Source organism: Monodelphis domestica, chromosome 3 (assembly GCF_027887165.1).
Source record: "Monodelphis domestica isolate mMonDom1 chromosome 3, mMonDom1.pri, whole genome shotgun sequence".
Taxonomy (NCBI): Eukaryota; Metazoa; Chordata; class Mammalia; order Didelphimorphia; family Didelphidae; genus Monodelphis; species Monodelphis domestica.
In genome coordinates this window covers 259,693,527-260,270,242 of record NC_077229.1, presented here as the reverse complement: position 1 = coordinate 260,270,242, position 576,716 = coordinate 259,693,527, and the positions used below count along the sequence as shown (strand labels likewise).

Sequence of the window (576,716 nt, the reverse complement as noted above, 5' to 3'; positions counted from 1 at the left end):
AGCTTTTGGTGAGAGACAGTCCAGGTAGATGAGGCCTGTTCTGCCAGATGATTCAGGAAGGGAAAACATTATTATTTAAACCATAGATATGATGGATAGCATGGACATGGTGGTATATTTTCTCAGCTAAAAACCTTTACAACATTTTGATAAATAGGACCCCAAAGGCTATGTTAAAGTAGTATTACTCAGAAGTCCAAACTTGAAGGGAAAACATTTGAATTGGTCATGTTTGAATCTTTTTTCTTCCAAACCCATATCCATAGCATCAGAGGATAGTCTAATACCATTCCAGGCCCCAAGGGTCCATTCCTGTTTAGAGTGAACCTGACAAAGAAAGAAGATGCCCACTTACTATGAATTGTGGCACATGAATGTGACAATGCCATCAGAAATGTCATCAGAAATATGAAAGAGAAATCCAAACTATCAATAAGCACATGAAAAAGTGCTCTAAATCTCTTATAATTAGAGAAATGCACATCGAAACAACTCTGAGGTACCACCTCACACCTAGCAGACTAGTTAATATGTCAGCAAAGGAAAGTAATAAATGTTGGAGGGGATGTGACAAAATTGTGACACTAATGAATTGCAGGTGGAGTTGGGAATTGATCCAACCATTCTGGAAGGCAATTTGGAATTATGCCCTGTAAAAATAATAATTAATAAATTGATTATAGATATAAACTGATTTGATACTGTGCTTATAATAATTGAAGTGAAGCTTATAAGGGAACTTTACTTCAGGACACTAAGGAGACTCTTGTTATACAAAAAAATAAACTATTTATTGAGAATATAAGGATATAAAAAGATTTCTAACTCTAAGGGATTCTAACTCCACCCAAATAAAACTCCCTGGTTCTACAAGGAACTGCTTCTCCTGTTTCTGCAGGCTACACTGATCCTTCCTGATCTGACTAACTCAAATTTTCCCTGTTCTACAATAAACTAACACTATTATCCTTATAAGAAGAATATAATTCTTAATTTTGTCACCAAGTTATAAAAATAACAAAGGACAGCTGGCTGAGGCTCAGCAAAAATCCAGTTAGGATTCTGAGCCTTAGGAGACTCAGGTATTTCTTTGGTGTTCTAAAAGATAAAACAATTTATGAAACAGCAATAGACAGTCACCAGTGTTTCCCAAATTGGAAAAGGAAATCACTTAGCTCCTTCAGGCTTTTCCCTCATTTCCTTCTGTGATAATTAAAATGTTTTAGGAGCAAGGGAAATATATAACAATTATGACCTCTTGAAATATGTTTTCTACTGTGTCTTGGTTTTATATAAATATAAGATGGTCTCCAGGGAATATATTCCCAATTTATGAATATGCCCAAGCCAACTGGGTTTTATAGAGAAATTTAATTTATAATACACTGATTAATCAATAGAAAAAGAGAGAAAGTAAGAAAGGAATAAGAATGAATAAATCAGTCAATTGGTTTTATCACTCACCCAAGATCTCTCTAGGTAAGGCTTCTCATGCCAACCTCAGGCTCCACCTTCAAGAGAGCCTCCTTTCAAGAAATGTTCCAGAGAATTCTCCTCCTGACTCCTCCTGAGTTTTCCTTCCACAGCCTCCTTCAAGGCCTCTCCAGGAGCTCTCCTCCTCTCTCCTCAGACCCCACTATCTTTAAGGACAACCATCTAAGTTTCCTCCCCTCAGTTCTCACATCTACCAATCACTGTCGATGTCTCCCCTGTGCCAATGGTGGCTCTAGTTTAACCCAGGACCGCCCAGAGGTCTGTGGCTTTGCACATGTCTGTTGAAGGTCATATTCTCAAATAATTAAATCTTGATCTTTGCTGCAGCCCTTCCTAAATCCTGTTACTCTAAGTAGGGTGGAGATTGTATTTTCCAAGACCTGGTTCTGTCATTCCAAGTATCTCTATTGTATCAATTCTAAAATCAATCATGACTCAAAGAACTTCCTGTTCTATGCTTAAGCATAGGTCAAAACCCTTTCCATTGTTTAGCAAAAGGTTTCTGTCCTAAAGTAGTCTTAAGTAGGGAGGAGAAGGACTCTCCCATGCCATGGGTTTTCACATTCCAATAAAGTTCTTACTATCAGTAGGAAATTTTTTCCAAGTATGAAATTTCCCAATGGTGAAATTTCCAACATTCATAAGTCTAAGAAATTTTAAGGTTTACACTTCTTCCTCAGATAATGAGGAGAGAGAAAAGATGTCACCTGCTCCCTGCACTCCAAGAGAGCCCAACTGCTAACTCCCTTTGAGCAACAGCCGCACCCAAAGAGAGTAATTGCCACAGAAAAACCATTCCATCTCCCCCATATACTGTTGTCAACATCTGAAACTGATACTCTGTCTCAGATCTGTTTCAAACTCCAATTCTTTCTCAAGCCAGTTTCTCTACTTCTTATCTATAAACTAATGTAATAAGACTTCATTTCCAATACCATCCTTATAGCCCAAATGACATTAAATGACTGCCTGCCCTTTGATCCATACCACTCCTGGGTTTGTAACCCAAAAAGATAAGGAAAAAGACTTATGCAAAAATATTCATAGCTGCGCTCTTTGTGGTGGCAAAAAATTAAAAACTGAGGGGATGCCCTTCAATTGGGGAATGGCTAAACAAATTGTGGTATCTATTGGTGATGGAATACTAATGTGCTCAAAGGAATAATGAACTGGAGAAATTCCATGGGGACTGGAACAACCTCCAGGAAGTGATGCAGAGTGAGAGGAGAAGAACCAGGAGAACATTGTACACAGAGACTGAACATAATGGACATCTCTACTAGTAGCAATGCAATGATCCAGGACAATTCTAAGGGATTTATGAGAAAGAGCACTAATCAAACCCAGAGAAAGAACTGTGGGAGTAGAAATGCAGAAGAAAAGCATTTCCTTGATCACATGGTTCAATGGGGATATACTGGGCATGTAGACTCTAAACAATCACCCTAGTGCAAATATCAGTAATATGGAAATAAGTCTTGATCAATGATACATGTAAAACCCAGTGGAATTGCTCATTAGCTATGGGAGGTGGGCAGGAGGAGGGAAGGAAAAGAACATGAATCATGTAACCATTAAAAAATATTCAAAATTAATTAATTAAATAGATAATTTTTTTAAAATATGAAAGATATCAGCTCCTTGAGGGCAGTGACAATTTTGCTTTTTACCTTTGTATCTCCAGTGCCTAACATCATGCCAATAAGCACCTAATAAATACTTGTTGCTTAGTTGATTAGCTGAATCCAAGAACTTGGAAAAAAATATTTGAACTGATGCAGAGTGAGGTGAGCAAATAAGGAAAAAGAGTTTGTTCCATTACCACATTAATTTAGAAAACAATTTTTTAAACCCTTACCTTCCATCTTAGAATAAATACTGGGTATTGATGGTAAGTGACTTGCCAAGATCACTCAGCCAGAGTGTTTCTAAACCATGACATGAACCTCCATCTTTGTGACTCTGAGGATAGCTCGATACCACTATGTTAGTTTATTTTTAGTGTGAGATAGAATAGGGTAAGGTAACTAGTTTTGCACTCCTTAGGTAGATGTAATTACTCAACAAAGAAGAGAGAAGAGGGTTGGATTGAATGGAAGAGAGGATTCCTGTTTAAGAATGGAGTTGGAAGTTGGATTAGATGGCCTCTGAGGTGTTTTCCAACTCCAAACTTCCTCGATGCTTGATTTTCTGCTTAGTTCTGTGTACCTTCTCATTTCCACTTTGAAGCAAAATATCATCAGTGTTAGAATACAACCAGGCTGGGGCTGCTCAGCCCTATAGGAAGATGGTCCTCTAATGACTATGGAAAGCTGAATCATATCTACCATTTAGATGGGTTGAGGGTGGTGGTAACACCATGTTGTTGGTCAATCATTTTTGCAGCCACATTTGACTCTTTGTGACTCCATTTGGGGTTTCTTGGCAGAGATACTGGAGTGGTTTGCAATTTCCTTCTCTGGCTCATTTTATAGATGAGTAAACTGATACAAACAGAGTAAAGTAACTTATCCAGGATCATATAGCTACTAATTGTCTGTGGTTGAATTTGAACTCAGAGAGATGATGAATCTTCCTGATTCTAGGTGGGGTACTTTATCGAGTGGGCCACCTAGTTGCCCTATACTATCCATCCCACAAAAGTCACGGGGAGAAAGAGAGGGAATAAGGTGGTTTTTTCCCCCCTTCTTCTTAAGATTCTTACCTTCCATCTTAGAATCAACACCATGTATTGGTTTCAAGGCAGTAAAGCAGTAGGGGTTAGGCAATGGTGGTTAAGTGACTTGCACAGGGTGACATTGCTAGGAAATGTCTGAGGTCAGATTTGAACCCAGGACCTCCAGTCTCTGGGTCTGACTCTCAATCCACTGAGCCTCCCAGCTGCCCCATAGAAAACAACTTTGAAAGACTTTAGATCACTAATCAATGACCAGTCATGAGTTTAAAAGACAAAAAATAAAGCATGTCCCTGAGGTCTGAGCAGAGAGAGACGATGTGAAAGAGAAGGAGAAAGGAATAAACATTTATATAGCACCTACAACGTACCAGGCGCTTTTAAGTGCAATGCAAATATCATCTTGTATGATCCTCACAATAACCCTGTGAAAGAGATGCTGATGTCATTATCCCCATCTTACAATTGAGGAAATTAAGATAGACAGGGGTTAAGTGATGTACTCAAGGTCACACAGCTAGGAAGTGATGGGCCTGTCTGTTAAGTGAGGTTAATAATAGCTTCACAGGACTCTTTCGAGAATCAAGGGGAAGAACATAAATAAAGCACTTTGCTATCCTTAAGGCAATAAATAAATGGTAACTATTTTGTTATTGTTATTATTAATCATTATTATCAGAGGTACAAAATGCAACATAAATTTTCAGACTTGGCCCCTGTCTTGATTTTGTGTTGCTTGAGTACACTTTTTAATTAGTTTATACTTGAAGAAGACCAAAACGGCAACACTTCGTCAGGGTGGGTGTACGGTGTGCCCAACAGTGGCCGATCAGACCAATACAAACTCAGAAGACTCTACCACAGCCCATATGAACATTTAGGGTGAAAATATTGCTAAATTTGTACATCTCATATTTCATTTGAGCCACTACAATTCTGCTTTATTTATAGAACCCAGAGCCTTCTTTAATGCTGGTGTGCCATGCTGGATAGTCCTGTGCTAGCTTCTCTCATGTCTCACAATCAATGCTAACGTTCCTTTAGAGTGTCTTTGTATCACTTCTTCTGACCTACATGTGAGTGCTTGCCTCATATGAGTTCTCCATAATACAATTATCTCTTCCACATCTTGGGGGTTAAGGGTGAGGCACTCCCACCCTACTACTAAGACAAGAAATATTTTGACTCTCACTTTGTACCAGAGAAGTCTGAATTTTTTCTTTTTCTTTTATGGGGTTTTTATAATACCTTACTATAAAATTTGGGTCAAGGGGGGATTTGGGTAGCTCAGTGGATTGAGAGCCAGGTCTAGAGATGGGAGGTCCTGGGTTCAAGTCTGGCCTCAGACACTTTGCAGCTGTGTGACCCTGGGCAAGTCACTTTTTAGCCCCCATTCCCTAGCCCTTACCACTCTTCTGCCTTGGAACCAATTCCAACACGGAAGTTAAGGGAAGGAAGGACAGAAGGACGGAAGGACGGGAGGGAGGGAGGGAGGGAGAGAGGGAGGAAGGAAGGAAGGAAGGAAGGAAGGAAGGAAGGAAGGAAGGAAGGAAGGAAGGAAGGAAGGAAGGAAGGAAGGAAGGAAGGAAGGAAGGAAGGAAGGAAGGAAGGAAGGAAGGAAGGAAGGAAGGAAGGAAGGAAGGAAGGAAGGAAGGAAGGAAGGAAGGAAGGGAAGAAGGGAGGGAGGGAGGGAGGGAGGGAGGGAGGGAGGAAGGGAGGAAGAGAGGAAGGAAGAGAAAGAGAGAGAGAGAGAGAGAGAGAGAGAGAGAGAGAGAGAGAGAGAGAGAGAGAGAGAGAGAGAGAGAGAGAGAGAGAGAGAGAAGGAAATTTGGGTTAAGTATTTGTTTCATATGTTGACATGATATAATACTATACATATATTTTACCCATTTCTGAGGGATTTTTTCTGAGAACATTTTTTCTGTGTTGTCTGCTGGTCTTCCCGTATCATTTGTGGCTTCTGAAAAACTCCCCCAAAATTCTCATTTAATTTCTTATGCCAACCTGAGATATATCAAAACCATGATGACAAAAGTCATTATGTGGACAGGATATCTGTATTTTTTTAAATAAACATTCATTTGGCATTTGAACAATGAGGCGAGTCTGCCAGAGTCGTGGTCTCTGCAGTAGAAACTGAATGCTTGGCAGTTCAACCTGAGAAAGGACCTTATCTTGCCAGGTGATCTTCAGAATCTTCCCAAGACAATTCAAATGAAAGCAATTTAGTTTCCTGCCATGGTGCTGGTAGACTGTCCAGGTTTCAGAGGCATACAACTTTTTCATTACAGGGTCTATTGAGGATGGATGGGTTTGTGAACAGTGAAAGAGATGGGGGTGGGGAGAAAAGAAAAAAAAAGAATATTAGACAGAGTGAATCTGTAAGTTGTAGTCTGAAATGATCTCCTAAAATCTTTATTCTAGGACCCTAAATCAGTCCCGGTGCTGTCCTGTATTGACTTCATGCTATGGCATTCCTAAGGGTAGGGTGAGGTAGAGGAAGGGAAGAGCTTTACTTATCATCAATAGAGTGGCTGAAACTCACAGAAAAGGAAGGACCTCCATCCATGTCACTTTTTTTTCCCCAGTGTCCTCCAAAATATGTGGCCTGGTGCTATTCACATAGCAAGCCTCATTTAGTGATTGTTGATTTTTTTTTTAACTAGGAGAAAGAGGTAGGAAGAATCATATCATAAATATAGAATTGTAAGGAACCTTATCCGTTATTAAGTTCAGCCCCCTCATTTTCAGAGTTTAAGTGATTTGCTCAGAATCACATCATCTATAGTATCTGAGGCAATATTTGAACCTGAGTCTTCTTGAAGTGTTCTATTTACTACACCCAATTATGTAAAGCATCCATAGCCCCTGCCTCAGTGATTCCCACTCTGAGGTCCCCCAAAATAAACCTTCTCTATAAAAGAAGCCCTTTTTCAGTTGCTACTCCTGAACATCAAGACATTCTATCTTGCTTTTTTCCCCTCCACATCATCCCCAATCCATCTTATACATTGCTGCCATATTGGTCTTGTGAATACTGTTGTTGATTGATCCTATGTCTCAAGTTTGGAATTGGAATGAAATTAAATACTCACTAACCATCTAACAGTTAACTAAAGATTTCTTCAACCAGAAAGGACACCCATCTAGGATATAGCATTGATTCATCTAAGTAGAGATGCTCCATCTCTTGGCTATCCACTCTGTCCTGCTGGTCAAGCCTTAGGGAAAGCCATTTTGCCTCCTCATTAGTTGGTTTTTGTGCTTACACAACGAGAAAGTTATATCAATGGCCATTGTCTCCTGATCTAAGTAAGTCTCAAGGCCTGGCCTAACTGCTATCATAGTTATTGCTCCTGTCATATGTATGATATCATCCTTCTACCACCAAAAATCCTTTAGTAACTCCCTTTTATATCAAACTCCTCAGATAAAGAAATTAAAGCTGTCTTTAGTCATATGAAAAAATACTCTGAATCATTATTAAAATTAGAGAAATGCAAATCAAAATAATTCTGAGGTACCACTTCAAATCCACTAGACTAACATAGCAGAAAAGGAAAATGAAAAATGTTGGAGGAGAGGTGGGAAAAGTGGAACACTAACACACTATTGGTAGAGCTGTAAACTGATAAAAACTACTCTGGAAAGCAATCTTAAACATTCCCAAAGGGCCATAAAACTGCACACCTTTTGATCCAGCAATACTACTAATAGGTCTATATCCCAAAGAAATTAAAGATGGGGGGAAAAGAACCTACCCATACAAAAATATTTATAGAGCTCTTTCTCTGTTAGCAAAGAACTGGAAACTGAAGGAATATCCATCATTTGGGAGATGGCTAAACAAGTTGTGGTATATGGTTGTAATGGAACACTATTGTGCCACAAGAAATGACAAACAAGATGATCACAAAAAATCCTGGAAAGACCTATATGAAGTAATGAAAAGTGAAGTGAGCAGAACCAGGAGAATGGTGTACACAGTAATAGCAATAATGCATGATGATCAACTCAGAATGACAACCATTTTTAGCAATGCAAGGATCCAGGTCAACTCCAAGGGACTCTTGAGGAAAAAAGACTATTCACTGCCATAAAAGGAATAGATGGAGTCCAAGTGCAGATTGAATCATACTATTCTTCTCTTTTGTTCCTTCCAGAATTTTCTCTAATGTAAGCATTTATGTGTCTTGTTTCACAACATAATGAACAATGAAATGTATATTATATAATAATATATGTATAAACTATATCATACTTCCTGCCTTGTTGGGGAGGGGAAGAGGTGGAAGGGAAGGAGAGAACATGGATTGCAAAATGTCAGAAAATGAATATTACTAATTATATCAACACATAATATAGAAAAATTAAAATTAAAAATCAAAAAGTAATAATCTAAGAAATAATAAAAATATCAAGCTCTTTTGCCTAGTATTCAGGGCTTTCTACATACTTTCTATATATATTTTATATTCTATCATATTTAAAACAAAGAACTAAAGGGCAAAAGAATGTTTATCACTTTCTCTTTTGAGTTCCAGTGCTAATATTCCTCCCTCTCCGTCCCCAGGTTTCCTTTGTTTTCCCCAGAACGTGATGCCCCCAGACGTTTTGTTAATCCTTCTATCTTTATTAGATTATGATAATGCCAAAAGATTAAATGTTGCAATTTGGGCTAATTAAACTGTGTTTTCCCAGACCATTTCTTTACTAGGTTGACAAAATGCAATGATTTTTACAGAATGTTCCCAAACTTATTACTTATAAACTGAAACGAGATAATATGATGAGAGCTCCATAGAGAACAGTTGGAAATTAAAATTCAAAAGGACTTCATTCTGAGCACAAAATATATTCACATATAATAGCTTCTGAGCTTCCTTTAAGAGAGTCTGGATTTAACAAAGTTATTGGGAGGATTCTACTGGCCAAGGCTTTGTCCTAACCTCTATGGGCAGCCTAGCACATATCCCTCATGGCACAGCTGGGAGAAGGGTTGAACGTTATCTGTGTGGTCTTGGTAGTAAATTGTTGTAGAATCTTTGTATAAAAAACATCATGATTCAAAGTTCAGGTACACTTTAGGAGACTTCTTCATTCTTCTAGCTAATGGGCTCCATCAGAAAACCTTAGACAACCTACACATAGTGTGCCCAGTCTGATTCCCTGACTATTGGGATACCACTCACAATAGTACAGATTTGGAAAGCCTTTTGAAGTGGTAAAGTGTGTTCTAAATCTCTCATAATCAGAGAGATGCAAATCAAAACAACTCTGAGGAATCACCTCACAAGTAGCAGATTGGCTAACATAACAGCAAAGGAAAGTAATGAATGCTGGAGGGGATGTGGCAAAGTGGGAACACTAATTCATTGCTGGTGGAGTTGTGAGTTGATCCAACCATTCTGGAGGGCAATTTGGAACTATGCCCAAAGGGTGACAAAAGAATATCTACCATTTGATCCAGCCATGGCACTGCTGGGTCTGTACCCCAAAGAGATAATAAGGAAAAAGACTCTAAACGATCACCCTAATGAAATTATTAATAATATAGAAATAGGTCTTGATCAATGATACATGTAAAATGATACATGTAAAACATGTAAAAACATGTAAAAATGATACGCGTAAAAACATGTAAAAATGATACATGTTTTCTTTCTTAGATATACATGACTATGTTTCCCCTTTTGTTAAATTTCACTTGTGAAGTTTTTGTTCTATCTATCTGATGTATTTTTACTTATTTTGTTAAATACTTTCAAATTACATTTTAATCTTGTTAAGAGAGTTTTTATTCATTTCTACTTTTTATATTTAAGAGGAAAAGGAGTAATAAGTTTTTCCATTAGGAGACCCCCTGCTGTGCAGGTTGGCAGTTGGTGACCCCCTGCTGTGACACTTTGGCAGTTGGTGACAGTTAAAAGGGTGTGGCTGAATGTGGTTTGTAAGTTGCAGACCCTTCAAAAGGATTTTTTGGTCTAGGAGTCCCCTGGGGAGATGAGCAGCAGTTACTGACTCTCTCTCTCTCTGAAACTGGGAATTTTTTTTCTAAGGCCTTAACAACCTTATTGATTATTTATTATTAATAATGTGGGTAGATAAGGTAGATAGATATTGGCTATATGATTAGATAGCCAGAGTAGGAGAGTAGACGAGGGCTTCAGCCTAGCAAAAGATACTGCCCTCTGAAGCAGATAGATGTAGAATTGGGATCTGGGGTATAGTTATAATCTATTATAAGATTACTTTCACTTTCCTCCTTCCTATTTCCTATCTGTATTTTCTAATAATAAAATAAGTGTTTTGCATTTAATAAACTGCACAGTAGATTTTGTTCAAACTCCTACCCCCAAAATTTAACCCTTCACAATCTGATTGGGAGTGTTGCAGGCTACAACTTTACTGAAAGCCACATATTTGACACCTCTGACTTAACGGAAAGAGATTTGGCCTCAGAGTCAAGAAGACATAGATCCAAATCCCATCTCTGTTATATACTGCTTATGTAACACTGTTCAAGTTAACCTCTCAGTACCCCCATAAAATGCTTTAAGATCATTAATTTATAGAGCCATCAGGCTACAGTGGCAGAATGAGATTCTTATGCCAATGAAATACGGGGTGAAGTTAAAAAACAAAATCTAGATTAAAAAGAGAGGATAAAATAAAAATCTTTGATTGAGAGACCATTAGTCCTATAAACTGATGTAAATCTCCAATGATATCCTCCCCCTCCCAGGAGTATGAGGGCTTCTTATATAGATATCCAACCCTAGAAAAACTATCTGGTCCTATTGCTTCCTAGCCCTTAAAATGGGAAAGGTTGGATCATTGGATAAATTTTAAATTTTCCTTTTTTTTTACTATTTATTATTTACTGTTTTACTATATTACTATTACTATTTACTATTGACAAAGCACTGGGCAATATGCTAGCAATAAAAAAATAGGGAAAAATGGAAATAACATCTGCTCACAAGGAGCTCATATTTTAATGGAGGAGGGAACATCTAAAGGAAGTTTAATCTGCAACTCTGCTAGAAAAGTCTTAGGGTCCTTTTTGTTGTTATTCAGTTGTTTCAGTAGTGTCCAACTCTTTGTGACCCCTTTTAGGGTTTTCTTGGCAAAGTTGCTAGGATGATCTTGCCATTTCCTTCTCCAACTCATCTTATGAATGAGGAAACTAGGGTAAACAGGATTAAGTGCCTTCTCCAGGCATACACATTATTAAGTGCCTGAGGCCATATTTGAACTCATGAAAATGGATCTCCCAGACTCCAGGCCCAAAACTCTATCCACTGGGCTGCTTAGCTGCTTCTTTATAATCCTTAGAGTACAGTAACAAAGTAGCTGGTAATGCATCTTCTTTAATATTGCTTCCTCTGATTTAAAAAAATCTCCATTTCTGGTATTGAGCCATTTGACAGTGCCAAGGACTTTTTTGACAAGAAATTTCTATTAGCTTTACTGGGGAGGCAGGGGCTGAAGCATCAGCAGAACCAATTAATTAGCAGGTCATGTCTTCCATAAAAGTTGGTTCCTTGATTATGGCTCTGGGGGCCAGGCTCAAAGCCAGGCCAGTGGTCTGGGGGCAGCGGCCCTTCCTAGTGCTCTTAGGCCTACCAGCCCATTGGTGGCAATTAGTCAATAGTTGATGGTGGGCCCTTTTTCTACAAGGATTACTTTCTTCAATTATGTATTCAGTGGCCAGACTAGACACAGGGCTAGGGGTAAGGTGGCCAGAGGGGAAGCAATGGTGTTCCTAAAGCCTTGGGCTTTTGACCTCTCTGCATCAGGTCTGATTTACTTAGCATATACTGCTTATTGTTTCTCCTTCATGGTGCCTTCCTACTTCAATAGATTTAAATTTACAATCATAGATTTAACTGGAAGAGCCCTAAGAGGGCACAGAATCCAATTGTCTTATTTGCAGATAATGAAAGTGAGGCCCAGTGATTTTCTTAGTCACTCAGCTAGTAAAAGTCTGAGTTGGGATTTGAATCTAGGACTTCCTAACTCTTAATCTGTTGCCTTATTCATTACATTGTGTTGCCTATTTCTCTTTCTCTCTTTCTAATTTCCTGCCAATCTTCATGGCTCTTTGAAAGTAGAACCTTTTACTTTATAGCATCACATCCCCACCACTTAGCACATTGGTGGTGGTTGTTCAGCTGTTTTCAGTGGGGATTGATTCTTCATGAGCCCATTTGCAGTTTGCCATTTTCTTCTCCAGCTCTTTTTATGCATGAGAAAACTAAGGTAAACAGGGTAAACTGATTTGTACAGGGTTACACATTTAGCAAGTGTCTGAAGAAATATTTTAACTCAGAAAGATGAGAATTCCTGGCTCTAGGTCCAATATGCTATCAACTGCATCACTTTAGCTACCCTTCTTCATAGTACACTATCTGGAATTTAATAAATGTTTACTCACTGATTGATTCTATCACTTTATAATTCCCATTTAACATATACTTAAATTTTTCAACAACCTACTAGTTTTCCAGCAGTGTGACCCTGGACAAGTCACTTAACCCCCATTGCCTAGTCCTTACCACTCTTCTGCCTTGGAACCAATACATATTGATTCTAAGATGGAAAGTAACTTACTCACCTTTGAGATTACAGCATAAAGAAAGAATCATAGAATTTTAGAGAGAGAAGAGATCTGAGGAATTATCAGATGAAGAAATGGAAGCCTAAGAAGGTTTAATGACTTGCTTAAGATCAAACAGTGAATTGATGGTAATAATAATTCAAAATTTTTATTTCAACCTAAAGTTTCTTTCCATGAAGCAACACAGTAAGAGATGCAATAAAGGCATTCTAGTCCCCCATCTTGCAGATGAGGAAATAAACTCAAAGAAATTGAATAGCTTGATTACGATCATGGAGGTAATAGACTTCAGGCTAAGACTCAGCTCTTCTGATTGCAAACTGGAAGATCAAAGAGAACAAGAAAAGTTCCACAAGGCTGGAAAAGAGAAAATATTGTCCCTATTAAAAACAAAACAAAACAGGAGAGGACAATATGCAAACAATAAGCTTGTGAATTTAACTTCAATTCCTGAGGAAATTCTAGAATGTAATCTTAAAGAAATGGTTAATGAACATGCAAAAAGAAAATCAATGATGTGTAAGAGAGGAAACCCAGACTCAATCTGCCAGAAGAACAAAATCAATCGGGGAAGGGCAAGAAAGACAGAGAATTCCAGAGAAGGAACTGAAGAGCTGAGAGAATCCAAGCAGTTAACTCACTTCTCTTTGGGGAGCCCTCCAGAAAGGTTGGTCTGAGAGAACCTCTGAGTGTTGATCATCCTTCTGTGAATCCAGACCCCCTGAATCCAGTGGAAGACAACAGGAGTCGATAGGACTTTGTCATAAAGTTATCCATCCCAGGAAGGTTTCCTCTCCATCCCTCTAAAGCAGTTCTTGAACTTCATATAACTAGGACAGTTAGAAGTCAGGGCAGCTCTCACAACTGACCCAAGAGGGGTCAGGCAGTCAGCCTGATCCTTCAGGATTTAGGAAGAAGGAGTTCGGTTGTTAATTATTAGGGACTTCCTATTCCCACTTTCCTGTTACCTTATCCCACAATTTTACTTACCCTACCTTGTGTGTGTTCCTCAAAAATAAATAGCTGTTTTATCAGATCAAGTGCCTGCTTTATAATATCTAAGAAGAGAGACCTGAAGCCTGGGGAGGAAAGCTACACCTTCTCCTCAGGGAGGGAGAAGCAGTTCAAGTCCTAGATTTACTTCAACCCAGTCTCTGAAGAAATATAGGTTGTGGCTCTGAAATTAACTTGTGTGGGTTTTACTAGGCAAAGAGAGGGGAGAAACAATCTATCCCCCCACCTCTACCTTTTAGCTCCATTCCATCTCTACCACATTCTAGTCCTGAATTAAGTAGTGAGGGACTCCATTTCTCCCCCTCAATTACAGATGGCTTCATTAAAATTGGTTATGACCAGTGGAATTGCTTGTCAACTCTGGAAGGAGGAAGGGAAGAGAGAAGGGAGACAACATGAAACATGAAACTCTAGAAAACTTATGTGTAAATTTGTTATTAGAATAAAATTAAGATAAAAATTTTTTTAAGAATAATTATGAGAGGTAAATAGGTGGCTCAGTAGACAGAGAGTCAGGCCTGGTGATGATAGATCATAGGTTCAAATCTAGTCTTAGATACTTCCTAGCTACATGACCCTGAGCAAGTCACTTAACCCCAACTGCTCAGCCTTTACCTCTCTTATCCCTTTAAACCAACATCCAGAATTGAGTCTATGACAGAAAGCAAGGGTTTTAAAAAAGAATAATGGTCATGAGAGGTAGCTAGATGACTCAATAGATAGAGAGCCAGGCCTAGAGGTAGGAGGTCCTGGGTTCAAATCTGTCCTCAGATGCTTCCTAGCTGTGTGAGCCTGGGCAAATCACTTAATCCCAATTGCCTAGCCTTTACCATTCTTTTGTCTTGGATCAGTTCCAAGACAGAAGATAAAAGGAAAAAAAAAAACAGGTCATGGTAGAGAGGGAAAGAATTTGAAACTCAAAATATGAGAAAATAAATGTTAAAAATTGCTTCATCGTTACATGTCAGACCTTTGGGAGGGGAAAGGCTTTAAAACCAAGCAAGATATAGAAAGAATCACAAAATGTAAAATAAATAATTTTGACTACATCAAACTAAAAAGCTTTTGTACAAACAAAACCAATATAACTAAAATCAGAAGGGAAACAACAAATTGGGAAAAAATCTTCATAGAAACCTCTGACAAAGGTTTAATTACTCATATTTATAATGAGCTAAATCAATTGTACAAAAAATCAAGCCATTCTCCAATTGATAAATGGGCAAGGGACATGGATAGGCAGTTCTCAGATAAAGAAATCAAAACTATTAACAAGCACATGAAGAAGTGTTCCACATCTCTTATAATCAGAGAGATGCAAATCAAAACAACTCTGAGGTATCACCTCACACCTAGCAGATTGGCTAACATAACAGCAGAGGAAAGTAATGAATGCTGGAGGGGATGTGGCAAAGTAGGGACATTAATTCATTGCTGGTGGAGTTGTGAACTGATCCAACCATTCTGGAGGGCAATTTGGAACTATGCCCAAAGGGCGACAAAAGAATATCTACCCTTTGACCCAGCCATAGCACTGCTGGGTCTGTATCCCAAAGAGATAATGGACACAAAGACTTGTACAAAAATATTCATAGCTGCGCTCTTTGTGGTGGCCCAAAACTGGAAAACGAGGGGATGCCCATCAATTGGGGAATGGCTGAACAAACTGTGGTATATGTTGGTAATGGAATACTATTGTGCTCAAAGGAATAATAAAGTGGAGAAGTTCCATGGAGACTGGAACAACCTCCAGGAAGTGATGCAGAGCGAGAGGAGCAGAACCAGGAGAACATTGTACACAGAGACTAATACACTGTGGTATAATCGAACGTAATGGACTTCTCCATTAGGGGCGGTGTAATGTCCCTGAACAACTTTCAGGGATCCAGGAGAAAAAAAAAACACCATTCATAAGCAAAGGATAAACTATGGGAGTGGAAACACCGAGAAAAAGCAACTGCCTGAATACAGAGGTTGAGGGGACATGACAGAGGATAGACTTTAAATGAACACTCTAATGCAAATACTATCAACAAAGCAATGGGTTCAAATCAAGAAAACATCTAATGCCCAGTGGACTTACGCGTCGGCTATGGGGGGTGGGGGGGAGGAAAAGAAAATGATCTATGTCTTTAACGAATAATGCTTGGAAATGATCAAATAAAATATATTAAAAAAAAATTGCTTCATCGTGTAATTGGGGAAAAAAATAAAATGTTGCTGAAAGGAAAAAAGGTTCTCCCACCAAAAAATAAAAGAATGTGTCATAGTAGATCTCATTTCTTTTTTTGACACAAATATCCTAGCAAATGACAGAATGCTATGGATACAGCTCACCTAAATTTTTAGCAACACTATTCTTGTTGAGAACTTAGAGAAATGTGAACCAGACAATAATACAATAATTATGATTCATAACTGGCTGATGTCAGGATTCAAAGGATAGTTGTTAATGATTCACAGAAAGACTTTAGTGGAGATGTGAGTACTTTATATTTTTGTTAGTGGCTTAGATAAAGGCAATAGTTGGCAAATTCATCAAATTTGTAAAGCTAGGAGGGATAACTAGCATATAAGATGACAGTCAGCATCCAAAAATGCTTTAACAAGTTAGACCTCTAAGCTAAACTTATTAAGATGAAATTCAATAGAGAAATATATAAAGTCTTACACTTGGTTACAAAAAATCAACATTACCAATTGTAAGAATTTAAAATTTAGGTTTTATGCTAAATATGAAAATTCTTAAGTAATATTGCAGTTGCCAATTTAAAGATATTATAACTAAAGTCAAAATTACTTTTAGTAGCTTTATTTACAAAGAGGTGGAAAGAGTAAAAGTGGGAAAATGTAAGAAGAAGGAAGAGAATTATCTAGTCTCTTAATCACCCTAAGTGCTGCTCTGGTATGGAGCTCAGCCCCATAATCTTCAGCTAGAGGACCAGGTGGTGTCTTCAGCAAGGGTTCCACCAACTCAGTCTCTTCCAGGAAAGGAAGGCCTCTCCAGAAGCCAGGAAAGGAAAGGCAGCTACTCACCCAGCTTCCTGACACAGGCTCCAGGGAGAAATCCAAAAGAGAAGGTCTCAAGGCCAAAGTCTCAGGAGCAGTCCAAAGAAGAAGATCCAAGCCCAAGATCCAAGCTGAAAATCCCCTGGACAGGAAGTCCAGGACTTTTTATAGTCCCTTTTTCATGTCATTTCCTGTCCCTTCCTCCACTTTACGGGAACCAATTGCAGTATTTCAATTTGCCTAGTACTGCCCAACAAGTGGTCAATGGCCTCTGGAGTGGTCACCCACCCTGGCAAGTGACTTATGAACTCTCCTACTTAGTGACTGGTAAGGGTACTTTAAGTTCTTGATTGATTAATTTAAAAGTTGCTGATTGATAGACAAAGTTTGACTCACTCTTCATACACACACACACAAGATGGGGAGACATGGATAGATGGTAGTTGTTCTAAGAAAAATTATACAGGGATTTTAGAGTACCACAAGGTCCTTATGAGTCAGCAGAGTGACAGAGTGGCCAACAAGGTAATGGCATCTTGGCTACATTCAGAGAGGCAGAGGGAGAACATTGTACTCACTTATAGCAATACTGGATGATGATTATCTACAAAATCTTGGCTGCTCTCAGCAATGCAATGATCTGGGACAATTCTGAAAGACTTATGACAGGGAATGCTATCCACCCCCAGAAAAAGAACTGTTGGAGTCATCTTCCACATCAGTGTAATTATGGTTTTATTTGGGGGTTTTGGTTATGTATGACTTTGTTCTTACAACAGTGACCAATGTGGAAGTGTGTTTGGCATGACAATAGAAATAATTTTTTTTTAAAGAGAAAGATAAAGGCAGGGATTTTAGGGAAAGGGGGAAAGAGTTTTAGAAAAGAGAGAACACACAAGTCAAAAAATATATGTTTATTAACAAGGGGGGGGGCAGCTGGGTAGCTCAGTGGATTGAGAGCTAGCCCTAGAGACGGGAGGTCCTAGGTTCAAATCTGGCCTCAGACACTTCCTAGCTGTCACTTGACCCCCATTGCCTAGCCCTTACCACTCTTCTGCCTTGGAGCCAATACACAGTATTGACTCCAAGATGGAAGGTAAAGGTTTAAAAAAATTAAATTAAAAAAAACAAAGAGGGATGGGGAAGGAAAGATGATAATGGACCGGCTTACTAATTAACCCCAGATCCTTAACCCACTTTAGTTATTTTCTAAGCTTGTCTAAACTAAACTACACTAAAGCTAGCTAAGGATAAGTGCACTCAAAAAGCCCAGATTCTCACAGAGTCCTTAGTGGGGTCAGGCAGCAGAGATCCAGTTGCAGAGTTCTTAGAAGCTCCAGAGAGAGAAATTCCCTTCCAAATCTCTCTGTCCACCAGAATGGTTCACCTTTGCTTGATGTTATTATTAGGCAGGCAGCTTGATAGATGGGTTTGCCCAGAAAGAGTCCAGATCCACACCTTCAGGCTTGAACTCCACACTCCAGAATGACTGAGAGTCAGTTGAAAAACTGCTTTCTCTAACCCTTTAGATTTCTGACCCAGTCAGCTCTTGTAGAATCCTTGGATTGAGGGCTGTCAATCAATTCTTTGCAACTTCCTTTGCTACACAAGCATAGGTAGATGATAGTCCCACTGTACTGTGCCTTTGTCAGACCTCATCTGCAGTATGTGTTTAGTTCTGGGAACCACAATTTAAGATATTCATGCTAAACTGGAAAATGTGCAGAGGAGGGCAACCAGGACAGTGAAGGGTCTCCCAAACGATATATCTATATTAAACTCCTCTTTAATCTAAAACCTTTGGAATGCAGTTCTGCCCCCTTATCTTTTTTTCCATAGCATCATATTCAGAAATTACAAATGTAAGAAATAACTCAGTTATCATCTGAAGAATCTTAGGGGCCAAACCATAGACAAGGCAAATTACAGGTGTGCAAGGTATTTTTAGAGTCCAGCTTTGTCCAGCTTAGGAGATAAATCAGCAGTGACCTCCTAATCATTAAATCCAATTTTTTTCTTTGTCTTCATCCTCCTTGACCTCTCCAAAACTTTGAACATTGTTAGCAAATTTCTTCCCCTGAGAGTTTAGCTGTTCCTTCTTTGTCTTCTAATCTTACTTCTTCTTTCTATCACCTATTGATTTATTTTCCAACCCTTCATCCTTGGTCCTCTTCTTTATTTCTTTCTACCATCCCTTGGTGGTCTCATTGGTTGCAATACCTTTTGACTTTTACCTCTACATAAATAATTCCCATGGCAATATCACTAGCTCTTCCTTCTCTCCTCAACTCCAGAGTAGCATTTCTAACTGCCTACTTTCAGGGCAGCTAGGTAGTAAAGTTCCAGACCTAGAGTCAAGGAGACTCTTCTTCCTGAGTACAATTCTGGCCTCAGATTCTTACTAGCTACATAATGCTGGGCAAGTAATTTCTCTCTGGTTGACTCAGTTTCCTCATCTGCAAAATGAGCAAAAGGAAATGGCAAACTACTCTGGCATTTTTGCCAAGAACACCCCAAAATGGGGTCATGAAAAATCAAACATAACTGAAAAGAACAACCACAAACTGGACATTTCCACTTGAATAACCAATTGTATCTCAAACTATACAAGTTTAAAACTAAATTCACCTTTTTCTCCCCAGAATCTCATTCTCCTTCCAGATTTTTCTAACTCTGCACCATTATTCTCCCAGACATAACCCTCTATATTTGACTTTTTCTTCAACATCCTACAAATCCAATTACACCTCATGTCTATTAATTTGATTTCTGCAATCTCTCTCATATCTGACCCTTCCTTTACCTTCCTTCTGACACAAAATGAGTTCAAACCCTCATTAGCTGCTATGCTATTTGAATTATTGCAATAGCCTCCTCCTAAACCTCTCTTCTCCTTTCAATCCATCCTACCTACATCTGCCAGACTGGTGATAGGGATGCACAAATAACATTTCCCTCACTCCAGTGCTCAAACCCTTCAGGAGACCTATTACTGACTGAATAAATATAAAACACATTAGTCTAGCTTTCAAGAACTTCTCCGTACCTTTTCAACTTTTTTAGCACTCTATTCTCTCTCAGATATTTTTCATTCCAGTTAAACTAAATTATTCCTAGTGATGTAGGTAAGGGGAAACTAAGGTCTCATCTGAAGAATTGACAGCACAAACTGACACCATGCTGAGGGAACAAGCTTTATTATGAGAGAATAGAGTAACAGAGTAACTAGGGAAAAAAGAAGTGAGGAGATAGGTAAGGTAAGGTAAAGTACAATAAGGAGGGTGGGTAAGGGATTTTCAGGAATGCTTTTTATCTTGATTAGTTACTGAGGAAGAGGGCATTTGTTTGAGTGCTTGTTGCCTTGTTGTTTCCAAGGAACTCATGTCACTATACCCATTGGTCTGCATGGCTTTACTCATGATTCCCTCTGCTTGCCCTTGGAGGGAACAAACTGAAATGTAAATAAGATGCTATTGAAATGTTAAATGCCTCAGGGCAACCTTCAGTCAAATTTTGCTCTTTTCAGGACAGACTCTAAGGAAGATAGTAATTGTGGAGATTGAGCATTGTTTGAACCTGGTCCCTCTGACTGGAAGTCTGAACCCCCCTTTACCAAGGACTTGGGTTATGTGATATAAGGCATTTTCTCATAATTGTAAATCTAAGCAACCCATATGTCTTATCTGAAAACTTATCTAGTTATTCTTTGGATTGCTTATAGATATTTGACAGGGTTTGTGGGACATTTTAGTCCATATCAATAGTTTCTGGAATTTAGTTTACCATTTCCTACCTCTGAGTCTGCTCCTACTGATTCTTCTTCCAGAAATTTCTTCTCATCACCATCATCATCCCCTTGAGGGAATTGTTTGGACAGTGCAGAGCCAAGGTGAAGGTGAGATGCTGACCCACCAGTCTAAAAAAATACAAAATGTCTCATATTTAATATTTTATGTATCAGCCTCTTAGGAGAGTACTAGGAGTTTTAAGTTACTGCCTCATATTTAAGTCTCTGTCAAAGCATACTAGGCGTCTTTTTTTGTTGTTGTTGTTTTAAGTGTTTCTTTTGCATTGTGGGAAATAAATGGCTGTCCTATACGTGGTCTACATTGTATATAAGGGTACCTTTTCAATGCCTTCTTTTGGGAAGAATAGTAGTAGTCTCTCGGTAACCGAGGATGACGATTGTCTTTGTGCGTTTTCATCTATGGTGTATAGATGAGTGTGCACAAAGATACTTGTGCGTGAAGGAGATTTAAGTGGAAAAGTCGGTGCACAGAGACAGTTCCACTCTCTCGGCGTTGGAAGCCTGGGTCCAGTGGCATGAAAAGTCGTTACACCTGGAGACTTCCTCAGCTGCATTGGATGGCCGTGTTGCCTTTTGTGCTCCAACATGCCCTGAGCACTCCACAGTGCTTTGCTGCGTCGCCCTCTCAGCCGTTGAACCTTCTTATTGGTTTCTTCCATCTGTTCCGCCGAAGCAGTCTTCACATGCTGGGTGAGCAAAGCCCTGGTTCACCAGGGGTCCACGGTGACCCGATGGCTACCCTCACAAGGTTTAGCCGGCCTGTCGAAGCCTTTGCCCGGGGTGTGGCCGCTGCCGCATGCTAGCAGCTACTGGGAGCCACAAGTGAGAGCTGGGTGTCAGGTGGGGGTCAGAGGCTGGAGAGCTGCCATAGGAGGGCATGACAAGCCCTCCATACCAGAGATATTACTCCTCCCTGAGCACCCCACACACCCCTTTGGGAAGAATAGATATTAGCCAAATCTAAGCTTTAAGTGATTTTCCCCAGGAATGGGGAGATGTAAAGAGCTAGAGTTAGAAAAAAAGAGCTTCACCACTCTATCAGGACTGAATCCAGTCCACACAAATCAGTCAAAGACTAGGGACCCCTTATGATAGAAAGAGTGAATACTCAGTACCTTAGGCCTGGAGAAGGTTCTGTGTTGTTATGTATGTATTGCATTACGTAATCTGGTTTACTAATTTCTCTGTGTGTGTGTATATATATTATGTATGTAATTTATGTACAAACACATATGCTGAATGAAAAATGAACATTTGTTTATTAAGCTCTCATGGTCTATGATCTCCTAAGTATTATGTTAGACATTGGGGACACAGAGAGGGGAAAAAAAAGACAGTCACTACTGGCAAAGAGCTCACACTCCAATTAGGAGAGACAATACAGTTCAGCTAGAAGGCAAACAAAAAGGCTCACAAGTCTCAAGGCTACTGCAGCAGGGCAGATGTCAAGATCCAAGGGACCTTGAGGATGCTTTGGCAAGTCAGATGGCAATATCCATGAGCTCCAGGGGTTATAGAGGCAAAGCAGATGGCAGGGGCCAGAGGACCTTAGGACACAGAGGCAGGGAAGATAGTAAATCCAAATGGTCCTCCCCTTTTCTGGAAGGATTATCGTTGGGAACTCCTCGATCATCCAAGCAGTATGAGTAGCCATGTCATTTGTCTTGCCCAGTCCCATGGGGTTAGAAGAAATGGAAAGGGAAGAGCACTGCAGCTGGCAGCTTCAATCACCCTGGATGGAATCTAGGCTAATATAGATTTCTTTCACATAGCACAGTAATAATGGCCTAGCATTTGTATACGGTGCTTTAAAGTTTACAGAGTATTTTACATATGCCATCCAGTTTGATTCTCATCACCCTATAAGGTAGGTCCTATTATTTTAACAAATGAGAAAACTTAAACAAAGAAAGCTTAGTAAACAAATCTGCTTAGGGTCACACAACTAGTAAGTGGCTATGAAGAGTTTAAACTCAGATCTGATCTTACTGATTCTGAATCCAGCATTCTCTCTTTGACACCACCTCACTGTATAATTCACTTAAATTTATATACAATTACTAGCTGATTGTACTTAAAAAAAAAAAAAACCTCCTATCAATTCTAAGCCAGAAGACAGCAAGGGCTAGGCAACTGGGGTTAAGTGACTTGCCCAGGGTCACTCGGCCAGGAAGTATCTGATTCCAGATTTGAACCCAGGACCTCCCAACTCTAAGTTTGGCTCTCAAGGTACTGAGCCCAGGGTCACACAGCTAGGAAGTGTCTGAGGCCAAATTTGAACCTAGGACCTCCCATCTCTAGGCCTGGCTCTCAATCCACTGAGCCACCCAGCTGCCAAGGGGGGATATCTTAACTTGAGCATGAATTGGATTTAAGTGAAGCAGAATTGCACAAAACTGCTAGCATCACTCTTTTTTTTCAAACTCTTACCTTCCACCTAAGAATCCATACTATGTATTTATTCCAGTGTATAAGAGAGGTAAAGTCTCAATAATGGAGGTTAAGTGATTTGGCCAGGGTCACATAGCTAAGATGTATCTGAGGTCAAATTTGAACCCAGGACTTCCTATGTCTAGGCTGTGTTCTGTTGCTGTTAATATTAGAATTTATTTAGGTTCTTCTTAAGAATTATTGTTAATATAATCTTATAATATAATAATAAATATTATAATAATAAATATTTACAATAAATATAATAAATAATATTATTATATATTTAATGACATTATTGAATATGATAGATAATAATATATTATTAAATATGTGATATTTAATAATATATTATTAAGAATTATTCTTAAGAAGAACCTAAATAAATTCATATCCTCACAGTTCTCAAACTGTTCTCAAACCACTGGGCCACCCTCATACTCTCTTCCAGAGTTCATCCCAGTCCAGTGACAAGGCAGAAGTCAGGATGACTGGAGATGGCCTGGGATCCAGCAGATGACCTTAGCATCTTCAATATCTGTCCAAGCTCTAAGCACTCTACAGAGCCTGCTTCAGGCACCTTCATGGTCTTTGGAACAAACTTGTTCTTAACTGCCCATTCCACCAGGGGAAGTCTTCACATGCTTAGGGTAGACATCTCCCCCCAACTCACCAATGAGTTTGAGGCCTGTCAGTTTCCCCCAAGCCTGGTGAAGACTCTCTACCAAGACGGTTTGAATGGATAGTAGCTACTATGAATGCTACCACTTCTTGGAGCCATGGGGGAGAGCCGGACAAAAGGTAGACACAACAGGTAGGTTAGCTGGCTTCCAAAGGGCTTGACAAATGCTCCCAGCAGAGCTGTTGGCCCTCCCTCCCTGCATACTACAGTGAGAAAATAGAAATGAGAGGGTAAGGGGCCAGGCAGGGAAGCAGGGAGAAAACATTCATTAAGTGCCTACTGGATGCCAGACACCGCACGAAGTGCTTTACAAATATAATCTCATTAAGGGTATGAAGGGTTGATAGCTCCGAATTCTGAAAGTTATTCTAGTTGTTTCCTTTTCCAGTATGACTCAGCCCTGCTTCCTGATTCTCTGAAATGTCCGTATATTATGAGTTTTGAGCTTTCAGACAGCTAAATACCTGTGTCCTTTTCATTGAACTGCTGTCTAGACACATTTCTCAATCAGGCCCTTGTCATGTATTAACAGAAGTAAATAGTGTACAGAATGAGGGAGATGAGAATCTACTGTACTTTGTCTTCACCAGAGTGGTCAACTTCAGACATGTCTTTATTTTATTTTTTTTTGTTAAACCCTTATCTTCTGTCCTTAAAATTGACACTAAGTTCCACAAGGGAGGAGTGATAAGAGCTAGGCAATTGCAATCAAAGGACTTGCCCAGAGTCACCAGCTAGGAAATGTCTGAGGCCAGATTTAAACTCAGGACTTCCCATCTCCAGCCCTGGCTATCTGCTGAACCAGCTGACTGCCCTCAGGCATTGAATTTTAGGAAGGATGTCCATATACTGGAGCGGAGGAAGGCAACAAGGAAGGCTGCTCTTGAGGAAGAAAGCCACTAGTTAAGAATCTCAATGAGGGAGTCTAAAGTCATCATTCCTGGGAGCCAGCCTGCTCCAGTCTCTGCCAGTATGTTCTGTTGTGCCCCTACAAATTAGGATAAGACAGAGTGCCAAGAGACTACACAAAGACCACTGTAAAAATAGCCTAATAGTTACATGTCCCTTGGCCTGTGTTCTTAATTGATCTATATGGAACATTCAAAATGCACTCTATTTTGTTTTCAGGCTTTTCAATGAGGTGATGACATTTACAGACACTAATGCACTATGTGTACCATATGCCAAGTCTGTGGAGTACTCAGTACTTAATGGGTTGAATCTAGTCATTTGCATGTTGCTACCCACTTAGCGATCTATTAGGTTGGCTTTATTAAATCTAGGCATGCATTTTACAACATCAAGGAATGGCACTTATCCGGAGTTTACAGGCAGGAACACACAGAGGAGAAATCATGATTCTGTTGGCATTATCTCTAAATTTAACTTAGAAAGAAAAGTCTTCATTATTCTGTATTTCTGGGCCTAAAGTGATAATCATTGTGTACAGATTTTACTCAAAAGGATTTTGCTTTAGTGCTAGGAAATAATAAATTATACAATAATGTTTATTTTAAACCAAAACAATATGGTTTTACCTAAAACTTGAACACCACCTGTGACAGGGATCTTACTATACTACTAGGGCTCAGGTTTTATTTCCTGGAGAGCTCTAATTTTTTTTAATTAAAAATTTTTCCCATTACATGTAGCAACAATTTTTGACAATTATTTTCCTGACATTTTGTGATTTATATTCTCTCCTTCCTCCCTTTTCTCCTCCCTAAGGTAGTAAATAGTCTGATATGGGTTATATCAGTGCTTTCATGCAATATTTATTTCCACATTCCCCATGTCACTACTGAAGACATATTATTACATACACAATTAAAAACTCATGAAGTAAATAAGATGATATACTTTGATCTGCAATCATATTCTAATAGTTCCTTCTTTGACTGTGGATAGTGGTTTTTTTATCATGAGTCCCTTGGAACCTTGTTTTGCTGATAAGAGTTTAGTCCTTCATAGTTGATCATCATAAAATATTTCTTTGACTCTATGAGCTATTCTGCTAGTTCTGCTCACTTCACTTTGCATCAGTTCATATAAACCTTTTCAGGTTTTTCTGAATTCATTCTATTCATCACATCTTATGGTGCAATAGGTTTCCATTATAACCATATACCACAGCTTGTTCAGCCATTCCCCAATCACCGGACATCTCTTCAGTTTCCAATTCTTTGCCACTACAAAAAGAGCTACTAAAAATATTTTTATACAAGCAGGTCCTTTCCTCCTATCTCTGATCTCTTTGAGATACAGACCCATTAATAGTATTTCTAGAGCAAAACATAAGCACAGTTTTACAGCCCTTTGAGCATGGTTCCATATTGCTCTCCAGAATGGTTATATCATTCCACAGTCCTACCAACAGTGAATTAGTGTACAAATTTTTATACATCTCTTCCAAGTTTTATCATTTTTCTTTTTGGGTCATATTAGCTACTCTGATAGGTACAAAGTGGTATCTCTGAGTTGTTTTGATTAGTATTTCTCTAATTTATTGTGATTTGGAGCATTTTCTTGGAACACAAAATTTTAGATAGTTTTTTATTTCTTCATCTAAGAATTGCCTGTTCATATACTTTGGCCATGTATCAAATTAGAGAATGCTTTATATAATTATAAATTTGATTCAGTTCTCTATATCTTTGAGAAATGAGGCCTTTGCCAGAGAAATTTGCAACAAAAAATTTCCCCCAATTTCCTTCTAGTGTTGGTTGTATTGTACAGAAACATTATAATTAATGTAATCAACATTATCCATTTCATTTTTCATAATGTTTTCTATGTCTTGTTTGGTCATAAAGTCTTCCCTTATCTGTAAGTCTGACATAACTTTTCCATGTTCCCCTAATTAGTTTATGGCATTATCCCTTATTTCTGGGTCAAATATCTATTTTTACTTTATCTTATGGTATGGTATGTGATGCTGGTCCATGCCTATTTCTGCTATATTGTTTTGTAGTTTTTCTAGCAATATTTGTCAAATAGTGAATTCTTCCCCAATAGCTTAGATCTTTGAGTTTTATAGAATACTAGGTTTACGATTGTCATTAACTACTTAGTGTGTTAATTTTCTAACCTATTCCCTTGGTCCCCTGTTGTATTTATTAGCCAGTACCAGATTGGCTTGATGATTACTGCTTTATGGTATGGTTTGAGATCTGGTACAATCGGGTCTGCTAACATTTTTTTTCATTAATGTCTTTGGTATTCTTGACCTGTTGTTTTTCCAAATGAACTCTGTTATTATTTTTTCTAGGAAATCATTTTTGGGTAGCTTGATAGGCATGGCACTGAATAGGTAAATAAATTTAGGTAGGATTGTCATTTTTATTCAATTGGCTCAGTCTATCCATGAACAATTAATATTTTTCCAATTATTTAGGTCTGACTTTATTTGTGTGAAAAGTGTTTTATAACTGGATTCTTATAATTACAGATAGCTCTCATTTTGAGGAATTTCTACTTTATAGTGAATCATAATTTACTTTTCTATAATTTATACCCACTCGTCCCTAGCTTTGTCTTCATGAATCAATCCGCAAGTGTTTATTAAACAACTTCTTTGTGAGAAGCACTATGCTAGAAGTTGGAGGTATAAGAACTAAGAATGAAACAGTTCCTATTGGTAATGAGCTTATATTCTAAGGAAGGAGACAAGATACAAATATATATCACTTAAAGATAAAACTAATAAATACAAATATATAAAAAGTGAAGCTAATTTAACAGAGAAATCATTAGTAATTGAAAAGATCAAGAATAGCTTCATAAAGAAGATGCTGAGATACCTTAACTGCATCTTAAAAGAAGAGAGTGCATGAGGTAGAGATGAGGGAGGGAATTCCAGTTATGAGGGGAAGCTAGTGGAAAGGTTCAATAATGGGAAATTACGTTTTGTGTATGAGGAACAGAAAGGAGACCAATATGGCTTGATCATAGTTTATGGGAGAGAGAAACCACACAGAACAAATCTAACACTGTCTTTCATGGGTTCAGTTGTCTCAGTCATATTTGACTACTTCTGACCCCATTTTGGGGTTTTCTGGGCAAAGTTACTTAATGGTTTGTCATTTCCTTCTCCAGATCATTTTGCAAATGAGGAACTTAGAGAGACAGGGTTAAGTGACTTGTCCAGTATCACACTGTCTGAAGCTAGATTTGAGCTCAGGAAAATGAATCTCCCTGACTAGAGAGCCAGCACTTTATCCACTGTGCTACCTAGCTACCCTCTTCCAAAGGATAGCCCTTCAGATAGTCTATGGAGATTTATGAAAAGATGTGGACAGGAACTGTATGGATAAAAATAATAGTAGTGATGATAATTATTATTATATCTTACATTTATATAGCACTTTGAGTTTTTCCAAGTGCTTTCTATCCTTTATCTCATGGCGTTTTGAGCCGAGAGTGCCTACATCAAAGAGTTGATGGATTCATAAAGCAACAAATGAATTTTATTATGGATTTTTAAATGATTGTGCAGATAGGATGGCTGCTAGAGTGAGACTTAAAAGGAACACTCCACCATTCCAAAATCTGTATCTTTTCAGAGAGTATACAAGCTCTCAGCCCTAAGGTCAACAAGTTTTCTAGCTCTGTTGAAGTATAAACAAAACAGAATTCAAAATTCATTTTCCAGGAAGAATACACTATGTATTTTTCAACTGAAATAAATTGCCTGAATAGTTAGACATGAGGATGGGAGACTGAAGTCAATTAATAATACTTTAGCAAAAGCAAAACTAAGGATACTATTCTAAGAATCTTAGAATATGGTAGTTTTCACTAGTTAGAGGGAGATTTCAGGACTTCCAAACCACTTGAGACATCAGTCTCCCAGAGAATAGAGAGACTGACTTTTTCATAGATCTTATTGTCTTTATTTCTTTCTTTGGTTGTAAAGATTCAGGGATACATCAGAGTATTTTTAAAGTATTTTTAAGAAGGTAAGTATTTAGACTTCTGAAAAACAACACTTTGAGCTTAAATGTCCCTCTTTGTGACTCACAAAGCATAGTCTTACAAAAATAATTCTTCCTACAAAAATTCTATGAGGCATGTAGAAAGGGAGTCACTGAAGAGTAATGACCCTTCCAGACACCAAACCCAAACAATGTCTCCAGTGGATTAGGGAAATTGAGACATCTTCAAATCATAGGACTAGAAGAGGGTTTAAAGAACATTCATCCCAAACCCCTTACTTTGCAGGAAAGGGAGATGAGAGACTCCTCAGTGCTCAGAGGTCTTAATACTTAATGTTATTTCTTTTTGTTTTTTATTTTAAATTTGTTTGTTTATTACATTAAAATTGACAGGTAACTCTCTCCCTTCTTCCTTCCTTTCCTCCCCTCCCTGCATTAGAGAAAGCATTATTTGACAACCATACATTGTTTGTTTCTGTTTATCAGTTCTTCCTCTGAAGGTGGGCATTCACAAGTAATTCTACAAACAAAGTACATAATGTTCTCTTAGTTCTGCTTGTTTCACTCTTCATAATTTCATGTAGATCTTTCTATGTTCTTTTTTTATTAACCTGCCCATCGTTTCTTAAGGGGCAGGACTATTCCATTACAATAATATGCCACAATTTGTTTAGCCATCCCCGAATTGATGGGCATCCTCTCAATTTCCAATTCTTTGCCACCACAAACAGAGCTGCTATAAATATTATAGAACATAAAGGGTTTTTCCCCCCTTTTTTCTTGATAATCTTAGGAAATAAACCTAATAGTGGTGTTGATGGATCAAAAGGCATACACAGTTTTATGGTTTTGTGCATAATTCCAGATTATTCTACAAAACATGTGAATCAGTTCACAGTTCCACCAACAACATATTAGTGGCCTTGTTTTCTCTTTCCAACATGGTACACTGTCAAGCTTGAGGGCTTATCAAGATTTAAGTTTTTCATAGAATGATGAGGGCACTGTATTTGGTTTCAGCAAGCAATCAGCAAGCATTATATTAAATGCCTATTGATATACCAGTCACTGCAACAAGACTTGGGTTCAAGGCCTCTCTCCACCAAAGATTAGGCAAATCATTCCATCTCTTTGGGTTTCCATTACCTCATCTATAAAATGACTCTTCTAGATGACCCCTCAGATTCTTTCCAGTTCTAAGTCTATGATCCTCACATTTTACTGATAAAGTAACTTGTCCATTGTCACATAGCTAGTTAATAGCAAAGCCAAGGATTGATTCTTATCAGATCTTATCTTAAATGATGAGCTGGGAAAAACTTTAGAGTTCATTAAAGCCACCCTTCTCATTCTTCAAGGCAGGGAAATTGATGCTGAGCTAAATTAAGTGACTTGCCCAGAGTCACATAACCAGTGTCTGAGGTGGAATTCAAATCCAAATCTTTCTCATTCCAATTCAAGGATTCTCTTCACTATGTTGCATCCCATTATTACCTTTATTTTATAGAATTGTTAAAAAAAAATTTGAATCCTGTTCTTCCTGACACAATATCCAATATTTTATTCCACTCCTTTCTGTGTTAAAAAATTGACTGATTTTTCAGTGTATAAATTAAGATTTTAAACCCTAAACTTCATTCCCTAGAAGTCCTTGGTATTTCCCAGAATTTCCTATAATCTTTCCTGTGGCTCCATGTTGGCAGATCACGTAACTGGCAGTAATGCCACCCACACAGTCTCTCTTCCTTTGCAATGTAAGGTGGGGATGGCTGAAATGGCTAACCAGCCATGGGCACATTATTTTTTGTATCCTCTTTATTCCTTGATTTCTAATGATACTTAATAAACCTCATAAAATATAATATTTTATTATTAGAGATATAATTTAATTTTTACACAGTAAGACCAGCTAGGGGCAACTAGGTAACCCAGTAGAAAGAGTGCTTAGCCTGGAGTCAAGAAGTTCTTCTTGAGTTCAAATTTTACCTCAGATACTTACTAGCTGTGTGACCCTGGGCAAGTCACTTAACCTTGTTTGCATCAGTTTCTTCATCTATAAAATGAGCCAGAGAAGGAAATGACAAACCACTCTAACATCTTTGCCAAAAAAAAAAAAACAAAAAAAAACACACACACCAAATGGGGTCACAAAGAGTCAGACACAATTGAAACCACTCAACAACAACAATACCATCTACCTACTCTTGGATTGGTTCAGAAGGAATACTGACCTCCTAAAGCTTGGGTTTTCTCCTTTCATAGATAGACTTTAGAGATGTCAATTTTATGCACTAATCTTTACAAAAAATAAAGCAATAAGAATGCTAAAGAGCCCTTAGGACAGACTTTTACTTAAAGCAGCATCTAACAAATGTATTGAATCATGGAATTTTTCTATAAAATCATTTGTAGCCTATTATTTGCCCGGAGCCTCCCCATTCTGAACATGTACGTGCCATATTCAAAGATCCTATAGAGTCTGGTCCTTAGGGAATAGGCTAGTTTACTAGCTCTGACCTAGTCAGATTATTCTCCAATATCCATTCTGCATAAGAAAGAACAGGTTCTACTGAAGAGAACCCAAGTTATGGAGAGTATTTTAAAAGTAGAGGTAATGGTGACAGTGTGGCCATCTGGGTGAAGATTATAATTTTAGAAAGAAAATGGAAGTTAACTAAAGAATGGTGTTTGCTCAGTGTACAAATCTGAGCAAAGAGAAAGGGGGATCACATTTCTCAATATCTAAATGCACACTGACATCAACAAATGACCTGGAAAACCAGTCATGACCTCCAAAGCTTGGGCTCAGACATATGGCTTTTCTTCATTCCCTTTGGTTTCCTATCTACTGCCTTCTCCCTTAGAAATCAACGGTACAGTGAGTTTGGATCTTAGTATCCCCACTGTTTTGGTCTTATCCTTTTTTGGAGTGAACTTATAGAAAAACCTGGGCAAAAAAATCACCTTGCTTAGGGAAAGGTTTCTAGTGTTTTTCATGGGGTAGCACCAGAAGAGAATAAGAATTTCTAATAGACCACCCAGTCCTGTCTCACAATTCCAAGAGCAGTCACTAGAGGTAAGTTGAGAAATAGATATAGTATTTGGAGCCCCAGGGCAGAGTCAGATCTAAAAGATTAAATGTAATGCACACTGAAGATTCAATTTAATTCTTTTCTGCAGTGAAACCAAATATACTTAATGCGTTGGATGGAATAAGAAATAATCCAGGTTTCCTACCTTCTGTAACTCAGGAAAGAGTCTTGAGAATATTATCACAAAGATTGATGTTTCTCATCTTTCCCAGAGAAAGAAGAGCTTTGAAAAACTTTGAACTCAGAGGTATCATGGCTTGGAGGGATAGCCGTGGTCAGTTAATAAATAAACATTTATGCATCTGCTATATTATATTATACAAACACTGTGCTAAATATTGTAGTTACAGAGAAAGGGTTTTTTTAATTGCCTCTGCTCTCAAGGAGCTCATAGTCTGATGAAGGAGACACCATTCAAACTATTTGCAAATAAGATCTATGTAGAAAAAATTGGGAGTATCAAAAGAAAGGCCCTAAAAAAGAACTATATGAACAACTTGAGTTCAAGTCTTTCTGTCACAAACTGTCTTTGTGACTCCTGGGCAAGTCACCTCTCTGCACCCTAAGCAATTCTCCAAAGCCATGTTGCAGAATACTTGCCAGTCTGTATTGATAGAAGGAATTTCCTCACCAGGAATTCCCTGTCATGAAAGAAAGAAGGAAGGAAGGAAGAAAATCCTGGGAGCTCACAATAAAAATTCACTAAAATATATGATATTCTGGGCCTGTGAGTTATAGCCTGCCATTAGTGTCTGTCATAATCCCTCAGCAGAAATGGGCCCTTCTTTATTTTTTATTTTTTTAACCCTTTAACTTCTGCCTTAGAACCAATACATAGCATTGGTGGTATAATACATAGCATTGTGGAAGATTTTTATAGGAGGGATTGATTATATCTGACCCTAGATAGCAGAACTAGCAGCAATGAGTAAATGTTAGAGAGACAGTCGACTCCATATAAGGAGACTTCCTAAAAATTACAGCTCTCTGACAGTAGAGTGGGCTGCTGTGAGAGATCCTAGATTTTCCTCTCATTTGAAAACCTCAGGCTGGATAATGATTTGTCAGGTCTATTGTTTAAGAGGACTTTTCTTCAAGTATGTGTCAGACTAGTTGACCCCTAAGATATTTTCTAACTCTGAGATTCTTTGATTCTGATTTCACACAACAGTCCACTCAACACTTAAAGATAGCTTTCGTGGCCCAACTCTTTTCTTCTCCAGGCTAAACATACTCATTTCTTTAAACCGATTCTCCTATGGCATGGTCTCTTGTCCTCTCATATCATACTGGTGGTACATCTTCAATGCCTTCCAATTTGATGTGTCTTTCCAAAAATGTATCCAGAACTGAACTCAATATTCCAGATGGAGTCTGAGAAGGAGAGAATACCTTGGCTAAAACTGGCTCTCCTGGTGGACTCTTAATCACTAAGTGCAGCCTAATATTGTTGTAGCTACTTAACCTTGAAAAACCTCCTCCACAAAGCCCTTCGTAGTTTCAACAACTAGAATTAATCCTGCCCTATTCTAATCTTTTATACCATATTTTTTATACTTCTCCTTTACACCTACCATATTCTATTTTGAATTTTAATTATTTGTATGTCATATTCTACACACACAAACACATTTACTTATACACACATTAAGCTGAAAGTTCCTTGACGTCAAGAACAGAATCCTATTCATTTCTATGTCTTCCAATATCTAGCAGTGTCCAGCATATAGTGAGCACTTTTTTATTAAACTATTATTTTTTTATTAAACTAATTAAAAAATTAAAAGTTTATTTTTATTTTATTTATTTATTTTTTAATTTATTAAACTAATTAAAAAATTAAAAGTTGAGGGGTAATTTAATGAATTGTATAAATATAAGGAGCTGCCCTTTTTGCATTTGTACAATGTTATCTGCAGAAAAGGGGTGGGGAGAAGCAGACAATTATGAGAGAATGTGAGAGAAAGCAAAGCAGTCTCATATAAAAGTATTAAGAGGATCTCAGGGAAATCAGCCCCTCAGGGGAGAAAGTACTTAATGAAGTCAAAGATAGGAATCTTTGGCCATAAAACAGTATCTCATTTTTAGCAACTAATTTACATGTAGCAATTGTACGGATATGAGAAAATTGTGCATTACCTGTTTGTGCTGTGACTAAAATGTGAAATTTAGTCTCCTACCCTTAGATTGAGGTCAGTCACTTGATAGAAATAGACCACGCTTTGAGGCAGGAGTCGGTGACTAAAAAAAAAAAAATTCTAACAGAAACCAGAACTGAAAAGTATGAACTAAGACTTCCCATTGCTCCCTGAAAGAAGTCAATTCCATTGAGGAAGACTAAGATAAAGAGTGAGGATAAACAGAAGAAAATAAGGTGGAGGGAAAAGACCATTAGTCACCAAAACTGTGAATGTGAATGGGAGGATAATAAACTCACCCATAAAGTAGAAGTGGATAACAGAATGGACCAAAAACTAATAATATTCAATAGTATGTTATTCACAAGAGACACACTTGAAGCAGAAAGGCACATACAGAGCTAAAATAAAGAGCTGGAGCAAAATCTATTGTGTCAGCCAAAGTTAAAAAATCAACAAAACAAAAGCCAAAAACAAATCTGATTAAAAGAGATAATCAATGAAACTACATTTTGCTAAACATTAGACAATGAAATAATATTTTTTTAAATGTACAGCAAGTTTCTCTGATAAAGGTCTCATTCAAGATGTCTTGGTGAAATGAAGAGGACACTGCACTCAGAGTCAGGAAACAGAACAGATAGATTCTGGTCCTACCACTTACCATGACCATTTAGTGCAGTCATTGACAAGTCACTTAAGTCCTTTGAGATTCAAATTCCTCTTCATTAAAATAGGGTCAATGATATTTGCAGTGCCCACCTCGTAAGACTGTTGTGAGGAAAGCATTTTGTGAATTTTTAAGCACTATTGAATTGTAGATTGTTAAGAACAAAGAGGTTTGTCCACTGTTTACAAACGTGCCTTTCTGTGAATGAAGCACTTTAACAATTACTTGAATCTTCTAACTATATGAAAAAACAAATGTGCAAAGCATGAAATTCCAGTAAGCATTTCTCAAGATACTTTAATGATGAAGAAATACTATGATTCCCCAGGTGGTGCTAATGGTCCATAATGGTGTCTGAGTGGCTCATCTTCTATAATGGAAATAGATTACTGAGGTGAAAGGCAAATCAAATTCAAATACAAAGAATAGAACAAAATGCTTAACCTGGAGTTGAAACCCAAGTTAAATGAAAAGATAATAGGACAGCACCTAACTTCCTTTAGTAATAATAGGGCCTGAAAAAACAACACCTCAAGATTCTGAAAGAACTAAAGGATATGCTTTGTGAATTGCTATCAATCAAAGTTCTTTGAAAGCTTATATAGATGGACCTCTGGTTTAAAAAAAAAGCCACAAAGGTAATAGAAGACAAAATCTCCATCACACATATTCCAGCAAAGATCCAGAAGGGGAATTAGATTATATAATAATGATCCAAGACAATCCCAGAGACTCATGATGAAAAATGCCATCAGTCCTATAAGAAAGGATTGATGGAGTCTGAATGCAGACTAAAACATACCATATTTCACTTTCTTTCTACTTTTTCCCCCCATTCGGGATCTCTTTCACAAAATGACTAATATGGAAAAATGTTTTACATGTCTGTACATGTAAAAAAATCTCTCCATCTATATCTATCTATCTATCTATATTATCTCTCTCTCTCTCTCTCTCTCTCTCTCTCTCTCTATATATATATATATATATATATATATATATATATATATATATATATATATAATTGCTTACCATCTCAGGGATGGGGAAAGATGAGAGGGAATGAGAGTGGAGTAGAAAGGAAAGAGAGAATTTCAAACTCAAAACTTTTTTTAAATGAATGTTAAAAAATAATAATAGTATTCCTTTAAAAAAAAATAGTGCTCTAAATCCAGACATACAAAGAGTAGAAGAATTCAGGAAAAGAACAGGAAACAAAAATCAGGACAAAAAAGAACCTGCCTGCCCCCATATACAATTATCAGAAAGGGAGTATCCAGGCCCTGACTAAAAGTTCTAAATTAAGAACTGATGTTAGAATTATAAGGAAACAGAAGAAGACATTAAACATAATGAAAAAAATTATATGAGTCAGGAGGCATGTAAAAGGTAAACCTAAAAGAAGTGGCCTTCACAACAAATACAATCAGAGCCCCAGAGGAAGAATAAACAGCTTGTTCTCAAGTATTACAAAATACCTACACGAAATGAATTGTAAAATGAAATAGGAAGAGTAGAGGAAATTATTGTAAGAGTAAACAGCTTCAAATAGAAGGAAATTCTACTCAAACAATGGGCTTCCTGAAAACTATAATGAAGTACTCATTGATTCCAGGAGTCAGCAAGAGACATGAGAACAAAACGAATGTGGTTTTTTTTTTTTAATTTGAGAAAAAAACATAAGCTATATACTATAAATAACAAACCATAAGCAGGCTGAAGAGAAATAATTTAAGAATTATCATACCACCTGAAATCCATAATCAAACAAAAATCTAGATATCTTAAGAAACCATAAATGAAAACTGCCTATATCTATTAGGATGAGATGGCAAAGTAAGAATAACTTCCTGAAAGAAGCCCCAAATTGAAAACTTCTGAAAATATCACAGTCAAAATCTAAGCTCCTAAGAAATAACCAGAAAAAAAAGAAGAATAATTCAATGTCCAGGAAATAATCACACAAGATTTGGCAGCAAATACTTTAAAATATGGAAAGCCTTGGGATAAAATATTCCAAAAGATAATAAAGGATCAAAATCAAGAATAACTTATCTAAAAATGGTGCATAATTATATAAGGAGAGAGGGACAGGCCTGGAATAATATAAAGAACTTTCTGGTATTTCTAATGAAAATACCAAAACGATAGAAATTTTGACATACAAAAGTAGAAGTCAAAAATTTTTGAAAATACATTTGAGTAATTAGGAGCTAAATGATATTGAAATATTTTCATTCAAACAAAAACATTTACCTTCAAAAGAAAAAGTAAATATTCCTTTGGAATCCTAATGTCTTCAAGGATCACAGAGGGAGTTAAATAAGACAGATATAGTACCTGGGATAGTTTTTTTTTATTTATATGGTCTTATGAGGGGGAAAGAAAAGTGAAAGAAAAATAAATACACTAGGAAAGAGATAAGGAAGGAAAGAAGCAATCAAGCTTCTTTATCAAGTGCCTACTTTGTGCCAAGCACTATGTTAACTACCTTATTAATTTTATTTTATTTTATCCTCACAATAACTCTGGGAAGTGGATGTATTTAATTATCCCTATTTTAGGAATGAGGAACTTGAGGAAACAAAGATTTCAGTAACTTGCCCAACATCCAACAGCTGTCTGAGATGAAATTTGATTTCACGTTTTCCTGACTTCAAGCATAGGGTTCTATCCATTATGCCACCTAACTGCCTCAGGTGGAAAGAAGAGGGGAAGGAATTGACTATTTCTCATATTTCATTTCATAAGAAAAGTATAAAATCATGTAATAAAAGGTGGGGATATTCAGGCCTCATGATCTTCACTCTTATCTACACCAGACAAAGTAGGATTGAAGACAGAGAGAGAGAGAGAGAGAGAGAGACAGAGAGAGAGAGAGAGAAATTTTGTCATGGAAATACATTAAATTCAACAGAAAAACAAGTGGAGTTTAGGGAAAGTGTAATAAGAAAATTTAGGAGTCAGGGAGGGCATAACTCCAAGAAAACCCCTAAGTAAAACAAGTTTCAACTTTAAAGGGAGGAATAAAACGGAGAATTTAAAAAAAAATGTGAGAACCATTGATTAAGTTGTGGAAAAGGGGAAAAGAAGGACAGTTGAGTAAAAGGTGATGGCAAGTGTGGTTCAGGGAAAAGAGCACTGAATTTAGAATCAAGTACCTGGGTTTATCTTAAGGCTGTGTCCTCTCTCCAGTACTATTCAACCTATACTTCACCCAAGTATTACAACATGCTGTGATGGATCTAGACCTGGGCGTCTACATCAAATACCGACTGGATGGCTCACTATTCGACCTTCACCGCCTGACTGCAAAAACAAAGACAACAGAGAGACTCATCCTGACAGCTCTCTTTGCAGATGACTGTGCTCTCATGGCCCACCAAGAAAATCATCTCCAAACCATTGTGGCCTAGATACAACTTCACCTACATTATGAAAAAAGCCAGACCTGCCCCAAAACGGAAGTCCAAGAGTCAAGAGACACTCAAAAGCACTCCACAGTGCTTTGCTGCATCGCCATCTCAGCCATTGAACCTTCTTATTGGTTTCTTCTGCCTGTTCGCTGAAGCAGTCTTCACATGCTGGGTAAGAAAAGCCCTGGTTCACCAGGGGTCCACAACGACCCGATGGCTACCCTCACAAGGTTTGGCCAGACTGTGGAAGCCGTTGCCCGGGGTGTGGCCGCTGCCACATGCTAGCAGCTACTGAGAGCCACAAGTGAGAGCTGGGTGTCAGGTGAGGGTCAGAGGCTGGAGAGCTGCCCTAGGAGGGCACGACAAGCCCTCCATACCAGAGATACTACCCCTCCCTGAACATTTAGTTAATATAAATATAAAAGCACCAAATAATGTATATGTAAGCACTTAGTGGAAAAGTTAAATTATAGAGAGAAATAAATGGCAAAACTGGAGTCTTCAATGTGCCCATTAAGAAAAATCTAATGGGGGGCAGCTGAGTAGCTTAGTGGATTGAGAGCCAGACCCAGAAATAAGAGGTCTGGGTTTAAATTTGACCTCAGATACTTCCTAACTGTGTGACCCTGGCCAAGTCACTTGACCTCCGTTGACTGACTCTTACCACTCTTCTACCTTGGAACCAATACATAGTATTGATTCCAAGACAGAAGGTAAGGATTCTTTAAAAAAATCTAACAAGAAGATAAAAAAGTTAATGACCTGAACAGAAGTTTAGAAAAGCTATATATACAACACATTTGTGGTAATCACTGGGTGGGAATAGAAAGAGATATTAATATTTCCCAACTGAGCGAGGCACTTACAAAACAGACCATGTTCTAGTGCATAAAACTTCATACAGAAATAAAGAAAAGCATAAATATTAAATAAATCCTTTAATGAATGTGACATTAATTAATAAAAAGTTTTTGGAGAAAAATTCAAACATAAATGGAGATTAAATTAAATCCCAAAGAGTCAAAGAACAAATCTTATAAAAATAATTTCATCAAATAAAATGACAATAATGCACCAGCATAAAAATGGTTTATAGGCAAAACAATATTTGGAGAAAATATACATCTCTAAGTACTTTCATAAACAGATTAAAACAAAAGAATATAAAAATGAATTATATGTGCAACTGAAAAAACCTAGAAAAGAAACAAACCAATCACAACTCTAGCCATAAGATTGTAAACTTGTAACGGACAAATTCTTTTGTAGTAAAGAACTAAAAATTAAGGAGTTCCCATCAATTGAGAAAAATTACCATATGTCTACAAATATAGTGGAATGTAATTGGTCTGCATGAAATGAAGAAAAGAATGGATTCAGAGAAAACTAGGAAGACTTATGTGAACTAATGACAGAAAGAAGAGAATAGAACCAGGAGAACAATTAAAAGATCAGAGGAGATCAAATAGAAAATTTTAATTATATAAAAGAGAACTGAACTAAATTGAACTTTACCTAAAATTGAATTGGACTAAATTACCTAAAATTGTCCACTGATTTTGAGATTAGAAGTCCTGATTTTGATTGCTAGCTCAGACCCCTACTAGCTATGTGACCAAGGATGAGTCACAAATTCTGAGATTTAAACCTCACAAAATTATATCGTTATTATTATCACTCAATTTCCTCATCTATAAAATAAGAGTATTGACTTAGATAATTTCCATGAATGGTTTGTTATTGTTTTTCTGGGATTGCCTTGAATCACTGCATTGATTAGAGTTCTCAAATTTTTCAGTATTATTTTTATTTACAGTACTGTAGACCCCAGAGTTCCTTCCAAGACAAACTATATGTTCTTCCCCATAATATCATAACTCCTATTTTAGTTCCAAGTCACAATTTTTCACAAAGTGGAAAAGGATGCATGAGAATATCTCTTGCATGTGGTTTGAGACAGCTAAACATGAGATAGTACTATGAGTGGTCAAGGTCAAGTGTGGAAAAGTTAAAAAGGGGAAAGGCATGTACTAGATAGACACAAAGTATGAGGGAGTGAAGGACAAAGACTGCAACAGCTGGAAGATTTAGTGGCAAGCAGAGGAGAAGATTTAGATTCAAGAGATGAATGAAAGCAAAGAACTAATAAGTAAAGTAAGAAGAAACCCATGAAAAAAATGCATGACACCCAGTCATGGCCAAAGGAGAAACTGGCTGTAAGCATTTGAGGAACTCTAAATGTGGCCAAAATACTGTTTCTATGTACTGGTCAGGATACAGTAATAATTTGCCATACAAATGTAGGGGTTTCCCTGGACATAGATTACCTCTCCAGCTGCTTCAGTACTCTTGTTCTAATCTCTATGGCCAGAGAACCAGCTGCCTGCTTGGGTTGTAGCCCAGTGTAATGTGACTTGGGCTGTAATCTAATCTCAGCTATCTTCTTTCTGCCCTCTGATCTCTTCCCAAAGGCCACAGGTGGTTATAGTCCACATGCCTTAGAAAAAATTAAGCTTTTACCAATGGAATTAGACCACAACTGAACTGTATTCCACTGTGGATTGCTATGCTTTATGAAGGATATTGAAAAGCTGGTTCAGGTCCAGAAAGGAACAGCTAGTATGAAAAAGGGACCTGAAATCATAATTCAAAAGGAACTTTTGGAGAAAATAGGACTGCTTAACCTGGAGAAGAGAAAGGTTTGTGGGTAGAGGCATGGAGAAAAAATAGCAGAGAGCAGGACTTGGAAAATTGAATAAAAGAAAGTGCTGCTAGCAATTAGAATTGTGCAAACACAGAATGAATTGCCTAGGGAATGATGAGCTCCTCTTCAGCGTAGGTGTTAAAGCAAAGGTGGCATATTGGAATATTAGAATTGGAATGACTAAAATATTAAAAAAGGGTTTCCTAAGGTTCAGTGAAATGACTTCTAAGGTGCCTTACTGCTCTGAGTTTTTATAAATTGGCAGAAATAATAACCTCAAGTGTCTACCGATCATAAAATTTCAAGCCCACCTTTCATTAGAGAGTCAATGAAGAATTCCTGACTTCCCACACTGCCACAAGAGATAGCTAGTCAGCATAGAAGATAGACTACTTGGCTTAGAGTCAGGAAGATCTGTGTTCAAATCTGGCTTCAGACATTTACGAGCTATGTTATCTGAGTACATCATGAAATGATGTCTTTACATGCGAGTGAACTGGATTTAAGTGAGGCAGAATTGCACAATGTGTCAGCCTCACTCTCTCCTAAAGTCTTCCAAGTCCAGAGTCAAGACAAAGTCGGGACAAACTGGCAATGGCCCAAGATGCAGAGGACGGCCTCCACATCGTTGATGTCTCACCAAACTCTAGGTATTCCATAGCACTTGCTTCTACCACCATAATGGTCATTGGAACAAATTGTTCTCATTCACCCATTCCAAAGGGGGAAGTCTTCACATGCTTGGGGTAGTCACCTCCCTAAGTCACTTATGGATCTGAGGTCTATTGGCTGCCCTCAATTTGGTTTAGCCTATCTGTCCTCTTACAGGGGTGTGACTGCTGCCCACACTACCGCTTCTTGGAGACACAGGTGAGAACTGGGTGAAAGGTGGATACGCAGCCCTCAAAAGGGCTTGGCAAGCCCTCACTAGAGGTGCTGGTCCTCCCTGAACCCTCCATATATCCCTGACACCTTACGGAAGCTTAATAAATGATTATTCCCTTCTCTTCCTCCACACTGACAACCCAGCATTCATTTCCTTTGTGGAGCAGGTTCTGTTTCATCAGTTATTAATTTTTTCAGATTCTGTGATGTTGAAAGAATACCATCATTCTTCGGAGTCCTCCAAATGTACCCACAATGTCTTTCCTAATATTTTTCTAGGTTTCTAATTATTATCTTAGCACTTAGGGAGCATATTTTACATTACAGTCTTGCTTTGGGCCATCCAAAATTATTTCCATGTTCCAGTATGGGTTTGGCTCTCACTAATTGTGAAGTGCTATTTTTAATGTTCCCTCTACTTGTTTCACTCTTCAAGTCTGCCCTATTTAGAGGCTCTCAGAAATAATGTAGGGGGAGAGGAGAGGAAGGCAAATTAGAAAGTTTAAATCATTTGGTTATGACAGATACTTAAAGACTTTTTTTCAAACCTTTCCTTCCATCTTAGAATAAGTACTGTGTATTGGTTCTAAGACAGAAGAGAGGTAAGGGCTAGGCAATGAAGGTAAGTGACTTGCCCAGGGTCACACAGCTGGAAAGTGTCTGAGGTTGGATTTGAATCCAGGGCTTCCCATCTCTAGATCTGGCTCTCTATTCACTGAGCTACCTACCTGCCTCTCCCAAAATACACTTGAGGAATACTTGTAGCATTCAAGGGGCACTCAGATTAATGACCAGGTAAGTCCAGAATTCTAGATTCTATTCCTTGTTCTGAATCTCTTTAATGCCAGTTTCACTCACTGAATTGAAAAAATCTATCTTATTTTGTTTTCTGGGGCCTGAAGATGATGATGACAGGCATGTGGTACCCATAGTTGTTCAGTTGTTTCTCAGTTATGTCCAACTCTTTGTGACCTGTAATGGGGGTAATGGGGGGGGAGGGAGTAGACTCAGATGGGAGATCAATGGATAATTTGGGGCCAGTATCAGGGTTTCCAAGTGTAGGTTGAAGGGTCTAACAGTTAGCCCTGACCAGGCCAGAGCCTGATCTGGGACCAGCACCCAGATTTACTCAGTCACAATAAATAGAAGGTGTAATTTATTTCCAGAGAGAGAGAGGGCTGAAGCGTAAGGGGAATCCCTGTCACTAATTTACTAGCTACAAAATCCAGATCTAAACCTCCTCGAGGAGGGTCTTCAGAGACTTAATAGCCTACACTCATCACCCTCTCCTCTAATCTATAAACCCAGTTCCTGCTCCAAACCCCTCTCTTGGTTATTACTAGAGGTCATGGTCTGTGACAGATTTGGCAGGGCCCAGGGGAGGTCCCAGGTCCAGATGGACCCAGTCTTCTGCTTAGTACTCAGTACAGATAGCTGGTACAGGCTAACGTCAGGATCTCAGGGTTCTTCTCCCAAGGAAACACAGCAAGGACAGCAAGTAAGATAGGATCAGCAACCTCAGGACAGGCAGCCACTCTCCCCAGGTTACATCCAGAGACAGAATCCACTGTCTCTCAGTTCCAGCTTCACCCTTCCTTCCAGAATTCCAGAATCTTTCTCTGCAGGTCTCATACATCTGTCCTCCACCAATGTATCTCTTCCTCATAGCAGACCCCATTGGGGATTTTCTTGACAGAGATAGGCAATTGCCTTTTCCTCTTCTCATTTTATAGATGAGGAAACTGAGGCAAACAGGGGTAAGTGACTTGCTCAGAGTCACAGAATTAAGTGTCTGAAGCCAGATTGAACTCAGATCTTCCTTACTCCAGATGGTGCTCCATCCACTGCACCACCTACCTACCCTGGGCAAGTCACTTAGCCCTGTCTGTTCTTCATCTGTAAAATGAACTAGAGAATGAAATGGCAAACTACTCTAGCATCTCTGCCAAACTAATAATGAATTCATACCTTTCCTGTCTTGAAGGTGAAGAACATTCATCCACTTATTCATTCAAGAAACATTTAAGTGTTTGCTGTGTGCAGAGTCTTGAATGGGGGGGGGGGGGGCATTTAGATCAGATACACTACCTTGTCCTCATGGATCTTACTGCCTAAGAGAGGAAGACACCAACACATGAAAGGAAAATATAATATTACGTGATATATACATGTATTAAAGGTCATATATTTTATGTGAAATCTAAAGGGAAAGTTCATTACTATTCAATAGGGGAAAACAATGTGGAAGGAGTTTTAGTTGGATTTTTTAGATAGAGGGAATTTAAAAAGCTAAGAGAGAACATTCTAGGCATAAAGAAAAGTATGAGCAAAGAAATAGGGTAGAAAAGTTAAGAGAAAAGGGTAACCTAGTTTGGCTGGAGCACAAAGTTGAGGTCAGTGATATGAAATAAAACTAGAAAGGTAGGTGGAGCTAGGTTGTGAAGGGCCTTGAATGTTTGACCAAAGAGTTTGGCTTTTACTCAGTATGTGATAAGGAAACATTAAAGAGTTTGGAACACAGGAATAGCGTGAACAGAACTATATATAAAAATATTTTTAATAGTGTAATATATCAGCAGAAGGAGGTCACACACACACACTGGGGAACTGGAGAGAGAGGGTGAGAGAACTGAAGAATGGAGAGAGGGAACAGATCCTGAGGGGTTCAGGCTGTCTTCCTGACCCTTCTTTTTGGTTAATTGTTAGGTTTGTCTTTCCTCCTAAACTAATCTGGCTATGAGTTGAAGTTCAGGACAATTTGGGGAAAGAGAGATCTTCTCAGTAGATAGCTTTCTATGAAGTACCAGTCTACTTTTGTCCTCAGCTAGAACCAGAGAGATTTAGGGGTTCACTGGAAGGTAGTCAGTGTCCAGAGGGATCCTCCATCTCAGAGGTCCTCCTCTCAGACCGTCCACTCCAGAACAGAGCTGACCAGAAGTAAGCTGGCAATTTTGAATTCTCCCAGCTCATCTGTTCCTTCCTGGAATCTTGTCTTCCTTGCCCTGCCCCCACTTGGGCTGTTCCTTTGCATTGGTGAATCTGATTTTTTCTCTTCTTTTGTAACTTCTCTCTTATAACAGGCATATAAAGGATGTTGTATAGTGGGGAGAAAACATATTTAAGAGAATCAACTAAAATAATATTGTAATAATAATAATTTTTTTAATGAATGATGAGTAATATGTTAATGAAACCAATAGGGCCTGGTGACTGATTAGATATGAGGTATGAGAGCAATGGAAGAACATACAATAACACCATAGATATGAACAAGTAATAGGTAAATGAGAGAGACAGACAGATAGACAAACAGAGAGACAGAGAGAAAGACAGAGAGACAGAGACAGAGAAAGAGACAGAAAGACAGAGACAGAGAGAGAGAGAGACAGACAGAGAGAGACAGAGAAAAAAATTGGAAACTAACAGGATATCTATAAACTAGGGAATGGCTGAAAAAGTTGTGATATATGATTGTAATGGAATACTACTGTGCTGTAAGAAATGATGAGGATGATTTAAGAAAAACCTGGAAAGACCTGCATAAACTGATACAGAGTGAAGTGAGCAGAAGCAGCAACAGCAATATTATTATTATATGACAAGTATTATGAATGACTTGGCTATTCTTATCCATACAGTGATCCAAGACAATTCTCAAGAAGTCAGCATAAAAAAATACTATTCACCCCCAGAGAAAGAAATGATAGAATCTGAATGCAGATGAAGACATACTATACTTCACTTTATTTCTTCACTTTTCTTTTGTTTTAGTTCTATTTCATAAAATGATTAATATGGAAAGATGTTTTATACTAACACACATGAAAAATCTGTTGCAGACTGCTTTCCATGGGGAAGTGGGCAGGGAGGTTAGGGGAGGAAAAGAGGGAAGGTGAGAATTTGGCTCAAATTTTAAATAAAAGGTTAAATATTGTTTTTTCATGTAATTGAGGAAAAAATGAAATATTAATTTTACAAAACAATGTTTCTCTTTTCCCTATCTTCATTCCAGGGGATTTCAATACAACTACTCCCTCAGACACACTAACCTCCCAGTTTCCCAACTTACCTATTTCCTATGACCTCCTACTCTGACCCACCTCAGCTACACAAAGAGAGGATCATATTCTTTTTTTCTTTTTAAGTTTTTCTTTTTAATTTTTAAATTCTTGTTTTTCACATTATTATATATAGAATCCCTCCTCTTCGCAAGAAAACCATCCCATGTAATAAAACATATTTCTAGAAATACTGACTCCTTTACCAAGGATAAATACTGTTTTCTTAATCAATATAATTTTTTAAAACACTTTCCTTTGTCAATTTGATTACTATGGCTTGGATTACAAAAAGTTAATACTGATATTGCCTATAGTTTAGGATTTAAGTGAGGCAGAGTTGCCCAGTCATCAGCAACTCTGATACAGATCCAGGGGTATTACGCAATTTTATGGCCCTTTGGGCACAGTTTCTAATTGCTCTACATAATGGTTGGATCAGTTCACAACTCCACCAACAATGAATTAGTGTCTCAATTTTGCTACATTCCCTCCAACATTTATCACTTTCTTTATTGTCATATTGGCTGATCTGAGAGGTGTGAAGTTGTACCTCAGTATTATTTCAATTTATTTTTCTCTAATCAAGAGTGATTTAGAATATTTTTTTCATATGATTATTGATAGTTTTGATTTCTTCATCTGAAAGCTACTTATATCCTATGTTTATCAACTGGGGAATGACTGTATTCTTATAAATTTGACTAAGTTCAAGTGGAGATCATATCACAGATAATTTGTAATGTTGCATGAATATCCCCAGTGTGTACCTAAGTACTTATTTCTTCCTTGCTTTTTCAAAGGGAAAATTTAAAATTAAATCAGCATTACTTGCAATTCTATTCATATAATAAAGTTTTATTTTAAATGAATCCAAACATAAAATGATACAGTGTCTAGTGATTTTAGTTGCTATTTTGGAATGGAAAAGTACTCGAAATTCTTGAAAATAAAGTGCATCTGTATTGTTACATCATTTCCAATAATAATGTCCTATGGCACTATGGGACAGGACAATTTCCTGCTTTGTTATACAGTATTGTGTTAGTAGGATATGAGGCAATAGTGAGAAATACAAAATAATAATTCATAGACTTCCTTATGATAGCATGAGAAATAAGATGATTCCCTAATACCTTATCCTCTTATCCATTTTATTAATTTTAATTGCAATAAAGAGTAAAATATTTTGTCTAATCTCTACTTCCTTCAGCTTTCATTTGTTTGCTTTTAGGAAATCTTTATTTTCTTGAAAGGTATTAATGCTCTGTGGTTTGTGTAAAGGTATTGGTGACATTGTGCTTTTACCCATATAATAAAATATTTATAATATTCTAGCAATAAAAGGGCAGGCATGCTGCAAAAAAAAATATTTATATTGTGACAAAGTTACAGTGATATTTAGTTTCTTTAGACAAAGTCTCCTTTATCTAGACTTGAAAACATGCCATGTAATCAAGTCAGGATATTGTGAAGAATGTGGTGATTTTTAGAACTCCATCAAGTAGACTTCCAAGTCAGGAGACGAGCAATATGGAGGACCATGTATTTTTCTTTGACTCTCATGATATCTCACACCTCTTCAAACAAATCACATTCTTCAAATAAGCAACTTCATTTGACTCCATGATCTAGGACACTTTTGATGATTCTCTTGAGTTCTGTGCTTGTACATCAAATTTTCTGTTCAGGTCTGGTCTTTTCTTTATGAATTCTTGAAATTCTTCTATTTTGTTGAATGACCATACTTTCCCCTGTAAGAATATAGTCAGTTTTGCTGGGTAGTTGATTCTTGGTTGTAGACCTAGTTCCCTTGCTTTCCGGAATATCGTATTCCATGCCTTTCTTTTTTTCAGTGTGGATGCAGCCAGATCCTGAGTTATCCTCACTGTGGTTCCTTGGTATCTGAATGACTTCTTCTTGGCAGCTTGTAATATCTTTTCTTTGGTCTAATAGTTCTTAAATTTGGCTATAACTTTCCTGGGTGTTGTCAGTTGGGGATTAAATACAGGAGGTGATCTGTGGATTCTATCAATCTCCACTTTTCCCTCTTGTTCAAGGATTTCGGGGCAGTTTTCTTTAATAATTTCCTATAATATAATGTCCAGGCTTTTTCTTTTGTCATGGTCTTCTGGTAGGCCAATAATTCTTAAATTGTCTCTCCTTGAACAATTTTCTAAATCCTCTGTTTTGTGAATGAGATGCTTCATATTTTCCTAAATTTTTTCATTCTTTTGGTTTTGTTTTACAGTGTCCTGCTGCCTTGTGAGGTCACTTGATTCTAGTTGTTGTATTCTGGTTCTTAAAGACTGGATTTCATCCTTAGTTTTTTGGTCGTCCTTTTCCTTTTGGTCGAATTTTCTTTGGAGGTCATCTTTCATCTTCTTCACCTCATCTTTCATCTGCTTTGCCTCATCTTTCATCTCCTTTGCCTCATTTTCCAGCTGGTTGATTTTGGCTTTCAAGACACTATTTTCTGTTTCCAGATGACTTATCTTAGTTTTTAAGTTCTTTTCCCAATTGTCTTCAGCCTCTCTTAATTGTGTTTTAAATTGCATTTTGAGTTCTTCCAAAGCCTGTAGCCAATTCGCTGGGATTTCTCATTTTTCCTTTGCTGATCCCTCCCCCTCTGTTTCATTCGCTCTTTGCTCATTACCTGTGCAGAAGCAGTCTATTGTAATCTTTTTCTTCTTTTTCTGTTGTTTGCTCGAGTTTATCCCTTCTTTGCTCCTCGTATTTGGCTGTGCTCTTGCTCCTCTCATTTTGTTTTGGTTTTGGGGCTGTCAGTCTCCCCTCTTGGAGCTTTGTCAGATCTCTTGGTACAGTCTCTAGGGGAGGAATGTTAGCTTCCCTGTCCTCTGGAGGCTTTTGATTGGATTGAGTTCAACTGGGTTGGGCTGTATGTGGTATGAAGCTCTGAGGCTCTGAATACTCCTGGAAGACTGGGCCACCCAGGCTCTCTCCCGTTCTCTCCAGCTGGTTCTCTGCTGTCCACAAGTGCCTTTGCCAGCCTCCCTAAACTCTGAAGAGTTCTGATGGAATTAGGTTCAACTGGATTGGTCTGGCTGTGCCCCAAGACAACAGTGAGACTGGAGCCCGATGGAGGGACCCAGCCATGGCCCCATCTCTCCCTGGCTTCCTCCCCGCTGTCCAAGCTGGATGCACTGAGCCCAGAGCCCCACTGCTCACAAGGTAGTCCCTGCAAACCAGCACCTTTGCCCACTCAGAGGTTCCAGCTGCTGCTGGGGGATTAGCCCTCTGGGTTGTGGGGGAGGGGTCCTGGGACCTTCACTCTGCCTTTCCCCTTAGCCCTGAGTATTCTCGGATTCCGGCTTTTGGGGGATGTACCTTTTGATTTGAGTCCAAAAGGAGGGTTCCCTGCTTTTGTCCTGTTGTTCAGCTTGAATTTCGGTGCCCTAGGAGCATTCAGTCTTTATCGGTTAAGTAAGGGTCTTCCACGAGGTCTGAACTTTTGCTGCTTGTTAAGCTGCCATCTTGACTTCTCCCTCGAGAGGATCATATTCTTAATCTTGCCACTACTCAAAAATACATCACTTTCATTCTTATGGACTCTGAAATTCCCTTATCCAATTGCAAAATGTCCTCTCATCTTTCTGTGCAACTTCAAACTCTGTTCATCATAATTATGATCTTCAATCCCTCCACCAATCAGTTCTTTCCCAGGTTATTATCCTTTAATCTGGTACATTCTCCCATCCCCTCAACATCTTTATGCTAATTTAGTGAACCTGTTCAACTCTATACTGTTTCTTCTCTAGAATCCTTTTGCCCTCTTATCCTAACATTGATATTACCCTGCCAAGATTTGCCTTCAATTACTCCCAACATCTGTTATCTTCACTCCTGCTCACAGCTGCTTAAAAAAAAAAACCTAGCAAAAAATCACAAAAATATATCTCAACTGAGCCCTCCCCCCAAGGCAATTTCTTTTTACAAATTCATAATTACACACACCACAGAAGTTTTTCCAAACCTTTTTATTTCTCCTCAAATTCCCTTTGTGTCTGCCTCCACCTTCCCTCTCCACTGAGAATGTTACTTCATATTTCACTAGGGAAAAAAAGTAAAGCTATTCATCAAAATCTCCCTCTTTCTCCCTCTTCCTCATTTCACATCACTCCAAGGCTTTTTGCCACTATCCCCTCCTTTATTACTGTCTCACATGAAGAGGTGGCCCTTTTTGTTGCTAAGGCAAGCAGAAGTGACAACTATAATAATAGCATTTATATAGTGCCTTATGGTTTGCAAAGAACTTTAGAAATATTATTTTACCCTCACAACCCTAAGAGATGAGTGCTATTATTACCCCCATTTTACAGATGAGAAAACTGAAGTAGACAAAGATTAAGTGAATTGTCCAGGATCACAAACATGGATGCTAGATTTTAATTCAGGCTCTTCCAACAAAGACCCAGCTCTATTCACTGCTCAACTAGCTGCCACTACAAACAACGTTCTTTCTTCCCTCATCCTCATAAAATCCCAACCTGATCCATCGATCCTCAATAGTGTTTCTTTTATTTCTCTTTTTTATAGCTAAATTCCTTGAGAGGACCATCTACAATTGGTGCTTCCTATTTCCTCTCCTTTCACTTTCTCTGCAGTCTGTCTTCCAACCTCATCATTCAACTGAAACAGCTCTCTCTAAAACTTACCAATGATCCCTTCATTGCCAAATATAATCACCTTTTCTCATTCCTCATCCTAGTTGACTTCTCTGAAGCCCCTGACACTATCAATTACCCTGTTCACCTTGATGCCAACTCTCTTCTCTTTAAGTTTTCATAATTCTCTTCTTTTCTGGTTCTCTTTGCCTGCCTGACCTCCCATTCATTCTCCTTTCCTAGATCTTCATTCAGATTGTACCCACTACATGATTATCCCTCAAGGTTCTGTTCTAGACCCTCTTTTCTCCTCCCTCTATACTACTTTGCCTGTAATCTCATCTACCCATGGTTTCAATTATCATCTCTATAAGATAATATTCTGATGATTCTCAGATCTTCTTGTCCATCTTTTTTTTAAACCATTAGCTTCCATCTTAGAATTGACACTAAGTATTGATTCTAAGGCAGAAGAGTGCCAAGGGCTAGGTAGTTGGGGTTAAGTGATAGTATATTCAAAACTGAATTCATTTTCCTTTCCCCAAAACTTTCCCCTAGTTTCTAGCTCAACTTCTCTCTTTCACTCTACCCCCATGTCCAATCAGTTGCCAAAGGCGTCATTAGATATTGTTACAAGGGAATCACTTTAAAAGACTGATATATATTAATTTAAGGTCGCCAAGGAATTCAGCTATGTAATTCCTAAATGAAAACTCAAGTTTGCAGTCAATCTTTTATGGAGTTTAATTACAATAGGAGGAAGAAAGGAATTAGAGAGAGAGAGAGAGAAAAAGGGAGAGAAAGGAATAGGGCTTAAATACCCCTTCTCTTTAGGCTGGGCCAAAAGGCCCAAGCCCTTAGCTAGCTGGGGCAAAGAAAGGAGATCAGTCCCTATTACTCACGTGACCAAAATGGAGAAACAGTCTCAGAGGCCCCCACCTTCAGCTTCCTTCAGAGCAAGCTTCTCAGAGTACACTGCCACCACTCTGATTAATTCCTCAACCACCACGAGTCTTCAGACCCCCCTGATCTTTAAGGAAACCATCCAAGTTGCCTCCCCTCAGTTCTCACATCTACCAATCACTGTCCATCAATTTCCCTGTGCCAATGGAGGCTCTAGCTTAACCCAGGACCGCCCAGAGGCTTTGCACATGTCTGTTGAAGGTCATATTTTCAAATGATTAAATCTTTGCTCCTTTGCTACAGCCCTTTCTAAATCCTGTTAACCTGAGTAGGGTAGAGATTGGAATAATTAAATTTTGATCTAGGCTGCAGCCCTTACTCAATCCTGTTAGGACTGAATAGGGTGGAGATTGATTCCAAGTATCTCCATTGTATCAATTCTAAAATCAATCATGACTCAAAGAAATTCCTGTTCTATGCTTAAGCATAGGTCAAAGTCCTTTCCATTGTTCAGCAAAAGGTTTCTGTCCTAAAGTAATCTTAAGAAGGGAAGAGAAGGAACCTCCCATGCCAATGGGGTTCCCATTCCAATAGACTATCAGTAAGAAATTTTCCAAGTATGAAATATCCCAATGGTGAAATTTCCAACATTTATAAGTCTAAGGAATTTTGAGGTTTACAATATCTAGAAGTCAGTTGAAGATGAGAGACTAGAGGTCAAGAAAAAGGTTAAGGATAAACAAATAAAAGGAGCAGCTGGGTAGCACAATGGATAGAGCACCAGGCCCAGTGTCAGGAAGACCTGGGTTCAAATCTGGTCTCAGACACTTTTTAGCTGTGTGATCCTGTCACTTAATAATATCTCTTATATACCTCCCTTTCTCTTCTCTTACGCTGCTGGTCTTCATCATGCCTGGAGTGATGAAATAGACAGCTGGTTGCTTGCCATAAATCTCTCTACTACTAGTAGTTCATCTACTACTCATCTACTACTCAGATCAATCTTCCTAAAGCATAGATCCAAACATGCCACCCTCCCTATTTAATAAATTCCGGTGGCTCTCTATCACCTCCAGAAGTCATTATAAAATAATCTATTTGGCATTTAAAACTTTTCCTAACCTAGCCCCCTCCTATGTTTATTTCTAGTCTTTACACTTTACTCCCCATAATATATTCTTTAATTCTATGACACTGGTACCCTTGCTGTTCTTTACCCAAGATACTTTATTGCTCCACTTTGGGCATTTTCACCCTAATACCTGGAATGTTCTCCATTTTCATCCCTTCTTCCTGATTTCCTTGACTTCCTTCAAGTCCCAACTAAAATCCCACTTTCTACAGAAAAATTTTCCTTGTTTCTCCTTAAAAGGAGTGTCTTCCTTCCACAAACAAGAAGCAACAGTTAGAACCGAATGTAGAGCAATTAATTAGTTTAAGATCAGAAAAGAAATAAGACAAGGTTGTATATTGTTACCTTATTAATTTAGCTTATACACAGAGTGTGTCATGCAAAATACTAGCCTGGAAAAATTAAAAGACAGAAGTGAGATTTCCAGGGAAAATATTAGTAATCTCAGATATGCAGATGATACCACTCTGATGGAAGAAAGTGACGAATTAAGAAGCCACTTGATGAGGATAAAAGAAGAAAGTATAAATGCTAGCTTAACATAAAAAAAGAAGTCTAAGATTCTGGCAACTGGACTCATCACTTTCTGGCAAATAGAGGGAGAAGAAATGGAAGCAATGTCAGATTTTATATTCTTGGACTCAAGAGTTCACTGCAGATAGATGGTAATTGCAGCCATGAAATTAAAAGATAGCTTTCCTTGGAAAAAATGCTATAGAAAATCTGGACAGCATACTAAAGAGCAGAAACATCAGCTTATTGACAAAGGTCCATATAGTCAAAGCTATGGTTTGGTGTTTTTTTGTTTTTGTTTTTCCAGTTGCAATGTATGCCTGCAAGAGTCAACTTATAAGGAAAGCGGAGAACCTCATAATCGACTCTTTCAAATTGTGATGCTAGAGAAGACTTTCAAGAGTCCCTGGAACAACAAGGAGATCAAATCAGTCAATCAATAAAGAAATTAATTTAGACTCTTCATAGAAAGGTCAGATACTGTAACTGAAGCTTAAATACTTCAGCCTCATTATGAGAAGACAGGCTTTATTAGAGAAGACTTTATGTTGGGAAAGATTGAAGTCAAAAAGAGAAGACAATAGCAGAGGATGGGATGTATAAATGATATCATAAAAATAACAAATTTGAAATTATACAGACTTTGAGAGATACTGGAGGATAGAAAGGCCTGGGATGCTATGGTCCCGGGGATCACAAAGAGTCAGACATAACAACGACTGAACAACAACAAACATCCTTTTGTTATTTATCCCCAGTTTGCATGTATATGGGTATATATATACAATATATATTACATATAAACATGTCTTGTATATATATAGTTACCTGCATATTTTCTCCCCCATTAGGCTTGGAGCTCCTTGAGAACGTGGAATTTTTTTTTGCCTTTCTTTGAATTTCCAGAGCCTATCACAGTGGCTGACTCAGTGAGCACTTAAAACTTTGTTGTTATAGTGGTTGTAGTGGTTGTTGTCATATTGATAACAGATGTCATAAGTCAATCTAGTCCAACAATAAGTGGCAATAAAAAACCATTAAAGATCTTTGAGTAGAGGAGTAAAATGGTTAACTCTTTTTTAGGAAAATTAGTTTAGCAGCTGTGTGGTAGGAGGAGTGGAGATGCAAACAGGGAGACCATTCAAAATTGGGTAGTCCTGGTGAGAGGTGATATATTACTGAACCAGTGGACAGGCTGTGTGAGGGAAGAGAAATGGATGGCTATGAGAAATGTTGCATCTAGATGGGAAAACTGATTAGATTTAAGAGCTGAATGAGAATGAAGACATATATAACTCAAGTTTATAAATATGGGTGACTTAAAGGACAAAGGGGAAATTTGAAGAAAAGAGAGGTTTGAAAGAAATATGAATGTTTGGAACAGATTGAATGGTAAACAAGCTATCCAGGTAGAGATGTCTTGCGATGGATATTAATACAGGACCCAAGTTCATTTCCAATTTGCCTCAAGGTTGGGGCTAGAGATATAAATTTGAGAGCCACCTGCAGAAAGGTGTCAGTTGAAGGAATAAATGTGTCTGAGGGAAGAAAGGAGAAAAGGTCAAGGACAAACATTGGGGCTCCCATCAGTATTATTTGTGTAGTTGAACAAGATGGGGGCATTGAGTATATTTAGGACATTATGAACCCTAAAAAAAAAAACATATGTAACTGACTTTAAAAAATGACCCATTTCTTACCTGTCGTAGTTTCTTCTTTGTTTGGTACTCTCTTTCTGACTTCATATGGCCAATCATTAACCATGTAGCCCTCAGAATAAAGGTAAGGAAGAGAATAAAGATAAAACCAGTTCTGCTTTATCCCTAGGACAAGAGCCTGGAGAGGAAGGAAACAGTTGGCATTTACAAAGGGATATAAATTCCATAGCCTAAAAAAATATTTTTTTCCTTCTAGAACTCCCTCTTATTACAATCCTCTTCCAGTTAACTAATTCATAAAAGAAACAATTCCTCAGAAGTTAAATCTTTTTTTTTTTCCATTTCAGGCTTAGTTTCCAGTTTTACTGGCTATGGTTTATTGCTGTTTAATTCACAGGGCCCAAGGCATTGGCCCAAAAGGTAGTGGGTTATTTTTTTCTTTTCAATAAATTATTCTTTATAGCTCAAATCTGAGCTATAAAAGAAATAAATTCATAATAACTATGTTGACAAAATCTGCAGCTGAGCAGTGCAACAGTACTCTTCTGTATCTGCATTGCAGGATCCTCTTGGCTCAGGAAAGCAAGTCCCCAGATGAACATGACTAAAAACCCGTGGCACTGAAAATGCCATTGCCCTCAACCTGGGACAGACTCTGAGGGGGCCTTGCAGGAATGGTTAAAGGCAAAATTTTCTTCTAGCACTGCCACCCCACCCACATCTCCTCAATCAAGGTCTCCTTCCTCCCTCTTTCTCTCTCTCTCTTCCTCCCTAGGCTAGCATCAACAACCCATTCATGCTTAGTCTTGCAAAGAGTTTCTCTGGTGAATAAAATATTATGTGACACAGGGGCTTTAAACTGTGGGCCTTCCTTCACAGAGGGATTTGAACTCTAATTGGAGACTTCTGCAGACAAAATGTTTTAGGACTCCACAGAGTTAAACTATAATGATGAAAATGGCAGGTGGTGGGGTTAATATTCTGGGTCTCTTTTTGGTTTCCCTTAGGATTATACCAGCCTTCCCTAAAGCACTCAAAAAGCCAGCCCTGGTCCCTTGCTTCCCTCTCAGAATCAAAGCACACTCCTCTTTCTTTGTTACTTGATTTGAGCTCTTTGAGGGCCAAGACTATCTTTTGCCTTTCTAGATATCCTGGCACATAACTAAGTATTTAATAAATGTGTTGGGGGTTTTTTTGGTAGTTGTTGTTTGGTCATTTCAATTGTATCTGACTCTTGGTGACTCCATTTGGAGTTTCTTGGCAAAGATACTACAGTGGTTTGCCATTTCCTTCTCCAGATCATTTTATAGATAGGGAAACTGAGGCAAACAAGGTTAAGTGACTTGACCCAGGTCACACAGCTTGCTGATTGACTATCACTCTCTAATGTAAAGGACTAGAGAGTTATCTCTATAAAAGACTAGGAACTCTTCAAATCCAGGAAAGGACCTGGGTCTAGTAGGTAATTGATCTTATGGAATGAACACCAGACACGAAGTCAGGAAGACCTGAGCATACACACACACACACACACACACACACACACACACACACACACACACACAGAGTTCTATAAAAAAAATAAAAATAAAGTTCTATAAACCAGCAATTCATTGCACCTCAGGTTCCTCACCTATAAAATGGGGATAATAGTATCACCTACCTTATAGGAATGGGACAAAGTATAAGATAATATATTTAAAGTGCTTAATAAACTTTAAATCACCATATAAATGTTAGCTATTACTATTTGCTATTAGTCTCCAATGAGAATACTGCCCCATCGCTCTCATTCCCACAGTTCTGGACAGATTTCACTCATAAGCCCCCAGAACCCACTTTACCGTAGAGATATTAACACAATATGTGTATTACCTGAAGGAACTACAGAGAGAGGTAGCTAAATTTGCCACGAAGCCATAGAAATTTACACATGAGTCAGAAATTTAGGCTCCCAGATATCTGCATGTGGTGCATTAGTATAACAAGCCTGAGACCACTCGCTCCTCTTCCTCAAGTACAGACTGCCATGCCATCTATACTCTGCCTCAGAGAGGACCATCTGGCTACCTGCAACATCACCAGCCACCTCCTCCTGGGAGCCTAAGCTAAATATTCTGCAGTGATAATCACCAGTTATCTACAGCATCTAGAGTCAGGAAAATTCATCCCCACCTGAGTTCAAATCTGGTCTCAGATACTTACTAGCTGTGTGACCCTGGGCAAGTCATTTAACCCAGTTTGCCTCAGTTTCCCCATCTATAAAATGAACTGGGAAAGGAAATGGCAAACCATTCCAGTATCTTTGCCAAGAAAACTCCAAAATAGGGTGGCAAAGAGTCAGACATGTCTGAAAAATGACTGAACACCAAAGTGATAATTACCTCCCTCTCCAAAGGCTAAAATTTCCCCACATATACTTTCACTGATTATCAACATTCCTTGTGACTATGTAATATTCTCCGGCTTTTCAATGTTATACCAGAGGGTGATTACTTGCTGCTGATTCATGACCTGACTGTATAGAAGTTCTTATCCTTAATGTTGAATACTTTCAGCAGAAAATCTGGATTGACACTGCTGAAAGCCCAGGAACAAAGATCAAATTTCTCATTAAAAGAATATCTGTGATTTTGAGACTTTACAAAAATGCTAAATCTGATAGAGGTTTTAAACCTCTATTACTACTCTAAAAGAGTTTTAAGCTTTAATAGCTTAAAACCTCGCTAATACTTTTAGCACACCCTATATGCCCTTTACCGACACAATAAGATACTGTTCCAGAAAGCACTATTGTAGACATTCAATGAGTTTCTAGGCTTATTGAACTCTGAACTCAATTCCCATTTTAATTCTTTATGTGCTTTAAGAAAACAGTGTGGAGTAATGAGGTAAGAAAAGCATTTTCCTAGGAATTGGGAACTCTAGGTTTTAGTTTCTGCTTTATCCTTAATTGGGTAGACCTGAGCATGTTATTTAATCTCTGTGCATCAGTAAAATAAAAGCACTGAACTACATGATCTCTAAGATCCCTAATGTTCTAGGATTCTTTTTTCCATTTTAAGAATTTTTACTTCCTGTCCTAGTAATAAGTCTAGGACAGAGGCTAGGCAAATGAGGTTTAGTGACTTACCACAGCTCGGAAGTATCCAGATGTGAACTCAGGTCCTCTCAACTCCTGAACTGGTTCTGTATCCCCTGTGGCACCCAGCTGCCCTGGTTTTAGGGTTCTAATTTACTTTACCTTCCAACCCATTCTCAATGATATAATGCAGATCAGCTCCCTGGTCTTAACTCAATACTCTAAGCTTCTCTGATTTCACCAGTGTATACACTCCTGAAACAGATTACAACTTCTTTCTACACTTCAGTAAAAAAATAATAACTAGAATTTGCATAGGGGCTAAAGGCTTTCAAAAAGTTTCATCTCATTTTATCCTTACAACAGACCTAGAATGATTATTATCCCCACTTAACAAATGAAGAAACTGAGGCTGAGGGAAGTAAAGTGACTTATCTAGGCTCAAACAGCCAATTAATCCCTAAGGTTGTAATTCAATATATTTCTCCCTAACTTCAGATCAAGGCCTCTATTTGCTTTCCCAATTTGCCCAAGTAGTAGTAGATGATCTTTCTATGATTGCTCTGAATGAAAAACACATCACCCTATGGCCATACTGATGATAGATCTATTCACTTGATTGGCCTTCACGCAACATAAAGCCCATCATCTGGGCAGCTAGGTGGCTCAGTGGATAGAGAGCAAGGCTTAGATACTTTCTATCTTAATTGAGCAAGTCACTTAACCCCAATTGCTTAGTCATTGCTGTTCTTTTGCCTTAGAACTAGCATGTAGTGTTGATTCTAAGGCAGAAGGTTAAGGTTTACAAATAAATAAAAATTAAAAAATAAAGTCCATCCCTGAGCCAGTACTCAAAAACCTTTCATTTTGGCAGAACCTGCTAGATCTCACCCTCCACTGGCAGGGCCCAGGAACACTCTGATTCCATGATCTAACTTTGTAGTATGACTCTAGTGACTCTATACCAGCACTCTGTTGTTCCCAAGAAAAGTCATGCTCTTAATTCAAGTAAAATACAGCCTTTATTAGCACATGGTTAGCACTAGGCACTCTGCTAAGTGCCCTGGATTACAAATGCAAATAAACAAAAGACAATCCCTGCCCTTAGTCACTAGTCAACTAGTATTTGTTAAGAAGGTTATATATGTCCATATGGGTCCATCTAGAAGGAATCACTGAGAGGACAGAATAAATACATATCTCTAGAATCTCCTCTACTCACCCTTCTCCAAGGAAAGCCTTGTTTCCTTCCAGGAGAGAAAGCAGAAAATTGAGAGCAAAGGTTGGTGAGTTTATCATGCTCACAGAAAGGCTAGAATTATAGCTATCCACTTTCCCTAAATATTGCTAGTCTGGAGAAACTATTTTTAGGTTGAAGCTGAGGTCCTGATTACTATCCCCTGTAGAAGGAAAGAAGGGTGATAGCTAGCAGAGATAGGTAGATTTTTTTTTTTAAGATGGAGGAGACATCATGTTTCTGGATGGTAAAGAAGCAGATAGCAGAAGATAAAAGATAATGGATAGTGGGGATGATAAAGGACTGGAAAGGCAGGGGTAAGATGGGGAAGGAGTTTAGGGATTTATGGGCTGAGTCATGTTTAATGGTAGCAGAGCTGATGTGGTTACTATCTAAAACTGAGGTTGTGGGGAGGAAACTGTAAGAGTGGTTTAAGTGAAAAGCTTATCAATGAATTCTCTCTAAAAGTCAAAGAAAGATCTCAGAAATGTTTAGTCAGAGGGGCAGCTAATACAAATCATTTGTTGCTATTTTTCAGTCATGTCCTACTCTTTGGGACACCATTGGGCGTCTTCTTGGCAAAGATAATGGAATTGTTTGCCCTTTCTTTCTCCTATTCATTTTGCAGATGAGGAACTAAGGCAAACAGGTTTAAGTGGTACAGGGTAATACAACAAGTAAATGTTTTGGACCAGATTTGAACTCAAGAAGATGTCTCCCTGACTGTAGGCTAGCCCTCTATCCACTGAGCACATAGCTAGCTGAAATACAAACTATAGTTACATTAATATTAGACAAATTTTTCTATCTCTAAAATAAGACAAATGGCTAAATCAGTGGTACTTAAAATTTTTGTGTGTCATGAACCCTTTGAGCAGTCTGGTAAAAGCTATGGACTCTACTCAAAATATTTTTTAATTCTTAAAGTAAAATAAATGAGATTATAAAAGAAACCAATTACATTTATATAAATATGTCATTATTTTCCCATCTGAACAAGGGATACACACAAAATATTGTTATGAATCATAGTATAGTATCTGACATAGTAGGCACTTAATGTTTACTGACTGATGAATAATTTTTAAAAACTTTAAAATGGGAAAAAATATTTGTCTCCCAAGTATCAATAATAAACCTCTGATATGAAAGAGATATAGGCAGCCAACATAAACATATAACACCAAGAGCCAGGGCCCAATAGCTAAATAAGGAGTCAAAGGATAATATCAGTTTTCAAAAGAATTGCAAACTATAAATTACCACATGAAAACAAGTTTTAAGACTCTAATAGTAAGAGAAATATAAATCAAAACAACTCTAAGGCTTCAATTTACACCCTTGGAAAGTGGTAAGGCTGACAAAACTGAAAAGGGTATTGACAAGGGTTTATGAAGATAGGAACACTACCATCTTCTTGGTGGAACTTTGAATTGGTACAACTCTTAAATACATATTTGGAATTATGCAAGCAAAATGACTAAACTGTCTGTACCTTTTATCCAATGACCTCTCTTCTGGGCTTATACTCCAAGTTAATCAAAAGTAAGTACAAATTGGGGAAGGAGTAGGTAGGTAGGTGGCTCAGTGGGCTGTGTAAAAGGGAATTCTTTATTCCCTTTATTTTTGAGTTAACACTTTGGTTAACAATAACTTAAGTACCCCCTACTTAGTCCCTCACCAGATTGTGAAGCAGGATTAAGTCTCCTTTGTCTACTTTTGAATTGAATCAACAAAAGCTTGAACACCCTACTTAGCACTAGGTGGAGGAGCTCTGCCTTAGCTTTCAACTCAATCAGTCAGGAAATGAGAATTCACATCTCAATCAGCCAGGAATCTGTGAACCCTTCTCATTAGTATTCACCTCCCCAGAAGGTGAGAAGTAGTTACCACAAACACTTCCCACTGAGTAATGCTGGGCAATTTGGAAGCTATGACTGGCCCTTGTGAAGAGGGGAAGGGACAAGAAGCCAATATAAAAGGCCCTGAATTTCTGGGGCTAGGAAAATCGACCTCAAGAAGGAAGTCAGCTTTAAGAAGGAGTTTGGCTCAAAGAAGAAAGTCAACCTCAGGAGTCTCCTTCAGCTCAAGTCATCATCTTGACCTGCCTCTTAGAGGTGAGTGGATAGCTGGCTTTCCCTTCCTGTCTTCTGGAGAGAGTTTAATTCTAGTTGAAAGTCAAAAAGTCCTGATTGAGTCAAGCACTGAAGCAATATTTAGTTAGATAGGTTAATGTCTTCTCTACCCTTTTGTATTTCTCTGCTTTCACTCTTTCCACCTATTTTGTAAATAAAAGCTATTAAAGTCATTTCAACTTTGAGCAATAATACTTTGAATTGGTGACCACAATTATTATTTATAATTTTCATATATTTTAGTCAGACCATTAAAATATAATTCTTATAATTGAGAGCCAGGCCTTAGAGGGGAGGTCTGGGTTCAAATATGGCCTCAGATACTTCCTAGCTGTGAGACCCTGGGCAAGTCACTTAACCCCAGTTGTCTAGCCCTTACCATTTTTCTGCATTGGAACCAATACTTAGTATTGATTCTAAAATGAGCTAGGTAGCTCAGTGAATAGAAATCCAGGGCTAGGGACAGGAGGTCCTGGGTTCAAATCTGACCTCAAACACTCCCTAGCTGTGAGATCCTGGGTAAATTAATAACTAATAGTGTGTGTTGATTCTAAGACAGAACTTAAATGTTTTTAAAAGTAAATAGAAGGGGGGCAGCTGGGTAGCTCAGTGGATTGAGAGCTAACCCTAGAGATGGGAGGTCCTAGGTTCAAATCTGGCCTCAGACACTTCCCAGCTGTGTGACCCTGGGCAAGTCACTTGACCCCCATTGCCTAGCCCTTACCACTCTTCTGCCTTGAGGCCAATACACAGTATTGACTCCAAGACGGAAGGTAAGGGTTTTAAAAAAAAAAGTAAATAGAAGGGTTCAATGTATGTCAAAATATTCATAGCAATATTCTTTATGATATTAAAATATATAAATAAAATGGTGGCCATCAACTTGGAAGTGATGGGAAAAAAAGTGAGCTGTGTGAATATAATGGAATGCTATTGTACAATTAGAAATAACTCTCAGGAATCCAAAGAAATAAGCTTTGCATGAACTGATACAGAGGTCATTAGAACCAAAAATAAATGAATACATGATTGAAAATATATAAATTTTAAAATCACTAAATGGGAGTCAAATTCTGAGAAAATGAACAAATGTAAACCCATTTATTAATCACTTTCTATATTAAAAGCTACTGTGCTAAGTCATAAGGATATAAGTACCAAAGCAAAGCAGTCCTACCCAACAAGAAGCTTACATTGTAATAAGGAAAACAACACAAATACATGAAAGGTGGCCAAGAATGGGTGCTTCAGTCTAGGAAGTAACAGGGGATAACCATTTATAAATTGTGGTAGTGGATGGAACAATTAAACACTTGATTTTGAAAACAGTGACAGAGCTAATTTGATTTCAATTCCCAAACAAGAAAGGAGATAAGAGGGAGTAAGGGAGAGAGTGGGAATTGTACGACAGCAGGACAAAAAAAAATGGTGGACTATGTAAAGAAGGTTAGAGTTAGGGAGTTCCATAGAGCTAGGTAATTTAGCCCCATTACAGCAGAGTCTGTAGAGAATCCATTTATGGTAATAGTCTGAGGAAGAACCCAGGTGAAGAAATATCCAAAGAGTTCAGAGTTGAGAAACTGGAAAACCACTGAAAGTCCCCAGAATAGAGTGAAACATACTTTCTCCTTCATAGCAGAGAGCTACTAAAACAGCGGTTCTCAACCTGTGGGTTGTGACCCCAGCAGGGGTTGAACGACCAAAACACAGGGGTAGCCTAAAGCCATCGGAATATACATATTTCTGATGGCTTTAGCTGCTGAGAAATCACGCTACTTTACAGCAAGATCTCAGAAAGAATGGGGACCCTGCTGCCCGCACATTGTACTAATATTAGTTACCTATCAGCAGTCCCTATGAGGGGCGATGGATTTAGGGCTGCTTATTTTTTTTCTCCAACACTAACAAATAAAGAAAAAATACATCAACAAAAAGTTTTCCCATTTGTTTGTTTGTTTTAAAAAAGGGAACAAGGAGGGAAAGGAAGGAAAGGACTGGAATAGTCATAAGAAGACTTGGGATCAAGGACTGCTTATTTCTACCACTTGCCCTTTCAGAGACTCATTTCATTGACTCGTACAATGAAGTGTTGGCTTCATTGACCTTCAAGATTGTACCTGGCCCTAATTTGTAATCCTATGAAGAACCTTTACTGTATGTGCAGTTTTAAGAAGTATGCATCAGCCTCTCCTTGTTAGGTCTTCTTTCCTGTCTTACATATTTGTCCCTCCTTGGCTGACTGTTTAACTTAAAAAGAAATGACAAAATGAATGCCATGAAACTGCTTGCTCCTAGAATTAGGATGGAAAAGTAGTGGATGAAATAAATAGTTTAAAATTATTTTTTAAAGAAAAGAGATGGATGGGTGCCATCATTTGCAGCAGTCTCTCCATCCGTACTGCCTAAAAATACTTTCCCACATACCAAGGGAATTAGGCATATTTTTCCCTTTCAAGGGAGACAGAGAATTATTTGGCATGCAATGGCTTTGCAATCAGAGTGATGCTAGCTGCTTCTCTACTTATGAGCAAATCTCTTCATCTCTCTAGGTTTCAGTTTGCTCATCTATAAAATAAGGAAATTGGACAAAATGGTATCTGAGATCCACTCTGGCTCAACTCAAAATTCTATTATCAATTTTTAAATTTTTATTATTTATTTATTTTTAGTTTTTAAAAAATTTTTTGAATTTCAAATTCTCTCCCTCCCCCACCTATTAAGAAGGCAGGGCACTTGTAGACAATATTTTATTTCAAAAATAATTCCTATTAATTTTAAATTTTATTTTTAAGTCAATTTTAATTAATTTTTAAAAAATTAAAAGTCTTATCACAGATCAATCTCAGGACCTTGGCTAGAACCCAAGGATCTGAAGATTCAAAGCTCAGAGCCCTACCTTTGAACAATTCCGTTTCTAACCTCTTAATGAGTACTCTTCAATATGGCAAATGTGCAAGTTTCTGTGGAATCTGTTTATTTTGTTCCTTTTTGGTTCTTGTTTCTGAAATTTTCCCCTTAGATTGGATTGTATATAATCAACTGAGGAATTCCACGAGACTCTTGAAAAGACAAGAAAATGGACCCAGAGAGGCTAAGTAATTTTGGTCAAGGTGACATGGAAACTTGGTGACAGGACTGGGACTTCTGTCCTTGTTACTAATCATCAAAAGCATTTGTCAAATCTCTTGGGTTCATGGCACTATGATGGGAGCCTGTACAAATGGGCATCTTCATGTGATGACTAAATCCAATATGACAAAACAGTCACTTTTCCCATCTATTTCATGGGAAGCGCTATGGACCAAGGATAAAGACTGAGAATAAAGGACTCTCTCAGAATCACTGTCCCTTATTTGTATCCTAGTTCATCGGATTCATTTTCAGTCTACTAATATGGAAATTCTAAAAGGTGGCAAGATTATTTTGGGGCAGTGGCTTTTCTTCTAGATAGAAAGATCAAATTATTGTCTGAAACAAATGAATTTTTATATAGGCTGTTTTTGTTTTCTTGTTCAGTCATTTTCAATTCTCCATAACCTTTGGGGGGACTTTCTTGACAAAGATTCTGGAGTGATTTGCCATTTCCATCTCCAGCTCAGTTTACAGATGAGAAAACTGAGGCCAACAGAGCTAAGTGACTTGACCAGGATCCCATAGCTTAGAAGTATCTGAGACCAAATTTGAACTCAAAAAGATGAGTCTTCCTGATTCTTCACTGTTCTCTCCATTATACTACCTAGCTGTCTATTTAGGCTATAGAGTATTGTTTAAGCATTAGTTTCTATGACTGTAGGATTTAGAACCAAAACAGACTTATTGGTCATCTAATCTGAGCCCCTCTTTTTACAGATAAATAAACTAAATCCCAGAAAGGTCCCAGGATCATAGACCTAGACTTGTAAGCAAGGATGTGCTGATAGATGGTTAACAAGTGGGAGGGGAAACATGTGTGTGTGTGTGTGTGTGTGTGTGTACAATATACTTTTAAGTTTCATCTGTATTAACATTTCTTCCATCTCCTTCTTAAGTCTAGACAATCAACAAAGCAATAAACCAAGCCCAGATCTGCCGTTGCTATTTTCTGAAAAGATAATTGAATCTCATGAGCTAGTGCAAGCTGACTCCAGCACATAGTCTGGCTGGAAGGGACCTCAGAGACTGTCTGGTACAAATGTATAATTTAACAGATGAGGAAACCAAGGCTTAGAAAGGTGAAGCGATTAGTCCTGTGTCACACAGGTAGCAAATGAGAAGGTTAGAAAGAACCCTGAATCAGTAAAGAAATAGTCTGGTGAAGCAGTCACTTGGAAGGCAATTACATCACCTGCTAATGAAGCTCCCTCCTGTTCACATTTCCTCTTCTGTCTCTGCTGACCTTCAGCAAACTCTCCAGGGGAGCTCCAGACTGACTCTAGCAATTAACTGAGAAGATGGAAAAGCTGCTTCCAAGTGGGATGCTCATAAGAGATCCTTTGTAGCAGATGCACAATAATAACGATAACCAAGCAACAATTTTAAAGTTGCCGGATTTCTGAGATCTATTTTCAGCATCTCTAGTGGAGTTGCTCTAATGAGAAAATGGACTCCATGTACTTTGAAGGTCCACTGCTAATTTCAAGTTAGTTGTGAGGAAATCCATTTTGGTTCTCTTATAATTGCTTCCGTGTATATGCCCTGTGTTTAAACAATTCCTGATGAGGAAAAAGAAATTGAACGTTTGCCCCTAAATCTAGAGAGGAAGGAAAGCAGGGGTACCCAGGACAGTATAAAGTATTGAGAATTGGAAGACCTGTGTTCATAGGATCAGGAAATTTAGCTGGAAAAGATCTTATTCATCACCTCCACCATGGTTCAATAAAGGGAAAGGACAGGACTTGGAGTCTGGGAATCTGGGTTCCAATTTCTATTTTTTACTCTTTTTTATTCATTCACTCCTATTCCTCATTTTTAGAGGAAACTGAAGCTCAAAGTCACCCATTGGGGGATACAGGACCTCTGGATCCAAGCCCAGCACTATGTCACGAGCCTGTCACTGGATTTAGATACTTATATGGATCTAGGATCTCACCACTGTGGGTATTATTTCCATTGGTGCAAGAAGAAATTTCTCTCTGTTTTTCTACCCTGTACAATTCTGTTTCCATATATCCTCCATGGAGAATCTAATTATCATTCTAGAGGTCTTCCTCCATTTCTTTTAAAACCCTAAACTTCCAGTGGAGTAGTTAGACTACTCATCTTATTAACTGATCAGCTTACCTCCCTCTCTTGACATATGTGTCCTTGAAAGCATTTTTTATATTGTTTCTTGTAGTTATTGAGGGGCTTGATTCAAATCCTGCCTCTAACATTTAGTAGCTATATGATTATGGACAGGTCTTTTAATCTCCCTGTGCCCCAGTTTCTTCAACAGTAAACTGGAGAAGGAAATGGCAAAAAATTTCAGTTTATTTGCCAAGAAAACTCCAAATAGGGGAACAGCTGGGTGGTACAGTGGCTAGAGTAGCAGGACTAGAGTCAGGAAAACTCTTCTTGAGTTCAAATCTGACCTCAGATATTTACTAGCTGTGTGACCCTAGATGAGGCACTTAACTCTGCTTGCCTCCATTTCTTCATCCATACAATGAGCTGGAGAAGGAAATGGCAAATCACTCCAGCATCTCTGCCAAAAAAAAAACAAAACAAAACCAAATGAGATCATGAAGAGTCAGACACAACTGAAAAGGCACTAAACAATAGCAAGATGGAGAGAACACTAATAGTTTCTACCTCATTCTATTATTGTGAGAATCACATGAGATAATGTGTGTAAAGGACTTTGCAAACTTTAAAGTGCTATACAAATGCCAGTTAGTAGTAGTATCATTAATAAAAGGCTTCCACACACTTAAATTCTCTATAACTCTTAACATGGTCCTTCTGGACAACTCAGGGCCAAAATAATAGTATTATTCTATGATTCACTATCATATGGCATCATTGGAAAGATAATGAAGTCAAAAGGATTACTTTTGGAGCTCTGAACAGATCAAGATCATTGAAAGCACTCCAAGGTTTCCCAACTGTGATGTAGGTCAATCTCCCCTCCTATTAAACTCTGGGTCCAACTCACTGCTCATTGATAGCATTTCTCACACTGTAAACAAAAAAGAAAACCTAGTCTCTAGCTAGTCTTAAGTTTAACCAAGAAAGCCTTTCAATAACTCTGTCTCTCTCTCTCTCTTTATATACATATATAAATATATATACACATTTATATGAATAAATTTATTTATATCTATTTAATTTGTTTGCCACATTAAAGTTCCTAGGTTTCTCCCTCACTGCACTAGAGAAGAATTCATTTGACAAAAAGATAAATGTATATATAAAACTATGTCTTGCTTGTTATGTATATATAAAACTATGTCTTGCTTGTTTCCATTTATCAGTTCTTTCTCTGGAAGTGAACATACACAACTTATCCTTCAAATAATATTTATAATATTTCTATTGATATATATAGTCTGCCCTTTTCACTTTTCATAATTTCATGTAGCTCTTTCCATGTTTTTTTTCCAAAATTAACTTGCTTATCATTTCTTACAGTACAGTAGTAGTATTCCATCACAATCATATGTCACAAATTGTTTAGCCATTCTCTAATTGATAGCCCTCAATTTCCAGTTCTATGGTGCCACAAAGAGAATTACTATAATATTTTAGAGCATATCAGTTCTTTATCTTTTTCTCTGATCTCTTGGGAAACAAACCTAATATTTGTATTACTGGATCAAAGGACATATACACTTTTATAACTCCTTGAGCACAATTCTAGATTGTTCTCCAAAATGCTTGGATCAGCTCACAGTTCTACCAACAATGTATTCGTGTCCCCATTTTTCTACATCCTACTTCATTTTGCCCTTTTATCAGGACAATCTGATTGGTATGAGATAATTGAGAGTTGTTTTTTTTTATTTTGCTTTTCTCTAAGCAATAATTATTTAGATCATTTATTCAGATGATTATATATAAATTTGATTTCTTAATCCAAAAACCATTTATTCATTTCTATTGACCATTTATCTAATATTTGCATAAATTTGACAAAATTATCTCTATATTTTAGATATGTGACTTCTATCTGCTTATAAATTTTTTTTTCAGTTTTCTACTTTCCTTTTAATCTTGGCTACACTACTTTAATTTGTACAAAAACTTCCTAGTGTAATTAAAATTATGCATTTTACATCTCACTGCTTTCTATATCTTATATATTCATAAAATCTTCTCCTGTCCTTAAATCTAAAAGATATTCTGTTCCCTGTTTTTCTCATTTGTTTATGACATTTCCCTTTATGGTCATGCATCCATTTTTATCTTTTGATATATAGTATAAAATAATGGTCTATATCTAACCATACATATTTAAAATATTTTCAAATTAAACTTTACAGTCCTCATCTCAATCAATTGATATTGCCTCCTTTGAGTTAAAAGTGGCTCAAATCTGGACAATATTTGGATCCAAGCCAGATTTATGTGAATTATTTTTCACCATTATAAACTGGACCTACTTTCAACCCTTGGATTATCCTGGGATATTTGCGAAAAGAATAAAATGTAAGTTTGAATAGAGAATAAATGGAAAGTTAATGCAATAACCTTGGATTATTTCAGGAATTCTCTCTTCCCCCCTCCCTCTCTCCATATATCTATATCTACATATATATATACCACAAGCATGAATAAAAGTTGTATATTTGGACAAGTGAGAAAAATAAATTCAAATTGACAAAAAAAATGATGTGTCTACCATGTACAAGGCATTATAATAGATATTGGAGGAAGGGGAATTTCATATGGAAAGAAAATACAGTTACCCCTTTACCCACATTCTGAAGAATACCAAAGAAAATGCCAAGAATTTTTCTTTGGTTTGAATTGCAACCTAAAAGCAATTGGTTCTGGCATCTGGACTCAGAGCTTTCATGCTCTATTTCAAACCAGTAGCCAGTCAGCAAACTCAAGGTTGTAAGAGGAAGCTTATATCAAATTGATATGTACTTTAAGAAGCTAGTTGGATGTAGGATCAGAAGACACTGGCTGACCCAGCACTGATTCTGTGGGCCAGATGCTCCTGTCATCATTACCGCACTGCAGATCTCCAAAATTTGGGTATGTGTCAGCTGTGAGCAGGACAGGAGAGTGGGAGGGCTCCATGGGATTAATTAAGAATGTGCCCCATCTCCTTAAAAAGAGACAAACAGAAAGAGGAGTTGGGGAATAGCATGTAAACTCTCTCAATCTACTCTTCAGTTGATAAAATAACACTGCTTAAAGAGGAGTCCATCAGGTCAGAACCAAACATTTTTTCCAAAACTGTCTCCAAAAACACAGGAAATGAGCTGAAAGAATGAGTAAAGGAAACACAACTCTACTTTAAGAAGTTTTTATGATGATAAACCCAGAAGAAGAGAATGACTCCAAAATATCTACAAGCAAACTTTCAAAGGAAAACACTGCTTAAGCACAAGTTCAACTAGAATTCTTCGAAGAGATTAAGCAAGAATGGTTTGTTTGTTTTTTTAAACCCTTATCTTCCATCTAAGAGCAGTAAGAGCTACTAGGCAATGGAGTTTAAGTGGCTTGCCTAGGGTCAAATAGCTAGGAAATGTCTGAGTTCACATTTGAACCCAGGACTTCCCAACTTTGGGCCTAGCTCTCAGTCCACTGAGATACCAAGCTGCCCCCAATAATTTTTTTTAAAAGAAGAGTTTGGGGATAAAATGAGAGTGCTAGAGGGAAAAAAATGGAAAAGAAATGAGAGTTTTAGAAGAATTGGAAAAAGCAATAAAAGCTTGGCACAAGAGGTACAAAACTTTTCCCAAGCACCAAATTCTCTGAAAATTAGAAACAATTAAAAGCTAATAATTCTATGAAACAAAAAATACTAATAACAAATTAAAATGACATCAAATAATAAAAGAGAAGTGGAAGAAATAGAAATAAAAGAAAATTTAAGGTATCTTATAGCAAAAAAACAACAACGACAAAACCTAGAAATAGAGAGGAGAAATAAAGCATTGGTCTACCTAAATGTCATGTTAAAAAAAAAAAACCTAGACATCACATATAAAGAAATCTTAAAGAAAATTTTTCAGGTGTCATAGTACCAAAAGGTAAAGTGGAATAAAATTACCACTGGTCATTTTCTGAAACTCCAAAATGAAAACTCCCAGGAATGTTATAGCCAAAATCCAGAACTTCCAGGTGGGAAAAAATCCTATAAACAATCAGAAAGAAAAAAATTCAAGTACCAAGGAGCCAAAGTCAAGTCACACACAATTTAACCATCACCCCTATAATAAAGTAGAGAGTTTGAAATGCAATATTCCACGAGGCTCACAAAAATAATAACTTACCCAGAAAAACTGAGTATTATATTACCAGGGAGAATATGAATTTTTAATGAAATAAAGGACTTCCAAGCATTCTTGGTTAAAAAAAAAAAAGACCAGAACTTCATAGAAACAAAGAACAAGCAAGATTCAAGAGAAGCCAATAACGGAACAATCATATAGAACTAAATTAAAATGGGCTCCATTCTAAAATGGAGAGATGATACATGTGTCTGTAAAGTTGATTATGGATTACACATTATTGATTTGTACTTAAGAGTTTTGTTAATCATAATACTGTGAAGATTGGATTTAGCTATCTCCTGATTGTAACAATGAAGACACTCTTTTTAACAAAATCAGGAATATCTACACCCATACTTAAGAATTAAACATTCAGGAGGATGGCCTTTAACAGACATGTCCAGAAACAGATGGCAGACCCCTGAGCTGTCCTAACTAAAGCTAAGCTATCATTGGTACAAATGAGATGCAGGAAAATGATGTAAAACTGTCCATATATTTCACATCACTTCCTCTCTGTGGCCTCTTTCCCCAGAGATGTTGCTCTGGCTGGCAGCATGCTAAGAGTTCCAACATCTTGGTGTGATGGCAGCTATTTGTCTGGGTTTTGCCAATGAGTTTGCCCTTGAGCTAATTTGGGTTCAGGCATCTTAGCTGAGCCCTCTTGGAGTTCAGGCTGATTCCTTCCTCCTTTACTCTCCAAACTTTATCTTCCTAGAAGCCTCTAATCTTCCTCCAGGAGAAATCCTACACCTTTTCCCTCTCCCTTCTCCTTAATTTCTTTCCTGTATATTAATTAAAATCACCATAAATTTCCAACTGTCTTGGGTATTTTATTTGGGATATCCCATGGCAACCAATAATTAATATAGTTTAGGTCACAACACTAAAATTATTCTTTACAATACTAACCATTTTAATCAAACATTATTGTACAGATCTGACATCCCAAGATTTATCCCTTTGCTTTATTATATCTGCTTCCAGTGATAAGTTTGATGACAATCAAGTACATTGTTGGGACACATCTTCTTCATTAATAGACGTGTTGTTGTGGATTTTCAGTGGTTCGTTTCACTTCCTGATAATATAATCCTCCCTCCTTCAGTTTGCCTTCATATTCTATAATGTCTTGTCAACATGTCATCAGATTGACAAAGGCTAGCAGTCTGAAATTTCATAAAGAGGCTGTTTCTCCTCCTCCCATCATTCCAACTCCCCAAGAAGCACATCCTGAAATTACTTTTTCTGCTTTATTTCTCCATTGATTGTGGCCATATATAATAACATTTCTTGGTGTGATTTAACTTTCTCTTACTTAGTCAAGACCCCCACAGCAAAAGAACTCAGAAAAAGAAATAATTGTGTTTCAGTTTCTCCAAAGCTACCATATTTCCCTTCCTGTGCCTCATGTAGGCTCTGTAGTACCCAGTTCCCACTCCTGAGTCACTTGTTTTATTTAGAGCAGTACAATTTATCCAACCCACTTTCCCAACTTGGCACCATTTTTCTCCAGAGTCCAGCCAGAATGATGGCTCTAGATATTTGTTTTGAGACAAGGAGTTTCACCTTGATTCTGAAACAATCTCGAGGTAAATGATTTTTTTTTTCTTTCCTAGTAGGCCTTTCAGCAATGCCTAGAATAATGTTATTCTTCGGGGGACTTTCAGCTCTAGTGTTTTTAACCCAAAGATACTTTCCACAACTTTCTTTGGCCTTAAAATTCTTTAGAACTTTGTTTACTGTCCAAGGACGTGGGTTAGAAAAAGAGGAAAGCTTGCCATCGAAGCAATAGACATTCTTTCTGAATATTAAAGAGCTATATATATATATATATATATATATATATATATATATATATATATATATAAAGGGCTATATATATAAAAAGCTTAGCTACTTTTATTTTTTTAATTTATTTTTTTAAAACAATATTAACTTCTTTCTTCCCCCTGAATCCTATATATCCACGTTGAGGAAAAAAATCTGGGGAAGCCTGCTATTATCTCTTAAACATGAGCTTGCATGCAGCTTCCACACCAACTCCGTGGAGCTCATTTTGCTTCAGTGCTCATTTCTAGCCTGTCCTGTCTTTCTCAGATTTGCTCTATAGCAATCACTTCAGCTGGGCATATGTGGCACCTACCAAGACCAACGTTTGAATTCAGGGCATCAAAAGATCTGGAAGGGACCTCAGAAGCCATTTAATAAAATTCATTCAGTTGAAAGAGGAGGAAATTGTGACTGAGGGAGGTTAAATGACTTGTCTGAGGTCACATAGGTAGTAAGCAACAAAGGGAGATTAAGAACCCAGGTCTTCCAACCCCAGAGCTAGTGCTCTTTCCATTGGATCATACTACCTACCACACTGTTACCATTTCCACCATCCACCTGATTCTTATCTTAATAACTATATTTATTCATTAAGAGATTAGTTTTTAAAAAGAGCATCAGCCATGGAGTCAGTAAGACTCATCTTTCTGTATTCAAATATGGTCTTAGACACTTACTAGCTGTATAACCTTGGGCAAGTCACTTAATCCTGTTTTCCTCAGTTCCTCATCTGTAAAATGGAGACATGCTAGAGAAGGAAATGGCAAATCGCTCCAATATCTTTGCCAAGAAAACCCTAAATGGGATCACAAAGAGTCAGACACAACTGAAAAAACAACTGAACAACAATTGCTAAAAATAGAATACATATATTTAGGTTTTTAAAAAAGAACAGTAACTTTTAAATCTAAATTTTTTTCTTCAATTCCCAATAAGGGCTATACATTTGCTTTTTAGTATAAAAGGTACTTTTTTCCTAGCTAGGTATGGGAAAGAATTTCTCTGACATTCTCTGTGCAGTGCTCCACTTTGGATCTTCATATCTTTCTCTGATATTCATTTTTCATTTAACTATCTCTGTGATCTTGGACACATCACTTAAATGTCTGTTTCCTCATCTGAAAAAGGAAGATAATAAAGTACCTTCCTCCCAGGATTGTTGTGATCAAATGAGGTAATAATTATAAAGTGTAAGCCAAGTCACTTAGCTTCATGAAACATCAGTTTTCCCACCTCAGTTATCATGAAGAAAGTATTATGAAAAACTTCAAATGCTATAAAAATGTGAGTTATTGTTATAATAATAATAACTGTTGCTCCCATGAAGATGTTCCATTGGCCCTGACATCACCTTCCCGACAGTTACAGGAAATAATGATCTGTCTGTGAAAGAAACAGAAATATGCCCTCTCTTCCATAATCAACTTTCCAGAGTTGGACAGACCAGTGGAGTTTTGTATTCATTCGACTGTATTTGCTCTGTAAATAACATAAGGAGAATTATGTTTATTTGATTTACTCTAATCAAAACAGAACCTATTGAACATAACAGACTCCTCAAAAGTAAGATATGTTTTTCTTTTTTTTGTCTTTGAATCTCTAGGTGACTTTAAGTAATATGATATTGTAGACAGAGCCTTAGATTTGGAGTCAGGAGGGCCTGGGTTTGAATCCTTCCTCAGATATTTAATTGTCATGTTGCCCTGATCAAATCATTTTGCCTCTCTTGGCTTCAGTTTCCCCATCTGTAAAATGAGGAAGTTTTAACTTATTTACTTCCAAGATCCCTTCCAGGTCTAAATCTATTTCTTCCACAAAATAAAAGCTAAACTCAGTTTAGATCTTCCAGCATTAAATTTAAATGATTGTAAATAGCACTTGATAAATACTTGAATTTAATTAAATTTATCTATGAGAAATCAACTACAAAAATGGACTGTTTTATTTTTCTTACTTAAATACTGCAATTCAGAAAATAGTGAGCTTTTCCTGTAGACTCTCATGGACATGTGGCATTCTAAATATGACCTGGATTGATATTCTCTCATTAATATTATTTGGCCCAAGTATGCTCACACCCAACACTTTCCTTTCCAATATCTCTCTCCAGAGAGCAGCTGATCAAGGATAGTACCCCCAGGAATTCACTGAGAACTCTGCTTGGCACCAGAACTCTCAGCCCTGCCATCTGCCCATATAATAGATCATGCCTACTCACTGAGAAGGCTTATTCTGATATTTCTGTGGACCTATGATCTCTCTTTATCAGGGACTTTCTTCCCAACAGTACAGATTGCAATCTACTCATTCCTTGTTATGTCCTATATTATTTCTCCATATCCTCACTTAAATCCTCCATGGAGGAACCATCCAACAAGCTAAGCACCTTCTTCTTGGTCTTTTGACATCATGTGGCTAACAGTAGAACACACAGGCTGGTCATTCCTGACTCTTGCCATAAAATCATCCTGTCACCTTTTTTATTTTAATAAAAATAGTTTTTGGATAATATTGTTTATGCCACTTTTGTTGTTCACTATTATATTGATTGTATTCCATAGTCTACTCATGCCCAATGTCCTTTGGTAACCTGAAAGTTTAATTCTTCAGAAACTATTATTCTATATTTTGAAACTAAATAGAATCTCCAAGAAAACATCATTAAAAAAGATATATTTTTACACTAATACCCAATTTGTAGATCTGTGAATTGGTCCAATCATTTAGACCTAGAGATCCCATTGTTCAGCCTATATTCCAAAGAAAGGATCCACCTATACTAAAATACTTATAGCAGTTCTTTTTGTAGTAGGAAAGAACTGGGAATAAAGCATATCCCCCTCAACTGGGGAGTGGTTAAACAAGTTGTAGCATATATATATATAAAATAGACTATTGCTGCACTGAATGAAACAGTAAATATTATAAATGCAGAGAATTATTGAAAGAGCTATATAAACTGATACAGAGAGAAGTAAGCATAATCCAAAAACCAATAGACACACAATGGCTACAATACTGTAAATGAAAAGAACAATTACAACTGTAACCAAGGAAATGAAACTGAGTGCTATAAAAGTGTAATGATCAACAGCCTGTGTAATTGGAAATCTGTTACCCTAAAAAAGAACTACATTTCCTGGGAGCCCACTGACTTCCTGTCATTATGTACTACCTGTAGTCAGGGGATATTCGGCAGTGACATGGAGAGCCTCTTTACGTACTGTCACAAGCATGGTGGTGTTAAGTGGGGTTTTAACAGTCATGGTCACGTGGTTTTTATTTTGTATCCCTTGTAGTAGGTATGCCAAACTACTGGGATTAGCGAAATCAAAATCTTCTTTTTCCTCCTCTGTGGGACAACTTGTCTGGGCATTGTCCTTTCTGGTCTTTTCAATGAATTGTCTGTGCTCATGGGGGCTAAATAATTTTAATAAAAGAAAATCTGAATCCTGAAAATCTGGGTCAAAAATTTTAAAGGCCCTTTTTAGCTCCTTGAGTGCTTGGTAAGGTTCATTTAAAAATTTTGGAAATCTGTGTTTTATTAAATCCAATTCCTGGGTGGAAAATGGTTTGTGATTTTGGAATGAACCACACCAGCTGAGTCTGAAATCTTTGCAATATCCCTAAGAGGCAGGAAATTTGGTTTCTGTATCTTCCTTAGTTTTTCCCTCTGCTCCTTTCTTATTCTGGTCCTTTGATTTCTTGTCTTTGTCTTTGTTTTCTTTATCTACCAGCACTGTTGTCTTTTTCCCATTCCCATCTTGAACCTGTCCTTTTTCTTGCTTGACTAGATATTCCACACACATCTTCCTGACCAGTTTTTCTAAGTTGTTTTCTACTACTAGAATCTGGGCTGCCTTCTTAGGTGTCACAAATTTGAGGATATTCCTGATGTATGTTAGTGTCTGGATTGCTGCCATGGCAAATACATAAGCTTGTTTGATTATTTGCCATACCACTGTGTTATTTGTAAATGGCATGGTTATTATGAATGCAGTTGAGTTAGCTATCATTCCTATAGTGTCGATCACCACACCAGTAACTGCACTGTATAAAATATTGTAAATCCAGTAGCAGGAAAAAGCAGTCAATAGCATAATTCCACACACTATTTGCAGCAGCATCTTTTCACTTTAATCTATATCCCTTAGCCTGTGGTGGGTCAGACTTTTCTTGGGGTGCCAAATTGTAGTAGATATGTATATTAGAGGAATTATGGTAATGGGGAAATGTTAGAGAGGTAACACCTGGAAAAAAGCCAGGGATCTTGAGCCCCTCCCCCTACCCTACTTCCTATTCCCTTTCAGTTGTCTTGGAAATATTCTCCTCACTGATGGTAAATTTGAAGATTTCCCCTAATAACCAAATCTCACAATCATATCCTTCAATTAAAAGGTCTTTTATTCTTTGGGTAGAGGAGGGAAAGAGAAGGAAGGGGTGAGAGGAAAATTGGTCTCCCTAAATTTTCTAAGTTATTCTGTTGATTAAAGAATTCAAGATATATTCAAATTCAGGAAACAAAATTATCTTTCCTAAGAGGAGATATTGACAGCAAATGCTGACAGGTTTCTTTTCAGCTAAAACCCAAAAGTCTTTTCAGCACACAGTCTAATGGATAAGGCAATAGCTAGAGAGTAATCAATCTTCCGCCTTCTGGTCCAATAGCCAGAGAAGAAATTCCTCTCAGCCAGCTCCAAGTCTCCCCATCTCAGTTGATTGGGGCTTCACAAAGTTCTGAGCTCCTTTTCTTTTTGTAGATGCATTTATCACTTCTCAAAATCTTAATTTACACCCTTTTATTCTTTTATTTCTAATGATCATTAATAAATCTCCTAAAATATATATTTTTCACATTAATTTTAATTTTTACAAGCCCCAAATAAGAGATATATGATTACACCACCTTCCTTTCTTTGCAAGATGTTTGAGAACTGTGGGTGTGAAACTCTGCTTATAACATTAGGCCTAGTTGATGTATTTGTTACTTTTGCTGAGCTGTTTTTATTTTTTTCTTTGCAACAAGCTTAGAAATAGTTCTTCCACATGTATCCTATAGGGACTAGGAGGTTGGTATATGCTGTGCATCCATTAATTGATAATCATAACAGCATTTTCCTTCCTCTAATTACCCCTGGTTCATTTCCTTATTAATTTGAAATTATAGAATATGATTATTCATAAGACTATAAACTAAGGCAATCAGAATAATCATTGGTATTCTCTTATAAATTAATAGAAGTTACACTCTCTCCTCATCACTTAATCAATTCTCCCTAAGCCCCTCCCCTAGTTTATAAATAAATTAGAGAAATCTCTTTTCCCACAAGTTTTCTCTCTACTTTCTCTTTCGGCCCCTCTCCCAAACTTCCTAGTTTCATAGGCTTAAATTAACATAAATTTAGCTGGATAAATAATTTATTAATAATGTATCAAATAATGTAACAATATATTTAGATTTCCCACCAAAGTATCATCAGTGAAAAGATCATAATAAATTACCTCTAACTAAGAAATGCAATGCTATCTTTACAGACTTTGGAATCATGATCTCATCATTTATCACTCTTGTGAATTTCAAAACTACTCAACCCTGTTCAAACCATTCTTTAGAAGATGGGATTTGGCTATTTCCTGATCAATAACAATGGAGATACTTGGAATGACAGAATCAGGTCTTGGAAACTACAATCTCCACCCTACTCAGGATAACAGGATTTAGGAAGGGCTACAGCAAAGCTCAAGATTTAATTATTTGAGAATATGACCTTCAACAGACATGTGCAAAGGGGACAGACCTCTGAGTGGTCCTGGGTTAAGCTAGAGCCACCATTGGCACAAGGGAGACACAGGAAGTGAGGTAGAGGACAGCTGAGGAGTCTGGGGACTTCCTGTGTGGAGGAAGGAGGTTGTTGGAGGCTGGTGGCTTGGAGTGGAGGCCCTGAGACTGGCTATCCAAGGCCTTGGGCCTTGGGCCCAACCTAAGCAGAGGGGTATTTAAGCCCTATTCCCTTCTCTCCCCTTTCTTTCTTTCTCTCTCTCTCTCTCTCATACCTTTCTTCCTCCTGTTAGTAATAAAAAAAAAAATTCCATAAAAGGTTGACTGCTGACTTGAGTTTTCATTTAGGAATTACATAGCTGAATTCCTTGGTGACCTTAAATTAATATATATCAGTCTTTTAAAGTGATTTCCATATCACACCTTAAGACTGACAGTCAAAGTTTCTCAAGATTTTTTTTTTTCAGGATCCTCAGGACTTTCTCGTTAGAATAAAGAGGGAGTATGACATATTGAATAGTGTGAAGGACTTTGAGTCAGGAAGATTTGGTTCAAATCCTGGCTCTAATACTTGGGACCTATGTGAAATTGGACACATCGTTTGATCTGATTTCTGATTTTCAGTTCCTTCATCAATTAAAAAAGGAATTGTACAAAATGGCTTCTAAGGTCTCTTCCTGCTCTAAATCTATGATATTCTCCATATCAGATATTGACATGGTAAAAGTTAAAATCAGTTCTATAAAAATGTCTCCAGTCTCAGTTTCTCAGGAAAGAAATTCTCTTAATCCTTGTTGCATATTTCATCTAACTCATTATGATAGTTAATCCTCTCCAGGATGATAGTTTTAAAAAAGCTCCCTGAGATTTTATTCTTTTTCTCTTAAAGATAAGAGGGCAGCTGGGTCGTTCAGTGAATTAAGAGTCATGCCTAGAGATGGGAGGTCCTTGGTTCAAATTTGACTTCAGATACTTCCTAGCTATCTGGGCAAGTCACTTAAGCCACATTGCTTAGCTCTTACCACTCTTCTGCCTTGGAACAGTACTCCAGGGTTTGGTACAATCTGCACCAAGTCATGTGAAAACAGGAGCATATGAAGGAATTCACTCTTCCACCTTGGCCACCTTCATGACAGTGAAAAATACTCTGAAAAAAAAATATGCCTTCCTGTTTTAGACCTTGCTTGATATGAATAATCAAATTGTCATATAACAAAGTTCTTTCAAGGAATCATGTGTAATTTTGACATATTATCTGGGAAATACTTGCTAGAGAAGAAGTCATAATGGGAACATTCTGCTCTGCTGAATCAAGTTCCTTTTACATATTGTAAAGATTAAAATTAGGGGAGACTGAGGCAGGTAGAAATTAGTTACTCTCTGCAAGGAGTATTATATTTTTAGAGATTTATTAAAGGTTAACGATGAAAGAAAATACAGAATAAGAAACACGTGCCTAGGCCAGAGAGGCCTCGACAAGACCCCACCTACATTATGGAAAGAGCCACTTCTGCTCCAAAACGGAAGTCCAAAAAGAGACCACAAAAGCCTTTGCAATCAGGTTAAATCCCTTCTCGATCTCGGCCCACCTGAGAATTCAGTGAGATTAGAGACCATTCTGGGAGCTAGCAAGGATTCCTGGGGAATGGAGTCCAGAGTTCAAATCTCAATTTTACAATATTCAACAAATATGAGCTCATTGGGATGTTACTTTATTTATTAGTCAATTGTGGGACTATGAAGTTGTTTACTTATAGAATATTATTTGCAAAAATGTCTTTCCTTTTTTCTATCTTAATCAAAAATGTTTTCAAAAAATAAGTTAAACCCACAAAGATTTTTGTAGAGATGAGAAAATAAGTATTCAGGCCAAGAGTTACTGGTTTTTTCTTAAATGCCTGTTCTTTCTTGCTCTCAACGTCTTTATTTCTCCAAATGTTTGATATCCTCATCTTTTTCAAGTATCTTAAAAACTGAAATTTTAACTCCCTCAAAATTATGTCATCTCCAGTAGGGAACCTTCTCTATGTGTATAATTGATCTACCATACCTCCTTTTCTTATACTTTTCTTTAGTACCACTTCAACTTCTTCATACAGAACACTGGAAATTGTGATGCTAGAGTCCAGATTTAGTGGCTTTATCATCATTATTTTAGATAATAATTTATTACAGATATCTATTTTTAATTACTGAAGTTGCATGCTGGGAGCAAAGATGGTGGAGTAAAGGGTGGTTTGCTCCCTTCACCCTTCCCTCCCTTCGCCTCTCCCTACCCCCCATACACAAGCAAAAGAAAATAATTACTTCACAACAAAGGAGAGTTGGAGGAATTCATCTCACTGGGGTACAAGGGAGCAAAGAGGGGATCTGGAATTACAAAAACCTACTCACTCCCAAGTGGCAGCAGAGCGCCTAAGGCACCAAAGCTTGAGTCAGGGACCTGTCCAGCCTAGGCCACTACACCAAGGCAAGGAAGCAGCAAAGCAGGGACCAGACAATGCAGCAAAACAGCAGAGGAAGTAGTAGCACAGGGTGCTGAATATAGCCAAACAAAACCTGCAAACATCCCCAGAACAAGCCAATAGGCCCATCTCCTCAAAAGACACATGTGTCCAACCCCAAGTACCAGAGAAGAGTACTCTACCAGGTTGGGGTGCTATAACATCAACCCTAGGAACAGAGAAGAACCCCAACAGATAGATAACAGGAAAAAATACTAGAAAAATGAGCAAATTACTCCCACTTTAGTGACCTGAAATTTCTTATCACATAACATAAGAATTTAACTTTTTGTGAGGTTATTCAATGTTTTCCCATGTTCATTACTTTTTTACTCTCTTCCCAAAGAAATATTTATGACATAAATCTATGAAAATAATGAGTCTATAAGTCTTTGTCTCTAATTTCTTACTCTTGAGCCCTATTTTCATTTTTTTTGCCATTTTCCCTTTGTCCACCTTTGTATTAAAGTCACCAAGAAGTAAAGTATATCTTAATTTAATTTGGAAGGTATAAATAGTTTTTCATGAAATTTATTCATAAAATCTCTTCATCTATCTATCTTCAGCAATAGATGTCAGTGCATGAAATATAATTTTTTTAAACCCTTACCTTCCACATATACAACACTATGTATTACCACATGTAATAACACAGAAGAGTGGGACAGGCTAGGTAATGGAGGTTAAGTGACTTGCCCAGGGTCACACAGCTGGTAAGTATCTGAGGCCATATTAGAACCCAGGACTTCCCATCTATAAGCCTGGCTCTCAATCCACTGAGTCACCTAGCTGCCTCTCTTTTTTGAGATATAGTTTTAGTTATAATTTTGAGATATAATTATTTTAATGATCTTTTAAAAAACTCTCATCATGGAGGCAGCTGGGTGGCTTAGTAGATTGAGAGCCACACCTAGAGATGGGAGGCCCTAGGTTCAAATCTGGTCTCAGACACTTCCCAGCTGTGTGACCCTGGGCAAGTCACTTGACCCCATTGCCTAGTCCTTACCACTCTTCTGCCTTGGAACCAATACAGAGTATTGATTCCAAGTCAGAAGGTAAGGGTTTTTTTAAAAAATTCTCATCATGAGTGTTGCAAGAGAAATGATAAAATTTCCCATGAAATGTTGTCTCTCATTTTGGGACACATGGAAAAAACAATGTGAACTGTCTCCCATATAGCCACAATTTCCTTTAATCCTCTGATTGTACTTATAGCAAGAATTTCAATATTGATTTCATTCATTTCCCTTAGTGAAGTTTCCATTCTGTCATTGGATAAGAATCTCACATTTAAAAACCTAATAGTAATAGATATTTATAGTTGATCTAAAAACTGTAGAGTTCTTAATTTCTTCTGTCCTCTTTTCCATCACTCTTCCTGTTACTATAGAATCAGAAGGTGGCAACCCAGTTCTGAGGGTCATTTTGTATTTTTTGTTTCATAGGTTTTTAGGACTAAATAATTCATTACTAAAGATACCTACTAGTTCTACTGCCTACCAGAGCCTTTTCACACTTAGCCAAGATGGTCCTCAGAAAGCAGATTTGGGAAGCCTAGAGCAATAGACTTTCTTTTGGACTGCCTGAAATTCCCTACTAGCAGGATGTCTGTGACACTAAACACAGATGTTGGTGATATTAAAACACAAGTCTTCTTTGAGCAGACACCCAAGTCATGTGAAAATTTCTTGTTTCTTTGTGCTAGTAATTACAACTAGAGGAGTATATTTCACAGAAATAGCAGTCATTTCATGGTTCCAACAGGAGAGAGATCTAATAGGTTCTGGGAAAGGAGGCAACAGCATCAGGGGCAGGAAATTTGAATATGAATACAGGAACTACCTTACAGGAGGAGTTACAACCATAGCTAATCATGACCCAAATACCAATGGATCACAGTTCTTCATTACTTATGGCAAGCAGCTTCATTTGGATACAAAGTACGCAGTGTTTGAAAAGGTAGTAGATGATCTAGAGGCTTTGGATGAACTACAGAAGATCCCAGTAAATGAAAAAAATATTTTAGTCTCTTAATAATGTACACATTAAAGATATTACCATTCATGCCAGCCCATTTGCTCCATAGTTATAATGTACCGGGACAAAATTTTGTCAAGCTGAATACAGAAAACGCCTCAGTCTTGTTCATTCTGTCTTCATTATGCCACAGACTATATCTTTATTTGTTTACCAGTGAGGTCTTAGTTTGGTTGTACCCAAGGGTAGCATTATGGACCTTTCACACCAACTCCGCAAAACCTGTCCACTGTGAAACAATAGAAGGAAAAAAAAAAGCTGATCCAGAACAGTACAGCACACCATGACCCCAAGCTTATTACTTTTCTATCACTAGCAAATATTTATGAGAACAATTCCATGCTTCCTTCATGACAGTATGTGAAAAAAGTCTCATTTTCAGAAGTTATATACCACAGAAAAATATCTCCAGTGTCATAATATAGTGTGATAGTGGATTTGTTGCTTTAAAAAAAAAACCAATAAAGCAAATCTATATAACTTGGGGGGAAGGGAGAAAGCATATTTGGACTAATGCTAAAACTATACTTGAAATCTTCTAGTTTGATAGAACCTACCTGAACCTGTATAACTTTCAAGAACCCAGGATCTACATGCCACAGTGAAGTAGCAGACTACAACTTTATGGAGGAGAAAGCTAGGAGCGAAAATACCCAAAATGTCCAACACTAAAAATCTATTTGATTTTTAATAGAATATTTGGAAGAAAATAACAAAATATTTGGGAGAAAAAGGGGATATGTCCTTTATTTTCCTTTATTTTATAAGTGGAGATGATACTACCAACCCATGGCCCAGGTATGAGTTTTGAATTATTTTTCCAGGAGGAGGAGTGTTAGAGTGATGGATGAATGAATGAATGAATGAAATAGAATTTATTAACAATTACTATGTATCAAGCACTGTGCTAAGCACCAGGGCCACAAATTTTTAAAAGCTAGCCATCCTCTCAATAGATCTCCCTTGTGACTAATGATATGTAGTTATAAGATGAGTTGGAAATCCAGGACAGCTCTGAGGGACTTATGACAACGAATGGTCTCTACTTCCAGAGAAAGAACTATTGGAGTCAGAATGCAGATGAAAGCATATGATTTTTCACTTGTTTATTTGAGTGTATGTTTTGGGGTTTGGGTTTTATATGATTATTCGCTTACAAAAATTAACAATATGGAAATATGTTATGCATATTGATACATTGCTTGCCACTATCAGGATGGGAAAAGCAAGGGAGGGGAGGGAGACAAATTCAATCATATAATTTTGGAAAACCTACATGAAAATTTGTTAATACATGTAATTGGTAAATAGATTAATAAGAATAAAAATAATTAAAATAAATAAAAATAAGATGAGCTGGAGGCTTTGTTTTTGGTTGTCTACATATGCAAAGTATTTTAAAAATTTGCAAAGCAGTGTATCTGATTTGAGGGGTTAGAGATGGGATCTGTGATCAGGGAAGAGAAGGAAACTAACTGATCCACAAAGAGCCCTTGCTCTGGGCTTTAATCAAGCATCCTGACTCACTAAACAAAATGAAAGCCAGCTCCTTTTGTCACAGATCTTTTCTGTGTCCCTGCCCTTTGGGACAATGTGGATTTCTTCTACACAAAACAGCTCACTGCTCCTTGAATCAGGATCTCATTGAAAGTCATGCCAAAGACTCCCATGAGCAAACTGCTCTAATATTTCAATTCAAATCTGAGAGAAGAAGGAAGTGGATATAACTACAAACTAATGGATGTGGTGCAGTCTCAGCAACAGCAACAATGAATTGCTGAGTTCCTGTAATCAAATCACGTCTATGTTTCATATTTAAAATCCTGTGCAGGAATATGTTTCCAGAGGAGAAAAACAAGAAATCTCCATTTTCTCCTGGCTTTCTGTCTAAATTCTAACTCCAGAGGAGCATAGTATTAATAAGACTGCAGTCCCATCCTCTCCGCTGCAGCACATAAAAGCTGCCATTGCGTTGATTGGTTATTCTCTTGAGGCTGTAGCCGACCCTAGTCCACCCCCACCACCTCTTGGGGTTTACAGCTAACTGCAGACACTGGTGCCTTCTCAAGAAATGTCTTTCCCATTTTTATTCTCACAGTTCAGTGCTTGTGGTCAGTGGAAAAGACATGGAGGAGGTTCATGCGCAAGGCAGACACAGTTCATCCCTAATGGCAAGCTCTTAAGCACATCTTGGAACATTCAGCCAATATTCTAAAGCCAATTCCATTTGATGGATAGCCACGATGCAAGACAGTCTTACATAAAGGCTTTAACATCCGCAATTTGCCAGGAAAGTGACGCTCAGAAGAAAAGCGTCACGATGATCCCCTCTGCTAGGGAGGAGGGATGAAGCTTAGTCATGGATGATTAGCTATGGAGCTCCCAGGGGAAATATGGGGACTGTCATCATTGCTGAGGTCTTCTTACGTACACTCGGTGTCTAAGGACCCTAAGCATCACGGAGCTAAACCAGAGACCATACAAAATCCCAAGGGAATGGGGAGGGTGGGGGACTCAGAAATGTCGCACAGCTCCTGATCGCCTTCCTCAGAGGTGCGGGATTCAGAACCACACACAGGAACATAGAGAATAAGGGGAGAGAAAGCAGACCTCCACAGCCAATACGGACAAGCTTCTCAGAGCCCTCCTTGACTATTCGCTCCCATTCTCTTCCACGCACGGCACTGAGAACCTTGAAAAGATAAACTTGTCTGACACAAGCCAGTATCCCAGCCCTGAACACAACACTAATTTATTATCAGTACCTGTTGTTTCCATTAACAGCTTACTAGATAGTGGATAGGCATAGTGGATAGAGCCCTGGACCTAGAATCAGTTCAAATCCAGCCATAGACACTAAGTTTTGCTGCTCTGGATATCATTTAACTTCTATCTGCCCCTCTTGCAAAATGGGGCTAATAAAAGCCTCTTACCACTAAGGGATTTTGTGAAGATAAAATGAGATATCTGTAAAGCGCTTTGCAAACATGAAAGCACTATATAATTATTATTATTATGTCGGGGGTCCCTGAAATTCATCTCTGGTATTGGAAACGAGCTGAATTCATTGCTAACAATAAGTCAGCATTCTATGTTTATGTTCTTGTTATGACATGGTGGTATAGATAGAATACTAGACTTGGAATTGGGAAGATTTGAGTTCAAATCCAGCCTCAGACACCTAATCACTGAGTGACCCTGGGCAAATCACTTAAATTCTGTTTACTTCAGTTTCCTCAGCTATAAAATGAGTATAATAATAGTACTCACCTTCCAGGATTTTTGTGAAGCTCCAATGAGATATTTGTAAAGTGCTTAGCACAGGGCATGGCCTATGGTAGGAGCTTAATAAATGCTTGTTTCCTGCCCCCCTCCCATTATTTATTATTGTTATTCTTACAGTACTATTTATGAAGTCACCATACCTAATAATTTATGTCAGTTTTTCTACAACCAGAAATCCAGATCTCAGGTTGTCTCAAGTCCCTGACCCCCCTGTATAAGGAAGACCACAATGGTTTCCTTCAACCCCTCTTCTCTCCATCAACACGACATCAGACTTTTAGGTGATTTTAAAAGGGAATTTACTATGGAGAATTATGAAAGAAAATAAAGTGGGAGATAACAGCTAGAAAAGTTAATAGTTTACAAAAATAGTCCAAAGTAGATACAAGTCAATTACCTATTTTCTTTATCTCTTTTTGACCTAACTTTCTTCTTCTTAATTTCAACTTTGATATTAATTCAGTCCTTTTCCAGTGCTAAGAAATTGGCTAGTCTCAGCTATATTCTATGACCCTTGAAAATCTGTTTTTACCAGAAAAGAAGTCTAGAAAGAAACACAAATTAATAAAACATTACTATTACATTACATCGGTTTACACTTTTAATGAATATCCATATATAATCTCATTTATCCCTTGCATATCAGAATGTGTTTTTGATGGTTAAATTCATAATAGAGAAAAATTAATTAAAAATTTGTTTTTCCAGTGTCTAATATAGCGTGCAAGATTCTAAAGTTTTAGCAAGAGATTCTTTTCTTCAATAACTAGCCCCCTATATCTCTAACATCTTATCTCTGTGGTTGTTTAAGCAATGGCCAGGGAAGTCCTTTCTTTCCCCTTCACTTCCCAAACTGCCATTGAGAAAGACCTCTTCTTTAATTACCAATTATAGATCACAATTATATATTTCAATATTCTGTAAGTGCATGATAATATTGATAAATATTCCCTATACCAGGAGTCACCATCCATCTGTATTTTTTCATTCTATAAAAGTATTGTCTATGTTTTCCCATTAGAGGATCTATACCTCTAAATGAGCCTCCCTCACAAAAATTACCATGTTCCCATGTTGCTTTGGAACTAGAGAGTCTTTCCCACTGGGGAAAACTTCCTATCTTAGGAAATCATGACCATGGAATGTAAAGATGTCTCTGAGTGCAGAAGCTTTTAAAAAAGATAATAATAATAGCTAACATTTATATAGACTTTACTACATACGAGACACTGTGCTAAGCATTGTAAAATTATCTTAATTGATTCTCACAAAAACTCTAGAACGTAGGTACTATTATTATCCTTATTTTGCAGATGAAGAAACTAAAGCAACTAAACTAAAGAAACAAAAGTGACTTGCCTAGCTAGTATCTTAAGCCAGCTTTGAACTCAAGTCTTCCTGATTTCTGGGAAAAGTTAGCAGCTAGAGAGTTAGAGAGATAAGGAAAAATGGTCCTGGGCTGAAGACAGAGTCTTTCCCAAGATACCAGGGAAAGGGGTGTCAAAACCAAGAAAAGAGAAAAAAGGAAATGCAGGATGAGTCTTTGGTAAAAGCAATCACAGGAGTCTTGACCCATAGTTGTGTGTTGATCATACTTATGCTAGTGGGTCCCTGATAGAAGTGACAATAGGTTTTCACCTTTGAGAGGCTTTCCATTCAGCTTTAATTCCTTCTAAAGAAGTTACCTGTGCAGTGGTCCAAAGCTAATCAATATCTGTTGTAAGGGTTCCTACGTCCTTCCATGACTAACTGAACTATCTCCTCTTGCAATGAGTTGGGAAGTGTTGAGACTGCCTGTAAACTGGAACAATCATTTTTCCCATTATGCAAAAAAGGCAAGGAGAAGAGAGCAGAACTGTATTTGCACCCAAGAACCAAAAGAAACTTTCCAGATTAATGGTGGGAGTTTTTATTGCTTAATGTATTTTCCAATTATTCAGCTTTTGTTTCTCTCTTAATTGTCTCTTTTCATCCTGAAGCTTAATTTCAGTTCTGGAATTTGCACATTGGAAATACTCTTAAACTCTGGGGTCCCTTCCTTTGATTCAACTTACCTAGAAAAACTGAGTATAACTCTGTGGGATTGGGGGATAAACTTTTCATGAAATAAAGGACTTTTAAGCATCCATGATGAAAAGACTTGAGCTACTTAGAATCTTTGAAAGATAAACACAAGATTAAGAAACATACAACAACAAAAATGAATGAACAGTTAGTTGTAAAGGACTAAAGAAGGACGTACTGTTTACATTTTAATGTGGGAAGATGATACATGTGTCCTTTCTGAGTCCTATCATCATTAGGGGGACACAGAGGGAATATAATTTGACAAGACTTGGAATTCGTTATATATTGTCTTAATGATATTAAAAGAAGAATGGAAAGTGAGGAAAAGAGGAGCATACAAAGGGAGCAAGAAAGGAAAGGAAGGTTAGGGAAAATTGTCTCCTATAATGGGAGTATTCTAGTAGACATGTTTATAAACAAGGATGAAGGAATGGAGTAATGAAGAGTGGCTGACACTTGAACTTCACTCTCATCTGAACTAGTCAAATGACAGAGGAACACTAACACAGATTTGGATAGAGAAATGCATCTCATTCAACAGAAAAATGGGGGAGAAAGAGAAAAAAGACAATCCTGAGCAAGCCAAACTCTAAGTATGTACAAAAATATGTAGAGCTCTTTTTTTAAATGATAAAGGATAGGAATCTGAGAAAGTGCCCATAAATTGGGAAATGACTCAACGTGTTATGGTATATGAATGTGAAGGAATACTATTGTGAGGTAAGAAATTATGAAGCTGGTGACCTCAATGAGACCTAAGAAGATTTGTATGAACTGATGTTGAGAAAACTAAACAAGGCCAAGAAAACAATTTATACAGTGACAATATGGTAAAGACACAACTTTGCAAGAACTAGACTCTGATCTGATTATTATGACCAGCTACAATTCTGGAGGATTAATTATGAAATAAGGTACTCATTTCCTCATAGAAAGAGGACTCAGAGTGTTGAATGAAACATATATGTATCTATACATACATACATATATATATATGACAAAGCCAATATAGAAAGTTATTTTACTGGAGTAGACATATCTATAACAGTATTTTTGTTTTTCTTTCTTTCTTAACAGGACAGGGAGTGAAAGTAAATTTATGTTGACCTAAAAACAAAGTATAAGTTTTAAAAAATGATCCTAGTAACCATCTGAATCTGCTTTCTCTCTCTTTTTGGGGGGAAAATTTTATTTATGGTTGAGTCAATTTAGAACATTATTCCTTCATTACTTGGTTCCCCAGTCTCTGTGTACAATGTTTGAATCAACTTTCCGAAGACTAGACTTTCTGAAGATTGACCACTAAGCAATTGGTTTTTTGGCCATGGCAATTTGTGAAATAAAGTAAAATGCAAAATGACTTCAGGTTCCATAAGGCCTCCATCTTCTTTTACAATGACACTAGCAGAGTTGACAGAAAGTGGGCTAGAATATAATTTTTTTTCACATTTGGAACTATTTTTGGAGCTATTTGGAGCACATTTTAGACGATAAATTTTAATTTGGTGGTTGGTTCTCTAAATGTAAGATCTTTTACTGATGACCAGTGAATGAATATATTCCTAAAGAAACTGACATTAATTTTTGTATTCTTACTGTAAATGAAATGAGAAGGAATAGGTCAGCTAGGTGGTTCACTGGAAAGTGCCAGCCCTAGTGTCAAGAAGACTCATCTTCCTGCGTTCAAAGCTAGTCTCAGATACTTAGTAGCTGGTTGAACCTAGGCAAGTCACTTAACCTGTTTACCTTAGTTTCGCTGATCTGTAAGATGAACTGGAGAAGAGAATGGAAATACAATCCAGTATCTTTTCCAAGAAAACCCAAAATGGGGTCATGAAAAGTTACACACAACTGAAAAGAAGCTGCAACTAAAAGGAAGGATGATTTACACTGAAGAGGCCAAGAAAGATCTGCTGGAGTCGATTTTATTTTATGACCAAAGGAAACACGAAACATTATTTCATGAGATATCTGATCATCCTGTATTGCAGTAATGAGGATAAGTAGCTACAAAAAGACCAATATGCAAATAATCACAGTTGCTAAGACTGAAAAGGTTGGAAAATTCTACAAAATACATGATGAGACTAAATTAAATCAACATACATTCTGATACTCAGTAAATTCAATGCATAGATGGGAAAAGGTGAGGATAATGAGAAATACATGGGAAGATATGATATAGAGATAAGAATGAGAGAAGTCAAAGACTAGAAGTATCATACCTTTCTGTCATAAACATTTTCTTCAAGAAAAAAATCATTAGTCACTGGATATGGTGTACTCAAATATCACCAAAAAATGGAAAATTCTATTTTAAGAGATGGGAAAAGACTTATTATTGATGTGGGAGTTATCTCTGAATCAGCTATCTATGTATAGTTATATCACTGACTAGTCAAAAAATAGAATTAATTTTCATAAAAAGGAGAAAAAGATACAGTATATGATTAAAACAACTCAATCCTGAATTATTTATGCAAGAATTTGAAAATGAGAAATGGATAGTATTGATTTTAACAATTTTATATAGTTTAACCAATGCAAATCTATTGTTGCAATGAAAAAATCAAGAGTTCAGAAGATACATTCACTTGCCAGAGAGAAATGGTGGCCAAAAGCACCACTAAATGAAAATATAGATTCATTTGTAAAATCTTATTTGGAAGGATAGTTGACAACTATGAGCTGTATCATCTCATAAAGTTGAGAGAGAGACAGCAAAGTGTAAAGCTAGTTTAAAGAAAGTTTAGAAAAAAGATACAAATAGGCAAATTTTCCTTGTTACTTTTATTCAGTCATTCAGTCATGTCATGTCCAACTCTTACTGATCCCATGCACACCAGGACTCTTTATCTTCCACTATCTCTCAAAGAGGCAAATTCTTCACAAGGGCATTTAAAAACAAAAATGGAAAGAAGGCAACAACAAACCAAAATAATTCCTCTCATAATTTTACAGTTTTTAAATTTACAAAGAACTTCCAACAACAGTTGTCCAACAACCCCATATGTGAATTTAATATAAATTATATGTCTTATTCCATTTGAAAACCCATTTTGGTCAGTGTCAACCCCACTCTTTGATAGGATAAACATGCTTGGACTATGGGAAGATGCTAAAGACCTTGAGGCTCCCTGACATCTAAGAGGATGGCCCCTAGTCCCACGTGACCCTTGGCCTCCAAAGACTGGGCTCTGACCCAGGTTGAGGTCAATTATGTCCAAACAGAGATACTCCAGAGGAGTGTCAACACTAGAGACACATTAAGTGAGAGGTGGAAGGAAGTATCCCTCTCTCTTGGAGTTGGAGACACTTGCTGGTGTGGCATCCTTTGGCCAGTGAACAGAGACAAATGGGACAACTCATATTAATTGGGTATGATCAGGTGATCATATGATTCGCTCTTTCTTTCTAACTTTTACTAATAAATAATTATAAATTAATATACAGTCTCCAGAGAATCTTAATCTTAACATCCAGGAGGTAGTTAATACAAATGTTCGTAAAGCTTATTTTCCCATTTAGAAAACTAAGGCTCAAGTATGATAAAGTGACTTGTCTGACATAAGTATTCAATGTCAGAAATAGTATTTGAACCCAGATCTCTTTATTTCAAGTCTAGCACTCTTTCCACTATATCATGCTCTCCTATCTGGCTCCCCAGGTTACCTGATCATCTTCTTCTTTGGTGTTTGATACCTTGGCATGACTCTCTACCAATCTGGATGTCTCCATACTTTGACTCCTCTAGAAATTACTCACCTTCTCCCTTCACCCTGTCTATTTTTTCTGTTTGGTCTTCTAATGAAAATTCCATCAGCAGAACTTTGACCAGTACTATCCTAAATTTTAAAAATCACCTCCCTAACCTATACCATGCAAGTCCCAGTTCTTGTGGCCTCGACTGACAAGACTTCCCTGAATTTGTGTACCCATGATCCTCCCAACAGAAGTGAAGACAAAATGGCTCTGGAATTATAATGTAGAATTATAATTGGGAAAGAAGGTTCAAATTACAAAAAAAAATCCATTTTCACATAACTTTTCAGTAATATTTCCAACGCTAAAAATCAAGGTTCAGCTACAGAAATGATACAAAAAATTTTGAAGTATTTCAGGCTTTTCCAAAGAAGGGTACCACATGAGTCTAAGGAAACTCTCCTGTCACTGCTGTTGGTAAATCCTCTATCACAACAACAAAGCTTATTATTTACCTTTGCTTCCTCTTCAGAATGCCCTCTGCACTCCTGTCTTATGGGAAAGGACAACAAGCACAACTTAAATCCTGTTCTATGTTTAAAGCACTTGCTTTGAATCTGTGGAAATATCTAGAAAATAGCACAGCCCTGGGAGAACACCAGGAAACAGCAGAAAGCAATCAGCTTAGCTTTGATAATGTAGTTTTGCTTTCCTCAGGTTGTGACCAGAGGGAAAGGTTATTCCTCTTGCAGCAGTGAGCTTGATATTTCAGCTTTGATAGCATGTGGAGGATCGGTCCTATCCAAGGAATTATCAGAGAGCAAGACATCCTAGCAGATTTTATCTGTCAGGAACCATTTTGCTTCTCTGTAACCATAATGAATTTTAATCCAAAGACAAGGTATAATAAACTACCATAATACCACCTACCAGGGTATGTCATTTTGCAGACACATATGTGAAGAATTGGTTTCTTCTCCAAAACAACGAAATAAAGAGAGCAAAGACAGAAAAAAGTCTCACTCATATTGCTTCTAGTCTGCTAAAAATGACTCATTTCAGCCAGATGTCACTATTTGGAAAGAAGTACTGTATATCTGAAATGGAACTGAGGGCCCACGTTACTTTGATTGTGTTCTTTCCTCTTTGGGCATCCTAGATGGAACTCCAGAAAGTAACATACCAGAATTTTATATTTAAAATAATAGTGTCTCTCTCTGACCTATAGTTTCCATACAAATATAGTTAACATTGAACCTGTGCCTGCATATCGATAGCCAAAATCCCACCCACTGGAAGGTTTTCCTAGTTTCTCTTAATGCCAGGACTTCCTGTTGACTATTTCTCATTTACCCTTCATATAGCCTGGTTGTTACATAACTATTTTGCACATGTTTCTTTCTTTTTCCTCATATCAATTGAGTATGATTAAACGTTCACTGTGTGCCAAGCACTGTGCATTTGATGGTTACAAATGTACATATTTCTGTTGAGGATATTTAAGAGTATGGAGGGAAAATGACCTTTTCTTAAAATGATTAAAAAGTATTCATTTAAAATCAAATTATTATTATAAGAAATGAAGACGTGCTAGAGGCTTTTCTGATCAGATCAGTAGTAAAGCAAGGATGTCCTTTATCATCATTATTATTTAATATAGTTCTATGCTATCTATAGTTATGCTATGTGCTATAGGGCATATGGAGATGAGCTCCCTTTCCTTTTAGAGAGAAAAAAAGGCATTGCTCCTGATCATAAACAGTCATCTCTAGCTTTTGATCTCCTTTCAGGGATCATGACTAAGAAGATATATTCTTTTATTTTTTTTTTTAAACTCTTACCTTCTGTCTTGGAGTCAATACTGTGTATTGGCTCCAAGGCAGAAGAGTGGTAAGGGCTAGGCAATGAGGGTCAAGTGACTTGCCCAGGGTCACACAGCTGGGGAGTGTCTGAGGCCAGATTTGAACTTAGGACCTCCCATTTCTAGGCCTGGCTCTCAATCCTCTGAACTACCCAGCTGCCCCCAAGAAGATATATTCTTAAAACTTTTCTCATTTTGCTATCTAATAGGGCTCTGTAACATTGTATTTTCCCAAGCCTTTTTCCTCATTCCTTTGTCCAGATAATCCTGGGAATTCCTTCACATTCCCTGTCCCAGACACTTCTAAAATTGGAATAAGATTGAGAATATAAACTCCATCTAGCCTAGCAAATAAAAATATCCTTGTCTTTTCCTATTGGGATGAATAAATGAAAGTTGACCTTGGCCAGGACTAACTTGATGTCTCTATCTTGATTAGCAAGGATATTGGAAGCCTGTGATCAGCCCTGGGACTTCCCTGTCTCCTCGGGAGAGGAATCAGACACCTGAAAAACATTAACTCCTCATTATGTGTCTACTAATTAAAAGTGTCTTGGACTGTGTGGGGAAAGACCGAAAAATGAGTTTCCTATCTCTGATCCTTCCTCCACACAATTGACAATTATCTTTCTAAACCATTGATCTGGCCAGGCCAGTCTCTTTGTCAAAAAGTTGTCATGGTTATCTGTGGCCTTTAACATAAAATATAAACTTTCAGCTTGATATTTAAAGCCTGTCTCAGTCTGATCCAGCCCGTCTTTTTTTTTTCCATATTACTCTTCTTCATACACTCTACATTCCAGCCAAATTGGACTAATTGTGCTTCCCAAAGCTAGCATTCCATTACCTCCCACCTAGTATTTGCTGGCACATTTTACTGGAATTCATTGCTTCCTCACCTTCACTTCTCAGAATCCTTAATTTCCTTAAAGGTTCATTTCCAAAGTTGCCTCCTGTAGAAAGCTTTGTTTGAGTCACCTCTTCCCAATTTATATGTTATTTACTTCTTTGTGTAAATGTTGCCTTCCTCTTAGTAGAATCTAATCTCCTTTAATGCAGGAATTATTTTTTTCACTTTGCCCTTTGTATCTCCAATACCTAGCACAGATCCTTAAAGGCAGCAAGCACTTAAGTGCTTGTTAAATTGAACTGAGTTGCATTGATCTGGTTGTATTCATTCTTTTTTTTTTAAACCCTTACCTTCCATCTAAGAGTCAAAACTGTGTATTGGTTCCATGGCAGAAGAGCAGTAAGGGCTAGGTAATAGACGTTAGGTGACTTGCCTAGGATCACACAACTAGGTAGTGTCTGAGATCAGATTTGAATCTAGGATCTCTCATCTCTAAGCTTGGCTCTTAATCCACTGAGTCACCCAGCTGCCCCCTATTCATTCTTTTTTTTTTTATTTAAACCTAGGAATGTAACTGCCAAAATAGGTCCATGAACTATACAAACATAATTATAAGGCACTTTTTACACAAATAAGAAAAATATTCATTGTTCATGGATGGGCAGAGTCAATATGATTAAAATGACAATCCTGTCTAGTCTACTTATTCAATGCCATCCCAATCAAATTACTATATATATATATATATATAATTAAACTAGAAAAAATAATAACAAAATTCATTTGGAAGAATAAAAGATCAAAAATAATAAGAGAATTTAAAAAATATATAAAAGAAAGAAATCTAGTAGTACCAAATTTTAAACTATATTATTAAAGCTGGATTTACCAAAACTATGTGGTATTAACAAACAGAAAATTGGATCAATAGAAAAGAGGAGACATACAACAAATAATAGTAAAAGATTATAATAGTCTTTGTATTTGACAAAAATACAGATCCATTGTAAGATGTAAAATGGAGAATTTTGATCATTTTAAATTGAAAAAGTTTTGTTCAAATAAAACAAATGTTGCCAAGATTAAAAGAAAAGTAGAAAATTGGAGGGAAATTTTCATAGTCTCACATTTGAAAACATATAGAAAATTCTGTCAAATTTATGGGGAAAATAGACATCCCCCAATTGGTAAACTATAAAAAGATATGAATAAATAACTCTGGATGAAGAAATCAAAGCCATATATAGGTACAAGAAAAAAATGCTCTAAATCACTACTGATTAGAGAAATGTCAACCAAAGCAATTCTGAGATATAATCTCATACCCATTAGATTGGCTAAAATGATAAAAGAACAAAATGATAAATTATGGAGGGGATATAGAAAAGCAGCAACACTAATACACCGTTAGTGAAACTGTGAGCTAATCCAACCATTTTGGAGAGCATAATTTTGAAAACATGCTGAGAGAGCTATAAAATTGTGTATATCCCATATGGATAGGAAACATGGATCACTAAACAAACAAAAAAAAAAACTTCAATAGATTAAAGCATCAGAAATGTCTACCACTTAAAGTTAGAGATAGAAACACGATTAAGAATTAGCTCCTAAAAAGACATTTGGGAGCACATGGTTATAGATTTTAAACTAAAAAGGGTTTCATGGGTTACTCCAATTCCTTCACTGTACAGATGAGGAAACTGGGGCCCAAAGAGGTTAAATAAAAGTGGCCTACCTGAGATAAAATCCAGGTCCTCTAAATTAAAATCCAATATGATTGGCATGATGGCCTTTTTAATTTTTTTGTTAGTTTGAAGGAACAAGCCTCAAAGGTTTATTTTCCCTGGAAAGTCCCAGTATTAGCCCAACTTTCATTTTGGATGAAGTAAAATAGCCATTGAATATAGGTGTTCTTCTTGGACCAACAGATTGGCATGATGAATGAGTTCTGCTTTTAGAGTCAGAAGAACTGCATTGAAATCTTAGCTTTGTTATTGTTATTTATGTGACCTTGGAATAACCATTTAATCTCTGAGCCTCTGACCTCATCAATAAAATGAGAGAGGGCTGATGAGATTATTGCTAAGTCCCCTTCTAGCTCTAAACCCAGAATTTTATAATATACCTAGCAGAGAAAAAAAAAAGGAGTTTCCCCTATATTTTAAAACTTTATTGTTCCCTCTTCCTTAGTTTTTAGAATATTCTTTTAATTGCTAAATAAGTAAAATGTCAGTTTGATTTTGTGAAGACATAAGTACCAACTTGAGAATGATCTTGCCAGGAAAAAAAAAAAAACAAAACCAACATGCTCTTTTAGTGAATGGGCAAAAATGGAAAAAGGAAAATTTCCATAGTGACTGAGATGTGTAGTGATTTCTGAAACTGATTTTATATCTATGAAATTGTAGTTAAGAGAAGATTTATAATTCTGGCTCATCTCTGTTCTCACTGGGATAAGAATTGTTCACTTTCTTTGTGGTGCCAAAGACTCCTTGAGACCTCAGTATCCTTAACTCTTTGTTCTGGTCTGCTCTGTGCTTTCTCTGGACCTGGACAAAAATAAGTTCCTTCTTCTAGAGAATAATGGGAGTAAATGATGATGTCACCATAAATGGTTGTCACACATTAAGGGAGGAGCCCCTGTGGGCCAAATCTGATCTTAGGCAGAATTTCTAAAAGATGAGAATGTTATTCCATCCAAGAATATCTATGTCTCTGATTCCCTTTTTCCATGTGCATAAACCTCTTAATGAGAGGCGGTTTGCTATCATGGTTATAAAGCTGTCCTCAGAGGAGGCTGACCCAGATTCAAGTTCTATCTCTGACACTGGCTAGTGTGTAATTACAAATCTGTTGCCCTAAAAACTACATTTCCCAAAGGCCACTGACTTCCTGTCATTATTTACCTCCTGTAGATAGGAGGATATATTGAGTGGGGTTCCTGGTCTTGGTCTTTTTTTGCTTCCTGTCAATGACTATGATGGAACATGGGGTTTTTGAATAGATAGATTAGCCATGGGCACATAGTTTTTATTTTGTTACCATTTTATTCCTTTATTTCTAATGATCATTAATAAATCTCTTAAAATATAATATTTTAAGTATTATATATTAATTTTAATTTTTACAGTAATCACTTAACCTCTGCTTGCTCTAAATTTCTCTTAAATCATTAAGGCAAGGGCATAAGCATTTATTAAGCTCATATTATGTGCTGGGCACCAAGGTAAGTACTATAGATACAAATATAAACAAAGAAGATAGATCCTGCCTTCAACAAACTTATAATCTAATAAAGAAAAACACATAAAATCAAGCTAAAAAAAAAATCAGAAACCAGGATCCCTTAGAGAAGAAAGTAGAATTAGGGGAATGTATCTACATAAGGCCATAGTGTTGAAATCTAGATAATTGGATTCAGTACTGGAAAGGAATGAAGGTGGTCCAGTCTGAGTCCCTTCACAAGATAGAGGCATGAGAAGGATATCACCAATCAGGGGGAGGTCTGCATAGCAGAGAGATGTTCCAGGGTAAGATAGAAGCTGAAGCAAAATGACGAAGTCCAAAATGTCAGGAAAAGAGCCACAAGGGGAATGATTAAGTGGCTTGGGATCTTCAACCAAATGGAGAACCCAGGAGGAATTCACCAATGGGAGAAGGTCTCTAAGAGACTAAGTCTCTAAGACAATAAGTGTAACTAGGGTGCCAACCAGCTTTAGAAGGGGGAATTTTTCTCACCAGAGAGTTCTCTATGCCAATCAAATCATCCCTATCCTCTTACTGCTGCCCTTCCCCACCCCATATTACCCTCAATTTGTTTTTTCACTGGCTTTTGCTTCTTTGTGGTCACACATGAAGTCTGCTGAGTTGGGAATATACTCTCTCCTTATCTACAACTAGTGCTCTATCCTCTGCACTACCTAGCCGATCATTAACTTTTAGAATCCTTATTTCAAGGCTGAGTTCAGGTAAATCTCCTGATTACTCCAATAAGTGATCTTTCTCTGAAATTACACTATACTTACCCATCTCTGTATATAGGATCATAGATTTAGAACTGGGAGGAGCCTTAGATATCATCCAGTCCAACCCCTTCATTTTACAAATGGGAAAGTGAAAACTAGAGAGATGAAGTGACTTGGTCAAGCTAATATGGGTATTAAGTGGAACATCTGGAATTTGAACCCAGGTCTTTTAATTCCAGATCTGCTGTCCTTATTACTATATCATGCTGTCTCATATTATCTCTTGGTATAGCAGTTTTCCAGCTTTCTGATCTTTGGTCTTTTATACTCTTATAAATTATTGAAGTCCTCATAGAGTTTTTCTTGAGATGAGTAATATCTATCCATATTTACTATCTTAGAAGTTTAAAAGGATTCATTTTGAAAATATGAATGTAATAAAAATAACAATATATTACATGTTAGTATAAATAACATTTTTGTGAAAAAGTCATTTTCTCAAACAAAAAAAAATTAGTGAGAAGAATGGCATTGTTTGATATATTTTTTATAATTCTCCTTAATTTCTGGCTTAATAGAGACAGCTGTATTCTCATATCTGCTTCTGTATACAATCTGTTGCAATATGTTGTTTTGGTTGAAGAATATGAGGAAAATCTGGCTTCACAAAGAATATAGTTGAAACTAGGAAGAATATTTTAACTGGCAAATTATATCTTAATATTGTTATGAAAATAGAATTGACTTCAGGGATGCCCTGAAAGGGTTTCATGGACCTACAGAGAAAAAGGAGAACTGTTACTTTAGTAGACGTGTTAAGTTCTGTAAGGGCAGGGACTGTTTCATTTTTCTTGCTTCATCCCTAATGCCTGGCAGAGCACCTTACATGTAGTATATGCTTTACAAAAGTTTTATTTATATACATATATACACATTTATATACACACATACATATACACACAAAAATGCAGACACATACCCTGGAGGCTATCAACCCAGCTCCCATTTTTACTGGCAGGTTGGGTGTCTGGTACAAAGGTCTTGCTTCTCTCTTCAGGGGCATAATGGATCTTGAGAGGTGGTAAAAGTGAGGTATCTCAATTCTAGATCTCACAAACTCTTCTTATATGGTATATTTCCCCTTGATTTTTGATGCCTCCCCAATACAAGTCAACCATTACTTATTGTCTCAGTTATCTTTTTGATATAAAAGATAAACAGTTAATATCATTTGGCTTTAATAAGTGGATATTTATTGAGAAGATATTGCAAGAACCCAAAATAAAAAACTCTGGAACTGAAAGCCCACTCTCAGCTACCACTTCAGTCCTCAGGAAGAGTGGCTCAAGCTTAAAGCTCTTGCTAAGATATTTCTCCAACCAAATTCACTTTTTTAACAAAGTGGGTACAGTATAGCTGATGAATAAATTTCTCCCTTGCTTACAGGGCATGGTGTCTCACCAGCTGGATCATTGGGCTGGGGCAGAGAGTTCCTAAGCACTGCCTTTTCACTAGACTGGCTGTGAATTTTTGAGCAAATTCTGCAGTGAACTCCAGTTCTGGACCTCTGATGACTCTTCCAACTTTTTGAAGCTTACAAGGTCAGAACCTTTTCTCTTCCATCTCAAATACCCATTCCCCTAAGATCAGGAAAGAAATACATGAGAGACAAAAACAATGCCAGGCATTCAGAGCCACCTGGCAGCTGGGTGGGGAGATAAGGCAGCCAGTACTGTCTCCTCATTCCCTACCTGGAGGCTTACAGGAGTTCTTACTCTTCACTTGAAAACTACTGGGGGAGAAGAGCTTTCCTCTGTTCTTGCTTTTTTATGCATACCACATACTGACTCTATCTAATTAAAGGGTTTATACCATCAACATTCAGTAAACTGAAATATATACATATGGATAGAATTGTAAGAATGCATTTGGAATATCTAGATTGCTATCTAGAGAAATGAGAGGTTAAGTGACTTGCCCAGGGTCACATAGCAAATAAATGTCAGAGGTGGAGCTTAAATTCTGGTCATCCTCTTCTAAGACCAACTTTCTAACCATTATAGTAAACTGTGTCTCATAAAGAGGTACATGCACACAGAAAAAGAACAATCAAGATACATGAATAATTCTGTAGACTGTAATGATAATCAGCTAAAAGACTATTGTATGAATGCATATTGGGGACAAATTTCTTTCATTATGCTTCTCCAGGTTCCTAAATCTCCATGTGAATATGCAACAAATAGAAAACAATATACCTGTTCCAAGGACTGATCTCCCACTTGCAATCCCATTGCATAAATGTTTATTGAATTTTATTGAATAGGCTATAAAATAATGTAGCATATTTTATATTATATTTATTGAGTTGTTGCCTATGACAACGTTATATACAGCTAAACAGGTTTTCTTTTTTTAAATAAACTTGGATAGACATATATTTGTATTGGTTAGCAGTTTTTCTTTTTTTCTTTACTCTAAATTCATTTTTTAATGGATATGCCCTTTAATTTACCCCCTCTACCCCATAAACCAGCAACCTTTGATTAGAGAAAGTTTTTCCATCCCTTTTTAAAGGGTTTAAAGGGGCTGGATAAGGTAGAATTTGAAAGGTTAAGGAACAGAATTCAGGTTTTGTACAGGCGAAGGATATAATATCCAGAACACCTAAGGAAAGATCTGGACATGTCTCCATCATGGTATGAGGAATAAGACCTTTTATTGCTTGCCCACACCCTTGGAAGGACTCAATTAGCTCTTAGAGCACAATTAGAGGTTGCTAGGGCAGATTTCAGAACAGCTCTTTTCTGTGAGTGCTTTAATATTTAAATGGGACAAAATATCCTAGTCAAAATGTGCAAAACAGAGATGCAGAGGGCTAGAATTCATAAGCAATTTTTTTCCTTGTGAAACAATGTGAATCAGAGATTAAAAAAATAAAAAATCCCCAACAGGGAAAAATGACACATCTCAGAGATTAGAGTACATAACTTTATAGCATGACTACTGTCTCTAGTGCCTACACTTCAGATTCAACTCTTGTAGAGAATTAATTATGTATGTTGTATATTGAGTTTTTCCCTGCTTGCAATTCAAGACTGAGATTTTTCCATGCAGATGGAATAAAAAAGCCAAGGGCATGTTGTGGTATTTAAGTTAGGACACCGCGTACCAGGAAGTAGTTTGTGCTTGTCAATTTCCACTCCTTTTAGTATGAATTATTGTGCTATTGACCATCTCCATTTGGTGTAAATAACTGCGTCAAAGAAGGGGGGAGGGAGGGTAAGCGTAGATGTGCTGAGAGCTCTGAAGAGGAAAAAAACAAACGCCACACTTTTAAAAGATGGCACCTATGTTCTGTTGCCATGGGAACAGTGCTGCAAGATACGCGTGTAGCCTATAACGCAAGCCAGAAGCTGAGCGAATGTGTAAAGAATTGCTTTTCTGTAGAAAAATATTTAAAATTACTTTGAAATCGTCCCACTTGGTTGCCATTTCGTGAAGCAAAATGCAAATACAAATACACATCCTTGTCCCTCAAATAGTTCTTGATTTGTGTGTTCTTGCGGATCAGGGCAATTGCACGCAACTTGATATTGCAAAACCATGCAGTGAGATGTGGTGAAACAGATACATTCCCTAATGAATCAGGAACGGGGCTTCTTTCTGCTTGTTTATAGACCTTTCTTGACATTGAATGTGATTGCACCTTATAGTCACCTCGGAGGGAAAATTGCTATTTAGCTCCATTGTTCGAATAGAGTATTAACCTAGGAAATCCATTCTTGAACATTACAGGCTTGGCTGTATCTGTCACAAAACAACATGCGTTTTTCAGAAAAAGTACTTTCTCCACATTTTTTTCACTTTGCGCATATAATCTAGCCACTCTGAGTATCTTGTGGAAAGGTTTACCTGTCTGACTTGTAATTATCTCATTAAGATGAAGCTGCAACTTATCTATGATAGTGGAAAAATTACCAAATGTATCAGGCAAAGGTAATAGTCCTGGCTTTTCCCTTAACAGATTTGGAAGATATCTACATCAGTGTAAGTCACTGAAATACCAGTTTGGATTCCACTCTTTTGGGAAGTGGATGCATTTAAAGGCCTTCATAGTTTGTCTTTTTCCGGTATTTCTAGCCTGATTTCATTTGTGACCCCTCCCCCCAATCCATTTTACAAAGCAGCCAAATTAGCCTACTTGAAACTGATCACAAAGAGCATCTATTCATCTTCCATCTTTCTCCTTGGCACAAACTATCCTCCATGCCTAGAAAACACTCTCTCCTCAATTCTAATGCTTGAAATCCTTAGCTCCTTTTTAGGCTCTTCTTAAGTGTCAACTCTTACATGGAAAGCTTCCTGATATTTCTAGCTGCTAGTGCTCTCCTCCACTTCCCAAAATTATTCTAAATATTTTGTTGTGTTTGCCTGTTTTACAGATCAATTAAATATGTCAAACAACCAATATTTATTAAATGCCTACAGGCACTCACCTACGATGTAGAGATACAAATAAAACAATATACAATCTCTGCCTTCAAGGAGTTTACAATCTAATGTATGAAATGTAATGAAGAAAATAATATACAAATTAAGCAAGCCATAAGCAGAATAAATAAAAAATCATTAAAAGATTTCCTAGAAGTGAGGCACTAGAATAGAGGGATTAAAGAAATATTCTTTTATTTTCTTTATTAAAATTTTAATTTATAAATAAAGGCTTCCTTAAGATGTTGGGATTTTAGCTGGGACTTAAAGAAAGGCAAAGCAGTCAGTCAGAGTAAAGGAAGGAGAGAGTTCCAAGTGTTTATTTAGCACCTACTTTAGGTCAAACATTAGGCTAAAAGAACAAAGAATGAAATAATCCCTAGTCTCAAAGAGCTTTCATTCTTACTTTTGATCTCAGGGGAATGTAAGCTCTGTATAAGCAAGGACATTTATTTTTCTTTTTGAATTCCTGAAATATTCCTAAATATTTGAATTTAATTTCCTTCCTTATAAAATAAGGAGTATCTGCCCAATTTGCTTCACAGTTATAAGGCTGAAATGAATTCATAAATTACAATTCTTTTAAAGAAGAAAAAAGAATCATAGATTGTTTGATGATCTTATTTCTGTGTCACCTCTGCCTTTATGTCAATGTCCTGCAATTCAATTCTTTGTAAAAAGACATAACTTGAATCTCTTTTACTCTTTCTCCCTGCTAACAAGTTATCACAGCAAAGTTTATCTCTGAATTACACAGTAAGTTTCTTTCAATGTCGAGTCATTTGACATTTCATTTTTTAAAACATAGCTTAGACAAAGCTTGATTATTTGATTTGTCTAATCAGAATAGTTTCATCATTTTAGAGTCCTACCATGAAGAACAAAGCATGAGTTCAACATCCAATTCTCATTTTATAAACCTAGTCATAGTTCCATTAAAAAAAATATTGGCCCTAAAATGTATTCTTTTCCTTCAAAAGTATGTTAATCATACTAGGTATGGTAGTTCGGTGAATAGAGAGCCAGGCCAAGAGAGGGGAGATCCTAGGTTCAAATCTGGCCTCAGAGACTTCCTAGCTATGTGACCTCGGGCAAGTCACTTGACCTCCATTGCCCATCTTCTGCCTTGGAAATGATACTTAATTCTAAGACAGATGGTAAGAGGTTTTTTGTTGGTTTGTTGTAGTTGTTGTTGTTTTTAAGTCTGCTGATTTAAAAAGCCAAAATGATATTCTCTATGGGTATCTTTTCCATGAAAAAAAGAAAACTGGATGCCACTTTGGAATGAACAGTCATGTGACTTTTGGGGAAATACTATGTATTCCAGGCTCCCCCTGCTGGAACATAATAGAAAACAAGGTTCTATTTAGTTCTGGCTGTAAATGGGCAAAGCAATGGCTAATGGTCCACAAGTATTTAAGTGCCTCCTATGTGCCAGGCACTGTGTGCTAGATAGGTACATATTTTTAAAAAATAGAAAAAAGTGAAAATAGACCATAAAGATATCAGTTGCACAAAGAAAAAAATGAAAAATCTGTCCTCAAGAATCTTACATATTGTCAATACACAACACAAGTAAATATATGCACATATATATGTGTGCATACATATGTAATTATATACAGAATAAATTCAAAATAGTTCAAAAATACAAGGTACTTGGGGAGGGAAGGCAGCTAGGGTAATGAGAAAAAAATCCAAATAGAAGGTGATATTTGATCTGCTTCATAAAGAAAAGGAAAAATGACAGTTTGAAGGGATGGAAGGAGCAAGTGAAGGTTTATTTTTTTAAAAAAAAGATGTATAAATTTAAGTATGTTAATATTTAACAATGGAAGATTTAATTATAAAGCAATATGGATGTAAAATCTCATTGATGCATATTTGTATTTAACAATGAAAGAAACAATTATAAAACAGCATTAATGTAACATCCCAGCATAATACAGGTGATTTTACCATGTAGGATAACGTTATCCATATTTTTTCTCCCTCTGCCCTCCTGAATAGGAGCAGGGCTGAATCTTTCCCACTCCTTTCCTATCTCTTCCCAAGACAGAGTTTTACAATTATATCTTTTCTCCAGGTACCACTATCTCTCCCAAATTGTGTCTGTCCTTCTAATATATTCTGGGCATGACTGAAGTCCACCTTTCAGATAAAAGATTATAATTGTCTAAAATTTTTCTCAACATTTCTCATTTTGTAGTACAAATCCTAACATGTCAGACAGTTCCAAAACCTTTTTACGCCAGAATCACAAAATGCCAGTGTCAAAAAATTCATTAGACCACTTACTAAAACCCACCCTGGAACAACAATCCTCTCTACATCATGTAGACAGATAGTCATGTGGTAAACACTGGCATAAAAAAAAAAGTATATTTAATTTGTTCCCAGATAGTTAACTAATCCAATGTAAAAAAATAAATAAATAAACTAAACAGAAATTTAGCTAATGCTGGGTGGGAAATAGTAATTAACACATGTAAATAAACTAGCTTCATTTGGCTGAAGAGCAAAATAAAATCTAATTATATGCTTATTTGAGGAAATTTTCAGTAATTGTGCTAAAATTTATAAAATTATATTTACCTAATTATTAGACACAAGTCATACAGAACACTTTTCAAAATTCTAAGCAAATTGCAGACTTTCCTATTAAAATCTGTTTCTTACATTTGTTTACTAAGAAAAATCAAGACAAGAGTTTTAGCTTTATTACACACCAAAATGGAGAAGCGAATTTTGAATATTCTTTTAAAATCTTATTATGCATTACATACTTATGAGCACATATAAATATGTTTAGATAAAAAGATTTTATAATATACACACATAAGAAGAGTGTCCTTTTCGGTGATGTCTATAGTGGATGGCTGCTGCAGCTGTTACCATAGCAACAGAATCTCTAACATCATTGCAGTAACACTGTTTAGCATGGAGGACAGCAGCTACATTATTATTCTGCCGTCATCTGTGTTTGTCTGATTAAAAATGTCCTCCAACATGTTTCTGAAACATCAACTTCAATTTCAGCAAATCTTCATTCTTTCATTACTGCTCCTCCCTGTCTTCTTCCTACCACCACCATTTTGGATGGTTAAAAAAGACAATTGAGTTCTGTTATTTTACCCATGGAGAAGAGAGTATTTTATCATGAATATCCAGTTCGATGTTAGAAGTTAAGCTGAAGAGCTAGAGTGAAATTAAAATTCTTCACTCCTTATCTATTCTCTGCAAGCTTTCTCCTTGATAGTATGAAGACCTTCTTCCTCTCTTTTCTTACATAGTGGGATTCTGTAGTCCTACCAGAATGAAATTTGCTACATCTCCCCCTTAGTAATCTAAAGGTACCCATGAGAAGCAGTGGGGCTTTCTCTTATGAGGTCAACTTCAGCCCCCATACTAGTATGTTCCCTCCATTGTTAATTACCAATGGCTAGTGCCTTAGTTCCATTGAAACAATTGGCATCAATTAGTTTTCACAAAAGGTTATTTAATTCAAAGATACAGTAAGAACAGAAGTAAAAACAACACATTCTTTTATACCACCTCCTTCTCTGGGAAGAATGGCCTCAAACTTAACATAGTTACTACATAGCATCTGCTATCACCAACTTCACCTCCAGTTGTAGAATGGCCAATAGATTCCCTGCTTCCCTGCTACTACTATATTGGTTTGAGAAGTCTACTCAGGATTTTGCCCTTCTCCATCAGGCTTCCAGTTAATCTCAGCATGAACCCCAAATTCCAGGCTCCCAGTGACTCACTCTTCTGACCCCTCAAAGCTCACAGGGTGAAAACCCTCTCTAGGATGCTTCACCTAAAAGATGGAAAGAATAGACACAACAGGTTAAAACAACAAGGTCATATGACCTTGACATTATGCTAGTATACAATTGTATGAGTGAGGGATGATTTAGGTTATGTGTGCCCACATGTGTCTAATTAGTTGTATCTTGCTGGTAGGCAAGAACAGACAACTCTAGAATTTTATTCCCCATCCCTTCTTCAAGGTAAGTTTTTATTCCTGTCAGGAAGGGAAATAAAAAGTTAGGGCCAGGAGATAGTCATTCTGCTCACCTTAGAGAAAGAGGCAAGAATCATATCTTTCTGTCTCTTAAATGTTGTTCATCTTAGAGAAGTAATTTTTTAGGTTCAAGTTAAGCTTCTGACTGCTATTCTTTTAATAGGAAAGAAAGAACCCCAACTGTGAGCCACGAGTCTGATTGGATAAATCTACATGCCCTAAACCTTTACACCACTGAAACCAGCACTGTCACCAATGAAAAGAAGGAGTCAGAGAGGCAGAGTCTACAACCATTGGACATGAGTGTATTTTGTCTATATTACTGAACAGGATCAGGCAAATGGCCAGCAGCACCTCCTGGTGGTTAAAGATTCCTAGAATGTTAGCACCAGAAGGAAACTTAGAGGTCATTTAATCCAATATCTTCATTTTGTAGACAATGAAAACTAAGAGGAAAGTTAAGTGATTTACTGAGATTTACATAGCAAGTGGGCACCAGCTCTGATCTATGACCAAAAATATTAATGTGTATAATAGGTAATGCTTAAGTCACATATGGGACAAAAAATAAGAAGAGCTAGAGGACACTATTCTTTTTTATCTATCAGAACATAAATAGGAAGCAATCTTACAAAAAGGAAAAGCAGGAAAAAATCAAGCCTATTGTGATTCATGTACTATATGTATTTGGAGGTAACATTGGTAAAGCAATACTGGTATGATCAGCATCAAAAAGGCTAGGACCATCAGGCAGGAGCCATGATAATAAAAGCCATGGTAGCCATTCAGGCAGGCAAGTTAAAAAAAATTTAATTTTGCTAATTGTTAAATTTTGTTAATAATGTTTAATTTTGCAATTGTTGAATGTTATAACGACTCAAAGGTCAACAAGGTAAGTAATTGGGACAATAATACACAGAGCCCTAGGTCAGAAACAGACTACTACAGAAGAATCCAGGGATTCTGAAGACTCAGATTAGTTTCAGAGGTCATGAAGAACATCTACCTATATCTATCTACCAATATTACATAGCAATGAAGACATGGAAACAAAAATGGAACAGTCACATTTTTCCTCAAAAATGGGAAGCCCTCAAGAAACTTATATTCTATTCAGGGAAACAACATTAAGCATAGTGGTAGTCTTTTATTGGTAGTCTCTCAGTGACCGAGAATGACTATTGTCTTTGTGCGTTTTCATCTACGGTGTACCCTCAGGTGGCTTTGGAGTCCAAAGGCTGAGGCGCACAGTTTGTGGCACATGGGGCCTGGGACGCCAGTTGTTACGGGAGGTGTAGTTGTGGCCTGGTGTTGGCGTTCACACACAGCGGCAAGACGTCGACGTCGCTCATCTTCAAAGGTGGCGGCGGCATGGTTAATGTGGGTTCTCCAGCTGCTTCTGTCAGAGGCAGCGAGTTCTAGTTGCTTTGGTGTCATGCCAGCCCACTTCAAGTTGGACTTTAGCTGATCCTTGAATCTTTTCTTTGGTCGGCCTTGTTTCCTGAGTCCAGCTGACAGTTCACCATAGAATACCTGTCTTGGTATTCGCTGTGGGTCCATGCGGATGACGTGTCCAGACCGTCGTAGCTGGGCTTTGAGGACCAGGACTTCGATGCTGGTGGAGTTGGCTCTGTCGAGGACTTCCTGGTTGGTGATTCGGTCCTGCCATCGGATCCTCATGACTGGCCAGAGGGAGCGTTGGTGGAATTGCTCCAGCTGTTTCATGTGCTTCTGGTACAGTGTCCATGTTTCACAACCGTACAGGAGCGAGCTGAGGACCGCTGCGTTGTACACTTTGAGCTTCGTCGCAGTGCTTATACCGCTGTGTTGGAGGACTTTGGAGCGCAGCCGCCTGAGTGCCTGGCTGGCCTTTTGGATCCTGGCATTGATCTCGTGGTCTAGGGACCCGTCGTTGGCGATGGTGCTGCCCAGGTACTTGAAAGTGTTGGCTTTAGAAAGCTGCGTGCCGTCGATTGTAATGCACGGCTGGTTCGTTGGCCTCCCTGGTGCAGGTTGGAACAGCACCCCTGTTTTGCTGAGGCTGATAGTCAGGCCAAACAGTTTTGTTGCGGTGGAGAACCTGTCCACAATGGTTTGGAGATGATTTTCTTGGTGGGCCATGAGAGCACAGTCATCTGCGAAGAGAGCTTCCAGGATGAGTCTCTCTGTTGTCTTTGTTTTTGCAGTCAGGCAGCGAATAGTGAGCCATCCAGTCGGTATTTGATGTAGACGCCCAGGTCTAGATCCATCACAGTATGTCGTCATACTTGGGTGAAAAATAGGTTGAATAGTACCGGAGCGAGGACACAGCCTTGTTTCATGCCATTGGAGATGTTGAAGCAATCGGAAGTCTCTCCACCAGATAGGACTTCCCCTGTCATGTCGACAGGAAAGAGCTGGATCAGTTTGACAAATTTTGCTGGGCAACCGAGCTTGCTGAGGATCACTCACAATGCATCCCTGTTCACTGTGTTGAACGCCTTTGTCAGATCTATGAAGACAATGTAGAGACTCAGATTCTGCTCAAGGCATTTTTCCTGCATTTGCCTCACCGTGAAGACCATGTCGATGGTGCTGCGATCTGGTCGGAAGCCACATTGTGATTCAGGCAGGTTCTGCTCTGAAACAGATGACAAGAGTCTGTTGAGCATAACACGGGCGAGGATCTTTCAGGCAGTGGAGAGTAGTGAGATGCCTGTGTAGTTGTCACAGGCTGCTCGTGAGCCTTTGTTCTTGTATAGGGCTATTATGGAGGCATCTCTGAGTTCTGGGGGCATGTCTTCCTCTTCCCATATGCTGGTCAGCACTATGTGGAATGCCTGGAGCACCTTTCCATTTAAGGCCTTGTACACCTCGGTTGGGATCCCGTCTTTACTGGGTGCCTTGCCTGCACTCATTTGTTTAATGGCTTTTTGGACTTCCTCTGTTGAAGGAGGGACGTCAAGTTGTTCAATGGTGCAGTTTTGAGGGATCTGGTCAAGGGCGCTTTGGTCGACTGAAGAGGGTCGATTGAGAAGCTGACTGAAGTGTTCTTTCCACGTGTTGCTGATGCCTTTTTTATCTTTTATGAGAGTGTCACTGTCAGAGGATAGCAAGGGAGTGGTGGTGGGTTTTAATGGCCCATACACAGTCTTGAGGGCACTGAAAAATTGTTTGTAGTTTTTCACATCAGCAAAACGCTGGATTTCTTCTGCCTTTTTTTCCCACCATCGGTCTTGCATCTTCCTGATTTCACGCTGCGCCGTGGCTTGGAGAGACTTGAATCTGTCCTTTTTAGGAGCAGAGTTTGGGTTATTTTGCCACTCCATAAAGGCTTTGTTCTTTTTGCTCAATAGGTCTTCAATAGCAGTGTTGTTCTCGTCAAATCAGTCCTGGTGGTTGCATTATTTCGGGCCTAGGACTGCCTTTGATGTTTCCTTCACTGCATCTCTGAACTGGTTCCATTTCTCGGTTGAGCTTCCAGCATATACGTGAATATAATATCCAAACAAAGTAAATACAAAATAATTGCAAGTCACTCTAGCAATTAGGAAAACCAGGAGAAACCTCACATAGGTCCTAAATTTTGAAGGAGACCAAGAATTCAAAGAAGAAGGAAGGTAGGAAGGGCATTCTCCATATTGGAGATACCCACTACTAAATGCAGAGATAGGAGACAGAATGTGTTGTACTAGGAACAGCAAGTAGGACAGTTTGGCTGGAATATATTAAAGTGAGTCAAAGACTCCAGCAGGGAGAAGGTAAATGTTCTCTGATCTAGGTCCTCCAATATATTCTCAATGCCAAGGCAGGATATGTCTTCAAAAATGTAGGTCACATTAAGAGTAATATTATAAGTAAGTTAGGGGAACATAGAATAGTTTACCTGTCAGATCTATGGAGAAGGAAAGGATTTATGACCAAACAAAAGATAGAGAACATTATAAGATGCAAAATGAATAATTTTGATTATATTGAACTTAAAAGTTTTTGTGCAAACAAAATCAATGCAACCAAGATTCTCAGGGAAGCAATAAACTGAGAAAAAATTTAGAACAAATTTCTCTGATAAAGGCCTCAATTCTCAAATATATAAAGTACAAGGTCAAATTTATAAGAATCCGGGTCATTTCCAATTGATAAATGGTCAAAAGATATGAATTGGAGGTTTTCAGATGAAGAAATCAAAGCTATCAAATAATCATATGAAAAAAATGTTCTAAATCCCTCTTGATGAGAGAAATGCAAATTAAAACAACTCTGAGGTACTACCTCGCTCCTATCAGATTGGCCAATATGACAGTAAAGGAAAATGATAAATGTTGGAGAAGATATGGCAAAATTGGGACTCATACATTGCTGTTAGAGTTGTTAACTGATCCAATAATTCTGGAGGACAATTTGGAATTATGCCCAAAAGGCTATAAAAGAATTTGATCCAGTGATACCACTACTAGTTCTGTATCCCAAAGAAATAAAAAATAATTAGGGAAGGTCCTATTAGAACAAAAAGATTTATAGCTGCTCTCTTTGTGGTGGCAAAGAATTGGAAATTAAAGAAATGTCCCTCAATTGGGGAATGGCTTAACAAACTGTGGCATATGATGGTGATGGAATACTGTTGTACTGTAAGGAATGATAAACAGAATAATTTTAGAAAGAGCTGGAAAGACCTCCATGAACTGATGCAGATTGAAATAAGCAGAACCAAGAGAACATTATACATGGTAACTGAAATATTGTGGAATGATCAAATGATCCAGGACAATTCTGAGAGGTTTATGAAAAAGAATGCTATCCACTTACAGAGAAAAACTGTTAGAGTAAGAATACAGATGGGAGAATATAATTTATCACTTGTTTATTTGGGTATATGTTTTAGAGTTTGGGTTTTATAAGATTATTCACTTACAAAAATAAATAATATGAAAACATGTTTTGCATGCTAATGCTTGTATAACCCAGATTGAATTGCTTGCCAGCTCCAGGAGTGGGGAGAGAGAAAGGAAGGGAGGCCTTTTGGATTATATTATTTTGGAAAATTCATGTGGAAATTTGTTATTAAAACAAAAGTATAAGTGGACCTGAGAGATGCTTGCCAGGACAAGTAGCTATGCCTAACTGGAGAAAAATGATAAAAATGTGATTTCAAAATTAAGAAAAACTAATAGAAATAGCTACAGAGAAGCTCTACCATATTCTTAATACGTTATACACATAGAAAAGAAAACTCCTGCCCTTTTTAACCCTGGAAACAACATGGTTCTAGCTGGAATTGTGGCAAAAAGCAAGCAGTTACCAGCAAGGACTAGGGATGTGATAGGATCAAGACAAGGCATGTCACAGCCACCTGACTGACCACAGGCTAAGCTAGGACTAGGGGTCAATGCTTGTGGTGCAGGTGGAGGAAGGTACCTGACCAGATCATTTCGACTCAGACATCAGAGGTCATACGTAACTGAGAGATGTTAACTGGACATAGGGGACAGCTGAGCTGTCATGAATGCAAGGCAAACCTTGGAATAAAAGAAGAGGCAAAGCCAGAACCAAGGTCAGGGGTCACCTTCAGGGTCTCACAGTGAGTCTCTATTCCACAAAATGTTTCCAGTTTGTTATATTTTGCTTTCTTCAGTTGTGTGCATATTTTTACTGCTGGCTTGTAGATGCTGGCCCACTTTTCAATTTCCTCTAAATTAGCTACAGCCAGATAGCTCCTGCTGCTGCCCACATTACTCTCCAGAAACAGCAGATGCCAGGCAGAACCGACTCCAAAGTTTCCACAAAACTCAAGTTGGTTCGAGCATGAAGCTCCCTAACATGCCTGTCTACATGCTTTCCAAATGTGGACCAACTTCTTGAAGGATTGATGAAAAAGAAAAATATGTGATGGGATGAATAATTCAGCATCTCTAATAGTCAACATCTTCATATGATCCAGAAGGGTCTGCACATTAGGAATAAGCCCTAAGTATTCAAGTGAATTTTTTTTAATCTGACTACAATAGAGTAGTTTAGGACATTTTATCCCCTACATAGTAAAAGGTAAGAAGAGGGTCAAATATCTGAGAGATTAATTCTCAGTCCACAGCTGTCAGGATGACATGTCTCAAACTTCAATAAATCTTTCCCAAAGATGTGGTTTCAAAAGCTACAGATGAGAGGGGGAGGGGGGGAGAAGGGAGGGAGGGAGGGAAAGAGGGAAAGGGTGAAAGGGAAGGAGGGAGGAAAGGAGAGAAGAGGGAAGGAGACAGAGAGGGGAGAGAAAGAGGGAGAGACAGGAGGGAGGGAGAAAGAAGCAGGGAAGGAGGGAGGGAGGGGAGGGAGGAAGAGAGAGAGGAGCAAGGAGGGAGGGAGGAAAAGTGGGAATGGGTGAGGAAGGGAGGAAGAGAAAAGCAGGGAGGGAGAGGGGGGAGAGAGAAGGGGAGGGAGGGAGAAAGAAGCAGGAAAGGAGACAGAAGCAGGGAGGGAGAGAGGGAGAGGGATGGAAGAGAGAGAGAGAGATTCTCAGAGCTGAAAACAAGTGAGTTCTCCATTAGTTTAAGTAAAAATTCATTTTTTAAGATTTCATACCAGACATTCTGCTTCTCTCCTGTTGAGCTTATGTGAAGGATTTGTCAACAAATAATATCTGAACAAAGAAATATGAGAAAGAAATTTGCTTTTGTGCCATTAATATTCAAGAAAGCCTTGTTATAAATGAATTGATCAGATAAAAGGGCAGGCAAGTGGTACCATGTTTTTTTAAATATACTTGTATGGAAATTCATGTACCTGATTATAGAGGGAAGTATGATGGGGAGGATGTGGGCAAGGATGGAAGAAGATGAAACATAACAGCATACATGCATATAATGTACATAATGTATATATGTATACTTTAAAATCTACAAATAATTTTTTCATTCATTTTCTCATCTGATCATCACAATAACCCTGAGAGGAGAGAAGGTAGTGCAGACATTATTATCCCCATTTTATAGAAGAGGATCTGAGGCTTAGATAGAGGAAGTAATTTGCCCATAGTCATATAACTATAAGTGTCAGAGGCAGTATTTAAACTAAGGTCTTCTGATTCTAAGTAGTCTTTCCACTACACCATCCTTCCCTTAACACATAGATTGTTAGGACACATAAAATATAAAAGCTTAAAACCCAGAACATGGACACTTAGTGCTAGAAAAAATCTTGGATGAAAAAAAAAGAAGTCACACAACACACACACATTCTCTCTCTCTCTCTCTCTCTCTCTCTCTCTCTCTCTCTCTCTCTCTCTCTCTCTCTCTCTCTCTCTCTCTCTCTCTTTCTCTCTCTCTCTCTCTCTCTTCTCTCTCTCTCTCTCTCTCTCTCTCTCTCTCTCTCTCTCTGTCTCTGTCTGTCTGTCTGTCTGTCTGTCTCTAACTTTTTTGTGTGTCATAGATCCCTTTTGCCAAAGGGAAGTCTAATACTGTTGTAGTTTGCTACCTATAATCATAATAAAGTGAATGCTAAATTTTAATTAGAAATTAGTGGAAATAAAGCTGCAATTCCCCTCTTCTCAAGTTCACAGACCTTACAAAAACCTATATTTATAGGTCTGTGTAGCCCAGATTAAGAACCTCTGATATAGTCTAACCCACATTTTGCAAATGAGGAAATATCTTGCCTTCTCAAAGCTTGATTATTACTTTTTCCAACAAGACTGTTATCTCTTAAGGTCAAGGTGTTGAAGAGATATTTTATCAATTAAAAAAAAGTATGACAGGGATAGCTGGGTGGCTCAGTGGGTTTAGAGCCAACCCACTTGCTAGCACATGCTGGTCATAGGCCATCCTCCCCTACACTAAATCCTTAAGTGGGGGTGTATACATTCCTGGTTGCTAGAATTCTAAAGACTAAGCAGGGTGGAGTAAAACTAAAATTCACATAGGTTCAAATCTGGCCTCAGACACTTCCTAGCTATGTGACTCTAGGCAAGTCACTTAAACTTCATTTTTTATCCTTTATCACTCTTCTGTCTTAGAACCAATACAAAGTAGTATTCTAAGATGGAAAGTAAAAGTTTAAAAAATAAAATTTAAAAAAAAGATGAAAACTGCATATTTATACTCTTTGAATCTCCCCACTTCTCCTAAAGCAAACAAGCAATATTACATTAACACCACGGGATGAGAAGGAATGGGCCAGGTGAGGTAGGGCAGACCTCCAGTTAAGATGGCAGTCTGAAAATATTTAGAAGGACTCACCTGTCTCACATACACTGCAACAATGATCTAAGAAAGACAAGAAATTGAATAATAATCAAAAAACTTTAAAAAATCAGTAAGTACTGCATACCTTCTGAAAGAAGCCTTTCCTTAGTGTGTTTAACTACTGGAGGCTTCCCCTTTGAGATTACCTTCCCTCTCTTCTGAATACATATTTGACTTACCTAATTATTTATAGGTTATCTTATACATTTGAATGTGAGTCCATGAGAGCATGGATGACTTTTGACTTTTTTGTATACTCTGCACTTAACACAGTGCCTGGCAATTGGTAACCACTTAATAAAAACTTGTTGGGGATGATGGTGGTAAAAAGACAGCCAAAAGCCACAAGTGGAGAACTGGAAGAAGCATCCTGCCAGGAAACCCAGCATGGGCTCAGGTGAACAGGCTGTAAACCACAGTGGGGAAGGCAGAGAGACAGAAGTCCTCAGCAGTGCACAGACTGGAGACAGTCAACCACAGAGCTTGGACCAGGGACACCAAAGCCTTGCCATGCCAGCATTCACCTATACTGCAGCCAAACAGGACTAATTGTTCTTCTCCAAAGGCATTTTTGCACCTTTGTGACTTTGCTCATTCTGTTACCTTCACCTGGAATGCCCTCTCCTCTGAGCTCCATTTGCCAAAATTCCACCCATCTCTCAAAGCCTACCTTAAATGCAACTTCTTCTATGATCACTCCAGAATGGGTCTCTCCCTCCTCTAAATGCTATCGGATTTGGCTTGTACCTTTTTCAAACTTCTCACAAACTCCTTGGTACTTTAGTATTTTATTCCATGATCCATCTTTCCTATTGGACTCAAAAGCAAGGATAGAACTGTATTAAAAAGACAGAACAACGTAGGGCAGGAGGGAAAACACTGTTTTTAGAGTCAAAAAATCCTGAATTAAAGTCCAATCTCTGATACTTGCTAATTGTACAACCATTCATTAAGAATTTAAACTCACTGAGTCTCATTTTATCAACTGAAAAATGGGATAATAATACACAATTTGCCACACAAAGTTATTGTGAAGAAAGTGCTTTATAAGCATTAAGATTCCAATAATAGAAGCAGCTAGTAATATAGCAGATAGAACACGGGGTCTGGAGTCAGGAAGACCTCAGTTTAAATCCAGCCTCCAGTTGCTGACCTTGAGCAACATTTAACCAGTGTTTGCCTCAGTTTCTTCAACTATAAAATGGAGATAATAATAGTACCTACCTCCCATGGCTGTTGTGAAGATCAAATGAGATGATATTTGTTAAAAGTGCTTAGATCTGTGCCTGGCACATAATAGTTACTATATAAATGCTTATTCCCTTGCTCTTCCCTTTCCTAAATATTTGTTGTCCAGGCATTTCAGCCATGCCTGATTCTTCCTGACCCAATTTGAAGGGTTTTTTTGGCAAAGAAGTAGTTTGGAGTAGTTTGCCATTTTCTTCTCTAGCTCATATTACAGATAAGGAAACTGAGGCAGGCAAGGTTAAGTGATTTGCTCTGGGTCACACATCTAGTATCTCAGGCCAGATTTATATACAGGTCTTCCTGACTTTAGGCCCAGTGCTCTATCCACTGGATTATGTAGTCACCTTTTCCAAATAAAAATATAAATTATTCATCTACTTTCCCACCAACACTAACTACTCCATTGCTTAGCACAGTGCTTTTTTCAATAAATAATCACTATACAAATAAGCAAATGTCATTCCTCCTTTCCTCCTTCCAATACTGAATGGTACAACATATATAATACCTAATTAAGGTGATGCTGTGGAAGCAGGAAGGCCCAGGAGGCAGCTGTCACAGCCTGTTTCCTTAGTTAGTTTTGCTACTTCCAAGATCTTCACATCTTCTCTTAGGGGAAGGCTGGCTCTGACCAGCCACATAGCCATGAAGGGTTTCAAAGATGCCAGATAGATTGAAGAATTAACCCGGGCAGTTTACCCAAAGGTGTTAAACCAGTTTAATTTCAAAGCATGTCATAGCTTGAAATTAAGTTCCACTATTTGCACCAGGCAATTCATCTCAAATATCCCCAAGGATCACACAAATACAATCTTGTCCTGCAGCTAAACAAGACTTCTTGCCTCTCCTTTAGTTGATCTTTGGTTTGTTTCACTCAAGCCCCACAAGATGTCATCTCACTTCTAAATTGGTCATAGAACTCTCTACCTCTAGTACTTCTTCATGTTCATGCCCTTCGTGTCACTTCACAGACATATCCTATGCTTAAGTTCAGCTCCCTTTCACAGAGGCCAATTCAATTCAGCAAATAATTAGTAAGCACCTGCTATGTGCAAAATGCTGAGCAAGTGTTGGATAAATCTAACACAGGGACTGGTCTCAAAGAATTTGCAATCTAATTAGGGCAGGGAAGGAAACATGCAAAAAATAAGTGATAGAAGGGAGATGAGAAAGACAAAAGCACAAAAGTCTGGAGATATCCAGACAAATTGTTATGAAAAAAAATTGAATGAGAAGAAATCAGCCAGGGAGAAGATGGAGAGTAAGTCAAGTAAAGCTTCTTGGAGGAGATGGCACAAAAGTTGTGCCTTGAAGAAAAGGAGGAACAGCATGAAAATCCAGACATGGCAGTCAGCTTGAGCAAAGACAAAGGCAGGAGAGAACAAACAAGAAAAGGAAACAGAATACAGTCCAGTTTGGCTATTACATACATATATGAAAGAGAGTAATATAAGTTAAGACTGCGAAGGAATTTTGGATGTAGATTGTGAAGGAACTCAAATACTGGGAACCAGATTTTATGCTTTATTTAATAGGAAATGAGAATTACCAAAGAATTTTTAGTAGAAGAATTGCTCAGGCAAAAATGTAAATAGAGAAAGCATAGACTAAAGGGAGGAAGAGCAGTTAAGAGGCTATTATGATAGAAGGAAATGAAGACTTAATCTATAGTGTTTGCATTGGGAGCAGAGAGAACAGGGGAGGCAGATGTGAAACATAAGTCAAGGTAGAATTGATGGGATTTTGCACCTGATTGAATCCAGGTGTGAGAAAAAGGAAAGAGTCAATGATCATTCTGAATTTACCATCCTACATGAATAGAAGGATGGTGGTATTATCACAAGAAATAAAGAATTTAGGAGGTTGGTCATGTTTTGGCAGGAAAATGAAATGAATTTATATGACATTGAGTTTGAGATTCTGGAATCTGGGTAGAGCTCTCCATCAAACATTCAGAAAGAGAAGTTAAAGATATAGATTTGAGAGCTGCCTATATAGAAACATAACTGAAGTCATGGGAGTGGGTGTGACCATCAAGAGAGAATATTGAGAGGGAAGAAATAAGAATCAACGATAGAAGGGTGAAACTTCATATTTAAGAGTAGAAGAAAGATGAGGAGCCAGCCAAAGCAACAAAGAAAGTTAAAGGAAAATCATGAGAGACAGAGTCATGGAAACCAAGGAAGAAAGGGTATTAATGAAAGCAAAGATGGCCCAGAGTATCAAATGCCACAGAAAGGAAAAGGAGAATGAAGATACAAAGAGGGACTTAGGGTAAAGGAGGTGATTAGCAACCTTGGAGAGGGTTGCTTCAGTAGAATCAGGATGCAACCCCATTTACTAGGGTTTGAGGAGTAAATTGATTGCAAAGAAGTAGAAGTAGTTAAGTATGGATCACATTTTCTATGAAGTTGATAGCAAAGAAGAGGAGAGATATGTGAAATAGCCAATGACTAGCCTATTTATTTATACCTTAACTCTCATCACAGTTTCACCCTTAAAATCTTAAACTGATTGCTGCCTTTTTCTGACCATTTCTGTAACTTGTCCCTACCACTCCCCTATACCTAATGAAAATACCCCTCTTCCTAACTGAGCTTTCTAATAGTTATTTTAAATATATTTCAGTCCTTTGGCAAAAGCTCTATTATGTTTCATTGAAACATAAAAGCAACTCTGGTCAAACAACCCAAACCAAAAAAAAAAAATTGGATGAAGAATTCCTTACCTAGGTGCACATCTTGGACAGGCATTATAGATGTATAAGTTGTATTCGTAATCAAATAGGAGGAAGAGAGTGGGCTGGACTTCCTTTAAGAACTTTAAAAGTACTTTTAATAATACCAAGTTGTTTGTTCTCTCTCTGTGTCTCTCTGTCTCTCTGACTGTCTCTCTCTGTCTCTCTCTCACTGTGTGTTTCTCTCTTCATGTTTTTACCCTAAAATTCTCAGTGATAGTTGAAAATCATACACTGTAATCTCCAAAGAATCAAAATTGATTCAAAAGGCAATGAAAAGGTACATGAAGGTCATAAGAAGACAATAGCACATTACTGATGATGGCTTGTGTAAGATATTGTTCATATGTAATGGAAAAGAGATAAACGAGTAATATTATGAAACAAAAGGATTACAGAGTATTACATTGGTACCAAACAATGCTAAAATACCCAGAAGACCTCCAATACTGAGTAGATCCTTTTTGCAAGATATATGGGAAATCATGAACAAAGATTATAAAAGATAAGGAGGCATGGATATGCTTTGATCTGCAATGTCAGAGAAGGTACCCGCATCAATAAATGCAAAAACCTATTCAACTATTAAGAATGCCTCTGTACAGCTCTTGAAAGATGATAATATTAACAGGCAGGACTCAAAACCCAGATTCTCATCCCCAAGGACATTTGCAGGCTCCTCTGTACCTCACTATTCATCTAGTCAAGATAATGCTGCCAGAAAATTCTGATTTTGAAAAAAAAATCTTGTCATAGACTAGAAGAAACCTTTTAAATAAGTAGGAATTGGGGGCAGCTAGGTGGCTTGGTGGATTGAGAGCTAGGCCTGGAGATGAGAGGTCCTTGGTTCAAATTTGGCCTTAGACAATTCCCAGCTGGGTGACCTTGGACAAGTCACTTAGTCCTGTTGACTAGCCCTTAACACTCTTCTGCCTTAGAACCACAGTATTAATATAAGAGGTAATGCAAAGGTTTTAATTAATAAATAATTATATAAGAATAGGCTCTGCCATTTAAGTAGGCCTAAATAATTATAACTTTTCAGGCAGCAGAAATTGCCAAAAGAATCATTTTGAAAGAAATCCTTCCATTTACCTTTGTTAGTGGATACCACCTCAGATTCTTGAAAATGACACTGCATTAATACTTCATTGCCCCTTTCTGTCACCATATTGTAGATTAACCTGACTCTACCTTACTTTGCCACACTAAAGACTATTTCTATCACTCTAACCCCATTTTCTAACTTCATAGTAACTAATAGTTTGGTCCACCCATATTCTTGAAACCTGCAAGACCTTCGAGCTTGAAATCCAGAACAGCAACCATGAAACTCTGTAACTTGATGCTAGAACCAAACAAACAAAAAAACAACCTCAAATTGAATAATACATTCATAAGATCACAGATGTAGATCTGGAAGGGATCTCAGACATCGTCTAATCCAACCTCCTCATTTTACAGATGATAAAAATGAGGCCAGAGGATGTTAAATGACTTGCCCAGGATCTCTCATGTAGTGAGTGCATGAGACAGGGTTTGAATCTAGATCCTCTGATTCCAGAGCCTGTATCTACTGTTTCCACTGTACCATATGGCCTCTCCATGGTTCAAAATAGCCTAATCTCTTTGAGTCAAGTTGCTGATGGATGCTGAATGATTTACATGGCAGAGGGGGTGGGGGATTTCTGGTGAGAAGGTACGAATGGAGAGCTAGTTAAGTCAACAAGTCATTTAAGCACCTTTTATGTGTCAGGCACTTTGCTTAGGTCTAAGGATACAAAAGAAATGGGGGCAAAGGGCAAATTAGAAGCAGCTACAAGAGCTCTTCAGTGAATAGAGTATCACGCATGGAGATGGGAAGTCCTGGGTTCAAATATGGCCTTAGATAATGTGTGACTCTGGGCAAGTCACTTAACCCTAATTGCCTAGCCTTTAGCACTCTTCTGCCTTAGAATCGGTACTTAATATTGATTCTAAGAGAGAAGGTGAGAGTAAAAAAAAAAACCCACGAATAAGACAGGATGCCATTTCTCTTTGATTCCTCAGAACATAGCAATACAGTAGATGCTTAATATTTGCTGAGTGAATGGGCCTCCTCTATAAAAGACAGATTAGTGACTCAGAGGAAGTATCCCTTGAAGAATAGAAGAGGGCTTAGTGCTCCAGGATGGTCATTCCAGGAGGCAGCAAGTTGTTTCCACAAATTTGAGAAGACTCTGCTCTTGAAATTAAGACTAAAAAGCTTGAAAGAATCAGAACAGAGGAAGCCAAGACACTATGACTCTTAGTAACTTAGCATGTAGCAAAATAGCATTAATATGGTATTTAAACTCTGAGACTTAATGGGCTGAGAGAAAGCCAAAAGTAAAATGATGCATCAGCATAATTGTGATTGTCCCAGAGGGCAATGAAAAGACACAGGATGTGCATAAGTAGGCTGTAGCCTAAGAAGAAGCACAGCATCAGTCTCTGGTACTTAAAATCATGGAATTTTAGAGATGAATGGGCATTTAAGGATAACCTGATCCTCCAACACAGCTCAGCAGCAAGAACTAGAAAGAGAAATCCCATTCAAAATCACCTTAGACAAAATAAAATACCTAGGAATCTATCTCCCAAGACAAACACAGGAACTATATGAACACAACTACAAAACACTCGCCACACAACTAAAACTAGACTTGAACAATTGGAAAAACATTAACTGCTCATGGATAGGACGAGCCAATATAATAAAAATGACCATCCTACCCAAACTTATTTATCTATTTAGTGCCATACCCATTGAACTACCAAAATACTTCTTCACTGATTTAGAAAAAACCATAACAAAGTTCATTTGGAAGAACAAAAGATCAAGGATATCCAGGGAATTAATGAAAAAAAACACATATGATGGGGGCCTTGCAGTCCCTGACCTAAAACTATATTACAAAGCAGCAGTCATCAAAACAATTTGGTACTGGCTAAGAAACAGAAAGGAAGATCAGTGGAATAGACTGGGGGAAAACGACCTCAGCAAGACAGTATACGATAAACCCAAAGATCCCAGCTTTTGGGACAAAAATCCACTATTCGATAAAAACTGCTGGGAAAATTGGAAGACAGTGTGGGAGAGACTAGGAATAGATCAACACCTCACACCCTACACCAAGATAAATTCAAAATGGGTGAGTGACTTAAACATAAAGAAGGGAACCATAAGTAAATTGGGTAAACACAGAATAGTATACATGTCAGACCTTTGGGAGGGGAAAGGCTTTAAAACCAAGCAAGATATAGAAAGAATCACAAAATGTAAAATAAATAATTTTGACTACATCAAACTAAAAAGCTTTTGTACAAACAAAACCAATATAACTAAAATCAGAAGGGAAACAACAAATTGGGAAAAAATCTTCATAGAAACCTCTGACAAAGGTTTAATTACTCATATTTATAATGAGCTAAATCAATTGTACAAAAAATCAAGCCATTCTCCAATTGATAAATGGGCAAGGGAAATGGATAGGCAGTTCTCAGATAAAGAAATCAAAACTATTAACAAGCACATGAAGAAGTGTTCTACATCTCTTATAATCAGAGAGATGCAAATCAAAACAACTCTGAGGTATCACCTCACACCTAGCAGATTGGCTAACATAACAGCAAAGGAAAGTAATGAATGCTGGAGGGGATGTGGCAAAGTAGGGACATTAATTCATTGCTGGTGGAGTTGTGAACTGATTCAACCATTCTGGAGGGCAATTTGGAACTATGCCCAAAGGGCGACAAAAGAATATCTACCCTTTGACCCAGCCATAGCACTGCTGGGTCTGTACCCCAAAGAGATAATGGACACAAAGACTTGTACAAAAATATTCATAGCTGCGCTCTTTGTGGTGGCCCAAAACTGGAAAACGAGGGGATGCCCATCAATTGGGGAATGGCTGAACAAACTGTGGTATATGTTGGTGATGGAATACTATTGTGCTCAAAGGAATAATAAAGTGGAGAAGTTCCATGGAGACTGGAACAACCTCCAGGAAGTGATGCAGAGCGAGAGGAGCAGAACCAGGAGAACATTGTACACAGAGACTAATACACTGTGGTATAATCGAACGTAATGGACTTCTCCATTAGGGGCGGTGTAATGTCCCTGAACAACTTTCAGGGATCCAGGAGAAAAAAAACACCATTCATAAGCAAAGGATAAACTATGGGAGTGGAAACACCGAGAAAAAGCAACTGCCTGAATACAGAGGTTGAGGGGACATGACAGAGGATAGACTTTAAATGAACACTCTAATGCAAATACTATCAACAAAGCAATGGGTTCAAATCAAGAAAACATCTAATGCCCAGTGGACTTACGCGTCGGCTATGGGGGGTGGGGGGGAGGAAAAGAAAATGATCTATGTCTTTAACGAATAATGCTTGGAAATGATCAAATAAAATATATTTAAAAAAAAAAAAAAAAGAACTGATGTCCTCTGGAGGACAGTCTTTCCATCCATGCTGTCCTCATGGGGAACAGCCTTTCCATTCATGCTGTCCTCCCAAGAAACTGCTCCCCATCTTGCTGTTCCACCTTGCTCTCCTCCTGGCCATTCTCAACATTACTTTTTAAATTAATAAATTTCTCTTTTTGTTTGTAAAAAAAAAAAAAAGGATAACCTGATCAAACCCTCTCACTTAATATTTTACAATATCGGGAGCTAAGGAACAGAGGGGTTGTAATTTACTCAGCTGGATAATGCCAAAGCCAGGTCTGGAAATTGAGCTAATTCAGAATTCCTTTAACTATATTATACTGCTTTCTGTTTAGGGCTTGTTGGTTTGTTTGTTTTCCCTTGTTCCATTTGCCTTGATTTGATTTATCTATTTGTTACATAAATGGCTTAACTAATTTATGTTTTGATAGAAGTAGGCTGTGGCCTATTACCGAGGATGATTTGTTCTCCAATGAGGCATACATAAATATTAGTCATCAAGGACATTTATGAGTGGGAAAGGAAGTGGAGAGTCATATACGGCGAGAAGAGTGGTCAACAAATGGTCAACCCAAGGGCTACACTGGTATCTGAGAATTTTTTTTATCTCTTTGGAATACAAACCTAGTAGTGGTATTGCTGCATCAAGGGGAAGAATTTTTTTAATGAAAGGAAGTGTTCCAGCATACTAGGTAGCTTTTCTATTTGTTGAAAAATAGAGACAATATTCACACAGGAATGAAGAGATAATAATGGTCTGTGGCCAACACTGATGGAGGCAGTGATAACAGAGATGAACTGAGGGACCTACAGCAATATTACATCAAAGTGTTTTGTTGTTATGATTATATGTTTATCTTTTTAAAAGTACAAACTCTTAAAAGTATGACTATCTGTGAAAAGAGGGAAGGGATGTATTAGAAAAGGAAGATAAGGGAAATACAAAAGATGTCAACAAAAATGAAAATAGATCCACAAAAAATAAAACCAAAAAAATATGAATACTGGTGTTATTTTCCAAAATTTCTTTAGTTGTGCCATCTAAATTTGTCAATGTGTTGTTTTTTTAGTCATTTCAGTCCTGTCCAACTCTTCGTGATCCTATTTGGGGTTTTCTTAGCAGAGATACTGTAGTGGTTTGCCATTTCCTTCTCCCACTCACTTTATAGATGAGAAAACAGAAGCCAACAGTTTGCCCAGATTTGCCTGGGCAAATCTTCCTGATTCCAAACCCAGTACTCTATCTACTGTGCCACCTAGCAGCCCTTAAGTCTGTAAAAATTAAACAAGTTGTCATAATTGTTCTGCTATTCAAATTTAGAACCACTTAACTAACAAAAACAACCCACGTAAACCTGAGATAATTATCAGAAGGTCACAGTTTGCACATTATATACCTATGTATCTTGGAAATGGTGGAAGGAAAAGGAGAAAAGCAAGCCAACAATCAGCATTTAGTTTTTGCTCTGTTTCTTGGCCCATCTGAAGCCCAGAGTGCTATAAAAAAATCATAGGTTTCTAATTCCTCCCAAAAGGCTCTAGGTTGAGTTCACAGACTGGACAGGGCCAGAGAAGAAAGAGATGAAGAATTCCTCTGGCCTGGAATAAGCACAAGCAAATATGGAGACTGGTACAATAGACTGCTATAAAATCAAGTATAAGAAAGCATTCATTGAATAAATAAATGGCAGCAATTGCTCAGCCCTAAGGCATCACTTGTTCATCTTGGGCCACAGAACACGCACTAATGATGGCATTGCTTTTATTTCCCACATCTGTGCTATCATACCTTCTATGTTGGCAGGAGCAGGCTAAAAATGGTGGTCTGCTAGACTGTACTGGGAAACTTAACCAAGCCCTCACCTCTGAGCATAGTGGGGTGGAAAAGAGATCTAGCGTGTTCTTTTTATTTACTTCCTCAATATTCTCTCTTGCCCCTATGACTTTGCACAGCCTATACTGCACTGCCTCCCTATCTTTGCCTCTTAAAATGCTTGGCATTCTTCAAAATTCAGCTTAAAAACATGCCATTGCCATTTAGCCTTTCCTGAGGCCCTCCTCTCAAAATTACCTATATTTACTTTGGACATACAGATTCTTATTTACTTAATATATTCAGATTTACATGTGTATTTGTATATAGATAGAAGCTCCTTCAGGGCAAGGACTCTTTCACTGTATAGTAGGATCTCATTTTACACAAACTCAACACATGTGAATTCAGGTATACACAATTAGGAATCAAAAAATAATAATAAAGGCAGAAAAAATACATAAAATCTTTTAATTACACATTAAATCTACGCCATTTTCCCAAACAGTGTAAAGTCTCACCGTTCTTCCCATCACACTCTGAGAAGCAGTTAATATGAGTCATTACATTGTTTTTCACCAAACATTAGCTCCCCCATCAGTCTTTGACCAGAGGTCTTGCCTGTAACAAGTGTGTCTGCAGCAGAGCGGTGTTTCTCTTTGTTTCATTAAAGCTTCTTAGTTGTTAATACTGGCCCTAAAGTACAAGATATCGATGCTGGTAGCTCTGATAAGCCAAGTTGGAAAGTGCCCAAGTACAGTTGTATAAAAAATACTATTAAACAATGGAGTTCACTATCATATGAGATTTTCAACTTACACAAAGGGTTTGGAACATATTGGTCATATCAAACAATGTCCTCTATTTCCATAACTAATACTTGGAGTAGAAAATAATACTTGCTTATCTTTAAAAAAGTACAAACATGTAGTACTGATCCCAAAGCCAGGCAGGTCAAAAACAGAGAAAGCAAACTATAGACCAATCTCCCTAATGAATATAGATGCAAAAATCTTAAATAGGATACTAGCAAAAAGACTCCAGCAAGTCATCACAAGGGTTAGCCACTATGACCAGGTACGATTCATATCAGGAATAAGAGAACAGTTCAATATTAGGAAAACCATCCACATAATTGACCATATTAACAAGCAAAATGACAAAAATCACATGATTATCTCAATAGATGCAGAAAAAACATTTGATAAAATACAACACCCATTCCTGTTGAAAACACTAGAAAGCATAGGAATAGAAAGGTCTTTCCTAAAAATAATAAACAGTATATATCTAAAACCATCAGCAAACATCATCTGCAATGGGGATAAACTAGAAGCCTCCCCAATAAGTTCAGGAATGAAACAAGGATGCCCCTTATCACCTCTATTATTTAACATTGTACTAGAAACACTAGCAGTAGCAATTAGAGAAGAAAAAGAAATTGAAGGTATTAAAATTGGCAATGAGGAGACCAAGTTGTCACTCTTTGCAGATGATATGACAGTTTACTTAAGGAATCCTAGAGAATCAACTAAAAAGCTAGTGGAAATAATCAACAACTTTAGTAAAGTTGCAGGATACAAAATAAACCCGCATAAGTCATCAGCATTTCTATATATTCCCAATAAATACATCCCAGCAGCAAGAGTTAGAAAGAAAAATTCCATTTAAAATCACCCTAGACAATATAAAATACTTAGGAATCTATCTGCTGAGACAAACAGGAACTATATGAACACAACTACAAAACACTCTCCACACAACTAAAATTAGATCTAAACAATTGGAAAAACATCGATTGCTCATGTGTAGGACAAGCTAACATAATAAATATGACAATCCTACCTAAATTAATTTATTTAGTGCCATACCCATCAAAATACCAAAAAAAACTTTTTTTATTGAATTAGAAAAAACCATAAAAAGTTCATTTGGAAGAACAAAAGATCAAGGATATCCAGAGAAATAAAAAAAAAGTATAAATGCTTAAGAATATGACTCTCTTGCTGTGAGATGTATTAGGAAAGGAAGGTGAGCTAAAAACAAAAGATGTCAACAAAAATGAAAACAAACTACAAAAAAATAATATGAACACTGATAATATTTTCTCTACTTCTAGCACAATGCCTAGCACAAAGCAGGCATTTAAAAATGCACTTGCAAATTATATACAAATTATATATGAATGTTTACAGATCACCTGTTTATTGTTTAGATGTGGTCTTCCTGGAAAATTGTAAGGAGGGATAAGATTCATGGAAAATTGCCAAGAGCCATTCAATCTTTTAAGTGTGATCAGTAGTTGGTCACTTTTAATTCCCAGATTAAATTGTAAAAAGCTTTTCTCTATTTTTTTCCTGTTGGGGACAACAGATTTAAGGAAAAAAGGCAGGGAGGGGGAGAAGTATTAAAGCTAAAAGGAAAGAATCCCAGAGAAAGCAGTGTTAGCTTGAAGGGTTGGAGAAAATTAAATGTCAAGCAAAGCAGACTTGGAACATAATCCTAATAATAGCTAGTATTTATATAACAAGCATTTAAAGGTTGGCAAAGCCCATTGTATATGCAATTTTATTTGATCCTCAGAACAATCCTATAAAATAGATGCTATTATTATCCTCTTTTTATAGAAGGAGAAACTGAGGCTAAGAGACTAAATGACTTATATAAGGTTATACAGCTAATGTTTGAGAATTTTCTGTCCAGACTCCATGACCTGTTTTCTGTGTATTATAAATAGAATCATATTATTTACTTCTAACTCACAAACAGAAACACTTTTAGTCAATTGATTAAAAGTAGTCACCTGTGTCTTAAGTGATCCAAGAGTCACTAGGTGGTGCAATGGAAAGAGTGTTGGGCCTTGAGTCAGCAAGATCTGAATTTAAATCTGACCTCAGAGACTTACTAATTAAGTCACTTAACCCCATTTCTCTCAATTCCTTGTCTGCCCTTACTTCCATCTTCTGTAAATACCCTTTTAAAAGCCTAAAAGGTTGGAATTATATGAACACAACTACAAAATTCTTTTCACACAATTAAAACTAGATCTAAATAATTGGAAAAATGTTAATTGCTCATGGGTAGGACAAGCTAATATTAAAAAAATGACCATCCTACCCAAACTTATTTACTTATTTAGTGCCATACCCATCGAACTACCAAAAGACATTTTTATAGAATTAGAAAAAATTATAACAAAGTTCATATGAAAGAACAAAAGATTAAGAATATCAAGGGAAATAATTTTTAAAAAGTGTGAAGGATGGGGGCCTAGCAGTACCAGATCTTAAACTGTACTATAAAGCTGTGATCATTAAAACAATATGGTACTGGCCAAGAGGCAGAAGGGTGGATCAATGGAAAACAGTAGGGGTAAATTACCTCAGCAATTCAGTGTTTGATAAACCCAAAGATCCCAGCTTTTGGGATAAGAACTCACTATTTGACAAAAACTGCTGGGAAAATTGGAAAACAGTATGGGAAAAATTAGGTTTAGATCAACATCTTACACCTATACCAAGATAAATTCAAAATGGGTAAATGATTTAAATGTAAAGAGTGAAATCATAAATAAATTAGGTAAACATAGAATAGTATACCTGTCAGATCTGTGGGAAAGGAAGGAATTTAAGACCAAGCAAGATATAGAGAACATTACAAAATGTAAAATCAATTACTATGATTACATCAAATTAAAAATGTTTTATACCAAAAAAAAAAATGCAACCAGAATTAGAAAGAAAGCAACAAACTGGGGAAACATTTTTATAACAAAATTCTCTGACAAAGGTTTAATTTCCCATTAATATATAAGGAACTCCCCAAAGAGATTATAAGGAAAAAGACTTGTACAAGAATATTCATAGCTGCACTCTTTGTGGTGGCCAAAAATTGGAAAACGAGGGAATGCCCATCAATTGGGGAATGGCTGAACAAATTGTGGTATATGTTGGTGATGGAATACTATTGTGCTAAAAGGAATAATAAAGTAGAGGAATTCCATGGAGACTGGAACAACCTCCAGGAAGTGATGCAGAGCGAGAGGAGCAGAACCAGGAAATCATTGTACACAGAGACTGATACACTGTGGTACAATCAAAGGTAATGGACTTCTCCATTAGTGGCAATGCAATGTCCCTGAACAATCTGCAGGGATCTAAAAAATACTATCCACAAGCAGAGGATAAACTGTGGGAGTAAAAATAACGAGGAAAAGCAACTGCTTGATGACAGGGGTTGAAGGGATATGACTGAGGAGAGACTCTAAATGAACACTCTAATGCAAATACCAACAACATGGAAATGGGTTAGAAACAGGAACACATGTGATAACCAGTGGAATCGTGCATCAGCTATGGGAGAGGGAAGGGTGGGGGGAGGGAGGAAAAAAAATGATCTTTGTTTCCAGTGAATAATGTTTGGAAATGACCAAATAAAAAAATGTTTAAATATATATCTATATATATATGGAACTAAGTCAAATTTACAAAAAAATCAAACAATTCCCCAATCAATAAATGGTCAAGGGACATGAATAGGCAGTTTTCACATGAAGAAATCAAAACTATTAATAAGTACATGAAAAAGTATTTGAAATCTCTCCTAATTAAAGAAATGCAAATTAAAACAACTCTGAGGTACCACCTTATACCTATCAGACTGGCCAATATGGCAGCAAAGGAAAGTGATAAATGTTGGAGTGAATGTGGCAAAATTGGGACACTAATACACTGCTGGTAGAGTTGTGAATTAGTCCAACCATTCAGGAGGGCAATTTGGAATTATGCCCAAAGGACTTTAAAAGACTGCCTACCTTTTGATCCAGCCATACTACTGCTGGTTTATACCCCAAACAGATAATAAGGAAAAAGATGTATTCAAAAATATTTATAGCCACACTCTTTGTGGTGGCAAAAAAATTGGAAAATGAGGGAGTATCCATCAATTGAGGAATGGCCGAACAAATTGTGGTATCTGTTGGTGATGGAATACCATTGTGCTAAAAGGAATGATGAACTGGAGGAATTTCAAGTGAACTGAAACAACCTACAGGAGCTGATGCAGAGTGAAAGGAGCAGAACCAGGAGAACATTGTACACAGAGACTGATACATTATGGTACAATTGAATGTAGTAGACTTTTTTACTAACAGCAATGCAATGACCCAGGACAATCCAAAGGAACCTATGAGAAAGAGCACTATCCACATCCAGAGAAAGAACTGTGGGAGCAGAAACACAGAAGAAAAACATATGACTGATCACATGGTTCAATGGGAATATGATTGAGGTTTGGGTGTTAAAGGATCACTCTACTGCAAATATGAATAACATGGAAATAGATTTTGAACAATGATACATGTATAACCCAGGGGAATTGCTTGTCAATTCTGGGAGGGGTAGGAAAAATCATAAATCATATAACCATGGAAAAATATTCTAAATAAATTTTTAAAATAAAGCCTACATAAGTCTCTCTAGATAGCTCTTCCTTCTCCTCATTAAACTTTCTCTTTCTATTTATAGAGCTTCATTCTGGAATACCCAAGATGTTTCCTTAGCTGACTTCTAAGAAATTTTCATCCTGCCTTTTCTGTGAACTCTTTAAAATATGTTCTTTCAAAATATAATAAGGCTCATGTCAAATTATCTTTAGTTTTCCTTTCCTTCTCTACCACTAATTCTAGGCAAAAAAGATAAAGTACTTAGAATGGAAATTCAAATTTTGCCTCAGATACTCTCTAGCTGTGTGACCCTGGGCAATTTACTTTCAGCCTCAGTTTCCTAGAGGAAAGGGATGGACTCAATGGCTCTAAGATTCATTCCAACCTAAACATATGAATCTGTGACCACTTCCCACACAGATTATTCTCTATATAAACTGACCTACCCATAATTCTCTATATATGCTTCACACATAACCAATATTTTTGCCCTTGTTATAACACTCAATCTAGAATGTCTCCCTATTCCAGGTTAAATCCTCCTTATTCTTCCAAGGTCATGCCAAGTTCCACCTCCTTCATGAAGATTTCTCTGACCACTCTGGTGCACAGTTATCCCTTTCCTCTGCATTTCTGTAAAATTTGTTTTTATATTATTCATTGGCACTTAATTATATAATGTCTCATCTTGTTATCTTCTTAAAATTTCTATATGCTTTCTCTATCCAAGATTATATCATGTGATGGTGGATAATATATTAAATTCAAAGTTAGAAAGGCATGGATTAATATCTTATTTCTTATATTTACTAGCTTTCTCACCTGTAAAATGTGATGATACCCATAATACCTCAAAGGGTTGTAAGACTCAAAAGAAATCATATGTGCAAAGTTCTTTGCAAACAATAAAGGTCTATGTAAATGTCACTATTATTATTATTATGACTATGACTATGACGTCTACTTCCTCATACCTCCCATTCTGTCTTAAACATGATAGGTACTCAAATATTTGTTGGATATATTCTAAATGATCTGCTCCAAAAAACAGACAAGTGAGATACTTTCAGGTTCCAAAAAGGACAGAAAAAAAATAGGAAAAAAGAGGAATAAAGGTGAGCACACATTTTGATGGTAGAGTCACTAACTTCATGAAAAGACATACACAGCTCTTTGAGGAGAAGGACTCCTTTTACCTTTCTTTGTGTCTTCAATACTGAAAAGAGTACCTGGCACAAAGTAAGTGTTTTAATAAATGCTTTTAGAAGGGCAACTAGGTGTTTCAGTGGATAAAGCACCAAGCCTAGAGTCAGAAGATCCTGGGTTTAAATCTAGCCTCAGATACTTCCTAGCTATGTGACTGACCCTGGGCAAGTCACTTAATATCTATGCTTGTAAACATCTTCATCTATGCTTGTAAATCCAGAGTTTCGCCTCATCTAATCTCACTTACCTCTCAGTTTTTCTGCCCCTACAACAAGGACATGAATCAGTGTCTAACACATCCAAAGTTCCCATGCTTGGAGAGGTGAAGCAAGCAGGAAAAGAAGGGTTAGGTAGTTGCTAGAGACCACCTACAAGAAAGGGGGTTTTGGTCTAGAAAGTTTGAAAATGACTGGCCCTTATTGCATGGAAACATGCTACTGCGTAGAGTTCATAAAGTTTTCATGGAAACCTGAAATGATCCTACTATTTATGTAACTACCTTGAGTTGCCAGATAGACAAAGAAAATCAATTTATGAATGACAAATTAACATTTTAGAAAGAACTTGGTTCCTATGATTGATTGTGGTTTAGATAACAGAACATGAAACACAATCAAATAATAATAACTTAATCAAATTCCAGGACTTGGCAGTGTTGCAAGAATAATTTTTTCACATAAATAAAGGATTTTTTTCCATGTACCCAATGACTAATATTAACATATGCCTATTCCTCTTACCTTGGAGCCAAATGAAGAATATGCCAGAATTGATTGCACTGTATGTGTAGAGTCCATCTCAAGGGGAGAGAAATACTTTTGATTTTGAAAAGAGCCAAATTAGCTCCAAATACTCTCCTTGATCTGTCTCTAGGAGTTTTGTCTTGGAACAATGATATTTAGGAGTCTAAATCAATCCTCATGAAGAGACTTCAGATTTTGGCAATGACGGATGAAGGGGAAACAGTGCTGCAGCTTAGAGATAACAGCTGGCAGGATTAAACATGTTCAAAGACTAAGGTACAGAATATTTATAGAATCACATTCTACTCTTACTCTTTTTCCAGTGAACAAACAACAACAGTACTGAATAATATAGCTGTCATTTCATTAGAGAATCATCTAATGTTTAAGCCAGATAGGACTTTAGAGATTAAGGAGAAGTGGAGGTGCTTTTAGTGCCTAAGACATGAAATTATAGCTATTAATGGAGCAAGCCAGTGCCTTTTAAGTTCAAATTATGTACAGGATATGCTAGGTCATTTTTAATTAATCGAGGACTTTGAGTGAAATGAACTGAAGCAATACACAGCATTGCCATACTAATTAGAGTCTGTCCTAGATGAGAAAATACTTCTTCACTGGCCAGTGGTATTACTAGGGATGAGATGATCAGTTGCACATTTCAAATGGTAGAGGCAGAGTTTGAATCTCTAATATATATATACATATATGTATATATATATATATATGTAGATTTTTGCATGCCATCTCCCTCATTTAGAATGTTTGCTCCTTGTAGGCAGGATCTGTGTTTTTGCCTTTCTTTGCAATCTCAGTGCTTGGCAAGGACATGGCACATAGGAAAAGGTTAATAAATGCTTGCTGACTGCACAGAGATTGGATGAATTTAAAGAAAGCAGTCCAAAAGAGGGAAGTATTCCTATTGACTTTAGTAAATTCACTGGCAGTTCTGCTCCATTGACCATTTGGGCCGTCTAGACATCCAATCAACAATCTGGTGCCAATGATTTGGTTTCTGCATGTTTCTTACTACTATCAGAGAGGCAGGGCAACTGGGCTGTGACAGCAAAAAAGGCACTCCTTTTGACAATATCCACAACCAAAGCATCAGCTTCTCTTCTAAGTCTGCCTATTGCTCTAAAAACAAGGAAACCACAAGCTTCTGGTTGGTCTTTCTTAAACTGTCCTTTATGCTATAGCTTTGGAGTCAAGTGTGTTGACAAGAAGGAAAACAAGAAAGCCAACAACACAGTGCAGCTCTCTACTTGTGGCTTTCCCTGTTTGTCGGCATTTTTGCTTCCTTTTGGTGTTTGTATGTTTAGAGAAAGTGTTATGCATTGGATTAACCATAGGTTGTCTGGGGTCCTTCTGCATAAAATATGCCAAAAGGAAAGCCTTTGACAACTGCCATGAAGTCAGTAAAAGCCACACTTTGAACAATGCCTTCTAAGGCATTGAACGAATTTGCTAAAAAAATTTTCACGTCAACATTTTAAATGTATAGAAATGAATATAGTCAATGATTCAGAATGGCATGGTAGAAAGAACACTGTTTTCTGAGAAGACCTGGGTTTGAGGACTGACACTACTCCTTGTTATACAATTTCCTAGATTTGGAATCAGAGCGTTTGAGTTCAATTCCCAGCTTGGCCTCTTGCCACCTGCTTGGAATTAGATTATCATTGTCTGGAACTCAGCTTCTTCAGCTGTGGAATGAGAACACTAGATAACATCTAGGGTTCTTTTCAGCTTTAAATGTGAGGCCTGTTTTCTCATACAAAAAATGAAGAGATCCAGATCATTTCTAAAGTGCCTGCCAGGGCTGTGATTGGCCAAATGTTATCAGAATGAGTCTAGAAAAGTAAGGGGTATAGTGGATAGAGCACTGGACTGGAATCATCTTCCTGAGCTGAAATCTGGCCTCAGACACTGGCTGTGTGACCCTGGGCAAGTCCATTAATTCTTTTTACCTTTGTTCCTCATATAGAGAAGGAAATGGTAAACCACTCCCTTATCTTTGTCAAGAAAACAAAAAGTGAATGATACAGAGCATCTACTTAAAACCATCAGCAAGTATTATTTGTAATACAAATAAGCCAGAGGCTTTCTCAATAAGATTAGGAGTATAACAAGGATACCTATTATCACCAATATTATTTAACATAGTATTAGAAATTCTAGTGATAGCAACAAGAGAAAAAAAAGAAAAAAAATTGAAAGAATCAAAATGGGCAAAGAGGTAATAAAACTATCTCTGTTTTCAGATGGCATGATGGTATGCATGAAAATACTAGAGTTTTAACTAAAAAGTTAGTTAAAACTATCAATAATTTTAGTTAAAACAAAGTCTTGCAAGAAGAGATAGAAAGAGATATTCCATTTAAAATAATCACAGATAACCTGTGGGGATATGGATTTTTGTGTATTAGAATCTACAATTCTGGACTTTTCTTGGACTGTCTTGCTTTTTGTTTGTTCCCTTCTCTTTGGGGTTTGGAGAATCAGTGAAAGGTTTGGTTTTGGTCAAGTATCATTGTGATGTTGGATTTGACTGAAAGACTTGTTATGAACCCCTATGTTCTTTATTTCCAATCCAAATTTGCAGATTAGGAAATTTTCTAGGTATTTCTTAATTTACTCCTTATCCTTCCCATTGCTCTCTTCTATGCCCCTATATGATTCAAATATCTTGTTCTTCATGTCTAATATGTCTTTTGTAACTCCTCTCCATCTTTTCTATTTCTCTCTGTTTTAAGTTTTTGTTTTCTCTGTCTCCCTCTCCAGACTCTATTTCTCCCACCAACAATTATTTTATTGTCCTCCCTGGTGTGACAGCCCCTGTTTTCCATTCCTGTACTCTTTTTGCATTAAATGTGGCTCCTCTATGGCTTCATGTGGTATATTGGGAATTCCCTTTAGACAGTACAGCTGAATATTTGGATTTAGTCCCCTCGCTGATCAGTCTTTGCATTGTTTTTAGATCTGGAACACTTTGGTTTTTTAATTCACAGTGATCACAGCACTTTGGCTTGCCTGGATTATAATATGCTTGTTCTCTGTTATTATTTCTGTATCCCTTATTTTGATTGTATGACCGGCTATTGTATTGCGATCCCTTGTTGTTTCCCTGCTCATAGCATGATTTCATTAGACAAAATTTGACTATGTGTCCAATCCTGTGGCATAGGAAGCATTTCCTAATGTCCCCTTGCACTCTTTGTTGGCATTGTGGTCTTTGTTGTGTGAAAGTCCTAATGGTTGCTAAATTCTTGACCTCCTCTATTTCCTTTTGTCTCAATGTTTCTTTTGTCTCTTCTAGTTTTTGTTTTAGGTCTTCCTTCTCTTTCTGTTGTTCTGTGTATGTCATGCAGATATATGGCTCAGTCCCATAATTCCTTTAGTGATAGTAACTCAAATTGTAGACAGAAGTACTTATAGAAGTTTTTAAGTGTAGCACTACATCCCCTTAGGAACTGTCTTTTAACATGTGGAATGACATGCTCACTTCCTGTGGGAACCCTAAAATTGCTTCTGCATTCTCCATTAACCTGTCCAGGTAAACCGAGGGATGCTGTTTTTTGTTCCTGCCAAATCCTCTCAAATTTCCCCAGTGCATTTGGGCAAATGCAGAATGATTTTATCACTTCGAGGAGGTCCTTGTGACCTTTTCTATGATTAGTCAAGTTTTGTGTCTGGGAAAATTCCACCTCCACATAAAATTCCAGCCAGCTGGTCAAATTCTCATCTTCTCTCATCTTTCTTAGGAATTGGGCCTGTTCCTTGGGGCTAAAAAGTTCACTAAGCAAAATTTCTACATCCTCAAAGCTCAGCTCAAAAAGTGGTGATGCCCGGTTCAACTCACACAAACACTTGTAAGGTTCTGTGCAAAATTAAGGCATTCTTTTTTTCAGGGTTTATAGTCTTGTGCTATGAAAGATTTATGCACCTTAATATGTAAAACTCCTGAATCTTGTGTGAACTTAGCAAAGTCTCTAAGTGGCATGATTTTTTTGTGCCTTTACAAGTCCCTTAGTTTGCATTGCTTCTGTGTTTGTCTGCTTGTCCACCATTATCTTTTCAGTACAAATTCCTACAGTCAGAGCTATTGTTGTTATTGTCAGTGTCCTTGTTCTTCTTGTTGTCATTGTTACTGTTAGTCTCTGTCATAGGATCTTTCCCCATTCTCAGTTCCTCCATTTTTGTCTTGAAGTCCTGGTACATATCTGTAATGGCTGCCATCTATGAGAACCCTTTGTCAAGTCAGTTATCCAAGTTGTGTTAGATTTAAATTAGTTTTGAGCGTTAAATAGTTGTAGATAAGAGAGTGGGAGCCATAAACTGTGATAATTAAAATGTTTGGGAGCAAGGGAAATATATAACAATTATGACTGCTGAAATATGTTTTCTACTGTGTCTTGGGTTTATATAAATATAAGATGGTCGCCAGGGAATATATTCCCAATTTATGAATATGCCCAAGCCAACTGGGTTTTATAGAGAAATTTAATTTATAATACACTGATTAATCAATAGAAAAAGAGAGAAAGTAAGAAAGGAATAAGAATGAATAAATCAGTCAGTTGTTTTTTTCACTCACCCAAGATCTCTCTAGGTAAGGCTTCTCATGCCAACCTCAGGCTCCACCTTCAAGAGAGCCTCCTTTCAAGAAATGTTTTCAGAGAATTCTCCTCCTGACTCCTCCTGAGTTCTCCTTCCACAGCCTCCTTCAAGACCTCTCCAGGACTCTCCCTCCAGGACCTCTCTTCTCTCAGACCTCCTTCAGAGCATCAACTTCCCTCAGAGCCTCAACCCCTCCCTTCAGTCCTCAGACCCTGCTATCTTTAAGCCAAAAAATCTAAGTTCCCTCCCCTCAGTTCTCACATCTACCAATCACTGTCCATGTCTCCCCTGTGCCAATGGTGGCTCTGGCTTAACCCAGGAGTATTGGGATCAAATTAAACTGGAGATATCAACTTTGTGGCCTATGTTCCCAGAAATATATGGATCTGTCATGATGGTTTGGCAATTTTATACAATTAGAAAAGGGCTTAAAGTAATCTTGGGCAAGGGTGACATTAACAACTGCTCCCACAGTTCTTTCTCTGGATGTGGATAGTGCTCTTTCTCATAAGTTCCTCAGAATTGTCCTGGATCGTTGCATTGCCATTAGTAGAGAAGTCCATTATGTTTGATTGTGCCACAGTGTATCAGTCTCTGTACAATGTTCTCCTGGTTTTGCGCCTTTCACTCTGCATCAATTCCTGAAGGTCATTCCAGTTGACATGGAATTCCTCCAGTTCATCATTCCCTTCAGCACAATAATATTCCATCACCATCAGATACTACAATTTGTTCAGTCATGCCCCAATCAATGAACATGCCCTCATTTTCCAATTTTTTGCCACCACAAAGAACATGACTATGAATATTCTTGTACAAGTATTTTTCCTTATTATCTTTTTGGGGTACAAACCCAGCAGTGGGATAGCTGGATCAAAGGGCAGGCAGTCTTTGAAAGTCCTTTGCACATAGTCCCAAATTGCCCTACAGAATAGTTGGATAGTATATGATTGTGATGAAATACTATTGTGCCAAAAGAAATAATGAGCAAACTGACTTTTTGAAAAATTGGAAAGAACTACATGAGATAATGAAGAGTGAAATGTGTTAGAAACAATGACAGATTTAATATTTGAAGAATAACTTATGAATCTTCACCTCTAGAGAATGAATTGAGAAATGGAAACACAAAAGACAAAATCTATATATTTTGTCAGATGATGCCTTCTGTGGTGTGGGGAGGAGAGAGAAGGGTTGTATTTTTTTTTATTTTAAAGAAGGAATAAAAGAACCCCAAATGAAGTAATGAAGAGTCAGATACAACCAAAACAACTCAACAACAAATTATAGTGAATCCATTCCCTTCTTAATGGAAACACTTTAATAAAGACATTTTTCCACATTGCAGAATAATTCTAGAACCTCCAGATAAAGAACTGTTGGAATGGAAATGCAGATGAAAACATATGATTTATCACTCATTTATTTGGGTAAATGTTTTGGGGTTTTGGTTCTATAAGATTATTTGCTTACAAAAATGAATAATATGGAAATGTTTTGTGTGATAATACATATATATAAAGCCCAGAAAAAAATAAAGGAGTTAGAATATGCTTTGGATTTTTAGAATAATGCTCTGGGTTGAATACCGGAAAAAATGGAGGGAAATAAAAAGGGCTCTGCTAGCTAGTTGGCCTAGTGATGAAAAGATGAAGAGAGAACACTGCCACCTTGTGGTCATGGACTCAGATATCATTTTAAGATGCTATTCAGCATCCAGGTCTCAAATGTGTACAGCATTCTTCTGATGTCTCTCTGTGATCAAACCCCAAAACAATTGTCTACGTCACTATAAAGTCAAAGATGTCTTTTATCTGATGATAGATCACAATGTGAAATCTAAAACACGAGCCATTGAATCCTTCCAACCTTAAGCCAGATAGCACTTCACAGGTTCTCAGATGATGGACATTTCTTTAGATTTAATTTATACTTTTGTGATGAGAAAAGACTGAGAGTTGGATTAAAGGGGCCCTCATTTCCATTAGGTACTTATAATTAGTATATAATATTATATCATATGCTATATATACTATATAATTATATACTAAAATGTATGCTATGATTATAGTATATAATTAGTATATATACTGGTGTGTGTGTGTGTAGTTAGTTAGTTGGTACTCCTTTTATCAAGAAGCTAGAGATGGGCAGGAATCTGGGCAAGAATCCTTAGTATGTTCTTACTCAAGGACTATAAGGACTGACTGTCTGGAAGTATTTCCCTTTGCTATCATCCTCAAAGAGAAATCACTTAATTTTTTTAATATCTGGAAATTACTCATCTGTAAATGCAGAAGAGCCCTTGTGGACTGTGGAAGAGGCATGAAGGAAGAGAGAATTTCATGCATACAAAACAAAAGACTTCAGATGTCAATCAAGAAAGAACATTCCAAATAGAATGTTCCCAGGAAAGTCAGTTGGAGAGTCAAGCCAGGCTGAAGAGGGAAGAAGCTGGGAACAGGTCCCCTGTTAGCTTCTGTCCTAGACTGAAGTCTCTTGGTTATTACAAACCAGAAATAGCTCTACAGATTATATATTTCTAATACAGGACTGAGAAGGTCTCACTTGGATGAGATTCCTTTCATTTCTTAGAAGTTGCTGATTAAATACTTCATTGCTGATAAGTCAATGGATAGACAATGGATAATTAGGGCATTTTAGAACTGAATTCATATCAAAGAGTAGACATTAATAAGTTGATGACACATTAGAAGGAGATCTATAGTGTGTGTCACAGGAATCTGCTTAACATTTTTATCAGTGATCAGGACATAAATGACATACTATTCAAAAGTGCAAATGACTCAAAGCCAGGAGAAAGAGAGAATGTGTTCCATGGAGAGGGCACAAAAAGATTTCCATATGCTAGAAGGATGTGTTCAATTTAATACAATGAAATCTAGTAGGAATAAATATAAAGCTTTATTCTTGGATTAGTAAAATAATTTCAAAATTCAATATGGTTAGATAACAGAGCTGAAATAGATCTGAGAGTTTTAGTGGACCTCAAGCTCAATTTGAGTTGACATTATGACACTACAACCCAAAATTTTTACATAAATTTTTATTCTCAAAAAACAAACCAGAAAACCCAAACCAGGACAAAGAGAGACATTCACTTTTTCAGATGTTATTCATAAGATATTGCTTCCTCCTCTAAACATCAGTGAAGACACAAATTTTTTAACAAATTAGCAAGTTTATTGGGAGTTCATTACACCCAATTAAGCAATAACTTAGCATAAAAATAGCCTATGGTCAATATATCTCTGAACAACTCCAAGTCATGGATCTCTTCATTTTTAGAGACAAAGATTCAAGATGGAATTTCTTAGTGAAAATCTAGAACTTTGGCTTACAAAAGGAAAAACATATCAGGTCTAACAAGGTTATAACCTTTTACTTCAAATTTGCATCTGTGCCACATGCTTGATAACTGCTGAGCTAGGATCCCTATATAGTTTGGTGAGCTGGCAAATACATAGTACCTAATAATTGATTGATTTATTCACCCAGTATCTCTCATAGCAACCCTGCAAAATATGTGTTATCCCCATTTTACTGTGGAGGAAAATGAAGCAAACAGAGGTAAAGCAACTATCTCAAAGTCACATGGCTGGTAAGTATCTAAGGGCAAATTTGAATCCAGGTCTTTCTGATTTTAGGACCAGTGCTCTATCCACCACACCACCTAGTCCCTTCTAGCTCTAACTCTATGACCCCAGTAGAACAATCTGTCCAACTCAGACACTGCACCCAGGGAAATATTGTGAGGCTATAACAAAGTGAAAAAATAATAGGGTCCTGCAGTGCCTGAGATATGAGTTGTCTCCCTTGTGTATGCCTCTCTACTACTCTACTCTTTATATGTGTCCACTCCTACCATTGATGCTATTTGGATATGTGGAGAAATCTACCCCAGATTTATTTTTTTTCTTGTGTTTAATTTCCCTCATTTGTTTTTAAATTTTTTTCTCATGGTTACATGCTTCATGTTGTCTCCCTCCCCTCTTCTGTCTCCCCTCCTGGAGTTAACAAGCAATTCTGCTACATTATACATGTATTATCACTCAAAATCTATTTCCATAATATTCACTTTTGTAAGAGTAATCTTTTAAAACCAAAACCCCAAATAATATACCCACATAAACAAGCCATAAATCATATGTTTTCTTCTGCATTTCTACTCTCATAGTTCTTTCCCTAGATGTGGGCAGCATTCTTTTACATAAATTCCACGAGATTATTTTGATCATTGCATTGCTATTAGTAGCAAAGTCTATTACATTTGATCATTCCACAATGTTTCACTTTCTGTGTATAATGTTCTCCTGGTTCTGCTTATGTCACTCTGCATCAGTTCATGTCTTCCCAGTCCTTAAAGAAACCAATTGGTTCATCATTCCTAATAGCACAATAGTATTCCATCACCATCATATACCACAATGTGTTCAGCCATTCCCCAGTCAAGGGACATCCTCTCATTTTCTAATTTTTTGCCACCACAAAAAGCACAGCTGAGTATTTTTGTACAAACAATTTTTGTCTCTTTGGGGTATAGCTAGATCAAAGGGCATACCCATCTTTGGGCTTATCAAACACTAGACTTCTGAAGTCATTTACCCTTATTCTATTCCATTGTCTACTCTTCTATCTCTTAGACAGTAACAGATTGTTCTGATAATCACTGCTTTATGGTACAGTTTAAGATCTGGTCCTGCCAAGCCACCATCTACCACATTTTTTTTTATTAGTTCTGTCTTAAAAAAGATAAAAAAAAAAGGGGGGGGCAGCTGGGTAGCTCAGTGGATTAAGAGCCAGGCCTAGAGACGGGAGGTCTTAGGTTCAAATCTGGCCTCAGACACTTCCCAGCTGTGTGACCCTGGGCAAGTCACTTGACCCCCATTGCCTAGCCCTTACCACTCTTCTGCCTTGGAGCCAATACACAGTATTGGCTCCAAGACAGAAGGTAAGGGTTTAAAAAAAAAGATAAAAAAGAGGGAAGTTTGTATCCCAAGGGAAGCTTGGACTTTTGGTATGGAGAGGGGAAAAGAGAGGAGAACCCCCTTATTGAAGTGGGGTTCAGGGAGAGAGCAGATGTAATGGGTTGGCTCAGAGAGAGGAGAGGGGGTTTGAAGATTTTCCCCCTTCTGCCTTCCCTCTTTAGCTAAAGCTACTCTTCCCAATTCGCTCTTGTCCCTCTTGTCCCCCCTCCACTACTCAAGACCAAAAGGTCAGCCTTGATCCATTCACTCACACTCAGCTTGGAGAACAGATAACTTTTAATGTCAATTCAATCAGATAATACAAAAGGAATAATGGGCAGGGAAGAATGGGAAAAGGAAAGTGGGGAAAGGGTGTCCCTGTCTCTTATCTAAACCCTTTCCCCTCCCTCCTTGAGTTTGGGGGGCACTCGGGCCTTGGCAGCCTGAGCCCCCTGAGAGAAAGTCAGGTGGACTCACCCCTGGGCAACAGGAGCTGAGGTAAAGTCTGCTCAGATTTCTCTTCAGAAAGTCCCTTCAATTGGGAAGTGTTGTGGGGAAGGATTTCCAGTCACCAGCAGGATAAATGGGTAACCCTCAGGAGAAAGTCTTTTTCTCACCTTCTCTCTTCCACATCTCAGGACCAAGAGACTCACTGCTCTCCAAGCCAGAGTCTCCTCTTCCTCCCAATCCACTGCCCCTCCCCCATCAAGGTGATCAATTTCAAATACTCTTCAGCTTGGCACTTTTTCTCTAGTGCCAGCCTGTCACAGTTCCCTTGATATTCTTGATCTTTTATTCTTCCAAATGAATTTTGTTATTATTTTTCTAGTTCTATAAAATAGTGTTTTGGTAGTTTACTAGGTATTTAGGTAGGATTGTCATTTTTATTATATTAGCTCATCCTACCCAGGAGCAATTAATGTTTTTCCAATAGTTTTGATCTAGTTTTATTTGAAAAGTGTTTTGTAGTTGTATTCATATAATTTCTGTTTGCCTGGGCAAATAGATTCCAAAATATTTTATAGTGTCTACTGTGATTTTTTTTTTAAATCCTTACCTTCCATCTTAGAATCAACACTATGTAAGGGCTAGGCAATGGGGGTGAAGTGACTTGCCCAGGGACACACAGCTAGAAAATGTCTGAGACCAGATTTGAACCCAGGGTCTCCCATCTCTAGGTCTCACTCTCAATCCACTGAAACATCCAGCTGCTCCCTCTAGAGTAATTTTAAATGGAGTTTCTCTTTCTAACTCTTGCTGATGATTTTTGTTAGAAATATATGGAAATGCAAATGATTTATGTGGGTTTATTTTGAGTCCTGCAACTTTGCTAAAGTTATTAGATTATTTACACTAGCTTTTTAGTTGATTTTCAAGGATTCTCTAAGTAGACCATCATTCATCTACAAAGAGTGATAGTTTAGTTCCTCATTGCCTACTTTAATTCCTTCAATTCCTTTTTCTTCTCTAATTGCTACAGCTAGTATTTCTAGTACGATATTAAATAATGATGGTGATAATGCTACCCCAGATTTATTGAGGGAAATATTTTGTTACTATTCTTTACATATACTTGGATAAATACTTTTACTTTGAGCTAATTGTGCTGCCTGTCTGACTATTAAAAATTAAAGTATTGGGGGGGGCGGAGTTAAGATGGCAGCTTAGCAAGCAGCAAAAGTTCAGACCTCGTGGAAGACCCTTCCTTACCAATACAGACTGAATGCTCCTAGGGCACCAAAATTCAATCTGAACAACAGGACAGAAGTGGGGAACCCTCCTTTTGGACTCAAATCAAAAGGTACGCCCCTCCAAAAGCCGGAATCTGAGAATACTCAGGGCTAAGGGGAAAGCATAGCGTAGGTCTCAGGACCCCTCCCCCACAACCCAGAGGGCTGAGCCCCCAGCATTAGCAGGAATCTCTGAGCGGGCAAAGGTGCTGGTTTGCAGGGTCTACCTTGTGAGCAGTGGGGCTCCGGACTCGGAGCATCCAGCTAGGACATCGGGGAGGAAGCCAGGGAGAGACTGGGCCGTGGCTGGGTCCCTCCATCAGACTCCAGTCTCACCCTTGCCTCGGGCACATCCAGACCAATCCAGTTGAACTAATCCCATCAGAACTCCTTAGAGTTTAGGGAGGCAGGCAAAGGTACTTGCAGACAGCGGAGAAGCAGCTGGAGAGAACTGGAGAGAGCCTGGGCAGCCCAGTCTTCCAGGAGTCTTCAGAGCCTCAGTGCTTCATACCACATACAGCCCAACCCAATTGAACTCAATCCAATCAAAAGCCTCCAGAATACAGGGAAGCTAACATTCCTCCTCTAGAGACTGTACCAAGAGATATGATAAAGCTCCAAGAGGGGAGACTGACAGCCCCAAAACCAAAACAAAATGAGAGGAGCAAGAGCACAGCCAAATACGGGGAGCAAAGAAGGTATAAACTCGAGCAAACAACAGAAAAAGAAGAAAGAAATTACAATAGACAGCTTCTGCACAGGTAATGAGCAAGGAGCGGATGAAACAGAGGGGGAGGGATCAGCAAAGGAAAAATGAGAAATCCCAGCGAATTGGCTACAGGCTTTGGAAGAACTCAAAATGCAATTCAAAACACAATTAAGGGAGGCTGAAGACAATTGGGAAAAGAACTTAAAAACTAAGATAAGTCATCTGGAAACAGAAAATAGTGTCTTGAAAGCCAAAATCAACCAGCTGGAAAATGAGGCAAAGGAGATGAAAGATGAGGCAAAGCAGATGAAAGATGAGGTGAAGAAGATGAAAGATGACCTCCAAAGAAAATCCGACCAAAAGGAAAAGGACGACCAAAAAACTAAGGATGAAATCTAGTCTTTAAGAACCAGAATGCAACAACTTGAATCGAGCGACCTCACAAGGCAGCAAGACACTATAAAACAAAACCAAAAGAATGAAAAAATTGAGGAAAATATGAAGCATCTCATTCACAAAACAGAGGATTTAGAAAATCGTTCAAGGAGAGACAATTTAAGAATTATTGGCCTACCAGAAGACCATGACAAAAGAAAATGCCTGGACATTATATTACAGGAAATTATTAAAGAAAACTACCCCGAAATCCTTGAACAAGAGGGAAAAGTGGAGATTGATAGAATCCACAGATCACCTCCTGTACTTAATCCCCAACTGACAACACCCAGGAATGTTATAGCCAAATTCAAGAACTATCAGACCAAAGAAAATATATTACAAGCTGCCAAGAAGTCATTCAGATACCAAGGAACCACAATGAAGATAACTCAGGATCTGGCTGCATCCACACTGAAAAAAAGAAAGGCATGGAATACAATATTCCAGAAAGCAAGGGAACTAGGTCTACAACCAAGAATCAACTACCCAGCAAAACTGACTATATTCTTACAGGGGAAAGTATGGTCATTCAACAAAATAGAAGAATTTCAAGAATTCGAAAAGAAAAGGCCAGACCTGAACAGAAAATTTGATGTCCAATCACAGAACTCAAGAGAATCATCAAAAGGTAATTAAAAAAGAGGGGGAAAAAAACAAAAAAAATTTTTTTAAGAGACTCAATAAGTTAAAATGATATGTATCCCTATAAGAAAAGAGGTCATTGGTAACTCTTAAAAACTGTTGTTATTAGCTGGGCAGCAATAAGAAGTATACTTAGAGGGAACAGCAATAAACTGTATAGGATGAAAGGACAAGACATAAATAGGTATATAGATAAATGCATGCAAAAATACATACGCATGAGTATGCATATATATATATGTATATATATATATATATAACTAGAGCTTAAAAATAGGTTAATATTAAAAGAAATGGGAAAAAGAAACAAATGGGGGTAAATTTATATGTCATAAAGAAGCTCATGGTGGGAGGGGGGAGAACATCAATACACTGGAAGGATAAAGAGGTCAGAGACAGGAAATACTCAACTTTTACGTGCTTTGAAAGTGACTCAAACAGGGAAAAACAATCCAATCCATTGGGGGCAGAGAATAGATTTGCACCCTATAGGGGAGTAGAAGGGTAACAAATGGTCTGGTGGGGAGGGAAGCAGTACAAGAGAGGGAGGGAGCAGAGGGTTGATTTTAGAAAGACTACAGGGAAAATAAGGGGGGGGATAAATAGGGAGGGGGTAGAAAGGGAAGTAAAATAAGGGTGGGAACAAGGGGGACTGTTCAAAAGCAAACATTGGTGTAGAAGGAAATAGTGAAAGAAGAAAAGGCAGGTAAAGGAGCAGAAATCAAAATGCTGGGAAATACACAGCTAGTAATCATAACTCTGAATGTGAATGGAATGAACTCACCCATAAAACGCAAGTGAATAGCAGAGTGGATTAGAGTCCAAAACCCTACCATATGCTGTCTACAAGAAACACATATGAGAAAGATAGATACACATAGGGTGAAAGTAAGAGGGTGGAGCCAAATCTATTGGGCATCAACTGACAAAAAGAAGGCAAGAGTCGCAATCATAATATCCAACAAAGCCAAAGTAAAAATAAATCTAGTTAAAAGAGATAGGGAAGGTAATTACATCCTGATAAAAGGCAGTATAGACAGTGAGGAAATATCTGTACTCAACATGTATGCACCAAATGGCATAGCATCCAAATTTCTAAAGGAGAAACTAAAGGAACTCAAGGACAAAATAGATAGAAAAACTATACTAGTGGGAGATCTGAACCTTCCGAACTAGATAAATCAAACCAAAAAAAAAATAAGAAAGAGGTAAGAGAAGTGAATGAAATCTTAGAAAAATTAGAGTTAGTAGACATGTGGAGAAAAATAAATAGGGACAAAAAGGAATATACCTTCTTTTCTGCAGCACATGGTACATTTACAAAAATTGACCATGTATTAGGACATAAAAACATTGCAAACAAGTGCAAAAGAGCAGAAATAATGAATGCAACTTTCTCAGATCACAATGCAATGAAAATAATAATCAATAAGGGAACATGGAGAGGTAAATAGAAAATTAATTGGAACTCAAATAATACAATTCTCCAAAACCAGTTAGTTAAAGAACAAATCATAGAAATAATTAATAACTTCATTGAAGAAAATGACAATGATGAGACATCCTTTCAAAACCTATGGGATAAAGCCAAAGCAGTGCTCAGGGGGAAATTTATATCCTTGAGTTCATATATTATTAACAAATTAAGAAGGGCAGAGGTCAATGAATTGGGCATGCAGATTAAAAAATTAGAAAGTGAACAAATTAAAAATCCTCAGATGAAGACTAAATTAGAGATCCTAAAACTCAAAGGAGAAATTAATAAAATTGAAAGTCAAAGAACTATTGATTTAATAAATAAGACTAGAAGCTGGTACTTTGAAAAAACAAATAAAATAGACAAAGTACTAGTCAGTCTAATTAAAAAAAGGAAAGAAATAAACCAAATTGACAGTATCCAAGATGAAAAAGGAGACCTCACCTCTAATGAAGAGGAAATTAAGGCAATCATTAAAAACTACTATGCCCAATTATATGGCAACAAATATGGCAATATATGTGATATGGATGAATACTTACAAAAATATAAATTGCCTAGACTAAAAGAGGAAGAAATAAATTACCTTAACAACCCCATTTCAGAAAAAGAAATTGAACAAGCCATCAAAGAACTCCCTAAGAAAAAATCCCCAGGTCCAGATGGATTCACAAATGAATTCTATCAAACATTCAAAGAACAACTAATCCCAATATTAAACAAACTATTTGACAGAATAGGCCAAGAAGGAGTTCTACCAAATTCATTCTACGACACAAACATGGTACAGATCCCAAAGCCAGGCAGGTCAAAAACAGAGAAAGAAAACTATAGACCAATCTCCCTAATGAATATAGATGCAAAAATCCTAAATAGGATACTAGCAAAAAAGACTCCAGCAAATCATCACAAGGGTCATCCTCTATGACTAGGCAGGATTCATACCAGGAATGCAAGGATGGTTCAATATTAGGAAAAGCATCCACATAATTGACCATATTAACAAGCAAACTGACAAAAATCACATGATTATCTCAATAGATGCAGAAAAAGCCTTTGACAAAATACAACACTCATTCCTATTGAAAACACTAGAAAGTATAGGAATAGAAGGGCCTTTCCTAAAAATAATAAACAGTATATATCTAAAACCATCAGCAAACATCATCTTCAATGGGGATAAACTAGAAGCCTTTCCAATAAGATCAGGAGTAAAACAAGGATGCCCCTTATCACCTCTATTATTTAACATTGTACTAGAAACACTAGCAGTAGCAATTAGAGAAGAAAAAGAAATTGAAGGTATTAAAATTGGCAATGAGGAGACCAAACTATCACTCTTTGCAGATGATATGACAGTTTACTTAAGGAATCCTAGAGAATCAACCAAAAAGTTACTCGAAATAATCAACAACTTTAGCAAAGTTGCAGGATACAAAATAAACCCGCATAAGTCATCAGCATTTCTATATATCTCTAACCCATTTCAGCAGCAAGAATTAGAAAGCGAAATACCATTCAAAATCACCCTAGACAATATAAAATACTTAGGAATCTATCTCCCGAGACAAACACAGGAACTATATGAACACAACTACAAAACACTTTCCACACAGCTAAAACTAGATCTAAACAATTGGAAAAACATTGATTGCTCATGGGTGGGACGAGCTAACATAATAAAAATGACAATCCTACCCAAATTAATTTACTTATTTAGCGCCATACCCATTGAACTACCAAAAAACTTCTTTACTGGATTAGAAAAAACCATAACTAAGTTCATTTGGAAGACCAAAAGATCAAGGATATCCAGGGAAATCATGAAAAAAAATGCAAAGGAAGGAGGACTTGCAGTCCCAGATCTCAAACTATACAGTAAAGCAGTGGTTATCAAAACAATCTGGTACTGGCTAAGAGACAGAAAGGAGGATCAGTGGAATAGACTTGGCGTAAATGATCTCAGCAAGACGGTTTATGACAAACCCAAAGACCCCAGCTTTTGGGACAAAAATCCACTATTTGATAAAAACTGCTGGGAAAATTGGAAGATAGTGTGGGAGAGATTAGGTTTGGATCAACACCTCACACCCTACACCAAGATAAATTCAAAATGGGTGAATGACTTGAACATAAAGAAGGAAACTATAAGTAAATTAGGTGAACACAGAATAGTATACCTGTTAGACCTTTGGGAAGGGAAAGATTTTCAAACCAAGCAAGACTTAGAAAGAGTCACAAAATGTAAAATAAATAATTTTGACTACATCAAATTAAAAAGGTTTTGTACAAACAAAACCAATATAACTCAAATCAGAAGGGTAGCAACAAATTTGGAAACAATCTTCATAAAAACCTCTGACAAAGGTTTAATTACTCAAATTTACAAAGAGCTAAATCAATTGTACAAAAAATCAAGCCATTCTCCAATTGATAAATGGGCAAGGGACATGAACAGGCAGTTCTCAGCCAAGGAAATCAAAACTATTAATAAGCACATGAAAAAGTGTTCTAAATCTCTGATAATCAGAGAGATGCAAATCAAAACAACTCTGAGGTATCACCTCACACCTAGCAGATTGGCTAACATAACAGCTATGGAAAGTAATGAATGCTGGAGGGGATGCGGCAAAGTAGGGACACTAATTCATTGCTGGTAGAGTTGTGAATTAATCCAACCATTCTGGAGGGCAATTTGGAACTATGCCCAAAGGGCGATAAAAGACTGTCTGCCCTTTGATCCAGCCATAGCACTACTGGGCTTGTACCCCAAAGAGATAATAAGGAAAAAGACTTGTACAAGAATATTCATAGCTGCACTCTTTGTGGTTACCAAAAATTGGAAAATGAGGGGATGCCCTTCAATTGGGGAATGGCTGAACAAATTGTGGTATATGTTGGTGATGGAATACTATTGTGCTAAAAGGAATAATAAAGTGGAGGAATTCCATGGAGACTGGAACAACCTCCAGGAATTGATGCAGAGCGAAAGGAGCAGAACCAGGAAAACATTGTACACAGAGACTGATACATTGTGGTACAATCGAAGGTGATGGACTTCTCCATTAGTGGCAATGCAGTGTCCCTGAACAATCTGCAGGGATCTAAAAAACACTATCCACAAGCAGAAGATAAACTGTGGGAGTAAAAATACCGATGAAAAGCAACTGCTTAACTACAGGGGTTGAAGGGATATGACTGAGGAGAGACTCTAAATGAACACTCTAATGCAAATACCAACAACATGGAAATAGGTTTGAATCAAGAACACATGTGATACCCAGTGGAATTGCACATAGGCTAGGGGAAAGGTGGTGGGAGGGAGGGGAGGGAAGAAAAGAAAATGATCTTTGTTTCCAATGAATAATATTTGGAAATGACCAAATAAAATTAAAAAATAAAATAAATTTTAAAAATTAAAGTATTGGCTTGTGAGCTATAGTTTTAGGAATAATCACACAGAAGACCTTTAATATGGGATATTTTCTTCTTGGTTAATTTAATGCTTTCCAAAAGTACAGTGCGTAGGAGTAAGGGATAATAGTTTCATTTTACTATAACTTAGTCAAACCATTATGGAATGTTGAGTTCAGTTTTATATAAGACATTTCTAGGTAAGGACACTGACAAGCTGGAGATGTCCAGAGGAAAGTGATCAAAATGATAATGCGCCTTAAGACTTGGTGAAGATCAACTAAAAAAAGAAGTATTTAACTACTAGATGGAATTCTTATACATGTGTTAACTAAACTAGATAACCTTAGAGATATTTTGCAACTCTAAGATTCTATGATTTTCATAGGATCTATTGATGTTAGAGAACAAGTTCATAGGTTTCAGAAACCCTGTGACTGAGGTAAAAATTCCTAGGGCAAATGCTGCTTTATCTTGCCAATACAACTCTGACCAGAAGATGGGACAAAAGGATTCCTTCCTTTCCCCAGTACTGACACTGCTTCCTAATAATACCTAAAGTGTTTCTCTCCCTATCATGACCATTCCCCCAGGATCAAAGTAATTATTTCTCTGTCTTTAGACTCAGACAGATTCTGATTAGCCACAAAGTCACTTCCATAGTAGCAAGAAGTATTTGTATCAGTGCTCTTCATTTTTTTTAATTATGGAGAAATTTCCACTAATTCACCCAGTGAAGGAAAAGTGATTTGGAGAATTTAGAATTAATGGATTTACTTTTGTCTGACATGGTAGGAAAAGAGAATAAAAATATTTAGAATCTAAATTATGGCATCACTTATTGCTGATATATATTTCAACTTGTGATTTTGCATATATTTTTATATGCAAATGTATATAATAATGGAGCAATATGCTGGGTAGGATGGCACAGAGGATAAATTTGCATATGGGAGAAAAGAATCATAACTTCTGGTTTTGCTCAGATACAATAATGATGTATAAAAGAAGTAGTAATAATATGCTTTCTACAGTTCTTTTTCCCCATGAAGTAGCTTTCTACAAGTGGGTGGAACAGTGGATAAAGCACTAGATCTAAAAGTAGGAAAACCTGAGTTCAAATCCAGCCTCAGAAACTTACTAACTGGGAGGCTCTGGGCATTCAACTTCTGCTAGCCTCTGTTTCCTCAACTATAAAATGGAGATGATAATAGTACCTACACCATCCCCAGATTAATAAGGATCAATAAATATTTGTAAAGTTCTTAGAACAAGACTTGGACCAAAGTAGGTGATTAATAAATGATTATTTCCTTCTGATTTAGGATTATAGTTTTAGAGCTGAAAGGTACCTCAGGAGTCATATAGTCCTACCACAAAAGGAATGTGAATGGATAAAGAAGGGAACTTTTTAAAGAATCTGGAGGTGAAAATTTTCAGCCTTTTCAGACTCCATTGTTTTATGAAAGTCTCTGTATTTTATTGTATTTTGCTGATTGTCTGCTTTAAGATTTAATTCTGTTGTTTTAAGTTCATATAGTATTCAATACTATTCTGTTATACTGAATCAGTTTAATCTACTGTGTTTTAACTATTAGATATATTCTGTTACTTCCCCCTATAACTACAGAACAAAATATTGTAAAATATTGTAAAAGCCCATAGACAGCTTTATTTTTTCCATTTTACATTTGTTAATTATCACATAGATGATAGATGGACTCAACCTGGCTAATAACCTTTGAAAATTTTAGTGAGCTAAGGATTTAAATGGTAATTCTAAGGGGTCTTCAGAAATAATTTTAATTAACTAGTGGTTTCTGAATGGATGACTTTTTTACATTTATATTATAAAGAATTTTGTATTAAAGGTAGAGAAACAAAGAAATGTTCCTACCAAGGTGTTTCTATGAAGCAGGAAGTAAAAAAGAGCTCCTGTAAAACTCTTCAGTTTAATTTACTTCCACCAGAACAATCTAGATTTCTTGGTGATGTCCTAGACCCAAATAAGTTTTACTTTGTTTAAAAATATATTTGCCAAGGTTGAAATATTTTCTACATCTGTAAAAATTGTGACAAAATATCCATCAGTTCTTAGGAATTTTTTTTGTCATACAGCAACTTATATGAAATATGATAGTGGGCTTGTTTGCTATTGTAATTAACTGAGCTATTGGGAATTTGGGGGACTTTGATACTTCTTTGAATGTACATTATCTACTGTATTACTGTTTTATTCTGAAAATTGTTTGTACTCACATAGTGGTTAGGTGAAAAAGGAAATGGATCTCATTTTCTTGGTGAGAAACCTTTGTTTCTCTACCTCTCCTTGGCTGACAGAATGTGTCACTGATTGTAAGCTATATATATATATTTTTTTAAACTCTTTTTTATTATTTTTTTCTTGCATGTGCAATATAGTATCTGAGGGGTTTTTTTTTCTCCTTTTGTATTTGAAGCACATGTCAACAGTATTGAGAAGATTTTTCTTTAATTTTTTTTTAGTTTGCAGTAATATAAGTTTAAAATACATTTGTTCTAATATTAATGCATACCCAAAAAGCTTTAGACTATAAAAATGATGCCATTGATGGTTTTAAAAAATTATGGGATTTTGCTTAATGATTCTGTCTGATTCCAGGAGATGAGAATACAAAAAGAGCCATTGCACAGTGCCAAAGAAGCACAAAGCTACTTGCATAGTGCCAATCGAGCACAAAGTCAAAGAGACCAAACCAGTCCCATGTAGATTGATGACATTCTGCACAAAGAACACAAGGACTTGATCATGTGTGAGACTCAAGATTGCAACTGTTTAACATGTGTTAAATACAGGACTTCCTTGAACCACACACTCTATATCAAATACATGACATCAATTATTCTGGCTCCCATTTGCTCCTATAATCTAGTCCCTTTTCTCTCATAGTATGGCAACTTCCTATAGTCTTGGTTGCAAATGGGTAAGTGAAATATTACTGCATTTTGTCCTACAGACTTATGAGATAGAAATCACTTTAATTGGGCCCTGATTCAAGGATTTGTTTTAGGTTTATTTTCCTTTACTTAGAATTTTTTCACATAAGACTTTGATAGTCTATATTTCATCCAGAAGTTATCTTTTCTCTTCTATTTGGATTTTTTATGTTTTTTATTTCTCTTGCCAATTGATTCATATACCTCATAACTCAGCCATGCATCCCTAAGTGATCCCTGTGTTTTTCAACACCCTCTTCAGGGGGGAATGTATTATTATTCTAACATGCAAAGTTTAAATTCTTTTTGAGAGTAATTTTAGGATAAGAAACATGCTACCTCTCCAAATCCAGAAAATGAACTGTTTGGAGAAGGCACCATGAAGATGCCTCCACAGACCACACACTGCACCAGAAGATCCAGAGTGAACTTTGGGATGTGGTGATTTGAACTATGTGGGGTTGAATTCATTTGTTTTGTATGTATACTCTTATGCCGAAGGGGACTGCCCCCTAACTGACTTTTTGTCAATGCTCCTAGCAATTATTGGTTTTGTTCTCTTTTCCTTTTATCCCCAAATTATTGTCATTTCAAACTTGGTTATGTTTACAAGATCCATTGGAGAGACTAGTCTTCCACGGATCTCAGGGTTGAATGTAAAATTGAAAATCTGTTTCCCTAAAAAGGAACTACACTTCCTGGGAGCCCACTGATTTCCTGTTGTTATGTACTTCTTATAAACAGAGGATATTAGGTGGGGATGTGGAGGGTCCCACCCTCTTTGGCATGAGGACAGGGAGCTTGGTGGTGGTAAGTTGGGCATTTTGAAATGGCTGATCAGCCATGGGCATGTAGTCTTCATTTTTGAATCCTATAATTCCTTTATTTCTAATGATCATTAATACATCCCCTTAAAATATAACTTTTTTATTATCGACATCTAATTTTAATTTTTACAATCTCCATTAGGTAATTCTGAAAACTTCTGCATTTCGGTAAGTCAGTTTTTTTTTTTTAAGTTCATCATTCCATCAGTAGGGACAAAACTTCCAGGTTCACTGAAGTTTTAAAACAATCAAAATCATTTTGGGGTGGATCTTTTATAATCTGATCAAGATCTTAATGGGCTCAACAGGACTTCTTATGGCAATGGTTTTGTTATATATTTGAATGAAAATGTGAGTGTTATCAGTAAAGTTTTTACCATATTCAGTACTCTACACATTGTGTTGATTTGTGTGAAATTAGAATCTATAACCCTAAAAACTATGATCCCCAGAAAAACTACAGTTCCCAGAACCCCACTCACTTCCTGTTGTTATATGCAGACATAGACAGGATATAAATTGGGTGGAGGTCCATCTCTCTGGCTCTTTTCCTTCCTTTTTTTTTGTCCTCTAGCTTTAGTGGAGCAGAATTTTTGAGCAGGTAGAAAATCTTAATCACATGTTTCTGTTTTGTTAGATAATAAACTTTATAAAAAATAATACTTGAAATAATGGAGATTAATTTTAAAATCCTACATTTATGGTGACCAGAAGTGGGGTTCAAAATCCTTAATTCTCTATGAGTAGATTAGTTTGAAAAAAAACCATGTTTCTCCTGCCACTGCTTTTTGCCTCCCCCTCCAGGCAACTCTCTTTGGAGCTGCCTCCTACTGCTAACTCCCTGGGTGCTCCCAGCTGCCTGCCTCCCTGCCTGGGTGGTCCTTGCTGAGCCATTGCTGCTGCTGCTACCGCTGCTGCCACTGCCACTGCCGCTGCCACTGCCGCCACTGCTTAAAGCTGCTCTCTGGAGGCTTGGAAAGTATAAATCCCTCTTTTCCTTACATTGCCAACAGCTGAGTGCTTGTTTGCTGCTTGCCTTGGAAGCCCAGATGTGTTTCCCTTGGGCAATAATTACTCTTTTAATTCCCTGTCCATGTGGCAGGGAAAGCAAGCTGCTCCCTGGCATTTTACCCCCAAGGGGAAGGGGAAGGAAGGTTACTCTTGCAAACAGGAAGTAGAATTGCAAGCATCACTCACTCTATAAAAGAGCAGTACATTACCTTTCTCAAACAGCTCCCAGTTGTAGGATGTCTTTTCTTCCTACTGTTCCTGGGCACACTGGCCCTTGCGATTAGCTTGAATGATCCTACAATTCAGGGGAGAAATTCATCTCCTTAAACCCCTTTGCCATTCTGGCCTGCCCAGTCTCTACAATACATCCAATATGGGATTCCTCCACATTATGTTCAGTGTGAAATTCTCCCTCACTATGGGAAATCAAAAGGAACCTAAATGGATGATGGTACTGGGAAGGGGATGGAACTTTAAAGAGTCTGGAGGTAGATGTTAAGCCTTTTCAGACTCCATTGTTTTATGAAAAATCTTTTTATGTTTTATGTTTTTTAATGTTTTATAAAAAAATGAAAAATTGGAATTAGAAAAAAGGACTCTTGAATTCAGTGCCTGTATCCTGTCACATATATTGTATTTGCTGATTGCTTGTTTTAAGATTTTATTTTGTTTGTTAAGTTCTGTTACACTATGTCACTTTGAGTTACTATATTTTGACAATTAGCTATATGTGCTATTACATTGTCTTTATTTGCACCTTCCCAAATGACTGGACTAGAGAAGATACCATTATAAGTACCTTTGAGTTGTTTGTAACAAAAGGTAAGGGTCCATTTAGTAGCTGAAGTGCTATAGCACTATTCCCTACCTCCACATTTATAAAAATGTAATGGATGAGACATATAAATGCATGCCTGCTGTTACATTCTCATACCAGAGGAGCTAGGAAGGTTTTTCCTAAGGAGTGTGGCACTCCTGAATGGCTCCCAAGAGGGAGCATTTCCCATGAAGCCTAAGTATCTTCTGCATGATTTTTAACTCTTCAACTTAATCTACCTCCACCAGAATGATCTAGATTCTTGGTGATGTTTTAGACCCAAGAGGTTTTTTTGAATTGGCTGCTATACTTTTTTTATGCTATACTGTTTTTCTAAGTGAAAATTAATATGTCCTGAGTTGATCCATGTGTTTCTCAACACCCTCCTGTAATCGTGAAAATTTAGGTTGCCAAGATTGTGAATTGCCAAAACTGTAAAGTTTTTGGTCAAACTGTAAAGATAATTTTTAGTGTCTTGATTTAAAATCTAAAAATAAGTGGTCGCCATGGGAAATTCCCAAATATGAAAATACCTAAGTCAGCTGGGAATTTATGGAGATTTTAATTAATATAAATGAAGGAATTAAGGGAAGGAGAGAGAGAGAGAAAGAGAAGAGAGAGAGAGAGAGAGAGAGAAAGAGAGAGAGAAAGAGAGAGAGAGAGAGAGAGAGAGAGAGAGAGAGAGAGAGAGAGAGAGAGAAAGAGAGAGAGAGAGAGAGAGAGAGAGAGAGAGAGAGAGAGAGAGAGAGAGAGAGAGAGAGAGAGAGAGAGAGAGAGAGAGAGAGAGAGAGAGAGAGAGAGAGAGAGAGAGAGAGAGAGAGAGAGAGAGAATAGTAGGAAAAATAGGCCATTTGGCCTAGGCCTAAGCCTAAGGGAGAGTGAGTCAGTCTTTATCACTCACCACAAGATCGTCTTCAAGCAAGCTCCAAACCTCCGAACTCCAACTCCAACTAATTTCCAATCCAAAAACTCCGAACTCCAACTAACTCAATTTCATACTCCCCTTCCTTCAACTTCCAAAGTGAACTAACTCCAAACTGAAATTGAATTCTCCTTTTAAAGAAATTTTCTCTTATATCACCTCCCCTAAATGTTCACATCTACCAATCACAGTAGATGCTTTTTCCCAGGACTGCCCATTCTTAGTTCTCATCTTCTTTTGTGCTCACCTTGTCTGGTTAGATTAAAACTTCACACCTCTTTTGTTAAGCTTGCCTTTTGTAAGTTGCTTGATGTTTTAGTGACTAATTTAACCTTTATAGGTACTTAGCATCCTTTTGTATTAGATCTAAAAATAGACCACCTAGCTTAGGATTTTGGCTGTACCCTAAGTATGAGTTGGGGACTTTTCATTGTTCAATCAGGAGTTTTCAACTTTATCTTCTCCTAAGGCACTGTCTGAGTAGGGTAGAGTAACTTTAAAAGTTCTCAATATATTCCTGATCAAGTACCTCCATTGTTACAATAGGGGAAAAACTTAACCAAATCTTCTAAGGTACAGTCTGAGCAGTTTTAAGATTCACACTTCTGGGGGGGGGGGGGGTTGTATAATTGTCATAAAATTCTAGTTTTATAAAAGTTAAGAAACTTGCTACCTCCCAGAATCCAGGAAGTGAACTGCTTGGAGAAGGTGCCATGGAGATGCCTACAGAAACCTTACAGTGCACCAAAAGATCCAGAATGAACTTTGTAGTGAAATTGAACTGTGAGGGAGGTTTGGGGGGGGGGGGGTTATAACACATTGATTTTGTATGTATACTTTTATGGAGAAGGGGACTGCCCCCAACTGGCTTTTTTTCAATGTGACTAACAATCTTTGGTTTTGTTCTCTTTCCCTTTTTGTAGCATTCCAAGCATATTCACATCTATGAAATATAAATGACTGTATGGCTACTGTGTCTCCAAGCATAAGGTTATACCAATGATGTTTGTGAATGTAACCTTGACCTGGCCATGCGGCCTGTTGCCTAGGACAAACTCATTAACATGCTCGGACTCAATTCCCTGGGAAATCGGGTTTACAATCTACATGCCCAAAGGTGTTCCCTCTACATTGCCACCCAGTCTTAATTGTCTATACTTTGTGATGTGGTTACTACGTGATTGAAAACACCTCCTTGCTTCCTCAACAATAAAAGCAAAGGCAACCTTATGATAGATCCTTCTGAACTTCCTCTTGGATCTTCAATCTGCTCTAGCAATCTCTCTGTATCTCTCCCTCTCTAAACTTTCTCCTTCCCCGAGGCTATAGCCCCTGTCGGCCTACATTTTCTACCTTAATCTTATCCTCTACCTCGTATTCCATTGATCCTCATATTTTCCTCCCAAGGGGAAAATCATAGGGTTGCCTGCCCTATTCAAACACTGACTTGTCTGTGTCTGTCATTCTTCACCCTGGTTCCTCGATTCCCTACTTCTCCTCGGGTCCCTATCACAAAGGACAACCCCCTCCTTATAGACCCGCTTATTGGACTCTACATTTTTTCACCAAATTATTGTAATTTATTAGTTGGTTATGTTTACAAGATCCATTGGGGAGACTAGTCTTCAAAAAGATCTCAGGGGGGATTGTGAAATTAAAATCTATTACCCTAAAAACTATGATCCCCAACAAAACTATGATTCCCAGAACCCCATTCACTTCCTGTCATTACATGCTGGCTCTTTTCCTTCCTGTCTCGACTTTGGTGGAGCAGAATTTTTGAGCAGGTAGAAAAACTTAATCATGTGGTTTGATTTTGTTAGATAATAAGCTTTATAAAAATAATACTTGAAATATTGTACGTTAATTTAAATCCTACACTTGCCCTTGACAAGAATTTTTTCTTCTTAGCAAGCAACTGTTTTTCAACTGATTTTTCCCATTTTAAGAGGCCTATACACACTGGAGAAGAATCAGTACTAACATTTTCAGCAGACAGTCCCTTCAAAGGACTTTGCTTGGGGTTTTTTTTTTCCGATTAATTAGGCTGTTGAACAGCAATAGTTTGTCAATTATTAGCATTATTTTCTGTTTTTAACTTTACTTTTCTTTGTCCTTCAATGTGACTGATCCTGTTTCGCTGTGTTTGAAATTATCCTTGAAACACTTGATTTCCTCACACTAACAGCCATTGCAAGATCTGGAACAGCCATCAAAGTGTGATCTTTAGAAGCTACAACTTTTGCATGTCCTTATAAAACATGGAATTCTTATAAACTGCAGAATTAAGAGCACAACAAAAGTAAGCACCTAAATTGTTTGGATGCCATAAAATCTAGATTCAGGTTACAGAGAACTATTGGTAGGGGAAGCTGACTCAACCCAGTTTCAAGGTTGAACATTTTGAGTCAATCTAGGACAGAAGTGTACACACTGCTGTAACAAAATAAAATCTTATCAAAATTACTCCTTGCCCCCAAGTAATTTGTGTACCACTATAAGTGACAAAGTTAGGGTTTGAACCCAGGGAAAACATGGGGCAAAGAAATACAGAAAAATGAACAGTACCTGAATTTAGGTACTTTTAGTCTTGTTAATGGAAAGAAGCAGTCTCTTGTACTGTTTTATATGCAACTACTATAAAGAATTATTCACACTTAACTGTGTGAACCTGGGCAAGTCATTTAACTCCAATTACCTAGCCTTTACTAATAGTCTGCCTTGGAACCCATACTCAGTACCAATTCTAAGATGGAAGATAAGAGTATTTTTAAAAATTATTCATGCTCCTCACTTCTCAGTCTTCTCAACCTGATCTAATTTAGGTTCAGTAGCCATGAGAGTTGGAAGAACTAAAGTAGGATTGGAGGAAATCATTCATGCTAATCAATGGTGGGAATTGAATCTATATTGCTCAGTCAAACCTAGTGCAATATTACTCATTCCATTCTTCTTTGGGCTCTACTTTTCACCAAACTTCTTTAATTGTCCCAGCAGTCTTCTCATCCTGGGAAATACCTTTACCACCTTCCACTAACAGCCTTCTCACCCTGGAAGACCCTTCTGCCTATGAGGCCCCTTCCTCTGTTTAGTCAGTTCCTCACAGAATCTCCATTGTAAGGGAGGGTCCCAGCAATCCAGGCCCCACTTCTGACTCTTGACTTCCTTCTCCCTCAAATTCCTCCTCTTTTTCCACCACCACCATCCCCCAACCCCTTTGCACTGCCCTAGGCTTTTCATTTTCCTTTTCCTTTCATAGTTGTCTTCTCACATTTGAATGTAAACTCCTTGAGGACCAGGACTGTTTTCTTTTTGCTTATATTTGTATTCCCAGAAATTTAGCATAATTCTTGGCATGTAATTGGTACTTAATAAATGTTTGCTGGCTATATTTTGTAATGAATAATATGTAAGTTATCAGGAGTTTCAAGAAATTTATTTCATTCCATCCCTCCTGTTTAAATAATAATTTCAACACAGAAATATATCTTTGTTCCTAAATAGCTTAAAGAAGTTCAAAAATGGGTTCACTCTTCATATAGTATATATAATATTAAATTTTCAATCTGTGTTTACTTTCTGTCTTTTAGTTTTCCTATGATTCTTATGATCACTGTTGTAATGAGTATCTTGTAATGCTCATTTTAAAAAAAAAAAACCTTACCTTCCACCTTAAAATCAATACTGCATATTGGTTCAAAGGCAAAAGAGTGGTAAGGGTTAGGCAATTGAGGTTAAGTGACTTCCCAGGGTCACACAGCTAGGAAGTGTCTGAGACCAGATTGAACCTAGGACCCAACCCGCCCACCCCCAAACCCGCCCCCCCAGTCTCTAGGCCTGACTCTTTCAATCCACTGAGCCACCCAGCTGCCCCCAAAAGAGCATTATTTCCTTCACTACAAAAGCAATGTCTGGTCGAATTCTAGACCTAGTTTCAGGAAGAATTCTGTTCAGATCCCATGTCTGCTACTTAATGGCTGTGTGAAGTTGGGCATATTTGGTATAACCTCTGTAAAGCTTGGGAAATTCTTTAAATTTAAAATATCTTTAAGTGAATAAATAACTGGCTTTAATATGTATTAGAGGAAGAATTCTATCACTGACACAATCACAGGTGTTAAGTCTCTTTCTCCCACTAGTTTCTGCCCTCCAATGCCTCAGTTATGTCAAAGGAACATAAGGGCTTGCTTCTTCCACCAAGATGAAGGCTCTGACTGGGAGATAAGCAGTTGACTGTGGTCTGAAGAGCAATCTGATTCTCACAGTGCACCCAAAGGGTTGGTTATTGTAGCCCCTCTGGTTATAAGGTAAGGAACTTTTTTCTTTCAAAACAACTCTTAGGCTTGTCTTCAAAAGTATACATTGATGAAATCATATATCGCTGAATTTGAAGCTTTCAAAAAGCGAATATTTAATGGAAAAAGATTTTGAATAATGACACATGTAAAACCCAGTGGAATTGCTCATTGGCTATGGGAGGGGGGAGGAAGGAGGAAAGGGAGGACTAAAACATGAATCATGGAACCATGGAAACTATTCTAAATCAATTCATTAAATAAATAATTTTTTAAAAAAACTTTTAGAAAAGTAAACATTTACTAAAACAGAGTAGTCCACCCCACATTGTTCTGCAAGTTCCTGTAAGGGCTTGGTAACCCTTCACTAGCACCCCACACTGAGGGTGTTGGATAACCATGACTGACTGCCCAGGCTGCTCTCCTGGAGACAGAGGCCTGTTGAGGAGGTAAGAGGGTGGTTTTGCAATGGCAAAGGAGCTGAACATTCCAACAGCCTGACCTAACCTGGCCTCCATGAAAGTAAATAGGAAACTGGCTCTTTCTGTAGATAGAAAGTTGAATCATCCCATCAGGCACCACTGCTCAGTCTTCCTACCCTATGCCACAGGGGAGGTCCAAGGCCTAGGATTTCTTTTGTTTCAAGAATCATAGAATTCTTTCTTTCCCATTTTAGTTTAAAACGTTGCTATTACCCGAAAGTGGTTTTCATTCCATTGTCAATAAACTTGTGATCAGCTATGCCTGAACTGGGATCCTTCAGCTATTTTAGTCAAATATCAGTTTCCCTTTTATTCTTTGTGTCTCAAGGTCCTGGTTATTAAATTATCTTGATCATTTCTTCTCCACTATTTCATTTAGCTCTTCCACTCCCTTGTCCTTTTCCCGAACCCATTCCCCAAATCAGCTGCAAAAGCAGCATGATGTAGTGGGAAGAGTGTTAGACTTGGCATCAGGAGAAATCTGGGTTCAAATCTTGCCTATGATACTTACTAGCTAGGTAATAAAAGCAAGTCGCTTAAGCTCTCCCCCTTGGTATCATACCTATAGAATAGGTCTTCTAATACCTGTTGTGCCTCTCACAAAGTACTTATTTGTGAGACTCAATAAGAGAATGTTTTGTAAATCTGGAGGTATTATGTAAATGTTAGGCTATTATTTCTTTGAGTAAACACAGAGGCAATTTACTACCAGCTAGATGGCCCAATAGATAGAGTGCTGGACCTGGAGTCAGGAAGTTCAAATCTGACCTCAGAAACTTACTAGCTATGTGATCTGGAGCAAGTCATTAACCCTGTTTCCCTCAGTTTCCTCATCAGCAAAATGAGCCGAAGAAGGAAATGGAACACTCCTTCAGTGACTTGGCCAAGAAAATCCCAAATGGGGTCACAGAGAGTTGGGCATGACTGAAATGATTGAATAGTAATAAACACTACTGAGATGCTTAGACCACCAAATCAATTCTCATTTTATTCTTTCCATATCACCTTTCGTTTTTCTCCTCTGTTCTTCTCTAACCCTTTACTTCCCTCCATTGGTGTCTTCTCTCATTACTTCAGGCATTTCCTTTCTTCCTTGCCTCCTAATTTCATATTTGTATTTGATGTCTCAGAGGCCGCCATATACACAGAGGCAGGAGGATCACCACGACAAAGATTCCAAGTGGATGGAAAAGTAAAATTTTTAATACTTGTGCTGTGATTTGTAAAGTCAAAGTTGTCTTCTGTGTCTTCAGTGTTTCATTAATCGTATTGAAACAGTAGTAAATGAGAAATTTGTGAGTTAATAAGCTGGCTATCTTATAACTATATTCAAACAAACATTGGCAATACGACACTTAGATGTAAGTTCTTGCAGCTGCTCAAACAAAGGTTTAGTTTAAGTCACAAGCAGTGACGTGCATAGTGTAATTTATGGAGCACAAATAAGATTGTGGAATGATAGGTCTGGGTTTGGAAGGGATCTGAGAAGTCATCTATTTTCGTTTTGTAGAGGAGAAAACTGAGATTCAAAAAAGTTAAGTAACAACTTGCTCAAGGCCACACAATAAGTGTCAGGGTCAGGTTTCAAACTCAGATTCTCTTTCCCAAGCACCACAAAGATTTTTCAACCTTAAAATATTTCCCATACCCCAATTGCCATAGTGCTTGGATTTATGCCACTCAAGATTCATTTCTGGAAGTTAAACTTGCCCTCATTTCCCATCAAATATAAAGTTAAAAGTCAGGATAAAAGTAAAGAAATCAAGTCATCAAAACCTTAGTTTTCTTTCTGCTTCTTGTCACAAGGCAGCAAGAAAGTACTAGATACTTGATGTGTCAGGGAGCACAGAAAAGTAGGCAAGAGTGTTGAAAGGGGAGAAAAATGTTAGGTAATACAAACAAAATGTAATTTGTTTTGCCATACTTCCTTTGCTCCAATGGATTCTATTACCCAGTAAGTTATCAAATGGAAAAACCCTCAAAGTGATACCAGACTTCCAAGAAAGAGAAGTCTCAAAGGGTCTCTAATCTCCTAGAGATAACAATAATCATGAGATTTCTATAACATCTTAAGTTTTGCAAAGCACTTTACAAATGATAATTCTTTTTATGTAAAAAAGCTGAAGTAATGAGAGAAACCACACAGCAGAGAATGTATAGGAAATCAAAGGCAAAGCCAAGGACAAAAATGCATCTGGAAGCATAGTTGGGCTCTGAGATGGACTTGATATCTGCAATAAAAGAAGAAAAACCTACTTTGGTTTAATTATAAGCTCAAAACCATTTTAGAGCTCTCTATAGTGATATCCAAAGTATCAGATGTTTGAGAGTTACAGGTAAATCATTAGAAACATTTTAAATGATGCAAAAAAAAATTTTGACTAATAGAGCTGAAAAGGACCTTAGAGATTTCTAATGGATGAGAAGATCTATGATTCCTTCAAAGGAAAAGAATGGCTTAGCACATGAGTCATATAGTTCCATTTACTAATATATCCCATTCTATTCTGTTTGTCACTTAGGGCACATCGCCATAATATTATGACATGTTTTATAACTTGTCAGTCTTGAAAAATTCAATACACTAATTGGAAACAGAATAAAAGATCATATTAACTAAGTTTGGATTATAAGACTGTAATATGATGTGGTGGAAAGAAAGAAAGATTTCACATCCGATTTCAACCTAGGTGCCAACATTATTCTGGTTCTTCTACTTCCAACCTGTGTCACCTTGGGCAAGTCACTAGTCATCTCAAGATTCCTATTTCCTCATCTGTCCGATGAGAGGTTTAGACTAGATTATTTCTAAGGGTCTTTACACTGCTAAATCTATGTTTCTATCTTTTTTTTTTTTGCTCTGGTATTTTTTTTAAATTTAAAAACAATAGAGTAAGTTGTTAGTTAGAAAATAGTTTTTCTTCAAATTATATACTAAAACATTTTGAAAAAATCAGTAAATGCTTAATAAGACTTTACTATTATTATTTAGAGGGTATTGAGGAAAGAGGAAAGGGAGGGAGAGAGGAAGAAAAGAAAGGAGAGAGAAAGGAATAAAGGGAGGGAGAGAAAGAGATAGTCAGGCAGACAGAGACATAGCAACAGAGATAGTGAGACAGAAAAGAGAGGATGGGGAGTATAAAGAGAGGAGGAGATAGAAAAAGAAGGAAGATTGAAAGGGGAAAAGAGAAAAAGAAGGAAGGGGAGAAAGAGAGAGAGAAAAGGAGGGAGGGAGAGAAAGAGGAGAGAGAAATCATTAATTAATTTGAGTATCCAGGAGAAACATCTTTAGCAATATCTCTTAAATATTTTTAATTCCTAAACAGAGAAGCATATAAATGCTACTTCTGCACAATAGAAACTTCTGCTGGTAAGCTCATCACTAAGGTTAGGATTCTCAGGAGGTTTACAAATTCTCAGATTCCAAAAGAAATAGGGCAAAAGGAAACCATGTAAACATCTAGGACACTCTCCCTCCATCAAGGTGAACACACAAAGGTTCTATTGGTCCCAACATCCACTAGATGGCATTAGAAAACAAGGGCAGCCCTTCCTCCATCCTTCTATGAGACTGAGGTTTGAAGGCTTGTAAATCTCTTAGAAATCAAAGGTTACTCCGAGTTATTTAGATGGTTTTAGTCTGAAAGGTTACATGACGCTCCGGGCATGTTTTTGCCTCTCTACTCCTGGTACATTCCTGGATTTCAGCTCCATACTTGGACAGGCTGGCATTTAAATTTTGAAAATCTCTCTCGATGTTTCCTGGTAGCAGTACAGCTGAATGGCTGCTGTAAGAAGCCGAAGCCCTTGTAATGGCAACCTATGTTTATTCAGAAACTGCAGGATCATTTAGCCCACGACTCTCTTTGCTCCCTGTGTACCATTCTTTAAAAATACTGCGGACAATTTTGCTTGATTCTCTCCTGGTAACTGTTTCTTCATCTGTAATGTCATTCCAATCCCTACAGAATCACTGACCTGTTTCATTTCATCTTATTCACATGAGCCAGGCTGTTCTGTTCAAGTGGAAGTCTTGGGGAAAACTATTTTTTCTGTAAGAGATGATAGCTGGTAAATAAAGAATGTATCGCCCCCAAATCACACACAGAAAAGCTTTATTAATTACAGAATGATGTCATTTAAAACACATTTGTAGGAAGTATTTTTAAATCAAATAGCATTTATTCATAATCACAATTCCTTGCATTCGAATATGATACTTTTATTTATGAGTTGCACTCATTTCTATTGTGTCATTTTAGTCTCACAAAACCTTTATGAGGTGGATAATATTCTAATATCCATCTTTTAAATTGGGAAACACATCAAAAGAGGTTCAATAATTTGCTCTATTATTATTTTCAGTGATTACTGAGTCAGGGCTATGGGGACATCTTAGAATTAACTACAAATTGGATGACATCTGCTATGTTACTTAGGCATGACTACGAGTGAGAGGCAGTGGCAGTCCTTTTCCTCTCCCTTTTCAGATGGTGGAAAGGGAGGAGTTGTGGATCTAATGCATTATACATTATCTATTCAGTTTAAACGCCCTGCTTCCCCTTCTCTCTGCCAGGCTGCTCAGAAAACTGATGAGATGGTGGAGCCTGTAACACTTTAGGCTTGACTTTCATTTTTAAACTGTAAAACGAAATAACTATCTTGGCCAGTTGAAATTCTGAACTGTTGATTGTCTTTTACTTCAAGCTCAAACGAGAGGTAAGATAAGAGACAAGAAGGAAATTCCCCTTTGCAAGAGAGTGATTTGTGGTTCATTAGGAACTGAACCTGGGCCTCCAGCCAGAGAGAAAAAAAGATCTGAGAGAACAGTTATTCAGGATAAGGCTTCTGGTTTTTGCATCTTAGTTTTAGTCCAACCCTTGTGATGAGTGGGAAAGAGTGATTTCCATGTGCCCATAATTCTTAGCAAGAAGCTACACAGTGAAGCTACACAGTGCAAAAGGCCTTGGTTCAGGCCCAGAGGAGGACATAAAAGGGATCCTAATATCTCACACTTATTCTGGTGGTGAGAGGCTTAACAGCAGGGTTAGACCTATCCTAATTTACTCTCCTCTGGCATAGTCTTTGAAAATCTAGTCTCACACACCAGCCCCCTCCCCCCATTAGAATGACACATTGGAGGATTTTATTACAAATCCATTCTATCATTGGCTCACTAAAAAAAAATAAGAAGGGAAGGGGGGAAAGCTAGGAAGTCCAGCAGATATGTAAATATGAGAACTATCCAGTAACTACCTCTCTTTCAAAAGTCAGGTCCCTTCAGAGAAAGAACTGCTGGAGTCAGAATGCAGATGGAAGCCTATGAATTTTCACTTGTTTATTTGGGTTTATTCTTGGGGAGTTTGGTTTTTATAAGATTACCCACTTACAAAAATGATCAATATGGAAATATTTTTGCATAGTAACACATATATGACCCAGAAAAATAAATTTATTAGTTAATAAAATATAATATATGAAATAAGATAAATAAATAAAATTATTGTGTTGCCAAAGTCAGCTCCCATCCATTCCAAACACAGGTTCTGGCTAAGCTATAGGGATGACCTTTAAATTTAGATCTTCTTTAGAACAGCAGTTCTCAACCTTCTTGGTCTCAGAACCTCTTTGTACTCTTAAAATTTTAACCCCCAAAAAAAAAGTTTTTATGTGGTCTACAGCTATTAATATTTACCATAATAGAAATTAACTGATAAATGTTTAAAAGTATGTTTATTTATTTTTAAAACCTATTACATGTTAACATAAATAACATCTTAAAGAAAAAGACCTATATTTTTCAAAATAAAAGTAACTTAGTGAGAAGAGTAGTACAGTATTTCATATGTTTGCAAATCTCTTTAGTGTCTGACAATTAAAAAAACAACTGGATTGTCATATCTGCTTTTGCACCAGTCTGTTAAGATATATTATTTTGTTGAAGAAAATCTGGCCTCACCGATATGTAGTTGGAAAAGGGGGGAATATTTTGATAGACAATAATAACAGCAATACTAGTATTATTATAAAAGCAGTTTTAAACTCAGATTCCCTGAACATCAGGGGAACAGGTTTCAAATCCCACTTGTTTTACCTGTGTGACTTTCAATATCATTTGGCTTCTCTGGGCTCATTTCATAATTTATCAAATGAGGAGGGATGGTAGGGGAGCAATAAATTAAATGAATTTGAAGATCCCATCAAGGCCTAAGTCCTTTTCTGGAAAATTTTTATTTCATAAAGTGAGTTTTACCTAAAATGTATATATTCTAGGAAATTTCTCTATCATACTCAAATGTAAATCCTCTATTCCAATTCGGCCCATTTCCTCAAGTTACTCAAACACTATAAGCTCATTCTTCCCTTTGTATTTTTTCTTTGTTTCCACAGTTTTCCTCAATAGGGGTACCAAGATTTCCCTTTCTTTCTACTTCTAGAAATGCTACCTATTCTACAAGGTCCAGTTCAAGTTCCCATCCCTCCAAAAAAGACTTTCATGACCGCTGTAGGTCTCTTTCTATGTATAGTCTCTTAAAGGTGGTACAGAGCTATCTAAGAAATATTACAAACCTTACTCTGTAAAAGAGGGAACATTTCACTCTGAAAGCCGAAGAATACTCTTCTTTTGTACAAATGTTAATATAGAACAGAAGCAAACAATTTGAACAAGCTAGTTACTGCTTGTCAATGCTTGTTGGTGCTACATATGTAATTAAACTATAATAAAACTGGTTGGACTAGATGGTCTCTAGGTTTCCTTTCAACTCTAAATTACTCTCATCACCTCACCATTTAAAAAAAAGGATTATAGTGGGTGTATCCTACTTAGAAAATTAATTCCTGATGTTTTTTGTAATGAAAATTAATGTACATTGAATTCAACTTTCCATTTTTCTTTATAAAACTGAAAATATATTCCTTTGTTAGGGAAACACATTATAAAGACATAATATCAAATGTCAAGTATAGTGAAATCTAAAATCACATATTTGGATGAAGATAATTTTACAAAATGATATCAAAACAATATTCAAAGATAAAATATTAAGTGCAAAATAGCTAGAATTATTTCTGTTGGGCACAATAAACAAATTCAGTTTTGGTTATTTCATCATGGGTTGGAGGTGACTGGGTTATCTAAGATTATAGCAGTATAGCACAAGATCTGACAGCTCCTATCTCCTATGGAGCCAATGATGGGATGTTTGCTATGACCTGTTTAAGTATATAGAGAGTCCTCAATGGGGGCTAACCTCCAGATGACAAATTATTTTGGGCACAACAATTCATAAAACTATCTACTAAAATATAGAAAATCAATAATTTATAACAATAAAAGGAAATCATGAACCTTTGTAGGGGGCTGAAGGAGAAAGGAAGTTTCATAAACTTAAAGGTCATCTAATGCAACTCCCTTATTTTACAGATGAAGAAACTGAGGCCCAGAGTAAGTGACTTGCTCAAGGGTACACAAGAAGCAAATGCCTAAGGATTTAAACCCATGTCCTCTGACCATTCAATTTCACATTGAATTTTACATTTATGAAACACACAAGGCTTAAAAGTCATTCAATATTTTTAATAGGCCCCTTCCCCTAACTGGTACATAACAAATTCTCTCCTCTCCAACAAAAAACAAACGAACAAACAAAAAGAGAATGTGGGTTCACAAAGATCAAATTCAATTCTAGGGGTTTTAAATTTTTTAGTGCTCTCGTTATGGAGTAAATCTAAAGGTAAATATCTGAAACAAAGTTTAGATGATTTGTGTCTAGGGTTTCCCCATTGTTAAATAATATAGTACCTCCCACAAAGATACTAAGTGTGGGGCAACTTTCACAGTAACTACATAAGATCTCACAGGTGCACATGAACAAATTCAGGAAACATAAAACACTCATAAAGGCCATTAGACTCATTATACTCCTCGTAGAAAGGAAAAGATGCTTTGTGCTACTGATGAACAAATATATCCCATATATGTCAGACCGTCACTGTAAATCTCTCACAGCAATTATCAATTATCATGGAGGATTGACAAGGTCCAGGTTTCATGGCTCCTCCTCCCATGGCTTTAATCTTTCAGCTATAGTTTCAGCTTAGTAGTTTCAGCTACTGTTTTAAGGAAATCTCTTCAGAGCATCAGGTGCTTGGCTCTCAAAATCTGATAGTCTTCATCTTGGGTTTATCCATAAGGTAACCTCCAAAGCTGGAAACATCCCTTCTCAGTAAAAAAAAATTAAAAAATTAAAAAAATATATTACATGTAATTGTGCCATAATGTATCAGTCTCTGTGTACAATGTTCTCTTGGTTCTGCTCCTTTCACTCTGCATCAATTCCTGGAGGTCTTTCCAGTTCACATAGAAATTCTCCAGTGGAAACATCCATTCTCAGAATCATACTCTGATCTACACTCCCAAAAAAAGGAAACAAAAAAGAGAGATCATTAATTGAGAAGCCCAAGAACTCCAGACTCAGGCTTAACCAGACTACCTTTATAATGTGTTTCCCTTCCAGGTTGACATTTTCTGCAGCTATTATGGATAAATAAGAAAAAATACTCTACTTTCCATCTCAAAATCTTGTAGTACTCTAGGTGGGAAGTCCAAGAAAGGCCATTGAAAGCAAAGGAGTAAAAGAGATGGAGTTTTTTCACTGCTCCCTCCAACAGGAGTCCTATCTCCTCTGATTATCAGTCACCAATCCCTTTGAGATGGCCCCCTTTCACCAGGGACTAATTAGAAAAGTTTTCTGTAGTCTTTTCAGCAAGGAGTTTGGGCACATGCTTCTCTATAAGGGATGAACCCTTCCAACAAAAGTCCACACTCTGCAATCTCATCTCTGGAGAACCAAAACTTGATCAGAATTGTGAAAGGAAATTCTTTGTCTATTCTGAGTTTACACTTGTAAAAAGGGAATCCTTTATTCTCTTTGCCTAGTTGGAGTTAACACTTTGGTTAACAATAACTTAAGTATCCCTAATGAGTACCTCACTAGATTGTGAAGACAGGATTAACTCTCCTTTGTTTACCTTTTGATTAAAACAACAAAAGCCTGACCTAGGTGGAGGGGCTCACAAACCACTTAGAGAATTCACACCCTCAGAAACTCAATCAGCCAGGAATCTGGGAACCCTTTTGAAGAGAATTTACCCCTCCACCCTCCTACACCTCCTACACCTACACCCTCCAGAAGGTGAGAAGTGAATCCCACAGAAACTGTGTTTGGCCCCTGTGAAGAGGGGAAGGGACAAGAAGCTACCATTAAAGACCCTAGATTTCTGGGGCTGGGAAAAGGCAGCTTCAAGAAGGAAGTCAGCTTCAAGAAGGAATTGGGCTTCAAGAAGAAAGTGGGTCTCAGGAGTCATCTTCAGCTCCAGTCATCCTCTTGACCTACCTTTTGGAGGGAACTTGGGTGAGTGAATATTGGCTTTTCTTTCCTGTCTCTAGAGAGAGTTTAATTACGGTTGAAGGTCAACAAGTCCTGGCTGAGTGGAGCACTGGAGCTATATTTAGATAGATAGGCTAAATGTTTTCTCTACCTTGCTGTTTTTCTCTACTTTTACTCTTTCCACCTCTTTTGTAAATAAAAGCTATTAAAAGTCATTTTGATTTTGAGCAATAATATTTTAAATTGGTGACTACCATATTATTTATAATTTTCATATGTTTTAGTCAAACCATTAAAATTTAATTCCTACAGAACTTTTTCTGTTCACCCTCATTTCAATAGGTTAACACACTACTCTCTTTCTTCATCCAGATTCTATTTCCTTGTGCTCCTACACAGGTAAACAGCTAGGTGGCATAGTGAATAAAGCACCGGACCTGGAGTCAGGATTCAAAATATGATCTCAGACACTGGCTCTGGAACCCTAGACAAGTAACTTAACCCTGTTCGGTTTTTTCCCTCATATGTAAAATAGACTGGTGAAAGACATGACAAACCATTCCAGTATCTTTGTCAAGAAAACCCCAAATGGGGTCAACTGAACAACAATAACTGTGCCAGGCTCTGTGTGAATCATTTTACAATATTACTCATTTGATCCTCACAACAACCCTAGAAGTTAGGCACTATTGTTTTCCATTTTAAAACTGACAAAACTTTAAATGAAGAGAGACTTAAGTACTTGCCCAGAGACATACAACATGTAAGTGTCTGGGGTCAAACATGAGCTTAGGTCTTCTTGACTCCAGATCCAGTGCTGTCTCCTGTGCCACCTAATTGCTTCTGCAACAATGCTTTTGTTGTTGTTTTTGATGTTGTTCAAAACATGACCTCATTTTGAGTTTTCTTCTTTTTTTTAAACCTTTACCTTCCGTCTTAGAATCAATACTAAGTATTGGGGTGTATGGGGTGCTCAGGGAGGGGTAGTATCTCTGGTATGGAGGGCTTGTCGTGCCCTCCTAGGGCAGCTCTCCAGCCTCTGTCAGCCCCACCTGACACCCAGCTCTCACTTGTGGCTCCCAGTAGCTGCTAGCATGTGGCAGCGGCCATACCCTGGGCAACGGCTTCGACAGGCCGGCTAAACCTTGTGAGGGTATCCATCGGGTCATTGACCCCTGGTGAACCAGGGCTTTGCTCACCCAGCATGTGAAGACTGCTTCGGTGGAACAGGCGGAAGAAACCAATAAGAAGGTTCAACGGCTGAGAGGGCGATGCAGCAAGGCACTGTGGAGTGCTCAGGGCGTGTTGGAGCACAAAGGACAACATGGCCATCCAATGCAACTGAGGAAGTCTCCAGGTGTAACGACTTTTCATGCCACTGGACCCAGGCTTCCAACGCCAAGAGAGTGGGACTGCCTCTGTGCACCGACTTTCCCACTTAAATCTTTCATGCACAAGTGTCTTTGTGCACACTCATCTATCTTTAGATGAAAACGCACAAAGACAATCATCATTCTCAGTTACCGGGAGACTATTACTACTACTACTACTACTATTGGTTCCAAGGTAGAAGAGTGGTAAGGGAGTTAAGTGACTTGTCCAGGGTCACACAGTCTGAGGCCAAAATTGAATCCAGAACCTCCTGTCTCTAGGCCTGGCTTTTAAATCACTGAGTTACCTAACTACCCTCCATTTGAAGTTTTCTGGCAAAGATACTGCAGTGGTTTGTCATTTCCTTCTCCAGTTCATTTTACAAATGAGGAACTGAGACAGAGTTATATGATGTGCCCAAGATCACACAGCTATTAAATGTCTAAGACTGGATTTGAACTCAGGAAGATGAGACTTCATTTTCTGTCCACTTTGCCACCCAACTGCCCTGCAATAATGTAAATCATTCAATAAATAAAGCTACAGATGTTAGTTGTTCTAAGTACAAAGCTATAGAAGTTTATTTAACTAGGTTCTCTTCCTTAATCTAATTGAGTCAGTTTGTGTGACATCAGACCTTGAAGAACTAACTTCTGTGGTTTCATTTTATTTTGGTTTTTTTAAACCTTTCCTTCTGTCTTAGATTCAATATTGTGTACTGATTTCAAGGCAGAAGAGCAGTAAGGGATAGACAGTGGAGGTTAAGTGGCTTGTCCATGGCAACAGAGGAAGTAAGTATATGAGGCCATATTTAAAACCGGGAATGTAGCTTCATTTTAAAATCAACTGATTGATAAGCAGTTACTAAAACTCTAATAAGATGTGCCAAGAGCCAGGATACAAAGAAAAGGTTAAACCAAACCATATAGTATTTATTTCACCATTTTTCACATTAAGCTTACTATCACTAATTTTTTTGTTACATTTCACAAATATGTCTAAAGAGACAAATGAAGAACTGAAATCCACTCACCATTATATAGGCAGAAAAGCATACTATACAGATACTCTGTATAGTATGTTTTTCTGCCTATATAATCTCCTATCAACACCCTAGGTTTCCAATTTATCACCTTCCTAAGTTCCTTTGGCCTTCTATCATTTATTTCTCCTGGCCACATATAGGTCATATGTTTGATCATTAACTCTTCCATGTCCACGATCTAAAACCATGAAATTCCTTTCTCTGACCACAACTCCCTATCTATCCTCATTTCTACTTCTGTTTCATCCCTACTCAATTTGTGTTGCATCTCCATTGTGCCTTCTAACCCCTTCACCACTCTTAGTTCTCCCAGACTGTCACTCCTTACAAGGTTCATTATAAATTTATGATACATTACATACTTTCAAATGGGTACTTACTGAAACATAGCAATCCTTTTCATCCGATTGACTCTGCCATCCACTCCAAAACAGACTTTTCAACATCTTTACTTGTTTTAAGCTACTTCATTTCCCCCATGCCACATGCAAAAACTCTGTTTATCATTCTCCATCATCTAAGTCTTTGCTCCAAACTCTGATATCAAGGTAAGCCTACTCCAATCAAAGCTAATACCTCCATTAGTACCTTTATTTGATTACTTCATCTTATCTCTTCCTATCTCTGACTCTTCTTGGAATTTACCTCCTTTGTTATTCTCTTTCTCTCTCTGTCTCTGTCTCTTGGTGTCTGAATCTCTGCCTCTCTGGGTCTGTCTCTCTATATATGTCTGTGTATATATGTCTGTCTGACTCTCTCATCTTCATTTTCCTCTTAACCACTGTCTTAGCCTCAGTGACTAAAAACCTGCTCTGGAGGTTTTCTAAATTCTTTAAAAGCTCCTTCATTTGACCCATCCATTTCCCCAAACTATCACTTTTATCTCTTCTTTGTTCCCCAAACTCCTAGACAAACTTGTCTTTACTCCTGGCCTTCTTTTTCTAATCTCTCACTCATTTATCAATCCCTTACAATCTAGATTGTGAACCTATCCCTCAACAGGAATTGAATTACCAACAATTTCTTACTGCTAAAGAAAATGTCTTTTTTAGTCAGCCTTCTCAATCTCTGCATTTTTTGACACTGTTGATCACTGCTTCCTTCTGAACACTTTCTTCCTTGCTTTGTGTGATGCTGCTCTCTCAATTCATATTTTACCTGTACGTGATCACTCCTTCTCAGACTATATACTGGCTCATCATAGCTTTCTGCCCCTCCAAGCATGGGTGTCTCCCTGTAACATTTGTACCTGTCTAGATGTGAAGTTTAGGGTCAATCCAAAAAAGAAAAAATATTCCCTCCTCTGGCACTCACATTTGGAATATGAGTGCTGCCAGCCAAGACTAGCCACACTTTTCCTCATCTAGGCACTTCCTACTCTCTAGTCATCTCTCTGGATTCTCATCTTTACAGAGAGCTTTCTCCGATGCATATATGAGGGGTATATGAAGGAAGAGTGAATGAGGTCATGTGGACTAGATGATCCATACTTACCCTAGTCAGCAAAATGATGCTTGTGACTCATTGTAACCTGATGAGTCCAAGAAAAACTCTGGATTCCATTTAATTGTCTTTCAAGTCATTTATTAAAAATCAATCTAATAAAGGTATTTTACACTATGATACATGTAAAATCTATATCAGATTGCTTGCCATCTCAGGAAGCAGACAGGAGAGGGAAGGAGAGAAGGTGAGAATTTGGATGAAAGTTAAGAAGAAAAAAACTAGCGTTAAAATATTATTTTTTCATGTTATTGAAAGCAAAAAGAAAATTGTTTAAAAAAATAAAAATCAATTAATCAAAACCATAAGATTCTCTCTCAGTCTGACTCCACAGCCTGTCACTTTTGGAACATGGCTTAAACTTTGGTCTTTTCTGTGTGTTGGGGGGCGGGGGGGGGGGGGGGGGAGGAGGGTTAGCTTATAAAAAACAAGCACTTCTTTAGCCTCTGTTTGCAATTACAACATGCATGAATCAAAAGTAAAATAGGTCAGATTTTATCTGTAGAGAGTGAGGTTTTAAAAATGCTACTTATGAAAGCAAATAAACAACTTTAAAGAACAGAAAACTGAATTATAAATCAACTCTCTCCCACAGAAAGGAATCAGGGAAAAGAGAAAGTGGCTTCTAAACTGCCTGGTTCTCAGCCAGGGGAAAGTTCACCAACAATCTGACACTCCCTATCCCTTGGGTACCGCTGATAGGTCTGCTCGAGTAGACAAAGCACAATAGCAGCCCAAGTGCTCTGCTCTTCACCTCTCTAGCTCTTCCTCTGCTGACACCATAGCCTTAATTTAAAATCTCCCCTCTCTGAGCACTATTCCCATGAGATACAGGGAAGGAAGAAGATAACACTTCTCTCTGGATAACTTCTCTCTGGAACCTACATGGCTAGGCTCCATATTGAAAACCTACTGTACCCTGAGACCATACCTCTGTTCTTTTCTCTATATACTTTTTCCCTTGGTGATCTCATCACATGGTTCTCATCAATTCAATTATGTCTTCTTTATGCTGATTATTCTAAAATCTATACATCCTGCCCTAATTTTGTTTTCCTAATGAGTTTAGATACAGTCCCATCTTATCAACTGTTTATAGGACATCTTTACCCTAACTGCCTATTGAATATCTTCACCCTACCATGACGGAAAGAGAATTCATATTTCCTAAACCTGCCTCTGCTCTAAACTTCTTGATTTTTGTTAATGGCACCACTATATTTCCAATCTTACAAATTCTGTGAGTGTGTGTGTGTGTGTGTGTGTGTGTCTTTCTGCTCCCATACACAATTGGTTAACAAGACTTGTTCCTAGCCCCATAACATTTCATTCCATTCCCTTTTCTCAACTCGTGCAGCCTCTCTCCTGGTTCAAGTCTTCACTGTAATAGCCTTTTAGTTAAAAAGTTAATCTTACTTAGTTAATCTCCCTGTCTCCCATCATTTCTCTTTTTTAGTCCATCCCCCATAAAGCTGCCAAGTTAATTCCTAAAATACAAATCTACTCATTTCACACACATTCACAATCTCTCTGTAGCTCTATCTCTGTCTGTCTCTACTGTCTGTCTGTCTGTCTCTGTCTGTCTGTCTCTCTCTCCTATCCTTCTGCAGGATAAAGTGCAAAATTCTTGCCCTGCTATTTAAGAACCTCCATCCACCATCTGGCTCCCACCTACCTTTCCAGTCTTAACTTTGTATTACTCCTCTTCCTATTCTTCCTATGTTTTCTGTTCTAGTCAAACTGGCCTGAAACCCCAGCAACTTGCTAAGATGAAATGTCTGGAAGACATGGAGAACACTAGGGAGAATTTTGATGATATATAAAGGAAATGCCCTAGAAAGATTAGAGCATACATGGACACTAAGTAACTGGTTCCAGTTGGCCCATCATATGGTTGTAAAAAGTCTTTAACCATTGACTGCATAACTGTAACTTTAAGCATCTTCAAAAGTGCCCAAATCAGATCCAGACTTACCTTTGATACAATTGTGTTTGGAGGAAAGATGTGACTCCTTCACTCTCAGTTCCAATGAATGATCATGCTAGAAAGTGAAGAAGGGAGCCCTCCTTCTGCTCTGAATCCAGGAAATGGGGACATCTTTGGCCTGTTTGTTCATTTTTTTCTAAGAGCAGGGAGTGGAATCCTGACCAGGCCTGACTGTGCAAGCTATAGAAACCCAGGCATCAGAATCCTGGCTAGGTTTTGTGATCAGCACAGCATAGATACCCAGAGAAGCAAGGAGCAAAGAGCAACCTTTGGGGGTAAACTTTAAGACCCCAGGCCAATGGAAGGACTCATCCTGTAGTAATACCATGTATGGACAAGAACTTAGGGACAATGCTTTATGAGAATTGAGCTAAGTTTTAAGTCTAATATCTGTATAGCTACTGAGACTGAATAGATACTAAGTGGATATAAAGACAAAATGGTATTAGGGGAGATTACATTCACAGGGTATTGCAGGGGAATGTTTATACTTGGATCTTGTTATATCTACAAAGTAAATATCTTTTTGTAAAAGCTGTTCCATATTAAGAGGTTAAATGGCAGAGGAAAGAGATGCCCACAAACCTCCAGGTATAGCCTGACTGACTCTGGAAGGGAGGACTAGAGCACACTTGCTATACTTGCACATGACATTCTTTCTTTATCTTCATGCCTATGCACAAGTAGCTCCTTCCTTAGCTTTACATCATAGAATCTCTAGCTTCCTTCAAGGTACAATTCAGATACATACCCAAGATTTTTCCTAATCATTCCTCAGTCTCCCAACCCCAGGTTTCTCCTTGTGAAATTATTTCATATTACTTTATATATAATTTATAATTACTTATGAACATATTTGTTACCACCTCCCCCAAGTAGAAAATAAGTATAATCTCCTTGAGGGCAAGTGTAAATGAAGATTTTGAGAAGTGACAAATGTATCTGCAAAAAGGAAAGGAGCTCAGAGCTTTGTGAAAAGCCAATCAACTGAGATGAGGAGACCGTTCCATGGAACATTGGGGAAAAGCAGTTAAGGAACTTGAGCTGGCTGAAGGGATTTCCTTCTTTGTCTGTTGAACCAGAAGGTGGAAGATAAACTCTCTCTCTCTCTCTAGCCATTGCTTTATTCATAAGACAGTGAGCTGAAAAAAGACTTTTAGGTTTTAGCCCAGAAGAAACCTGTCAGCATTGCTGTCACATCTCCTCTTAGGGAAAGATAACTTTGTTTCCTGAATTTGAATATATCTTGAAATCTTCAAACAATAGGATAACTTAGAAAATTTAAGGAGACCTATTTTCCTCTCAGCCCTCCCCTCTCCTTGCCTCCTCTACCCAAGAGAATAAAAGACCTCTTAGTTAAAGGATTTGATTGTGGGATTTGATTATTAGGGGAAATCTTCAAGCTAACCATCTCTGAGAAGAATATTTCTAAGACCATTGAAAGGGAACAGGAAGTAGTGTAGGAGGAGGGGCTCAAGATCCAATCTTTTCCCTGGCTTTCTTCCTGGTGTTATATCTCTGATATTTCCCCATTATCATAATTCTCCTAGTATCAATATCTACTACAATTTGGCACCCCAAGAACAGTCTGACCCACCCCAGGCTAAGGAATATAGATTAAAGTGAAAAGATGATGCTGCAAGTAGTGTGTAGAGTTATGGTATTGGCTGCTTTTGCCTACTACTGGATTTACAATATTTTATACAGTGCAGTTACTGGTGTGGTGATGGATACTATGGGGATGGTAGCTAATTCAACTGCATTCATTTACTAATAACACAGTGGTATGGCAAATAATCACACAATACTATTACCATAATTCCCCTAGTATCAATATCTACTACACAAAGACTATTTAGTTCAGTCTTTGTCTCTCTAAGGCCTAATACAGTGCTCTTACACATGTTGTTGTTCAGTCATTTATAGTCATGTCCAACTCTTCATGACCCAATTTGGGGTTTTCTTGGCAAAGACATTGGAGTGGTTTGCCATTTCCTTCTCCAGCTCATTTTACAGAGGAGGAAACTGAGGCAGGTGAGGTTAAGTGACTTGCTCCAGTACATATGTCATATATATAGGCTGGATTTTAGCTCAGGTTCTTTCTGACTCCAGGTCCAGTACTCTGTCCCCTGCATTGCCTAACTTCTCTGCTCGTAATGTTTATTGGATTGGATTAAAACAAATTCTATGTGGCCAGATCTCACAAATAAATCAGTAAACATAACTCTTAGGTTTCTGTGAGTCTAGAGAGGCCTAGATTTGCAGCAACACCAAGAAGCACTAAATCCTTCAACAAATCCGGTTTTGCAACCATTCATGTAGCTCCACCTACATTCTCTCAGAGAAATTGAACTCTAGTCCTGAAAGTGACCTTTGTAAACTTATCTTAATGAGTCCTTTTATAGAGCACGGAAGTGTTATCCAATGGATTAAGCGTAGGATTGGAAATAAGAATTTCTCATTTCTAATCCTACTCTCCTAGTGAAGAATGCTTTCACCACAGCTTCCTTGTGGTTGCTTCCTTATTTGCAAAAGAGAGTCATAGATGCATAGTGTATTAGAACTAGAAGAACTCTAAAAGCTTATATAGCTTAGCCCCCTCGTTTTCAGATGAGGAAATGGAAGCCGGAAGAGATTAAATGATTTGCTTATATGTAAGAGAGCCAAGACTTGAATCTAGGTTTTGATGGTTCTCAGGCCAGTGTTTTTTCTACTCTACCATTCTGCTTGCTTCCTACTGTGTTTCCAAAGGAGAATGATCTCTTTTAGCTATATAGAGTTACTACATATAATAAATTATCATTTAAGTCAATCTTGTGGGTAGGTTTTTTTAAATATTAGTTTGTGTGCATATATAACAACCTACAGTACTTTTTTCCAGTTTTAAATTTCTATTCTTAAGGAATTTACATTGTATTGGGGGGGAAGCAACATATACAAAGAAATTAAATAGAAAATACATAATTTCCAAGAGAGCAAAAGCAACTGAGGGGTATAAATAGCCTTCTTTAAGAGATAGCACTCCAGCTGAACTTTGAAGGAGTAGTAAAAAGGAGGGCATTCGTAGCATTCGTAGCATTCTATGCAAAGACACAGATATAAGAAATAATACCATGTACGGGCAATGACAAGAAAACTTGTTTGGTGAGTGGTTTTGTTTCATTTTTTCAATTGAAACTCTTGCTTGTTTACTTTCTGCCTTTTTTTAATTTTTATTTTTTTAGGTCTGGCCTTTTCTTTCCTCTTGTCCTTTGCAGTTTGCAAAATAATTTCACAATGTTTCCTTGATTTCTGAAAATATAAGAGAGGTTAAACTTGTCCAGTGCCCCATAGCTAGTAATTTTAGAACAAGAATTTGAACCCAGGTGTTCTGACTCTATGTCTTCTGTTCTTTCAGAATTCTTAATTGAAATGAATTTCTGTAGCTACTGCCCTAGTATATCTTTCCTTCCTTCTTTCCCCAAGGTACACAGAGATGCCAGCCAATTGGAGGAGGGTAGTCATGAGTTTTTTCTGGCAAGTTCAGAGCTATTAATAGCAGCTGGTAGCAAAATGAATGGAGCAGCCCTGAGCCTGAAGCTTGGAGAACATGAGGACAAATTTGGCTTCAGACACTTACTAGCTGTGTGACCCTGGGCAAGTCCCTTAATCTCTTCCTGCCTCAGTTTCCTCAACTACAAAATGGAGATAATAATAACACCTACCTCCTAGAGTTTTTGTGAGAATCATAAGATAACATTTGTAAAGCACTTAGCATATTTCTAGATATATATTCTTGTTCCCTTTGCCTTCTACTAATCAATGGACTGATATATCATTTATCCAAGGAACAGTCTTGCTTTTTTAAAAGAAGCTCATCATCACAGAATTGATCACTAAGTGATTAATTTTGGGGTCAAAGAAACTTGTTAAGTCATTTACTGAGAAATGGAGGTGATTCAGTCGGCAAGGTGGGGGAAGCACCAATGAAATCACAGAGGATCTTCAAAGTCAGAAAGCCTGAGGCCAACTTCAAAGTAGAATCTGAGAAACAAGACTAAAATGGCCAACAACAGTCATAGGATGAACACATGAGCCTGGACTTACAGTCTCTGATCAGACAAGACTCAGCTATTCACCCAGGAGAAACCCCAAATTGTTGGTATGGGCAAACCAAAGTCCAGAAAACATCACCAGTTTTGGAGACTTTGAAGCAAAAATTCTTGCTATGGTTCTATGTTGTTGTTTTTAATTTTCAATGCATATATATGAACTTACTTGCTTGAGCTCCTTGGCTGAGGGGATGAAGGTATTATTCTTCAAGCAGTAAATAAACATTTATTAAGCTCCTACTCTATGCCAGGCATTTTTGTAAGTGCTGGGGAGACAAAGGGGCAAAAGAGCTCCTGCCATTGAGAAGTTCACAGGCAAACAACTATATACAAACAAGTTATATACAGGAAAGACTAGAGTTGTATTTATTCATTCATATATTCACCAGCTACTTTATACAGAATACTATTCTATGCACTCTGAAATATGTCCATTGCTTGGGGGAAGGGAAAGGAACCAGCACTTATTAAATGAGCCTAGAGATTAACATAACATAGTGCTTTACAAATAGGAGCAGGTAAAAGAGAAAAAGACATGGGCCCTGCCCTCAAAGAGTTTAAAATCTAGCAAAGGAACCAAAATATCCTAGATTGAAATAGAACATGTGCCCAAAGTGCAAAAGTCTAGTCTGTAAATCTGCAAATGGGAACAGAGAGCTACATCCAGCTTTGCCATGTGCACTGATGTTGCCACATCAGCAGAACTTATACCATGAGACAAACACTGAGGTTAAAAGAATATGCTGCATGTGGTTTTTCTTTCTTTCTTTTTTTTTTTAATTATAATGTGGGTGTGTGAGCAACATAAGTGAATTCTGCTCACGAAAGCATGAGTTCAGCCACGTCCTGTGCCTGTTTAATAAAGGAGGTCAGGTAGAAAGCTTTATAGAAGCAGGACTGAGTTATCTGAAAACTAATGTCTTTTAAGTGAAATAAAAAACTAGTCAGGACATTTGTGGATGTTAAAGATTTCTTAAAACTCTTTCTGAGGCTCACGATAATACACTTTTCAGCATATTTTATTTAGGGTCTCTTTTCTAGGATAGGCGTCTTTTGAAAGGGTTTACTAAGGTAGTAGAATCTTTAGGCGCTTGGGGGGGGGGGGAACAGTTAAGCACTAGTTGGAGGGCAATGGATAGGGCTGAATTGCACTCAACTCAGTCCTTCTAATTCACCTTGGTCTATTTATACAATCCTGGTTGTAGCTGAGAGCTGGAAATCTCTGGCCCACTGACTTTTCCTTTGACTGAACCAGAGACCCCAAGTTGGAAAGGGACGTAGAAACCAACTCCTTTGAAGCTAACTCTCACCTTCATTAATTTACAGCTGAGGAGGTTGAGGCACAAAGTGAGAGACAAAGTAACTTGCCAAAAATCCAGATTACTTAGAGACAGGCCTTGAGGATGAGATGCCATGTGTTCTTACTCTTAGTCTGGTTCTCTTTCTACAATCCTTATTTGACAATAGACATGATTATGAAGTTAGTTCCACTGAGAACTTAGTCTAGAATTAAGCCTTTGGCTGGAAAGAGCAAAATGATTATTACCTGGAAACTGCTAAGCACCACAGTAAAATAAAATAAAATTAATAATGTATAAAATACTTTTATTAATTAACAATTGATAAAAAAAATTAATTACTTTAATTCAACAAGCAAATAAGTATCTACTGAGTACAAGGAACTATACTAGCTGCTGGACCTCTGAAGTCAAAAGTCCCTCCTGTCAACAAGTTTATAATCTATTTTGCTGTCAACAAATTTATATTCTGTTTAGTCAGATTGAAGGATTGAAATTAAGTGCTTTACCCAAGGTCACAGTGTTTGAGGACAGATTTGAACACAAGTCTTTCTGACTCCAGGTCCAATGTTCTTTTCCCTCTGTGACCCAGCTGCCTCCAAGTATTAAGGGTTAAGTGGTTTGAGTTCTGGAAATGACCAGTGTTTTCATAACCCAGTGCTTAGCACAGTGCCTGGAATAAATGTTTAGTGGTTGCTTGATTGATGCATAGCTGAAAAATGCTATGATTTAAATGTTAAAATTGGTAACGTGTGAAGAATTCTAGCAAAATATGTGGAAGTTGCACAAAAGCAAATTGAGATTATGGAGATGTAATTGTTTAATCACAATTCTGCTGAGGAGATTGTTATCAAAATCATAATTGCTGTTCAGTTTTAAGATCAACTAGATAAACTAAAGGAGAGGTGCTTTTGTTTGAATTTTTGAGAGTATCTTTCTACAAAGGGTATGGATACATTCTCTTGGCACTTCCCCAAGATTAAGCAAATTTTTCTGTGCCAGGCATTGTGCTGTGGCAGATGGTTTTGAGCTTCTTGCAAAACAATTTCTGGCTTTACCCTTACAAAGGCAATGACATAACCTCTTAGCCTAGAACATGGTAATTGTTGAAGCCAGGAACCACATCATGAAATAGTTCCAAGAGCAATCATGCACGTGGTCCCTGAAGTCCAAGTAGTGACAAGGAACTAAAAGCCACAATATGAAGAAAAAGAAAAAAACAAAAACAAAACCCTAGACTTTTCATTCTGTGTAGCAATTACAAGTGTGTTCTCTTTCACAGGTGAGTTCAATCCACAGGGTGGCAGTATGAGTCCAGGGAATTCCATACTTCCTCATAGAAAAGCGACCCCACAAAATATAAAGAGAAAGAATTGTTCTACTGGCAACCCCACATTTATTTACTTTCCAAGGAAACTCCATACCACAAGATGGATAGAGAAATTTAGGACGTTGTGGAAAGTGGGACTCACAAAAGAGGAAGGAGAATTCCATTCATTGTTTATAAGTTGTGTGTCCTTTATACTTTTACTAAATTATTTATGAGCTACTGTGAATCTTTTTTTTTTACATTTTCTGTGAGGATAGAATAATTGCTGTCCTGTACTCAATACAGACAGACAGATAAATAGAATATAGATAGATAGATAGATAGATAGATAGATAGATAGATAGATAGATAGATAGATAGACAGACATAAATTATCTTGGGTGTTTGTATGGGGTCTGGCAGTCTTTTCTTCACATCAATGAAAGCCCAGACATGAGATAAATTTGGAGATTTTCCCAGAGTAACATCTGGGTAGATTGCCCAGAGAGAAACTTCAAAGAACAGGAATAAAAGATTTCATCAGGGAAATGTCCAATAAGAGTATAAGATAAACTTAATCATATGACAAGAATAAGAGATGGTAGACAGTGGGAATATTCTTGAGATGTCAAGGCAAAAAGTGAAGAAAGCCTTCAGCATGTCAATTAGATTCTCTAGGGCAAACAAAAAGGAAGAAGAATGGCTAACCATTAATATCTTTGGGGTCTATACTACTGGAAGGAGCATCTCACTGGATAAGGTCACATGTCCACTTGAGTATTTAAGAGTTATTGTTAAATTTTATTGTGGTTGGACTGAATATTTAAACTGGTGGTTGCCAGGGATACTAAATCCCAAAATGAATTACTAAGGTAGAATGGAATTTATGGTAGTTTATTTTACAATAGAGGGAAGATATTAAGGGGGGAGAGAGAGAGAGAGAGAGAGAGAGAGAGAGAGAGAGAGAGAGAGAGAGAGAGAGAGAGAGAGAGAGAGAGAGAGAGAGAGAGAGAGAGAGAGAGAGAGAGAGAGAGAGAGAGAGAGAGAGAAAGCTCTGGCTTCCTCTGAGCAAGGTAGAAATTCTAAGCCCCAGCTAAGGAAAAGGAGTCTCAAGACAATGGGCCTTTCTTGAAGGTTAACACCTCCAGAAAGGCAAGGAAAGAAGTAAGCCTTTAAACTCACCATGATAACTGTCTAAAAGGAAAGCAATCTGAGGTCTCCTACACAAGCTCCTCCAGGGTCCAATTCCACAGCCAAGTGTCTTCACTCTAAGTCTGAGTGTCTGTCTTCCAGTATCTCCTCAAGTGTCTGTCTTTCCTCCAGCTCTGAGTGACTGATCTTCCAGTCTCTCCTCCAAGTGACTGAATCCTTGATTCATCCATGTGTGCCTCTGTTTCCTCTATTTAAAGACCTTTTTCTCTTGTGTCACCTCCCCTAAATTTTTACATCTACCAATCACAGCAGACACTCCTCTCCAGGACTGCCCATTCAATGTATGAAAGGGGTGTCACACCTTTTATAGTTAGTTAACACCTTTTTGTGGTTAGTTAACACCTTTTTGGATAGTTAACACCTTTTTGTAGTTAAAATGGGTAGATCTACTTTAAATACTGAATTAATACTTTGGGGGATTAAAATCTAAAAACAGACAGGGGATTACATTTTAATCTTCCCAATAAAGGAAGAGCTAAGTACCTTCATTGTTACAATCAGGGGAGAGCTAAATCCAATCTTCACAGAGTATAATGGATTAAAGATGTGTGAATATCAGTCAGACCCAGTTCATATATAACCAGAACTTAGGGACCCTGGGAAATGGGTTCACATTGCCTTAGCTCAGAATTGGCTTTCCTTAGCCTTACTATAGTGATTTCAACTTTACTAGCTGTATAACTATGAGTAAGTCATTTAATCTTTCTGAGGTACTTAATTTATTCCATTCTGACTTCCATGCCAGGCTTTGAAAGCACAGGCTTCCTTCTTCTTGCTTTCTCTCCTTGCTTCTACCTCTTGGAAACTTTAGTTCCCTTCAAGGCTTCATATAAGAGGCACCTCCTTCAGGAGACCTTCACTGATTCCCTCTGTTGTTAGGGCCCATCCCTTAGCCCTGAAATAATTTTAAAATTTATTTTGTATATATCCTCTATTTATTTATATGTCAGGACATTGCCTTCCTTCAGGAGAAAGTAGGTACCATCTTGCTTTTGTATTTGTATCACATGCCTGGCACAAAGCCTGGTACCTATAGAAGGCTTTTTGACTAATTGAGCTTCAGTTTCTGCCTTTGTAAAATAGACATAATAACATTTGAACTACCCATTTTGCAGGATTACTGTGAATAAAACACGCGTAAACCTTCAAATGCTATAGAAATATGAATTAGATCATTCTGGATACTCATTCTTTTTTTTAATTTAGAATCATTTCATAATAAAGAGGAGAGATCTATAGACATAAAAAATAAATATGTTTAGAAAAATATATTCCCATTGTGTTATAGGGTATATATATATATGTAAAGGCTGAGCAAATTTTATCAGTATCTAGGATATACTAAAATGTACCCCAAAAAATAAAATTAAGTACTGGCAACCTAAAGGTTAGAAAATAAGGATTCAGATTCTGTTTGACACATTTAAAATACTGCTCTCACTCACTGCATTCTATATTGGGTACTGTAAAAAAAAAAAAACCACACACACTCTTCACTCTCAAATTTATCTTTGCATGCATCTAGAAAGAAACAAAAACATGAATCACATTAACAATAGCAAACATTAAAATACTGAAGGGCAAACTTCGTGTACATAAGTCTGCTTATACAATCACTTCTTTTCTCTGAAGTAGCAGAATATATCAAAATGGTCTTCTCTGTCAGAGGCTCAAACTTTTTCTGGATTCAGGCAGCAATCTTTTATTTTTGAATTCCAGCAAACTTGACTCTAAAGTAGAGTTTTTTATGAAGTGACAGTGTTTTAACTTATTAAACTCCATTATAAGATATGGAGACAATAGTAGCATTTATGTAGCACTTACTATGTGGTGGATGCCATACTATACACTTTAAAAAAATATTCTCATTTGATCCTCACAATAACCTTGAGAGGTAGGTGCTTTTATTATTCCCATTTAACAAATGAGGAAACTGTGGCAAATAGAGGTGAAATGAATTGCCCTGAGGCATATAGCTTATAAGAGTCTGGGGCCATATTTGAACTGTGGTCTTCCTGACTCCAGGCTCTACATTCTATCTAGTATGCCATCTAGATGCCCTATGATCTCCTCAAGAGAAGAGGAAGAAATTATAGACTAGGTCAAAAACTACAGGTAAAAGAAGAAAATTAAAATGGTGACTGAGCCCAAGACCAGAATTTTTTTTTTCACCTTTCTCTAGATCATGCTTGGGAACTTCCTGACTTTACAAATGAAGCTTTTGGAACTGAGCTCCCCTTCTCTTTTTGCTAGTCTATTTACCAAACCCAGTGAGTCTATATCAGGGGTCCCAAACTACGGCCCATGGGCCACATACGGCTCTCCCAGGCCATTTATCTGACCCCCATCGCACTTCTGGAAGGGGCACTTCTTTCATTGGTGGTCAGTGAGAGGAGCACTGTATGTGACAGTGATGCTTCAAAGCGAAGTGTCGCTCATGTACAGTACTACTTCCGGTGACATAATCCTTTCCGTGGTGCCTTGTTCTGAGAGTAAGTGAATGAGAACAGGTGGCTACACAATGGAAGATGTCAGCATGGTGAGTGGCGATCTGGGGGGAGGGGATTCCGCACTGTGTATACTGCTTCCCAGTATAGTAGTAGCAGTGATGTGCCTGTACAATGTGTGACAGGTCCATCACAGCCAGTGCTGCAGCCTTCTCTATCCCAGATAGTGGTATACACATTTGTTCATAGTTGTTTGTTTTTTTAATAGTATGGCCCTCCAACCGTCTGAGGGACAGTGAACTGGCCCCCTATGTAAAAAGTTTGGGGACCCCTGGTCTATAGGTTCCCCATTCACTGTTATAGCACAGCAAGTTCTCTAGTTTAAAGGTACTTTAAATCAGAGGCATCAAATTCAAATAAAATTAGAACATGATGTTACCAAATAAAATTAATTCAAATAAAATTAGAGCATTGTATTACCAATCCAAGTATGAAATTCCACAAAGCTATCTTGGCTAAAGTGATGGAAACATGCATATGTCCCCAAACAAAGTCCTGTAATTATTGGAATCCTTCAAGACTTATGTGACTAATGACCAGTGCCAACTGTGTGGCTGAAAATGGTCCATAGTAAGAGGTCAAAGGGAAAACAAGGCATCTATTGTCTTAGTAGTTTCATAGGAGCTGAAGAGATTATGCTTAGGGGTTTGAGCCATCTTATGACCTACTTCTAAGTTGTTCTGAAAAGAAGAAATAACCTTCAAGAGCCCCTAAGCGTGGAGCCAGAATTGCATAGGTTTGGCACTTCAACCTTCCACACTAGAATTTCTAAAGCATTTATCCACTTTATCAGAAAAGCATAAAATTATGACCTTTGTTTGGATCAGTTTTTCCCTCATCCTTGGGTTTTATATATATATAATTAATAATCTCTCTTGTGAACTAATACAACTCTGAATGTTTCTTATTGTACTGTAACATCTGTGAATTTTAGATTTACTCCACCCTGTTAGTCTTTAGAATTCTAGCAACCAGGAATGTATACACCCCCACTTGAGGATTGAGTGTAGGGGAGGAAGGTCTATGACTCAGGTGCTCTAGAAAGTGACAAATCAGAATAAAACTGACTGACGCCCTGGGCTGTCCAAGCCAAGTTTAAGCCACCATTGGTACATGTGAGACAGAGGAAATGGTGTAAAGAACTGCCTTTATATTCCTGTTACTTCCTGTGAGAAGAACTTTTGTGGTCTTTCGCGGTGGTACTTGACTTGGAGGAGCTCTGGAGCATGGGACCTCAGACTGCTTCCCTTAGACTGTCACGGGGTGGGTGAAAGACTTAATCCCCTTTCCCTTGACCTTTCTGAAGCCTCCAAGGAGGCTCCTCATCTTGGAGGAGGCCTCATGGCTGGAAGCAGAGCTAGATTTAATCTTCTGGGAAGGCTCCTTGACTGAGGCCTCTGAATTCCCCCTGGCTCAGACCAGGCCAGAGCAGATCTTCCCTTTCTCTCTTCTTCATTCTTAATTTCTTCCTTCTAACCATAAAATTCAATTCTGATTTGAGTATTTCATTGGGATTTAGAATTTAAATCCCTGGAGACCACTAAAATTATATTCAGTCTCAACCCTAAAATTTACCCTTAACACATCACATCTTGTATTAATATTACGTGTGCACATTTCTTATGCTCTCTACTAGTCTGGGAGCTTCATAAGGGTCAGGAATTATGTCTTCTTTGTATAAATGGGTCTGTGTATAAATGGGTCTTCAGAAATAATTTTACATATCTAGTAGTTTCTGAATTGATTTTTTTTTAATTTATGTATATATATATGTATATATATAATAAACAATGTTGTAGTAAAGGTAGAAAAGCAAAGAAATGTTCCTACCAAGGTGTTTCTATGAATCAGGAAGAAAAAAAAAAGAGCTCCTGCAAAACTCTTCATTTTAATTTACTTCAAGCAGAACAATCTAGATTTCTTGATGATGTTCTAGACCCAAATAAGTTTTACTTTGTTTAAAAATATGTTTTCCAAGGTTGAAAGATTTGCTACATCTGTAAAAATTGTGACAAATATCCATCAGTTCGTAAGTTTTTTTATGTCATACAGCAACTTATGTGAAATATGGTAGTGGGTTTGTTTGCTGTTGTAATTAACTGGGCTATTGTGAATTTTGGGAGCTTTGGTACTTCTTTGAATGTTCATTATCTACTGTATTACTGTTTTATTCTGAAAATCATTTTGTACTCGCACATGGCTGACATAGTGTGTCACTGATTTTAAGCTATGTGTTTTTGATTTTTAAAACTTTTTTTAAAAAACTTTGATTTTGGGGGGCAGCTGGGTAGCTCAGTGGATTGAGAACTAGGCCTAGAGGCGGGAGGTCCTAGGTTCAAATCCGGCCTCAGCCACTTCCTAGCTGTGTGATCCTGGGCAAGTCACTTGACCCCCATTGCCTAGCCCTTACCACTCTTCTGCCTTGGAGCCAATACACAGTATTGACTCCAAGATGGAAGGTAAGGGTTTAAAAAAAAACAAACTTTGATTTTTTTTCTTGCATATGCAATATAGTATCTGAGTCTTGTTTTTTCTCTCCTTTTTTATTTGAAGCACATGTCAACAGTATTGAGAAGATATTTCTTTAATTTTTTTTTATTTTGGAGTAATATAAGTTTTAAATACATTTGTTCTAATATTAATGCATGCCCAAAAAGCTTTAGACTATAAAAATGATGCCATTGATTGTTTAAAAGAATTATGGGACTTTGCTTCATGATTCTGTCTGATTCCAGAAGAAAAGAATATACAAAAGAGCCACTGTACAGAGCTAAAGAAGCACAAAGCTAAACTATGCAGTGCCAATCGAGCACAAAATCAAAGAGACCAACCGATCCTGATGAGATTGATGAAAATTTTGAGCCAAGACAAGAGGACTTGGACTTGTTTGGGGTTCAAGGTTGTGGCTGTTTAACACGTGTTAAAGGCAGGTCTTCCTTGTCCTACATTCTACCAAGTATCTCAATTTGGCTCCCACCTGGCTCCTATAATCTAGTCCCTTTTCTGTCTTTCATGGTGTGGCAAACTTTCTATAATCCTGGCTACTGATTGGGTAAATGCATAATTGCTTAAATCATTTTAATTGGGCCCTGATTCATGGACCTGTTATAGATTTGTTTTTCCTTTACTTAGATTTTTTTAGACATAAGACTTTTACATTTTGTAGTATATCCACAAATTATTTTTCTCTTTTATTTGGATTTTTTATTTTCTTTTACAAATTGATTTATATACCTCATAACTCAGCCATGCATCCCTGAATGATCCCTGTTTTTGTTATTATTCACCTCAGAGGGGCCAAGTTATTGTTGTGAACTTTGATTTAAATTTGAACAATTTTAGGATAAGAAAATTGCTACCTCCCAGAATCCAGAATGCACCATGAAGATAGATGCCTGCAGAGACCACATGCTGTACCAGAAGATCCAGAGTGAACTTTGGAATGTGAATTGAACTATGTAGGGGGAGGGGGTTGAAATGCCTTTATTTTGAATGTATGCTCTTATGCCAAAGGAGACTCCCCCCAAATTGGCTTTTTGTCAACCTAGTAATCATTGGTTTTGTTCTCTTTTTCTTTTATCCACAAATTATTGCAATTTTTAAGTTATTTATGTTTCCATGCTCCTTTTGGGGAAACTGGTTTCCCAATAGGATTAGGGGGAGTATGTATAAATGGAGATTTTGAGCCTTTGGACTTCATCCCCCAGAAGTCCCTTAGTATTTCCCAAAATTCCATTTTCCTGAGTCCCCATATTTTGCATGATTGTATTTAAGTGGCTGTAACTCCTCCCTCTCTATTTTTTGGACCTGTAACCTGGCTGAAGTCAGGCAGTTCTTTTGCTTTAGTTATTATTAATAAAACTTTATAAAATATAATATTTAGTTAATGATCATTAATTTAAAAATCCACATCTTTGTATTCAATTTTGCCAAGCACAGTACAGTTTGGACTCAACGGAAATGTTCTAAGTTAATTCACGTTTGCTCCAAAAGTAATAGGCATAGTGAGAAACATAGGAACACTCACGGGTGAATCAGAGCATAATAAGCACCTCTGAAAGAACAGTTTCCATGATGACCACAGTATGGTAAACAAAAACAACACTCATAGATTTGAACTCTGATCAGTGCAGTACCATCAGAGGTCTGACTATGAAGCATGTCTTTTGCATTAAAAAACAACACCCTAACCTTCTATCGTAGTAGTGATTCCAAGACAAAAAAGCAGCAAGGCTGAAATGTCTTGTCCAGAGTCACACAGTTAGGAAGTGTCTGAAGTCTGATCTGAACCCAGGTCCTCTTGGCTCCAGGTCTGACGCTTTATCTGCCCAGCTACCCTGTCTCTTGCCTTTCAATAGAAAGGTGGTGGAATATAGATGAAGAGCATGGCCTGCCTTGTCAGACATGGCCAATGGATCAATTCATTTTGCTTGGCTATATTTCTTTGTTTCAAGGGAGGATCTCTTGGGGGGGGGGGGGGGGGCTGGGACACTGATGGAAAGTGATGGCGATGTAAGGAAATAAAGAGAACATCCATCAATCAAATAACCAATAAGCACACCTCCTGGGTGCCAGGCATTGTATCAAGTGATGGGTGTAGCTAAAGTTTTGAATGCTTTATTGGCAAAAGCTTAATGTCAACTCTCATGGCTCCCAAGTGAAAACAAAGACATAGGAAGCTTCTTTGGAAGTTGGTTAACATCCATCTCAGATAGCAATGTTGAAGCAAAATAGATGACATCCAGTGGGCTTTACTAGCCCACAATACACGGCATTAAGGGAGAGCTCTTTCTCTAGAAAAGATTGGACTAGCTTTCTTGATAAATAGTTATGGATGGAGGCTTTTGAGGAAGTTCTCTGTCAGCTTTTGGTGTTGCCTGTACTAACAGACCCATTTCTTACAGGCCTTTGCCATACATGTGGGATTACACTGCTAGAGCTTATAATGCCTCTGAAGTAATGATAATTATCTTAACAGGAGGTTGTCCTTTGAAACGACAAGTACATATGGTCATCTCCTGCTACTTTAGGATAGATTCACTCATGCCACAAGCAGTTATCCAGCAACCATTATGTGTACTGTTATAGGCTCTGGAAGGATACCCTTGGGGTTCAGGAAGGATACCTTTTGCAAGCATGCAAGATTCCAAAACTTAGCTTAAAGCAAAAAAAAGAGATTTATTAATTTAGAAAGTAATGTTGAGAGTGGCCAGGAGGACAGCAAGGTGGAACAGCAAGATGGGGAGCAGTTCCTTGGGAGGACAGCATGAAAGGAAAGGCTGTTCCCCCACGGGGACAGCATGGATGGAGAGGCTGTCCCCCAGACGACATCAGTTCTGGGGTTTATATACTCTTTAGATGCTAGGTCCTGATGTGGACAAGACCAGAGTGAGTGTTAGTCCCTCAGGCATTTGGTGGGGTGAGGTGGTCATCTGACTGGGGTCTGCCTGGAGGCATAAAGATTCATCTCTTTGTCCATCTTAAATCTAGAGGACAAAAGAGGGTAAACATCTCAGGACCCTGGGTGGGGTCATTGGGTGTTTCTAGGTTAAGAGTCACAAGGATGTAAAGGCAAGGGAGTTTCCCTGATAATAGTTGGCCTGGGTTTCTGGGGTAGAGTGCTCATGTCATGTACCATGCCAGGTGGTGCAGGGAGTACGAGGTAGGAAACGTGGTCTATGTTTTTAAGGAGTTTACAATTTAATTGTAAAGATTTTGGGGGCAGACAGGTGGCTCAGGGTATGGAGAGCCAGGTCTAGAGACAGGACGTCCTGGGTTCAAATTTAATGTTAGACACTTCCTAGTTGTCACTAGCTTGACTAACTTGTCACTTTCAAGTCACTTAACCTCCATTGCTTAGCCTCTTCCACTCTTATGCCTTTGGACCAATATACAGTACTGATTCTAAGATGGAAGGTAAGTGTTTTAAATTAAAAAAAAAAAGATGAAGCGCGCACACAAACAAAGACAATTACTAATGCAAGGGAGTATGAGATGAATCCCCAGTGAGGAGCACAGACAACAATGGCTATATGTTGGGTGTATTTTTCTCTATATTCCTTTATATCCTTTCTTTATATTCTATATTAGGAACTGCTGCCAAACATTCTTCACTCACAAATTGGGTTGATCTCTGCATGCATCCAAAGAGAAATAAAAATCTGAATAGAATTAGCAACAACAAAACATTAAAATACTGAAGGGTTATCTTCATGTGCAAGAGTCTCTATGTAAAATCGCTTCTTTTAGATTACTTTATTACAAAAATGAATAATAGGAAAATAGGTATCAAGTGATAATACATGTATAACTCAGTGGAATTGCTTGTCAGCTCCAGAAGAGGGGAGAGAAAGAACCTGAATCATGTAACCATGGAAAATATTTAAAAATAAATAAATAAAATAACTTATTTTAGAAAGAGAAGGAGGGGGGGAGGCAGCATCTGGGTGTCTCTGTGGATAGAGCCAGGTGTAAAGACAGGAGATCCTGGGTTCAAATCTGACCTCAGACATTTCCTAGCTGTGTGATCCTGAGCAAGTCACTTAACCCCCATTGCCTAGCCTTTCCTGCTCTTTTGACTTGGAAATGTGATAAAGGATGATAAGATTTGCAATTTGCAAACATAAGATCCTGGCCCTATTTGATTTTGACTCCTGGTGTGAGATTGGGATATTTGGAAAGTTAAGGTTTTAGTTTAGTAACATAGTTTAGTTAGTTATAATCTTTTAAATTAAGTATAAGAATAAGTATATTCCTAAACCCTTATTCCTTTCCTACCCTTCCCAAACAATAAAGCAGAATTTATTTATATGTTTTCCTCTTGTTTTCTCTTACCCCCAAATCCTAACTTAACAGAACCAATACACAGTATTGATTCTAAGATGGAAGGTAAGAGTTTTTTTTTAAAAAAAGGGAAAGGAAAGAAGGAAGAAAGGAAGGAAAGAATGAAGAAAAGAAGGAAGGGAGAAAGAGAGGTAGAGAGGGAGGGAGAGAGGAAGGGAAAACTTTTAAATCTCTACAACTAGAAAGCCTTGTCCTGCTCTGGGAACCAGGGCTTCAGGAAAATTCAGGATCAGAGGACAACAGATTTCTGGCATTTGAAGAGCTATTAAAATTTAAAATCAATGCAGTTGCATAGCAATGGACACAGAATCACAGATTAAAAATTAAAAGTGAACCTAGAGATGATACAGTCCATTTCCTTAGTTTCCCAGATGAAGCCCAGAGTTGTCTTGCTCAAGCTCCCAAAACTAAGTGTCAGGCCTGACCTGAGATTCAAACACCGATCTGCTGATCCCAAATATAGTGCTTTCCATCATGTGATCCTGAAGTGTAAATTTTGGAATGCCTGAATAAATACAGGACTTTAGTTAAGGAAAACATTTGGCACCTCATCAACAGTCCCAGAGGAAAAACTGGCCACAAAGGGAAAATCACTTATAAGAAATCAATGCTAAACCTCACAGCTGAGAATCTTTTCCACAATCCCAGTTTTGTGCTGAATGACTTTTTTGAAGAGAAAAAGTACAGATGGACAACAAATTGCTGATATTTTAGCGTATTCCAATCTAAGCCTTAAAATGAAGGTCCAAGCCTTGGAACTGATTTAATGCAATATTAACCCACATGTTCCAATTCTTATTTGCTTTGGTTGTCTTGTTCTAAAAATGACAACCACTTCACAAATGTGTTTTGTTTTTCTGGGAAATACTATGGAAGAAAACAGGTTTATTAAAGCCATTCTGTGACCATAACAAAAGCATATGATGTTTAGGCCAGACAAATATTTACAAATAAATGCCACCTGCTAAACCAGACTGTTTCAATGAGAATAAATAGATGCTGTCTCTATTGCTCTTCATGAGTTTTCAACATTTTAGGATGGGATGAAACTGGCTATGTTAGTGACTGCAAATCTGAAACCTCGAAATCAAGATTAGGATTTCCTGAAAGCACAACCCCTTATGATGTCATAATAAAATGTGCCCCTTTTATGTTCCCGTAGCTAAACAGCTTAATGATGATTCTCAATCTGGAACATACTGTGAGTGATCAGAGATGATATAATTTTTCCAATGCAACAGAATGAAATCTTATGCTACTGCATCATACCAAAGTCATCTACTAACACAAAACACATCTTGATCCTCTTGTGCCTCAGCATTTTAAACTCTCCTGAAGCCTTGATTCTTGAGAAGGAAAGGAATATATTATATCTTCTTTGGCTCAGTTAGTTATCTTGTTGTTTGTCTGAAAGGAAAAGAATGATTTTTCTTCATTCTCCAGAAGAACCACACTTTTCAGGCCTCAGGATCATGGAGTGCCCTGCTTTGGGTGATGTAACCATTCAGGGATGTTTGAGAACAGCACTCTTAGAAGACTGAGAGAGAATCAGGCTGTGTACTCCATGAGGACCATAGTGGGGTTTCCAAGAGCTACAAGCGGAGCATACTAAGTGACCTACATAAATGAAACTTATTTTCTTTTTATTTCCTGAAAGTCCTAAAAAAATTTTGGAGCTATAGAAAATCCAAATGTGTCTTAACTAGTATCTTAACTTTGCCAAGATAAATCAGTTATAGATAAGCTGTAGGCAGAAACCAAAACATTGTTTCTTTATTATAGATATGCACCAGAGTCACTTGCTGTGAAATTTTATTACAGAATATAATGATGCATCATTACATATGAATATTTAATAATTATGAATGTAGATGGCCACACAGTATGATCTTCAGCACACTACCTAACATCTCTAGGCCTCAGTTGTTTTTTTTCATGTTTAAATGTAAGATGATCTCTAAAATCCACTCCAATTTTCTAATTCTACAATTCCAAAGCATGTCCTATCTGTAGCTATGAAGAGAAAAATTGACTTCCTATCCAAATTCATTTACTCCAAAATTCACTTAGAAATTCTTTCCCTTCTTTGTCTTTATGTACCGTGGTGTCATATCTCCCCATCTGGCCTAAAAATAATGCCATCATTACCAACAACATTGATTGGTCTCCTACTGGCTTTATAGTTACTCTTCTAAGAAAGATACTAGAGAGGCACATCTCTAAATGAAACTTGTTACCCTGCTCTCTCACCTGGCTACATTCCTCTGGAGTTTTCATCATGCTCTCATCAAATTTTTCAACTGGGAAAAGCACATTAGCCCTGCAACTCATTTCAAAAGTACCCATATCCTTTGACCCTCAGTCCCATCCTCTTAATGGAGGGTGGAGGCTCAAAACCTTCACTGAAGAAAGACATCCAGGTCAGAAACTCCCTCAATCCCCAGCCTCCAAGCTGGGTACCCAATCTTGATTTTCTACCCCCTTTTCCTTATTACTTATCATCATATAGTCTTCCTCATTAGAATTTAAGATCCCTTAAAAAAAAACTGGTCGGCACACCAGGGTCCTTGGAAACTGACAGGGACTACCAGAGAACTACCCCCTCAGAGTGGTTTTATAGGAGATTCTTGCGCACTGGAGAGAAGAGCACGGGGGTGGGCACGCTAACAAATCGCAGAGGCTGGGAAGAACTAGTTTGAGGCAACTTAAATCCACAGAAAGCCCACCCATATCACCCAGACCTCTGATCAAAAAGGAAAGGGAAAGCCACCAAAGGGATGGCTCACACTGCCCAAGATCAACCCTCCAAGAAGAAAGGGGAAAAAGTGACGATTGAAAACTTTTGTGGAGGGAAAACTCAGGTGACAGAAGAGAAAGAGGATGAAATTCAAACAAAATCAAAACATGCCCCCCAAAATGGAAATTATCCACAAGCTCTGGAAGATCTTAAAATGGAGCTTATCCAAAAGATGGAAACCTTCTGGCAAGAAAAATGGGAAAAAATTCAGAAAGAGGTCAGCAGTCTGACAGACAAGACCTCACAATTGGAGAAAGAGCTGGAGGCCACAAACAGAAGGGCAGACCAAACTAAAAAGCAAAATGAGCCCTTAAAGACCAGAATTAAGCAACTGAAAGACAGTGATCTTGCAAAACAGCAAGAATTAATAAAGCAAAGTCAAAAAATTAATGAATTAGAAGAAAACATAAAATATCTCACTGATGAGGTGACAGACCAGGAAAACAGAGGAAAGGCAGACAACTTGAGAATCATTGGTCTACCCAAAAAACCAGAGATAAACAAAAATATTGATGCCATACTACAAGAAATCATTGAAGAAAATTCCCCTAATGTTCTCAAGCAAAGGGGCAAAATAGAAATAGAAAGGGTTCATAGAACACCCTCTATACTAAATCCCCAAAAGACAACCCCCAAGAATGTAATATCCAAATTCAAGAGCTTCCAAGCTAAGGAGAAAATCTTACAAGAAGCCAAGAAGAGGAACTTCAGAAATAGAGGAGCCCCCATAAGGATCACACATGACCTAGCAGTGAACACACTAAGAGACCGCAAAGCATGGAACATGATATTCAGAAAGGCAAGAGAAATGGGTCTCCAACCAAGAATCAGCTACCCATCAAAACTGACTATATACTTCCAGGGGAAAGTATGGGCATTCAACAAAATAGAAGATTTCCAAGTATTTGCAAAGAAAAGACCAGAACTCAGTGGAAAGTTTGACATCCAAATACAAAGAGCAAGAGAAACCTAAAAAGGTAAATATGAAAGAAAGGGAAAAGGAGAAAAATGTTATCTTTTTCTTTTATTCAAACTCACTTCTATAAGGACTACATTTATATCAAATTATATATATTAATATGTGGGGAAAATGTAATGTGTAACTCTCAAAAATTGTATGCATCATTAGAGTAGTTAGAATAATCACACATAGGGAAAGATTGGGGTATCAAGACAATATGGAGAAGGGGGGAGAAAGAAAAATGGAGGGGAGAATTGTTAATGGTACTAAGATATACTTCAAGAAATAGAAAAAAAAACACATAAAATAATCTTTCTCACACAAAGATACACATGGGAAGGGGAGGGGAGGAATTCTCCAATAAGAATGAGAGGAAGAGAGTGCAAATTGGTATTACTTAAACCTTAGTCTCAGTGAAATCAACTCTGAGAGGAAAGAACATCTAGATCCATTGGGATTTTGAATTCTATCTTATCCAACAGGGTAAGAGAGAAGGGGAACTTAAGGAGGGGGAGGGGCATGGAGTATAAAAAGGGAGAGAAGGAGAGGGGGAGGGGGAGGGAACAAAAAAGGAGGGGCTAGAAAGGGAAGCATATCAAGGGAGGGGACTAGGGGGACTGACCTAAAGTAAATCACTGGTTTAAAAGGTTATAGCTAAAGAATAAAGGACAGAATTAGGGGAGGACATCAAAATGCCAGGAAATCCACAAGTGACAATCATTACTTTGAATGTGAATGGAATGAACTCACCTATAAAATATAGACGAATAGCAGAATGGATTAGAATCCAAAACCCTACCATATGTTGTCTTCAAGAAACACACAACTTCTCTCATTTGGTTTTTGAGGTCTTTTTAAAGCTCTTTCAAAAGCTCTTTTTGAGCTTGTTACTTTTTGTTGTATTTCTTTGCTATTTTTGAAGTAGGCATTTTTACTTCATTAACCTCTGAGTTTGACCCAAGGTCTTCTCTGTCCCCATGGTAGCTATTAATAGTTGGGTTCTTTTTACTTTCATTTCTCTTTTTTTTTTTAATTAGCAAATAGACCAATAGACTTAATTATTGGCTTTTTGATGGACTCCCAGGGTACCTACAATACTGGGTTATGTTACTTTTCAGATTTCAGGATTTTTTGTTTTGTTTTGTTTTTTCCTGAGCCCTATTTAGTTTTTCTAGTTTTTTTAAATTTTTTTAAATTTTTAAATTTTATGATATTTTATTTGATCATTTCCATGCTTTATTCATTAAAGATATGCAACTGCTCCTTACTCTGGAATGCCTCCCCTGGACAAAGTTCTTGGTTCAGTTGGCCCCAGGTCTATGACCGAGTACTAAGTAGTGAGCAACAAAGTAGCCAATGGGCACCTCTTCCACTTTGCAGATACCTAGTATGGTTCTGGGTCCTCACCATCCCTGGTACACAGGTTCTCCTTGCACACTGTAGTATTACAATGGCTTTCCCTGGCCAGATCCTGTCTCTAGTGTCTGCACAACTCACTTTCTGTCTCCCTGTGCCATCATGCTCTGGAAAAATGATGTGCTGTAACATTTTCTTAGATTCCCCATTAAGGATCCATCTGGCATGTTCTCTAGATTTTGAGGAGTTTTTTGGTGGAGATTTTGTTATGTACTTATTCCTGCTGCTATTCTTACCATCTTGGCTCCACCTCTGAGATACATTTTGTTTTGTTTTAATCCTTACCTTCTGTCTTAGAATCAGTTCTAAGTTGAGGCAGGTAAGTGGCTCAGTGGATTGAGAGCCAGGCCTACAGTAGGGAGGTCTTAGGTTCAAATCCAACCTCAGACACTTCCTAGCTATGACCCTGGGCAAGTCATTTAACCCTCATTATCTACTCTTACTACTCATCTGCCTTGGAATTACTGGTTCACAGTATTGATTTGGTTTAAAATAGTTAAAAAATTTGTTAAAAAAAAAGAATGATACTAAATATTAGTTCCAAGGCAGAAGAGTGGTAAGAGTAGGCAATTTGGATTGTGACTTGCCCAGGAAAACAGCTAAGAAGTGTTTGAAGCTTGATTTGAACCCAGGACCTCTGTTGTATAGGCCTGGCTCTTTATCCACTGAGCTACCTAGCCACCCCAGTGATGTGATTTTAAAGACATTCAAGGATCAATTTTCATGGTATCTCAAACTGGTAAAAATTACAAAAAGAATTGAAAAGATAATGTACAGTACTTATACTAAAAAAAAGTAAGAAAACATCTGCAATTACAAATCACATGTCTAATTTTTCATACTTATTTTTGTAAGAATAATCTGTATATTTTCTTGAGGAAAACACAAGGAGAGAATGTATGGGGTTTCATGTTCACTTTTTATTAAGCATATATTCACAATTAAAATAACTGGTTGAAAGGTGCACTGATGTGTAAAATATGATGTTTACTATATTTAAAATACGATTTAATTTGAATTATCAAATACCATCTAATAATTAAATTGTTGCATAAAACAAAGTATCTCTACCTGTGTATAGCAAACCATATACATCAGCACTTAGGCTGTGTGATTAAAGTAATTATTAGGGTAGGGTAAAGTTACAGACTTTGAAGTAAGAGCCTAAAAGAAGTAATGAAGAAGTATTAAAAAAGAGGTGAAAGTGCCAAGTAACAATATACACTGGTCTCATAACCTAGTTTGTCTTAATGTATCAGCAGGAGAAGAGTGAGATGACCTCATCATATTTCCACTTCTCAAGTAACATTCATTCATTTGGTAAACCAACAAGCATTTATTATATATTCTAGAGGTCAGCTAGGTGGCACAGTGGATAGAGTGCCTGGGGTCAGGAAGACTCCGCAACTTCAAATCTGACTTCAGACATTTACTAGCCATATGACCCAAGGCAAGTCACTTAACCTTGTTTATCTCAGTTTCTTCTTCATCTGTAAAATGAGCTAGAGAAGGAAATGGCAAACCACTTCAGTAACTTTGCCAAGGAAATCCTGAATGGGTTCACAAAAAAAAGGGACAGACACAACTGAAAACAACTAAACAACAATACCATATATGCTAGGCTGTGATCTAAGGCTGGGAATTAATATAAAGATAAGAGAAAGGCAATTCTTGCCATCAAGAATTTTACACTTAAAAATTTTTTTGCCATGGTTGCATTATTCATGTTTTCTCTCTCCCCTCATCCTTCCCCCACTCCCAGAGTTGACAAGCAAGTCTACTAGATTATATATCAATATATTATCACTCAAACCATTTCCATATTATTCATTTTTGTAAAAGAGCAAGCCTTTAGAATCAAAACCCCAAATCACACACTCATATAAATGAGTGATGAGTCATATGTTTTCTTCTGTGTTTTTGCTCCCACAGTTCTTTCTCTAGATGTGGATAGTGTTCTCTCTCATAAGTCCTTCAGAATTGTCCTGGATCGATGTATTGCTCTATTAGTAGCAAAATCGTTTGACCATCCCACAGTGTTACAGTCTCTGTGTACAATGTTCTCCTTGTTCTGCTCATTTCACTTTGCAACTGCTCATTTCACTTTGCAACAGTTCTTGGAGGTCTTTCCAGTTCTTATAGATATCCAACAATTCATCAGTCCTTACAGTCCAATAGTATTCCGTTCGTATACCACAATTTGTTCAGCCATTCCCCAATTGAGGAACAACCCTTCAGTTTATAATTCTTTGCTAACACAAAGAGCATAGCCATAAATATTTTTGTACAAACAGCTCCTTTACCAGTTTTTTTTTTCCTTTTAAACATTTTATTTGGTCATTTCCAAACATTATTCCTTGGAAACAAAGATAATTTTCTTTTCCTCCCTCCCCCCCACCCCTCCCATAGCCGATGCATGATTCCACTGGGTATCACATATGTTCTTGATTTGAACCCATTTCCATGTTGTTGGTATTTGCATTAGGGTGTTCATTTAGAGTCTCTCCTCAATCATGTCCCCTCAACCCCTGTAGTCAAGCAGTTGCTTTTCTTCGGTGTTTTTATTCCCATATTTTGTCCTCGGCTTGTGGATAGTGTTTTTTCTACTAGATCCCTGCAGAATGTTCAGGGACATTGTATTGACACTAATGGAGAAGTCCATTACATTCAATTGTACCACAGTGTTTTAGTCTCTTTGTACAATGTTTTCCTGTTTGTGCTCCTTTCTCTCTGCATCACTTCCTGGAGGTTGTTCCAGTCTCCATGGAATTCCTCCACTTTGTTATTCCTTGTAGTACAATAGTATTCCATCACCAACACAATTTGTTCAACCATTCCCCAGTTGAAGGGCATCCTCTCATTTTCCAATTTTTGGCCACCACAAAGAGTGCAGCTATGAATATTCTTGTACAAGTCTTTTTCCTTATTATCTCTTTGGGGTACAAACCCAGCAGTTCTATGGCTGGATCAAAGTGCACAGTCTTTTATTGCCCTTTGGGCATAGTTCCAAATTGCCCTCCAGAATGGTTGGATCAGTTCACAACTCCACCAGCAATGAATTAATGTCCTGACTTTGCCACATCCCCTCCAGCATTCATTACTTTCCATAGCTGTCATGTTAGCCAATCTGCTAGGTGTGAGATGATACCTCAGAGTTGTTTTGATTTGCATCTCTCTGATTATCAGAGATTTAAAACACTTTTTCATGTGCATATTAATAGTTTTGATTTCTTTGGCTGAGAACTGCCTGTTCATGTCCCTTGCCCATTTATCAGTTGGAGAATGGCTTGATTTTTTGTATAATTGATTTAGCTCTTTATAAATTTGAGTAATTAGACCTTTGTCAGAGGTTTTTGTTATGAAAATTGTTTCCCAATTTGTTGCTTCCCTTCTCATTTTGGTTTCATTGGTTTTGTTTGTATAAAACCTTTTTAATTTGATGTAATCAAAATTGTTTATTTTACATTTTGTGACTCTTTCTATGTCTTGCTTGGTTTTAAAGTCTTTCCCTTCCCAAAGGTCTGACATGTATACTATTCTGTGTTCACCTAATTTACTTATAGTTTCCTTCTTTATGTTCAAGTCATTCACCCATTCTGAGTTCATCTTGGTGTAGGGTGTGAGGTGTTGATCCAAATCTAATCTCTCCCACACTGTATTCCAGTTTTCCCAGCAGTTTTTGTCAAATACTGGGTTTTGGTCCCAGAAGCTGGGGTCTTTGGGTTTGTCATAGACTGTCTTGCTGAGGTCACTTACTCCAAGTCTATTCCACTGATCCTCCTTTCTGTCTCTTAGCCAGTATCAAATTGTTTTGATGACTGCTGCTTTATAATAGAGTTTGAGATCTGGGACTTGTAAAAAATAGACTCGAATACAGGACTACAATCCCCATGAGCCTTTGCTCCACTTCCCCAGAATGCCTTGTAATCTCACCTGGGCCGAGATCGAGAAGATATTTAAGTTGATTCAAAGGCTTTTGAGGGCTCTTGGCTCTTTTTGGACTTCCGTTTGGAGCAGGCTCGGCTCTTGCGTGATGTGAGGTTATTTTGTCTAGGCCTCTGGCCTAGGCACATGTTTCTTACTTGTATATTCTTTAATCTTTAACCTTTAATAAACCTCTAAAAAATATAATACTCCTTGCAGAGAGAAACTAATTTCTACCTGCCTCAGTCTCCCCATCTCCCCTAAATTTTAACTGTTACAGACTGCAAGGCCACCTTCCTTTGTATTTTTTTTTCATGATTTCCATGGATATCCTTGATCATTTGTTCTTCCAAATGAACTTTGTTATGGTTTTTTCTAAATCAGTAAAAATTTTTTTGGAAGTACAATGTGTATAGCACTAAATAGATAAATAAGTTTGGGTAGGATGGTCATTTTTATTATACTGGCTCATCCTACCCATGAGCAGTTAATTTTTTTCCAATTGCTCAAGTCTACTTTTAGTTGTGTGGAGAGTGTTTTGTAGTTGTGTTCATATAGTTCCTTTGTTTGTCTCGTGAGATAGATTCCAAGGTATTTTATTTTGTCTAAGGTGATTTTGAATGGGATTTCTCTTTCTAGTTCTTGCTGCTGAGCTATGTTGGAGATATATAGAAATGCTGATGACTTATGCGGGTTTATTTTGTATCCTGCAACTTTGCTAAAATTGTTGATTATTTCAAGTAACTTTTTGGTTGATTCTGTAGGATTCTTTAAGTAGACCATCATATCATCCTCAAAGAGCAATAACTTGGTCTCCTCCTTGCCTATTTTAATGCCTTCAATTTCTTTTTCTTCTCTAATTTCTACTGATAGTGTTTCTAGTACAATGTTAAATAATAGAGGTGATAATGGGCATCCTTGTTTCACTCCTGATCTTATTGGGGATGCATCTAGTTTATCCCTATTGCAGATGATGTTTGCTGATGGTTTTAGATATATACTGTTTATTATTTTTAGGAAAGGCCCTTCTATTCCTATGCTTTCTAGAGTTTTTAATAAGAATGAGTGTTGTACTTTATCACAGGCTTTTTCTGCATCTATTGAGATAATCATGTGATTTTTGTTGGTTTGCTTGTTGATATGGTCAATTATGTGGATGGTTTTCCTAATATTGAACCAGCCCTGCATTCCTGGTTATAAATCCTATTTGATCATAATGAATGATCCTCCTGATCACTTGCTGGAGTCTTTTTGCTAGTATCCTAGTTAAGATTTTTGCATCTATATGAATTAGGGAGATTGGTCTATAGTTCTCTTCCTCCATTTTTGACCTGCCTGGCTTTGGAATCAGTACCATGTTTGTGTCGTAAAAGGAATTTGGTAGAACTCCCTCTTTGCTTATTATGTCAAATAGTTTGTATAGTATTGGGATTAGCTGTTCTTTGAATATTTGATAGAATTTACTTGTGAATCCATCAGGCCCTGGGGATTTTTTTCTTAGGGAGTTATTTGATGGCCTGTTGGATTTCTTTTTCTGTTATGGGATTATTTAAGAATTCTATTTCATCTTCTGTTAGGCTAGACAATTTATATTTTTGTAAATATTCATCCATATCGCCTAGATTGGTATATTTATTGCCATATAATTGGGCAAAGTAGTTTTTAATGATTGCATTAATTTCCTCTTCATTGGAGGTGAGGTCCCCCTTTTCATCTTTGATGCTGTTAATTTGCTTTTCTTCTTTCCTTTTTTTAATTAGCTTGACCAATACTTTGTCTATTTTGTTTGTTTTTTCAAAGTACCAGCTTCTAGTCTTATTTATTAGTTCAATAGTTCTATCACTTTCCATTTTATTAATTTCTCCCTTAATTTTTAGGATCTCTAGTTTGGTTTTCTTCTGGGGGTTTTTAATTTGTTCACTTATAAGTTTTTTTTATTTGAATTTCCAATTGATTTATCTCTGCCCTCACTAATTTGTTAATATATGTACTCAGGTATATAAATTTTCCTCTGAGTACTGCTTTGGCTGCATCCCATAAAGTTTGAAAGGATGTCTCGCCGTTGTCATTTTCCTCAATCAAATTGTTAATTGTTTCTATGATTTGTTCTCTAACTAACTGATTTTGGAGTATCATATTATTTAATTTCCAATTAATTTTTGATTTGGGTCTCCATGTACCCTTACTGATCATTATTTTTATTGCCTTATGATCTGAAAAGGTTGCAGTTATTATTTCTGCTTTTCTGCATTTGTATGCCATGTTTCTGTGACCTAGTGTATGGTCAATCTTTGTGAATGTGCCATGTGGTGCTGAAAAGAAGGTGTATTCCTTTTTGTCCCTATTTATCTCCATATGTCTATTAACTCTAATTTTTCTAAGATTTCATTCACATCTTTTACCTCTTTCTTATTTAGTTTTTGATTTGATTTATCTAAATTTGAGAGTGGTTGGTTCAGGTCGCCTACTAGTATGCTTTTACTGTCTATTTCCTCCTTCAATTCTCCTAGTTTCTCCATTAGAAATTTGGGTGCTATACCATTTGGTGCATACATATTGACTAGTGATATTTCCTCATTGTCTATACTCCGTTTTAACAGAATATATTTGCCTTCCCTATCCCTTTTAATCAGGTCTATTTTTGCTTTGGCTTTGTCAGATATCATGATTGCAACTCCTGCCTTCTTTCTATCAGTTGAGGCCCAAAAGGTCTTACTCCATCCTTTAATTCTGACCTTGTGAGTATCAACCCACCTCATGTGTGTTTCTTGAAGACAACATATGGTAGGGTTTTGGATTCTAATCCATTCTGCTATTCGTCTATATTTTATGGGTGAGTTCATTCCATTCACATTCAAAGTAATGATTGTCACTTGTGGATTTCCTGGCATTTTGATGTCCTCCCCTAATTCTGTCCTTTATTCTTTAGCTATAACCTTTTAAACCAGTGATTTACTTTAGGTCAGTCCCCCTAGTCCCCTCCCTTGATATGCTTCCCTTTCTAGCCCCTCCTTTTTTGTTCCCTCCCCCTACCCCCTCTCCTTCCCTCCTCTTTGTTTTCCCTCTCCCCAACCCCCCCCCCCTTGGTTTTCCCTTCTCCCTACCCTTGTTGGGTAAGATAGAATTCAAGATCCCAATGGATCTGGCTGTTTTTCCCTCTCAGAGTTGATTTCCCTGAGAGTAAGTTTTAAGTAAAGACTCTCTTCCTCTCCTTCTTATAGGAGTTTTCTTCCCCTCCCCTTCCCGTGTGAATCTTTGTGTGAGAAAGATTATTCTATTTGATTTTTCTTTTCCCCCTATTTACACATTACATTTTCCATATATTAATATATATATAGATTGATATAAGTGTAGTCCTTATAGAAGAGAGTTTGAATCAATGAAAAGATAACAATTTTCTCCTTTTCCCTTTCTATCATATTTACCTTTTCAGGTATTCCATGCTCTTTGTTTTTTCGATATCGAACTTTCCACAGAGCTCTGATCTTTTCTTTGCAAAAACTTGGAAATCTTCTATTTTGTTGAATGCCCATACTTTTCCTTGGAAGTATATAGCTAGTTTTGCTGGAGAGCTGATTCTTGATTGAAGACCCAGCTCTCTTGCCTTTCTGAAAATCATGTTCCATGCCTTAGGATCATTCAGAGTGGAACTTGCAAGGTTTTCTTGTGTGACCCTGATTGGCATTCCTTTATATCTAAATTGTCTTTTTCTGGCTTCTTGTAGGATTTTTTTCTTTTGCTTGAAAGCTTTGGAATTTGGCAATTATATTCCTTGGAGTTGTCTGTTGGGGATTTAGTGTAGAGGGTGTTCTGTGAGCTCTTTCAGTGGCTGTATTGCTCCCTTGTTCTAGAATCTCTGGGCAATTTTCTTTGATTATATCTTGTATTACGATGTCGAGTTTGCTATTTATTTCTGGCTTTTCTAGTAGTCCAATTATTCTTAAATTATCTCTTCTTCCTCTATTTTACAATTCTGTCACCTTGTCAGTGAGATATTTTATGTTCTCTTCTAATTTCTTGATCTTTTGGCTTTGCTTTATTGATTCTTGCTCTTTTACCTGCTTGTTGTCTTCCAGTTGCCTAATTCTGACCTTTAAAACCTGGTTTTCCTTTTCAGTTTGGTCAAACCGGTTTTTTAGTTGCGTGAAATTCTTTTGCATTAATTCCTACTTTTCCTGCCAGAAGGCTTCCATCTTTTTGATCATTTTTGATTCAAATTCTTCAAAAGTTTGTGGAGAGTTTCCATTTCCTTTGGAAGGTTTTGGCGCATTTGCTTGTGTTTCCTCTTCTATCTCCTCTGTATTTTGTATTTTTGCTCCATAAAATGTGTCCAAAGTTGCCCCCTTCTTGTTTTTCTTGTTGTTTTGAGGCTTTTTTGCTTCTGTGCTTTTTGCCATCTCTATCTGTGTGAGGGGGGCTGGCTCTTCTGTTATCTGTCTGGTGTTCAGTGGCTTTAGCCCCAGGCAAATTGTCTGTCTTCCCCAGGAAGCCCGGAATTGCTGGTGTTTCGGTGTTACTACCTTCCTCAGTTCCCTCCTGATGCTTCTCTGTTGCCTTACTTCTATGCTCTGCGCCTGGCTTCACACTCTCAGATGTATTTCAATGCGTTTGCTGGCCAGAGGAGCCTGCACTCTGAGGGGGAGGGGCTGTGGCTCCCCGGAGCTCCAAGAGCTGGTGATAGGATTAACCTCGGACTGAGTATGCCCTGAGGCAGGGACCTTCGGTGAGACTGAGATGGAAGGATCTGGTCAGGGGGCTACAGGCTCCACCCCCTCCATCTCTCTCTGGTTCCCTGCTGTCTGGGTGCCCCCACGACTGGCTCAGGTGCAGCCTTCAGAATAGCCAGCTCCCGAGGCCCTTTTGCCTGCCCTGAGGTTCCTGCCGCTGCCTCGGATTCAGTGCTCTGGGTTGGGGGGGATGGGTTCTGGGACCTTCCTTTTGCCTACCCCTTAGATCCGAGTGATCTCGGGTTCTGACTTTTGGGGGGCCATACCTTTTGATCCAGGTCCAGGAGGAGTATTCCCGGGGTCTATTCTGTTGTTTGTTTTGAATTTCGGTGCCCTAGGAGCATTCTGTTTGAGATCGGTAAGGAAGGGTTTCTGGAGCTCTGACCTTTAGCTTTCTCTAAGCTGCCATCTTGACCAGAAGTCACCTTGATTTTGATTTTTATTGCATTATAGTCTGAAAAAAATTGCATTCATTATTTATGCTTTCCTGCATTTGCTTGCAATGTTTTTATGGCCTTGCGAAGATGGGATTAACTCTCCCCTGGCCTACTTTTAAATTTAATCATCAGAAATATATACACCTTACTTAACACATAAGTGGGGGATATCCACAACTCATATGCTAAAGTGGGTGACAATTCAGAAACAACTGACTTCCCACTGGGCAGTTCTAAGCAAAGTTATAAACTGCAATTGGTGCCTGTAAAGTGAAGGAAGGCACAGGAAGTGACAAAAATAAGGATCTTTAAAAGTGAGGCAACTTCCTATGAGGGAGTATTTGAGCTCTTTTGAGGCTGTGGAGGCTGGTGGAGGATCATCTTCTTTAGCATGGACCTGGGACTCTAGCATTTGGTAGGACTGCTCTGGGATCTTCTCCCCTTAGACTTTGGATTGGTGAGTGGAAAAAGGCTGTCCATTCTTTCCTGACTTCCAGAGAGATTTAATACCAGATAGATCAGGAGACCATGTGGGTGAAATCCTTGCTTAATTTACCTCTAGGCCCTCTGGCTGGGGCTTCTGAAGCCCTTCCAGAGTAGAGTCAGGGGCCAGAGTAAATATTTAGGGTGATAAGCCAGACTTCTCACTCTGCTCTCTTTCATATTTCTCTACCTTACTCTTTCCCTCTATTTTGTAAATAAAAGCTGCTGAAAAGTAATTTTTTTACTTGAGTTATGACTTCAGCAACCACATTCTCTCAGATTTTAGTCAAACCATTCATTTTAATCCTTACAGCCTAGCACATGGTCAATCTTTGTATATATGCCATGTGCTGCTGAAAAGAAGGTATTTCCTTTTATCCCTATTTATTTTTCTCCAAATATCTATTAGCTCTAATTTTTCTAACATTTCATTCACTTCTCTTACTCTTTCTCATTTATTTTTTGGTTCAATTTATCTACTTCTGATAGAAGAAGGTTAAGGTCCCCTACTGGTATGGTTTTATTATCTATTTCCTCCTTAAGCTCCTTTAGTTTCTCCTTTAGAAGTCTGACTGCTGTACCATTTCATGCATATCTGTTAAGTACTGATATTTCTTTGTTATTTATACTGCCTTTCATCAAGATGTAATTACCTTCCTTATCTTTTTTAATAAGATCTATTTTTGCTTTAGCTTTGATCGATCATTATTGCTACTCCTAACCTTCTTTGTCTCAGTTGAAGCCCAGTAAATTCTGCTCCACTCTCTTACCTTTACCCTCTGTATATCTAGCTACCTCAAGTGTATTTCTTGTAGACTACATATGGTAGGATTCTGGTTTTTAATCCATTCTGCTAACTGCTTCCTTTTTATTGGTGAGTTCATCCCATTTACATTCACAGTTATGATTACTGTCTGTGTATTTCCCTCCATTTTGACTTGCTTCTTAGGTTCTGCCTTTTCTCTTATCTATGTAGAGACTTTGGGAAAGGTGTATAGAATAAAAACTAAAAAATAAGGGGGAAAAGACAAGGAATGAACACTCAGAAAAGGGGGCCAATTTGGAGTTACAAGGGCAAAGGGAAAGGATAAGGGAAATTTTCTAAGAAGGGATACAAATTAGAGAGAGAGAATCAACAGAAGAGATTGGATATCTGAGGCAAAAAGAAAGAAAGAGAAGGCAAATAGTGATGAAAAACAGAAAGGAGGGAAATACACATCTAGTAATTATGACACTGAATGTGAATGGGATGAATTCACCCATAAGATGAAAATGGATAACTAAATTGATCAAAAACCTAAACCAGGGGGCAGCTAGGTGGCTCAGTGGATTGAGAGTTGGGCCTAGATATGGGAGGACGTAGGTTCAAATCTGACCTCAGACACCTCCTAGCTGTGTGACCCTAGCCAAGTCACTTAATCCCCTTTGCATAACCCTTACCACTCTTCTGCATTAGAACCAGTACCCAGTTTTGATTCTAAGACAGAAGGTAAGGGTTAAAAAAAGAAAGCCCAAATCAAACAATATGTTGTTTATGAGAAACACACTTAAACATTAGAGACACATATAGAGTAAAAATAAAAGGCCAGAGCAGAATATACTATGCTTCAGTCTATACAAAGAAAACAAGTGTAGCAATGATAATCACAGATAAAATTAAAACTAAAATAGCTATAACCAAGAGAGATAAATAGTAAAACTATTTATGTTAAAAGATACCATAGATGATAAAGCATTTTTCATTTTAAATCTATATATACCAAATTATATAGCATCCAAATTTTTAAATAAGCATTCAAACTCTAAAATTAAATGTGTTACAGGAGGAAATAGTTAACAAAACAAAACTAGTGGGAAACTTTAATCTCTCCCTCTCACTAGATAAATGTAACAAAAAAATAAGAAAGAAGCCAAAGAGACGAATCTTATGTAAGTCAAAAAAAGAATCTTATATAAGTCAAATGTGCTAGATATCTGGAGATAATTGAATGAGAACAGAAAAGGGTATACTTTCTTTTCAGAGGGACATGGTACCTTCACAAAAATTGACCATATATTAGGGCACAAAAATATTATAGTTAAATATAGAAAAGCAGAAATATTAAATGCAATCTTCTCAGACCATCATGCAATAAAAATATATATATAAGGGACCATGAAAGCAAAGAGTAAAAGTTAATTGGAGAATGAATAACTTAATCTTAAAGAATGAGTGCTCTTAATGTATATTTCCATCTGTTTTCTAAAAAATGCTCATTGATCTAGAGATTCCATTACAAGGGTCAGGCTCTAAGGGTATTATTGAGAGGATAAAAAGCTGTGGAAATATGAAAATATACACAAAAGCTTTATTCATTATGACAAAATAACTGAAAATAATACAAATTGATGAATGGGAGAAATGGCTGAATAGATTGTGATATTTGAATGTGTGAGAAAGAAAGAAAGGAAGAGAGTATAAGAGACTAAATGCAAGCCTTGCAAAGAGGGACTGGCTGCATGAACAGAATGGAAAGGGCTGTTCTAGAGCCTGGGGAAGAGTTCAAACTGGACACACTGAGACAGTTGGGGGACCATCATTCCTGTCCTTCCGAAAGATCAGAGATCACAGAACATCATTTCCTATGGCTTGGTTTTGTCTCAGCCTAGTGTGGAAGAAAGGCAATTGGGAGCCTGGCCAGAGGAGATGAACTGAAAAACTTCCTCTCTGGGGGTTACTGACCAAAGGAGAAACTTCTTCTCTGGGGTTACTGACCAAGGGAGAGACTTTCTCTCTGGGTCTGACCAGGAGGAGACTGACTTTGTCTGTCCTAGGTTGAAAGACCTTTGAGGGGCTTCTGTAATTAATCTGAGAAGAAATTAACTTTTGTGGGTGGCTTTGTGTAATTGGAAGAAGAAAGAAAATTTAACAGTTGTCCTCCATCTCTCTTACTGTCTCTGAGTCACAGTTGTGACAGGACTGACATTTTCTCAAATCCTCATAACCTTCATTATAGATTAGGAACAACTTCATCCCTCTCACCTCAATTTCCATCCTTGTTTTGTTTTCCCATTAAATCTCCTTACCTGAGAAAAGAAGAGTAAAGAATATTTCTCTGATATCTCATAGTTCCCCTGAGTTACTTAGAAGGTGGCTGACTAAGACCAGGGCAGGGGAAAGGGAGGAAGAAAGGCATGGGTGGAAACTGGGAGGTGATGGATGATATCGAGGGAGGAGGAGGTTAGGTAAAATATTGATCTATTAGCCATCAATAGTGATCAATAGGCAACCTCAGAGTAGTCCCCTCTAGCAGCATCTCTCTATCTCTCAGAAATATTTCTATCTCCATTACAACTAGGCACTCACAGGGTTCCCCTAGTAGCTCTCTAGTCAAGCCAGAGTACCCCATTTACCACAACAGGAAATAGTTCCTCACAGATTATCCATTATTACACTAGGGAGAATTGGCCTACCTGTTCCCTGAGAGCCCAAGGTTCCTGCTTTCCTGTTTATTTACCTATCCTGAGATCCTGATATCCTGGTGGGAGATCCTGTCAATCCCTGTCTCCAATTTCCATTTAAATGAGTTCTTGTGAGATCCTGTGTCCTGAGTGTTTCCTGATTGCTGAGAGAAATCTGCCAGTACCTATTAAAGCCTGTCTGTGGGAAAAGTCCAGAGCCATCTTGGCTTTTGGCCTATGTGGGTGAACTCACCAAGAGTTCAAAATATCACATATTTAACGAACTTTAATTGTCTACCATTAATTTGGAGGACCAGTTAGATCAGATACATTAGATAGTGTGGGTTTATAGATAGAGAAAATAGTGAAAGGCAGCCAGAAGATCTTTGAAGAAGGTTTCTCATGAAACTCATAAACCTGAGAGGGTGGAATATCCAGAGTTTAAAGCTAGGGACTCCTTGGTTCCTGGTCCTCCCTTCCTCATCTACATGAAGATTAATAAACCTCATCTTTAATGTTTTTATCAAGTTGTCAAGTAGTCAGATAGCATTTTGGCCTACACAGTCCCTGTCAGGCCTACCCTCAAAGTGGTGTATCCAAACTTGATAATAGCATTCATATAAATCTTATCATCTACATTACCCACCTATTTCAAATGTAATGAATTGTATTATACTATTAGAAATTACAAATATTGAAAAATAAAGAAAATAAAGGAAATACATGAAGAGATGAAAAGCAAAGCAAAGCAAATAAGAATATACATACTATGATTACATTTTTTTAAAAAATAGTCACAAAACCAAGGCAAAAAAATACAAGCAAAATAAATCCAAATGGCAATCCAAGACAGATGTTTATATTATCATACAAATATAATTTACATATTCTAAACAAATTATATACAATGTGTAATTTGTAGGTAATGGTTTCTTTATGCATTTGTTTAGTTAAATGTTTTGTGTTGGTGTTGGTGGTAAATACTAAAAAATAAATTTTAAAAATTTAAAAAGAATGAGTGTTAAAGAAAAAATTATTGAAATGATATAATTTCATTAAACAGAATAATAATAATGACATATCATATGAAAACTTACAGGATGCAACAAAAGCAGTAATTAGAGGAAAATGTATATCTCTAAATTCTTATATTAACAAAATAGAGAAAGAAAAAATTGCTGAATTGGGAATAAAGTTTAAAAAATAGAAAAAGAACAAATTAAAAATCCCCAATTAAATGCCAAATTAAAAATTAAAAGTGAGATCAATAAAATCAACTGTAAGAAAACCATTTAATTTTATAAATAAATCTAGGAGTCAGTTTTATGAAAAAAATCAATGAAATTGATAAATCATTGGCTAATTTAATTTAAAAAAAGAAAATGAAATCACGAGCATTAAAGTGAAAATGGTGAATATACCACCAAATGAAGATGGAATTAAAGTAACTATTGTGAATTTCAAAACTATTCCATGCTAATCAGACCATTCTTTAGATCTGATCTAGCTATTTCCTGATCAATAACAATAGAGATACTTGGAATAATAGAATCAGGTCTTGGAAACTACATTTCTCCTCCCTTCTTAGTTTAACAAGATTAGGAAGGTCTGCCTCAAACTCAAGATTTAATTATCTGAGAAAATGGCCTTGAACAGATATGTGCAAAAAAAGGACAGACCTCTGGGCTGTCCTAAGTCAAGCTTGAGGCTGTGAATCTTGAAATTTCTCAGACTTGTGAATGTTAAAAAATTCCCCATTGGGGAATTCTCCATTGGAACAATTCCCTATTGGGACTATTCCCCATTTCAAACAGTTAAGCTACTTAGATCTAAAATGTGATAACTCTACTTAGATCAGAAACGTGAAGACCTCTACTCCACCCATACTTAAGACTGCTTTAGGGGAGAAAACTCCTTGCTGAACAATGAAAAATACTTACACCCATACTTAAGCCATGCCTATTTTTAGAATTAATACAAAGGGGTGCTAAGTACCTATATAGGTCAGGCAACTTGTGAACTTACAAGGAGCAAAGAGGAAAAAACTTACTCAGAGATTCTAACCTACTCAGGTGTGGATTACTAAAAGGATTAGTCTACTCAGTTGTGAATTCAGAATGGGCTGTCCTTTGGAACACGTCTACTGTGATTGGTAGATGGAAGAATTTAGGGGAGGTGACATAGGAGAAAACCCCCTATATAAGAAAAGGACAGGCTGTTAGAAAGAGATCTCTGGAGCTCTCAAAGAGTCTCTAAGGAGGTTGTTGAGAGATGGACAATCTCTAAGGAGGTCTCTCAAGGGAGACTGACTCTGTCTGGAACTCCCTCTGGGGAGACTCTGTCCCCCTGAATCCTCGCTTAAACAGATCTTATGGTAAGTGATAACTGACTGACTGATTTTTTCTTTTAGGGCTTAGGCCTGGGTTGGCCAGGGCTGCCTGGGCCGCCTATTCTTTTCTCATTTATTTCCTTTCTCTCTCTCTCTCTCTCTCTCTCTCTCTCTCTCTCTCTCTCTCTCTCTCTCTCTCTCTCTCTCTCTTTCTTTGATTCCTCATTGTATTATTAATTAAATTCTCTATAAAACCCAGTTGACTTGGGTATATTTTCATAATTGGGAATATTTCCCTGGCAACCACCTTATATTTGATTTAAAACAAGACACTGTAGTGAAAACATATTTTCTGCAGTCACAATTTACTCACCCACTCTTCTATTTATCACAATTTATATCTTCAACCATTTTAACTCTTACAGTTTAAGGCCTTCAACCATTTTAACCCTTACAGTTTATGGCACCCACTCTTTTAAATGCCATAAGGCACATGTGAGATGCAGGAAGTGAGGTAGAGAACAGCCTCTGGAGTTCTGATGACTTCCTGTGGAGAGGGCTAGAGTTCACTTCGATCCTGGAGCTTGAGCTTGGAGGATCCCCGCAAACAGCTTTCCTTCAGACTGGTCATGTGAGTGATAAGGACTGACCCCTTTCTTTGCCTTGGCTTTCCAAGGCCTTAACGCCTGCTTTGGCTCAGCCTGAGTCAGAGTGGTTCTGAGTTAAACTCCTGTCCTTTTCTCCCTCTCTCTCCATCTAATATTTTCTTCCTCCTGTTGTAATTAAATCACCATAAGAATTTGACAGCTGACTTGGGTATTTTATTATTTGGGATTTCCCTTGGTGACCATTTAAATTTAGATTTTTTCAGTCTCAACCATAATATTCACCTTTTACACTATTAGGAATTACTTTGCTCAATTACCTAAAAACAAATTTAACAATGAAAGAGAAATAGAAGAATACTTTAAAAAAATAAATTGCCGATACTATCAGAGCAAGAAATAGTAAACCCTGTGAACTTTAAAAAGTACTCCACCCTACTTAGAACGTACTTTAGGGGAAGATATAGTTGTAATTTCCTGATTGAACAATGAAGGCACTTAGTTCTCACCTTATAGTGAAGCTAGAACTTTAAGCTAAGTCTATTTTTAGATCTAATACAAAAAGATGTTAAGTAACTATAAAGGTTAAATTAATCACAAAAAAGGTCAAATAACTCACAAAAGGTGAAGTTAAGAAAGAAGTGTGAAGTAACTCTAAAGATATAATCTAATCAAAATAAGATGAGAACTAGGAATGGGCATTTAGAGTAGAAGACACAAGGGTAAAAGATCTATCTATATATTTGGCTCCCTTGCTATCTCCATGGGAATCTTGATTGGAGATTCTCTCTTTCCCTTATTGGCGGTGGAGAGTTAGCTGAGAGGAGTGTGCTGAGCCTTTTGGCATCTTAGCATGGCTACAAGCTATTGTCCAGTTGGGTGGTGAATTTCTGGCTGCATTTTCCTCCTTTACTTTCCATCTTTTTCCTCTCAGAAGCCTCAAATCTTCTTCAGAGACCTAGAGGCAGGGAATTTAAAACTCTCCCTGGCATAGGCCAGGTAGGAGAAATCCTATATCCTCTTTCCTCCTTCTCCTTAAATCCCTTCCCTCTATATTAATTAAATTACAATAAATTTAAAGACTGACTTGGGTATTTTATTTGGCAACCATTTAAATCTAGATTTAAAGTCACAACCCTAAAATTATCTGACAATCTATTTTAGAAAAAGAAATTGAACAAGCCATGAATGAACTTCCTAAGAAAAAAGCATCGTGACTATATGGATATACAAAAGAATTCTACCAAACATTTAAGGAATAAATAATTCCAATATTAAAAATGTTATTTGAAATAACAGGTAAAGAAGGAGTTTTATGAAACTCTTTTTATGAAAGAAATATGGTGATGATACCTAACCCAGAAAGAAAAAAAAAAGAAAGAAAACTATAGACCAGTGATGGCAGACCTTTTAGAGATATAGTGTGGAGGAATAAGACAAAAAAGAATCCTGAGAATTATGAATATATGGTCAAAGTGGTTTCCAATGATTAAGGGTTCAGGGTTAGTGGTAGTAATTTTCTTGTTGTGGCTATATATTTAATAATTCACAATATTGATTTGTATGGGATCCTTATATCAGAGAATTAGATTAGGGCTAAATTATTTGGCAAAGAATTGAACTTATCTTGACCTATAATATATGTCACATACATTTTAGATTTCCTACAGTGACATGGAGACTGTTAGTCTGTAAAATTCTAAAAGCCCACAGGAAACTCTCACACTTCTCTGGGTTAGCAGAAAAGAATTCTTGCATGTAAGATAAGACTCAAAAATATCTCTGTACAGATACAAAGTCACATCATTCAGGAAATAATTTTACATAGTGTAAAAATTAAAATTAGTCTCAATAAATAAAAATATTATATTTTAGGAGATTTATTAATGATTATTAGAAATCAAAGAATAAAGAGGATACAAAATAAAGACCACATGCCCATGGCTGATCAGCCAGTTCAAATACCTGCCTTACCACCACCAAGCTCCAGGACAGGAAGTAAAAAGATGGGACCCTCTACATCCCTTCCTAAAATCCCCTGTTTACAGGAAGTACGTAATGACAGGAAGTTGGTGGACTCCCAGGAAATGTAGTTCTTTTTTAGGGTAACAGACTTTCAATTATACAATAGGTATCTGACTTTTTGATCAACAACCTTGGGAATCAACTTCCTTTCTCACAAATCTTGTAAATCCTTGTAAAATCATGTAACACCAGTGTGAAAACATTTGTTGTTTCTTTTGTTTTGTGAATTTATTGAGCTCTCATTGGTTTATTTACATTTAAATACAAACCCTAAGCAGCTGCGGATGGAAGCAGTTTGGCTTAGGCTGCTTTCCAAACTCTGTATGTGTGTCTTTTCTCTATGGGTCTTTCATTTTAATCTTTTTTTTGCCCCTTATTTTCCAGTGTCCGGCTTCCCTCCAAAGGTCACAAGAGCCCACTCGTGTTAATGTTTACTGCTGGCCAGTAACAGAGTGATGGGCCTGGCACTACCCCCCCCCCCCCCATCAAGTGCTGTGCCTGCTCCATATAAGGATAATATTGGAATTGTATCCTTACTTATATATAATTTCTTCTTGTGTGTTGATAAGGGTCAGGATGTTGGTAAGTTGATACACTCTTGGGCCTGTACAAACTGACCGGCTATACAATGTCTTGGAGACAGATATATAAAATATCTATATTTAATATATTAAAGTTGTAAAGAACTAAAAGATAACAAGGTTGAAAGATAAGGGGTTCCCTAAGATCTACTGGGGTACTAAGCTTTTTACAACTCCCTTCTGGGTCTCACGGCCTTTCTAATCTCGAAACCTTCCTATGCTCCTTAGTCTATCTTAATTCCCAATATCTATCTTATCTAGACCTATTTCCAAATATCCTTATTGATCAAACTATTTGCTACCTCCAAGGTAGGCCCTAGTGGGCCAACTTGGGCCAAAAAATCTGTTTCCACCCAGTCAAGTTCACATAGACAAGGAAAGAAAGATCTTGCTCCTTTCTGCCAGCCTTCTTACTTCCACCACTATCAAATCACTGACTTGCTCTTCCCAAAGTGTAGATTTGGTGTTCCCACAAGTTGAATAGAGAAATCTACCAGAGAGCTTGGGTTTAGCCACCTCACAGGAACCAGGTAGCTCCAGAGAGAGCAAGAGAGAACCAACTCCCACATGTGACAGTTCATTCTCAACCCCCACACCAACATTCCACAGAATACTGGTCCAAGTTCCAAGGTGAGCCTGGAATTGATTCACAAATAGAATGGTGTTCCAATAATGCAAAAGCAAACTGTTTCAATGAACTGGGGGATATAAGACATCAAAGATAATAGTATGAATTCTTCCTGATGTCTGTGTTGTTCAGTGATCCTGTATATGTTACTGGCTTACATTCTTCAACATTAGGGTTTAATTTGGATTCCTGTAATATATCAGTGACATTTCCCTTTTCTGTATTATCCCCTTTTTCCTTTTGCTTTATGGTGTTAGTTTCTAAATCCTGGCTTCTTCCTTCTAGTAAGCTATTTTTGGCTTTTGCTGAGAAAACTTTTAACTCATTATCACCAGAAAGTGTTTCTTTGTATTCTGTACTTGCTAAATCATTGTTCACTAACAAGTTTATTACATGTGTTCTAGTTTTTGCAACAATACCTCCATTTCCTCTTTCCCTTGTGTCTTTTCCCATTGTTCCATAAACCTTACACCTTATTTCCTCTATGTCATTTTGCATTTGAATTTCCTCATCTTCCTGTTCTTTAGTTTTATATTATCTTTTTGTACCCAACTGTTCTAAGTCAATACAGTTTCCCTCCAAATAATTTTTTCCATTTCTTCTCCCATCATTACTTATTGCTGTCACCTTCAATATGTGACTTCATAATTGACTGTTTTTTGCCGCCCCTGAGACTACCACTGAATATTTTGGTTCCTCTCCTTGGATACACCATTTCATAGTGTCTAACTCAGGTGCATGCATGGAATTCTTGCAATTATGATTGCAACATTGCATAGATATTTGTCTGTTATATTATTTCTCCAGAATCCCTTCTTATTATTTGTTGAGTTTAATTGTGCTTTTAGATTGCAGTTCCTGACAGTGTGTCCCAAATTTCCACATAAAAAACACTTTGGCAAACTTTTTCTCTGGTTATCCTATGTAAAATCTCTTTTTGGTCTATAGATTGCAATGATGCCAAATTTTTTATCTCATCTATCTCCTTTTGTTTAAATTTGTCCTTTGTTTCTTTGAGATGATTTCTAAGCTCCTGAACTAATTCATCTTTTTTTCCAGAGAGTTTTTTTTTATGACTTGAAAAATAAATACATAGCCACCCTTCTTAAATCTTCCAAACCAAGAGATTCTCACTCTGGGCAATGTAATCAAAAGTAATTCTCAATAGGCAAATTACTTCCTTTAACAAATTGTCTCCTGATGTGCTGGAGATTTTGCTCACTGAGATCTTGAAAACCCAGGACATTCTTAGCTGTCTCTATATCTCTATCTAGAAAAACTGATGGATGCTCACCCACTTCTTGCTTTAGCTTTTCAAAATGTCCCCAGGTATCAGGTCATTTTTGAGAACAATTTCATTGCTTCCACAAGATCTTCCCTTGCCTTACATAGGTATACTAAATTCTGATTGTGAGATAATTCCATGTCTTGCCATTGTTCTGGCCAAGATGTTAAATCGGGGTTTGATCTTGTCTCCCCAGTAAATTGATCTTTTTCTCTTTGGGTAAAAAGCTCAGATAAAAGAACTTCTGTGTCAGCAAAGGTGGGGTCATACAAACAAATTGCATGCTTGAACTCCTTAATGCACCTGAAAGGACTAACATACCATTTAGGCATTCTCTTCCTCAAGCTTTCTAAATCCCCAGTTATAAATGGTTTGTGAGTTTTTCTATGAATGATCCCTTGGTCTCCTTGCAAACTAGTGTGATCCCTCAATGGCAGAATTGGTTTTGACCCTTCAGCTTCATCTTTTTTCCCCCTCTTCATCTACATTGTCTGGTTTTGTATTTTCTTGTAATGTGTTGTTTGTTTTGTTGTTTTCCTTTTCCTCAGTCAAGTTTGTAACCATTTGTTTTAATTGGATGATCTCCTCCCTCATTGCTAATATCATTATTTTCATTTCATTTTCCTTGCCTATTTTCCCAACTACCAGTGCTATTCTTCTTTTTAGAGCATAGTAAAGTTTGATCATGGCCACAAATATCCCTAGTATCACAGACAAGTAAGAAATCACCCTGTCCATCCCAATCTTTAACCATTGTAGACTGTCACATAGATTAATATGTGTGTGTGTATGTGTGTATATAATCTGGAATCATGACAAAAAAAAGAATGAATAGCACATATATATGAAGTTTCCCATAAATGCCACATAACCCATGGCCACTATAAGTTTGCTTGCCGTATTGATTTGAAAAAGCCTCTTTCCAAAGGAAAAAAAGTATCTTTAAGTCTATGCCTTTAAGAGCTCACCCCGCTTCCACTTTGGGAAGAGCAGTGTGTTCTTATTGGCTGTTGTTGCTTCTGAGCAGAGTAGCTTACTGGGATCACTATTTCAAAATGGCTACCTCCCACTGTCACAGTGGCCTTTCTGTGGTGAATAGGCCTTAACCACCCACTGTCTTTTTCTTCCTAAATTTTGATTAAATAGGTTATAAACCTGGCTGGCTTCACCAACTGTTAAAAAGAAAAATGAGGAGAAAACAGGGAATGATGGTTTGAGGTTATTTTAATTGTGTTGGTGAGCTAACTCCCCCAAGGGTTTTCCTCCCTGGTTGGGCAGAGAGCTGATGGCTGCCCTCTGTCCCCTTTCAAATATGAAAATGACACAGGTAAGCAGAGGGCTTTACCAGATTTGGCATGCCACAGGAATGAAAAATATCGGGTGATTGAGAAGTTTTACAAGACTTAATCTTCTTGGGAGTACCACTCTGATAAAAAACCCCTGCTGGAGGAAGACCAATGTTGGTCAAATCAGGACTATGCTTTATGCCAGATTCTCTTAGAGATCCTCCTCACAGACCAACAAGCACCCACCAACCCTCTTATCCTTGTTTAAAGATCTGACTGCTATCAAATAAACAAACTATTTGTGATAGGAAAGCTATGATGGAATTAGGGAAGAGGTAAAAGGTATTTCCTTAAGTAAAACAGCTGAGGATGAAGGGTCCTTCCAGCCTAGGCCTTCAGCTGAAAGGATTAGTTTGTAAGCTTTCTCTGTTTTCTTGAATTCCCTATGCTGGCTTCCCTAATCTAATATTAAGGAAATACCAATTGTGTGTAGGGATGGTTGACACTGAAGAAGATGTTTCTTTCTTCAGGACTGACTCAAACTGCCCTCCTGGGCAAAACCCCTTCAGGAAGCAGAAAATCCTGTCAGTCCACAAGATCTTGTGATAGCAAAGAAGTCAGAACAAATACAGTCTAAAGGGCAATGGATTTGATTGGGAAATCTTCAGGATATGTCAGGTTATCAATCCAGAGATAGGCAGGGACCTCCTTTCTCTCAGGGTTCAAGATTGAACTCCCTTGTCCATTGATAAATTACCCAGAAGAATCAAAACAACTCTGAGGTATCACCTCATACCTAGCAGATTAGCTAACATGACAGCATGTGGCATGATGTGGCAAAGGTCTGGACATTAATATATTGCTGGTGGAATTGTGAATTGATCCAACCATTTTGGAGGGCAATTTGGAACTATGCCCAAAGGGTGCTAAAAGACTATCTGTCCTTTGATCCAGCCATAGCACTGCTGGGTCTGTACCCCAAAGAGATAATAAGGAAAAAGACATGTACAAGAATATTCATAGCTGAGCTCTTTGTGATGGCAAAAAAATTGGAAAAAGAGGGGATGTCCTTCAATTGTGGAATGACTGAACAAATTATGGTATATGTTGGTGATGGAATACTGTTGTGCTCAAAGGAATAATAAATTGGAATAATTCCATGTGAACTGGAATGACCTCCAGGAGTTGATGCAGAACCAGGAGAACACTGTACACAGAGACTGATACACTGTGGTATAATCGAATGTAATGGACTTCTCCATTAGTGGCAATGCAGTGATCCTGAACCTGCAGGGATCTATGAGAAAACACTATCCACATTCATAGGAAAAACTGTGGGAGCAGAAACACTGAAGAAAAACAACTGCTTGATTACATGGGTCGAGGGGGATCTGATTGCGGATGGACACTCTAAATGATCATCCTAGTGCAAACATCAACAACATGGAAATAGGTTCTGATCAAGGACACATGTAAAACCCAGTGGAACTGCAGGTCAGCTACTGGAAGGGGTGGGGGAGGGGAGGGAAAGAATATGATTCTTGTAACCAAGGAATAATGTTCTAAATTGACTAAATAAAATTAAAAAAATAATAATCAATAAAATAAATTAATTAATTACCAAGCAGTCCTTGTTCTCCACATTCCAACTGCCCTTTGCAGTCACTCTTGCTTCTTTCCCTGTTCCATTTCCACTCTGTGTTCAAATCAACTCTTACAATACATAGGTACATGAAAAAACACTTTAAATCACTATTGATTAGAGAAACACAAACCAAAACAATTCTGCTGTTACCTCACACCTATCAGACTGACTAAAATGATGTGACAAGGAAATCACTTTAAAAGACTGATATATATTAATTTAAGGTCGCCAAGGAATTCAGCTATGTAATTCCTAAATGAAAACTCAAGTCAGCCATCAGCCTTTTATAGAGTTTAATTACAAACAGGAGGAAGAAAGGAATGAGAGAGAGAGAGAGAGAGAGAGAGAGAGAGAGAGAGAGAGAGAGAGAGAAAGGGGAGAGAAGGGAATAGGGCTTAAATACCCCCCTCTGTTTAGGCTGGGCCAAAAGGCCCAAGCCCTTAGATAGCTGGGGCAAAGAAAGGAGATCAGTCCCTATTACTCACGTGACCAAAATGGAGAAACAGTCTCTGGGGCCTCCACCTCCAGCTTCCTTCAGAGCAAGCTTCTCAGAGCACCTCTCCAACCACTCAGAGCCAAAACTCTCCAACCAACCTCCCAGTCCTCAGACCCCTCTATCTTTAAGGAAACCATCCAAGTTCCCTCTCCTCAGTTCTCACATCTACCAATCACTGTCCATCATTTTCCTGTGCCAATGGTGGCTCTAGCTTAACCCAGGACCGCCCAGAGGTCTGTGGCTTTGCACATGTCTGTTGAAGGTCATATTCTCAAATAATTAAATCTTGATCTTTTGCTACAGCCCTTCCTAAATCCTGTTACCCTGAGTAGGGTAGAGATTGGAATAATTAAATTTTGATCTATGCTGCAGCCCTTCCTAAATCCTGTTAGGACTGAGTAGGGTGGAGATTGCAATTTCCAAGACCTGGTTCTGTCATTCCAAGTATCTCCATTGTATCAATTCTAAAATCAATCATGACTCAAAGAAATTCCTGTTCTATGCTTAAGCATAGGTCAAAGCCCTTTCCATTGTTCAGCAAAAGGTTTCTGTCCTAAAGTAATCTTAAGAAGGGAGGAGGAGGAACCTCCCATGCCAATGGGGTTCACATTCCAATAGACTATCACTAAGAAATTTTCCAAGTATGAAATTTCCCAATGGTGAAATTTCCAACATTTATAAGTCTAAGAAATTTTAAGGTTTACAATGACAAAAGGGCAAAGTGACAAATATTGGAGGGGATGTGGAAAAACAGGAACACTAATGCACTGTTGGTAGAACTGTGAACTGACCAACCATTTTGGATATCAATTTGGAATTAGACCCAGAGTTATAAAGCTGTATATACCCTGAGTTTCCCAAGGAGATTAGGGAAAGAGGAAAGGAACCCATATGTTCCAAATATTTATAACAGTTCTTTGTGGTTGCAAAAAATTGGAAAATGAGGGGATGCCCATCAATTGGGGAATGGCTGAACAAATTGTGGTATATGATTGTAATGGAATACTATTGTGTCAAATGAAACAATGAGCAGACTCACTTAAAAAAATTTGGAAAGAACTACACAAGATAATGAACAGTGAAATGAGGAGAATCTTGAGAACTTTATACAAAGCCACAGAATCAGTCCTAGAAGAATAAACTATGAATGTTACCTCGAGAAAGTGAACAGAAAGGTGAAATATGACTTAATTTTTATGCACATGTTGGTTGCTTTGACAATATTTTTTGCTGTGCAGTGAGGGTGGAGAGGGTCTTGGACCCTAGTGGGTGGGATTTATTATGTAGATATTTTCTTTGTATATGGAAATGCTTGTTTCATTTGTTTTTGTAAAATCTGAAATAAAAAATAAAAAAATAAAGTGATAACTTGCCTCACCATGGTTAAAGTTGTATTGAATGACATCTGTAAACAATTATATCTCTACTTCAATTCTTTTCCAGTCATGTCTGACTCTTAAAAAAAAAAATTAGGGGCAGCTAGGTGGCTCAGTGGATATAGAGCCAAGAGATCCTAGAGCCAGGAGATCCTAGATTAAAATGTGGCCTCAGACATGTCCTAGCTGTATGACCCTGGGCAAGTCATTTAACTCCAGTTTCCTAACCCTTATCACTCTTCTACCTTGGAACTAATAAATAGTATTGATTCTAATATGGAAGTTAAGGGCTAAAAAAAAAAACAACAGAAGAGGCAGAAACTAAGAAACCTAAAGTATGAATGATAGAAATATAATGTAGTTAAGGCTATATTTGAAGATTTGTTCCAGTTTTGGACCCTGCATTTTGGGGAGAGTATTGATAAACTGAAATCTACCCAGAAGAAGGAAACTTCTAAATAGTGAGGGTACTTGCAACAGGAAAATGGTGATATATAGATTAAAGAGGCCACATGGTATATAATATGGTATATATATTAAGGCATATAGTTCAAATATAAAGTACTACCTCTTTCTTAAAGTGAATGTTTTATTGACTGAAAGAAAATCATTTAATCATTCTGCCTGGGTCCATTAAAAATTTATGTTAAACATCCTCAACTGAGCCTTCACTGATGAAACTCTACTATATCAGCTTGCTCAGCTCATTATCACACTATCCACAGTGGTTCATCCCTCTTCAAACCTCTTATGGCTCCCCATAATTCCCCAACTTTCATCTGTGAACCTTGCCTCATATTTTACAAAAAAAAAATGAGGCCATTTGCCATATGCTCCCTCTCCTCTCTTCCTCATATCACTCAGATGTCTTCTGCCACTATCTCCTTCACTGTTCTCACAAAGAGGTGATCCTACTCCTCACAGAGGCAAACCCCTCTACCTTCACAAGTGATCTTGCAAATGATTACTTCTTGTTTCCTCCACCAGATTACCTTCCCTGTCTTCCCCATTATCTTCAATTTCTCCCCATTTACTGACTCCTCTTCTATTTACAAACATGATCCTACCTCCCTATTCAAAAGAAATCCTCACCTAATCCTTTTTACCCAGTTGAACTCCTTGAGAAGTTTCTTGAGAACTTGCATTAAGTGCCTCCACTTCTTCTCCTCTATCTTTCTTTTTAATTCCCTATACTCTAGTTTCTAAAGTTATCATTCCCTGAAACGGTTCTCTTCAAAGTTACTAATGATCTCATAATTGCTATCTTCAATGCCTTTTCTCAGGACTCATTCTTCTTAACTTGTCTGTAGCTTATTTTTTATTGCAAATCCATGTCTTCTTGATAATCTCTCTTGGTTCTTCTATAAAAATGTAATTTCTAAAATTTAGCTTCCTATTCCCTGAGCATGAGTCCCTGGGTTCAATGATCTCCCTCATATAATGTCTAACTTTTAGTTAAAAAAAAAAAAGAAAGGGGGCAGCTGGGTGGTTCAGTGGATTGAGAGCCAGGCCTAGAGATGGGAGGTCCTAGGTTCAAATCTGGCCTTAGACACTTCCCAGCTGTGTGACCCTGGGCAAGTCACTTCACTCCCATTGCCTAGCCCTTACCACTCTTCTGCCTTGGAGCCAATACACAGTATTGACTCCAAGAGGGAAGGTAAGGGTTTAAAAAAAAGAAAAAAAGAAAAAAGTTGGATGCTCACTCCCTCTGGCACCCATTCTCTCTTCTTCATACCCTTGTCTGCCCCTAGAATTCTTTTTCTAGGACTTACACAATAAAAGAAAATATACAAATTTGAAAATCAGATACCATAGTAAATAAGAGGTTGAATACTACAAATGCTTCTCACATTAATCTTTCCAGGTCGCCAGACCTAGTTCATCTTTTAGAATTTTTTCTGGGTCAGTTGTTTTTCAGTTGTTTCCAACTCTTCTGACCCTGTGGATCACATTATTCATGAGGTTTTCTTGATGAAGATACTAGAATGGTTTGTCATTTCCTTTTCTAGCAGTTCAAGGCAAACAGATTACCCAGGGTCACTCAGCTAGGGTCTGAGGTTGGATATGAACTCTTGTCTTCCCAATTCCAGGCTGCCTCCTGCCAATGCCTATGTTTCTTTTTCTTTTTTTTCCCCCTATTCTTAGTGGCCTACAGAGAAATGAATGGCCTGTTCCACATAGAATGAACTCATTATTGGGAGTTTCTCACCTATATGTTCTTGTCTATTTTTAAATCCTGGGCTTGCCTTCAGGCAATCAGAAAGCCTCTCTTATTGTAGATTGGGTTGATGGGCACTTCATTCATAATACTACCTTTTCACTAGTTATCTAATTTCCCTTTTCTTTCATCTGAGGAAAAATCCAATAAATAACAAGTTTGTGTTCCCATCCCTTTCAAAATCAAAACTCTTCCAACAAGGTCCACTCCAAAAGTGAAAATGCAAAAGAAAAGAATTTAACTATCTATTTGAAAGATAAACTGATTTCTAATTGAATATTAAGTTCTTTGAAAGCAGGGATTATTTTCATTTTTGTATTTCCAGATTTTTGGCTTTGATTTTTTTAAATACAGAAATGATACTTATTTGAATTATTTGTAAGCCATAATGAAAATTGTTTTTTTAATTAAAAAAGTTAAAGTTTTTAATTAAAAAAGTTAAAAATTAAAAAAGACTTATTTTCAGATGCACCAACTGTACTTTCTTTTAATTTAGGAGACAATAGGAAATGTCTTGTGGTCCTCTTCTCTTTAGTGGCAGCTAGCTGGAAGTGGATAGAACACCCGGCCTGAAGTCAAAAAGATTTATCTGGCCAAAGACTTTGTGGCTGTGACCCTAGACAACTCCATTTATCCTGTTTGCCTCAGTTTCCTCATCTATAAAATGAGCTGGAGAAGGAAATGACAAACCACTACAGTATCTTCGCCAAGAAAACCTCAAATGGAGTCAGGAAGAATCCCGTGCAACGGAAAGGACTGAACAACAATCCTTTGCTCTCATATTTAAGTTTCATGGAAACTTTTCAATGGATCTGTCCACGAGTTTGCAGACGGCTGCTCTAGTCAGAGTTCACTTTCACTTTGCGCCTCTGATCTTCGCTGACCTAGACCCCACCTGACTGACCCCTCCCAGCGGTGCCGGGGTCCTCTGCTTCAGAGTTCCAGCCCGGGATCCTGGTTCTCCTGCATCGTTGGGAGCGGTTACGGTGCTCCGCCTGGGCCCTTGCGTTCGGTGGTCGGAGGTAGGTGTCGAGAGCGCGCACGCCGTGCGTTCCAGGCTCGTGCCTGCGGGCCTGGGACTCCACAGGGGGAAGCCGAAGAGGGTGAGCCGCCATGTTCCTGTCCTCGTCATTTCGGGCAGGGGCCGCCGGTCTAATCGCCCACTGGGTAAGGAGGCTCGGGATGGATTCTTGCACAGCCGCTGCCCGTCCTCTACCCTTCGGTCCCTCCCTTCAACTTGGGCGCTGGAGCCTTCCGAGCGCTGGGCGGGTCCGCAAGCCCAGCAAGGACGTAGCGGCCTTGCTTTGCTCCCGAGGGTGACTGCAGCCGCAGTCCGGGCTGGCGGGCGGCCTTTAGTACTGGGCTGTAGCGGCGGCGCCCCGAGGACACCTCTTCCTGTTTGGAGGGAGCTTGACCATGCAGGGCTGCCTCTCTGACCCAATTTTTCCTGACATCATCTTAGGTATACTACCGAACGCCTCGAGCGACTATCTCTCCCCTCCTCCCCTCCCCTCCCGGGCTGGCTGAGGCCCTCGCTGGCTCAGTTTCTCCTCGTCCCGATGGGGGCGTTCTAGCTGTGTAGTCCTTGTACTGCGAAGCGTGGGTGACTTTGTGCCTTATTTTTGAAAAATACTTGTGGGGACTGCCAGGGGATTCACTTTATCTTGCAGAACGATTGGCGAGAAACAAAGGTCAAAGATAAGATAACCAAAGGTTGTTTCTGGTAGGGAATTTTTTGACTTACCGGATACTTCGAGATCGTTGAATCCTCTGTTGTAACTTGGCTGTTTGCATATAAATGCCATAGATGCAGGAAAACACCAGCATTTTTTGGTGTAGTCTTTAGTAGGCCTATATTAATTATATACACCTATACCAAACAAATGAACTTCATTAAACTATGGTTTATCATGCTGGAAAAGGGAAGTCTCTTGTGCCTTGAATATGATTGTGTTGTCTCATGTTTGAAGGATTGTTTTGTGGAAGATGGATATGTTGGATTTATGTATGGCCCTAGTAGGAGGTATCAGAGCCAATGGCTGGAAGATACGGGAAGACAAATTTAACTAAAACATAAGGAATAACAATAATTGGAGCTTTCTGAAAATGGATTAGGTTGCTTGAAAAGTATTAAGTTCCATGTCACTGGAGGTGTTCAAACTCGTTGACTTTTGTGAGGAATGTTGTAGAAAGAATTTTATGATTCAGCTTAGACTAGATGACCTCTAATGTTATGTGCAATTTTAGATACTGTTAACTTGTCAGATTGATCCTGCAGTTCTTTTAAACACGTTATTTCTCCAATTATAATGAATTATAGGAAAAATGTTAACTTGCTGGAGAAGGACAATGTGTATTTTGTAAAAAGAAACTCTTGAATCACTAATTTGTTACAGTTATTTGAGGGAGTCTGTATGTGGGCAAAAGAGAACCCGTTTATGTAATTCCAATGGTCCTTAAACAAAACAAAATTGAATTATGGAATTGGAGTGGGTGGATGTTTGTCATGAACTGCAAACTGCTTAAAAAACAAAACAAAGGGTAGGATAAAGGAACATTTATCTGAATGAAGAAATGTTAGGATCTCTAGGGATCAGTTCTGGGAGCAACTTTAACATTTTATAAATGATCTGGGAGGGTGAGGGTGGAAATATGAAATCTCCATATTTGTAGATGATACTAAGCTCTTCCAGTTAGAGAAATGATGCATAGCTAATAGGACCACAACAAAATTATCTCATCCAGCTGTGTGAGTGGGCAGAAAAGGAGCACATGAACTTCAGTAGAGAGGAGGGCAAAGTAATAAATCTAGGGGGAAAATAACAAGAATTGTGTTTATGAGATGTTAAAGTCTGAGCTAAAATTTGCAGCTCATGCAAGAGAACTGTAAATAGTTATCAATTCCCTGAAAATAGAAGCTATATTAATTTCAGCTTAACATGAACTTATATATTCATTTTACTCACTTTGACACCCTTCCCCCCCCCCCCCCCAATTTTTAAGCACCTGCTATGTACAAAGAAAGCACTGTGGTAAGTGCTAGGAATACAAATACAAAAACTGAAAAACCCTGCCCTAAAAGAGCTTACATTCTGAGAGGATACCATATGTAGGCAAATAAGTACCAAGTAGCTTCAAGAAGAAGAGTGTATTTTAAAAAGGAGGGGAAAGGGATCAGTCAAGTCCCTTGGATTCCTAAACTGATCTTTTAAAAGCAGGGACTCTGAAGCACATGTGAAAGGAAGGACATTTAGGACATGGGGGATTGTGCAAAGGTATGGAAGTGTGAGACAGTGTCATATTGCTAGCTGGCCATTTTTGACTTGCACAATTTGTGAAGGGAAGTAAAGTGAAATAAAAGTGGGAAGGTAGATGGGAGCCAGATCATGGAGAGCTTTAAATGGCTAGACTGAGAATTTTCAATTTTTATCCTAGGAGTAATAGAGCTCCCATTGAAGGTTTTTTAATAATAGTTTAACATGGTCAGAATTGTTTTAGGAATATTGATTGATGATTTTGTGGAGAGTGGTTTGGGGAGGGATAGGAAACAAGGAGATCAATGAGGAATCTTATAGCACAGATGGGGGGCTTGAATTAGTGTGGCACCTCTGAATGAAGAGGTGAGAATATGTTTAAGCTATATGGAGATAGTATCAAATAAAATTTGGCAAATGAGTGGCTTTGAGATGGAAGAGTCCAGAAGGGTTTGACTCTGGTTTTTGAAACTGAGTGGCTGGAATGATTAGCCTTACCATAGACAAAAATGGGGAAATTTGAAGGAAAGAGGTTTTGGGGGGAGGAATGAGTTTCATTTTGGACATGAGTTTGTAACACATGTTGTAACAACATAAATGTGGAGATGTCTAGCAGGCATTTGGCAATACAGGACTAGAATTTTGAGAGTAAGGCTGGTTACATAGATCTGAGAATTTTCTAGATAGAGTTAATAATTTAAAAAAATTAAATGGGACCTGATGAGATCTCCAAAAGACTTATTAATAGAGAGGAGAACCTAGTAAAAGAGGCTTAGAGATGCCCATAAGTAATGGCAGCAGGAGCTACGAGGCAGGTAATAAAAGGATCAAAAAAAGATCAAGGGAGTATCCAGGAGGAAGAGTGTTTAGAGAATTGACAACTCAGATTTTTTGGTAATATTGGAAGAAGCAGTTTCAGGGCAGTCGTTCGGGGAATCAAGAAATGAATTAAAGGAGAGGATGTGTCTGGAGTCAGAAAAATCCAGACAATCATTTCTAGAAGTTTGGTTGGAAAAGGGAGAAGCAATATAGTACAGTAGCTTATTTATACAGACTGCAGAGTTGGGGTCTGTGGATAAGGATAGTGAAGGAAATAATGTGGTAGAGGAGATGAGAAAGGAATTGAGGATAGCAGGAGTTAGAGCAAGATGACAAGGGATTCAGAGTGGAGCTAATAGGTAATGGTTGGTTTGGTCAGTCATAGAGTAAAGACTAGGAATGGAGGGAGAAGGGAGGCCAGAACAGGGATTATGGACAGGGAGTGGTGGAAGAATTAGAGGTTACAGTGAGATTTAGGAAAGGTAAGGCAGAATGAGAGATTGAAAGATAGGAGATTATGGTTGAGAAAAATTCCATGGTTCTGATTCAGGGATGTGGAACATAAAATTATGCATAATTGTTAGAGCAGGAGAAGACAGAAGACAATATGGATTTTATGGCTACAAAGCTCTTGAAATACATTATTTCATTTTTAAGTTTAAAAGGCAACCCCATTAATTCAAGCAGTTTTCTCTCCTTTTATAAAAGAGGTCTCTTAAATTCAGAGTTGTGATTTGCCTATTACTTAATCTCTGATCTCTGGTGGGTTTATTTTGATTCCGTTTTTAGCAGTTGAAAATGAAAGCTTTTTTTTTTAAAACCCTTACCTTCCATCTTGGAGCAATACTGTGTATTGGCTCCAAGGCAGAAGAGTGGTAAGGGCTAGGCAATGAGAGTCAAGTGACTTGCCCAGGGTCACTGTCTGAGGTCAGATTTGAACCTAGGACCTCCTGTCTCTAGGCCTGACTCTCAATCCACTGAGCTACCCAGCTACCCCCTAAAATGAAGGCTTTAATTAAAAATGATGTGTGTGGTCCTTTCCAGCTCAAATACCTATGACTTCTTTAAGGTGTTTAGATTTGGAAATAACTGGAAGAGACATAATTTGGGATTCAAATCTTGGTCTTCTGATTCAGTCCAAAATTCTTTCCACAACGCCCTGCAGTTTGTGGAGGGGGTGGTGGTATGTCGTGTTTTGTTTTGTTTTTTAATTTTTTTCCAGATTAAGCATCAATTATGTTACAATTTTAAATATTCATTTTCTGATGTTTTGCAATCCATGTTCTCTCCCTCCCACCCATCTCTTCTTCCAAAGAAGGCAGGTGATATGATATAAGTTCTACGTATTAATACATATTTCCTGTTTGTCTTATTGTGAAATAAGATATATATTGCTTACACTAGAGAAAAATTTATGAAGGAAATAAAAATGAAGAATTTCATGTTTCAGCCTGTATTATCTGTTCTTTCTATGGCAATGGATATTCTTTTTTTGTCATAAGGCTCTTGGAGTTCTCCTGGATCCTTGCATTCTTGATAATAGTCAAGTCATTCACAGTTGATCATCATACATGATTATTGTTACTGTGTTCAACAATCTTCTGGTTCTATTAACTTTACTTTGAGTCACTTCATATAAGTATTTCTAGGATTTTTTGTGATCATCTTGTTTGTCATTTTTTTATGGCACATAGTATTCTATTCAGATATCTATATATCTATTCATATATCATATATCTAATCATATATCATAACTTGTTCAGCAATTCCCCAATTGATGGACATCCCTTCAGTTTCCAGTTCTTTGCCACCACAAAAAGAGTTTCTATAAATATTTTAGAACATATATTTTCTTTATCTTTTTCCTTGATCACCTTGGGAAATAAATCTAATAGTGATATTGCTGGATTAAAAGGTATATATAGTTTTATAACTGAGTATAATTCCAGATTGGTTTTCCAAATGGAAAAAAAAATTTATCATTTTGTCCTTTTATCATTTTAGCCAGTTGGAGAGGTGTGAAATGATACCATCTGATGTTTTAAAAGAAAAGGTCATCTTTTTTTACCTGTTTTCTTTCCTTAGGTAATTAAATGTTTAGGAATTATCAGGAGGGTATTAGAAATGAAACCATATTAGCACTATGTGCTAAGCACTGCCCAGCATTGGGGATACAAAGACATAAACAGAATAAGGAGCTTAAATTCTACTGGGGGAGATACACATCTAACTAACTAACTAAATGACTAACTATATATATATGTACAAAATATATATACAAAATAATTTCAGGAAGAGAATGCCCTAGCAGCTGAAAAAGGTCTTATGTAGAGTCTGGCTCTTGAGCTGAACTTTGAAGGAAGCTACTGATTCAAAGAAGCATAAAGAGATAGTACATTCCAAACATGGGGACAGTCTGCTCAAAGGCCTGTAGACAAGAAATGAAACATGTATGAGGAATAGTGTGAACTATTTGACTGGAAAGTAGACTGTGAGAAGGGGAGTACTCTGTAATAAGCCTGAAGAGCTAAGCCAGAGTCAGGTGATGAAAGGATTTAAATTCCTAACAGAGGAGCTTATATTTTACTTATTAACTTGTATCAGATTTTGAGCACGGAATAACTTGGTCAGATATTTGCTTTAGGACTATGACAGGCAGTGAAGAGAGAATGGATTGTAAAGGTAGCATGGTGCAGTAGTGTCACACTTGAACTCGGGAAGCCTCAGGTTTTTACCCGTAGTTTCCTCATCTATAAAATGAAGATAATACTGCATTAGGATTATTTCGGGAATCAAATAAGAGAATATATGTCATATGCTTTGCAAACCCCAAAGTTCTATGTTAGCATATTATTATTGGAGAAGGGAGGACTAAAGGCAGGAAAATGATTTATGAGACTTTTACAATTGTCTGGGCAAGTGGTAGCTTAAGTCATATTCTATAAGCTTAAGTCATCTTTCATGGTTAAACTCTTTGAGAAGGTCATCTATTTTTGAGGTATCTACTTCCTTTCCTTTCACTCTCCTCTTAACTCTGTATTTTGAATTCTGACCTCATCATTCTTGTTATATTAGTTTAGAGATAAGAAATAGAGAAGCTGACTTGAGAAAGAATTGGAGTTTCAAACAGAACTGAGACAGTGTCAGTTGCAAGTCAATTTCAGTGTCAATTTCAATTTCAATGGTTTTTCTGTGACAGTTGGGTCTCTGACAGTTAGCAGAATTAGACTCTTTCTCCAAGGTCTTAGGAGAGGTAACATCTTTGTCTCTCTCACTGTCTGAGGTAGAAGGAAAGGAGGGAAAGACCTGAAGGAGCTAAGTGTTGTCTTTTTCCAACTTGGGAAAACAGTATTGACTATCTGTTGCTGCTTTTATAGATTGTTTTAATTCTGAGAAGACCAAAGAAAGATTTTAACTCTGAGAAGACCAAAGAAAGACCTGGTCTTTGGTTTGAAGCCTGCTAAGGCTCAGAGTCTTAAATTGGTTCTTGCTGAGACTCAATCAGCTAGCCTTTGTTATTTTTATAACTTGGAAATGAAGTTAAGAATTATAAGGATAATAGTGTTAGTTTATTTAGAATAGTAAAAATTTGAGTTAGATCAGGAGGGATCAGTGTAGTCTGTGGAAATAGGAGAAGAGGTTCCTTGCAGAACCAGGGAGTTTTATTTGGGTGGAGTTAGAATCCCTTAAGAGTTAGAAATCCTTTTTTATCCTTATATTTTCAATAAATATTTTATTTTTTTATAACAAGAGTCTCTTTAGTGTCCTTGTGCCTGGCCCTGAAGAGTTCACTTATGAGCTTCACTTTACTTATATAAACTGAAGATACTTTGTAAGCACAGCAAGCAGAGTATCTAAATCAGTTTAAAACCCATAATTAATCCATTGCTGTATTATTTTTACATCATTCAATTGAAACTACTCTCCAAAGTTACCAGTGATCTCTTTATTGCTAAGTCTAATGGCCTTATCACAATCCTCATCCTTCTTAACCTTTACAAAACCTGTTGATCACCCTCTTCTCCTTAATACTCCTCTCTGGGTTTATGTGACATTGTTCTCTCTTGGTTCTTCTACCTGACTGGCTACTTCTTCTCAGTGTTTTTTGGTATATATTACACAGGTAATGCTTGCTAACCATGGGTGTCCAAGGCTCTGTCCTGGGCCCTTCTCCTTCACTACTTTTCTTGGTGAACTAATAAGTTCTTATGGATTCAGTTAACTTCTGTGCTTGTAAGTCTCAGTTCTACTTATCCATCACTAATTTTTTTTCTTAACCGTCAGTCTCACATCTCTAATTGCCTATTGGCCCTTTCTCACTGGATGTTTTATAGACAGGTACCAGACTCAGTAGGTGCCATTCTTTGGCTCCTTAGTATTCTCATCCATATATCCAATCAGTTGCAGGTATTACTGTTTCTACTTTTGTAACATCTCTCATATATGTTGCCTTTCTTCTCTCCTGTTGCATTGCCACCATACTGGCCCAGATCATCCTTGCCTCACACCTGGATTATTGAAATAGCTTAATGTTTTATCTCCCTGCTTTAAGTCTTCCCTTTCTGGTCCATTTTCCACTCATAGAAAATAAAAGTGAACAGGACACCACCTAAATTCTATCACCCTTTCATCTTCAGGATAAAGTTAGGCCTTTGGAGCCCTTCCTACCTTTCCAATCCCCTTGATGTTCCTCAAACATAGCACTCCATCTCCTGACTTAGGGCATTTTCTCTGGTTGTCCCCAAGCCTGGGATTCTTTCTCTTCTCTCTACTCCATTTACAGACTTCCCTGATTTCTTTCATTTTCCAGCTTTGTCCCACCTTCTATAAAAAGCTTTTCCTGATCCTTTTAATGCTAGTTTTCCCTCTATGATTATCTCCAGTTTGTCCTATATATATATATGTACATATATATATATATCTTGTTTGTACATTAGTTTGTATGTTTTCTCTTCCATTAGACTGAGCTCCTTGAGAGCAGTGAGTGTACTTACTTTCTATCCCTATGTACAGTGCTAGATACATAGTAGGTACTTAGTAAATGCTTGTTCACTTGACTCAAAAGATTGTGGTGGGACTGACAGAAAGACTAACAGAAATAGAGAAATAAGGGGGAAAGGGTGGGTTTAGGAGGAATACGTTGTTGATATGATAATGAGTTCTGTCATGGTTGTTGGTTGTCTCTCGAACCGAGGAAGACAATTGTCTTTGTGCGTTTTTGTGCACAAAGACACCTGTGCTTGAAGATGTAAGTGGAAAAGTCGATGCACAGAGACAGTCCCATTCTCTTGGCGTTGGAAGCCTGGGTCCAGTGGCACGAAAAGTCGTTACACCTGGAGGCTTCCTCAGCTGCATTGGATGGCCGTGTTGTCTTTTTTGCTCCATCACGCCCTAAGCACTCCACAGTGCCTTGCTGCATCGCCATCTCGACCGTTGAACCTTCTTGTTGGTTTCTTCCGCCTGTTCGGCTGAAGCAGTCTTCACATGTTGGGTGAGCAAAGCCCTAGTTCACCAGGGGTCGACGTTGACCCGATGGCTACCCTCACAAGGTTTAGCCGGCCTGTTGAAGCCGTTGCCCGGGGTGTGACGCTGCCACATGCTAGCAGCTACTGGGAGCCACAAGTGAGAGCTGTCATGGACCCAGTTAGAAATATCCACTAGACACTTGATAATATGAGATCTGAGCAGAGAGAGAGAGAGAGAGAGAGAGAGCACTCTGAAATATATCCACAAGTTAGATCAGGTGGGCCATGGATGATGATCCAGCAAAAAAAAAGACTGAAAAGAAGCACCTATGAAGAAGAGTGTCTCAGAAACTTAGACCATTTGAACAGTGTCAGATGCTATCAAGATGGATAAAGATTGATAAATGCTATTAGGGCAATCAAGGAAGGAATCATTGCTGACTCTGGAGAGAGCAGTTTCACTTAAGTTATAAGGTCATAAGCCAAGCCTGCTGGAGGTGAAACATGAATGAGAGTAAAGGGAATGGAGGCAATAACCATAGATAGCATTTTCTAGAATTTTGACTGTGACTAGGGGGAGGTACAACATAAGAACTCGAGGGAGAGCACAGTGTAGTAGATAAGGCACTAGACCTATAATAAGGAAAACTGATTCAATCCTGCCTGACATTTGTTAACTGTGTGGCCATGGACAAGTCACTTAAGCTCTCTGAAGTTCCTCGTCTGTAAAATTGAGGGGGTTGGACTCAGGACTTCCAAGGTGCCTTCCAAATCTCTAGGATCCTATAACCCATATGGGGTGGAGTGAGGAAGAGAATGGGGATGGGATCTAAGATACAAGTAAAAGGATTGGCCTTGGGTGTGGGGAGAAGGGGCAATTGCTGTTATAGACTATAGTAAAGGAGGAGAGAGTAGGGGATGATGTCAAAGCATTTTGAGATATAGGAGTAGGATAAGGGAGGAGCTTATAGTGAATGATTTCTATTTTCTCAGTAAAGACAAGACTAAACCTTTATTGGGCTGGTGCTGTAGGAAGATAACTTTAGCAGTAGTATGAAGGAGAATTTCAAGTAAGGAAAGATCGAGGCATCGAGACTAAAGAAGAAACCATTGTAAGCCAAGTGATGATAGCTTGAACTAGGGTGATGTTGTTTGTGGGAGAGGGAAAGAGACATTTGTGAGAAATGAGAAAATAAGACAAGATTTAACAACTCATTGGATATTTGTGGTGGGTCTAAAAGTATACTTGGATTTTTCAATAGTATTGTTCCATTCACCAGCTCATATCATAACTACTCCACATTTTAGTAGATTTGTGGAAAAAAATACCATCAAGTGGCTAACTTTTTGGTATTGAGGTCTCTGAATTTAGGCAGTTTCTCAAATAACTAACCTAATATGTTGCTTTTCCAGTTTGGTAACTGGACTTTTGATCTCCTGGTGTAACTTTGTAGAATCCAGAGTAACATCTATAACAAGAAGGTTGGAGTAGGATTTTAGTGGAGGTTCTTAACTAGAAGAATTACAATGGAAAAAGGCTTTTAGGGTACATCTAGCACCTCATTTAATAGATGGACAAACTCAGGTAAACATAGTGTAATATTTTGCCAACCAAAGAATAATCAACAAAATCAAAGAACAATTTTTCAAAGTTTCAGTTTAAAAAAAAATCAAAGGTTATATTTGAAAAGACTGTCATAATTTAAAAGATAATTGTTTAATTTTTGCTTCTTTAGAAATAGGCACATCTTCCTGTTTCTGCCATTATTGAGTTCTGGTCAGTAGTAGCCAAAAGAGATATAAATATAGATTACAGCATCAGTTATCTTTTGCTACCTGTTCGCAGGAAAGGAATATAAGATTAAGCATTTTTTTTGTAAGTTATCTTTTTCTGACAACAGAAAATAATCTTGCCAGTTTTTCTCCCTGTGTGTATAGAAGTACCTCAAGAGGTAGCTTTCTCAACTAAGACTAACATTAACATCTCTTTTAGATAATTACATAGTTTTCTAGAACTCTGAATGTGGTTGACACAAACCAATAACTACTAATAAAGATGAAAAACAACCAAGATAATAACTAGAAAAGGCACCATTGGAATCAGTGGATTGAATGCTATATACTTGCTTACTTTAAACTAGCTCTTGTAAGTGGGAAAAAGGGGTTAATTTATATAAAGGTTGGACTGGATTATTTAAGAGTGTGGTTGCCAGGAATTTAATTTACTCCAAAGAGATTTATTTACAATTTATTTACAAAAATGTAGAAAGAGTAAAGTAAGAAAATCAGAGAGAGGATAAAGTAAGATATCTAAGTCCCTCTCAAAAGGTAAGTCTCTCCTGAGGTTAGTTTTTTCAGAAAATCCAGCAATTAAGAGTCAGCTTTTCACTCACCACGTGTCAGTTCAAAGGAAGAGATTTTAGAACAGCCTCACCAGGAACAGGGTCTCGGGTCCAGCCTCCACTCCAAAGAATGAAAAACTGTCTCCAGTCTCCACTTCCAAAGAATGAAGAACTGTCCCTCACAGGAAGTGACAGCTCCTTTTAAAGACACTTCTTTTGCATTACTTCCTATGTCTTCCCCTAATTTTATATCTACCAATCACAGTTGAAGCTTTGCTTTAAGACTGCCATGGGACAGTTAGTTTAATTCTGATTCTTCACCCACCATTGCACATATGGGTCACAGACCTCCCACTTAATGATTAAGTGGGATGTTTACACTTTTGATAATTAGATCTAAAAATGGGCAGATCTCCATACTCAACTTTTAAGTAGGGTATTTACACTTTTGGTGTTTAAAATCTAAAAATAGGCAGGGGTTACAATTTTAATCTTCATAATTAGGGGAGAGTTAATTTTAATCTTCATACTCTGTTTTTGTGGCAGTCTTGTAGGACCTAGGTACAGTTAAGGGGAGGAGGGATAGGCTTTCTATGTTCATATGATGGTAAATAGATTAGAATTTATGAATTCCATTATTAGAATTAATATTATTATAAGAATGAGTTATTTAAGGGAATTAAGTTTTGATGTTTATCCTGGTTATTAGGACTCAGGCCTGGAATATATAGTAGTTTTATGCAAACACTTGTCATTTTTATCTCCTAAGTACAAAATTCATCTTCTAAGAATTACTATTAATTTTTTTAGTTTATGTTGATTTTAAGATATTTTAAAATCTCTCATTGGATTCCAAAAGGGCTTTGCAAGTTTTGGCATATCTCACTAAATTGAAAAGGCTTCTACTATGCTCCCTACAAAAAAGACCAGCTTAACTAAATTTGGAACTACTCATCACAAAATGGTTGGTCACCAGGTGATTAATAATTTTTTGACAGCAATAATATATGAAATCCTGAACAAAAGGATGGAGAGATTGCAGCTTGTATTTGTGAAAAGAGTATATATAATTGGATGAAATCACAGGCCTTTTATTGTAAGATTTTTTTTACCAAATTGTAATGAAAATATGACTATTACTGTTGTTTTTGTATTTGAAAACCAAGAGTTGTCTATATAAGATATAAATGTTATGATATTTGGTGAGGCATGGTAAGGATTGCTAAGAACTGGATGAAAAAAATAGTGTAGGATCAAGAAATATAAAATAACACTTGGGCAGCTGTTATTTCCAATTTTACCTCAGGTACCTCCTCTGCATTGTGGTCAAACTTCAAACTAGTCATTAATGGTTAATTTCAAAGGCAGTTTTGAAGAGAGTGTCCCAAGAATTTACTTTCTGTGTTGTTGAACATTTTAATCATATCCTTGGATAAGTTATATTTGGCATGCTTGTCACATTTGCAGATGACAGAAAGCTAGGATGGACTGATGATTGACAAGATCTTGACTTTCTAGATAGAATCAGACTGAAGATAAATCTCAATTAATGTCTTGTTTATGTTTTGGTTTTTAAAAATTTGCTTTCTAAATTTCATCTGAGTAAGGATAGCTTTCATTTCATATTAACCAAATTTAAAAAATTGCGGAATTTAGGGGACTGCAGGTTCAGTATCAGTCAATAGTGTGATATAGAGCAGTGAAAAGAATGCTGGATTTGGAGTCAGAAGATTGGAGTTCAGATATCAGCCCAGCCATTTGTGGGACCATATGCTAGTCACTTAAAATTTCCAGGTCTCAGTTTCCCATTTGTAAAAAAGGTTGGACGAACTGATTTTTTTTTTAATTCTTACCTTCTGTTTTAGAATAAATACTAAGGTATTTTCCAAGGTGGAAAAGTGTAAGGGCTTGGCAATGGGGGTTAAATGACTTGCCCAGGGTCATACAGCTAGGAAATATCTGAGGTCAAATTTGAACCCAAGTCTCTAGGCCTGGCTTTCTGTCCATAGAGCCACCTAGCTACCCCTAGACTATCTGATCTTAAAGGGACCTTCACGTCTAAATCTATTATCCTAAATATGGAGTTAGTGAGAGAAATGAAGGGAATGTAGAGATAGCTTCTTTAAACAAGAGTAGAAAAAATTTTAGTAACTCAAAATGGTTTACTTTAAGGTATAAAATAATTGATTTTTTTCTTTCTGAAACTCTTAGTTTTGCTGTGAGAGAATATTAATCCTGAGTAGGAAATAATACACTCTATATAGAACATATTGCTACAAACTGTACTGTAAGGAATCTTGAAGTTTTTCTCTGTTCCTTATGAGGCAGTCTGGTTAAAGTGAGTAATCTGGAATTTGAGCCTACATTATTCTGCTTTCTATCATGACATGTTCTTACTAGGAAAATTATTTTGATTTTCTGTAAACATTTATACTTCTCTTATTTGGAACTTATTGAGTAAGTTGTAAACATTTCATAGTTTAGTAGAAAAAACTTTATATACTTGGAGTCAACCCAGATTGTCTAGGCTTTTTTTTCTCTACCAAAAGCCTACTACCTCCTTCTAACATTCTTTTACCTTCGTGAGATACCACTGTCCATCAAAAAATGCTATTCAAATGCTTAGGATATCAATTTTTCTTTAGTTAAATGAGAGTTCAAATTTTTTTGCACTTATGAAAATGGTTGTAAGAATAAATGTAATGATATAGGTGAACTTCTTTAGATGCTGAATATAATAAACTTATAAGGCAGCATTAAAAAGTCATTGAATAAAATATGTAAGGACTTTTATGAATTGAAATACTGATTTTGTTAGTTTTTGTATCAGTGAACTTCATAATACCACATCAGAAGATTATGATTTAATCTTTTTTTAAAAGTCAAGCAAAAGCAAAAATTTTTTCAAAATTTGTTTTATTTTAAATGTCAGTACCAAAAATGAAACCATATACAAAGTAGTGCAGATGAAGATTGTGCATGAAATTGTGAATCTCTATTAGTACATTATTTCTTCAGAAACACAGAGGCTGGAACTTGAGTTGTTAGGGTCAGATAATTAGAAGCATTATTGTTCTCCCTGATTATATTTTTTTATTCTTTCAGTTTGAAATGCCTCTGGCATTTTTTCTGTTGCTGAAAAGAGGGGAAAAATTTTTTTTTAATATTTTATTTGATCATTTCCAAGCATTATTCATTAAAGACATAGATCATTTTCTTTTCCTCCCCCCCACCCCCCATAGCTGACGCGTAAATCCACTGGGCATTACATGTTTTCTTGATTTGAACCCATTGCTATGTTGATAATATTTGCATTAGAGTGTTCATTTAGAGTCTCTCCTGTGTCATGTCCCCTCAACCACTGTATTCAGGCAGTTGCTTTTCCTCGGTGTTTCTACTCCCACAGTTTGTCCTCTGTTTATGAATGGTGTTTTTTTCTCCTAGATCCCTGCAAATTGTTCAGGGACATTACACCGCCACTAATGGAGAAGTCCATTACATTCGATTATACCACAGTGTATTAGTCTCTGTGTACAATGTTCTCCTGGTTCTGCTCCTCTCGCTCTGCATCACTTCCTGGAGGTTGTTCTAGTCTCCATGGAATTCCTCCACTTTATTATTCCTTTTAGCACAATAGTATTCCATCACCAACATATACCACAATTTGCTCAGCCACTCCCCAATTGATGGGCATCCCCTCGTTTTCCAGTTTTTGGCCACCACAAAGAGCACAGCTATGACTATTTTTGTACAAGTCTTTTTGTCCATTATCTCTTTGGGGTACAGACCCAGCAGTGCTATGGCTGGATCAAAGGGTAGATATTCTTTTGTCGCCCTTTGGGCATAGTTCCAAATTGCAAGAGGGAAAATTTTGATAAAATTTTCTTCATCTGTCAAATGAGTTAGAGAAGGAAATGGCAAATCACCTCAGTATCTTTGCTAAAAAAGGCCAAATGTGTTATATTACATATTGTTTCACCTTCTCCTGAAGGGCCTTTTATTTTCAGCTGTGCATCCTCAGTCACCTAAGGGCAATGCCTTGCTTTTTATGTAAGAGCCACTTAGTAGATGATTATTGGATTGAACTGATAAGTCCAATGGATTTTTAAAAATTGGGTTATTTAAGATACATTTTAAGTCTTCCCCCCACCACTTACAGAAAGAACAGACCAAGAAATCTTCTTGTATTTGTACATTTTTGTGTAGGATGGTTTGCAACCACAAGGATCTTAAAATTCTTCTGGCTAAGTCATAAGCTATTTGGATAATAGCTACTTCTTAATGAAGTTCATTCATATTGCCACCAACATAAAGATTCCAGGTGCTAGTGTACCACCTGAAATAAGATGATCTTCCCCCATTGCATTGGGAGCTCCTCTAGGGCCAAGATTATCTTTTGCCTTTCTCTGAAACCCCAGCACTTAGCACAGTGTCTGGCACATAGTAGGTACCTAATGTTTACTGACTGAGTCCAGTGAAGTAGTAAAGTATACATCCCATTTCTTGGATAGCTGACATTGCTAGATGAGAAATTTATAAAATTATACATATTAATATACACAATATATTCTTGGATAACCTGAGATCCGAAGGTTTCTCTTCCTTAATATTCAGTTGAGTTCCAAAGCCCCTGCCATATACATTCTCTGCTTTTTCTCCACTTCCCTCTAATGAAACTCATGGATTATCTTCCTCCCTCTCCTGAGTAGAATAAGTGAACTAGTTTAATCTACTTGGAATAATTAATAACTTTAGTAGCAAGAGAAAGGGATAAATTCTAACAAAACAAAAACCTGGCATTAGTTGCCTCTTATAAGTAACCCCAAATACTTACTCTGAGAGGCAGATGTGGTGCAGTGGATAAAAAACACTTACTGTGTGAGAGATGTGATTAGCAGGCTCCTTAACCTAATAGAGCCTCAATTTCCCTCTCTGTAAAATGGAGACAATAACTATTTTTTGTTGTTCAGTCATTTTGGTTGTGTCCAGAAAGTAAGTTATTGGAATGCAGATTATTTTGTTGTTGTGTAGTCATTTTTCAGTTGTATCCAACTCTTTGTGACCCCATTTGGGATTTTCTTGGTAAAATACTAGAATGGTTTACCATTTCCTTTTCCAGCTCATTTTACAGATTAGGCAAACAGATTAGAGTTTTTAAGTGACTTGCCTAGAGTAATCCTACATCCTTCTATTTTTCCTAACTAAAAGCTTTTGGACCTAGAAGACCTTTTTTTTCCTGTTGGTAATAAGTAATTCCTACTTCATTTCTGCTTTCTCTTTATCCTCCATGAGTTGCAGAACCCTTCACTGTTAGATTGTGCCTGTGGTCTATTGCTATTAAAACTCACTGAATTTGAATTTACACCATACAACCTTTATCTATCTATGATTATCTATGAAGCTAAAGTTTGCTCCTTAGAATTGTGTAGGTTACTGCAATTAGGTATCTTTGTTGCTAGGTCTCACCAGCTGGAGAAATAACAATAGCTTTGCTGCTTGTGCCTTAGGGGAATGAAGGAGGGAATAATCCATCTGATATCTTCCAAAACAAATCCACATGTCAAATATCTATTAGTGTAGCAGCTAATTTATAGGCACTATTTCCAAACCTGAGTGACTTTGAAGGGACCATAGTTGAAACTTGTAAAATAATACCTACTTTATAATGGAATGAAGGCATGTTTACAGTGCTCCAAGCTTCATTATTTAGTTGGGGGAAACTGGCCCTTAAACTGATCATGAAGGGAAGTTAGAAGTTAATGGTACATTGGCTTTCTATATCACTAATTGTAGTGGAAAAATGACTGACTAGTCATTCTATTTTCTAATAAATGAGGAACTAGACTAGATAATTGTTGATGTTTGAATTAAAGCAACCAACTTTAACATTCTATCATTGGCGACAAATGGTCAAGGGATATGAATAGGCAGTTTTCACATGAAGAAATCAAAACTGTCAATAAGCACATAAAAAAGTTTTCTAAATCCCTCTTGATTAGAGAAATGCAAATTAAAACAACTCTGAGGTACCACCTTATACCTATCAGATTGGCCAATATGGCAGCAAAGGAAAGTAGTAAATGATGGAGAGGATGTGGCAAAATTGGGACATTGATAAACTGTTGGTGGAGTTGTGAATTGGTCCAATCATTCTGGAAGGCAATTTGAAACTATGTGCAAAGGGCTTTAAATGAATGCCTGCCCTTTGACCCAGCCATACCATTGTTGGGTTTGTACCCCAAAGAGATAATAAGGAAAAATGCATGTACAATAATATTCATAGCTGTGTTCTCTGGGGTGGCAAAAAATTAGAAAATGAGAGGGTGTCCATTAATTGGAGAGTGGCTGAACAAATTGTGGTATCTGCTGGTGATGGAATATTATTGTGCAGAAAGGAATGATGAACTGGAGGAATTCCATGTGAACTGGAAAGACTTCCAGGAATTGATGCAGAATGAAAGGAGCAGAATCAGGACTGATACACTGTGGCACAACTGAATCTAATAGTTTTCTATTAGCAGCAATGCAATGACCCAGGACAATCCAAAGGAACTTATGAAAAAGAATACTATCTACATCCAGAGAAAGAACTGTGAGAATAGAAACACAGAAGAAAAACATATGATCTATCACATAGTTAAATGGGGATATGATTAGGGTTTTGATGTTAAAAGATCACGCTACTGCAAATATGAATAACATGGAAATAGGTTTTGAACAATGATACATATTGGAATTCCTTGTTAGTTTTGGGAGTGGGGGAAGAAAAGAGGGAATCATGAATCATGTAACCATGGAAAAATATTCTAAATAAAAAAATTTAAAAGAATTCTATGATTGGGTTTGGTAAAAGTGTAAAATTGTGCCTGAGGCATGCAATTTATGAAATCTAATTTTATTTGTAGGGGAGACAGATGAGAGGCTTACACAAAACAGCTGTGCAAAGTGGAGCTGGAGGAGCCTTATTTGTGGTAAGTCATTTCCTAGATTCTTTTTTTTTTTAATGTCAATTTATTTTTTAAATTTTGGTCAATTTTGAACATTATTCCCTGCTTACAAAAATCATTTTCTATTCCTTCCTCCCCTTTCCCCTCCCCTCCCCTCCTGTAGCTGACGCATAATTCCACTGGGTATTACATGTGTCCTTGACCAGAATCTATTTCCATATTGTTTCTATGTGCACTAGGATGTTCATTCAGAGTCTACATCCCCAATCGTATCCCCCTCGATCCATGTAATCAAGCAGTTGTTTTTCTTCTGTGTTTTTACTCCCACATTTTTTCCTCTGAATGTGGATAGTGTTCTTTCTCATAAATCCCTCCAAGTTATTCAGGATCACTGCATTGCCCCTAATGGAGAAGTCCATTACATTTGATTGTACCACAGTATCAATCTCTGTGTACAATGTTCTCCTGGTTCTGCTCCTTTCGCTCTGCATCAATTCCTGGAGATCTTTCCAGTTCACATGTAATTCCTCCAGTTCATTATTCCCTTCAGCACAATAGTATACAACCACCATCAGATACCACAATTTGTTCAGCCATTCCCCAATTGAAGGGTATCTTCTCATTTTCCAATTTTTTGCCACCACAAAGAGTGCAGTTATGAATATTCTTGTACATGTCTTTTTCCTTATTATCTCTTTGGGGTACAAACCCAGCAATGCTATGGCTGGATCAAAGGGCAGACAGTCTTTTAGCGCCCTTTGGGCATAGTTCCAAATTGCCCTCCAGAATGGTTGGATCAATCACAACTCCACCAGCAATGCATTAATGTCCTGACTTTGCCACATCCCCTCCAGCATTCATTACTTTCCATAGCTGTCATGTTAGCCAATCTGCTAGGTGTGAGGTGATACCTCAGAGTTGTTTTGATTTGCATCTCTCTGATTATAAGAGCCTAGATTATTTCTTAGAAAGGAAAAGACAAATATTTGAAACTTGGGTCAAACCCATAGCATTCATTAGTAACTTCCAAGGTTTTTAAAAACTGTAGTCATTTTTTTTTACATTTACCATTTATCCTCCTTATTGCCTTTAGCTAATGCCTACTGGACCACTATTTACTAGGGGCAGCCTTAGTTGGACTTGGATTTGTTTCTATGTTTTATAACAGGTCTTTTTGTCTTTACTTCATAATTGACACCCTTCCTCAAAATATTCCTGTTTATTATTGATATAGGATAGGGGTACAGGCTTCCCCTAGACACCCCAAAACCCCAGAAAGTGTCCCAGGTCAGAGAGTACTAATTTTTTCTTGCATTCCTACAGTGCTAAGGGAAGGTGACTTTGAGCTGAGAGTGATATCCCCCTCTGGCCTCTCCTTTCATTCTTGATGAGCATAGCTTGATGAGCACACCTCCCAACTTGTTCCTGATAAGCATCTGTTTTCTATCCCAGATATCACTGAACTATTCCTCTTTTGACTTTGAGGCATAGGACATGACCCAAAGACCCAGTAACATGCCATCATCACCCCATCTCTAGTTCCTTAGGCCCTGTTTTCCAAAGGGTGTATAAAGTCCAGAACACATCTTCTTGAGGAGGCAGCATTCTACCCTCTCTGCCTCCCTCAGCCATCCCATTTGACTTACATTCAAATTAATGTCTCTTTTATTTTTAAGCTAGCTATTGAAGTTGTCATCCTTGATAAGGGCATCCTCTACAGAGCCAAGGTTTTACCTTAAAGCTCTCTCCCACAACATTATGAATATTACTTTACAGTAATAAATTTATCATTCCGAAAGACTAAAAACCTTTCTTCTGGAGAAAGAGCTTTAAATATCCATAAATCTCTATGTACATATGTAATTTATATTTTTAACATAGAGATTGTTTAAATCAGTGTGTTTTTATGACTCTTGAACTTTTAATGGATAAAAATATTTAGCGTCTTTACTCCTCCCCCATGTCTTACCTCCTCCCATTTCCCTAAGTTATTTCCCATGAAATCAAGAACTAGTTGTTCAATATATTACATTTGTATGTATTTTTTTAAATTTTATTTAATCAATTTAGAATATTATTCCTTAGTTACAAGAATCATATTCTTTTCCTCCCTCTTCTCCCTCCACCCCTTCCTGTAGCCGACACACAATTCCACTGGGTTTTACATATGTCCTTGATCAGAATCTATTTCCATGTTGTTGATGTTTGCACTACGATGATCATTTAGAGTCTATATCTCCAATCATATCTCCCTTGACCCATGTAATCAAGCAGATGTTTTTCTTCAGTGTTTCTACTCCTACAGTTTTTCCTCTGAATGTGGATAGTGTTCTTGTCACTTGTTTGCAATGTTTTTATGCCCTAAGTACATGGTCAGTCTTTGTGAATGTACCATGTGCTGCTGAAAAGAAGGTGTATTCCTTTTTGTCCCTATTTATTTTTCTCCACATATCTACCAAATGAAATTTTTCTAAGATTTCATTCACTTCTCTTTCTTATTTATTTTTTGGTTTGATTTATCTAATTCTGATAGAGGAAGGTTCAGGTCTCCCACTAGTATAGTTTTTCTATCTGTTTCATCCTTGAGCTCCACTAGTTTCTCCTTTAGAAATTTGGATGCTATGCAATTTGGTGCATACATGTTGTGTATTGATATTTCCTCATTGTCTATACTGCCTTTTATCAGAATGTTGTGAATCTTAAAAATTCTCAGACCCTACTTCAGAAGATTTGGTTAAGACCATTCCCCATTTTAAATAATGAAGGTACTTGATCAGGAATGTGAGAACTCTACTCCACCCATATGTAAGCATACTTTAGGAGAAGATAAGGTTGTAAACTCTTTATTGAACAATGAAAAGTACTTAACCCATACTTAAAGTAAAGCTAAAAAACCTTAAGCTGGGTCTATTTTCAGATCAAATACAAAAAGGTGCTAAGTACCTATAAAGGTCAAGCAACTTACAAACTTGCAAGGGGCAAAGAGGTGTGAACTCACTCAGAAGTTTTAGTCTACCCAGAGAAGTTGAGAACTAAAGAAGGTGTGAATCTAAGAATGGTCAGTCCTTTGGAAAACGTCTACTGTGATTGGTAGATGTAAGAACTTAGGGGAGGTGACATAGGAGAAAATTCTCTTTAAAAGGAGAATCAGAAGGCCTCTGAGGAGGAATTCGGCCTTGGAAGCTGAAGTGGAGATCAGGAACTGAACTGGTGGGTCTGCTCTGAACACTAGAATCTTGCTTGGGACAAATCTTGTGATGAGTGGATTAAAGACTGACTGATCTCTCTCTTAGGGCTTGGGCCTAGGCTGGCCTGGGCTGGCCTAGCCCTTTTCTCATTGCTTCCTTTTACTCTCTCTCTCTCTCTCTCTCTCTCTCTCATTAATTCCTTATTTGTATTAATTAAAATCTCCATAAAAACCCAGCTGACTTGGGTATATTTCATATTTGGGAATTTTTCCCTGGTGACCACTTTATATTTGATTTAAAACCATATTTCCGCAGTCACAGTTTAAGCCAACCACTCTTTTAACTGTCACAGTTTATGGAAACCACTCTTTTGTATGTCACAATGCAATTACCTTCCCTATCTCTTTTGACTAGTTGTATTTTTACTTTGGCTTTGTCAGATATCATGATTGTGACTCTTGCCTTCTTTTTCTCAGTTGATGCCCAATAGATTTGGCTCCATCTGCTTACTTTTACCCTATGTGTGTCTACCCTCCTCATGTGTGTTTCTTGTAGACAGCATATGGTAGGGTTTTGGTTCCTAATCCATTCTGCTGTTTGCTTGCGTTTTATGGGTGAGTTCATTCCATTCACATTCAGAGTTATGATTACCAGCTTTATATTTCCCAGCATTTTGATTTCTACTCCTAGTCCTGCCTTTTCTTCTTTAACGATTTCCTTCTACACCAGTGTTTTGCTTTTAATCAGTCCCCCTAATTCCCACTCTTATTTTACTTCCCTTTCTATCCCACCTCCCTTCTTATTCCCCTCTTATTTTCTTTAGTCTTTTTAAACTACCCCCCCCCTTGTATTCTTCCCTCCCCACAAGTTCATTTGTTACCCTTCTACTTCCCTATAGGGTGCAAATCAATTCTCTGCCCCAATGTATTTGATTGTTCTTCCCTCTTTGAGTTAATTTCAATGCATATAAGAATTTAGTATTTCCTATCTCCAATCTTTGATGATCTCCCCCTCTCCCACCATACGCTTCTTTGTGACATATAAATTTACTCCCTTTTGTTTCTTTGCCCATTTCTCTTAATATTAACGTGTTTTTTAACTCTTGTTGTGTGTATATATATATATGCATATATATATATATTTATGCATACATATATCCATATACATATTTATGTCTTGGCATTTCATTCTATACAGTTTGCCACTGTTCCCTCTAAGTATAATTCTTCTAGCTACCTAGGTGATAATAACAATTTTTAAGAGTTACCAATATCCTCTTTTCTTGTAGGGATACGTATCATTTTAACTTATTGGGTCCCTTAAGAAAAGTTTATTTTTTGTTTTGTTTTTGTTTTTCCCCCCCTTTCTTAATTACCTTTTGATGATTCTCTTCAGTTCTGTGTTTGGGCATCACGTGTTCTTTTCAGGTCTGGTTTTTTCTTTACAAATGCTTGGAATTCTTCTATTTTATTGAATGACCACACTTTCCCCTGTAAGAATATAAGTTTTGCTGGGTTGTTGATTCTTGGTTGTAGACCTAGTTCCCTTGCTTTCCGTAATATCATATTCCATGCCTTTCTGTCCTTCAGTGTAGATGCAGCCAGATCCTGTATTATCCTAACTGTGTTTCCATGGTATCTGAATGACTTCTTAGCAGCTTGTAATATTTTTTCCTTAGTCTGGTAGTTCTTGAATTTGGAATGGGGGGAGGTAATATGGAGTGTCTCAGTTGTGATTGGGCTGCCTTTTCTGAGGTTCTCCTACAGCTGCCTCCCAGCCCCTGTGTTCAAAGCCCTGAGCCTGGCACAGCTTTGCTTGCAAGGTACTCCCTCTAGACTAGCGCCCTTGCCCACCCAGAGATTCCAGCCACTGCTGGAGGCTCAGTACCGTTTTAAGTGGGGGAGAGGTCTTGGGACCTTCCTTCTTCCTTCCCCTTAAACCTGAGTGTTCTCAAATTCAGGCTTTGGAGAGTTCAGCAGGGGGGTTCCTTAGCTCTGTCCTGTTGTTAGATTTGGTTTTCAGTCCCCTAGGAGCATTTGGTTTTTAATTGGTGAGGAATGGTTTTCAGAGGCCTGAACTTTTGCTGCCTCTATGCATCTTGACCCATTTGTATATATTTAAAAGTGCCAAATATGTGGTTGTGTCCAAAGCACCATTTCCCTCCCTTTCTTGAAGGGCAAACAGGTCGCATATTTGATGGAGTGCTATGCCTTGAGTAAGGAAGACCTGAGTTCATAATCCAGCCTCAGACATTTACTAGCTTTGGGACCTTGCCACTTAACTTCTGTCTGCTGCAGTTTCCACAGCTGTATGCTATGAGGATTAACAGCATTTACCTCCCAAGGTTGTTGTGATGATCAAATGAGATAATATTTGTAAAGTGCTTAGCATTGTGCTTGGCACATAATAGGCACTTGATAAATGCTTCTTTCCTTCCACGAAAGTTCAAAACCTTTAAAAATTGATGTCTTAAGTGAATCATTAGGGTGTTGTGTTCACCATCCAAAAAATGTATATGGTGGTGGTTCTATTTAATGTGAATCTAAATTGAGATTTGTTTCCTGTTGATTTGCAATTTCTGGAAAGCAAGGGTTTTAAAAAATTAAAATGCTATTTCCAGAGAAGTTTTGAGTATGTCGTTACTTAACTACTTCAAATTGAAGGATTAGGGGATGGAAAATGAAATAAATTGAGAAAAGTCAATATAAACATTTAAATCACCTTTGTGTCTACTGGCAAGTCACCTAAATTTCTTGGGCCTTAGTTTTCCTTCCCAATACACTTCATGAATCCTATGTACCAGTCCCTATAGAAACAAACATTTTGATCCAAGGTCCCTCTTTACTTCTTTTCCCTTAAACTCAGTCTCTCAGATAAAAGAACAGAAAGGAAAAATCTAGCAGCTCAGCCAACTATCATATAAAATAATTTAAATTAAGGATTTGGAGAATTTAGTTCTGATAGAATTTAGACTAGGCAAAGGGAACTTGAGTAAATAGATAATGAGCTATCTGTTAAAATATTTTTGACATGGGATTGTTGCATTGGAATAGTAGCCATGTAACTAAAATTCTTATGTATAAAAATATCATTATGCCTAAATGTCTAAAATTATCAGATAAAATAAAACGAATAATCTTAAGACCCCCTGACAAAGATTTTTATCATCTGTAAAATGAAGCAGTTGTCTAGAATGCTTGTAAAATCCCTTCTAGTTCTTATCTGATGCTGACGACACACATATCATACTCAGCCAATCAGTGGAATATTGTGGTTGTATACCGTGGAAAGAATACCGATTTTAAGAATCAGGAGAACTTTATTATAGTCCTCAGTTTACTCTGAATCTCTTTCCCAGTTTAGAAAATGAAGATAGACAAGACATGTTTGAGATACCATCTGGCTCTTACCATTTTGTGATTCAGTAGTCAGGTCCAGGATTCTGTTTGTAATTATAGCACAAAATGGGATGTTCCCTATTTTCTTGGGAGGACACTATAGCTTTTCATAGCCTCTGCTTTTTAAAAGTTAAGAATCTACTCCAAAAAAATCACTGGGTTTCTGTAATCATTCATTACAAACCTCTACCACATATGAATTAATCTAAATGTTTCCTGAAACTTTCTATATAAACTTCTTTGTAATTTATTTTCATAATTTCATAAATTTATTCTTTAATTTATCAGTTAAAATTTTATTTCTTTAAATTAATTTACCAATTAATGTAGCAAGACTAAATTATATTCAAAATAATTTTGTAGTAATACTAAATATGCTTTGTAATATTCAAACATTTAAAGACCTCTTTTCCCCAACTATTCTTTCTTAAGATAGATACCTTCTTTCATTTATCCTGAGATGAACTCTCAAAATTTAAGGAGTGTTCATAGTGTTTCTGGAATCTGTTTAACCGATTTATAATTTTATAGACTGGTAAAATCATCCTCTCCTTTTTTATAGATTTCAGTCCTAATTTTTCAGTTAGTCTAAATAAGGAATCCCTTTCATCCTAATAAAATATTTAATTGGCCATTATCACTGCTATATAAGCTAATGGAAATATATTAACACCAGGAAATTATCTATCATATTCAATATAGTTAAATATATTGTGTTCAAAAACATTAGTTTAACAAACGTTTGTTGAGTATAGAGTTGTATTTGATGTGCTATATACTGAGGGAAAGGAAAAATGTATAAAGTAAGACATGAATCCTGCCCTCATGGAGCTTACTCTAGTTGGAAAATCAGAACTTTGTGAAGTAAGAAGAGGTAAGTACTGACCAGAGTGTTGTATGGATTTAAAGAAATAGCTAATTTGAGGATAGTAATGATCTCTATGAAAGTTCAATTTGGATACTTAATTATGAAAGTGACCCTGGGTTCTCAAAAGTTATACCAGTGAAGCAAAAGTTCTGGCAAGTTCTTACAATATTAGGAAGGAAGGCTTGCTTTAAGTATGAACCTAATTGTCCAAAGAGCAGCCTAGATAAGTTTAGAAAACTTCATAAGTAGAAACTTAGCCAATTAGGTGATTTTCTTTTTTTTCTTCTCCCTCCTTCCCTCCCTCCCTCCTCTCTCTTTTTTCCTTCCTTCTTTCTTTTGCCTTGGCAACTCACCAAGGTATGGAGTATTTGAGAGCTTTATCAATGAATGGAGGGGATACTGAAGAACATATCATTTGGTGTGTAAAAGCTGAATTTTAAAATAGTTTCTTCTATAAGGAATTTTAAAATCTTGAAATACTCTTGAGAAAACTATGTTTTAAACAATTCATTAAAAAAATTTTTTTTCTCTCTATATAGCACAGAGACACTCCTGAAAATAACCCAGATACTCCATTTGATTTCACACCAGAAAACTACAAGGTATGAATAAATAACCTGATGTTTAGTATAGAAAACATTGACTCATTTGGATATAACAGGTGCTTTTTTCTTTCATACAGAGGATAGAAGCAATTGTAAAGAGTTACCCAGAGGGACATAAAGCAGCAGCTGTGCTTCCAGTACTGGACTTAGCCCAAAGGCAAAATGGATGGTTGCCAATCTCTGCCATGAACAAGGTATCTACTACAATTTTATTGTTTTATTTTAATAATAAGTAGGATTTAAGTAGTAGCTTTCATGTAGAAACTCTTATATGATTAAAAGTTAGCATCAGACTAGAAATTCAAATTTATCATTTAGATGGTTCCCATTGGACAATTTTTTTTGTAATTATACTGGTCTCACAGGAAATGCCAGGAGCCTTGGAAAGATGTAGCTTTTTGCCCTGATAGGGATGACATGGTAAGTTAAAATTTTCATCTGACAAGATGAAGACATTAAAATATTGCTATGTCTTGTTTTGAATCAAGATTTCTAATTGTACCACCACTTCATAATTAATAATTTTGAAAAAATAAGCCAGAAACATGTAAACATGAAGGTGGACATAGAAACACTTCTGGAGAAAAGGAGTATTTTTTTGGATTTCTAAAGAGAAAATAAGGGACAGCATTTGAAAGCATATTTTATAATAGGTCCAGGAGAGCTACTAAAGTGAGATTATTCATGCTTTTTTGCTTTGGGTTGTTTACTTCCTTAACTAGCCCCCACACTTCGTTTTAACTATGACTATAGTGATTGCTTCTAAGTTGATTGAAAAAGTTGTTAAAAGTTTTATTTTTATTGACACATATATGGAGCAATTACCTCATAATAACTACATGAGTTGGAACTATAGCTATTATTATTATCTTCATTTTATAGATAAGAAAACAAGCTCAGAGAAATTAAGTCACTTCCCCAAAGTTGCACACATTAAGAAGTGGACAGGGATTGAAAACCAAGACTTTTGATTCTTATATTCAGTATTCTTTACAATGCTGTGCTTTAAAAAGGAACAATTTTTTTTAAAGACCCCGAATAACTGCTTTAAATATTGTAGGTGAATTTTTGTGATTCATACCTAACAGTGAGTAAGTCAGTCAACAAGTATTTATTCATTCCAAGAGTTACAAAGAAAAAAAGTGAGTTCCTTTTCTCAAGGAACTTAATATATATACAAGGTGCATAATATAAATGGGAGATAATAGTAGGAAAGGTACTTAGAGCCTGGGGTCAGGAACTGGTTCCTGCAGACTGTGAACCTTTTAGCTGAGTCTAAAAGAAGCTAGAGAATCTAAGAGGTTACTGCAGATATAGGGGATCACTATTGTAGAAATGGAACATGGAATGTGTGAGCAGTAGTAAGTGGGATTTATGGAGGTGTATGTGGATTGTGGAGTTGTATGGTGGGAAATAATGTATTAAGAATTGGGTAGTAAGAAGCTTTAAAAGCCAAACTATGCAGTTTATATTTGATTCAAGGCAATAGGGAACTATGGAGTTTGAAAAATGAGATGGTATAGTCAGATCTGTACTTCAGGAAAATGTGTTTGGCAGCTGTGTGATGGATGTATTCATCGTGGGGTATGGGGAGGAACTTGATTCAAGGAGACTCATTAAGCTATTGGTATAGGTCCAGATGAAATATGAGGCCCTGAATTAAGGTGATAGCTGTGTAACAGGAAACAGGTGGAGGCTGTTAAGATTTGGCAACTGATTGGATAAGTGAGGTGAATGAGATTGATAAGAGCATAACCTAATTCCTTCAATAGCAGTATAAGTTTAAGAGGGATAGATTTTGGGGAACAGTTAAGTTCTGTTTTGGACATTCTGATTTTGGGATCTTAGATTGTGCTTGGAGACAGTTGTATCCTTGGGAATTGAGAAGATCAAGTGGCTTGAGTGTATATAGAAAAAAAAGAGGGTTTAGGACAGAGATGTGGGAGATACTGAAGACTAGGTATTACATGGATTATGATTCAGTGAGTGAGACTGAAGAGTCAGGTAGGAAGAACAACCGGAAGGGAATATCTGTGGGGATAAAGGTAGTCAATAGCTAACACTTTAAAGATTTAAAAAGTGCTTTACAAATACTCATTCTCAAAACATTCTCAAAACTTAGGTGAAAGTTACATTTAGTAACTTGTCCAGGATCACCAAGATAACAATAAGTATGCGAGGCCAATTTTTTAAAAACCCTTACCTTCTCTCTTAAAATTGATATGTATCTGAGTCATATTTGAACCTATGTTCTTTGGGCTCCAGGCCTAGAGTTCTTCCCCTTATGCTACCTAGGTGCCCCAGAGGCCAAACCTGAACTCATAAAGAGTGTAGTATCCACTGTGCAACCTAACTGGTTTTAAATTCTGTAGAGTTCAAGAAGGATGAGCCAAACCTTAAGCCTAAAAGATACAAAAACTTAAGAGTAAATAGTCATTTAAAAATTGAGGAGAAAAACTATGAAGCCCATTGAGGGATATAGTGAGATATATTTCCTAATTTTTTTTCTAGTTTTACTAACAATTGAAGTGAACAGTTTTCCCCTCATTAATCAACAACAGAGTTTTCCCCTCATTAATCAACAGACATAACCATTGTCCTTTGAGAACTTTTTGACTGCTGTAAAACTATGTCAATTCTAAAATCAAGAAGTTTTGGACAGGCCCTCAAAGCATTAGTTTATGAGAAATAAATGTTAATTTTTCTTAAAATGCTCTTGTGTTTTAGGTTGCTGAAGTTTTGCAGGTACCTCCAATGAGAGTATATGAAGTAGCAACTTTTTATACAATGTATAATCGAAAGCCAGTTGGAAAGTATCATATTCAAGTCTGCACCACTACACCTTGCATGCTTCGAGATTCTGACAGCATACTGGAGGCCATTCAGAAAAAGCTTGGTATGGGACAGATTTTATTTGTACTACTAAAAAAAAAAAAGAAAAGGTATATTTGGGAGAGATTTGATGTAGACCCTGATTTCTAATTTGGTATACAATATAATTTGCAGGTATAAAAAATGAACATTATATTTTTGTGCAAATAAAGTATAAACTAGCTTTTAAAGAAGTTTTTAAACTAAGACAAACCCAAGAATGCAGATTTCATAGTAACACTAACCTATTCTTCTCAATCTCTACTTCCAATAAATTACTTTCTTAATGTGCTTCCCTTCCTTCATCTCAGTCAGCCCTATTTTTTTTTATTTAGAATATTTTTCCATGGTCATATGATTCATCACACACACACACACACACACACACACACACACACACACACACACACACACACACACACACACACACACTCTTTTTCCCTCCCCACTCCCAAAGCTGACAAGTAGTTCCACTAGGTTATAGATGTATTATTGTTCAAACCCATTTCCATGTTATTCATATTTTCAGTAGAGTGATCTTTTAATATCAAAACCCTAATCATATCCCCATTGAGCTATGTGATCTGTCATGTTTTTCTTCTTTGTTTCTACTCCCACAGTTCTTTCTCTGGATGTGGATAGTGTTCTTTCTCATAAGTTCCTCTGGATTGTCCTGGGTCATGGCATTGTTGCTAGAAGAAAAGTCTATTACTTCAATCCCTGTGTACAATATTCTCCTGGTTCTGCTCCTTTTGCTCTGCATCAATTCCTGGAAGTCTTTCCAGTTCACATGGAATTCCTCCAGTTCATTATTCCTTTTAGCACAATAGTATTCCATCACCAACAGATACCACAATTTGTTCAGCCATTTCCCAATCGATGGACACTCGCCCATTTTCAATTTTTTTGCCATTACAAAGAACACACATCTCAGCCCTATTTTTGCCCTTTTCTCAGCCTCAAAACTTTTCCCCTTCTAAAATCTCAGAAATTGTTACATTTTCACATTTTCTCCATGGCACTACCTAAGGAACCATTGTAAAAATGAAATAGGTGTATTTCGATGAGCACTGGATTGCCTCAATGAGAGAAATCTGAAATGTTATATCAATGGCACATGCTCTATAAAAAGGCTACACAACAAACTCATTTGTAATTGTAAATTTTCTCTAAACATTTATATTAAAGTGAGTTTTGGCTCAACTTCCTAATCCTATAGATGAAAGAACTTATGCTAAGAAAAGTTTTCTTTTGTCTATATCTAGTTGGCTGGTAAATCTTGATTCTTTTCATATCCATTCTTCTCTACTCAAGCTTCTGTCACCATCCTAGTTATTTTTTACTTAGGTTCTTCACAGAACTACAGAAACAGGCTTATTACTAGACAGGTTTGACAATACCACTTCCCTAATTAAAAACCACCTTCCACTTCATTTAAGACTGTGTATAATCTAGATACCTTTTTTTTAGCTGTTGTTTTTTTTTAATCTTTACCTTCCATCTTAGAATCAATACTGTGTATTGGTTCCAAGGCAGAAGAGTGGTAAGGGTTAGGCAATGGGGGTTAAATGACTTGCCCAGGGTCACATAGCTGGGAAGTATCTGAGGCCAGATTTGAACCCAGGAACTCCTGTCTCTAGGCCTGGCTCTCAATCTACTGAGCCATCCAGCTAGATATCTTTTAAATTGTTTTTCCCCACATCATTTCCCTTTATGCACTTTACTTTTTCACCAAACTCTTGCCTGACTGCTTGTATTCTTCATCATCTGTGTATATACCCTGGCTGTGCCCTTTGCTTACATTCTCTCCACTTATCATGGAATGTCACAGGTAGAAAGGACTTGAGAAGCCATAAATCATCCTTGATGAGTGGTTCTTATCCCTGATAAGAACTTCTTTGCTAGAAGTTCTCCATTGAGGAAGAACTCAGTACCTTCTGAGGCAGACCACTTTCTATTTGTGCAGCTCTGTTGTTGAGACTTTTTCCCTCCCATCAAACCTAAATTCACCTGCATCAATTTTTACCCAAGTGCTTTCCACTATGTTCCCTACTTTTGTGTTTATTTCTTCAGCTTTGTATTTTCTGAACACATACTACTACTCAGTTACCATCCTTCCAGACCCCTAATCTTGCTCCTTTTGAATAAAGTATACATTTCTAGAGCCCTGTTGAAAGTATGGTTTTTTCCTGTCAAGTTTCAGAGATACTTGGAAGTCAAGTTTAACTCCTTGAATCTCTCATTCACCCTGTTAGTCATACTTTGTGTTTTTATATTTACATTTGAGGCCATGGACATTATTGCTTCTGGCTCCTTTATTGGATTTTGTGAATGTCATATTCATCTCTACTGCTATTAAACCACATTTTAGCTCCCCCCTCTATCTAGCTTAGTAAATACATATTGGCTCTTTCCTCCTTTTTTATTTAATAACCGTTTAAATTATATCTTTAAGACTCCAGGCAAATATATTCTTAACAGACCCTGGTCATGGGTCAGTTATTTCTGTATTTGAAGCTGGGTCTAGAATTTAAATCCTATTATCAGATATCTTTTTAATCAGTACTTCAGTTCTTAAATATGCCTCTCTTCTGAAGCTTTTGCATAGTAATTAAAATATCTTCACTGCTCCTGAGGACTTTAGTTTTTTGCCCAGGAGTTCTTAGTATCTGCTAGCAGAATTTTTTTGTGCCTTCTTAAGGCCAGAATTGACTAGTAGTCATCCAATTTGACAAATCTTGGGAGTTCTGTATTTGATCCTGGTTATATGTCCTGGAAAGACTAGATAAATCTGAAGAGTAGAAAGAGGTGTCCTTTGAACCTTTTTACTTGCTCTTGGGAGAAACATCAGCCTGCACTTTGAACCTAGGTCACAATAATAGCCATGGCAGAAAGACAAACATCAGACACGAGCAGGCACTTGCAAAATCCTCTTTCCTTTTCATGTTTTTGTTTTTGAAATATGATATTAGCTCTCTGTCTTTCTGGTAGCTTTCTTGGCAAAATATCCTGAAGAATTCTCATTACCTAGATAGCTCCTTATCACATGTCTTACTGATTTCTCCTCTTTCTCTATTCCTCTTTAGCTCTTCAAAATTTTTCTTCTGTCCATGACTTGGAACCTTCTTATATTGTCACAAATTTCCACTTGATAATTTGTTTTTCAGCCTCAACAGTTATGTCTACTTGTCCTTTTGCCTTCATTTCCCTCCTGTTGTTGTCTCACTGAAGCTATAAACAGAATTCTACCTCTTGAAATCCTTTTCTTCCTTCAAGTCCCAACTTACATATACCTTTCTTCATGAAGCTTTCCCTGATTCTTATCAACCTAGCCACCCCCCCCCACCCTGAGTTAAAAGTGATCTCTCCTTAGATTTTCCTAATACTCTTGTCTAGATTATTTTTTTCCCGTATCATATTCTATGATACATCATATTAATTTCTAAACTTATGCTACCTGTTAATAGTAAGATCCTTGAGTGCAATGACAATTTTTTCACCTTGCGTGCGTGCATGCACGCGTGTGTGTGTGTGTGTGTGTGTGTGTGTGTGTGTGTGTGTGTGTGTGTGTGTGTGTGTGTGTTGCTTAATAAATGTTTGCTGAATTGAATTAATTGACCTCAGGTGAAATACCTGGGGACCAGAATCTACATCACCTGATTCTCAGTCACTCAGATTTTCACATTATATTTCTTAATCACAGCTATGTTCTAAAAATTCTGGGTTATTGCTATATTGCTAACTGACAAGGTAAACCAAAGACAAATTTTAGATCTTTGTATGCAGTAGACATGATTATAAAATTACTTTTAAAAATCCCTACTTGATATTAGTAGCTATTATTTTAAAACTTAACCTTTTTAAGAAGTATAATGCTCTGAAATGTTCTTTGTTTAATATTTAAAACTGGCCAAAGGGGGCAGCTGGGTGATTCAGTCGATTGAGAGCCAGATTTAGAGACAGGAGGTCCTGGGTTCAAATATGACTTTAGATACTTCCTAGCTGTGTGACCCTGGGTAAGTCACTTCACCCCCATTGCCTAGCCCTTACTACTCTTCTGCCTTAGAACCAATACACAGTATTGATTCTAAGATGGAAGGTAAGGGTTTAAAAAAAAAAAGTGGGTTAAAAGGTAAGGGTTAAAAAAAAAAACAAATCCCAGAAGGCAGATTTTTATGTTAAAATATGTAATCATTTCTCTTTTTCAGGTATTAAGGTTGGGGAAACTACGTCTGACAAGCTTTTCACACTAATAGAAGTGGAATGTTTAGGTGCCTGTGTAAATGCGCCAATGGTTCAAATAAATGATAATTATTATGTGAGTATTTCACTTTCATTAAGTTTAGAATTATGTGAAATGGTATTTTGAGATGATTTTAAATAAGTGGAGATTTGATTTCCTGTGTTACAAATCTGTGCAAAACACTATTGAAATACTTAAAAGATGTTAGTTGTGAAAAACTGTTTCATATTCTTAGCAAGTGCCAGTTCACAATGATGATAATATTCTTTTGGTAACATTAACATTTCATTCTTTGGACACTATCAGCAACATGACTGGTGATTTAAAAAATACAAAAATAATCCTTAATCTTCTGCTATATTATGTTATAAGGTTGTAATTTCATCGAAAAATTTTCTTTTTCATGTGAAGATTAAGCTTTTATTAAAACATACTTTCCCAGTAAGTTTTATCATGGAATAGTTTACCAAAAATTTTTCATTTCTAATATTTGAAAGATTTTGGTCTCATGGCTTTTTCTTTTCAACATAATTACTGTATCCTAGTGATCATAACCCCTTTTAAGAACACATCTGATAGAACTTGTTTTTCTGTTTCTAAGATCTACATTAGTACTGCATTAGTACTATTGCATTTCTGCATTAGTACTTTAATACTTCACTTTAGGACATTTCAGTGTTGTGGAAATTCATTTTACTGGTGTAAATTACAATTTCTCAGTGCCTTATTTAAGTGTATATAGCTCAGTTCACTAGTTCAACCCTCTGGTGATGTATCTTTCCAAATTTAGCTAGCTTGTCCTTAGACAAATTTATTGCCAGGCCTTTATTGGAGTGACTTCTAGATTAGTAGGACCTGCCATACTTTGTTGTTGTTGTTGGCATAGTTTTGAGGAACCTAGGGTCAATTTACATTATAATGAACTCTGAGGAGTAGGATTTTTGTGAGTAGATATATCAGTACTTAATATTTCACCCTGAAGTTCATTTTAGTCCAATTAACTAGACACTTAAAGTGTTGCATATTTTAATTTATGGCAAAACTTGTCCTTTTTAGAGTGAACCAGGCTATTGAGTACCTGATCTAGGAATGGCATTTTGAGAAAATAATTTCTTGAAAAGTGGTCTGTTTCATTGAGGACTATTGTAATATTAATCATTCATTCCTTAAAATTAGCTTCTTTCATTGTTTTCTTTCTCTTCCACCCAAAATGCTATCATGGAAGCTCAATGTTTTAAGTTGTTTTTTTATTTAAGATTATATTATACTTATTTGCCATTTTGTATGACAAAAAGTTTGACCAGCACCCATGATGAGTATGGGACAATGATGCATTCAACTATAGAAATATTAAGCTAAGGTGGAAAAACAGATATTTATAGGTGTCAAGGCTATTAGTGTATCCTGATTTTAAAATACATTGTGTTGAAGCTCCATGAAAATCACAGAGTTGGGAGTGAAGACATGGGTTAAAATTCTAGTTTTGTAGCTTAATACCTCTGACCTTGGACAAATTACTTCTTTCTAGGCCTCAGTTTCCTTATCTGTAAAATTAAAGGGGCTGAACTAGACTATCTGAAAACTTTGAAAAAGTCTTGAACAGGAATATCAAAAAACTAAAGGAAAAAAAATGTGAAGGATGGTGGCCTAGCAGTACCAGATCTTAAATTGTACTATACGGCAGTGATCATCAAAACCGTTTGTTAGTGGCTAAGAGATAGAAGGGTGGGTCAATGGAATAGATTGACTTCAGCTATCTGATGTTCAATTAAATCTAAAGATCACAGCTTTTGGCAGAAGACCCCACTATTTGACAGAAATTGCTGGGAATATTCGAAAATAGTATGGGAAAAGTTAGGTTTAGATTAACATCTCACACCTGTATGCCAAGATAAGTTCAAAACGGGTGTGTGACTTAAACATAAAGAGTGATATTACAAGTAAATTAGGGGAACATGGAATAGTATACCTGTCATATCTATGGAGAAGGGAAGAATTTAAGACCAAGCAAGAGATAGAGAACATTATAAAATGTAAAATGTATAAACAAAACCAGTGCAACCAAAATTATAAGGGAAGCAACATACTGGGAAAAATTTCTTATAACAAATTTCTCTGACAAAGGTCTAATTTCTCAAAAATACAAAGAACTAAGTTAAATTTATAAGAAATGATATCACTCCCCAATGACAAATGGTCAAGGGATATGACTAGGCAGTTTTCAAATGAATAAATCAAAAACTGTCAATCATATGAAAAAAATTCTAAATTCCTTCTGATTAAAGAAATGCTAATATGACAGTAAAGAAAAATAATAAATTTTGGAGGGGATGTGGCAAAATTAGTTCACATACATTGCTGGCAGATTTGTGAATTGGTCCATATATTCTGTAAGAATTATGCCTAAAGAGCTTTAAAAGAATGCATGCCCTTTGATCCATAAATACACCACTACTGGGTTTGTATCTCAAAAAAATGGGAAAGGATCTGTCCATACAAAAATATTTATAGCTATGCTTTTTGTGATGGCAAAAAAATTGGAAAATGAAGGAATGTCTCTCAATTAGGGAATGGCTGAACAAATTATGGTTTATGTTGGTGATAGAATACTATTGTGCTATAAGGAATAATGAATTGATTGAGTTCTATAAAACTGGAAGTACCTATATGAACTGATGTAGAGTGAAATAATCAGAACAAGGAGAACATTGTACACAGTAACTGAAACATTGTGGGACAATCAAATGTAATAGACTTGGCTACTAATAATGCATCGATCCAGGACAATTCTGAGGGACTAATGGAAAAGAATGTTACTCACATCTAGAGAAAGAACCTGTGGGAGTAGCAATCCAGAAGAAAATATTATTTATAACTTGTTGATATGGTTATATGATTTGGAATTTTGGTTTTAAAAGATTATTACAAAAATGAATAATATGGAAATAGGTTTTGAGTGATAATACATGTATAACCCAGTGGAATTGCTTGTCAGCTCCAGGAGGGGAGAGGGAAGAAGGGATGGAGACAACATGAATCAAGTAACCATGGGAAAAACCTTAGAATAATTCATTTTCTTTCCCTCTCCTCACCTCTCCCTGCTCCCAGATACAATAAGTTACACTGGGTTATACAAATGTTATCACTTATACCTATTTCCATGTTATTTATTTTTGCAATAGAGCAATCTTTTAAAATAAACCCCTCCAGTCATATATCTCTATAAACAAATAAGTAATTTGTGTTTTTTTTTTTTGTTTTTTTTTTCTGTTTGTACTCCCACAATTCTTTCTCTTGATGTGGACAACATTCTTTCTCATAAGTTCCTTTGGACTGTCTGATAGTAACAAAGTCCATTACATTGGGTTTTTCCACAGTATTTCACTTTCTGTGCACAATGTTCTCATGGTTCTGCTCATTTCACTGTGTATCGGTTCCTGGAGATTCTTCCAATTCATATAGAAATACTCCTCTTTGTCATTCCTTACAGCATAGTAGTATTCCATCACCATCACATACCACAATTTGAGCCATTCCCCAGTAGAGGGGCACTCCTTCATTTTCCAATTTTTTGCTACCACAAAGAGCATGGCTAAGAATATTTTTGTACAAATATTTTTCATTATTATCTCTTTAGGGTACAAATTTAGTATGATATTGCTGGATCAAAGGGCATGCATTCTTTTAAATCCCTTTTGTCATAATTCCAATTTCCCTTCCAGAACTTCTGGGTTGGATGAATTCACAGTTCCAATAGCAGTGTATTAGTTTCTCAATTTTGCCACATCCCATCTAACATTATTTTCATTTCCTGTAATTAATCTGTTAGGTGTGAGATGGTACCTCAGCCTTGTTTTGATTTGCATTTCTCTAATCAGGAGAATTTTAGAACATTATTTCATGTGATTATTGATAGTTTTGATTTCATCTTAAAAGTGCCTATTCATATCCCTTGACCATTTGTCAATTGGGAAATGGCTTACTTTCTTATACATTTGACTTAGTTCTTTATAAATTTGATAAATTAGACCTTTGTCAAAGGTTTTTGTTATAAAATTTTTTCCCAGTTTGACGTTTCCCTTCTAATTTTGGTTGTGTTGTTTTTGTTTGTACAAACCCTTTTTAATATAATAAAAATTATTCATTTTATATTTTATAATGTTCTCTATCTCTTGCTTGGTCTTAAATCCTTTTTTTTTTTAAACCTTATTTTCCATATTGCAATCAGTACTGTGCATTGGTTCCAAGGCAGAAGAGTGGTAAGGGCCAAGCAATGAGGGTTAAGTGACTTGTCCAGGGTCACACAGCTAGGAAGTGTCTGAGGCCAGATTTGAACCTAGGACCTCCAGTCTCTAGGCCTGGCTCTCAATCCATTGAGCCACTAGTTGCCCCCGGTGTTAAATTCTTAAGGAACTTTAGTTTTTGAAGATTTAAAAAGTAATAGTATTGTTTCTTAAAATGTTTTCATTTCATTTGTAGTTTAACGAAAATAAGTTCAAAATTTCACCTTACACATTCCTATGCTTCAGAATGACAATTAGAAGTTAAAATATGACAAGTTTTTCCCCTTCTCAGATTTCCATATCTTGCTTTGAGTAATTCAACATTTATTAAGTACCTACAATGAATGAATGATGTTTTAACAGTGGAAGGGGATGAGAAGGGAATATTAGGGGGAGAGAGAGAGAGAGACAGAGACGCTAAAGCGTATGTGTGTGGTAGAGATGATCAATGATGAGTTAAACTCTGTTAGCTCTCTCACTAAAGGATCAAGAGGGTATCCCTGTGATGATGTTTAAGCAGGGATGGACAGAGACCATTACCCAGATAAGAGGCTTCTGTGGGTTGAGGAATTTTTTCCCAGGGCTTTGTAAAACCTGGGACCCATGAAAACCTCCTGAATTACAATCCTTTTGGGAAAGGCTGAATGGATGTCAGCTCTGGATTTTGCTTTGAACAAAGCTTGGTAGACAGCCTTTTCCCATTCCCTCTTTCTCTCCTTTTATCCTTCTTTCTTTTCCTCTAAAAGACAACCTTGATTTGACTGCAATTTACTCAGAAAAGAATGGTTTATTGGTCAAGGAAACAGGGTTAGGAAGGAGGGATCAGGAAACCCTGAGAGGCACCCAAGCAAATGGCTTAAATATAAAGAAGGAAACTAAGTAAATTAGGTGAACATAGAATAGTATACCTGTCAGATCTATGGGAAAGTGAAGAATTTAAGACCAAGCAAAAGAGAAAATTTCACAAAATATAAAATAAAGTGTAAAATAAATAATTTTGATTACATTAAATTTAAGTTTCTATACAAACAAAACTAATGCAACCAAAATTAGAAGGGAAGCAACAAATTGGGGGGGAAATCTTTATAACAAGTGTCTTTCTTAATAAGGTTGCCTTCAATTTCTTACCCCTGATTTTTACTAGAATCTATGCATGTCCGTCTTATCACAAAGCAAAAACATTTTTCTTCAGTCTTTAACTTGGCATTTAGAACTATTTAAAATAGAGTCTTCAAAAATAAATGTAGAACTTATCCATTTTTTTCTTCCACTTTTCTCTGCAGAATAATTTAGAAAATTCTGAAATATAGGGTATATTTAACTTATGTTCAATTAAGTGTGGGCAGTTGTTACCACAAGGATGTGTCTAAGCTTTATGTTGAGGATGATAGCCAATTAGCTAAAAATTCCACATGCAATCATAGCAGTTTGTTTTTCAGTTGTAGTTATTTGGGCAGCTATCCTGTGTTCTTGATGATCCCTTAGATGTGAAGGAATAGTATCTTTGCTTCATGAGAGACAAGTATACATGTTGATAATGGATTTATTCCAAAAAGGAATTTTTATAATCAAAGGGTCAGTATAGATTAGTTCAGTTTGACAGCTCTTTATGCCTCTAGTACTCCATGGTAATGCTTATAAACCTGTAGGTTCACTGTGAGACACAGAAATGCATTTTCTCAGAAAAAATGAAATCATGTTATATGTTGAACTTATTTGTTTGTATTTAAGTCATTTGAGAAATGACATGTCAATTTTCAGTTGACCAAAATACTTGTTTTTCTTATTCTCCTATCCATTTTTGATAAATGATTATCACTTGTTCTTCCTCTTTATATTTATTGTTTCAGTTACTATGATTGATTTATTCTTGCTTTCACTACACATTTGTTCTTGAAAATAACTGAGAGACTTGGAGGTTGTCAGAGAATCAAGTGAAATTTATCTATGGCTATCTCAAATACCACCAGGGCTCACAAGCCCTTCTTGTCTTAAGGACAGGGAGTGTGTCATATATTATAGTGACTGACCATGTTATGCATGTAAGGGTTAAAAACTAAGGTTGGACTAAATATGAGAATATGGTCACCAAATTAATATATCTCAAGTCAAATGACTTTTTATAGCACCTTTATTTACAAAATAGAGAAATGAGAAGAAAGAGGGTAGAGAAGGTATCTATCCTCTCACACTGGATAATTATTCTGGCCTGGTTAGAATCAGGCAGGTCTCAGCTGGAGGGCTGTTTAGCTGGAGGACCCAATGGTGAATAACCACAGGACCTCCTCTGGCAATTAGTCTCTCCAGGAGCCAGGAAAGCAGTCAGCCTTTTTTCACTCACCCACGTTGTAGTCCAAAGGAAAAATCCAAGAGCAGTCTTAACAGAAGCAGTCCAAGCCAAGGTCCCCAAGCTGGAGCTCTTCCAAGGCCAAGTTTGAAGGAAAAAGTATGTTTGGATAGGAAGTTCAGGGTTTTAATAGCATGTTTTCCACGTGACTTCTTGTCCCTTCCTCCACTTTACAGGTACCAATTGCCATCTGTAACTTTGTTTAGTACTGTCCAAGTGGCAGTCAGTCATTTCTGAGTTGTCATCCCCTTTAGTAACTGGGTTTCAAATCTCTCCCATTTAAGGAGTTAATCAGGGTGTATTTGCTTCTGGTGATTAAATTTAAAAGCAGGTAAGGGGAAAAGTTAATCCTATCTTCACATGCATTAAAACTAGTTGCCAAGTGCTTCAAGCACTTATGTCAGTGTAATAGTCCTACATTATAGATGAGGAAGTAGTGGGGTCAGATAAGTGTTCTCCTGTTCTCTCCTTCCCAGTTTGCTTTCTCATATACTATGCTGCCTTTCTGTCCTTTTCTAATGTACCCTTGATAAAGCCAGTGAAAGTTTTCTGCTACCCCAAAAGAAAATAGCCTTTACCATTAATATGATGCAAAAGTATTTATTAAAAATAGTGTATATAGTAATCATGATATGTTTAATAATCTAAAACAATTTAAAAACTGTCATATTTCTCTGATAGGAAGATTTGACACCAAAGGATATTGAAGAGATAATTGATGAGCTGAAAGCTGGCAATGTTCCAAAACCTGGACCAAGGTATGTTTTTATTTATATAACACAATTAAATATTTACTTACCTTTAAAGGAAACTTGTTTCCTCAATTTACAGGTATAGGATATTATTTTAGGGGCCATTTAGTCCAACTTTCTCCCCTAAGCAGAAATCCTTAATATAATCCCATTGGATTTAGTCTCTCTTTGAAAACAGTGATAGGAAACATGCTATTTCAAAAGGAAACCCATATGAAGTTCTTATTGAGCCAAAATATCCTTCCTTATTATCTTATGTCTCCTGATTCTTATTCTACCACTTAGAAGCGATGCAAAATATCTAACCTGCTTTGTTCTACATTGCAGCATTTCAAAACATCTATTATGTTCTCCTTAAGTCTTCTATTTTTTTCTTTTCCATGCTTAGCACCTCTTGATTTTTTCTTCATGCGGCATGATTATCAAACCTTAATAACACTAGTAGTACTTCTTCCTCGTATTAGAAATAGCCTTAGATCCACAACTTATGAATTGTACTTTGCTCAGTGTAGCTATGTTATTTCCTCCCTTGAGCTGAATACACTATCCAATGAACTTTAGGTTACTTTTTTTTGTTTTACTTTTTCAGCTACTTCATACTGTTGGCTTATGCTGAATTTGTGATCAAATAGATTCTCAGATCTTTTTCCTGTAGAGTGCCAATAAGCTAGCCTAATATTTTGTATTTCTGTTGAGTTTTAAATGAAAACCATGAAAGTTCTTTTTGTTAAGTTTCTGCACATTAAAGCCATTTTTTCCCTATGTCTTTTTGACTTCAGATTCTACCAACTAATGTATTATTCCAGGTCTGTCTCATCATTTTTGATGAGTATGTTTTTCCATGTCTTGTAAAATTGTTGAATAAGATAGGGCTTACCTGTCCTTTCTGTTGCAGCAATCTATTCATCAATATTCTTTTGTTTTATTGCTCAAAGAGCTTATCTAAAAGTCCACTAAATTATGTAGTTTTATTTATCTTTGTCCAATGGGGATATCATAAAACCACCAAATACCTTGCTAAAAATCAAGATCTATTCCTGTTTATCATATCTAGTGGCATCACCAAAAAAGGAAACATTAGTTCTATATGAGATGTTCTTAGAAAAAAAGAACCAACTTTCATTCATTAATTGCTCACAAACTATATATATATATATATATATATATATATATATATATATATATATATATATATATACACACCAGGGTTTTAAAATTTCTTAGTTGTCATTTTTAATTCCAACATTTGTGATAGTTGGTATACTTTGGATCTATATTTTTGCTCTTTTTAAAACAAACATTATATACCTATCTCTGGTCTTTTAGCACTTTTCTTCCATGACTTTTCTGTAGGATCATCTAAATTCAGTACACTGTGATATTATTTATCTGAATCTTGAGAAATGGTAGTGTGCTTTCATTACTGCATCTTTACCCTTGTTGGACTTATTTTATTTTTTGTTGGTCTACCATTTTCAGTTTTAAAACTATTTGCTGCAAAGTAACTGGGTAATTCTTTTTTTTTCCTCTTCTGTTAATGTTATTCTATCTGGCTCAAACAGTGGACCTGACCCATTTCCTTTTACTGTTGTGAACATAGCTTTAAAAATGAGCTTTTAGTGCTTTTAGAGTGTTATTTTTTCCATAAGTCACCTTCTGGATTCTTTATTTAGTTTTTATGATAATGATTCTTTATTTAGTTTTTATGATAATGCTCTGGTAGATTTGTTATATATGTTATTTATTCTTGATAATAAATACATTTTTTCATATTTTGGAGATGTCATTTTAAAACAATCTCAGATATCTCCCTGTTCAGGCATATTCATTTTTTTAATTGTTACCCTCTTTCGAATAACTTTTATTGAGATTTTTTTCATTTTGTTGTGTGCTCCCTGATAAACTGCTATGGAAGTCTTCTCCTAAGTTATTATACTACAGACAATGCTACCACATTCTCATATTCCTTAACTCTAAAAATAGGGGACCAAGAACTGTAATTCAGTATCCTTATCCTTTTTCTCTATGATACTGCTAACTTTGGCATTTTGCATTTGTATACAATGCCCTGAGACACTAGATTGAGGTCAGTAAATAATGCCTTAGATCTTGCCTACCAGGAATTGATTTGAGCCATAGGCTCAAATGGAAGCTTTAAAAAGGAATTTTGTCAGCCATAACTTTTTGCATTTCTATTTGGGAGACTTCATTCATTATTTATTAAGTAGATCTCCATTTAAAACATTGTTTAGTAACATAACTCCCACTAACGAACTCTTGTTTTTGAAGTTTAACTGAAATGAATTGCAAATATCTCAGCATCTGTCCAGAAATTTAAAAACTTTGTGAGTGGGGTGTTTTCAGTTCCTTAAAAAGTTTTAGCAGTTAAATGCCACAATTATAGTGAACAGGTTTTTCTCTAAAGAGATGAAAAAATTCACCTCCCTTTCTAACCCTTTGCAGAAATATGGGGGAATTAAATATCCTGGCAAACTATGATAGTTCATGTTGCTTAATTTTGTTCAACTGCTTGGTTTTCTCCTTTTTGTTATAAGGTAAGGAGAGGCTTTTGGAAAATAAAGGTTATATAAAAATGAGATAGCAAAATTATATTTTTATGTTTTCTATTTTTTTCCCATGGAGTATATCCCATATAAGTATTATTTTACAATATATGTAACTTGTTTTTTCTTTTTTCTTTCAACCCTTAAGTTCCATCTTAGTCAGAAAAACAGTTAAGGGGGAGGCAATGGGTGATTTGCTCAGGATCACACAACTAGGAAGTACCAAAGGCCAGACTTGAACCTAGGTCCTCCAGTCCCTAGGCTTAGATTTCAATCCACTGAGCCCCCACAACAACTTGCTTTTATAATTGATGGTAATGACATAAAGATAATTGAAAACCAGGTACAGAAATCTCCAAACTTCAATTCCTACTAAATCTTTCATCAGAATTAAATAGCAAAATTCACTAACTTGGTACCATTTCTCTGTCCATGTCAGTGATGGAAGTTTATTTTTTCTTTTTTAAAAATCTTTGGTGAGGGCAGCTAGGTGGCTCAGGGGATTGAGAGCCAAGGGGTCCTTGGTTCAAATCTGGCTTTATACACCTCCTAACTGCATGACTCTAGGCAAGTTAGTTAACAGCTGTTACCTTGCCTATACCACTTTTATGCCTTAGAATCATCAAACAGTATTGATGATAAGATGGAAAGGTACACGTTTTAAAAAACAACCCAAGGTGCAGCTGGGTAGCTCAGTGGATTGAGAGCCAGGCCTAGAGACTGGTGGTCCTAGGCTCAGATCTGGCCTCTAACACTTCCCAGCTATGTGACCCTGGGCAAGTCACTTGACCCGTTGCCTAGCCCTTACCACTCTTCTGCCTTGGAGAATACACAGTATTGACTCCAAGACAAGGTATGGTTTAAAAAAAAAAACAAAAAAAACAGACTTTGAAATTTGGTGAAACTTATTCTTTTAGTCCATGACCACCTCTAAATTGACTAACAATAGCAAATATTTGGGAGTTTCCATTGGAAACTATTACCCTTCTTATTAAAAAAAAAAGGCACTTAACTGCCTCTCCAGTCTGAAGACCTGGATTCAAATTTTACCTCTCATGCTTACTACTTGATAGGATCTTGGACAAGTCCTAGGTTTCAGTTTCCTTATTTATAAAGTGAGCGAATTGGACTATATAACCTAAACGATCTTATTGCTCTAAATCTATGATCCTTTAGGCTATTCATAAATGAGTAAACTCACAAGAGAAATAGAAAAGCATGACCTTTCTTTTGTTTTAGGTAAATACTTTTAAACCAAATCAACAAACATTTGAGTCTCTATTATATTAAGAGTGCATTGCTAAGTTAAATCTGGATTGATCATTTTTTAAGTGAATTCAGCACTGATTAATATTCCAAAACATCAAAGTACTACCTGTTGTAAGAGCTTTTATAAGATTATTATATTAGCTATAGGTCAGAGAGTAGGTTTTTGAAATCTTATTTAAATTCTTCAACAATCTTGTTTTGTGAAGTAAGAAAAAGGGGATTATTGAACAGAACCTTTAAGACCAGGGGACCAGAGTTCCAGTCTCCTTTTGATTACTTATATTTGGCCCTATGCACATCACCTCTTTAAATTTTTTGTAGTAAAAATAAGATTGGTGAAACTACAATGGCATCAAAGGATCAGCAGTTAAGGTATTTGGATATGAAATGTTATTTTTTTCTACACTTTTCTGATCCGCCAAAGGCCAAATTTTAGAGTTTGGCTATGTTGAAGTAAAGGTCAAGGTGTATCAGTGGGAGAGGAAATTAATTTACTTTTAGAAATGGAGTATAAATGAAAAATACTGCCAAGTAAATGGCATTTTAAGTATGCCCATCAAGGAAACAATTGATTTTATACAGCTTTTAATGTGGGAAAATTATAGGATAAATTGAAGAATTAAAAAAGCATTAAGTCAACTTTTATGTTTGTTATCCTCTTGGAACTTTAGATCTTTTCTGATGCATAAATAAATTGAGTCTCACATCCTTGGTTTGAATATTTTTATCTTTTTCTGTTAACAAACATGTACCAAGAAACTGATAAAATCCATATTTGCAAAGGTCAATGACTTTTTGCCCAAGTGGAACAGAGGCATAAAATCAACCAATAAGGAAGTGCTTTGGAAAACCTGAACACTAAAATTAGATACCAGCCTTGCCTTCTCCTGTGAAAGTATCCTTTAAGAGAGAGATGGTTAAAGCTGAGAGCTGCACAAATAGAGATAGTATGTGATTTAGCAAACCTTGGGCCAGTATTCCTGAGCCTTTGCAAGGTGAAGGCAGGGTCAGAGAGTAGGCAAGATGAAAATGGACAGATTTTGAGCTGGGATCTGTTAATAGGATATGTTATAGTGTTGAGATTGGCAAAACGATTTTAGGGGCAGGAGAGAATTGAAAATGTTCTTTTTAACACTTTTCTATGTATAGCTCTTTATCAAAATAATAAGGTCCTTGAGAGGAGGGATTGTTTTATTCTTTGTATTTGTATTCTCAGGGTCCAGCCCCTAGCAGGTGATTAATAAAATGATGGTTGATTGATTGCTTCTTTGGAACCTGCTGTGTCCTTTTGTTTTTTATTTCTGTGCTAGTCACCTTGCTTGCTCCAGTAGCTGTACTCTTCATCCAACAGATATTTTTAGATAATCCTAACACCAATATATCCTCTTATCAAAAAGTGCAAATTACAAGTATGCTTTGACTTTGCTTCCTATGACCCAGAGGTATTATTATTTTTAAGCAACCCAGAAAATATTCTTAAAGCTACAAAGAAACCAGTACTGTAAAGAGAAGTATATGCAATTAATACTTCTTCTTTTCATTGTAACAGGTCTCAATTTAAATGAAATTCCAAACTAAGATCCTAGCATCATAGATTTGGAATTGAAGGCAACCTTGGGGTCTCTAAATGCAAAAATAGAAACCAAGGCATAGTAAAATTAAATGATTTGTTCAGGGTCAGACAGCTTAGTTAAGAGCATATTTAATGTATTTTATAAAAGTTTGCAAATTGGATTTTTTTTTATAAAAGGGGGTTTTAATTTATTTTCACTGTTTTTCAATCCCTTGAATAATAATTGTTTGCTCCCATTTTTAATCTATTTCTACCATTTTTTTCCTTGTAGAATTGTGGTAATAATCTATTGTCTTTTAAGAGTTTCATTAGATCCCCCCCCCCCCCAATTTCAAAACCCTAGAAATAAATGATCTCTCCTACCATTCTGCTTAATAGTTTAGCTGAGACTATTGAAATTCTTTGGGATTATTATTAGTAAATCTCTTGAATAAATTATTTTATTTTTTATTTCTTCAAGGAGTGGACGTTTCTCTTGTGAGCCAGCTGGTGGTCTTACATCTTTGACTGAGCCGCCCAAAGGACCTGGTTTTGGTGTGCAGTCAGGCCTCTAAGTGATTTATATTAATGTCCAAAAATCTCAAAACAATTCTGTGAAAGTATTTCTCAGTATATTTAAAATAAATTGAAACTAATTGTTCCAACTATGCAAATTTTTAATATTGTATATTCTGGTTTGTTTTTACCTCAGTGATCACATAACATTCATAGTTGTAAAAACCATAAAACATTCTCTTAAAGACTGAGTTCCATGGCTTCCAAGACATTATTATATAAGTCTAAGTAGAAACATTTTTTCCAACTACATCCATTTCAGCAGCATATTCAGTTCATATTTGACATGAAAAAATATGACAATACTATTAAGTATGTTTTTTATCACATTTCAGTTTTAAAAATTGTATGTTATATTCCATTGCTATTATAATTGTTTTAAGTTAACACAATTTCCACTAAATTTTATTCATGCCAATGTTTCTTCCAGTTTATAAAATTAACAATAATGAGGATGATGATGATAGCTAACACTTACATTAGCACTTCTTATCTATAAGGCACTGTGCCAAGGATGTATGCATTTAAAGTAAGTATATCAATGTATTCCAACTGGTAATTTACTACAGGAATGCTTCAGGTGAGGGATAAGGAAATTATCTTATTTTGTTTTTGCAGCCATCATTTTAAAAAAGGAAAGCTATCATGTATGGACACACTAATGCTTTCCTTGGCTTTTTTGACTCAGAAATAGCACCAGCAAGTCATACATTCTTTTTAGCTGTATAGATAACAACACAAAGTATATTTTATAATCAAGTGAAAATAACAAATACAATTAGATTAGTTTTTCAGAATTGAAAAAGTTAACAGCCAGCTTTTTACACAAGCAAATATCTATTATGTTTATTTAGGGGTTCCTCAGAATCACTTATTTTTATAGACTAACTGAATTTTCCACAAGCAAACATCAATAGCTAAAAATTAAAATTGTTTTCTTAACCCATTCTTAAATGAAAGTTAAAAATAATTTTAAAATACTCTGCTTTCTGTTTCTTTATTAATAATGTCTAATGTTCAATATACAGAAATGTTAAACTTCAGTTTCTTAATTAGAAAAATAAAAGCAATAATAGAGACCTCACAATATAACAAGTGATTTAAAGTATATTAAGTGTTAATCTTTATTAAGGGAATGGAAGAAAGCATTTTACATAAATGTTGCATTGCCTTAGTGCTCTAAAGATGTGTAATTTTGTCTTTCACCAATGAAGATTGCAAATAATCCCTCTATAATTTAGCAGATGGTCTTTTAGAATTCCTTTGACAAGTTGATCATCCTATAGGTTAGCTTGTCTGAGCTTCCCTGAATTAATTTACAGATGTACAGATTGCCATACTCAAAGCTATTCTAGTTTGGTAGGATCTACAGAGTTTATTCTTTGCTTTAGCTTTCAGGACCCTAGGGTGCTTCCTCTGTGATAAAGCATCACAGGATTTTAATTGAGAAAATATACATAATGATAATTTGTTTGGATGAAAGTTTCAGATAACTCACAACTTGTGTAAAATAATGCAAAATGCTTGCTTACAATATATTTAGATCACAATCTGTATTTCTGATTACAAAAACTCCCAATGTGCACATTTTATCACAACTAGTATGTGATTATCATTTGAATTTTACATTTTTTATATTGCCAAAGATAGGACATCAGTTTAAAAGATTTATTTATTTTGTATATACTTATTTAAAATGTAAGTTCCTTTGTTGGCAGGAAGTGCTTTCTTTGGGTACTTGTGGCTTTTGTGTTCTCATCCAGCAATATAGTGCCTGCCATATTATTGGCACTAAATAAATGCTTGTTGAGATGAATAAATTCAATTAACAATCTATACTCTTTTCCACAAAACAACACGAAATCAAGTTTCTAAACTCTTAAACTAGTAATGAGAACTGTTCCCCAACACAGCAAATTGGCCTAGGTAAGAAAGATGTTGTGAAACCAGTAGAGTTATCCTGCACTTCCTGCCCTTAAATATTTTGCTTCCTTTTTCAGTGGGAGAATTAAAGAGGAATTTACTGCTTAACAGTAAATTGATTAGTCCTTTAAAGAGTTGGGCTTTTTTTCTTGTCCCTATTGTTACACTGTAGTACTTGTCATGGACAATGACCATTATGAGAATGAAAATTTAAAAAAGCATTTTATCAAAAAAATTATTTGTTATAATCATATAATTCTTTGTGATTAGATAACTATAGTGTCTCCCAGGATGAAAAAATAATTGCTACAATGAATTCTTCTCTTTAGTACTGTAAGGGTTAAATGATAGGAATTAAACAAAAGTGAGAACAGTTTAATAAAACAGTTTAATTTGAGAAGTAGTAGATAGAAAATAGAGAGATTATTATTCCAATACCCTATGACTCTACCTAAATTCCTAACAACTAAAATTTCTATAACCTTACTTCTGTCCTCTCAGGACAGGTGCTTTCTTGCCTGGTCAGACCAGGCCCATCTAACCTACAGTACCTAAAATTGATTCACCAATTAACTATCTACGCTAATAAATCAACAGCCACCACCCAAGACCACCTTAAATAAGGTTTTAACCTCCAACTGTCAGTAGTAAAACTTCCAATAGCAGAGACTGACCTGCTCTCTAGAGATCTATAGGCAAAAGACCTCCACTGCCAACTGATTCCTTCCTTATACATCTCCCCTCATCTCCCTGGCAAAGGAATCTTCAGCTCTGGTACACCTAGAAATCCCCCTCTTCTTTTCAAGAGACAGAGGGAGAGATTAAGAAAATCCCTTTAACAGTACTGTATAATGAAAGCATTTCAACTATATAGTTAAACCCATTTAGTAACAAATTGCTAACATTGTACTTTTAAGATCTGCATTACTTAGCAATCCTGATAAGTAGGTATTATTATTACCTTCATCTTATAGATGAGGGAACTGAGACTGAAAGAAGTTATTTGACATCCATATTCATACATAATTAAATCAGGGGCAGGATTAGAATCTTTATTAGAATTCTGGGTCCTGCTGATTCCAACTCAGACTCCTGGTGGAAGCAAATTTCTCTCTCCATTATGTTGCTTTTTTTAATGTCATCTCTCTGACTTGGAGGTCAAAGACCATTGAGTAAATTCAGGTATAGATAAGCCCTCAGAGAAAAGAAGTTAAAGAAGCAAGGAACCAATGAGACAGGAAACTGAGTCCACTGGCACTGCAACCCTGGGCAGCCCAGGCAAATTAAGAAACTATGGTTGATTCCTTAGATGTGAGAAAACAGCTAATAAGGGGAGACCAGGAGGAAGTAGAAGTCTTCTGGCTGGAGCATGGAGAGCTGAAGGAGTTTAGCCACAGGCCCATCATGGCCAATAGATTAGAAAACTAAGTATCTCTCTACTTTTCCTATCTTTACTACTACTACTTTGATTAAATAAATTTATTAAGCTAAGCTACTATCAAGCCTCATAATTTTAATTATTACACGCCACATACTATTTCTGATACTTATTGGCTGAGTAACGCTGGACAAATCATTTGCTCTGGGCAACTCTTCAGACTATAAGTGCAGAGAAGGTGTCACCCTAGTTCCTTATACTAATTAAACCCCAGGTCCAATTTCTGTCCTAGTATTTGTTAGAGATTGTGTTCTTTTGAGGCATTTTAACCAAAATAAATGGGCATAAACTCTCACTCAAACTGCAAATAGGTATGTAGTACAGTATAAACCTTAAATTCAATGAGTTCCCCGATCTGGATAACTATATATATTTAGCAAAATGTCTTGAAAACTCAATTACAATTGAGAAAATCCTTAAGTGTTATCAGGTTTTTGGTACATTATGTTTTTTAATATGTTAATTAGCACACATAATAAACTTTTTTAAAAGGTCTTTACTAGAATCCTTGAAGAAGATTCTATCAAAGAAAGGCACTACTATCTGTCATCAACTACATCAGAGTACAAATGAGGAATAAATGTTTTTTTTTTCTCTCCCCCCAGGCTTACTGCCAGACATACCTCTGTCTATCAACTATCTGCCAGACATGCCTCTCTCTATCAACTATCTTAGCAAAACTATCTTCCAGGCCCTACCAACAATGCTCTTCTAAGACCACGCACTTAATATGTTTTTGAATTACCTACTTTTTATTATCTAAGTCTGGCATTAATTTCTGTTACTACTAAATTGCTTGGTTTGTAACCCCAGTTTCACAATGAAAAGTAAAACAGGAGTTTCACTGACTAAAATGAAGTCTCCATAGCTTCCATTTACTAAGGCCATGATGAGTTTAATGCAAACCTCAACTGACAGATCCCTCATTAATTTAAATATTTTCTTTTTTTGTGTGTACAAATTCTCCATTGGATCCATTTAATCAGGTATGTAGCATATAATGCCTAGGGCTATGCTCTTCTTAAACCAATGTGTAGTGGATTTATCCTTGGACACTGATTTGAGAACTAAGCCACAGGCACCTCCTTACTGTGACTTGTATGTCCTCCTGGGCAATTTACTTTTGAGCCTCAGTTTACTCATTTCTAAAATAGAACTAGGAGTACCTGCTTTTAAACCCTCAAGCACTAACTAGCTATTATGAAGTTTAAAGATAGCATAAATAAATTAAATCCAGATAGTTCTTCAACTTCATTTTTTCATTTCAGTTTATATCAAAATACTTTTTAAAACTAGGAATATAAGCAGGCAAATTGATTTTGTCTATTTCTTTGATAAAGTCTCTGCGACATCTATTTCAACAGCCTAGCTATCAGCAAAGGGAAGCTTCAGGCTGTCAACTAAGATGTACAACCTGATTTTCTACTTTTGTTTGCACACTGGCAATTTTACAGCTCAACCAAAAACCCAGTACCATTATATTTTGTAATAGTGCACTACTTCTGTAGAAGTAATTGATCAACAATAGTTGAACATTATAATTAAATCAACATTAAATCGTGTTTCTTTGATCTTTAATTCAATTCAATAAGCATTTATTATACATCTACTAGCAGTGCAAGGCAAACATCTATGTCCAGATGATACTAACCTGTACACTGATCAGTAAATAAAAAAGGTGTAAGCGATTGCTCCCAATTTTCTGTGCTTTGAGTAACCTGACTTCTACGAGGTTAGACAAGTCATCAAAGGTTTTCATTTTCCAAAACTGACATGAGGATGCTTAGGGATATGCTAGGAATGTGTGCACAACTAAATTACTTCATCTTTGTACTCCTTTAGCGTTAAGTGCAGTGCTTCATCCTGGAATTCAGATTGGCATAAGGTAGGCATGAGAAAAGTACATTATAAAAGGAGAAAATAGTTGTGCAAACCAGTAGTTTCTATATAAAGATTTGTAACATACCATCCGATTTTTCTCAGCCTCATCAGTTTGACAGTTATGTGCATGAGAATACAAAGTATAAATTAGGGTTCTTATCCTTAGGTCTTTGTTTACTTGGAAACTTTGCCCTTTCGGGAAGAAAAAGGCACTTACTACAATATTAGCATAGGCTAAGTGCCATGAATAGTACTACAATAAATACCAGAAGTAAAACCAGAAAGAACTCATTGACGGGATAGATCAGTGTAAAAGGCTTTTACATCAGATTAAATGCTTTAAATCCACAATCAAAACAAGCAAGTTAATGTGTTAAGCTCGCTGGAGCAAATTTTCCTCGATACTATTCGATACTCCAGAGGCTAACCTGAATGTGGCATCAGCCTAACTTCCAAATGGCTTAAAGTGCATATACGACAGGTGTACTTAAATCTTCCTCCCCAATCAATAATATAAAGTTACTTCAGGTGACCGAGGTCTACTGGACTCGCCTAATCATTCTAACTACTCCACCCGAATCAACTGCGGGCAGTACCCTCTCCCGTATAATGGTGTTCCTGGTCTCACTTCTCCCATAGGCTTGGGCGTGGCGCAGGCGCAACAGCGCATTACTACCCAGGCACGGCCAGCAGTCTCCATTCTTTCCGAGCTATTGCAGCCTCCTCCGCCCCACGGCTCGAGCCTGGACCAATTCACTTGGCGTTAAAGCCAAGCGCACGCGCACTGCCGGGTGTGGAAATACTCACTGCGCAATCGACTTCCACCTCACCCCCTCCCGCCCCAACCAGAAAGCCGACCAGAGGCCGAGAATTTCTCAGCCCGTACCTTCCCCAGTCATTTAGCAATTTTCCCCGGAGCTCGGGCACGCCACCACACCCCCGCTTGAAACATAACATACACGTATACCCCATAAAGAAGCTCTTCTTTGTCGCTGCTGCTGCCATTTCCAGAAGTTTCCAGTCGCAGCAAAAGCCTCGGCAGGCGCGGAAAACGAGAATGGAGGCAGTTGGGACCGCAGCGTCACCGGCGCCTGCGCTGCAATCTCCTTCCCTTTGATCGCCCCCTCCCACCTAGTGTCGAAAGACAGGGGGCGATGGGGGGGGCGATCAAGAGAAAGGGAGTGGGTGAGGAAAGGCGGGTGACACCCCTGGGTGGACGGGGAGAGGCACTATTTGCTTCCCCAGCGAAAAGAACAAGTACAAAGGGAAGAGTTAAACCCCCAAGACCAAGCCATGGTTCTACACTTGGTATATTCCGATTCCCTCCCCCTACGGCCGGGTTTGTTTCTCGTTATCAATACAGATGTAGGAAAAGGGGATAAGAGGGTACTGGAGGGGAAGGGAGTGGGGGCGGGGCATCCGGGAGGTGGGGTTGTCACGCCGCGTGTCCCGTGCCTGCTGGTGAGTCACGTGTCAGAGCCTCAGCCAATCGTGGGGCCGGGCTGATCCTGGGAGCTAGGAGGTTGTGGTGAGGGACGGGCGAAGACAGGAGATGTTTTCAAACCCGACCCCGGCAGTGGTGTTAGCGGCGGTAGTGGCGGTGACGGCGACCAGGACTGCGGCGACTCTGAGCCTCCGGCTCCGAGGTTAAATCCTCGGGCACGGAACGAGAACCTGGATAGGGGTGGGTAAGGGGAGGGGGGGCGTGGCGGGGACTAAGAAGGCGAGGAGGAAGGAGGAGCTCGACTGCGAGCTATTTCCCCAGTGCCCCCGAGGAGACCCCGCAATCTTGCTAAGCCGCTCGTCCCCCTCTTCACCCGCACAAGGTAAAGAATGCGCCCCCTTTTCCTCTCCCACCTTTCTCAGCCGTGGCATTGGGTCCATCCCAACCCAAGGCTGACTTAGGTCGTCGCCCCCGGAACAGGGATGGGGCCGAACTGAGGCAATGGTGGGCAGGGCAGTGACCGCTGACCGTTACCGGACCTCCTGCCCTCGACAACACCCTGACTCGCTTCTCCTGCATCTCCCCACCGGTATTTTCCTGTCTCCCTCTTCACGCCACTGACTGCGAAGGGCTGAGCCGTTTGCGTGTGTGTGTGTGTGTGTGTGTGTGTGTGTGGCCGCCAGTGCACCGGCGGCTGTCACTGTGCCGGCTCGAGGGGTGGGGGGCGGTTCTGGGAGGGTCCAGGACGGTGGGTGGGGAAGAGGAGGGGGCAGGGGGCGGGAGGAGAGGGGCGGCGGGGTGGCTGCTGCTAGGCTGGGAGGGATTTCGTCCCCGCTACCTTGTTCTAACTCGGAAGGTTTCCCTGTGCTGCTGCCTTCCGTAACATGGCGGGGGCTGGGGAAGGAGGGAGAGATGGTGCTCGTGCACGCGCCTCCGCGTGTGTGTGCGCGCGCGCGCGTCTCCGAGTGTGAGTGTATGTTTATGTGTGTCTGTGGCTCAGAGAGGGCGCCGCCTGTAGGTGCCGAGGCGGGAAGGGAGGTGCCCGGGCGCGCGCGCTCGTTCCCGCCAGTGTTCGTAGACAGCTTTGCAAGAGACTAGAGTGGAGACCTCGGTTGTCAGTTCACTGGATGCTCCTTCCGAAGGGAGGGGAAGGGGGAGGGAAACAAGTCCCGGAGTTGTGCGGAGAGTACGTGAATGAAGGAAGAAGGAAATTACTGCTTCTTGCATGGATTTTTCCGGGAGAAAGGGAAACAGCGACTGAGCAGCCACCTTGTTTTTAAGTGCCGGATATATGTATTGGGCATTGTGCAATCAGTCCTTTTCAGTTGCTTTCCTTTTGTTCACTTGAGTGGTGATCTTGAACACTTTTTGTTGGTCATTTTCTTAGATCTCATTTTGAGGGATTATGTGGTGTCATCCTAGAGGATCTCAAAGCGTTTTGCCGACCTAGAAGGACGTATTGAGAAGCTACCAAAGCGCAGCTGACAGCTGGTTTAGTAACAACACCGCACAACTGTTTAAGACGGAAGTTGTGTATTACAGCCTGTTGAAATCATAAGGAAAATGTTTAAGACATGTAACTGGAATCATAATTTAACCAAGACAGGGTTAAATTGAGAACTCCGGAATAATGTATCCTAGACTCTAGTAATTATAAGAGCTCAAGGATTTTATATCTTATTATTGTTGGAAGAGGTACAGTTTTCTGGGGATTTTCAGTTTCGAATAGTCTCGTTTAAAAAATAGAGAATTCTGGAAAATAATTTAATAAGTTTTGAATTATGTGTTGACAACAAATATTTGAATACATTTTTAAGCATATAGATCAGTGCAGGAGAGCTTCCAGTTTCTTGAATCATCATGCAAAGGCTTTCCTAGAGATTAGCTCAGCACTGGCAGAACATATGCTTTCTTGGCGCCAACTAGCTTAAAAACAAAATGATCTAAAGAAGAGGGTGTAGTAGTTTTATTCCTAAGGTTTTCTTCAATACTGCTTTAGAGCATTTATAAAAGCTTTAAAATACTATCTTGAGCTGTTTTTTTGTTTGTTTTGTTTTGTTTTTAAAGAAGATCCTTTACTAATAAAGATCCTTTACAGTTGACACAAGCACTAATTGGACTTTTAGAAGTCTGTACAGTTCCTATTCAAGGGCTTATCTTGGGAACAGATCAGATGTAAATATGGCATTAAGAAGAGGAACATATGGTCTTCCTGGAAGAGAAATAAAACAAGAAGTAGCATATTTTAAAAACACCACCCAGTACATCATAGATTGTCTTTTGGGTGGTCTTGGTAGAAACAGCAAAGTTATTGAAGGAGAGGGATAATTATTCTGGCAAGTAAGAAAAAATGTAGAACAGCATAAAAGTAGGTGGAGAAATTAATTAAATAACTGGAATAAAAAATTCACATGTAAAGGCAACTAGGGTTATGTCTGATATTTAGCATAAGATCATTAGAAGTTTGTATTTTGTATTTGATTGTAAAGGCTGATTTTGAGGAAGAATTTTAATATCTAAAACAAAAGATGACTTTACTGCCTTATTTTCTAAAGATTTTACTGAAAAAGTCACTTTTATTGTTCCTCTAAAGCAGACTTAACAGTTGGTAGCCAATGAAAGCATTTGGGCAACATTTATTTTCAGGGCATCTTTTTTTTTTAAAGAATGTGAAGAAAGATAATTATGGAAAACAGACTTATTTTAAAAGTTTAATTCCTTTTGTGTTTATATCATATCACAATCATTTCTGGAATTCTTGAAAAGGTCTCCTTCCTTATAATAAAGGGAAAAAAATAACAAAAATATCAGCGACCTGCATTTGATAGTCCATATAACATACTGCCCCAGCTTTGCCCTGAGGAGGGAGGTATATTTCATTATCTGTTCTTTGGGATCTTAATTAGTTTTTCAGTTACTCAAGTTAACTTCCTGTTAGTGATCATTGCATTTACATTGTTGTAGTATTGTGCATATTAATCTTTTGGTTTGACTCATTCTATTTTTCCATCACCATATACAAATTTTAACATGTTTCATTGAATTAATCTTGTATGCTTCTACTGCATAATAATAATGATAATAATAATAATGTTTCTTTTTAAACTATTATTTAGGAATTTAAAATTTTATCTTATCTTTTGAGTTTTATCTCAGCCAGTTGGAGTATGTTTGTTGGTGTGACCTTTCTCATAATAACTCATCAGAAAGTTGTCCCCCTTCTACTGTTTATAACTAGTATGAACTGAGGCAAGTCATTTAACCTCTTCACCATCAGTTTCCTCATCTCTAAAAGGAGAGGGTTAAACTTGATGCTTTCAATATTCTGAGTAAGATTATCTCCATGGGAAGCTTTGAGGGTGGGAGGAAGCCTAAGGATAGGTCTAGAGTAGTGGTTCTCAACTTTTCTAATGCCTTGACCCCTCAATACAGTTCCTCATGTTGCAGTGACCCCAAACCAAAAAATTATTTTGGTAGCTACTTCAAAACTGTAATTTTGCTACAGTTATGATTTGGAATGTAAATACCTGATATGCATTATGTATTCTCATTGCTACAAATTGAGAGGTTGAGAACCGCTGGTCTAGAGTATGATTTCATTAGTGGAGGTAGTTTTCATACCCCATACTCCTGGTGTGGAAACTTCTGCCACACCACTAATGCAAATTGGTAAGTCATTTGTAATTTATAGCCTGAGTTGACTAGGGTACTGAGAGTTTTTGTGACTTGTCAGTGGTCACACAGCTAGTTTTCATAAGAGACAGGATTTAGATGCCTCCCTGATTCCACTGCCAGTTCTCTTCCTGTATAAAGTTTCCCTGGCCTAACCTGAGGTAGAACACTTCTCTTTGGAGAAATATGTTAGTTAACTTTTATTATTATAGATTTGCTGTTATAGTACTTGCTGCTGATTTGAACATACCTTCCAATTGGTAAATTATCACTTTACAACAGAGATACAATCTTAGCACATTTCATTTATTTATTTGTTTGTTTGTTTTTGCCTTCTATTTTGGAATCAATACTAAATATAGGTTCCAAGGCAGAAGAATGGTAAGGGCTAGGCAATTGGTGTCAAGTGACTTTCACAAGGTCATATACTTAAAAAGTGTCTGAGGCCTAATTTGAAACCAGAACCTCCCATCTCCAGGTCTGACTTTCTATCCATTGAACTACCCTAGCTGCCCCAGTATGTATATTTAAGTGCTGTGTTGCAAAGAATACAGCTTTACTTCAGGAAATTGGAAATTCAGGAAAAATATTAGATTTAAAAGAACATCCTCCCTAAATAGGAAAACAAATTGTTTTCTGGGCACTATTTTTATTTTAAGTGAGAATACATGGAAGAGAATTGAGATACTTTGTGGACCTCTTGACAATATTCTTGAAGTAGGTGTGAATGTGAAATCCCCTACCCCCCCCTTCCATTACATCAATCTCAGCAGTTTTTCCTAATTTAGTGATCATAGATCTTAAACTTTTCTAAAAATAATCAAGATATAATCCTCTTTTTCTTAATCATGTAAGCAATTTTTTGGGAAGCATAGTTTTGAAAGACTCTTTTTCTAAAATCACAAAGCAGGCATAAAGTGTTCTGACACTTCTCTCTTTGCTCTATTATGTGGAGTTGTTCAGAAACACCCATATAATCTGATTTTGCTTGATACTTGAAGATCTATAGAGGTATCTACAGAGATGTCTGGATTCTTGGAGAGTTATGAATAGATCTAATTTTGGGGGTACTATAATCATATCTGATAATAATTATATCTTTAGCATAAGTTTTTGGTAATATAAGGAGCCCACTCATAAGACTCAGAGTCTTGAATTGTTAACCAGAATTTAGCTTTATTGTAAGAACGGCCCTCTCTCAATACACTTATTTCTTTTTGCTTGGATATTTTGTTTTACTTTTTGGCATCTCTGCTAATAAGTTTTGACCACATAGGTAAGCTTGAGTAGCTTATTTAATGGAATTTGAAATGTATTTTTGTAAAGCTGTATTTTATGGGGAAGGAGTTAAAAATATGATAATTTGTTACTCATTTCTGAAAGCACCCAGATGTGGCAATAGAGTAAGATTTTCTTTCTGGTCTCTTAAGTTAAGCAGTTCATATGAGTTGAGAATAGTAATTGCATTTTATGTGTAGGACTAATGTCATAGTTGAAGCCATTGCCACTATTTGTTTTGAAATGGCCAGTAAGGATAGATACATGGGAAAGCTTCTACAGAATCTTAACATCATTGAATTTTTTGGTTTTAAGCTTCTCAGGCCAGGAATTGTATTTTTATTTTTAAAACTTTGTATCTCTAGTGCCTAAGACAGTACCATGAATTGTTAGGTGCCTAATAAGTGTTTACGGAATTAGAGATATATTAATGAAAAGTACAGTGCAATATTGCAAGATTCTGACAGAGCCTATTTGAAAATTAGGATAAAAACTTTACATTGGATTTTAAATGGTTATTGAAGGGCTTTTAAAATGGCAGTTCCTTCTCTTCCCCACCCCCACTGTACAGCCCTAAGAATGCTTTGTGAATTAGCTGTTCACTTCCTTCTACTTGGCAGGGGGAGGTGGGGTTGTTACCAAAATTAACAGGAAAATTGGCATTAGTTTTCATAAGCAGCCAATAAGGAGATATCTTCTTGGAGTCCTCTCTGACTCTTCACTTTACCTTAGTATTCCTATCCAGTCAGTTGACAAGCTTGTCAAACTTTTTTTACTCTTAGCTCTCTGCCTTATTTCAGGCTGTCATCCCCTCTCACTGAGACTATTGAAGTAATCCCCTAATTGGTCTCCCCAACTCTTCTTTCTGCCACCCAGCTTACATAAAGCAGCCAAATTGTTATTCTCAAAATATAGACCTAACCATGTTATCTCTAAAAAAATTTTTTTAAATCTTGAGCCTGGTATTTAAACTCTCCACTATCTGATTGCCTCTTACATTTCCAGTCTTAATTAATATTACTATCTTTCACAAATACCCCAAATGCAGTTAAATTTGTTCTGTTTGCCATTATGATTACACGACATTCTATCATCTGCCTCTGGCCATTTGCCCAAGTGGTTCTATGTCTGGAATGCACTGCCTGCCCCCTTCAGCTCTGTCTTATAGAATCCTTAACTTCTAAGCACAGGTCAGGTGCTCCTTCTGTCTAAGACAGTGATGGCAAACCTATGGCATGCGTGCCAAAGACAATACACAGAGTGCTCTCAGTGGGCATGTGGACCTCCTTCCCACCCCAGTTTGTTATTAGAAAGGCAGAGGGACTCAGGTGGAGCTGCTCCCTTCCCCCATTTCTATCATGCCTGATGACTTTTTTTTCACATCCCCACCCCTATGCCCAGCAGCCCAGTGGGAGTGCACAGGGGGTAAGGTAGGCAGCTCACAGGCAGCAGAGCTGGAGGGGAGCAAAGTGCTCTGACCACTCTCCTCCCTCTCTACACTTGCTAAGGACATCCTTCACTTCATCCACCTAGTAGCCCAATGGGAGCTTTTTCTCCCTCCCTTGTGTGGAGTAAAGGGGGGCATGGCATTCTATCTCTAAAAGGTTCACCATCACTGACCTAAGGCTTTTCCCAATTCCCTAGTTAAGAATACTCCCTTTCTATTGAAATTACTTGGTATCACTTTTTTTTTTTAAATAAACCCTTACCTTCCGTCTTGGAGTCAATACTGTGTATTGGCTCCAAGGCAGAAGAGTGGTAAGGGCTAGGCAATGGGGGTCAAGTGACTTGCCCAGGGTCACACAGCTGGGAAGTGTCTGAGGCCAGATTTGAACCTAGGACCTCCTGTCTCAAGGCCTGGCTCTCAATACACTGAGCTACCCAGCTGCCCCCTTTGTATCACTTTTTATATGCTTTGTAATTATTTTTATATACACATTTATTTTGTATCATTCTATCCCTCTACTCTCTAAATTGAATATAAACTACTTCAGAGCAGGTTCTAGTTTTGATTTTCCTTTTTATCCTCAACATTTGGCACAATACCTTGTGTATACCATGTGTTTAAAAAATATCTGTTTAATTTATTGAAGTGATTTTTATAACTAGCATAACAAAAATTATTAATTCAAGTTACAGTGTTATAAATGTTAGTATTTCAAGAAACCAGCCTAGTAATTCTCAGACCATTCTTTGAGATAATTTATCTTAAAGAAATGGGTGAATTGTCCTTAAGACCTGCTGAAAAAGTTAGTGTAGGAATAAAGATTATGTAGTGGAATGACTAGAAATGGGAATTTGAGGAAAAGATTAGGGTTAAGAGGGAAAAAACCCCAATCTAAGTTAAGCTTCTCATTCTCATATGATTTTTCTAAAAGGCTCAAAAATTACCTTTAAATACTGAAATCCTTCAAATTGAAGGAGTAAAAGGGAAGGAGGAAATAAGTCTTTTAGTGCCTTCTGTGTGCCAGACACTGTGCTAAGTGCTTATACAAATATCTCATATGTCATAACAACCCTCTGTGGTAGGTATTATCATTGTCTCCATTTTACAGTTGAGTGCACTGAGGCAAACAGACTTAAGTGAGCTTTGTGTCAGGCAGGTCTTCTTGATTCTAGGCCTAGTGTTCTATCTAGCTTCCTCTTAGGTAAAAGAAATAAAGTTCATAGGATCTTGGATTTAGAAGTGGAAAAGAACTCTTAAAAGTTGTCTAGTTCAACTGAACTATTTTTCAAGTGAGGCAGCTGAAGCTTAAAGAAGTGAAAATGATTTGCTACAAATTTGCTAATAAGGATCAGAGCTGGGATTTTAATCTGTCTGGATTCCATAGCCTGTATTCTTTTCATGGTACCAAATTGTTTCTCTTATCAAGCCCTTTACTGTTAAGCATCTCCTTGTTTTTGATACAATTTATCAGGCCAAATTGAAAATATTAGAGTGTGCCTTTTGACAAATACTTTAGCATTCTGATAAATACTGTTTCAAGTAATAAAGAGTTTCAAAATATATAATGTTACATCTCTGGCTGTCAGTTTATATTGTACCAGAAATTTGCAGAAAGCCTTTGGATATACTGCACATATTTTGAGGTTGGAGCTGTCTATTTAGAGGATACCTGCTTCCCCAGATTTCAAAAGTGTATTGCTCCTATTTGGATTCTGTTTCTGCTGCTATTTGGCATCTCTTTGGAGAAGAGAGAACCTTTGGTGACTTCCTCCAGTTTCTGAGAATAGGTATGGTAATTTAAAATTATCAACTGGTCTGATAAAAGACACCAGGGATTACTGAGGCTAAAACCTTCCCAAAGGTAGCAGGATGGGGCATGCATTCATATTCATACTTGTGCAACATTCATTATTTCATCTTTCTTTTCAAGACAAATGCCCATACAATTTACTTGCCTTTTCATAAGTTACCTTCCTGATGAGAGATTGAATTAGGAGAGTAGAAGAATGCCTTAAAAACTTTTCTAAATGTAATGATTAATAGTAATGGCTCACCTTATGTGCTATTTTCTCTTTGTAAAGTTCTTTTCAAACAGGTCTTATTTTATAAATGAGCAAACAAATTCAGTTAAGTTAAATTCAGGTTTTTTACTTGAAGCTTAGAGTTCTTTCTAATATATAGCATGTAATTTCTCAGATAATAAAAACTGGCATCCTTGTGTTTCTGTATCTCACTTCTTTGTAAAACTATGAGCATTTGAGGCTTTATAAGACCTATCTCAGTAATTGTGGCTAATGTTACCCGTTTTAGAAACAAGAATATTAAGCCATCTGAATTGTTTGTCACACTCATGTGAATGAGTAATATTTATATGAAACATAATATGCATTAATACTTCAGTACTTTTCTATGAACTTGGTGAGTTAGAAAATACAAATATTATAATCCCTATTTTACAGATGAGGAAATGGAGGCACAAAGTATTTATTTATTTTGTATTTAATTTGTACAGAACTAATAAGTGTACATGGCCTAGATTTGAACCCAGATGCTCTGATTCTAAACCAGAGCTTTTTGTATTGTTCGGCAGCTTCAAAAATATTAGAGGCATCCCACCCTAGTGTTGGGTCCCCAAGCCATGACACCATTCTAATGAAAATTAAATTATACTAAATAGTAACATGATCAGATATTCCTAGTAGAACCTTGTAATTAAGGCACTGAGTTCATATCCCAACATTTACACTTATTAGTTGTGTACTATTTAATATCAAGTCATTTAACCATTCTCTGCCTTGGTTTCCTTATCTGTAAAGTAGAGATTATAATATTTACACTACCTACCTCACCAAGTTGTTAGAAAAACATTGAAAGAATGTTTATGTGTCTATAAATATATGTTGTATATTACATTTCACATAAATAGAATGGAAATTTCCTGTTTTAATAGTCAAAAATGCCTTTCATGGAACTAGGAATAAGAGAATATTTTCAAGTATGTAAGTTTTTCTTGGTTTTGTTTTTAAACCCTTACCTTCTGTCTTTGGTTCCAAGGCAGAAGATGCTGAGGGCTAAGCAGTGGGGGTTAAGCGACTTGTCCAGGGTCACATAGCTAGGCAGCATCTGAGGTCAAATTTGAATCCAGGACCAATTGTCTTTGGCTTGGCTCTCAATTCACTGAACCACCTAATTGCCTCCACAAGTACTTAAATGGAAAGGCATTCTTATTTCTTATTTTTAATTGAGATTATTCCAATTCATTGATTTTTTTTCCCCCAACGCGGTAAGTTCTATAGTGATTCTTCTATCATCAGAAATTTATTATGTTACATAGTTTTCTTTTTTTTCTTTTTTGGTAAAGATACTTATAAATGCTAACACCAAGCTATAGCTGAACACAGTAGTTTCTGTTTCCTCTCATACATTTGAAAGTAAACAGAACTGACTCTTAGCAAAATTGTGAAGTCTCTGATATTTGTACTTAACTTGACCTTTGTCCTCCCTTTTCTCGTGGCTGTTCCACCCCCTGAAAGGCAGGACCTGTACTTGGGCCTTATAAAATATTACCTAATATTTTCATTTTTATGGTTCCATATGTCTCCTTTTTATAGCCTGCTTCCTAGTTAAAGCTCTCTACTCTGTTTCCTCTTCCTCTCCTCTCCTACTTCTCAAGCATTTGCATTCTGGCTTCTCACCTCATCAAATAAAGCAGCTCCCTCCAAAGTTATCAATAACATACTTTTTTCAATCCATACCTTTTTAGAGTCAATACTGTGTCATTGGTTCCAAGGCAGAAGAGCAATAAGGGCTAGGCAACAGGGGTTAAGTGACTTTCCCAGGGTCACACAGCTAGGAAGTATCAAGGCCGGATTTGAACCCAGCTCTTCCTATCTCTCAGTCTGGCTTTCCATCCACAGAGCCACCTAGCTCCTCTGTTCAGTGTTCTTTTAATTGCTAAAACTAATGGCTTTTTCTTAGTCCTCATGCTTCTTGACTTCATTGTACCATTTTATACTGTTGACATTCTCTTGCTGGATTTTTTTTTCTTCTTTGGAATTTTATATTATTCTCTTCTTCTATCTGTCTGTTCCTTTCACTCTCCTGATCATGTGTATTTTTTACCACTTATCTGTGATTATAAACCATGCAAAGGCTGAGAGCTGACCTCTTCTTTGTCTCTCTATATTTTCCCACTTAGTGACCTTACCTGCCACCTTTGCTTTACCTCTCATCCCTAACTACTGCGAGTTTTAAAATTAATATTTAATAACTATTATATTTTTAAAGTTTAATTAAAAATAACCAGGGCAAAAGAACTGCCTGAATTCAGCCCTATTGCAGCTCCAAAAAGAGAAAGAGGGAGGAGTTACAGCCACTTAAATACAATCTGCAAAATGTGGGGACACAGGAAAAGGGAATTTTGGGAAATGCTTAGGGACTTCCAAAGGCTCAAAATAGAAATTTATACATTAGGTTACCCAGATTAAAACCTTAGAGTTCTACCTTTAGCTTCTCACTTTCATTCACTCCATATATTCAGTCATTTACCAAATTTTGCTGTGTAACATATTCTCTCAAATTACTTTCCCACCTTGCATTCCCCCTGGCAGATTAGGTCCCCAGAGGATGTTTGCTTCTCTCTTCAGAGTTCTAAGGGTCCTTGAAGAATGAAGAAGTGTTTTCGAATCTTAAACTACCAAGTCCTTACCAGCATACCTCTTCTCTTGATTATCTGTTGATATCAGTTAACTAACTACTAAAAATTAACTTTATGAATGGAGTTTTTATTAGATGCTTAATGAATACTTATTGATTGACCTGCTGAAGATAGTGAGAACTGTTGATTTAAGGCATCCCCTCAAAAGTCTGTAATGCGTGCTCTCTCCAAAACATACAGAATCTAGGAGAAAGCAAGCTTCAACTTAAAGCACATGTGGTAAAAAGAGTTTTAAGTTGTAACTCCTGGAAACTTTTTTGCTAGAGCCCCTGAAATGTTCTTGTTAGGTATTGAATAGTTTCCTGCTGGGATCCTGAAGCTGCAGGTTCTCAAGGGTTTGACTAAAACTTCTCTCCCTTCTACATTACTAGACACTCAAATTGAGGTTTAAATTGGCTTTTAATTTATAAAAGACTAACAGAACATACATTAGTATAATGCTTTTGATTGATTTAAGACTTTTTTTTTTCTATCTGATAAAGGTACCATGGTGTAGAATCTTGTTATTTAAAGTGACTCAGTCACCCACCTCCTCTTTTATAGTTGCTTCTATCTCCACATGTCCTTTTCTCTTCACCTAAACTGCTACCACTCTGCTTTATACTATTATAAAAACCTCCTAATTGTTCGTTCTTTCTTTTCTCCAGTCCATCTTCCACACAGCTGCCAAAGTCATCTTCCTAAAATTGATGTCTGATCATGTCATTTCTCTTGCTCAATAAACTCTGGATCAAATACAAACTCCCCTGGTTGGCAGTTAAAGCCCATGATAACCAAGGTTCAATTTATATTTCTTGGCTTTATTATGCATTACTTCCCTCTATGTACTTTGATATCTAGACAAACTAGTCTTCTTGTTGCTGATCACACAGTACACTCCTCTCATATCCTTGTCTTTGCAAAGGCTACCCAACATGCCTGGCATTCTTTTGTCACGTCTGTATCTTTAAATCTCTAGTTTCTTTCACAGCCCAGATCAAATGTCACCTTCTACATAAGACTTTTTTTGTAACTCTAGTTTGATGATGAACCTTTTAGAGACAGCGTGGTGGGCCCCACTTCTAACCCACCCCCAGACTGAGCGCTATGCCTGCCCCACCATCGGGTGCCATGCCCAATCTCCCCTTTACTTCACACAAGGGAGGGAGAAAGAGCTCCCATTGGACTGCTGGGAGGAGAGGTGGGTGAAGTGAGGAATATCCTCAGGTAGTGTAGAGAGGGGGAGAGGAATGGTCCAAGTGCTCCCCTGCCCTTCAGCTCTGCCACCTATGCATTGTCCACCTTACCTTCTGTGAACTCCCATTAAGCTACTGGTCAGAGGGACAGGTGATTTGAAAAAAATTATCAGACATAGTAGAGAGGGGGAAGAGAGCAAATCCATCCAAGATCCTCTGCCTTTCGAGTAATGAACTGTGGGGTGGGGTGAAGAGGGTGGCCATGTGCCCATAGAGAGCACTCTGTGTGTTATTTTTGACACCCGTGCCGTAGGTTTGCCATCACTGCCCTAGCTGAGAGTGCCTCTCCTATTATTTTTTATATATGTTTATATTTTCATATTGCTTCCCCTATGTAATAATGTAAGTTCTTTGAAGTCGGGAACTGTTTATTTTTGTCTTAATATCTATAAACAGTGCCTGGCACATAGTAGGAATCTAATGAATGGTTATTGATTGATAATTAGATAATATTTGTGCTTATTAGTAAGCTGATCTGAGTAGTAGCAATGTTTTTGTGTCTGTTATAGATATTTGGCTTATTTCTCATCAAAGGTTTTTTCTTTATCAGCAATCATTTGAAAAAGGTAATTATGAGGAAGAGAACTTTCTCTAAAACAAAACTATCATACTATTTCTAGACTATTTTGATCTCTTTCCATAAGATGTATGTACCCTGTTTTCCATAGGAAGGGCAAGCTGGAAGGCTACTAGAGACTTTTTTCTTCCTTCTTTCTTCCTTCCTCCCTTCTTTCCTCCCTTCCTCCCTTCCTCCCTTCCTCCTTTCCTTCCTTCCTTCCTTCCTTCCTTCCTTCCTTCCTTCCTTCCTTCCTTCCTTCCTTCCTTCCTTCCTTCCTTCCTTCCTTCCTTCCTTCCTTCCTTCCTTCCTTCCTTCCTTCCTTCCTTCCTTCCTTCCCTCCCTCCCTCCCTCCCTCCCTCCCTCCCTCCCTCCCTCCCTCCCTCCCTCCCTCCCTCCCTCCCTCCCTCCCTCCCTCCCTCCCTCCCTCCCTCCCTCCCTTCCATATATTGGTTCTAAGGCAGAGGAGTGGTACGGGCTAGGCAATGGGGGTTAAGTGACTTGTCCAAAGTCACATAGCAAGAAAATGTCTGAGGCCAAATTTGAACCTAGGACCTTCTGTCTCTAGGCCTGGCTCTTAATCTACTGAGCCACCCAGCTCCCTAGAGACTTATTTCTGCAGGTGCTGAGGGGGTGGGTAAAGGAACCTTTAATGTTATAACAATTTTTTTTTTCAATTCAGGAGACTTGGAACCAGCTGTTAAATAGAATGCCTTCCTTTTGAGCCCTCTCTTGGCTACCTGCACTTCTTTATTTTCTCTGTCTGGGCATGTTAGGGCCTCTCTCTCTGTTCTGAAAGTCTTAGATGCCAGTACTTCAGAACCCTTTTGCTGTAACTTGCTATAATACCTTGGGCATGTATCTTCCTGTATCTCACCTTCATTGTGATAATCATGCTTTTGCTTTCCCCACAGTCTTATTATTTGAGTTGGGTAGATGATCCATAATCTCAGACCAGGTTCCTCAGTTTCTAGCTTTTTTCATTTTGCACCTTTGATAAGGGAACAGCTAACAGCTGAATGTACTATTTAAGGACCATTCAAATGGTAGTTATGGGGGGGTCAGAAAAGTATGGAAGGAAGTTTAGGGATTCTTGGTTCTAGGAAACCATGACTATTGGAATAAAATTTGAACCGTTTTCTAGCTTTTGATCTGGTTAACCATCTCCATCTCAGCTAGACACTCTTCCTTTCCATTTCTATCAGGATATTATTCCTTCTTAATTTCTACTTTACTTGTCTGATTGATCTGTACTTGATCACTATTTGTTTTCTACCCCCCTTTACATGGGTTTCCCCATGTTCTCAGTCAATAGTCTTTAGTGCTCCTTCCCATAGTGATCTCTTCATTTCTTGGGTTTAATTTATCACCTCCATGTAGATAGACTCCGAAATCTATTTATCAAGTTTTCATGTTTTTATAGCTTTTCCCAAACTTTCTTAATTCTAGTGCCTTTCTTCTATTATTTCCTATTTATCCTGTATATTGAGGCAGCTAAGTGGCTTAGTAGATAGTTTCCATCCTGGAGTCAGGAAGACCTGAGTTCAAATCCAGCTTCAGACTTTCCTGACCCTGGGGCAAGTCACTTAACCTCTGATTGCCTGACCAAAGGATCTCTACAGAAGGAAATAGCTTAGCACTCCAGTATCCTTGCCAAACGATAACATTGCTATAGTTTGTTTTACATGGTAGTATGTTATCTCCCCTATTGACTTGTGAGCTTTTTTAGGGCAGGGACTGTCTTTTCCTTTTCTTTGTATCCCCAGAACTTAGCACAGTTCATGAGGCATAAACTTAATGCTTATTGACAAAATAATATCTCACGTAATAGTAACTTTGGAACCATCTTTGACTCTTTATTCTCCCTCACCTTCCAGGTCCAGTCAGTTTTCAAGTCCTGATGATTTTACTTGTATAGCATCACTCAAATTTATTACCTTGTCTTCACTAACATTGCCACTAGGGATGGTTCAGCTTTTCATTCAACTGGGCTGTTATAATTAGCCTTAGTTCTTCTTCCTAAGGCATTGATCTGGCTCTGTTGCCAGATAAAATGCAAACTTATTAGCCTAGCATGTGAAGCCTATTAGAGTATGGCTCCAGGCTAACTTTCCAGACTTATTTCACATTTTTTCTCATTTTGTACTCTAGCTTAACTGGATTCTTAGTTGTTCCCCAAACTCAGTGTGCTATCTCCTGCATTTGTTTATGCAGATGGCTCATATCTACATATCTAACCCTCATCTCTGTCCTGAGCCCCAATTCCACATCTCCAGCTGCCTGTGGGATATCTCTACCTAGATGACCCATAGGTATCTCAAACTCATCACATTGAAAATGGAACCCACTGATTTTTCCTAATCTCACCCCTTCTCCTAACCTCTGTAGTTCTGTAGAATGCACTATTTTCTTAAGGAAGTCCCCAGGTTTGGAACTCAGAAGTCATCCTCAGCTTTTCAGCTCTCACTTTCACTCCCCTCCCATACCGGGGAAATTTCTGAATATTGATTCAGCTTCAGTATCTCTCTCATCTGACCTCTACTGTCTCCTTATACCAGGACCACTGAACTCTCAGTAGTTCTTACCTGAACCCTAGCAGTAGCTTTGTAATTAATCTTCCTCAAATCCAGTCTCTCCCCATAAAGCTACAAAATTTAGTGGCTCATTACCTTTAGGATCATATAAAAAAAAATCATCTGTTCAGCATCCAAAGCCCTTCACGATATGGTGCCAACCTATAAAATTTTTTTTATTCATTTCCAATTAGAAAGTTTTCTTTCTCTTTTACCCCCAATGCAAAAACAAAAATGAAATCTTTTCAAAAACATTTAAGTCAAACAAAACAATTTTCTTCATGGCCATAAAATTGTCTCATTAAATATTTCTGATCTATCAGCTTCTTTGTTAGGAGATGGGTAGCATTCATCATCATCGTTCCCCCAGAATCTGCTTTGTTTTGCATAGTACCTAATATATATATATTAGGTACAATATAAATACTAACCCCCCCCCAACTTTCCTCCCTGTCCCACTCCATTGATTAGCATTCTTTTATTTGTAATTTTATTTAGTCAATTTAGAACATTATTCCTTGGTTACAATAATCATATTCTTTCCCTCCCCTCCTTCTACCCCTTCTCATAGCCAAATCACAATTCCACTGGGTTTTACATGTGTCCTTGATAAGAACCTATTTCCATGTCGTTGATGTTTGCACTAGGATGATCATTTAGAGTCTATATCCCCAATCATATCCCCCTCGACCCATGTAATAAAGCAGTTGTTTTTCTTCTATGTTTCTACTCCCACAGTTCTTCCTCTGGATATGGACAGTGCTCTTTTTCATAAGTCCCTCAGAGTTGTCCTGGATCATTGCATTGCTGCTAGTAGAGAAGTCCATTATGTTCAATTGTACCACAGTATCAATCTCTGTGTACAAAGTTCTCCTGGAGGTTCTGTTCCTCTCACTCTCTGCATCAATTCCTGGAGGTCATTCCAGTTCACATGGAATTCCTCCAGTTCATTATTCCTTTCAGCACAATAGTATTCCATCACCAACATGTACCACATTTGTTCAGCCATTCCCCAAATGAAGGGCATCCCCTCATTTTCCAATTTGTTGCCACCACAAAGAATGCAGCTATGAACATTCTAGTACAGGTCTTTTTCCTTATTATCTCTTTGGGGTATAAACCCAGCAGTGCTATGGCTGGATCAAAGGGCAGAGTGTCTTTTAGTGCCCTTTGGGCATAGTTCTAAATTGCCCTCCAGAATGGTTGGATCAGTTCACAATTCCACCAGCAGTGCATTAATGTACCAACTTTGCCATATCTCCTCCAATGTTCATTACTTTCCATTGCTGTCGTGTTAGCCAGTCTGCTAGGTGTGAGATGATACCTCAGAGTTGTTTTGATTTGCATCTCTCTGATTATAAGAGATTTAGAACACTTTTTTATTTGTTTTTTAATAGTTTTGATTTCTTTAACTGAAAATTGCCTATTCATGTCCCTTGCGCATTGATCAATTGGACAATGGCTTGATTTTTTTGTACAATTGATTTAACTCTTTATAAATTTGAGTAATTAGACCTTTGTCAGAGGTTTTTATTATGAAGATTGTTTCCCAATTTGTTGCTTCCCGTCTAATTTTGGTTGCATTGGTTTGTTTATACAAAAAATTTTTAATTTGATGTAATCAAAATTATTTATTTTATATTTTGTGATTTTTTTAAACATTATTTTATTTGGTCATTTCCAAACATTATTCATTGGAAACAAAGATCATTTTCTTTTCTTCCCCCCCTCCCCCATAGCCGAGGCATGATTCCACTGGGTATCACATGTGTTCTTGATTCGAACCCATTTCTGTGTTGTTGGTATTTGCATTAGAGTGTTCATTTAGAGTCTCTCCTCAGTCATATTCCCTCCACCTCTGTAGTCAAGCAGTTCCTTTTCCTCAGTGTTTTTACTCTCACAGTTTATCCTCTGCTTGTGGATGATGTTTTTTAGATCCCTGCAGATTGTTCAGGGACATTGTATTGACCCTAATGGAGAAGTCCATTACCTTCGATTGTACCACAGTGTATCAGTCTCTGTGTATAATGATTTCCTGGTTCTGCTCCTTTTGCTCTGCATTACTTCCTGGAGGTTGTTCCAGACTCCATGGAGTTCCTACACTTTATTACTCCTTTTAGCACAATAGTATTCCATCACCAACATATAACACAATTTGTTCAGCCATTCCCCAATTGAAGGGCATCCCCTCATTTTCCAGTTTTTGGCCACCACAAAGAGTGCAGCTATGAATATTCTTGTACAAGTTTTTTTCCTTATTATCTCTTTGGGGTACAAACCCAGCAGTGCTATGGCTGGATCAAAGGGCAGACAGTCTTTTATCGCCCTTTGGGCATAGTTCTAAATTGCCCTCCAGAATGGTTGGATCAATTCACAAGTCCACCAGCAATGAATTAGTGTCCCTACTTTGCCACATCCCCTCCAGCATTCATTACTTTCCATAGCTGTCATGTTAGCCAATCTGCTAGGTGTGAGGTGATAACCTCAGAGTTGTTTTGATTTGCATCTCTCTGATTATCAGAGATTTAGAACACTTTTTCATGTGCTTATTAATAGTTTTGATTTCTTTGGCTGAGAACTGCCTGTTCATGTCCCTTGCCCATTTATCAATTGGAGAATGGCTTGATTTTTTCTACAATTGATTTAGCTCTTTGTAAATTTGAGTAATTAAACCTTTGTCAGAGATTTTTATGAAGATTGCTTCCTAATTTGTTGCTTTCCTTCTGATTTTAGTTACATTGGTTTTGTTTGTACAAAACCTTTTTAATTTGATGTATTCCAAATTATTTATTTTGCATTTTGTGACTCTTTCTAAGTCTTACTTGGTTTTAAAATCTTTCCCTTCCCAAAGGCCTGACATGTATGCTATTCTGTGTTTGCCTAATTTTCTTATAGTTTCCTTCTTTATGTTCAAGTCATTCACCCATTTTGAATTTATCTTGGTGTAGGGTGTGAGGTGTTGATCTAAACCTAATCTTTCCCAAATTGTCGTCCAATTTTCCCAGCAGTTTTTATGAAATAGTGGATTTTTGTCCCAAAAGCTGGGTTCTCTGGGTTTGTTGTATACTGTCCTGCTGAGGTCACTTACCCCGAGTCTATTCCACTGATCCTCCTTTCTGTCTCTTAGCCAGTATCAAATTGTTTTGATGATCGCTGCTTTATAATATACTCTGAGATCTGGGACTGCAAGGCCCCCTTCCTTTGTATTTTTTTTTCATTATTTCCCTAGATATCTTCAATCCTTTGTTCTTCCAAATGAACTTTGTTATGGTTTTTTCTAAATCAGTAAAAAAAAAATTTTGGAAGTTCAATGGGTATGGCACTAAATAGATAAATGAGTTTGGGTAGGATGTTCATTTTTATTCTATTGGCTCGTCCTACCCATGAGCAGTTAATGTTTTTCCAATTGTTCAAGTCTAGTTTTAGTTGTGTGGAGTGTTTTGTAGTTGTGTTCATAAAGTTCCTCTGTTTGTCCTGGGAGATAGATTCCTAAGTATTTTATTTTGTCTAAGGTGATTTTGAATGGGATTTCTCTTTCTAGTTCTTGCTGCTGAGCTGTGTTGGAAATATATAGAAATGCTGATGACTTATGTGGGTTTATTTTCTATCCTGCAACTTTGTTAAAGTTGTTGATTATTTCAATTAGCTTTTTGGTTGAATCTCTAGGATTCTTTAAGTAGACCATCATGTCATCTGCAAACAGCGATAATTTGGTCTCCTCCTTGCCTATTTTAATGTCTTCAATTTCTTTTTCTTCTCTAATTGCTACTGCTAGTGTTTCTAGTACAATGTCAAATAATAGAGGTGATAATAGGCATCCTTGTTTCACTCCTGATCTTATTTGGAATGCATCTAGTTTATCCCCATTGCAGATGATGTTTGCTGATGGTTTTAGATATATACTGTTTATTATTTTTAGGAATGGCCCTTCTATTCCTATGCTTTCCAGTGTTTTTAATAAGAATGAGTGTTGTATATTATCAAAGGCTTTTTCTGCATCTATTGAGATAATCATGTGATTTTTGTTGGTTTGCTTGTTGATATGGTCATTATGTGGATGGTTTTCCTAATATTGAACCAGCCCTGCATCCCTGGTATAAATCCTACTTGATCATGGTGAATGACTCTTCTGATCACTTGCTGGAGTCTTTTTGCTAGTATCCTATTTACGATTTTTGCATCTATATTCATTAGGGAGATGGGTCTATAATTTTCTTTCTCTATTTTTGGCCTGCCTGGCTTTGGAATTAGTACCATGTTTGTGTCATAAAAAGGAATTTGGTAGAACTCCCTCTTTGTTTATTATGTCAAATAGTTTGTATAGTATTGGGGTTAGTTGTTCTTTGAATGTTTGATAGAATTCACTGATGAATCCATCAGGCCCTGGGGATTTTTTCTTAGGAAGTTCTTTGATGGCCTATTGGATTTCTTTTTCTGATATGGGATCATTTAAGAAATCTATTTCTTCTTCTCTGAGTCTAGGCAATTTATATTTTTGTAAATATTCATCCATATCACCTGGGTTGGTATATTTATTGCCATATAGTTGGGCAAAGTAGTTTTTAGTGATTGCCTTAATTTCCTCTTCATTGGAGGTGAGGTCCCCCTTTTCATCCTTGATGCTGTTAATTTGCCTTTCTTCTTTCCTTTTTTAAATTAGATTGACCAGTACTTTGTCTATTTTGTCTGTTTTTTCAAAGTACCAACTTCTAGTCTTGTTTATTAGCTCAATAGTCCTATCACTTTCAATTTTATTAATTTCTCCCTTAATTTTTAGGATCTCTAGTTTGGTTTTCTGCTGGGGGTTTTTAATTTGTTTGTTCTCAAGTGTTTTGATTTGCATTTCCAATACATTGATCTCTGCCCTCCCTAATTTGTTAATATATGTACTCATGGATATGAATTTTCCTCTGATTACTGCTTTGGCTGCATCCCATAAGTTTTGAAAGGATGTCACACCATTGTCATTTTCCTCAACAAAATTATTAATTGTTTCTATGATTTCTTCTCTAACCAATTTTGGAGTATCATATTTAATTTCCAATTAATTTTTGATTTGGCTCTCATGTACCCTTACTGATCAATATTTTTATTGCTTTATGATCTGAAAAGATTGCAGTTATTATTTCTGCTTTTCTGCATTTGAATGCCATGTTTCTGTGACCTAGTGTATGATCTATTTTTGTGAATGTGCCATGTGGTGCTGAGAAGAATGTGTATTCCTTTTTGTCCCTATTTATTTTTCTCCATATGTCTATTAACTCTAATTTTTCTAAGATTTCATTCACCTCTTTTACCTCTTTCTTGTTTATTTTTTGGTTTGATTTATCTAAATTTGATAGTGGTTGGTTCAAGTCTCCCACCAATATGGTTTTACTGTCTATTTCCTCCTTCAATTCTCCTAGTTTCTCCATTAGAAATTTGGATGCTATACCATTTGGTGCATACATGTTTATTAGTGATATTTCCTCATTGTCTATACTCCCTTTTAACAGAATATATTTACCTTCCCTATCCCTTTTGATCAGGTCTATTTTTGCTTTGGCTTTGTCAGATATCATGATTGCAACTCCTGCCTTCTTTCTATCAGTTGAGGCCCAAAAGGTCTTACTCCATCCTTTAATTCTAACCTTGTGAGTATCAACCCTCCTCATATGTGTTTCTTGAAGACAACAAATGGTAGGGTTTTGGGTTCTAATCCAATCTGCTATTTGTCTACGTTTTATGGGTGAGTTCATCCCATTTACGTTCAAAGTTATGATTGTCACTTGTGGATTCCCTGGCATTTTGATATCTTCCCCTAGTTCTGACCTTTCTTCTTTAGCTATATCCTTTTGAACCAGTGATTTACTTTAGGTCAGTCCCCCTAGTCCCCTCCCTTGATATACTTCCCTTTTTAGCCCCTCCCTTTTTATGCTTTCTTCCCCTCCCCCTTTCCTTCCCTCCCTTTTTATACTCTCTCCCTCCTCCCCCTCCTTGATTTTCCTTTCTTTCTTACCCTGTTGGATAAGATAGAATTCACCACTGGATCTAGATGTTCTTCCCTCTCTGAGTTGATTTCACTGAGAGTAAGGTTTAAGTAATACCACTTCATGCCGTCTTCCTCTCCTTCTCATATGAGAGATCTTCCTCTCCCCTTCCCATGTGTATCTTTGTATGGGAAAGATTATTCTATTTAGCCACCCCCCCCATTTCTTGAAGTAAATATTAGTATTGTAGATGTTTCCCCCCTCCCTTTTACTTTCTTTGCCTCCCCTTTCACCAAATCTTCTTGATGCCCCAATCTTTCCCTATGCATGATTCTTCTAACTACTCTAATGATGCATACGATTTTTCAGAGTTACCCAATACATTTTCCCCACATATTAATATATATAATTTGATATAAATGTAGTCCTTATAGAAGAGAGTTTGACTTAAAGAAAAAGATAAGATTCATCTCCTTTTCCCTTTCTTTCATATTTACCTTTTCATGTTTCTCTTGCTTTCTGTGATTGGATATCAAATTGTCCACTAAGTTCTGGTCTTTTCTTAGCAAATGCTTGGAAACCTTCTATTTTGTTGAATGCCCATACTTTCCCCTGGAAGTATATAGTCAGTTTTGCTGGGTAGTTGATTCTTGGTTGGAGACCCAGCTCTCTTGCCTTTCTAAATATCGTGTTCCATGCTTTGCGGTCTCTTAGTGCGTTGGCCGCTAAGTCCTGTGTGATTCTTATGGGAGCCCCTCTGTATCTGAAGCTCCTCTTCTTGGAAGTTCTTGAATTTGGCGATTATATTCCTGGGGGCTGTCTTTTGTGGATTTAGTGTAGAGGGTGTTCTATGAACCCTTTATATTTCTATTTTGCCCCCTTGCTCCAGAACATGTGGGCAATTTTCTTCTATAATCTCCTGTAGAATAGCATCGAGGTTTTTGTTCATCTCTGGTTTTTCGGGGAGACCAATAATTCTGAGGTTGTCTCTTCCTCTGTTTTCCAAGTCTGTGACGTTTTCAGTGAGATATTTTATGTTTTCTTCTAATTAATTTTTTGGCTTTGCTTTATTCTTGCTGTTTTGCAAGCTCACTGTCTTCCAGTTGTTTAATTCTAGTCGTTAGGGACTGGTTTTGCTTTTCAGCTTTTTCTGCCCTTCTATTAGATGCTTCCAGCTCTTTCTCTAATTTTGAAGTCTTGTCTATCAGACTGCTGATTTCTTTCTCCCATTTTTCTTTCCAGAAGGTTTCCATCTTTTGGGTAAGCTCCAATGTGAGTTCTTCCAGAGCTTGTGGATAATTTCCATTTTCGGAGGATTGTTTTGATTTTGTTTGGGTTTCATCCTCTTTCTCTTCTTTTCCTTGGGTACTCCCGCCATATAAGTTTTCAGTAGTCACCTTTTCCCCTTTCTTCCTGGAGGCTTGATTTTGGGCCATGTGAGCCATCCCTTTGGTGGTTTTATTTCCCTTTCCTTTTTGGTCTGTGGTCTGGGTGATATGGGCGGGTTTTCTGTGAATTTAGGTTGCCTCAGACTAGTTCTTCCCAGCCTCTGAGGTTTCTGAGAGCACAGGCCCTTGTGCTTAGCACGTCCGCCCCTGTGCTCAGCGCAACCTCTCCCGTGTTCTGCGAGGCCGCCCCTGTGCTCAGAGCAATCACCCCTGTGATCAGGGCAGGATTCTCCCATGAAACCACCCTGAGAAGTCGTTTCCTTGCATTCTTAAATCCCAAGGACCCTGGTGTTCTCCCCTACCCCCGAACAGAGACGTTCCTCACTCACTCACTCTCCCAGTGAGTGCTCTGATACCTTACTCTGGTTTGAGGGGGCGGGGAGGGTGGCTCAGTTCACATTTTTGTGCAAGATTTCCTATAGTGTGGAAATGTTCAAACCCCACGTAACTTGGTTTCTGAGGGGTACTGGAGAGTCCCTCCATTCTTCCAAAGGTGATTTTTATGCTCTTTTCAGGCAGTCCATTTCATTCAGTGCCTGGGAGAGGAAGCGATTCGCGTCTAGATTGCAGCCATGTTAACCCAGAAGTCCCGTGATTTTTTTCTAACTCTTGCTTGGTTTTAAAATCTTTCCCAAAGATCTGACATGTATACTATTCTGTCTTCACCTAATTTACTTATAGTTTCCTTCTTTATATTCAAGTCATTCACCCATTCTGAGTTTATCTTGGTGCAGGGTGTGAGATGTTGATCCAAACCTAATCTCTCCCATACTGTTTTCCAATTTTCCCAGCAGTTTTTATCAAACAGTGGGTTTTGTTCCCAAAAGCTAGGATCCTTGGGCTTATCATAGACTGTCTTGCTGAGATCACTTAACCCAAGTCTATTCCACTGATCCTCCTTTCTGTCTCTTAGCCAGTACCATATTGTTTTGATGACCACTGCTTTATAATATAGTTTGAAATCTGGGACTGCAAGGCCACTTTTCTTGGCATTTTTTTTTTCATGATTTCCCTGGATATCCTTGATCTTTTGTTCTTCCAAATGAACTTGTTTGTGGTTTTTTTTCTAATTCAGTAAAAAAGGTTTTTGGTAGTTTAATGCCTATGGCACTAAATAAGTAAATTAATTTGGGTAGGATTGTCATTTTTATTATGTTAGCTCGTCCTACCCATGAGCAATCACTCTTTTTCCAATTTTTTAGAACTAGTTTTAATTGTGTGAAGTGTTTTGTAGTTGTGTTCATATAGTTCCTGTGTTTGTCTCAGCAGATAGATTCCTAAGTGTTTTATATTGTTCACGGTGATTTTAAATGGAATTTCTCTTTCTAATTCTTGCTGCTGAGATGTGTTGGAGATATTTAGAAATGCTGATGACTTATATGGGTTTATTTTGTATCTTGCAACTTTGTTAAAATTGTTCATTTTTTTGACTAGCTTTTCAGTTGATTCTCTAGGATTCTTTAAGTTGACCCTCATATCATCTGCAAAGAGTGATAGCTTGGTCTCCTCATTGCCTTTTTTTAATACCTTCAATTTCTTTTTCTTTTCTAATTGCTACTGCTAGTGTTTCTAGTATAATGCTAAATAATAGAGGTGATAATGGTGTAATGGTGAAAATTTCACCTTTTTTAAGATTGTTGTAATATTGAACAATGGCCGCCAAGGAATTTACTTATGAAATTCCTAAAATGAAACACTCAAGTCAAAATGGAGTTTATGGAGATTTAATAACAATGGGAGTAGGGAAAAGGAGAGGGAGAGAAGGAGAGAAGAGAAAAGCGAAAGGGACTACTCAACCTCTGACCAAGGCAGAGGGAGTTTTAGGCCCAGAGGGCCAAGGTGGAAAGAATCAGTCCTTAACTCACGTGAGTGATCTTAAGGAAAGCTGTCTGCGGGCGTCCTCCCTGTCCAAGCTCCTAACACCAACTCCCGTCTCCCTCTCTCCACAGGAAGTGAGCGAATTTCAGAGGCTGTTCCCTACCTCACTTCCTGTGTCTCACAAGTGCCAATGGTTGGCTCTAGCTTGGCTTAGGACAGCCCAGGTGGGCAGTTAGTCATTTCTGATTTGTCATTGACTAGCACATGCCCGTGTAGTGTGGGTGTGCACAATTTTTGGGTGCTATACCAAGATGGAGACTTTTAAAATTCACAATGGGCATCCTTTTTTCACTCCTGATCTTATTGAGAAGGCTTCTAGTTTATCCTCATTGTGTTTGTTGATGGTTTTAGATATACACTGTTTATTATTTTTACTAAAGGCCCTTATATTCCTGTGCTTTCTGGTGTTTTCAATAGGAATGAGTCTTGTATTTTGTCAAAGGCTTTTTCTTCATCTATTGAGATAATCATGTGATTTTTGTCCGTTTGCTTGTTAATATGGTCAGTTACATGGATGGTTTTCCTAATATTGAACCATCCTTGCATTCCTGATATAAATCCTACATGATCATAATTAATAACCCTCGTGATCACTTGCTGGAGTCTTTTTGCTAGTATCCTATTTAAGATTTTTATGGCTATGTTCATTAAGGAGATTGGACTGTAGTTTTCTTTCTCTGTTTTTGACCTGCCTGGCTTTGGAATCAGTACCATATTTTTGTCATAAAAGGAATTTGGTAGAACTCCTTTGTTTATTCTGTCAAATAGTTTGTATAATATTGGGATTAGTTCTTTGAATATTTCATAGAATTCATTTGTGAATCCATCTGATTCTGGGAATTTTTTTCTTAGAGAGTTCTTTGATGGTTTGTTCAATTTCTTTTTCTGATATGGAATTGTTTATGTAGTCTATTTCTTCCTCTGTTAGTCTATGTAATTTATATTTTTGTAAATATTCGTCCATATCACCTAGATTGCCATATATTTGGGCATAATAATTTTTAATGATTGCCATAATTTCCTCTTCATTAGAGGTTAGGTCTCCCTTTACATCTGTAAAAATGGAGATTTGAACCTCAGACTGACTTTTCTTTACTTTTTAAAATTAGATTGACCAGTACTTTGTCTATCTTATTTGTTTTTTCAAAGTACCAGGTTCTAGTCTTATTTGTTAAATCAATAGTTCTTTGACTTTCAATTTTATTCATTTCTCCTCTGATTTTTAGGATCTCTTCATCTGAGTCTTCATCTGAGGATTTTTAATTTGTTCATTTCTAGTTTTTTAATTTGCATGCCCAATTCATTGACCTCTGCCTTCCCTGATTTGTTAATATATGAACTCAGCGATATAAATTTCCCCCTGAGTACTGCTTTGGCTACATCCCATAGATTTTGAAAGGATGCCTCATCATTGTCATTTTCTTCAATGAAATTATAAATTGTTTCTATGATTTATTCTTGTAATATTTATAGGGAAAATGGTACAACTCAGTGGCAGAATGTCCAGAACTTGCTTTAGTTTTCCCTTCCCCATTCTTTAACCAATTTTGTAGAATTGTGTTGTTTAATTTCCAATTAATTTTTTATTTGCCTCTCCATGTACCTTTACGAATTATTATTTTCATTGCATTTTGGTCTGAGAAGTTCGCATTTATTATTTCTGCTCTGTACTTGTTTGCAATATTTTTATGCCCTAGTACATGGTCAATCTTTGTGAATGTACCATGTGCTGCTGAAAAGAAGGTGTATTCCTTTTTGTCCCTATTTATTTTTCTCCACATATCTACTAACTCTAATTTTTCTAAGATTTCATTCACTTCTCTTACTTCTTTGTTATTTATTTTTTGGTTTGATTTATCTATTTCTGATAGAGGAATGTTCAGGTCTCCTACTGGTATAGTTTTCCTTCTATTTAATCCTTGAGCTCCACTAGTTTCTCCTTTAGAAATTTGGATGCTATGCCATTTGGTGCATACATGTTGAGTATTGATATTTCCTCATTGTCCATACTGCCATATTATATTATATTATTATTATTATTTATATATAATATACATATTATCAGGATGTAATTACATTCCCTGTCTCTTTTAACTAGATCTATTTTTACTTTGGCTTTGTCAGATATCATGATTGTGACTCTCGCCTTCTTTCTCTCAATTGATGTCTGATAGATTTGTATCCATCCTCTTTTACCCTATGTGTGTCTTCCTTCTTTATGTGTGTTTCTTGTAGACAGCATGTGGTAGGGTTTTGGTTTCTAATCCACTCTGCTATTTGCTTACGTTTTATAGGTTAGTTCATTCCATTCACATTCGGAGTTATGATTATCAGCTTTGTATTTCCCAGCATTTTGATTTCTACTCCTAGTCCTACCCTTTCTTCTTTCACTGTTTCCTTCTACACCAATGTTTTGTTTTTAATCAGCCCCCATCCTTATTTTATTCCCCTTTCTACCCCACCTCCCTTCTTATTCCCCTCCTATTTTATTTGTAGTCTTTTTAAACTACCCACCCCCACCCTCTCTATCCCTTGTATTCTTCCCTCCCCACCAGTCGTTTGTTATCCTTCTACTTCCCTATAGGGTGCAAATCAATTCTCTGCCCCAATGTATTTGATTGTGAATATTTCCTATCTCCAATCTTTGATGTTCTCCCCCTCTCCCGCCATGCACTTCTTTGTGATATATAAATTTATCCCCTTTTGTTTCTTTTCCCATTTCTCTTAATATTAACCTGTTTTGTAACTCTTGTTATATATATATGCATATATATATTTATGCATACATATATCCATATATATATTTATGTCTTGGCATTTCATCCTATACAGTTTACCACTGTTCCCTCTAAGTATAATTCTTCTAGCTACCTAGGTGATAATAACAATTTTTAAGAGTTACCAATATTTTCTTGTAGAGGTAGAAGTTTGTTTTTTGTTTTGTTTTGTTGTTTCCCCCTTAATTACCTTTTGATGATTCTCTCCAGTTCTGTGTTTGGGCATCACATTTTCTGTTCAGCTCTGGTTTTTTCTTTACAAATGCTTGGAATTCTTCTATTTTATTGAATGACCACACTTTCCCCTGTAAGAATATAGTCAGTTTTGCTGGGTAGTTGATTCTTGGTTGTGGACCTAGTTCCCTTGCTTTCCAGAATATCATTCCATGCCTTTCGGCCCTTCAGTGTAGATGCAGCCCCAGATCCTGTATTATCCTAACTGTGTTTCCATGGTATCTGAATGACTTCTTAGCTGCTTGTAATATTTTTTTCCTTGGTCTGGTAGTTCTTGAATTTGGCTATAACATTCCTGGGTGTTGTCAGTTGGGGATTAAGTACAGGAGGCGATCTGTGGATTCTTTCAATCTCTACTTTTCCTTCTCGTTCTAGAATGTCGGGGCAGTTTTCTTGGATAATTTCCTATTGGATGATGTCCAGGGTTTTTCTTTTGTCATGGTCTTCCAGTAGACCAATGATTCTTCAATTGTCTCTCCTGGAATGATTTTCCAAATCTTCTGTTTTGTGAATGAGATGTTTCATATTTTCCTCATTTTTTTCATTCTTTTGATTTTTGTTTTATAGTTTCCTGGTGCTGTGTGAAGTCGTTTACTTCTAATTGTTGTACTATAGTTTTTAAAGACTAAATTTCATCCCTGACTTTTTGGTCATCCTTCTTCTTCTGGTCTGATTTTCTTTGGAGGTCATCTTTCATCTCCTTTGACTCATCTTTCATCTCCTTTGTCTCATCTTTCATCTCCTTTGCCTCATCTCCTTTGCCTCATTTTCAAGCTGATTAATTTTGGCTTTCAAGACACTATTTTCTCATTTTAGTTCAGAAACCTCTGGTTCTAGATGATTTATCTTGCTTTTTAAGTTCTTTCCCCAGTTGTCTTCAGCCTCTCTTAATTGTGTTTTGAATTGTATTTTGAGTTCTTCCAAAGCCTGTGTCCTATTTGTTGGAGTTTCTGTGTTTTTGCTTTGTACTCCTTGATCCTCCTCTGTTACAGTTGCTCTTTGTTCATTGCCTGGATGGAAGTTGTAGATTGTAATTTCTTTGTTTTTTTTTCTTTTGTTTGCTCATGTTTTCTCCCTTTATTTCCCCCTGTAGTTGCATGCACTCTTGCTCCTCTCATTGTGTGCTGGATCTGTGGATTTGGGCTTTTCTGTCAGCCTTCACCCTTGGAGCTTAGCAAGTCCCTCATAGCAGTCTGTGGGGGAGGAGTTTTGGAGCTTGAGCTTCCCTTCCCTCTAAAGGCTTGATGAGATTAAGCCCAGCTGAGTTGAACTTTCAGTGCTGGATGTGCCCTGAGGCCAAAACCTGGGGGGGGAGGTGCAATATGGAGTGTCTCTGCTGCTGTGACTGGGCTGCCTCCTCTGTGCTTCTCCTCATGCTGCCTCCCAGTCACCCATATTCGGAGCCCTGAGCCTGGTACAGCTTTTCCCACAAGGTACTCCCTCCAGACTAGCACCTGTGCCTGCCCAGAGATTCCAGCCACTGCTGGACCCAGCCTTACTCAATACTGTGGATAGGCGGAGGGTCCTGGGATCTTCCTTGTTCCTTCCCCTTAAACTCAAGTGTTCTCGAATTCAAGTTTTTTGTTCGTATACATTTTAAATTGAGTCCAGCAGGAGGGTTCCTTAGCTCTGTTTTGTTGTTAGATTTAGTTTTCAGTCCCCTAGGAGCATTTGGTTTTTAATTAGTGAGGAAGGGTTTTCAGAGGTCTGAACTTTTGCTGCCTCTATGCTGCCATCTTTACTCTGCCTCTCCTCATTTCTTAATACACAAGTGTTTGATTATATTTATATATCACAACTTGATGAGATCATCTTAGTTTCCAGTTCTTTGCTACTGGTGAAAAAATAAGGTGCTATAGCTATTTTCTATATAAAGACCTATTTTCTCTTTTGGTGACCTTTTTAGGGAATATTAGCCTAGTAGTCATATCTCTGGGTCTAAAAGTTTAGTGGGCTTGGGGGCATAGTTCTAAATAGCTTCCCAGAATGGCGGACCAATTCACTGCTTCACAAACAATGCATTAATATGCCTGTTTTCCTGAGGCTTCTATAACAATTGTCATTTTTCTTTTTTTGTCATTTTTGTTAATCTGATGAGTGTGAAGTGGAACAATCTCAGAGTTTTCATTTGAATTTTTCTAGCTCTTAGTGACTCTTACCTCTTAGCATTTTAAAAAATATGGTTGTTGATACTTTGGATATTTTCCTATGAAAACTGCATGTTCATATACCTTCGACAATGATTACTACACATTAGCTGTCCCCTCCCCTCCCCCAATACATTCTGTCATCAGTCAAATTGGTCTGCTTGCAGTCCCCTATGCTTGGCATATTCTTCTTCCTCTTGGAACTCTTGACCATACAACCCAAGTGCTATCATGCTATAAGAAATCTTTCTTTATGTCTTCTGGTTGTTAGTCTCCACTTCCATTACTATGTATCTATTTTATATGTCTTATATTTACTTAACTATTAATATGTTATATTCTCCCTATCCCACTCCATAGAAAGTTCAAATGAACTGTCTCACTTTTATTTTATCCTATTTGCTAGCATAGTTCCTGACATAAATACTTTCCTTGGACTTTTATCTCTCTTTCTAAAGGCTTACTTCCTTTCCATGAAGTCTTTTTTATCCCTTCTTCCCAAGTCCTTATAAATAATAATAGTAATAATAATAACTAGTATTTATAAAGTGCCCACTGTGTACCCGGCACTGTGTTAAGTGATATGCATATATTATCTTATTTGATCCTCACAACCCTGGAAGATAGGTTCTTAGGACTGTAAAGATAATTTTAAGGTTGTGACTTAAAATCTAGATTTAATTGGTCGCCAAGGAAAATCTCAAATAAAATGCCCAAGTCAGTCTGGAAATTTATGGTAATTCAATTAATATAGAGGGAAGGAATTTAAGGAGAAGGAGAAAAGAGGATATAGGATTTCTCCTGCCTGGCCTATGCCAGAGAGAGCTTAAAATCCCCGCCTCTAGGTCTCTGTAGAAGATTAGAGGCTTCTAAAAGGATCAAGTTGGAAAGTAAAGGAGGAAAACTCAGCCAGAAATTTACCACCGAACTGGACAATAGTTTGTAGCCACACTAAGATGCCAAAAGGCCCAGCATGCTGCAAAAGGTGCCAGAGAGGGGAAGTGATCCAAATAAAAAGATCTGTCACCCTTGTGTCTCCTCCTCTAAATTTTCACATCTACCAATCACATCAAAGGCTTTTCTCCAGAACTGCTCATACTTTTAGTTCTCACCTTCTTTTGATTAGATTATATCTTTAGAGTTACTGAACATTTCTTTGTTAAGTTCACCTTTTGTGAGTTACTTAACCTTTTTGTGATTAATTTAACCTTTATAGTTACTTAACACCTTTTTTGTATTAAGATCTTAAAATAGTCTTAGCTTAAAGTTCTAGCTTCACTATAAGGTAAGAGTTAAGTACCTTCCTTGTTCAATCAGGAGATTACAACTTTATCTTCCCCTAAAGTACGGTCTAAGTAGGGTGGAGTAATTTAAAGTTCCCAAGACATTCCTGATTTTGTTAAACTAAGTATCTTCATTGTTACAGTTAGGAAATAGCTAAATCCAATCTTCACAGCCCCATGTTAAAGCTGAGAAAATTTAGGGGAAGAACAGTTAAGTGACTTGTCATGGGTCACACAACTAACCATATTTGAGGTCATACTTGAACTCAGATATTCCTACCTCCAGGCCCAAGGCTCCATCTACTGTGTTATTTAGCTTCCTTGAAAAACCTTTTCAAGCTATTTTTATATATTCCTAAGGCATTTATTGTTATACTTTTTTGTGTGGAATATTTAAAATATCTATATATGGTTATTGGAGGGGTAGTTTTTTGTTTTACTCTTTGATATCAGCAGCAAAACTGTGTTGCCCATTGGTGGGTACTCAATAAATGTTTGTTAAATTGATGTATGTGTATGGGAGAGAGACAGAGAGATAAAGATTATACTTTTTAAGTGGTACCAGAAAAAAACTAATACTGTATTGTTGCTGCTCTAACGAAAGAAAACTTTAAAATGTAGTTTAGCAGTTTAAAGATACTACTGTCATTTGTTTAATGCAGCATAGTAATTATGTTGTTGTTTTTAGTTATATCTGACTGACTTCATTTGGGGTTTTCTTGGCAAAGATATGGGAATAGTCTGCCATTACTTCTCCAGCTCATTTTACAAATGAGGAAATTGAGACAAATAGGATTAAGTTATAGAAAATATACCACTTTGCTTTCATGAAGGGAGATTCCTTATCTAAGAAAATCTGGGTACCAGTGAAATTACAATTCTGGTCTTTATTCCTCCTCCTCTCACTGGTGATTAGGCATATTTTATTTGATCATACACTCAACCTTAATAGTTTTACACTTATGTAGCATTATAATTTACTCAAAGCATAAATTAGAGTGAATATTGGTGGAAATTCTTTAATTAGCAGGTACCTTGATTAGAAAAGGAATAAAGAAAATCCAGTCTTTCAAATAAGACTACTGAATTTCAGAGAAAACTTGTTTAACAGTAACTAATCTCATGTATAAATAGGAACAGCAAGAATAGTATATAAGCTCCTTGAGAGCAAAGATTATTTTGGTTTCAAAATCTGTATCCCCATATCCAGATTCTTAGATACTAATGCTTCTTGCTTGCTTAATTGAATTAGCTATCATGATAGAAATTGGAGATGTGATACTAGTGATTGTTAAGGTTAGTTTAGAATATATTTTACTGCTAATAATAGCATTCGCTCTTCTTTGCCAATTGTAGCTGCTTAACTGAGGTTGAGTTCCATAGAATAGAAATATTGTATAATACTACAAAGTTACTATGAGTTTTCAAGGTGAAATATGCAATGAAATTGGTCTTTCAGGAAGAATGTGTTCTACTATGTAACATATATGTTATATAAAGAATTGATTAGAGAAGCAGGTAGGTGTCTCAGTGGTTAGAGAGCTAAGCCTGGAAAGGGGGGGGGGTCCTGGGTTCAAATGTGGCCTCAGTCACTTCCTAACTGTTTGACCCTGGGATAGTCACTTGTCCCCAGCTGTCTAGCAATTACTGCTCTTCTGCCATGGAACCAATACTTAGTATCGTTTTTAAGACAGAACAGAAGCATTTAAAAAAAAAAGGCAGGACGAACTAGATGACTGCTCATTGAATAGGTAATTGGAGTTTTGAGAAGCTAAAACAGGAAAGAGAAAAGAAATACATCCTTTGTGAGATTGTACAAAAAGAATCAGCAAGATTGGTGATTAAATTTGGGCATTTTAACACTAAACCTTGATAGGCTGAGCCTGGAAGAGTAATAATACCACCAATAAGAATAACTAAAGGTATTAATTCTACGACAAAAGAGCAACAAGGGCTAGACAATTCGGGTTAAGTGAGTTATCTGGGTACATCTGCAAAGATAAATTATTTCATCTGAGGTTATTGTACCCAAAGTGGTGATATTCCATTTTACAGGTAAGGATGTTGAAGTTGAGAGAAATTAAGTGATCACAGCTGGAGACAAATGTCTCCTCAGATTGATTATAACTCAGTACCTTCCTGATTTCCAAATCTAGTGCTCTTTTTCTACTACCCCAGATTGTTATTGAGAGGATAACACTATACACATGACAACAGGAAAGTTGGAAATGGATTACTATTCATATAATCATTATAGCAACCATTATTTGTAAGCTTTTTACATAGTGCTTTACATAGTTTATCTCATTTGATCTTCACAACTCTGTGAGGTAATATCCCATTTTTACAGATACCACTTAGTTGCCAAGGCATAGTAGAAAAACCTTCTGACTTAGAATCAGGAGAACTCCTTCCAATCCCAGCTTTTTTAGCCTTATGACTTCTGGGAAATCACTTCAATCACTCTCTGAGCCCACGTTTCTTCATCTGTAAAAACCCAGTCTGCTTATTAGCTTTAAATGTCTCACTGAGTTTCAAATGATAGGGCTATAAATGATAGTGCTTTAAAAATTATAAAATGCTAAACAATAAGTAGAGTTTTTAATGTAATATTAATATTTTCCTTATCGGAAATAAACATTATCTTTTTATACTATTTTTCCTTATCTGTTAATCTTGTTTATATCATCATTGGTTCTTTGATCTTATTAGAAACTTATGACCAAACACATAAATATTCTTTCCCAGGTAAGCTCTTCAAATTTTCAAAGTATAAGCACTTTTCTGACCTAAGCTTACACATGAATTCAGTAAACATGTTCAGTTTCTTTCCTTCATTCTTACTCTGCTTATTGTCAGTCCCCTCCTCATGACCCTTTTACATTCAGTGCTGGCAGGGAAACAGACATCAATATTTGCTGTTGTTCAGTTGTGTCAAACTCTTACATTACCCCATGACCCAAACTGTCCATGGCGTTTTCTTGGCAAGGATGCTAGAATTATTTGCCATTTTCTTCTTTAGTGGATTAAGTAAAAGGTGAACAGAGGTTAAGTGACTTGTCAGGGATCACATAGCTAGGAAGTGTCTGAGGCCACATTAGCACTCAGGTCTTGCTGACTTCAGGCCCAGTTCTCTATCTTACTGAGATATCTAGCTGCCTCTTGGGCAAATAGAAGTTAGATGACTTGCCTAAGGTCACACAGCAAGTAAATTTGTTTAAGGCTAGATTTCATCTGGGGTCTTCCTGATTCTAAACCTAGTATTCTATCCACTGAGTCATCCTTATAGAACATAATCTGTTCTAAAAGTCTTAGAACAATTTTTTAAAATTGCCTTAAGACTTTTGGAAAACCCTTTTATAGTCATAGGAGCATCTAGTCTTATCATTTTACATAAAAGGAAACTGATACCCAGAGAAGTTAAGTAACTTGACCTAAGTCATCATACAAGTAGTAAGTAGTAGAACCAGGAATTAAAATCTAGGCTTTGCGATACTTAATCCACTGTTCTTTCCACTTTATCATAATGTACCCCTGTTACCCATTTCTTGCCACATTAGACTTTGCTATTTTAAAAAATCATTTGACATAGGCCAGACTCTAAAGATCCACTGCTATATATCTCCTGCCCTCCCATTCTCCTAAATAATCAGAACCTGTACCATATTCTTTTTACTATCCTAGCCTTTTGAAGATGTATTTGATTTTTAGAAAATCAAAAATCATCTTGGATCCAAGTAACATGATTAAAATGAATGATTAAAGGTTTATAATACATTTGATCAAAAAAGGTATGAATATAAAGTATTAGAACTGATTTTCTTTTGTAGCCAGGTGATTCTGACTCCCATGGTGTCTTTCCGAACTGATTTTCTTTTGTAGCCAGGTGATTCTGACTCCCATGTTGTCTTTCCAAGATGAGCTGAGTTAGGGGTCTCCAACATATTTACCTCACACAATCCTCTTGTGCCATTTAGAGAACTGTGATTAATAATGACTACTATGAGAGAATTGAAAGAGTCATTGATAATATCTTTATAGGAAGCCTATACCCTAATGAATACTTAATATCTTGTAATTAGCAATCTGATTTCATATATTTTCAAAAGATTGAGTTAAAATGGATTTATATTTTTATTGTCAGACAAGGAATAATAAGAGTTGGGTAAAGTCACATGGATCAGTGTCAGTTGAAGACTTTTTAAAAAAACCACATCATTTAATCAAACCTGTTCATGAAGAAATTAATCTGATCCTAAAGAACAATGACTATGTGGGTTTAGTGGAGGGAACATTGGGTCAGAAGATCTAAATTTGAATCCCAGCTCTAGTATATGTCTATTTGGGTAACTTTGAATAAGCCATTTCACTTCTTTAGGCCTCATGTCTCTTCTTTAAAATGAACTAGATGACTACTAAGGTTCCTTTCATCACTATCTATGATTCCTCAAAGGTAGCAGTATAGAGCAGCAATGGAACACAGGATTTTAAGTCAGTGAATCTGAATTTGGATAGTTGTTCTGCCACTTGATGTTAGTGTGATCTTGAACAAGTAATTTCATCAGTGTGGGCCTCTGTTTCCTCATTTTTAAAAATGAATGGGAGGTCTCTTCACACATTCAATCTATAATTTTGTGATTCTCATATCCTACCTCACGAGGCCATGGAGAGGGTCAAGTGAGAATATATGTGTATGTGTGTATATACAACGAGGTTTAAGCTCTTAAGAACTATATGAGAGAGAGTGTATATTTTTATGTACACTATTATTATTAAGTATTCTACCAGTAATGAAAAGCATTAACAGTAATGCAATTTCTGGTTTTTAAGCTTTATATTTTATCTACATAAGTAGTATATTTACTTTACATGGGCAGTGATGACTTGTGGAGTCAAGAGAAAAGGTTTTTATTGGGAGAGGAAATAAGAGGGAGAAGATAAAAAAGGAAATGAACTTGAAACTGGCTTTCAGAAGACTACCTCCCCTTAAACCTTCACATTTTAATGCCTTACTGATTCCTTCAAATATTTAGATGGCACTGTAGCTATTTTTAAAAAATTTGTCAGAAATCTAATATGTCTTTTTATTTTATATATGCATAACATGATATGATTTGTAACAATATTTGTTGTAAAACATAATAAATTTGTTTACCCACAAGAAAGACATTCTCACATTAACCATCTCCAAAAATCTATCTCTGCCTTTTTTCCCCCTCCCAATCTCCTCCCTCCCCAAGAAGGCAAGTAATATGATACAGGTTTTATTTTTGAAGGAAAAATGCTCAGAAGATTTTGAATATTTTATGCTTCCCATGTGAAACTTTAAGATAAAAAGAAATAAGTTCATATATCTCTGGATGGCTTTTTAAAGAAAATATTAAAAAGAAAAACAAAATAAACAAAAAGAAACTAACATTAATTCTCCCCCCTTCTGATAAAAACAAATCAAATCAGTGGCATTTGTTATTATTTCAGTTTTACTCATTTAAAAATCATATTTATGAGAATTACATTTATGTTTTGTAGGTCATCTTGTTAATGCAACCTATAGTCTGTGGGAAATAAAGACAAATTTTTCATCTTGCTGTGTTAGAAATTCTGCATGAGCCACATATAGTTAAATCATGGCCTTCCTATACTTAATAAATATATTCAAATAGACCATCATTGATTATTAGCTAAAAATCCATTTGCCTAAAACTCCATTACCTAGTAATAAGAATTTTAAATGGTACTCTAAAATTTAAGGCATCCAGTTCCATTAGTTTTTAATCATGAAATATATTCCTTCTTTCAGGATCGGAACTCTATAAGGATAAGAAATTGTCTTACCTGAATTCTGCATCTAGCACAGAACAGAATTCTGTTTATAATTCATAATTCATTCTTCTCTATGAAAGAATTACCTTGATGACATCCTTAACAAGTGGTCATCAATTTAGCTTTTGGCTTGAAGACTATAAAAATAAATTTGGCGAGTTATAAAATAAAATATTTAGAAGGAAAAACTGTTCCAATATAGGTTCAAAACTGTTTGGATACTTTTGATAGATGTAATCAAAAGTATCCTCAGTGATGAAGTGAAGCTCAAATGTGAACTTCCCTTCAGGGCCAGGTGCAAGGACACTAAAGAGACTTATAAAAACAAAATGTTTATTGAAATATATAAGGATAAATAAAGGATTTCTAATTCTAAGGGATTCTAAATCCACCCAGATAAACTCCCAGGTTCCGCAAGGAACCACTTCTCCTGTGTTTCACAGGATACACTAATCCTCTCTCCCTGATAACCCAAATTTATACTATCTAAATAAAAACTATTGCTATTATCCTTATACTTCTTAACTTTGTCTTCAAATTATAAAATAGCAAAGGCTAGCTGGTTGAGTCTCAACAAAAATCCAGATAGGATTCTGAGTAAGACTCAGAGTCCAAACCAAAGACCAGATTTTTCTTTGGTCTTAGAGTTAAACAATCTATAAAACCACAATAGTCAATAGTGTTTCCCAAGTTGGGAAAGGAAAACACTGAGCTCCTTTAGATCTTTCCCTCAGACAGAGAGAGAGGAAAAGATGTTACCTCCTCCAACCCTAAGAGTCTCTGAGTGAGTGTCTCTGCCAACTGCCAGAGAGTAATTGACATAGAAAAAAGTTATAACTGTCACATCTGAAATTAGCACACTCAGTTCTGCTTCAAACTCGTTCTTTTCTCAAGCCAGCCACTTTACTTCTTATCCCTAAACTAATAAAACAATACTTATTTTCTAATATCATCCTTACAAGATGTTCTCTGAATGGGAACTCATTAATTCTTGATTCAGTTGTTGTTTTTTCTTTGATAACTATAATTGTTAGGTAATTTCTCCTAATAACAAACCTAAACTTTCACCCCCAGGTCAGGCCAAATAAAGCTAATCCTTCTTTCACATAACAGCCCTTCAGATAATTGGATATAACCATCAATAAACCCTCTGTTTTCTCTAGGCTAAATATCATCAATTCCTTCAAACCAATCCAGATATGGCAGGACTTTTTTTTAAAACCCTTACCTTTCCTCTTAGAATCAATACTTTGTGTGAGAGATCCAGTAAAATGATGTCTCTGAGAGAATCACGACACCTAGGTGATTCTCCTAAGAACAATAGAATAGAGGATCTTATATACCTTTTGGGGGAACTAAAGACTGGGAAGTATGATTGATTGGCTTTACAATGGCTACAAGTGTAATATTGAAAAATTAATATACCAAATGTAATATACTAAATGTAATATTTAGAAATTGGTTTAGAAATATAATATTAGTAAAAAATTGGTGTGGTCACCATTTATAAAGCAATTAACCCTTAAGTCACGAGAATGATAGTAGCTTTTAACAATTTAATTTTAATATAGAAGAAAGAAATAAAGAGGAAAGGAAATAGAAAAATATTTCCTGGCCTGTCACCCTAATAATACCAGCCCACATTAGTGTCTTCTACCCAAGCCACCAATGCCAGATCACAGACAAGCTCCCAACCAAAAATATCTAGAGAAAAAAAGCCCCAGCCTACTCTACAGTCTCATTTTTATAGTCATCCTCCACTTCACGTCCTTTTCCTGTGCATTGATCTAGCACATCTCAGGAACCAATCAAAGTCTCTCTGTTTGGAGTGGTCCAGCCAAGCCAATGGGCTGGTGTGGATGAGCAGAAAGTTCATGATCCTAGGAGGAAGAGGTTCCCTTCACATACAAGGAAATGAGAAGTCCAAGACAGGACTATCAGGGAGAAGCTAATGCCATGTGTAACGTAAGAAAGAGAGATCCAGGGGGTTACAATGGGAAACCAAGCTGAAGGAGAGATCAGCTGAAGAGCAGCAGAGGAGGGGCAGAGAGAGAGAAGATCCAACTGTCAACAGTCTCTGTACTGCCAAATGAGGTTTCTTCCCCCTCACCCCCCTCCAACTTTATAAAGTAATCTTTTGGTAGTTTAATTATCATGGCATTGAGTAAATATAAGTAGTACTGTCATTTTTCTCATATAGGCTTGATCTACCCATAAGCAATTAATGTTTCTCCAATAATTTAATTGACTTTGTGTAATGAGTGTTTTGTAATTGTGCTCAGATAGTTTCTTTGTATTTTGGGCAGGTGAATTCTCTGTCCACTCTTTTATACCGTATAATTATTTTAAATGGAATTTCTCTTCCTGATGAATTTTCTTGGTAACAAAAAGAAATACTGATAATTTATGTGGATTTATTTTATGTTCTGCCACTTTGCTGCTAAAGTTGATAATTGTTTCAATTAGTCTTTTAGTTGACTGGATAAGTTTCTCTAAGTAAATCGTCATATTAGCAAAAAGTAATAATTTTATTTCCTCTTTGCCTAATTTGCCTATATTCCTTTAATTGCTTTTTCTTGTCTTATTGCTACAACTAGCATTTCTAGCACTGTATTAAATAGTAACAGTTGATAATGACATTTTTTGCTTTATCCTGATCTTATTAGAAAGATTTCTAGAGTTTATCCCTATTTTATATAATTCTGGCTCCTGGATTTAAAAAATAGATTACTCATTATATTAAGGAAAACTTTATGACTTTTAGTGTCAATTTCTTTAAACTAGAAATAGGTATGTCTTGTCAGATGCTTTTTCAACATGGATATTATAATGTATGTGTTTTATTGATTTTATTAATATTGCCTTATTGTACTAGCCCTTAATTCCTGACATAAATCCAGTCTGGTCATGGTGTTTAATCTTTATGATATATTGCTAATATTTTATTTGTCTGCTAATGGTTCATTTAAAATTTCTGCATTACTATGCGTTAAGGATATTTGTCAACCACACCCCACACACTCCCTTATCCTATTTTTAACTCTCCCAAGTTTAGAAATCAAGATTATATTTGTACCAAAAGGAATTTAGCAGAATTTATTTTCTTCTACCAATTTATCTATAATTAGAATTAATTGTAATTCACATATTTGGTAGAATTTGTTTGTTAATCTATCTGGTACTAGGATTTTTTTTTTCCTTTGGGAGTTCATTTATGGATTAAAAATTTTTTTTTCCCTAAGGTAGCCTTGTCTGTTCTATTAAACTGGACAATTCATATTTTTGTAAATATTCATTACTTTCATTTAGGTTGCCAGCTTTATTGATATGTAATTTGACAAAATAGATGCTAATAATTTTTTTGTTCATTGTGAAATCTTTTTCATTTTTTATATTAATTTGGTTTTCTTTATTTTTCTTTTTAAAATCAAGTTGGCTAATGGCGTATCAAAATTTTCCCCTCAAAATAAGTAACAACTAATTTTACTTATTCAAATTTGTTTGCTTTCAGTTTTGTTTAGCTTTAAGTTTCACAATTTCTGTTTTGGTATTTGTTTTTTATTTGTTGACTTTTCTAATTTTTAAGTTATATGCCTTTTAATTTTAAGTTGATCTACTCTGACTCTTTTTTTACTGATGAATTTAACTAGAGATGCATATTTCTCCCTAAGTACAGCTTTGACCACATCTTCACAGTTTGGATATGCTGTCTTATGTTGTCCATATCTTTAATGAAATTGTTGTTTTATTATTTGTTCTTTGATGCACCCATTCTTTAGGATTAAATATTCTAGTCTAATCTTTGCATAATTAGAAAACAAGGTTTATTTAGTATTTTTGCTTCTACATTTGCTTGTGAAATTTTATACTCCACTACATGGTTAATTCTTATAAAGGTATGATGCATAGTTAGGAAGCAAATATCTCTTTCTATGCCTATTCAATATTCTCCAGAGGTCACCATAACTAACTTTTCTAAAATTCTATTCAGCTCCTTTATTTCTATTTTGGTTAGATTTCTCTAGGTCAATGAGGGGATAAATTGAGATTATAGTTTTGCTGTCTATTTTTCTTTATAACTTAACACTTCTTTTAAGAATTTAGATGCTGTGCCATTTGGTGTTACATATATGTTTATACTGTTTTCAGTATCTTTCTTTTAGCAAAGTGTAATTTCTCCTCTTTCTTTAATTAGGGTTTTTGGGGGTGGGCAGTTGCTTTGTCTGAGATCATGATTGATACATTTGGGTTTGTTTTTTTTTTTTAAACTTCATATGGAGCAAAACAGGTTCTGCTCCAGCACCATTAATTGTGTGTCTGTGTTTCTGTTTCAGTGCATTTCTTGTAACCCAGATATTGCTAGATTCTTTTTTCTAATTCATTCTGCTAGGCTCTTCCATTTTATGGATGAGTTCATCTCATTCACAATTACATTCATGATTGCTGTGCGTTTCCCTCCGTTCTCTCTAATACTTTTCATTCTCTTTGTTTCCCTTCCTTTCTTTAAGAGTTTGCTTTGATTTGTATCAATTTAATCCTCTAATCTACACTTACTCTTATTCCTGCTCCCCTTTTCTTTGGCCCCTGTCTCTCCTCTTTCCCTGTTGGATGAAATGTATTGCTGCACCTAACTACATGTGTATGCATGCATATGTGTGTGTGTGTAGTCTTCCCTCTTTTCACCTGTTCTGAGTGTGAGATTTAGGTATCACCTACTCTCCTTAAATTCCCTCCTCTTTATGTATAAACTACTTAAACTATTTATGTGAGTTAATTTTCACCATTCTTTCCTTTCTTTCCCTTTTCAATCATTATCAGATAACAGTCTCTCCCAGAGTCTCTAATCCTACTCCCTCTATGACCCCTAATGATGAGAGGATACCTGTATCCTTATATGAATGCAAACAATTTAACCATGTTTTGGCCCTTATGATTGATCATTTATGTTTATCTTTTTATGCTTCTTTTGACTCCTGAGTTTGTATGTCAGATCTTCTATTTGTTCCAGTCTTTATATCAGGGGATACTTAGAACTACTTTTTTTTTAATTAGAGATCCACCCCCAATGTTTTTATAGCCAAAGATTATATATTATGTTTTACTAAATAAATTATTATTGATTGTAAGCCAAGGTCTTTCCCTTCTGGAATATAATTTTCCAAGTTCTTTGGCTATGAAATCTTGTATGATCCTAACTGTAACTCTGTAATGTTTGAATTCTTTCTGTTTTTAGTACTTTTTCTTTGATTTTAGAGTTCTAAACTTTGAGGCATAATTTTCTTGGGAGTTTTCATTTTGGAGTTTCAGGTGTAACCAGTGGATTCTTTCAATTCCTACCTTGCCATTTGATTCTAAAATACCTGGGAGGTTTTCTTTTAAAGTCAGTTATTTTTGCTATGCCTCACATTTTTTTCAGTTTTATGACTTTGTTTTCATATTTCTTGCTGTTTCATGGAGTCATTAGCATCTATTTGGCAAGTTTTAATTTTCTGTAAGTTATTTTCTTTGGTAGATAACAAATGAGTTCAGTAACAAATTTGTTTTCTCTCACTCGTTCTTTACTGTATATGTTAAGTCAGAGTTATTTAACTTGAAAAGGACTGTGAAAAGTAGATTTTAAAGATGTTTAGTTGATGTTAATAAACTCACTTTAAAAAACACCTTCTGTCTTAAAATGGATACTAAGTGTCCATTCTAAGGTAGAAGAATATTAAGGACTAGGCAGTTTAGGTTAAGTGACTTTAAGTAACTGAGGTCAAATTTGAACCCAAACCCTCCCAACTTCTAGCCTGGCACTCTTCCAGTGTGTTACCCAGCTGCCCCTAAATTCACTTTTGCTTTTTTTTTTCCCACATTAGTTTCATGTTAGGCTCATTTTTCTAAACAGTTATGTTTGCTTTGTTTAGAGTTGTTAAGAATTTACATTATTTACAAATTAAAACTACTTAAATTTATTTATTGGTAGAGTTACAAAGCATTCACAATAAGTTGTTGTGGGTTAATTTTTTCTAAAATTTAACTGAACTCATCTGTTATATATGATAAATTTTTGAGTTAGGTGATCAGATTTTTCTAAATATAAATAATCATGATGACAAATAATATTTTGATTCTTTATTTTGATATAAAATCTGCTGATATTTTCCTATAATGTAATTGCTAGGATTTCTTAAAACCATGTTATATAAAAGTGATGAGCATGCATTCTTAATTTTGTTGCCTATTCTTAGTAGAAATGCTTGTAATACTCCATTTCATGTTGTATTTGGTTATTAAGATTATTTTAATTACATTAAGGAAAAATGTCTTCACTTATTATTGTTAGGATTTTATTAGACTGTTTAAAAAATTGCTGATTTGTCTATATTTCAAAATGTTGATAGTTTGATTTTGATAATACAGTAGGGCCTCCATATCCTTGGGGATATGTTCTAAAATCTAACATGAATGGCTGAAACCTCTGATATAAAAGAACACTTGCTAATCCCATTTATAATGTGATTTTTCTTGTATTTACATATGTATAATAAAGTTCAATTGATAAATTAAACACAGAGTAAGATAACATGAACATTAAATACAAAAAATTAAGTACAATTAAGTATATTGTACCTTATTATGCAGTAAGAGACCATAATCCACACCTCATCCACCCGGAATACCATTATTCCAAGACTCTTCCCAGTGGGTGCCTGAAACTGTCCAGTTCTCACTTTAATTTTTAATACAATTCTTAACGTTACTGTATGGTACTATGCCCTTGTTCCCTGTTCTGTGGCCATCTTCTTCCCTCTTGGGAGGGGGGGAACTTTTGAAAAACCTCTAAGTGAAAGCAGAAAAACTGACATGTAGAAACATCTTCACCTTGGGCAGACCCCTGCCATAAGTGTGCCTCCAGCAAAGAGAGAGGAGACCTATTTGACCTTTTCTTTCTTTTGACTCTTTCACCTATTTGACCATAGGCCCACTTACTCACCCCCTCTTTATATCCTCCTTCCCCTGGAATGACAATGGGTGAATGAAACCATAGTAAACTTTGAATAAAGGGAGATAATTAGTGTGTGGTAGGAGATATGATTAGGGGTCAGCTAAGTGGTATAGAGTACCAGGCCTGGAGTCATGAAGACCTGAGGTTAAATCCAACCTCAGACACCTACTAGCTATGTGGTACTAGACAGGTCATTTAACTGCTGTTTGCCTCAGTTTCCTTAGCTGTAAAATAGGGTTAATAATAGCACCTCCTTCACAAGGTAGTTGTGAAGATCAAATGAGATAATTATTATAAAACTCAGCACAGTGCCTAGCATTTAGCAAGCTCTATATAAATGTTAGCTATTATTTTTTTATGTGATTGCAGAAAACTGGAAGCATCCTAAATGTACAACAATAAGGAAAGGAATAAAATGTAATTGAATTCTTTAATGCAATTAATACAGGAAGGTACAAGGTAGAAATCTGGAAAGACCTTTATGAAATGAAAAAAGAATAGAACTAGACAAATGAAGTATAATAAGTGAGAATAAAAAGGCAAAAAAGTACTGATGGAAACTTAGAAAAAGTGATTAAATATACTTTTTAAATTAAAGTATTAACAAGTATAAATAGCTACTAGGCAAGATTAATTGTAGTGATTTTCAATGTTATATTTCTAATGAAACATCTTTAAAAGAAAAAATGCTATCATTAAAATTTTTTTGTTTTATTTTGTTCTTACATATTCTTGTACTTAGAGTATTTTACTTTTCCTTTTTAGATATTTGACCAGTGCTAAGAAAACTAAGGAATTAAAGTCTGGTTACAACCAACTGATAATTTCCAACTGTGACTCTGCTTTTTAGGTAATTGGTTTTATTTCTCATTTTTTTGTGTTGTCTGATTACCCTAATGATTTGTTGAAATAAGAATAAAAGTGTGAAGGTTTCCAAATGATTATGCAAAAAAAGTTTCTAATTTCATTACTAGTTGTATTTTTATACCTCATTCTTACATAGAGGGTAACTTATAGTAAGGAAATTTTATTTAGCAAGAACACATTTATCCCACCATCACACTAGCCTAGAAAATCACAGCAGCACCCTTATTGGTCTTCTTGCTTCAAGTCTCACACCATTCAAATCCATCCTTCAGACACTTGCCAAAATGTTATTGTTTAAGCCCAGATCCAACCGTGTTATGCTCTTACACAGTAAACTCCTGTAACTTTTTGTCTATAACATGAAAATAAATTCATATGTTAAATTTTAGAATCCTTTCACAGCCTTAATCAACTTGTCTTTCCAACCTCGTTGTACATTATTTTCACTCCTGTACTCATATCTAGCCAAATAGGCATTCTCTCTTTACATGGCACATTCCATATCACCCATTGCTTTGTTTTTGCATTGGCTTTTTAACTTTACCTCATGGAATCCCTCTATTCAAATGTGCAACTTAAGGCCTTATCTCCTACATGAAACCTCTCTTCTTTACTCAATAAGAATCCTCTTCAAATTATTTGGATTTAACAACTTTGTATTTGAATTTATTATTATAACCAACTTATTCTTCATATATTTATATGTCATTATTGTTTTCTCAATTTGATTATACATGCTTGTTGATTGCAGCCAAACAGGAATTTACATTTGACCCTAGAGATAAAAAAAGCTATTAGAGTTTGAGTAGTAGGTGGCATGACATGGTCAGACCCTTAAGAAAATTAGTTTGGCAGTTCTTTGGAGAGTGGATAGAAGTGTGGAAAGACTTCAGACAGAGAAACTAATTAGAAGACTTTTGTAATAGAAGTTAGAAATAATGAACTGAATTAGGATGATGGCTGTGTAAATAGACATGAAGTGACAAATGTGAAAGATGCTGTAGAGAGAGAAATTATAAGATTTAACACTTGATTGGCTATGTAGAGTAAGTGAAAGGAGTCAAGGATGACACTAAAGTTATAAATGAATAAATGCAACTATGGATATGCCTTCAACAGTAATAGGGACATTCAAAAGTGGAGTATGTTTGTGATGAAAGATAATAAATTTTCTTTTAGACAGAGTTAGGTTTGAGATAAAGCAGAGAGAAAATATCCTGTAGTGTAGGGCACCATTTACTAGAGGTGTTTTTGATAGCTTAACTTGCTTCACTCGGCCTCTTATGACATATTTGCCTGATTTTTCTCTTGGGGAATGAATGGTCTTATGTCTGTATTCCTTCTCTTCTTCTGGAACTTTTCTTACTCCTCACTATGATCTCTAGTGACTCTACTCCTTCCTTATTTGTCACTCCCTATACAGGCCTTACTTTCTTCTCTTTTCAATTTAGATTCATTATAGTTGAGCTAACTATAATATTGCCTCTTGGATCTTTTGTCTTTTTTTGGTCACTCATCCTTTGCCAAACTCCAATCATGAGTGACAACCATGGTCTATCTTCTCCACACTTAATTGAATTTTTCTGTATAACAGCAGGTGGAAATCATAGAACTATATAGATTAGATTTCACTACAAATATATTCTCTGATTTCAACTGAACTCTATTGCTACATGATAAATCTTTTATCTTTCCCTAATTGCTTCTCTGTTATTCTCCCTAACATATCTCTTCTAAATGTTCTTTTCTCTATATCACTTGTCCTCTGACCCCTCCCTCATCAAAGGGCTACTTTTCAGGAGATTATTCTTCTCTTTTGCACATTTCAAAACTCAACATCATCTTTCCTTCTTTGCCCCAATGGTTCTTATCCATTGCAAAACCAAGCTATCTACCTTTGTACCCTTGGTTCCATCTCCTATCTCTTAAAGCACTTGTTCTTTCAATCAACCTGGATCTTACTTTAATCTTCAGTCTTAATTTTTTGCATTGTTTTCCCTTCCAGCAAAAACTCTCAAAATAATCTTCCTAAAGTAAAGTGTGACAGTGTCTCTGTTCTGGTCCAGAAATTTTCCTGCCTCCTATTAAATTTTAGGAGAAATTAATACATCTAAGCATAACATTTAAGATCATTTGCATTCAAGCTACATTTTACCTTTTTTATATTTATATCCTATTACTCCCTTTCACAGAATGAGATCTATCCAAACTGACCTATTTGCTTCCTAAAATTCAGTATTCCATTCTCTTGTTACTGAAATGCACTCCCTCCTCACCTCTCCCTCTTAGAATACTCTAACTTCCTTCAAGGCTTATATTTTCCACCTCCTGTGGGAAGCCTTTGCTGATTCCTATTGTCATTGTTCTGTCCCTCATTAATTTATATATACTTACACTATTTCCAAGTTATATCTTCCCAGTAAGTTGAAGACTATTTTTCAATTTGCCTTTTTATCACTAGCACCTAGAACCACATACATAGCATATACTTAATAAATATTTGGTTTGCTTTGATTGTATCAGCATTACCTACTTATTTTTCTGTCTTTGCTGCTGCCACAAGCCCTGCTTTTCTGTCTAGACTGTTATTCACTTGAATTTCTATTTATTTTTATCCTTGAATTTCTAGACCTACAGTATCTGAGGTGCCCTCCATTGATCTCAGCTTATAAAGACTCCTGGTTTATTTGTCTCCTGCATTGATTTCTCCTTCCCATCCAGATCCCTATGATGAGATATTACATTTGGGTATTTGTCATCAGTTTTACATGTATGATATTTTGGATTGAGAATTGAGTTAAATAATTCTTCAAAAACTCTAATGGAGTTAGAATCTTTTTTAAAATTAAGTTTATTTAATTAATTTAGAATATTTTTCCATGGTTACATGATTCATGTTCTTTCCCTCCCCTCCTCCCACCCCTTTCCAATAGCCAACAAGCAATTCCACTCAATTTTACATGTCATTGATCAAGACCTATTTCCATATTATTAATGTTTGCACTAGAGTGATCATTTAGAGTCTACATCCCCAGTCATATCCCCATCAAACCATTAGAATATTTTTTAAAGACAGTTAAGTCCACAGACTTTTTTGATCTATCTTTAAAAGTCATTCATACCCTTACCTTTAAAATGTAAATAAGAAACCATAAGATAAAAGAATTAGCTAGTTGGTCTCAAAGGTCTTTTCCAACTTTTTTTTAAATTATAGTTAAATGTCTGGAATTATGATGTTGTTGATATGACTAGTTAAACATTTAAATCCCAAAAAATGAACCAAAAGAAATGGGAAAATTGTTGATTCTTAAATGTGATTGTAATTATATGTTGGGAGCAGAAATATTTCTTTGAAATCTTGAAAAAATATTTTAGATGTAACATTTGCTTTCTTTAAAATTGATGACTCCTTTTTAGGAAAAAAAAAGCTCTGTCATATATATATATCCCACCAAAGAATTTTCCTTTTTATTAAAGAAGTATAATTCCACAAAACAGTTGAATACATTGGCCATATTTAACAACCTATACATCCTTTTCCATGAATAGGTCACCACATCTCTTTATTTTAATTCTTTAGTATTTTATTTTTCCCAATTATATGCAAAAACCAATTTTTAACATTAGTTTTCCAAAATTTTGAGTTTCAAATTCTTCTCTCCCTTTCCCTCCGAATCCTAACAGATTAGTAAACAAACTGATTGATATAAGTTATACATGTGATATTATGCAAAGCATTTCTCCATATTGGTCATTTGTGGAAGGAGATATATTTTAAAACCCACGAAGAAAATAAAGTGAAAAATAGAATGCGTCCATCAACATTCAGACTCTTTATCAGTTCTTTCTCTGGAGGTGGATAGCATTTTTCATCATAAAATCTTAAGAATTATCTTGGATCATTGTATTGCTGAGAATAGTTAAGTGATTTACAATTGATCATCATATAATATTGCTATTACCATATACAATGTTCCATTGGTTCTGTTCACTTCATATAAATTTTACCAGGTTTTTCTGAAATTATCCTGCTCTTCATTTCTTATAGCACAATAGCATTCTAATACAGCATATACCACAACTTGTTTAGCCATTCCCCAATTGATGGACAATCCCCCTCAATTTCCATTTCTTTGCTACCATCAAAAATGCTACTAAAATATGTTCATACAATTATGTTCTTCTCTCTCTCTCTCTCTCTCTCTCTCTCTCTCTCTCTCTCTCTCTCTCTCTCTCTCTCTCTCTCTCTCTCTCTCTCTCTCTCTCTCTCTCTCTCTCCTCTCTCCCTCCCTCCCTCCTTCCCTCCCTCCCTGCCTCCCCCCTTCCTCTCTCCCCCTCTCTTCTTATCTTCTCGTGATATAGACCTAATAGTGATATTGCTGGATCAAAGAGTATACAGTTTTAAAGTCCTTTGGGCATAGTTCCAAATTATTCTCCAGAATTATTGGATCAGGTTTACAACTCTGTCTACAGTGCATTGGTGTCCCACTTTTCCCACATCCCTCCCTTATTATCATTTAATTTTTCTATCCTGTTAGCCAATCTTGATAGGTGTGAGACCACATCTCTTTAGAGAGGAGAAAGTGATGCTTTAGAGACATTCCTTTAGAGCAAGGGATGGGTGACTATGACCCAAGTGCCAAATCTACCAACTTTTTTACTTATTTGTACTCCATGAAATATGAGTGGTTTTTATTTTTTAAAATACAGTTTATTTTCAGATGTAGAAACCATTCTTAGCTCAGACCATATAAAAAGTAATGTGGCTATTTTTGATCCATGACCAGTAATTTGACAACCCCTGCTATAACCATGATTAGTTTGATCTGCATTAATTCATACAGTTTTTAGTTTCCTAGGATTCTTCATTTTTAAAGTCATTTTCTTAATAATGATTATGTTCCTATACTAAAGTACTAATCAGTAATATTCCTATACCATTATTTGTTAAGCCATTCCCTGATCAATTGGCAGCCCCTTTACTTTTGGTAGTTTGTCACTTCAAAAACTAATGTTATAAATAAATTTCTAGATGTACCCTCCCCATTGTTGTTAACTTTTTTGCAATATATGCCTACTACTGGTATCACTGGGTTGAAAAGTTTAGATAGTTCATTCATTTTTCTAAAATGGTTATAGAAAACAAACAGTATGCTATAAATTCCAATAACACAGTTAAATTTAACCATTTCACTGACAAAACAGCAAATTCTGCAAGTAATTAGAGAAAAAACCCTTTAACTTGTAAAGAAAATTCAAATAATACAGAACTATTCTAAACCCACCAGAAACCACTGGAAGAAGTGGAATGTGTTCTAAAGAACAAAGGAACTCAATGCTTTTCTAAGATAACATATCTTGTAAATCTGAGCCCAACTATTCATGGAAAAGATAATGTTCAATAAAAAGTAGTGTTCAGAGTATTCTTATAAAGAAAACTAGACTTGAACAAATTATTTGCTTTTCAGGCACTCCAGACAACTAATATACTGAGTAAGATAAACAGATTATAGTAACCAATGAGGGAAAAATAGACTTGAAACAATATGACTAAGCCTTACAACATCCCATCTATTAGTGAGTCGGTATTTTTGTGGGACAAATGGCAGAATGGGAGATCACATAAAAGGAGAGAGGGGAGGAAGAGAGAGATAATTAAGTAGCTCCTATAGACTTTTGGGAAGGAGATCTACAAAAGAATGGATGAAGAGGCAAAAGGGGGAATTGAAACGGGGGGTGAGGGGGAAGGAATAGGAAAAATCTGACTTCAGGGATAGGAGGGGAATCCCACTGACTAATACTCCTATAGAAGAGGGATATTTTATAAATAGATATGGGATCTTAATGATTATAATCTACAGGTATTTGGTTCTTGGAAAAAACATCTATTTTGACTCAGGAGACGGAGAATTGGAGCTCCTGGGGCATCTGACTTCTGGAAGAGAGGGAAGATATAGAAACAAAGGAGATTTTATGATAGTTGCAAGGATTTTTGATCATAGGAAACCCCAAGAGTAATAATGAATTGGCACAGTAGATAGACCAGGCATCTGGAAAACCTGAGTGCTGAAAGAAGAGCATATTTAGAAGCAAGCAGTAACAGTATAGTGCAGATTTCAGGAGCCAAAGCATGATCCCACTTCTAGTTTCTACCCCATTCTGAAGCCTACAGAAGAACCAGGGCACAAATCCCAGACCAAAAGAGAGCCTGCAGTTCAGCAGAACCAGAAGAGCTTCCCAAGAGACTGATAGTAGCTGATTTTTACAGGAGTCTACTATTGTTCAGACCCAAACCCAGGTTAAGAACTTTCAGAATTCAGATATCAGGAGAACAGAAATCAGACTTTACCCTGTTCTTTGGGAGCATGGAAAGCTTGCAAGTCTCCAAATGAGCTGTCTTTGAGACCTTGGAATAATATAACACTCAAAACTACACTGAAATAGGATCAACCTAGACTTTCCCATCAGATATACACAGACCCCCTGCAGTCAAGTTCAAAGTTAGTATAAATAGGTTAGAAAATAGGGCATACAAAAAAATAATCCCACCATAAAAAGCTATCTGTGTAGACCAGTGCAAATCACTTAATCTCAGTTTCCCAGCCCTTACCACACTTCTGCCTTGAAATATATACTTAGTATTGATTCTAAGCCATAATGTAAGGGTTCTTATAAAATAATTTTTTAAAGTTTATTATTTTTATTCAAAGATATTTTATTTTTCCAATTACATGAAATAATAATTTTCAACATACATTTTACGAAGTCATATGACCCAAATTGTCTTCTTCCTTCTCCTCTCAGAGATGGTAAACAATTTGATCTGGGTTATACATAAATTATTGTGCAAAACTTACTGGTCATTGTTGTAAGAGAATACTCATATAAAACCAAAATCCCAAAATAAAACCATAAATTCTCTGAAAAATAGTATGCTTTGATCTGCATCTGACCCCCAACAGTTTTTTCTCTAGAGATGGATAACATTCTTTGACCGAAGTTCTTCAGAATTATCCTGGATCATTGTATTGCTGACAAAAGCTATTCTTTCACAGTTGATCATCATATAGTATTACTGTTGTTATATTACAGTATTACAATATTCTCCTGGTTCTGCTTATTTTGCTTTGTATCAGTTCACATAGATCTTTGCAGCTTTTTCTGAGATCATTCTTTCTGCTCATTGTTTCCTATAGCACAATAGTATTACATCACCAATATATACCACAATTTGTTCAACCATTCCCCAACTGAGGGATGTCCATCCCCTCTGTTTCTAGTTCTTTGCCACCAAAAAAGAGCTGCTATAAATATTTTTGTACAAGCATATCCTTCTCTCCCCTTCTCCCCCCCCCCCTTTTTTTTTTTATCATCTATTTGGTGTACAGACCCAGTAGTAGTATTACAGGATCAAAGAGTATCCACATTTATATAGCCCTTTGGGCATAGTTCCAAATTGCTTTCCAGAATGGTTGAATTAGTTCACAATTCTACCGACAATGCATTAGTATCCCAATTTTGCAACATCTCTTCCAGCATTCATCACTTTATTATCTTACTGGCCAATCTAATAGGTGAGATGGTACCGCAGAGTTGTTTTAATTTGAATTTCTCTAATTAGAATTGATTTAGAACATTTTTTCATATACTTATTGATAGCTTTGATTTCATCAACTGAAAATTGCTTGTTCATATCCTTTGATCATTTGCCAATTGAGGAATGATTTGTATTCTTTTAAATTTGACTTTGTTCTCTATAAATTTGAGAAATTAGACATTTATCAGAGAAATGTACTATAAAGGTTTTTTCCAGTTTGTTGTTTCTCTTCTAATCTTAGTTATATTGGTTTTATTTTTAAAAAAGCTTTTTAATTTAATATAATCAACATCATTTATGTTATATCTCAATGCTCGCTCTCTCTCTCTCTCTCTCTCTCTCTCTCGCTCTCGCTCTCGCTCTCTCTCTCTCTCTCTCTCTCTCTCTCTCTCTCTCTCTCTCTCTCTCTCTCTCTCTCTCTCTCTGTGTCTCTGTCTCTGTCTCTCCCCTCTCCCTCTCCCTCTCCCTCTCCTCCATGGATCTGCCAGGTAAACTATTCTTTGTTCCCCTAATCTACTTATGGTATTTCTTTATAGCTAAATAATATACCCATTTCGACCTTATCTTGGGATAGGGTATGAAATATTAGTCAATACCTAGTTTCTGCCATATTGTCTTCCAGTTTTCCCAGCAGTGAGTCCTTATAATAAAAGCCGAGATCCTTTCTGACCCCTATCATCATAGATAAATGGAAATTTAATTAGAAGGCCTAGGAATGATTCTGCTTTATCTTGTTTTTAAAATAAGACTGGAAATATAGGGAAAAGGAAATACACACTGAGCTGGAGGGGAAAAAAAGATTAGGGAAATTTTATTACATAATTAGGTTGGACAAGTAGTTGTTTATATGGGTAAGGAGGGGATGGTTACAGGGGAGCAGCTGATACTTGAACCTCACTTTCATTTGAACTAATCAAAGGAGTGAAGAATACACCATTTGGTATTTCACTCAACAGAGAAATAGGAAAGAAAGAAGATAAGGGAGATTTAGAGGAAGGAGCAATAAGGGAGGGATTAGTCCTAAGCAAAACAAACTCTAAGGATATTTTAAAATGTTTACAGCTGTTTTTGAAGTGACAAAAAATGGGAGTCTTAGAGGATACTGATAAATTGGGAAATGGCTAAATAAGTTATAAGTGGCAGAAAACTTTTTTGCTATAAGAAATAATTAAGCTTATGATTTCAGAGAAACCTGTAAAGATTTGTATGAATCAATACAGAGTAGAGTGAAAAGAACAACTTACACAGTGACAACAATATGGTGAAGACAAACAGCTTTGAAAAAATTTGGAACTCTGGTTGGTGTAAATACCAATGACAATTTTAGAATTCTAATGATAAAACATGCTACTTTCCTCCTAATTGAAAGGTAATGGACTTGGGGGACAGAATGAGACTTTTTTTTTTTGGACATGATCATTGTGAAATTTTGTTTTGTTTAACTATACAGGTTTATAACAAAGGTTTTTGTATTTCATCCTTAATTGGTGGGGAGAGGTTGAGGTAGAAGGGAAAGAAGGCAGATTTTTACTAATAAAATTTTTTTTTATTGTTTAACTAGCCAAAAAACAGATAAACTGGAAACAAAAAAAAATAGAAATAATAAAGGCTAATAAAATTAACAAGACATCCAATACGATTAAAAATAGCAAATAAACAAGATAAAATCACAACTTGGCAAGCATATACACATTTATGTGGTAACTAAACTGAGAATACCAGAGATAAGGGTAATAAATAAAAATAAAAAAATAAAAACATCAAAACAGAAAACCAAATAAAGATCTTTAGCAATTCAGTATCAGAAAAATAAAGGAACTACCAAAGGAAATTAACTCAAGTCCTGATGAATTCATAGGAGAACTGTATCAAACTTTTGAAGAACAAATAGTATACAAATTATTCTCAAAAAGTTGAATAAGAAAAATACCCTACCATGTTCCCTTTATGTGGCAACTATACTCCTAATACCTAAACCAAGGAAGGATAAAACAGAGAACTATAGCTCTATATCATTAATGAATAATGATTTAGAAATTTTAAGTGACTAAGTGAAGTTTTGTCAAACAGACCACAGTGATTTATCCAAGAAATCATTCAGTATGACTGAGTTAACTTTATACCTGGCATGCAAGGATGTTTTAACATTAGGGGTGAAAGTCAACATAATTTATTAAAAATAAAAATACCTAAAACCACATCATTCTTTCAAGAAAAAGAAAAATCCTTTGACAAAGTAGGACACTCATTTATACTTCAGAAACAAAACTCTATAAAGTATAGACATGAGGGGACTTTTTTAATATTGTTAAATAAATTTTTCTAAAACTGAAAGCAAGAAGCATAAATACATATTAGAAGCTTTTGTAATAAATAACAGGGGTAGAGAAAGGATTCCCATTCTTTCCACTATCATTTGATATAGTTCTGGAAATTCCAGCAATAGCAATAAGACAAGTAAAAGAAATTAAAGGTGGAAAGAGAGCTAAAAATGGAATTAAAACTATCCCTATTTACTTATAACATGATAGTTTACTTGGAATGTCCTGGGGATTAGCAAAATATAATCTCAAAAATCAATAACATTTTAATATAACAATAAAAATCAAAGAGGCAGTACTGGAAAGTGAAATCATAGTCCACTTAACTGTAACATGCATAAAATAACTGAAGATCCTTCTATAAAAGAATGCAAGCTACTAGTCAAACACGAACAGGCAGTCTTTGGACAAAGAGGTCAAAACTTTTACATAGTCATATTTAAAATGTTTTAAATCACAATTGATTAGAGAAATGCAAAATTAAAGCAACTCTGAGTTACCATCTCATAACTTTCAGATTGGCTGACATGACTAAAAAGGAAAATAATATGTGGAAGGGAATATAGAAACAGGGGAGTTGAGAATGAATGAGAATTTCACAGAGGAAATAGTATTCAAGTTGCCTTAAAAGTAGAGATGTGGAGGAAATTCATGCCAGGCATGAGGGATAGCCTATACTAAAGCACAAAGGCAGAAAAATATTGGATACACTCAAAAAACAGCCAAGAGTACATTTTGACTGGCAATTTAATTGTGGTATGGGAAATAATGTGAAAAAAGGACTGGAAATTTAGAGTATCAAGTGCCAAGTAGAGGAGTTTTTATTTTCCCCTATTGGAAAGCAATTAAAGTTTTCATTTTTGTTTATTTGTCTTTAACTTTCTATATAGAAAATCTTAGTTTAGGTACACCTGAGAGTATTTTCAAATAGCCATTTATGTGTTATTTTTGTTTTTCAATCTGTTGCTCAGGCTTTACTAACCTTTTGTTCAGTGGTACTCATATGGCCAATGTCATTTGGGTTATTCAAGTGAAAAGAGACAATACTTATACTGTGGATTGCATTTTCAAATTTTATTAAGAGAGTTATTCATTCAAAAAAGAATATCCAAAATGTAACTACTTCTTAATCACATATTTCAAGGCAACCTAGCAATGTTTTATCCTACTAAATTTGAGATAAACAGGATGCATAATTTATTGGGTAAAGTATCTTGCAACATCCATGTCTTCTCAACCAGTTCAGTTCAGGTATCCCCATCACATGACTTTCTCCTAGGATGCCAGAAAATTTTGTCTATATCAGATGAAATCAGAGTATCTCTATGAAATAGATAGTAACATATGTCACAATATGAATATACTTCACTTGATCTTAGCCAAAAGATCAATAAATGATCACAATATGAATAAATAAGTTTTTATGAAATAGTGGATTTTTGTCCCCAAAGCTGGGATCTTTGGGTTTGTCATATACTGTCTTGCTGAGGTCACTTACCCCGAGTCTATTCCACTGATCCTCCTTTCTGTCTCTTAGCCAGTACCAAATTGTTTTGATAATCGCTGCTTTATAATATACTTTGAGATCTGGGACTGCAAGGCCCACTTCCTTTGTATTTTTTTTATTATTTCCCTGGATATCCTTGATCTTTTGTTCTTCCAAATGAACTTTGTTATGGTTTTTTCTAGATCAGTAAAAAAAAATTTTGGAAGTTCAATGGGTATGGCACTAAATAGATAGATGAGTTTGGGTAGGATGTTCATTTTTATTCTATTGGCTCGTCCTACCCATGAGCAGTTAATGTTTTTCCAATTGTTCAAGTCTAGTTTTAGTTGTGTGGAGAGTGTTTTGTAGTTGTGTTCATAAAGTTCCTGTGTTTGTCTCGGAAGATAGATTCCTAAGTATTTTATTTTGTCTAAAGAAATTTTGAATGGGATTTCTCTTTCTAGTTCTTGCTGCTGAGCTGTGTTGGAAATATATAGAAATGCTGATGACTTATGTGGGTTTATTTTGTATCCTTCAACTTTGCTAAAGTTGTTGATTATTTCGATTAGCTTTTTGGTTGAGTCTCTAGGATTCTTTAAGTAGACCATCATGTCATCCACAAAGAGTGATAACTTGGTTTCCTCCTTGCCTATTTTAACACCTTCAATTTCTTTTTCTTCTCTAATTGCTACTGCTAGTGTTTCTAGTACAATGTCAAATAATAGAGGTGATAATGGGCATCCTTGTTTCACTCCTGATCTTAATGGAAATGTATCTAGTTTATCCCCATTGCAGATGATATTAGTTGATGGTTTTAGATATATACTGTTTATTATTTTTACGAAAGGCCCTTCTATTCCTATGCTTTCTAGTGTTTTTAATAGGAATGGGTGTTATATTGTATCAAAGGCTTTTTCTGCATCTATTGAAATAATCATGTGATTTTTGTTGGTTTGCTTGTTGATGTGGTCAATTATGTGGATGGTTTTCCTAATATTGAACCAGCCCTGCATCCCTGGTATAAATCCTACTTGATCATGGTGAATGATCCTTCTGATCTTTTGCTAGTATCCTATTTAAGATTTTTGCATCTATATTCATTAGGGAGATTGGTCTATAATTTTCTCTCTCTGTTTTTGATCTACCTGGTTTTGGAATTAGTACCATGATTGTGTCATAAAAGGAATTTGGTAGAACTCCCTCTTCGCTTATTATGTCAAATAGTTTGTATAGTATTGGGGTTAGTTGTTCTTTGAATGTTTGATAGAATTCACTGGTGAATCCATCAGGCTCTGGGGATTTTTTCTTAGGAAGTTCTTTGATGGTCTGTTTGATTTCTTTTTCTGATATGGGATTATTTAAGAAATCTATTTCTTTCTTCTGTTAGTCTAGGCAATTTATATTTTTGTAAACGTTTATCCATATCACCTAGGATGGTATATTTATTGCCATATAGTTGGGCAAAGTAGTTTTTAATGATTGCCTTAATTTCCTCTTCATTGGAGGTGAAGTCCCCCTTTTCATCCTTGATACTGTTAATTTGCCTTTCTTCTTTCCTTTTTAAAATTAGATTGACCAGTACTTTGTCTATTTTGTCTGTTTTTTCAAAGTGCTAGCTTCTAGTCTTGTATATTAGCTCAATAGTTCTATCACTTTCGATTTTATTAATTTCTCCCTTAATTTTTAGGATCTCTAGTTTGGTTTTCTTCTGGGGGGTTTTAATTTGTTTGTTCTCAAGTTTTTTGATTTGCATTTCCAATTCATTGATCTCTGCCCTCCCTAATTTGTTAATATATGCACTCATGGATATGAATTTTCCTCTGATTACTGCTTTGGCTGTATCCCATAAGGTTTGAAAGGATGTCTCACCATTGTCATTTTCCTCAATGAAATTATTAATTGTTTCTATGATTTCTTCTCTAACCAATTTTGGAGTATCATATTATTTAATTTCCAATTAATTTTTGATTTGGCTCTCATGTACCCTTACTGATCAATATTTTTATTGCTTTATGATCTGAAAAGATTGCAGTTATTATTTCTGCTTTTCTGCATTTGAGTGCCATGTTTCTGTGACCCTAGTGTATGATCAATCTTTGTGAATGTGCCATGTGGTGTTGAGAAGAATGTGTATTCCTTTTTGTCCCTATTTATTTTTCTCCATATGTCTATTAACTAATTTTTCTAAGATTTCATTTACCTCTTTTTACCTCTTTCTTGTTTATTGGTTTTTGGTTTGATTTATCTAAATTTGATAGTGATTGGTTCAAGTCTCCCACCAATATGGTTTTACTGTCTATTTCCTCCTTCAATTCTCCTAGTTTCTCCATTAGAAATTTGGATGCTATACCATTTGGTGCATACATGTTGATTAGTGATATTTCCTCATTGTCTATACTCCCTTTTAACAGAATATATTTACCTTCCCTATCCCTTTTGATCAGGTCTATTTTTGCTTTGGCTTTGTCAGATATCATGATTGCAACTCCTGCCTTCTTTCTATCAGTTGAGGCCCAAAAGGTCTTACTCCATCCTTTAATTCTAACCTTGTGAGTATCAACCCTCCTCATATGTGTTTCTTGAAGACAACAAATGGTAGGGTTTTGGGTTCTAATCCAATCTGCTATTTGTCTATGTTTTATGGGTGAGTTCATCCCATTCATGTTCAAAGTTATGATTGTCACTTGTGGATTCCCTGGCATTTTGATATCTTCCCCTAGTTCTGACCTTTCTTCTTTAGCTATATCCTTTTGAACCAGTGATTTACTTTAGGTCAGTCCCCCTAGTCCCCTCCCTTGATATACTTCCCTTTTTAGCCCCTCCCTTTTTATGCTTTCTTCCCCTCCCCCTCTCCTTCCCTCCCTTTTTATACTCTCTCCCTCCTCCCCCTCCTTGATTTTCCTTTCTTTCTTACCCTGTTGGATAAGATAGAATTCAGGATCCCACTGGATCTAGATGTTCTTCCCTCTCTGAGTTGATTTCACTGAGAGTAAGGTTTAAGTAATTCCACTTCATGCTCTCTTCCTCTCCTTCTCATATGAGAGTTCTTCCCCTCCCCTTCCCATGTGTATCTTTGTATGGGAAAGATTATTCTATTTATTCCCCCTCCCCTATTTCTTGAAGTAAATTTTAGTATTATCGACGATTCCCCCCTCCCTTTTTCTTTCTTTGCCCCCCTTTTCACCAAATATTCTTGATGCCCCAATCTTTCCCTATGCATGATTCTTCTAACTACTCTAATGATGCATACGATTTTTCAGAGTTACCCAATACATTTTCCCCACATATTAATATATATAATTTGATATAAATGTAGTCCTTATAGAAGAGAGTTTGACTTAAAGAAAAAGATAAGATTCATCTCCTTTTCCCTTTCTTTCATATTTACCTTTTCATGTTTCTCTTGCTTTCTGTGATTGGATATCAAATTTTCCACTAAGTTCTGGTCTTTTCTTAGCAAATGCTTGGAAATCTTCTATTTTGTTGAATGCCCATTTTTTCCCCTGGAAGTATATAGTCAGTTTTGCTGGGTAGTTGATTCTTGGTTGGAGACCCAGCTCTCTTGCCTTTCTAAATATCGTGTTCCATGCTTTGCGGTCTCTTAGTGTGTTGGCCGCTAAGTCCTGTGTGATCCTTATGGGATCCCCTCTGTATCTGAAGCTCCTCTTCTTGGCTTCTTGTAGGATTTTCTCCTTTTCTTGGAAGCTCTTGAATTTGGCGATTACATTCCTGGGGGTTGTCTTTTGGGGATTTAGTATAGAAGATGTTCTATGAACCCTTTCTATTTCTATTTTGCCCTCTTGCTCCAGAACATGTGGGCAATTTTCTTCTATAATCTCCTGTAGAATAGCATTGAGGTTTTTGTTCATCTCTGGTTTTTCAGGAAGACCACTAATTCTGAGGTTGTCTCTTCTTCCTCTGTTTTCCAAGTCTGTGACCTTTTCAGTGAGTTATTTTATGTTTTCTTCTAATTCATTAATTTTTTGTCTTTGCTTTATTGATTCTTGCTGTTTTGTAATCTCGCTGTCTTCCATTTGCTTAATTCTGGTCTTTAGGGACTGGTTTTGCTTTTCAGCTTTGTCTGCCCTTCTATTAGATGCTTTCAGCTCCTTCTCAAATTGTGATGTATTGTCTATCAGACTGCTGATCTCTTGCTCCCATTTTTTCCCCAAAAGGTTTCCATCTTTTGAGTAAGCTCCAGTTTGAGATCTTCCAGAGCTTGTGGATAGTTTCCATTTTGGGAGGCATGTTCTGATTTTGTTTGGATTTCATCCTTATTCTCTTCTTTTCCTTTGGTACTCCCGCCATAAAAGTTTTCAATAGTCACTTTTATCCCCCCTTTCTTCTTGGAGGCTTGATTTTGGGCCACGTGAGCCATCCCTTTGGTGGTTTTATTCCCTCTCCTTTTTGGTCTGGGGTCTGGGTGATATGGGCGGATTTTCTGTGAATTTAGGTTGCTTCAGACTAGTTCTTCCCAGCCTCCAAGGTTTCTTAGTGCGCGGGCCCCTGTGTTCAGGCCAACCACCCAGGTATTCAGCGAGCCCCCCCCCCCAAGTGTTCAGCTCCGCCCAGGTGCTCAGCGCAACCGCCCCTGAGTTCAGCTCCACAGTCCCCTGTGATCAGCGCAGGATTCTCCTGTGAAACCACCCTGAAAGGTCGTTTCCTTGCAGTCTTTAGATCCCAAGGACCCTGGTGTGCCCCCCCCAGACAGAGACGCTCCTCACTCACTTGCTGTCCCAGTGAGGGCTCTGATAGCTTACTCTGGTTTGGGGGGGGGGTGGCTCAGTTCATGTTTTTGTGTGAGGTTTTCCTCCTGATAGTGTGGAAATGTTCAAACCCCCTGTACCTTCATTTCTGTGGGGTACTGGAGAGTCCCTCTGTTCTTCCAAAGGTGATTTTTATGCTCTTTTGAGGTAGTCTATTTCGTTTGGTGCCAGGGAGGGGAAGTGAGTCGCATCTATATTGCAGCCATGTTTACCCGGAAGTCTATCTCTTAAGTTTTAAGGGAAATTATTCTAACTGAAGAATTAATATGATTTTTACAGAAGAAAAAATATGCATAAGAAAAAGCAGTACATTTGGTGAGGATCCTGCAAGATAAATTGTATTAATCAATCAATAAACATCTATTAAACATGTACCCAGAACACTATGCTAAGCACTGAGGATATTAAAGAGACAGTTCCTGTCTTCATGGAGCTAACCAGGTAATGGGAGAGAAAAAAAGCAAATATGTACAAACAAACTATGTAGAATCAATAGGAAATAATTAGCAAAAAAGAAGGCACTAGAAATACGGAGTTGGAGGGGCAGCTAGGTATCATAGTGGCTAGAATACCAGACCTGGAGCAAAAAGGACCTGGATTCAAATATGGCCTCAGATACTTACCAGCTGTAAGGACTTTGGGCAAGCCTCTTAACCCCAATTATTTAACCCATGTCATGTTCTGCCTTAGAATTGATACTAAAACAGAAGGTAAGGGTTTTAAAAAAAAGGTTGGGAAAGACTTCTAGTAAAAGAGGAGATTTTAGTTTGGACTTAAAAGAAAATTAGGGAACTCTAGGTGGAATGAATGATGGGAAGTGTTCCAGATATGGACAATAGCCAGGGAAAACTGCAAGATGAATCAAAGAGTATGTGATAGGGAGTTGAGGTGTAAGAAGTAATATAGGGCTAGGTTAGGAAGAGCTTTAAATGTCAAACAGAGCATTTTGTATTAGTTCCTGAAGGCAATAGAGAGTTACCAGAATCTGAGTACAAGGATGACAGTTATTTTGAGCTTTTGAAAAATAACCTTAATAGCTAAATGGAAGATAAATTGGAGTAGGGAGAGACTGAAGGCAGGCAGACTCACCAAGTAGGCTATTTCAGTAGTCAAGGTATGGGGTGATGAAGGCCTGAACTAGAGTGGTTGCAGTATCAGAAGGGAGAAAGAAGCATATTTGAGAGATGTTGCATAGGTGAAGTAAAAAGACCTTGGCAATAGACTGGATATGGATGGTGAAAGAGAGAGAGGAGTCCAGGATGATTCCTAGGTTGAGAGCCTGAGGTATAGGAAAGATAGTGCTGCCCTCTAGGGTAAGAGGGGAAGGTAAGATGAGAGAGAGGGGACTAAGGGGGAAATAATGAGTTGTGTTTTGAACATGTTGAATTTAATGTATTTACTGAACATCCAGTTTGAGATGTTTGAAAAGCATCTGGAGATGCAAGATTGGAGGTCAGTAGAGAGTTTGCAGCAGGATAGATAAATTTGAGAATCATCAGCATAGAGGTGGTAACTAAGTCTATAAGAACTTATAGAATCACCAAGTGAAGTAAAAAGCAACCATCTTCATAAATAATAAATATTTTTTGTTAGCCTTTTTTATTCCCTGTATTCTTTGGCTTTATAATAAAGTTTTCTGTACCATCTATTCAATATGAAAAGAAATAACCTGAAGTTTATTACATATTTGTACCTAGGAATAGGGTTAGGTATATTGATATAAGGAACTCTTTCTAACAATGCTGATCAGTACCTTTTCTGCACCTTAGAATCTTAAATAATTGCCTAAGAACATCAAAAGATTTTGTTTCAGAGATAGGGCTTGGACTCGCATGTCTTGACTCAAAAGCTAGCTCGCTAGTCATACATAATATAGTGCTGCCTCTTATGCCTTTTAAAATAAGACATAAAACAGGGAGGCAGCTAGGTGGCTCAGTGGACTGAGAACCACGCCTAGCCCTTACCACTCTTTTGCCTTGGAACCAATACACAGTATTGATTCCAAGACAGAAGGTAAGGGTATCTTTTCATGCTTTCAGGGAAAATTATAACAAAATTAAACTGTATTATGAGGAGCAAGATGAATGACTGCAAATCACATTACTATATTTTATTTTTAAACTAAATTTTATCTTATGCATAAATATGCATATTAGCAGTGTTCAAAAAAAATGTCCCTTTCTGTGTGTGTAATTCATCATCTTTCTGTCAGAAGGTAGCATTGGTTTTCTCGTCATGATTGAGTATTGCATTGATCATAGTTCTTACGTCTTTCAAAATTGTTTATTTTTACAATGTTATTATAGCATTAAGTTTTTCTCCTAATCCTATTTGAATCCATTCTGTCTCAATCCTCTGAAATAACAAGATTCACAACTTTAGCAATAACATCAATGTGTTTGTTTCCCTCTAGCTCCTCTAACATTTGTCATTTCCCTTTTTATGTCAAGTTAACAATAATAATATTTCATTACATTCATATACCACAAATTACCATAAGCTATTTCTCATCCACAGATGTTCGCTTTAGTCATGTCTAACTCTTCATGACCCCATTTGGCAAAGATACTAGAATGGTTTATCTATTTCCTTCTCTAGCCCATCTTCAAATGAGAACCCTGAGGAAAACAAGTTAAGGGATTTGCTTGGGATCACACAGCTAGTGAGCATCTGTGATCAGATTTGAACTCAGGAAAAGAGTCTTTCTATCTTTAGGCCCTTTATTCTATTCACTGTATCACCTGGCAGCCCATTCCATTGCTGGGTACCCAAACAGGAATACTAATAGTTTCCAGATTTTTGCTACCACAAAAAGAGTTGCCTCAAATATTAAAAATGCAGGACCTTTTTCTCTTTCTTTGATCTCTTTGGAGTATAGACCTAGTAGTGGTTTTACTAGGTCAAAAGATATTAATAGTCTTGTAGCTTTTCCAAAATGCCTTGCAGAATTCATAGCTTTACCAATGACACATCAATGTGTTTGTTTTCCGCTAGCTCCTCTTAATATTTTTTATTTCCTTTTTTTTATGTCAAGTGACAGAGTTGGCCAAGCGCTGAAGATACAAAAAAAGGTAAAAAATCAGCTTTTATAGTATAATTGAGCACAGTCAGACTGCTGGACCTGTTGTATAGAAGACCTCAATTCAAGTCTAACCTCAGATACTTACTAGTTGTGTGACCTCGAGGAAGTCACTTAACCTCAATCCACCACAATATTCTCAACTGTAAAATGGAAATAATAATAGCACCCATTTCCCAGAGTTGTTGTGAGATTAAATGAGAGAATATTTTTAAAGTACTTAATACAGTGCCTGGCACATAGTAGACACTATATAAATGTTAGCTCTTAATGTAATGAGGGAGACATCATGCAGATAACTACATACAAACAAGATATAAATAAATAAGAAATAAACTCTTAAGAGAAAGCATTAATTTGGAAAGTTTCTTGCAGAAAATGAAACTTTGAGATATAAGAAAGTTCAGAAGGAAAAAAATGAGAGGGAAGAAGAGAATTTAGTATGGGGGGTAGCTAGTAAAAAATGACGAATTAGGAAATAAGAGTGTTTTGTAGAACAAAGGGTCCAGTATCATTGGATCTCAGGATACATTAGAAGAAGTAGAGGAGAGTAAAGTCTCAGAGGTTTGAAAAGGTAGGAGGGAGCCATGTAATGGAGGGCTTTAAAAGCCAAATAGAGGATTTTATATTTGATTCTGGAGGTAATAGGAAGCTATTGGAGTTTATTATGAAAGAATGGGCATTATAGATAAGGCAATTTACTAGAGAAGACGGGATAGAATGGGATCACTTGCATATTTAGAGGAGTGTGTCTTGGCAAGAAGAGCCACTTCTTCATATAAGAGAGGAGTGAAGAAGTAGTTTGTATTAGAAGGCACCCAAGTGATGTGAAATGAGGAAGGGCTAAGAGGGGGAACTCACAACAAGTGTCTCAGTTTTTTTCAGTGAAATATAAAGCATAGTTTTTAGCTGAGAAGGTGGGAGTAAGGAAAACCATGGGAGACTTGAGGACGGATGGAAAAGTTTAGAAAATCAGCTTTGGTGAGTGAGATAATAAATCAACTAGGCATTAAAAGATTGGCTTGCATAAGAGTCCAGTTCAGGTCAGGTAACATAAAATTTGTAATGGATTGGTACAATTTCATAATTTTTCCCTCATTATTCAGCATCATGTAAGTAGAAGTGAAGGTAGTGGATATTGAGAATGATTCCAGGCAGAGACTTGTTGGGACAGGATCACCAGTAACATAAAGGGCCAGTCAAGAGTTAAGGTACTCAAGAAAAGAAAACCATGTAGAATTGAATTGGTTCATTGGATCAAGATGAGGAAGTAGAAGGGACTATGCATTTATATAGTATCTTCCAATGCTGGGCACTATGATAAGAACATTACAAATATTATCTCATTTGATCCTCATAACAACTCTGGGAAATGGATGATGATATTATTTCCAGGTTACAGTTGAGAAAACAGAGAGGAAAAGGTTAAGTGACCTACAAAGCTAGTGAGATTAAGTGACTTGTCCAGGGCCACATAAGTAGTAGGTGTCTGAAGCAATATTTAAACTCAGTTCTAACTGACTCCAGGCCCAACATGTTAAACATTATGCTATCTAGCTGTATCAAAAAAGAGAATGTCCAATGAAAAAGGTGATGGCATGAAAAAGGACCAGGGAGTAAAGGACCTGAGGTATTGGAGGTTTTGAGGAAAATGAAGGATAGGGTTTAGAATTTTAAGGCAGAAGTATAAAAATAAGAGATTATGTTTAAATAAAGGAATTTCTCAGAATTCATGAATGTGGAAATGGAACGTTTATGGGCCATAGCAAGATCCTGCATAGGAACATTTGTGTATGTGTCGATAAGGTAAGATCAAGAAGTGGGTTGTGAGAAATGAATAAGTTTAGAGTATCTTCTGGAGTATCAGAATATATGTTTGTCTTCTCATCTGTGGGCAGGAGTTGGGGAGGGGAAAAAAGACTATGAGCCAGATATTGAACTTAGTAAGAATGAAGAGAAGTGTACTGTAGCTTAGTAGACAACTACCAGTATCATTATTGCTTTTTTAAAGTATGGATTGAGTGAACCTTAAAGGAGACAAGGTTACTGAGTGATAGTGGTAGAGGAAGAAACTGAAAGTGGCATTGAGGAGCAAGGAGAATTATAACTCCACCACAACAGTGAGTGAAAGAGAATGAGTGAAAGTGCGACCAATGCTGCAGAATGTAGCCAGTAAAGATGTCATCACAGGTATTAGTGTGTATAAAATGTAGAGAGCAAGAAAGAGAAAGATCTAAGGTGAAATTTAGTTTGTCTAACTAGCTTTGAAACAAACTCGCTTGAGATAAACCACAGTTAAAGGGCTGGGTAATTTATAATAGGAAGTTTCTGGGAGGGAAATGAGAATAAATGGGTGTTCAGTAGAGGACAGAAAACAAGGTCTGCATAGTGACATCTGTGGATCAAAATCACTGAGATAGGAGAGTGTTTAAAGTGGTGGAATAATTACTAGTAGGTCATCATTTCCCATAATGATTTGTGTTTAGGGAGTCAGGCAACTGTGCTAAACTGGAGAGTGAAGGGGGAAGGGAAGGGAAGGTGCAAGGCAAATGCTGTGGAGTTGTAGGAGGATAAAAGAGAGGGTGCCTGGAGCAGGATAGAATGGCTGCTCAAGTAGGTTGTGAAAGGTCCTGTTTTCCCTAGGCAGGTACAGGCAAAGGAAGGAAGTTGATGTGGAGTTGTAGACCATATGAGGACACCTTTCAACTTGCCAGTCTGGTGGGTATGGGTTGGAACCCTAGAGTTGTTTTAATTTGTGTTCCTCTCATTTTTAGCAGTTTAAAGTACTTTTAAAAATTTGACTATAGCTATGATTGGATTTCTTAACTAACTGCCTATTCATAGCCTTTTATTGACTAGAGAATAGCTCTTAGAAGGTGAAATCCATTTATTATGTATCTTGGAGCTAAAATCCTTATCTAAAATATTTGCTTCAAAGATTCCCCCAAGTTAATTATTTTAATTAAATCTAATTAGCATATTCATTTGTGCAAAAACCTCTTAATTTTCTGTATGTCCTCCCATCTTATTGTTATACTTTTTCATCTCTACTTCCTACATCCCTTTAACATGGAAAGAGAGGTGTACTCCCATGCTTGATGTAAACATCCTCTCCGCCTTTCCTCCCCCTCCTGTTTTCACCTCACTTCTCTTCTCTCCCCATCAGAGTGATTCTTACCCTTTCTTTTTTTTTTAACCCCTCTTCACAATTAGATTCTTCTGAACTTAAGTTTATTTTGTTCAAGACTAATTACTGTCTAGATACACCCTTCCTTTTATTCTCCCTTTTCCCCTTCCCTTGTTTCCTCTTGCCATATTAAGTATTTCTGTATACCGTCCTTTGACCAATTCAGATAAAAATGATTTCCAAACCTGTACCCAATCAAAGTAGTATAGAGGCAGAAGAGGACCCAGGACAGAGGACATATGGTTAGCAGGGGTAACTTAAATGAAGACCTGGCAAAAGAGACTGAGAAGGAGCAGTCTGATAGGTAGAAGGATCTCCAGAAGAGTGTGGCATCATGAAAACTTAGAGAGGATCAAGAAGAAGAGGGTGATTGTGTCAAAGAGAAAGATCAAGAAGAGGTCATTGTTAAGAGATGAAAGGAAATGGAAAAACCAGCTATAGACAGCCTTCCTAAAGAATTTATCCACAAAAAGGGGGTGGGGGGGAGAGATATTGAACTGTAGGTAGTGGTGATGGAAGGATCAGGCAAGGATTTTTTTTTTTAAGAAACCCTGGCCAGTAGGGAGGCAGCTAGTAGATAGGGAGAAATTGAAGATAAGTGAAAGAGTAGAAATAAAGGGTGCAATGTACTAGAGGAGACCGAATAGAATGGGATCAATTATGCATGTAGAGCACTCTGGAGAAGGGCCACCTCATTATATGATGCAGGGGTGATGGAGGATATAGTGACAAAAAGGTAATGTGATATGAGGAAAAACGGAGAAGAGGAAACATTTGGCAATAGCTTCTGGTTTTATTTTTTTGTTTTATTTATTTTCAACAAAACACAAGGCATGGTTGTATAAGCTGAAAGTGTAGGGAATGGGCACATTATGGGAAATTTAAGGAGGGATGAAAAAATTTGGAAGAGTTTTGATGCGGTGAGTGAGATGAGTTAAGGAAATATAAAAGCTTTATCATAGTGAGTTGATTAAACAGTTGAGGTTATATAACAAATTTGTAATGGACCCACTGAGCACAATTTCATGATTTCCTCTGGCTTGAAGCAGCATGTGAGTAAACCATGAAAGTGATCCAAGGTTGAAACTTTGTAGGACAATATTACTAGTAGGATACAGAGGGGGAATATTTAAGAAAAGAGGACCATATAGAACTGGTTCACCAAATGGTCTAGATGGGGAAGGAAAGAGAGGGTGGTTAGTTCAGGGTTGATGGCCCAAGAAAGTAGAGGGATTGAAGATTGCTGTGAAGATGAAAAATAGAATTTGTTGTAATAATAAAAAATAGTTGTAAGAGACAGAGATAGAAAAACAACAGATTTAATCAGTAAAGGGAATTTCAGAGTTCACAAACAAGGAAATGGTATGGGTGATTACAGGATGAAGAGTTTGATGGACTTTTTGTGTTTTTCAGGTGGGACATGGATGCAGATCTTATGAAATTAGTAAATTGGGGAACTGTGAAGTTAGGGTGTTTATGGGAGTTTCAGAATTTAAGTTGAAGTGCCCAAGTATGAGGACCTGGGTTGGGGAGGACAAAAAGACTAGTGACTTGTTGAGAAAAGGAAGGGAGTGTGCTAGAAAGTGGTAGAAAATAGCTATCAAAATTTTGAATTTGTAGTAGACATGGACTGAGGAAACCTCAAATGAAACAAAGTTACTAATGATGATGTAATCTGGAATTGGCAATGGGGACCAAGAAAGAATTTCATTATTTTCCTCTGGACTAATGAGTGAAAGTGGAGCTAGTTCCAGAAAGAGAGACTATGCTGGGGGGGGGGGGGGGGGGGAAGCCAGGTCTTAGTGAGAGCCAGAAGATGGAAAAAGTGGGAAAGGAAAATATTTTAAATGAAAGCAAATTGATTTCCTATTTAGCATACCTATTTAGCAAAGGGCACAGTAAAAGTAGTAAATAATTTTAGGACATTTGGAAGTTAAGGATTAGAGTTGAAGGGAATGGGAATGAGGATCTGGTATTGGGGACTGGCTTTGAATGATGACAGGTAGGGGATCAAAATCATTGGGATAAGGAGAAAATTTGTAAATCCCTGAGGAATAAGTTCAGGTATGTTAGGTTTTGTTCTCAGTGTAATCCTGTCAAGAACTTTCACTGATCAGACTCAGAGACCAGTGCCCAGAGCTAAAGGGATGTTGTTATTCCTCTTCCTCCAAGGCATGAGATCTGAGTAGAGTCTCTATGGAATGGCTAGCCTTTCTCTTCACTGGAAGGGAGGAGTCTAGTGTTTGATGGAATGGCATTTCTCTTCTTTCTATGTAAAGCAGGAGACTTTGTTTAATGAAATAGTGTTTCTTCTTCACTCCAAGAGTAGATACTTACTTTTTAGACCCCTCTAGGAGACCTCATGCTGTTGCCTTGGCCCAGAGCTTAGTGGATCATCAGTTCTGGGTATCCTTGCATCAAGCTAACTCAGCTCTAAGCATGGAACCTGTGATCCACAGTCCCTGCTCTGGTAATTTGCCATTTGTGATTTGAGACTGAAATCAATTCTTGTTCTAGCTTCTTAGAGCATTAGAATAGTTGTGGAAGGAGCTGGAAGTATATAGCTTCATCTGACTTTACCAAATGTGCTTCAAATGGCTGTATTCTATTTAAAAACATTTCCAAGGCAAAAGGCAGTTAAGTGTTCTATTGTAATTAATCAAGTATTTAGTTGCCTATCATAAACATACCATGAAACACCTTACCCTGTTTATGTAATACTAATGTATCAAATGAACTTTTGCTTGGTTGCTTACCACAGTTAAAGTATATAGCATAGTTTTGCTAAAATAGTCCTGGTTTTAACTTATACTAGGTCATAAAATTAAAGAATTGAAAAAGACTTAAGCAGTCATTTATTTCATCCCACATCTGAAAAAATTACTTTCCTTTTTACTACTAATTCCTTACAGACTTGGCTGTACCATTTCAACTCTGAAATTATTTTCATAAAACTTAGATCAGACCATGCTCTTTTACAATCCTGTCCTCTACCATTTCCTCCTCTCCTCAATTCCAGTGGACTCTCTCTTATCTCTAGGATAATCTAATAAACTCCCCTTTTTGGCATTTAAAGCTTTTTGCATTTTAGTTCCTTCCTCTTGTTCTAGTCTTTTTTTACATTAGTAAGAGTGGTCCTGCCCTAGTGAAACTTAAGCAAAATATGAAGTTTTGCTGAGGGCTAAAAGACTGAGACATTGTGAAAGGGAAAAGAGGAAAGGCTTCAGTTGCAAAATAGATAATAGCTAGAGTAGGAGACTTGAATACTTTAATTGCCTTATGAGAACTGGCAGCCAGACAATAAAGGTGCTCCCAAGGAAGCATTACAATTATATTTTTTTCTTTACTACACATCTACCAAGATTCCCAAAGGAGTATCATAGAAGTCACTCAGTTCTGCAGAAACTATGCTACCTGAGAAGAGTCAGGTATATCTTTAGAAAGATAGTCATCAACAATGTTAGTTCAAGAACTTTGGAGAAGTAATAGCAATCCTTTTTCGGGACCCATCCTGCCAGTGGTAATGCAAGTTGGATGAGTAAGCTCCAGGAGTTGTTTAGACATATTATTCCCTTTAATGAATTCTATGGTCTAGCCATATTAGCCTGCTTACTGCTCTTCACTGATGCTTCATCTTTTGCCTTTGCACTGTCACCTCACCATAGCTTCAATGCTCTTCATTCTCACCTCCATTTCTTAGATTAAACCAGCTTCCTTCAAGAGAGCTCAAAAGCTACTTTCTTTAGGATGTCTTTCCCAGCTCTGACCCCCTAATCTATTCCCCCCTTCTAATCTCTTCCCTCTAGCTACCATAGCCTTCTTCCCTTCTAAGATTACCTTTCATCTACTGTGTATAGATTTTGTATATATCATATATATGTATGTGTACATATATACCAGGTGATTTACATGATGTCTCCTCTATATGTAAACTCCTTGAGAAGAGACTGTGTTTATATCCTCAGTGCTTAGAACAGTACCTGGTACATGAAAAACTCTTAAACAATTGTTGATTTTAAATAAATTTCAGTTCTGAAAGATCTGATATTAGCTGTTGATCTTCCTACAGTGAGACTTGTTATTTGTTTTCTGCACAGGTTTTTGTAATGTTCCAAATTAGGGGAATAGGTACCTTAATGAATTCTACTGCAATGATATTAAATCAAATTTTAGAATGCCTAGCATGACCATTTATACAAGTATTTCACAAGTATTTATACAAGTATTTTCTTTTCAAAAATATTCCTTGTTGCAAAATTATAATATGCAATAGCCAATATGGCATATCCTCTATTTCTCTTAAAGTCACTATACATGCATCTATTTTTATTATCAGGTAGGTACTGCCTGAGAAAAAATTATGAAGCAGGTAGTTGGTCAATAACACTTCAGCCTAATTTCTTGAGGGCTGCCATTCTATTTTTAATCATCAAGAACCTCAGTCTTCTTTGCCAACCCACATTAAATTGTAAATTTTAAAACAATTCCACCCAAATCAGACTGTACTTTAGAAGATCTGATTTAGCTATTTCTTGATCAGTAATAATTGAGATACTTGGAATAACAGAATCAGGTCTTGGAAACTCTATATTTCTCTACCCTTCTTAGTTTAACAAAATTAGGAAGGTCTGCATCAAACTCAAGATTTAATTATCTGAGGAAATGGCCTTCAACAGACATGTGCAGAAAAATAGACAGATCCCTGGACTGTCCTAAGTCAAGCTAAGCAATCATTGGTACAGAGGAGACGCAGGAAAGTGACGTAAAACCGTCCATAGAAGACATGTCACTTCCTCTCTCTTCCTCTTAACCCAGAGAGACTACTCTGGTTGGCATCGTGCTAAGCATTCTGACATCTTGGTGTGGTGGTAGCTATTTGTCTGTGTTTGTGGTGAGTTTGTCCTGGAGCTGATTTCATGTTTGGGCATCGTGGCTTAGCCCTTTCCTTTTTGGAGTTCAAGCCTGACTCCTTCATCCTTCATACTCCAAAAACTTATCTCCTAATCTCCCTGCTTGGTACAAGGGGGGGGGGGGGGGAGTGGGGGGAGGAGCAAGCTACTCCTTTCCTTCCTCCTTCTCCTTAATCTCCTCCACTATCAATTAAATCACTATAAAATTTCCAGCTGACTTGGATATTTCATTAAGAATTTTTTAATAAATAAAATCCTTGGCGACCAAATATAATTATTACATTCAGTCTCAACCATAATTTTAACCTTTACAAAATGTAAGAGTTAAATTAATGTCTAATACTTCATGTATTATATTTTTAGAATTTATTATCTGACAAAATAGAACCAAGTGCCTAAGTTTTTTTACCTGCTCAAAATGCCCACTCCACTAAAGCTACCAATAGGAAGGAAAAGAGGAATAGACACGGAACTCCACCCAATTTATCTCCTGTCTACATCAGCATGTAATGACAGGAAGTGAGTGGGGTTCTGGTTATTGTAGTTTTTGCTGGAAATGGTAGTTTTTAGGGTAACAGATTCTAGTTTCACAATCCTTCTGAGATCCTTTGGAAGACTAATCTCCACAATGGACCTTGTAAATAAACATAACCAACTTATAAATTGCAATAATTTGTGGATAAAAGGGAAAGAGAACAAAACCAACGATTTTGGCACATTGACAAAAAGCCAATTAGGAGGCAGTCCCCTTCAGCATAAGAGTATACATACAAAATAAATGTGTTACAACCCCCCATAGTTCAATTTTACTACAACCCAAAGTTCATTCTAGATCTTTCAGTGCAGTGTGAGGTTTCTGTAGGCATCTCCAAGCAGTTCACTTCCTGGATTCTGAGGGGTAGCAAGTTTCTTATCCTAAAATTGCTCTCAAACAAGAAAAACTTTTATAAAACTAGAATTGTATGACAATTATACAATCCCCCCTTGATAAGGGTGTTGACAAAACAAACGGATCAACTCAGGTAGCCACTGAAGCCCATAGCTTTCAATCTTGGCTGAAATACTCCCACTTGGGCTCTGTTTAGGGGTACCACGTCCCTTAACTTTCCCACCTCTCATATAAGATTAAAACCCATCATGGGGGAATCAAACCCCTTGGGTTTGTTCCCTCCTTTGGCATGAGACTGTAACAGCTCTAAAGGCACGTCTTTTTTTTTTTATATCTAATTTTATTTTATTTTATTTTTTTTAATAAACATTATTTTATTTGGTCATTTCCAAACATTATTCATTGGAAACAAAAATCATTTTCTTCTCCTCCTCCCCCCTCCCTCCACCCCCTGTAGCTGACACATGATTCCACTGGGTATCACATGTGTCCTTGCTCTGAACCCATTTCCATGTTGTTGGTATTTGCATTAGAGTGTTCATTTAGAGTCTCTCCTCAGTCATATCCCCTCCACCCCTGTAGTCAAGCAGTTGCTTTTCCTCAGTGTTTTTACTCCCACAGTTTGTCCTCTGCTTGTGGATAGTGTTTTTTAGATCCCTGCAGATTGTTCAGGGACATTGCATTGCCACTAATGGAGAAGTCCATCACCTTCGATTGTACCACAATGTATCAGTCTCTGTATACAATGTTTTTTTGGTTCTGTTCCTTTTGCTCTGCATCACTTCCTGGAGGTTGTTCCAGTCTCCATGGAATTCCTCCACTTTATTATTCCTTTTAGCACAATAGTATTCCATCACCAACATATACCACAATTTGTTCAGCCATTCCCAATTGAAGGACATCCCCTCATTTTCCAATTCTTGGCCACTACAAAAAGTGCAGCTATGAATATTCTTGTACAAGTCTTTTTCCTTATTATCTCTTTGGGGTAGTCACGTCTTTTATATGTCCCATCCATTGTATTTTGGAGGCAAGGACTATAGTAGTGAAAATCACTTCCAATTTTTATAAATGCAAAGGTGGGTAATATTTAGGAATACCATGCCCCTTAGAAAAACTTTCCACCTTTCAGAAGAGACGTTTATACATCTCATCCACTACATTTTTATAAATGCAGAGGTATTACTTTGGGACCCAGCTTTTCATCCTTTTAGAGCCTGAAAAAGTAGTTCAACCTAACTTATATGTTCTTCACACATATGATATCTGTCTTTTCTGTTTATATTGGTTGCTGCACTTCACTAAGTGTTTTGTTTTACTGTTCATTTGTGCTTTCGTATGAGCTCACTGATATGATAAACCTAACCAGGAATTATAAAAACCTTCATCAAGTATATGTGTTGGGGGATAGTCAGGTGGCTGGCTCAGTGAATTGAGAGTCAGGCCTAGAACTGGGAGGACCTGGGTTCAAATTTGATCTCAGATACGTCCTAATTGTGTGACCCTGGACAAGTCACTTATCCCCCATTGCCAAACCGTTACTACTCTTCTGCCGTGGGTCCAATACACAGTATTGATTCTAAGACAAACGGTAAAGGGTTTGGTTTTTTTGTTGTTGTTTTGTTTGTTTTTTGAAGTATGTTTCTAGATTCCTATAAGGAATAAATAAAATGGTGAAAATCTCAGCTTTAGACCTTTTTACCACCATTCCAGTTGTACCATATAGATAATTTCTGATTAGGCTTGATCCTGCCATTACACATTTGTTAAAAATATTTTATAATACTGGACAATTTGGTTTTTTTTTCTTACATACTCATAAAAACAGGTACATTTTTTAGTATTTTTTTCCTGATTTCAAAATATAGCTTTAGGTTTTTTCCCCATACCACTGTTTTCTTAGGAATCGGTTTAATATTAAAATTTTTTTGCTAAACAAAATTTTGCTCATTTAACTTAAACTTGAGGTACTGTTGATTGTTATATTTAGCCTATATAACATCCCTCCTCAGCATCTAGCAACTTGCTTATTTATACTCCTGTTTGCCCTGGTATCACTTTTCCATTGTTAGGATTTCTTGAATGAGTAGTGTTCCCTATAAGGATAGTATCTGGATTTTCTGGAAGTCCAAATGTGAATCCAGGATTCATAGATCAACAGTCTAAGAAATGGACAGCTTGTTGACATACTGAATAAATCACTGATCTTAGTCAAGAAGACCTGAGCTAAGATCCCAATTGAGATTCTTAATTAAAATAACTATGACCTTGGACAAATCACTTAATCTCTCTGAGTCTAGTTTCCTTATTTGTAAAATGGTCATAATAGTACCTACTTTAAAGGGTTGTAAGTATATATAAAGTGCTTTACAAATTTTAAAAGGATATATAAATGTTGGCCATTATTAACCGAAGATTCTCCCTCCCTTGAACCATAATTAGTTAGACAATATAGAGAATTTATTGTTTTTGTTCAGTCACTTCAGTCATGTCCTCATTTAGAGTTTTCTTGGAAAGTGACTGGAATAGTTTGCCATTTGCTTCTCCAGCTCATTTTTCAGATGAGGAAACTGAAGCAAATAGGGTTAAGTGACTTGCCCAGGGACACACAAATAGTGTCTGAGACCAGATTTGCATTTCAGGAGATGAGTGTTCCCAAGTCCAGGCCCAGTGCTCTATCTGTTGTGTCATTTAGCTGTCCATGGAGCATTAAAGTATTGGAAATCCATCATTTCCTCCTAGCCCTCTCTTCTCTCCCTCCTCCAAACTTTTTCTTTTCCTTTTCAGACCCTATGGGGTGGTAGATCAAAACAAAAGTCATGGCCAGTTATTGCTTGGGCAACATAAGAATCATTAACTTTCTTCTTTCTGGTGTGATGAAGGAACAATCAACCCTTACCATCTGTTCTGCTCATGTGCTCTTTAGGTCCTCAGGCTTGCAGCTATGGCTTTAACCTTAGGACTGCTGAATTTTTCTATCTTCCCTAGAGTTAAATTCTGTTTTATGTGCTACCTCTCCCAGTTACAGCAAATTCCTCGAGAGCAGACTATTGATTTTTCTTCTTGTGGCCCCAGTGTTTAACACAGTGCTTGGCTTGTAATAAACACAATAAATGTTTTTTTCAATCATTCACACATCTCATAACTGCAGGTTTTCAAAAGATCATTGACAATTTCTTGGCAATTTTTTGCCTTATGGTTTATCTAAAAGTGTTTGATCACTTTAAAAAAAATGATTTCTCTAAAGCTCCATAAGCTTCATTCAACTGTTCTTCAAAATATACATTTTTCATCGTTTCCCTTATTTGAGGACCCTCAAATATCCTATTTTGATTTTAACCTCACTAACTCAGATTTGATTTTCAAATAGACAAAAATGTTAACTAAACTAATGAATTATACAATTATGTAGAATTTACAAATTAATATGCACATGGTAGCATTTTTTCAGGACCAACCAATGGTTAGTGCAGCATATTTTTCTTTCCTGAAATCTTTCCTTTGAGCGAGCTTTTCTTTTTTTTACGTAGTGATGTTTTTTTCTTTCACTGCTATCCCATTCACAAAAGAGCAATGATATTTGCTATTCTCTGGTAAAAGCAATCTATTCTAAATGATTTCTTGATCTTAGTTCATAAAAAAACTAAACTTTTAGATATTTTAAAATAATGGGTTCTTCTGCCAGAAAGAACAAAAATATTAAGAACACAAATCTTCCCTTGAGAGATATGAAAAGTGTTCTTGGTATACCTGTGGGTATCTGAAAGTGATTGCTCTTTATTAGAGTATACTCTAGGAAGAAGGCCTGCAATATGATGGACTAAACTTTATTGCAATACCTATTACAAAACTACTTACCTAAGAATCATTTTGTGTGGGGAGGAAGAACTGCAGAACAAGAGGGTACATAAAAAAAGAGGATAGAAGAGGATATATAATCAAGTATCCAACTCAGTAATAAACAGTGATGGAGAACAGCTCCTGTTGTCATCTAGGAAGAAGAGGTCTTACTGAATAATGGGTGAGGTGGCAAAGGGAGAGATTGAAACAAGGTGGGGAAAGAAGGATTTTTTGGTTCAGTGGTAAGAGAGAATTCCATTGAAGAGCATTCCTATGGGAGGCAGAGAGAAATATTCTTTTTTGGAACATGTGGAAATAGTGGCTATTGTCTTCCAAAAAGGCAAGTACTTCTAAGAATGTTATTCCTCCATGAAATTCCAGATATTCCACCTAAATTTTGCCACATCCCCTCCAACATTCATTACTTTACTTTGCTGTCATTTTAGCCAATCTGCTGGGTGTGATGGTGGTACCTCAGAGCTATTTTGATTTGCATTTCTCTGATTATAAGAGATTTAGAACACTTTTTCATGTGCTTATTCATAGTTTTGATTTCTTTAATTGAAAATTGTCTATTCTTGTCCCTTGCTCATTTATCAATTGGGGAATGGCTTGATTTTTTGGTACAATTGATTTAGCTCTTTGCAAATTTGAATAATTAGACCTTTGTCAGAGGTTTTTGTTATGAAGGTTTTTCCCCCCATTTGTTGCTTCCCTTCTTATTTTGGTTGCATTGGTTTTGTTTGTACAAAATCTTTTTAATTTAATGTAATCAAAATTATTTCTTTTACATTTTGTAATTTTTTTCTAACTCTCACTTGGTCTTAAAATCTTACCTTTCCCAAAGATCTGACAAGTATAATATTCTGTGTTCACCTAATTTACTTATAGTTTCATTCTTTATATTTAAGTCATTCACCCATTCTGAATTTATCTTAGTGTAGGGTATGAGATGTTGATCCAAACCCAATCTTTCCCATATTGTCTTCTGATTTTCCTAGCAGTTTTTGTAAAATAGTGGATTTTGGTCCCCAAAGCTGTGATCTTTGGGTTTATCATAGACAGTCTTGCTGAGGTCACTTACCCCAAGTCTATTCCACTGATCCTCCTTTCTGTCTCATAGCCAGTACCATATGGTTTTGATGACCACTGCTTTATAATATAGTTTGAGATCTGGTACTGATAGGCCACCTTCCTTCACATTTTTTCCCCATTATTTCCCTGGATATCCTTTATATTTTGTTCTTCAAAATGAACTTTGTTATGTTTTTTTTCTAATTCAGTAAAAAAGTTTCTTGGTAGTTCAATGGGTATGGCACTAAATAAATAGATAAGTTTGGGTATGATGATCATTTTTACTGTGTTAGCTTGTCCTACCCATAAGTCCTTCTGTTCATCTTTAAAGTGCTTTAAGTATGTTCTCTTTTTCCGTGTTTTAATAACTGTTTATTGACTGTCAGTCACTGCTCACAAGCCTAACTTTCACAAGTTGGAGTCTTCCCTTATAACAAATAGACAAGCATTCCATCTCCTGACTGCACCTTTGTCCTGGCTGTACCACATGCTTTGCCCCTTCACTTCAGACTTTGAACTCTTCTGGCTTTCATCAACACTCTTTACATCTCTCCTCTAGGAAGCCTTTCCCACCCTATCACCCTCTCTCCCCTGCCCATTACTGATAGTGCCTTCCTTCTGAAAATATCTTCCATTTACACTTATTTTTCTCATCCAATAGAATGTGAGCTCCTTGAAGGCAAAAATGGTGTTTTGCTTTAATAAATACTTCCTGACTAGCCAATTATGATTGGTTGCCACTTCAGTCAAAGTTCAAAAGTCTTTTAGATTTGTTTCTCCCCTCATTATTTTGGCCATTAAATAAATTGTTATCTGATCCTGCTCACTTCATTCTGAATCAGTTGATACAGGTTGGACTTCATTTCTCTGAATCTTTCATATTCCTCTTAATAGTACAATAAAATTTCATTTCATTCATATACCATGATTTGTGTGGTCATTCCTCAATTGACAGGCACTTGTTTCTTAATTCTTTCCAGAAACAAGTGCTACTCTAAGTATTCTTGTATATATAGGTCCTTTCTCTTTCTTATTTCTTTGGAGTATAAAGCCAATAGAAGTTCCAGTAAGTCTAAAGCTGTGAAGAATGTAGTGACATTTTGGAAAAATACCAAATTGTTTTCTAGGTTGCTTGAACCAATTCACAGCTCCACTAATAGTACATTAATGTACTAGTCTTCCCATAACCACTCCAAGAATTTCTATTTTCCTCTTGTCATATTTGCTAATTTGATAAGTGGTTGAAAGTCCAAAGTACTTTTACTTTCATTTCTTTAAAGTGGAGTACTTTTTCATAAGGTTGTTGACAATTGAGAACTAACAGCTGCATTTTGTTTCCTTTTATCACTTGCCTATTGAGGAATAATTATTCATATATATATTTGTATCGTTGCTTTATGGATCTTATATTTCTCCTTATTAGGAAATGCTGTGAATTTTTTTGAAGTTGTTTCCCTTTTGAGTCTAACCTCATTTATTTGCCTTACTCAGTTTTAATTTTATTTAATCAGAATTGTTCCATTTTATCTTTTATGAGCATCTTTCATACTTGATTAGGTAAAAATTCTCTTTTGTAATAGTCACAAAAGATGATGACTCCTTACCTTATCCTCTATTTAAGAAATTAATTAATTTTCTTGTCACATTAAATTTCTCAAGCATTTTCCCTTTCCCTTCCCTCTCCATAGGCATCATTTGACAAAAAGATATATGTGTGTCTGTGTATATAAAACTGTCTTCCTTGTCATAACATCATTCTTCAAACAAGATTTCTGTTGCTGTATATAATGTTCTCTTGGTTCCACTCATTTCACTCTTCATAATTACATGTAGTTCTTTCCATGTTTTTTAAAAAAATGTTTTTTTACATCTAGAGCATGTCTATATATTTTCAGTTTATTGTGATATGTATTGTGATAAAGTATTGTATTTTTATTTGTATCTTCTCCCTATCATGTTTGCTTTTTTGCCTCTACTCCTCCCCCTTTTATAAAGAATAAGAAAATGATAAAAATCAGACATTAGGATTAATGCTAGTCATCCATAATTGGAATGATATAATCCTACTCCTGTGCCTTTCCTCTCTTCACACAGCCTAGATCTAAGTTGCCTTTTTTCTCTTATATGAACTTTGCTTAGTTTTCACATTCCTTCTTCCTTCTCCATCACTTCATATATTTCTCTAATTATCTTCATATATTTCTACATTACACATAAATATAAGCATATGTGGATGTATTCAACTAACTTGCTTCTGATTTAGATAAGACTGAAGTTCATAAAAATGTCTGCTCCTCCACCTCTGCCTCACTGTTTATGTATTATGAGGCTGCTGCATCCCTATCATGAGTAATATATTCAGTTCCCTTTTCCTAATTTCTTCCCTAACATATTGCTTTTTTGCCTTTTTTTTAAATTCTGTTGAATGGGAGCATCACAAAGCTCAATCAAGGCCCTTAGTTTATCTTAGCTTTCAACTCTTGCTCTTATATACAGTGAGGTTTTCAAGAGACATGTTCTCCTTTCTCCTTGGAATGTAAATTAATTATCATTTAGGCTGTTAACAATTCTTAAAGATAGATTCCTTTTCTGGTTTTATCTCTTTTATTTGAATTTTAAAGATTATACATAATTATGGTTTTCTTAAAGTGAACACTTAAATATCTTCTCTTTTTTCCCCCTAATGGTCCACTTCTTCTACTTGTAGATTATTTTCATTTTTGTAGAATATTGTAAGCCTTTTTTATTTTGACTTTTGCTTGTCATCGTACAAAACTGCCCTTTTTTATGTCAAGTATGTGATTCCTTGATACTTGCTGTCTGTAGTCTTCATTGCTTGCAGTATTTTTTCTTTGATCTAGAAACTGGTTTTTGGCTATGATATGTTTGGAAATTTTCATTTCAAGTTATCTTGCAGAAAGCATCAAGTGGATTCTTTCAATTTTGATTTGGCCCTCTAGTTCTAATAGTTTTGTGATTTCATGAAATATAGAATCCAGGATTTCTGTGTAGTCATTATTTTCAGGTATCCCAGTGATTCTTGAATTATCTTTCCTTGTCCTTTTTTTCAAGACAGCTTTTTAAAAATGGTTTTTTGTGCTTCATTTTTAGGGTATCAGCTATTCAAGTTAGGAAGTCTACTTTTAGCTCAAAGCTGTTGATTGCAATTCCACAAGCTCATATTTAATTTTTATCAAATTTCAGTTCTTCTGTCATTGCTTTTTCCATTCTTGTGGTTCTTGTAGCCAATCTATTCTTTTTCTTTTTTTAAGGTCCTCCCCAAACTACATTCTCTTTTAACTTACATGCAAACCATCAGTGGAAAAATCACATGTTCATCATATATATCATTTCCTCCAATAAGGTTTTTGGACTTTGTTTTGAACCTTTTATTCTCTTTACTCCATGATTAATAATTTCACCAGCTTTCAGAGGTTCAATTATCACCTTTATTCAGATTATATATATGTGTGTGTATACACACACATTTTTGTGCATGTGTACACACACACATAAAGGAATTCCTTCCATATTGCAAAGGGTTAGTGATCTAGAAAATTTACATAAAATTTTTTGTCTCTCTCTTCACACCAGAGAAGAAGTATGAATGTTTTGTTTTTCTTTTATGATATTAAAATATATTGATATACAATACTATATATATATATATCCACTTTTTCTATGTCATCTGTTAGCCTGAGTCTTCTGCAAAACTCTTCCAAAATTTATATTTTAACTTATTATGTAATATGTCAAAACTGTGGTGGGGAAAGTTGCAATGTGGAATGAATATATATATATATATATGTATATATATGTATATATATATACACATGTATGTATATATATATATATATATATATATATATATATTTCCAGCCTTAAACTGTTTATGCATATCCAACTGCTTATTAGCTGTTTCAAGCTAGACATCCTGTAGGCTCTTTGTTGTTGTTGTTGTTGTTAACTTCTAACTTTTCCTCACTCTATTTATTCAGTCAGTTGCCAATTCTTGTCACTTTTACTACTTAAATATCTGTAATGCCCACTCAAGAAATATTTAGCATGGAGAAGAAAATACTTAGGGGAAATGTGATATTTACCTCAAGTATTTGAAAAGACTTCATTTGTTAGAAGGATTAAATTTGTACTCCTTTGCTGCGGAGAACATTAAATGGAAATTTCAAAGAGACAAATTTAGTCTTGATATAAGGAAAAATACCCTGATATAATTAGAGGTATCTATATGAAAATGGTGTTCCTTGGGGGAGGTAGTGGAATTCCCATCACAGGATATCTTCAAGCAGCAATTGGACGATTACTTATTTGGATTGTTATAAAAGGATTTTTTTTCTAAGTATAAATTAGACTAAATACTCACTTGGGTCTTTCCAGCTCCAAAATTCTGTCATCTGACCTGGGTAGCTTCCAAATGAATGAAAAACATTTATTAAGAATTTATGTTGAGGGCAGCCGGGTGACTCAGTGGATTGAGAGTCAGGCCCTAGAAATGGGAAATCCTAGGTTCAAATCTGGCCTCAGATACTTCCTAGCTGTGTGATCCTGAGCAAGTCACTTAACCCCCATTGCCTAGCCCTTACCACTCTCCTGCACTGGAACTAATAACACAGTATTGATTCTAAGACAGAAAGTAAGGTGTGTTTTTTTTTATTAAAAAGAAAAATTATGTTCCAAGTAATGTGCTAAGCTCTGAGGATACAAATGTAAAACAAAAGCCAGGTCCTGCTATCCAATTAACAAGTCCTTTTGAGGAGCAATGGTGGTAGTATTGATTTAGTCAATATTCTCAGAGCAAAGGATTGAAAACAGAAGGAAGGGAAACATTGTTTGGGTCTGGAGCAGGTTATATAAAGTTTGCTTTTTGTAGTTGCAGTGGATAATGCACTCATAAAGTTAGTGTAGCCGTAAGAAGTCCCAAGGGAATATCAGCAGGGTGAGGGCAAGAACATAGACTTCAGAATGCCCAAATGAATCACATTCTAAGGTGCTTATAGAACTTGTGGTCTAACACTATAGATTACTTTTGAGATTTTGGTGGAGAAACAATCAGTCAATAAGCATTCATTAAGGGCCTATATGCCAAGAGTTGTATTCAGTGCTAGGATACAAAGTCAAAAGTGAAATAGTACCTACCCACAGGAAGGTTACATTTGTCTAATAAGGACAACATTTGTAGGTAGAAATACACAAAATAGATCCACAGTAATTTAGGGGAGATGGCATTAGTATTTAGTGTCAGGACTATCATGGCTATCAGGAAGGGCTTCATGTAGAAGATTGCATTTGAACTAATCTCTGAAGGAAATTAGAGATTTTGAGAAGCAAAAGTAAAAAGAATACATTTCCAACATGAGGCAATCAATACAAAGCATGGAGGTGAGACATAAAGTGCCACATAAAAGGAGCAATGAGAAGACTATCTTGGAACATCTGGAATGCTTACTTTGGAAATGTTGTAGACAAGATTCATGGTTTGGGGAGAAGGTGTGGGAATAGGTGTGACTTCTTAGGTCCTTTCAAATCTATAGAGGGACAAAAATCTAAACATATAAAAATAATTTTAAGTGGGTTTCATTGGATATCAATCCCAATAGCCCTAATTTATCCCATCCTTTACAGACACATGATGAGAAGACTGATACAGGACTCAGCTAGCTGAACAGCTATAAAATGCCCAAATCTGGGTCCACAAAACCAGTTCAGAGTGAAAATTCTGACAGTGACGGCAACATGGTAGAAAAACCATCTGGAAGAAAGGTAAAAACCATTTTACTTAAAATGGATTAATTATTTGGGAGCATAGAACATATGGCCAGTTTAGTGTTTTTAAAATGAAACCAATTATAAAATCAAAAGTAGTATTTTTAGGGATAGTAATGAAGATATGGGTTTCTTCCAATAAGAACAGTAAGTTACAGTCAGCTTTAATATCTTAACAGATTATAGGGATTACATAAATAAGTTAAATCCATAAATAATTTATAATTTCAGGAGATGGAGAATATATGGATAAACTTAATTTATAGATAAGTCAAAATTTCACTTTTCTCCCTGAAAACTACTAGAGCTTCTATAAAATTGCAAAATTGTCTGGTGTTAGTTTTATAAACTCTTTTCTTTTTCTTTCTTCATTTTCTGGCAACTTAATTGTCCTTTTATTTATTTTTAAAATTTATTTGTTTTCCATGGTTATATGAATCTCGTTCTTTCCCTCTTCTCCTACCTCTCTCCTCCTGGAGCCTTATTAATAAGCAATTCCACTGGGTTTTACATGTATCATTGTTCAAAATGTATTTCCATATTATTACTATTTGAAATAGAGTGACCATTTAAAGTCTATATCCCCAATCATATCCCCATCGAACCATGTGATCAATCACATGTTTTTCTTCATATTTCTACACCCCACACTTATGATCAACAGAGATGTGAGGAAATTCATCATGCTTGAGCAAATGCAATGAGAGAGTATGGTAACAACCATGGTGGTAAAGTAAGTAGTCCAGTACTTTAACTGTTGGAGTTAGTAGTTTATATTTAGTGATTATTGAACAAAGGAGCCATTCAGAATTTTTAAATAGAGGAATTGTGTAATCATAGCAATGTATGAGGAAGATGATTTATGTAGCTTTGCAGGATGACCTGGAAAAGTGACAAACTGGAGATAATAAGGCCAGTTAGGTTATTATATTTTAGGTAAGATGTTAATGTCATTTGCATGAATTGAGAAATTACAAAGGGCAGACATAGAGGGGAAAATTAGTTCAGTTTTTAAAAAGTTGAAATTCATATGCCCACTGGACATCCAGGTAAAGTTATATTAAATACTTACAAAATGCACAAGACTGTGCTAGGTGTAGGCACTGACAGCATTAAGAAAGTAAAATTTACATTCAAGGACTTTGAAGTTATAGTTTGACTTCTATAATACAACACTACTTCTTGATTTTATACTTTTCTCTCTCCCCCTGCTGGCTCTTCTTTCTTCCCCTTTATGGTAAATATTACCCAAGATTTTTACCTCCTGGGTCTTCCTAAGCAACCATTTTTCAACCTTATGTTTTAAATCATGGGTCGAATCAGAATGTTACAGTTGTAAGGATCCTTAAGGTTCTTTTGTCTTTCACTTTACTAGCTCACTACTCCTGGATTTATAGTTACCACTCTGTCCTCTTTCCCCACCTTTAATCCTATATTTTTAACTACCTAGATATCCAGTTGGCACCTCAAATTCAACATATTCAAAACTTATCTCATTAACTTCTCTCCCAAAACCTACTCTGCCTCTTGACTTTTTGTTAATATCCCTACCTGAAAACCTTGAGGTCACATTGACTTTTGCTATTTGCCTGTCCACCAAATCCATTTAATTGTCAAATCTTAAAGATTCTACCTCCATGACTCCAAATCCATTTTCTTCTCTTCATTCAAGTCGGCAAATATTTTTGAAGTACTTACTATGTGGCAAGTGAAATACACAGTTTAAATAAGACATGAGCCTTGCCTCTTCAATATTATAGTCTAATGGGGGTAAACATACCTACTTTTCATGTATTATGCTTACATGTGTGTGAGATATAAACCTAGTATTATGTGATTTTAAAGAAAGTATCCTATTTACTGATAAATCAGTAAGAGTTTCATATCAATTAGTCTTCAAAAGATGAGTAAGAATACATTAGACAGAGGAAGATGGAGGGAAAGTCCTAGCCATAGAAACCCCATGAACAAAAAGCACAGAAGGGAAATTGAAAGGGAAGAAGATTGTATATTCCTTGACACCTCCTCCCCTGAGTTCAGACCCTAAGACCTCATTCCCTCTCAAGTGGTGTTTTGCAATATAGTCTTCTAAGCACTGTCGTCTTACTTAAGAGTTGTTCTTTCCAAATGAATCCTGCACACTGCTTCTGCTGGATTAATCTTCTAAAGCACAGGCACAAAGGCATAAATGAAAGGAGGGGCTTCAGCAGAGATGAGTAGAAATCTATTCCTAACATAGGTGATTGCTTGAGCCAAAGAGTAGGATAACAGGGGATGAGCAACTACCCAACTCAGAAATCTTCAATAGCTTTCTATTGCCTGCCAAATTAAGTGTAAAATTCTTGCATCAAAAGTCTTCTGCAACATAGTCCTTTCTTATCTTTATAATGTAACCTCTCATCTTCTCCTTAAATGTATTCAATTCTATTATTAAATTAGCATATCCTTGTTTTTTTTATCTCTAATCAATGGTACACTACCAAGGTGTTCCCTCCACCATGAATGCTGCTTCTGCTAGCTCTACTTGTTGAAATTTTATTATTCTTTCAGTATTTATGTAAGATACTACTTCTCCCTTCTTGAAACCTTTTGTGATTCAACTCAAGCTGAGTCTGCTCTCCCACTTCTGTATTCCTATAGCATTTTGTATCTTTTATAGAATTTATATTATGCTTTATGCTGTAGTTATTTGTGACTGTTTTATCTGTTCTCCCTACCTCACCTCTATAGTATAAGAATTTTGAGGACAGAAGACATGCTTTTCTAAAGTGTGCATTCTTGAATTACCTCCACAAAGGTAATACATGATAAATGCTCAATGAATATTTCTTCATTTGAATTGAGTTCATTGAAGGGGATAGATCCCAGTCAGTCCCCTATTCCATATTTTTTCTAGATCCAATGAGAGCAGGGAAGGGCAGAAGGGAATATGAGGAATTATCTGAGGAGAGCAATCTCAGTTTTGTCTTAAGGCTAAGGAAAAGATGGAAAATGTACAGAAGTTTGCCGGTAATGGAATGACTCCACAGAATAGTATGGGTATGGACTATAGGGATTATTTTGGCGGACCAGATTGGAATCAGCATTGTAAAGAAGGTGATATGTTAAGCAATAATGATGAAATAACAGGTAAAGAAGATAGGATAGTAGCATCAGGTGGAAAAAAAGGAGCACTAGCTAGGCAAAATTAAGTCTTATGAAGGAAAATACCAAGGAGTAGTGTTAAGTAGGACACAAATATAAATCTGTAGTGACTCCATATTTTTGTGCTAAAATATCTGACTACTAATACCTTTCTAGTTTTATTTTGTCTCTTACAAATTTGCAAGGGACCTTAGAGATCATTTATTCCAACCTTTTCATTTTATAGATAAAAAAGTTGAAGTTCTGAAATATCAAATGATCAAATGACTTATCAAGGTCATATATGTTAATAACAATGAAGCCAACATCTAAACCCATGTCCCCAAGTCCAAAATCACTGTTCTTTCACCTGTATTACCAGTGTTTCTGTATATACTCTCTATTAGTCAAAATGTTCTAATAATTATCCCTCAAATATAGCATTGAAATATAACAATCTGAGTTTTTGTACAGGGGACTCCCCCACTTCTGCAGTGTACTCTTTCCTCACCTTTGATTTGTACAATCCCTTTCAAAGTACAGATCAAGTGCTATTTCCTCCATAAAACCCTTCTTTATCTTCCAGGTGTTATCATTCCCCTTTCTTGAAATTACTTTCTCCTGAGTAGGCCAAGACTCAAACAGATTCAGAGTTTAAAATTCAATAAACATTTTTTGGATCCTGCAACACAATTAAAACAACCTTTGCTTAGTAATTCTCTTCCTAAAGAATCAACACAACAAACATCCAGGAAAACATTCCCATGAATGTAGCAAGAAGGGCAAAGTCAAGCTTCTGACTTCAATTCCTCTTGTGCTGGGCCTTTTAAACCTCAGGGAATTAAGGGGGGAGGGGGGTAATGATCTCTCTGCCTCCCATAGAGAGCCGTTTCCAACTTCATTAAAACAGGTGTTACTCCTACCATCCCATCCTTTGGGATTGCCAAGTTCCTAAAATTTTCTAGGTGACCTATCATTAAACAATCTTAAGTCATCTCTAGTAGATGATATCTACTAGATATCAAAACAAAATTTAAAAAAAATTAAGGGATGAGAAAGGACTATAGTGGGAGAAGGGTAAAGATCGAGTGGGGTGAATTATCTCACATAAAAGAGGTGTGAAAGAGCTATTATAGTGGAGGGAAAGATGAGGGGAGTGGGCAACACTCAGAACCTTACTCATTTCATATTTGGTTTAAAGAGAGACATACACATTCAGTTGGATATAAAAATCTATTTCACCCTTTGGGGAAGTTTAAAAAGTAATGGATATGGGGGAAGGTGGCACTAGAAAGGAAGACAGATTGGGGGAGGGCATTAGACAGAAGTAAAACACTTGTAAAGGGGGGACAGGATGAAAAGGAAGGCAAAGATAGAGAGGAATAAATAGAGGAAAAGGAGGATATAAGGAAACATATAATTAGTTGTCATAATTTCCTTTATGATAACCACTGGCATCAGAGCAAAACATAACTGGCACTCTAATCCCATTCTTTGATATTAGGTAAAAACTGAAATGAGGACAAAACTCTTATTTTTTTGTTGGAGGAAGAGAACCAATGTAATCAACTTTCCAGTCAGCACAGGTTAGGAACCACACTGGATCTTAACATGCTGATCTTTTGAAGGTAGAAGCTATGATTGGCATGGAAGAATATTATTGAGCAAAAGTATCTATATTTTCTTTGGTTAAGAGGACCACAACAAGACATCTTTGTCCGTCTCCCCCCCCCCCCCCCCCCATGTATAGATTGGTAATGGCCTTTGCTGGTTTTGTGAAAGCATCTAATTATTTAATTCATCAGAGAGCATATAATGTCATATAAGCAACTGTATGAGGTGAGAGGCATCAGCAAAATTTCTCTATTGTTCCTAAACTCAAGGTAGAGTCTTCAGTTATCTAATTCCATTCTCTTCCAAGTTTCAGAACACTAGCCACTATTTAGAAATTAGTATAAATAAAAACCTACTCTAACCCATTCTTTAAGGCCTCTCACTGTAACTTGGTCTTCTGGAAAGATTTTCCAGAACCCCCATCCTATAGAATGTCTCCAGTTTCTGACACTCTCGGGTAATTTATTACCCTTGACACATGAAATGAAGTATGTGGAGAAATACTGTTCTTCCAGGTAGATCCTTACAAACTTAATTTCACCTCCATTTTTCCTTTCTTTGTTTTGCCCTTCCCTCCACACCCCACACCATAGAAAGCATCATTCAGCAAAATATATAGATTGTGTCTTTTGTGTTTCCCCTCCTCAGTTCATTCTCTGGAGGTAAAAATTCACAAGTATATGTAATGTTCTCTTGGTTCTACTCATTTCATTCTTCGTTATCTCATATAGTCCTTTCCAAGTTTTTAAAAAAATAAATTAATCTGCTTGTTTCTTCTGGTACAATAGTATTCCATCACAATTATATACCACAGTTTGTTTAGCCATTCCTCATGCTTTACCTTTTGTAATATTTTCCCCTCTATGTAATCTTTAGACATTTAGTTTGTTATAGATAATATAAAATATATATGTATTCTCTCCCTCTCTTTTTAATTAAATAACCCTTCCCCTCTGTCATAGAGATGACTCTCTTTTTAAATAAACCCTGAACTTCTGTCTTAGAGCTGATACAGTACAGAAGAGCAATAAGGGCTAGGCATTTGGAGTGAAAGGACTTGCCCAGGATCACACAGCTAGAATGTTTCTGAGGCTAGATTTAAAGTCAGGACCTCTTAACTCCAGGCCTGGTTCTATCCACTGTGCTACCTAGTTGTCACTCCCCCCCAAAGCGTTCTCTTGAGAACAGAATCCTTATTGAAAATAAGCACATTATAAGAGATGTGTTTTACCTATGTTCATTTTTTTTTCTGTTACTATTTTAACAATCCAAAGGTACAGCATTCTTTAGATTGTGAATGTGTGTATTTGAAATGAGGTATATATTTAGGTAAACACAGCTGTATTTATTTCAAGGAAGTTAATTGTTTGTAGAATGCTTTGATAATGCCACTCACTAGCAAAGAGTCCAGTTCACACTAGGTGTCCCCATGGTTGAGATTTAATTCTAACCTCACTTTATCTTTCAAATAACAGGAAAGTAGAATAATGAGAACATGAAAATGAGAACATAATTATTTATATTATCTGTACTAACAGAAGAGGGAAGTCAAGGGTTAAAAAAGAAGAGGAATGTTCCCAGTGTAGGTCACTGGTTAGTGGTTAGTTTTAACTGCCTTTAGGCTCTAAATTTCCTTCTATAAAAGAGAGAAGGGGGAGGAGACTAAGTAGGAGAAAGTTGAAAGATAAAGGTAGGTATGGTTGTGTTGGAATTAGGCCCTATAATTGCTTGTTGTAGGGAGAATGAATTGCAGCTTTTCGTTTCATCTTTATATCACTCTCATCAGCTGTCTTGTGTATAGTCCAAAACTCTGTCCTAGACTGATCTTCACTTGTCTTTCTCTATTGACTCTTTGTGATCTCATTAGCTTCCTTAGATTTAAGTATCATCTCTGTACAGATACCTCTTAAATTACACTCACACATGTATTCAAAACCCTGGATCTCTCTCCTGAACTCTGTTAGATATTTAATACTAGATGCCCTGTAGACATCTCAAAATAACATTTGTAAAATCTTGTTCATTCTCTTTCTCCCTTCTCTCTCAGCCCTTATTCTGAACTTGTTTGCCTCTACAACATCTCTTAACCATGTTCCCTTCTCTCTCTTCACCCACTCATCATCTTCATTGAGGCTCCCTCATCACCTTTTGACTGCACTTTGACAAAAACCTGCTAAATGGGGTGTCTGTCTCCAGTCTTTCCCACACACACACTTTAATCCATTATTCACACAGCTGCCAAAGTGATTTTCCCTAAAACACAGGTGTGAATATGTCACTCCTCCTTCTCAGTTAACTCCAGTGACTATTACCTTTAGAACAAATAAAATAACTTTTCTGTTTGGCACTTTAAAATCCTTTGCAACTTAACCCCAAACTACCTTTTCTTTGATATTATTTCCCTTCACAAACTATTCTTACAGTTACACATATACAGCACTCCATTTTCCACCTACCTTTGCACTGAGTGTCTCTCCTGCCCTAGAATGACCTCCCTTTCCACCACTGTCTTGGTATCCTTGGTTTTCTTCAAAATCTAGTGTTGCCTTCTACATGATCCCTTCCCTGATACTCCTCAGCTTCCATTGTTCTCCTATTCCCCCACCCCCCCCAAAAAAAAATAAGAGCCTATTTTTATATACCTTTAAGTTTGTGTTGTTCCCTCTATTCATATAGGAGGAGTGTAAATATTTGCAACTAGGTGATACTGGAGACAGTGCTAGACTTAGAGTCAGGAAGCCTTGAGTTCAAGTCTAACCTCAGACACATATTAGGTGTATAACCATGGGCAAGTTGTTTAACTTCAATATGCTTCTGTTTCTTTACCTGTAAAATGGAAGTAATAATAGTACTTACTCCTAGGGTTGTTCTGAGGACTGAATGAGATAATATTTGTAAACCACTTAATATGGCACCATGTAATAAACACTTATTTCCCTCCTTCCTTTCTAAGTAAGCTTCTTGAGGATAAAGGTTGTTTACTTTCAGTTTCTGGTAAAATTTCAAGTTCCTTATTGATGTTTAATAAATGTTTATTAATGGATTAATTTTTAATTAAACTATAAAAGTCCATTGGAAGTTGGTGAAATGAGATTGGAGCTTATGAATGACCAGGGTATATATATTGATCAATATGTCATCTGCGTAGAGATGCTAATTGAACCTGAGGAAAATGTATAGCAAGTCTTTTAAAGGCATTCCTCTAACTAAATTTGTCTCCTGTGCATGTGTAAAAAGTATTCAAGCTTTCCTGAAAACCCAGTGAACCTCTGATTATTCCTATCAGGCAAGGCATAAAACAAAAAGGAAAGATCAGAAGAAAGAGTCCATGACAAGGCCTTGGGTTATATTTATAGTTAGGGATGAGACAGGACTAAGAATCTAGCAAAAGAAATTCAGAAGCAACAGACAGATAAAAGTGGAGAGTTTTTGTCAATACACAGAAAGGGACACCACTACAGAGAAGTCAAGAAGAATGAGGACTGAAAAAAGACTATTGGATTTGGCAATCACTTCATTAGCAATTTAGGAGAGAGAGATGAAGGATGAGATTGTCAGAAGCCAAATTTCAAAAGTTCAAAAAGTAAGAGGGGAAAAAGTAGAGATGTATATAGGCTGCCTTTTAGTAATGTTATTAATCCAATTTAATAGATAATCTCAGAATTATTTGTATTTGGCCTTAGAATGTGACTCTTCCCATGTTTAAATCTATTTCAGTATCTGATGTTGAAAAGTTCAGCATTCTTTAATAAGAACAAACCACACCAAATATCTATCTCAATAGAAATTAGAGTTCTCTTTTCTGACCTATTTCCCTTTTTCCTTTTCTCACCCCCATTACATTATAATTCAGTGCCAAAATAAAAATATCTTTCCACTCTTCCTCTATGCTATAATGAGACAGAACCCCTCAGTAAAAAATCAACCTAAACTTGAACTACCTTTCTTTCTTCTGAAGTTTTCATCTTTCTGGAATTAGGAGGTTATGGCTTAAATGTTTCAAAGCAGAGATTCTGCTGTAGTAAATACAAACAAATCAGTGGCTGTACTGCAAAAATCGTTATCATTAACTGTTAAATTTTATTAATAAGAACCTGATAGTAAGATATTGTTTTTTGCTGTGACATTCAATTAGTCCAGCAACTTCTTAATTTTTTTCCCTTGATATGTTTTCTAGGTTAGTTGTTTTTGTTATAGTATCTTACATCTTTTTTTTTTTTTAAACTATTGCCTTCAATTTTAGATTTGATACTAAATTTTAGTTCCAAGGCAGAAGAGGGCAAGGGTTTGGCAATTGGGATTAAGTAACTTGCTTAGGCTCACAAAACTAAGAAATGTCTGAGTCCAGATTTGAACCCAAGAACTCCCATCTCCAGCCAGGCCAGGTGCTCTATCCACTGAGCAACTTAGCTTCCCCTACATTAAAAAAAATTTTTTTTTCTCAGTACTTTGACTTTGTTTAAATATTTATTGTTATCTCATGAAGAACATGGTCTCTCATTTGGTCCATTATAATTTTCAGAGAGTTTGTTACTTGGGCAAGGTTTTATATTTCTTTTGTGCCAAACAGTTAATTCCCTTTCCAATTCCTTTTTTCATCCCTTTCACCATAATATCTCTTGATGGGTGCGATTCTTTACTCCTTCTTCCAGCCTACTTTCCTAATAACATCATTCTTGATGTTAGGGCTAGGCTCTACAAACTTATGGAGGGATGACCTGAATTGGCTCTTTTATTGATTTCTTAGGATATTGAGTGTTATGTTATTCCAAGCTCTCGGGGACTAATCAGGCTCAGGATCTGCAAATTTTCAGTGCTCCCAAAGGGTTCTTATATATGGAAAAGTCTTACTGCTGTCACTCTTGGCTGAGCCTGCAAATTCTTAATCCAGGTTTGTCTCTGAGCACCAATAATTACTGAATTCAGCCACTATCAGAAAGCTGGAAAGTTCGACTGGTTCAGAGTGATGGAACTGTAAATTTCCCTTTGGTCTGGGATTCCTGGGCTAGTTATTCTTATGAAGGCTTCAGACAGGTTTGGATACTAGAGCTGAAACCTTTCTACCCTCCTGAGGTTTGAACCACATCACTGCTTCTTCTGAACTTCCTACTCATTCCCTGGTTAGGGCCCACAACTACTGCTTACCCTGCACTGCTTTTCTGAGTTGAGTGCAGGTTCTTTCCTCACTCAGCCCGGAACCTATGACCAGGAACTGGGTTTGAGGCAACAAAACTATCAGTTGGTACCTATCCCTAACCATTACATGAAGTCGGGGTGTTCCAGTATGGGTCTAGTATAGTATATCCCAGTATGGTCTCAGTATACTTTCAGTTTTAGTATTCCTTGGGCTCTCTTATGCTCCCAGAGGCATGCGTTTGGTCTCTCTATAGAAAACTGGGCTAGAAAAAATGATTCATTGTGACTTATTCTTGGATTTCACCATCAAAATTCAGCCCTGGTACATTTTCCAGATTTGTTTGGAGGAGTTTTACAAATGGGGGTTGGGGAAGGAGGAGCTTTCAGTACCTTTTGCTATCCTGCCATTTTGGCTCTCTCTTTCTAAGCTCTCTCCCATTCAGTTGTCAAAGTAATATTCCTGAATTGCAGCTGTGACCATGTCATTTCTCTGCTCAAAAAGTTAGTATTACCCGTATATAAAGTACTACTTCCTTTGGGATTTAAGGTCCATCACAATCTGACTTGACTTGTCTTTCTAAATTTACTACACATGATTCTTTCTTATCCATTAGTCCTACCAATGTGACCTACTTGTTAATCATCACCTGTGACATTCTCTTTCTATACTAATTGAATACCCATAACTGGAATGCACTGCTTCTTCACTTATGCCTCCACAAGTCCCTAGCTTGTTAAGAGTTGGCTAAAGCACCACTTGCTAATTCTACTCTTCTCCCCTCCCTACCACTTCAATTACCTTGTTTATGTGTGTACTTTAGTGTACAAATTAATTCCTCTGACAGAATGTAAACTGAGCAAAGATTGCTTCTTTCTTACATTTGTTTCCTCATCATCTAGTACAGTGCCTGGCACATGGTAGATACTCAATACACATTTTCTGAATGTATGAATGTGAGGATAGAATGCATTCTAGGCTTGTAGTACAGCTATGCCAAACCATAGAGATCAATCAATAAAGATTTATCAAGTGCCTACTATATGCCAGGAACTATAATAGGCAAAAATGAAATATCCCTTGCCCTCCAGGAGCTTATTTTCTATCAGAGAAAAACAACATATATATAACAAGATAAATTTGAAATAAGTTGGGGACTGGGGAAGGGAGTATACTAGTATCTAGGAGATAAAAGACTTAATAAGGTCTCTTAAGTACAGCTTTGAAGGAAATAAAGGATTCTCAGAGGTAAAGGTAAGGTGGAAATGCATTTCCACCATAGGTCAAAGTATGTACAAAGGCACTTATTTGAAAGATTGAGTGACATGTGAGGAAAACAGCAAAAAGACCAATTTGATTTGATTAGAGTGCAAGAAGGAAAGTAACATGATAAAATTTTAAAGGTAGATTGGATTCAGGCTATTAATATTAAGGGCTTCAAAAGCTAAACAGAGGAGCCTATATTTAATCCTAAAGGCAATTTGTTGTTCAGTCATTTTCTTATTCTTCATGACCCCATTTGGAATTTTCCTGGCAAGGATACTGGAGTGATTTGCCATTTCCTTTTCCAGGTCATTTTCCAAATGAGGAGCTGAGGCTGACAGTATTAAATGATTTGCCCAGGGTCACACAGCTAGTAAGTGTCTGAGGCCAGATTTTAACTCAGGAAGACTCCCAGCCCAGCACGCTATCCACTGTGCCATTTAGCTGCTTCCAGAGGCAATCAGAGAGCCAGTAGTTTCCTGAGTAGGGGAATGACTGTAAACTGCACTTTAGGAAAACTTGCTTTGGTAGCTGTGGATGATGAATTGGAGAATGTAGAGACTTGAGGCAGAATGAAAATTAAGAAGCTTTTTCAGAAGTCTAGAAGAGAGGTGATCGAGAGCTCAAACTACATTGGTAGCTTTGAGTTGATAGAGGGAGAATTATTTTTTAAAATATGCATTATGTAAAATATATAATGACAAGAACTGGAAATTAATTGGAAATGTATCATAAAAGAGAGGGAAGAGTTAAGAATAATGCCAAGGCAGTGGACCTGGTTGACAAGAAAGATAGTGGTACTCTCAACAGAAAGAAAGGAGTTTCGAAGCAGGCTGGGTTTCAGGAGAAACATAATGAAATCAGTTTTGAAAATATTAAATTGAGAACTGTAAGGTTTCTAGGTTGAAATATCCAGTAGGCAATTGGAGGTACATAATTCACGCTCAGGAGAAAAACTAGGGATGGCTATATAGTTTGGAGTCATCTTCCTAGAGGTGATCATTAAGCCCAGAAGATACGAGTTGCCAAATTTGGGTCAACAATAAGTAGATCATTTTGTTGAGACACAGAGAGTATGAGACAAGTAATATGAAATAAGTGTAGAAAGGTAATTATACCCAGATTGTGAAGGCTTTTTACATGCCAAGCTGCTGCTTGTATTTTACCATAAAGATGGTAGTATTTTCAGGTATAATAATAATAACAGCATTTAAATAGTACTTTTTATGTGCTGGACACTGTTAAGTGCTTTACAGAGCCCTATATCAAATCACCTCATTTCAGTCTTAAAAGACCCTGTGAGACAATTATTATCTACATTTTACAAATGAGGAAACTAAGGTTTATAGAATTATATGCCAGAAATTATATATGTCAGAAATCAGACCCTCAGTCTTCTGACTTCAAATCCAATAATCGTTCAACTATACCACTCTGCTTTTAGTTTTGTGACAGCTCCTTAACTGACTACACAGCAGTGAACCTTGCTTTAGGACACTTGATACCTTTCCCTTATAACAAACTGGGTTCAAATTCAACAATTAAGTATTAAGCACTTATTGTGTCCTAGGCATGAGTTTGGAGTTATATCTCTGCTTTCCTTTATTTAAGGTCTAGTGTTATTGATAGTAAGCTCAATTATGTGTTAATTTTCTGTGCCTATGGTAATTCTTCTCCCCTCTTGAGATTGGTCAAATATTGGAGATACAGAAATCCATCTGATATATTTCAATGCCTATATAATTTTATTCCAGAATTACTGATTAAGTCTTAATTTTCCCAGACTCATACTTTAGTATTTGATCTATTTTATTTCTACTTTTATTTCTTTTTTAAAATTATCGTTATGCTAACACTGATATAACATCATTCACATTTATGGGGGGGGTTTCTTAATAGAGTAAAGAAAAGATTTCATCCTACAGCAAAACTTCAAAAGTTGAAAGGAATGATGTGGGGAAAGAGGTGAAAGAGAAACCATCTATGAAGCGCAAACTTCCATTTACCATTAGCCCATCAAGAAATGAAGATCGAGATTCGGACACAGGTAGGATATTTTTTGAAGTTTTCTTTACTGATAAGTAATCTTGATCATTTTCTTATCATGTTTTTTTCTTCAATCTGTATCTATTTTCTCCCCCCCCCCTTTTCTGCTAACATATGTTACCAATAAAATGGTCTGTCCATTTGAAAGAAGTGTGAGGCATATATCAGTATTTCATAGTGTCATATTGGTTGTTTGTGACTCAAGTGATATTTTCTTATCACCTCCAGGTGGCTCCAGGCAAAACTACATACAGTACTTCCCAAGTATTTATATATATATTTCAAATAATTCTTTACTTAATTTCCTAGAACATAATTTTTTTATCAGAACATAACATAAAACATTTTTGTTATTCTAGTTGTTTTGTGATAATAGATTGATGAGAGAATTTAGTGTTTCTTAAGTCTTCATTTGAAAAATAGTTGTTCATGTGATCTCTTGATATATTTTTGAAATTCAAAACTAAAAAGCTTTAGAGATTTTAAATCTGGAACAGATTTAGCCACAAAGACTCAATGTGGACAGTGATGTTGACTCTATCCCATTTCTAAGACATCTTATATAATGCAACAAATTGTATGTACTTACTGATATTATTAATTAAAAGTGTGACTCAGAGTAGAGCAGAAATTAAATAACCCGCGGGCAGCTGGGTAGCTCAGTGGATTGAGAGTCAGGCCTAGAAACGGGATATTGTAGGTTCAAATCTGGCCTCAGTTACTTCCCAGCTGTGTGACCCTGGGCAAGTCACTTAACCCCCATTGCCTAGCCCTTAACATTCTTCTGCCTTGGAACCAACAAGACAGAAGGTAAGGGTTTAAAAAAAAAGAAGGAAATTAAATAGTTAATATTCTCCTAAAACTGTTATTTAGATCCCCAAACTAATAATCACAATATTTCAGGATCTTAAGAGTGGAAGAGATTTTGGAGATAAATTAATCCCTCTCTTCATTTTATAGATTAGGAAACTGAGGCCCAGTAAATATCTTGTCCAAGATTACATAATTTAATATAAGATTGATCCAGTATTCTAGCATATGATTACCTAATATTTTATATCATCCAAGTTATTTAATCCTTTAGGTAAATTATTTATGGAGTTTTTTCTTTGGAATGTTTCCATTTCATATAAAGAAATGTTCTTACTGTGCATCTCCATGCACAAATATTATTTATTGCTTTATGTCATTCTAGTTGTGTTTTGATCTTTAAATTTATAATTGTGACAGAATATCCTCTATGGAAACTTGACTTCCTCCTTACCAATATCTCATTATATATTCAGAAAATATTTTGTGTAATTTTAGCCAATTTTCATTTTATTATATTGCTTTGCTTATTTTAGAGTTACTATATCTCTCTACTTTAAAGAAACTTCATCATGGAGACTTGTGGTTCTCATAGATTGTATGATATCAAATACTTAAACTCAAATACTTGTACTGTGTTTCCTCTTATATGCTTCAATAGTTTTGTGTGCCAGAGTTTCTACGTATTAAAAAATGATCATGTATTTATCCCATTAAAACTATGAAGTTTATCTTCACTGTAACTATTAAGGAGTAAATATTGAAACTCATAGGATTTATTCTGTTTATAATTTTTAGTTTCTAATGTTGCTCTTTGAATCTAAAAAGGCAATGTTCAGGACAGTGAGGTGATTCGGTGGATTGAGAGTGAAGTTCAGAGACATGAGGTCTTGGATTCAAATCTGGATTCAGATAAGATACTTCCTAACTCTGTGACCCTGGGCAAGTCACATAACTAACTTCCATTGCCTTACCCTTACCATACTTTTGCCTTGGAACTGATATAGCATTGATTCTAAGGTGGAAAATAAAGGTTAAAAAAAAAGGGGGGGGTAATGTTACTACTAGAGAAATTGGGAAAATCCCTGATCTCTATGCTAGTCACTTAAAGAACTTCTCATTAAGAGTTATATACATGCTGATTGACAGTGGTCATAGTATTTGGAGAGAAGGCAATGCCAGCAGGAGCCCCTGCATGGGACCCTCCTCCTTGACTACCCTGTAGCTTCCTTTCCTCTTTCTAGCTCTGACTAAGACTTTCTTTTGGATTTAAGTGGTTTTTGAAGCTTAGAAAACTCCTAACCTTTGTTTAAATTTCTTAGCCATCAACAAATATACATTAAGTGCCAACTATATTGAGGCTAATATCTTATGTGCTATTTATATGGAGAATGATATGATCTAGTCCTCAAACTATATTTCCTTTAAGCAAACCTTTACTAAGCATCTGTTCCAAATAAGACACTGTTCAGAATGCTATACATGCAAAGATGGAGGTGAAAAATAAAAAGCCCCCAAGGACCTTAAGCTCTAGTAGAAGAAATAGGTACATTATAAGACAGTTGGTACCTGAGCTAGTCTTTCAAGGAAGAAAAAAATTTCAACAAGCACTAATAAGAAAGGAACACTTTCCAGTCGTAGAGTATAGCTTGCACAAATGTGTGGAATTTGGAAAATGCAAGATGATCATGAGCATCAAATAGCCCCTTTTAGCCAGAGCTTAGAGTATGAAGAGTATGAAGTAAGGCTAGAAAATTAGGTTGTGGCTAGTTTGTAGATGTCCTCTCATGGCAAGCTGAGTTTGTGTGTTATCCTGCAGGAAAGTTTGGGTTTTTTTTTTTTACTTCAAAGGAATTTCTTTGATCAATCTTTTGAAAAATCAGCAGGCAACAATTACTCTATTTTGCTTCCATGAGATAGAGGCTGAAAATCTTGATAACTACTGTGAAGTAAAAACTGTGTGTCGGTAGAAATTAATTTTTATTTAAGAACTTTAATGTTTGATCATCAAATGTTGGTGACTCTGGGTTTTAGAAGTCTCTTCCAACAGCATATAAGTTCTGGAAAGGCTTGGGGTATAGTTCCAATGAAACAATAATACTGCCCTAGAAGAATAGAGAGAGAATTATCATGAGGCTGGCCATTAGGTGATGATTTCTTTGACCAAGACAAAATACTAAATAGTTTTCAGCCCTGTGAGGCTTCCTTCTGCTTCTGTGGTATAACAAGTACCAGAAAAGAGGGGCAAAGGGTGCCAATAATCACACAGTTTTTAGAACATCTAAAGTCATCTCACTGTAAAGTGTTTATTATGGTGCACATAAGCAAAAATACCGACCTGAACATAATTGCAGCTTACTATTGCAAAGAATGAAAAGGTAGAGAGGCTCTCTGAAGAGTTTATTAAAACCTTGAATTGAATTAACAAATACTTAGTGCTCAAACACTATGTCCAAAAGTTGGACATAGGAGAGAATAGTGAGAAATATTTTGGAAATCTGATTCAAGATCAAAAAATGAAAAAGACAAAAGACATATAGATAATATAGAAGCCTGCTGCCTGTAGACCATGAAAATCATCAGCAGCAATAGATTCAGGAGTTGATAGTATTACATACACGTATATATACAAAATAATATGACCAAAAAAGTGATATTGACGTGATGGGACAAATATGATTTTAGATGTGGGAGTCATTTCTGAACTGTGTCTCAGACCATCAGTTTGTTAGAACATAGGTCAAAATCAGGACCAAATTAGAAGATAAGAATGATAAGAGATGAGAGTGAAGCCAGACACATAATTGAAACTGCTCTAGCCTGACATATTAAAAAAAGTTAAATGCCCCCCCAAATGGAATGTGGATAAAGAAAGAGTAAAATAAGTTTTCAGAAAGCTTAGTGAGACCAGATCACCCTGCAGATAATTCAAAGTTGAAAAAAATTGGAGGATAGCAAAAAGTGAAAAATATAAATTATTCTGTCAACATTTCTTTAGTAAGCTATTTTCCCCATCTATGACCCTGGAGCTATCACATTTTTACTCTAATATCCTAATCTTAGTGTGCTTCATTAGGAAGTAGAAATGATGTTAAAGAAAATAAAAACAAGAACATCTAGATCATACCAGGTCTCTTCTGAAGGCAGCACAATTTGAGTGCACTGAGGAACTGATCCCTGGGGTATATGAAAGAGAGGAAAATGACGAGAAGATTGGGAAAATATCACAGATGGCATTACTATGTAAAAAAGCAGTCAGGTATACTGAGACTGCTTATAAATTCCTACCTTACTATTACAGCAAAATATTTAAGAAGAATGTATACATATCAAGACATCAACATTCTTAATATTAGCAAGAAATATTAGAAATAAAAATGTTAGAAAGCTATAAGTCAGTGTTCACAAATGATAGTCTATAGTATAGTGCAACTTAAAAACATTTATTTGTGAATTACATTGTTATTTATTTCAACAAGTCTCAGAACAGATCACAGAGCCTCCAAAATAAGTTTTGCAGTTACTCAAAGAACATCCTACTACTTTATATTGGAAATTCAAGTGGATCAAAAAAACCTATTGCCTAGATTAGCCATTAATACAAATAATGGAGCTGGACATTGAGTGGGAGAAGAGACACTTAGATTTCACATGGGAAACATCATAGCACTCTCAAGAATCTAAAGTTTCTTTTTGAAACAAAGGTGTACTTCTTTTTTAACAATAGTAATATATGTAAATCGTGGAATAATATATTATTCAAAGAATTACAATTGCATGTTATTCAAAAGGCAGTAGAGGGATGTAATAGAAAATGTAAATAGACTGCAACCATAAATTATATGCTTAAATATAGTGTAAAACATATCCTTAAAAGAGACATATGTAACAAGAATGAGAAATACTAGAAAGTAATGCATCTCTAATGCCATACTCTTACTCACTTAATTTTTTTTCAAATATAAACATTATTTTATTTGGTCATTTACAAACATTATTCATTGGAAACAATGATCATTTTCTTTTCCTCCCCCCACCCCCTCCCACCACTTCTCCCATAGCAGATGCACAATTCCACTAGGTTTCACATGTGTTCTTGATTCGAACCCATTTCCATGTTGTTGGTATTTGCACTAGAGTGTTCATTTAGAGTCTCTCCTCAGTCATTTCCCCTCCACCCCTATAGTCAAGCAGTTGCTTTTCCTAGGTGTTTTTACTCCCACAGTTTATCCTCTGCTTGTGGATAGTGTTTTTTAGATCCCTGCAAGTTGTTCTGGGACATTGCATTGACCCTAATGGAGAAATCCATTACCTTCGATTGTACCACAGTGTATTAGTCTCGGTGTACAATGTTTTCCTGGTTCTGCTCCTTTCGCTCTGCATCACTTCCTGGAGGTTGTTCCAGTCTCCATAGAATTCCTCTACTTTATTATTCCTTTTAGTACAATAGTATTCCATCACCAACATATACCACAATTTGTTCAGCCATTCCCCAATTGAAGGGCATCCCCTCATTTTCCAATTTTTAGCCACCACAAATAGTACTGCTATGAATATTCTTGTACAAGTCTTTTTCCTTATTATCTCTTTGGGGTACAGACCCAGCAGTGCTATGGCTGGATCAAAGGGTAGATATTCTTTTATCGCCCTTTGGGCATAGTTCCAAATTGCCCTCCAGAATGGTTGGATCAATTCACAACTCCACCAGCAATGAATTAGTGTCCCTACTTTGCCACATCCCCTCCAGCATTCATTACTTTCCATAGCTGTCATGTTAGCCAACCTGCTAGGTTTGAGGTGATACCTCAGAGTTGTTTTGATTTGCATCTCTCTGATTATCAGAGATTTAGAACACTTTTTCATGTGCTTATTAATAGTTTTGATTTCTTTGGCTGAAAACTGCCTGTTCATGTCCCTTGCCCATTTATCAACTGGAGAATGGCTTGATTTTTTGTACAATTGATTTAGCTCTTTGTAAATTTGAGTAATTAAACCTTTGTCGGAGGTTTTTATGAAGATTGCTTCCCAATTTGTTGCTTTCCTTCTGATTTTAGTTATATTGGTTTTGTTTGTACAAAATCTTTTTAATTTAGTGTAATCAAAATTATTTCTTTTACATTTTGTGACTCTTTTATGTCTTGCTTGGTTTTAAAGTCTTTCCCTTCCCAAAGGTCTGACATGTATACTATTCTGTGTTTGCCTAATTTACTTATAGTTTCCTTCTTTATGTTTAAGTCATTCACCCATTTTGAATTTATCTTGGTGTAGGGTGTGAGGTGTTGATCCAAACCTAATCTCTCCCACACTGTCTTCCAATTTTCCCAGCAGTTTTTTTTGGAATAGTGGATTTTTGACCCAAAAGCTGGGATCTTTGGGTTTATCATATATTGTCTTGCTGAGGTCACTTGCCCCAAGTCTATTCCACTGATCCTCCTTTCTGTCTCTTAGCAAGTACCAAATTGTTTTGATGACTGCTGCTTTGTAATATAGTTTGAGATCTGGGACTGCAAGGCCCCTTCCTTTGTATTTTTTTTTCATTATTTCCCTGGATATCCTTGATCCTTTGTTATTCCAAATGAACTTTGTTATGGTTTTTTTCTAAATCAGTAAAAAATTTTTTGGAAGTTCCATGGATATGGCACTAAATAGATAAGTTTGGGTAGGATGGTCATTTTTACTATATTGGCTCGTCCTACCCATGAGCAGTTAATGTTTTTCCAATTGCTCAAGTCTAGTTTTAGTTGTGTGGAGAGTGTTTTGTAGTTGTGTTCATATAGTTCCTATGTTTGTCTCGAGAGATAGATTCCTAGGTATTTTATTTTGTCTAAGGTGATTTTGAATGGGATTTCTCTTTCGAGTTTTTGCTGCTGAGCTGTGTTGGAGATGTATAGAAATGCTGATGACTTATGTGGGTTTATGTTGTATCCTGCAACTTTGCAAAAGTTGTTGATTATTTCAATTAGCTTTTTGGTTGAATCTCTAGGATTCTTTAAGTAGACCATCATGTCATCTGCAAAGAGCAATAACTTGGTCTCCTCCTTGCCTATTTTAATGCCTTCAATTTCTTTTTCTTCTCTAATTTCTACTGATAGTGTTTCTAGTACAATGTCAAATAGTAGAGGTGATAATGGGCATCCTTGTTTCACTCCTGATCTTATTGGGAATGCATCTAGTTTATCCCCATTGCAGATGATATTAGTTGATGGTTTTAGATATAGACCCTCCTATTCCTATGCTTTCTAGTGTTTTTAATAGGAATGGATGTTGTATTTTATCAAAGGCTTTTTCTGCATCCATTGAAATAATCATGTGATTTTTGTTGGTTTGCTTGTTGATATGGTCGATTATGTCGATGGTTTTCCTATATTGAACCAGCCCTGCATCCCTGGTATAAATCCTACTTGATCATGGTGGATGACCCTTCTGATCACTTGCTGGAGTCTTTTTGCTAGTATCCTATTTAAGATTTTTGCATCTATATTCATTAGGGAGGTTGGTCTATAATTTTCTTTCTCTGTTTTTGATCTGCCTGGTTTTGGAATCAGTACCAAGTTTGTGTCATAAAAGGAGTTTGGTAGAACTCCCTCTTTGCTTATTATGTCAAATAGTTTGTATAGTATTGTGATTAACTGTTCTCTGAATGTTTGATAGAATTCACTTGTGAATCTGTCAGGCTCTGGGGATTTTTTCTTAGGGAGTTCTTTCATGGCCTGTTGGATTTCATTTTCTGATATGGGATTATTTAAGAATTCTATTTCTTTTTCTCTTAGTCTAGGCAGTTTGTATTTTTGTATATATTCATCCATATTGCCTAGATTGGTGTATTTATTGCCATATATTTGGGCAAAGTAATTTTTAATGATTGCCTTGATTTCCTCTTCATTGGAGGTGATGTCCCCCTTTTCATCTTTGATGCTATTAATTTGCTTTTCTTCTTTACTTTTTTAAATTAGATTGACCAGTACTTTGCCTATTTTGTTCGTTTTTTCAAAGTACCAGCTTCTAGTCTTATTCATTAAATCAATAGTTCTATCACTTTCTATTTTATTAATTTCTCCCTTAATTTTTAGGATCTCTAGTTTGGTTTTCTTTTGGGGCTTTTTAATTTGTTCACTTTCGAGTTTTTTTATTTGCATTTCCAATTCATTGATCTCTGCTCTCCCTAGTTTCTTAATATATGCACTCAGGGATATGAATTTTCCTCTGATTACTGCTTTGGCTGCATCCCAAAAGGTTTGAAAGGATGTCTCGCCGTTGTCATTTTCCTCGATGAAATTATTAATTGTTTCTGTGATTTCTTCTCTAACTAAATGATTTTGGAGTATCATATTATTTAATTTCCAATTAATTTTTGATTTCGTTTTCCACGTACTGTTTCTGATCATTATTTTTATTGCCTTGTGCTCTGAAAAGGCTGCGTTTATTATTTCTGCTTTTCTGCATTTGTATGCCATGTTTCTGTGACCTAGTGTATGATCAATCTTTGTGAATGTGCCATGTGGTGCTGAGAAGAACGTGTATTCCTTTTTGTCCCTATTTATTTTTCTCCATATGTCTATTAACTCTAATTTTTCTAAGATTTCATTCACTTCTTTTACCTCTTTCTTATTTATTTTTTGATTTGATTTATCTAAATTTGATAATGGTTGGTTCAAATCTCCCACTAATATTGTTTTACTGTCTATTTCTTCCTTCAATTCTCCTAGTTTCTCCATTAGAAAATTGGGTGCTATATTATTTGGTGCATACATGTTGATTAGTGATATTTCCTCATTATCTAAAGTCCCTTTTAAGAAAATATAATTACCTTCCCTATCCCTTTTACTCTGGTCTATTTTTGCTTTGGCTTTATCAGATATCATGATTGCAACTCCTGCCTTCTTTCTATCAGTTGAGGCCCAGAAGGTCTTACTCCATCCTTTAATTCTGACCTTGTGGGTGTCTACCCGCCTCATATGTGTTTCTTGAAGACAACATATGGTAGGGTTTTGGATTCTAACCCATTCTGCGATTCGTCTACGTTTTATGGGTGAGTTCATCCCATTCACGTTCAAAGTTATGATTGTCACTTGTGGACTCCTTGGCCTTTTGATATCCTTCCTTAATTCTAACCTTTCTTCTTTAGCTCTAACCTTTTAATCCAGTGATTTACTTTAAATCAATCCCCCTTGTCCCCTCCTTGATATGCTTCCCTTTCTAGCCCCTCCCTTTTTGTTCCCTACCCCTACCCCCTCTCCTTCCCTCCCTTTTTGTGTGCACTCCCCCCTCCCCCCCTTGGTTTTCCCTTCTCCCTACCCTTTTTGGGTAAGATAGAATTCAAGATCCCAATGGATCTGGATGTTCTTCCCTCTGAGTTGATTTCCCTGAGAGTAAGGTTTAAGTAAAGACTCTCTTCCTTGCCTTCTTATAGGAGTTTTCTTCCCTTCCCCTTCCCGTGTGAATCTTTGTGTGAGAAAGATTATTCTATTTGTTTTTTCTTTACCCCCTATTTACACATTACATTTTCCATATATTAATATATATAGATTGATATAAGTGTAGTCCTTATAGAAGAGAGTTTGAATCAATGAAAAGATAACAATTTTCTCCTTTTCCCTTTCCATTATATTTACCTTTTCAGGTATTCCATGCTCTTTGTTTTTTCGATATCGAACTTTCCACAGAGCTCTGGTCTTTTCTTTGCAAAAACTTGGAAATCTTCTATTTTGTTGAATACCCATACTTTCCCTTGGAAGTATAATCAGTTTTGCTAGATAGCTGATTCTTGGTTGAAGACCCAACTCTCTTGCCTTTCTGAAAATCATGTTCCATGCATTACAATCATTCAGAGTAGAACTTGCAAGGTCTTGTGTGACCCTGATTGGCATTCCTTTATATCTAAATTGTCTTTTTCTGGCTTCTTGTAAGATTTTTTCTTTTGCTTGAAAGCTTTGGAATTTGGCAATTACATTCCTGGGAGTTGTCTTTTGGGGATTTAGTGTAGAGGGTGTTCTGTGAGCTCTTTCAATGTCTATATTGCCCCCTTGTTCTAGAATCTCTGGGCAATTTTCTTTGATTATATCTTGTATTACAGTGTCGAGTTTGCTGTTTCTTTCTGTCTTTTCTGGTAGTCCAATTATTCTTAAATTATCTCTTCTTCCTCTATTTTCCAAGTCTGTCACCTTGTTAGTGAGATATTTTATGTTCTCTTCTAATTTCTTGATCTTTTGGTTTTGCTTTATTGATTCTTGCTCTTTTTCAAGGTCATTGTCTTCCAGTTGCCTAATTCTGACCTTTAAAGCCTGGTTTTCCTTTTCAGTTTGGTCAAACCGGTTTTGTAGTTGCGTGAAATTCTTTTGCATTATTTCCCACTTTCCCTGCCAGAAGGCTTCCATTTTTTTGATCATTTTCGATTGAAATTCTTCAAGGGTTTGTGGATAGTTTCTATTTCCTTTGGAAGGTTTCGGAGCATTTGCTTGTGTTTCCTCTTCTATCTCCTCTGTATTTTGTATTTTTGCTCCATAAAATGAGTACAAAGTTGACCCCTTCTTCTTGTTTTTCTTGTTGTTTTTAGGCTTTTGTGCTTCTGTGCTGTTTGCCATCTGTATCTGAGTGAGGGGGGCTGGCTCTTCTTTTATCTGTCTGGTGTTCAGAGACTTTAGCCCCAGGCAAATTGTCTGTTCTCCTTAGCTGTTCTGTCTTCCCTGGGAAGCCAGGAATTGCTGGTGTTTCAGTGTTACTGCCCTCCTCAGTTCCCTCCCGATGCTTCTCTGTTGCCTTACTTCTACACTCTGAGCCTGGCTTGGCACTCTCCGCGAGGCATTTTAATGCCTTTGATGGCCAGAAGACCCTGCACTCTGAGGGGGAGGGGCTGTGGCTTCCGGGAGCTCCGAGGTTTCCTGATAGGATTAACTTCAGCTGGGTTGGATTGAGTATGCCCTGACACAGGGACCTTCCGTGAGACTCAGATGGAAGGACCCAGCCAGGGGGCTACAGGCTCCCTCCCGTCTTTCTCTATTTCCTTGCTGTCTGTGTTGGGTTCCCCCGCTACTGGGTCAGGTTGTTTTCAGGATGCATCTTTCAGAATAGCTGGCCCTGAGGTCCTTTTGCCCACCCTGAGGTTCCCACTGCTGCCTCGGACTCAGAGGTCTGGGTTGGGGGGATGGGTCCTGGCACCTTCCTTCTGCCTACCCCTTAGATCCGAGCGATCTAGGGTTCTGGCTTTTGGGGGGGCCATACCTTTTGATCCAGGTCCAGGAGGAGGGTTCCTGGGGTCTATTCTGTTGTTTGTTTTGAATTTCGGTGCCCTAGTAGCATACAGTTTGAGATCGGTAAGGAAGGGTTTTTGGATCTCTGAACTTTAGCTCCTTCTAAGCCGCCATCTTGACCGGAAGTCCTTACTCACTTAATATTAAGACCCATAGAGTAAGGATCCTAGCACATTGGAATCTTCTTCAGATAGTATATGGGAGGATGCAGACAAGAATTACACAGGATGAAGTATGGATGAATGTCAGCCTGCACCATTAAAGCTCCTACAGACAGTAACATTTTTCCACTATTGCAACAATTAGATCATAAAGAGAGGGGGGGAAAAAAAGGCAAAGGGTTCAGATAAGTCCCCTAAGTACTATTAAGTATATATTTGCTACCCCCACCAAGTTATATATTTTGGTACCTGAATCTTTCTCATATTTAAATCTCTTTGTATATCTTAAGTCATTTTTACCATTAACTTCATTACTCATGTTCTGTTCTCTCACAAAAATTTACAACTTCTTTGGACTGGGTTTTTCAGAGGACTTAGCTATGTGTTGGGTGGATTTATATTTCTTCTTTATTTTAAAATAGCTTAAACAGACTTCTCCAACAGAAATCATCTACACTGAAGCTTAATGGATAAGTCCAGAAAGAGTTATAGTAGGGATGGCTAGGTAGCACAGGGAATAGAGTACCAGGTCTGGAGTTAGAAGGATCTAGGTTCAAATCTAGCCTCAGAAACTTCTTAGCTGTGTGACCCTGGGCAAGTCATTTAACCCTAATTCCATAGCCCGTGCTGCTCCTCTGCCTTAGAACTAATATTAAGAAAAAAGATATGCTTTTTTAAAGTACAGCAAGTCATCTACCCATTCTCCTGGGGTGGGGGGTTGTAGTTGGGGGTCTTCACAGGCTTGGGGTAGACACTCTCCTAATTCAACAATAGGGTTGAAATCTGTTGGTTACCCTCAGCCTGATTCAACCTATCTGCAGACAGTTTACTGGGCTACAACCACAGTGTATGCTACACTTTCTTGGGGCCACAGTTGAGATTTTGTTGATAGGTAGATATCAAAGGTTGGATGAATAGTAGCCCCAAAAAGAGTTTGGCAAGCCCTCATACCAGAGGTGATAGTCTCCCTGAATAACTCAAGACACTTCCGTCAGGAAGGATAAGCAAACAGAAAAAGAATCCCACCATAATGAGGTCTAGTAAAGAATAACTCAAAATAAGCAATGCCTCAAACTCAGCTTGGACACAAACTCAATTAGAATTCTTGAAAGAGATGGTATATGAGTTATCTAATTTTTTTAAGAGCCAAAAAAAATTTTTTATAACAAAATAACACCTGAGGAAAAAAATAGGAAAATAAGTCAGACTATGGAAGAAAGAATTGGAAAAGAAATTAACAACTTGGCAAAAGAGATATGAAAACTTGGCCAGGCAACAAGCTCTGTTTTCAAATAACTTTATATAAAACTATACCTTTCTAAGCTGGAATATAAAGTTGTCATTCAGACATTTTTTTTGGTCATGTCTCATTCGTCCTAACCCCTTTTGGGGTTTTCTTAGCAAAGATACTGTAGTAGTTTGCATTTCCTTCTTCAAACCATTTTTCAGATAAGTAAATTGAGGCTAAAAAAGTTTTAAGTGATTTTCCCAAGGCCAACACAGTATCTGATGGGTTTGAACTCGGGTCCTTCTTATTCCATGACTGGCATTCCATCCACTGTGACCTCTAGCTGCCCCAAAAAACAAACAGTAGATTATGAAACCTACATTTTAAAAATAAACTTTTACTTATTGGTCTTGATAATTCTTGATTATTTATTATTTTTCTCATACTCCTCAAAGCACACTGAAGAGTATTAGTACATTTGTTGCTGCCAAAGCGTATAGTGGAAACTGCAATAAAAAGGATGGATGATAATAGACTATACTAGAGTATTTGGATTTATGTTATAGATGATCATAATTGTTTATTAAATACAAGCAAACTTTTAAAAGTAGTTTCTATAAAATAACTCCAGTTTTTAATGGCTTTTATCCTTTAGCATCTTGCCTGCTTATTTAAACAAAGATAAATCTGTTTTGACATGTAATAAATGGTAGGACTTAAACTACTTTAAAGTTAATTTGAACTCAGTTTAGTCAACAAGCATTTTAGTTCCTACTTTTGCCAGACAATATATAGATATAGATATATAGATATAGATATATGTAGACAAAAGCAAAATAGTCTCAATCCTCAAAGAGCTTATGTATATCTTTTTATATTTCCTTGATTCAGTAAATCCTACTCAACCTGCCTGTGGCACCACTTGCCCCCACCATCAGTCAATCAATAAACATTAAGGGCCAAATATGTGCCAGGCAATATGCTAGGTGCTGGAGATACAAAATGAGGTAAAAGATAGGCCCTGACTCTAAAGAGCTCACAGTCTAAGCAGGAGAGACAACATTTAAACAAATATACACAAAATACAGGAGAATTAGGAAATAATTTTTTTTAAAGGAATTAGAGGGATTAGGAAAAGTGTCCTTTAGAAGTTGGAATTTTAGTTGGGACTTAACAGGAAACCTGTCAGGTCGTTAGTAGGAGTAAAGGAGAGAGAGCATTCCAGGCATGAATAGCCAGAGAGAATGCCCAGAGTTGAGAGATTAAGTGTCTTGTTCATGGAATAGCCAGGAGGTCAGTGCCACTGGATTGAAGAGTGCATATTGGGGAAGAGGAGGCTAGGTTATGATGGTCATATTAACTATTTTGAATTCCTATATTGTCGAAGTCTTTGAATGCCAAACAGCATTTTGTGCTTGCTCCTTTTACCCTTCTCCATTCACTTGATTGCTAAATCTCATCATTTCTGTTTTTGCGATATATGTTTAAATGTTTGTGATAAGTGCCTTTTTCTCCTCTGACACTGCTACCACACATGGGCTATTATTACCTTCTAGTTGGCCTCCCTATTTCAAGTATCTCTGAAATCTAGTTGATCCTCCAGCCATTTGCCAAGATGATCTTCCTAAAGCATTGGTCCAACAATGTCATTTCTCTACTTGCTAAAATCAAGTGGTTCCCAATTATCCTAGGATCAAATATAAAATCTACCTTCCTCCCCTCAATAGATTCTATGATTCAGAAACACTGACCCTCTTGCTATATCTTGCACATGATACTCCATGCCTTTTTACCCTTTTTATCCTCTAAGCCTGGAATTCTCTCCCTCTTGTCTCCACTTTGTTTCCTGGCATTACTCAAGAGTCAGCTCAAATCTTACCTACTGCATGAGGCCTTTCCCAATATGCAACACCCACCCCTCCCCTGAAAATAACCTCCAATTTACTCACTATGTATTTTGTAAGTACATAATTATTCAGGTATTGTTTTCCTGATTAAAATGGAACTTATTTGAGGGTAAGGACTGCCTTTTCCCTGTCTTTGTATTTCCATCTCATAGTCCATATAACACATAGCAAGTGCTTAATAATGCTTGTTAACTTGATATATAGATATAGATGTATATATATGTGTGTGTGCATATACATATATAGACATATATACATACATACACATACATATATATACATATATACACTTCCTTAATAAGAAAGTGAGATATTTGAGGGAAGGAGCTATTTGTCTTTTGTCTTTGTGATCCAAGCACCTAGCAGGTAGTCTGTCACACTGTCACACACTATAGAAGTTGACAAAGTCCTCCCTGCTTCCATTTCTATAAATATTAAGGAAGGATTTTAAAATTATCATAAATTGGAAGGCTTTAAGCTAATCTGAAAGAGAAACTACTATCAATCAATGAATGTTTCATTTTGAAGCAATGTTCTGCTTTCTTCTCTCCAGATGAGGGGCCTCCTTGGAGGCTAGTGCCTTCAGAAAGGTCAAGGGAAAGGGGAGTCAGCCTTATCACTCACCACATGGTCATCTCAGGGAAGCTGTCTGAGGTCCCACACTTGAGCTCCAAGCCAAGTTCCACCGTCAAAGACTGCAAAAGTCCCTCTCACAGGAAGTGCTGTGAAATATAAAGGCAGTTCTTTACATCACTTCCTGTGTCTCATATGTACGAATGGTGGCTTAACCTTAGCTAGCCCAGGTGGTCAGTCAGTTGTGGTCTAATTTGTCACTTGCTAGCACATGCAGGTCATAGACCTTCCTCCCCCACACTTAATCTTTAAGTGGGGGTAAATATATTCCTAGTTGCTAGAATTCTAAAGACTAAGCTGGGTGGTGTAAATCTAAAATTCACAACACACACATACACATACACAAAACTAATAATGTGAAGAATTTATTGAACCTTGGGAAAATTATAAATTGATGCAAAGAGAATTAATTAGAATCAGGAGAGCAATACAGAGAAATATAATATAATACAATATAAATAGAAAAAAAAATTAAAACCACTGTGTAATCATAATAAACAAGCTTGGTGCCAATGGATGAGAAAATGAACCTAATTCCTTTCTTAGCAGGAGTAGGGATGTGGTGTACATATAATATCAGATTCAGTTTCCCCCCTCCCCCAAAGAATAAATGCCTTCAGCTCATTAGGTGAGCCTCTCCTACTAAAGTTCTTAACAAGAGTCACACAGAATGGACAGACATGAACAGATTAGTTTCTATATTAGAGGAGAACTCCCCAAATGAAGCAACTTCAGATCTATTTGATTAGTTGAGTATTTTGAGAGTTAAAGAGTAATACTGGCTACTGTGTAACAATTGTCTATGGCTTTGTAACTACTAATTGTCTTCCATATCCAGAATACTTTTTCTCACCACACCTCTTGCCTTCTGAAACCTCAAATTTCCTTCCAGTCTCACCTCAAGCACAAACATTGTGTTCAGTGCAGCTATAGAATTAATGTTTGAAGAATAACTCATAAATGTCCACCTCCAGAGAAAGAACTGACAAATAGGAAAGAAATAGTTTATAAGTATATAAATGTATATTTTTTTCTTAAGTGATGCCTTTATTGTAGGAAAAGGAAGGGAGGGAGGAAGATACCTGAGGATTTAAATGTAACAAACAAATAAAGAAGAGACCTTTGGTGACTTTGAAGAGAGCAGTTTCCATTGATGAAGTCAGAAGCCAAACTGCAAAAGATTTAGAAGAGAATGAAAGGAAGTGTTGTAGTCAGTTTAGACAGCTATCTTGAGGAGTTGAACCACAAAAAGAGAGGATAGTGAATAGAAATAGATCAATGCAGGTTTTTTAAGGATGAGGTAGACATAAGTGTTTGTGGGAAAAAGAATGAAGATTAATGAATTCAATTCAATAAACCAATAAACATGTATCCAGGACCTCCATGCATCAGGAATACAAATAAGGAAAAGATAAGTCCCTTCCCTGAAAGAATTTACAATTTAATGAGGGAAGGCAACACAAAAAAAGGAATCTGAAAAGTAGGAGCTGGAAAGAGAGTGCCAGTAGAGTGTATGATGTTCTGTGGAGTTGAAATCTGAGCAGATCTCCTGAGGGAAAGTGGATAGTTAACCTGGAAAGTTCAGAGCCCTCTATAAAGGAAGAGGAGTTTAATGCTCCATATTCCAGCCAGAAGATGACTGAGAGAGATGATTAAGGGTGCTGAGTAGAAGAAACTGAGTCAGTCAACATGATGATTAAATTTCAAGTGAAATCCTGAAATATTCCTACCCTGGATGTAGGGATTGGGAATCCAGAAACCAAGCAGAACTGCCAGTGGAAAATGTAAAATGGGAATGATAGAAAAGATAGTCTGTTGGAGAACATGGGTTGGGAAAGCATCACTTGTCCATGTAGAGGGGTTTGTTTTGGAAAAGAGAAGGAGTACCTCTTCTTGTGAATCATATAAAAGAGGAGACAATAAGGGAAGACTTCTGAATGATGTAAGAGGAGGGGAAGGAGGGAAACATGAAGCAAGATTCTTAGCTGAGATGCTGGGGGGAAGGATGCATGAGAGGTTTGAATGGGTGAATTTTGAATCAAAGGTTTGCCTTGCCACAATGAAAAACTAGTTTGAGATTAGGTAACAAATTTGTAGTACACCAGTCAACATGGTTTTGTGATTTTCTCCAACTTTTTTCAGCAACACATAAATAGGAGCAGATGATGACAATAATCTAGGACTAGGATATGTCAGGGCATGATTATTGATAGAATAAGGAGCAAACAACTGGAGAATATAGGATTTTGTAGACTTGAACTGGTTCAACAAAGGTTTGAGATAGGAAAGGGAGGAGAATGTGGGCAGAGCTCAAGTGATAGCCTGAATAAGAAGAGAGGAGTGGAGGAGCTGGAGGTCATTGTAAGAAGAACTAGGATAAAAAAGATTTTTAAGGCAGGAGAGGTAGGATGACACGAGATTATGATCAAATAAAGGAATTTAGAGTTCATGATGATTAGAATAGAACTCCTGTGGGTGATACTAATATCAAGGATAGGGCCATCTTTGGATAGTTGAAGTAGAGTAGAGCAATAGGTCATGTGAAATTAATTTAACTCCTCCTGAATTTTTGTTTTATAGCCAAGCTATCCTTCTTTGTGTTCTTCACACAAGATCCTCCATTTCACATATTTGTGCCTTTGTACTAGCCATGCACAATTCCTAGAATGCACTGTCTCCTTACCTCTGCCTCATAGAATCTCTCCATTTAAAATGTAATTTAGGAACCATCCTTTGCATAAACTTTTCCTGATCTCTGCAATTGCTAATTGATCTCTGAAACTCTCTATTTAAGTCCTTTATAGATCTCTGAATTAATTTTATATTTACATGTCCTTGTTTCTCCATTAGAATGTAAGTAGTTCGTTGGAAGTAAGGATTGTTTTCTTCTTTGTATTTGAACCCAACACTTTGCACAGTTCCTGGAATATATAGTAAATTGCCTTTTGGTTGAAGATTTGAGGGGGAAATGATTGAGGAGATAAATCTGCTGAAGATAGGAGGGTAGAAACTCAAAAGTACATATAGAGGTATAGTGTTTAATATTTAATATGTTTCTTCATGATCTGAGAAGCCATGATAAAATGAAATCTCAAGATGCTTTGGAAAAGGAGAATACCAAAAATGACATGGGACATGCCAAAGATGAATTTTGCTTACTTCAAAATTTTACTGGATTCTAGTTAGTCAAAAGTTCTACTTAACTAAGAGTCAGTTTGTCTTGCTTCATGAATTTTTCCTCCAAAGATTCTGTCACTACTTGAACCCAAAAGTTTTAGTAGTTCTTTTGAATGATAAAAATGAATTGAACAGGACTATCAATATTAGGAGTTAGAATAAGATAAATGGTGATAACATGTAAGCCAAAAAAAGACAAAACCCAGCATGAATTTCCAAAGCCCATAAAAATATTCTATTAGCATAAAGAGACTGTGTAAAAACTAAAATTTAAATTATAGATCTACACCTGGAAGGGACCTTAAAAGCTCCTAGTCCAATCCCCTCTTTTTGCAACTTTTAAAACTGAATTTTACAGGAAAATGCTATTCAAAGAGGCTAAATGTCTAGCTGACAATAAAAAACATTTTTAAAATGCTTTATTCTTTTCAAAGAAATTAAACATTTATCTCATTTGGCCAAAAATAGAACTTTTAAAATAATTCCTTTTTTTTTTAAACCCTTTCCTTCCATCTTAGAATCAATACCATGTATTGGTTCCAAGGCAGAAGAGTGTTAAGGGCTAAGCAGTGGGGGTTAAGTGGCTTGCCTGAAACCAGGTTTGAACCTAAGACCTCCTGTCTCTAGGCTTGAATAATTTTTTTTTTTTATTTCATAGGCCTTTGTTTTATAGGTAAAGAGCAAAATATTATTCAAAGGATTAACCTTTAGTTTTCACGAAGTTTTGATGATCATCAAATCTCAGAATTTCAGAGTATACATACACCTTTCATTCCACACTGGAATAGTTCTAATTATATAGTAGGGCCCCTGTATCCACTGACTCAGTATCCTCTGTTGTCTGTCCTTCATTTTCTAAGAGGACCAGTGACATCACAGGGATCATGATGTTTTTGACTTATACATGAATTGGATTTAAGTGAGGCAAAGTTGCACATAGTCGTTAGCCTCATTCTTCCAGCAGAATCAAAAAGTCAGGACAACTGGCGATGGCCCAGTAGATGACTTTAGCATTTTCAACCAACCAAGCTTTAAGAACTCCATAGCACCTGCTTCTGCCAGAAACAAAATGTTCTCATTTCCCCAGCCTATTCTACCTGGAGAAGTCTTCATATGCTTAAATCCCCTCTACTTACTGATGGGTCTGTGACCCCTTATAAATCAATCTGAGGTTGGTTAACTTCAACCTGCTGAGATGGCTTTACCAAGGTATGGCCGCTGCACATGCATGTGTACATTTAGCTAGTTCTAGGTTCCTGTCTTCTACAAATTTGCTTTGTCCTCATTCAAGCCACTGTTGAAAATGAACTATTGTACCATGGATGTTGTCTCACTATGGCACTCCTTTAGAAACTTTCTTGTGTTATATATCCATTAATCACAGACATTCTGATTTCTAGAAACTGTGTATGGTATGTCTTACTCTGAAACCTTATTAGAAATTTTGCTTGATATGAATATATGAATCATAATTCTTTGCTATGGTCAGTGTCACATCTAAAGACTTTACATATGGTATTTTCACAGCTTTAGTATTAATTTTAAGAATCTGTGATAAATCATCCTACTTGCTAAATTGAACATTTATATTGAGGTTGTAACATTTATTGACACTTTATAAGTTGAAATGTACAAGGCTAATGTTCAAGAAAATTAATTTCTAGCACAGTAATTTGTCCCCATTTGGGAATGTTGGATTTTGGGGACCTTATGATTCAAGTAGTCAAAATTTCCATTTAAGCCATTAACATAGAGCTTAGAAAGCTTTTCTGTTATTACACTTTTAAAAAAAGAAAAGCAAGTATTTATTAAGACAATATCCAAGTGAAGAATATGATCCTAAAAACAAAGTTAGAAAATAAGCAATTAGATATAATGATTCCTAATATTATTTGATATCTCCCTCTTAATATTATCAGTTTCTCCAAAATCCAACTATGATTTTTCCCCAGGATTATGAAGAACATTTTAAATTTCACCAGAACCTTTTGAGTTAAAAGTTCTCTGGGTGGGGTATCTTGACTCTAGTGATCTAAGTTTCAAGGCATAATGCCATCAAAAGGCCTTATTGTTTACTTTTCTTATTTGCCAGAAGATTCCCTTCCTTGTATTTGTATCCCTAGGACTTAGATAGTGCCTAGTACATAATGTACTTTTAATAAATTCTTGTTGGTTGATTGATCATAGTTTCAGTCAATCTTTTAAACCTGTTCACTGCATTAGGGCTAATTAAAAACAACCATACTGTTTCCTTTGGCTCCTCTGCAACCAGTTTTCCTGACTCTCTTTCATGCCCTGAAGCCAAAAGGAGAGCATATTTAGTTATGAATGATGCCAATGGCCTGCATAAACCCCCCCATTTTTCTTAAAAAGCTGCTTAACTCATTTCTAGTATTTTTTCCTTTTATATTCTTAAGGTGACTTCACTTCTGTTTCCTTTTGTTGTTTAAAAAAAATTGGCCACTTATTAACCAGCTTCTGTTCAAACTACTTTCTTTTGAAGAAATAATTTTATTGCTTCTTTGTGGTCACTAATTCTGCCATATCTACAATCTATTGATTAGTTATTGGCAGCCATTTTTTAAAAATTTACAGTTGAAGGAAGGGAAGCCATTGGAGCGTGCTTGAATACTTGCCAAAGCTAGAACTTGCAGAGCCAGGAAGAAAGAACTAGAGGAGGAGCAGCCAAATGAAGTGACCATACTTGGACTGATTGGCAACAGTTACCTCAGTGAGTACCTGGAACTGGCCCAACTGCTGATGCAGTAGAGGGTCCACAAAGTGGATGAGTACTCTCTTACTAATAATGATGGCATTGATAAAAAAAAAAAGAGGGGGTATAGGAAAATTATGATGAAGATGATTCCAGAGTAAAGGAAGATAGTAGGGTCCTGGTTCTGATTGGCGACAACTTTGACATCTTTGTGGCTGACAAGGATACTGTTTTTGGAATTCTTTCCTATATGGTGTGGCCATTGTAAGCAGTTTGCTGCAACATGTTAAAAAATAACTAAGGTGCTTCAAGAAATCATCCTCTTATCCCTGTCGCCAAATTGATACAACAGCAGCATTTTCATTAGCCAGCTAGTATGAAATAAATGCCTATCTCATCATCAAAATACTGAAGAAAGGGCAGACAATTGCTTATACTAGCCTAAGAACAGAAGATAACATTGTTGCTAATGTCAGAGGTTTCCCAACCCAACCAGACCCCTTCACTTGAAGTAGCCCTAATGCTCACTAACGATTACTTTAATAAAATAGTGAATGATATAGACATCATTTTGGTGGAGTTCTATCCTCCCTGGTTTGGACACTTTAAGAAATTTGCTCTGTAATATAAGAAATCTGCAGAACTCAGTAATCACTTTCTACCCATTTCCTTATCTAATGTAGACTGCATTGAAGAAACAAGTCTGATTAAATAAGTGATGTCAGTGTTACTGGATACCCAACTAAAGATCTTCTGCAAGGGGAAAGCTTTTGATTACAGTAGTCCATGAGAAAAATATAGTATTCTGAACTACCTGATTGAACAGTCCATACCCCCAAGTCAAAGAAATTCTGCCTATGAAGCAAGTCTAGGAATTTCTGGAGGATGGAAATGATATCATTATTAACATCTTAAAAGAATTGATGACCAAGCTTACTTAGCTATATCAGGATACTGCTAATGAGGAAAGATTACAAATTCCATGATACTTAAAACCATGAAGTTGCAAAATTCCTGAAAGCATCTTCTGAAATGATCTTACTGTAGTCAGAAAAAATTTAAATATAAATGAAAAATCAGTGTTTTGAATATTCAGGAATCCACTGAAGGAGCTTTGATCAAGTATAATGTGGTAAAGTGTGCTGTGCCATGAGGTGATCATCAAACAACTTCCAGTGATATGGTAAACATCCTTTGGTGGTTGTCTATTATATGTGGGATTCAGTTTTGGCTATAGAGTTGTTACTCCATATTGGAGGAACAAGGTCTTGCAAGTTACTAAGGACTTCCCTGAATACACATTTGTTATTACTGGTGAGACTTTTTTTCTGAAGGGAAAGACTTGAGACTTAGCAACAGTAGCAAAGATATCAATACAACTATGCTAGCTGGGGGTGGCAAGAAGTATGTCATGGAACCAGAGGAATTTGTTTCATATATATACGTAGGGACTTTGTGTTGGCATTCAGAAAAATCAATCATCAAATCCAAAAACAACAATGACTTAAAAAGATTATGGTGGGTTTTGACTCCATTATGAAGGGACCCCAAAACAGATGTCTATTGAGTTCTGTATCATAGTGTGAAAACTGTAAGCAGAAAGAGCCTGTGTCCGCCAGATTGAGGAGGTGTACAACCATAAATTAAAACACACACACACACACACACACACACACACACACACACACACACACACAATCTGTACATAGTCAAGATGGATGCTACTGCCAATGAGGTGGAAAGATTTCCTACTATCAAATTTGCCCCCTCACATTGATAAAAAATAACCCTATTAAAATTTAAATTTAGAAGAAAGATTTGAAGCATTTGTGGGCATTTTTTTAAAAATGATTTTTAAAAGGTCACAAAACAAACTAAGCAAGACCAAAGAAAATTTTTTAAAGCCAATAGGAGGGAGGAAAGTGCTATGTATACAATGTAGTTTTCAAATGAAAGGTTGCTGAATGGGGAACCAAATGAACATTGTGGGCAAAAGAGGTTGTGTTAAAACAGTTTCTGTATCTGATTTTTTTTCTTTTTATATCTCACATTGTGATGCACAAATAGCATGAACAACTCATATAATTTGGATATTTAAGTAAAATTCATCTATTTTGTTTTTTAAAGTAAATAAAAATTTACAGTTAGCCTTATTGTTACTAATTACCTGCCATGAAAATATATAGATTCTAATACTAATAGTAGTTTGTTTCACCTTTTTATATTGTCCATTTTTTATTTTTTGAATGCTTTCTCCTAAAGAATTCTCTAATTTTCTTTTTTTTTTTTAAAACCCTTACCTTCCATCTTGGAATCAATACTATGTATTGGCTCTAAGGCAGAAGAGTGGTAAGGGCTAGACAATGGGGGGGTCGTGACTTTCCCAGGGTCACACAGCTGGGAAGTGTCTGAGGCCAAATTTGAACCCAGGACCTCCCGTCTCTAGGCCTGGCTCTCAATCCACTGAGCTACCCAGCTGCCCCTGGATTCCCTAATTTTCTGAGTACTTGTTTTCAGATTTAAACTTAATACTCTTATAGAAAGGACTCGGTATCTTATCAGCTGTTTAAACCAAGGTTTCCTTTTATAAAACAATAAATTGAAGAAGTTAGATAGATTTTTAAAGTGAGTAATTATTTATTGATTACTATTTTCTGGAGATAAAGCTACAAGCAGTCAAGCCAATCTCGATCTTCAAGGAGCTTACCTTCTAAGGAAGGATGACTACATTAAAGAGAACTAGAAAAGGATAAGGAAAGGAAGTGCAGCATGATGTGGAGGCCCGGTTCTGGGCAAGACATGAAGAAAACTCACTTATCAAAGTTTTGCACAAGGCCAGGCATATATATTAAGTACTTAATAAATGTCTATTAATTTGTCTTCTACATGTCTTTTACTTTTCTGTTAGTTTTGTTTGTTTGTTTGTTTGTTTGTTTGGGGTATATAAGCTACCTTCTTCAAACCTGATGGCATTTCAGAAGCAAAGATGTCCCAGTTGAGTGAATTTTCTTAAAAAACTAAAGTTTATTCTTATATACTTATAACCTAGAATAATCCAGCCATTTCTCATGGAATTTTTTTCTTGTTCTTTTAAACAAAATATTTTGAACATATTATCTTTTCCTTTATGACTCAGAATAATTGCTATACACACACACACACACACACACACACACACACACACATCGGTGATCATTTATAGTCTACACAATGAGCAGCTATTATGACATAAAAAACTGTTTGCCTATATGTGGAGCTAAAGATATTTGACATTGACCTTTAGACTCTAGGCATTAGATAATGCATAGCTTCTGAAATAATAAAAGCTAATTGAATAAGCCACAGTATATGTACCTGTTGGAAGGACAGTTTAAACATGATTTATTTTAATTGAATCTATTCAGCATTTGTATGGTTTGGTAAATTTACCGATTTAATTTATTGTTTTCCTCTTGTTCACTTGTTTTCACATTCACTTGTCTTAGAATGAAATGTTCTATATTTCTTAGACTTTTAATTTTGCCTGTACAGCAGTCAACCTAACAAAAAGTCTTAAATTGATACTTTTAAAAAGGAAAAGTGATTTATATATACATAAAGAAAAGCAAATCAAAATTCCATAAGCAAATAATTGACTTGAAATATTTTCAAATATATCGATGCAGGTCTAGAAAAGCATTTAACATGAACTTTCATGGTGTACCTATGTTAAAAAAATTTTGTGTTTGCTTAATGTAATGTATTTTCAAGTTTGGAGCAATAGAATTATTAACTAATAAACATTGTTTCAGGGATTTTCTCCTCTAAACTTATAAAACATTTCTATCCTTCACCTTCTAGACCTCTCTTCAGAAGTTAAAGTAACAGGGATTGTGTGTTATTCCAAGTTGATGTTTACCACATATATTCCATTTTCTCATGACAGAAAGACATGAAACTTGACTCAATTAATAAAACTTTCTGACTAATAATTACCATTGAAGAATGTTAAAATAGTTGAAAATGGGAATGTTATTCATAATTACAAATTCACATCATTATCTATAAACAGAATATCAGCTTTGAATATGCCCAAAATTGGCCTTATCTGATCTCTATTTTGTACCTGTTGGTTAATTGTTTCTGGGCAATTCCAAATTCTGTATCTTAACTAATGATCCATGATCAATCTTAGATCAAAGTCACTGAAGGCAGGCTTAAATAGAGTTCAGTATAATTATACCATCAAGATACAAAGCATTTTTTTCTACACCTTGAACAGAGGAAGTAACTCAGTTACAGCCTTCATTTTCTAAGAGCAAACTTAAAATAGTACAGTAATCTGGCATTATTTCTTAAACACTTAAGTAATAGAAATGCAACAATATTGAATGTTGACTATGCTTGCCAGTGCTCTTTAAAAAATCAGCTTCCTTGGTCATAAGTATGGGTAGAAATGCCTCATTTTTTAAATGAACATCTGGCCTTTGTTTCATCACTCTGTAGATAATATCTCTCATTTCATTCAGTTGATTTTTTTTCTCAGTTTAAAAGAAATTCCAACTGAGGAAATTTTAAGATCATTAACTATTTCCAGAACTGTTTCAAGTGTGTTTTAAGAATATACTGGGTGAATCCTTTTGAGCTAATTTTTAAACAATATAACTCTTTGACTAGTTGGACCTTTTAAAAAAAAAAATGTCAGTTTGTCGTATACTTCATTTCCCTCCATGTGCTTTTTTCTTTTCTTCTGTCTCTTCTCATTCTATAGATTCAGATCCAGGACATACAAGTGAAAATTGGGGGGAGAGACTAATATCTTCTTACAGGACATATTCAGGTAATTAGACTATCAGGTGTTCTTCCTTCAGCCAGTGATTTTTGTCGTATTTACCATTAGTAATTATTACTACAGATTTTCTTATTTCTTTCAAATTTCTTATTTCAAAACCAGTCATTTCTAACAAAGATGAATAGATACATTTAATTAAAGTAGTGAAACCTTATGAATAATAATAACTTTCTAAAACAAACTTGAATGTTCTGAGATATTCAAGATTTTATTAACCAGAAATTTTCATACTTCCACAGATAACATGAAAATATGTTTCAGATGCCATATACGGATGCCAAATATAAATAAAATACAAATCTAGTTTTCCCTCATTACATATCTTTGAAGGCAATATAATGTATTATGTAAGATAATGTATATTTTCTATAGGATAGTTACAGATGGAGGGCAGATAAATTTCACTTTTTCATTTTCCTTTCCTTCAGTCATTGACTTTGCTAAATCACTTCTAACTTGCCCTCATCTATCTCACTTTCAAAAAGATGAGTCCTTTCTTATTTGTAATTAGTCTTATAGTCATACTACCTAGCACCCTGTATGGTTTACAAAAGTTGTTGTAAAGGAAAATAAAATAACAGAACAGAGCAATGTCTATAAAGTATGTCTTTTTGTTGTACCATAGTTCATATAAGTGTATAGAACTATTTTATCATGGCTTATGACAAAAGAATTCCAAGTAATGCATATGTACTATTAATACTTTTAAAGATAAACCTTAAATGTATTCTTAAATACATAGATTAATCTTTTGAGTACTTTTTTTATTCCAGCATTCCTGTCTTAGAAGATTCTTTTTAATAATGTCCCAGTATACTTAATTCCTAAGCACTCAAGTGCTATATTTACAATATGAGGTGGCTAATGAATTGAAATTAACCTTCTATTATTATAAATTAATAAATAGTCAACACAACCCTGAAAAAACCAACTGATTCTATATAGGACTATCCTGAATGATATTAATTTAGGATTTGTCACAAAGGCATTTTTCCTTAATCATTTATATCCTTTAAGTTCTAGCATAACAAAAGTATTTCTGTTATGCTAGATAGTAAAACTAAAATAATATGTAATGCCCTAATAACATGTCCCACATAAGAATTACATTAAGTAAAGGCTACAGACCAAGTATTTCTGGTGTAAATCATTAAGAGGGATAGTAGTTCAAACTATTTTATCTGAGATCATTTCAGTACCTAAGAATAACAGCAAAACCTTTCTAGTTCTCTGCTACTGGAATGGTGGTACATTTGAAAATTGAGAAATAATCCTTCAGGTCATTCATACAGGTAGGTATTGATTGATTGATTGATCACTTATTCTTTGAAATATAGCTTAAATGCTTAATTCTTTGATCTTGATAGCCATCCCAGAATGGAAGCAATTTATCTCCTTGAGATAATTAATTGGTAAACTGTTTCTAAAGCAGAGAAAAGACCTTTGTGTGTCCACAACAGTTTGAAAATTGTCTACCCACATACATATGCATTTTTAAAATTGGTCAATAAAAATTTATTAAACATCTCCTATGTGCCAAACTTTGTGTTAAGTGATAAGAATAATAATAAAAGGTACAAGATAGGTCCTGCCCTCAAGATCATAATCTAGGGAGGCATCATGTAAACAACAGTTTATAGACAAGTTTATACAAACAAAGGATCAATTGGAAATAATCAACCAAAAAAAGGCACTGGAATTCTAGAACATCAAGAAAGGCTTTCTGTAGAAGGTTACTTTTAATAAGGACTTAAAGGAAGCCAGAGAATCAAAGAGGTAGCGATGAAGAGGGAGAACATTTTGGGCACGAAGGAAAACCAGTGAAAATGGCTAGAATCAAGAGATAGAGTTCCTTGTTTAAGGAACAACACAGAAGCCAGTATCTCTAGATCTCAGAGTGGGGTGGGGTCAGGGAGAACAAAATAGAGGTAAATAAGTAAACAAGAAATATTAATTATACTTAAAATAAACATCTAAATAAAGAACATTTTCAGGCATTAAAAGTATATGCACTTAGTAAGAGTACTAGGACTGGCCACAAAATATTTCACTTGATAAAATCCTCAACATGGATTTTGGAGCATGCACAGGTATTTTATAATTATTTCTGGTCTTCTTGCTATATGTCTTTTTGATTGATTACTGAGCTAGAATTGGGTGTTTGTATACAAAAGATTCCCACAGAAGACAACTCTTCTACCTACTTCTATGGAGTAAAACAAATTAGCTGATAAGGGTGAAGGAAAGGCTTTGGCCCTCTCTCACCTGGGATCAAGGCCCTAAGCACTAAACCCTACTGTTGTATATGTTCTTATGTCTATTCTTACTCTCTGTCTTACAAGAAGGGGTTTTGGAGATAAGCTGCAGCCTTGTGTGTACCAGTTCAGTCAACACAAAGCCATGTGAAACATGACCTAGGCCTAGGTAAAAATAGTCTAAGGCCCTTCCCCCACCAAAAAGTCTACAACAGCTTGTTCTAACTCTAACACATCCAGAAAAGAAAAAGAATTAGTTCCTCCCACTATTTCCCTTCCTACTAATGATTTTATGTACACACTGATGATAGCCCCCAGTCAAAAAAGGTATATGGTAAGAGGACTGGAGATAATCTTAGAATGTTTTAATTCTCTAAAGTCTACATAAGAGATTGCATCAGGACCAATATGATGTGTTTGGTGATAAAGGTTGAGATTTCAGTGGCCAACACAAATTTTTCACACTGTCTCTTCTATCCTAGATATCTAGCCAGCTTGTCTACCTCTGCTCCTGGCTTTGAATGTGTTCCAAAGAAAATTTTACTTCTGTTTTTTAAAATTACCTACTTGACTATGATGGAACAGCATACTGTTTCTGGGTTTGATGTTTTTGGAGGGGAAAAAGGGAAAATAAGAATTGATATCAAGGCTTTTGGGGTGGGAGTAGGGTTCAACAATACAAGACTGGAATTTTTTTACTTTTGAAGCTACAAAGTTCATTTCTTTATAGTTGTCTTTAAAGAGTCAAGAATCTTAGATTTTTTAAAGTCTTTAAGCCCTCCAGAAGGGTTGGGGGAAATGCTTTCAGTTATTTGGCATTTCTTGATATACTACTCATTCATCAGTGCCTAAATAGATACTCTAAAAATATATTGACTCTAGCATTTTGAGTAGATATTACTTTTGATACATGACTGACCTATTCTAAGGCTAGTCCCTACATGTTTCAGGGTGACCCCCTCCCCTTGTAGGAGGATATAATAACTTTTGATTTGAATATTATGAAGGAAAACATTATTAGGTTCACAAAGGATATATCGAAAATAGTCCAAATCTTTTGAAGTATTACAAAGTTAAAAAAGCACATCTTAATACATAATGTTCTAGTGAACATTCTTCTTGAATGTAGTATCAATAACAGAGGTATAATTTTGTATTTACAGATTTTAATGATAATTTTGAGGCAGTTAGATTATTCAGTGGATAAAACACCAGATCTGAAGTCAGATAAAACACCAGATCTGAAGTCAGAAACTCCTGAGTTCAAGTTCAACCTCCAACACTTACCATCTGTGTGACTATGGGCAAGCCACTTAACTTCTCTTGGTCTCAATTTCCTCATCTGTAAAATGGAGGCAATAGTTGTAAAGCACTTATTGACACAGTGCATGGTACATAGTATGAATTATATAAAAGTTATTATTATTAGATACTTCTCAATATGCTATCTAGACACTTCTTTACCTGTCATCAAACTTTAATTAATGCCTATTTTTATGCTAGATATTAGGAATGCATACTTCATTACCCACCCACCCCCAATATTAAGTTAAATAAATTGTTAAAGCTAATATCTAAATGTAGGGAAAACAATTCAAGTGGATTCTATGGATATTTGTTCTTTTGCTATATAGTGATACATATTACATATGTGCATGAAGGAAGATTTTTATCATCAACATCAAATATAGACTATTAGAGCTTATTAGCAAATCCCCAGAGATCATCCCTATCATACAAATTTGAATTGGTGCTTAAATATGTGCTACATTTCCATTAAATCAAATTGTTTCCCAAAATTTGTATTTTTATTTTTAAAACATTTTACAAAAAAATTAATTAATCAGGCAAATAGATCTCGTTTAAATAAAGAGAAAATAAAAGCAGAATATATTTTCCCAAATTATAAGAAGCTTTGAAGGATTTTTTTAAAAATCTCCACTGATTAGATTTTATTTCAAAGAGCATATAAATGGTTTATAACATGCTAATACCTTTTGGTTATTTTAATGATAGCATAATTAGTTAATTACTACATTTCCTTAGATTTGAGTTTATTAGCATTGAAACATTAAAATGGCAAAGACTATGTTCAATAACTAGATAAATGACAAAGGCATTAATGAAATTACTAGAAAATAAAAATTACTTAGACTCAAAGAAAATAGCTAATGATATGCTTGCAAAAGGATTTTTAAAGCATTTTTCAGAATAATTTTGTTAATGATGTCGCAATTAAGATTAATAATAAGTAATAATTTATTAAACACCTACTATGTGCCAGGCACTACGCTAAGTATTGTAGATTCAAAAAGAGGCAAAATACAGTCCCTGTCTTCCAGGAACTTGCAGTCTAAAGGAGAAGATAACAAATAAATATATTCAAATAGACTATGTACAGAGAAATAGGAAACAATATACTAAGAATTAATCATTTGTAATAAAATGTTTTTCATGGTACAAAGAGTTTATAAATAACAGAAGAAATTAGAAATATTGAGCAGGAATTGAAAATATATTTAATTTGTACAGACACTTGCAATTTATTAAATAAATAAGAAAGATTTTTAGAAGAAAATTACATTTAGATAAAAGATTTATGAGTTTACCACTGTCCCTTGGCTAACTGTTCTGGGTTTGGGGAAACTCGCCAATTTTCCTAGGTCATTAGAATATCATTTTGTAGCATTCTAATCTGCTAAATGGTGCATTGAAAGAATTAATGTGATCCTTTAAGTGTTTAACATGTCTTAAGGAACAACTCATTGATCAGTAGGATCAACTAAGTACTCGCTTACATGAAAACAAAGTTATAATATTTGGATATTTATGAAACTGAAACTAATGAGGATGAAGTTTTTTCATAGATATATCTAGTTAGCACTTGTGACTGTAGAGATAAGGGTGAATGCAGGTGCAAATAAGGTACATTTGGAGTAGACAGAAGTAGAATCCAAATCCAGTTTAGATCTAGTCACTTAGTAATGGTGAAATACCAAACTTGTCTGATCTGGGTCAGGATATAGGCAGAGTTACAAGAAAAGATATCAAGTAAGGTTGGTCAAAGCAAATTACAGGAAGAGTCACAATATGGTTCATGATGAAATGTGAAGAAATCTGAAATGGAAGGCTGAGGGCTGTGCATGAGTCTACAGGGATGAACAAATGGTTTTGACAGCTTTTTCTTGGGTGGTGGGGCAATGCTACCCTGATATTGATACACTGCCTAATTCTTTACTTTAGGGCCTCAAAATCTTCTAAGGCAGATATCAACTCTTTACCAGAGGTATACTTATGAGCAGAAAATTAATCTTAGGATAAGATGTTAGGCTCCCTAGACTACTGAAGTATAATGATTTTTCTTTTCCTTCACTCTTCTACCCCTATAACTATCAGAGTCCTCACTTCTAATCTCATTCCTTCAGGATAGGGGATACCATTCCAGAATCCCATGATGTTTGATCTATTTGATTAAAAAAAGTATCAAAAGTTGATACTTTTATGATCATCTAGTCCAAGAACTTTGTTTTTACAGAGAAGAAATTTAAGGCCCAGAAAAATAGAGATGATTTTGATTTGCAGCATTTCACAACTAGTAAATGATAGGAACAGAATGTGCACTCAGGAATTCTGGCTCCAAATCTAATACTCTTTTTTTTTTTCTTACTAGCATCTGGGATTTATTTACCCTCTTTTCCAGACTTATATTGTAGTTTACACTCATAACTAGAGTAAGGTCAAAATTATCTTTTTTTTTTTAAGTTTTTAAAACATTATTTTATTTGGTCATTTTCATACATTATTCATTGGAAACAGATCATTTTCTTTTCCTCCCCCCCCCCTCCCCTAGCTGACAGGCGATTCGTCTGGGTATCACATGTGTTCTTGCTCTGAACCCATTTCCTTGTTGTTGGTATTTGCATTAGGGTGCTCATTTAGCGTCTCTCCTCGATCATGTCCCCTCCAACCCTGTAGTCAAGCAGTTGCTTTTCCTCGGTGTTTTTACTCCCTCAGTTTGTCCTCTGCTTGAGGATAGTTTTGGTTTTTTTTTTTTCTCGTAGATCCCTGCAGATTGTTCCGGACATTGTAAAGCCATTAATGGAGAAGTCCATTATGTTCTCCTGTACCACAGTGTGTCAGTCTCTGTGTACAATGTTCTCTTGGTTCTGCTCCTCTCACTCTGCATCACTTCCTGGAGGTTGTTCCAGTCTCCATGGAATTCCTCCACTTTATTATTCCTTTTAGCACAATAGTATTCCATCACCAACATATACCACAATTTGTTCGGCCATTCCCCAATTGAAGGGCATCCCCTCATTTTCCAATTTTTGGCCACCACAAAGAGCGCAGCTATGAATATTCTTGTACAAGTCTTTTTCCTTATTATCTCTTTGGGGTACAAACCCAGCAGTGCTATGGCTGGATCAAAGGGCAGACATTCTTTTATCGCCCTTTGGGCATAGTTCCAAGTTGCCCTCCAGAATGGTTGGATCAATTCACAACTCCGCCAGCAATGCATTAATGTCCCTACTTTGCCACATCCCCTCCAGCATTCATTACTTTCCTTTGCTGTCATGTTGACCAATCTGCTAGGTATGAGGTGATACCTCAGAGTTCTTTTGATTTGCATCTCTGATTATAAGAGACAAAATCTAATACTCTTTCTAATAGGTCATGTTCCTTTTTCCCTTCCCCTTTCCCACACAAAGTATCTTCTCCCTGGCAAAGTGGAAATGCACTTCAGCTTACCAAGATCTTTTCACTGAAAACTCATAGTTGGCAAGTGTCTAGATCTGTTTCTTAGATCCATAATCCTTCCAGTCTAGAAGATACCTGAACCTTCCCTTTTGCTACTAAAAGTACAAAAGGATTCATGTTCTTTAAATTACTTTGCTGTTTGGTCTCCGTAGGGGGAAGAGTCATAACTATAGGGCATAGAAGATTAGGTCATGTAGTCAGGACAAGTAGGAATCAGTCTTTCCAGGCATAATCAGAAAGTGGGTATCCCCAGAGAAATAGCAGGAAACTGCTAAGGAAATGTGCTGCCCACACTTCCTCAGAAGGATAGTATTAACTAGTATATACTTCCAATTCCTTTCCCTGTCTTGCATTGGAATTTTTTCCATTCACTAGGTGGATCATCTGACTTTGTCTCCAATGTCCAAGAGGCTCTTGATTCAGAAAAGTAGACACTTCTAAACTTGGTTCTAAAACCCTTGTAGAACCAAGAACTTCTAAAGAATCCCCCCACCCCCTGCAAATCTTTTCTGAAAGTAGTCCCATATGTTTGTTACTATTCAGACCAGGTTTCTTAGAAATGTCCTTGTCCTGTAAGATTCTTGGACTTCCCGTGAATATTAGCTACCTTGAATCTTGAAAAAAGGATCTGGAATCTCTACCTAACATTATATCATCTATAGCAAGTTGCATTCTTAGAACTAGAACACTTTGGAATGTGCTGTAGTTACTCCTTTTGCTAAGAACCTGTCTAAATTTCTTGAATTCTTAATATCAGAAAACATAGAAGAACTTTATAACATCAACTGAAATAACTATGAGATTGTAGGGTTACAAAATTCAAAGAAAATATAGTGCATGTTACTTAATAAGACTGCTGCTTATTAAGGAGAGATTACCAAAACAAGGAATACTAATTTGGGTGAAGTTAAGAAATGGGAAAAGAAACTATTATGTGAGTCTGTTAAAATTTGATAGACTAAATCATTAAAACACAAAATATTCTCAGAATAAATAATTTAATTGTCTTTGAACTCTGAACAGTTTTTAAGAAGCATTCACTTCAAAAGATATGTTTATTCTTTAATAAGTGAATTTATATAATACATGTATTTTGTACTCATATATAAAAAAGATGCTTCAAAGTATTCAAACAGAAGTTTGCATTTGTTATGCGCATGTATAGGATGTTCCAAAGGTCTCAGTGCAATTTAAACTTTAATAGACCAAATACTTTTTAAAGGTCTACTATTCTATTTCTTTGAGTACTTAACTGTTTCATAATCATATATATGTATTAATATTCCCAGAGAAAGAAGGCCCAGAGAAGAAGAAAACAAAAAAGGAGACTGGAAACAAGAAATCAACACCTGTTAGCATTCTTTTTGGTTACCCATTATCTGAACGCAAGCAGATGGCCCTTCTAATGCAGATGACAGCAAGAGACAACAGTCCAGGTGATGACTTTAAATTCTGCTTTACTCCTTTGATTTTCCTCAGTAATGTTTAGTCTTATGTTTATGCATCAAAATAAAAACTCTAAATGTACAAACCTTTTCCTGCATTTGCTTTTAGTATTTTCAAACCAATGTGTCTATTTTTTAATATATACTTTTTATTTTTATATTTTACTTTTTATATTTTTAAAAATTAAAAAGCCTCTAAGAATTCTTAGAGGCTATGCTTTTATATTAATACACTATCAGTAGCAGTAGAGTAAGAAAATTTACAATTTTCTTTCAGTAGTCCATGAAAAGTGCTATGTAATTTTTTCTAAATGTACCTCAGATTTTTTTCAAATTTTCATGACATCATTTCTAAATTTGTACATTTATATTCTTCAGTTTATTAGCTTCCTACTAATGCTATCTTGAAAAAGAAGCATAATTCATTTTTTCCAGTTGTTTTATATATCCTAAAAAAAGCAAAAATAATTCCCTAATAATATACTATTCTTTCATTCCTTAATAATATACTAGTTTTTATACTTTAAATTTTGTAATCAAATCATAATATACAATTCTTAGGTGTCTTATTTACTATAATTTCTAATACTATGAGTATACTTACAAATTAATCATTCCATAAAATTAGGTGACAGCTTAATTTCATATCAGCACTTTCATGGATCCACTGAGTTATATTGAAATGAATACATCCTTCCAATGGTGGAGATTTTACAATCCATGGATTCCAGTTCCTCCTATGTCATTTTTGTCTTGAATTCTGTTGTAAGGAAAGTGTTGAAGTTTGCAGAGATAAGTGGCATGATAGCCAGCTAACAGCCTTCGTTAACCCCCTTCAAAGTTCCAGACTCTTACACCAGTTCTTTCACAGACTTTTCCACAGACAGTTTATGTTCCAGAAACCATCCTTCATGCTTTTTACATTTTCTGAGGGACAGCAAAACATGGGGAATAGGGAGCTGAACATGGAGTTAGGAAGACCTGGGTTCCAATGCTGCTTCAGGCACTTTCTGAATATTCAGCCACTTACCCTCTTAGAGCCCCTATTACCCTATCTGTAAATGGGAACAATAGAAGTTATGGTACCTTACATCTAACGTTATGGTGAGGCTTAAATGAGATAATATGTTTGTAATGTTTTTTGAAAACTTTAAAGTACAGGTATCCCTTCCACATTGTAGGGTTTAGGGGCACAGTGCTCCCACATGATCGAAAATATGCATAAAATTTTTTGGCCCTTTGTCCAAGAGAAGTCTGATATTTTTTTCTTTTATGGAGTGTTTGAAGTACCTTATATTTATTTATGCGATATTAAGCTTTTTATGATTTCTCTACATGTCTAGCTTTTGTGTGTTGTCTGTCAACTTTCACATTCTCTTTACAAACTTTTAACTTTTTATTTATTTTAGCTTAAAAAAAGAAATTGTGTTTGTGGTATTAAAAGATAAAATATGTTGATGTCATATAATACTATACATATATTTTATGCATTCCTAACTTTTTCTGTATCATCTTTTGGCCTTTGTGTGTTGTCTGCAACTTCTACCAAACTTCCCCAAATTCCCATTTAATTTCTTATGCCAATCCAGAATATATTTAAATGGAAATGGGAAAAGTCTCAGTATGGAAGGGATAACTGTACTGTGAAGAATGAGCTAAGGGAAGAAAGTGAAGTTGGCCATATAGATCTGAGAATTGTCAGCAGGGTTGATAGTTAACTATCCCATGAGCTAACAAGGTTATTGAGAAAGAATATAGAGGAAGAAGAGAAAACAGTCTGGGATAAGACTTTGAAAAGTATCCATTTCATGGGGATGATAAGCCAGCAAAGAAAACTAAGGTAGGCAGACAGATAGGAGACAAACCCAAAGGGAAAATATCTCCAGGAGAAGAAGAAAATCAACTGTCAAATGTGGCAGAGAACTCAAGTAGAATAAGGAATGAGAAAAGGCCATCAGATTTGGCAATTAAGAGAACAATGGTAGATTACTGCAACCAATGTGCTTCATAAGCTGCAGTAATCTTCGTTGTACTGTATTTATGTTTATCATGAGTAATACAAGGCAAGATAACAAAATGGCCCATGAATTAGTAAATCTTATAAAAATAAATTTTATAAATATAAAAACAACATCTTAATGGGATTCAATAAAGATGAACTTCACAATTAGAAAAGGAAAGGGAAAGGAATAATCATTTATATGGTACCTGCCATCTTCTAAGCACTGGTCTTTATAAATATCACATTTGATCTTTGCAACAACCCTTTAGGGAGGTACTTTGTGAAACTGAGGCTGACAGAGGTTAAGTTATTTGCTTACATGACTGGTAAGTGTCTGGGACTAGAATTCAGATTCTTCCTGACTCCAGTCCCAGTGATCTGCTCAGTGCATCACCTACCTTCCTACAAGTATAAGATGCCAGCAGGCTTTCTAAACAGTTTCTCAGAAGAAGATATGGCCAAGTTTAATATGAATCACCAGAATGATAAGGCAACCAAGAAATATAATGCAATCTTTGACTGCATTTAGAAAAGTATGTTGCCCAAGAGTAGGGAAATGTTCCCACTTTATTTTATCCTAGCCAGACGCAAATCTGTTCTGGCCACCATAAACATTGATAAGCGGGAGAACAACCAGAATAAAAAGATCCTATAAATCATTGTCACATGAGGATGAACTAAAAGAAATGAAGGGTAGAGAGAGCCAAGATATCACAGTAGCAAGAAAAAGTAAAATAGTTCTCCCATAAAACTCATCCACAAAATAATAATTTTAAAAATGCATCCAACTGAATTCTGAGTGGGAAATCCTAGAAAAATCACAGTAATTCATTCAAGGGAGAAGAGAAGTCTGGAGGACTAGCTGTAGAGTCTAGCCAGTAATGGCCATGCACAGTATTCTAACACAGGGACTTCAGGCTCGCACAGAGGAGCCTGACCTTAATGCAGGATGAAGGAGTGGCTCTTGAATACATTGCCCAGTTCCAAAATTACCCAGAATCTGGGTGAACCAAGGAGGGTACCTAAACCTAGAGAGGACAGGTTGAAGGATCAGTCCACAGACCCTAGATTGGGTACTAAATAAGAAAGAAGTACACAGGTAAGCAATAGCAATTTAGCACTAACTCTTAAAAGTGGAACAAGATCTCAGATCCAGCTCTTAGCCCAACCTGAAGCCTATGGTGAAGTATCATGAAACCCAGACCAAAGGTGAGCATATAAGTCTGTCACTCTGAATAAGCAGAGCTTTCCCTCTGTGATAGTAGCCAAGCCAAGCAGCAGTCTGCTAGAATTTCAATCAGGGACAATTCCATAGAAGTATTTCTTAGACCCAAATTACAGTCAGATAATTGTAAAGTTTAGACCAGGAGGGCAATGGTCAGATTTTGTCCCAAAACAGACCACTTTGGAAGCACTGAAGACTCAACTATCTCTAGTTCCTAGAATATAATACAATACTCTGAGAAAGTAGCAGTAGGATCCAAGAAAACTAATACTCAGGCCAGACATTCTCTCCAGAAATACACAGAGCTCATCCCTAATGATATTGGGTATGTTGTGGAGAGGGTTCTTTTTTTTAGTATGGAATTAAGATGCCCTCTGCATTCCCTTTGTAAAAATTAAAATTAAATGTCAGTAATAAAAATATTATATTTTAGGAGATTTGATTTATTAAGAGGATGAAAAATAAAGACCATGTGCTGATCAGCCAGTTCAAACTCCCTCCTTACTGCCAACAAGCTCACTGTCATCATGCTAAAGAGGGTGGGACCCTCCACGTCCCCGCCTAATATCCCCTGTCTACAGGAAGTACGTAATGACAGGGAGTCAGTAGTTCCCAGGTAATGTAGTTCTTTTTTAGGGTAACAAATTTTCAATTATACATTATCCCCCTGAGATCCATAGAAGACTAGTCTCTCCAATGGATCTTGTAAACATAACCAACTTTGAAATTACAATAATTTGAGGATAAGAGGAAAAGAGAACAAAACCAATGATTGCTAGGCACATTGACAAAAAAACAACTAGGGTGCAGAACTCTTCAGCATAAAAGTATATATACACAAAACAAATGCATTCAACCCCACACAGTTCAAATCACCACATCCCAAAGTTCACTCTGGATGTTCTGGTGTAGTGCGTGGTCTATGGAGGCATCTTCATGGTGCCTTCTCCAAACAGTTCACTTTCTGGATTCAGAGAGGTAGCATGTTTCTTATCCTAAAATTACCCCATGAAAAGGGTGTTGAAAAAACACAGGGATCACTTAGGAATGCATGACTGAGTTATGAGGTATATGAATCAATTGGTAAGAGAAATCAAAAACATTTTAAAAAATCCAAATAAAAGAGAAAATAATATGTGGATGAAATATAGACTATTAAAGTCTTATGTGTAACAATTCTAAATAAAGGAAAAATAACCTATAACAGATCCTTGAATCAGGGCCCAATTAAAGTGATTTAAGCAATTATGCATTTACCCAATCAGAAGCCAGGACTACACAGAAAGTTTTGCCACACAATGAAAGATAAAATAGGGACTAGATGATAGGAGCCAAATTTGAGATACTTGGTAGAATGTAGGACAGGGAAGACCTGCCTTTGATATATGTCAAAGCAGCCACAACCTTGAACCCCAAATAAGTTCAAGTCCTCTTGTCTTGACTCAAAATTTCATCAATCCCATTGGGATTGGTTGGTCTCTTAGACCTTGTGCTCGATTGGCACTATGCAGGTTAGCTTTGTGCTTCTTAAACACTGTACAGTGGCTCTTTTTGTATTCCCTTCTCCTGGAATCAGACAAAATCATTAAGCAAAGTCCCATAATATTTTTAAACAATCAGTGGCATCATTTTTATAGTCTAAAGCTTTTGGGGGTATGCATTAATATTAGAACAAATGTATTTTAAACTTATATTACTGCAAAATAAAAAAGAAAGAAAATCTTCTCAATACTGTTGACATGTGCTTCAAACAAAGGAGAGAAAAAATAAAGCTCAGATACTATATTGCACATGCAAGGAAAAACAATAATAAAGTTTTAAAAATCAAAAATATGTGGCTTACAATCAGTGACATACTGTGTCAGCCAAGGAGAGGTAGAATGCAAAGGTTTCTCACCCAAAAAAATGAGATCCATTTCCTTTTTAACTTAACCAGTGTGTGAATACAAATGATTTTCAGAATAAAACGGTAATACAGTAGATAATGCACATTCAAAGAAGTACCAAAGTCCCCAAAATTCCCAATAGCCTAGTTAATTACAATAGCAAACAAACCCACTATCATATTTCATATGAGTTGCTGTATGACAAAAAAAAAACAACCTATGAACTAATGGATATTTGTCACAAATTTTAAAGACGTAGCAAATCTTTCAACCTTGGCAAATATATATGTATATTTGCCAATTTTTTTTTAGCATTTATTTTATTTGGTCATTTTCCAACGTTATTCATTAGAAACAAAGATCACCTTTTTTTTTCCTCCCTCCCTCCCCCCACCCCTCCCATTGGCAATGCGCAATTCCTCTGGGCATCACATGCTTCCTCAACCCGAGCCCATTTCCATGCTATTGGTTTCCATAGTAGGGTGTTCATTCAGAATCTCTCCTCCTTCATATCCCCTCCACCCCTGGAGTCAAGCTGTTGTCCTTTCTCCGAGTTTTTACTCCCACCATGTGTCCTCTGCTTGTGGGTAGTGTTTTTTTCTCCTTGGTTCCTGCAGGTAGTTCAGGGACGCAAATATATTTTTAAACAAAGTAAAACTTATTTGGGTCTAGAACATCACCAAAAAATCTAGATTGTTCTGGTGGAAGTAAATTAAAGAGAAGAGTTTTACAGGAGTTCTTTTTGGCTTCCTGCTTCATAGAAACACCTTGGTAGGAACATTTCTTTGTTTCTCTATCTTTAATACAACATTCTTTATAATGTAAACATTTTAAAAATCATCCATTCAGAAACCACTAGTTATCCAAAGGTTGTTAGCCAGGTTGAGTCCATCCATCATCTATGTGACAATTAACAAATGCAAAATGGAAGGGGAAAAAAAGCTGTTTATGGGTTTTTACAATATTTCACAATATTTTGTCCAATAGTCATAGGGGAAAGGTAATAATCAGCAAAATACAATAAAATACAGAGACTTTCATAAAAAGTCTAAAAAGGCTTAAAAATTTCACCTCCAGTCTCTTTAAAGTTCCTTTCTCTGTCCGTTCAGATTCCTTTTCTCAGGGCTGTGGAATTTCCCTTAGCAAGGGAGAACATGAGTTTGAAGAATCTCAAACTGGATAAATCTTAGAGATGGGGCAGGCCCAAGTGGCAAAGGGTGATGAATTTCTCCCCTGAATCTCAGGCAAGATAAGTAAAAAGATCAGTGCACTCATGAATGGTAGAAGCTGTTTGAATTAGGCAAGGTACTGCTCTTTCAAAAGAGTATGCCATGCTTGTAATTTTACTTCCTGTTTGGAAGAGTAATTTGTTTCTTCCCTTCTCCCCTGAGGTAAAATGCTAGTTTCCCCAGCCATGTGGAGAGGGAGTTAGGAGGCTAATCATTGTCTAAGGAAAATACACCCCAGTTTTTACTAGTTGCCCAGAGAGCAGCTACAAAACTCCTAGCTTCTCAGTGGCAGCAATCAGCAGCCCAGCAGGATCAGTAACAGCAATCGGGGTCAGGGAGGAGGCTGATTCAGGAGCAGAAGCAGGAGTAGGAGCAAGGCCAGAGATCAGGAGGAGGATTGCCAGAGGCAGCAGCAAGGAACTGAGGAACATGGGCTCAAGCAGAGTCTCCTGGCTAAAAATAGCCCGGAGAGTGACCAGGCAAAAAGTAGGGAAAGAAAAAGGCAACAGCTCCAAAGAAAGTTCAGAGTTCTCTCAAAGTTTGGGGAAGGGGTGGAGATGAAAAGCCTTGGCAGGAGAAACGTGGCTTAAAAATTTTTATCTAGACTATCTTAAATAATTGAGAGGTTCTTCTCTGACTAGTGGTTGCCATCAATGTAAAAATTAAAATTAAATGTCAATAATAAAAATATATTTTAGGAGATTTATTAATTATCATTAGAAATCAAGGAATAAAGAGGATACAAAATAAAGACCATGTGCCTATGGCTGATCAGCCAGTTAAAACGCCCGTATTACCACCACCAAGCTCACTGTCATCATGCCAAAGAGGGTGAGCCCCTCCATGTCCCCACCTAATATCCCCTGTCTTCAGGAAGTATGTAACGACAGGAAGTCAGTAGGCTCCCAGGAAATGCAGTTCTTTTTTAGGGTAACAAATTTTCAATTATACACCTTCCAAGGCTAAGATTCTATAATGCTTGCATTTTAAATATGTGAATTATAAAAAGAATGTATAATTGCAAGAACATAAATATTTTCAAGTAAAAGTTTATTTATATATATATATATATATATTCTTTGTCAGCAAACTACATCATCAGGTCAGCAAATTTCATCTTTAGGGCCAAAATCAGCCATGCCCCAGATAGAGCTAAGAATGGTTTTTCCATTTTAAAATACAGTAAATTTTTATTTTATTACCTTGCTAGCTAGCCTACAAAAACAGGTGGTAGGCTAGATTTGGCCTAACTCACTGTAGGTTACTGACCCCCTCTATTCTATATAATTAGCATATTCCTTTTGTATACTCTTTCTTGAGTCAGATTTAAGAGTTGAATGCTTCTGCACACACATTGTTAAAGGTAAATATAGGGTTGAGACTGAATATAAATTTAGTTGGTAGCCAGGGATTTAATTTCTAAAACCCAATGAAGCACTCAAGTCAGAATGGAATTTTATGGTGGTTTATTTACAATAGGTGGAAGAAATTAAGAAAGGGGTGGGGGGATTATTTAAACTGCTCCAGCTCCAGCTGAGCCAGGCAGGAGTTCAGAGGCCTTGGCCAATAGGGCCTCCCCAGAAAGCCAAGGGAAAGGGGAGTCAGTCTTATCACTCACCACGTGACCGTCTCAAGGAAGCCATCTGAGGAGCTCCTCCAGGCTTGAATTCCAAGGTCAACTCCACCTAAGCTCCCTCCCCAAAGGAAGGGACACAAAATATAAAGGCAGTTATTTACATCACTTCCTTTGTCTCACATGTGCCAATGGTGGCTTAAGCTTGGCTTAGGAAAGCCCAGGGGTCAGTCAGTTGTTTCTGATTTGTTACTTGCTAGCATATGCCAGTCATAGGCCTTCCTCCCTGACACTTATAATCCTTAAGTGTGGGTATATACATTCCTGGGTGCTAGACTAAGTAAAAAATGGAGAAAATCTAAAATTCACAACATGCACATGCAGACACACAAAAGGGAGCTGAGAACAACTAGCCTTGATGCTGGCTTTACTAGCCAAATAAAACTTTTGAGATTAATCTTCACAAATATTGGGGTCCCCTTTGATGAGAATATTAGAAGTGAAAAGGAAGACTTTTACAACCAGTTATACAGCTGGCTTAATTTTTTTACGCCATACAGTTGACTGAAAATTGTTCAGATTACAAGATCCCACTGTGATTATTCATTTGCTATAAGAATGCTTTTGATACATAGAAAGAAAATATTATATTAAATGCCTCCTTCAACAAAGTAATCCCATTAAAGTCAAAATAATACAATCTTTCTTGAACAATATAGATTTCTTGTTCAAACATCTGATCCTTGATATCAAATGAATCATAAAATAGAGACATTCTTGCTAAAAATATTTGCCCTGATTATAGATGGAATCGAGTGTAGAATTGAAGATGAAGAGAGATTTCATGTAAATAGTTATATCCTCCATCCTATTTATGGATAACATTGTGCCAATTGCATGAAGCCTCAGAATAATGCAGAGTCTTCTAGGTAATTTTCATAATACCTCAAAAGAGTCTGGCCTAACTATCCACACAGGAAAAACTAAATGGATGAAGAAGAATGCCTTTTTGTTAGGCTACAAATATACAGTATAATGGACAAACTACAGAATTTGTCCATTAGTGTATGTTTATGTTACATGTGTGTATAGGCAAAACATTACAAATGGACAATGAGCTAGTCTCATAACTGAACAGGAAAAGAATAAGTTGGATCTATTAGCCTTTGGAAATTGGAGGTAGCTTCTACATAAACAGGTTTTTAATGCTAATAGTCTTCCAGTGTTATGTGACTATGAATCATGAAATATACTACAATTTCTGCAGAATTAGAATTGAGGTCACCAATAGTTCAGTGAAAAAACTTAAGAATCAACACAGATATTGAGACAATACCTTCAGCAAAGTGACAAGCTGAAAAATAAACCCTGAAAAATCCGTAGCATTTCTATATTATAATAACAAAATCCTAATAGTAATAATGGGGAAATTTGATTTCTAAATTACTACAAAAAGCATAAAATAATTGGAGACAAAAAATTTACCAAAATTACACAAAATATTTGTAGATTACATTTCAAAGTGTTCCTTAAACAACAACTTAAATTGGAGGAATAATCGGGGATCTTGGCTGCCTTGCCAATATAATAAAAATGACTACCACACAAGTTAAAGTTCTAATACTGTATAAAACTATAAAAAGGCTATTTCATAATACATGGTATCATAATAAAACTCATTTGATGAAATAACATGTAAACATCAGAGAAATAAGAGGGAAGGAAGAGAAATAGCATCTCTTAGACCTCAAACACTATATTGTGCAGTAGCAATCATAAAACCATTTTGTATTATTTAAAAAACAGAAAATTAGATGAATGAAACAGACTAGACAAATAATCTGAAAATACAATTACTTATGAAAAAAAAATTTTATGTGTTAAAAAATTGCTTGGAATACCAGACTGGCAGAAATTTGACTTAGATCAAAATTTTATACCATATTCTACAATAAATATAAAATGGATGTATATAACCTTATATTAAAGATCATACCATTAAAATTACAATTATGAAGAAGAACCAACATGAGGGAAATATTTGAATATAAAAAGGTAGAATATGATTATCAAGATGATTGATGAATAGTCCCCACACTTCATTAGTACTCTGTTAATATCAAGCATTCCGTGAAGGACTTCTAATGTCTAATAGGTTGAATGAGATACTCTTAGACCCATGCAAGAATGTGGGCAAAGAGTTACAAAGAGCTAGCAGTTCTGTAAAAAGTTCTAAGCTATATTTTAAAGATCTTATGCTTTTAAAATCTTAGCTCTGCTAAATTTCTACTCCATAGATTCAACATGGTATGGCACAGAGTATAACTGCTTTGTACCTTCTCCTATGCAATTAATATACCTATTTCTCTTGAATCTATCACAAAAAGATAAACACAACTTGATGATGGTCTTCCTTTCTACTTCTATATTACCTCAGCTTTATGAATATATCATTTGATTTGGCCATTTGTCATTGTCTTTCACTCTCCTTTCTTGGCCAGCCTAACTCTTTTTTTGTCTATACAATGCGCAATAACTTATTTTATGTCATTATTAGTAACATACTATAATGACTGACACATAGGCACATCAGATAGAATATAGGTTTCATAATGGAAAATATTAAGGTAATTGTGGAATGTACAAGTTCAGAAGCAGTTAACAGCTTTCTTGGTTCCTCTTATACCTGATACTTTAATGCAATATCTTTGTCATTTTTCTACCCGTTATTTAATAATGTGTCTTTAAATCAGTTCACAGGAACTTTGATAGCCCTAAGAGAAAATCTATTAGGTATAGTTAAACCAGCTTTCAAAGAAACTAATTGTAGAGTACCATGAGAAGAAGCAATACTCAGTTTTTGTGATAGTATAACAAAGCTGTTCATTCCTATTGGGATTTCACTAACATTTGCTGAAGTATTCTAATATCTGAGAACAAAGCAACAAATTTCATAAGTCCATTTTGAAAAGCTTTGACTTTCTTTTTATTTCCAGATTCCACCCCAAATCATCCTTCACAAACAACACCAGCAGCACAAAAGAAAACTCCCAGTTCCTCGTCTCGACAGAAAGATAAAGTTAATAAAAGAAATGAGCGTGGGGAAACACCTTTGCACATGGCAGCTATTCGGGGAGATGTGAAACAAGTCAAAGAGTTAATAAGTTTAGGGGCAAATGTGAACGTGAAAGATTTTGCAGGTAAGGTGACAATTCAAATTTAATATAATTGTACCAGAATATATAGTAAAAATTTCTATTAATACTATCATTTATGTCAACAGATACTTGCTTTCTTAATTTTTTATTTTAAAAAGCCTGTTGCAGGGGGCAGCTGGGTGGCTCAGTGGATTGAGAGTCAGGCCTAGAGACGGGAGGTCCTATAACGATAATCTTAGCGTAGTGATTTAAAATCTAAATTAATTGGTCGCCAGAGAAAATCCCAAATAATAAAATACCCAAGTCAGCTGGAAATTATGGTGATTTTACTTAATATAGAGAGAAGGAATTAAGGAGAAGAGAGAGGGAGAGGAAAGAGTTAATCTAAACTGCTCTGGCTCAGGCTCAGGCTGAGCCAGGAAGGAGTTAAAGGCCTTGGCCAAAGTGGCCTCCCTGAGCCTAAGGGAAAAGGAAGTCAGTCTTATCACTCATTAAGAGACTGTCTCAAGGAAGCTGTTTGAGTTAGCTCCTCCAGGCTGAGTTCTGAATATCGAATTGCCCGTATATCCGAATTTCCAAATGTCAACTTTTCATCCTCTTTTATAGACCTTTCACTCTTGTGTCTCCTCCTCTAAATTTTCACATCTACCAATCACAGCAGACGCTTTTCTCCAGGACTGTCTGCTCTTTAGTTCTCACCTTCTCTGGTTAAATTATATCTTTTGAGCTATTTCACACTTATTTGTTAAGTTCACCTTTTGTTAGTTACTTGACCTTTTTTGTGATTAATTTAATCTTTATGGGCATTTAACATCTTTTTTGTATTAAGATACTAAAAATATACTTAGCTTAAAGTTTTAGCTTCACTATAAAGTGAGAACTAAGTACCTTCATTGTTCAGTTAGGAGATTACAACTTTATCTTCCCCTAAAGTACATCTAAGTAGAGTGGAGTAATTTCCAAGTTCACAGTCCTAGGTTCAGATCTGGTCTCAGACACTTCCCAGCTGTGAACCTGGGCAAGTCACTTAACTTGCCTAGCCCTTACAACTCTTCTGCCTTGGCTCCAAGACAGAAGGTAAGGGTTTAAATTTTTTTCTTAAAATAAAATTCCTATTGCAGAGAACTAATGACTAAAGTGGCTGTCTGAACAAGGCAGGCAACCCAGATTCCCTATACTTCTTGCAGCAGAAACCTAAACATAGCACCAAAAGTAGTACTGACTAAAAATCCAATGAGAAGCTATATCTTCTTACCCCCTGAATGGCATAGAAAAGTAGCCAGAAACCCCCAAAAAAGACCCTCCAAAAAATGTCATCACTAGCATAAACAAAGCAACCTTTTGGAACAAAAAGAGATATCTGAACCTACAAGAATATGTTCTGAAGCAACAACAACACAGGACTCTCACAAGAAAGCCCCAGGGTAGTCAAAATACTGAAGTATGGACCTTGGAAACAAAGAAGCCTAGTAGCAACTGCTTTAGGCATGACAAAATTTAGCTGGAACATCCCAGGCTCAGGGACTCTGAAGTCCATTGCATTCTGTCACTAGATGCCAAAGAGGACCCCAAAGATTCAGCCCTCTGAAGAAACTCAAGGACAGAAAGGAGCCTACCATCACTTTTTTTAGTGTAGACATACATAGGAGGTAGAAGTTAGCTCAGAAAATCAGGTATTCTAGTCAGTCCTCTGGTAGTTTTGTTTTGATACTGGAACAAAATGAGACATTCATAGGGCATAGCCATTCATCAGTTAACAATAAAGATATTTACTTAGCCATAGCAGGAAAAGCGTATTCAAAAATGATAGACATTGAAGAGAGCTTAAGTTGATTTAGCTGAGTGAAGTTGCCTTGTCTGAATCATGGTCCACTAGCTCAGAATCACAGTGAACTTGGATCTCCTATGACTGCATTGTACTCAGGCAATGTACTCAGTATCATCAACAGTCTGAGCTTTTAGTCCCCTGAGCTAACCAAGTTTAAAATAAGGTCTTAACCTTTAAAAAAAAATTAAAAAATAAAACCTAGCCTGACTTACATGGGGGAGGGGTTGGATTTTGCTCCAGGTGACCCAGTCAGAACCACTCAGGATCTACCACCTCACCCAAGAGCACAGAAAGAAGTGGAACTCATCTCTGGCACAAAGCCCTAATTCAAGAACTAAGGCTGACAAAATATGAATAAATAGAAGACAACAGTCACTATAATGAATTATGAATCTAATGATTCCCAAAAATTCAGCCAAGATGAGGAGAATATTTTTCAAAAGGAGAGAGAGATTCAAGGGGGAAAAATTGAAGAAATAAAGCAAGAGATAAAAAAAATAGTAAATTCTGAGGCAAGGAATTAGGAGACTAAAAAACTTAGAACAGAAAGTAGTAAATGTGACCAAACTAATGGATTCCCAGAAAAATAGAATAAATAAAAAATAAATAATTCAAAAGGCTAAAAGAAAATGTATTTGCTATCACAAAAGACTGACCTGGAAAATGGGATAAGAAGAGATGATTTAAAAATCACTAGAGGGGGCAGCTAGGAGCTCAGTGGTTTAAGAGCTAGGCCTGGCAATGGGAAGCCCTACATTCAAATCTGACCTCAGACACTTCCTAGCTGTGTGACCCCGGGCAAGTCACTTAACCCCCATTGCCTAGATTCTAAGATGGAAAGGAAGGGTTGTTTTTTTATTTTTGTTTTTTTTTTTTAAGAGAGAAAGAGTAATAGGTTTCAGCCTTTTGAGAGGATAAATCTGTCTTTAATTCTGCAAAATTTCCTGCCTCTGATATGCCATATTCTTGCCATTTGCCACCTGCCTCAGCTACACTCTTTCCTAAAGTCTAAAATAGAATCCTAAAAACAAGACATTTCATGCCTGTAAGAGACTTCAAAAAATATGTGGTTCAATCCCCTCATTTTACAGATGAAAAACTGATGTTTATAAGGATAAAGTCAGTTATTTGTTTGTGTCATGCAACCTTTTAAGGAGCCAAGACTAGAACTCAGATTGCCTAACTCCTAGCCCAAAACTTTATATCATATTTTAATTCCCTATGATATTCCAAACCTCCCTTTCTAGACTCTATTATTCATACTTTGAAATAGACATATGCTTCTAAGGAGTTGAAACCCCAGGAATTGGACAGAATAGTGCATAGGATTAGTTGCCAAAGGTTCACCAAAGCTCAACATTAAGAAAAACTCATTCTAGTGGGTCGTTTTCGCCTTTGCCTTAGATTTTGCCTATTACTCTTTGTTAGGAGGGAGAAGTGGAAGAGGAACACATCTATATAGGCACACACTCACAAGATGCATTTGTACTCATACAAATATACACATGTACATGTGTACACTCATGTTCCTTAACTTCCAGTGAATACACTATATATATAGGTATTCTATATTCAATACAATTCATTTAAATAAATTATTATTAAGCATCTGTGTACAAAGTACTGCTTTAGACACTGAAAACAAAAGACAAAAATGAAATGGTCCCTTGCCCTCATAATGCTTTATCAGGGAGAACACAAATATGCATATATACATATTCCATGCATGCATTTATGTATACATACACAGCTTCATTTGCACATACCTATACAGACATAGTCTGAGCCTCTAGAAGAAAATACCTCCTTCCCCCCAATCCCCCAAAAAAGCTCTTCAAAAATAATTGGCCTAGCACATTTTTTACATATCTCTCTCCACAAATTTTATTTTCCAGTCCAACAGACCTACTCATTGTTCCCAGTATACATCATACCATCTTCTTCCCCATTGGACTTTTGAGTTTCTTGAGAAACTCTCTTTGGTCTTTTTTTAATATCCTTAGCACAGCACATAGTAGGCACTTAATAAATGTTTACTGACATGCCTTTTGCACAGACTCATCCCTGTCTCCTCTTTGTTGTTGTTATTCAATAAAAAACAAATAAAAAACAAAGCTTCCCTCAAGGCTTATTAGTCAATTGTCCTTTTCTATAAGAGGTCTACTCTGAGAGTCCATGTAGTTAATTATTCTTTATATTCCCAAATCTATCTCCCCAACCAGAGATAATTTTGTATGTATTTTCTTTTTACTTCTCTACATAAGATAAATAATCCTCCTGAATGTAAATAATTTTAAATTTTGAAAAACATTATTTGGCATTGTTCACGTGTATCATGGCATATATTTTTGTTTCTAGTATAAATGGAACAATTTTTAAAGTGTTGTGAAAGTTCAGTCTATTCTGTTAAAAAAGAAAATCAACTCTGTTTTCAAAAAGAAGCATTTTTTCATTTAAATATTAATTTAAGCTAATGACTGACAAAAACTTTATAAACCAAGATCCACTGGTCCTTTTTTAATGACTACAATAAGAATTATTTGTAGGAGGATTCTTTGCATGTTAAAGTCCTTGGGCCAGGAGAAGGTGGGAATTTAGGTAGGCTTACCAATCCTCCTGAAATCTCATTTATACTTAGTAACAACTTAGCAAGCTTTCAAATAGAGCAAGATAAATATTAGCCCTAATTCTAAATAATTTTTTATTGGACCTCTGATTTCATTGTTATAAAGAGTTTCCAGTGTCAGTGATGGAGACTGACCAGGCTTAGAGAGGGGCCTGGGAATCCCTGAGTGCATCAGTGTCTGCCCAGGTCATACCACCAATCAATTTTCCCAGTAAGATTTGAAACCAGATTTTCCTGGCTTCAAAACTGCCTCTTTACCTACTATGCAACACTGCCCCTCAATATAAAAAAAAAAAGAATTCAGTTGATTATCATTTCTTCCAAGATCAAGTATATGTTTCAAAAGCAACCTGAGCTATAAATATATGGCAAAATTCAAATCAAAGAGATTTTAATCTACCTTTCTGCCTCATTTCACTCCTTTTGTGAGTATCCTCTCAGTTTATTTTTAGCTGGTCAATTTTTCCCTTAAACTAAGTTTAGAGTGTTCAAGGGGTTTATTTTGACATTTTCATTGATTAGCCTTTCCTAGTTAAAAAAAACTTTTAGCCTAGGAAATTAATGCAAAGTATGGTCATTTACCAACATAAATTAATCTTTCCAAAGTTTTACATGCTATATTTTCAATTAGCTAAGAAAATGCAGAAAAAAGTATATATATGCACTATGCTATATATTATGATATATGTGGCAAGCAGTGAGTTAGTACTGTTGTAAAGATTAAAATTTAGGGGAGATGGGGAGACTGAGGCAGGTAGAAATTAGTTTCTCTCTGCAAGGAGTATTATATTTTTTTGAGGTTTATTAAAGGTTAAAGATTAAGAATATACAAGTAAGAAACATGTGCCTAGGCCAGAGGCCTAGACAAAATAACCTCACATCATGGAAGAGACGCCTCTGCTCCAAAAACGGAAGTCCAAAAAGGGCCAAGACCCTTCAAAAGCCTTTGCTTAAATATCTTCTCGATCTCGGCCCAGGTGAGATTACAAGGCATTCTGGGGAAGTGGAGCAAAGGCTCGTGGGGATTGTAGTCCTGTATTCGAGTCTATTTTTTACATTCCCCCCTTTGATCATTTGCAAAAAAATTAATTTTTTTTTCAAAGGATCATGAAAACATAATCAATTTAAAGATTACAATAATTGAGGATAAGAGAAAGAAAAGAATAAAACCAATAATTACTGGACGCGTTGACAGAAAGCCAGTTAGGGGGCAGTCCCCTTTGGCATGAAAGTATGCATGCAAATAAATGTTCATTAACCACACCCAAAGTTCATTTTGTGCAGTTCGTGGTCTGGAGGCTTCTTCATGATGGCTTCTCCAACAGTTCAGTTTCTGGATTCAGGGAAGTAGCATCTTCTTTACCTAAAATTCTTCTCAAAAGGAATTTAAACTTTGCAATTTAAATAATGATTTTTTTTACATTCCCCCGTGTTGTGGGTGATTGAAAGATTCAGAATCAGTTAGGGATGCATGGCTGAGGTATGAGGTATATGAATCAATTGGCAAGAGATATTAAAAAGACATCAGAAAATCCAAAAGAAAAATTTCTGGATGAAAATATAGACTATCAAAGTCTTATGTGTAAAAATTCCAAGTAGAAGAAAAATAAATCTATAACAGGTCCTTCAATCAGGGCCCAATCAAAATGATCTAAGTAATGATGCATTTACCCAATCATTGCCAGGACTACAGAAAGTCACCACACTATGAGAGGCAGAAAAGATAGGGACCAGATTATAGGAGCCAAGGTTTCGGGGATACTCGTCTGTGAGTATCTTCAGGGTGAGTGTAGATACAAGGAAAGCCTATGTCTTAACACATGTTAAACATAGTAACCTCGAGTCTTCACACTAGGTTCAAGACTTTTGTATTGGCCTAGAAGTGCATCAATCCATCCTAGATTAGCCTTTCTTTGGCCCTATGAAATGGCTCTTGTGTGTAGCTCTTGTCCTGGAATCAGACAGAATCATTAAGCAAAGTCCCATAATTTATTTAAATAATTAGTGGAATCATTTTTATAGTCACAAGCTTTTTAGGGCATGCTCTGACAAATGTATCTTATTTGTAGTGCTGAAAAATCAAAAGGTTAAAGAAAATCTTAATGCTGGTGACATGTGCTTCAAATATAAAAAGGAGAGAAAAAATAATTAAAAAACTGAAAAAGTATATTGCACATGCAAGAAAAATATAACAATAAAAGAGCTTTAAAAAATTCAAAAATATAGCTTATAACCATTGACACTCTGTGTCAGTTAAGAAAATATAAAATGCAAGGCTTTCTCACCAAAAAATGAGATCCATTTCCTCTTAATATCTGGCCATGATCACTGTGAGTAGAAGGCAAATGAATTGAACAAGGTTAACAATTTTTTCATCTTTAAAAATACAGTAGTACAAATATGTAGATATCAAAATCCCCAAAATTCTCAATAGCCCAATTAATTACAATAGCAAACAAACACACTTTCATATTTCACATAAGTTGCTGTGTGACATTTTTAAAACCTATGAATTGATGGACATTTGTCACAATTTTTACAAACGTAGCAATCTTTCAACCTTGGTAATAAACATAATTTTTTAAACAAAGTAAAACTCATCTTGGGTTAAGAACATAATCAAGAAATCTATATATCATTCTGGTAGAAGTAAAATAGTGAGCTAAAGAGCATAAATAAAGGAGTGCTCCTTTTTCTTGGAGGCTTATAGGGATACAAATGCCCTGAAATTAACTGCCCAACTTCCATTCACATGTGGGAAGGTTGGGGGTTATAAAATACATTTCACTTCAGCTACTAGAATGGGCCTTACCTCGTGGTAGGGGCAGGCAAAAATAACCAGACTGTTAAAAAAAATTCCAAAATCATATTTTAAAAACCCTTAAAATCAAATCATTTGAGGTATTTAGCACATTAAAATTTCCAAGGTTGTTAATACAATTATAACCAGTTCTGAAATCCATCTATCCTCGGCAAAATAGAAAAAAGCTGTTTTTTTTCATATATGGGCTTATTCACAATATTTGTTCAACACAGTTATAGGGGAAAACAACAGAATTTTAAAACTCAGTACATTCAAAATAAATTCAATCAACCTTCAGTTCACAGAATAATATTCAATCCAGTAATATATGAACTTAAAATCACAAAGTTAAACCATAACAAAAAATGCAATAGAATACAGAGATTTTTATAAACCATTGGAGTCTGAAATGCCTTAGAATATAGCCTTTAGTCTCTTCAAAGTTCCTTGGGGTTTTTTTTTTGTTTGTTTGTTTTTAATTATCCATTTAAATGTCTATTGTCCGAAGGTAGAGTAGTAAAGGCTAGGCTATGGGGTTCAAGGGATCCGTCCAGGGCCCCATAGCTGGGAAGCATCGGAGGCCAGATTTTAACTAGAGACCTCCCGTCTCTGGGCCTGGCTTCCAGTTCGCTGGGCCACCCATTTTCCTCCCCAAAGTTAAAGTTGAATCTTTGGGCTGAGTCTGCTCCCAGACAGGCAGGCAAAATCAATGAAATTGCCAGAAGAGTCAAAAATCCTTTTAAACAGCCCATTGCTTTTTAGGTTTCTGTTTGAAAAGTCTGTTTCTTCTCTCTAGTCTTTTCTCTCTTTCCCCTCTCTGATCCCGCAGTGGCCAATACCCCCAGCCACGTGGAGGCTTAGCCTAAGGGAAAATTGCCCAGTTCTCCTTTCCCTCTGGTCTCTCCCCTCTGCCCACGTGGCCAATACTGTTACCAGCTGGTCGCAATGAGTCCTGAGCGATCTGCTCCAAGGATCTGGGTGATGAGCCGGCTGGGGTCACGCTTGTGGGTCTGGGGCGCAGAAATAGGCAGGCAGCGGGCCGGTGAGAGGCCAGGAGCAGGAGCGGCTGCGGGGGTGGTCAAGGCCGGGACCAGGTACCAGGTGAGGATGATCAGGGCTGCAGACTGCAGGCAGGAAGCGGCGGGGCCGAGCCAGGTGGGGTGGGCAGCAGGTCCAGAGCCTGTAGCAGCTTTGCGAGGGTAGAAAACCTTGGCCAGAGACATATGGCTCAAAAAAAAAATTTTTTTTTCTAGGTACTAGATATTAAAACTGAATTTAAGATCAGAAAAGAAATCAGAAGACTGAAAGTTCTTTTTTCCATTAGGTCGCCAACTGTAAAGATTAAAATTTAGGGGAGATGGGGAGACTGAGGCAGGTAGAAATTAGTTTCTCTCTGCAAGGAGTATTATATTTTTTTAAGGTTTATTAAAGGTTAAAGATTAAGAATATACAAGTAAGAAACATGTGCCTAGGCCAGAGGCCTAGACAAAATAACCTCACATCATGGAAGAGACGCCTCTGCTCCAAAAACGGAAGTCCAAAAAGGGCCAAGACCCTTCAAAAGCCTTTGCTTAAATATCTTCTCGATCTCGGCCCAGGTGAGATTACAAGGCATTCTGGGGAAGTGGAGCAAAGGCTCGTGGGGATTGTAGTCCTGTATTCGAGTCTATTTTTTACACTGTAGAATGCAGAACTTCAAGTCAGGAAGGCCTGAACTTAATCTCACTTCAAACCCGAATTATGGATAAGTCTTTTGACCTCACTTAACCTCAGTTTCCTTATCAGTATAAATGGAGATAATAGTAGCATCTGCTTCACAGGGTTGAAATAATACAAGGTGTTTTGCAAAGTTTAAAGCAATACATGTTATATACTTGTATTCACATATTTTGCACTATTTTAATACAGAATAACTTAATGTTAATTTAATATTCCAACTTTAGGTTGGACACCACTACATGAAGCTTGTAATGTTGGATACTATGATGTTGCTAAAATCCTCATAGCAGCAGGAGCAGATGTTAACACACAAGGATTAGATGATGATACACCACTCCATGATTCAGCTAGCAGTGGACACAGAGATGTAAGTATAATAAACAATACTTAACTTAGGATTCCAAGAATCAAATTTGGCCCGTAAAACAATTTTTGCAACTCCTTACACTAGTTGTATAACTCTCTTATCCTCTTTTGAATTGGTATATCCTCTTTTAAAAGTAACTGTTCAATATAACAGTTTAAACATTTTTACAGTGTTTTTGTTTTGATATTTTCAGAATTCTAGTAATGTAATTGAGACCCATTTGTATTGGTGATTGGATTTTCATAAATATCATAAAATACCATAAATTCCTGGATTCCAAAGAATTTAATGCCCAAATCCTAAAAGCTGTAGCAGATAAGGATATTTCTATATAAAAGGAGAATCTTTGTTTGTAAATTCCCTATTTTCAAGAGAGATTTTCTTCTTTGAAAAGTGACATATAAAAGGTACTCAAAATATCTATATATATGTATAAAATATAGAAAATAATTTAATTTCTTTTTTTAGTACTTATATACTTAATAGCAAAATACTGGATATTGTATTTGTAAGCTATTCTTTATGTTCATTGTAATGTGTCTATGTTGAAGGTGATAAATTTTCTCTATTATTAAAAAACAGAAGATAACATTCTATGATAAATATTAAATAGTGCAATGTTAAAAATAACCTACACTTTAGAACTGTAACATCTAAATTAGTTTCTCTACTAAAAGTTATTATATTTTAGAGCTTTATTAAAGATTATTAGAAATCAAGGAAATAAGAAATACAAAATAAGAAAGCACATGCCTAGGGCACATAGCCCATTCACAGCCACTTACATCTTGCCTGCCAGGTAGAGACGCACGTGCTTAGAAGTGGAAGAAGAGGCTCTTGGGAGGCAGAGAGCCCTTTAAATAAAAATTCTGTCCTCACACTCAGGTGAGATTATAGCCAAGGACTTCTGGGGATTGAAGTCTGGGGTTCAAATCTCCATTTTTACAGAACCTAGGCCTTCTGATTCCAGAGCTAGCTTATACTTACTGTTTCTAGGGCACCATATTATTCCATTGCAGTAATACATGATAATTTATTCATTTCTTCTCCAGTTCTTAGACATAGAGGTTGTTTCCAGGTTTTATTAAGGAAGGATTCTTATTATAAATAAAGCAGCTATGAATATTTTAGGCAGCTAGGTCTTTCTCCCTCCTCCTTTTACAATATTTTGGGGCTTTTATTATTTTTTTTAAGTAAGAAGTTTTTTATAATGGTATCTTTTCTATTTCCCTTCTACATTTTACCTTCTATTAAGCAAATATAAATAAATAATCAAATCACTTAAGCCTATCTAAATAAGTCTAGCAAAACTGATTCTCCTATCAGTCATATCTGAAATTCTGCATTTCAAATTTGCCACCTCTCTGTCATGGTTCAAATGGTGTTTTTGTATTTTATCTTCAGTCTTTTGGACTCCTGGTTTATCATTGTATTTATTGATAAAGTTCTAATAATTTTCAAAGTTACTTTTCTCTACTGTATTGTTTTCATTGTATAAATTATTCTCTTCTGTTCATTTCACTCTTCATCAGTTCATAAACATCTTTCCAGTTTTCTCTGAAATTATCCATTTTATTGCTTCTTACGACATAATATTTCATTATAATAATGTTTCATAATGTTTCGTTCATACACCACATTTTGTATAACCATTCTCCAATAGGAAGATAACTCCACAGTTTCCAATTCTGACTACCATGAAAAGACTTCCTCTAAATATTTTTGTTCACAGAGATCCTTTTCCTCTTTCTTTGATTTCTTTGGGTTATAGGCCTAGTAGTAGCATAACTAGGTCAAAGATTATGTAAAGTTTAGTAACTTTCTAGAAATAGTTCCAAATTGCTTTTCAGAATGATTGGACCAGTTCACAACTCTGCCACTGATGCTTTAAATTTATCTTGCTTACCCTTCACTATTTGTCATTCTCCTCTTTAATCATCTTTGTCAATGTAATAAATGTGAGGTGAACCTTAGAGTTCTCTAATTTTCACTTCTCTGAGTTATTAGTGATTTGGAGCATTTTCACATATAACTGATAGTAACATGAATTTTTTTATTTGAAATTTGTCTGCACATATATCATTGGATCATTTATCTATTGAGAAATAGTCCCAGAAATTTCAATCATTCCTTTTATAGCTTGGAAATGATACCTTTATCAGAGAGACTTTTGGGAATTATTTTCCCAGTTACTTATTTTTCTGCTACATTAAATTTATTTGTGCAAAAACTGAAATTTTTTAAAATAAAAAATTTTCATGCTATCTTATATCATCCTCTTTATCAGTAGCCTAGTCATGAATTCTTCCCCTATTAATAGATCCAAGAGATCATTTCTTCCTTGTTCCTTTAATACATGATATAACCGTTTATGTCTGGGTCATATATCAATTTGGAGCTTACTTTTATGTGTATGTGAGATGTTAGTCTAACCTTAATTTCTTTCAGACTATCAAGTTTTCTCAAGAGTTTTTATCAAATGGTGAGTCTCCCATTAACTATAGTCTTTGAGTTTATCAAATTCTGTGATACTGTGTTAACTTCTGTATGTAGCATAACAAATCAGTTCCACTGCTAGGTCTTTTTTTAACCAATACCCAATTATTTAATGATTACAGAATTGTAATATTGTTTGAGATCTGGTACTTTAGAGCTCCCTCACTTCATACTTTTATCATTATTACTCTTGAAAAGCTTGAACTTTTGTTCATCCATTTGAATTTCATTATTCCTTTTTCTAGCTTTATTTCTAGCTCTATTTTCTATCTCTTACATTGTTTTTGGGAGTTTGAGTGGTATAGATAACAATAAATAAAGTAATTAGTTTAGATAGTCATTTAGGTTATCATTTAGATTGTCATTTTTATTGCATTGATTTGACCAATTATGAGTAATTAATATTTCTCCAATTATTTACAGCTGTTTTTATCTATATGCATAAATATGCAAAGAATGCTTTATAGTTAAATTCATATAGTCTTGCTCAATGTTGTTGGTTATATCTATTTAATTTCTTTTAAAACAAATTCTGGCAATATTGATATACATGTCTAAACTAGAAGGTTATAATTCTTTAGAATAGGACATCATTCAGTAATCATCAAAGCAATAGTATTGGCTAAGAAATAGAGTGATAGATTAGTTGGAATAGATTAAGAATACAATATGCAGTAGTAAATGAACATAGTAAGCATGTGCTTGATAAACTCAAAGATCCACGCACTGTGGGTAAGAACTAAAATTACTTGGAAAACTAGAAATCAGTTTGGAAGAAATTAGACATAGATCAACATCCCACATTGTATACCCAGGGTCACATTGGATTTGAACTCGGATCTTCCTGACTCCTGACCTGGCACTCTACTAGGAGTTTTTGACCTTGACTGGACTTTGTGAGACATTTATCTTAAATTTTTACAAAATCCAGGTTCATTCTACAGAAACAGCTATGGTTTCTTAAATAAAGAGTTTTAAAGCTCTGGAAGTATATATTATCAATGCAAGAAAGAAGAATGAAAGTGTCCTTTTTCCTTGTCTGAATTTCTGATTTAATTCTTATCCCTTTGAATAAGTCTCTAGATGTAAAAGCATGCTATAAATGCACTAACCATATTAACATTTACATAGAGCTTTTTGTTTAGCACCTCATTTCCTGGGAAGTCTTGTCTCTAGGAGATGAATCAGCAGGCAATAACTTATTAGAATAGTCCTAATTCCATAAGTGAAGACAGTGAAAATTTTATTGGAAAACATGTTTCAGGACTTATTGATTACCCAGAAATTTTACTCCTGTACATCACACACTTTATTTTTTATACCCTTTCCTTCTTAGTATTGATTCCAAGGCAGAAGAGCAGTAAGCACTAGAAAATTGGGGTTAAGTAAACTTGCCTAGGGTCATTAGCTAGGAAGTGTGAGGCCAGAGTCAAACCCTATTGACTATCCACTAAGTCACCTGGTTGCTCCTGTCACAAACTTTTTTCAGGAAAAGAATTATAAGGTATGAAAATCACCATATAACATCATCCTAAAATGGAGTTGAATATATTTTAATAGCCAGGAAATTACATGTTACTTTACAGTATGAAGATACTGTCCATGTACATTAAGTCAACATTAAAACCAACAAAAAAGAAACTATATAAAGAAATAAAAGAGAAAAATGATGAAAAAAAGATACAGCTTGCAATTAAAACAATTCTTCCTTCGCATATTTAAATAAGTTACCAACCCTGAAGAAAAAAAGGATGGAGTAAAGAACATCAATTCTAATTATAACAATTTTTACAAAAATTTAGCTAATTAGTTGCCAATACAATGGCTAAAAGAGCCTAAATCAATCACCATTCATCAAGCACTTATAATGTGCCATTCAAATCATGTCAACAAGCATTTATCAAGTGCCTATTATGAATCAGGCATTATGCTAAACACTGGAGGAGCAAAGAGAAGGCAAAAGTAATCCCTGTAATTAAAAATCACTGCAATTCTCACAGCAAAGAAATTCAGCATAACTGGACTTAACACTGGATTCTGACCTTCTCATGAATTTTGATGATCTTGATTGTTCTCCTGCTGATCTTCCCACCTCTGACCATTTTTATCTTTTTAGACCTAATCTTAGACCTGTAGACTGAGCCGAACCCTGGAGAAAGGAGTTTGGGAAGAAAATAATAGACTTTGTGTCAATACATGCCCTTCTACATGGACATTTTTATATAGACTCAAATAAAAATTTTGCTTTAAAAAAGCAGTACCTTCCTTCACAGAGCTTATATTTTAATAAGAGACACAACATACACATAAATAAGTACCTAAAAGAAACAAAGAGAAGATGGGAGATAGCCTTTGAGGGAGGGAAAGGCACTAATAAGTGAACATAGAAAGGCCTTTTAGAAGTGCCTGTTCAGCTGAGAAGAATCCAGGCATGAGAAACAGCTAGTACAAATGCACAGAGACAAGAGATGAGTAATTATATGTATGGAAGAACAAGTAGGCTAGTATGTCTAGACCAGCGTTGGCGAAGTATTGGCATAAATATCAGATTGGCATGGGGGAGCTGCTCCATTTCCCCCTCTTCCCAGCGCCTAAAGACATTTTTTGCATTCCGTGCCCTTCTGTCCAGCTGCCCAAAGTGAGCTCTTCCTCCCTCTACTCTCTGGGGTAATATGGGGTACTCATAGGCAGCTTGAAGTTGCAGTTTGGGCACTCAAACTTGAAAACATTCACCAACATTGGACTAGAGCACACTGGACTAGATGTGTGAGTGGAAAGAAACATAATATGAAGGAGCTATTATAGAGACAAAAAAACAAGATTTGGCACTTCATTGGATATGGATGGTAAACAATAAGAGGAGTCTTAGAGAGCACCAAGATTTCAAGGCTGATCAACAAAAAGTATAGTAGTGGTTACTTTTGCAGATATGGGGAATTTTGGAAGAAAAGTAACTTGGAGAAAAATAATAACAAGTTTTAATGTGCATCTTTTGAGCTTGAAGTGCCTGTAGGATATCATATCCCATTGACTATTGCCTCAAAGAAGACAGTGAGAAAAGAAAAAGTGGAGACACCTATCATATCTGACTTTTTTTCAAGGAGTTTAGCTGACAAAGAGAGGATAGATATAGCATGATAGCTGGTGAATATAGTAGGATCTAGTGAGTTTATTTTTTTAAGGATGGGAGAGACTTTGTGTTGGCAATCAGGACCACCTCAATCAGAGATGAGTGAAGGAAATATAGTGAAAGAAGATGTCAAAGGGTTGTGAGATGAGAAAGAGAAAGAACTTTCCTCAATTTTTCAGATAAAGCATAGAGTAAGATCTTGAGCTGAGTGAGGAGGAAGAGAGGAGCATTGGAGACATGAAAAAAAAAAGATTTGGAACAGAAGTAAGATCAGGAATCAATTAGTGAGAACCTAGTCAAGATCATATAACAAAATGTATTGTGGACTCAGCATGATTTTGATTTCCTCTGGTTCTCATCAGTCATGTTAATAGGAGCAAAGAAAGAAGATGGGTTGAGTAATCCAGTGTTGGAATTTGGCAAGGATTGAAGTATGTAGTATAGCGATATATAGAGAAAGTGTAGATCACTGAAAAGGGGAAGAAATTAGCCAGAACAAGAGTAATGACCTGATAGATATAGGGATAGATGATGGTCATGATAAAGACAAAGAACTAAGTTTAGAAAGAGGAAGGCAGAATAGAGATAGTATGATAAAAGATATGATCAGATAAAGGAATTTCAAAGTTGATAGTACATGGAGGTGGAACATTTATGGGTGATGGCCATCTCTTTGTATGTAAGGTAGGGTGGAGGGACTTGAGTTGAAGGAATCATGAAGTTAGGTTATATGATATTTGTCTCCTAGTATGTATATGTATATATATTTGTCTCCTAGCATAAGAGCAAGATTTGTGATGGAAAGGAAGACTGAACCAAGCACTGATCTTCTCAAGAAAGGAGGGAGAATGTCCATGCAGTCTAGATAAAAGTTTACAGATTCTAAATTGGATGATAAAATGGATTGTGTGATCCTTAAAGGAGGAAAGGAGGAGAGGTTGTATAGTAATGGTGAGAGATGGAGAGTCTAGAAGTGGTGGTAGGGAACAAAATGTATTCTGACACCCCAACATGATGAGTGAATCAGGAGTCTAAGTGCAAGTGCAGCCAAGTCCTAGAAAGGGATTCAGTGTCATCTGGAGGGAGCCTGGTCTCAAGAACTGCCATAAGATAGAAGGAGAAAGAGAGGAAATGATATAAAATGAGAGAAATTTTGTTAATTATAAAACAGTTACTAGAGGGCACCGTGAAAAGGAAAAGCAGGTCTAGAGTGTAGGAGAATGAAAGTTGAGGTAACTGGGAATGGGGAGGTGGGAATTTGTTCTTCAGTACTTGAGTGTTCATGGAAATGAGGAAAGAAGAGGGAGTTGGGAACATGCTAACCAATGAATCCTGGCAAAATAACAGTGAGGTCTGCTGAAGATAATTAAAATGTTCAAGATTGACTCTCAGTGTCAATACATACTTTTACTGCCCAGGCTATTGTGGTGTTGTTTCCCAGAAGGCATCTAAAAGCCCTTCTTTTATCAGGCATAAGCAGGAGGTAAAGTATTTTTGAGCAGGAGACTAAGTGTCCTGAAACAACTAGGGCAAGCATGATGGTAATGTGACCCTTAGAAGTAAATAAGTGAGAAGGAAGGAGATACAATGAATGTGTTTTGTCAGAAGCCTAAGAGGAAAGATGGCAGAAGCTGATATTTGTTGAGCTGTCTCAATCTGTACAAGGATCTGGGTTCATTGTGACCTTCAGGGCATCAAGAAGTTTAGCAGGGAGTCAGAAAATGACTTGTCCCAGCTTCAACTCACCAGCCTTCATGGATGCCTAGCTGCATAAAGCAAACATTTCATCTCCTTGCCAAGCAAAGAGGCATGGCAGTCAGGACAACACCAATGTAAAAATATATGTAAAATATTTTTAAAAGAATATTAGAAAATTATGAAAAGTATTGCCTCATAATTTGGCCAGAAGCAATAGAGGAAAAATGTGTTTTAAAGGACACTTGGTGAAAGCTTCACCCTAAAGACAGATGAGAAAATGCATCTCATCCTTTCTTTCCAGAGGTGGTAAGATGTGAATGTGGAACATTTTACATACTGTCAAATTCATTTAACATGTAAGTTAGTTTTTTTTTTAATTCTTACCCCCCCACACTTGTTTTTTGTATCAGTTATCAAAAACAAAGGTAATGTAAAAACAAAATATATCCATAAAAACTTAATTCTTAAAAGATAATTTCCCAAAAGATAAAACTACATAGGCAAATTCATCCTGAGGGCATGTAACAATAAAACTGGAAAGAAAACAGCAATCAGAAAATGGAAAGAATCCACAAGGAAGTGGTCCAAAAGACCCTATGGAAAGAGCAGGTAGATCTGGAGAGAGACTCTGATATGAGCATGAGTAGTGATCATATAATGTTGGAAATCACAGGAGTGAAGAAGCAGACAGCTAGAAGTGAGGAGGTTTTTTGGTAATTGAGTGTTCATTTACAAAGATAAGAAAATTAAGAGGGATTAGGAAGATACTATCTTACAGAATGTGTCCATGACACAGGAACCATCATCTTGCAATCCTAACATGATGTTCCCAGATATTCCTATGAAGAAAGTAGAAATAGTACTGAATAGAACAAAGATGGGGAAAACAAGTAGTCTAGATCTCATATATAAAGAAGTGACACAATTTAAAGAGTATTGAGAGATTAATTCTCAAGGATCTAAAAGCTGAGAAGATACCTCAAGTGTGGTTAAAAGGTCAGGACTTTGTTGTTATTACTACCAAAATAAGGTGACTGAAAGAATGACTGAATGAATAAAAAATTCATGTAGTAAGTATTTATTATGAGCTAAGCATTTTGCTAAGTAAGCACTGAGGATGAAAATAGAAAAAATGAGATTGTTTCTACCTCAAGAAGTCTTGTATTTTAACAGAAAGAATATCAGTAACTAAAGGTTTATCTGCATACTTTACTATCAAAATGAGATATTAATGACACTAATTACACACACACACACACACACCTCCAAAAAAACCAAAAGATAAAGATATTGGAAGAAGGCAGACTTTGTCTTTACCATCACACAGTTGATTAAGGATTAGAGAATATCAGGCCTACCATATTTATTGTTCCTTATAAAGAAATAATATGCTGTAAAACAAAATGCAACCTTAATTAATGGTTCTCTTTTTAAAAGGTGATGCCATTCATATGCCAAGTTGCATAAGATCCCTTCAAAGATTTAACAAGGGATAACTTGTCAGGTGACCCTTTATTCATTAATATTAAATAAGATGTAAAACAAGGACAAACAGCTAACTCAGAGTTCAAATCAAAAAGGAAGTCCTTAAAATGGTGAGGTCTTTCAGATACTTAGGTTTATTTATAACATTATACTGATTGGATCAAATCCCTTTACAAATTCTTCTAAATGAAATGTATAATCACTATAAAGAATGTGGTGTAACAAAGGGGAAAAAAGTAGATGAATAATGCCTATTATCTAGACTAGAATTTGCGATAGATATTGAAGGTAGACAGTGAACTGCACACAAAATTAAACAGGCAAAGAAGAATGAATTTGGATTACCTATAAAAATTAAAGAGTTCAAACAAGATATGGAAGACTAAACATTTTCTCAAGTCCTCAAGACCTTCCAAACTCTCTAAAATAGGAATTTTGAACCAGAGATAAAAGCAATTTCAAGAATAGGTCACCAAGTATAGGATGCCAAGTAAAGTGTAGGTCACCAAAAAAAAATAAATGAAGTAAAAACCAAAAGAACTAATTAAAACAACCCCACACACAAACACTCAACATTCCCTTCTATACTATCTATCACACTCCTGGCAGCAAGACTGCACAACCAGATTCATGGGCTTGTTACAAAAATTCAGCTCCACACCAAACCCTATTTCTCCAGTTCTGAAATTTGCTAAGGCTGTAATAGCTGCCATTGCAGCAGTGACACAACATAGCTTCGCCGGAGAGTGGAATAAGAGAGAATGAAGCTCATCCCCATAACTGTAATAGATCTCAGCCTTCTCCCTTATTCCCTCTCTCCTCCTAGTACCTGCAGAGATCCAAATGCCAAATAGCAGAAATTTTTTCAGGCTACAATAGGTACATTAGTGCTCTTTGCCAGTGGACCCAAAGAATTGAGGAATACAGAGAAGGGGTGGGGGGCTTGGGGGAACAGTGCTATGTGGTACTCCACTAAACCTGAGGGAAAGAATCTAACTTTATTTAGCTAGGGCTTCTGTTCCCAGAAGTCACTTGGAGCAGAGACCACAGATGATAAACTGTGAATTGCCTGTCAGGAGAGGAAGATGAGACGCTCAGATCCAACAGCTTGGAAAACTGCCATTGGAAGAATGGAAGACGAAAAGAGGGGTCAGAAAATGAACAATAGAGGAAAATAAGGAAAAAACAACTGAAATTACAAAAGATTTTAGGAGGAATAAAATTCAAAGACCTTGAACATAATTAGACAAGAAAAACATTAACAGCAAAAGAAAACATGGCCTCTAGATCTAGTAACAGTCCAGGAACCTATGAGTAAATACTACAAAACAAAGGGAAATGATTCAGTATTTGATGAGGCGAGAAACTTTGTAATCCTCTCTGTGAGATTGATAGTAACTAAAAAGAAAGCAGCATAACAATTCATACAGGAAAAAATAAATATATGAAAAATACTTTCCTGGCCAGATTATAGCATTCTATTGAATTGACATGCTAGTCCATTGAATTAGCATTTCAGTCTACATATTTAAAATATACACCAAAAATGGATAAGGAATTAATCTCTGAAATTGAGAAGAAAAAATAAAAAACTTGATTGCATTTAGCTCTCTGTTCAATGCTATGGATTTTGAAAAGAGAACATGGTGGCACCATGAGTTGCTGAAGCATCTAAGTGGCCCAGTAGGCCTGGAGACAAGAACACATAAATTCAAATTCAGCTTCAGACACTCACTAACTGTATTACTCTGTGCTGGTCACTTAGTCTATGCCTGTCTCAATGTCCTTATCTGTAAAATGGAAATAATAATAGCACCTACTTCCCGGAATTGTTGAGAATCAGAGATAATATTTGTAAAGCACTTAACACAGTGCCTGACACACAGTAGTAGTAGTACTATATAAATGCATAGTCCCCGTTACCACCACCACAGCCCATCTTCCTGAATGGTTTAAAAAAGAAGGAAGAATTTTGAGAGTGGAATATATGGTCTTCAAAGCAGAAATAATTGGCAGAATTGACCATATTGTATTTCAAAGAGCAATTGAACTCAAATGTAACTCAAGGTGAAATACCTTGCAGATATGAACTTAACCATAAATGAAAAAATACAGGTGTTCAATAATAAAGACACATTCAGAATATTCTGAAAGAACCAGACCTGAAGAATATTTGCTGCTCAGACATAACAGGCAACAGAAATATAAGTATGAAATAATACAACCATCAAGGAAAACAACAAAATAACAGCAGAAATCATTAAAATTCTTCTTGTAAAGGCAAATAGAAGTGCTAACTAAAAAATAAGCCTGAAACATGATTTAAACTTACAACCCATCAACAGGTGAATCAGTAGAAAAACCCAGAATCAGCAATGATGCCAGTTGAGACAATAGCTCCAGAAAAATTGAAGGCTACAAAATAATCCCCCCACACCCCACAAAAAAACCCTGCATTTCTATATAATAGTAAATCTAAAAGGGAACAAAAGGACAGATCTTTCTAGATTATAGAGTACAGGTAGTAACTCAACTGAACTCTTCCAACATTCCCCTCCAAACAACTCATAAAATAATTCCTCAAACCAAATTTTAGAGGTAAGAGTGAGATATTTCATAAGCCTAAGACAACTTAGAAGGTCAGTAGTAGAGGTCTGTGACACCAATGTGAGGGCTTGCATAAAGAGCAGCAGCAGCAACAGCCATGGGCATTAGAGGCTGTTGTGAAATTGGTGGCAGAAATTAAGGCTCTCTTATCTCAGAGATGTGATAATGTCAGACAACTAGTCAGAAAGTGATTACGAGGGAACCTTTGCTGATGTTACATGTAGCTGGTGTTGATGGCCACTCTTTTGTCTATAAGCAGTTCTGGGTCACAGTTCTAAGGTAGAGAGGAGTGCTTGTAGTCTCTCACAAAGGAGTAGGGGTCTTGGTCACAGTTCCAAGGCCAAAAGGTGTACTACACCTGTAGCTACAGAGGAGCCAAGGACCCTTTCTTGGTAAAGAAATGACCACACTCAGGATCATACCACCTCAAAAAGCACCAAAATCATTCAGACCCCCAGAACTAGCTCTAAAAGTAGCACAAAAAAGCCTGAAACTTGGGGACAGCCCAATTTTAACATAAACTCAAAGTTAAGAAATAAGCTGAAAAAAATTAGCAAACAACAAAAAATTGCCATAAAAAGCAGTTATGGTGGCAGAATACACCAAGACAAACTCAGAAAACAACAATATGAAAACTGTTGTTTGTCCCTTTTCAGAGGATCAGTGACATCTCAGGATGTGTTGACTTGTACATCAATTGTGTTTAAGTGAGGCAGAGTTGCACAACCATCAACCTCACTCTTTCTTCCAGTCATCCAAGTCCAATGGTAAGCCAAAGTCAAGACTATTGGTGATAGCTCAGGATGCAGTGGATGATCTTACATCTTCAGTGTCTAACTAAGTTCTAAGCCCTCCATAGCATCTGCTTCCACTGCCTTCATGGCTATTAGAACAAATTGTTCTCATCTGCCCCTACCAGGACAAGTCTTCACATGCCTAAAATATCCCCCAAACCTGTGGATAAATTTGAAACCTGTTGGTAATATTCTACCTGGTTTAGCCTGCCTGAAAAGATGGTTACTGGGGTGTGGCCATTGCACATACTACAGCTTCTTGCATCTACAAGGTTATGGTGTATTGGATCTGTGGAGTATTCAGGGAAAACTAGTACTTCTGTTGTGAAGATTTGCTGAGCCCTTTTCAGGCCTACTTTCCATCTTTGGTATCTACCTGCCACCCAGCTCTCACCTGAAAGCTACTATATACTAAACTACAAAGAAAAATGTTTATTGGACCCAGACCCAACAAGAATTCCTGGAAAAGTTAAAAAGATAAGAGTTTTAGAAGAAAAATTTGGGAAAGAAATGAGAATGATGCAAGAAAATTATGAAAAGAGAATTAACAGCTTGGTAAAAGAGGCAGTAATATTTAAAATTATGAGTCTGTAGCTTAATAACTTTATTAAATCAAAAATAGTAGTAGTAGTAGTAGTTGTAGTTGTAGTAGTTGTAGTAGTTGTAGTAGTGGTAGTAGTTGTAGTAGTGGTAGTGGTAAAGAGAGGGAAAAGAAGGAGAGAGGTAGAGGGGTACTTAACCTTTCTAATCTATTGGCCACCATAATGGGCCTGTAGCTACAACGCAGTAAGGGTCCACTCTGTTCCTCCATGCACACACCAAAGACCAAGATTCACTTCTGGTCTGAACTTATATGCTTTCTTCTCCACCCACTAACTCTCATACACCATATCTCAGGAACCAATCATAGTTTTTTAATTTGCCAAGGCCACCATGCGGGGAAATGCCTGTGGAATCAGTTTCCTGTCTCAGTTCATTGGTTCTTTAACTTCCTCTTCTGAGACTTGTCTATACCTGAATTTATTCAGTGATATTTGGCCTCCTGGTCACTGAAAGATGATGTTTAAAAAAAAGGCAACACTGGAGAGAAAATTATTTCTGACAAGGCACAAAAAAATAATAAAGAAAGTAGCATTTTAAAAAGGCAGAACTCATCTAATGATAAAAAAAATACCAAAATTCACTGGAAAACTCCTTAAAAAGCATAATTTGCCATATGGGAAAAGAAGTACAAAAGCTCACTGAAGAAGATAATTCCTCACCATTGTGCTATAAGAAATAATGAACAAGATGATTTCAGAAAGAGCTGGAAAGACTACTTGACCTGATGCAGAGTGAAATAAGCAGAACCAAGAGAACACTGTACACAGTAACAGCAATATTATAGAATAATCAATGGTGAAAGACTTAGCTACTCTCAGCAATATAGTGGTCTGGAACAATTCTGAAGGGCTTATGCCAAAGAGTGCTATCCACCTCCAGAGAATGAACTACTAGAGTTGGAATACAGGTCACAGCGTATGATTTTTCACTTTAGTTTATTTGTATTTTTATTTTGGAGATTTGTTTTATATGAGCATTCTATTACAACAGTAAACAATATGGAAATAAGTTTTGCATGATAAAACATATATATAACCCAGATCAAATTGCTTTCATCTCCGGGAAAGGGAGGAGAGTGAGATAATTTGAATCTTATAAATTCATAAAACTTATGTGGAAAATTCATTACATGTAATTGGTAAAATATCTTTACCCCAGAAAAGATCATTCCTTTAAAATTAGAGTGGAGTTATAAAGAATAAAACATTCATAAGAATGAAAAAAAAAATGAAAGAAAATCTACTATCTCATCAGAAAAACATCGGACCTAGAAAACAGATCAAGGAGACATCATTTAAGAATTATTCAACTATCTAAAAGCCTTAATCAAAGAAAGACTAGACTTCATATTTCAGGAAATTATTATGGGAATTTTAAATATCTTAATCTTGAACCCAGAGGGAAAATAGAAATTTTTAAAATCCACAAATCATTTCCTGAAAGAGATAACAAAATGAAAACTCCCAGGAATATTATTGCTGCTGTTGTTAAAGAGGACTAATGACTTTATGAAGTGATATGTTGACTTGCACCTGAATAAGATTTAAATGAGACAAAGTTTCATAGTCCACTTTCTCTTTCAAGTTATTGTTGTCCCATGGCAAGATGAAAGTCAGGATTATTGGCAGTAGTCAGGGGTGCAATGGAAAGCCTTGAGGTCGCCAATGTCTGACCAAGCTCTAGGCATTCCACAGCACCTGCTTCAAACCACCTTTGTGGACATTGGAACAAATCATTCTTATCAGCTCATTCTACCTGAGGAAGTTTTCCTATTCTTGAGGTAGACAATCCCCTTAAGTCACTGATAGTTTGAGCCCTGTCAGTTACCCTCAACCTCATTTAGAGCTTTTACCAAGATGGTTTTACTTGGGAGTGAACGCTAAATGTGCTATAGGTTCTTAGAGCCATAGGTGAGAGTTGTGTGACAGGTAGACACCAAAGGTGGTTGAGCTGCCTTGAAAAAGACTGTTATGTGTGTCTACATCATAGTCCAGTAATGGTGAACCTGGTGCCACAAGTGCCAAAGATGTCAGGCAGAATGCCCTCTGTGGGCATGTGCCACCATGCCCCCCAACCCCCACCCACCAGAGTTTGTTATTAGAAAGGCAGAGGGACTTGGATGGAGCTGCTCCCCTCCCCCTCTCCACCATACCTGATGACACTTTTTTCACATTTCTCACCCCTGCCCAGCAATCGATGGGAGCACACAGGGGGTAAAGTGGGTGACTTACAGGTGGCAGAGCTGGAGAGGAGCAGAGTACTCAGGCCACTCCCCTCCCCGTCTCTACACTCCCTGAGTACATTCCTCACTTCACCCACCCCTCTGCCCAGCAGCCCAATGCCCAATGGAAGCACTTTCTCCTTCCCCTGTGTGAGGTAAGGAGGAGCAGGGCACACCTGGCACTCAGTGAGGGGGTAGGATATGCCACTTGGTTTGCCATCACCAGAGGTTTGAAATATGATGTCCCAAAAAGGCAAATGAGCTAGGATTATAACCAAGAATAACACACTTAGTAAAACTGAGTACAGTTATCCTTTCCACATCATGACTTTCCCCATCACAGTTTTGATGTATCACAGTTCAGCATAATAATTAAATGGAAAATTGGGGGGAATTTTGTGAAAGTGATTGATGACATGCAAAGGCATATCATAAATGCATAAAGCATATGCATAGTATTACATAATATTATAAGATTTTATCCTTTAATACCATAAATATACCTAATTTCTTTTTTAAAGTAAAATAAGTAAAAAAGTTAGTTTGCAAAAAAATGTGAAAGACAATAGAAGATATACAAAGGCTAAAAATTTAAGACTATCTTAACATTGACCTACGTCTAACCTATGACCATATACTTAACCCATAACACATAATACATAAGGAAGACCTTTTATAAAGAAGGTGACATGGGTTAGAGGGGTGGCAGGCAATACTTAAACCTCACTCTCATTGAAATTATTTCAAAGAGGGAAATATATTTGTGTGAACACACACACACACACACACACACACAAATATATATTTATTTCTTACCTAGTAAGTAAATATGAAGGGAAAGAGATGGGAACAAGCAGTTGTTTTTCTTCTGTATTTCTACTCCCACAGTTCTACCCTCTCTGAAATGTGGATAGTGTTCTTTCTTGTAGATCCCTCCCAAGTTGTTCAGGATCACTGCATTGCCACTAATGGAGAAGCCCATTATATTCGATTGTACCACAGTGTTTCGTTCTCTGTGTATAATGTTCTCCTGGTTCTGCTCCTTTCGCTCTGCATCAATTCCTGGAGGTCATTCCAGTTCCCATGGAATTCCTCCACTTTATTATTCCTTTGAGCACAACAGTATTCCATCACCAACATATACCATAATTTGTTCAGCCATTCCCCAATTGGAAGACATCCCCTCATTTTCCAATTTTTTGCCACCACAAAGAGTGCAGCTATTCTTATACATGTCTTTTTCCTTATTATCTCTTTGGGGTACAAACCCAGCAGTGCTTTGGCTGAATCAAAGAGCAGACAATCTTTTAGCACCCTTTGGGCATAGTTCCAAATTGAACAGGCAGTTTTCAAAAGAAGAAATCAAAGCTATTTACTGTCATATGAAAAAATGTTCCCAAATCCCTCTTGATTAGTGAAATGCACATTTTAACATTTCTGAGGTACCACCCCACATCTATCAGAAATGACCAGTGATGAAGGGGATGAAGGAAAATAGGTACACTAATAAACCATTAGTGATATTGTGAACTGGTCCAATCATTCTGGAGAACAATTTGGAACTATGCCCATTTGGCTATAAAATTGTATATACTCCTTGACACCCAACATTATTACTACTAAGACTGTACCCCAAAGAGATCACAGAAAAAGGAAAGGGGCCTAAATGTACAGGAGTATTTATAACAACCCTTTTCATGGTGGCAAAGATTTGGAAATTGAGGGGATGATCATTAATTGAGAAATAGCTGGACAAGTTGTGGTATAAGATTATGATAGAGTAATTTTTTGCTGTAAAAAATGCTTGCCTTCTCAGGGAATGGAGGAGGGCTAGAAAGAGAGAATTTGGAACTCAATATTTAAAAAGAAAAGAATATTAGAAAAATTTTTTCAAAGAAGGGCAAACATTCCAGACAACTAAAAAAATTGCACAAAGTAGTAGACTGAGAATCAGTCTACTAAAGCACACAAAAGACTTTTATAGATTCAATTATAAAGTACTAATTAAAGTAATAAAGAATAACTTAAATAGCTAGAGAAATGGTCTTTGCTCTAGACAGGGATGGACTAAAATAATAAAAATAATACTACCAAAGTTAATTTCTACTTTAATGCTATGCTAAATAAATTATGAAAGGAATACATTTCAGGACATAATAGAATAATAACAATTCACTTGGAAAAAGGAAAGATCTAGAATATCAAGGAAAATTATGAAAAGAGGTAGAGTCAAAAGATGAATAGGATTTCTAGTCCTTACTCTTTCTTATAAACCAGTAATCACCAAAACCAGTACTAGTTAAATAGGTAGATCATTGGAACAAACTAGATAAAGAAAATCAGAAACAATAGAACATAGTAACCTAATTTTTAATAAAGTAGAAAGCTTTTCTCAGGAAAGAACTTCATATTTAACAAAAATATGCTGGAAAAAAATTGAAAATAAATATAGCAGAAATTAGATTTAGACCAACATCTAATATCATATTCCACTTTGTATTCTAAATGGATACTTAACTTTAATATTAAAGATTATACAATTTTTTTAAAATAGAAGAGGAGCAGATTATATACCTCTCACAGTTTTGGGAAGGAGATGTAGTTTGAATCAAAGTGATCAAAGGCAATTAACAAAAGATAAAATGCATATATGTTATTATGTGAACCTGTAAAACTTCTGCACAAACAGAATTAACGTACCTAAAATAAGAAAGGAAGTGATGAAATGGAGGAAAAAAAACCTTTTATATCAAATTTCTCTTAAGGGTTTGATATCTAAGATATAAACAATTAACAGATATAAGGCAACCTTTCCTCAATAGACAAGTGGTAAAAGGGTATAAAGAAACAGTTCTCAGAAGAAGAATTGCAAGAGGCAACTAGGTGGCATAGAGAACTGGGTGCGAGTCAAGAGGACATGGTTCAAATCTGGCCTCAGACATTTCCTGGCCATGTGACTCTAGCCAAGTCACTTCAACCCAGTTGCCTAGTCCTAACTGTTCTTCTGCCTTGGAACCAATACTTGATTAGTATGGATTCTAAGTCACTAATAAGAGAAATGCAAATTAGAACAACCCTGAGATTTCACCTGACACCCTGCAAATTGGAAAACATGACAAAAAGCTATCAGTAACCAGAGTTGGAGAGACTGAAAAAATAAGCATACCAGGGGCAAAGTCCAGATGGTGAGAAGAATAAAAGAACCCATCTAATTTCTATAAAATTACCCAACAAAAAGCAATATCACACCTCAAAACAAATTCTAGAGCAGCATAACTCACAGACAGATAAGATAAATTAAATTTCAGCCCAGAACAACTTAGAAGGACCACAGGAAGGATCTAGTACACTGGGTAGAGTTGGAGCTCAGCACTCCAGGGCCCACCCAAGCAAGGCAACAGGTTTTTGGCCCAGCCAAAGCAGCAGCCAAGGCTTCTGAAACTCTCAGCTACAGATGGTAAGGTGGGTCAGACAACTGCTCAGAAGGAGATTACGGGGTCCTTTTGCTGACTCTGGATGCAAGACTCTTGTCCTATTGCCCACATGCAGAACAAGGTCACAGCCCTGGGGCACAATCATAGGATAAGGACGACACTAACACATCCTGTTGCTTACTGCCACAGCAGAGCAGGGGACCCTGATCACAATTCCAAAGAGCGAAACAGTGCTTGGGTTTACTCACAGAGTAGAGCACAGGCCTGGAGAGTATTCAACTCACTTCTTGTATCTAACCACCTTGGAAGAACAAAAACAGATAAATCCCCCAGTGCCAGCTCAGAAGGCAGCTATACAAAGAATCTGAAACTTGAAACAGTGTTCCCCTCACCAAGTTATAGAGCCCAAGTTTTACAATTTTTTAAACTAAAAGAAAAAGACAGGAAGATGAGCAAACAATGAAAAAAGAAACTCAACAAAGAAAGTTATTTTGGTGACAAGGTAGACTCAAACTCAGAATAAGACAACAAAGTCAATTCCACTACATCCAAAACCTCCAAGAAAAAATATGAATTACTCTCAAGCTCAAAAAGAATGGAGGAACTCAAAAAGGAATTTAAAAATCAAATAAGAGAAGTAGATTAAATATTGAAAAAAGAAATGAAAGCAATACAAGAAAATCATGAAAAAAATCAACAACTTGGTAGGGGAGACACAAAGAAATTCTGAAGAAAATAATATCTTAAAAAATAGAACAGGTCCCTTGGGAAAACGGGCACAAAAATCAGAAGAGAACATCTTAAACAGCAAAATTGGCCAAATGGAAAAGGAAGTACAAAAGCTCATAGGTAATGACTCCATTAAACATTAAGAAATATTTCAAAATCAAGTAAAAACAATGTTTAAAAAAAAAGAAGAAAATGTGAAATATCCCATGAGAAAAACAAAAGATCTGGAAAATAAATCCAGGAAAGATCATTTAAGAATTAATGGACTACCTGAAAGCCATAATCAAAAACAGAGCTTAGACATCATCTTTCCAGAGGTCATCAAGGAAACTGCCCAGATATTCTAGAACCAGAGAACAAAACAGAAACTGAAAGAATCTACTGATCACTTTCTGAAAACAGTCCCAAAATGATAACTCCCAGGAATATTATAGCCAAATTTCAGAACTCTAAGATCAAAGAGAAAATATTACAAGCATTCAAAAAGAAATAATTCAAATATTGTGGAACCACAGTCAGGATGACACAAAACTTAATAGATTCTACATTAAAGAATTGGAGGGGGGGCAGCTGGGTGGCTCAATGGATTGAGAGCCAGGCCTAGAGACGGGAGGTCCTAGGTTCAAATCTGACCTCAGACACTGCCCAGCTGTGACCCTGGGCAAGTCACTTAAGCCCCATTGCCTAACCCTTACCACTCTTCTGCCTTGGAGCCAATACACAGTATTGACTCCAAGACAGAAGGTAAGGGTTTAAAAAAAAAAAAAGAATTGGAGGACCTTGAAATATAATATTCCAGAGAGCAAAGGAGCCAGGATTTCAACTAAGAATCACTTACCTAATGTGAAGATAGAATTAATTTTCCCTTTGTCTATTTTTAGTTAATCATATCAAGAACTTAAAGTACCTCTACTTAGTAGCTAGCTAACCATAAGGTAAAGAGAACTCACAAGCCACTTACTAGTTCATACCCCCAAAAGGCCATAAGCACTGCCCCCAACCTTGGACAGTGCTAGGCAAATTGAAAGACTGCAATTGTTTTCTGTGAAGAGGGGGAAAAACAGGAAATGACATGGGAAAAAGGTGTAAAAGGAGAGACCAACATGATCTGGTCTCTCTTGGTTTTCTTGGTTTTGGAGAGGCTGGTTCCTTGGAGAGACTCTTCTCTTGGATTCTGTGTCGGTGAGTAGAGATGAAGAGATATGCTTTTCCTTGGAGTGATTCTGTGTTGGTAGAACTCTGGCTGAAGATACCACTGAGACTTCTGGCTGAGGACTACCAGGAAATCCATGTGGAGATCAGGACTTGGGGAAGTCCCTCAGGGACTGAGCCAGACTTCACTGGAGCAGTGCTTAGGGCTGGTAGGTTAGACCAGGCTTTGTCTCCTTCCTATATTTCCCACTTTCTCTATCTTCTTGTAAATAAAAGATGCTAATAGTCATTTTGATTTAAGGGCTAATATTTTATAAATGGCAACCATTTTTATAACTCATTGAGTCGAAACCTAAAAAGTGTTACACTAGCAAAATTGAGCATAATCCTTCAGGAGAAAAATTACTATTCAATGAAATAGAGGACTTTCAAACATTTCTGATAAAGAGACCAGAACTGAATGGAAAATTTGGCACTCAAATACAAGATCCAAGAAAATCATTAAAAGGTAAACAAGAAAAAGAAGTCAAAAGGCATTCAATAATGTTGAACTGTGTACATCTCTATATGACGAGAAAATTCTTGTAATTTCAAAGAATTTTGTCATTATAAGGGTAGTTAGAATGATTATACATAGAGGGTGAGTGTGTGAGTTGGATATGATGGAATTATATTTAAAAATTAAGGCATGAGAAAAGAATGCATTGGAAGCATGGGAAAAGGAAAAATAGGATGGGGCAAATTATTGCACATAAAAGAGTCATGGAAGAGTGTTCATGATGGAGGGGAGAAGGGGGAAGGTGGGAAGGAGAGCATGTAAACCTTGTCCTCACTAGAATCTGCTCAATGAAGGAAGAACACACAATCAATCAGGCATAGAAATCTATCTTACCCTACAGAAAAGTAGTTGGGGAGGGGGATAACAAAATGAGTTGGGTCTGATAGAGCAGAGGGCAAACTAGGGAAGATTGGAGATCAGAAACTAAACAGAGGTAAGTAGGATGGAAAGTAATACATAGTAATTAATCATAATGGTGTAAGAAATTTTTTACATATCTGTTAAAAGACCTCATTCCTCAAATATATCAAGAAATGAGTTGAATGAGAATACAAGTCATTCACCTTTGATAAATAATCACTTTTTTTTCTTTTTCTTTCTTTAACTTACTAAACAGGTAAGGGGAAACATTTTTATTATGGGAAGGAAAAGGAATACGCGTTCTTTTAACACCTTTTCTGCTCAAGGCACTATGTTTAGCACCTTTTATAAATGCTCTCATTCTATCCTCACAACAACTCTGTGAGGAAGGTGCTATTATTTTTACTATTGGAGAAACTGAGGCAAATATAGGTTAAATCTGAGTTGTCAGGGTTCATATTAGTAAGTGTCTGAGATTGGATTTAAACTCAGGTCTTTCTAATTCCATTATGCAAACTCAAATATTATAGGCCTATGTCTTTCTGGTTAATATTTTTTCCTGAAAATCTAGATATTCATGGTTTAGTAGCAATATAATAATTCTCTTAAAGGGATAAGTTAAGAATTCTTTTTCCTGGGGCAGCTAGGTGACTGAGAGGATCAAGAACCAGACCAGGAAATTGAAGGTCCAGGGTTCAAATTTGACCTCATATTTCTTAGCTGTGACCCTGGGCAAGATACCTAAACCCAATATTGATTCCAAGACAGAAGGTAAAGGTTAAAAAAATAAATAAAAGGAATTATCCCTATCGAGAAACCTTGAACCAATAGGCAGGTCATATATATCAGCTCTACATCAATTATTTCACATATAGTCATTTAATATAGTATAAATTTGCATAATCTATCAATTTACTTCCATAAAATGATGATTTGAAATTGAATGATGATTTTTTGCCCATTTTCTATAATCCCAGGTTGACCATATGAAAACATTTTATTGTTCAAATCACTGTGAATTTTCTCTTTTGTTTTGATTCATAAAAAATACTCTAGATAGAATTCATCTGTAAATTCTACTTGTATTGTTTCTAAAATTTAAATAAGGGAAGCCACATATTAATGTTCATTTGTATCATAGCTTTCGTGTAGACAGGAATTAATAACCTTATTTTTATTGTCTTTAGCACCTATACAGTACTCTGCATATAATTTGGGTTAAATTTAATTGCATTTTCATAATTGAAAGAATTTAAATTGCTCAATATTTCAGATTGTCAAGCTGCTACTTCGACATGGTGGGAACGCATTTCAAGCCAACAAACATGGGGAACGTCCAGTGGATGTAGCAGAGACAGAGGAATTAGAACTGCTTCTAAAAAGAGAAGTGCCTCTATCTGATGAGGATGAGAGCTATACAGGTTAGTTCTGAAAGAATACATATTAGCTCTTCTCATTGACTGGATATTTAAGATAAAATTATAGCTTAAAACATAAAACTTGTTAACCTTCTTTAAGTAATGCTGTCAAGTAAAGTAATTTCTCTAATTAACTTAATGTGTTGGCCTGGGCACTTTTCTTAACATATATAGCTTTTTGAAGTATATCTGTAACATGCTTCTTCTTATTTCTCTCCCAGAGAAGCTCCACTTTCCTCCATCCAAACCTAATTCACAAATAAAATTTGGGTGATACATAACTATAAAAATCATTCTTGTGAAGAAGTTCTAATGGAATATGAGCTAAATTCAGAATGAATCAATGATATGGTATGATAGCCAAAGGAGCTAATAGCATTTTGGGCAGGATTGTAAAAGTATAGTGTAGCCAAGGATGTATGCTATTTTCTCTATTATTTTGCTGGAAAATCTAAGGGAGAGAAAGTACCGAATGCATCCCATAGGAGGTGGACCTGTTTCCTCCTCCTTAATGGAATGGAAAAGCATTTATTATGTGCTTACTATGGGCCAAATTTTGTCAAACAAATAGAAAAGAATGAACAGTACCTTCTTTCAAAGAACTTACATTCTATTTGGGGAGACAATATCTACAGGAGTTAAGCTCCCATATATGAAAGGCACAATGGTTCTTAGAGTTCTTCCTCATTTTACCTCTTATCACAATTTTAGGTGGTCTCTCCCTCTAATTGAAGGAGTGTGTATCCACTTCTGTCCCACAGATAAAGAGATGCTAGTGTTATCTGGACAAAGAGGGATTAGATTGCAGCCAGCAGAGGACGAGATCTGATACCCTCTGGTATTTTAAAAGTTTCTATGATGGTTATCTGAGGTCTTATAGCTTATAGAGTAGGCAAGTCTTCCTGTATTAATCACCAATCATCTTACAAACTTCCCAGTCACAAGAACTATAAAAATGGAGTTGTGTCTCCTCAACAAGGCTTATGCTCTTCAGGAAAGAGCCAGAATACAGGTACAGCTCCCTGAGAGATGCCCAGGGCTATCTTGCCACTTTAATGGTTCTATTTCCATTATACCTAAATGATACTTATAGGATATTGTTCATAGAGCAAGATGCTTTTTCGGCTTTGACTCAGGAACCCTGGAACACATTTCCAAAATACATTAACTTCTCTAGTAGTTGAGTCCACGGTGCTGCAAGTCTTTTTGGTTTTATATACTTTTTGGTGGGGGAGGAGTATATTGTAAGAGAGTAGGTAAGTTTGGGAAAAGGTGGTGGCAGAGGAAAAGATTTTTGGTCACCAATAATTTATTCTGATATGTAAAAGAAAATTTACTATGTCGGCATAAGAAGAGATAACTATAGATCAGCCCCTCCGTAGATCATTTGAATTAGGATCTAAACTCATTTCCCCTTACTGGAAGCAAGGATGGATGCTAATCTTGACTTCCCCGTAATTTATCTCAATGTATGTATCACTCATAAATTAAATGTTTATAAGCAGGTGGTTTATATTAGTGCTTTAGTTAATTTTACTTTCCAAGTCTAGTGTATCTTCAGAATATATAAGTTTAGAATTAAGTATTAATGAACAGAAAGCTTTCCCTGTAATGAAAATTTTCTTAGATCCATCTCTGATTCATTTATTCACAAAGCCCCCATTATTTTAATTTTCTCAAAATAATGATGAAATTTACTGAGGATTTTTAAACCTACACTAAAGCTTGGAAAAAAAATAAGCTTTACAAACACAAGAATCTAGAGGCATGGCTAGAAAACAGTTCATTTGAAAACAATCTGGAGCCAATAGTCAACTACAAACCAATATAGTTCTCAATGTGATATCATCACCACAAATATCTATGTGGTTTTTGGCTACTTAAATAGGTGCATAGTATCCAGAAAGAAGAAGGAAATAATTTTGCTTTACTTAATTCTATCCTGGTCATATCAGATATGTTTTCTTCTAGGTGCCCCATTTTAGGAGAGTTATTGGTAATCCAGAAAGCATCTACACAAAGACAAATAGGCTGGTAAATGGCCTCAAAAATAAGACATCCTGGGATTCATTAAAGAATAGGAGTTATTTATCCTGGAGAAGAGAAAACTTATAGGGATTATAATTGTTGACATGGGGAAGAAAAGGATTAGCCTCTTTAGAATTTTGTGAGCTCTTTGAAAGCAGACAACTTTTGCCTTTGAAACCCAAACCTTAAAATAGGGCCTAGCACATATTACATAAGTGCTTGTTGTCATGCAGGTCTTAAATAGAGTCTAAATGAACATTTGTTTGGGATGTAGAGGTGGTCTCCAAACTTGTATGGTTTGGATTAAGTTACGTGTGAAATTCCAATTATGAAATTCTATTATTGATATGTCCCCTTCCCAAATTTGGACTTATGCAAGCTGCTAGTATTTTTTTTAATTATTTACTTTTTAAAATGCTTTTGATAGCCATATAACTTTTATTAAAGTAATAATTTTTTTTAAATTTGCTTGGATATTTTGTGTCAGCCTAGTATCTTTTTTTTCTAAATAATTCAGAGTATTAATTCAGCCACTCAAAAACAATCTTCTAAGTTACTACTCAGTACAAAGCACTGTTTTTGAAAAGATAGAAAATTAAGATGTTCCCTTCCTTTATGGGCCTCACAGTCTAGTCAGGAAGAATGTGGTGATGTACACATATATTCAGCCTTTTGCAATTATTATATGAAAACTGGGTATAGAGCAGTCTAAAAAAAGAACATAAAATATAAAAATATACTATGCAGAGTTAGAAAAGAAAGATTATTTTCCACTGGGAAAAAGAACCAAGATCCTATGTTTGTCGGGTAAGCTTTACTCCTTAAAACATGCTTGTTGGAAATGAAATCTTTTAAATCTTAAAATAATAGTCATAAACATTTCCTCATTTCTCACCATAAGATAAAATTCTCAAGAAAAATGATTTTTTAAACCACTGTAATATTATGTTGTTAATAGGAGAGTACAAAGGTTTACTAGGATCTTTGTATAACATATTAAGATAAGAAATAAAGAGAGAAAAAAGGAAATTATATGTCAGAAAGTCAATATTTTTGAGATTTCCAAATTTAAGGGTACTTTTTCTGGCCAGCTGCTCTTTTCAAGGCCACTAGGTAACAAAATGTACCTGGTTTCAGAAGGACATGAGTTCAAATACCACTTCATATACCTACTAGTCATGTGTCCCTGGGCAAGTCAGTTAACCTCTGCCAATTTCAGATCACTCCTCTGTAAAATAGGTATAGGAAAAGGCAAAGGCTCAAATGAGATAACAGTCTCTATCTCATACATATTGGAGTTGCTCCCTGGCCTGATCCTATTACTTATTAGCACAGAAGCTTTGAATGATTCTGTTTCTGACCTGGGCCAATTCACCCCACCTTAAGCAGCTTTGGACCCCTTTTTCTCTGGGAATCTTTTTATTGGTACCAGACATAGTACTGACACCTGATGGGCTTACAGCAGCTCAGAACTCCCAAACACAGTAGATCCAAACCCAATAGTAGAGTGTATAGTCATGCATCACCATAACCCAGCAGTTTGCCTAAATTTTAGCAAAACACATGATTTTTTTCATGCTATTTTTTGTGATAAAGATGGAGAAATATGTGCTATGGGATGGTATAAGTAAATGGATTTAAAACTGGTTAAAAGGCAGACCATAAAACACATTCAGTAATGATTTGATGTAAGTCAACCTAGAATACCATGACTATTAGTAAGTATGACACAAGATATAAGATATGATGGAGACAAAAAAAATGGAAAAGTAGACTGGGGAAATTTGAGGAAAGGAAAGAATCCTTTCAACTAGGGATATTGAGGAAATATTATGGAAGAAGAGGATGCAAGTAAGAGGATAAGTAAGAGCATAACTTTTATTAGTCTGTGGAAACTTTGCTTAAAATATATCAATAGACTCAGTAATGAGATGTATTTTTTAAGATAAAGAAACATAAATTTGGAGGGAAGTAAGTAAAATGAAGCATATTTTCATACTAAAGATTTGTCACATATTAAGTATATTTATGTATTTTTGAAATTCAATTAATGTTAGGGTGAAGAGAGCTTGTAGAAATAGGACTGTGTATCAAAGTAGATTAAGCAAAACTAAATCATTGAAACAAAGTACTGACTTCAAAGAGAAACTTAACAAAAAATTACTAGAGAAGCAAATGGTTAGAACAACTCAACTTTGAATGTGAATTTATGAGCAATCAAATACCATGAAGAATGATGTTGAATAAGAAAGCAAAATTCTCATTTTGTCTACTGCTCTGAAGTTATGTTTCATGAGAAAATTCCTGTTACGGTTTTCATTTAAAATTTTAAAATACTATTAATGTTGCTGAGTATCAATTATAATACATTAATGATAGAAATCTTTGCTGTTCCTCTCTCAGACTTGGACAAATATAACAAAAAATTAAAGAGAAATTATAGAATTTAACAAATTATGGGGAAATTTGAGCTAGACTTGTAGCAACCTTCAAAATGGTACCACTAAACAGGAATTGAGGGAAAAGGGGGGAAAAAATTGGACATACCACTGACTAATGGCATAGCAGAATTTTTTCTTTTCAGTAGAAAAAGAATAAGATGGTTAGTAATCTGATAATTGAACATTTTCAGTAAAAGAAATCACAAGATGATTGATTTCTACTACCTTTTTATCTTCCAGCTCTGTTAAAAGCTCTTTTTCCAGCCTATGTCTCTAGTCTAGAATCTATCCAAGAAATATAAATTCTCTTCCTCTCTTCTTCACTATCCAATCATTGCTAAAAAATCTCATAGGAATATTATCCCACTAAAATGCCACTAAAATATCCCACTAAAATGTCATTAATTTGTAGCTTGACTTTGAGCTAGTAATTTTTCTGCCTGTTTTGTTATTTGTAAATTAGGAATAATAATAATAATCCTGGCCTATCTTATCTCACAAACTTGTTAGGATTATAAAATGAAATTATAAATATATATGTGCGTGTACATATATACATGTAAATGCTTTAAAAAATTAAGTATTATAATTCAAGATGATTTTTAGACTTTAGAATTAATTTATGATCTATAAATTAATTTATGCCTTATTTTAGTCACCTGTGACACTTTCAGAATCTACAGTTATTATTAAAGTCTTTGAGGTAAAAAGTATTCTCTTCATATATATGAAAATATTGTTGAAACTATCTTTTCATTAAAGAGAAATGTTATTTAAATTATGTATTTTTATTTTAGAAAACCTTTTTCTAAAACAGTGTTTATTCCTCCCTGACCTTGACTTTTACATATTCATCAATTATGTTTGTGAATTCTCTTATTAGCAGAAAACTGAAGTTCACAAAGTTTGCTTATATCTCATAGTGACTCTCTAAAGATGTAGCATTTGAAGTCTGTCTGTGACATGGATAGTATTCATTTTTAATTGGTTAATATATTCTACTTTAATTTTTGGTTGATTAAATTCTACCTTAATTTTTAGTTAATCAAAAATCCTCAAGAAATTATGCAAAAAGATCAGTAAATATGTCACAAAAGTATTAGAGTGTTTGTTTTTGTTGTTTTTTTTTAAGTGTAAAGATAGAGCAGCTAGTTGCACTTTGGATAGAGTACCAGGTCTAGAGTTGGGAAAATCTGGGTTCAAATGTGACCTCAAACACTTCCTAGCTGTATGATCCTAGGCAAGCAACTTAACCTTGATTACCTGGACTTGTGCTTTTCTATCTTAGAACTGATAGTAAGAAAGAAGGTAAGGTGTATGGTGTTTTGTTTTGCTTTGTTTTGTTCTTGAGAGTGGTGGAAGTACCCAGTTTCATTATTTAATTTACTTGAGACCCTTCTAGAACTGATTTGATCTATTATTTTTTTTAGATTATGTTAATTTTAATGCTGCTAGCTTTTGAATATATTAAAGTCTTAAGAGCATTAGCATTCCTTTAGTGGTACTTCACATCATCCATGTCACAGACTTCAAATGCTACATCTTTAGAGAATCACTATGACATATAAGCAAACTTTGTGAACTTCAGTTTTCTGCTAATAAGAGAATTTAAGAAATATAACATTTGGAGCTATTCTTTTGATTAATAAAATTAGTATGAACTTAACATTATTAAGTAACTTTGATCCAATTAAGCATCATATACTTAGGTGTATTAACATCTGTGAAATCTGTGCAGAAGCACATGCACATCTTATAGCTAATACACAAAATCCAGTTCATTAATGCATTGTATGCCTAAATGGGAGGTGCTTTTTACTAAAACAAGATTATTTTGCTATTTAACTTATTTTCTTTTCTCACATTCTTTCTTCCTCACTTCTTACTTCACTCCCTGTAAATAAATGGCTCTCCAATTTAAAAAAATAAAATTCACATATATAGATTAAAATAAAGTTATATCTTACTACTTTGTACCCTACTTAATGCCTTATTCATGTAAATTCTTACCCACAGTTACTCTGTATTCATAGATACATGATAATTAGGAGGATTCATAGAAATGGTCTGTTTGGTGGAAGGTACCACCAATTCTGCCTGATAGTCATTAATAAAATGAGGTTTGAAATGGCTTTAGGCAGTAACTAGTTCATAATTTCTTTTCTTTTCTTTTTTTGAACTGGTGTTAGCCACAAAGAAATCTATATAACTTAACATTTCTTTGACTATTAATAATTTGGTATACCTCATTCATCAGCAAAGCAAGAATGAATTACTGCAAGAGGAATTACATTTCTCTCTCCCTCATTTCTGTACTAACAACTGGAATCTTATGTTTGTATCCCAGTTGCATAGAATAGTTTCTTATATGTAGAAGTCATCTAAAAGTTGTTGAATCAAAATTCGAAACAATCTCAAAATTAATTGAGTGTTAGTTTCATTTAGGCTTGAGAATCTTGAGGTTCACTTATTAATAATGATTATTTTTAAAACTCCACTGTAATTTCACCAAATTGATTTTTTATAATCACCATTATTATTCAGTATTATACTTGAAATGCTAGCTATAACAGTAAAACAAGAAAAAATTTGGAAGGAATAAGAATAGGCAACAAGGAAACAAACCTCCCTTTGTGCAGTTTATATGATGTTAGACTTTGAAACCCTAGAGAATCAGCTAAATTAGTTGAACTTTAATAGAGTTCCAGGATATAACCCCCATAAATTATCACTATTTCTATATATTACCAACAAAACCCACCAAGAAAAGATAGGAAGTGAAATTCCATTTAAAATTAACTGCAGACACTATAAAATACTTAGAAATCTATCTGCCAAGACATACCAAGAAAAACACTTTTCTAACAAAGACAGTTCTAATAATTGGAGAAATATTAATTGTTCATAAGACCAATCTGATAATATAAAAATGACATTTTTACTTAAATTAATTTACTTATTCAGTTCCATATCAGTCAAACTACCAAAAAATTATTTTCTAGAACTAGACAAAATAATAACAGAATTAATTTGGAAGAAACAAAGGTCAAGAATATCAAGGGAATCAATGAAGAATAATGTTGAAATAAAGCAAGTTAGCACTGCCAGATTTTTAACTCTATTACAAAGCAATAACTATCAAAAACAGTTTGGTACTGGCAAAGAAATAAAATGCTTGATCAGTGAAATCGATTAGGTAACAGCACAACTCAGCAATATAAAATTAGCATACCTAGCTCTTCACTAGTGCTGATAAGATATTCCCTCTTCATTCTTTTTTTTTTAAACCCTTACCCTTCCATCTTAGAATCAATACTAGGTATTAGTTCCAAGGCACAAGAGCAGTACAGTCTGGCAATGGGGTTTAAACCCGGAGTTACACAGGTAACTAGTGTCTGAGCTAGATTTAAACCCAGGAACTCCTGTCTCTAGGCCTGACTCTCTAACCACTAAGCAACCCAACTGCCCCTTCCCTTTCCATTCTTAATTCTATACCATACAGGCTGTAAAATCTTTTAAAGGTCTTTACTGTCTTCATATTCAGAGTCCTAAGTCTCTGGTCTTCAATGCATCAGCCAGGACCCCATCAACAAAAAAAAATTTAAGCATTTTTCCCAATATTTGTATATTGACTTATTTATAAATTACATAAATAATTATGCTAATAATTATGAGTATTATAAAACAAAAAATGAAATTAAAAAGGAATGAGATAAAGATAAAATATTTTGGTAGTAATATCAATAGTACAAAACCTTTTTGTTTTCACCAAAAATATTTATAATTTTTCAGTGAGTAATGTGATATTCACCATTTTTTAAAAATAGATTTGATACTTTGTATCACACATATATGTACATGTATATATACATTTCACTAAGTTGTTTCCTTTTAATCCTATCTTTTAAAAACATTATTCTGAGGAGAGGCCCATAGATTTTGCCGGTTCAAAGAGTCTGCTACACAAAAGATTAAGAACCCTGCAATAAAAGGAGTGCATCCCTGGGTTCTGCTGACTAAATCCTTTTTTTTTTAATAGCTAAATGTCAATATAATTGGTTTCCTTTGTTATCATATGTAGTTTAGTTTAGTTTAATTCATTTTGTTACAAATATTTACAAATTCAGACAAAACAAGCATTTCCATATATAAAGAAAAAGAAAACATACAAATGAAATCACAGATCTCCTATATATTTAACTTATTTTTTCTTCATTTCTACATAATAGATTTCATTCACTAATGTCCCAATCCTTCTCTACTTTCCACACATCACATAAGTTATTGTCATGGAAGCCAACATGTTCATATAAATTGTCTTTCCTATTTTATCTTTCTGTTCTCTTTCTGGAGGTAACTTCTCCATTGATTCTCCCAGCATTAGTTCTGTGGCTATGTATAATGATCTTCCAGATCTACTAATTTGACTGTTTATTATCTTTTTTTTTTTAAGCCCTTACTTCCATCTTAGAATCAATACTGGGTAATGACTAGGGGATGGGGATTAAGTGACTTGCCCAGGGTCACACAGCTAGGCAGTGGGACCAATTTGAGCCTAGGACCTCTCATCTCTGAGCCTGACTCTCAATCCACTGAGCCACCCAGCTGCCCCCTGACTGTTATATCTTATATAGTTCTTTCCAGATTTTTAAAAAATCAGTTTGTTCATCTTTTCTTATGGCACAGTCTTGTTCCATCATAATCACATACCACAATTTATTTAGCCATTCCCCAGTTGGTTGGCATCCCCTCAGTTTCCAATTCTTTGCCATCACAAAGAGAGCTGCTATAAATGGTTTGGGACATCTGGGTTCTTTTGCTCTTTTCTCTAACCTCCTTAGGAAAAAGACTCAGCAATGAGACCCATCACTGGGTCTAAGAGCATACACAATTTTTACAACTCTCTCTAGGTGTAATTCTAAATTGTTCTCCAAAATGGTGGGTTCCGTTTACAGCTCCACCAACAATGCTGCATTAGTGTCCCTGATTTTTGACATCCCCCCAACATTTTTTGCAATTTTAACCAATCTGGTGATTGTGAAGTGATATCTCAGAATTGTTTTGTTTTACATTTCTCTAAGCAATTTTTTCCTATAACTATGTATGGCTTTGATTTCTTCATCCAAAAATTATTCATATCTTCTGTCCATTTGTCAATTGAGGGATAGCTCTTATTCTTATAAATTTGAAAAAGTTCATTATATATTTTAGATATGAGACCTCTATCTAAGGGGCTATCTTTAAAATATTTTCCCCAATTTTCTGTTTTCCTTCTAATCTTTGACAGCATTCATTTTATTTATACAAAAACTTTTCAATTTAATGTATTCAAAATTATCCATTTTGCATTTTACAATGCATCTCTTACTGACTCATAAAATTCCTTCCTATCCATAAATTCAATAATTAGTATGTTCACTATTCTTGTAATTTACTTATGGTAGGGTAACTCTTTTATGTCTAGATCATATATCCATTTCATCTTTTCTTAGTGAATGATGTAAGATATTAGTTTATACCTAGTTTCTGCCAAACTGATTTCTAGTTATTCCAGTAATTTTTTCCAAACAGTGATTTGTTATCCCCAAATCCTAGATCTATGGTTTTGTCAAATACAGATTGCCGTATAATTTTTTCCTGCTATTTGTTGTATGTTTATTCTTTTCCACTTGTCTACCTTTCTATGTCTTAGTACGAGGCAGTTTTGAGAATTACTGCTTTATAATACACTTTAAAATCTGGTACTGTTAGACTACCTTCCTTTACATTTTTTTTCATTAATTCCTTTGATATACTCTATGCTGACTAAATCCTGATGCTCATTTTGCAGTCACTTCCCATCAGTAATGGAAAAAGTTTTTGTTGAAATTCAATTTATCAGTTCGCACATTTTTTATGTCATTCACTTGTTCTCAAACCCATCAGAAGGGATTGCATTTTAAATTGCTAATTAAGTTCTTCCTTTAGATATTTTAATAGGTCAAAAAATTCTCTTTCAAAACATGTATAGATATGAAAAATTTTTATACCTCATTTTCAACAAACACGGGTGGAAGAGGCAGATATTTGAAAAAATAGATTTATTGTTATGTGTACATGAACTAAAAGTTGGGGAATTGAAGAACAAAGTATGTATCTTGTAAGGGGGGAAAAAGAGGTTATTTTTTAAAGGGTTGGACTTTGAATACTTAAGAGTGGTCTCCAGGAATTTAATTAATTCCAGAGAGATTTATTTACAAAATATAGAAAGAATGAAGAAGAAAATCAGAGAGAGGATAGGGTAAGATATCTAGCCCAGGCACTAAGTAATTTACTCCTAGCCCCTCCAAAGAGGGAGAATTCATTTCAGCCGGGCTCAGCAAAGCCAACGACCCGGCCAGTCTCTTCAGAGAAAAGCCAGCAGTTAAGAGTCAACTTTTTCACTCACTACATGTCAGTCTAATCAGCAGATCTTTCTTCCCCTCTTCACCAGCCTCAATTTGAAAGCATGAAGAATTTTACTTCTCACAGGAAGTAACAGCTCCTTTTAAATACATTTTCTCTTGGTCACTTTCTGTGTCTTCCCCTAATTCTACATCTACCAATCACAGTTGATGCTCTGCTCTAGGACTGCCCAGAAGGCAGTCAGTCGATTCTGATTCATCACCCACTATTGCAGATGTGGGTCACAGACCTCCCACTTCATGATTAAGTGGGATATTTGCACTTTTGGTGATTAGATATAAATGGGCAGATCTTCATACTTAACTTTTAAGTACCGTGTTTGCACTTTTTGTGATTGAATCTAAAAATAGGCAGGTCTTTATACTTAACTTTTAAGTAGGGTGTTTACACTTATGGAGATTAAAATCTAAAAATAGACCCGATTTACAATTTAAATCTTCACTATCAGGGAAGAACTATGTATCTTCATTGTTACAATCAGGGGAGAGCCAAATCTAGTCTTCACAATCTCTAAACACACATGGGTATATGGTTAAGATTTTATTTTGCTAATTTGCTAATGTGACCTTTTGAGTTGAATTTCTTTTCATTTTATTGAATTTGATTTTTATAATTTTATTTATTTTTAGTAAGTTGATGTTTATTTTTCTAATCAAAAATATCTTCTACCTTTTAAGTTATTGGACTTTGAGAGACTCACAGTTATAAGTATAATTTCTACATAAATATTTTAAATCTTTATCAAGTTCTTTATGGTAATACATATGCTTTTTTTTTTTAATTTTATTTTTTTAAATAAACCCTTACCTTCCATCTTGGAGTCAATACTGTGTATTGGCTCCAAGGCAGAAGAGTGGTAAGGGCTAGGCAATGGGGGTCAAGTGACTTAGTGCCCAGGGTCACACAGCTAGGAAGTGGCTGAAGCCCGATTTGAACCTAGGACCTCCCGTCTCTAGGCCTGGTTCTCAATCCACTGAGCTACCCAGCTGCCCCCTATGCTTTTTATTATAAACAGTCATCAAGGGACTTTAAAAGAATTCCTACTAAACAATCCCATAACATGAACCCAGAAGATACCAAAGCTTCATTGTGCTGCTGTTTTTATGATTCCTCAATTGCATTTTTGATTCAATTTAATTTGAAATTTATTATTTACATACTATGTATTTTTCTGTCATCCTGATATTTCTGAAAATTGGCATTTGGTGACTGACAGATTTTTTTTTCTTACTTTAGATTCTGAAGAGGCTCCATCTGTAAATCCTTCTAGTGTTGATGAAAATATTGATTCTGAAGCAGAGAAAGACTCACTAGTCAATGAAAATAAACAGTTAATACCTAGTAAAACTTCTCTTCCATCTGCTCTTGATGAATATGAGTTCAAAGATGATGATGATGAAGAAATAAATAAAATGATTGATGACAGACACATTCTTAGGAAAGAACTACGAAAAGAAAATGAGCCTGAAGTAGAAAAGAATAATTTATTTGTGAAACAGGAAAAAGCCTATCCCAAACCATTTAAAAGTAAAAAACAGAAACCATCTAGAGTTCTTTATTCAAGTTCTGAAAGTTCAGATGAAGAGATTCTTCAGGACAAAAAAGTTATTTCTACTCCATGTTCTGTCCCTGAAACTTCGACTTCTGATTTAAGATCCAAAAAGGAATATTTAGTTTCAAATGAACATAAACAGAAAGGGAAGGTTAAAAGAAAGTTAAAAAATCAAAACAAAAATAAAGAAAATCAAGAGTTGAAGCAAGAAAAAGAAGGGAAAGAAAATTCTAGAGTAACAAATTTGGTAGGTAATCCTGGATTAGATTCTCTAGACAAAACTAGAGAGGAAGAAAATTTTAGAAAGTCTTTTACCCCAAAAGATGATGCTTCATTACATTTATTTCATATGACAACTAGCAAATCTCCTAAAAATCCCTGTGGACTAAGTGAAAAGCAATCAACACTACTAAAACAAGAAAATGCCAAAACGTGCTTATCCCCAGGTAGTTCTGAAATGTCTTTACAATCTGACCTCATTAGACATGAAAATAATGCAGATTCAGAATTCCTCTTAGAAACTTCTAGTGGAAAATATTGCAAACATAAAGAAAAAAGTAAACACCATCAGAAAGATTTCCACTTAGAATTTGGTGAGAAATCTATTCCAAAAATTAAAGATGAAGATCATAGTCTAACTTTTGATAATTCAGAATATACACTGAAAAAGACAGATAAAGAAGGCAAGACATTAAAGAAACATAAATTGAAACATAAAGACAGAGAAAAGGAAAAGTACAAAAAAGAGCCAGATGTTGAAAAAGAAAAATACAAAAATAAAGATGGTAATAAAGCAGTTCAGAGAAGTGTTGAATTTGATAGAGAATTTTGGAAAGAGAATTTTTTTAAAAGTGATGAAACTGAAGATATTTTTTTAAATGTGGAACATGAATTCTTGCCATCTGAAAAAAAATCAAAGTTGGAAAAAACCACAAAAGATGACAAATCGAGCAAGGAAAAGCACATACCAAAAGAACGAAGTTTTAGAGAAGAACGAGAAAAGGGGAAAAAAGAAAATGAGAAGTCCTTTAAGGAAGAAAAAATCAAAGATTTAAAAGAAGAGAGGGAGAGTATACCAATAGATAAAGAAACAGAATTACTTCCTTTGAGTATAAGTGTTAAAGAAGAATCAATGGGATTGCATTTAACTGAAAAAGAGACAGAAATTGACAAACAAGAAAAGAATATGAAAGAAAATAAGGACAGACCTGAGAAACGTCTTCAGATTAAAGAAAAAGACTTGGAAAGGAGTGACAGAAAAAATACTGAAAAAGAAAAGAAGATGAAACTTGATCATAAGCCAGAGAAAGACAAATTAGATTTGAATGAATGCGTAGAAAAAACAAAAGAAAAAGACAGACTAAATTTACAACAGGCAGAAAAATATAAAGAAAGTGAGAAGATAAAAAATATTACTACTGTTAAAAAAGCTGATGACAGAGAAAAAAGTAGAGATAAAATGGATAAAAAACATGACAAAGAAAAAACTGAAAAGGAGAGGCATCTAGGTGAAAGCAAAGAAAAACACTTCATAGAGAAAAAAGGTAAGCTATCAGATAAAGATAGTGAATATATTAAACTAGAAAAAGGCAAGACAAAAGAAAAAGAAAGGGAGGGTGAGAAAAGAGAAAAATGTAGAGATAAAGAAAGTTTAGCTTCTTCTAAGCATGTACAGGAAGAGAGACGGTCAACTTCCACAGAAGGTAGTAAAACACTGCATGAAAAACTTTCATCCCTTAAAGAAAAAGCAAAAGATGAGCCTTTGAAAACTCCTGATGGAAAAGAAAAAGATAAAAAGGATAAAGACATAGACAGATATAAAGAACGAGATAAGCACAGAGATAAAACACAATTAAATAATTTACCCAAACACAAATCTGAAGTAGATAAGCCTAAACCTAAACCATCAATGAATCCAAAAGATACTCGACCAAAAGAAAAGAGGTTAGTGAATGATGATTTAATGCAAACAAGTTTTGAAAGAATGCTAAGTCTTAAAGACCTAGAAATAGAACAGTGGCATAAAAAACATAAAGAAAAAATTAAACAAAAAGAAAAGGAAAGGTTGAAGAATCGTTCCTGTTTAGAACTTAATAAAGTAAAAGATAAAGAAAAAACAAAAAATATGCTAGCAGAATCAAAAAATAAAGAACTAATTAGGTCAAAGAGTTCAGAGTTGTCTGATGTTTACACTAAGGAGAAACATTTGAAAGATGCTACAAGTAACAGATCTCAATCTGTAGATATAAAGAATATAACCAATGTTGGGAAATCATCTTCAATTACAGATAATAATTTAAGCAGATCTCCTCGATCAGAAAGTGAGAAAACAGGTCTCAGTTCTAGATCCGTATCAATGATTTCAGTTGCTAGCTCAGAAGATTCCTGCCATACTACAATGACAACCCCAAGGCCTATAGTTGAATATGATTCTGACTTTATATTGGAAGGTTCTGATTCCCAAATGTCCTTTTCACAGTCACCATTTTTGACAGTTGCCAAATCTCCTGCCTTTCATGAAAGGGAGATGGACAGCCTAGCCGAATTACCAGAGCGGATTAAATTACCATATGCAAACAGGCTTCCAGCATCCCATCTCAGGTCATCTTCTGTAGAAGATGTTAAACTTATTATTAATGAGTGTAGACCTATTGTAGAAGTTCGAAGATGTAGCATTCCACCTATCATTTCAGAACATGCAAAACAATTTCAAACAACATCAGAAGAAAACAATCAAAGTTTATTAGCTGTGCCAAGTCATATTTGCAGTTCCCCTAAACATGAAGTGTCTTCTTGTAATGTGCCTGAAAAGGACCTTTCAAAAGTGTCTAATTTACATTCCAGTTTTGATACTTCCCCAGTTGGATCTTTCAACAGTAAACATAGTTCATCAGATACCAATGTTATAAAAAGTACTGTAGGAGAAAACCCTATGCACGTAGAGCCATGTAATCTAAGTAATATGGCTCAACAAAATAAATCATGGGAGATACCTGTTGAAAGACTGGAATTATTAAGTACAAATGATGTTCATTGTTCAAGTTATAAGGTACCTAACCAAGAGCCAGTCATCCAAGGACTGTGTAATCCTGACAACAGACTATTAAAAGAACAGAATACTTCTGAATTATTACCTCAATACCAAACTGAAATCCACGGAAATTCAGGTGCTCATGATTCAGCATCTTTTATGCCTTCTCAGCCACCTGGCTCTTTCCATGTCCAGTCATTCCCAGATGCTGAATGTATTCCTAAACATATGTCTTTGTCATATATTAATAATCAGGAGTCAACTTTACAACAGAAGACTCAACTCCAACCTAATCCTATTTTAGACACGGATAATAATTTTAAAAAAGACTTAGAAAATACTTTCTTCCCGACCGATTGTCAAAAGACAGATGCATTTGTCACAGTGTATGCTGAAAGGACCATTCAGGACACATCACCAAATTATGAAAGGACAAATGCCTTGCCCATAGTATCATCAGAAAAGGATTTTCTTGGAAATGATGCCTGCTCACAAATAAATACACATGCTTATTCATTTAGCAAACTTATTCACAAAACCTCCCACAATCACGAAGTTGATAGCACAGCTGACACTCAGGTTATTTCACATGAAAAAGAAAAACTTGAGAGTTTAGTTGTAATCAATTTAGCTGATAAGTCTGATTTGGATCTCAGTGAAATAAATGCAGGGATAACAAAAGAAAACCTAAATGAGCAAGATGGCTCAAAAAATAATAATGAAAACAGAAGAGGATTTCTGCCCACAGAAGATGAGGAATCACAACAAAGCACTTTATCAAATCCAGAAGGTCACTCACAACCATCCGGACAAGCAGAAATACATAAATGTACTCAGTTAGTTAAAGTAGAGGTAGAAGAAACTGCTGAAGATGATAAAACTGATCTCCAGATACCTCAAAGGATAACTAGAAATAGAGCAAACATAATGGCAAGTCAGAGTAAACAAATCCCTATTACTTGTGTGCCATTGACTGAAAAAGATAATGAATCTACATCTCCTAGAGGAAGAATAAGGTTAACTGAGGAAGATGATGCTCAAGTCCACCATCCCCGGAAAAGGAAAATGTCACGTGTGCCACAGCCTGTGCAAGTGAATCCCTCTTTACTACAAGCAAAAGAGAAAACTCAACAGTCTCTGGCAGCTATTGTAGATTCTCTGAAATTAGATGAGATTCAACCATACAGTTCAGAAAGGGCAAATCCATATTTTGAATACTTGCATATAAGAAAAAAAATAGAAGAGAAACGCAAGTTACTGTGTAGTGTTATTCCTCAAGCACCTCAGTATTATGATGAATATGTGACATTTAATGGATCATACCTCCTGGATGGAAACCCTTTAAGCAAGATTTGTATTCCTACTGTAAGTAATAGTTTTACTTGATACAATTTGCTTTGAATATATCAAGTAATACTTAGATAAAATAATATGTCCAAATGTCTGTTTCATAAAAGAAAAAAACATTTCTCCTTAAGGAATGTCTTCTAGATTGTAGATATCTAATACAGGTTTTTACTGTGAGTGAATGAGCCACTGGTAGAATCAAGTAAGTTAAATGCAACTTTTCTAGTCACTCTATTGAATTTTGCAGGTACTTCTAACTTGCATTAGACAAGATAGAAGGCTTAAAAAAGAAAAGTTGAGTGGGCAGCTAGATGACTAAATGGATCTCAGTGGCCCGGAGATAGAAGGTCCTGGATTCAAATCTAGTCTCGCACGCTTCCTAGCTGTGTGGCACTGGGCAAGTCACTTAATTCTCATTACCTAGTTGTTACCCTCTTCTGCCTTAGAATTTTATTCTAAGAGAGAAAGTAAGGTTTTATGAAAGAAAGAAAATTTGGTTTCATTCACAGGATGTTATATATTAAAGCACTGGGAGAAAACAAGTAATTTTGAAGTCTTGTTCCTGAGGTCTTTAAAAAAAGAAAAATAAGGAAGGGAGAAGAGGTTTAAGTATTATCTTGTAGTAATCTTTATTAATGATAGTAACTAAAATTAAAATTCCTGAGGCATTCTAGGAAACTCTAAATGCAAGTTAAATTGTGGTAGTTGATTATAATCATAGGGGAAACAAATGAAATAGTAATTTTATGAAGATCCTCAAAAATGAAAAAGTAATTCTTTTTGCTTCATTTCTAGAGTACTCTTTAAATAGAAATTTTTATTTGAAATAATTATATAGTCTTATAGGTTGGAAGTGTAAGGGCATTTTAAAGGTAAAACATCAATAATTATAGATGAAAATTTCATTGATTCTCCATATAGACCTGAATAGTATTTTAATATTGCTGCTTTGTGGCGCCATCTGCTGTTTATTTGATATATTTTTAATGGTCTTCCATTTAGCTAACATTACAATCATCCTCAGAGCCTGTCTATAATTTTGAGATTTTGTTATTTAGCCTTTTGGTTACCATGATAATCTTGTTCAAACTAAGCTTCCAGTGACTGAACTTTTAGAAACTGAAATCATTTAGATGTTCCTCCAATTTGCCCTCATCCTTTTTAAAACAATAGGAAGATCTCATATACATACACACAATACAAGCATGTCTGTCATATATACAGCACTCTGATAGGTGCTGGGGAGATTTATAATTTAGATTGGCAGTAACAATAGCTGGCATTTATACAGGGTTTTCAGATTTTCAAAGCACTTAGTTGAGGTAAGATCCCCCCCAAGCAACATCATTTCTCAGTAACATCAAATATATTGTAACTAAGGCTACCCAACAAAAAACATGAAATTGCTTTTTATAACATTTTCTCTTTGGAACAAATTGTAGAGCCAATAGTCAACTTTTAGCAATATGTACCCAGTACAATTGTTACAATAGTATTCTGATAAAAGTTTGACTTGAGCTAAAGCATAGCAGAAGGATTTATTGTCAGCTTTTTTATGTTATATTGCTATTATATCCAGAAATCATGTTTATTTTTTAAAGTTGTATTTATAGTTCACTTATACAAAACATGAGGTATACTGTATACTCTTCTCTTTTTTTTCTGGATTAGATTTTCTAGACCCTAAGCTATCAGAAATTATTTTTGATCTGAGATCCTGAGTTTCATCTCAACTTAGATCTTTGATACCTGTCCTCCCTTCAATACTTTAGCTTACTCTTATTTCTGCAAGAGCACTTATTGTAACTTCAGTGTGAATCTAACTTATGGGTCAACCTCAAAAATTTCTGGAGACACTAAACCAAAAACCTTAAATGATTCATAGAAGTACTCACTTTTACAGCTGGAAGAGATTTTAGAATACACCTATAAACAGGAAACTAGTTCCCAAATTAGAAAAAAGCAATACAAGAGCTTCAGGCTCCTTTCACAGTTTGTTTTGTCTTTACTACCTAATAGTTTGCTAGACTACAAAGATACAAAATGGGAAAACAAAGTTACTTTTTGTATCATAAAAATGTACTCTAATAATAGCTAGTATATATGTAGCACTTCAAAGTTTGCAAAGAATTACCAAAATTAACTCATTTTTTCTTCATAACAACCATGAGCAACAGATGCTATTTATCCCCATTTTACAGATGAGGAAACTGAGGCAAACAGAAGTTAAATGACTTGACCAGAGTCACCCAGCTAGTAAGTGTCTGAGGCTGGATTTGAACTGAAGATTTCCAGGCACCAGGTCCTGCATTTTATCCCCTATACCACTAGGTGCCACTAAAGATGATTCTTAGTGAATCATAAAATTTTAGCTTAGACAGGTATTTGACATCTAATCTCTTCATTTTATATATGAAGTGAAACACAGAATAATTTACCTAAAATCACATAACTTAAGCTACTAGTAAAACCTGAAGTCTTTTAACCTTACTGATCTTTCTGCATCTAAGCTATACAATTGAAATTCTTTTTTAATCCAGGTAGGTATTAGTTGTCTGTTTTTTAATTGGATGTCTGGGTGATTGCTAAATTATTTTTAGAATTTACATCCTTTCATTATCTGGTTTTTTAGATAGGTACTGCCCTATCTACCATGTGAAATATATTTTGTTTATTCTAAATTCATACTGAAAAAAATCTATAATATCAGAAAACTAAGACAATCCTAAGAAACTATCTCAGAAATCACAGAATATCAAAATTGAATGGCCTCTCAGAAGTCATCTAATCTAATATACCTGAAAATGAATCATCTTTCCATCATCCCTTGCAAATGGTTATATAACCTCTTATTGAAGAACTCTATTGATAGAGAATTCCCTTTCTTCTAAAACGTACAATTCTGTTTGAGGGAAATTGTCATTTTGTGAGGCCAAAATCTGTGTTTCTGCATTTCCATTCATGTTCTTAGTTCTTCCCTCAGGTGCTAAACAAAACTATTTTGATTTGTTCTTTGGCATAGAAGCCCTTCAACCATTCAGAAACAGCTAGTATACTCTCCCCGTACTAAATTTTTTATTCTCCATACTAGTTCCTTAAATAGATCCTTCTATGGTATTTAAATCTCTCCCTATCTTGATTAATTTTCTCTAGATAATCAGGGTCCTCCTCAACTGCAGCACTTAGAATCAAACAATACTCCAGATGTAATCTAGGGCAGAGTGTACAGCAGGACCAGTACCTCCTTTGAGCTGGATACAATACCTTTATGTAGTCTAAGGAAAAGTTTCATCCATTTTCTCCTCTTTTCATGGAATACCATAGGAAGATGATAGGAAATTCCCAACACAGTATTACATCTTTTTCTATTGATTTCACTATTGTGTCACCCCAACTCCAACCATGACTAACTTGTTTACATCCATCTATATATTTTTACAATTAATATTCGTCAGTTATTCTCTATGTACATAAATGTATGTATGAATCTTTTGATACATCTCTTCTTTTTCTTCATAATTTGTAAATTTGTGTTACTGGAATTCCTTATTTTATCATTTTGGCTAAATTTTCTTACATGCATGGAGAAATATATCTTCTCTATATCTGTAATAGCACATATCACATGCAAGTTTCTATCTCTCCTTTTCCTGATCTGTTCCCTATATATACGGTAAACCTTTCTTAGACAAAATTTAGTCATAAGGCATATCCCACGAAGTTTCAATGGTCACCTAATGCCTTGATATTCCTTTTTAGCTAATTAACCATTTCAATGTGTGTGAGAGAGAAAGGTAGAGGGGGAAGAGGGAAGAGAGAAACAGAGATATGCCTCAAGAGAAAATAGCAAGTATTCCTGAGGTTAAGATGACTGAAGTTGTTCACCCTTGAATACATACATGTGTGTGTTTTATCAATATATGAATAAGTTGAGTTAGCCTCAGTCTCCAAGATCTGTAGTTTTTCAGCCAAAATTTAGAATCCAGTGGAATGGAAAGGAATATAGAATATAATTGAAATATCAAAAAAAAAGTTTTGGGGGAATAAAAATTCAAGAAAGAAAAATGATGAGACATATAAAGTTATAAAATAAAGAACCTTGAAAAAAATAGTTGAGCCATGTACACTATTCAAAATTAAGACAATTACAATAACATCATTTGTATAGTAGTTTACAAAGCATTTTCACATACATTATTTCACTTGATCTTCAAAACCAGACATCTTATGAGGAAAGCAGATTTTATAGATCAGGAAATGTGAGACTCAGAGCAATTTAGTAACTCTATCCAAGGTTATATGACTAGTAAGTGACTGAGCCTGGGACTAGAATCTAGTTCTAGTTCTAATTCTCTTTCTGTCTAACCATTAACATAAACATATCACGTGACTTTTCAATCCATCAATTTTGTAATATTCAAAGAATGACAGAGTTGTCTTGAAAGGACATTACATTCAATTCAGAAAATATCTTATCTGCCAGGCACTCTTCTGATGAGACCAAAAATAAATAATATGTGTGTGTGTGTGTCACACACACACACATATAGATATAAAACAGTCTCTGCTGCAGTGTCAAGGAATTGTCAAGCTATACATTCAGAATGATTATAAGGTATAATATGTGTATCCAGAAGTCCAGATGGCCTGGTAGGAACCCTATCCCTAAAGGTAATGAAATTTGAATCTTTAGGAATACCTCAAGAGAAAGATAGGCACTGTGTTGGAATACAAAGACAAAATGATAGTTTTTTGGGTTAAGGAATATACTTTCATCCTGGGGGTGGGGGGGGAATAGGTGAATATGAATTTAAGTAAAGGCAGAGTAATTGGAGAAGGAAAGAAGCATGAAATAATTGAATCAGAAAATATGTCAAATAGGAGGTGCCCCCTGAGCTGTTTTGAAAGTAAAATAAATATTCTAAATTGATGGATGGGGAGGGAAAGTGTATTCCAGTTTGGTTGGAAGGTAAAGTACATGAAATGGGAAATCCCACCACATATGGGACTCTCTCAACAGGACTTTGGGACTAAGAGTCAATTAAAAGTCTACCTCACTCCCACAGATGAAAAACCAAATTCTCCTGGAAAAAATTTCTCCAGTAGATCCCTTTATTATATAGGATAATCCAAATGGAGATCTGGGTGAAATTTTTCTTCACTGGATCTCTATAGCACAGTGTGACAATCAAGATGGGGTACCCTAACAAATTTATCCAGTGAATGCACATAAATACATAGAGCAATCCAGGTGGGGATTTCTCTTTCTCTCTTAAAGCTGGCCAGGAAGGCTTTCTTCTCTAGTCAAAAGGCTGGAATCCTGGATCATTTTGCCTAGGGAGTTAAAAATCTCTCCTATAATTAATATGTCATATCCTTTTATCACAAATTGCCATCTGTTTTTAGGAAAGGAAACTGCATGAGCACAGGTTTATACACACCTTTATTCCTCCCATTCCTTTCCCACACCTCTTCTGGCAACCATGCAGGTCTGCTCTGCTATATTTCAGTCTTATACAAGCATAAAAGGAGGTCTCCGAAAAGGAAAAAGAGAAACATAATCTGGTCAGGTTTAGACTATCAAAAAAAAGGATTCCTCATCTGACAGAAACCTGATCTCTTCAGCCCCAGCTAACCAAGCATCTTAAACTGCCTGTGTCTTTTGTCAGCAAAGCCCCAAGAGGCATGCCCACAGCCTTTAATCAATTAGATATTTCATATCAGTCACTCCTTGGACTAAATAGCTTCTCCTTGGACTTTGAAAAATAAAGCCATTCATTATCTACATGACTTCTAATTTCTACTCATAGATTCTACAAATCTATCAGAATTCTTTATTGGAAACTATATATACACACAAGTGAATCTCAATTATCACAGATTTGTAGCACATTTCAAATTACAATGGAATTTCATGCTGGTATTGGGAAATGGAGCTGAGTTTTAATGAAAAAGTTACAGTTAGCAGGGAAATTAGGTGGGTTAATTTAACTAATCTGGCATTTTAGTAGAACGATGTTTCATATTATGAATGATTGCATTTTGTCCCATTAAAGTACTAATTTTTTTTTAAATTTTAGTCAATTGTCAGGAAAAACCACCCAAAAGCTGTTCTATGCCTTCTTGCCATTCTAAAAAGAAAGTCCTAATGTTAACTTCTTGCTGACTGTGGATCATCATTAGAAATATATTCTTTTATTGTACTGTAACATAATGATTTCCCCAAGGACTATTAAAGTGTGTAAAATAATTTCCCCAGCCTTGAGGCCATTATGCTTGTTGAATCCTTGTCTGCTTTTAAATTTTTCTTCCTCCATTGCTGTTTCTGTCAGGTGCCATTTCTTTCTAACAATTTGCAATGTGTTTGAGAAACAAAAGGTAATTATGCATATAGGAAGAATAAATAAGCAATGAGTTTGTATCCCTTAATTTCCTTCACTGCCTAGTTTCTTAGAGAGTAGGCTTACATAAAATTGCAGAATCAATCCTTTGCCTCTTGTAATACAACTTCCATCTTTATCATTCTGATGAAACTACCCTCTCAAAGATCAGCAGTGACTTCCTACTCCCAAAAAACAGCACATTTCCTCAGGCCTCATCTTTGACTCCTCTGTAATATGAGATTACTCCCAACCTTCTGGATACTTTTCTACTCTTTGGTACTCATACTTTTTTTTTCTGCTTCCTCTACTGAGCTCCACATTTATGTTTTTAAATACGTGTCACATGCTTTCATCAGGATATTCCACTAGCAGCTCAACCTCAGCATGAGGTTAAACTGAATTTGGAGAAATTCCTTTTCTAAACCTGTTCTTCTTCTGAATTTCTATTAAAGATACACTATTTCACCAGTCACCTACATGTATAACCATCTTTGGTTATAAGCATAACCATCTTTGGCATCTTCCTTTCTTTGATCCATGCATCCTAATTACCAATACTGTTCATTGCCTCTCCAAAATATCTCCTACATCTTATCTCCTCCTTACTATTTCCCATTGCCAACATACTAGTTCAAACCTTTAACTCTCACCTAAACTATTCTAGTAGTCTCCTAAAGTGTCTCTTCCTTTCCTCATACTCACTTATACTCACCCCCAGATTATCCAATCTAACTAGACATTCCTCCCCACTCCAAATTTAAACTATACATGTCTACAAAATTAATTTTCTATTGCCCAGCCCTAGGCACATCACTCCACTATTAGAAAATTTCCTTTGACCTATAATAGAAGGCCAAACTCTTAATTTGAATGAGGTCCTCCCTAATCAGATTTCAACCTACTTTCTAGTGTTCATTCAACCCCTAGCCCAGTCTACCTACTCTACATTGCAGCCAAACAGACCACCCCAAAAGTTCCTGTGCTTTTCTACTGTTCTCTGTACCTTGAAATGGACTCTTCATTTGTCTTCTCTCCATCCCTAAAATCTTTGTTTATTTAAATCCCAACTATATCTTGAGGCCTACATCATAGCTACCTCCTCTAATGGAGACTTCTCAGGTTCTTAATTCATTTACCCCTTTAACTTTTAATCATTCACACTTTGCCAACCTTCAATTTCACCCCAAACATCTGCCTTCTCCCTTCTGTTCCCTTAACCACTGAAGAAGTTTCTATAGCATGCTTTGTTATATAACTATGTTATCTAATTGGGCCCTCACTGGTATATAGGGGTCCTTTTGTTTTTTTAAGGTTTATTACTTCTGGGTTGTTTTTTTTCAATTACATGTAGAAAAAAATTTAACAATTGTTTTCTGACATTTTGCAGTCCAAATTCTCTCCCTGCCTTTCCCCTTCCTAGACAGTAAATATTCTGATATAAATTATGCCAGTTGTAAAGGTTAAAATTAATGGTTGGATATAGTTTACCAAAATAGAGGGGAAACAATAAAGTAGAGAAATGTGGGAGAGTTTAGAGAAAATACCTATACTAGTCCTCAGCCAGGAGGGCTAGTAGTAACTACGAGGCCTCCTCCAAGATGGAAGCTAGTCTTATGAGACTAAGGAAAACCAGGAAGGGAGTCAGCCTTTTCATTCACCCAACCAAGTAGTCCAGGAGTCAGTAAGTTGAAGTCAGGATCCATGCAGCAGTCTCCAATGAGATTCCCTCAAAGACTATCTCCAAGAGACACTCTCCACAAGGCTTGACTTCACCAGCCTGCCAGCCAAAAGATTTTGTGGCTTTTATGGTGGTTCCTTATCCCCACCCCTCTTCACAGGGGCCAGTCACAGTTACCAAAATTGTCACACCTCTCATCCTCTGAAGGTGGCAACTCACCTCCTAAGATTCACACCTTTGGATTCACATGTTTCTGAGTGTATGAACTCTTAAAAGAATTCAAAAGTTTCTGGCTGTTGCATTTAGAAAAAGGGTGGAACTCTTCCAAGTATCTTGCTGGCTTCTCACCTCTAATGGTGTTAACTTTCCTCCTAGGAGTAAGAGTTTGTGGACTTCCCTCACTTTAGGGTTATGGGTGTTTTCATTTTTGTTGATTAATTCAAAAGTAGACAAAAGAGAGTTAATCCTGTCTTCAGTCTAGTGAGGTACTAAGTAAGGATACTTAAGTTGTTGTTATTCCAAAGTCTTAACTCCAACTAGGCAAAGAGAACAAAAGATTCCTTTTTCATAAGTGCAAACTCAGAATAGACAAGGAAAACCAAGAATTTCCTTTCACACAGTGCTGTCATGCAATACATATTTGTCATGAAAGAAAACATACCAGATTTCCCAGTTATTGTTCTCTTCCTTGTATTTACTTATCTGTGAATATATTTTATCCCCTTGGTATGTTAGTTCTTTAAAAGCAAAGATTGTTTTGTTTTTGTGTCCCTAGTGCCTAGCACTGTGTACAAGTCTTATATATCATAAATGCTTAATAAATATGCTTTGAATTCTCCATCCAGAAGTGATATCTCTACCCTGTTCCAAGTTGCTTCACCTTGACACCTTGTTCCTGTCTTTCAGGCATATACATTCTATTTTGTGTCATTGTTATTTATGTTCATGTCTATTTACCTGCTTCTTGTGGACAGAGTCCACATCTTTATCTATGTTTATATCCCCTCCAGTATAAATATTTGTTAAATGAATGAGCAAGATGGATGCATTTATAGCAACTTTTTTGATTCTTTAGGTTTTATTTTTATTTTTTCTACTAGGTAAGTAATATCTAAAAAAAAAAGAGTGTGATTATTTCTACATTATGTTTCACCAACTAGGATCTGACCCACAACACAACATAATCAAAGCTTATGTTAAGCTTTATCATAATAGAGGTTTCCTATTTTTAATGTTAGTTTTTTTTAATATGGAATTTGTAATTATTGTGTATCATTTTCCCCCTTAGATTACACCACCTCCATCCCTGTCAGATCCACTTAAAGAGCTCTTTCGGCAACAGGAAGTTGTAAGGATGAAACTGCGTTTGCAGCACAGTATTGAAAGGGTATTCATTTCTTACCTTTTTTTTTTTAATGCTTAATGTTTAATACAGAGATTAAGTTAAATTTATCCTTAAAATGGCTGTTTTGGGGGGCAGCTGGGTGGCTCAGTGGATTGAGAGCCAGGCCTAGAGAGATGGGAGGTTCAAATCTGGCCTCAGACACTTCCCAGCTGTGTGACCCTGGGCAAGTCACTTAACCCCCATTGCAGCCCTTTCCATTCTTCTGCTTTGGAACCAATTGGTTCCAAGACAGAAGGTAAGGGTTTTGTTTTTTTAATGGCTGCTTTGACAATGAGTTAGAGTTTCCTCCAATTCTTTATTATAGTGTAGTTTCCTCTTTTTCTTTGGTAATCACTTGAGAAAATGGCCTGTTTATCTAATTTGTGTAAAAGAATGCCTACCAACACTATCTTAAGATACTTTCTTCCATATCATAATTATCAATGAATTTTATTTTCAGTATCCTTTAAATCACAGACACCTTTCTTTCATTGTCCTCTGTTGAATTAACAAAATTCTAACTTCTATGACTTTTCAAGTAGGTATTTTAGAACCCCAGGCTTTAGAAAAGTTATTTGATCTTACAAATTTACAGCTGAATACTATATATGACCGAACTAATCTAGTAGTTAGATCTAATGATAAAACCCTTTTTATTTTTTTATTTTTGCAGTGTTACACTTGTTCATGAATATTTCTCTTAAAGCATGCAAGAGAACAATAATCTATCCCTGCTTCCCTCAAAAAGATGAATGCAAAACCTGTAATGCATTGCTAGAGTATCCATTGTGAAATCAGTTATTTAATTCAAAAAAGAATTTTGCATCAAGTTACAGTAACTTTGGCTTCTTAAAGCACTATATTCAGGATTCACCTTTAACTCCTATATTTCCTAAAATTTACTACTAAATATCTTATTAGTCTTTAATAATAAGGTCCAGAAACCACAATAAGTATGGTATCTTTAATGTAAAATTGTTAGAAGCAATTAGATCTGATGACTGTAGCATAAAATTATAGCAGGCTTTTTTATCTTTATGCTATATTTGCAAAAATCTTGAAAAACATTTTTATTTTATCAAAATTTGGCAGTTTAATATATTTAGCATTGTATAGTATTGTTTAGCATATTACTATATAAAATATTTTTGTTGTAGTATCTACCTTATAATGCTGATTGTGTTTTTTTCCTATGTTCTTAAAAATATAACATTTCCTTTCTTTCATCCTCCTTTACATATTGTTCTTCAAGAAAAACTATTGGAAAAAATAACTCAAGAATGAAGATACTTTGTTCTAGCCATTTTCTTATTCCAATCAAAGATTTGAACTTCCAAATTCTTATATTAAACTTATGACCACATAAAGTATGAAATTTTTTCTCTTAAATTTTTTTCCCATGATTCTTGTTTTTCACTCCCCTCATCCCTCCCCCCTCCCAGAGTTGACAAGTAATTCCACTGGGTTATACATATATGCATATTCTCACAGAAGCCCATTTCCATATTATTCATTTTTGTAAAAAAGTAATCTAAAGTATGAATTTTAAGTCAAAAGTTACATTTTTTTAAATCTCATTTTTAAAGTTCATTGTCTTCTGGTATTCATCATTTTAAAAGTATCATTTTTTAAAACTCAGACTTAATTTCATGGATATTAGAAATTTTCAGTGGGGAAATGTCTTCTATCAATACAGATTGGAGACTGTTCTACAATGTATATTCTTAGAGTTCCAAGAAACACACATACACATGTGTGTATGAGAATAAAAGTCATTCATCTCTTTTTTCTGTTATAAATTTTAAATTAATGTTAGTTTTAAGTAGATAGCAGAATGTTTGTATTTCATAGAAATAAAATCATCCTGTGCAAAAGAGGAACAGACAGCTCAAAAAAGAAAAATAACTCATTTTCACACTGTCAAATCTCATTCTAGAAATACAGTAATCTATTCCTAAATGATAATTTTTTTAAAAGAAAATTCTGAGTCTCAAAATAAATTTCAAGTGATACTGAGAGTACTTGTAGACCATATGGTTTTTTAAAATACATTTTTGTAGTAAATGGTTTTTTCCTTTGTTCCACTAGGAAAAGCTCATTGTATCTAATGAACAAGAAGTTTTACGTGTTCATTATCGAGCTGCAAGAACATTAGCAAACCAGACACTGCCCTTCAGTGCCTGCACTGTTCTTCTGGATGCAGAGGTCTACAATGTGCCTCTGGATTCTCAGGTATGATAGTTTTTCATGTGGTTAGTATGTTTTCTATTTCAATTGCATTTGTAATTGGGAGGGATCTTTGTTTATATCTTAACTCCCAACACTGACTACATGACCATGAGCAAGTCCCTTAACTTCCCTCATCTGTAAATACCTTTGATACCTACTTAACAATGTTGTGATGAAATAACGTGAAGCTTTTTTGTGAACCTTAAAGAATATATAGTGTGGTGGAAAGAGGTGAGACATTTAACCTGTATTCAAATTACAGCTCAGTTGCTTGGTATGACCTTGTTTGACCCTTGATGTTTAACTTAGTCTCTGAGTTTCATTTTCTTGTTCTACAAACTCAAAACGTTAATGACCCTCAGAGTCTTTCTAATGCCAAATATGTGGTCCTGTGGTGTTCTATATGTGTTTTCTGCTGTTTTTGCTATTATTAGATGTCCATAAAAATAACCTAAAGTTTAAGGGAGAGAAAACATCTGCTCTTTTAGATAGGAGGGGAGAGTATCCTGTTTACAATTGTTTTCTGTGTACTTGTTGAAAGAATATTTCATTCCTATTACAAAGGACCTGCAAATGCAATTTAATTTACAAAACCAGATTTTTTTTTAAGTATAAACAATATATTCTTAGCATCTTTGGATTTTTTCCTTAAAATATTTTCTGTATATAAGTTTTTTGGACCTTTTAGATTCATCCTATCTCTTACAGATGGGAACAAGTAGGTGGGCTTAAAGCACCTGACATTGCCTTAAAAAAGTTCATCAATGCCAAGTCATTCTTTTACCATTGATGTTGACTGGAATAGTGAATTATAATTCTAAGGGAAAATCATTTGTTAACTTTAATATGATTTATCAGTGTAACTGAAAAACTACATATATGTCAGAATTTGTTGGGCCTGGAACATATGGTCCTACAAAATATAATTAGCAAGTATACACTGAATAAAACTAGTAATATGTGATTACAGAAAACAAAGCACCACAATTTTCCTCTGGAGAAGACTAAGCTAAAAGGTTGCCATTTTTTTTAACTCTTATCTTCTGTCATGGAATTGATATTATGTATGCTTCTGTTTTACTAAATCATTTCTGTTCAACAGAGGCAGCATTAAGTAACAGATAGAGAGTTGACCTCAAAGCCAGGAAGACTCAATACTGTGAATTGGTTCTAAGGCAGAAGAGGCAATTGGGGTTAAGTGACTTGCCCAGGGTCACACAGCCAAGGAAGTATCTGAGGACAAATTTGAACTGAGGTCCTCCTGACTCCAGGCCTAGCGCTCTAATCACTGTGCTACCTAGCAGCCCTGGTAACCATTATTTTTATCAAGTATAGGTCAATGATTCATGATTTCACTTGTTTGTGAATTCCAACTGCCCTTATTATCTTGGTTGCCTTAGATGCAAATAAATCATGTAACTTTCCCAGGGTGAACCAGCCAATAAGTTTCAGAATCATAATTTAAAGCCAGGTTTTCTTGAGTCCAACTTTCTTTCCACTCAATATATTTAGTTAACACACATTCATTAAGCGTTTACTGTGTACTAGGTACTATGTTAAGCCCAGGGAGTCCAGAGAAAGGCAAAAAAATCCCTTTTCCTTACTGAACTCACACTGCATTAGGGGAGACAACACAGAAACAGCTATGTGCATGCAAAATGTATGCCAAGTATATAAAGGCAGTCTGAAAGAAAAAGATAATAGTATTCAGAGATATGGGAAGGAACTTTTTGCAGGTGGTGGGGTTTAAGCTGAAAGAAGCCAGTGAAATTAAGAGGTTAAAAAAGAGGTCAGTGTTCAGGCCAGGGGGTGAATGCAAAAGTGCAGAGAAGGAATGTGGATAGATGGGCTCAGAGACCTGCATATAGGTCAGAGTAGCCAGATTGCAGTGTGCCTGGAAAAAGGAATAAAGTGAATGGAGGGGAAAAGGTAAAAAGTAAGAAGGAGCTTTAAATACCAGAGAACTTTTCATTTGCTCCTGAATATAATAGAGAGCCATTGGAAATATCTGAGCAGAGGCAGTGAATGACATGATCAGAGCTACACCTTAGAAAAAATAATCTTGACAGCTAAGTGGAAAATGGATTAGAGTAGGAAAAGACAGGTAAACTAGTTAGAATGTTGTGATCACTGACATGACAAGGTTTGGCAATGAATTGGATAAGTGGTGTGAGGGTGATGAGTTAAGGATGACAGGATCTCTTCAAATCTGATATCTTCAAATATCTGAAGATGTGTATGCAAAGATGACCTAGGTTTTTTCCCTATATTTGCATAAGTTCATAAAGACAGAAAAGAAAGTAAAAACAGAAGAAATTTTTATTTTTGTTAAATATAAGAAAGGCCTTTGGGGCCATATATAAGACCAATAAAATACTGGGGAAAGCTAGTAGATGAGTAGGTATAAGATCTCCATCCATAAGGATTTTTTTTTTTTAAGAATGGACCATATCTATATACTGTTTTAGATTTACAAAGCAATTTTCTCCATAAAGCCCTCTCAGAGAGAATAAACAATCATATACCCTTAATAGATTTGATGATACCTGAAGGAAATGGAATTACATAATACTTTGAGATTCCTTTTATTTCTGTCAATCTGATTCTCAATTCCCAACCACCCAAAAAAAAGTATTAGACTAAATATGAATGAAGGTTTATTATAAGATTCAGAGAAAAGACAGTTTAGAAGCTTACACTGAGCCCTAGTAGTTATTAATATTTCTTGTACTTTTAGAAATATTGTATATTATTTTACCTGCTAATTATCAAAATTTCTGAAAATCAAGATATGATTCAGAACAGAATATAAGTTGTAAAGCTAAAAAAAAAAGGCATTTTCCTGAGAGGCAGAATTATGTAGCAGACTTGAATTCAAGTCCTCCCTGTGACATATCCTGGCTGTGTGTCACTGAAACCTCTTGGTGCTTAGGCTGCACTGGTAGGGCAGGTTTGCTCAACTGGAAGTTCCCTATGCCACTGAAATCACAGGTCTAGTCCCTATCCCTCTGCAGTTAGGTGGGCTTTTATATTTGAGCTCTACTGTAGCATTAAGAAAGGATGATTTCAAATTTGATTGCCTAGGCACATAGCATTCATTTAGTTTAATACTAACTTTATTAAGGCCTTTTGTGGGGAGGATTTTTTCCCTCTCAAATGAAAGTAAAAGAAAATACATTCTCATATAAAACAGCACTTTTATTTGAAATCTTTACCGTCTGTCTTAAATTGATACTAAGTAAGAATATTTATAGCATAGTCATGTTTGTAGATTAAGAATGTTGGGAAATTTTTTTTGTTGATTAAGTTTAATTACCAAATTAATTTAATGCTTTTCAAAATAAATTTTCATGAATATATTTTTCTTACATCATCAGATTTGTCTCCTAGTTTCTCTTCCCTTTCCCTTCCTAGAGAGCTATCTCATATAACAAAAATGTTTTTAAAGGAGAAGGAAAAAGAATAAGAGAAAAAAAACAACAAAACCAATCAGTACATGAAAAAGTCTGACATATATGCAATATACTACACTGATGTGAACCTCTTACTTCTGCAAAGGAGTGGGGTGTCTTCTCATTTCTCTGGGGCCCTTCTTCTTTATAATTTTTCAGTATTCAAAGTGAATATTTTTTAATAGCTAGTTTGTGTCAAGGTTTTTCTTTGGCCTCAAAATTACTACCCTGAAAAAGTAGTACTCATGCCTTTTTTTTCCTTTTCCTGCTTACTTCTTATTCAATATTCTTATCACTTTTTCCATGTCATTTTCCTGTTTTCAACACATAGTTAATTGATACAATATAATCTGGCAAGTGGATGAATACTAAATATTTCCAAAAAGGTTTTCTATCCAGACTTTGTAGAGCATTGCTGACACTTTTAATTCCACATCAAAAGGCTACATGCTATAAAACAAACTATACTGGGAATACCAAACCACTTTAACTCTTTCTAAGCCTTATGTAAATGTAAAATGAGTGTAAAATGGGAAGTTGGGACTAAAAAAGTGCCTTTCAAATCTTACGTATCAAGGAACTAGTGAGTCTCCTGGTGTATGATGAAATTACAAGATGTAGGGAGTAGCAAAAGAGACAAGGATATGTACCTTTTGCACCTAGCACAGTGCCTGGCACATAACAAGCAGTCAATAAATACTGATTGATTCATAAAATGCGAATGACCCTTTCAGATTTTCAGTGTTCAAATTTGTAGTTCATTAAAACTTCGAATTCAGACCTTGAGTAACCTATTTAGATAACAAAGTGTATGATATTTTGGTGGTCGTTTGCCTGTGAAAGGGTCAGAAAATTGTTAACTACAGTAGGTCTGTACCATTTGCCCTTTTCTCCTCCCATTTATTGATGAGGGTGAACAGGAGAGGCTGAGAGTTAAAAAGCAGCAAAGCTGGTCCTGAGAGAATGGAGCTATGGAGTCAGTCAAGAGGAAAGCCAGCTTGCAAAAAGAATCCCCATGCCTCTTAGAAAGCACTAGGTGGGAAGGAATTTCTCTCTCTTTTTCCACTATTAACATCTCATAGCACATGTAAAAAACTATAAGAGACAGGTATATTCCTTAATACATGTATCCTCAATACTAAAATCCTTTCTATTACCCAGCGGAATTTTAAGGTTTTACTTCACAACTATTTCCCCAGCAAATGATATGGCATTGGTACAATTTTAGGATAAGTGAATTAAAATTCCAACAAAGTATTCACTTTAGAGATGTGTTAGATTTGATTTGAAATGTTACAAACATATACCTAAGTACTCTCCTTGATCATTATTTTTCTAGCAATCAGCCAACAGGCCTAGACCACATGGCCCTACATTGGGAAGAATCCTTGTGCATCCCTCAGACCACTAATTAGCGTTTTGAATACTTTTTGGTGTGTATGATTTGCAGGAATGAGTGTTACTAAAAAAATATGACATTTTCCATTTAGATGTGTGGATTTAGCTATATACTGGGTAAATGTTGAATGTTACTTATCATAACCTACTATTTATGTTCAAATTCTCAAATGAATGTACGCTGTCAGTGTTCCATAGTATTTATTGCAGCTCGAGCCTAACTTCGCTCCTAATTATCTTTATATCTCACTGCAGTGGCTCACTGGCAATACTTGTAGTTGCAACAGCTGAAAAACATAAACGGTTCATCTTGTTTGTTGTAATGGCTTTGTGTGCACTTAAAGCTCAACAATCCCTCAAACCCAGTATCTGTAGCAGCCTGCATCTAAAACCACTTTTATTGCTATGCCTAAGATAAGAGGGCTTTCCCACCAGAGGAGATTGAGAAAAAGTATTGAAGCACCTGTTTTCAAAGGTTTGTCACTCATTCTCTATATGCTTGTCAGTCCTAGGTGTAGAAAAAATGTTGCATTGTCACATTTTAAGAGTAGAACAAATGTACAATGTTGTAAGAAATTTAAAATCTTTGTGTGAGCTAAATTTTTAAAGTAAGAGGGTGAATCTCTCCTATGCATAGCAGCTAATCAAGCACCATATTGCTGAGACCTTTGCCTGCCCCTGTCCTTTTGATTTGCCCTGGGTTCATTTCTCTGTAGCTGCCTGTCCAATGAACTGGGGAATTTGGCTCTCGCTGTTGTAATTCTACCATTTTATATTCCTGAGGATAGACAGTTTTATACCTACACAGAAAGGGAACTTCTAAGCAATGAAGAATCATAGAATGATTACAGTCAGTTGAGAAACCTCATTGGGACCTTTACCTTAGGGCTGCACACTATCTCTTGTATTTCAAGTGAGTTCTTTTCTTTCTAATGCTTTCTATATGAGTGACTCCTCTCCCGCTTGGCCAGTCTGCCCACTGCTGCTGTTGCCACTGTAAGTGCTCAAGTAGTTACTTCACTGCTCTGGTGCCCAGGAAGATAGTCATTACTTTTCAAGATCCCACAAGGTTCCTCTACTAAAAGAAAGAAGCCATAAATGGGAGGCAGCCCTATCCCAGACACACGATTACCAGTGGAACAGTGTGCTCAAGAAGCCAGTTGAAGAAAGGGCATCCCCCATCCCTTCAGAGCTCAGAAAGTTATTCTTACTCCCTGAAGCCAACAAGATGGAAAGAACCTGAAAGTCAGCGATTGTCCCTTTAGTCTATCCGTGGTATTGCATCTCAGTAGACAATTTAAAATGTCATCATGATCTGCAGGAAATAGAAAATATCTGTGATAGCTCTGAATTTTGGGGAAGGAGGAAGAGTTCCTTACAATCTGAAGGGGTTCTTAAATATCTAAACTTTAAAATTCGCTTTCTCCAAATATTTATTTGTTGCTCAACTATGTGAGGACAGAGACTATCTTTTTTCCCCCTATGTCCTTATAAGACAGTGGATTGAACATAATAGATGGTCAATACACTTTCCTTATTGCCACAGAAATGGGGCATTAGATTAAGCAAAGTTTGGGAACCTAATTTTAGATAGGTTAATCTGTAAATAGCTTTAACAAACTAAGTACTTACAAGTGAATAAAAGTAAAACTACACTGCCACACATCCCTAGCTTTCACTATACTCTTGGATGAATAAAAACATATCTTGGGCAAATGTCCAACTATAGTTACTGGAAGAGACAAAGCAAGAGTTTTTTTAAAAACTATAAAATGAGATTGCTACCAGAAACTGCTGGAAAAGAAATGAGTACTTGGGAGGGGAAATACTGGAAAAGAAATGAGAGTTATAGGAAGAGAATTAATAGCTCAACACAAGATATTACCTCCTGAAAGAAATTCCAAAACAAAAAATCTCAGAAACATTATAGCCAAAATCCTGGGGGGAAAAAAAATACTGCAAACAGCCCAAAAAAAAAAAGCTTTTAAGTACCCAGGAGTCACAGTCAAAATCACAGAAAATTGATCCACTATCATAAAGGAATGGAGAGTTTGGAATATGGTATTCCAAAAAGGAAAAGATAAAGGCTTACCACCAAGAATAATTTACCCAGAAAAACTGTTTATAATTCTATTGGGCGGGAATGGATTTTTAATGAAATAGAGAACTACCACACATTCAAGAAGAAAAACCCAGAGTTGTATAGAAACTCTGAAAATCAAACAGGAGTCATAAGAGAAACATGTGATAAATATGAGTGAGCAATCATAAAAGACTAACCAAAGATGAATTTTTATGTATGAACTTCAGAACCATATCAGTAGGAGTAATAGAGGAAGTCTAATAAGGCAGAGGGTCTAAAAGTGGTCTGTTGTTGTTTTCATTATCTTAAAAGAGAGAAGAAAAGTGTACTAGGGTGGGGAAAAGAGAAAAAGGATGAAGGAAGTGCCTTATGTATTAAGTACTCAAACATATAGAAAAATTGAAGGAGAGCAACACCTGAACTTTATTTTCATCTGAACTGCTCTGAATGCAGAAACATTTTGCTTAAAAAAAAAAACAGGAGGGAATAGAAGAAAAGGAGAGGAATGATAGATCCTACCCACTAAGGGAAGAGAGTCATCCTAAGCAAAACAAACTCTAAATATGTAGAGTAAGAAGGGGAAGGGAAAAGGAAGAAAGGAGGAAGGAAATCTGTAATTGGACACTGGGATTAGGAAAAAAGGACAAGGGAGCAAACACAATGCATTCAACATAGAGCACTGACTGAGAATACTCCTCTCTCACACTATTTTTTATAAAGAGGGGCAAGAAATACAAATCAAGACAATGGCCAACTGTGCTTCCAGAGGAGTCAAAATGAAACATGCTACCACCTCTAACAGAAGTGATAAACTCAAAATAAAAATTAAATTGTACATTTTGTACATTGCCAGTGTAGGAATTTATTTTGTCTGACTATGCGTATTTGCTATCAAAGTTTTGTTTTTCAATTGATGAGAGTGAAAGGAAGATTTGAGAAAAAGAAGATGAATTTTCATAATTTGCAAAAAAAAACAAAAAAAAATTTTTAAATATATAAGTTGAATGCAGCCAATATTAGCAAGGAAACAAATAGGAAAAAAAATTAATTGTAGCAAGTTTCTCTGGTAAAGTTCTCATTTATAAGTTACTTCTCATAAGAATGAGAGCCATTCCCCAAAAGTTGATAAATGATCAAAGGTGATAAATGATCAAAGGATATGTATAGGCAGTTTTCAAAGAGAAAAATCCAAACTATTAATAGCCAAATGAAAAAATCCTATGAATCACTAAAGCTTAGAGAAATACAAATTTTATTAGATTGGCAAAGTTGGCAAAGAAAAAAAAGGAAAATAACACATGCTAGAGAACTGTGGGGAAACTGAGACATTAAAGACCGGGTGGTAGAATTGTGAATTAGTCCCGCCATTCTGTAAAGAAATTTGGAACTGTGTCCAGAAAGTTACCAAATGTTCATTCCTTTTACCTGGGTACACTAGAGCTATACCTCAGAAAGATCAAAAGAAAGGGAGAGGGGGGAAGGACCCATATATGCAAAAATATCTGTAGTATTTCTGTTGTGAAAAGAATTGCAAACGGGGGAAAAGGACAGCAAATTAAGTTATATGAATGTAATAGAACATCAATGCATCAAAGGAAATGACAAAAGGGATAGATTCAAAGTAAACAGGTAGACTTTTATGAATTGGTACAGAGAAAATTAAATAGAACCAAGAGAACAATTTATACAATAACAATTGTAAAGGCAAACTACTTTGAAAGACTTGAACGCTGATCAATTCAGTGAACAATCACAAAGCAGAAGAATAATGATGAAGAGTGTTACTTCCTGACAAAAGTAATGAACTCAAGATGCAAAATGAGATGTTTTACACTCTTACTGTGGGAATTTGTTTTGCTTGCCTAAGCATATTTATTACAAAGGGTTTTGTTTTTTTTTTTCAAGAGGGGAAGAGAAGCTAGATGTGGGGAGAGAAAATATTTCTTAATCAAATAAGGAAGAAAATTTATAAAGTATGAGATCTTTAAGGAGAAAATAAATAAAGAGAAAAGAGACAAAAACAGAACTTTAGCAAATGCTAACATCAAAGAACTATGTAGAGGGGGCAGCTGGGTAGCTCAGTGGATTGAGAGCCAGGCCTAGAGACAGGAGGTCCTAGGTTCAAATCTGGCCTCAGACACTTCCCAGCTGTGTGACCCTGGGCAAGTCACTTGACCCCCATTGCCTAGCCCTTATCACTCTTCTGCCTTGGAGCCAATACACAGTATTGACTCCAAGACGGAAGGTAAGGGTTTAAAAAAAAAAACTATGTAGAAAAAGCGAACTCATGGAAGGAATAATTAGATAGAGAACCAAGAAAGTATAATGTCAAAAAGGAGTCTTGGTAGTAAAGATTATTGAGGAAGAGGGGATCAGCTGTATCAAATGTTTACAGAGATGTTACTGACTATAAAGGCTGGGGAAAAATCATTAGATTTAATGATTTGCAAGTCCAATAGTTTCTGAAGAATCATTTTTTAACAGTGGTAAATACAGAAACCAGTTTACAAGTAGTACAGGATCAAGTGGGAGGTAAGAAAGAGATTGAAGTTAATCTCATCCTTTCATAGTATAGTGACTTGTATTCAAAATCTATTAGGAGAGGATCAAGATTTATAATGATTAATTTGTGTTCTGCAATACTCTGTTTTCATTTTTTCTCTTTCAGGCTGATGACAGTAAAACATCTGTGAGAGATCGATTTAATGCCAGACAGTTCATGTCTTGGTTACAAGACGTAGATGATAAGTTTGACAAGTTAAAGGTATGTGTGTTTAGGGGTACAGTTTAACTGAATGTCTGCTCCATCCAGAAAGCATGGACAATAAATGTAGTTATAGTAGGAAGAGTTGGGAAAGAAGTCTTCATAAGAATAAACATGAATCTTTATTCCTGACCAGAGCAGGAAAGTACATTAGCTATTGGTATTGCAGAGTATGGCAGTTATTGATTACCAATGAAAACATTTTCTGATTGGGGTTTTCATTGAATCCTAATTTCATAGCATACCTTGCTATAGAAAATCCCCAAAAGGGTTCTGGAGCGGGAGTAGGAAGCAGTTAAGAACTAATAGTAAGTAAGTAACCCATAGAGAATATATGTTAGCTTGGAATTTTGTTCATTTTTTTTGGTCAATTTTCTCTTTATTTAAATAACAATAATCATGGAAATTTGGTTTTCTTTCATGATTTGGGAGCATACTCTGTAATTCTAACCTAAAGGAACACAAAATATAAGTTGTAACTTTGCCTAGAAATTACACAAACAGGTAATAGTTGAGATCATAAAATAAGAAAATACACATAATTTGAGAACCTGCTATTTCAATCTACAAATATCCATCATGGTCATTGGAAAACAACTCTGATTTTTTTTCTCTTAAACTTGTTTTCATTACAAATTGCATTTATCTTCTTTTCCTTTAAATAGACTTGTCTTTTGATGAGGCAGCAACATGAAGCAGCAGCTTTAAATGCTGTCCAGAGACTGGAGTGGCAGCTTAAGCTCCAGGAACTTGATCCTGCCACTTACAAATCTATCAGCATTTATGAAATTCAGGAGTTCTATGTTCCTCTTGTTGATGTTAATGATGATTTTGAATTAACACCTATATGACGACTATCTTTTCCTGATTTCATTTTCTATGGAGACTGTTTAAATGCGATCATCTAAAATGCAACTGTTTTATTACAGCACTTAATACTGTGGCATATGGCCTTTTGCAATAATTCAGGTATTATTCTTTCAAAATTCTTTAATAACATTTTGTTAAAGTTTATTAAATACTAAATACTGTCATTTTCTAATAAGTGGCACAAATTATTTAGATTTTAGATCAAAAACCAGTTTCCCACTAAAGACTGTTATTTATATTGGTGAAAATTAACTATGACATTAGAATATATTATCAAACTGTGGAAAATACTAAAGAAGGTGAGATACTGATAATAACGCTGGAAGTTGTTATCAAACTAAGTGAGATAAATGAAATACCCATTGATATTTAAATCTTTCAAAGATTTTATTAAAGCTCGTATCATTAAACTCGATAACTTAACTCCCACAGGATAGCACTAAATGTGGAAGAAAAATTGAGAAATATATGTTCATCTTATTGTATTTGTAAATTAATTGTACAGTTTTTTGAAAGATGTAATATTGTTTTCATTTTTAATAACTTATTTTATACATATTGTGCAAATGTAAATAGAATTGTAATTAATGGTCAAAACTTGTACAAAAAATGAATGGTCAAGATCTGTACAAAGAAATAGATATTTTCATTGTAGAACTGTTTTGTCTGAAGTTTTATTGGACCAAAGTTGTAGTTCTTAATTGTGTGTATGTAATGTTTTCTGGTTGGCAAAACTTTGAATAAGGCATGTGTTCGTTCAATTTAGCTTATTTCATCACGGTAACTATAAAGATTGTGACTTAACTATATTGCATGATTCATACAATTCAGCTCCCTTTGGTAACCAATACTTTAAACAATATAGCACTTGCAGGCCCATATTTCATACTAGTCTTCTGTGGTAGTACCTATAACTTAATATGTTAAAATGGGTTTGTTTAAAATTAAACATATACATAAAAATTTTGCTCTTGTCATCATCTCACAATAGAGCCTATTTTTTCCAACAAAATGCCTTTGAATGAAAATTCTTAAATTGTAAATGTCTATTTTAATATTCACCTCTTGAAGATTCTGTAAATAATGTTTAATAAATTTTATTGGTCATGTTAAATCATTGTAAAACTTTTTTACATTGCTAAAATTGTTTTAAGCTTAATAACCTTTGCACTTTTAAAATGGAATTAGACTTTTTGAATTAATCAGAAAATTTGGTAGTTAAAATAAGTAAAAGAAATCTAGTATATGCTGATATGTGTTGCAATATTTATGAAAATGTTTTTTTTCCTAATTGACAAGTTGTTAAACATGTCATTTGTAAAATTTTAAAATCCAAGCAAAAATTTACTTTTTTTTAATAATCAGAAATGGTGATATATCTGTTTTAAAAAGCACAGAAATAGTTCTCTCTTTAAAATATTTAATAAGTGAGACTCAGGAATATTTTGGATCTGAAACCAGCCAAGGAACTTAATTGTTAATCTATAACATTTGAAGGAAGACTCGGAGGAAAATTAGGTTAGCTCAAAAGCAATTATAAGCTTAGGAGAAAAAATATTCAACAGCTTTTCCCTATGCTTTGTTGATTCTAAAATATAATAGTAATGTTTTGCCTTCAGGTGAGAAAAAAGAAAAATCAAATAGGTGAGAAATGGCATGCTATAAGCTAAATCAGCTCATAAAACAAAGTTAATTCTGTTCCAGAATAATAAGAACATAATCAAACTTAGGTTCGTCACAGATGAGCTAGGAAAAAAACTATTACAAAGGTATATATTAAACTTAGGGCTTTTATGTATTATCAATTTATATTTTAATTAATATACTTGGCACTGCAATGTAAACATAGTAGAAAAGGAATGCATAATGCCTAGGCACTTTTAAATGACAGGTATAATTCAGATTGTAATTTGGGGCCTTTTGTTGTTACAGAATCAGAAATACAGAAAAACATTATCAGAAATACAGAGTAGGTGTTGAAGTATTAAATTTGTTAAATTATAAATTCATTAATCCCAGAAATGTTCAAAGATGTTCCATAGAATATAAAGGTCTTTTAGTTTAGACTAGTGTCATATGCAGGAAACCTGTCCTTTATATTGCTAACAAAAAGTCATCCAGCCTCTACTTTTGAACACTATCAATTATGGAAAAGTCAATGTACCCCTCTTCTGAAGGCAACCCATTCCATTCTGGATCTACCCTAATTATTATAAATTTCTTCCTTGTATTAAGTCAAATCCTGCTTTCCTAACTATAACTTTCTGCTCTCTAAATCCACACAGAAGAAGTTTACTCCATCTTTCACAAGACAGCCTTACAGATAATGGAAATTAGCCATCACGTTCTCCCTAAATCTTTTCAGGATGAGCATTCCTTTTTATCTTTCAGCTTTTCTTCTTATATGTGTTCAGTTTCCCTTACCATGTGGTCATCCCCCAAAAATACTATATTTTGTCTATTCTTCTCCTAAAATGCAGCGATTAGAACTTGAACACAATACTCCTGATATTATCTGGCCAGACCAGAATACGTGGAACTATTATTGACCTTTTTCTGGATAATTTTCTGTCTTCCACATCAACCATTGAATCATTTGGTTCACTATTAACTAAAACCCCAAGACAGATTTCACATAAACTAGTATCTTGGGGACTCCTTTTCTAGGTTTATTCTCCTTCACGCACACATATCTAGCCAAACTGGACCTCTTGTTCTTCACCTGCAACATTCCATCTTCATCTTAGAGTCCCTCATTTCCTTCAAAGTCAGCTCAGATCACCCCTGCATTGAAGCTTTTCCTGATCCTTTCAGCCATTTTGTGACTCCCACCAAGTTACCGAATCCTTCTTTATATTTTCTTGAATATGTTTATGCATATATATGTTGTCTCTTCAGATAGAATATAAATTTCTCAAGGGCAGGAACTCTCATTTTTGTTTTTGTATGTCTGACACATGGTAGGTTTCTAACAGATGCTTACTTGCTTGATTAGCCACAACCTCTCAAGTCAGTCATTGACTCTGTGAAGGACTTCACATTTATCCTTATTCATTTTCATCTGAGTCCCTTCCATCTGTAGACTTATGCTTCCATGATACCTGTAAATGAGATAAGCATGAAATCTTTTTTATGTCATTGATTAAAACCCTGTGTAAAACAGGACCAAAGATAGAGTTCTATGGCACCAACCTGGAGAACTCCAGGTTTCCAATGATTGACTATTTAATGTTTTTTAGGGATTTTCCTTCATTCACTTAACCATTATCATCCAATCTACAGTTCTCAAATAAGGCTGTCTACAACAAAATCATGAGACATTTTTTCAGATGCTTTGCCAAGATTCAGATACATCATGACTTACAGCATTCCTCTCATCCATTTCAACTCTGTTGAAAAAATGAGATCTTATTTTCAACCTCATTGAAACAATGAGATGTTCTTTTGACATAAATTGCTAGTAGTGAAAGGATATTGTCTTTCAGTAAATACTACTTCCCTCTGTGCTCATGAGGCCATCTATTTTTTAAAAAACTTTAAGCAACTTTTTATATGAAAGGCATACATAACTTAATACTTTACTTGACCTTTTCCCCAAAAGGGAAGATGTTGTGAAGCAGTATATCAGAGAATAAAAATTAAAACTAGCCACTTTAAAATGGAAACAAAATGGTACGTGATATTAAATATCAGGCTTTCAAGTCTGAAATAGTCAATTTAAGGAAGGGGAAAACTCATTACTTGTTCAGACGAGGCTGTGAAAGATTTTTTTTTTTAGGTGAGTTAACTTTTTCTATAGCTCTAGACTTCTCAAACTATATTATCTCTATCACAATTTTGCTTCCTTACAAGGAGCAGTGTGATGTAGTGGATAGTATGCAGGAATTTGGGTCAGGAAAATATGGTCTCAAATCCCACTTTCTAACATTTATTATCTTTGTGACTTTAGACAGGCAAATCTAAAAGACTAGAAGTTAAAAGGAGAGGTTAAGAAACTATGTTGTTGGAAGGAGCTTTTGTGTCAGGCAATTATTTAAAGTTGAGAGGACTCTCAGAACAAACCCACATCTCTAACAAGTACTTAAGGGCTTCGCACACCAAAATTGCTCTTAAGCTCCCAAATACTAAAGACTGGGAGCTATAATGCCCCATAAAGTTTTTAACTAAAAGAAAATTCAAGAGTTTATTTTCTACTTACTTTGGGGAAACACTCTGGTTATATCTAGAAGTTATTTTATATCAGTTGAAGTTAATGAAAAAAGGTGTTTAATTGTGGTTAAAAAGCTGTTTCTTTAAATAATGCTCTAAATTTTGTATCATTTTGTTTATATTGAATGAGTTAGGATTTGTGCATGTTATTTAATAAAGAGTTGTATTTTTGTAGAAAAAGAAAAAAGTGAAACGTGTGCTCTTTGAATCACCCACTCCTAGAGAAATTCTAGTCGGTTCTCTTAAGTTAGAGATCACTGCTCAACCTGATGGCACTTACCTAAATTGTAAGCATAGGAGAGAATAAGCAGTTCCTCAGCTATCTGAATTGCAGACATGGTTGAAAATAAGATTTCAAAGGAAAAGTCTTTACCAGGCCTGACCTATCAATCACACCCAATGTCATAGACTTCTAGTATCTTAGATGCTCCCAACTTCATATCTACAAAAATCAAAAAAGGAGGCACCATAATTTCATAATGACATGGAAATGAATATATCTGAATAATCCAGACCAAGATCCATCTTCAGATAATCACTAGTAATATTTACTTTCGCCAGTAAAGACCTGGCCAGTGAAAATCAAACTGTTTGTAAACAGAAGTGAGGAAATGGTTGGATTTATGAAAAAGAATGAAATACTGAATTTTTGAAATAACTATTTAAAGAAAGAAATTTTCCCATTTTAGAAATATAGACTTCCCAGTTATAGAAACAATTTTGGGTGTTGGTTAATCAACAGGGTTACTGATTAAAAGAAAGACGAATTATTAGAGAAGCTAATACACAAAACTACAGGAGAATCCTTGGATTCTGTTTTCCTTGGCCATTCCCTGTATTTGTACTCATCAAGCAAGTATGCATTGAAGTGCCTATCTAGCCACTGGAGATACAAAGACACGGATGAACTGGTTTTTCACACCATTGTTCTCTGTGTATACTCCTTCTAACTACCCTCATAATGACAAAGTTCTTTGGAATTACAAGAATCATTTCTCCCCTTTCAGGGATGCATACAGTTTAAATTCATTGATTTTCTTTTGATTTCTCTTTCCTATTTACATTTGTATGCTTCTCTTGAGTCTTGTATTTGAGGGTAAAATTTCCATTCAGCTCTGGTCTTTCCAATAGAAATGTTTGAAAGCCCTCAATTTTATTGAATACCCAATTTTCCCCAGGAAGGATTATTATGTTCAGTTTTTCTGGGTGATTCTTGGTTGAAGTCTTGGCTCCTTCACCCTCTAGAATATGATATTGCAAGTCGTCTAATTGTTTTATATAGAAGCTTCTAAATTCTGTTAGGCTCCACAATATTTGAATTATTTTTTTTTTGGCTGCTTGCAGTATTTTCTCCTTGACCTTGGAGATCTGGAATTTGGCTATAATATTTCTGGGAATTCTTTTCCTCAGTGATTTTTTTGTACCTCCCTTTTGTGACAAGGAAATCACTTTAAAAGACTGATATATATTAATTTAAGGTCGCCAAGGAATTCAGCTATGTAATTCCTAAATGAAAACTCAAGTCAGCAGTCAATCTTTTATGGAGTTTAATTACAATAGGAGGAAGAAAGGAATTAGAGATAGAGAGAGAGAAAATGATGAGAAAATGAGATGGCCAATGTGCTGCATTACGCCCCCGGGTTTTGTTGACATGAGCAATTATTTTATTTTTTTCACGTTCACTTAAAAAAGCCTGTAGTAAGTTCTCAACGTCCTTGTAAGACGGATTATACTGAAAAAATATGTCTCCCATCTTTTTTGTTACTAGAAAAGGATCTTGTTCATATGTGGGGATATTTCGTGTAAATTCATTTATTTCTTGGGGAGTAAACGGTATCCTATGTCTTAAAGTCACCACATCCCCATTCCGTCCTATTTCAGGTACTTCTCTTAGAGGAAACAGGCCTCTAGTTGAATTTTGTACCTGTGGGTCAGTTTGACAAGGACAGGTTTCTCTAGGAGGACAAGATCTCCCTTGCATTGGAATTTGGGTTTCTGTAGGAGAAGGAACATGAGAAGCTGGGATTGCAGGGGAAGGGTTTTGGGGATTAAATTCAGACAAGATTTGCACTACACGAGAGAAGCAGTCTGTTAACTGGGCTATAGGGAAGGTGTTTTCTGTCTCTATTTCAGGGAAGGAAATTTCCTCATTCAAAGGTTCAGAAACAGGTCTGTTTCTGGTAGAGTGGGTGTTTGCCCATTGATCCTGTAAGAAACTTTTTAGATCTTCTAATTGGGCTTGCATTTTATCCTCAATTTTCCCTATTTTATCCTCAATATTTCCTATTTTATCCTCATTTTTTTTTAATTTTAGCATCTCTAAATATAGTATTGAGGAGTACAAAAATGACAGTACCTATTAATATAAAAATTTGGAGGTATCCTGCATTCCTCAATGCCCCTAATTCTTCAGCTACCATATAATTGTCAAAGAATGTAGTACTCATTTTTATATATATATTTTGTAATTTCACAAAACACGTGGGGAGCAGGGCAAAGCAACAAACTTTCCACAGGGTTTTTTTTTCTAATCCAGGAAGTTGTTCCTTAAGGGAAAGGATATTTAGAAACAGCTCTTCCAGCCAGGACTTTAGGGTCCTGTTGCTAAGATTTAAAACAGCTGTTTTCTATCTATCAGGGTCACACAGCTGGGTAGCTCAGCAGATTGAGAGCCAGCCCTAGAGACAGAAGGTCCTGGGTTCAAATCGGGTATCCGAGGTCCGATTTGAACCCAGGACCTTCTGTCTCTAGGGCTGGCTCTCAATCTGCTGAGCTACCCAGCTGTCCCTTAAGATTAAAGGGAAGAAAAAGAAAAAAAAACTGCTGATTCCAATTTAACTTAAGGAGAAAAGAGAAGAGAGAAAAAGGTTTTTATACTCACATGTTCTAGCAGCTGTGTCTTTAAGCCAAGTTTTTTTGTTAAAAGAAAGGGACTAAGTATGAGATGGTATAGTAAAAAGGCAAGGAATTTCAAAAGTTTATTGAGAGGATTCTTTAGACTCCCGTGTGGTCAGCCACAATGTGACAAGGAAATCACTTTAAAAGACTGATATATATTAATTTAAGGTCGCCAAGGACTTCAGCTATGTAATTCCTAAATGAAAACTCAAGTCAGCAGTCAATCTTTTATGGAGTTTAATTACAATAGGAGGAAGAAAGGAATTAGAGATAGAGAGAGAGAAAAGGGAGAGAAGGGAATAGGGCTTAAATACCCCTTCTGTTTAGGCTGGGCCAAAAGGCCCAAGCCCTTAGATAGCTGGGGCAAAGAAAAGAGATCAGTCCCTATTACTCACGTGACCAAATGGAGAAACAGTCTCAGAGGCCCCCACCTTCAGCTTCCTTCAGAGCAAGCTTCTCAGAGCACACTCCCACCACTCAGACAAACTCCTCCACCCCCCCCCAACCCCCCCACCCCCCGTTCTATGCTTAAGCATAGGTCAAAGTCCTTTCCATTGTTCAGCAAAAGGTTTCTGTCCTAAAGTAATCTTAAGAAGGGAAGAGAAGGAACCTCCCATGCCAATGGGGTTCACATTCCAATAGTCAAGACCCACTATCAATAGGGAATTTTTCAAGTATGAAATTTCCCAATGGTGAAATTTCCAACATTTATAAGTCTAAGAAATTTTGAGGTTTACAATTTCCAAAGGGCCAATTCTGTGTTTCAAGAAGTTTTTCTCTTCAGTGCATTTTTATATGTCTTTTTTTCATTTGGCTAATTCTGCTTTTAAAAAAGTTCTTTTCTTCTTTGGATTTTTGTGCCTCTTTTACCAATTAGCCTGTTCTATTTTTTAAAGTATTAATTCCTTCACCATTTTTTATGCCTCTTTTCCCAATCTATTGACTTTTTTCATGATTTTCCTGTATCATTCTCTTTCTTTTACCATTTTTTAAATTTTACCTCTCTTATTTGATTTTTAAAATCCTTTTAGAGCTCCTCTATTAATTCTTTTTGGGCTTGAGAGCAATTCCTGCTTTTCTTGGAGGCTTTAGATACAGCAGTATTGACTTTGTTGTCTTTTTCTAAGTTTGAGTCTTCCTTGTTAGCAAAATATTTTGCTGTTTTATTTCTTTTTGTTGTTGTTGTTTACTAATTTTCCTGCCTTTTGCCTAATTGGGGACTGCCCTGGCACACTCTACTCCACCTCCAATACATGCACTAGTTCCCTTGGGCTGGCCTCCTAAGTTGTTTTGGTCTGAAAAATTATTTCATCTTTTCTTTTTGTGGGTTATGCTGCTCCAGAATTTGTTTTGAGGCATTATACCATTGCTTTTTGGAGAGTACTTTGGTAGGTGTTAGATATATCCCTGTACCTTTTCCATCATCTTGGCTCTGCCCCCTTGAGAAAAACTTCTTAAAAAGAAGAATTGACCATATGGAAAAAAACAAAAGGTACATAAATACACTGAGGAAAAGAACTCTTTACAAAGTAGAATTGGACAAATTGAAAAGGAGATACAAAAGCTCTCTCAAGAAAATCATGCCTTAAAAATTAGAATTGCAAGTGAAGACTCCATGAGACATCAAGAAAAAGTCAGGAGAGCAATGTTTAATACCGTCTAGGCCTGTGCTTTGGTCTGGAGGTAACTTGGAACTGTGACCAAAAGCCCTTGCTTCTCTGTGGCCACAAGTGCTGGTGTGTTTAATGCTCCTCCTTCCCTTGAACCCTTGTCCCAAGACTGCTTCCTAGATTTGTGTATGGGCAATGCAACAAGAGTCTTGCACCCTGAGCCATCAAAGAGACCCTACAATCTTCTGAGCCATTGTGTCACACACACACACACACACCTACCTTCCACCTGTGGCTGCAAGCTCTGAAAGCCTTTGCTGCTGCTTCAGCTGTATCCTGGACCTATTGCTGTAATGGGAATTGCCCTAGGACTCTTTGTTCTGCCCCTCCACCCCAGTGCACTTGATCCCTCGTGCTGGCCTTCTAATTTGTTTTGGCCTGAAAAATTACTTCATCCCATCTTTTTGTGGGTTATGCTGCTCCAGAATTTGTTCTAAGGCATAATATCACAGTTTTGCAGGATAAAATTTAGAAGAAATCATATGGGGCCATGTCCCTTCTCCACCATCTTGGTTCCCTCTCCACCCCCCGAACTGAAAATAAAATGAAATTGAATTTTTTTTAAAAGGTTCTCACTTGGACTACTCTTGTTTGAACCCACCCTGTGGAATGCTGAGCCTGCAAGGTTTCCACTTGGTCCTCTTCTGGGGAAACGTGACTGAGCACTTAAAGTCTTACTATTTGGGGATGACATATCAAAAGTGGGGCGGTCCCTTGGTCCTTCAATGGCTTAAGGTGGGTGGGCCCCATTAAAGCTGCCCCAGAGAGGATGGGTCACTAAGTCATGAAGTCAATGTTAAAGTGCCCCTGGCCCCGGGCCCTCTCTAGCGCAGGGCTTTTCTTGTGGGGAGTAGAGCAAGGGCCACTTCCTTCCCCTCAGCCCCAGCAGCTAAGGACAGCAGGTGGATAAAGCATGTGGGCTACCTGGGTGAGCCCGAGCCTAGGGCCAGAGCGGTCCCTTTCGCTTCATTCCTTCCTTGGGTGCAGGGGCCTGAGCCACATCCAGCCTCCCAGTCAGTCTGGTCATTTCAGAGGTTGGGAGACTCCGAGTCCCCAGGAAGGGGGAGCAGCAATTTGAGAGGAGCCGTGGAGAGGCCCCTGTCAGGAGCTGAGCATCACTCTTGCCCTGGCCCCTCAGAAGCTCAGGACACAAAAGGATTCCTTTGGACAGTTCAAAACCAAAGCAAAGGTGAAATAAATGCCAATTCAGCAGTCCTGGAAAGCACTTTGTGTTTTTATGTAGTTATAAGTTATTGTTACTGCTTGCCTAAGTCATATGTCAGTGCAAGCCTGCAAGTCTTTGGGGTTAGCATATTTTTTATGCAGAGGAAATAATGATCCTATTCCTTATTTTCATTATACATTAAATACCTCTCTACCTGCCATCCCTGCTCCCATCCCCAATCCCGCATTGATGACACCTTAGCTATGAACCAAACTTTAGCTTTGAATCATTTTCCCTGGAGATCAAGAAGCAGAGAGTGTGAACAAGAAACGGACCCCTCAGTAGGGGCCAGGGGCCCTCAGAATAGAGCACAGTTTGAATGCTCAAAGGGGCACCTTAGGAAAAAGGGAAAGGTTTGGGGGCAGCTGGCTAGCTCAGTGGATTGAGAGCCAGGCCTAGAGATGGGAGGTCCTAGGTTCAAATCTGGCCTCAGACACTTCCCAGCTGTGTGACCCTGGGCAAGTCACTTGACCCCCATTGCCTAGCCCTGACCACTCTTCTGCCTTGGAGCCAATACACAGTACTGATTCCAAGATGGAAGATAAGGGTTTAAAAAAAAAGAAAAAGAAAAAAGGGAAAGTGTCATCCCACCACCAGGCTCTGTCCAGTTTTTATTGTTACACTAACGTATGCTTGACTCCCACCCAGGAGGATCATGGAAGGAGACACATCACCAAATTGTGGGAGAGAATGCTGAGGCAATGTTGCTTGTTTGTCTGAGGGGCAGAGTCAGCGCCAGAGCTTCTGTGTGAGAGGAGCATGAAGTGAGCGACTCCAGAAGAGAGAGAAGGCAAGACTGGAAACTGCAGACGCGAGGGAAAGCCAGCTTCTCTGTTAAGACTTTGAAGAGAGAATTTCCCTTGGGGGATACTGAGGCTCTCTCTTGGCTTGAGCTGTGATCTTACCTCAGGATGAGCAAAATACATTTGCTTTTGTATATTTTTTTGGATATTCCAATCTGTACAACTCTAATTTCCATTTGTTGTTGTGCTTGGATAAATGGCTTACTTGCTATTCAAGCAGCTAAGCTGGGAAGCATCCCCTCCCCTCCCTTAGAGCAACCAGGAAAGTGGCTTTTTCTTCATTTTTTTTTAATTAAAAAAATTAATAACACATTTCCGCATGAGATTTCCAAAGTTATATGATGCAAGCTGTCTCTCTCCCTTCTTCCCTCTCCCCTCCAGATGTTGACAGGCAATTCAATCTAGGTTGTACGTGTTATCCCACAAAACATGGTTTCCATATTATCCATTTTTGTAAGTCTTATAAAACCAAAACCCTAACACATATACCCAAATAAACAAGTGAAAATAATATCCTTCCATTTACATTCCTGCTCCCACAGTTCTTTCTCTGGAGGTGCACAGCATTCTTTGTCCTAAGTCCCTCAGAATTGTCCTGGATCATTGAGCAAAGTCTATTGTAAAGACCAGCTCTACACATTACTGATGGGTCAACAAACCAGGATGAGAGAAATGATTCTGGGATTACAGGAGGGTCAAACTGACAGACGGACACGCAGAATCCCCCTGATGATCAGTGACAAAGTTTAATGATTTGGAGTTTAATTGGGGTTGAATGATTTATAGGGAAAATGACATAGGCTGAGGGATTCAGTAAGCCTTGTGCAGGGATCGTCCCACAATACTGCTGCTACTGTGTACCACATTCTCCTGGTCCTGCTCCTCTCACTCCGCATCAGTTCTTGGAGGTCTTCCCAGTTCACATGGAATCCCTCCAGTTTGTCATTCCTTTCAACACAATAGTATTCCATCCCCATCAGATACCACACTTTGTTCATCCATTCCCCAACAGAGGGACACTCCTCATTTTCCAATTTTTTACCACCACAAAAAGTGCGGCTATAAATACTTTTGTACAAAGAGGTCCTTTCCCACAAGTGGCTTTTCTTCTTAACCTCTTGTGTCATTTCTGCCTCCTGGGGAAGCCGAGAGGCGCACAGATTCTAGAAACGTCTGTTCCTTCCTGACACAATCTGCAGCTGTATTTTTAGATAAATCATAGGGATGTGTGTGTGTGTAGACATATACTCTGTAGAGAGATACACATTTAGGTGTCATGGGCTATGCGTCAATGTGTATGTATGTGCTGTACAGGACAGCCACTTAGAGAAGCCATACAGATGTATGTGTGCCTGCAGAAACCTAACCACGTGTGTCTGTATGACATGTCTAAATATATATGTATATGAGTCTGGAGGTCTGAGAGTCATCTTTTCAAGTAGAATGGAATTCCTACGAGCTGATGAAATGGCCAAGAAAGACCGGAGACAAAGAGGATGCTCTGGGAACCAGGCCAGGGTACCCACACGAATGGGGCAGGGACACGGGTGATGAACTCATCCTCTGAGATAAGTGTGACAAAAAACAAGAGAACCATCACAGAGCTGGGTCAAGGAAACCCAGGGCAGAGAAATTATTCCGAATGGCAGAATGGCCAGTAGTGTTGAATACTACAGATGAGATGGTATGAAAACTGAGAAAAAGATTTTTAATTCATCCATAAAGAGATCATTGGTGAACTTAGAGAGCAATTTCATAGACATAAAGCTGGGACCTCAGAAGCCATCTGATGCCCTTATTTTATGGATGGAAACTAGAGGTGAAATGACTTGTCCAAAGTCAGCTAGATAATAAGCATCAGGGACGTGGTTCAGAATCTCGCCTGAGTGGCAAGTGCAGAAACCAGATTGCAAGAGACTGAGAAGTGACAAGAAGATGGAAATGGAGGCAACGACTATAGATAGCTTTTTTTTTCTGAGTGTCTGACTGTGAAAGGGACCATGAGAAGATGGTAGGGTCAAGTAAACTTTTCATTTTAAGAGAAAATATATACATAAAGATTTACAGAGGGACATATGAGAAAGAACACTATCCACATCAAGAGAAAGAACTGTGGGGAGAGAAATGCAGAAGAAAAACAAATGTTTTATCACTTGTATATATAAGTAGATGAATAGGAGTTTAGGTTTTAAAAGATTACTCTATTACAAATATATATAATATGGAAACAGACTATGAGTGATTTTATATATATATATATCCATATATATATATAACCATGTAACCATGGGAAAATGTTTTTAAAATTAAAAAAAATGTTAATATATATGTAAAGTGATGTTGTTAATATTAGCAATTACTGAAATATAAGAATATTATAAACCTCTTATGTCTCCTCTGTCTGTATTTCTCAGATATCCATCATAGTATAGAGTATTCAGTAATTATTTATTGATTTATAGAAAATCCAGTTCTTTGAATAAAAAAAAAAAACTAAAAAAACCTCTTACTTTCTCTCTCAGTAATCACTTGAGGACTGAAGGGCAAAGGCTAGACAAATGGAGTTGAGTGACTTGCTCAGGGTCACACAGCTAGAAAGTATCTGAGGCTAGATTTGAACCCTGGTCCTTCCAATTCCAGTCCTGGTACACTATTCACCCTATCCACCCTGAGAAATCTTCTCTTTTTACTATTTTACCATTCATTCACCATCCCTGAACCTTTCCAAACCAAAACACTCCTTTCTGGCCAGCTCTCCCCTGTAAGTGTGACCTCCCTAATTGTAATGTAAGTCTTTCTTAAGGACTGGTTCACTTTGTATTTGTATCTCTTCTGTGTTTGTTCATAATAAGTACTAAATAAATGGTTTAATTTTTTTTAAGAAAAGCTATATCAGGTGACGGCTCAGGCTGGCTGCTAATAGGAACATTCTGTTCTTCAAATCTATAGGCTCAGGAGAGGCAGTGTGGTGTAATGGGTGGTGCAGTAGCCCTGGGGGCAGGAAGTCCTTCCTTCTAGGACAGCTTCAATCACTTACAACCTGGGAAACTTTGGGCAACCTTTCTGTTTCTCAATTTCACTCCTCGGTAAAATAAGGGGATTGAATTCAGCAGCCACTGCAATACCTTTGAAGTCTAAATTGATGAGTCTGTAAATTCCATTTTAGATGTCCATCAGGAAGTGGAAATACTTTTCTGGGGAACTTCTACTCTCTGGGGAACTTATTCATGCTTTTAAAAGACACCCCCCAACTTGTAAGACACTGATAGATAAATCAGAATGCTTATATATTCACTGTGAGAAATATAACTTTGTTAAGACCAGATTTTACTATTGTTCTGTGTGTGGTCTTCCCAAATAGGCAAAGCCAAGTTTTCTCAATGAGACTAAAGTTTCTTAAAGGTTTTCTGCGTGTGTGACCCCAGCACCAGGCACAGGATCTGGCAAGCAGTAAGCTCTTAATAAATGCCTGTGAGTTCAGTATTAATGCATCACAAGGAGTCAGATAATTTTTAAGGGATATTGCCCTTAAGCTACAGAAACTCTTGACTATTAGTATTCCTCTTCTTTCCCTCCCATTGCTGAAATTGGATGCTTTCTTATAATAAATGTCACTGGGGATTGAGTATAAATCAAGTCACCAGTCCCATTTAAAGTCAGTTATAAGATGCTATGCATCCATGCCTTAACCAGGTGAGAGTCTCTCAATCAATCAATTAGAGGATTTTGAAAATATCACTGGGGGGAAGCTGGGCGGTTCAGTGAATTGAGAGTCAGGCCTAGAGACAGGAGGTCCTGGGTTCAAATTTGACCTCAGACACTTCCCAACTGTATGACCCTGGGCAAGTCACTTAACCCGTATTGCCTAGCCCTTACTGCTTTTCTACCCTGGAACTAATACACAGTATTGAGTCTAAGACATAAGTTAAGGGTTTCAAAAATATGATCACTGCCTGGACTAAATCAGTTGGAATGAAGTTGCCCAGGGAGTTTTCAGATTTACTGAGGAAATCTGATAATGCCCTTGGATTGTCTACAAAATACCAAAGAGATTTGATCAATGAGTAAGGAAAGAAGAAAATTCCTGAGAAGGAAGTACTTGGTTGGGGAGGAGGGGTGGTGGTTTGGGAGCATTGGGAGTCAATGGATCTCTTTGGCCCTCATTGACCAGAGAAGAAGCTTCCTTGTGTCCCAGGCTTCTCTTGGCCATCCTAGTAGTGACCAAAGATTAGCCGACAACAGCACCTCTGCCAGGAGCTAAGGACAGCCTGGATGTATACTCAGGGAATTCAATAGGAAAGCTCTTACCATAACTAAGCAGAATATCCCAAGGGACAGAGCAAAAGCTGTAAGTTGTTTGCCACAGGTCTTCTCTAATATTCCCCTGGTCTCTAAATTCTGGAGAGAGAGAGCTTGTCAAGGATTTGGAGAGAGAACTTAGAATCAACAATACCAACCATGTAAATACTAAATACATTTTTAAAAAAGTGAATCTAATGGATGAGTTGACAATTGATCCATCATCACAGCAAAGAGCAAGCTGGAGGGGGTTCACAAGGTTTATGGCATTATCAAAGATGTTCTGTAGCCCTCTAGCACTGAGGGAAGGGGATAAACTGGTTAGAGGGAACAGACATTATTAGTAAAAGTGTGAGTTTGGAAACTTTCCCTCAGCCTACATCCCACACAAAGAAAACCCCCATTAAAAACCTGGTTTCTCACTTCCTAGCTTTGTGACTCCCGTCAAGTCACTAAACACCCATTGCCTAGCCCTTACTGCTCTTCTGCCTTAGAACCAATACACAATATTGATTCTAAGTCAGAAGTTAAAGGTTAAAACAAAAGAAAACAAAGCAAAATGGTTTCTTCAAGGCTATACCAACAAAGTACCAATGGGCAGGTCTAGAAACCCTTTACGAAAGGATCTATCGACTCCCATTGCCTAGCCTTTACCACTCTTCTGCCTTGGAAGCAATACATAGTATTGATTCTAAGATAGGAGGTAAGGGTTTTAGGAAGGAAGGAAGGAAGGAAGGAAGGAAGGAAGGAAGGAAGGAAGGAAGGAAGGAAGGAAGGAAGGAAGGAAGGAAGGAAGGAAGGAAGGAAGGAAGGAAGGAAGGAAGGAAGGAAGGAAGGAAGGAAGGAAGGAAGGAAGGAAGGAAGGTCTGGCAAAAACTCTATCAGAAGTTCAGTCTTAGCCAAAACCCCATTAGGGTTAGATGCTTCTACCTCTCCCCCTCCACCCTCCTTGGTGAGTAAGATGCTACAGTTGCCATTTACCTAGAAAAGAAAGATCCGGGCTATTTGTGTGTTCTGTGAATAGGGAGTGTATGCAGGGAGGTGAGGGTGATTGTCAGTGTCACTAGTTATGATAATAATTATCCTAATTGGGATAATTTATCAAATTGCTGTTTACTGCAGCTAATGAAATCTCATGGTTAAGATGCTGACTCTTGTTTAATCAGAAACTTCATATCTTTTGGGGGGAAGTAATGGAAGAGGGGAGTTAGCCAGTTATTAGAGAGGAGTTGATAAAGATATAAAGGAAGGAATGAATGGATGCTGGTGGGTTGGAGAAAGTGTGTGAAGGGAGACGTGGGGAAGCGATGGGAAAAGGAAACTGCAGTGAGGGAGGGAGGAGATAAAAGGATGAATAGGGAAAAGAGCCAGAAGCGGGGAGGGGGGGGGAGGATTGGCGTGTGCACCCTGAGTGGTGTATGTGCTCTAGAACTGGGGATGGAGAGAGGGAAGGTGCAAGGGATGGTTGAGGAGAAGGGACAGAGAAAGAGAATAAGAGGATTGGGGATGAAGGAAGAGGGAAGAGAAGGATGCATTAAAAGAGGGGGCAGGAGAGGGAAAGAGAGGAGGGAGGCAGGAAAGGGAGCAAGAGGGGCAAGAGCCAGAGAGGAGGGGGGCACAAGAGAGGGAGAGATAAGAAAGGGACAAAGGTGGGGGCAGGAAGGGGAGTGACCTGGGCTAAGCGGTAGAAGGAGCCAGGAGAGCAGGAGGCAGGGGAGGAAGGGAGAAGATGGGAGCCAGGAGCCACATAAGAGGAGGGCAGAAGAGCTCCGATGGGGGGGCAGGGGGGGGGGGCTAAGGAGAAGGAGGCAACAGAGGGAGAGATTGGGGCAGGAGCCATAGAAGAGGAGGGGACAGGAGAGAGAAAAGAGGTGGGGCGGGGACAGGAGTCAGAGCAGAGGGGGCAAGAGACTGGCTGGGGGTGGGGTGCTGTGGGGGGAAGGAGGAAGGAGAAAGGCTGGAGAGGGGGCAGGAGCCTGAGAAAAGGGGGACAGGAGAGGGAACAGGAGCCTGAGAGGAGGGGGCAGAAGCCAGAGGAGGGAGCCAGAGCGGCCAGGCGGGTGGGCGGGAGGGGAGAAGGGCTCTGTCTCTTTAAGGTGCCCGAGGCGGGGCGGCCCCGCTCGGCGCTGGGAGTGGGGGGGGGGGGGGGCGGCGCCGGGAGAACCAGGGGGCGGCGGCGGCGGTGGCTGGGCCCGAGCATCTGCACACGCTGCTCCCCCAAGGCCAAGTTCCCGGCTCGCCCGCTACGAGTGGGAAAAAGGGACCGAGAGCAGCAAGGGCGGCCCCGCCGCTTCGTGCCTCACGGTGAGGGGAACTTGGGGGCCGCCGAGTGCAGGGCGTCGCGAAGAGGCCTGGCAGGGGCGGGCAAGGCCTCCCGGGGAGGAGAAGGGGCCGGCGGCGGCTCGGGGGCGGGTGCGGGGTTCTGCGCTGCCCTGGTTGGGGGGCTGTTTCCAAGGCAAGACTCACTTAAATGTTTGTTGAGTTGAGGAACAACAGTTGCGGCTAGGGAGGGGTGGTTGCCTTTGGCCCACCTTTCTTTTACCCTTTGGAAGCTTTTATCCTTTCTTGAGGGCATCCTTCTCCTCCTCTTGTTCTAACCCCCAAAGCTGCCCCCCCACTCCCCTTCCTCTTCTCTTTTATAGCCTCCTTTCTCCCCTCCTCTTCTTTTTCCCTTCCCTCCCCCTTCATTTCGCCCTCTTCTGCTACCCCACCTCCTCCCCCCCCCTTCTCCTGGGAAATGAAAGAAATTAAGCCCCGAGCCCATCCCATCTCTTACAAGTGCTTGTTGATTGAACAAGTCCCTGCTCTTCTCCACATCTGCCTCCCTCACCCAACCCCCTAACCCCGCCTCTGCCTTGATCCAAGTGTGAAAAAGCTTTAAACTTTAGGCTTCCACCCTGGGCGGGTTCCTCGGCTGCTCTCTGCCTCAGTATCCTCACCCGAATTCAGAAACTGTGCGATATCACTTAGCTCAGCATCGTGTAGAATAATAGTTTGAAGTACATCCGAAATGCAGAGGTTTTCATCGGGGTTTAGTTCTGCTATTATGGGCATTCCCTGGAGGACGTAAGTTAACTTAGTTTAGAAGAAATTGGTACGATGAAAGAAAGGTTTGGGAGGGGAGGTTTACTTAAGTTATTTAAAGTATTAGGAAATAAGCATTTTCAGTGAAGCAGAATTGAGGTTTTTATTGTTATGGGTCACTAATTTTGTGTTGTCCATCTCTTAATTGAAATTTTTCTTCTCAAAGAATAGATTCTTTTATAAGCTAAACTTGTTAAAGCTTTAGAAAAAGTAACCCTATAGGGGTTATTATACCAAATATTCTTTAATTTGTAGTGTCAATAAGATGAAAGGCTAATGAAAAAATCTAATTTTAAATGGCTGGTTCTGGCTCCACAAGCACAAGCTAGTGGCTCCAGAAATTATCCCATTCAGAGTCAGTTAAGTTACAAAGTTGGGTGACTAACGGCCTTTGGGGAATGTTTTGTGGCTCTAGTAATAATCAACAGGGCTTTCTCTTTCTAAATTTTGAGTCATGGTTACCATCATTAACGGAGGAGTCTTTTCTCACTATTGTTGGATCATTAAATTTTAATGCTTAGGATAAAATAGTGTCATTTCAGAAATTTCATAAACTTAACTATCCTTTTTAACTTGAAATGTAAAATGTACATATGCCAATATGAACACATACAGGAATAAATGTTTATATCATATATTCAAGAAGTTTACTTTTTTACATTCAATGACTATGGAATTTGTGGGAGTTTATCTTTTTTCTGGGTTTTTATGGTTATAATTTTAAAGACTTCATAATAGGGCCTTATTTATAATGAATTCCTGCAATTAGTATTTTGAATTCCCTCCCTATTCCATTATTCACTTAAGTATGGGTAGGTAATAATAACTTACAGAGACTGAAACACACTTAAAGTGCTTTACACATATAAAACAAAAGTTTTTCAGTTAAAGTACTATCAATGAGTTTCTAAAGTTTAGATCATATTTAGACTGATTTACAATTACTTCATATTCTCTCACCAAATGGGCCCGAACAAACCAACACCTCAAAAAGAATGAATAATTATCTAATCTCCACAAGCCAACCTTTACCTGTTCGACATATTCTAGGTTACTTAAGTTTGGTTATATTGGAACTCTGTCAACTTCCGTAGTCAGAGTTTTGTTTTTGTAATTCTGTGGATAGTTTATATCATACTATAAGACAGAGCTTTTATTTTTCTGAGCTTTTAATAAACTTCCATTGAAAATTACATTCGCTAGAATAATTCTAAAGAATTAAAAATTAAGAGACTGATTTTCACTCCAATACATGGCTCTCTGTTGAAGTGAAGTCTTTTATTTCAGAGTTTCGTGGGGATTACCATTTGTCTGCTTTGAGGAAACATGAAGTCACAGTATCTTATGCCTACTGTAGCCGTACTGATGTTCCTAACATGGATCCCTTTCTCACTGAGTTGTAACAAAGCTCTCTGTGCTAGTGATGTGAGCAAATGCCTCATTCAGGTATGACTGAAAATTATTTTTATGGAAGATAAAGAATATAATTTTTGTCATAGAAAACTTTACTCCCCTTGTTTGTTATAATAATATTACAGTATTTATTTTAATTTTTTTCATTTGTCTCGGTGCCTTTCCACTGTAGGAGTATTTAAGAGGTTTTGAAATAGAAATTAATTTCTCTTTATGCCCTATGTGAGACTAGAATCTATATTTCTGGTTGCATTTTATTACTTGTAGTTTTTATGTGTCAGTGACATGATTCTACTTTGAGGAGCCACAAACACATCTTCAGGTATCAGAATCTGTTACCAAGTCCCACATTATAAAAACTCAATTCATTTATTAAGTTTCACCTCTTTGTAAGGCACTATACTAAATTGTGGATGGGTGAAAAATGACATTGACTCTAACTTCAAGGAGTTTGCATTCTATTATAGGATACAAAATGTATGAAAATAAGGATAACATGAGATGGGTTTGGATGGAGTAAAGGAAAACAAAATGCACAAAATGGTTTAGGAAAGTTTGAGAGGAGAGAGAGAGAGAGATCAGAAAATGCTTCCCCAGGAAGCCAACCCTTGAGCCGAGTCTTTAATCAATCCAAGAAATGTTTTGTCACTGTTCTAATTCCTGGGCATACAAAGACAAATTGAAAAATGGTGCCAGGTCTCTAGGAGCTTACTTACCTACTACTGATATAGATTGTATATGCCTGATATTTTTAAGAGAGAAAGAAAACACTAAACTACAGGCATTAGAGAGAAAGGCTTTCTAAAGTGTTAGTTTTGGTTTTTTTCCATCTTAGTAGTGGAATAGTAAGGGCTAAATGGGGGTTAAGTGATTTGCCCAGGGTCACACAGCTAGGAAGTATCTGAGGTCATATTTGAACCCAAGACTTCCCATCTCTGGGCCCAACCTTCAATCCTCTGAGCCACTTAACCTCTCCCTTCAAATTGAGTTTTGAAGGAAGGTAGGGCATTGGTTAAAAGTGCTGGCCCTGGAGTCAAGAAGACTAGCCTTCCTGAATTCAAATCTAGATTTCTCTTAACCTTTTTTGCCTCAGTTTCCTCATTTGTAAAATGATCTGGAGAAGAAAATGGCAAAGCACTCCAGTACCTTTGACAAGAAAGTCCCAAATGGGGTCATGAAGAGTTGGAAATGATTGAACAAGAACATAAGAAATAAAGGGGAGGAGGGAGTGCATAGGCAAGCATTAAAGATAATTTCAGAATCAGGAAATAGAAAGTTATATTTGGGGTTAAGTTTCAGGAGCAATGTATTGACCAGCTTGGTTGTCATGTAAAGTGTATAAAAGGCTAAAAAAAAAACCCTAGAAAGATAGGCTAGAGCCAGATTATAAAGGGCTTTAAATGCAAATCTAAGTTCCTCTTTTGTACAATCAGAAGCCACTCAAGGTTCTTGAGCAAGGGAGTGACATGGTCAGACTTGTGCTTTAGGAAGATTATTTTGTCAGTCGTGTGAAGGATAGATTGGAGAGGAGACACCACAAGACAGGAGTTAAATAGGAGGTTATTGCAATGGTCTAGTAGATGGGGTGAATGGAGAGAAGACAACCGATTGGGGTGTTGGGGGGTTGTATTTTAGAAATATATAGATATATGAAAGATTGTTGACTTGAAACTTGATTGTCCCCTTCCTTAGATGACCTTTCAGAGGTAGATCAGGTAGATTCAATACTAGAAAACATTAAGATTGAATAAAGAATCTGGGAGGGCAGAGCTGAGAGATTTCTACATCAGTTTTAATAAACTACCAACAAATTTACTAGGAAATAGAAAAACGTTAATACCTTCTATACTGGTCTTCAGATCCTTTCAGTTGAAAAAACTGTAGGGGGCAGCTGGGTGACTCAGTGGATTGAGAGCCAGGCCTAGAGGCAAGAGGTCCTGGGTTCAAATTTGACCTCAGACACTTCCCAGCTGTGTGACCCTGGGCAAGTCACTTAACCCCCATTGCCTAGTCCTTACCCCTCTTCTGCCTTAGAACCAATACACAGGATTGATTCTAAGATGGAAAGTAAGGGTTTAAAAAAAGAAAAGAAAAAGCTATAGTAAGGATTTTGAGTCTCTATACCCAGTATAATGGTTGTTTTTTTTTTTTAAAGATTTAAACTCATCTTCATTTTATTATACTATTTCATAAAGATTACCAAATAAAATTATTATCAGCATTCCTCTTCCACTTTAACAATGATTAAACTCTTGATTTCAATTCCTTCATTATTTATTTTCTAAAGGACCTTTGAAAAAACTATTTTCTTTTTTTTAGTTTAGACTTGTGATTTCATCATTGTAGAGAACTCTTACATTGAAACTCTCTCTATTGATGGAGGGAGTTAGCAACTCCTCTATTATTTATGGCCTTGTGAAGTTCACTCCTGGTTCTGAAAGGCTAATTTACTGTCCCGAATTCAGCACTATTATTGTTAGAGGCAGATTTTCTTGGCTACAAAATAGATTAAAATGCTTTGCATCTATAATTTATCAGGTTATACTTTCCTATCAACTTAAATTTTTAAAATGACATTTATGTTTCAGATGCCATTGTAATTCATGATAATTATATCTGAGAGAGAAGAAAAACATAGGCATAACAAATTGGATATATTTGGGGGACCGTTTATTTGCTTAACAATTATATAACACTGGATGATTCTTTTCTTTCTCCCAAGTATATTTTGTTCTTGAAATGTAGCCTCATTATTTGGTTTTTAAATAGTCTGAATTGTTGACAAGTTTTATTTCCAGGTTGAAGATAAATTTTGTTTCAATTATGACAACAAAGACAGATACTCTGTCTAATTACAGTATCAGTTTAATGTTGTTGGAGAATAAGGTGCTCTACATAAATGTATTATCCAGGTAACTGAAATTTATTCCTTTTAAATACCTTTTTTTTTACCATTTCCCTGCATTTTAAAGCAGAATATAAAATTTGCATAACATTAATATAAATAATCTTTAGCTACACTCCTATATGATTTTTAATAAATGAGTTCTAGGAAGTTGCTTGAGGCAGATAGAAATTACTGGCCTTTCCAGAGTTATACAACTATTAAGTGGCAGAGATGGGATTTAAACCTAAGTATTATTGACTCCAAGCCTAGCCTATGTCTAGCTATTTATTCATTACGCTGTACTGCTTTAGCATATTTAGGATATATTTTAACCTGTTCTTAATGGCTCAGGTTTATTGTTTTGTGTATCATTTATTGTACTTGGCTATGGTATAGCAAAAGATTTGTAAGACTATTTTCATAGCACTATCTGGCCATACACTATTGTGGCTTTAAAACCCCATTTTTATAAATTTTTTCTGCTTCTTTCCATGTCAAGTTGTCAGCTGTCACTTTTTGTTACTTTCGGTGTGACTGCCTTTGCTAGCACCTCTTTTTGATTGTAGCTTCTAATTTCACTGTGGAAACTAGAATACAGTTTCTTAGAATTATTTATAAAATAACATCATTATGGGACTTAAATTATTATTCTAAAAAAAAACTTTTTCCATTCATGTTCTGGTTTGCAAAAGAAACTGAAAGTGTACCTTGATTTAATAGGCATTATTATACTTGCTTCATTAATATCTCATATTCTATGTTTACTTTTACTTTGCTTGCCTCAGAAGACTACTTTCATAACCAAGTAGTTGACTAGAAGTTTTGTAAGAGACTATATATCTGCTTAGTAGAAATAATAATAGCTAGAATTTTTATAGCACTTTAAGATTTACAAAGCAATTTATATAGTTCATGTAGTTTACAAATACACATATATATAATAGTACTCCTAACAGAGTTGTTGTAAGGTTCAAATGTGATAATATACATGTATGTTTTATATAGGTGACAATAGAATATATAACATATACATATATTATCTATATAAAACATACATATATAAACATATGTACATTTGATAATATTTGATCCTCAGACCAATTCAATGAGGAGATGCTATTATTGTCCCCAATTTATAGAAAAGGAAACTGAGATGAAAGAAAATTTAGTGACTTTCCCAGGATCACAGGTAAATCCAAGTCCAAGCAAGGAGCTCTAGTCTTTGAGCCACCTACTTGTCTATTCAACACCTAACTTCCTATTCCCAACTTGAGATGAAGAGTATGAAAAATATGGGCTGAGTTCAAGATGATAAAATGGATTTTTTTCTCAACTTTATGCCTAGGTCTTTATAATATCCCTTCTTTATTTTGTAAAATGTGAATTATCTGAGTATTTACTCTTACCCAGGGTCAAATGAAAGTACAAGGTTACACACTAAGAAAAAATTGTTTTTTAGACTCTCTGTTCTCATCTACAGCATAGATAATTTTATTTCATTTGAAATTTTTCTTCCTTTGTGAGGAAGTATTAATGAAGTTCCTTTTGAATGTTTATATTTTAATATATCATTTATTTAATCTCTTTGAAGCAACATAAATATGAAAAATATGAAACTATGGGACTCTCTAGAACTACAAATCCATATAGGTAGACCTAGTCAAATGTAGCATAGGTGGAAAAGTCCTGAATTTGGAGTCAGAAGACCTGGTATTGAATTCCAGCTTAGACATTTATTAGCTATGTGACCTTGAGGGAATCACAATCTCTTTATGCTTCAATTCCTTACTTATAAAATGAGAAGAGTAGACTATTTAGGTCTCTTCTAGTCCTAAAGCTATGATTTTGCAAACTCACTGAAAAGAAGTGGACTTAACATGCTATGTTCAGTATCATTAATGATGTTAATACTTACTGGGGAGTTGGATAAAAGCAGCTGCGATATTCTTTTTCTTGGTAAATAGTAGTCAAATAGTTAAAGTTAAGTTCTCTCTGCATTATAAAAAATTTAGATTATTTTGAAAGGGGCAGCTTGATAGCTTAGTGGATAGGAAGCCAGGTCTGGAGATGGGAGATCCTGAGTCCAAATGTGACCTCAGATACTTCCTAACTGTGTAACCTTGGGTATATCACTTAACCCAGTTGCTTAGCTCTTACCACTCTTCTGCCTTGGAACTGATACTTAGTTTTAGATACTTTATTAAAAAAGGAAAACTAGCAAATACTTTTTAACAAGTCAACTAATATTTTAATTTGGTTTGAAGTGTTGACGAAAAGTAGCTTTATAGGGTTTTGGAATATTTGTGCTGACAGTAAAGCCTTGTATACTCAAAACATAGCTAAGGGAAAAAAAATTCTCTGAGGGCTCATAGTTATGTAAATATTTTTTACCACTAGGGCTATAAGACTATGCAGTCATTAGTGCCACTCCTACAAGTTGCTATGCTTAAGGGTGGTCCCCACATAAATATTTATTTTGTGCTTCTAAGGATATGGAAGTCTTAACTTTAAACATTGTGTAAAGCTAAATTCAGTTATCTTGTTTAATATACTTAACCTTTAACTTCTGGTCATTTAACTAGATTGTCTCATAAATAGGATTGTATGAGAGAGGATTCTGTCCTTAAAGGAATATTCATAAAAACTTCTAGTTTCTTTTTTCTTTTTTTTTAGAAATCTTTCATAACAGATCCTTTTTCTTCTATCCCTTGTAATCAGCTTCAAAGCACCCTATTTGTATTGTGAAACAAATTCATCTGTTTACTCAATAGGAAAGGCCTAGATCAGTGTTGGCAAACTTTTTAGAGATTACATGCCCAAACTGCACCTTCAAGCTACCTGTGAACCCCTCTGAATTACCACAGAGAGTGGAAGAAGTACTCACATTGGGCTGCTGGACAGAGAGGCAGGGCATACAAAAAATGTCCTCAGGGGGGCAGCTGAGTAGCTCAGTGGATTGAGAGCCAGGCCTAGAGACGGGAGGTCCTGGGTTCAAATCTGGCCTCAGACACTTCCCAGCTGTGTGACCCTGGGCAAGTCACTTGAACCCCATTGCCTAGCCCTTACCACTCTTCTGCCTTGGAGCCAATACACAGTATTGACCCCAAAATGGAAGTTAAGTGTTAAAAAAAATGTCCTCAGGCCCAGTGAAGAGGGGGAATGGAGCAGCCCCCTCTGTGCTGAGGGGGCATGTGTGCCACACCTTTGCCAACATGGGCCTAGGTTGTTGCCTGAGACATATGGGAGTTAAAAGTTTTGTTTAGTGTCATATAGGTTGTAGTTATCAGCAGTGAATTTGAACTCAAATCATCTGACTTTAGCCCAGAACTTTATAAATGACTGAAAATCTTTAAAATCCAGAATAAATGTCCAAAACATTAGTCCTGACTTCATGTTACCAAATAAAAGAGTAGTTCAGCATTACCTCATAATGCATAGGGTTAGGTTAAGTTGATCAAAGTCCAGACCAAAAAAACCCATAAATATATTTTTTCTTCATTCAGAATTCTTTGAGAAAATAAGTTTCATGAATTTTCTTTAAGGATATTACATAATTTCTTTATAATAATAAAAAATTTCTTTAATTTATCTTTAACTTAAGATAATTTTGTTCTATGATGTTTCATAAACTCACATAAGTTGAGAAGATTAAATGAGTTATTTGATTTATAGAATACATTGTTTTAAAGTTTTTGTTAGGTTTCTAAAAGAAATGGATACCTTTTAGATGTATTGTAATATGTTCAATATAGCCTTTATAGGCTTAGTAGTGTTAAGTGTAAAATTAGGGTTGTTGACTGAATATATTATATTAGTGATCACCAGGGATTTAAATTCAATCCCAATAAAATACTCAAGTCAGTTTGGAATTTTTATGGTGGTTTAATTACAATAGAAGGAAGAAATTAAGAAGAAGGAGAAGAAGAGGGTTTGGGTAGGAGATTTTTCTCTGGCCTGAAGTAAATCAAAGGGAGTTGAGAGGCCTCAGCCATGAGGCCTTCTCAGAAGATTAAATCTAGCTTGACTTCTAGCCATGAGGTCTCCTCCGAGATGAGGGGCCTCCTAAGAAGGATAGTGATTTTCAGGTGATCAGGGAAAAGAGGAATCAACCTTGGTTTACTCACCAAGGTCACTCAGGGACCTCACCTAAACCATACTACAGAGCCCAAATCCCAAAGTACACCAAACACTGCCCAGAGCTCCCAACGCCGCCAAGAAACCGATCACGGGAAGTGACGTGAAATATATAGGCAGTTCTTTACATCATTTCCTGTGTCTCACATGTACTAGTGGTGGCTTAAGCTTGACCCAGGACAACCCAGGGGATCAGTCAGTTGTTTCTGATTTGTCACTTGCTAGCACATGGTGGTCATAGGCCTTCCTCCCTGCCACTTAATCCTTAAGTGGGGGTGTAGACATTCCTGGTTGCTAGAATTCTAAAGACTAAGCAGGATGGAGTAATTCTAAAATTCACAGTAGGGGAATGTATTCTTCATTTTCTGTGGAACAGCCTTGCTAAATTTGAAGAAGTTCAGAGTCAGGTTGGTCCCAGGGGATGAGAATCTCACAAAGGCCAGTCTGTAAGTCACAGAAACTGCAGCCTGTGTTGATACAAGGCCCTACACCCAACAAATCATAGTACTTTAAATATTAAAATAAATACAGGCTTTGTGTTTCTACAGGTTCATAGTTGTTTACCAATTTCACTAAAGTCTTTGTTATATAAGTTAGGGTTCCTAGAGGAACCACCTAACATCCTTCTAGGTCAATTAAGAGGAGACTATTACTATCTTAACAATTCTGCTCTCAACTTAAAAGTTTGTTTAGCTATTGTTTATTATTGATGTCTGGTAAAGCAAAATAGTATTGTTTGATTAGAGCAACACAATTATATTTATGTTTATCCTTTTGTGCCCAAAGCTAATTGTTTGGATTTTCCCCCATCTACTTGATATAATAAAATAATATAATAAATAGAAGTGACAACATAGTCTGCTAATTTCCTGATAATTAATATTCTTTAGCAATGTCATAATAAGAAGTTACTTTGGAATGGTTTTGGTTGCATCATTGTGTATCTTCTGGATTTGTTTGCTTGGATACAAACTGAAGTTCATGTATATATTAAGTAATTACATTTTAAAAAGAATTTGTATAAAAATCAGGTAGTGTACAGTAGGTAATAATCTATTAAAATATTTTTCACTATAGTTTGGAAAAGAGTGCATAGGAACATATTCTTAAGGCATATTTTAGAAAGCTTTAAAATTGTTGAATTTAAAGAGCCCTCTTATATTCTTCTAAATCAAATAAACATTATTTTCTTAGTAATGTTGTTTTAATAATGTCACTATCAAACTTCTCAAGTCTTGGCAGAAGTTTGAAAAGTAGAAATATTTAATAGTATTCAATCCCATAATATAAATAAGATTCTTCCTTAGACTTTTAACTTCTACCCCCAAAATAAATGTTTATAAAACAAATACTACAGCTTTCTGAGTCTTGAACAAAGTTGATAACATTTTGCACATAGTGTTATACTTCAAGCTTGTTGGGTACTTAATTTAGTACAGGATGAGACTTTATATTAATAGCAGTGAGGTAAATTAAATACCTATTAACTGGAACCCAATAAACTAGACAGCTTAAGCTACTTGCATATTTCATTTCCCCCTGTACAGATTTTTGTGCAAGTAGTTGCACTGATGCCAGGACAGAAGTTGTCTGAGGGAAGCCCAAAACTATGATAAATAGGTTGAGATCAGAGAAAGGAAATGGAGGTAGAACTGATGGGGGAAAGCATTCAGAATATTCATGGAGAAAGAATAACTCCCAGCTAACCAGGTTTTTTAATTAAACCATACCCAAATTTGTCCAGCATGCCAGGTTTCAAAGATTTTGCTCTAATAACTTTGCATGGACTACCAGAAAAGAGAATTCCTTAAAGTTGTGCACAACTCGAAATAGGATTTAATTTTTATCACTGACTACTGGCAGTGCCAAGCATTGTGAGCCAAAGTGCCTAAGATGTCTATTAACCCTTGGAGAAACAGATCTGGTACTGTGAGATAGCTCCAAAGATTAATTTTACCCAAATTCAGTTTTACCCAATTTATCCAAGAATATGCTAGGAAAATGACTTTAATAAAGCCCTCCTGAGTCATATTTTACTAAAGATCTACAAATTATGATATTAACTAAGTCAATTGTTAAGACTAGATGTTTTTGTATCTGCTTATTAGATTCTGGCTTGAAAAGAGTTAAGATTAAATCATTATGATCTACTCTCTAGATCATAAATATTTACCTTTATGAGTTGCTGTAGCCAGTAAAAAAAAAAATCTAGCACTCTGTGGCCATTCTTCTGATGATGAGCTTTTTCATGCAGCTAGTCTGGTTCTTAGACCAGAGACTTGAAGTTTTCTTTTGCTCGCTCTATATGTAGTTCTTCTCTGACTTTGTAAGTCCTGCTAGAACTTGTGCTGTGCTGACCTAATCCTTAAAGCCCTAGGTTCACTGCTATACCAGTATGAACTTAATTTGAGTGTAGGACTTCAGTAGGAAGAGGAGATCTTATCTAATAAGTCCTAAGTTTTTTTGGCATGCATACTATTGGAGTTGTTGCTCAGTAACTTCCTTATTATTACAATTATCACTTTGAATTAAAGCCACTTAAATAAAAGATATCCTTTGAAAATGAGTAACATAACCAGTTAGATGGAAATGGAAAAATGTCTTAATGTCAATATTAATAAAATATTTTAATAATTTTTTTGGTGGAATCTGTTTTTTCTATATGTACTAGACATAGAGTGAATATTTGAAATAAGGTTTCTCATTAGGACTTCTAGTTCTAACAAATGTATTTAATACAAAGTAATATTTTAATTAACTATTTTTAGAGAATTTTCATAAAGGGAAATTCCTACATGGGGATCAGAAATAGGATCATCATAGTCCTAAAATGTTAACTAGAAGTTCTAGAACATGTTTATTTTAGAGATGAGTAAAACTGAGGTTCTCAAGTCTTTCTACATTACCTCAGTCTTTCCTGTTCACTTTATGTCTACTCTTTATGTCACTAAATAAAAACTAGATGTCGAAATTTTAGGGAGGGTCAGCTTAATAATGTCATTTCTAGATCTGATCTATGCTTGAACCTTTAAAGTAGATCTAGATGACATGTAAAAAATTAACATTTTATTGAAGTTGGAATTAAGTTATTACTATACCTCATCCTATGCTCTAAAGTAAACCCAAAAAGGTTTTTTGTTGGGGTTTTTTTTAACCACGAGGGAAATGTCCTGAAGATCTAAGCAGAAGGGAGAAGAATAGACTCCCATCATAGGGCAAAGTAGAAATATATTATACTTTTTCCAGGATAAGTAGTTAATACTGATGTATCTTTCTTTTAGGAGTCTTGAATTACCCACTACCACAGTGAGGGTCACAGATCTGCATAGCTACTTGTCCTGTGTTGTGCAAAAAAAAAAAATCTCCACATTAAAAGTTTAGATTACCACTGGAACCTTAGTTAAGTGGAAACATTGAAAATACAGGAAACATTCTATTTTTAGTTTTTGACTTCAACAAGAAAACTTTAGCAGCCTTTTTTTTTTCCTTTTTGGAAAATAATTAGCAGCCAATAAACTTTTAGCTTGGATTTTTGTGGAATTTTATGTAGTTGGTGTTCACTTATTCCATTCCATTTAGTATATGTTCAGTTTTTGTCACAAGAAATTAAACACAATTTCTAGTAGCATAGCCCAAAGAAAAGACATTTTCTAAAGCTGTGAAAGCCCTGAATTCTACCTCATTTCTTCTCTTAATCCTTCTGTATAAACTTCCTACTTGTCTAGGCACCAGACACCCTTTGTCATGGCTCCTCCCCTAACCCAATAGAAGGTAAGCTCCTGCAGAGCGAAGACTGTACATTGTTTTTTAATCTCTAGTACCTAGTACTCTGCTTACACATAGTAGGCTCTTAGAACCTCTTAAGTTGGATTGAATTGAACTCCCAGTATTCTTGTGCAAATTCCTGACTCACTGGGTGAAAGAAAGCTTTATGACTGAAGTTTTGAAGGTGGAGGGAAAAGTAGACTAGGTATGGAAAAGATTAGAGAATTTAAAAACTCTTCCCTCCCTCCAATAGGTGTTTTTTGTTTGTTTGTTTTTTTGGCTCCTAAATGATTTATAGAGGCAAAGAATCCATATATTGACGCGCCTTGCCTAATAAAATCATTGATTCTCTGTAAAAGTTTTTAGGTGAAACTGGTATTTCAGGGGAAAGTTCCATAGGGAAGATATTTCTGCATATGCAGTAAATAATGTAGTGTAGACAGATAGTTGACAGAGAAGTTGAGACTCAAGCAAGAAAATGAAAATTAGAAAGTAAACTTAGGGAAGTTCATAAACTTAAAGTTGAAGTACTTTGTCTAATTTTTGTTCCTTAGGTGATTAGAGTATGACTTAGACAACATACTAATAGCACTTTAAGATTTGCAAAGCCCTTTACATATATTATCTCATTTGATCCTCAAAACAATCCTATATCCCATATACAAGGGTGTGCTGATACTCACTTAATCAGCATTATTAACACTTTCAGTCTAGACAAACAACTGAGCAATAAAGTAAGCCTTGTTTTTGTAGGTTTGCCTATTTCCCATATAGAAATGTTCACACTGAAAATATAATACACCAGATGAAGCTGGCTTCAGCACATCCCTGCCCATATCCCTCCTTTAATAATTACAAAGAGCTGAAACTTCTTGATTGTGAATCAATAAAGCTATAAGCCAGGTGTGAAACAAGGCCCAAATAACTATGGAATCAATCACACAGCAAAGGCTTTTTACTATGGGTGAAAAGATGCTGAAAGCCAGAGGATGAAATTAAATGCCACACAGGAAGGCTGTTGGTATTTGGATACAAAGTTCATGTTCTGTGCATTTTGTATAAAACAGCAGGCTGGGGAATGCCTGAACAAATTTTGGTATATAAATGGAATATTATTTGCTGTTTAAAAAAACAAAACAAATGGAACAGTTTCAGAGAAATGGGGAAAGATTTGTCTGAGCGGATGCAGAGTGAAATAAACAGGAATACAATAAAAATATTGTAAACATAAGTAACACTGAAAGACTCAAGAACTCTGATCAGCAAAGTGACCATCAATTTTAGAGGATCAGTGATAAAGCATGTTACTCTTCTCCTGACAGAGAACTGATAAATGTGGGATGCAGATTCATACAGATATATTTTGGACAAAGCCAGTGTGAGATTTTGTTTTACTTGATCATGCATATTTGTTACAAAGACTTTGTTTTTGTTTTGTTTTGTTTCAATTTAGGGGTGAGGAGAAAAAATAAGTTTTTGTTACAAATTACATTTTTAAAAATAAAATGCCCAAAGGATTCAAGGGTCTAGCAGGAGAGAAAGGAATAGGGCCCCCAAGGGCCAAGAAAGAAATGGTAGCAAAGGGGCAGCAAGAGAAAAAGAAAGGCCTGAGGTGGGGTAGAGAAGGTGAGGCTTCCTGATGTCTTCACCTCCTTAAGGACTGGAGGGAAATTCCAAGAAAGGGTCTGCTAGAAGATTCAAATTCACCAAAGAGTCCTGGGAATACAAGTCCCTGCCCTTAAAGAGCTGACATTCTAATAGGGGAAGCTGAATAGGTGAGAGGCAAGGCATGGAACAAGTTATTAAAATCTGGAGAGAGAAGTAGGTTCAGCTGGCTTGGGACCCAAATTGCACAACTGGTGGGAACTCAGCTGCAAAAGGAGGGAGCCAAGGCATCCCACTGGGAGAAGCATCTTCAGGATAAGACAGTAGCTGAGGAGGGCCAGGGGATTTACCTTAAACACAAAGAGGCTAGGAGTTAGCTACAGATAATGGAGGCAAAGAGCCAAATTTCTGCCTAAAGGTTGATTTCTAAAGGAAGCTCTGAGCATTTATAACTGTATTCCTTACATTTTATTTAACATTAACTGCTTATAGCAGCAGAGGAGGGAACTCATGAATCTCTGAGGCCATCACCACCCCCCTAGGTTTAAAATAAAATAATTATCATAGTAGAGTATGACCAATTAATTGCACCTTTAAAGACAAAGTAGCTAGGAAGGGAAGAGTAGCAATCCCTACATCCACAAGCTGTTAGTTCAGATGAGAGAATGGCCTCCTTTTTAGTCTCCTTTACTGTATCTTCATCCAAATAATACATGCTAACCATGAGTGCCCCACAGGGCTCTATCCTAGACCCTCACATCTCTTCTCCCTTTGGACTGTTTCTCTTGGTGATCTCATTAGTTCCCATGGATTCAATTATCATATCTATGCTTATGATTCTCAGATATAATTATCTATCAGTGGTCTCTCTACTGACCTCCAGTCTTGCATCTCCAACTGCCCTTTAAACATCTTAAACTCAGCATGTCCAAAACTGAACTTATTACCTTTTCCCTGATACCTAGTAAGTGCTTAATAAATGCTTATCAACTTAGAGGAATTAAGTGATTCACCTAAAGTTTATATCAAATTTAAATACAGTATTCTGTCTTCTTTAGAGTAGTTTAGGTGATACAGAGGAAGGAGTGCCTCACCCAGAGACTCCTCTTCTTGAGTTCAAATCTTGCCTAGTTGTATGACCCTGGGAAAGTCATTTAACCCTATTTGCCTCAGTGTCTTCATTTGTAAAATGAGCCAAAGAAAGAAATGGCAAACCACCCCAGTAACTGCCAAAAAAAATCTCAGTTGGGGTCGGTCACAAAGAGTCAAACATGACTCAAAACAACTAAATCACAACAAAATTTTCTTCAACCTGCTTTCGCTTTTGTACGTTCTTCTTATCCTCCATATTCTCACAATAACTCACATTTACATAGCACCTTATGTTTTGCAAAATACTTTTCACAGCAACCAGCAGCTTTAAGGTAAGTAGTAAAAGTATTACTATCTTCATTTTATAAATGAAAAAAATGAGGTTTCACAAAAATAGAAACTTGATAACTACTTTTTGATTCTGAAGTAAAAATGCTGGTTGTGTTTAATTTAATGAACCAGGTTTTCATAAATTCTTTTAAAATTTCAAACATTATAGGAGTATGCCTAAGAACTCAACCCTAGAACCTCTGCCTCTTAGTTTCAGCTCCTAAAAGGTCTTTTCCATTCTCCCCCTCGCCCTGCCCCAGTTGCTCATGCATTGTCATCGAAGATCACTGTCTTTCCTACATATAACTTAATTTACCTAGGTCAGTGACCGTGAACCTTTTAGGGATCAAGTACCCAAACTGCAGCCCTCACACAGTATGTGAGCCATCACTTACCCCAAATAGGGGGGGGGAGGCAGCACTCCCATAGGGCTGCTGGGCAGAGGGGCAGGTGATGGGAGGTGGACTTTGGAATGTGAGTAACAGCCCAAATGTCAGTGACAAATGGATTGTGGATCATGTGGACAGGATTAAAGAGTAATAAGATTGGAAGGAACCAGATGGTGATGGGCCTGAAAAGCCACCCAGAAATTTTCTCTTTTATCTTGGAGGAAATAGGGAGCCATGAGAATTTTATTGAGTGAATTCAAGTCCTGCAACCAATATGTTGGCTCTATAACCTGAGGCAAGTCACTGAACCTCTCAGAGCCCCTTGAACTCCTCTCAAGACTTTTAAGTTGCTGAGCCTCGAGGCCAGGGGTCCCCAAACTTTTTACACAGGGGGCCAGTTCACTGTCTCTACAAACTGTTGGAGGGCCAGACTATAAAAAAATCAATGAACAAATCTGTATACTGCTGTCTGGGATATCAGAAGCTTGCACAGGCTCATCACTGCCACTACTATACTGGACAGCAGTATACACAGTGCAGAATCCCCTCCCCCAGATCGCCGCTCACCATGCTGACTGTGCAGCCACATAATCCTTTGCATGGCGCCTCATTCTCGTTCTCGTTCAGTTACTCTCAGAACAAGGCACCACGCAAAGGATTATGTCACCGAAAGTAGTACTGTACATGAGCAGCGCTTTGCGGTGCCACCACATACAGTGCTCCTCTCACTGACCACCAATGAAAGAGGTGCCCCTTCTGGAAGTGCAGCGGGGGCCCGATAAACGACCTCAGGGGGCCACAGTTTGGGGGCCCCTGCTCTAGGTTCTGCATTGGCTAAGGAATGTCTCACCAGGTGCTCTTCTCAGATCCATGCAAAAACCAACAACACACTTCATAAAAAAAAAAAGTGTGGAAAATGAAAATTTAGAAAATATTTACTCCAATGAGAAAATAATTAAATTTAATTCTGAAGCATTTCATCTTTTGTAACTAAATTTCTGCTTTCTGGCAGGGGGCAGGGTGGGTGGAAATATCAGTGTTCTTGATTCCTTACTGTAGCAAACTGGAAGGAAAGAGAAATACAAACATCATCATTGTTGCCTGGCAGCAACAGTCTTTAGCATGAACTCTTCGTTGTCTTCACTAGTGTGATCCTGAAAATACTATAAATTAGCTATCAGTTCCACCCTTCTCCTTTGTTCTCAAAGCCTTTAACTTTGGTAGATAATCACTAAATTATAAATTGTTAAGCAATTACCATAACATCATTTCCACTCCCACTGAAATGTCAAAGCATAGCACGTCCATTAAGAGGGTGTACAAACATCCCCCTTAGTGTTAGATCATCAAGACATGTTCAGGCAGCTCTTAAATAGGCTGTTTCTTAAACCAGTTAGCATTCATTCTTATTCTATTGCACACCCTTTGACTAAAATTTAAAATAGGACACAGATACATGGTAGCAAAATGAATTGTGACTACTTTGAAGTATCAAATTTTATAATAAAAGTTATTAAGATGTCATGAAATTTGTGTTCTTAGACTATTGAGGAGAGGTAGGTGGAAAAAAGAAAAATTTTGAGCTCTTCTGGTAAAAGGAATCATATACAGCCTCACAAATTTAAACTAGTATAATATACACAGATCCTTTCAATGTTCAATTTGTATTCATTCTTAAATTTGAATGACCACCCAAGAATCAAAATCTCAGAGTTAAAGAAAACAAAGTAATTAGTTAATTATACTGGTTGCCACCCTTTATTAAAATTATATCCCAGAACTGAACATAGTACTTAACAAAATGTAGTCCAGCCAACATAGAACACAAGGTAGAATACAAAGGAAACATCTCCTCAGTTGTATATAAGATGCCTGTTTTTATATATCTGAAATTTGCATTGTCTTTCTTGATTGTCATTTACACTGTTGACTCTCACAATGTAGATAAATAGTGGCATATTTATTATGTGCTTTTCTGTGCTAGTAACTGTCCTAAGCACTGGGAATACAAATAAAAGCAAATGATGGAGAGTTTTGCCTTGTAGGAGTTTACATTCTTTATTTTTCATTTTTAAAATAATGGACTATGTAGTACATCTCCACAGACAGGATGTTATTTCTGACACAGATTGTCATTTAAAATATGGATTATTTCTATGACTTTGAGAGCTGGTATTTTTTTAAAATTTAACTTTTTATCCACTTAATAAGAACATATTTTCTTTCTTGCCCAATTTCCTCTCCCCCCTCATTGTCATGAAGAAAGCCAACAAAAATGTGGTACTGAAAAGGGATGGGGGGGGGGGGGGAGAGATTCCTGAGAGTCTGTAGGAAGTGGCAATACTGTAGAGGCTTGGTTCTCAGCTGGATAAGGCAAAAAACTCAACTCTTTGAGTTGAAATGAGCCATGAATGGAGTCCATGCTTCTGGTGTGGTGGAAATGGTCAGAGCCAGGCCATTACTAGATTTCTGGAGGTGGTAGTATGTAATACTCCTCTGTTTCTGACCTGCCTGGCTTTGGAATCAGCACCATATTTGTGTCATAAAAGGAATTTGGTAGAACTCCTTTGCTTATTCTGTCAGATAGGTTGTATAATATTGGGATTAGTTGTTCTTTGAATGTTTGATAGAATTCATTTGTGAATTGATCTAGTCCTGGGGATTTTTTCTTAGGGAGTTCTTTGATGGCTTGTTCAATTTCTTTTTTTCTGATATGGGGTTATTTAAATATTTTATTTTTTCTCTTAATCTAGGCAATTTATATTTTTGAAAATATTCATTCATATCACCTAGATTGCCATATTTATTGCCATATAATTGGGCATTATAGTTTTTAATGATTGCCTTAATTTCCTCTTCATTAGAGGTGAGGTCTCCCTTTTCATCTTTGATACTGTTAATTTGGTTTTCTTCCTTCCTTTCTTTAATTAGATTGACCAATACTTTATTTTATTTGTTTTTTTAAGTGCCAGCTTCTAGACTTATTTATTAAATCAATGATTCTTTGACATTTGATTTTATTAATTTCTCCTTTGATTTTTAGGATCTCTAATTTAGTTTTCATTTGAGGATTTTTAATTGGTTTACTTTCTAGTGTTTTTAATTTAATTTTAAGCATGTCCAATTCATTGACCTCTGCCCTCTCTAATTTGTTAATATATGAACTCTAGGATATAAATTTACCCCTAAGTACTGCTTTGGCTGCATCCCATAGATTTTGAAAAGATGTCTCATCATTATCCTTTTCTTCAATTAAATTATTGTTTCTATGATTTGTTCTTTAACCAATTTTGGAAAATTGTATTGTTGAATTTCCAATTAATTTTTTATTTGCCTCTTCATGTACCTTTACTAATTATTATTTTCATTGCATTGTGATATGAAGAGGTTGCATTTATTATTTCTGCTCTTTTGCACTTGTTTGCGATGTTTTTATGCCCTAGAAATGGTCATTCTTTGTGAATGTACCATGTGCTGCTGAAAACAAGATGTATTCCTTTTTGTCCCTATTGATTTTTCTCCACATATCTACTAACTCTAATTTTTCCAAGATTTCATTCACTTCTCTTCTTTCTCATTTATTTTTTGGTTTGATTTATCTAGTTCTGATAGAGGAAGGTTCTGGGCTCCCAGTAGTATATTTTTTCTATTTATTTCATCCTTGAGCTCTACTAGTTTCTCCTTTAGAAATATGGATGCTATGCCATTTGGTGCATACATGTTGAGTATTGATATTTCCTCATTGTCTATACTGCCTTTTATCAGGATGTAATTACCTTCCCTATCTATTTTGACTAGATCTATTTTTACTTTGGGTTTGTCAGATATCATGATTTTGACTCCTGCCTTCTTTCTCTCAGTTGATGCCCAATAGATTCTGCTCCATCTGTTTATCTTTATCCTGTGTGTGTCTACCTTCCTCATATGTGTTTCTTGTAGACAATATATGGTAGGGTTTTGGTTTCTAATGCACTCTGCTATTTTATGGGTGAGTTCATTCCATTCACATTCAGAGATATGATTACCAGCTGTGTATTTCCCAACATTTTGATTTCTAATCCTTGCCTGGCCCTTTCTTCTTCCACTATTTCCTTCTACACCATTGTTTTGTTTTTAATCAGTCCCCCTTATTCTTACCCTTATTTTACTTCCCTTTCCCCCCCCCTTATTATTCCCTTCTTATTTTCTTTAAAGGTCTTTTAAACTACACTCCCCCTTGTATTGCTTCCCTCCCCCAAAGTCTTCTACTTCTCTATTGGGCACAAATCGATTCTCTGCCCCAATGAATTTGATTGTTCTTCCCTCTTTGAGTCAGTTTCAATTCATGAAAGAATTAAGTGCCTTCCAGGATATTGGTGTTCTCCCCCACTCCTGCCATGTGCTTGTTTATGACGTAAATTTACCCCCATTTTGTTTCTTTTCCCATTTATCTTTGTTGTAACCTCTTTTTTTTCACACACACACATATATATACATATGCATTAATATATCTGTATACATATTTATGTCTTGGCATTTCATCCTATACAGTTTGTCACTGTTCCCTCTAAGTATAGTTCTTCTAACTACCTAGGTGATAATAACAATTTTTAAGAGTTACAAATATCATCTTACGTTGAAGGAATATCAATCATTTTAACTTATTGGATCCCTTAAAAAAAAGTCTTTTTTTGTTTTTTTGCTTTTTCCCCCCCTTTCTTAATTACCTTTTGGTGATTCTCTTGGGTTTTATGTTTGGGCATCAAATTTTCTATTCAAATCCGGTCCTCTATCTTATTAAATGACCACACTCTTCCCTACAAGAGTATAGTCAGTTTTGCTGGGTAGTTGATTCTTGGTTGTAGACCTACTTCCCTTCCTTTCTGGAATATCATATTCCATGCCTTTCATTCCTTCAGTGTAGATGCAGCCAGATCCTGTGTTATCCTAACTGTAGTTCCATGGTATCTGAATGACTCCTTCTTAGCAGCTTATAATATTTTTTCCTTGGTCTGCTAGTTCTTTAATTTGGCTATAACATTCCTTGGTATTGTCAGTTGGGGATTAAGTACAGGAGGTGATCTGTGGATTCTTTTAATCTCCACTTTTCCCTCTTGTTTGAGAATATTGGGGCAGTTTTCTTGGATAGTTTCCTGTAGAATGATGTTCAGGATTTTTCTTTTGTCGTGGTCTTCCTGTAGACAAATGATTCTTAAGTTGTCTCTCCTGGACCTGTTTTCTAAATCTTCTGTTTTGTTATTGAGGTGTTTCATATTTTCCTCAATTTTTTCATTCTTTTGATTTTGCTTTATAGTGTCTTGCTGCCTTTTGAAGTTGCTTGCTTTTAGTTGTTGTATTCTAGTTTTTAAAGACTGAATTTCATCCCTGGCTTTTTGGTCAACCTTCTTCTTCTGGTCTGATTTTCTTTGGAAGTCATCTTTCATCTTCTTTGCCTCATCTTTCATCTCCTTTGCCTCATTTTCAAGCTGATTAATTTTGGCTTACAAGACACTATTTTCTGTTTCCAGATGATTTATTTTGCTTTTTAAGTTCTTTTCCCAGTTGTCTTCAGCTTCTCTTAATTGTTTTTTGAATTGTATTTTGAGTTATTCTAAAGCCTGTGTCCAATTCGCTGGAGTTTCTGTGTCCTTGATCCTCCTCTGTTTCATTTGCTCTTTGTTCATTGCCTGGATAGAAGTTGTTAATTGTAATTTCTGTTTTCTTTTTCTATTGTTTACTCATATTTCCCCCCTTTTTTCCCTCTGTAGTTGCCTGTAGCCTTGCTCCTCTCATTTTGTGCTGAATCTATGAGTTTGGGCTGTTCTGCTATTTGGTCAGGTAGTCTGATCTTCCCCAGCTGACAGAAGAAGCTGAGAAGGAGCTGGGCTTCTCACCCTGTGACCAAGATTGTTGCTTGTAGTTTATTGCTGCTTTTGCCCCTTGGAGCTCAGTCAGCAAGGCTCTCATATGAGTCTGTGGGGAAGGAGTGTTGGAGCTTGGGCTTCTCTGCCCTCTGAAGGCTTCTTATCTGCCCTTATTGATGAGATTCAGCTAAGGCATAGGAGTTGATCTGCAAAGTTGGTTGTGCCCTGAGGCCAAAGCCTCCAGAAAGGGGGGGGGGGGAATGAAGCATTTCAGCTGAGACTGGGCTACCTGCTTGTGCTTCTCTAGCTGCCTCCATGCTGTCTGTGTTCTATGCCCTGAGTCTGGCACAGCTTTGCTGGTAAGGTTCTCCTTCTGTATTAGTGCCCTTGCAGGCCCACAGATTCCAGCCAACTCTGGAGACTCAGAGTTGTAGGTGGGGGAGGGGTCCTAGGACCTTCCTTATTCCTTCCCCTTAAACCTGTGTGTTCTAGAGTTTAGGCTTTTTGGAAGGTATACCTTTTAAGTTGGGTCCAGGAGGAGCGTCCCCTAGCTCTGTTCTGTTGTTTGATTTGGTTTTCAGTCCCCTGGAAGCTCTGTGTTTTTGATCGATGTGGAAGGGTTTATGGAGGTCCGAATTTTTGTTGCCTCTAAGCCACCATCTTGACCAGAACCTCTAGTATGTAATATTCCACTGAAACCTCTGGACATTTTTCAAACTCCTGTCTAGCCATGCTTACTCTGTCTTGTAAATGATGGTTCTTTATTTAACCTTCTAGGAATAATCTTCCATGGTCCAACAGTGTTCTTAGCCAATCAAGATTTTTTTTAATCCTGACTGCATATCTTGTTTTAGATGCCTCCTTGCTCTACATTGCCTGCAGATATTGCTAAACTTGTGTCTAACTCTTTCTAAGTAATTATCAAAAGATAATTTGTAAATAATTAATCAAAACATCTTAAATAGCACAGCCTGGGATACTTCATTGGAACTTCAAATTTGATAGAGAATTTTTTTCTTTAGATATGGATATTATTAGTAACTATTCTTTGGATCCAACCATACAACCAGTTTAAAACCCATCTAGCAGTATAAGAGAGTTTGTCAAAGGCTATGTCTACCTTATTCTCCTGATCAACTTGTTTAGTAACTATCAAAAAAGAAATAAGATTGGCCTGGCATAACTTGTTCTTGATGAAGCCATGATATTCCCAAATCATCCTTTTAATAATATTCTCTAGATTCTGGAAAAATAGTTCTTTAAAGCCTAGGATCAATAACCTTGTTTTTTATTATGGTGGAGGTTTTTTTAGTCTTTTAATAATTATTTCCATATATATGTGTGTGTATATATATATAATAATTGATTAACCTCATAATTATTTTATGTATTTATAATCATTATTCTGAGATGTCCACAAGCTTTACTAGACTACTATAAGAATCCATGACACAAAAGAGGTTTAAAACCTCTGCTCTAGCATTATAGTCTTCCCTCCATTTTGCTTCCAATTGTGATTCCCTTTCTCTGCTTTCTGTAGCTCTCTTTATAAATTACTTCCTCGCCCTTTTCTCCTCTCTGTGCTGTTCCTCACCTTGCCCTTGAGATGACAGGGCTAACTAGAGTAGCCATAAGATTTAGCTGTATATCCAATTCATTGATTAGCTCTGTAACTTTTATTGATGTTAACAATTCAGAGATAGAAGTTTTTCCCAGATGATTGCTTTGGCTCCATTAGAGTTTATGGTGTGTTCCATCATTTTCTTTGATGAAATTATCTATTATTTCTATAATTTGTTTTCTGACTACTTCTTTAGGGTTATATTATTTAGTCTCCAATTTAATCCTTTTAAATATTTTTATTAATTTGTGGTTAGTAAAGAATGAGTTTAATATAGCTACATTTCTATATGAGGTTTTTATATTCTAAAATATGGTCAGTTTTTGTAAAGGGGCTTTATAATGTTAAGAAATACACATATTCCTTCTTTTTCCCTTTCAGTAATCACCAGATTATTCTAGCTAGCCTTACTAATATTCTATTCAAGTCCTTAACTTCATTGTTTGTTTCATAGATTTATACCTGAAACTGACTGTACAGATCATATAATAGCTAATAATACCAACTTTAAACACTTTATTTAATTTGATCCTCAAAACAAACCTGAGAGGTAGTTGCCATTATCGTCCCCTTTATACATATGAAGAAACTGAGGTTAAGTGATTTGACTAGGGTATTTGAAGCTGAATTTGAACTTATGTCTTCCTGATTCCAGGTCCAGCACTCAATCTTTTACTCTATCTAGCTGCTTTAATCCATCCCATGTTATAGAAATCCAGAAAAGTTAAGTGTCTACCAAGGGTACATAGTAAATAGCTGTAATGGGATTTGAACCCAAGGCTTCTACTCTGTGAATACCATGATATTTCCACTATACAATTGTGAAGGGGACTATTAAGCCCATGTAGCCACTCTTCCTTGCTACCACCACAGGGGTCAGAATTATAGAACAGGACCTGAAAGAAGCTACCTAATTTACTCTTTCCCTGAGCATGAATCCACTCTTTAGCATCATTGACCAAGTGGCCATCCAGCCTTTATTTGAGAGCTTCCAACAAGGGAAAATCCACTTTTCAGCTGCCTATTCCACTTTAAAATAACTATTATCATTAGAAAGTTTTTCTTGATGTCTAGTCTAAATTTACTTCTTTGCAATTTATACCCAGTGCACCTAATTTCTACCTCTTGGAGCCAAGGAAAATAAATCTAAACCCTCTTCCATGTACATACTTGGCACCTGTCTGTTTCTTCTATCTTCCATGCCACACAAAGCTCCCCACCCCAACAACTCCTACACCCTCACCAGGTTTTCTCTTCTCCAGGTTCTCCTCAGTTCATTCCACCAATACAAACTTGCCCATTTTACTAAGTTTGAGGATAATGTTCCCAAAATTGCCTCTACTCCTTTAGCACTATCCTACACCTATACTTCCACCCCCAAATTACTGAAAGGAAATGCCCAGGATTGTGTGCCTGGATTTCCTTTGAAATAGAAATGTAATCTTAATTTTTAAAAGATACCTACATTCAACTCCTATTTCAGTCTTTGTCTTTTCCTTCAGGTTCTAAGTGAGAAATGAAAAGGAGTAGGCCTGAGAATAAGGGTTTTTTCCCCCCTGTTTTTCCTTTTGTAACATTTCATTGAATTGAACTCCTCTGAAAACTCCATTGTGAAACAGGGGCTTTGTGGAACACAGCTTTCTTCCACAACAGGCCTAGGAAGGAAAGAGACTTGTTTAAAAGCAAGAGATGGTGACATTGTCTAAATTCCTACTACACATTTCAAACTGCATGTCCATGAGGCATCTTATTTTCCTTTTATTTTCATTTCTTTGGGATATAGGCCTAAGAGTGATATTGCTGAGTTGTTGTTTTTTTTAAAAAGAGTATTCACAATTTCATGACTTTGGGAGCATAGGTACAAGTTGTTTACAGAATTATTGGGCCAATTCACAAAACCTATATATTTTTTTTAATCACTCAAAACAAATTTCCATATTATTCATTTTGTAAGTAAATAATCTTATAAAACCAAAACCCCAAATTATATACCCAAATAAACAAAATGATAAGTTATATGTTTTCATCTACATTTCTACTCCCACAGTTTTTTCTCTAGGGGTGGATAGCATCCTTTTTCATAAGTCCCTTAGAATTGTCCTGGATCATTGTATTGCTGTTAGCAAAGTCTATCACATACAAACCCCATATTCTTGAAACCTCTCCAACAACTCCATTTTTATTTTTTGCCATTCTTATAGGAGTAATAGAACCTCAGAAATGTGCTTTTTCCAATTATTCATTTTTATAGTATTCTTTTCTTGGGCTATTGTCCCTAGGATTTTTTTCCTTTATGAATTACCTAGACTGGTTGTGGTGTTGCACATGTATATCCCCTGCTGCTGGGGAAGCTGAAGCTGGTGAATCTTCTAAGCTTCATTGCAGGGACCAAAGCCAATAAGGTGCCTGAATTAAATCCAACTCCAGTGTATAACGAGCACCTTGTACTAAACACATTGAAACCATGCAGTCAGTGGCCTGTGTACTTCCAGCCTATCAGAATGGCAAAGTGATAGGAAACATCGTAATGGGTACCCCCCCCCCAAAAAAAAAACAGATCTAGAAAATGCACCAGACCCAATCCTGATGGGAAGACCCAGAAAAAGTCACAGTGAGGCATTTGTCCAGCCTGGATCACTAAAGACAAAGAGGTCTACAGACACTGAGAACTGAGAGCATTCTGTGCAGAGCACGCTAGAGCCCAGTGAGAGGCTATGCACTAGTGCAAGAGGATATCTCAGACTCAAACTGAGGCACCATGAGTGAGAGAGGGGCTAACTAGCACCTTTGTTACCCACTCCCTGGTTGTCACAGATCCAAGACAGAGTGAGAAGAGAGGCTGTATATAAGGATGGCAATATGGGGTAGAGTGGTTGAAAAAGGAAGCTAAGAAGCTAGCAGCAACAGTAGTGGTATAGCTTGGACTCCAAGCAAATAATATCTCATTTAAAACATGTAGCCCAGGCAGCAAAAGCATAACCAAGACAGGAATTCTAGTCCAAAGAGATTCTGCTACTCTGAACTAACAGATCTTTCCAGTTGGCTGATAGGGATATAGTTCAGCAGACATCGACTCTCATACAGGCCCAAATCCAGGTTGAGAATTTGCAGTGTTCTGTCAAGGAGGGGTAACAAACATACTTTGCCTTGCCACAGGCTACTTTTGAAACATTAAAAGCTAACAGGTCCCTAACTTGCCCCTGAAATGGAGTCAAAATGGCCACTTAGTCACAGCAAAAGTCCAGACTTCTCTGAAAACCCTTCCACACTAATCAAAAACAAAGTGCTTCAAGGGGACAGAAAACAAAATCTGACAATAGGACAGAGCTGAGGAACCCTCCTGCTGGACTCAACTTACAAAGTATGCCCAAAAGAGCCTGAATTCTTGAGTAAACAACAGAAAAAGAAAACAGAAATTACAATCGACAGCTTCTATACAGGTAATGAACAAAGAGCAAATGGAACAGAGGAGGACCAAGGAACACCAAGCAAAAACACAGAAACTCCAGCAAATTGGACACAGGCTTTGAAAAACTCAAAACACAATTAAAAAAAAACAATTAAGAGAGGCCGAAGACAATTGGGGAACGAACTTAAAAAGCAAAATAATCATCTGGAAACAGAGGCACATGAACTATAACAAGAAAATGGTGTCTTGAAAGCCAGAATCAACCAGCTTGAAAACAAGGCAAAGAAGGTGAAGGATGACCTCCAAAGAAAATCAGACCAGGAGAAGGATGATCAAAAAGCCAGGGATGAAATTTAGTCTTCAAAAATTTGAATCTAACAACTAGAAGCAAATGACTTCATAAGGCAGAAAGAGTCTATAAAACAAAATCAAAAGAATGAAAAAATTGAGGAGAATATGAAACACTTCATTGACAAAACTACAGACCTGGAAAAATAGATCCAGGAGAGATAATTTAAGAATTATTGGACTACCTGAAAATCATGACTAAAGAAAAATCCTGGACATCATACTACAGGAAATTATCCAAGAAAAGTGCCCTGACATTCTCAAACAAGAGGGAAAAGTGGAGATTGAAAGAATCCACAGATCACCTTCTGCATGTAATTCCCAATTGACAATGCCCAGGAATGTTCTAGCCAAATTAAAGAATTACCAGACCAAGGAAAAAATATTACAAGCTGCTAAGAAGTCATTCAGATACTATTGAACTACAGTTAGGATAACACGGGATCTGACTGCATCTACACTGATGGACCAGAAGGCATGGAATATGATATTCCAGAAAGCAAGGGAACTGGGTCTACAACCAGGAATCAACTACTCAGAAAAACTGACTATATTCTTACGGAGGGAGCGGGGGGAGGAAGTATATGTATATAAAACTAGAGGTAAAAAAAAAAGAGCATGATACTAAGAAAAATGGGAAAAGAGACAAGATGGGGTAAATTTATATTTCATAAAGAAGTGCATGATGAGGCTTAGAGGAAAAGACCAATAAAATGGAAGGGTGAAAGAGGTTAGAGACAGGTAATACTTAATTCTCATACACATTGAAATTGACTCAAAGAGGGAAGAACAATCAGATCCATTGGGGCAGAGAATTGATTTGTGCCCTATAGAGAAGTAGAAGGGTAACAAATTGACTAGTGGGGAGGGAAGCAATACAAGGGAAGGAGAGTGGGGGGGGTAGTTTAAAAGGACCCTAAAGAAAAATAAGAGGGGAATAAGAAGGGAGAGGGGAGAAAGGGAAGTAAAATAAGGGTAGGGATTAGGGGAATTGATTAAATGCAAAACACTGGGGTATAAGGAAATACTGGAAGAAGAAAGGGCAGGACTAGGAGAGGAAATCAAAATGATGGGGAATATGCAGGTGGTAATCATAACTCTGAATATGAACAAGATGAACTCTCTCATAAAATGCAAGTAAATAGCAGAGTGCATTAGAAACCAAAACCCTACCATATGTTGTCTACAAGAAACACATGTGGCAGGTAGACACAGATGGGGTAAAGATAAAAGGTTGGAGCAAAATCTGTTGGGCACCAACTGAGAAAAAGAAGGCAAGAGTTTTAATCATGATATCTGACAAAGCCAAAGTAAAAATATATTTGATTAAAAGAGATAGGGAAGGTAATTACATCCTAATAAAAGGCAGTATAGACAATAAGGAAATAGCAGTACTCAACATGTATGCACCAAATGGTATAGCATCCAAATTTCTAAAGGAGGAACTAATGGAGCTCAAGGATGAAATAGATAGAAAAACTATACCAGTAGGAGACCTGAAAACTCCTCTATCAGATCTAGATAAATGAAGCCAAAAAAATAAATAAGAGGTAAGAGAAGTGAATTAAATCTTAGAAAAATTAAGAGTTAATAATATGTGGAGAAAATAAATAGGGACAAACAAGATTACACCTTGTTTTCAGCAGCACATGGTACATTCACAAAGACTAACCATGTACTAGGGCATAAAAACATGTCAGACAAGTGCAAAAGAGCAGAAATAATAAATGCAATCTTTTCAGGTCATAATGCAATAAAAATAAGTAGGAAGGGTACATGGAGAGGCAAATCAAAAATTAATTGGAAATTAAATAATATTCTCCAAAATCAGTTAAAAAATAAATCATAGAAACAATAATTTCATTGAAGAAAATGACAATGACGAGACATCCTATCAAAATCTGTGGAATGCAGCCTAACTTGTCCCTGAGATCGTGGAACACAATATGTATAGAAAAAGTAAAAAAAAAAAGCAACTACATCATAATGAGCTATTCTGGTGACAGAAACTCTCACTATACAAATACAAAAGAAGAGAATAACTCCAAAATATCTACAAGCAATGCCTCAAATAAAAACAAAGCTTGGGTACAAACTTAATTAGGATTCCTAGAAGATATGAAGTAAGGGTTTGGAAAAAAAAGTTTAAAAATATTTTTCATAAAAGTATTGGGAATGCTTGAGCTGTGGAAGAAATAAATGTAAAGGGAATTAATTCCTTGGCACAAGAGATACAAAACTGCCCAAGAAAAAAACTGCCTGAAAACTAGAATGGGCCAAATAGGAACCAATAATAACTTAATGAGACAACAAGAAATACTGAAACAAAGTTAGTGTAATCTCATAGCACAAACAAATGACATGGCAATCAGATCAAAGAGATAAAGAGTCCTAGTCTCAAAAAGAAGAGAGAATTCCTTGTTTAATGATTTGACCATTTATCTATTTGAATCAGAATCTTATTAAAGAAAATTTCTGCAATTATTTGACACCCCTCCCCAGTGGACTGTAGATAACATGGTATATTTTATTGATACAGGGTTCTCTTTATATGTATAAGCTCCGTTTATCAATGCAGAGTCTTAGACTTTTGTAGAATACTGAGAAGTTAAATGGCATTACACAAAATCAGAAGTGAGTCTTGAAACCAGGTCTTCTTGGTTCCAAAACTTGCTTTCTAGCTACTATATAGTTGAACTATCTCTCAACTAAAATATAAACATAAAAATTAGAAAGTGTACATAGTTATGTTTCTAAGTTTAAAAGTGAAAGTTTTTTTTTCCTTAATAGCAGAAAGTAATCTCTCTTGTAACACTTAGAATAGGAAATTTTAAAGTATCCTTTTAAATACTGGAGTTTTCATAGAATAAAACAATAGGGCTAAATATGCTAATATGCTGTGGCCTACTTACTAAAATGGGATTGATGAAATATTTTGGCAGTGGCATATCTATGAATACTTAAAAGTTGTGTAACGCAGGATATTTAAGGAATGGTGAGGGATTAATTTAAAACATTTGGTCATAAGAGAATTACTTCTATCAAAATGTAAAAGATTTATGTTTTGCTTTTTAACTGTGTATAGCGTATCCCTTTATATAAAATATTAAACATATATCCCTTTTAAAATAATGAAAGCTCAGAAGAATTTTAGATCAAAATATTACTTTTCCTCTTTTAATTTTTTCCTTAATTTAAAAAATAAATGAGTACTTTTCTTGATTATTTCTCCTTCCAGAAAAAAAATCTTTGTAACAAATATTAATAATCCAGCAAAATGAAATTTTATATTGCCCATGTACAAAAATATGTCTCATTAATACATCTTGAGTCTATCACTTTATTGTTAAGCAGGTAGCATGCTTCATAATGATTACTTTGGAATTGTGGTTTGTTGAAGCATTGAACACAGTTGTTTGTCTTTACAATATAGCTGTGCTGATTCACAGCTGAAGGAACTATGGATTCTATAAAGCAATTTAGAAACATTTATGCACTAAAAGTTGCTAAATTGTGCATATCTTTGACCCACTGATACCACTACTAGACTTATGCACCAAAGAGATAAAAAAGGAAAAGATTTTTATATGTATAAATATATTTATAACATTTCTTTTTGTGAAAACAAATAATTTGGAAACTAAGTAGGTGTTCCTCATTTGGCAAATACATATTGTATTGTGTATATGAAAGAAATCAAATACTCTTATGCCACAAATAATGAAGGGAACAGTTTCAGGAAAAACCTGTATATACCTAGATGAGCTGATGCAAAGTGAAATGAGTAAAACCGAGATAACAACTTATAGTATGGTAACATTGAAAAATGAACAATTTTAAAAGGCAAGAAAAATGATAACAAAATGATCAATGATGATTCCAGAGAATCTGTGAAGAGAGCTACATAATCAACATGAGAACTTATTTTTCTTGACTCTGCATATTTATTATGATTTTTTATGTTGGGGAGAGGTGAGAGAAAGAGAGAAGATATGTTGTTTTTCATTGAAAAAATTAAATATAAGAAGTATTACATAAATTATTATTTTGGTTCTGCTCAGTTCATATTGCAGCAGTCCATATACATCTTCCCACGATTCACTAAAACTGTTTCTTTTGTCACATCTTAAACACATAGTACTCCATTACACTTAGACCATATTAGATCATATGTTTAACTGTTCTCCACCTGAGGGGCACTGTTTTTCATTAGGATTTTTATAAATAAAACCCTTGGCAACCTAAATTAATTATACATTCAGCCTCAGCCAAAATTTCACCCTTTACAGTACCCCCTTAGTTTCCAGCTCTGTCATTATAGGAAGAATAGTGATCAATCTTTTTGTGCATATATGTCTTTGATCTCTTTGGGGAAAAAATGTAATAGTGATACTGTGTTAAAAGTGAGTGTGCTACCCAACCCTTCCATTGTGCCCTTTGGGATATCTGTTCTGTAGCCAAACTTGCTTTCATCTTTAACCCTTTCCTTTCCTCTTCATTTTCTTGGAATGGCCATGGCCTTTCCCTTTACTCTATTTAAAATTTCCTACATACACCTAAGACTCTTCTCTCTAGAGTTACTAATGGTCTCTGAATTGCCAAATCTGTGTGACTTTTCTCAGTCCTCATCCTTTATGATTTCTCTGTATCTTTGATTCTGTCAAATGCTCTCTTTTTGTTTCTCACTCCTCTAGGTTTTTGTGATACTACTCTTTCTTGGTTTTCCTACCTTTCTGACTACTCCTCAGTCTTCTTTGCAGAATTTTTATCTAGTTCAAGCCCAACCATGGATGTCCTCAGTCCTGGGCCCTTTTCTCTTTACTTTTTTTTGATGATCTTATTAGCTCCCATAGACTTAATGATCATCTTTATAGATGGTTCTCCAATTTATATGTCCATCTCTTGAACCTGTTTGCACAAAAATATTATAGCTGCACTTTTTGTGGTGGCAAAAAATTGAAACGTTAGGGGATGTCCTTCAATTGGTGAATGGCTGAACTAATTGTGGTATTATGGTGGTGATGGAATATTATTGTGCTCTAAGGAATGGTGAATTGCTTGATTTCTTTAAGAACTGGAAAGACCTCCATGAACTGATGGGGAGTGAAATAAACAACCAAGAGAACATTGTACACAGAAATTGAAATGCCGTGGGACAATCAAATATAATAGACTTTGCTACTAATAGCAAGGCAGTGAACCAGGACAGTTCTGAGACACTTAAGAGAAAGAATGTTATCCCCATCCAGAGAAAGAACTGTGGGAGTAGAAATGCAGAAGAAATGGGTATATGATTTGCGGTTTTGGTTTTAAAAGCTTATTATAAAAATGAGTAATATGAAAATAGGTTTTGAGTGGTTATACATGTATAATCCAGTGGAATTGCTTGTCAATTCCAGGAGGGAGGAGGGAGACAACATGAATCATGTAAACGTGGGGAAATTTTTTAAAAATATATTTTTATTGATAAAGAAAAAAATATATTTTTTTTTAAATTAAATGTCCATCCCTAATTTTTCTCTTGAAACAGCTAGGCAACTCGGTAAATAAAGCTCTGGACATTAAGTCAGGAAGACAAAAGTTTAAATCCAGCCTCAGATACTTACTGGTTGTTTGACATTAGGCAAATCACTTTACTGGAGTAAGGAAAAGCAAACCACTGTAGTATCTTGGCCAAGAAAGCCCCATGGACAGTATGGTCCACAGGGTCACAAAATTGTTGAACACGACTGAATAACAATCTCTTTCAACCTCCAGCCTCACATCTCTAGCTTCCTATTTATTCAGTGTCTGATAGACGTCTTAAATTCAACATGTCCAAAATTTAACTCATTGTGTTTCCCTTCATACTCTCCCCTCTTCTGAACTTCTTTGTTAATGTCAAGGGCACTACCATCTTCCTAGTTACCCAGGTTCAAAACCTAGGTATAGTCTTGAAATTCTCACTCTTATCCCCCATATCTAATCTGTTGCCAAAGCCTGTCATTTCTAAGTTCTAAAGTTCCTCCTCCAATACTGCCACCACCCTGCTGAAGATAGCCCTCATCACTTCACACCTAAACTATTACACTAGCCTTCTGATTGCTCTCCTTGCATCAAGTTTATCCCCATTTCAGGCCATCCTGGACCCAGTTGTAAGATTGATCTTCTTAAAGCTTAGGTCTATCTATATCACCACCTTGCCCACCTCTCCTGCTGTTCCCATTCAGTAAATTCTTTTTAGCTTCTTTTCACCTCCACAATTAAAGTATCTATTTGATAATTTATGACTATGCATATTCACTGGCTGTCCCCTTTATTGGGAATTATGTCTCACCTCTACCTCTTGACCTCCCTTCAAGTTCGACTTAAAAACCTTATCTTTTACAAAAAACCTTTCCCTATAACTTTGTACTAGTGCCTTCTAGCTTTGATTATCTCTAATTTATCCTGTATGTATCTTGACTGTATGTAGTTATTTACATATTGTCTCACCCATTGGCCTTTGAGCCCTTTAGGAATAGGGAATGTGTTTTGTCTTTCTCTATATTCTCAATGTTTGGCACATATTATGCATATAGTACTTAATAAATGACTAGTTAGTAATTTATTGGCATAGTTCCAAAATGTTTTCTAGAATGAATAGCACAGCTCCACCAAAACTGTATTAACATGCCTGTTTTCATGCAGTTCCTCCAATATATGCCATTTTTCTCTTTTGTAAACTTTACCAATCTGATGGGTATAAAGTAGAACTCAAGACAAACTACTGGTTTTTTAAAGTAGAGAGGGATTTTTTTGGTTTTGTACTATTATTATTATTATTTTGGAATGGGTACAATAATTAACTACAAAATTAAATCCTATTTCTCTAGCATAAATTCAACAAGGAAAAAATATCTTCTTAAAATTCATCAGTTCAGATACAAACATCTTAGTTGTCCAAGTGAATTGATGTTGAGGAAAGATAAATTTTTTACTAATATATAGTCATTACATGGAACTGGAAATACTTCTATGTCTATATATCTAAAGAAATAAAATCAAATAATGGTTTTCTCTTTTTAAAAAAATAAAAAAAGATTAATTCATTTAAAGGATAACTGCTTCAAGATATAGTTATTTGTGTGTTAATGCATATGTATGTAGTAAGCATTATATTTAAAAAGTCTTAACTTCATGTTCTATTACCAGGAGCTTTGTCAATGTCGACCTGGTGAAGGAAATTGTTCATGTTGTAAGGAGTGTATGCTTTGTCTGGGCACTCTTTGGGATGAGTGCTGTGATTGTGTTGGTAAGTTGATATTTGGTTTTCTTATTGATATTGTCAATGTCACAATATTTTGGTTTAGAAGAAAATTACAAGTTTTTTTAGTTCATGTTCCTTACCTTATAAGTAAAACTAAAAGGCTTCTGGAGTTGAGAGTCTACAGTCTCAGGCAATAACTTTTTCCAGTATTCAATAATATACTACTTAAAAATCATTCCATAAAACTCTTTTACTTTATTTGTAATAGATCTAGATAACAGATGATCTTTGGAAGATGTAAGGATTCTTATCATTTCAGTAACTAACCAACCATAATTCCAGAGCACCAATGATGAAGTGTGCTTGCTACCCACCTTATCATGGAGATGTGATGGACTCGATGCAAAATGAGACGCATACTCAGTAACAATCATTTTAGCAATCTGTTTTTCTTAATTGTTTATATTTTGGGGGCAACTTTAAATTATTTGTAATATTTACACAGCTAGTAGTCTGAGATTTTACACACACAGAGTATTTATACTTAACAGCATATATGTACACATAATAGCAAACATTTATTTTTAATTCTTCTTCCCTTTTAAAACAAAAAAAAAACCCTCCAACAAATAAGCAAAATAAATGTAAAGCAAAAAAACAAAGGTTTTTTTGTTTGTTTTGTTTGTTTGTTTTGTGAGGTAAAAGCGAGAATTTAATGATAGATTCCCAAAAGAAAAACAGAAGAAAGAAAAGGTGTTCAGAGTTGGGTGGCTTAAAAGAAAGACTGGAAATGGCAGTGAAAAACAAAGGATATACTGACTGGATCCCCCTTAGCCCAGTCTATTTGGGGGCAAATAAGGCAAGGAGAGTCAACTTTGGAGAAGGCAGTAAGAAATGAAATGTCTTCAGGTTTTGAAAGTAATGTTTCTTTGAGAGCCAGAAGATAGTAGAAATCTAGGGTGACAGAGAGTTTGTTAACAATAAAGTTCATAGTGGAAGGAAAGAGTAAGCAGAATGGGCATAGGGCCTATAGAAGTAGAACTGAGCTAAAAAAAAAGAACGTGTGTCAGGCAGAGAAGAAGAGAGACAAGAATTAACTCAATATTTCTAGGGTGTAGTTTTTTCTTCTGTAAACTGAGGGAGTTAGAGTGACTTTAGAAAGATTTAGGTTCTCCCCTCATGCCAAAATATTATAAATCTAAACTTATATTTCTCAGAGCTTTACACATTGCTCTGCACATAAGTACTTAATATAACATTCTCAGATTTCCTTGTGATTTGATAGGAGAATTTTACAAGTATAATCATAGTTAGCTATTCACTTGGAATTTTTGACAGTACAAAGCTAGAAAGGTTGGTTGATACGCTGGATTGCAGTATTCCATCTGAAAAGGTGACAGCAAACTGAAACAAAAGGCTTAGCTTCATTTAACAAAATTTTGTAGACATCAGTATTGAGCCCTAAATTTCACTTCAAAAAATTAGCTACACAAGTACAGGCTAGGGAAGACATTATGTCCATTTCTGACTGCTGCAAAGATCAGCCCAGAATGACAGTGGGTTTGCCATCAAAAAATAAGTTGTGAAAATTTTATTTTCATTAAACCTCCATAAAATTGGGCAAGGGAAAGCCTCACGTTAACATTGTAGTCCTTGGGCACCTATATTCTAGCAAGTCCACCACTTCTGGCCACCTTGTCTACAAATGTAGACTTTAATTACAGGCACACGTCAGGCAGACGCTGCTGTCCTGGTTGTTACTGCAGGTGTTGGTGAATTTGAAGCTGTTATCTCAAAGACTGTGCAGACCTGTGAGCGTGCCCTTCTGACCTCTATACTGGGTGTGAAATAACTGGTTTTTGGTGTCAATGAAGTAGATTCCCCCAACTCCCCCCACCACCACCACCAGCCAGAAGAGATGTGAGGAAATTGTAACGGAAACCAGTACCCATATGAAGAAAACTAGCTACGACCCTGACACAGTAGCTTTGGGGCCATTTGCAGACTGGAATATTGACAACATACTGGAGCTAAGCTCTAATCCGACTTGGTTCAAGAGATGGAAAGTCATTCAGAAGGAGGGCAATGCCAATGGGACTGCACTGCCTGAAGCCTTGGACTGCATCCTACCCCCATGTCATCCAACTGTGCCTACTCCTCCAAAACTGGTAGTGTTAGTACTGTTTTCTCTTTGTGGAGACTGGCATCAGCACGAGACATGGTGGTCCCCTTTTGCCCCGAGTCAGTGTTACAACTAAAGTAAAGTGTGTTGAAAAGTACCATGAAGCTTTGAGTGAGGCTATGCCTGGAGATCACATTGGTTTCATTGTCAAGAACATATCTGTCACAGATGTCTGCCATGGTTGGTAATAGTAAGAATGAGCTCACCATGAAGTCAGCTGGCTTCATGTCCAGGTCATTATCCTGAACCATGTAGGCCAAATCAGAACTGGCTGTGCCCCTATTCTAGATTGCCACACTGCTTACATTGCTTGCAAGTTTGCCGAACGAAATTGTTCTGGTAAGAAACTGGAAAACAGTCCTAAGTTCCTGAAATCTGGTGATGCTGCCATTGTTGACATGTTTCCAGGCAAGCCTGTATGTGTGGAGAGCTTCTCTGATTATCCTCCTCTGAGTTATTTTGCTATTTGTGATATGAGGCAAACCACAGCAGTTGGTGTCATCAAGGCAGCTGACAAGAAGGCTGCTCGAGCTGGCAAGGTAACAAAATCTGCCCAGAAAGCTAAATAAATATTCGTTACCCCTGCCACTCCCAGGCTTAATCAGTAGTGGAAGAATGGTCTCAAAACTGTTTGTCTCAGCTGGCCATTTGAGTTACTAAAAGATTAGGTAATTTATTACAGTGAATCATAGAAACTTAAGGAGGAAACAACTGTTTTGTAGACCATTTGTTTCAAGGAAGTTTTAATTTATTAATTTTTAAAATCAGTAGTTTTTCAACGGAAACAACTTGTCCAAAAAATCTGTCTAATACACACACACACAAATCAATTCAGAATCCAAAAGACCATTGATGAGGAATGCTACCACTTCCTGATAAATTAATATAAAAACGAGAGACATATTTTTAGCTATGCCAATGTGATCGTCTGTGTTGTTATCACCATGCTTCTTTGTTGGAGGGTTTTTTGTTTCAAGGGAAAAGAGAAGGATTAAAAAATCTTGATAATTAAAACAAAGACAATTTTAAGGGATTATGGGTGCTATATTTTTATGGAAATGGAAAAATCTTAACAAGCTGGAGTTGAAAGTAGGAGGACCAAGATGGCAAAGGACCTTAAAACCCTGCCATGTAAGGATCAATGGATCAAAGAACTGGGGTTGTGATCTTAGGCAAATTATTTAAATCCGCTCTCAGTTTTCTAATCTGTAAAATGGGACTAATAATTGTACCTTCCTCCCATGAAACTATAAGAGTAGAGAACTTTAGTGTATCCCTGTCAGATCTAGATAAATCTTTTTTAAAAAATACCAACTAAATGCAAAAGAAATGAAGGACTTGAAAAGACATTTAGAAATTTTAAATATGATAGACCTCTGGAGATTGTTGAATATGATAGAAACAGTCAATAATTTCATTAGAGGTAATGACAACCATGGGACAGCTAAATGGTACTGTGGATAAAGTGCTGGGTCAGAAATCAGAAAGAACCAAATTCAGATCATGCCCCATTTACTGACTATGTGACCCTAAGCAAGCCACTTTACACTTTTTGCCTCAATTCCTGTTCTGTAAGATGAGCTGGAGAAGGAAATATCACACTATTCCAGTGTCTTTGACAAGAAAACTACAAATGGTTTACAAAGATTTGGTTGGATACAACTCAACAATAACAACACACTAAAATTTGGGGAATGTAGTCATGTGTAGATGTACGAACTTAAGGAAATTTTATATCCTTAAACCTGTTAATAAAAGAGAAAGAGTAGATCATTGAAATGGGCATGCAACCTTTTTTTAATTCTAGAAAACAAACAAATTTAAAACCCCAGTTAAACACCAAAATAGAAATCCTGGTTAATAAAAGGAGAGATGAACAAAATTGAACACAAAAAAAACACATTGAAATAATAAAACTAGGATCTGGGTTTAAAAAAACCCATTAGTTAATGACTAAAAAAAAAGAAAAAAACATAACCAGTATAAAAAATGAAAAGGAAGTTCACCACTAATGAGGAAATAAAAGAAGTTACTAGATCTTTTGCTCAATTTTATGTTCTTAGATCTTCTGCAATCAGAAAATTTAAATGAAATGAGCAAACATTTACAAAAATATAAAATGCTCAGATTAAAGGAATTTGTCACAAATTAAATCCCCCAATTTTTAAAAAAAGGATCATATTGAATTTTCAAGCAATTCCTATCAAATGCTTAAAAATTCTAATATTAATTGTTTTTAAAAATAGGAAAAAAAGAGCAAAATATTTCTTCTCTGGTACATATTTGGTCTTAATATCTAAACTAGAAAGTCAAAATAGGAAGAAAACTATAGGTCAGTACACCTAGTGAATATTGATGGAAAATGTTTAAATAAGATATTAACCAGGAGAGTACAGCAACATTTCACAAAGATTATATTCTGTGAGCAGGCTAGATTTATACCAGAAATGCAAAGCTGGTTCAATAGTAAGAAATTTTTTTAATTAACTAGATTAATAACAAGAACAACAAAAATCATGATTATAACCACAGATGCAGAAATAAGATACACTATCCAAACTTGTTAAAAAATACTAAATATTTAGAAAAGCATTGGAGTAAATTAATCTTTCTATATGGTGAAAAATAATATCTGCCTAAAACCAAGAGCCAACATTATTTGTAAGTGATAGTAAACTAAATGCCTTTCCAATAAGATCAGATATAAAGTATTAAACTGATTATACTGATTATCACATCTACTGTTGAATATAAGACTAGAAAGTCTAGTGATAGCAATAAGACAAGAAATAGACACTAAGGGAATAAACATTGAAAAAGAGTAAATAAAATAATCATTTTTTGCAGATGATGTGACAATTTATTTAGAGAACTCTAGAGAGTCGCCCAAAAGACCATTTGAAATAATTAACTTTAGCAAAATTGTATAATATAAAACAAACATACATAAATCATCAGCATTCCTGTATATTACCAACAAAATCCTGCAGGAATAACTAGAAAGAGAAAATTCCATTTGAAATAACTATACAGTATACACTTCTTGGAGTCTACCTGCCAAAACACATAGGAGGAGTATTATGCACACAATTATGGAACACTATTTACATAAATAAACACATCTAAATAATAGGAGAAATATTGATTCCTTAAGAATTGACCCAACTAATATAACAAGAAATGACAATGCTACCTAAATTAGTAAATACTAAATTAGCTCTGATCTTAGTTACCATTTATCACTCAAATAATACACATTACATTTACTTATTCACTTCCATATCCATCAAACTACCAAAGGATTACTTTATAGAGCTGGGGAAAAATAACAACAAAATCCATCTGTAGGAACAAAAGATCAAGAATATCAAAAGATTTAATGGGAAAAAAGTGAGAAGGAAATGGGCCTATTGTACCAGATCTCATATACTGAAAAGCCATAATCATCAAAACAGTTTAGTACAGACTACGAAGTATATTCATCAGTGGAACAATTTAGGTGTACATTATAATGAAGCAAACAGTAGCCTAGCTCTTGATAAGATTAGAGCAAGAATTCACTATTCAACAAAAACCATTGGGAAAACTAAAAAGCAGACTAGAACTAGGTACTACATATTAGCATCTTACATCATTGCTAAGACAAGCTGCAAATAAGTATATGACTTATACAGGTGAAATCATAAACTAGAAAAGCAAGGAAGAAATTAAGTTGTCAGATCTATGGAGAGGGAAAGAGTTCATATCTAAGCAAGAGATAGAGAAGTTAACAGAAAGTTAAAAAAAAACTTTTTTTTAAATACTAAAATTAAAGTTCTTGCACAAACAATCCAGTGCAGCTGAAATTAGAAGAAAGAAAGAAAACCAGGGATGGGAGTGGGGGTGGAATCTTTGTATCAGATTGCTCTGATAAAGGTCTCATTTCTAAGATATACAGAAAATTGAGTCATATTTATAAGAATAGTAGCCATTCCCCCATTGATAGATGATCAAAGGCTATGTATAGTTTTCATAAAAACAAATGCAAACTTTCAATAACTATTAGAAAAAATGCTCTAACTCACTAATAATTAAGAGAAATGCACATTAAAACAACTGAGATAACACCTCTGACTCACTAGACTAGCAAAGTTGATTTAAAAAAAAGGAAAATGGCAAATACTGGAGGAGCTCTAGGAAAAGAAGTACAGTTAATGCACTATTGGAGGAACTACGAATTGGTCCATTTATTCTGGAAAGCTATCTGGAATTAAACTATTAAATTCTGCATACTTTTTGAACCAGTGATACCACTACTAGGTCTATACACTCAACAAAATTAAAGGGAAAAGGCTTGTATGTACAAAAACTTTTTCTAACACCTCTTTTTTTTGTAGTAGAAATAATTTGAATATTGAGTTTGCCCATCAATTGAGGGATGGTTAAATAAGTTATGCTACATGAATGTGTTGGAATATTATTGTACTCTTAAGAAATTATGGCTTCTGAGAAAACTGGGAAGACTATTACAGTTTGTTGCAGGGTGAAGTGAATAGAACCAGAAAAATGGTTTAAATAATCATTAACAATGTATATATATAACATATAACTTTGAAAAATGTGAGAACTTTGGTCAGCAGAATGACCAGCCACAATTCCAGAGGGCTCATGATGCTACCTACTTCCCAATAGAGGTAGTGAACTCAGGAGTGCAGAGTGCCTTTTTTAAAACATAGTTGATGTGAGAATTGATTTTGCTTAGCAATACCTGTTTGTAACTGGGATCTTGTTTCTCTCAGGCAGGAGGCATTTGGGAAAGAGAAAAAGTAGATACTCATGAAGATGAAATAAAGTTAATTTTTCAAAAGCCACCCCCCAAAGAATAAAGTACTCTATAAATCCGTGTATGTATGTATGTATGTATGTATATATGTATGTCATACAAATATAAAGTCAGTATATTAATTATTTCATGTTGATATATAATATTTAGAAATGTTATTTTCCATTTTAAAGTATCACAATACATTTTATAATTAACTTATTTAAGAAAATTTATGCATATTATGATTTTATTTAGTTCATGTTTCCTTCACAGTGACACTACTATAAAAGTTGCATTTGATTGACAACATGTGTCAGATTTGGTATGCCAAGACTTAATTCTTTATGAGTTTTTTTAGTAATATATTTTGCTTAAAACATATGGTCAATCCAGATGTTTACAATTGTGAGACTGACATACACTTAAGGATACATAAGACTCAAATCTTATGTGCTTATTTGGAGCCCCTTTTTAATATTTATGTTTTGATTTAGAAGACTGATAAGCAGTATACAATGAACTATGCTACTAGGACAGAGTCACTAGATTTTGCGGAATGGAAATAAAATCTTTTCTTCCTAAAGGATTTATATTTTCATCAAGGGCAGGTGCTAAAAATCCCTTTTGCTATGGAATCATCAAAATCTAATTTCCATGTTAATAGTATATAAAATATTACATAATTTTTCCAGTTAACTTTTTTCAAACTAAACTGTTTTTTTATTTTTATGCCAATAAAGAAAGAAACTGTAATCACTGTCCATTAATAATGAAGGAATATTTCCTTGAATAAGATATTTATCTACCGTGCATTATGATCATCATCCTCTACTGTTTGATTTTGTGAACCCTTCTTATCTCCAAAAATTGTTACTAGAAAACTGAAAATTCCTAGAGGAATCATGGTTTTGTTATCACAAAAATGAGTTAGGAATCATAGTGTAAATATTTGATTATGGTTTTGTTTTTGCTATGGTAAACTAAGGACTTTGAACCAAAGTAATGACCCTTCTTTGATTCATTTTATTTGGATTTTTAAAATTTAGCTTTATTGCATGCTTTAATTAATATATTTCACTGGTATTATCAGTTTATAGATTTGCAAGGTTGGCAAGGACTTTGAGAGGACACCTGGCCCACTTCTATGTCTATATCTGATTGTTCTTTCTGAATTTTAGAGAAATGTTTATATCATACATTCCACAAATATAAACATATTAGTGAAGTGTTTGAGTATTTTTTCCTTTTTTTCTTCTTTGAGTATTTTTTTAAAAGCATGTCTAAATTATGGTGTTTAAATTGCACAAATGAAATTGTCCTATGAAAAGGATTGCAACAATTCAGTGCAGGTTTAAATTAGATCAAAATCTCCATAGATTATTTCAATATCTGTCTTAACTATATCCCTCAAACTGATATATAATAGTTTTAATAGGTGAGTTATTAGGGACTGAGTATAATCATGCCTTATGAAAACTAAAAGGAATCCAAATCCACTGTTAACAATTTTAAACTTTCAAGGTTTGGGGGGTTTTGTTTTTTTGTTTTTTTGCAAACTGATGCAAAATATTTATTACAAGTTATTTTTTGATGCAGTAGTTTTTCCCCTCATGTGATAACCACTTTTAAAAGCCTACAAATAATGTCATCAAAACAATCTTTGAAATCTCACAAAAATTTATATTTTACAATCCACCCTGAATATCAAGGCTGTAAGAAGAACACAACAATTCCTCAGAGATACATGTAAATCCCAGTAGAATTACTCGTCAACTCCAGGAGGGGAAAGGAAGAAGGAAGGGGAAAAACATGAATCATGTGACCATGGAATAATATTCTAATTTAATGAATTAAATAAATAATTTTTAAAAGAACACAACAATTCCTATATCCAAATATTTTACAGCTGTACCCAAAAAAGGTAAAAAGGAAACCCACAAGGGAAAAGTTATAAAACAACAAAACTGAAAGATGAAGGTCACTGTGGTATCAACTGAAATTTCATATTAACACTACTCTTTTGTGGTGCCCTCTAGGGTAGGATCCTAAATCCTCTATTCTCACACAGCCAGAAAAGTGGATCTTTGTTTCAATATGTTATGCTGCTTCTCTGTTGTTGGTTGAGGTACTTCAGTAAGGTATGTCCTGCCTCTGGTAATATAACCACAATCCCATCTGTTTGACTAGTGGATCTTGGAAGACTATTTTTACAACAATCTTTGTTGTACTTCAAAAAGTAGCAGCATCTGTCTGAGAAATCCTCTTTCAATAATTTTTAATTAATTTGAATTTTAGTCTTAAAAGAAGTCAATACTGAGTCAACAATGTGACATGGAAACTAAAGAAATTAATGCTATTCCTTGACTGCATTAAAAGTTTGCTTTACTCTGCCCTGGAGTTCTGTGTTCAGTTGTGGGCATCACTCTTTAGGAAAGTCAGAAACAGTCAGCCTGGATGAAACATGTTCAAAAAACAGACTCACAAAACTCTAATTTTAACAAAAAGAAAAAAAAACCAAAACAATAACAATTGAGTATCTTAAAGTCATATTAGATGCATAAGGAGCACCACACATGATGATGATGATGATGATGATGATGATGATGATGATGATGATGATGATGAATTTTGGATCCAGTTACAGAAAACTGAAGAGTCAGTTTACTAAATCACTAGATCTGAATCAGTCATTTCTTAGCACATGGCCATGGCAAAATGAACTACTTTTGTAAATTTTCAGTTTTACTCTATTGACTTCAACCATTGGTAAATCTCTTATCCTCCGAGTCCTAGGATAGACAGATTTATAATATCCTTTGGTAGAAAAAATTTATTCAGCATAGGAAATATTGGATTTCTAATAGGTCATTTGATTTACAGATATAAAAAATTAAAATTAAAGTCTGTTAAAAAGGAAGAGTTGTTATCCTAGCCATTTCATTGCTGCTAGAATTCTCTTGGATTCAGAGGCAGAATAAGGAGGTTAGAAGTGATACTAATTTTGCCATTCAGTTTGACCAGAATTTGGAAGAAGCAGCATACTTACAACTTTCAAATGTTGCAAAGTATGGTGTAGGATTGCAATTTGAACTAGCACACTCTCTTTGCAACATAATTGCAAGATTTCCTATTTCAGATAAAAAATTTGATTTTCAGAAATCCATGAAGATTATAAAAATGTGTCACAAGAAGAAACTACTCACAGCCATGGCTCAGAAAATTAAACTCCTTTTTCCTTCCTTACACCTTTTTATGAAAATTAATGCCTCTTTTAGTGCATTGTTGATGGAACTATGTCACACCAGAAAGCAATTTGGAATTGCCACTGAATCAACATATGTTTATTAAGTGCCTGCTGTGTGTGTGCTAGGCTCTAGAGATACAAGTACAACAAATAAGACAATCCCTACTTGCTTTGAGCTTACATTCAAAGTAAGGATATAATAAGTACATAAAAAACATTCACAGCATAAATATTAAACTAGTATATATATTATATGCATATATATATATATATATATATATATATATATATATATATATATGTTGTTGACATAAGGCAGTTTGGGAAGGTAGTTTCTAGAAATTGGAGGGATTAAATAGATTTCCTTTCAGTAATGGTGCCTGAGCTGCATATGAAAAGAAAAAGGGATTTCTAGGAGACAGAAGTAGGTAGGATGCAATTCAGGCCCAAAGGCACAAAGATGGGAGATTGAAGGTCATGTGTGAGAAACAGAAGAGAAAGCTAGTTTGGCAATATTGCAAAGTGTGAGTGGGAAAATAATGTCCATGGAGACTGGAAAGATAGGTTGGGGCCAAATTGTATTGGGCTTTAAAACCTAAACAGAGAAGTTATTATTTTATGTTTACAATAGGAAGTCACTGGATTTATTAGAGTAGCAAAGGCACTTGAAAAACTCTTTGGCAGCAGTATATAAAATGATTAGGAGTAGTGAGAAACTCAAGGCAAAGAAGCCAATTAAGAAGTTGTCACAATAATCTTGGTAGGTTGAAGATGATGGAGGCCTCAACTAAGGTGATCATTTGTGTAGAGGAAAAGGGTCAAATTCAAGAAATGTTGAGGTAGAAATAATCAAATTTGTAAACTGATTGAGTATGTGGGCTGAGGGAGAATTAAAAACTGAGGTTAAAACCAGGATTATAAACCTGAGATAATGGAAAGATGTTTTCAGAACCAAACAGGAAAGTTTGGAAGAGTAGAGAGTTCAGAAGATAATTACTTTAGTTAATTATGCAAATAAAATAGTAAAGTATATGAATCAAGAATTTCATTAATAAAAAGAAAGACTCCTTATGCAACAAAATGTTTATAGTAGAAATTTTTTGGGTGTGTATGATAATAAAAACTAGAAACAAAGTATGACCTATTGAATTGGGGAATAAAAAATTGTGGTACACGATTGTAATAAAATATTACTGTGCTGTAAAAAATAGATATTGAAGAAAGACTTTCAAGAATTGATGTAAATGAAGTAAGCTGAGTCAGGAAAACTATAAATTTTGATTGTAAGAACCACCTACAATCAAAAAGAAATGTTGCAAAATTACCAAAAAAACAAGTTTGACCCCGAAAAGAGATATGAAAAGATACCTGCCCCAATTTTCTTCTGGAGGTAAAGTATTTGTGAGTATGTAATATATATGATGTCAGATTTTTTTTAATCGTTTTTTAAAATTTTCATTTCTTTGTTTTATTTTTTTTTCAATTTTCCCCTGGGTATAATGACACACTCCTTTAGACTTTGCCACTATGGAAGTCAAAGCTGGTGTTTGGGAGTTCTGAACTACATCGGGCTAAGTTGCTCTGGTGTCTGCCCTAAGCTCAATATTAATATGGTGAGCCCTTCTGAAAGTGGGAGGGCCATCAGGTTGCCTAAAGAAAAACAAACTAACTTTGGTCAGAAACAGTCTGTGAGAGTAGAATTGGGTTTTTGAGTGTCCCCTACATTTTAGCAAAATGGAAGGCTAGTCTTTTTAAAAAATGAAAATAAAAAATTCTTTATTATAAGAGATTACCCCTTTGAGGGGAGGTAGAAAAGATAACAGTGAGAAATCTATTGTAGAAACAAAAGCATCAGTAAAAATGTTTTAAGAAATTAGTCCCCTCTATATGTGCTTGACACTCTTAAGGTATGTACTCCATAAATCATAAAACTTCTGTTTTACTGTAAGACTGATAATAGTTTCTTCTCTTTTATTGTCATTTTTTTCACTTAATTTAAGAAAATGGAGTTTTAGCTTCCCTAAACTTAACAGCAATTTGTAGCTTTGTAAAATAAATCAACATGTAAATATAATTAGTAAACATAATTACATGAATCAACCATGCTTTTACATCAATATATTAAAACTATATATTTGGTGATTTTATGTGCATTGCAAAAGGGATCCTAGGGATGGTTTGGTCCAGCCTCTTCATTTTACAAATGAATCATCTTCTTAGAATTTGTGTATTTGATTCTGTTCTGAACTACCTTTTGACTTATAGCAAAATTGCCATAATCTCTCTGTTGTGGGCCTCTAGAGTATAGTTTGTCATTCACAAACCCATTTTCTTTTAACTAATAAGAAATTTAATTTTTGTGTGAGCAAACATTCTGGAATGAATAATCAATTTTTCTTGTAGGGCTGTTGTAGATTTAAATTCTACTGCCTTTAAGACAAGTTAATAGGCATGTCTAACAAAAGATCACCCCCAAGCAACATTTTTATTACATTACAACCAAATGCAAGTAATCATAAAACTCCACTGTAATGAAGTTCCACTGGTTGCCTATCTATAATAATATTTAACGCCTAATGTATTCCCAGAACAATTAAGGAATTTAAGTTTATACTTTATAACATAATAGTCATTTTTCATTATACATAATACCTTTTTTTGCCAATTACATGTAATAACAAATTTCCACATCAGTTTTCTGAAGTTATATGATCCACATTGTTTCTCTCCCCTCTTCTTTCCCCACTCCTGGGACTCACAAGCAATTCAATCTGGGCTATACATGTATTATCATACAAAACATATGTTATACATAATCTTAAACCACATTGTCTGACATAGGTAGCCTAAACCTTAATAAAGTTGCCTTTAAGTAGTTTACATATTTTTCTATTATGCTCCATGTATTAAATTTTAAATATGCACAGACATTATCAAGGAAGACCTTATATTTCATTTCTGTTCTCTTCATTACCTCACATAGTAATACATAAGTAATGGATAGTCAAACAACATTCCTCCTTGCCTCTGCCACCTTTTTATCCTATCAATTTAGGAAATATGTAAATCAAATTTGTCTTACCTTTTAGTGCTTTTATTTAGATAATTGATGAAGAGGAAGAGTACATTTGCCTTAAAGCTTTGTTCAACAGACATTTATTTAATACCTGCATGTGTAAGGAACTGGTCAGTGAGTCAAATTCGACCTTGTGGTAAAAGTCTCCTTTGAAAGGTGTTGCGCTGTTAAGAAAGGAATCTAGTTGATTGTTGAACAGAATGAAGTATCATTTAATTTTGAAAGTATAACACTGAAAGATATTCAAGTGTTGAACTTTGGAAATTTAGTGTGATACATTAAAAATTCTTGATATTCCATTAGTTTAAAAAAAAAGTTCAACAAATCACTTACTCTATTTCTTCCTCTTAGGTATGTGCAATCCACGAAATTATAGTGATACACCTCCCACCTCAAAGAGCACCGTAGAAGAGCTTCATGAACCAATCCCATCTCTGTTCCGTGCTCTAACAGAAGGAGGCACTCAGCTGAACTGGAACATTGTTTCATTCCCTGTGGCTGAAGAACTTTCCCATCATGAGAATCTGGTCTCATTTTTAGAAACTGTGAACCAACCACACCATCAAAATGTGTCTGTTCCTAGCAACAATGTCCATTCGCCATATTCCAATGATAAAGGTAACTAGATGTTTTCTTTACAATTAAATAGGTTAAATCCTTTTGCCCATTCAACAAAGCACACATGCAGATTACTATTAGAAGTAAAGTTGAGGGAGAGGCTAAACACTCATCTTTTTGTTTTGGGAATTGAAGTCTTAAATAATTACTGGTTTTCTGTATATATGGTCCCTGAATAGTTAAGGAACCATTTCAAGATGACATTTGATAATTGTTAAAACATCATAATATTGTGATTAGAGGTACTTTGAAAAAAGGTTGAAGACATGTATTTGGCTCTAAATTTCCTCACCAAATCAAATCCTTATCCCAGCCTGCTTTCTCTACAGATCATTCAATAAAAACTAAATTAATAATAGATAATAGCTAACATTTATGTAGTACTTACAAAGTCCCAGAACACTTTTGTTCTCCTTTGATACCCTCAACAACACTGGAAGGTAGATTCTATTTTCATCCCCACTTTACAGATGAGGAAACCAAGGCAAAAAGGTACACACTTGTAATAGTCCTGAGTATTGCCCAGGGTACACACTTGTAATAGTCCTGAGACAAGATTTGAATTCTTCTTGTCTCCAAGCCCAGCACTTCATCCACTGCACTGCCTAACTGCTCATAATCAATAATAGAGTTGAACTTTATCACTAATATACCTAAAGTTCAAAAACTTGTGCCACCTTTTTAGTAGTCTTGAAAGGGACCTTAGAGAATAGCTAAGAGAATCTTCTCAAAGAGTTTCATCATTGTATATGAAAAACAAATTGATATTTAGAATTTGATTCCTCATTGCAATGTAATTCACTATTTACCTCATGGGAAAAGAATAATTTATTATTTCTCAAAATTTGAAATTATGTATAAATAATGTAACTTTTTTAACTTTGACTTTGTTTTACCCTTCACTAATAGCCATTTTATTTTATTGATATTAATACTTTACCTAACTAAAACAGTGTTAACTACTAAAATTATTAGATCTTTAAGCAAAATTTCTCTTCTTCCTTCAGTGGAATTCAAAAAGGCAAATCAAAATTTTATATGAAGTTTATTTTCTTTCCCAGACAAACCTCCCTTTCCTAAATAAGTAACATTTTCCCTTTTAAAAAGGGTTATGGGGAGTAGCTGGGTAACTCAGTGGATTTAGGGCCAGGCCAAGAGATGAGAGGTCCTAGGTTCAAATCTGGCAGCAGACACTTTCCAGCTGTGTGACCCTGGGCAAGTCATTTGACCCCCATTTCCTAGCCCTTACCACTCTTCTGCCTTGGAGCCAATACCAAGTATTGACTCCAAGATGGAAGGTAAGGGTGCAGATAGGACTATTTCCCCCTAAGAATTTTCAGCTCCACAATAGTCTCCTAGCATATGCAAACTATAAGGATTGAGGTACAAGGGATAAGGAAAGGTTTGTGATAAGGAACGGAGGAGGTGATGGGACAGAGGGAATATGGAGGCTGGTGAGGTAAAGGGAGAGAGGTAACCCACTGCTGAGAGACTGTCTTTGTAATTCCTTCACACTCAACCCACAAGAGAGGTAACCTTGGGTAAGGTTAGGTCAAGGATGACTAGACCAATCTCTTTGAGTGGTCTTCTGGAGAATATTGGAGTTTACTCTTCAAAGCTTGACTGGTAGTTGATACCCCCAGAAATCCCCCTTGTCTGGCGGGCAGGCAGTCCCTGTTGGCTTTCGTTGTTTAGTCAAGGCTAATGGCTAGCCCAAACCACCACCTTCTCTTTCTTTGTTCTTCCTTCAATTTGAATCTGACTGTAATTTTATATTTTATCAAGTGGTTTAATAATTTAGTAATAAAAGAAAGGGGATAGGGTAGTGGGGAATAGGAGACCCTAAAGGGTGTCTTTGCTTCTTCAGCTGAGCCAAGATGGCTCAGCTTCAGCTTGTCTAACTTCTTCTTAGCTAGTCACTATCTCTATCCTAACTAAACAAGTGGCAAGTGTCCTTCTTGGGAAGATCAAGGGGTGGAAAGGATCTTCAGGGTGACCCACTGAAGTTAAGGGATCAGCCCCTTTCAGCAGTAGCTGTTGCTTGGTTCTTCCTCTAGTTGATACTCTCAAACATGTAGGAATCTTCTCTCTTCTTCTGGGTAAGGGAAATGGAGGCAACGCTTTTCCACAGGTTGGGATCTAGAGCTCAAGGTCCTTGCATCTCACTCAACTGAGTTCAGAGGGCAAAGTCCTTTTCTTTTTAGCAGTTTCTTCCATAATCTTCTTCTCTCACTCCAACTGTCACTCCCCCTCCCGTCATATTCCAAATGATGGCTGCTCAATCTCATTGGGCAGAAATACAAAAGCTTAATTCACAGTTTTCCTTTCTACAAAACACTATCGATACCACAATAAGTAACATTTTATCTTTAGTAGTACTAATAGTAATTAAATATCATTTCCTTTTATATAATGGAAAATCAACATAGTGTTCAAACCTTATCTACACTGTGCACAGAGACTATGTAGCATTTATTTTAAAAAAAACAGAATACTTTATGTAATAGTTAAGACTTCATTAGAAATAAAAAATCAAATCTCCCATCTCAACTACAAAGTCATTTATGCTTTTGGAAATAGAATTACCCACAGGCCACTGTAAAGAATGTCTTAGTAGTGCCTACAATTATTATTTCTTTTTACATGGAGTGCTCAGTACTAAAGGGACAATGAAGGAAACCCAAAACATGAAAAAAAAATCTCAGCTATATGAAAGTCATAGTACTATATAAGTAGCTTCTTCTCTCATTAGATATTAACTAGGTGTTCTGTACACATGATATTACACAAAGTGGGGTAAATTGCCATGGACCTTACATAGTAAGGGTTTATTTAGGAAGGCTAACTTTTCTTCTTAATTTCTCATTTCTTTTTATGAGAAATATCCTAGTTTCCCAGTCTGGAAAATTGAGTCGTCCCTTGTACCCCCAGTTACCAATTGGTACCACCAATCTCCAGTTCTTCCTAAATGTCCCTTGACACTTTTCTCACTCTACCACCACCCTAATCCCACTATATTTATTCAACAATTATGTAGTTAAATGTTAACAATGGCTTGGAGAGATATAAAAAGGAATATGGCTTGGCTCTTCACTGTCAAGGAAACATCATAGCCTCCTAACTAGCCTACATTCCTCTACTCTCTTTGCTTCAGAACATCCTATATACAGTCTTCCCATAATCTTTCAGAAATACCAATTTAATCATCATTTCCCTATCACAAAACTAAAATGATTATACATATGGCATACATAAATTCTAAATTTCCTGTTGAACCTTTATGGCTCCAAGGTCTGGCCCTTTCCTTTTCCTCCATTTCTGTCTCTCTCTCTCTCACACACACACTGTACTCTTCCCCCAACCCCCCTATTCATGTTAGCCAAGGTGGAGGAATAGAGGAAGCATTTGAGCTAAACTCTTCCAACATTCTCCTTCAAACAACTTTAAAATAGCATGTCAGCTCTGGATAATCATAATCAACAAAATGTCAGGGTAAGACTTTTTTTCCAAACAACTCAACTTAGGAGATTGAAAGAAGACTTTGACATTAGTGTAGGGGCTAGCCAATAGCACAGTAGACAACAATTCCAGCCATGAACCTTGGAGACAGTGGTTACAATAGCAGCACAGAACTTTTGGAAACTCTTGCCACCCAGAGATAGAAGGCCAACTAATCAGAAAAAAGATTAACAGGAAGTCCCTACAAGGGCACTCAGTGCAAGACCAGATACCATTTGGAAACTCCACTGCCTGTTAGTAGTCTCAGAGCAGAGAGGAGTACTGGGTACTCCTGGGTACAGTCCCAGGGCAGAGAGGAGTACTGTGGTTATAAGAAAATAGGAGCTCTAAGTCACAATTTGAGGGTATGAAGAGAACAGGGACCCTGGTTCTAGAGCAGAAAAGAGTGCTAGCTCGTATATTTGCAAGGTAACAGGGACTCTTTCTTTGTAAGGACCAGAATGATCAGGACCACAGTACATATTCCTATATCACCCCCCTCACTCATGAACTAGCTGTGAAAACAGAAGAGCAAAGGGCAGCCAGGTGGCTTAGGACAGCTAAGTGAATAGAGCCAGACCTGGAGACAGGAGATCCTAGATTCAAATCTGAATTCAGACACTTCCTAATTATTTGACCCTCAGCAAGTCACTTAGCCCCAAATGCCTAACCTTTGTCACTCTTCTGCCTTGGAACTGATACTTATTGATTCTAAGACATAATTAGGGCTTTTTTTTTTAAAGGGCAAAAAAAAATCCTAAAGCATTGCACAGTGACAATGCCTTCCTCCTCTCAAGGTGTGGAATGCCCAATCTAATAATAAAGTTTAACATCAAGAAATAGGCTGGAAAAAATAGCAAAACAATAAAAAAGAGCCTGACTGATAACTGTTGTGGCAAGAAAGTTTAAGACAAAATTCAGAAGATGACAACATGAAAACAGTAAAGTCTCAAAGAAAAATGCAGATTGACTACAAGCCCAAAAAGAATTCCTGAAAGAGATGGAGAGGCAGGGAATAATTTTTAAAAATCAAACAAATGTGGTAAAAAAATTGGAAATAGAAATGAAAGAAATATAAGAAAATTATTACTGGAGAATTAAAATCTTGGTAAAAGATGAAGGCACCAAAAATACTGAAGAAAAATAACCTCTTTAAAAAAGTTGACTAATGGTGAAAGAGATACAGCTCTTCACTGAAGGAAAAAAACTCCTTTAAAAGTTTTGATGAAATGGAAAAAGAGGTATGACACCTCTTTGAAGAAAATACTTTCTTAAAAATTAGAACTGGGCAACTAGAAGCTATTGACTACATGAGACATCAAAAAAAACAATAAAATAGAGTAAAAAGAATAAAAAAGATAATGCAGAATATCTCATTAAAAAACACAGGGGAAATATATCAAGAAGAGATAATTTAACAACTATTAGACTACTTGAAAGTCATATTTTTATAAAAGCATAGCCATTATATAGAAACAAGAAATTACAAAGGAAACTGCCCCCAATATCTTAGAAATAGAGTACAAAGTGAAAATTGAAAGAATCCACCAACCACCTCCTTAAAAGAGGATCCAAAATGAAAATTCTCAGGAACATTATAGCAAAATTCCAGAGCTCCCATGTCTGGAGGAAAATAGTACAAGGATTCAGAAATAAAAGATATAAATATTGTGAAACCACAATCAGGATTACAGAAGACTTAACAGCTACCACAATAAAGAAATGGAAGGTTTGTAATATGGTATTCCAGAAGGCAAAGGAGTTAGGATTACAACTAAGAATAACCTAATTAATGAACTTTTTGGGGAGGGGATATGGAATGGATATTTAATTAGCTTTCAATTAATGAAAAGGCCAACTCTGAAGAGAAATCTGACATTTATACACAAGACTAAAGAAAAGCATAAAATGGTAAACAAACATAAGAGATTAATCATAAGGGACTTATTAAAGTTAATTTATATTCCTTTATAGGAATGTGATACATGTAATTTTTAAGAACTTTTATCATTATTAGGACAGTTAAAAGGAATCTACATAGACTGTAAAAATGGAGATTTGAACCCCGGACTTCAATCCCCAGAAGTCCTTGCTCTAGTTCCCAAGATGCCCTCTTATCTCACTGAGATCCCCACCTAGGCAAGATCAAAATTTTTATTTAAACTGGCTGTAAAGCCTACTAAGCTCTTCCTGCTTGCGCTTCTAAAGACACGCGTCTCTCAAGATGTAGTGTAAGTGAATGGGCCTTTCGGCCCTCCTAGGCACGTGCTTTCTTATTTTGTATTTTATTTATTTCTTAATCTTTAATAAACCTCATAAAATATAATACTTTTAGCAGAGAAACTAATTTTAACTGTTACAGACAGAGGGCAGAGGCGTGAATCAATAAAAAAAAATAGAAGGATGAGGTGAGAAAGAGAATGCATTGGGAGAGAGGGAAAGAGAAGAAGAATGGAGAAAATTACCTCACATTAAGAAGGCATTCAAGGAAGAATTTTTACAGTGGAAGGGGAAATGGGAGGGAATCAATGCTTGATCCTCACTCATTTAAACTAGTTTAAAAAGGGAAGATTATATATGCACACTTATAGAAATCTATGGCACCCAACAGGAAATTGGAAGGAACAAGGTTTGAGAAAGACTGGCAGGATAATCAGAGGAATGGTAGATTAAATGAAGCAAAAAGCCTTTTGAGGTGGGACAGTAAAAAGAAAAGTGAGGAGGATAAGTATAAAAATCAGAGAAAATGAAAATATACAGTTGAATAGCATAATGAATTACAAACCAAAATGTGTAGCAATATGTTATTTACAAGAAACATACACTGGAAACAGAAAGATGCTCACAGTTAAGATAAGAGCCTGGAGCATTTGTTTGTGAAATTTTTTATGCCCTAATATATGATCTATTTTTGTGAAGATGACAAAGTAAAAGTAGACCTAATTAAAAGAAATAATCAAGGAAACCTTTTGAGAAGTACCATAGAGAATAAAATAATATCAGTACTAAACATATATGTACCACATAGCATAGCATCCAAATTCTTGAAAGAAATGTTAAATGACTTAGAGGAGAACATAGACAGTAAAACTATACTAATGGGGAACTTCAGTTTATCCCTCTCAGAACTAGGTAAATCCAACCATAAGAAAGAAGGGAAAAGACGAACAGAGAAGTTAGATATATTAGATCTCTGAGGAAAATTGAAAAGTAATAGAAAAGAGTATACCTTTTCCTAAGTTGTAAGCGGTACCTTCACAAAAATAGACCATTTCTTAGGGAATAAAAACTACACAAACAAATGTCAAAAAGCAGAACTGTTAAATGCACCTTTTCCAGACCATAATGCAATAAAAATTACATTTGAGAAAGGACTTAGAAAACATAGATTATTAAAAATTATTTAGAAACTAATTTATCCTAAAAAATGAATGGCTCAAAGAACAAATCATAGAAATAACCAATAATTTCATTAAAAATAATTCCAACAATGAGACATGTCAAAATTTGTGAAATGTAGACAAAGCAGTTCTTAGGGAAAAAATAATCTCTAAATGCTTACCTGAATAAAAAAAGAAAAAGAGCAGATTAATGAATTGGGCATGCAATGAAAAAACTAGAAAAAGAACAAATTTTAAATCCTCAATTAAATACTAAAATGGAAAGTCTGAAAATCAAAAGAGAGATTAATAAATTTGAAAGTGGGGGGAAACATTGAACTGAGAGCTTTTTTTATAAAGAAAAAACCCCAATAAAATAGTTTAATTTGATTTTTTTAAAGAAGACAACAACCAGCAGTTCTCAGCCAAAGAAATCAAAACTATTAATAATCACATGAAAAAGTGCTCTATATCTTTTATAATCAGAGAGATGCAAATCAAAACAACTCGTGAGGTATCACCTCACACCTAGGAGATTGGCTAACATAACAGCTATGGAAAGTAATGAATGCTGGAGAGGATGTGGCAAAGTAGGGACACTAATTCGTTGTTGGTGGAGTTGTGAATTGATCCAACCATTCTGGAGGGCAATTTGGAACTATGCCCAAAGGGCGATAAAAGACTGTCTGCCCTTTGATCCAGCCATAGCACTGCTGGATTTGTACCCCAAAGAGATAATAAGGAAAAAGACTTATACAAGAATATTCATAGCTGCACTCTTTGTGGTGGCCAAAAATTGGAAAATGAGGGGATGCCCTTTAATTGGGGAATGGCTGAACAAATTGTGGTATATGTTGGTGATGGAATACTATTGTACTAAAAGGAATAATAAAGTGAAGGAATTCCATAGAGACTGGAACAACCTCCAGGAAGTGATGCAGAACCAGGAAAACATTGTACACAGAGATTGGTACATTGTGGTACAATCGAAGGTAAAGGACTTCTCCATTAGGGACAATGCAATGTCCCTGAACAATCTGCAGGGATCTAAAAAACACTATCCACAAGCAGAGGATAAACTGTGGGAGTAAAAACACTGATGAAAAGCAACTGCTTGACTACAGGGGTGGAGGGGATATGACTGAGGAGAGGCTCTAAATGAACACTCTAATGCAAATACTAACAACATGGAAATGGGTTCAAATCAAGGACACATGTGATACCCAGTGAAATCGCGCGTGGGCTTTGGGAGAGGTGGTGGAAGGGGAGGGTGGAGAAAAGAAAATGATCTTTGTTTCCAGTGAATAATGTTTGGAAATGACCAAATAAAATAATGTTTAAAAAAAATAAAGAAGACAACAACCAAATTACCAGCATCAAAAATGTAAAAGATCAATTACAGCAGCAATGAAGATAAAATTAAGCATTGTTAGGAGCTATTTTACCCAATTATATGCCAATAAAACTGACAATGTAAGTGAAGCATATTAATATTTGTTAAAAAAATATAAATTGCCAAGAGTAACAGAAGAGGAAATAGAATACTTAGATAACTTTATCTTACAAAATAAAGTAAACTATAAATGAACTCCCTATGAAAAAAATCTCTAGGACCAGATGGCTTTGTAAGTAAATTACACCATTAATTTAAAGAACAAGTAATTCTAATACTAGATAAACTATTTGAAAAACTGGATAAAGGAGTCCTACTAAATTCCTTCTTATTTAAATATAGTTTTGATAAACTATAGCAGGGAGAGCAAAAATAGAGAAAGAAAACTACAGACCAATTTCCCTACTGAATTTTGGTGCAAAATCTTTTAAATTAAATGTGCAAGGAAACTACAGCAATATGTCACAAAGACCATATGCTATGACCATGTGGAGTCTATACTAAAAATGCAAGGCTAATTCAACATTAGAAAAATTATAAGCATAACTAACCATATCAAAAGCAAAAAAATACTATTATATCAAGATGTAAGAAATGTTTTTGACAAAAAAGTAAATGGGATGGGGCTGGAGCAGAATATACTATGCCCAAGTTTATACAGGGAAGGCAGGGGTTACAGTCATGATCTCTGACAGAGTTGTGATTAAAATGGATATAACTGGAAGGAATGGATTATGTTGGGAAAGGGGGTTACTATGGAGAATAAAGCTTTATCAATATTGGACCTGTATGTACCAAATGTTAAAGCATCCACATTGTTAAAAGAAAAACTAAATAAGATACATATGGAAAAAATAACAATAATAATAGTGGTAGACTTTAATTTTTCCCTCCCAGAACTAGGTAAATCAAACCAAAAAAGAAATTAAAAAGAAATTAAGGAGATGAGTAGATACTTAGATAAATAAGATAGATATCTGGAGATCCCATAATAGAGCATAAATATTATGCAAAAGTCTTAACTTTAATATTCACCATAATATGGAAGTAATCCTACATCCCTGAGGGATTATGGCAATAGAACAAAAGTTCAACTCGATATGATCAAGATGAAAAGACTTGTTCAGGAAAGAGTATGGTCCTAGCCACAGACTGTGTCTGCTGCCTAAGGATGAATCTAGCAAAATATGGTCCTGGTAATATATTTTAGCTGAGAACTTGATGGGCTAAAATTAAATCAAATTAAATGTCAATAGAAACATGGAGAAACAGGCCTGATATATTACTAAAACAGTAATAATTTTTTTAGAACAAGATGGAAATATATATTGAGTTATAAAGCTATTCATGCTCATTGACCTAGAGATCCTATTAATAGGGTCAGTGTTGTAATGTAAGAGATGACAAGGGGAATAATTTCAGAAAAACCTGGGAAGATTTTGTGAAATGAAAAGTCAAGTGAGCAGAACCAGGAGAACACTATGCACAGTAAAAGCAATATTTTAGTACCAATCAACTATAAAAGATTTAGCTGCTCTGATCAGTGCAATGATCCAAGACAATTTCAAAGGACTGATGATGAAAAATAGTATACTCCAGAGAAAAAACAAATGATTTTTTCTCTAGTTTCTTAAACTTTGTTTCTTTTTTTATATCTTCCATTTATTTTTATACATAACGTAGCAATAATATAATACATGATTTGTTATAAATATGTAATAATTATGATAAATGTGCATTTCCAAGAGAAACAAATTTTCACATTAGCTATATCCAAAAATCTATGTCTCTTTCTTTCTTTTCCCCTCCCTCCCATTTCTCCCTCCTCCCAAGAAAGGCAGGTATCATGATATAGATTGTACATATATTATCATATAATACATATTCTCTGTTTGTCATGTTATAAAATAAGACATATACTGTTTACACCAAAGAAAATTTCATGAAGGAAATAGTGAAGAATGATAAGTTTCAGTCTACATTTGGACTTTGTCTATGCCTTCTATAGTGGAGGATATCCTTTTTTGTCTTAAGATCTTAGGAGTTGTCCAGGATCCTTGCATTATTAATAGTTAATATTCAGTTGATCATCATACATTATTGTTGCCACTGTGTACAACATTCTCTTGGTGGTTCTCACTTCACTTTTCATCTCTTCATATAAGTCTTTCCAGGGTTTTTTTGTGATCACCTTGTTTGTCATTTCTTATGGCACAATTAAACCTGTGTTTTGAGTTTTTTCAAGGTGTAGACTAGTTGTGGTAATTTTTTTCCTCCTTAAAAAATATCATTTGTTCTATTGGAAGGCTCTTTAGGAGAAAGAGAGACAGAGATACCTGAGACAACGATGACAATGTTTTTTAAAAATGAAAGATATCAACAAATTACTTTAAAAATTTTTTTCAAAAGAAAGTTAGTGATTCAAGCAGCATTTTTTAAAGTGTTAATTTTATTTACATATACATTCCAAACTTTATGATACTGAGAATTTCCATTAATGAAGGAGAATCTTTGAGATTAGTATCAACTCTTGGGCAATTAATTTTCACACAGGATCTTCTGTTTATACCAGCAGTTCTCAAGGTATTGTCCTCAGACCCCTGGAAGATCCCCAAGACACTCTTTCCTAAAATGGTCTGAGAGGCCAAAAATATTTTCATAATAATTCAGAGGTGTTGTTTACTTAATAAAGTACTAATATGTTTTTGCCTATTAAAATAGTAACTTTTCCAATTACACATCTGTGTGAGGCCAGATTTTCTTCATACTGAATGAAGAAGCAGTATAAGAATCCAGCTGTTTTCTGTTAAGTCAGACATTAAAGAGATGTGCAAAACTATATAAAGCAATGCTACTTCTCAGTACTTTTTTTGTTTTGGTAAATGTAGCTATTTTTAAAAAAATATTTATATCATGTGATAAGTTTATTTTTATTTGAATGAATTAGATTCTGGAGCTTTCTTAAAAGAATTAAGATAAATGAATGTTCATGTCATTATTATACAAAATAATTGCTGTCTTATTTTCATTTTACTTTCTCCCTCTGATATCTTGTATCTTTTTTGTTTCCAGAACACATGTGTACTGTGGTATATTTTGATGACTGTATGTCAATACATCAATGTAAGATCTCTTGTGAATCCATGGGAGCATCTAAATATCGCTGGTTCCATAATGCCTGTTGCGAATGTATTGGACCAGAATGTATCGACTATGGCAGTAAAACTGTCAAATGTATGAATTGCATGTTTTGAAGAAGGAAAAGTTCTATAATAACACACCAAAATCATCTTCATTAAAAAAGAAAAGTTGGAAAGCCATCAGTTAGTGAAGTATACCTATTTTGTCAGAATGCAAGTAATTTGGAAAGAAGATAAAGAATTTTAAGTATTTGTCACTTAAAAAAATTTGGGTAATAATTTTTTTCCTATCATGTTTGTTTCCTTTTAATTTTTGGAAATTGTTGAGCATAATGATTTATGTTGATTAGCTTGTTGTTGATCATCAGTGAATTCTTGCCTTAGAATATATATAAAATCTCGTTTGTGCAAGTATAATTGAAGAATTCACTGAGGTATCTCATACACATGTCAGAAGACTGATACTAGTCTCTGCCAGTCCTCCTTAACCATTTATTTTGAAAATGTTAGCAGACATCCAAAGAAAGATTGGTTTACTTTGATAATTCTCATATTTAAATTTTCCTTTTTAAAAGCATTAGAATGACACCATTTGCAGAATGAGGAGTTTTTATATTTATGGTCATCATAAAACCTGTCCTTTCCCTTTCCTTAAACTTATATTTGTACAAATATTTTCATAAAAATCAAACTGACACCTTTTACAATATAAATCTAAAATAAAATAAGATTATTGCAAGCATGTGGAATAGTAATGAAAACATTGATGTATTTAAATACACTAAATTGAAACAGAATTTCTGTATGTGACTTGTGAGGCCAGTTTGTATAAGGAGCCCTAGGAATGGGGGGTGAGTGCCAGGCTAAGAGATAAGAGATAATAGAACTTAATTGGGATAACAAAACAACAGCTTGAATCAAGGTAAGGAAGAATGGAATAAACATTTATAATACATCTACCATATGCTGGACACTGGATTCTTTACAAATATTACAACCCTGGAAGTAGGTTCTATTTTTAAGTTGAGGAAACTGAGGCAAACAGAGGTTAAGTGACTTGCCCAAAGTTATCCAGGTAGTTTGTGTAAGTGCCCAGTAGGAGTGAACTGCTAAGAGTTGGAGACTTGTTGGAAGATAGGAATAAGCCCACAAACAGCAGAACAGAATAAAGCCCAAATTTGAATTGTGAATGTGTAGAATCAGGGTAATGGAAAGAATAGGGCTAAAGAGAAAAAAAAATTTTTAATTGTCTCAAAAGGGAATGGCTTGAGCATGTTTTAGAAAGAAGGTTGAGGGATATGATATAGGAAAACTGAGATCAGGGTACTTAAAATAATTTTATTGCTCCAGAATCTTCTATTTAATCATTTTTATATCTGAATCTAGCTTATATTTTTCAGCATTGTTTCCTAGGGGTTAAGACACTTGATCAACTGTCAAACTGTAATAACTGAAAACCAGATTTTTAATTATAATCACTATAAAATTTAAGGTTTTATGACTGGCCTATTTCCAAAGAATTTCTGATGGTTTTGAAAGGGATTCTTATGAGGTACAAAGCAAAATTCCAAGTACATTCCAGAGTTTTTGTTGCTCTTTATGTAATATTCTGATAAAAAGCCAGAACATTATTTACATAAAATGTGCCTGCCCACATAAAGAAAATCTAAAATAAATAAAATTAAATAAATCATAGTGCAAACAAGACTTTTAGCTATTCAGAATGCACAGCTTTCCTTTAGTAGGAAATTTCTTTATTGAATCTAAAATATGATTTGATTTAACATTTAGATTTTCTAGAATACATTTCTGTTACTTCTTCCTAATAAATACAAATTTATCTTAGATATATTTTTATTAGTCATTTTCTTGAATATTGGTCTTAAATTTCTGTGCATATTTCTGATCAGTTATCACAAAATTAAAATTAAAAGACTTGATGTCTTAAGTAGTATTTTCTACTTATACCAAGCATGTCATGCAATCTACCTGGATACAAAATATCAGCAATTTAAGATAACTTTCTCTTTCATATTTTTTGGAGAGAGTTTATATTTAGGACACAGACTTTCAATTTTTAGGTAGCAATACTCTTCCCCTTCATTTTGTATTCATCATTTCATCCTGCATCTTGTGTTACAACCTCAAAAGCCTGTAATTATAACCTTCATATATTTAGGAGTAAAACATCATAGCAATCAATCTCTTTTTTAAAAGGTTTAATGGAATTGAATAGATTTTCACCATACACAACTAATACTTGCAGCCCGAGGGACTATTTTTACTGCAGATAGGAAAAAAATGTAAGGATGTTTAGGTCATTTGCTATGTTTCAACTTCTTCTTCAGAGTAAACACAAACATAGAGAGAGATTCCTTTTTTGTTGGCAGTGTGCTTAATGTTGTCATCTGTATTAATTTTACTTAGCATATATATTTCTTTAATTGACATTCCTAACTTTTAGATATTTGATGTTTGTTTATAAATAACTGTTGGTTTAAATTTTTTTCTGATTTATTCCACATTGCTTTTTTTGATCCCCAACATTTTGATGGTGATTTCTTGTACCATAACTCAATTTAAATTGATGGAATTTCCCCTTTTACTCTGTTTACCCACTTATAGCTCTTCTTTGAGTTAGTCTTTTTTGTGATTTTTTTTTTAATTTATTTTGGTAGGTGGAATAAATGAGTATATAAACCTCTCTGCCATTTATCTCATAATTTGTTTTCTTATTTGGGATAATAGGTATATAAAATTTGATTGTAAATATAGATGGAAACAACATAAAGGCCGTTACCCTGAAGTTATAGCTAGCCACTGTGACACCTGGACACTACTACTATCTTAAGCACCAAATTCTTATATATTGGAGATTTGATAGATACCACTTCTGTTTCTTATATTTTTAAAATTTGATGCTAAATTTTAGTAACTAAACAATATAGAAATGAAATCTGTAGATGTAAGTGAGATGTATTAAAGAGAGGAAATTTCACACAATAAAATGTTTCTTTTAGGGCAAATAAGTTTCCTCTTATTTGCTTGATTATTCTGCTTTTTATTGAAACTATTTTTCATTTGAGGAGCCAAAGGAATTCCAATATATGTTTATGGGTATGTCATGGGTCAAAGATAAAACCATCATTTAGGAATGCTAAAGTTTAAGGAAACTAAAATAGTTGATGTTAGAATCATAACCCACTTAATGGCTATTTAAGAGCAGAGCTAATATCTGTAAGAGAAGGTGAGAGAAGTCACTGAAGTCACACATTAATAAAATTGACTTTGAAAAAGTCCTTGCTTTAAAGAAGTTTAATTCATTCTTCTCCCCTGTGTTATTATATCTTCTTGCAATCTATTAGCAACATAAAATGTATGTATTTTGTATTTTTTATCCCTGTAAACAAAATGTATTTTAATTAAAATATTGTAATATTTTGGAGTTATGGTTTTTGTTCATCCCAACATCACACACCAAATAAATCTTTTTTTGATATTTCTGTCTAGCTAATGTGGAAGTGTTGGACTTGAGCAACACTTACTTTACAATACCATTACACCCTGATTCTCAAAATATTTTTGCTTTCCAATAGGGACAAACTCAGTTGTGTTACACCAGATTAGTACAAGGATGTTGTGAGTCTGATTCAATATTTTGTCAACTTCTGCCGAGAGATCTAGCCACCATAATTTTCAAAGGTAGCAGATTAATACACTATGTGGATGATTTACTGCTAGCATCACCTGACCCAAAAACATGTTTGGAGGATCCAAAGAAGTTATTAATAGAGCTTCATAAGAGAGGACATAAAGTTTCAAAAAAGAAAATTCAGTGGGTCCTTCCAACAGTCGAATATTTCAGATTTGTCCTGGAGGGGGGGCACAAGGAAAATCTCTAATAAAAGAATAACAGACATACAGAAGTTAGGCATCCCTAGGAACAAGAAAGAATTTAGAGCATTTCTAGGGGTTGCTGGTTTCTCGAGACAATACATAGTAGGATATTCCCATATTTCTGAATGTTTAACTGATTTGACAAAGAAATTAAAGAACTGTTGCAATTAAACAAAGAACATCTACATGTTTTGTCACAGTTGAAAGAAACTATTCTATCAGCTCCAGCTTTGGGAATACCAGATTATAAGAATTTCACTTGTATGCCCATGAAGCTAAAGGCATCACTGGAAGGCTTGCACAGTATTTTGGGTTGAATTTAAGGGCCATTGCATTTTACAGTTCTATCCTTGATTATGTCACACATGGAATAGTTCATTGCCTCAGGAGTGTAGTAGCAACAGCTCTGATGATCAAGTAGTAGAAATGATGCACAAACCCAATGCACATCTTAAAGACACACCTCTTATTAATCCAGAAATAGAGTTATACATGGATGGATCCTCCTATATTCACAATGGGAGGAAAGTCACAGGAGCAGCTATAGTTGACAATGACAAAACACTTTGGCATGCATCATTGCCTAGTCCTATTAGCACCCAAGGAGTTGAGCTCAAGGTTTTGCTCATGGCCATAGAGTTAAAGAAAGGGAAAAGAGCTAACTTTTTTGGACTCA

At 36.3% G+C, this 576,716-nt stretch overlaps 4 protein-coding genes and 1 long non-coding RNA gene across 19 annotated transcripts; 4 read left to right on the top strand and 1 right to left on the bottom strand.

Annotated features, from left to right (window-relative positions):
* Positions 1–82,043: 82,043 nt before the first annotated feature.
* LOC100016386 (peptidyl-prolyl cis-trans isomerase-like 3) lies at positions 82,044–82,473 on the top strand. Its single transcript, XM_056820876.1, has 2 exons — positions 82,044–82,143; positions 82,175–82,473. Exons 1-2 carry the CDS (start codon positions 82,044–82,046, stop codon positions 82,471–82,473), a joined length of 399 nt encoding a protein of 132 aa, XP_056676854.1.
* A 145,679-nt stretch (positions 82,474–228,152) lies between these two features.
* Positions 228,153–274,615, top strand: NDUFV2 (NADH:ubiquinone oxidoreductase core subunit V2). 2 transcript variants are annotated; one of them, XM_007487706.2, is made up of 8 exons: positions 228,153–228,341; positions 245,960–246,025; positions 253,995–254,057; positions 254,138–254,254; positions 256,788–256,956; positions 261,140–261,249; positions 268,486–268,562; positions 274,423–274,615. In XM_007487706.2, the coding sequence occupies exons 1-8, from the start codon at positions 228,288–228,290 to the stop codon at positions 274,514–274,516; spliced, it is 750 nt and encodes a 249-aa protein (XP_007487768.1). In that variant the 5' UTR covers positions 228,153–228,287; the 3' UTR covers positions 274,517–274,615. The 2 variants fall into 2 exon arrangements, with proteins under 2 accessions (XP_007487768.1, XP_056679647.1); XM_056823669.1 differs by lacking the exon at positions 228,153–228,341 and adding an exon at positions 228,512–228,636.
* On the bottom strand, positions 241,954–281,211 carry LOC103103255 (uncharacterized). Its single transcript, XR_464828.2, has 3 exons — positions 280,727–281,211; positions 250,565–250,679; positions 241,954–242,189 (listed from the first exon to the last, which is right to left on the bottom strand). It is a non-coding gene; the product is annotated as an uncharacterized LOC103103255 (long non-coding RNA).
* Positions 281,212–281,305: 94 nt separating this feature from the next.
* ANKRD12 (ankyrin repeat domain 12) lies at positions 281,306–498,952 on the top strand. Of its 14 annotated transcripts, XM_056823661.1 has the most exons (16): positions 281,450–281,585; positions 325,994–326,078; positions 342,545–342,706; positions 345,300–345,336; positions 364,885–365,022; positions 378,059–378,206; positions 403,832–403,900; positions 412,215–412,361; positions 423,282–423,485; positions 432,644–432,786; positions 455,328–455,475; positions 467,622–472,333; positions 481,665–481,763; positions 483,849–483,992; positions 493,591–493,686; positions 494,352–498,952. In XM_056823661.1, exons 5-16 carry the CDS (start codon positions 364,936–364,938, stop codon positions 494,535–494,537), a joined length of 6,183 nt encoding a protein of 2,060 aa, XP_056679639.1. In that variant the 5' UTR covers positions 281,450–281,585; positions 325,994–326,078; positions 342,545–342,706; positions 345,300–345,336; positions 364,885–364,935; the 3' UTR covers positions 494,538–498,952. The 14 variants fall into 14 exon arrangements, 13 of the variants coding, with proteins under 13 accessions (XP_056679638.1, XP_056679636.1, XP_056679643.1 ...); XM_056823660.1 differs by lacking the exons at positions 281,450–281,585; positions 342,545–342,706 and adding an exon at positions 281,306–281,443; XR_008917670.1 differs by lacking the exons at positions 342,545–342,706; positions 345,300–345,336 and adding an exon at positions 489,095–489,314 and having other exon boundaries at positions 281,453–281,585; positions 494,352–494,369.
* A 12,872-nt stretch (positions 498,953–511,824) lies between these two features.
* On the top strand, positions 511,825–575,588 carry TWSG1 (twisted gastrulation BMP signaling modulator 1). Its single transcript, XM_001364879.5, has 5 exons — positions 511,825–511,964; positions 514,032–514,190; positions 546,754–546,853; positions 560,466–560,732; positions 572,076–575,588. Exons 2-5 carry the CDS (start codon positions 514,071–514,073, stop codon positions 572,255–572,257), a joined length of 669 nt encoding a protein of 222 aa, XP_001364916.1. The 5' UTR covers positions 511,825–511,964; positions 514,032–514,070; the 3' UTR covers positions 572,258–575,588.
* The last annotated feature ends 1,128 nt before the right edge of the window (positions 575,589–576,716 follow it).

Coding starts and splice junctions, on each gene's coding strand:
- TWSG1 (XM_001364879.5), top strand. CDS start 514,071: ATGAAGTCACAGTATCTTATGCCTACTGTAGCCGTACTGATGTTCCTA. Junction 514,191..546,753: donor TGAGCAAATGCCTCATTCAG/GTATGACTGAAA, acceptor TTCTATTACCAG/GAGCTTTGTCAATGTCGACC. Junction 546,854..560,465: donor TGAGTGCTGTGATTGTGTTG/GTAAGTTGATAT, acceptor TCTTCCTCTTAG/GTATGTGCAATCCACGAAAT.
- LOC100016386 (XM_056820876.1), top strand. CDS start 82,044: ATGTCTGTGACACTAAACACAGATGTTGGTGATATTAAAACACAAGTC. Junction 82,144..82,174: donor TTTCTTGTTTCTTTGTGCTA/GTAATTACAACT, acceptor TATATTTCACAG/AAATAGCAGTCATTTCATGG.
- NDUFV2 (XM_007487706.2), top strand. CDS start 228,288: ATGTTCCTGTCCTCGTCATTTCGGGCAGGGGCCGCCGGTCTAATCGCC. Junction 246,026..253,994: donor CTGGAGGAGCCTTATTTGTG/GTAAGTCATTTC, acceptor CTCTCTATATAG/CACAGAGACACTCCTGAAAA. Junction 268,563..274,422: donor GTTCCAAAACCTGGACCAAG/GTATGTTTTTAT, acceptor TATTTCTTCAAG/GAGTGGACGTTTCTCTTGTG.
- ANKRD12 (XM_056823658.1), top strand. CDS start 364,936: ATGCCCAAATCTGGGTCCACAAAACCAGTTCAGAGTGAAAATTCTGAC. Junction 365,023..378,058: donor AAAAACCATCTGGAAGAAAG/GTAAAAACCATT, acceptor GTTTCTTAATAG/AGTAAAGAAAAGATTTCATC. Junction 472,334..481,664: donor GCAAGATTTGTATTCCTACT/GTAAGTAATAGT, acceptor TTTCCCCCTTAG/ATTACACCACCTCCATCCCT.